The 553,866-nt window shown below is 43.2% G+C and overlaps 73 protein-coding genes, 3 long non-coding RNA genes and 2 pseudogenes across 130 annotated transcripts in view; 34 read left to right on the top strand and 44 right to left on the bottom strand.

Moving 5' to 3' along the window:
* LOC6620197 (tyramine beta-hydroxylase) overlaps positions 1 to 2,742 on the top strand; it is a 69,903-nt gene extending 67,161 nt beyond the window's left edge. For 2 of the 3 annotated variants that reach the window (XM_032725835.1, XM_032725836.1), the window contains exon 8: positions 857 to 1,160. In XM_032725835.1, coding sequence (XP_032581726.1) covers positions 857 to 1,160 — 304 coding nt within the window. Of the gene's footprint in view, positions 1 to 856 lie in introns of all 3 variants that reach the window. The other variant, XM_032725837.1, reaches the window with a different exon arrangement.
* Positions 2,743 to 6,738: 3,996 nt separating this feature from the next.
* Positions 6,739 to 8,709, bottom strand: LOC6620158. The gene is given in 6 exon segments (XM_032724458.1): positions 6,739 to 7,280; positions 7,341 to 7,755; positions 7,847 to 7,923; positions 8,008 to 8,329; positions 8,505 to 8,580; positions 8,583 to 8,709. Coding segments are annotated over 6 exon segments (1,251 nt in total). The 5' UTR covers positions 8,695 to 8,709; the 3' UTR covers positions 6,739 to 7,031.
* A 2,075-nt stretch (positions 8,710 to 10,784) lies between these two features.
* On the bottom strand, positions 10,785 to 32,454 carry LOC6620155 (homeotic protein female sterile). 6 transcript variants are annotated; one of them, XM_032724452.1, is made up of 13 exons: positions 32,285 to 32,454; positions 30,905 to 31,194; positions 26,979 to 27,149; positions 25,144 to 26,905; positions 22,710 to 24,306; positions 22,422 to 22,580; positions 21,482 to 21,601; positions 21,195 to 21,326; positions 15,431 to 15,489; positions 14,992 to 15,109; positions 12,465 to 14,817; positions 12,220 to 12,388; positions 10,785 to 12,156 (listed from the first exon to the last, which is right to left on the bottom strand). In XM_032724452.1, exons 4-13 carry the CDS (start codon positions 26,437 to 26,439, stop codon positions 12,091 to 12,093), a joined length of 6,069 nt encoding a protein of 2,022 aa, XP_032580343.1. In that variant the 5' UTR covers positions 26,440 to 26,905; positions 26,979 to 27,149; positions 30,905 to 31,194; positions 32,285 to 32,454; the 3' UTR covers positions 10,785 to 12,090. The 6 variants fall into 6 exon arrangements, with proteins under 6 accessions (XP_032580343.1, XP_032580340.1, XP_032580341.1 ...); XM_032724449.1 differs by having other exon boundaries at positions 15,431 to 15,513; positions 22,710 to 24,291; positions 25,129 to 26,905; XM_032724450.1 differs by lacking the exon at positions 32,285 to 32,454 and adding an exon at positions 31,922 to 31,978 and having other exon boundaries at positions 15,431 to 15,513; positions 22,710 to 24,291; positions 25,129 to 26,905.
* Positions 32,455 to 32,651: 197 nt separating this feature from the next.
* LOC6620156 (integrin beta-PS) lies at positions 32,652 to 41,061 on the top strand. Of its 3 annotated transcripts, none has more exons than XM_032724456.1 (7): positions 32,652 to 32,746; positions 34,884 to 35,479; positions 35,567 to 35,795; positions 36,442 to 36,526; positions 37,894 to 38,328; positions 38,390 to 39,613; positions 39,700 to 41,061. In XM_032724456.1, the coding sequence occupies exons 2-7, from the start codon at positions 35,002 to 35,004 to the stop codon at positions 39,763 to 39,765; spliced, it is 2,517 nt and encodes an 838-aa protein (XP_032580347.1). In that variant the 5' UTR covers positions 32,652 to 32,746; positions 34,884 to 35,001; the 3' UTR covers positions 39,766 to 41,061. The 3 variants fall into 3 exon arrangements, with proteins under 3 accessions (XP_032580347.1, XP_032580348.1, XP_002044368.1); XM_032724457.1 differs by lacking the exons at positions 32,652 to 32,746; positions 36,442 to 36,526 and adding exons at positions 32,757 to 32,911; positions 37,084 to 37,168; XM_002044332.2 differs by lacking the exon at positions 32,652 to 32,746 and adding an exon at positions 32,758 to 32,911.
* LOC6620157 (regulator of nonsense transcripts 2) lies at positions 40,683 to 46,273 on the bottom strand. Of its 2 annotated transcripts, XM_032724455.1 has the most exons (4): positions 46,100 to 46,273; positions 43,301 to 46,029; positions 42,933 to 43,224; positions 40,683 to 42,865 (listed from the first exon to the last, which is right to left on the bottom strand). In XM_032724455.1, the coding sequence occupies exons 2-4, from the start codon at positions 45,949 to 45,951 to the stop codon at positions 42,095 to 42,097; spliced, it is 3,714 nt and encodes a 1,237-aa protein (XP_032580346.1). In that variant the 5' UTR covers positions 45,952 to 46,029; positions 46,100 to 46,273; the 3' UTR covers positions 40,683 to 42,094. The 2 variants fall into 2 exon arrangements, with proteins under 2 accessions (XP_032580346.1, XP_002044369.1); XM_002044333.2 differs by having other exon boundaries at positions 43,301 to 46,273.
* Positions 46,274 to 46,670: 397 nt separating this feature from the next.
* On the top strand, positions 46,671 to 49,017 carry LOC6620159 (dynein intermediate chain 3, ciliary). The gene is made up of 2 exons (XM_032725435.1): positions 46,671 to 48,490; positions 48,557 to 49,017. Exons 1-2 carry the CDS (start codon positions 46,964 to 46,966, stop codon positions 48,983 to 48,985), a joined length of 1,956 nt encoding a protein of 651 aa, XP_032581326.1. The 5' UTR covers positions 46,671 to 46,963; the 3' UTR covers positions 48,986 to 49,017.
* Positions 49,018 to 49,165: 148 nt separating this feature from the next.
* On the bottom strand, positions 49,166 to 54,070 carry LOC6620160 (17-beta-hydroxysteroid dehydrogenase 13). 4 transcript variants are annotated; one of them, XM_032725439.1, is made up of 4 exons: positions 54,013 to 54,070; positions 50,205 to 50,694; positions 49,952 to 50,134; positions 49,166 to 49,717 (listed from the first exon to the last, which is right to left on the bottom strand). In XM_032725439.1, exons 1-4 carry the CDS (start codon positions 54,027 to 54,029, stop codon positions 49,454 to 49,456), a joined length of 954 nt encoding a protein of 317 aa, XP_032581330.1. In that variant the 5' UTR covers positions 54,030 to 54,070; the 3' UTR covers positions 49,166 to 49,453. The 4 variants fall into 4 exon arrangements, with proteins under 4 accessions (XP_032581330.1, XP_032581328.1, XP_002044371.1 ...); XM_032725437.1 differs by lacking the exon at positions 54,013 to 54,070 and adding an exon at positions 53,934 to 54,012; XM_002044335.2 differs by lacking the exon at positions 54,013 to 54,070 and adding an exon at positions 52,253 to 52,684.
* Positions 54,071 to 54,735: 665 nt separating this feature from the next.
* On the bottom strand, positions 54,736 to 58,581 carry LOC6620161 (EF-hand calcium-binding domain-containing protein 1). Its single transcript, XM_032725440.1, has 5 exons — positions 57,772 to 58,581; positions 55,585 to 55,927; positions 55,395 to 55,518; positions 54,973 to 55,332; positions 54,736 to 54,920 (listed from the first exon to the last, which is right to left on the bottom strand). The coding sequence occupies exons 1-5, from the start codon at positions 57,773 to 57,775 to the stop codon at positions 54,801 to 54,803; spliced, it is 951 nt and encodes a 316-aa protein (XP_032581331.1). The 5' UTR covers positions 57,776 to 58,581; the 3' UTR covers positions 54,736 to 54,800.
* A 164-nt stretch (positions 58,582 to 58,745) lies between these two features.
* Positions 58,746 to 64,728, bottom strand: LOC6620162 (ubiquitin-conjugating enzyme E2 H). Of its 3 annotated transcripts, none has more exons than XM_032725441.1 (2): positions 64,463 to 64,728; positions 58,746 to 60,820 (listed from the first exon to the last, which is right to left on the bottom strand). In XM_032725441.1, exon 2 carries the CDS (start codon positions 60,531 to 60,533, stop codon positions 59,982 to 59,984), a length of 552 nt encoding a protein of 183 aa, XP_032581332.1. In that variant the 5' UTR covers positions 60,534 to 60,820; positions 64,463 to 64,728; the 3' UTR covers positions 58,746 to 59,981. The 3 variants fall into 3 exon arrangements, with proteins under 3 accessions (XP_032581332.1, XP_032581333.1, XP_032581335.1); XM_032725442.1 differs by lacking the exon at positions 64,463 to 64,728 and adding an exon at positions 62,663 to 62,810; XM_032725444.1 differs by lacking the exon at positions 64,463 to 64,728 and adding an exon at positions 61,567 to 61,671.
* Positions 64,729 to 64,938: 210 nt separating this feature from the next.
* Positions 64,939 to 72,749, bottom strand: LOC6620163 (NCK-interacting protein with SH3 domain). Of its 4 annotated transcripts, none has more exons than XM_032725433.1 (9): positions 71,747 to 72,749; positions 70,040 to 70,305; positions 69,831 to 69,980; positions 68,560 to 69,759; positions 68,306 to 68,503; positions 68,130 to 68,238; positions 67,862 to 68,071; positions 67,601 to 67,773; positions 64,939 to 67,534 (listed from the first exon to the last, which is right to left on the bottom strand). In XM_032725433.1, the coding sequence occupies exons 2-9, from the start codon at positions 70,211 to 70,213 to the stop codon at positions 67,343 to 67,345; spliced, it is 2,406 nt and encodes an 801-aa protein (XP_032581324.1). In that variant the 5' UTR covers positions 70,214 to 70,305; positions 71,747 to 72,749; the 3' UTR covers positions 64,939 to 67,342. The 4 variants fall into 4 exon arrangements, with proteins under 4 accessions (XP_032581324.1, XP_032581322.1, XP_032581321.1 ...); XM_032725431.1 differs by having other exon boundaries at positions 70,040 to 70,302; positions 71,729 to 72,749; XM_032725430.1 differs by having other exon boundaries at positions 71,729 to 72,749.
* Positions 72,750 to 73,234: 485 nt separating this feature from the next.
* LOC6620164 (glutamate--cysteine ligase) lies at positions 73,235 to 89,112 on the bottom strand. 2 transcript variants are annotated; one of them, XM_032725434.1, is made up of 6 exons: positions 89,005 to 89,112; positions 88,426 to 88,589; positions 75,919 to 76,545; positions 74,687 to 75,840; positions 74,441 to 74,622; positions 73,235 to 74,376 (listed from the first exon to the last, which is right to left on the bottom strand). In XM_032725434.1, the coding sequence occupies exons 3-6, from the start codon at positions 76,541 to 76,543 to the stop codon at positions 74,187 to 74,189; spliced, it is 2,151 nt and encodes a 716-aa protein (XP_032581325.1). In that variant the 5' UTR covers positions 76,544 to 76,545; positions 88,426 to 88,589; positions 89,005 to 89,112; the 3' UTR covers positions 73,235 to 74,186. The 2 variants fall into 2 exon arrangements, with proteins under 2 accessions (XP_032581325.1, XP_002044375.1); XM_002044339.2 differs by lacking the exons at positions 88,426 to 88,589; positions 89,005 to 89,112 and adding an exon at positions 78,356 to 78,477.
* On the top strand, positions 79,243 to 84,622 carry LOC116802143. 2 transcript variants are annotated; one of them, XR_004362512.1, is made up of 3 exons: positions 79,243 to 79,441; positions 79,698 to 79,815; positions 82,675 to 84,622. It is a non-coding gene; the product is annotated as an uncharacterized LOC116802143 (long non-coding RNA). The 2 variants fall into 2 exon arrangements; XR_004362513.1 differs by having other exon boundaries at positions 79,243 to 79,350.
* Positions 89,113 to 90,054: 942 nt separating the features above from the next.
* LOC6620165 (testis-expressed protein 10 homolog) lies at positions 90,055 to 92,158 on the top strand. The gene has a single exon (XM_002044340.2). The coding sequence runs from the start codon at positions 90,157 to 90,159 to the stop codon at positions 92,068 to 92,070; it is 1,914 nt and encodes a 637-aa protein (XP_002044376.1). The 5' UTR covers positions 90,055 to 90,156; the 3' UTR covers positions 92,071 to 92,158.
* LOC6620166 (WD repeat-containing protein 46) lies at positions 92,101 to 94,157 on the bottom strand. Its single transcript, XM_002044341.2, has 2 exons — positions 92,380 to 94,157; positions 92,101 to 92,317 (listed from the first exon to the last, which is right to left on the bottom strand). Exons 1-2 carry the CDS (start codon positions 94,054 to 94,056, stop codon positions 92,165 to 92,167), a joined length of 1,830 nt encoding a protein of 609 aa, XP_002044377.1. The 5' UTR covers positions 94,057 to 94,157; the 3' UTR covers positions 92,101 to 92,164.
* Positions 94,158 to 94,402: 245 nt separating this feature from the next.
* LOC6620167 lies at positions 94,403 to 102,040 on the bottom strand. The gene is made up of 6 exons (XM_002044342.2): positions 101,668 to 102,040; positions 99,918 to 100,656; positions 99,560 to 99,845; positions 96,146 to 96,322; positions 95,342 to 95,486; positions 94,403 to 95,045 (listed from the first exon to the last, which is right to left on the bottom strand). Exons 2-6 carry the CDS (start codon positions 100,448 to 100,450, stop codon positions 94,660 to 94,662), a joined length of 1,527 nt encoding a protein of 508 aa, XP_002044378.1. The 5' UTR covers positions 100,451 to 100,656; positions 101,668 to 102,040; the 3' UTR covers positions 94,403 to 94,659.
* A 1,087-nt stretch (positions 102,041 to 103,127) lies between these two features.
* On the top strand, positions 103,128 to 105,100 carry LOC6620168 (zinc finger and SCAN domain-containing protein 21). Its single transcript, XM_002044343.2, has one exon. The coding sequence runs from the start codon at positions 103,228 to 103,230 to the stop codon at positions 105,037 to 105,039; it is 1,812 nt and encodes a 603-aa protein (XP_002044379.2). The 5' UTR covers positions 103,128 to 103,227; the 3' UTR covers positions 105,040 to 105,100.
* A 472-nt stretch (positions 105,101 to 105,572) lies between these two features.
* LOC6620169 (dynein regulatory complex protein 1 homolog) lies at positions 105,573 to 108,266 on the top strand. The gene has a single exon (XM_002044344.2). The coding sequence runs from the start codon at positions 105,808 to 105,810 to the stop codon at positions 108,037 to 108,039; it is 2,232 nt and encodes a 743-aa protein (XP_002044380.1). The 5' UTR covers positions 105,573 to 105,807; the 3' UTR covers positions 108,040 to 108,266.
* A 74-nt stretch (positions 108,267 to 108,340) lies between these two features.
* LOC6620170 (zinc finger protein 239) lies at positions 108,341 to 111,465 on the top strand. Its single transcript, XM_032726666.1, has 2 exons — positions 108,341 to 109,378; positions 109,447 to 111,465. Exons 1-2 carry the CDS (start codon positions 109,184 to 109,186, stop codon positions 110,197 to 110,199), a joined length of 948 nt encoding a protein of 315 aa, XP_032582557.1. The 5' UTR covers positions 108,341 to 109,183; the 3' UTR covers positions 110,200 to 111,465.
* LOC6620171 (mothers against decapentaplegic homolog 3) lies at positions 110,324 to 115,669 on the bottom strand. Its single transcript, XM_032726665.1, has 2 exons — positions 115,048 to 115,669; positions 110,324 to 114,329 (listed from the first exon to the last, which is right to left on the bottom strand). The coding sequence occupies exon 2, from the start codon at positions 114,091 to 114,093 to the stop codon at positions 112,633 to 112,635; it is 1,461 nt and encodes a 486-aa protein (XP_032582556.1). The 5' UTR covers positions 114,094 to 114,329; positions 115,048 to 115,669; the 3' UTR covers positions 110,324 to 112,632.
* Positions 115,670 to 115,906: 237 nt separating this feature from the next.
* LOC6620172 lies at positions 115,907 to 117,136 on the bottom strand. Its single transcript, XM_002044347.2, has one exon. The coding sequence runs from the start codon at positions 116,878 to 116,880 to the stop codon at positions 115,984 to 115,986; it is 897 nt and encodes a 298-aa protein (XP_002044383.1). The 5' UTR covers positions 116,881 to 117,136; the 3' UTR covers positions 115,907 to 115,983.
* Positions 117,137 to 117,237: 101 nt separating this feature from the next.
* Positions 117,238 to 118,952, bottom strand: LOC6620173 (phenylalanine--tRNA ligase alpha subunit). The gene has a single exon (XM_002044348.2). The coding sequence runs from the start codon at positions 118,852 to 118,854 to the stop codon at positions 117,358 to 117,360; it is 1,497 nt and encodes a 498-aa protein (XP_002044384.1). The 5' UTR covers positions 118,855 to 118,952; the 3' UTR covers positions 117,238 to 117,357.
* Positions 118,953 to 119,207: 255 nt separating this feature from the next.
* LOC6620174 (zinc finger protein interacting with ribonucleoprotein K) lies at positions 119,208 to 121,036 on the top strand. The gene has a single exon (XM_002044349.2). It carries the CDS (start codon positions 119,310 to 119,312, stop codon positions 120,705 to 120,707), a length of 1,398 nt encoding a protein of 465 aa, XP_002044385.1. The 5' UTR covers positions 119,208 to 119,309; the 3' UTR covers positions 120,708 to 121,036.
* A 93-nt stretch (positions 121,037 to 121,129) lies between these two features.
* LOC6620175 (zinc finger protein 771) lies at positions 121,130 to 122,046 on the top strand. Its single transcript, XM_002044350.2, has one exon. The coding sequence runs from the start codon at positions 121,376 to 121,378 to the stop codon at positions 121,856 to 121,858; it is 483 nt and encodes a 160-aa protein (XP_002044386.1). The 5' UTR covers positions 121,130 to 121,375; the 3' UTR covers positions 121,859 to 122,046.
* Positions 122,047 to 122,144: 98 nt separating this feature from the next.
* Positions 122,145 to 123,909, top strand: LOC6620176 (zinc finger and SCAN domain-containing protein 2). The gene is made up of 2 exons (XM_002044351.2): positions 122,145 to 122,769; positions 122,838 to 123,909. The coding sequence occupies exons 1-2, from the start codon at positions 122,191 to 122,193 to the stop codon at positions 123,588 to 123,590; spliced, it is 1,332 nt and encodes a 443-aa protein (XP_002044387.1). The 5' UTR covers positions 122,145 to 122,190; the 3' UTR covers positions 123,591 to 123,909.
* Positions 123,910 to 123,939: 30 nt separating this feature from the next.
* On the bottom strand, positions 123,940 to 125,478 carry LOC6620177 (guanine nucleotide-binding protein subunit beta-5). Its single transcript, XM_002044352.2, has one exon. The coding sequence runs from the start codon at positions 125,344 to 125,346 to the stop codon at positions 124,270 to 124,272; it is 1,077 nt and encodes a 358-aa protein (XP_002044388.1). The 5' UTR covers positions 125,347 to 125,478; the 3' UTR covers positions 123,940 to 124,269.
* A 601-nt stretch (positions 125,479 to 126,079) lies between these two features.
* Positions 126,080 to 127,697, top strand: LOC6620178 (zinc finger protein 311). Its single transcript, XM_002044353.2, has one exon. The coding sequence runs from the start codon at positions 126,209 to 126,211 to the stop codon at positions 127,607 to 127,609; it is 1,401 nt and encodes a 466-aa protein (XP_002044389.1). The 5' UTR covers positions 126,080 to 126,208; the 3' UTR covers positions 127,610 to 127,697.
* Positions 127,698 to 127,799: 102 nt separating this feature from the next.
* LOC6620179 (TNF receptor-associated factor 6) lies at positions 127,800 to 130,485 on the bottom strand. Its single transcript, XM_032724977.1, has one exon. The coding sequence runs from the start codon at positions 130,363 to 130,365 to the stop codon at positions 128,941 to 128,943; it is 1,425 nt and encodes a 474-aa protein (XP_032580868.1). The 5' UTR covers positions 130,366 to 130,485; the 3' UTR covers positions 127,800 to 128,940.
* Positions 130,486 to 130,743: 258 nt separating this feature from the next.
* Positions 130,744 to 132,172, top strand: LOC6620180 (acidic phospholipase A2 PA4). Its single transcript, XM_002044355.2, has 2 exons — positions 130,744 to 131,492; positions 131,708 to 132,172. The coding sequence occupies exon 1, from the start codon at positions 130,827 to 130,829 to the stop codon at positions 131,481 to 131,483; it is 657 nt and encodes a 218-aa protein (XP_002044391.1). The 5' UTR covers positions 130,744 to 130,826; the 3' UTR covers positions 131,484 to 131,492; positions 131,708 to 132,172.
* Positions 132,173 to 133,023: 851 nt separating this feature from the next.
* Positions 133,024 to 134,622, top strand: LOC6620181. Its single transcript, XM_002044356.2, has 2 exons — positions 133,024 to 133,347; positions 133,413 to 134,622. Exons 1-2 carry the CDS (start codon positions 133,208 to 133,210, stop codon positions 134,482 to 134,484), a joined length of 1,212 nt encoding a protein of 403 aa, XP_002044392.2. The 5' UTR covers positions 133,024 to 133,207; the 3' UTR covers positions 134,485 to 134,622.
* Positions 134,613 to 136,875, bottom strand: LOC6620182 (E3 ubiquitin-protein ligase MARCH5). The gene has a single exon (XM_002044357.2). It carries the CDS (start codon positions 135,672 to 135,674, stop codon positions 134,697 to 134,699), a length of 978 nt encoding a protein of 325 aa, XP_002044393.1. The 5' UTR covers positions 135,675 to 136,875; the 3' UTR covers positions 134,613 to 134,696.
* A 4,545-nt stretch (positions 136,876 to 141,420) lies between these two features.
* Positions 141,421 to 143,264, bottom strand: LOC6620183 (odorant receptor 7a). 2 transcript variants are annotated; one of them, XM_032726632.1, is made up of 2 exons: positions 142,063 to 143,264; positions 141,421 to 141,607 (listed from the first exon to the last, which is right to left on the bottom strand). In XM_032726632.1, the coding sequence occupies exons 1-2, from the start codon at positions 143,236 to 143,238 to the stop codon at positions 141,593 to 141,595; spliced, it is 1,191 nt and encodes a 396-aa protein (XP_032582523.1). In that variant the 5' UTR covers positions 143,239 to 143,264; the 3' UTR covers positions 141,421 to 141,592. The 2 variants fall into 2 exon arrangements, with proteins under 2 accessions (XP_032582523.1, XP_002044394.1); XM_002044358.2 differs by lacking the exon at positions 141,421 to 141,607 and adding an exon at positions 141,622 to 141,863 and having other exon boundaries at positions 142,063 to 143,263.
* A 464-nt stretch (positions 143,265 to 143,728) lies between these two features.
* Positions 143,729 to 147,846, bottom strand: LOC6620184. The gene is made up of 3 exons (XM_032726631.1): positions 146,994 to 147,846; positions 146,477 to 146,919; positions 143,729 to 146,405 (listed from the first exon to the last, which is right to left on the bottom strand). The coding sequence occupies exons 1-3, from the start codon at positions 147,413 to 147,415 to the stop codon at positions 145,459 to 145,461; spliced, it is 1,812 nt and encodes a 603-aa protein (XP_032582522.1). The 5' UTR covers positions 147,416 to 147,846; the 3' UTR covers positions 143,729 to 145,458.
* A 1,037-nt stretch (positions 147,847 to 148,883) lies between these two features.
* Positions 148,884 to 154,585, bottom strand: LOC6620185 (mitogen-activated protein kinase kinase kinase). Of its 3 annotated transcripts, XM_032726629.1 has the most exons (10): positions 154,454 to 154,585; positions 154,007 to 154,326; positions 153,469 to 153,903; positions 152,751 to 153,403; positions 152,526 to 152,692; positions 152,282 to 152,457; positions 152,005 to 152,025; positions 151,532 to 151,708; positions 151,356 to 151,470; positions 148,884 to 150,943 (listed from the first exon to the last, which is right to left on the bottom strand). In XM_032726629.1, the coding sequence occupies exons 3-10, from the start codon at positions 153,778 to 153,780 to the stop codon at positions 149,052 to 149,054; spliced, it is 3,513 nt and encodes a 1,170-aa protein (XP_032582520.1). In that variant the 5' UTR covers positions 153,781 to 153,903; positions 154,007 to 154,326; positions 154,454 to 154,585; the 3' UTR covers positions 148,884 to 149,051. The 3 variants fall into 3 exon arrangements, with proteins under 3 accessions (XP_032582520.1, XP_032582519.1, XP_032582521.1); XM_032726628.1 differs by lacking the exon at positions 154,454 to 154,585 and having other exon boundaries at positions 154,007 to 154,404; XM_032726630.1 differs by lacking the exons at positions 152,005 to 152,025; positions 154,454 to 154,585 and having other exon boundaries at positions 154,007 to 154,404.
* A 4,123-nt stretch (positions 154,586 to 158,708) lies between these two features.
* Positions 158,709 to 223,028, top strand: LOC6620189 (MAGUK p55 subfamily member 7). 11 transcript variants are annotated; one of them, XM_032726626.1, is made up of 16 exons: positions 158,709 to 158,917; positions 166,293 to 166,475; positions 166,603 to 166,660; positions 180,613 to 180,743; positions 191,608 to 192,846; positions 193,222 to 193,481; positions 206,348 to 206,586; positions 206,676 to 206,767; positions 207,460 to 208,791; positions 210,499 to 210,726; positions 218,137 to 218,368; positions 218,437 to 219,724; positions 219,781 to 219,977; positions 220,348 to 220,479; positions 220,545 to 220,726; positions 220,796 to 223,028. In XM_032726626.1, the coding sequence occupies exons 1-16, from the start codon at positions 158,831 to 158,833 to the stop codon at positions 220,988 to 220,990; spliced, it is 6,075 nt and encodes a 2,024-aa protein (XP_032582517.1). In that variant the 5' UTR covers positions 158,709 to 158,830; the 3' UTR covers positions 220,991 to 223,028. The 11 variants fall into 11 exon arrangements, with proteins under 11 accessions (XP_032582517.1, XP_032582518.1, XP_032582507.1 ...); XM_032726627.1 differs by having other exon boundaries at positions 158,712 to 158,917; positions 207,784 to 208,791; XM_032726616.1 differs by lacking the exon at positions 191,608 to 192,846 and having other exon boundaries at positions 158,724 to 158,917.
* Positions 223,029 to 223,209: 181 nt separating this feature from the next.
* Positions 223,210 to 224,037, top strand: LOC6620190. Its single transcript, XM_002044365.2, has 2 exons — positions 223,210 to 223,448; positions 223,503 to 224,037. The coding sequence occupies exons 1-2, from the start codon at positions 223,334 to 223,336 to the stop codon at positions 223,871 to 223,873; spliced, it is 486 nt and encodes a 161-aa protein (XP_002044401.1). The 5' UTR covers positions 223,210 to 223,333; the 3' UTR covers positions 223,874 to 224,037.
* An 11-nt stretch (positions 224,038 to 224,048) lies between these two features.
* On the bottom strand, positions 224,049 to 225,885 carry LOC6620192 (C-factor). The gene is made up of 3 exons (XM_002044367.2): positions 225,506 to 225,885; positions 224,755 to 224,806; positions 224,049 to 224,694 (listed from the first exon to the last, which is right to left on the bottom strand). The coding sequence occupies exons 1-3, from the start codon at positions 225,629 to 225,631 to the stop codon at positions 224,129 to 224,131; spliced, it is 744 nt and encodes a 247-aa protein (XP_002044403.2). The 5' UTR covers positions 225,632 to 225,885; the 3' UTR covers positions 224,049 to 224,128.
* Positions 225,081 to 230,586, top strand: LOC6620193 (thioredoxin reductase 1, mitochondrial). 2 transcript variants are annotated; one of them, XM_032726813.1, is made up of 4 exons: positions 225,081 to 225,290; positions 228,638 to 228,983; positions 229,060 to 229,286; positions 229,358 to 230,586. In XM_032726813.1, the coding sequence occupies exons 1-4, from the start codon at positions 225,275 to 225,277 to the stop codon at positions 230,242 to 230,244; spliced, it is 1,476 nt and encodes a 491-aa protein (XP_032582704.1). In that variant the 5' UTR covers positions 225,081 to 225,274; the 3' UTR covers positions 230,245 to 230,586. The 2 variants fall into 2 exon arrangements, with proteins under 2 accessions (XP_032582704.1, XP_032582703.1); XM_032726812.1 differs by lacking the exon at positions 225,081 to 225,290 and adding an exon at positions 226,150 to 226,606.
* Positions 230,587 to 231,177: 591 nt separating this feature from the next.
* Positions 231,178 to 234,245, bottom strand: LOC6620195 (NADH-ubiquinone oxidoreductase 75 kDa subunit, mitochondrial). Its single transcript, XM_002044370.2, has 6 exons — positions 234,136 to 234,245; positions 233,740 to 233,927; positions 233,337 to 233,668; positions 232,243 to 233,269; positions 231,693 to 232,181; positions 231,178 to 231,633 (listed from the first exon to the last, which is right to left on the bottom strand). The coding sequence occupies exons 2-6, from the start codon at positions 233,920 to 233,922 to the stop codon at positions 231,469 to 231,471; spliced, it is 2,196 nt and encodes a 731-aa protein (XP_002044406.1). The 5' UTR covers positions 233,923 to 233,927; positions 234,136 to 234,245; the 3' UTR covers positions 231,178 to 231,468.
* Positions 234,246 to 235,248: 1,003 nt separating this feature from the next.
* On the top strand, positions 235,249 to 257,355 carry LOC6619788. Its single transcript, XM_032726826.1, has 9 exons — positions 235,249 to 235,436; positions 235,591 to 235,979; positions 245,935 to 246,099; positions 247,725 to 248,175; positions 248,243 to 248,453; positions 252,448 to 253,292; positions 253,376 to 253,577; positions 253,639 to 254,713; positions 256,825 to 257,355. Exons 2-9 carry the CDS (start codon positions 235,947 to 235,949, stop codon positions 257,002 to 257,004), a joined length of 3,162 nt encoding a protein of 1,053 aa, XP_032582717.1. The 5' UTR covers positions 235,249 to 235,436; positions 235,591 to 235,946; the 3' UTR covers positions 257,005 to 257,355.
* On the bottom strand, positions 254,961 to 256,366 carry LOC6619789. Its single transcript, XM_002043966.2, has 2 exons — positions 255,970 to 256,366; positions 254,961 to 255,688 (listed from the first exon to the last, which is right to left on the bottom strand). Exons 1-2 carry the CDS (start codon positions 256,067 to 256,069, stop codon positions 255,144 to 255,146), a joined length of 645 nt encoding a protein of 214 aa, XP_002044002.1. The 5' UTR covers positions 256,070 to 256,366; the 3' UTR covers positions 254,961 to 255,143.
* LOC6619793 (pyridoxine/pyridoxamine 5'-phosphate oxidase) lies at positions 256,615 to 258,656 on the bottom strand. Of its 2 annotated transcripts, none has more exons than XM_002043967.2 (3): positions 258,573 to 258,656; positions 257,576 to 258,101; positions 256,615 to 257,512 (listed from the first exon to the last, which is right to left on the bottom strand). In XM_002043967.2, exons 2-3 carry the CDS (start codon positions 258,088 to 258,090, stop codon positions 257,386 to 257,388), a joined length of 642 nt encoding a protein of 213 aa, XP_002044003.1. In that variant the 5' UTR covers positions 258,091 to 258,101; positions 258,573 to 258,656; the 3' UTR covers positions 256,615 to 257,385. The 2 variants fall into 2 exon arrangements, with proteins under 2 accessions (XP_002044003.1, XP_032582719.1); XM_032726828.1 differs by lacking the exon at positions 258,573 to 258,656 and adding an exon at positions 258,175 to 258,271.
* LOC6619790 lies at positions 258,336 to 261,216 on the top strand. The gene is made up of 4 exons (XM_002043968.2): positions 258,336 to 258,644; positions 259,130 to 259,476; positions 259,572 to 260,071; positions 260,131 to 261,216. The coding sequence occupies exons 1-4, from the start codon at positions 258,438 to 258,440 to the stop codon at positions 260,223 to 260,225; spliced, it is 1,149 nt and encodes a 382-aa protein (XP_002044004.1). The 5' UTR covers positions 258,336 to 258,437; the 3' UTR covers positions 260,226 to 261,216.
* Positions 261,217 to 267,174: 5,958 nt separating this feature from the next.
* Positions 267,175 to 349,109, bottom strand: LOC6619853 (acetylcholine receptor subunit alpha-like). The gene is made up of 12 exons (XM_032726827.1): positions 348,920 to 349,109; positions 347,624 to 347,985; positions 313,299 to 314,077; positions 291,024 to 291,318; positions 290,715 to 290,895; positions 285,974 to 286,089; positions 277,423 to 277,591; positions 272,107 to 272,243; positions 270,874 to 271,020; positions 270,702 to 270,794; positions 269,641 to 270,622; positions 267,175 to 267,780 (listed from the first exon to the last, which is right to left on the bottom strand). Exons 3-12 carry the CDS (start codon positions 313,351 to 313,353, stop codon positions 267,580 to 267,582), a joined length of 2,376 nt encoding a protein of 791 aa, XP_032582718.1. The 5' UTR covers positions 313,354 to 314,077; positions 347,624 to 347,985; positions 348,920 to 349,109; the 3' UTR covers positions 267,175 to 267,579.
* Positions 308,739 to 309,037, bottom strand: LOC116802351 (annotated as a pseudogene).
* Positions 349,110 to 367,386: 18,277 nt separating the features above from the next.
* Positions 367,387 to 371,083, top strand: LOC6619797. Of its 2 annotated transcripts, none has more exons than XM_032726120.1 (5): positions 367,387 to 367,926; positions 368,009 to 369,214; positions 369,273 to 370,075; positions 370,132 to 370,495; positions 370,596 to 371,083. In XM_032726120.1, the coding sequence occupies exons 1-5, from the start codon at positions 367,800 to 367,802 to the stop codon at positions 370,994 to 370,996; spliced, it is 2,901 nt and encodes a 966-aa protein (XP_032582011.1). In that variant the 5' UTR covers positions 367,387 to 367,799; the 3' UTR covers positions 370,997 to 371,083. The 2 variants fall into 2 exon arrangements, with proteins under 2 accessions (XP_032582011.1, XP_032582012.1); XM_032726121.1 differs by having other exon boundaries at positions 370,566 to 370,687.
* A 7,771-nt stretch (positions 371,084 to 378,854) lies between these two features.
* LOC116802214 lies at positions 378,855 to 380,249 on the bottom strand (annotated as a pseudogene).
* A 535-nt stretch (positions 380,250 to 380,784) lies between these two features.
* On the top strand, positions 380,785 to 386,360 carry LOC6619799 (basic proline-rich protein). The gene is made up of 3 exons (XM_032724760.1): positions 380,785 to 381,855; positions 381,969 to 382,506; positions 382,769 to 386,360. Exons 1-3 carry the CDS (start codon positions 381,241 to 381,243, stop codon positions 384,370 to 384,372), a joined length of 2,757 nt encoding a protein of 918 aa, XP_032580651.1. The 5' UTR covers positions 380,785 to 381,240; the 3' UTR covers positions 384,373 to 386,360.
* A 3-nt stretch (positions 386,361 to 386,363) lies between these two features.
* On the bottom strand, positions 386,364 to 389,109 carry LOC6619800 (GPI transamidase component PIG-T). The gene is made up of 3 exons (XM_002043977.2): positions 388,920 to 389,109; positions 388,618 to 388,853; positions 386,364 to 388,431 (listed from the first exon to the last, which is right to left on the bottom strand). Exons 2-3 carry the CDS (start codon positions 388,790 to 388,792, stop codon positions 386,699 to 386,701), a joined length of 1,908 nt encoding a protein of 635 aa, XP_002044013.1. The 5' UTR covers positions 388,793 to 388,853; positions 388,920 to 389,109; the 3' UTR covers positions 386,364 to 386,698.
* A 1,059-nt stretch (positions 389,110 to 390,168) lies between these two features.
* On the bottom strand, positions 390,169 to 393,041 carry LOC6619801. Its single transcript, XM_032724761.1, has 4 exons — positions 391,362 to 393,041; positions 390,798 to 391,061; positions 390,622 to 390,728; positions 390,169 to 390,557 (listed from the first exon to the last, which is right to left on the bottom strand). Exon 1 carries the CDS (start codon positions 392,246 to 392,248, stop codon positions 392,042 to 392,044), a length of 207 nt encoding a protein of 68 aa, XP_032580652.1. The 5' UTR covers positions 392,249 to 393,041; the 3' UTR covers positions 390,169 to 390,557; positions 390,622 to 390,728; positions 390,798 to 391,061; positions 391,362 to 392,041.
* LOC116802001 lies at positions 392,882 to 393,504 on the top strand. The gene is made up of 2 exons (XR_004362402.1): positions 392,882 to 392,967; positions 393,040 to 393,504. It is a non-coding gene; the product is annotated as an uncharacterized LOC116802001 (long non-coding RNA).
* An 11,755-nt stretch (positions 393,505 to 405,259) lies between these two features.
* LOC6619803 (trichohyalin) lies at positions 405,260 to 413,949 on the top strand (the record flags this gene model as incomplete). The annotated part of the gene is made up of 6 exons (XM_032725099.1): positions 405,260 to 405,560; positions 405,625 to 405,843; positions 405,902 to 409,728; positions 409,784 to 410,042; positions 410,106 to 411,263; positions 411,338 to 413,949. Coding segments are annotated over 5 exons (5,436 nt in total), but the record flags the coding sequence as incomplete, so codon positions are not given.
* A 754-nt stretch (positions 413,950 to 414,703) lies between these two features.
* LOC6619804 lies at positions 414,704 to 415,648 on the bottom strand. The gene is made up of 3 exons (XM_002043981.2): positions 415,548 to 415,648; positions 415,195 to 415,479; positions 414,704 to 415,138 (listed from the first exon to the last, which is right to left on the bottom strand). Exons 1-3 carry the CDS (start codon positions 415,596 to 415,598, stop codon positions 414,923 to 414,925), a joined length of 552 nt encoding a protein of 183 aa, XP_002044017.1. The 5' UTR covers positions 415,599 to 415,648; the 3' UTR covers positions 414,704 to 414,922.
* Positions 415,649 to 415,931: 283 nt separating this feature from the next.
* On the bottom strand, positions 415,932 to 418,607 carry LOC6619805 (mitoguardin). The gene is made up of 3 exons (XM_002043982.2): positions 418,064 to 418,607; positions 416,809 to 418,002; positions 415,932 to 416,747 (listed from the first exon to the last, which is right to left on the bottom strand). The coding sequence occupies exons 1-3, from the start codon at positions 418,136 to 418,138 to the stop codon at positions 416,439 to 416,441; spliced, it is 1,578 nt and encodes a 525-aa protein (XP_002044018.1). The 5' UTR covers positions 418,139 to 418,607; the 3' UTR covers positions 415,932 to 416,438.
* Positions 418,608 to 418,879: 272 nt separating this feature from the next.
* Positions 418,880 to 422,918, top strand: LOC6619806 (bleomycin hydrolase). 2 transcript variants are annotated; one of them, XM_032725155.1, is made up of 5 exons: positions 418,880 to 419,102; positions 420,896 to 421,521; positions 421,576 to 422,051; positions 422,117 to 422,237; positions 422,296 to 422,918. In XM_032725155.1, the coding sequence occupies exons 1-5, from the start codon at positions 419,099 to 419,101 to the stop codon at positions 422,509 to 422,511; spliced, it is 1,443 nt and encodes a 480-aa protein (XP_032581046.1). In that variant the 5' UTR covers positions 418,880 to 419,098; the 3' UTR covers positions 422,512 to 422,918. The 2 variants fall into 2 exon arrangements, with proteins under 2 accessions (XP_032581046.1, XP_032581045.1); XM_032725154.1 differs by lacking the exon at positions 418,880 to 419,102 and having other exon boundaries at positions 420,707 to 421,521.
* Positions 422,919 to 422,968: 50 nt separating this feature from the next.
* Positions 422,969 to 424,043, bottom strand: LOC6619807 (uncharacterized protein F58A4.6). Its single transcript, XM_002043984.2, has 2 exons — positions 423,435 to 424,043; positions 422,969 to 423,358 (listed from the first exon to the last, which is right to left on the bottom strand). The coding sequence occupies exons 1-2, from the start codon at positions 423,816 to 423,818 to the stop codon at positions 423,086 to 423,088; spliced, it is 657 nt and encodes a 218-aa protein (XP_002044020.1). The 5' UTR covers positions 423,819 to 424,043; the 3' UTR covers positions 422,969 to 423,085.
* Positions 424,044 to 429,322: 5,279 nt separating this feature from the next.
* On the bottom strand, positions 429,323 to 436,401 carry LOC6619808 (T-box transcription factor TBX1). The gene is made up of 7 exons (XM_002043985.2): positions 435,564 to 436,401; positions 433,433 to 433,809; positions 433,132 to 433,364; positions 432,899 to 433,055; positions 432,672 to 432,833; positions 431,699 to 431,766; positions 429,323 to 430,834 (listed from the first exon to the last, which is right to left on the bottom strand). Exons 1-7 carry the CDS (start codon positions 435,724 to 435,726, stop codon positions 429,907 to 429,909), a joined length of 2,088 nt encoding a protein of 695 aa, XP_002044021.1. The 5' UTR covers positions 435,727 to 436,401; the 3' UTR covers positions 429,323 to 429,906.
* Positions 436,402 to 438,192: 1,791 nt separating this feature from the next.
* LOC6619809 lies at positions 438,193 to 439,280 on the bottom strand. Its single transcript, XM_002043986.2, is given in 2 exon segments — positions 438,193 to 438,408; positions 438,411 to 439,280. Coding segments are annotated over 2 exon segments (558 nt in total). The 5' UTR covers positions 438,901 to 439,280; the 3' UTR covers positions 438,193 to 438,340.
* Positions 439,281 to 439,784: 504 nt separating this feature from the next.
* LOC6619810 lies at positions 439,785 to 441,635 on the bottom strand. 2 transcript variants are annotated; one of them, XM_032724363.1, is made up of 3 exons: positions 441,461 to 441,635; positions 440,482 to 440,646; positions 439,785 to 440,426 (listed from the first exon to the last, which is right to left on the bottom strand). In XM_032724363.1, the coding sequence occupies exons 1-3, from the start codon at positions 441,516 to 441,518 to the stop codon at positions 439,954 to 439,956; spliced, it is 696 nt and encodes a 231-aa protein (XP_032580254.1). In that variant the 5' UTR covers positions 441,519 to 441,635; the 3' UTR covers positions 439,785 to 439,953. The 2 variants fall into 2 exon arrangements, with proteins under 2 accessions (XP_032580254.1, XP_002044023.1); XM_002043987.2 differs by having other exon boundaries at positions 440,482 to 440,595; positions 441,461 to 441,634.
* Positions 441,636 to 442,143: 508 nt separating this feature from the next.
* Positions 442,144 to 444,007, top strand: LOC6619811 (splicing factor ESS-2 homolog). The gene is made up of 2 exons (XM_002043988.2): positions 442,144 to 442,592; positions 442,732 to 444,007. The coding sequence occupies exons 1-2, from the start codon at positions 442,241 to 442,243 to the stop codon at positions 443,877 to 443,879; spliced, it is 1,500 nt and encodes a 499-aa protein (XP_002044024.1). The 5' UTR covers positions 442,144 to 442,240; the 3' UTR covers positions 443,880 to 444,007.
* A 93-nt stretch (positions 444,008 to 444,100) lies between these two features.
* LOC6619812 (sepiapterin reductase) lies at positions 444,101 to 445,060 on the bottom strand. Its single transcript, XM_002043989.2, has one exon. The coding sequence runs from the start codon at positions 444,956 to 444,958 to the stop codon at positions 444,173 to 444,175; it is 786 nt and encodes a 261-aa protein (XP_002044025.1). The 5' UTR covers positions 444,959 to 445,060; the 3' UTR covers positions 444,101 to 444,172.
* A 1,309-nt stretch (positions 445,061 to 446,369) lies between these two features.
* Positions 446,370 to 447,396, bottom strand: LOC6619813. Its single transcript, XM_002043990.2, has one exon. The coding sequence runs from the start codon at positions 447,172 to 447,174 to the stop codon at positions 446,605 to 446,607; it is 570 nt and encodes a 189-aa protein (XP_002044026.1). The 5' UTR covers positions 447,175 to 447,396; the 3' UTR covers positions 446,370 to 446,604.
* Positions 447,397 to 448,690: 1,294 nt separating this feature from the next.
* Positions 448,691 to 449,941, bottom strand: LOC6619814 (sepiapterin reductase). The gene has a single exon (XM_002043991.2). The coding sequence runs from the start codon at positions 449,688 to 449,690 to the stop codon at positions 448,869 to 448,871; it is 822 nt and encodes a 273-aa protein (XP_002044027.1). The 5' UTR covers positions 449,691 to 449,941; the 3' UTR covers positions 448,691 to 448,868.
* Positions 449,942 to 451,809: 1,868 nt separating this feature from the next.
* LOC6619815 lies at positions 451,810 to 453,911 on the top strand. Its single transcript, XM_002043992.2, has 4 exons — positions 451,810 to 451,920; positions 452,203 to 452,391; positions 453,084 to 453,175; positions 453,244 to 453,911. Exons 1-4 carry the CDS (start codon positions 451,864 to 451,866, stop codon positions 453,785 to 453,787), a joined length of 882 nt encoding a protein of 293 aa, XP_002044028.1. The 5' UTR covers positions 451,810 to 451,863; the 3' UTR covers positions 453,788 to 453,911.
* A 709-nt stretch (positions 453,912 to 454,620) lies between these two features.
* Positions 454,621 to 456,790, top strand: LOC6619816. Of its 2 annotated transcripts, XM_032724362.1 has the most exons (3): positions 454,627 to 454,999; positions 455,132 to 455,192; positions 456,485 to 456,790. In XM_032724362.1, the coding sequence occupies exons 1-3, from the start codon at positions 454,672 to 454,674 to the stop codon at positions 456,513 to 456,515; spliced, it is 420 nt and encodes a 139-aa protein (XP_032580253.1). In that variant the 5' UTR covers positions 454,627 to 454,671; the 3' UTR covers positions 456,516 to 456,790. The 2 variants fall into 2 exon arrangements, with proteins under 2 accessions (XP_002044029.1, XP_032580253.1); XM_002043993.2 differs by lacking the exon at positions 456,485 to 456,790 and having other exon boundaries at positions 454,621 to 454,999; positions 455,132 to 456,324.
* A 1,071-nt stretch (positions 456,791 to 457,861) lies between these two features.
* Positions 457,862 to 459,101, top strand: LOC6619817. Its single transcript, XM_002043994.2, has 2 exons — positions 457,862 to 457,965; positions 458,036 to 459,101. The coding sequence occupies exons 1-2, from the start codon at positions 457,897 to 457,899 to the stop codon at positions 458,912 to 458,914; spliced, it is 948 nt and encodes a 315-aa protein (XP_002044030.1). The 5' UTR covers positions 457,862 to 457,896; the 3' UTR covers positions 458,915 to 459,101.
* A 949-nt stretch (positions 459,102 to 460,050) lies between these two features.
* LOC6619818 (chorion protein S36) lies at positions 460,051 to 461,224 on the top strand. Its single transcript, XM_002043995.2, has 2 exons — positions 460,051 to 460,144; positions 460,233 to 461,224. Exons 1-2 carry the CDS (start codon positions 460,097 to 460,099, stop codon positions 461,031 to 461,033), a joined length of 849 nt encoding a protein of 282 aa, XP_002044031.1. The 5' UTR covers positions 460,051 to 460,096; the 3' UTR covers positions 461,034 to 461,224.
* A 1,305-nt stretch (positions 461,225 to 462,529) lies between these two features.
* Positions 462,530 to 463,909, top strand: LOC6619819 (chorion protein S38). Its single transcript, XM_002043996.2, has 2 exons — positions 462,530 to 462,657; positions 462,896 to 463,909. The coding sequence occupies exons 1-2, from the start codon at positions 462,613 to 462,615 to the stop codon at positions 463,769 to 463,771; spliced, it is 921 nt and encodes a 306-aa protein (XP_002044032.2). The 5' UTR covers positions 462,530 to 462,612; the 3' UTR covers positions 463,772 to 463,909.
* A 708-nt stretch (positions 463,910 to 464,617) lies between these two features.
* On the top strand, positions 464,618 to 465,407 carry LOC116802348. Its single transcript, XR_004362705.1, has 3 exons — positions 464,618 to 464,834; positions 464,909 to 464,993; positions 465,147 to 465,407. It is a non-coding gene; the product is annotated as an uncharacterized LOC116802348 (long non-coding RNA).
* Positions 465,408 to 465,710: 303 nt separating this feature from the next.
* Positions 465,711 to 470,717, bottom strand: LOC6619822 (protein ovarian tumor locus). 6 transcript variants are annotated; one of them, XM_032726745.1, is made up of 9 exons: positions 470,548 to 470,717; positions 469,394 to 469,631; positions 469,214 to 469,311; positions 468,975 to 469,129; positions 468,509 to 468,904; positions 468,319 to 468,455; positions 467,975 to 468,100; positions 466,452 to 467,708; positions 465,711 to 466,373 (listed from the first exon to the last, which is right to left on the bottom strand). In XM_032726745.1, the coding sequence occupies exons 2-9, from the start codon at positions 469,619 to 469,621 to the stop codon at positions 466,197 to 466,199; spliced, it is 2,574 nt and encodes an 857-aa protein (XP_032582636.1). In that variant the 5' UTR covers positions 469,622 to 469,631; positions 470,548 to 470,717; the 3' UTR covers positions 465,711 to 466,196. The 6 variants fall into 6 exon arrangements, with proteins under 6 accessions (XP_032582636.1, XP_032582635.1, XP_032582637.1 ...); XM_032726744.1 differs by lacking the exon at positions 470,548 to 470,717 and adding an exon at positions 470,168 to 470,252; XM_032726746.1 differs by lacking the exon at positions 470,548 to 470,717 and adding an exon at positions 470,168 to 470,244 and having other exon boundaries at positions 469,394 to 469,628.
* Positions 470,718 to 472,667: 1,950 nt separating this feature from the next.
* Positions 472,668 to 498,458, top strand: LOC6619823 (solute carrier family 41 member 2). 4 transcript variants are annotated; one of them, XM_032726750.1, is made up of 8 exons: positions 472,668 to 472,750; positions 494,115 to 494,479; positions 495,589 to 495,913; positions 495,981 to 496,127; positions 496,196 to 496,343; positions 496,883 to 497,088; positions 497,150 to 497,298; positions 497,408 to 498,458. In XM_032726750.1, the coding sequence occupies exons 1-8, from the start codon at positions 472,675 to 472,677 to the stop codon at positions 497,609 to 497,611; spliced, it is 1,620 nt and encodes a 539-aa protein (XP_032582641.1). In that variant the 5' UTR covers positions 472,668 to 472,674; the 3' UTR covers positions 497,612 to 498,458. The 4 variants fall into 4 exon arrangements, with proteins under 4 accessions (XP_032582641.1, XP_032582642.1, XP_032582640.1 ...); XM_032726751.1 differs by having other exon boundaries at positions 494,193 to 494,479; XM_032726749.1 differs by lacking the exon at positions 472,668 to 472,750 and adding an exon at positions 491,770 to 492,558 and having other exon boundaries at positions 494,193 to 494,479.
* Positions 498,459 to 499,000: 542 nt separating this feature from the next.
* Positions 499,001 to 536,437, top strand: LOC6619825 (neuroglian). 4 transcript variants are annotated; one of them, XM_032724964.1, is made up of 8 exons: positions 499,001 to 499,084; positions 513,156 to 513,467; positions 513,782 to 513,911; positions 526,194 to 529,007; positions 529,077 to 529,244; positions 529,315 to 529,692; positions 529,754 to 529,857; positions 533,048 to 533,304. In XM_032724964.1, exons 2-8 carry the CDS (start codon positions 513,395 to 513,397, stop codon positions 533,302 to 533,304), a joined length of 3,924 nt encoding a protein of 1,307 aa, XP_032580855.1. In that variant the 5' UTR covers positions 499,001 to 499,084; positions 513,156 to 513,394. The 4 variants fall into 4 exon arrangements, 3 of the variants coding, with proteins under 3 accessions (XP_032580855.1, XP_032580857.1, XP_032580858.1); XR_004362429.1 differs by lacking the exons at positions 499,001 to 499,084; positions 533,048 to 533,304 and adding exons at positions 530,323 to 530,634; positions 531,366 to 532,482 and having other exon boundaries at positions 513,395 to 513,467; XM_032724966.1 differs by lacking the exon at positions 499,001 to 499,084 and having other exon boundaries at positions 513,395 to 513,467; positions 533,048 to 536,437.
* LOC6619824 (actin cytoskeleton-regulatory complex protein PAN1) lies at positions 507,132 to 511,288 on the bottom strand. The gene is made up of 3 exons (XM_032724968.1): positions 510,917 to 511,288; positions 507,470 to 510,784; positions 507,132 to 507,407 (listed from the first exon to the last, which is right to left on the bottom strand). The coding sequence occupies exons 1-3, from the start codon at positions 511,107 to 511,109 to the stop codon at positions 507,349 to 507,351; spliced, it is 3,567 nt and encodes a 1,188-aa protein (XP_032580859.1). The 5' UTR covers positions 511,110 to 511,288; the 3' UTR covers positions 507,132 to 507,348.
* Positions 536,438 to 536,482: 45 nt separating the features above from the next.
* On the bottom strand, positions 536,483 to 539,928 carry LOC6619826 (integrator complex subunit 4). The gene is made up of 2 exons (XM_032724969.1): positions 537,826 to 539,928; positions 536,483 to 537,756 (listed from the first exon to the last, which is right to left on the bottom strand). The coding sequence occupies exons 1-2, from the start codon at positions 539,926 to 539,928 to the stop codon at positions 536,791 to 536,793; spliced, it is 3,069 nt and encodes a 1,022-aa protein (XP_032580860.1). The 3' UTR covers positions 536,483 to 536,790.
* Positions 539,929 to 540,104: 176 nt separating this feature from the next.
* On the bottom strand, positions 540,105 to 541,465 carry LOC6619827. Of its 4 annotated transcripts, none has more exons than XM_032724971.1 (4): positions 541,157 to 541,460; positions 540,918 to 541,096; positions 540,659 to 540,854; positions 540,105 to 540,596 (listed from the first exon to the last, which is right to left on the bottom strand). In XM_032724971.1, the coding sequence occupies exons 1-4, from the start codon at positions 541,257 to 541,259 to the stop codon at positions 540,439 to 540,441; spliced, it is 636 nt and encodes a 211-aa protein (XP_032580862.1). In that variant the 5' UTR covers positions 541,260 to 541,460; the 3' UTR covers positions 540,105 to 540,438. The 4 variants fall into 4 exon arrangements, with proteins under 4 accessions (XP_032580862.1, XP_002044040.2, XP_032580863.1 ...); XM_002044004.2 differs by having other exon boundaries at positions 540,659 to 540,812; positions 540,891 to 541,096; positions 541,157 to 541,457; XM_032724972.1 differs by having other exon boundaries at positions 540,659 to 540,812; positions 541,157 to 541,456.
* A 397-nt stretch (positions 541,466 to 541,862) lies between these two features.
* LOC6619829 (non-canonical poly(A) RNA polymerase protein Trf4-1) lies at positions 541,863 to 550,740 on the top strand. 2 transcript variants are annotated; one of them, XM_002044006.2, is made up of 5 exons: positions 541,863 to 542,036; positions 544,386 to 545,608; positions 545,715 to 546,395; positions 546,614 to 547,287; positions 547,528 to 550,740. In XM_002044006.2, exons 2-5 carry the CDS (start codon positions 544,603 to 544,605, stop codon positions 548,167 to 548,169), a joined length of 3,003 nt encoding a protein of 1,000 aa, XP_002044042.1. In that variant the 5' UTR covers positions 541,863 to 542,036; positions 544,386 to 544,602; the 3' UTR covers positions 548,170 to 550,740. The 2 variants fall into 2 exon arrangements, with proteins under 2 accessions (XP_002044042.1, XP_032580861.1); XM_032724970.1 differs by lacking the exon at positions 541,863 to 542,036 and adding an exon at positions 542,901 to 542,970.
* A 99-nt stretch (positions 550,741 to 550,839) lies between these two features.
* LOC6619830 (C-type lectin 37Da) lies at positions 550,840 to 551,538 on the bottom strand. The gene is made up of 2 exons (XM_032725478.1): positions 551,404 to 551,538; positions 550,840 to 551,336 (listed from the first exon to the last, which is right to left on the bottom strand). Exons 1-2 carry the CDS (start codon positions 551,513 to 551,515, stop codon positions 550,882 to 550,884), a joined length of 567 nt encoding a protein of 188 aa, XP_032581369.1. The 5' UTR covers positions 551,516 to 551,538; the 3' UTR covers positions 550,840 to 550,881.
* A 140-nt stretch (positions 551,539 to 551,678) lies between these two features.
* Positions 551,679 to 553,866, bottom strand: part of LOC6619831 (serine protease snake) — a 2,604-nt gene continuing 416 nt past the window's right edge. Inside the window, exons 1-4 of the mRNA XM_002044008.2 lie at positions 553,540 to 553,866; positions 553,174 to 553,428; positions 552,629 to 552,845; positions 551,679 to 552,563 (exon numbers count right to left, since the gene is read on the bottom strand). The exon at positions 553,540 to 553,866 is cut by the window's right edge and continues 416 nt beyond it. Of these exons, the coding sequence (XP_002044044.2) occupies positions 551,936 to 552,563; positions 552,629 to 552,845; positions 553,174 to 553,428; positions 553,540 to 553,618 (1,179 nt within the window). The 5' untranslated portion in view covers positions 553,619 to 553,866 and the 3' untranslated portion in view covers positions 551,679 to 551,935. The remainder of the gene's footprint in view (positions 552,564 to 552,628; positions 552,846 to 553,173; positions 553,429 to 553,539) is intronic.
* The window catches only part of LOC116802189 (chromo domain-containing protein LHP1-like), a 1,673-nt gene continuing 1,584 nt past the window's right edge, over positions 553,778 to 553,866 (bottom strand). Inside the window, exon 1 of the mRNA XM_032725729.1 lies at positions 553,778 to 553,866. This exon is cut by the window's right edge and continues 1,584 nt beyond it. The gene's annotated coding sequence lies outside the window, so the exon portion shown is untranslated.

The following is a 553,866-nucleotide window of genomic DNA, read 5'->3' on the forward strand; positions in this document are numbered from 1 at the left end:
AGGAATATTTTTTAATCTACGCAGCGAAGGCGACGACGGGCGACGTCACAATGGGGGGCAGTGGCGGGTATCCAACGAGGGGCATTGTGGGTTTTCATTAAGGGGGTTCTTCCGCTCGGCTCCTTCTGCATCAAAGGGAAACTTTTTGGCATTCCCTTTCGAGGCTCGATTCCGTCGGCGCATTCATAACGGCGAAATGCTCTTTGTTCGCCTCCTGTGACCGCGCCCCCTGACCCCCATCGCCTCCCAGCCCTTTCCCCTATTCCAAGATCCCATTTCCTGGTTTTGGGCCCCAAAAAGGTGTTCGCTAATTGCCAACTTTAAGCAGTCGAGCATCGGTTGATGGCAAAGTTTACATTAGATTAGGGCCACCGCATCGTGGAAACTTGGAATGCGGCCTGTTGGGGAGCATTGTGTTCAGCCACATCCGCATCCGCATCCACCAGGTGGTGGGAGTCGGAAATGGAAATTGCCGGCCAAAGTTAAAGTTATTGTTGCGGTTATACTTTGGCCCCTTAGCAGGCGTTTGGCCTCAACTCTTGTGATCATATTATGTTCTGCAAGTCTACAATAAACTTAGTATTATTAAAGGCCAAGTAATAAAGGATTAAATTATTCACCCAAATTGGATACGTGCATTTTTTGCATTCAAATTGTGTTTGTTTCATGAAAAAAAACATACCAAACTGATTATAAATGATGAGCTTAGCTTAGAAAAGTTATAATGGGATAACAAGGAATTTTGAGGCATTATTTAGTAAACAATCTTAATTGTTGCCAGTTCGATTTGTGTTAAGATTAAACTTATATATCTGCTTATACATACAATCCTAATCATCGGTTTGTATACTTGCAGCACGGAGCATCAGCACGGCGTGCATCTGAATGGAGCCAGGTCGTCCAATTACCGGAGCATCGAGTGGACCCAGCCGCGGATCGATCAGCTGTACACCATGTACATGCAGGAGCCGCTGAGCATGCAGTGCAACAGGTCCGATGGCACTCGCTTCGAGGGGCGCGCCAGCTGGGAGGGCGTGGCAGCGACGCCCGTCCAAATCCGCATACCCATTCACCGCAAACTGTGCCCCAACTACAATCCGCTGTGGCTGAAGCCATTGGAGAAGGGCGAGTGCGATTTGCTGGGGGAGTGCATCTATTAGGGGCGCCGTACATTAGGCATTAGGCGAATAGGCGAATGGGGGCGTGGCATAGCACACACTCACACCCACACCCACACCCACACACACACACATACAGCACATGCACACGCACACGGCATGGATAATATGAGGATTTGGATTTCAACAGTCGCCTATGCAAAAGCTGAACTCATTCACCATTCACGTCGAATTGGCAGGCGCATATTCTATTTTGAAAGCTTAACTCATGAATACTTTTGAATATTTAGCTAAAATAGCTTGAATTTAGATCTAACAGCATTGGAAAAAGGTTATTTTACTCCTATTTGGTTAGTTAGTTCAGTGCGATGGCTTATTAACAGTAACAAACTGATAGCCTAAATGTTTTTGTTGACCTTACTTTGAAATTCGCAGGGAAATCAGAGGAATCACTGTAATTTGTATAGCCCTGAGTGGTTTTTTCGCCTTATGGAAGTTAGACTGTAGTCGCTTTGTATTTTACCCTTTATCCACATGGTCATTAGCATTATCATCGTGTTTGTGTGTGTTTTTTTTTATTGTTTGTGTGTAATGGGCAACAGGGCAAAACAAATGTTTTCACTCTTTAAATAACTAATGCATTTACCAATCCTGCCCATGTTGTTCACCCTTTTACTTTCACTTTGCTTTTGCTTTTGCTTTCGCCTTTGACTTGGCTCGTGTCCTTTGCCCTTGTTGTTTTGGCCAGCCTTTGAAATTTGCCGACTGACAGCGCCGCCAGGCTAGAACGTTTAATACGAAACAGCTTACAAAGCATGGCCCACACACACACACACACGCGCACACACACAAGCGCACTGAACTTGGCTGAGAAGAAACTGTAGCAACTTCTCAGCGCCAGCTGAAAAATTAAATGGCCAACTGACTGAATGAAACGGAGGAGCGTACTTAAACGGACAAACTGGCCGGAAACAAGAAGGCCAAGAAATGGGAGGCGAACTCTCACTGTTTATAATATAAATGAGCAAACTTTTGATGCAACCCGACGTTGCCAAGTCTAATTACCAAGAAGCTCGGGGAAAGACGGCAGGCGAAAAGGCGGACAAAAATCGAAAGAAAAAACAAAATTAAATTGGTATGAGATCTTATTGGAAATGTGAAAAGTTGGCGCGGAGGGGATCATGGGACATGGTAGATGGGCTACCAGCAGCCAGGAGCTTACCACATGCACCCATGTGTTTCTTTCACAAAAGGGGAATCCCCCAGTCGCCTCATTCCATTCCCTGTTAATCCAACCCTATCAGTCCTTCACGCTTTTCTTACTTTTCACTACCGTTTCCCTATCGACATAAATGCACCCACACATACACTTACACGTCCGCACACACACACACCCACACCGACATACATTTGAGTAAACATGTAATGGATACGTTTAAGTGTAGCCAACATACATATGTAAGATGTGATAATTGTTCTATGGCTATAAATGAAATATATATACACATGAATATATAAACTATGTAGATGAAATATTTATAAAAAACAAAAACCAAGCGAAGGCGAAACCAAAAAAAAAGTAAAATGTATAATTATCTAATAAAAACTGACCACCATACCAGAACCATGCATTTTTCATTGACTGTATAGGGGAAGTCAAATATGTAAGTATTGTTCAATTAGTGACTGCTATGGGATGCATTAACACTTAGCAAGTACTTGTTACAATGCCAAATATTTATCAATTAATTACATTGACGAATCAAGTAATTCGCTTGAGTCTCCTTTCATTTGATTTTTACGCAATAGAATACCGGAATTCGCAGAGTGTTCGAGGGCTTAATTCCCGCCAATAATGGACTCTCGTTTCTCATTGTCCTTATTGGAAATTTTTGATCCTTCAGCGCGCTGACTGACGAGCGGCCATTTTAATTGATTTTTCAGTTTTGTGCACAATTTTTGTGTGAAAAGGGGCAAGGACGTGGCGATGGGGGAGTCATGAGAGTATTAAAAACGCTGCAATCCAATTTAAAGTTTTTAACGAAACAACAAATATTTTAATATTCATTGGCGCCGGGCGTACACGCACACCCAAAAAAAAAAAAAAAACACCGAAGTGTGGGCGTGGTGGGGCGTGGGAATGAGACAAACTACATTACAGAAACCAAAGTGCTGCACAGAGAACAAATCATGTAAATTGCCATCAATTACAATGTTCTGTCATAGTTTTCGATTTCCCACATTTCTACAGCATTATATTTTAGGCAAATTTATTTGCCTGATTTATTTTGGCAGTCGAAATACAACAGCTTCCATTCCATTAGCATTAATTCATCAGACATGGAAGCCTTCAAGCAGATGACAGACTTCGCACACATACACATACGCTTTTCCATTCCCCGCCACTGGAAAATCTAGCGAAAATAAGATGTAAGCGAGGGGAAGGAAGAGACAAACAGAATGAGCGAGAAGAATGAACATTGGAGGAGTGGCGGCGAAATGGGACATATATGTACCATATATGCACTTGTATTCTCAGAGTATTTTATGAAATATTAAATAAATTAATAATTTAAAATTCAAGGCGAAATCACTCGCGCAAGCCACACTTTTAAGCACACCTACATATATTTTTGCACATATTTTATTTTTTTAACTAATACAACTTTAATGCAAAAGTTCTTCTGGTAGTTCAGCGACTTTTTGAGGCCAGTGCTTTGCGGAGAGAGAGAGAGAGAGTGGTGTCAGTCGGCGGCAGATGCCCCATTCGTGACTGAGAAAAGTCAACTGGTCCGCGGCTACGCGGCGTATGCGTAACGCAACCGAACGTAATGGCATACGTGAAGGCATCGCGTTCCGTATCTTGTGCGTCTGTGTGCGTAATCGCTTTTTTCGGTCTGTTGTCATTGCATTTTCACGCTCGCTCAAACACACAAAAAGAACACACACACACACACCAAATATACAGGAGCAGAACATTTATTCAAGCCAACCTTCATCGTGACCGCCTGGTTCCGCTTAGTGGCAGTACAGTGAAGCACGGATACAAGTGAAAATAATACAAATTATGCAAATAAAGTAATCATAATGGCCTTGCACTGGCATGTAACTAATTCAATAATTAATCAACTAGTTAACCCACTTCAGCTCGAGTTCGTTTTTTTTGTTTTGGTTTCAGAGGTTGCACTGTATAGACCGAGCGGAGGTAACGCTTGATGTAGTCCTTGCCACTGGGACTGAGGCTTAGATCCCGATTTTGGGGCCCGTGCAGCATCCTTGCTGCCAACGGCATTTCCATACCCATACCCATTCCCAGTCGCAGTTTCAGCCGCAGACACATTCTGCTAAAACATTTATCTGCGGCCCAATCGGTGGCGTGTGTGAACGAGCTTTCTGGAATGGCGGACGCGGCCGAGGGACCAAATTTAATGTCACAAACTTTTGATGTGTTCTAATTTATATACAAACAGACAGACGGAGCAGAGCGCAACTTGGGGGGAGTCCGTTGATACCCTTTAAGCGAATATTGTGGCACAAGGCAAAGATGATTCCAAACTGTCAGTTGCAATCACATTACCGTGTAGTATATTCTAAGCTCGTAAATTGCAAATTGTCATAAATTAGAAATAAAGAAAATATATGCATAAGTATGCTTGTTTACTTTGAAGGCATTCGAAGGTAGTTCGAAATCGAGCAAAACCCATTGGGCTTCCCAATTAGCCACCTGCGTGCCCCGGGAATCGTTAAAGTAAATTTGTTTTCACGCTTGATGGCGAATTGTGCGACTTGCTTGATCTTTGGCACACCGCTTGCGCCTCACTCCCGTTTTTTAGCCAGATTTCGGCACTTTCATCTCTCCAAACACCGCCCCACATAGCCCACATACCCGACATACACTGCCCTCCAAAAATTTAAACAGCACGCGGTGTTCTTGTTAATATTTCATATGTCATCGCAAGGAGCCGCAGAAACACCACTTTGCTCTCTTTTATTTATACATTTTCTTTTTTTATTTTTATTTTTTATTTTTATTTTTATTATTTTTATTTTTTATTTTTTCATTCTCAGGATGCGCGAAATTTTGGAATTTTCTTGTAAGCGGTCGCAACTCTTAAATCGCTTGCGTTAAAAAAAATTTGATTATGTGACATTTTCGTTCAGCTTTTGTGGGAACATAAAACGCATATAAAAAAAAAACGGAGGGCAAATTAAATTTGTACACAGATTCACTTCGTTTCGTTTATTTATTTTTTTTTTTTATTTTGTTTTTCATTTTCGTGGTGGCTGATTGTTGCTGTTGTTGTCATTGCAGGACGAAGAGGCGAAGGACCTCCGCACAGATCCTGTGGTAATTTCATTCCCTTTTATGAAGGCTTTTCCGCATTTTCGGCATCAAGGAGCGAATAAAGTCGGTTACGGCGAACTGATCGACTTTCAGACACCCTCGTTTCAGCCACTCGAAGTTGCTGCATTATATGCGAACTAAAGAAAATTGGTTTCCAAAGTAGTAAATAATTGGTTTAAATATTGAATATGTATATGCAGTGAAAATACTTGATAGTTATTACATTTGCATTGGGAAACTGAAAATACTTAAATTGTTATATACTTTCAAATTTAACGTTGCTAAATGTGTTCTTTGATTATTTCTACTATTTTTACTGTTTTTTTTTTCAGATGAAATCGGATAAAATCGGCTTAAATGCGGGGGCGGCAAGGGGCGTGGCAGCGGGATGAGTCCTTGGAGACCAATTGCGCATCGCGAGCTCTTTTTGTTTCACATTTTTTGGTTGCCGCTTTGTTTTATGCATAATTTATGCAAAATAACCAAGCACAAATTGACATTAATCAGTATGCTTTATTGACTCACCCGTGGCCACTGGTCGCAGGACATTTGCCAGGATAAGCCCTCAAATTCGCAGCCATTGGTGGAATGTCAAGTCGAGATAAAACGCCACTCATGTCCGCTGACATTTCTGGTGCTGTGGTGCTCTGGAGTTCTGGTGCTCCAGTGTGTTCTCCGCTCTGCAGCGACCCAACATTCCTATTACTTAATCAAGAAATTCCTTTTGGCCTTTGACTTTGCTTTTTAGCCCAATCCGCTCAGCGTTAATGGCCTTTGTGGCCTTTGCCATTCGAGGGCATCTTCAATTGCGTTGCTCGAAATGCCCTATGTGTGTGTGTTTGTAAATATATGTACATCATATGTACATCAGTTGAAGTCCCCGAAATGATATGTTTCTGAATGATGGCGAGTGCACAAACCGAAAGGGTATTCTAGATTCGATTCTGAATTTCAACCGTTGACCGTCCCTTTTTTTGTTTTGCTGATAATGAAAGTGACTTGACATTCCGCTCCCTTGTGACTTGTATTCGCTGGACGTTCACTGGGCGTACGACGGACACCCATCCACTTTGGGTCACCAGCAGCACCAGGAATGCGCAATAAACGTGGTCAGCGGAAGGGGATATGCCAACGCTCGTTTGGCTGCCACCACGCAGAGGATCCAGCGAGTGGAGTGCTTTCCTAGGGTATATTAAGAGCCAACAATTTATATTTCAGCCTATTCATCATTATACTCTGCTCTACCTATCTGCATAATACTTAAAGATTAAAATATGCGCTGATTGTGACTTTATTACTGGAATTAAGGATCGTATACGGATACAAGGCAAAACGGGCTGATTAAATAGACAAGTATATGTAGGCGCACACATTAAATGCATTATTGCATTAAATGCATATTAATGCATTAAAAGGTGCTTTATACAAATTACATGTACACAAAGGGTCCCATATTTGCTGGAACAGAGAGATAATATGGTTTAAAGTATTGAGATTACGCATTTGTTAATGCATTTCACCCTAAATGTGTCCATGTTTCTTTTTAGAATGTTAAACCAAGCTATTGTTTATATAAAGCTCTCATAAGCGAGATCCACTGTTGGTGTCGTTGTAGCCTCGGTTGTCCTGCTGACATTCATATTTGCATTCTCGAAGGGACCGGGAAAATTGTCCAGTTTGTGGGCCACATCCTCCACACGGCAGCACTGCACCAGTCCAAAGGCGGGAAACTCGAGGAGTCTGGCGAAGAGGGTGTTCCTCTGCCAGGACACCTGGTTGCACATCGAGGGGCACAGATTGCTTAAGTCACTGCGATACTGCAAGATCGAAAGGATTGAATATTCCTGATCATAACGCATTCAATGGCATTCACGCACGAAGGGCGAGTTGTGGCCAATGATGACGAACTCATCCTGTCCGGTACCGGTCTTCTCCACAGCTTGCACATGGGCCCAAATGTGGGCGGGAATGGGCAGGGATTTGCCGCTCAGCAGTTCAATTTTCAACGATCGGCTTGCGTTGCATGATTGTCCGGTGGACGTCGGCAGCTTCACGGTACCGGAGACACCCAAACGAATGTCGAAGTGGACACCGATGGCATCATGCATTGCCTTCGTCCAGTGCTTCCAGTTGCCGGAACGCAGAACCTCCAACCAGACGGTGCTCATCAAGTTCTCGTAGCCAACCAAGTGCCTACTAACCAGCTCATCCTGGACCAAACTGCCAACCTGAAAAGTGTTCTCCGTGAAAAACTGCTTCTCCTTCGCCAAGTACGCAGCAAGTTCACTCTTCCTGCTCGAAAAGATATTATGTTAACTATGATTTTAATCAAAGAGGCACTCATCTAATCACAGGAATAGCGCGCCCTACTGAATCCACCTACCTGATGGTCTCGAATAGATATTTTTGGTATCTGATAGGAATATCAAGTCCGATATTGTTAAGTTGTCCCAATTGGATCTACACATGTATGTACATGGAACGAAAAAGAAAAATACGAGAAAATATAATATATATATTGCTCGAAAAGTTACTACAACCCACCTCTGAGACGATCCGGATATTATGGAAACTTGTGGTATAACCAATATATTTCAATTGAGATGCGGCCAAATCGTAGCACAATGCCGAATCTTTAATTAAGCCCTTGCCATCGAATTTTTTCCCTAAAACCAGGGTCATGTCCGTGCAATTTGGCAATTTGGTCATGCTCTCAAACAACTTAGGGCCGTCCTCCAGACACTGAACACTAATTATATTATGTTTTCTATCGTTATAGATAAACGTAAACCTCTGATCACTGTCGCAGGTTAATGTAAGTTCAGTCGCGTCAACTGTCTGCGATGACTGGCCGCCGTAATTATCACTGAAAGCAAAACAAAAATGTTCATTTGCATATGCCAGTTTATGCTTGAAGGAATGTATTCATCAAGTGGTGCATATATATCACTAATTCCGAAAAAACAAATTTGAGATAAAAATTCCTATTTTTAAGCAAAGGTTATTATAGCATGCGAGTAACATATAATCAAACAGTACACATATGGTAGTCCATGGAAAATCCACTCGAGCATGAAAGGTGAAAGGTGTGGCCCTTTTCACCCTTATATGTTGGCAAGAAATAACAAGCGGAGCCGGAACACCGATGCTCAGTGCACACGTTCCACTTGCATCCTGGGCCAGTACGGAAATAACCATAATGCCCAGGATCACGGCGTTAATCGGAAACATCGCGACGAATTCAAAAGTCAACTGATCGCCCCATTCGGTGTCGATCATTTTTATCGCACTTTTCGATTTGCGATTGTTGACATATTGCGACCCTTTTCCGATTATTTCAACTGAGGTGCGAGATAAGAAAGCGGATCGCAATAATAAGCATTGACTACTATAATAATATACAAAAATTATTATATTATAATAATACTATTGATAACCATTCGGTTACAATTTCGATAGAATAAGAACACACGATTGGTTTTTTTTTTATGAACTTTTGTTTATTATTTTTTTTTTTTTTTTGCAAATTTTCTCTGTTTTCTTTAGTTTTTTGTTTTTTGCTTTTTATTTATTTTTTGTCTCATTTCTTATAGTTTTTTGCTTTTGTCGGCCATTTCATTAATACTAAGTGTACGCATTAAAGGTAAAATATGTTTTATGTTTTACGTTTTACTTGTTAATTGGTTTCCTTCGCATTTTCTGCTTACACGCTCTCCTCCATTAATAATAGGCTTACTAAGAATTCTTGTATTTGTATATCTAGAGAATGCTAAAGGGGCCAAAATGATGTCAAGTTTTGTAAATGTAATGGTTTCTATATTCACCCTTTCTGCCAGCGAAAACAGTTTCCCCTTGATTTTCTGCTTCATAATCGTAATAGTTATTATTATTATTAATAATATTATTAGTTCCTGCATTACGTGCCACACGTAACGTTGCTTTAAAGTTATTCTGTTTAGCGGTAGGCGCTTAAGGCTAAGATCGTTTGCTTTTACGTTTCAGAAAAGTGATTCTTTAGTGAGTTTTTCGCTATATGGTACATACTCCTCGACTCGACTCGACCCACCCTATCCAGCCATCCCGCTATCAGGGTATCAGGGTATCAAGCTATCTTGCTATCTTGCTATCCTATTCCTTATCATCATCATCATCGTCTTCTAGTTAATGCCCTCGTTAGGTAACAACAAAAGATCAACAATTACATGCTAGTATGCCAAATGCATCTGCTAGAACTTGGGCGACTCGATCAGATTGAACAAAATCAAATGCGTTTTGTTCCAACGTCGGGTGATGTTAAAATATATATATATTGGTGTTATATTCATATATGCAAATATGCTGTTCTTATCAGGGATGTCAATATATATATATTCCTGTTTATATATATATATGTATTTATGTATATGTGTATATTGACTGAATTAAAAACTTCTTTTGTTTGAATCGTTTGGATTTTCCCAATTTTTATTTTCATACATTTCACGTTTTTCTCCTCATGCGAATTATTCTCAATTAAATACTAAAATTAAGTATAGAAAAAAAATGTTTCTCATTTTGCATATGTATTACTAGATACAACATTTTTCGTATTTAAATATATATATATATATATATATAAATGTATATATATATATGTTTCTTTATATAGAATAAGGTTTGTTTTGTGATCATTTTTCTGTTCTTTACTCGCTTTCGAAAAAAAAACTAATTTTTACACAAACAAAACGAAATTTGCTGCGAGTGTAAGCCGGGGAAAGACACGAACCTATTGACCGCCTCTATATACAAAGACAAGCACGCATCCCTAATCTCAACCACACCCTGCAGTCTCACAACTCATCGCTCTTTGAACACAAATTGAGCGGTGATTCACCGATGATAATGGATCGGTGAATGGAACTGCAGGGCACACACAGGCTCACGCACAGAGTAAATAGAAATCAGAACCCCAAACGTATGTCAAATATATATAAAAAAAAAAAAAATGGTGCATGATACAGTTACAATTTGGTTAGGTTCGACACAGATAGTTGCTATCATAAATCCTACTGCTATTTCAGGATCAGAGTCCCCGATGGAAAGATGATCTGGAAGGACCCATGGATCTATATACAAGGACACATTGACGAGGAGGATCGGGTGCATGCAGATGATGCGGTGAAGATGTAGACGAAGAATACACATGGTGGAAGACGGCAGAGACTCCAAACATGTATCATTAATTTACTGAATTGTCACTGCAATTTGGGGGATAGTATCCTGGCACCTACTTGCGAAGGCTTCTGGTCATTAGAAAACAATTTAGGATTACTTTCCTTTACTTTCCTTTCCTTTTTTTTTTTTTTTTTTTTTGTTTCAAATTTATGTTTGGGCGCGTCATCGGCATATACAAAAATGTCGTGGCTGTTTTGACTTATTAACTAAGTTTGTATCCATATTATTGGTTTGTGGTTCTGATTCTGCGGATCGTGCTGTATTTCTTTCCAGTGTCTGCCGGTGTGTTAATGTGTGGGTGGGTGTGGGTGGGTGTGTGTAGTTGTGTGTGTGTGTGGTGTGTGTTCCTTTTGCGTGTGTATAAATTACAGGTGCATGGGTGATGTGCCGAATTAAGATCGAAAAACAATAAGATTTCATTGAATTTGCTCATAGCGGTCCGTAGGATGATTTGGGAATGGGGATCGGACTACATTTTTAATAACATTTTCTTTTGGTTAATAAAATAAAATAAGAATTCGTGTACCGACAACTTGGACTGAACCGTTCCCTTGCGGTTGGATTACTTGAATTGATTTTGTTTCGATTTTCTTTAGTTTGTTCTTTTTTTTGTTGTGGTTTTCGCGTTTTTGTTTTTAAATTAGTTAACAACTCTAAGCATAGGTGTGTGTGTGTGTGTGTATACAAATATGAAAAAAAATAAGTATTATCAATTAAGTGTATACCTACGAACTAAACTTGCCTATGCAATCAATAATATTAAAAATAATAAGCTTTGGAAACATGTGCGGACATCTTTGTCGCCACGATCCATCATCATCATAATCGTAATTTTAATACAAAATAATAAGCGAGATGGTAAGTGATTTTTAAAAAATTGCGAAGAATCATTTGCTAACCGAAGGAAATTTGCCATTTTTTTTATTTTTTATTGTTACTGCTGCTGGACTGCTGCTGCGGATGGGTGATGGGTTTCGCTGACGGTTTTCACAACATATTCCCTTAGCTCGCTCCATCCGTATATGCATTATAGATATACTCACTAAATGTACGTATGTTATTTACGCCTTAGAACATTGCTTTCTTGGTTTTAACCTTAGCTGTTTGCTTCCTTAATTTGTTGGTTGGTTGGTTTGTTGGTTGGTTTGTATGTTTTCTATGTTTTGTTTGTTGGTTGGTTATTTGTTTGCTCTGACAGTTCTGTGCCGAACCGTCGTCGTTGTTACTGTCCTAGCCGTGTTGCTTTTGCTCTTGCAAGCCGTTGTCCAACGTGGTGCGGTGGTACTGACGCCTTGTCCGCCGCTTCGATTGGCCGCCGGAGGTGATGGTGGATGAGGTGGTGGTTTTAGTGGTTGTAGTGGTGATGCCGTTGACGCTAATGCCCCGGTTGGTCGACTTTCTCCGGGCCTTGGCCTACAGCGTCTCCTCAAAGGCAGCCATGAGATCGCTCTGCATGTTCATATCGATTTGGCCAGCCAACTGCAAAGCACAAACATTTGCTTAGACTTCGAATTGAAGTGGGAAAGGCGTCGGTTGACTTACCGCTTCGCGCCTGCGCCGCTCCTGTTCGGCCCGCCGCTGCTCGGCTCGCTTGGCGGCTGCCCGATCCTGCGGCGATTGTTGTGCCGGCGAACTCTGACCCTGGCCGCCCGGCGACGCCTTGATGTCTTCCACGCGCGAAATTTGCGGCTGGGCATCGTGCACGCTTTTCCTGCAATTATTACGAAAAAATGTACGTTAACATTGAGCTGCTAAGATTAGAGGTCCGGTTTTAGGATTGGGATTACCTTCCGCTCTCCATGGCGCCCAATGGCGAGGCGGCCAGAATGGCCTGAGCGGCCACAGCGGCCGCCACATGCTGAGCCTGGGCGTTGGCCGCCACCTGTGTTAGCACCGCCACCTGTTGACCGTAGTCGAGGGCGCCGCTGCCCATGCCGCCACTGGCTGGCCCTCCGCCGCCGCCTCCGCTGCTGCCCTGACTATTGGAGCCGGGTCCGCCGCTGCCAACAATGCCGCCGACGCTGCTGTTGCTGTTGCTGCTGGCGGCGCCGCCGCTGCCAACACCACTATTGCTATTGCTGCCAGCATTAAGCAGCGCTGGTCCGCCGCCGCCACTGTTGCTGTTGGCGGTGCCACCACCGCCACTGTTTGGTCCACCGGCGCTGGCTGGTCCGCTGCCTCCGCCGCCTCCACTGCCACCGCTGCCCGCGCTACCTGGCCCATTGCTGTTGGCCGAATTGCTGCTGTTGTTCCCATTGCCGGACTGACCGCCACCGCTGCCGGATCGCTCACGTTCCCGCTCGCGATCCCTGTCACGGTCGCGATCGCCAGTGATTGCCTGTTGGCTGGTCGAACCGGCACCACCACTACTGCCGCCGCCAGAAGGATTCGAAGCACTGGAGGCCAACGCCGCTGCTGCAGCAGCTCCTAGTGTCACTGCCGCCGCTGCTGTTGCTGCTGCAATGGCTGCTGCCTGGGCCACAGCGGCCGATGTCAACGAGGATGAAGACGACTTGTGGTGCTTTCGCTGCTGCTCCTTCTCAGCAGCCTCCTTTTGGTTCTTCTTCTCCTTCTCTGCCGCCTCCAGCAGCTTGAGACGGTCGCGTTCTTTGGCTTTGTTGCGGAACTGCTGGAACGAGTCCATGGCCGGTTTTGCCTTGCTGCTGCTCGAGCTGCTCGACGTGTGCGACTGGGGTGAGTTCGCCGATGCTAGGGAGGACCAGGAGCTGGCATTCTTTAGGTTCTGTTCGTTGGCCTTGAATGTCTGCGCCAGTTTGCCCTGCGCTGATGCAGCAGCAGCCGCCGCCGCGTTCGGATGAAGCTTCATGTCCGAGGGCGACTGCTGCGGCGGCAACACCTTCTGGTGCTGCTGCAATTGCTGCTTGTCCGGCGGACTGGGCATCATCGATTCGATGGGCTTGGGTATGATCAGCAACTTGTTAGCCGCCTGATGGTGCTGCTGTTGGTGTTGCTGCTGTTGGAGATGTTGTTGCTGCTGCTGTTGTTGCTGCTGCTGCAGCTGCTGCTGGGTTAGTTGCTGCTGCTGCTGTTGGTGGTGTTGCTGCTGGTGTTGCTGCTGTTGCTGGTGCGTCTGCTGCTGCTGCTGATGGTGTTGCTGCTGCAATTGCATCTGCTGCATCTGCTGCTGCTGAAGCGAGTGCTCCAGATCGAGGAATGAGGCTGCTGTCATATTTAAACCATCGAATCCGGCCATGCCGAAATCGGCCACATTGAAGCCATTGTTGTGCGCCTGCTGCTGTTGCTGCTGTGGATGCTTCTGCTGGTAGGCCGCCGCCATGTCCAGGTTGAAGTTCAGCAGATGATTGCCATTCATGCCGCCCACATTCTCCGCTCCTTTGCTTAGCAGCTCAGTCACATAGTCCATATGTTGCTGCTGCTGCTGTTGTTGTTGCTGCTGCTGCTGCTGCTGCTGCTGCTGTTGTTGTTGTTGATGGCCAAATGGTTGCTGCTGCTGCTGCTGGGGTCCGGCGGGCTGCATCAGGTGTTGCTGCATTAAGAAGTTGTCCGTTAGCCCCGATTTGCCCGTAGAACCGGCGCTGAACTCCAGTGAGGCCAGCGACTGCTCTACGGGATCATCAAATTGTGGTATCTGTTTGAGGCCCGAGGCCAGCGAGGCATTGACCATCGCATCCCCATGCGATCCGCCCAGTGGATTAGCGTTGTTGTTGCTGCCACCGTTATTGTTAATGCCGCCGCCAGCAGTGCCGGTGCTGTTTATGCCGGACGTCAGGGCAGCAGCAAGTGCCGCATGATGCTCGCCTAGATCACCGCCACCCAGACCGGACGGCTTGTGCAGATTGCTGGCTATGCGGATGCCGCCGCTCGACTGACTGGTGGCCACCGTTGCTGTCCCTCCGGCGAAACTGTGCGGCGGCAGGGCGGCGTTGATGGGACCACCCGGCTGCAGTTTGCTCAGATCATTTGGTCCATTTTTGTTGTGCTGCTGCCCCGTCGCCGCCGAAACGGCAGCACCGGCAACTGGAACGCCGGCGCCGGCATGCATCATGTTCCCGGGAGCGGGCGCACCACCACCAAAGTTGCTACCCGGCAGCGATGTCTTGTTGTTGTTATTTAGCATGGCAGCTGCCGTCAGCGGATTGGCATTGCCCAGCATATTGGCTACACGAGGATCACGGAAGATAGGGAGTGACACAAGAAACGCTAGTTAGTTACACACTTCACACGAATATGTATATATGGTTCACAGAGATCGATGGCCTACAATATGGCTATACATAAGATTTGGTGATCACAAATCTCTGTGAACATATACACCGACTATGCTCTACTTACACATTTGTGATGTGGGCGTGTTGGAGTTCACCACATGGTCCAGACCCATCAGCATGGGCGAGAGGGCGCCACTCGGCAGGTTGCCGCCCATTACCACATTTATACTTGGATTATTTACCTGCGAGCACAGATTTAAAGGGGAAACGCGGCGTGGAGAGAGGGAAAGGGAATGGGGATGGGAACGGGTAGATGGACATGTGTTACATTAACTCTGGTTATCACGACAGTCAACAAAAGTACGCTGCATTTGGCACTTAACTATTTCAGATCAATCATCATCAAATACATACGTATCTTCTGTAGGAAGATTTCAATGCCAATTGAAATTTGATTGGATGACAAGTGATCGAAATAATTATAGGTATGATGTAAGTATGTAGTGTGGTATGCTGTTCCGGATCATCTCCCTGACATGGAGTCACTGGATTTAGGTACTTACATTGCTTCCATTCGAGTCTCGGGATTTTTTCTTGCGCGGCGGTCGCTCATCGCCATCACCTGTTGGAGCGGGAATAACCAAAACTTTAAATGAGAGAGATTGGCTAAGAACGGCGACGGAGATGGGGTTTGATATAATTAACAGCAACAAAGTCAGGGAAAAATTCCGGGGTGGAACTCTCTATATGTGACGTCAAATTGGCTTATGAAATAAAGATGAAATTAAAACGCAACTGAAATTGGGCGACTAAAACATAAATCGCATTAAGAGGACCCTTAAAACGAAGCAGTAAGTTAGTTTGGAGCACAGAGAAAACCACCCCAACAGTCATAAGCGATAGTGAATTTTGAAGACTTAGATCGAATTCATACGTGTCGTACAAACAATACGTTAGCGGTGGTATACGGTTTACATAAATATAAATGTAAATATAAATATAATATAGATATAGTATAGATGTAATAAAAATACCTCTTACAATGCCGATCGATGAAACAATTGTGTCGTGGTGGGTGGGTTATCGTGGTGGTGGTTTTTGGAGTTTGGTGGATGAGCGGCCGCTTTTCGGCACTCTTTCTTCTCTTCTCTGCACTTCTGTGTCTATCTGCCTTTCTCCGCCCACTTTCACTTTTCAATATCTAAACTGTAAATGAACTGAAAAAGAACGGCCAGAGACCCCCTCGTCCACCCCCCTCCTTTTCTTATAATGCTCCAGCCAATTGGATAAGGACATTGGGTAATCGCAACCAAACCAACCATCGGGGTTTCCAATCGATATTCGTTATCGGTTTTGTTAAATAATCGCTTCTTTCGCATTTTTATCGTTTAGTTATCTCTCCACTGTGAAAAGAAATGCACTTTTGGCGGTAATGAGAAAACACACAGAAAGTTTTTTTCTTCTTTTTTAATAAACATTTTCTTTTCTCATTTTTCGTTTTTGTTTGTTGTATTCATTGCGTTTTTTTTCAGTTTAGTTTAGTTGTTGTTTGTTTCGATGCTGCTGTTGCGCTGCCATTTTTTAATAATAAATATTATTATTGTTTTTACTATAAATATTTAAATGTATGCGTGTGTTTCCATAATGCTAAATGTGTGTGTGTTGGTTTGTTTGTATTTGTATTTGTTTTCGTGTGTCGGGTTACGTTACGTAGTTCGCGTCGTCCGCTCCTTTTTTCTTTCTTTCTTCTTATTCCCTCTACCTTCATTCTTTCCCTAAGATTTTAACTATGTATCCTTTCATTTATTTTATTTTATACCTTATTTTATTTATTATTTTTTCTGTTGTGAGTCGCCTGTGCAAATTGTAACCAAAAATGCACTGATTTATCATTTCTCATTTTGATTTTAATGTTATCGCTCGAAAAATTCTGTTTTCGGCTTTTAACAAAACGATTTTAAGCGTGTTAACGTGTGTGTAATGTTGGTGTTATTGAATTTCTCTGCTCAGTTTTTTTTTAAACAACAGTTTACAATAATTGGGCTTTCAAGACAAAACATGTTCAATATTGGGAGGGCTAAATGAATTGGAAAAAGAGTTTGAAGGGTGTGGTTACCTCGACTACCTGACCGGACCGACTACATAAAAAATGTCTGGATCCTGAAGAACAGGCAATCGGGTTTGAAAACAAAAACTTAATATATAAATAATCTTGACTGCTTTGTTTGCTTACTGATTGGCTCTCTTTAAAAACTGCTTGCTTTCGACCGTTGAGTGTTTCAATTTGAAATTAAATATTGTTACATGTTGTGGAAAGTGCTTTTGTTTGTTGTTGTCAATCATTATTATTGTTGGTTTTGTAATTTATTTCATTTTTCTCCTGGCGATTTTAATTTGATTTAATTTAATAGTAAAAATTTATATTTAAATTGATTTTATGCAATTTGTTTTGTTAAATTTTCTTTATTTCCATTGCATTATCATCTCGTCATATCATCAATCCTTCTCATCTCTTCTATGCATTTTTTTTTTGTATATTTTCGTAATATAATATATATATATTTATTTTTATTTATTTTTTTTTTTTTTTGAAAAAAACGTGCAAACAATGTGTAAAGGGGAAAGCCGACAGCCGAAAAATAAATAATAAAATGTTTTTAAAATACATTTAATTATTTGTTTTCTTTTTGTATTTGTTTTTGTTTTATACCTCTTTTGATCATATGTATAGCATACATCTATCTATGTAAGTATAGCTATGTATATAGAACTAGTTTGAGTTTAGTAAGCTATAGAGCAAGACTCTATTTACGTTACGCTTGGTTCCATTCCGATTCGTTCCGCTTCTCTTATACCGTTAGTTATACCGTTACTTCTACAGACAGACACAGTGGCAAGGACACACAGAGAGAGAGAAAGAGATAGATAGATGACAGAACACGATACCGTTACCCCACTTTAAGTATTCGATTGTTTTTGCTCACGATAATTGATTTTGGATATTTACAACATATTTTGTTTTTAATCCGTTGATTTGTATTTATCATTAAGGTGTCTTTTCGGTTTTTTACTCAAGGAGTCCTCTTGGAAGTGATCTGGAAGCGATTTTTTTTCGGATGACGGTTCTCCCACATTTACACATTAAGTTAATGACATCAACAAACAATTAACCACGAACTAATGATACGAATATACAATTATAGAGTGATATTAGACAAATCGCGGTTTAAAGTGATAGTGCGGGCTATTGCTAGCGAATTGTGCTAACTGCAGTGTTTCCATTTCCATTTGCTCCACCTGGAAACACTTTTTTTTCCTCTTTGTTTTGACGTTAAAAACGTTAAAATAATTAATAACATCAAATTTAACATTCACAGTAGTCAGCCGACTTAATTAGAAGTAAAGTGAAAGTATTCCTCAATGTCTCGTTGCTCTCTAGCTTTAATTTGAATTTTGGGTAATCCCCCCCCCCTATTTTTCTCTCATTCTCTCTGTGTTGTTCTCTTACGTATTCTCTCCTTAGGTTGCATTTCGAATTACGTATTTGAATTTTTTGCGGATAGGTGTATCTCATTTCATAGCTTTTCGAAGCTTTTCATACTTTCTTTGTTTTTACACATTGTCTGCAAGTGTATCGAGAACTTCAAACGTTTTTTGCATATGTTAATTATTTCTTCTATTTGGTTCATTCAGTTTAGTTAAGAGTTTTATATTATTATGTTTATTGTTCATTTGTATAATTATTATTATATATTACACATAGTTCTGTTACGCTCTGTAGGTGGTTTATATGTGCGTGTTTTGATCAGCTTACTAAAAAAAAAACCTATCGACTGGATTATTACAGTTACATGACAGCATGACAGTAGGACCGTCACAATGGAGCTTGGATTAACACATTGGAATTGTCAAGAAACAGGACTAGAAAAACATGTGAAATTGGCACAGAAGTATTCGTTTCGGGGACTATGGGACTTGCACCCTGGAAAAGTTGGCGGAGAAGATTGTTCTAGAATCGCCTGCAATGCGATACATATTACATATATGGTCTAATTGGTGGCCTGGCCTAGTTGGTAGAGTGCAAAACCCTGGATCATTTCAACATTTGATTTTAGTAGTAGGGGGAAGGGGGGTGGGGAATGGATATAATGATGATCGATGAAGATTGCTAGCAAGCTGCCTCTGAGATATATATACTCATAATGGATAGTACTTCTGAGGGGTTATCATGTGTGTGTGGATTATGGATGATAAGTTTTTATTTCGATTTATTCGTTGATCTTTTATCAATCATGCATTGTTGCTCTGCTGCTTTGTAGATTTAATGGAGCTTTGATATTTGGTTGATTGGTTCGATTGGTTGGTTTGGGTTTGGTTGGTTTGTTGGTTGGTTGATTGATTGGTTGATTGATTTGTTGATTGATTGATAGATTGACTGGTTGGTTGGAGTTGGAATTCATTAGTTTCTTTTTCAAATTGGCTGCCCCCAATACACAATTGCTTCACGATTTTTTCAGCATATTCTCATAATCATAATAATAATAATAATAATAATAATAATAATAATAATCATAATAATAATCATAATGTTGGTAATAATAAGGTTTTTCTTGTTCAAAAGACTTAAAGTAGTTAAAGTGTGTGTTTTTTGCATAATGTTCTCATTTTAGATAGTTTTGTATGTGTGTTGTGTAAGATTTCTTTCATTTACAAATACAATTCGTTTAATACCTACAAATGCTTAAATATGATATATATGTGTGTGGGTGTGTATATATAATTAAGTATGTACTAGACCTAGATTTTTATATATAGATATATATATATATATACATACATATCGCTTATATAAAGTTTTGCGTTCGGTTCGGTTCGTGTTGTTCTCGTCTGTATTTAGTGTATCTGTTTCATGAAAATGGAAAAGTGTATATGTCGTACTGAGTGGCCCTTCCAACCGTCTGATATTGTGATGACCGATCATCATCCAACTCTGATGTGGTTAAATTGCGAATCGAAACAAAAACCTCAGTTTAAACGTTCCCTCAGCAAATTTGTTTAACAACTCTGCCATGTAACTAATAATCATCAACATGTTTCGTTTCCCATATGGGCTTTTGGCTACCTCCTCTCTCGAAATATCTGAATAAAATACATTTAAATTTTGATTCAACTGACACATTTTACTCGCTAGACTCCATATTTTCGGGTGCATTTCTTTTCTTAGAGTAAATTCATATTGCACTTTGTCATGAACTTGGTTCTTGGGCATTTCTAAAACACATTTCTGTAAAAAAAAAATACAGATCGAAAAAAAAAAACTAAAAAAAAAAATTAAATCAGAGTTGAATGTCCTTCTCGTTGGCCTCTCATATAAGACATCAGACATCAGACGATTGGCAAGTGCAAGTTTCAATTTTTTGCAGTCTGAGGGTCGTCTTGTCATTCTCCTTTGTTGTTTAGCACACGAAAACATAAACAAAATGCGCTAAATTCAATAATTCAAGATACCCTATTCGAGCGAGAGAGAGAGCAGTGGGTTTTTGTGTTTTTGAGCGGGATATCTTTCAGTCAGTCGGTCTTCGTTTTCAATCGAAACCATACCCTTATCATTTCCCCTCTCGCTCGCTCCCCAGGGGACTCTCAGTGCCTGTGTCTGTCTCCTTCTATTTCGTAGTTCAGTGTGAGTGTGTATGTGGATTTTCGAAGCTAACTTAAACAAAATGATAGAAAGAAATGTTAGGCAGAAAAACACGATCATCTGTATCGGTATACGCTCTTGCGCGTGCTAATGGTGTAGCTATTGCATTACAACTAGATAAACCTATTTATTTCTAACTCAATTTATTAATCCAATCGCTCTGCTCAAGTCTCCTGAATCTGCCCGACTTATATTCAATTCATATTTACTTGCAATACATATTTTTACACTTTCATGACAGTTCTTTGCTCGTTCGAATCTTCTCTTCTCTGACTCAAGCCACGCCCGCCCCGCCCCTTTGCCTTATGTTTTTTTTGTATCTAAAGTTATCTAATTAAAAACGATAATATAATAAGATTGTGGGTCTTGTATCTAAAGTCGCAATCTGTATCTGCATCTGCATTTTTTGTTTTTGTGTGTTTAGTGAGTTTGCTGTTTGTTTCTCAAACAACGTATCTCTATATATATATATATATGTATATGTATACATATATGTACAATATATATATATATATATGTATATGTATATATATGTATATGTATATATATATTTTTATTTGCATATTTCTATGTATACTAATAAAAAAAAAATTGTATAAAATAAACAAACAAACAAAACGCGTCCTAACCTGCTTCACTGTCGCTCGAGTCACTCGAACTGCTATCACTCGAACTCGACGACGATGAATCGCTGGAACTGGAACTCGACGACACGGGATTCGCCGGCTGCACTGCCTCGACCTTGCTCGAAGCGGACTCATCTGCGGGAAGTAAGGAATATTGCGAAATTAGCATCGTTGAATTGAATGAATAAGTACGAAAGATACCAACTGGTAATACAAAAAATAAGTGATAAATTCTAGGGTATATTGTGGTCACATTGCATGTTCGCCGTCTCGCAACCGTGCCTACATACCTTTCTTGGCGGTTTTCTTGCTTGCCCCCAGTTGGCCGGTGACATCCTGCAGGCGCTTCTCCAGCTCCTGCTTTTTCTCGGCCATCTGCTCGTCCTTCGACTTGCCAGAAGGCTTTTTATCTGCGAGATGGAAAAACGACATTTTGTTTACACTTAGATTGACTTTCAACCAATAGAGCGACGATGGAAGTGGGAGGGGAAATTGATTGAGGGGGAAATATATAAGATCATGCTCGAATCGAAATGTCTTCAAAATTTGGAAAGGGAAAAAAGGTAAAGCGGCAATGTCATTAGCGATGTTACAAAAATCTCTTGAGTAACAAAACCCAATATCAAAAAGGTTCGTTATCATACATATGATAAAATTTGTAGGCTTTAGAGATTTCTGTAACACATCGGCACTTCTACAGCATTCACAAGCTACTTTGAGGAAAGGAAAATGGGTTTTCATTTATTTTGTCCTTATTTTTTTGTTTGTTTTTTTTTTTTTGCATGCACTTGCTAGGTACAGATGAACTGGATAGAAACTCTCGAGTGTTGAAAATCTTAATCATAAGGATTTGCAGTTTGATAGAGTTGGTTTTTTTTTTTTTTTTCGAGTTTAACTAACTAAACATGACCACTACGGTTTTCGGTTCGAAATTAAAATCAAATTTGGAAGCGCAGTCAGCAAAGCCAAAATGGAAATGGGTGTTCTTCTGTTCTAAATTGTATCTTTTATCTCGACAATGGGTATGGATTTGTATATAGATTTCTCAGTTGTCTGATGGCTAACTTGACTCTTGTACTTGGTCTTGGTACTTTATTTTTGATTAGCTTTTGCTGTTCTTGCTGCTTTGCTGTTGCTTTCGCTTTTGCTTTTGCTTTTGCATTTGCATTTGCATTTGCTTTGGCTTTTGTTGTGGTCTCGGTTTAGTTACAAACTTACAATATGGCTTACGTGTTTTTTTGCGCAAACACGACGCCACATAGCTTTCTAGCTCGCGCAGCGTCGACGGCTTCAGCGTCTCGAAGTCGATCTCTATTTCATCGGGATTGGAGTCACGCAGCGATGGCTCCCGATTCTGGATAATGTGAACCACACGGCCCAGCTTGTCCCCTGCGAACAGAATAAGGAAATTAGTGGAGCTTTAGAATAAAATCAATGGCACTTTCACGATTTAGGGGATCATTGAACTTTCTTTGGATTTTAGTGTGGTTCAGTAATTAAATAGAATCGACAACTTACCTGGCAACTTGTTGATGTCGAGCGACAACTGGCGCTTCTCATCGTATGACATTGGCTTGGCCGTGTCCTCCTCCTCGGAGTCAAAGTTCATCACCTGGCTAGGCTTCTTCTTGCTGCTACCGCGTGCCCCGGCACCACCGGCGCTGGCATTCGCGCCACCAACACCACCGCCAGCGCCCGCCGAACTGCTGCCCTTGGCCCGCTTGGAGGCATTGCCGCCCGCTGCTCCTGCACCGCCAACACCTCCCACAGATCCAGCGCCCGCTGCAGCTCCCGCTGCGCCACCACTCGCATTGCCCGCAGCGGCATTATTGCTGGCTCCAACGCCGCCGGCTCCGCTGCCCTTTGCGCCACGTCCGCCCTTGCTCTTAGCACCTTTACTGCTACCGCTGCCAGCCGTCGTACCGCCGGCACCTGCCGCTGCGCCCGCTGCCAGAGCGCCGGCCAGTGTGCCCGCCTTGCCGCCCGACGATGCTCCAGCTGCTGTCACACCGGCACCAAAGCCAGCACCGGCCGCGGCACCGCCGCCCGCCAGCTGGCTAAAGGCCATGGCCACGTCGTGAACCTGGCTGTGCAACGCACCCACATTGGGAACGCCTCCTGCGACGGCCGCTCCGCCATGGCCAACCAATGAGCCACCGAGCAGCGCGTTAAGATTAGCGCCGCCCGCTCCACCAGGACCCAAGGACCCGACTCCGCCTGGCACGGATACGCTCCCATGGCCGCCTGATCCGGGACCGCCTGCTCCGCCAGCATTTGCACCGCCGCCCGTGGCGTGACAATGGTGCGAGGCCGAACCAGAGCCTGATCCGCCGCCTATTGACTTCTTCTTTTCCTTGAGTTTTTTCTTCGCCTTCTTTTTGGCGGAGGCCTCCTCTGACAGCTTGCGGATCTCCTCCTGCAGACCGAGCAGTTTGGACTCGAGCATCTTCAGCTTAGCGCTGCGCTCCTCATCCGAGTTGGATTCATTCTCGGTGTCGCTGGAGTCCTCGCTGGACGAATCGCTGGCATCGTGCTTGAGTGAGGAGGAGCCGCCGTATCCGTGACCATGACCATGTCCATGACCATGCCCGTGACCGTGTCCATGGCCATGACCATGCCCGTGGCCATGTCCGTGATGGTGGGCTGCATTGGCTACCGGCTCATCGGGGATGTTGGCATAGCGCATCTCAAATACGTCTTGCAGCTTGCGACCCATAGCGACAACATCGTGATCTGGCGGATTGTACTTGTAGCAGTTGGTGAATATTAATCGCACGTCGGCGGCAAATTCCGGTGCGCTCTTGTACTCGCGATTGTCCATTTTCCGCTTGACTGTGCCCAGATCCATTGGTTTCTTGATAATGTCGTGGTAGTCATGCAGGCCAAGCATTTCCGCGTCCACTGGCTTGTAGAACGGCCAAGCATAGCCCGAGTGCTTCTTCGAGAAGAGCTCCTTGAGGATTTCGTTGCACGACTTGAGCGCATCCGACAGCTTCTCCTTGTTCTTGGCCACCGCAACACCAGCCACGCCGCCGGCAACTAGACCGCCAAGTCCGGGCACTCCGGAGACGCCTAGCGGCGACATATTGTATCCCGAGCCCTGGAATGTAAGATCCTGTGGTTCAGAATGACCCATCGTTTCGGTTTTTGATGATTTGGTTGATTTGTGGTTTGTTGTTGGTGTTGTTGATTGATTGGTGTGGTTGTTGGTGTTGATTTGATCGGTCGATTGATTGGTTGGTTGAGTGCAAACAAAATCAACGCAAAAGAAAAGAAAATAAAACGAGCAAAAGCAGCATGGGGTTAGCATCAAAATAAATCAAATGGTTCGAAAACAAATGATTGCAGATCATGCCAATGGAACTTAACGCCTGAAATTGCAGGTCAAGTTAAATTCCCTTCGCATGTCAACTGTGACGAAATGATTACCGATCATAAGGATGAAATTCGACTCCATATAATTACATATATGTTGCAGGTCAAATCAAATCCCCACTCACGTACTTCGATTTATTTACAAATCTATGAAATGGCTTTCGAGTAAAAGGCAGGACGGCGTATAGTGTATGATTTGATCGATTGTTGTTGTGCATTTGGATTGGATATTATTGTAATTGCAAAGGAAATTATTGAAATGATCAGTCTGACCGAAGTATGAGCTTGACACATCAAAAGTAATGCAAAACAGGAGCTTCAATTGATTGATAACTTTAATTAAACTAAGAAGACTCGGCGTGACAATTACGACGTTAAAACTAAATACAAATTCAGGATTTTATACCAATCTAGCTGACTAATAGAATGGCACACTTGGTGTTAATTACAAAAAATGAACTACAAAGAAGATACACTCCTGAATATAAACTTATATGTGCGAGCCGAGCCCTTGAGGGACTATAATCATACTTATACGTCTGGCGATGCCCGTTACTCTTACCTTCTTGCCAATTACCTGACGATTCGACTCCCGCCGCGTCGCAATCTTGGCCGATTTTGAGTCCATTTGCGTGTACGGGGATTCAAAGGCATTGGCCGTCGGCGTTGTTGTGTCCGCCTTCCGTTTGACGCCCTTCTTTATTTTGGCGGGCTGCTGAGGCGGTATCACGGCGTCCACTCCGACGCTCACGCCCGCATTCACATAGGCCTGAACGGCGTTGGCGGCATTGACGGCAACTGCTGGTATTGTCCCTGCTCCTCCAGCGGCTCCCACTGCACCTCCCGCCGCCGCCGCAGCCGCTGCTGCTGCCGCCGCTACTGCGGCTGTACTGCCATCTAGAAGCGAGGAGCTATTGACCGCCGTCTGGCCGGGCGCACCGGGATAGGCGCCCGTTTGGCCCGCATTCAGAAGACTAGCCATCAGGGCGGCAGCATTGGGATTGGCTCCAGCTGCACCTGGCCCACCAACGCCGCCAGCCATCGCTGTCGTCGTCGTATTGGTGCTGCCTGGTACCGTGTGCGGTGGCATTGTGCTAATCGGTGGTATGGACGGTGCACCTCCGGCCGTCGATGAAACCGTGCCGCCCATGGCGGATACGGGTCGGGCGGCGATCGCTCCTCCCGCACCGGAACCCGGCTGAGTTCCCGGTGCGCTTGAAGATCCACCGCCTGCTCCCGTCGCTCCTTGCAGGCCGGACTGTTGTGCGGATGAGGCAGCGACTGACACTTTCGTGGAGCCACTACCTGGTCCGCTGGTAACTGCTGCCGAGGATGTACCAGAACCGGTGGATGCTCCAGCGCCACTCGACGATGACTTGGGCGTAGCCGGCACCCGTTGCTTCTTTTTGCCACCCTTGGCCGTAACCGGCTCCAGTTCGAGCTCCTCCTTAGGCATCGATTCAATCTTCTGCAGGAAGACCTTCTCGAGCGTCTGGGCCATAACAACTACATCCTCGCCGGGCTTGTTGTAGACATAGCAATTGTTGAACATCGTATTGAAGTCCTGTATGGTCTCCTTGGCGGACCAATAGTAGTTGTTCTCCAGCCGCTTCTTGATCGTACCCATGTCCATGGGCTGTTTGATGATCTTGTGGTAGTCGGGCAGGTTGAGCTTCTTGGCATCGACGGGCTGTTGGAAGGGCCACGAGAAGTGGTGCTTCCATATCACCTTCATCACCGTCTTGATCAGATATTGCAATTGGTTCGTATTGCGGCCGGGCCGCTCCGCTGGTGGAATCACCGGTGGCTGTACAATGCCATTGACTGGCTCCACGGGTGGCTCGTAACGAGGCGGTGGCTCACTGGACGACATGGTGGTGGTGGTTCTTGTGGTGGATCTGGTGCTTCAGTTTGAGATTTGTGTCTTAGGATTAAGGATCCGGGTTGATGGTTATCCGACTGAGACGGCCAACACACACACTCCACCTACACACACACACACACACACACGGGCCGCCTCCGTCTCTCCTCCCTGTCCTCTGATTTGATCCTCCTTGCGATTCCTTCGTTTGAGGGTATGTTGGGGGGGGTGAAGTGGGTTTAGGGGGGGGAACTGGTCTTATGTGGCCGGTGACCACCTCCTCCTCCTGCGACTGACTACGCCTTCTCCTGCTGTTCCTGCGACTCCTACTCCTGGTAATCCTCCGCCGCCTATCGTTTTTTCAACTCCTGATCCTGGTGCTTCTGTTCTGGTTTTTGATAAGAATCTCTTCTTGTTCAAGGGATAAAATTGTGTAGTGGTCCGTAGTGATTGATTCATGCTCAGCAATGTCTGTGCACTGTGAATATTGAGAAAATATATTAATTAGTTAGGATTGTCAGGAGCATTTCGAATCTAGAGGATGTACTCACCTCGCCTGCTCCAGATTCTCAGGGCCCAGGCTCCTCTCATTGGAATCGGCTCGCTTCACCTGATTCGAGGGCCAAGGACTTGACAAGTACAACTGATACTGAAGTCATTGTGGCTTTGTATCCTTTCTTATTATTGACAAAAATCCTAGTACAGCACAGACGGCTATAAATCTGTAAATGAGAGTAAAAAGAAAAGCCAAGTTAGCCGGTACATTCGGATATTTTGCAACTCTAGCCGTGGGATTTGCATTTCACAACACTCCTCCATTGTGGGTTACATAAACAAAAAATAAATAATGATGCCCACAAACAGATAAAAACGAAACTAACAATCAAAATGTACCACTAAAAGTGCGGCGGTTGCCATAAACAATATGCGACACCAACGAATGTAGAATGTAGAATATGCAGAGGCGGCAGGAAAACGGAAAACACAAAACAGAACACACGGAAGAAGCTGAAAACAGGGAGAACGACAAAACGCATACACTCTCGCACACAAGCCAAGTGCAAAACAATCAATTGCGGGCACTTTTTAACAGCAATCAAATCACTCGCTTCGCAATATTCCTAGTATTTATTACTTTATGCGTTTGACTCTAGATTTCAACATTATTTTTAGTCGTTTTTCTTTACTTTTTTTGCGGTGTCTGCCGTTTCATTTAGTTTTTCCCTTCCACCGTTTTGCTCGTGAGTAGTTACTTTGCCGCCGCCGTTTTAGCACTCACAGAGAGCAACACCAAAAAAAAAAGATGAGCCAGGAGCGGCGCTCTTATTTTCTAGTTCGAAATTCGAGAGAGCGCCCGGCTCACACATACACGCATACGCAGACCGCACAATAGAGCTGTCTCGCTTGCACTTGAGGAAACAGAGCAAGCAAAGCAGGCAAATGGCGCACGCTAAACGCTGCAAAATACGTTTTGTAAACCTTAAAAAAAGCCTTCAATAAACACAATAAATATACATTAATGCAAACGCACAAATCAATGATTAATTTCATTTCACACACGCAATACAAATCTCACTACACATAGAACGAATATAGCGTGTTGTGTTTGCATGAAGAGAAATTCACCACGCCGCCTTTTTAAAGTTGAATTCTTGTCATTCGGCATGATTCATTCGCTTTGTTTGTTGTTGTTGCAGCGCTAGTGAAAACGGCATGCCAAAAGGCAATAAAATGCACGTAATTCCAACTTTTCTTCGTTTCTCACATTTTATTTAACACCCTCAACTAAGTGTGAGCGAGAAAGAGGAAGAGCGAACACACACACGCATACAGTGGAATAATTTGCCTTTTGCCGATATTCCTAAATGACAGTGGACAAATTGCATTCAAGTTGCACTTTAAAATCCATTGTACAGTTAATTGGAATGTCTCTGGCTATCATTATGCTTTCCTTAATGTTTATAATAACTTTGTATTTGTAGGTCAAGCGCAAACACTTGCCTTTGCTTTTTAGCGTCGATTTGTTTATTAGCCAACTAGAGTTTTTGTTGATGTTGCGAATTTATTTACACTCGCACACGCACACTCACAAGTGGATTTGTGCCGCCGGCCGGCAAGTGATGTTTCTTCTCTTTTCATCTTTCTTTTTGTTTTTGATCGCTTTCACTTTGAGCTTTACAGATATCAGCTGTATATTTAAAGATGCATTTAATAGTCCGATTTGGCCCACTGTGTTTTTGTTAGTTGCCAAGTGTGCGTATGCGAGTGTGTGTAAGTGCGTTTGTGACGCAAAATTAAACGGAAGAATAACGAACACGAACGAAGGTAGACACCAGCAAGGCCAGCCAATGGATGTGACGTATTTGGCCCATTCTAAACTCGCCTCGCCACATTTATAATTGGAATATTAGGAATAACAAATATTTAATACACAATAGCGGGCGACTCTCTCGCTCTCACAACAAAACAAAACATTAACTGGCACTTATCACACACACAGGCACTCTAAACACAGGAGAGAGGGAGAGAGCGAGCGAGAGAGTGGCAAGAGAGCAAAAGCGAAAGAGCGGACGAACGTGCGGTTGTAATTATGTAGTACAGTAGACTTTGAGTTTTCAACAGAAATTCACGTAGAACGATACGATGACGTAGAGGAAGAAGCAGAGTTGCGGAAGAAGAAGAAGCAGAGACAGCAACGGCATGCATTGGGAATGAAATTGGGAATGGGGTTTTTTAAACGCGACCCCGGATTGAAAACTCATTTTATTATATTTCCATTTTGGTGTTTAATGTTTTTTTTTAAAGCTCTTGTTTACAACTAAATCAGAAATCTGTCTTAAGTCCAAACAAATAAATAAAGGTCAACAGTTTGTAGCAGGAAAAATAAACATCGTTTTTATTTACCTCGCAAGCCGAAAGCTCATTCACCAAGCACTCAACTCATTAATTAAATATTGTTATTTCTGTCCTGTTTAAAATCCATGCACTTGAACTACGGGCAAATATATAAATTTTATTTAAATAAATAAAATTCTCAAGTGAAGCACACTCACTGTCACACACACATACTAACGCACGCTCTCCGTTGAAAGTTGCAGCTGCTCAGGCGTGCGGTAGAGCGAGACAACAGTAGGGGGCTACGTAATACGTAGCCAAATGCAAATATGGCGGCATGTCGCCGTCCATGTGTGTTGTGTGCGGGTGCGTGTGTGTGTGCGAAGTGGCATTCGGACGAGAGCATTTGTTGTTGTAGGTTTTAGTGCCATCGTTGTGTATCTGCAAAAAGAGCGAGCGAGCGAGCGACAGAGAGGGAGCGATTCTGATAAAGAGGCTTCGGCTGGAAGGGGGTGGGAAAGGGGAGCTGCCTCTAGGTTAATAAATCGTGCTAATAGTGGCACGAATTTAAAGCCGGTTTACATGGCAACATGCAGCAAATGCAGAAGCCGAAGAAGAAGCAGAGGCATCGCAAGAAGCTGCAAAAAATGAAGAGCAAGGCACCAAAAAAGCATCAATGAATTTGAATTCACAGCTAGGGAGAGAGAGTGAGAGAGCCGCCGCACCGCAATCGAAATTTTGCGCTTATTTACGATAAACATATCTTCAATTTAGCGCCCGACAAGTAAACAAACAAATTGCGTTTGCCTATTTACGCGCCAATCAGCAAAGTGCAGCAGCAACAACAATTGCACACAAACGTGAGCGAATAAACGAAAATCCTAAATGCCGGTAAAAAGTACATATGCACATATATGCGTTTTGTAGAAAGAGAGAAATGGTAATTGGGAGAGGGCGCGAAGATATTTGCCATTGAATTTTATGATAAACTATAGGAAATCTTTAGGATGCACAGATACTATTTAATCACAGTATAAAGGAGAATCTCTCAAAATATAAAAGTGAAACGATTAAATCTTTCCAACAAATCACATCTTTGGGAATGTAAATTGTAAACTAGATTAGTTTGTTTATAGGCTATCAATAAATATGATACAATTTTCGTACACTAGAACATTTATTCTGGTCCGTTGAATATATAAGTTTACAACACAAAAATCATTTGAACAGCTTTGCTTTCAAAAACGATATGATGTTGCATTCGAGTTAAAGAAATCTATGATCGGTAAAAGTAGCAGATTAATTCGAAATCACCCTGGGAACATTTGGTATCTCAGTTATTGCACAGGCAAATTGTAAATAAACATGGAATGCATCGTTTTCCCAGGCCACGGGGAAAAAAGGGTTGTTGCGGCAGTTGAATAAATCCGGGGAAAAGCAGCTGTCCTGTCGAAATTTCCCTCCATTTTGCCGGGTTGCTGACCCCTAAGGAAATACTCGAAAACTAGCAGAAAATGCAAATAGTCCTTGGGGCAAACCGAACTGGCGCGCTCTTGCATCGTTTTCCACTGTGCGAAGGTGGGCAACTAGAGGTGGAGGAGGCGGAGGTTGAAGCCACGTGCGATGCACTTTTTGAACTTACTTTTCCTTTGGATTTTCTCGTTCTTCTTTTCTATTTGTTGTTGGGTTAAATCCACCCGTTCTGTTACTGTTTATTCGCTTTTATGTGCAAATATATATATATCCGAATGACTTTTGATTTTGGCTTTGTTTATGGCCGCGCTGCCGCTGGATGTTGTGTTAGCCGAGTTTAGCTCGTCGGTTTTGCTTGTGTTGTTGCTGAATTGTTGAATTGCGTTTTTGCTTTTGTTGTTGAATTTAAATTAAACATATACAACATACAGATTGTACACGATTGTTAAAAAGTTGCAACTGTAAAAATAAAAACAAAAAATATTGGTCACATCGGGCACTATTTTTTTTTTTTTCTCGAGATTGTGGATTGTGAACGAGTGTGGCGCGAAGAGAGGGAGAAAGAGTGAAATCCTCAGCGACAAATGTAACGTAACCCACAACGTAAGCGTCTTCTGCACGTCACCACGCTACGTAGGCCACGTAACGGTATGCTAACGTTACCGACGGCGCCGCAAAATCAAAAAATACAATAACAAAATCGACAAAACTATAGATTTTCAATGTGCACGTCGGTTTCTTTTTGCTAGCGAACAGCAACTAGTGCTAGTATATTTTGCTTTTGTTTTTTCTCATTTCGAGTTAAACTTTTCGCGCGCTTCTGCGTGTGTATTCCTCTTTTTTCGTTTTTTCTTCTTTTATTTGTTAATATTATTCACTTGGTGACTACACACGTTCATGCTCATGCCCCCTCACTCGACACACACACGCACACACACTGACGAACGTTTCTGCTTCTTCCTCCTCTTTCGTTCGCTTTTGTTCCACCACCGAAAAAAATGAAAAAAAAATCGTCATGTCCATTGAAGTCTCACATTTTTCAAATGCGTTTTTTGGCGCTAAAATCTTATAAATTTCAACATTTTTCCATTCGCATCGGATTCCCCGCAATTAGCACTCCACTTCGAACACAAATTTATATAATTTTTGCCATTTTTTCCCACAATTTTTAGTAATTTCTACACACCGATATATACGTACGCGCTACGATTTTTCGACAAACGCGCGAGTTTCTTCTGAGTCGCCATCAAATATACAAAATTTTTTTTTCGAAATTACTGAAAATGCGAATACACACTCACACATGGACAGCCGACGGGCACGAGGCGCACGCGCTTGCTACATGCGGCTATGCCGTTTTAACGCATTGCTTTTATTGATAAATCGAGAGCGGGACAGCTAGAGCTACCGGCCGAGAGAGTGTGAAGAAGAGCGTTCTGTGCGAGTGTGTGTGATAGAGAGAGAGAGCCAGAGAGCAAAGTAGTCACACATACTCTCACAAACTCATAGAGGCTTTCGTTCTCTCCTTTTCTCAACCATTTGCACGTACTTTTAGCTTTTTCATATGGCTCTTTGGGGAATTCACAAGCAGTTTGCACTTATGTTGTTGTCAGTATCAATCCATTTATACTGGCACAATGTAGATTCGTCGGCTACTTTACATTAATTTCGTAACGTAAGCGCAACAAAAACAAGACTGTCATCGATATAAGCAGGCGTTTTTGTCTGAAACTATCGGGCAATAAGTGACTCCGATAACCAGAGTTCTTTTACGTGCTTCTCGATTACTTATCGGATTGTGTTAGAGAGCACAAATGTCTCTTTTAGCGGAGACACAGTCCTCCTCAACTGTGCAACACTGTTCCTAGGCTCGGTGTGACCAGAGCTATTTAACAACACTGGCGAACATCGGATGGCAAGTATCGAGAGAACATCGTCGGTTGTTCCACCCCCTGCTGACACCATCTGGTAACACTGAACAACAGACCAGATCTGCGGACAAAGCAAAGCAGTAAATATTAATTTAATCCGAATCCGATTCCCGACACCAATTGGCGGCCTTCAGCTGCTGCTTCTGCAGTTGAATTGTATTTTTTTTTTGGCGTTTCGTGTCACCCGAAAATAGTTGAATCCGCTGATCTAGCGAATAACGGTGGCAAGTAACTGTAATAACTGGGTGTGTGCACAGTGCTAGTGTTTTAGTGTGCGAGTGTGTGCGTGCGAGTGGGAACTCCACAAGTGTGCGAGAAGGCAAATCAAAATAAGAAAAGTGCCGCCCTGATGGAAATTAATATCGCGAATTACCAGCGAAAACGAAGCGAAAGTTGAGCCAAAGTGCTGCGATTAATCAGATAGCGGGTGAAATAGTGGGTATTACGTAAGAAATCAATGGATTCCGGGCTGCATTTACCCAAAAAAAGAGGAAGCAACATCGAAGCGCTACTTTTATTCTCCTCTTTTTTCGATGATTTCATTCGCAGTGACGACACATAGGCACGCACACACCGAACGCCGTATCTGTGTGTGGGTTGTTTGTTGAGCTAAAAAATATAATGAATCCTCACGATACATTCACTCGTTTCATTTTTTTTTATTATTATTCATCACTATTTATTTATTTCTTTGAGTGTGAATATGGGCGACTTTGCGACGCCAGTTGCTGATTACGCCCGCTCCCTTCTCAGTGCAACTTCCCCACCCCGGGGATCTTGCACTCGAACTCCACAAATCGAGTGGAGTACGTAGGCAGGAGCGAACAGAGCGTACAAAATCAAGAGCTCAGTGGCGGCCGCAAGAATTTCTATTTGTCAGGGGGGAGGGGGGTTATTGCCCAGATTCTGCGAATAATTGTCAACTTTATAAACATCTAAACCAACTGTAACTTGAAGTAAAAACCAAGTTTAACAAAGCAACGTTTAGCTATAAAAAAATGAAATCCTGAGTACGCCGCTGGTTTAACCAGTACGCCCACATGTGGGCGGCCCAGATGTGCCTCGTTTTTGGCCCAATGGCTGTGGGCGTCCATCCGTGGTTGAAAATATGCGCTGCAGATGCTGTTTACTCAGGCGGTTTATAGTATTACGAATTTGCTAGCTAAAAAACTGATTAAAACTACGACTAAGTGGACAACTCATAACTTTGATATTCTGTTTCTGGGTGTATAAACGATAATCGAATGAAATTATTAAAAGTTATTCATACATGTACATATGCAATCGAAGGGTATATAAACATGGGCTTAGACGTTTTTTAGTTTGTTTTCCTTTCGGCACACGATCTGCTGCAAATCAAGCTCTGCGGTGTGTTTGTGTTGTGTGTGCGTGGGCGTTTAAAAATAGCCGACCAACACAACACCCATACGTATACGTAATCTGCAGCCCATTTTTTTTCCGTATCGTGCATATGAAATATGGAATTTTGATTCGAGTCTTGAGTGGATGGCTTGGAGTGAGTGATTCATGTGGTTTTAGGCGGAAAGGAAACCCAACGAAGCTGACTCAATGACCACTCATTGTTCGTTCGGCCTTTGTTTACATTTTGCCAGGAGCCAAAAGAGAGCGAGAGAGCGTGCTAACGGAACGTGCTCGAATGAGTAATTCGCATTGCATTTGACGTTTATCGAAAGCTCTCTTCCTTCCGCTTTTTTCCTGTTCTTCTTTTCGGAGGCCAACAAAAAACAACAAAAGCACGCACTCACACCCACACACGAGTTCGTACATCAGTCGCTTGGTGTGTGTGTGTGTTTGTGAGATGAGTCATCTGGCCAAGTTGATGAGAAAATAAAATTAAACATTAAGGTAGAGCGAAAGAAACAACAAAAAAAAGGGGGCAGATGTGCGGCCATTTGCTGTTGTTTGTTGTTGCAATAAAGAAAAAAGCAGGGCACGCAGAGAAAGCAGTGCTCGGCAAGCAGTGCAGTCAGCAGCTGGACTTTTACATACACCGGCGTTCGTAAAAATTGCAGCGAAATCGAAGAAATTAAATTGTGTCTGTAAAATAAATAAAAAATAAAGTCATACAAAAAAAATTAAAATTATATAGGTAGCATTAGAAATCTAAGTGAACCAGGGATGATTTTTATTATAATTTCTGCCTTTACTGTAGTTTTTGTGCTAAATCTAACCATTTCAATTCACTTACCATTGCAGCCGGCGCACAGAAGCGACAGAGACAGAGCGCACATAGCACCTGGCACACCCAAGGATATCCGATCCTCCTGCATCCCGAATCATCCACAACCTGCACCAACCGCTAACCGCTAAAGTCATGATCCTCGAGAGAAACCGGAGGAGCCAGCTGGCCCTCCTCATGATCGCAATGCTGGCAGCCATCGCTGGACAAACGGATGCCCAGAAGGCGGCCAAACTGACGGCAGTGAGCACCTGTGCATCGAAGGAAAAGTGTCACACCTGCATCCAGACAGAGGGTTGCGCCTGGTGCATGCAGCCGGACTTTAAGGGCCAGTCGCGGTGCTACCAAAACACCAGCTCACTGTGTCCGGAGGAGTTCGCCTACAGTCCGATAACGCTTGAGGAGATTCTAGTGAACAACAAACTAACGAATCAATACAAAGCTGAATTGGCGGCTGGTGGCAGTGGCATTGGCGTTGGCATTGGCGCTGGCATTGGCGGTGGCTCCTCCATGTCTTCCTCGGGATTCAGTTCCTCCAGCGGATACGAAGAGTACTCTGCCGGCGAAATTGTCCAAATCCAACCGCAGTCCATGCGCCTCGCATTGCGCGTCAGTGAGTAGCAAACGATTGCATCATCCATGACCTAATTCTACTAATTAGAAATTACTAATCCCTTGCTTTCTTATCAATTCACCTTAGATGAGAAACACAACATCAAGATTAGCTATTCCCAGGCGGAGGGATATCCAGTGGATCTCTACTACTTGATGGACCTCTCCAAATCCATGGAGGATGACAAGGCCAAATTGTCTACGCTGGGCGACAAGTTGTCCGAGACCATGAAACGCATCACCAACAATTTCCATCTCGGTTTCGGTTCGTTTGTGGACAAGGTGCTCATGCCCTATGTCTCGACCATTCCCAAAAAGTGAGTATGACCTAATTGGAAATAGTTCTACAATTTTGCTGATTGAAGATGCTAGATGCCGTCAGTTGATGGTGCATTTCTTCAAGGCTTCTTTAAATATTGTATTTATATATTGTTATATAGCGTATTTGACTTCTTACAATTTTGGTTTGTCTATTGTAGCGTACAATAGCCCCTCTAGTCATGACGATGTGCTTATGATTCAAATAGCGAATCAAATTAAGTTTATTTTTAAGTGATGCTACTTTCCGAAAACTCTGCGATAGTCATATCCTATTTGTCAGCGCTTTTGCAGCAATTCCACTTTCGAAAAAACAAAAAAAAAAAATCAAATTGATAATGTCAGCAGTGACCAATGCCTGGTGGTGACAACACCATCACGTCATCAACACAGAATTCCAAAACTATTTCCTTTTGCTAACTCTAGAACGAAATACATAAATTCCTAACTCATGGGCTCTCTAAAATTGAAAGTGCAGCTCAACAACAGTCTGTGTATCCCCATGCTGCTCTCTATGTCTACTTTTGAGCTAATTTTATCTAATTTAACATACCACATACAGCCGCTAACTTTGTTAATTATTTATATACTTACGAACACCAACAAACAACATCAACGCTGGACGGAATCGAATCGAATCCATAGACTCAAGCAACCATGCGACAACTGCGTGCCTCCCTATGGTTACAAAAATCACATGGCACTCAACAATAACACCGAAAGCTTCTCTGTAAGAGACGATTAATGTATACTGCACCCGTATAAACCCATCCACCTAATTGTGCCTGCTCCCCCATATCGATATCAAATATCAATAGATGTAGATCCGTAGGATTTACATACACATGTGCATGTTTCCCCATTATCCCATTTGCTGGCCCTATCCCATCTATGGTCATTCCCATTGCACCTTCTAGTTTAAGTGCTACTCCTAAGTGTTTGTCTATAGTTTATGCGTTGTACGCTGCCGGATCGGGCTATCGCTGATCAGCACATTTTGACATTTTTATCCACTCTCTATATAGCGTATAGCATATAGCATATAGCATTTACATATATATTGGTATCGTATCTATATCGCAAACTATCTGCACTACTCGATGTTGTCATTTATTTATATACTCTTTTGTTGTTTCTCTATTTCTTTATTTCATTGTGTACTCATCACTATCTTCATATATAAATCTGGCCTATATAAATTGTACATGTGCATTTGAATATGACCCGTTGTTTGGCTCGAAATTTGAACAAATTGTAACGATACTACGGAATCTAAACCAAAATTAGCCTGGTGGAGCCGTGCCCTAATTGCACTGCAACCTATGGCTTTCACCACCAAATGGTCTTAGATAAGAATATAACCCAATTTACTGTAAGTGGTCATCCGAAGCATTTAGCCTCAAAATTCAATACCTAACATTGTTCATATTTCAAGTTTTGCACCTTTCACATTTGCACATTGGTTATTGCACGAAAACGTATTATTATGAATTTTTGTTTGGACGCCTGCTCCTTAATTCTGTGATGTATTGTAGCAAACACCACATAGTCATCTAATCTAGCATTAATGTTGGTTATGGATAATGGTTACTTCTTTTTTGCATGCATGCTGGTTTTCTGCTTGGCTGGTTGTATATGTTTGTAGTTTGGACTCTTATCTGCGGACACACTCTGAAAAATGTATTCACATTCTGAATTGATATATATTGAGATATGCAATATGTTTTCACATTCTATCTCATAATGATCTAGTTGATCTTGACATATAAAACGATCGTTTTTCATTCATTTTCCAAATATGGAATTCAATGCCCTTAGCTACTTGAGCCATTTGCTATTAATCACCGACTGGCTGTATGTACATATACATATATCTTATCGTAGTATGGAAACATTTGCTATCTTTAACTAATATTGATAGACTGACTGCTCAAGGTATAAAACATTTTGGTAGAAGAGGAGTATTCCTGCTTGAAATAATCCGGCATTTCCGTCAGAGTGTGTCAGCTTGCATTGTAATACGAATCCATCACACTAACAGACATCTCACAAAAACATACGCATAACTAATCGTTGAAATTTTTCTGTCTACGACAGAAAAAGGTGAAGAATGCCACAGTGTCGGGCAACTTGGATGCTCCCGAAGGAGGATTCGATGCCATCATGCAGGCCATTGCCTGCCGATCGCAGATCGGTTGGCGGGAACAGGCTCGTCGGCTGTTGGTCTTCTCCACGGACGCAGGCTTCCATTATGCTGGCGATGGCAAATTGGGCGGCGTGATTGCTCCAAACGACGGCGAGTGCCACTTGAATCCCACGGGCTTGTACACGCACTCGGATCTGCAGGATTATCCCAGTATCTCGCAGATCAACCAGAAGGTCAAGGACAATGCCATCAATATTATTTTCGCCGTCACTGCCAGCCAGCTGTCTGTCTACGAAAAGTTGGTGGAGCACATCCAGGGCTCCTCGGCGGCCAAGCTCGATAACGATTCATCCAACGTGGTTGAATTGGTCAAGGAAGAATACCGCGTAAGTGATTCCTCGAGATTTCAGCACATAACTTCGTTAAATCAATACTTTATGCATGCAGAAAATCTCCTCTTCGGTGGAGATGAAGGACAACGCCACTGGAGATGTGAAGATCACCTACTTCTCATCCTGCCTGAGTAACGGACCCGAACTGCAGACCTCTAAGTGCGACAACCTGAAGGAGGGCCAGCAGGTGAGCTTCACAGCCCAGATTCAGTTGCTCAAGTGTCCCGAGGATCCGCGCGACTGGACACAGACGATCCACATCTCGCCCGTCGGCATCAACGAGGTCATGCAAATCCAGCTGACTATGCTGTGCTCGTGTCCCTGCGAGAAGCACGGCTCAATTGGATATCAGGTGCATGCGAACAGCTGCAGCAGCCACGGCACCTCCATGTGCGGCATCTGCAATTGTGATGATAGCTACTTCGGCAACAAATGCGAGTGCTCAGCAACGGATCTAACATCTAAATTCGCGAACGACACTAGCTGCCGGGCGGATAGCACCTCGACGACGGACTGCTCTGGTCGGGGCAATTGCGTTTGCGGCGCCTGCGAATGCCACAAGCGACCAAATCCCATTGAGATCATATCCGGAAAGCACTGCGAGTGCGACAACTTCAGCTGCGAACGGAACAGGAACCAGTTGTGCTCGGGTCCGGATCACGGCACCTGCGAGTGCGGCCGTTGCAAGTGCAAGCCGGGCTGGACGGGCGCCAATTGCGGCTGCCAGGAGTCCAACAATACATGTATGCCACCTGGAGGTGGCGAGGTCTGCTCCGGTCATGGTTCCTGCGAATGCGGTGTCTGCAAGTGTACGGTTAACGATCAGGGACGCTTCTCGGGCCGACATTGCGAGAAATGCCCAACTTGCTCGGGCCGGTGCCAGGAGCTGAAGGACTGTGTCCAGTGCCAGATGTACAAGACGGGCGAGCTGAAGAACGGCGATGATTGCGCCAGGAACTGCACTCTATTTGTGCCCGTGGGCGTGGAAAAGGTCGAGATCGATGAGACCAAGGACGAGCAGATGTGCACATTCTTCGACGAGGACGACTGCAAGTTCATGTTCAAGTACAGCGAGCAGGGTGAACTGCATGTGTATGCCCAAGAGAACAAGGAGTGCCCGCCCAAGGTTTTCATGTTGGGCATCGTTATGGGCGTAATCGTCGCCATTGTCCTCGTGGGTCTGGCCATTCTGCTGCTGTGGAAGCTGCTCACTACGATCCACGATCGGCGGGAGTTCGCTCGCTTCGAGAAGGAGCGCATGAACGCCAAGTGGGATACGGTAAGTCTAGCTAGCCCGCCCGTACATACCTCTTTTCCAACCTCGTTCTCAAACGATCATCATTTATTTTTCTTTCTGACTCGCAGGGTGAGAATCCCATCTACAAGCAGGCCACCTCCACCTTCAAGAACCCCATGTATGCGGGCAAATAGATTCGCTAACTAACTAAACACTAGGGAATTATAACTAGTGTCGTTCCACGGAACGACCACTGTCTGTGCTTGAACCGGAAATCAGAAGGAACCCCAACCAGCCAATCAGCCAAACTTAATCAAACACCAGCAACAAATCCGCACCACCTAAAAACCAAGCAACCAATCTTCAGAACCGATTCCGACACCGAAATCCCGAACACATCGACGTAGCTGCTTTGCCCGGGTGCAAAACCACTGAAGTCAACTGCCATTGAAACGCGTTCTAAACTAAGTCAGCCCTATATAAACATATATATGCATATTTATATATACATTTACACAAGAACCGCGCCGTGGGGCAGCCTTTATACATTGCGTATACTTAACGAGCAAACGATTTGTGCCTTGCAACATATTTTAGACTAAATCTATACGTATATGTGTATACAAACAAGTAAGCAGACAACGCACAGCAACAACGCGGAGCCAAGAATCGGAAAAATTAAAAAAAAATTAATTATACCAGCCAAGAAATGAACTACGAACGATAGTTAGATTAATGATTTTTGTATTCTTTTTTTCGTACCAATAGTATCCAAGCCAGCGCATGAATTTGTATTTTATTTTACTTCTATTTGTAATTGCTTTTTTGTGTTTTTCGACCTAATTCTAATTGTTTTCATCGAGCCCCATTTATTATTAACTGCAATATAGCGGATGTATTTAGGCTGCAGAGATCCCGAGAGATCAGAAGTCAGAATCGGGATACTTAACTTATCTGCTACCCTCACAAAAACGGTCGTCCTTCGTAATGCCAAACCCACGTCTTAATGTTTTTCTATTGTTTTTTTAAAGCTAACTTTACAATTAATATTTAAGCAATTAACATTTAAGCTTGTAATTGTTAATTTCGAAATGCAAGAGTGCCCCGGAACGTTTTTGTTTTTCTGTAAGATCTTTTCATTTTTATTTTTGTATGTTTTAATTATGGAAAACGAAAGCGTGGCAACAAGGGAAATTGCTCCTTGTGTGTGTTTTATTTAACTGAATTTCGATCATTAATGGTAAAATTAATACTACTATATAAATATATATTTTTTGCCATTTGTACTGATTACTGATTAACATTTAAAGTAATAATACAAAACCAAAACGAAATGTAACGAAACTTTTGTATAAAAAAACATTTTGAGTAATTTTATTGAATGATAAACCAATACAAAAATATGGTGGAAACACTGGCAATATGAAACAGATGTGGAATTTAAATTGTTTGACGCTAATTTTAGTAAAATAAATAAAAAGAGAAATACATATTTAGTGTGTCTTATTTATTCATCGGATGGAAATAATGCGAAATTTGAGTACAGAAATGTGGATCAATCATGGATCAAGTTATTGTTTCTTATACAACATGAGATAAAGTACCTAGCATCAATACAAAAGGGCATCCGAGAATTATTCAATTAAAACTCCAATACACAAGCGAGCTAAGTTCGAGACTTGCTGGACTCACTGCATCCCCGAAGAATCTCAGTGGCTCAGTGGTCTTTCCATTTGCTCATCCAAATAGCTTTCCCAATGGAGACGAACTCACTTTCCGACTGCATTCTGCATTTGATTCAAAAATGTCAATGGAACATCGGATGGCATTATCGAATGTGTGTGTGTGTGATTGTGTATATAACATTCTATAACAATCTGTATATATCGTTGTATATATACATGCTTTGTTATTCAATTGGGTTGTGTTTTCGAAAGAAGTCTAGGCATTTTTACGTACTAAGTAGTGTTAAAATATATACGGTTACGGATCGGGATCGTAGCAGCACTTCTACATATATACACGATAATATCGAGGACGAGGTCCCAGGTTCCATTTGGATGGGCTTCAGCTGCCACGACTGCGATTGAGCGGCTTGCTATGTTGGCATGTTGGTATGTTGGCCTGTTGTTGTAAACTGGATTGGATTGGATTGGATTGAGTGTCTGGCCTAACATGTTGGCCTGTTGTTTTGTAAATTGTTTGGCTTAAGTACAACTTGAGGTTGGTGTGTCTCTTGTGTTTCGGATCGCTAAATTTCCGGAGCCTGTTCCGTTGGCGGAGAGTCGTGGGCTCTTAGAGCGTTGCTCTCCACACCGTATTATTTCGCTTCCGTGGTAACGCAATCGCAGTCGTTAGGCCTTACAGCAGCTGTAGCTGCAGCAGCAACAGCGACAGCACACTGGTATTAACACGACGGCCAGGAGGCTGGGAAAAGCACAAGTGGCTGTCACCCAAAACACCAGCGAGCTACCGCACTCACCAGCACCGTCTGTATTCGGCTCCGTTGGCGGGGGCAACGTTTCAGTGAAAGATGAGGTCTGCATCGGGCGCACCCTTTTGGTGCTTGAACTTGTGCTTACTGGGCTTCTGGTAGTAGCTCTGGGTGAAGTTTCGATGCTGCGGCGGCATCAGCGACTCCTGGTAGTCCTCCTCCTCGATGCGCTCAGTTATGTTAAGCGTGAGGCGCTTGACCTTCTCCTTCTCCTCGCGTAGCATCTGCTCCTGCCGCATTAGGTTGGTGGCCAAGTGCGAGTCGGATGGCGCCACAAACGACTTAAATTGTTGCTTTCCACCCTTGTGGCCGCGCACCATCAGCACAAAGGGCACAGATGTAGGACCAGAAGCACCAGAAGCACCAGCATCGCTACCACCCGCACCGTCGCTGGATTTGCCGTTGCCATCTGGTGAATCTGCACCTGGAGAGCCGGGCGTTCCGTCCTGATTGGCAGCCGCCTTTGAGATCTGTGGCGTATTGTTGGTCCCAGGGCCGATGGTCTGAGCACCAGTTATTTGATCGTACGACTTTTTTTGCAGGCGCGCCATCATCGGCACAGGTATGTCTTTGGCCGTAGCCTTGATCGGCTCCTTAAGCCGTTCTTGGTACGAGTCTGTGGTCATTTTATCGTACAAGTGCTCGAACTCTAGGTCCTCCTTAGACTTTTCTGGCGGCGGGGGCGGCGGCAGCGGTGGCTCCGCCTCGTTCTCTGTCCACTCGTTGCTCTGGTCCGGCTCTTGGCCCGACATCTGGCGCTCCCGCTGATCATTCGATGACCCAGAATCCTCATCAGTGGCCTGGCAAAGTAGAAATCAGACATGAAATCAGTTGTATGGTGTATATTTTTTTTGTGGAAATACGTACGCCCTCGTCTATCTCGCTTATTTCACTGATTGTGCCCAGCGACGGATCCTGAGGATTATTGGTAGTCTTTAGCTGCGGATAGAGCTTCTCCTGCAGATGATCAATCGCCGCCTTGGCCTGCTCTAGACTCTTGTAAATCTTGAGCTTGGGCCGCACATTGAGTAGACAGTCGCGATAGGTGTGATCCATTAGGATGGGGAACAAATCGGAGGTGTTCTCCGTCTTGCTGAACACGGGATGGGATTTCTTGAACCAATAGTAGTGTTGGAAGAAGACCAGGAAGTAGTCCAGTCTGAAAAAGGAAGGACAGCTTAAGTAGAATCAGAAGCCCAACATCGTTGAGGCTGACAAGCTAAGATCCCACTCACTTTTTTCGCGTGGCCTGGCTGGTGAAGTAGGGTGCACACGTGTCCAGTAGCATACAGGCAAGCTTCAGTCGGAACAGGCTATCGGGCGGATCCAGTGGCGAGATGACATTCTGGTCATTCGATACGCCCAGCGAGATGATGGAGTACAGCGTATTGAGAATGTTCGTGGACTCCACCAGCTTGTAGTTGTACATCTCGCCCAGGTACTTGGCCATCGCGATGCGCCGCTGAGCCATGCGTGGCGAATGGATCTCGAGGCCAGCGCGGATATCCTCAAACACATTATCGATCACGATGGTAACCGCTCGTGGCTGATAGGAGCTCAGTCCGGATACGAGATCGGCCAGGCAGCGGATGAGCTGGAAGCGCAGCAGATACGCCTTGCTGAGGCACTTAATGGCATAACAATTCGTCTCCGGATCCTGCCAGTCGATGCGGCGCAGCATTTTGATACAGCGATCAACGTTCTGTTTGCAAAGCTCCTCGAAGATCAAGTAACGGATGTACTCATGCATTGCCGGCCGAACCATGGCCTCTCGCTTGGACGATTCCGGCGGCTTTACCAAATAGTACACGCTCTCAATCTGCGCCGCATGTCGCGAGTCCATTGCCGTGGCTGTTTTCAAGCGCAGCATCTGGTCCAGGAACACATTCATCAGCAGACGGGCATCCCGGCAATTGTACAGATACACGCCGCTGACTTCCACAAAGGCACAGGCCATCTCGATTTGATGATGCTGAAAGTCCCTTAGCAGCATCTTCAGACATCCTAAGGCATCGAACTTCTTAAACAACCCAAACTTAACCAGTTCGCCAATGAATCGCACGATCTTGAGCTTCGTCTCGATATTCAGCTGGTTCTTCTTGTGAATGTGCCACTTGAACTCCTTGCGCAGCAGTTCGGCCAAATCGGCGGCCACATCGGTATTGCACATATGCACAATGGCCACGAAGCGGGAGAGATAGGGCAGGATATCCAGACGCGTACGCTGCACCGAGAATATCGTACGCGTCAGCTTCTTGCGTTGATGCTTGGTGTTGAAGTTGAGCAGGAACTCGATGGCCGCCGAATCGATCAGCTCCTTGTTCACACAGTTAAATAGGTTGACCAGGAAGCCATCGAACTGCTGACGCATCTGGTTTTGGATCTGGGTCGGATTCTGGTTGAGCTGACTTTGCTGCTGCTGCTGGCGACCCAGTTCCATCAGAGCGTTACCCATCTTCTGCGGCTTGAGATCCTCCGCAGAGGAAACTGGCGTTGGCTGCTCTTCGATTGGATTTTCCGGAGTCGTATCCGAGGTGGTGGATGGTGGATCATCTAGATCCATTTCGGCATCTAGATTGGCATCGATCGCTTCTTCGGTTAGCTCACTGGGCTCCTCTAACGTTTCCAAATCGACTTTGGGTGCCGAAAAGTTCGGCAGAAACTGTCTCAAATCGGGCAAATCCGTGTAGAAGGCTCGGGTCTCCTCGTCGCCCCACGGATCGAGCACACCGAAGGAGGCACTGTCCAGCATGTTGTCGATGACTATGCCCGGATTACAACCCTCAGATTCCTTGGCCAACTCGGGCAGTGGTTCACCCAACAATTCCGACAGTGATTGGGCGGAGGCCAGCAGCTTATCGAATCCGGCCTGCATCAGTTCACACTTCTCGCGCTTCTCCGTGGATATCTCACCCTTGCACTCCATGGTGCGTCGTATGTTCTTGGTCATGTTCATCAGTTCGGCCTGTTCGGCCAGGACATGCTTGCACAGGGCCTTGAAGTAACCCTTAAGCATGGTCCGCAGATTGAGCTGCTTGTCGGCAGTCAGGAAGTCGGATTTCGGCACCTCCATTCCGTATTTGGTGGCCAACTGTTGCATCTTTTGCGGCACTAGGCCGGCGTACTCCTCGCCGCAGTGCCGGCAGAATGAGAGGATGATTGAGAAGTTGCTGTGGTCATCCTTGTCCATGGCAATCAGGTGCACCAGGACAACACCCAGTTGGGCCAATCCGGGCTTCATTTGGATCACACCAGAGCTGATTAGTTCGGCAAACAGGCGAAGGTCCACGCGCAGTTTGCTCGGATTGCCAATCTTCTCGGTGGCCTTGATGTTCAGTGCCTTTTGCCAGGCCTCCAGAAAATGGACATCGAAGTCGGCATATGTGCAGTGCAGCCGGGAGGCCAGCGTCACCACCGCCGGCACATCCGTCATTTTCAGCTTGGCCTCGACCAGCGCGGCGCATATTTCCGAGATGTATTTGCTCAAATTTAGAGCGGATATCTCACGCAATAGTCCGTCCAGCTGTGTGGCCGTGAATAGCTTCAGTTTCTTGACGAATGCCGTGTTCTTTTTGAGACTGGAGTCCAGTTTGGCGAAGTACTCCTCACCGGGCAGCTCGATTGTGGAGTTTTGCAGGCGCAGCTGTCGCTTGCTCTCGATCTTGTCGCGCAGCTCGCTTATGAACTGTTGCAGCTCCTCGCGCTCTTCGGCCTCCAGGGCACTGGCAGCAGCCGCGTCCACATCTTCATCCGCATTTGCGTCCGTGTCGCCGGTATCGATGTCGTTGTCGTTGTCACCCTCGGCAACATCATCTGCCAAATCTTTCCTCGACAACGGCGGTGTGGACACCTCGCTGTCTGTCGTTGCAGAATCGTTGGCTAGCATGGCGCTGGTGGCAGTCCGTGAACGGAATCACGTTGGCGGGACTCGATGCGCGGTGGCTATGTTTTGAAACTCGAACTGCTGGCAAAGGTATGCGAATCGTGAACTATTTTGTTCTTAGAGAGCTAAGGCTGAGCGTGATTGGGCATACTTTTTTATGTGAAATAGTCACCTTAGGTTGATCAGTTGCTGCAACTGTTCCGACAAATTATATATTTGCTAATTTGTTCTTTAAATAACTGTCATTGCTTTGTTTTTCCCACGTTTTTCCGCCACGATTTTCATGCGGGGGGGTTGGGGAGGGCGATGTTTTTAATATTTTTTTTATGATATGTTATCGATAACAACAGACGTTTTTGTCTGGGCTCATTGTTCCTCGATAGCACTAGCGCTTGCTTAAGCTGGTCACTTTACATACGCTGTTGTCATCGGAATTTTAAAGTTATTAACGGCTGGTTACACTGTGATAGATAACCGTTTTTTAAAGTAAAACAAATTACAATACTACAAATCCAGATATTAATGTATATTTCTGTTCTCTATTATATCGTATAATGCTTAACCACTTGTTATTTGTACTATTATTTTCATTAAGCAAGAAGTTATGCACTCTAATTATACAATTGAACTAAAACCATGTACTAAACAGGTGTGCTCGCTTGGGTCACCTGTCCATTTGTCCCCGAATATGCTTAGTTCGATTTTCATATTTAGTCAAATGTACATAATACACAAACATAAAACACAAAATACGAACAGGCACTAGCCAACAAAAAAAAAAAACCATAAAAACTTAAAAGAGTGCAGACAGGCGGAGGAGGAACACAAGTACACTTGATTCCGCAGCAGAACTATTTGGGAAAGGCGGTTAAATCTCTTAAGACTGCTCGAAACATCTGAATGCCCTTCACGCTGCAATCAAATCACATACAACTCCTTCTTCAGCAGCTTCAGCTTTGGATTCTCTGAAGAATTAGCTAAAATCCCTTGAAACAGTAGTTGTGCTTTTGACGACATGTACCAGAACCAGTTCATCTACTCCCGCGAGAGGCGTCGCTTTGGGCGGCAATGCCGGTTCCAGGATCGCAATGAACTGATGGTCAGCGTGCATCCTAGTGGCCGCCAGCGTCTAAAGTACATCATGGCCAATCCGTCTGACCAGGCCACCCAACTGAGCCGCCAGATGGCGCTGACCATCATGGAGACGGAGAATGTTACTCTCGACCAGCACGGAATGTACCACTACGAAGGCGGTTGGCCCAAGGAGGTTAACTTCAATGATGAGGAGCAGACGCAGCGGCATCGCAAGAAGGTGGAGCGCGACGATAGCTGGGGCGAGCAGGTCCTGACGATGATCCGCACCACGATGTCGGTGGCGGAGCAGAACAATACCCTCAATATCTACCAGAACTTCTTTGCGGATCTGCCGGCGGAGTTGGGACACGACATCAAGAGCAAGTTTCGCGCCCGGGTGTCCAATGTGTTCCATGATCTATGGCTGCCAGCACGCCAATTGAAGTCCATTGAGTGGATGCCCAACAATAGCCGGCAGTTTATGACCCAGTTTACCAATCACTTTGGAAAAGGAGAGCGACTGCGTCCGGTCACGGAAGAACCGTTTGGCGGGACAAATGGCTTCTATGTGTGGGATGTGAAGAATCCACTCAAGCCGAGGATCTCCTACGACAGCAAGCAGCAGGTGTCGTTGGCCAAGATCTGTCCCAAGGATGAGAACAACATGGTCGGTGGCACGGGCCTGGGACAGGTATGTCTGTGGGGCACCTTCAAGGGCGGACTACCCGTAAGGAATTGCCCCCTGGAGGTTTCCCACAGGGAGACCACCTCGGCCCTCTGCTGGGTCCATTCCAAGTCCAATACGGAATTCTATTCGGGCTCCCTGGATGGCTCCATCAAGTACTGGGACACCAGGGATCTGAAGATGCCTATGCAGGAGCTACTCCTCGAACCGGAACCGCAGGAGCGCCAGTCGCGCATGGATTCGCATGGCGTGACGGTGCTGGAGTTTGAGTACACCATCCCGGTGCGCTTCATCATCGGCAGCGATATGGGCCACGTTTTTGTCGGCAATCGGAAGGGTATGACTCCGATAGAAACGCTTCTGGCTCACTATCAACTTTTTGTCGGACCCGTGCGCAGCATCAATCGAAATCCCTTCTTCGTCAAGAACTTCCTGGTTACGGGCGATTGGCGGGCGAGAATTTGGTCGGAGGAGGTCAAGGACAGTCCGTCCACCATGTATTTCCGGAAGAATGCACAGATTCTTTGCGGCGCCTGGAGCACGGGTCGCTGCTCCCTGTTCGTCACTGGCGATATAAACGGCGTGGTGGACTTTTGGGATCTGCTGCTTCACCACCGTAAGCCCATTCGTTCCGTGGACTTTAAGGTGGCCATTGCGGATTTGGTCTTCCGGCCGGAGGGCGATCTGCTGGCCGTAGGCTTGAAAAACGGCGACACTCACATCATGACACTGGATGAGTCCATGCGACAGGCCACCGGCAAGGAGAAGGCACTCATGGCCGCCGTAAGAATCGAACTTTCTGTAATGTAGTAATACTCCCTCTCCAATTAACCCAATGTCTTCCCGAAGATGTTCGAGCGGGAGATCGTGCGGTGTAAACTGCTGGAGGCTCGCTATGATGAAGTTAGGCTCAAGCGGAAAACGCTTCAAATGGCCGAGGAGGAACGTGTCCGGATGCAGCAGCGACTGGCGCCCACTCTCGAGCTGGATCCCGACAATCCCGATCAGTTTGTGATGATGATCGAGGGCGATGAGGAATTCCGCGCGGCCATCACCGAATTCCAGGACATCATACTCAGTGTGGAGCGGAAGCGCTCCAAGAGGCAGGTGATCATGGAGCGCACGGTCTTCGAGCAATGGAATCCGGCTGACGAAAAGCTCCAGGGTGAGCCCGTCGTGTACACCAAGCCCGAGCGAAAGGTTCAGACGTTGGCAAACTACGACAAGAGGACTTCGGGGGAGCCAAGAGCTTCGCAAGGATCCACGAAGCACCCGTAAAAATATGAATAACTATTGGATAAGTTGATATGCTGTGCAAATTGAAATAAAGTTATCATTTAAATACAAACAGTTTGGATTCTTGTTATGAGCCACAGCTGCGGGAAACAGATGAAACCCCATAAGATGAGCACCATTAGGACCAAGACCAGCGGGTCAAGCTAGCGAAACCACACTTAATCACTTTATGGATTACTCTTTGGAGACCTTTATTACGACCAACACAATTAGCCCGACTACGTGCGCCTTTTTAATTAAGTAACAACCTTTCTAACAGCTAAATTGAGCTCACTAAATTCACTTTTCATATAGCAATTAGTTGCACTTCTCTACACAGCAATTAAAAGGAGATAATAGTACACTGGAAAAAAAAAACAAGCAAAATAAAGTAAACGAATGAGGTGGAAAAGATTAAAGCTATATCATCCAGTGGATGACCCAGTGGGTGGGATAGGAAAGTGGGGAGCTCTAGTGCTTATCGGTATCCACGCCCGTGTCGAGGAAATCGTTGACCAATCGCATCGCCTTGCGGGGAATCAGGCGACCGATCTTCTCCACGGCCACGAAATGCCGTGGAATCGCCGCCTCCTCCAATCCCTGGCGCTGGGCCTCGATGATCGAGCCGGCGGCCACGTCGGCGGGGATCAGCTTGAACAGCTTGGGGAACCGGTAGCGGGGATTCTTGCACAGACCCGTATCGATCATATACGGATAGATGGTAGTCAGCTTGACCTGCAAGCGGAAAGTAGATGGCTATTAAGCTTCGAGTCCATGGAGTTATTATGGGAGAGGTCTCCACCACCTGGCATAATAAAATCCTAGTGTGGAACCAAGATGCTCGCTTAATATAATATATTATTTTTAATTACCTACTCTTTACCACCTAATAACCTTTTAATTGGACACCAACTGGATTTTAATGGGCCACTAAATGCTCACTAAAAGCGCGAGTGAGTTGGTACTTACGTTGTTCTGTGGGTTCTTCTGACGCAGCTCCTCGGCGAGGGCGGACATGTAGCCACGAACGGCGAACTTGGTGCCGCAATAGGGCACCAGGTTGATCAGTCCGAAGAGTCCGGCGCAGGAGGATAGGGCCACAATGCTGCCCTCGTTGCGCTCAATCATCTCGGGCAGGAAGGACTGGATGATCTGTGGGTGGAGTGATCAATGTTACATCTTAGTTACTTCGGTGATTACCATTACCATCACATCAACTTACCCAGAAGTGGGAGAGCACATTGATGTCGAACATCAGACGGATCTCGTTCTCGGTGTGCTCCAGCAGCGGATGGCAGGGCATGATGCCGGCATTGTTGACCACCACGTTAACGAATCCGTGCTCCTTGCGCACCTTCTGGGCCAGCTCGATCAGCTCCTCGCGCTTGGTCACATTGCAGACGTAGCCGAAGGCCTTGCCACCATTGCTCTTGATCTCCTTGACGGTCTGGTTGTTCGTCTGCTCGTTGACATCCCAGCAGAGGACGGTGGCGCCCAGCTTGCCGTACTGCAGGGCCATCTGCTTGCCTATGCCGTGTCCACTGCCGGTGATCAGTACCACCTTGCCACTGACATCATCGAGCGGCGCGGGACGAAACACACCCACGATGGCCTCCACGATGGCGATCCAGAACTTGACGATCAGCATCACGATGTCCACCACCAGGAGGACGATGTTGTAGATGTCATTGCTGTTGCTGCCGTTGCCAGCACTGAAAGAAAAATGTACGAGCATGTTTCTGTAAGCTACATTAAATAGTTTAAAATATATGTGAGCATGTTTCTGTAAGCTACATTAAATAGTTTAAAATATATATATATTTCTTAATAAAGTAGCAACATAATGCTATGGTTTTTGTGGCAAGTGCGTGCCTTTTGATCTGGGCATCATCATAATTATCAAGCGGAGTGGAGTTCAAATGGGATTAATCCGGAACCCAACTCTTGCATGACCCACAGTCATTTGGATGGCGAGTGTGCGTGTATGCCTTATCTTACAGCCAGCGACAATCGCATGACCTTTGCCATCCTCACTTTTTGCGGCTGCACTGGGAGAAAAAAGTCGCTCCAGTGAAAGATCTTTGTATCATTCCGTTTTTTTTTTTTTTTAGCACCATTACCACACATTTCTGTTATTTACTTATCAATGATGTCATGTAATGTGATTCGGTTTTTTTGTGGGAAATGCGGAAATAGCCACGCCCAAAAGAGGGCGGCAATGGGCGTGTTTGGGTGGCTCCAACTTGGGTCATCGTGTTTTCCGCCATGTTCATGTTCTCTAATTATATTTCGCTGGCTGCAGCTGCGTGAGATCTTGATAAAGCCGAACTGTTTCCAGCATTTTTTTTTTTTGGTGCGGTTTCAATGTGTTTTCGCCCATGCATTACGTAGTGCGATCAGTATATATATATATATATACTTGCTATATATTCTGGCGGATCGTGCCATCGACATCATGACCATGTCTCCTCTCGCTCTCGCCCCCTTGCACCTTCTATCGCATGGAAACTGCTCTAATCGGCGCACTTCTGGAATGCTATTTATAGTCCGACGTTCGGAATCGGACCAAAATCGTTTCGAACAGCCCACCTATGTAGATAGTTCCCAACAAATGCACAACCACCATGTGTGATGATGATGTGGGTATTTTTTTTATTTTTTTTTTTTTTACTCGAACAAAAGATCACTCATCACACGTTGTTCAGTTTAGGATTTGGAAAATATTTTCGATTTGGAAAGTAGTAACTATATTTAAAGTAGGATTGAAGCCAGTGGAAACTATTTCAGCCACACACATTTCAAATGATCCTTTGCCCGGTCAACAAGTGAAGGCGATCTTTGGTCAGGGCAATTTGATATAGTTTAACTAAGTCGGATGAAGGTGAATGGCGCTTAAGTGAGCTGATCCAGATTGCACAATGGTCAAAGGTTGCCGCGATCATCCATCATTATTCATATGGATGGCTTGGCCATCTATATATATATATATATATATAATCTCTGGGCCAATTATCCCATCGAGCTGAGCTGAATTAGATAGTATTTGGTGCTCATTGAACCCTGCTACTCCTGGTCACTGGTTGTAGACCTAAGTCGATAAGGTGATCTTATCGCCGGCGATTAAAATATTGCACTACACTTGTTTCCAGAGTTCCGTTGATAAGATAGTTGATTCATGCTCACACTCTCTTAATTTTTTTTTCTTTTTTTTCTTTTTTTTTTTATTTGTTACCAACTGGTGGTAGCACTCTGTTTTGGTTGATTACCCACCTTTGCGTCACTTTCGACATGTTTCGTTTATTTGGCTAAATCCTGCGAGGATCGTAAATGTATATAGATTTATATATATATACGTATATAGAAAGGGATCGGAGCAGCCGGAGCAAACCGTTAGCGGCTGTTAACGAATTCGGACTGAATATTGAGCAAAGTAAACACTACGCACCGTACCGCCACGCCGGTCTTATAAGTTATTATTTCAAATCTACTCGCACACACACACACACACACACACCAAGGCGCACTGGGTTTTCAGATACTATATGGTACTGGTACACTGGTACACCGGCACTACTCGTAGATACACTCTGCCGGCAGAGTTGACGTCGACCGAGGGAGCGGCGCAGGCAGAGCGTTCTATAAACACGACTACGACATATGTTCAATGGCACTGCCATTCCGATTTATTCCATTCCATTACAATCCGATCCGATCCGATCCGATCCGATGCGATCTATATGGAACGAGACATCCGTGGAGTGCAACGGTTCAGCCGGTATGGAATGCATATATGTATTTTTGTTTATTTTTGTTAGATAGCAGCCGTCTGTTTGTTAATCCGGTGTCCGGGTAATAATACCCTAGTCGGCCATAAATAAGATATATATGTGTCATATATAAATACACACAGCCAGGCGGAGTTTACGACCCAGATCGTTCAGATACCCAGATACTTAGATACTTAGATACTCAGATACTCAGATACTCAGATACTCAGAGAGATGAGCTACAGAGATGCGGTGCGAAAGCCAAAGGTGAAAAAAGTGCCAAAGGGGGTGCTAATGCCAAGGCAGATCCACGTCGCCGATATAACACAAAAGCTTCGCCTGAACAGATCGGTTTCATCACATATTCTTGACCAAATCATATGCGGAGATAAGCACTGCAGGATGATCTTTGGCCCACGACGAAGCTCGGGAAACCAGAACCAATGTACAATGTACACCATTGCGAGGTATTATTTGGTTTAAAGATTTAGTTTTATCAAGTAGGGCATGGGTACAGGGTAGAGTCTTAGTCTGTGCACTACTTGACCCCTGAGACACACGAATCAGATGGCGATTAGATAGTGCTCCTTGCTATTTGCCGGCTCAGCATGATGAATCACTTTTCGATTGGAACATTGGGTCAAAGTATGGGGCTCACCCCATAAGGAGCGAGAGTCGGGCGAGTGGAACCCAACCCAAGAAGATAAGAGTGGGTTTCCTCGGCTCATTGGTAATACATCCATATGGGTGATCACCTCATCAGCGATATTACTAACGTTCAACGATCATCCGCAATAGCACACATGCGTCTATATATAATTAAGTATATGGCAAATAATTTAATTATTCATAAACGACTGGTTTTTTATATGGCACTTATATATTTTACAGCTCACTACACTAATGAGTAATTACACACTTGTGCTACTAATATATTCACGATAGTTTCACAAACTTTTAAATTGCAACGAGATCTATAAGGGCGCTCAATCTGATCTTAACTATATCTGTAACTTATTTATGGTGTTCGTCATGGGTGATACTTGGTTGGCATTTCAAAAGTGAGCGATTAGCATTTAGTACTTGTGTTAAATCGTTCTAGTTTGAATACTGCGAATTTAGTGAAACACAAACATTTTGGTTATTAATGTCAAGTCAAAAGTGGATTAACATTATCTGCTCGCCTCAACATCAAGGGCAGCATCTTCCTTTCCGGCAACTCGAACTTGGACGGACACCTTATAGCTGCCATGCTGCACTCACTCATTCCGGTTCGCCATCTATCCGATCCGATCCGGTCCGGTCCACCTTCCCACTTGCCAGATGGAATGAACGCCATCCATCTAGATATCGGTGGCTGGGCGGCGTAGTTGCAACCCAATGAAACAAAACAATTTCGAATAGAACAGGCTTCGGGCGTTGCGTTGCATGAATGCATTCAATAGATGAACAAGATTCGTGACAATTCGCTAGTCGGGCTCGTGTATCTGTATCTATGCGGCTATATAGTTGCTCTGCTGTGGATGCGGCTGGCTAATCGGATAAATTAGCTCGCATAACCAGACCGGTTGACTAACTGTCTAACTGACTGGCTGACTGGTTTATTGTTTCACCCGAGGCTTGCATAAATATAACGCCTTGGCGGCTCATCCGCGGCATCCATCTCAATCCGCACCTCCATCTGGGGAATGATCCAAATGTGGATACGTGCCAATTACAGGTTCGCGACTGCAAATTGCACCCCTGTCGTGGGTCGGGGTCACCACTGAGTCAACTAGCAACCGCAATTAGCCGTAATAGCATCCGCGAATCGGACCCGCTTTAAGTCTGGCTATTTGTAGGGATCACTAATAGGACCAGTTCAGGTGGGATGCATAAACAAGTTCCACGCCATCGATCGTGCAAAGTGTTGGCATTAATAACTAAACGTCTATTGATAAGCTTGAACTTTTGTGTACCAATGTACTGCACCATTAAAGATTGAAATTATGCATAAATTATTGATTAATTTTATTGATACATTAACAAATTCAAAGATATTTCGATGCGGATCACACCTGCAGCGTGGAGAAGAAGGAAACCACGGCGCTGTCTGTGGGCAGACACTGGCCAAAGGCCTCGATTAGCAATGGTTCCGCGGTGACCGTGCCCATAAAGTCCTCCAGGGATACCTGCAAACCAAATCCTTATATCTATATGGATCTTACCGCCTAATCCGCTCACCTTGCCGTCCTTGTCCAGGTCGAACTTCTTGAGCACAATCTCCACCAGATCCTTGACGCCCTCGTCGGGATCTTCGTCCTGCGGTTGTTTAATCAGGCAGTTTCGCAGCAGCGTGAACATTTCATCCTTGGTGATGAATCCATCCGTGTTCAGATCGTAAACCCGGAAGCAAAAAGCCGCCCGTTCCGCCGGCGTGCCGCGCAGGAAAGTTGAAAGTCCAATCAGCCAGCCCTCGAGACGAAGGGGCAAGCCCTCGTGGGCCTTGTCCCAGCTGCAGAAGATGCGCTCCATCAGGATCTCCTCGGTGACGATGTCGAAGGTGCTGTGCAACAGCTCGCGGAACACAATGCGATCGATGCCCTACGGAAATTGACGCTTAAACACCATTTCTCGACAGGATCTGTGGATCTGCTCATAGTTACCTCCACGGCGGCATGTGGCTTGGCAATAGCTGCGCTCGACGAGCTGGAGGCCAGCGTCTTGGCCGCATACTGACAATTGGACACCAGCTTGCGATAGATGCGGCACAACGCATCCAGCTCGTCCCTGTTCGGCCGCCAAGTGGCAAGTACAGTTAGTTCATCATCGTACGCTTGTATATATATCACTCACTTGGTAAACCGCGTCTTCTTTCGCAGGCTGTCCAACAGCTTGGGATTCACTTTGCCGCTCAGCTCATCCATCCTCCGTTGCCGCTGTTGCCGTTTGTTCTGCAAAGCAGCCGCGGCGGCCTTCGACTGTTGGTTGCTCGAGTTGCGCTTGCCGCTGGCAAGGAACACGGTTACCGTTTTCAGTATCGTTTTGTTGGCATGTAGTGTGGATCTACCGACGCCAGTGGTGCCGCCAGTTGCTGTGGGTGCCGCTGTTGCACCACCGCTGCCACCACCAGCCGTTGCCCCGCCATCCCGATTGGGTGTCGGTGTTGGCGAACGACCCTTGCCAGCGCCCGCCTTTCCTGCAACCCAAAAAAAAAAAAATAAATAAAATAAAAAAAAAAATAAAAAAAAAATAAGGTTCAGCCTTACATGGGTGCGTGTCTCTGTCTTTGTGTTGGCCTGCTACTGCTTTATGTGTCAAAGTCGACACGCTCATCCCCGCAACCCCTGGCGCCGAAATAAACTCCTCCTCCTTGGCGAGGCGAGCTTATCCCTTCAAGTGTGTGGATGTGGAGAGGAGCAAACCAAAGGCCTGAAATGCAAATGCGCCTCGCCAGAACCATCCCCATACCCCATTCACCCCATTCACCCCATTCGCGGGGCATTCAAATGGGTAATAGCGTTCACATTCGGCCCATAAATTGTTTTCGATTCGAAATACACTGAGCGAAACCAATAGCTGAGCACTCAACTGCACACTATATGGTTAACAAGATGATCACATGATATACAAAGGCTTACAATCCGAAGTATCTTACTATATCTCACATAACCCACATACCGAAATTCATAACGATTGGAATTTCGGTTGATTACTGATTAACTTCTTTTTTGTTTAAGTGCACTCATTTACTGTTGTGCTCACTTTGATTTCAATCTACTCTGCCACCAAAGTCCTCCCTGCTCCGTTTTGTTGTGTCGTGCCTCCTTTGAGAAAAAATGTTATTATCTTGTGATTACCCATATAAGTGAAGGAGCAGCATATGGGGGCCCGTCTGTCTATGTCTATGTCAATCCATCTGTCTGTTTATGACCGCCTCAGCTCCAGACACTATAATTTTATTAGCATTTTCATTTGCTCCAGTTGGGGGGAAACTGAGTTGCTGGGTGGAAGTGGATGTGGAAACGGGGAAGCGTGCTGGGACCGTTTGTCTAGACCCCCGATCCCATGTATGTACGGCATATGGTTTCGTGTAATTTGTTGATATCGGTTGCCCGGTTGCCACACAAAACCTGCAACATGGGAACACCCAAATCCAAACCCACACCCACACTTGAGCGACCACCTCTGATGGGGCAACTAAATCAAACATCTTTGGACCTGGCAGTCCATCAACGGGTTGCAACCGGCGCCTCCGCTCAAATAACTGCAACACATATCCCCAATTACATATGACAGAGGACCTGGACGAGCTTGCTCCTTGCCTGTTCTTTTGGCCAATCCCTCGAAGCGCCTCAGTCGCGATTTGCAAGCCAAGCGAAGGCATCTACTCCGGGAGCCTATTGGATGTTACATCAGCATGAGTTTTATAACTTCTTAATTTGAAACTCATATTTAGATGAATAATAAGAGAACCCATAAACCATATACAATGGGTTATGTTCCTTCATTGGGAATCAATATCGAATGGCTGGTATATGTATACAAAAAACTGATACCGTTCTTAATGCCTTGAATAAATAAACATTTTCTATTGATTTTCACTGATACATGGCCAAGATTCTCTATGCATTGCAGGCCAGTTGGCAAGTGGAGGCAACGAAAATATCGGCTTTTCCATGTGGACGCAATGTATGTAAATATGCGAGCATTACATCACAGATGGACGTGCAACCCATTTTATAGCCTTATTCCTGGAATTTCAATGGACTTGAGGACCTTTTGAGGAGACCCCCCCCACCTGTTTTTAAACCTCAAATGGAATTTCGCCTGCAGTGCCGACAAACAACTTGCGTTCAACTATTTCGCAGAATGGGGCACTTTGCTGGGGGCGCGCTGCAAAGTATGCTATGGCAATTGTCGAAACGCCAGGAGTAATTACTCCACACACACAGCTACGAGTACACACACACACACTCACACACAGAGAGAGAGACACGGAATGTTGTTGGTTTTTGTTTTATAGATCTTTAAAGTAGATACCCATGTTTTGCTGTTTCGCCTGGGCGCTTTAGCTGCTGCTGTTGTTGTTTTTGTTTTGATTGCCCGATTAACTCCACGCAGGAGCGTTAAACCGTGTCCCTCGGCCCTTGGGCCACAACAAAAGGTAAGAAGGCGCTGAGGGAATCAACAAACGTGGCACTCTCCACCAGTTTCCAAGGCGTTGACAATCCGCAGGCATTGTCAGTTGGACTAGGTAGGGAGACTAGTGGAGCCAAGGAGCCAAGAAGCCAAGGAGAAAGCTTGGCCCATTGGATATTGGATATATGGGGCGGTGCCAGGCGAAGAACCAACAACTATTGACAAAACAAGGCCAAGAAACGGGCGTAACTTTCTTTTCTTTTCTTTCGTTTCCATTTTTTTTTTATTTGTTAGATTTCACTTGTTTGTAACATGTTTTTTTAAATTTTCTTTTTATTTTTTTTTTATATTTCTTTACTATTTTTACTCATTTTTTGTCCCACTCTCGTCCATGGGGTTTCATTTCCATCTGACTTCGATTGCTTGAATTACGTTTTAATTATTGTGTATCCTGATAGATATCGGCATATATATATATATTTATATATGTATGTTGAGTGTGTGTCTGTTGGTGTGTGTGTGTCACTTATATACAACTATCAGATTACTCATTAATTCTGCTGTTAGACTTAGGCATAGGTATTGTTATAGTGTTAGTACATAGTACAGTAGATCGCTAATGTCTATATATCTGCACTTTCATTTGATTTCACTTAAGAACCCGCCTTCTAAAAATCACACCCTCTTCAAAATTCCAACCCACCGGGTTTTCTCCAATTCTCCAATTTGATTAACAATTTTAAAAAGCGAGAACGAGGGAGAGAGATGACTAAGAGAGAGAGAGAGAGAACGATAAATCAAGTAGTGAATGTGGTGTAAAGGCAAAATGTATTATAATAAAAAAATATATGCTTTTGGCTTAAACACGGGTGACATAAGTTAGACATAAGAATTATTGCATTTAATTACATGATCAATTCGAATCCTATTTTAAAATATTACATAATAACCGTATAATAAGATTAATTAACAAGAAAAAGAACTGCAACGATTATTCTGTCTGTTCCACGCAACCACCTCCATGCGTTTCCTCTAGGATTTGTCTTGGCTTTCTATTTCGTTTCATTTAGTATCGATCGGATTCACCTTTTGATATATTTTTTTTTTCACTTCGGCAGGGAAAGTGCTGCTAAGTCAGATGATGATTTTCTGCGGTTTCCAAATATCTTAATTAACATACACATATACAGACAATAAAAAATTCGCGCTTACAATTAAACAGAACCAAAACAAGACAAACATATAAAGTACACACACGTACATAAAAACAAATATTTCGCACTTTTGTTTATCGATTGATCGTTCTAAGGTTTCCGTTCCTCTGGATTGCAAATTGGATATATTGGGTTATCGTCGCTTGGTTTTCATGTGGTGTGGGCTTTCCAAAAACTTATGTTTGATGGTGGTACTTGTGTTTACTTTTTCTATCAACTTGATACTCCATTGCTAAACTCTAAAGAACGACGAGCATCGAAGTCTGTTTAATGCCAGATCAAGGCCAAAGCAATTTCTCATCAGATTTCGCATTGCATGTGCACTTACTATTAACCATTTAAATTGCGCTTGCATCTATGCTTTAATCTCTGCTATCTGTATTTTATCGGTTTTGTTTGTTTGTTTGTGTTTCTATTCTGTTTGTTTCCACTTTGCTCTTCCATCCGTTCCATTTTTTTTTGCTGTGGTCTATATATCTGCTATGATCTGTTACGATCGTTGCTCCAATCCGTTTTGTTATCAGCTACTGATGGCTAAACTAAGAGTTTTTAAATCTTGTTTTTCTTTCTGCTTACATTAGTGTATATATATATATTATGTATATATTTATATGTATCTGCGTGTGTGCGCTGATCATCACACGCCATCATCGAATCACTTTCTATCTTAAAATCCAATTATCATTTATCAATTATTATTATATATATATATATGTATATATATATATTGTTGCTTGTTGTTCCATCGCCAACTGAAGGGGTATGGTGACAGTATAAGTGAGTGTGTTTGGTTGGGGAGATTGGGTGGCGGGAAAATGGATTCTCGAAGCATTTGTATTAGGCTGTTGTCAGTGTTAGTGTTAGCGGTAGTTCCGTAGGCTGGCGTTCCAACCGATATTATAACTCCATGTCCCTGGCCTCATCCTCACTGTAGTCGGACATGCTCGACTCGCTGTCGCTGCTCTCCCGCTCCTGCTGCGCCGCCCGCAACGCGTCCTCGGTGGCATAGCGCTGCACATAGTCGGCCACCTTGCGATGGTACTCCTCCGGCTCGTGCAGGTACAATGCGGCCGCGTCCCGATTGAGCGGATCGACCGGATTGGGATATGTGAGCAGCTGCGGCAAGAACGATTCAAAGATGTTCGATAGATCGTACAACGCCGTCCAAGCCTGATTGATCACATCCAGGCACACCGTCCCAGAGGATTCGTCAATGTTCGGATGGTAGATCTTGTTCACAAAACCAATGCTGGGTGACTTGAAGGGATAGTTGTCGGGCAAGTAGACGCGCACCTTCCACACGCCGCCCTCGTAGGGCGTCTCCGTTGGGCCGAAGAACTTGACGTGGAACTCGTTGAGGCCTCCCAGGATCGTCACCTCGTGCTTCGATTCGATCAGCTTGATCACATCGTTGTCCATGCGTCGCTTTCCGGCACTGGGCGAGGACATTTTGTTGGTTTATTTGGGATTGTAGTTGCCTGGCTTTTGATTTGATTGGTTTGGTTTGATTTGATTTGGTTATGGAGTGGTCGTCTCCTCGTTGTTTTTCACTAAGGCTAAGGCGGTGTTATCTTTGTTATCTATTAGTTGTATGCTTAAAGTTGTTCCTTTGAAATATTGCTATTGAGTTACATCCGCTATCCGCTTCCGGTTGCCCAGCTGCTGCTCCGCCAGCCACGAACTGCTCCGCATTCGTCAAGTCTCACTGGCACCGTCCAGAGCAAAACGGGAGCTGCCTGCAATGGCAATTAATGGACACAAGGATAAGCAAGGATATGCAAGTTACAAATAAGTCAGGTGAGGTCACGGACATCATAGAGACAGACATGAACTTTAGGAAGTATTGGCATGTTACTCGAATACCTATTTACAATTTTGCTTTCTCAGTTTATAGTTTTTCAGAGTTAAAAATATAGATAGGATAAATATTTTTTAAGGAATAAATAATAAATTTAAAAGCGTTCCTAACATTTCTAATGTTATCCCTTTTAAAATGATGTTCTCTTAAAAATGCACATTTAATTACTGTTAATTTTATCCCGCAAAATTTTAACTTAGCCAATTGGGACTGTGGCGCCAAGTGAGGGGATATGATCTGGAGGAGGTCGAGTTACCTTCTGAGTTATCTATATGCCGTATATATATTTATATTCATGGTTATGTAGGTCACCAGCGAATCTCTTGCTCTCGCACACACACACACACACACATAGAGAACATGCACATGCATACTTGGCCTAAATGAGGAAACTATGTCAGCAATCTGTGACGTCGTCGCCCAAATCCACCCACTCCCACTCCCGCTTTCTCTCTCCAGCTCTCTCACTCTCTAATACGTCATTACCATTTGCAAAAATCGCCGTCCTTCGAAACGGATTTGCTCAGCGGACTTATGCTGCATACTTTCGGGATACCGTTATGCTCTATCCCCCCCCCCCCCCCACCATTTCACCACCATTTCATCCTTTTTCCCACCACTCACTTGCTCTTGGCGATTTCGTTTCAATTTCAATTCCGTTTCCCGTTTCGGCGGGAGGGGTCTTTTGTGCTAGTTGGTTGGTTGGGTGGCTGTTGTTTTCAAACAAGCTCAGCTGTTTTATGTTGTTGCTCAAAAGTCACGGAGCACTGCCAGAGAGAGAGAGAGAGAGAGAGATAGAGAGCCAGAAAGAGAGTAGAAGAGAGGCAGCCCCACAGCAATCTTGAAATCAACAAATGTACAGTGGGGATGTGAGAAATATATGTAGATCGATCAGCAACGTAAATCAAACGAACTTGGCTTTAGGGAATTATGAAAATACTTACACAAATTTCAGGAAAAATTAACATTTTCAAATTATAATATATGCTTTGTGAATATTTCGCTTTACCCCACTGTGCCCCATTCTATGGCTCTCCCACTCTCTTCACCACTCTTCCACGCTTTGGGATGAGCTAATTCTGCTGTTACTGCTGTTACTCTCTTGTACTTTGTCAAGTGTTTGTATGTGTCTGTCTGTGTGTGTGTGCGCGCTGGCTCCCCTATCGCCCCCTATCTCTTTTCCTCCTTATGGCCACCCCATATCAAAAGTCTTTCCGTTTCTGTCTTTCTGTCACGGTTTGGCTTCGTTAGTTTAACAAATTGTGAAATTCTCTTTCGATTTCTGTGTGGAGAAGCATTACTGTGCCTGTCGTTGTTGCTTTTTATTGGCCTTACTGTACGCAATAAGCGAAGTAATACTGTCTCTCGTCGCTGCCGCTGTTGTTGTTTTTGCATTGCATTGCTTTTGTGCAAGACTCTTGAGTGGAAGTGGAAGTGTGCGTGTGTACTCGTGATGCCACCACATGGAAGATCACCAAGCAACCAAGTCAGCAACAGCAATAATAAACAAACAAAATAATAAAAGTCAGCTGCAATTTGATGCTTTTGTTGTTGTCTCTTGGAGGTGGAATTCTTTTCACTCTTTAATATATGAATGTCTTCATTTATCATATCACCATTGGCATCACCATTAAATAATCACACACTTATCAAATATTTAAATTTAAACTTTTCGCAAATATATATATATAAGTCGGATTTTTGTGACTTTGTTATTTACTTGCAACTTTTGTTGTGGTTTTCGATGATGATGTTTTTAGTTGTTGCTGGCCCTCCGTCTCCCCTATGCACATATATCAGCCTACATATGTGTGTGTTTTCGTTTTCGCTCGTTTCGTTGTCTACTTCAACTAGTTACTGAAAATTAACTGGCAACAGAGTTTCGAGCCTCCAAAGCAGAAAGCAGCGCACGTTGGAGCTCACGAGCATCTGACGGCGGCAGCGACGCCAGCATAAAGCAGAGAGCGACAATCGGGAGAGCACGCGCAAAAGAGAGAAGGTTGGTGGGGGCTGACGGGTGGAAGAAGAGGGGCGAGGGAGAGAGAGATTGCTGAGTGCAGTACACAGAAAAAACTAAACGGGATCCAATTTCAAATTAGAAATATATTTGCGTATGGCAGCTCCAGCCTTAATAAATTTTGGCAATAAAATTGTTTCAAAATTCCAGCTTATAAACATATTGAAAACGGTGGAATAGAAACAAAATGTAGTCTGCCGAATATATTGCATACTTAAAGGCAAAACAGAAAACGTTTTGGTAATATTGTATGTAAAAGAAATAATTTTGTTTGCTTCTTTAGCTTCAATTTTTTAACTTTTTATATCGCTTTTATTTCTTAGTGTAATGGACCCCCTTCAAAGGAAAATCATAATAACAAAGCGATGAGCAACAACAAATTGGACGAAAAGAGAGCCCCCAAAGTAAAGCAAAGCAAAGAAAAGCTATAATCAAGGACAGCGACAGCTGTGAAATGCAGCAAAGGCAAAGCAAAGCCAAAAAAACAAGAAGCTAGAGAAAGAAATGAAACGGGAAATGGCAATAGGAGGGGGAGTGGGCTGAAAGGGTCGAGAGACGGGAGAGGCTAAAAAGCCGAAGTGGCGATGCCCTTCAAAATTGCACACATGCCACTGCCTAAGTGTGTGTGCGTGTGGAGCCTAGCAACAAAATATATACAAATACACATGCCAAAAGCAAATGAAGGAGGAGATTTAACGAGGTCAAATGCATCGGTTAAGCGAAGGGTTCGAATGCAAACTCAAAATCAAAGTCAAAAATTAGGAAGACATCTTTGTGGATTTCGTTTATCGTGTTTTTGCAACCTCCCCCCACACATGCATACTGGGTCATTGACTGCACATGTGTGTGTGTGTACGCTTGTGTGGGAGAGGGGCAGAAAATGGTAGCAAATTTTTGTTGTTGTAAAAGCATTCAATTTATTACTCAGCTTTAAAGCGCATATTTAATTGTTCGTACTGATAAGACTTTTGAAACGCAAAACAGGGGGAGAAGCGAAAACACAACGCAATAAGCAGGCCAAAAGCAAAGTGCGTAGTTTTCGGGTAGGCGGGGTAGGGTGGTGTGCAAAAGGGATGGCAATAGCACAACAAAGAAAATATTGCAACTAAGCTAACGGGGGAAGTTATAGAGATCCACATATATGTATATATGAACATATGTACGAATGCACGTTCGCAGCTTAGGGCTCCCGACTAACGGCAAATTGCTGGAAACAGAGGTAAATATGTATGTGGCGATTGGAAGTTTGATTTTGAATTCAAGGCAGCAGAATGCGAAATTAGAGAGAGAGGGCGATGGGGACTGCGGGTGTCAAAGAGAGATGGAGAACATTCACAGCTGTGCGGGGGTCAACTGCCATTGTTGTTGTTGTTCGTCTATGGCTGATGATGTTGTTGTCGCACTCTCCCACACACACACTCACAAAAATCCGGGATATATATTAAATATAAAGTAATTCTATTTTTCATCAAACAATTATGCATACACACACATATTCCGTACCTTTTTATTTTGATTTCTTTCGGTGTGTGTATATTTGCAGTAGCCTCCCGTTTTAGCTGTATTGTTGTTATTGTTGCTCGTGGGTGGTGTTATTGTGGACTGACGGTCGCCGTCGATTCTTACGCTTCGATACTTCTCCACATTCCCGTTTAATCACCGTGATTCCCTGTGCATTTTCCTAGATACTTCGTCTCTAATTACTTAATTAATTTTGTTTTGTTTTCCGGAATATGAAAGACTTGGAAAATTTGTAGTGTGACCAGCGCCCGCAAAGTGTGACCATTGATGACCGTTAAAATATACCGCAAACTGCTCAAAATATACCACTGAAAAAAAGTGGTGCAAAGCTTCAATGTCCACAAAGTCGAGATTCAAACCTAAATTATTTTGCATACAATTTTCAAAAACATCAGCTTTCAAATAGGTATTTGAATTATTTGTTCTCATTTGAATTTGAATTTTAAACTCGTTGAATGTATACTTGAATTTCTGCATTTATTATTTTCGTTTCTTACAATTGTAATTTCGTTCCGTTACATTTTGAATGCGTTTATTAAAACTTGTAATTTGTTTGGTTTTCTGTATTTAGGATCTCTATTTCGTGTTAAAAAATGAGAGGATAACAATCTTTTAAATTAGCTCTATTTGCTTGACGTAAAACGTGTTTGTTTTTGTTAACGTAGTACTTTTAAACATCAATTGTTTTTATTGCAGCTTCGTGTACTTTTTGCCTTATTGTTTTTATTTATTTATTTTTTTTTCTTGCAAATACCGAGAGTGTTATTTAAATTCAAAATCGAAAGGTACAATTCGTGGCTAATATTGGTTTTAGTTTCTGATTTAGTTTAGTTTTTAACTGTTTGTAAATACTCCTATTCGTTATGAAACTTGGCAAATTAAATTCGTTTATGAATCAGCGCAGCTTGTCTCAATTTTAATATTAATTTAAAAATTAGATCCATACAGGGGTTTTTAAATAGATCTTTTAATATCATGCTCATGCGTTTTGATTAAAATTGGTTTCTTAAACAATATAACAATGAGAATCTCTAAAACTTAAATCAAATTGGATCGCAATAGTTTAGGGGGGAAACCACAATAGAAATTTATGGCAAAATGCTGAATTTTATAATTACGTTAACTTTTACTTCAATTCAGGCTGAGGCGAATTTTCAATTTCTTCCTAAGCTATAGGCAGTGTTTTCTAAACCACTTTTCGTCAACTGGAGGGCATGAAAACATGAAAAATGTATTGCTTTTTTAAAGTGGAATGATATAAGGATTTCTATACTACGTTTTAGATAACCAAATCCAATGAGGAATAAATATCAAATGTGGTTTCCGCCCCTAATTTCCGTATTTCATTACTAATCTGGTCTAAAATGTTAATTTTCATTTGAGCTTCGTTGTTTTAACTTTTAAGATTTATAACTGTGACGTAACAATAACAAAAAAAGACCATTGAAATCTGTCCAAAACTCGTTATGCTGTTATCTTGTTGGCTGTACGTGTTTATATAGAGATAGATATAACTTTTCCCAGCGGATCGTGCTATCAGAAACAAATATAATATTTCTGTTTCGAAACTAGAATGAGAGGTCCTAGGCCTCTTCGAATCTAACTACTAAATAACATAACAAATACAATAGAGTTGCCTTAAAATTATATTTAAAATTATGGATCTTTTCCTAGGATCCGCTGGGAATTTTGTGTTGTTATTTTTCTTGATAAATAGTGAGAGATATAGAGAAAACGTGGCTGGTTTGCTGGAGGTTAAAACCCTATAGTTCAGAAAGAAAATGTATTAACAAATATTAAAAAAAAATGAAACTTGTAATGCAATAATTTGTTTTAATATCATTCGGAATTCCGTAAAATTTCAAAATGCAAGTGCCACAGTGTGTTTGTGTTCTTTTAGTGAGGGAGAAATGCAAATGGGTGTCCAACTTTCAATGCTTCTGCATAGTTAATTGTTTTCAATTTCCAGCCTCCTTAGCCTCCAATTAATAAGTATTTGAGCTTTAACAATTGTCAATGATTTACTGTTCGGCTTAGTTCTCCTTCTCATAGATTATATAAACAAATTTAACATTATATGCTCGTTACATTCGAATCGATTTGGATTTTGCTAGCGGCAAATACTGCGGTCATACATCGTTAATATATCAATTGTTTACTTGTAGATTGCAATTAACGTTTCATTCGCATTCGCCGTGAATGTATATTTTTCATTATGGTGTATAATTAGGCTATAAATATTATATTCCTCGAAATATTTCGTTCTTCCTTATGCTTCAATCTTCTTTTGTTTTGTCAAAATTTTGAATTCCAAACAAATGGGCAATTGGAACTATAAAAATTTAAAAGTGAGGCTAATCTCTGACTCTGCATCTGGCTAAAATTGTCCCTGGCTAAATCTAAATTAGTGAAATCATCCTAAACAGGGGATAATTTAGTGTTAGACTATATGGGCTATAGGCTATGGCTTCATTTCTTTCGTCTAGATCGCTAGATTGGGTTATCATCTCTATGAGGTTGCATCTACTCCACATGCAACTAGTACATTTGTCCTGCTTACAGACTATGTTCATAAGATATATGTAGAGTCGCGTGTGTGCTCCCTTTCGATCCGGCACGGATCGAAATGCATTCTTTTCAATATTTGACTTTTTTTTGACGAGGGCTATCCTAGACCGAGACACTAAACAAACACATAACAAATGCACTGATCAAACTTGAAATTATTTGAGATTTTAAGGTTTGGCTCGCTTTCAACGGCTCGCCTCACTAGCAACGCTTTACAATTTTGGTTTCCCTTCGTTTTTTTTTGTTTTTGGTTTTGGCTTTTGTTGTTGTTTTGGTATACGTATCCAATAATCCTTAGGCCTTGAACAGCTGCGGAAACTCGTTCGCTATTTCCCGCACCAGCTGCTGATCGGAGGCACTGCACTCGGTCTCCTCGCAGAAGATGCGCGTGAAGATCTTCATGAGATCATGCTTGCGATGCTGGTGCTCCTGATAGTTCGTATTGCGCAGGATGCGTCGGCACAGCTCCAAGTAGCACGGCCGCGTCTGGAACCAAATTAAAGTGTACTTAGTACGGAGCACTATAGTTGCATGGACTTCTGGCGGACTCACCGTACTGCCGGCATCCAAATCGGACAGCTGGCGAACCACTATATCGATAAGCACCTTGATGTCGTTCGTATAGAACATGCCCGCCGTATCCGGATGGCTGAATATGTCGATAAACATTCGCAGCACCGTGTTCATATGCTCGTTGGGATGCTTGAGCAAGCGTGTGGGATCATCTGGTTAGAATTCAAGAAGAAATCGATCAAATTTGCATGGCTTTGTTTCTTAGTTAATGAATAAGTATGCTTAAGATTGAAAACTTACCCTCCCGATTGAGCAAAAGTAGCAGCTTCTCCGTAAACACCTTGGCGGATGGCAGATTCTGCATACCTTCGATGATGACATTATAGGTGTGTTCGCTAAATTGCTGATTGAAGGCCAAGATCAAGGCAATGACCATGTCCACCAAGACCTCCGGATTATTGCCCTCGACGATTTCCAGCAGGAAGCTGGCAAAGTGTACGCCCAAATAATCTATAATAGACATCAATAAACATCAAAGTACTATTGGTAAAGTTAAGATAGATCTTACCCTGATGATTAACCGGCATGGGCTGCCCAAGTGAGAAGATAATAGTGAGCATCTTGACTAGCTGCTTGAAGCGATCCAGATTGGAGAAGTGCGTCTTCATGTCCTCCACCTGAAAGGGCATGTTAAGTTCTAAGCTTAGGGAACCATTAGGTGGCACAATCTGAGCTCCTGCTTACAATCTCCAATGGCAGCACCGAGGTCAGCAATATGTCCACAATGATATAGTCCAGATGGCAAGCGGCCGTAAAGGTCTTGAGCAGCAGTCGCTTGATGGACCAGCGCGTCTCCATCTGATAGTACTGCACCAGATTGATAAACATCTGGTACTGATCGCAGGACATCTCGTAGCAACTGATGCTCTCATCAGCATTAATCTGTAAGGAGTGATATATGTTCAAGATTTCAAGTTACAAAAGAAGCTAGTTCCTACCAAAATCTCGACGAGCTCCTCAAGGAACTGAATGATGTCCTCCTCGTCCTCGTAGAGCATCCAAGTGCGTTGCTCCGTATCGTTCTTGCAGTCCGCCAGCTGGGCAAAGAGATACTGCAACCGCTTGGCGTCGTGCGTAATGCCCAGCAGCTCCTTGGGCGTGGCCACCTTGCCAGTGACATGAACGGCCACCGCCTCCAGGTACGGATTGATGGCTCCGTTGTACAGCTGCTCCAGGCTGGTCAGCACCACGCGCAACGCCTCGCAGGAGAGATCGAAGCTGAGGTTGGTGTTCCGCCGCAAGGCGTCCACAATCTGATACACATCCGATGACTCCACCTTCAGCTGGCCTCCTCCTGTGGGACCCTCCTCGATTCTGCCCAGGCTCAGGCCGCGCTGTCGATGCGACGGACTGTCGATGCTGTCCAGCGCCTGGCTATTATCCGCACTGTCTCCGTTGGGCGGGCAACCGTCGTCACTTTGCACGGCGCTTGCATCATCCGACTTGTCCGGCGCACTGTCCGCTTCCTCCTGCTGCAGCTCCTGGTGCAGAGCAGCCGCACTCCCGTTGGCCTTGCCGTTGCCGCCGTTGCTGCGCAAAGCTGAGGCCGAGGCGGATGCGGAAATGGACGCCGAGGCAGTGCTGCCATTTTGCGGCTTGTGCTGCTGGCTGGTGCTCATTTGGCTGGTCTCCTTGTATGTGGTGACCACATCTTCGCTGGTCGTCGTAGTGGTCGTTGTCGTCTCCGAGGGCTCCGACGTGATGCTATTGTCCTGCGCCACATCACCGCCGGTGGCCGCTTTGGTTGTTGATGCCGCAGTGGGTGTGACCGATGCTGCCGATGGCGAGGGAGCTGGTGCTGGCGGTGCTGGGAGCGGCTGTTGCTGCTGCGGCGTCTGGATGGTGCAGCTGCTGCCCTGGAACTGCATGCTGCCCATGCTGGGCGACTCGATCATGCCCTGGTTCTGGGGCAGGCCGCACGATGAGCCCACCGCTGGACTGGACATGCTCTTCTTGCTCATGTCCAAGCGCTGGGAGCTACCGCTGCCGCCGCTGGGCGGCGGACTGTGCTGCCTGTGATGGGAATGAAGCTGCGTCTGGGATTGGGTGGGATGGGGATGCGAGTGCCGATGGCTACCCTTGTCACTGTAGCTGTGTGAATAGGAGAGCGAGGAGTCACCGTCGCGTTCGGAACTCTCCTGCAAGATGGAGGACACACATTAATAAATGACATTCATTTTGCTATACGAGTAGTATGGAATCTACCCACCGCATACAGGCGCTCCATGGTGTGCTTCTTCTCGCGCAGCCTGTCCAGCAGTTCGTCCTTGGACATGATGCCATTGATCTCATGGTCCGTGCACTTCTCCAGCGATTCTATCGAGGAGTTCAGAAAGCTGATGAGAAAGTCGTGCTCCACCTGTCAAAATGTTTATCATATCTTTAATAATCCTTTCAATTCACTAGTGAGTGACTTACCTTAATCTTCATTACGTAATTGGAGGGCACAAAGCCAATGTTGCCTTTCATGCTGACCACCTGCCACCAATTGCGCTGGCGGGCGGACGTCTGGTAGAGGATGAAGTACTCGCCCTCATCGAAACTGATGGTCTTCGGATAGACCGCCTGGAAGTCGTACAGAGCCTTGAGCATCTCGATGCCGATGCCTAAACCGATGTCGTTGCCACCTCCTCCACTGGGACCACTTGCTCCTCCAATAGGGCCACCTCCTGCCGCTGCTTCTGCTAAAATAAAAACGATCAAATCCGAACGGATTAATTTTGAGTGATTTTCAATTCAAAGCTGGAAAATCTAAAAAACTAAATAAGGGCGTCGACACTCACACAAGCACACGGGGAAAAACTGCAGTAGGCGCTAAAAAACAAAAGTTAAGTTCACTGCCGAGGGCCAAACTGCGGACTGACTGCGCTGGCTACACTCCTATTGATGCTTCAAAACGTTTTTTCGTGCCACTGAACTGGACTGCAGCAGAACTGCTGAATTCCGCAGGACTCGCACGGAGCCGTGAAAGAGGATACTCCTCGTGCTGGTGGAATTTTTAATGGAGCACCCCCACACAGGAAGAGGAAAATGCAATTTTCATATTTCACTTGCGCTCGCTCGCTCACTCGCTGCTTTTAGGTCCTGCAACAACGCCTTGCGCTTTTGATCCTTTTCAGCTTACATTGTTTTCCCCACAAACACAAACACGCCCGAGAGAGCCACGTGGCTTCTGCGCTCTCCACGCTCCCTGCTACACCGAAAAAAGCACAGAGTGCATTAAATTTATACACTACTTTGAGGACATCTACAGCTTGGAACAGTTTAGAGAAAGGTCTGAGTTCAAGTCCAACTTCTGTCCTAAGAACTTTTTCCTATATTTAAAAACAAATTTCGATTTTTTTTATTTACATTTTTTTTGGTGCCTATTTTATTGCTTAGTGTGAAAATCTCAACACGAGCAAATCCGTTTCAAAACACAGCGCCCCCTCCACTGCCCCGCCCACTCGTGCTTTCTCTCTCCACGCGCGCGCATTTCCCTATCTCTCGTTCTCTTTGTCTTTCTCTCACACTTTTAATCGCAGGATATCCGTGCAAGAGTGAACCGGTTCATAAATTAGCCAGTAAGTAGCGGTACAAATAACAGTAATATTTGTGGCCCACATTTGCGGTTTTAATGTAATGCATGCATTAAATGTTTACAAATATCTTTATGAATATTAACTGCAATTTACTAATGGACATTTTCAAAGTTAAGCCTTTCGAACTTTTTCAAATAATTTGCGGTTAATAAAACCTAAAATGAACTAGATCATTTGTTTTAAATACTTCAAAACCAATTACTTTTCAAAATTTACTAAAAACAAGTGTTGTGTAGTTACAAATTTCAAGGATCGTAAAAGATGTACATTCGGAACTGCCCCAAAGAAAACCTTATTGGACATCCTACAGGACTGCCCCAAACGAAATCTTATTGGACTTAAGGCCCCCTGTTGCCGATGATTCACCTGGTGAATGCTCCCGAATGCAAAGTGATTTTCGGAACTGCAGGGCTGCTGTACTCACTCACGCACACAAGGACACGCGGTGAAAGGGTGTAATGTATGGAAATGCGACAATGGGCACAACACAAAAAGGATGCAAAGAGAATGTGCCCCGTTCACTTACCCATGTTGTTGGGCGCACCTTTTACCGTAATTGCGTTTGTCGGTTGCTGTTGTTGTAGGCGCTATTGCTGCTGTTGTCTTCTTCCTGTTGTTTCTTGTCTCAGACGTCAGCTATCCTTCGTCCTGCGCCCTCCCGCACATCCGCTGTTGGCGTCCAGGAGCCAAGGACGTTTGCATATGTGTGTGTGTGGATGTGTGTGTGCTTTGTGTTGCCTTCCGCCGATGGGCGTGTTTGCTGCTCCTCTCTTTTGTGCTCTCGATGTCCTTTTGCGGGCGACACAGCCAGTCGGTCGGTTGGCTAGTTCCGCTGCTCCATCACTTGTTGTTGTTCCCTTTGGCCGCAGCACGCGAATGAGGAGCTCACTTGATTAATTCCAATGATGCGAAATGCAATGGGCGATGCGAGAAGGGTGATGCTGCTCCTCTCCTGGCAAAATGCGATGCACTTGTCTTGTGTCTCCTTCGCTCCCCTGGCTGTTTGTCTGTCGCCGTGAAGGGGGGGTGGTTTCGGAGAGGGGATGCTGGTGGGGGGCGGTGATCACTCGATATGGTGAAACTTTAGCAACAAGAAGTGTTGCAATAGTATTAAAATACTCTTTAATTTTTACAGTTTAATAACGGCACTCAGTCTTTGGCAATTGCTTAGTTTTCGAAATTTATTCAAAATAAATACTTGTTATGCGATTTAGAGAGAGAACACTGTACGTAAAATCAGGCAAAAAGTATGAGCGACAAATTGTTGTTGCGTAGCGTAGTACAGATATATGTGTTTGCAACAACAACAATAACAAACTATTCCACACCCAAAAAAAAAGCCGCAAGCTAACACACACGCGCACAAGGGTTAACGGCGTTTAGAGTTTGTTTATATATGGTTTTAAACAAGCCACGAAGAACACTAACCAAAATTTGAGCACATCCAAGTTGCGTTAACTAAGTTTTCACCATTTTACCAAACAAAGACCGCGGGATCAACAAACAAAAATTATCCAATCACTTGTTTTTATTTCCTATTTGCTTTTTTCCTTTTAATTTAGAGGTGGGGCATGCCGGCCTGTTATCGTTATCGATATCAGATATTTGTGGGCTGCCAACTTGGCGCTGCAATTTAAATGGGAAAAAAGCTCGATCTCTTTCTGTTTTTAGGAAAACGTTTCTTTATTTGCATATAATATTTAACTCGTTTTTGGGGGACAGTACATGGAGCGATTTATATAAAAATACTGATTTTAAGGGCAAGCAAATTCTTGGGATGCGTTATAAAAATGTTTATTTAAATGCTAGCAAGTTTTTATTTTGGTTAAACGTTTTGCCTGAGGCACACATATGTATATATATTGTTTTTTTTTCATTTTGATTAGTTATAACCGCAATTTGCTATTTTAGACTACAATTCGCAGGGAAACCCCTTTGTAATAACTTTCACTAGGCGTAAATAGTTTATAAGTACAGTTTTTGTTTGATTCAGAAGGCATCATATCAAAAGTCCTTGACGACCCAATTCGACTATGTTTAAAGATTCAACAATATTTTCCGTTTATTTGCTTGCTTGTGGTCACAATAAATCATAATCGTATCATAATGGTGAAACAATCACATACACAATAAATTATAATAGCACAGTGTTGTTTTTCGTTATATGTGTACTTATCATATCTAGTTTAATAACAGCAGGCCACTTTTAGACATATGTGTATTTGCGTGTGTATGTGTGTGTGTAAATATATCTATTAAAAAAAAATAAACAACTTTTCATTGTACTTGCTTTTATAAGAATAGGAATAATATAATAAATATATACGATATAAACGAAAACAAACAGAAATACACTTTTAACCTTGCTTCGTTTTGAACTATATGTATTCATATTTTTGTAGGTCTCGTGGAACGGCACTTGGTTGAGATTTATGTTGCCGTAGTAGTTCTTGATGCTGGTATATAGTTGGTTTGGTTTCGAAGTTCCATTTAGCTCTCTATTTAACTATGGCAAATCGGCCGCGATCGAGGGTTCGAGGATCTCGACGATCTCGAAGTCCCATCGAAACGATGACGAGAGCATGGTGATTTCCTGGAGGATATCCTGGCTGGCGAAGGATCCCCTGGCAGGTGGATCCTCGTGTGCCCCATAACCATTCCTTAATCCATCCTCCTTCTCCGTCGCCTCTTCTGCTTGACTTTCATTTCCAAAAGGTCACGCACGGCCGCAAAACATTTGTCCACAATTAGGATCTTGGTGCACGCTAATTGTTAATCCGTTTGAAATTATGCTATTAAATTAATATTGATACATTTTTCTCCGTATCCGTAACGTATCCATTCCGTTTCGTTTTGCCGTTGCCTTCGCCTTTGCCCTCAACATATATGCCGCACTCCATCCGAACGGACCCACAAAACCCGAATCACATGCGCCGGCCACTGGCGGCCAGCTGCGTTGGACGCGTCCGCAGCGCGCTCCTCGATCATTTCTCCTCGCAGCAGCCGTTCTTGGCCAACTGCTTCTGCAAGGCCGGCGGAATGAAGTCTTTCGTCTTCGTCTTGGAATGATAGTCTTGTCCGAGCAGCGCCGGCTCCACCTGCTTGCCCTCCTGGATGCCTTGTATGCGTTTCAGCAAATCGTAGTTGATGCGCTCGCTCACCACGGAATCCTGCCTGTTTAATACATTACATTGGATTAGTTCCACTGCAGGATTGAACATCTAGGTATAGAACTTACTTGTAGTCCGGGTGGCTAAGCACCTGTTCGCGCATCCAGGTGGCCGTGGTGATCAACTCGCCGGCGGCACGCTTCTGGATAAAGCGAAGATACTGTTCAATGGTGCAATGCGTATCGGTGTCCACCTCCATGGACTGCAGATAGCTGCGGATCAATGGCACCAGACCCGGAAATACGTTGGGCTATTGGTAGAAGATAAGATGGCATAAGTTTCTAAAATTTTATTCTGGACATTGTTTCACTCACCTTTCCATTGAAGATCTCATTGATGGACAGCAGCTGGAAAAGCTCATTCTCCTCGTCATCGGTGTCGGTGTGATCGCTATCGGCGCCATTCGATGATCCATTGGAGGAGCCGTTGGTGCCGTTAGTGGTGCCATTTCCGTGGCCATTCATCTTGGCCGAACCGTTGGTCAGAGGCTGCTGCTGCTCCTCCTGGTCACCGTTCTCGCTGCCATTCCCATTTCCATTTGCCAGTCCATTGCCATTCAAAGTGGCCTTGCCATTGGTCTGGGCCTGAGCTTGAGCTTGAGCTTGTGCCTGCGCCTTGGCCGCCCTCTGCTCGGTGGTCTTCGAGGATTTGCGGAACCAAAACTTCTCCTTGCGACAAGCATCCCGCTTCTGGGCCGTCTGCATGTTCTCGTCCACCTTGCTGATCGGCGTTAGGAAGTTCAGCTGGTAGGAGAGGATCACACGGGTGAGCAGCACCACAAAGCACACGATGGCCGCGTTCTCAAAGTCACTGATCTGCGCCTCGCAAGGTCGGAACTCGACACGCCAGCCAATCGAGCTGTTCGGTGGAGGCGGCTTGAAGCGCATGGTCTGCCAGTTGGTGGACTGAATGTTCTCGAAATGATCCGTATCTTCGTTGTCGTTTTGATGCACCTTCTCGCTGAACAGCGAGACGGTGTCGCGTATAAATAAATGGGCCACATGCTGGGCCAACAGATGATCGATACCGCCCTCCACCAGACGCTTATAGACCTTCTCATCGTATGTGAGCGGCACATCGTTGTATTTGGCTCCCTCGGGCGACAAATACGAGTCAATCGAATCGTATCGCGACTTGGCTATCTTGAACTTTTGCTGATCCAGCGGCGCCAGACCGCGTTCCTCTTCCGTGCGGCAATCCACCGAGGAGCTAATCACATTCCAGCGGCAATCCGACTCGGTTAGATAGCCCCTGTAAATGGGCGAAGCGGCCGTCAGAGCCAACATGATCGGACAGAGTGGAGCCAGCTGGTCGTAGAGGCGACGCGCCTCCGTAATGTTACAGGCCTGGAAGGTGAGCTGCAAGCAGCAGCAGCCCATGCCGAAGCCCATGGCGTCCAGGAGCACCACATCCGGTTCGCCAGGCGGCGCACCCTCCACCGGTAGCTTCGTCTTTGTGTCCTTGAAAACTGAAATGGCAAAGATAAAGATACAATTAGTTGGTCGCACCTTTAATGGTAGTCGTAAACGAGTAATGAAATGCTTACCCTTAAGCTTGATGGACACTTTCTCGCCGCGTCGCTTGCGAATGTTACGCGTGAGGGTCTTGAAACGCGGGTGACCCGGAAAGATGGCCTCATCCGGGAAGTAGAGCGAGCGGGCTGAACTGAGAGGATCCTCGGGACGCGGCTGGGCCAGCGGATAAGTGAAATTTGGTGCGCCGAGTCGCGGGAAATTCGTAATGGACATGACGCACTCGTCCTTGGCCAGCAGCTCGGTGACCTCCTCGCGACGATAGCGCATATTGGCCTCCACCAGATTGAAGTGTGCCATCAGACCGCCAAAGGGTTTGCCCGGTGTGCCCTCAATCATGTAGGCTCCGTATTCCGGACGCCACAGCGACTTGACGCCATTGGGATCGGCCAGTTCCTTCTCATTGAGCTGCGCCAGCAGATCCTGGGCGCGCAGCGCCACACGTGCCACCTTCTGATCATCGTCGAACTTGACAATGATGTACTCCACCTCGTCGCCCCATTTGAGTATGTCACCCTGGCGATCCTTGAGTCTGTGGTACAGGTTGATGAACTGATTCACGCCATGCTCGCGCACATGATCAGCCAGCGCCTTGGTCTCCTCCCAGGAGAGTGGACTGCCCTCGCTCAGTAGACCCATTGCTGCAAAAAGATGTGAAAAACCATTTGTGTTACTATCGCTCATGTGCCACGAATCCCATGGTTATCCCTATCGCCAACCTGACCCGGCCTAATCCATTGTCCCGAACCTACTGTTTCATTCGAAACCGATCCGATGAGACGTCCGGAACAGACTACTACGACAACTGCGCCATTATCATCCCGAATACCATTACCATCTACACACGTCCGTCCCTCCACTTTCGTTTCCATTTCAACTAGCGCACATTGTGCAATCGCCATCGCAATCGCATTCGGAACATGGAAAACTGCAATCGAGGCAATTGCAATTGCAGTTGGTAATTTGCATTCGCAGTGCAATTGCATAAACGATATGACTGAGGAGGCCAAGAAGGTCCAGCGCGAATTCAGACTCGATTGTTTAGATTCCCCTTTATCGATGCGATGCATGCGAAATCTAATCAATATACTAACAACAAATACAGTGATACCTCTGTTAATATCAAATGAAATAATTACGATGTAGCATGCAACTATCCATTTAATTCTTCGATTTTTTTCTCTCTGTGCAGACGCATGCTTAATAATTAATTAACATCACCGATCGCCAGTCAATGCCCTCCGTTGGCCGCACCACCTCAAGTTTCAGTCGAAAGTCGGCGGAATTCAATTCATTTATCTACGTTAAGTTATAAATATGTATGTTGAACGGACACGAAAGTGCATTCGTGTGCCGGAATCAAGTGCATTATTTTTTTTTATTTATTTATTTATTTTTTTGTTTGCTCCTTGCTCTTGACACTCGCACAATTTACAACATTTGAGTCAATTAATTGATAAGGTGCGACGACGGACCAAATTAATCAAATAATTGATAACGTGGGTAAATCAGCCTTTGGGTTTAATTCCATGTGCTCGTATGCATGTGCTTATAAAAGTGTGGAAAATATACAATTATAGTATATTTAGACAGCCGACAAGTTGCTGTGCGCCACTCGAACTGATTGAATCATACGGGGGGAATCGGAAATTTCAGATCGCAGATTTACGACCGCCACCAAAACACTCAACAAAAAAAAAAAAAACAAAAAAAAAAAAAAACCGTAAAAACACTCCACTTCAGTCGAGTTCACTGGCTGAGATGTCAGCGGAATGGAAATGCGTATGGGAATCCGATCCTATCCGATACGCACCAGCTTCACCCAAATCAAAGCCAACTAACCAACCCAGTGGAGCGTATAGCCAGTTATGGCCACAATGAACCCACCGATCGTGGCCGAAATCCAAATCTAAATAACAAAGGAATTTGGAGCGACACTCGAAGCGATTGTGTAATGTTAAATTCGAACTGGCAACTGGTAATTACCATTGAATACGAGATTCTATTGTATTTGAACAGATTTCTAAAGAATCTCAAAAAGAGCCGATCAAACAGCTGTTCAGCTGAACAACTTCAAATGTTAGTTTTCTATATGGAATATTCACTATGCCAAGCTTTAATTTATAAACAATACTAAAGCTTGGCTTTTAAGCTATATTTATTTGTATTTTAAAACTTTTAAAGATGCTTTTAAAGTTTGATGTTCAATTATCAAGAATGTTTTAAGACAGCAACTTTAAATTGTTTAATTAAACTTGGTAAGGTAAGTAGTTTAAAATCATAGAAGAAACAAAGAATCTACAAATGAAAACTTCTTATTTGGCTAGCAATTCCCTAGAGCAAATTAATAGCCTTTTTTTTTTTTTTTTGAGTTCACAAAAAAAAAAATAATAAAAAAAAAAAGAAGACACTTGGTATTTGTTCACTTAAATTCACTTTCGTTAAGGATACCTGTTTCTTGTTATTTGTGCCTCGCTGGTTATTAACACTTTCGATTAACAATTTGAACTTGAATGTATCTAGATGTGCGTTTCTTGGCCAGAAGGTTTCTTGTTGCTCCACGGCCAAACAGCGACTAAATTTATACGCGGCCAGACTCCAGCTTTTTACGAGCCGATGGCGATGGCGATCGGAATCGAAATCGGCTGACGACGAACCGAAAAATCCGAATCCCCATCCGTTGTCGGTGGACGAAGGCGGTTCGATGGGTTTACCGGGCCAAGTTAGCACACGCAGCCGGAACGGAAGAGCAAGGAATATGTGAAGCAGGGGCTGGACGTCCATATCTGGTCGATCGGAATCGGATCGTCGGCCATAAAACGGGCCACGAAGAGCCGAGGCAATCCATAAATGATCCATGGAACACGGGACGGGACGCGCACTCGAAACGATCGAGTGCCATTATAATTATTTGGCCAGTTATTTATTATATTTAGAATTACTCGTCGCTGGCCGACAGTATGGAATTGACATATATATATATATTTTTTTTTTTTTGCGAATCTGGTAGTCTGGCGAGAAGGGTTTATTATATATATTAAGTTGCTAAATATTTATAGATTTTAAGGGGCTTTGTCGCTGATTTACCACCATTTCATAAAAATTGTGGCGAGAAGGCGGCGGGGATGGGGGCGGTTGGTGTGGCATTTTGTCCACAAAATACTCGAAACGACATCGGAATTGTAAATAACTGCCAATCAAGTTTCGGGCTACTTTATAATATTCAATGCGACGACGGAGAGGAAACGCATAGATTTCAATCAATTGCCCCCAGTATATCATCATCATTTCGTTGGACTTCTAAATTCGTACATGATACAATTGAATTTCACGCGGACTCTGTGCACTCGCAGTTGGTGTACGATTCCAGGTAGTAGCATTGGAAACTCTGGTCCCGCAGGTCCAGGTGCTGCTTCACTTGCATTTCGAGGAACTCAGGAATCTAGGTAATGGGGAAACACCTGGAGCGTGGTATCTTCATTCAGTGGAGCCAGTTACTTGTACACTTGGTATTGTGATCATCATACTTAATTGATGGTTAGTTAGTTAGTTTCACCGAATCAAATTCGATACTCTAAACTTTATATCAGCTTTCGGCTTCGACCTGGATCTTAAGATCAGCTGTGTATATTTCTATATCATTTTCGATTTAATTCCATCGATCGGTTTACGGACACTCGACTGCAGTTTATTTTCTAACCATGGCTATGACTACTTCTACTACTTCGTCCGCCTCCAAAACTAAATACTAATCGTCCTAATTCCTCTTCCCACTTGGAATTTCCTATCACAGCTGGCAACCGATTGATTAGCAAAGCGACAACAAATCAACAAGTTGAATGCGGAACACACAAGTAGACAGATTCGCAAGAGGAGTGCTCCTCTCGAGTGGACACTTGTGGCTTCTATCAGTGGGTATCTGCATCTGTATCCGTATATGTATCTGCATCTGTATCTGTATCTGTATCTGTGTCTGCATCTGTATCTGCATCGGTATATGTATCTGCATGTGAATCTGTATTTGTATCTGTATCTGTATCTGTGTCTGTAAATGTATCGGTATCTGTAAATGTATCTGTATACGTATCTGTATCTGTAAATGTATCTGTATCTGTATCTGTATCTGTATATTCATCCGTATTTGTATCTGTAAATGTATCTTTATACGTATCTGTATCTGTATATTCATCCGTATCTGTATTTGTATCTGTAAATGTATCTGTATCTGCATATGTATTTGTATCTGAATCTGTATTTGTATCTGTATATGTATCTGCATGTGAATCTGTATTTGTATCTGTATCTGCATCTGTATCTGTATCTGTATCTGTAAATGTATCTGTATACGTATCTGTATCTGTATCTGTATCTGTATATTCATCCGTATTTGTATCTGTAAATGTATCTTTATACGTATCTGTATATATATATTCATCCGTATCTGTATTTGTATCTGTAAATGTATCTGCATCTGTATATGTATCTGTATCTGTAAATGTATCTGCATCTGTATATGTATCTGTATCTGTATCTGTATCTGCATCTGTATATGTATCTGCATCTGTATCTGTATCTGTAAATGTATCTGTATCTGCATTTGTATCTGTATCTTCATCCGTATTTGTATCTGTATCTGTATCTGCATCTGTACCTTTATCTGCATCTGTATTTGTATCTGTAAATTTATCTTTATACGTATCTGTATCTGTATCCGTATCTGTATTTGTATTTGTAAATGTATCTTTATCTGTATCTGCATATGTATCTGTATTTGTATCTGTATCTGTATCTGTATCTGTATCTGTATCTGCATCTGTATATGTATCTGTATCTGTATCTGTATCTGTATCTGTATCTGTATCTGTATCTGCATCTGTATATGTATCTGCATCTGTATCTGTATCTGTAAATGTATCTGTATTTGTATCTGTATCTGCATTTGTATCTGTATCTGTAAATGTATCTGTATCATAGTATCTGTATCTTCATCCGTATTTGTATATGTATCTGTATCTGCATCTGTATCTGTAAATGTATCTGCATCGGTATATGTATCTGCATCTGTACCTGTAAATATATCTGTATCTGCATCTGCATCTGCACCTGTATCTGTAAATGTATATGTATCTGAATCTTTATCTGTATCTGTATCTGTGTCTGCATCTTTATCTGTATCTGCATATGTATTTGTATCTGTATCTTTTCTGGTCTCCATGTTCCTGGGCTGGAAAAATGCTAGCTAAGATTGTGCTGGCGGCTTGTATTTTACCGGCTGACTTACTGCGACGATGCAAATGCGCTTAGATAAGTCTCAATTGCACAAGCATATATGTATGTACATACGAGTATATGCACTTGGCATGGGGTTAGATAATGCGCACCCAGTTACCCAGCAATTCATTTTACATTCGGGATTAGGCAAATTACTGGCCGAAGTGGGTGAAGCGCCTTATCGTTAGGAACTTTTCCTTACACTCGTGCCATTTCCTTTATGTAATGCCCATATGTCAATATGCCAGCCTAAGTTTATCACCAAAGTATTTCAATCTTGTCCCATTATCGTTCATCGTTCACAAAATTTGAACATCTAAATATCTCGTTTTGCTCTTTGCAACTGCTAATTAGTGTGTAAATTTTGGGTTCTAACACGTCACCGCCCTCATAGATCTATATGTAATTGTATCTAGTAGATGAATAATATTTGTATCTAGTATATGAACAATTATATATAGTCGCCGAGAAACTGTGAACGCTTTTTTGCGATGCCTGATTTGTGATCCTGACCAACGCAATCGAATTTGACGAAGGGCAGAGCCACACAATGATTTTGAGTTTTTTTTTGTTGTGTATTTGTTTTTCTTGCGTTTTTGGATTATGCCATGTCATTTATGAAAACAGTGGGCGAAGCCAAAAATGATACCATTGTGCGGCTGTGTTTGTTAGATTTTAAACTAGTGTACAATGAAAAGCCCAAGAATTAGGCGATGATTCACTCAACTTTCGCAGTACATTACACAAAAAAAAGAAAAAGATAAAACGACAATTGGAATTGGGAAGTCGCAAAAATGACTTTGCTGACTGATAGGCCAAGTTCAAAAGACGCGGCAATATGGCTAACAAAAAGTGAATACTGCTGATTACAACTCTTTATCGACACTTTTCGACTTGGGTTTTGTGATATTTGGTGATATTTCGCACGAAATTTGCCCAATCTAAGGTTTTCTCACACTGCGTATACGTAATGCGAATTCGCAGGAAATTTTGTTTTGACATTTTCAAGGGTTTTTGAATGGCGTCGCCAAATCAGCAGTCAATCAGAAATCATAACGCAGCAGATGAACATGATCCTCGAACGGAAGCCAAGCGAATCGGAACATCCGCCTACCAATACACAGAGCGAAATCATTTTGAAATATGCTTGCACCTACGTTTACTTTTGCACAGCTAAAATGAACCAAATTAAAAGGGTTTTATCTGATGCGCTTAAAAATAGATTTGTTTGTCAGCGGACTTAGTTGAAATGAAACTTTTCCCATTTTTGGGTATTTAGCAAACTACTTTATTCAGCTTGAATGCAAGTTATTAATATAATATTGCACATTTGCTAAATGTTTGTTGAATTATGACGTTTTCTATGTGCAAACTCAGAATTCCGAATCGAATGCGGAAATGCAAAGCGAAACATACACACAACTTGGCGATGCCTTTGCCATGTTTTTTTTTCTTTTTTCTTTTTCTTTTTTTTTATATTTTTTTCTTTATTTTTTCAGGGTCGCCAGACAGCCAGTGAAATAGAAAACAAAAGCCATTTGCCCATTTGGCAATCGGTGGGAGCGGGGAAAAGTGCAAGGCAGATAGAAAAATGTGGGAATGCACATTTCTGCGTAATCATGGGCAAAATAAGTTTAAAATTTCATACAAGCTTAAAACGGACTTAAATCGGATTTAGTGCTAAGCTTGCAACTGCAGACTACAAAAGAATTTAAATAGAAGCCTATTTCGACAAAAGCGAAGTGCATAGGAAAAATTATAAGATAACGGCCAGATTACGTATACGACTCATAAAACGGTCGTCGTCGCACTGAATTGCGACGTAATAAATTCACTTTGGCCATGGCAGTCGCAGCGCGGGAGGAGGAGCAAGGGTGCTATGGAGCAGAAGGGGCGGCTTCCGGAGGATTCCAAGCAACTGGGAGCCCGCCGTTCGCCGTGGGCGTGTATTATGCATATGGGAACCGGGGCACCGAGTTTCATGTGGCGAGGAATTTTTGAAAGACGAGAAGCGTGCACGTCGGCGAGATTATTAATTTCTTAATTGTTTGCCAGTCGTCGTGAGGAGTAAGTGCAGCACGGCTTGCCAAGCGCCGATCAAATATTAATAGCTAGGCAGTTGCATATTTAATGGTTACAAATATTTCGGTATTTATTTAAATAATAGAAATTAGACAAAACTAAATTTATACCCAATTCTTTTTTTTTTTTACTTATAAGTTTGACCGTAGTTTAAACTAAACTTAGTTTCGATCTGAATTGGCATAGCCTGATCAACTTCTTTGTATCTCTGACTTAACTCTTGCGCCAGCCGTTAATTGTATTTTAAGTTTATAATATAGAAATTAGCAAACATCTTATACGGATACAACCTCACAGCCCCTTCCCTCTTCCCCTCACAAATTGATCGCTTTAAATGGCAATAGCACGTGTGCGTCGATCGGCTTAATCATTTTCGGTGTATTTTTTATTATTATTTTTTTTTTTTCTTTTGTTCGTTGCTTGCTAATTGTTATTGCTGCCAGTTGATGCACTTGTGCAAATGAATGCGTATATGAATTTGTTCCCAGTTGTGTTGTTTAATTAGTAACAGTCGTCCGTCGTTCAATTGCGTAAAATAGAGAGCAAACAAAAGTGCCCAGAACAATCGCAGGAGTGACGCACTCGAGATGGCAAGACACATCGGAAAACGATAGAGATATATACATATATATAGTAAATATATTAATGAGGGATCTAGGCCCAACAATCTGCTGCAGATTACGATGGCTAGTCGGTCTCCAGTTTGAATGTGTGAATCACATGTGTGACACTATTTTTTTTTTACTTTAGTATTTTTTTTTTTTAGTAACTTCTGTTTGCCTGTTTTCATACGAAGATTGCTAATTGAAAACAGTTTTTACGTATGTATGCATGTATCCCATTTCAGTTAAATAAACACAAAACAGCAACAGACAAATTGCCTCACAAACACTTGTTGAACACTTGTGTTTAACCCACGGATCAGAGAACTGCAGCCCGCCACTGGCACTCTACGTCCACCCGATAAACACTCGGTACTCTAGGCACCCCTGTGTTTTTTGACACCCTACTTGTGGCAACACAAAATACTCGAGTGTTTTACCAACGTGGTGTTTTTGTTACGAGTAAAAAAACCACCCGAGGCCTGCTGCGCAATAACCGTTTGGGTGAGTGGACGCACAGTCAACGATCGGCCGCAGGTCATTTTTTGTACGCCTAAAATTTGTATGGGTGGAAGCGTGACGGGTATAAGAAATGAAGGGTAAAAGGGAATACCCAAGAAAGTTTTCGTGCTCATGTCTTTGCTCTTTGATGTACTCAATGGGTGCCACCCGTTTTGAATTATTGCCTTGTAATTTTTCACACGTCGCTAGCTGAATACTCTAATGAAAAATATTCTTACATAAAGTCATTTTTGAAATGAATTTTGTGACATTATGTACATAGATTCGGCTATTAGCATTATTACTATTACTATTATTTTTACTATAATCTATATTTAAATTATTAATAATAATATTTATTATTATTATTATTAATTAATTAATTGTATTATTTATTATTAATAATTAAATTATATATATATATATATATATATATATATATATATTAATAATATATAATATAATAATATATAATATAATATATATAATATAATAATATATAATATAATATATATAATTATAATAATATATAATAATAAGATAAAGGGCATATTATACAACGTATTTGACAAAGTCTAGAGGCACGCCGAAAGAATAGTGTGTAAACGTATGGAGTGTAAAACGTATGGAGTTACGCATCTTGTCTGTGACTCGACTATCTATGAGACCACCCGAGTATTTTTGGAAACACCCATGTGTTTAACGGTAATGTGACCGAGTGTGATCGGCACCCGCGACGCAGGGCACCGTATTGATTCGGGTGCGCTCACAACGGGGTGTCTTGTCTGCATGTTCAGATTCAACTGTGTGTTTGTAAGTACCCGCGATGTGCGTGGCGGGTAGCACCCGCACACAAAATTGTAGGGTGTGAGTCGAGTGGCAAAAAATGCCACCCTTGCAGTTCTCTGCCACGGATCTTCAATTAGAATCCTTGAGCTTTTGTGTGTGCGTATCGTAAGAATCGTAAAAACAACCAACTTAATGACAGTGTTGTAAAGCCGTAACAAACAAAATCAAATCAAACAAAAGTAACGCGACTGAAATTCATTTCCTGGCAGTGACACTTACTTACATACAAGTTTACTTACTTACAAGTGCACTGCACTTGAGTTATGACTAATAAAGTTAAGAGTTAAGATCGTTTCGCCTGGAGAACTTCGGACGGAAGTCGGTTAGTCACGAGATCACGACGCAGCATACGAACTTAGAAAACATGCTATTCAACATAAACGATCATGGCCATTGTATCGATTAATTAATTAATTAATTCGATTTAGAGAATTTCATTTTAATTTAAATCAGAAACTTCCGTCTAATGAACCCTTCAAACTAACTCAATGCCTAGTAAAAACTTCGACTTTCTTGACTTGAACTGTAGTCATAGCTCTGATTTACATGCCAAATTAGTAAATGCCACAACTATGTACATTTTTTTTCCAAGAAGCAATTAAAAAGCTAAAACAAGGACACGACGTGCAGTAAAAAACGAAGGCAATCAGTGGTTATATTAATAATGCGGCTGTAAAAGCGATTACTCAAACAAGTTAGCCGCTAATGCGCATCAGCAAATTGTCACCTGCTGGAGATTGGGGCCTAAAAGTACACGGCGAGAAAAAAGGTGAGACTCCTGCAATTGTAGTTGAAAACAGAGCTTTAATAAACTACTAGCGAAGTGTCAGGCTAATTTGCATGGCTAACAGTTTTAAATAAAAAGGAAAAAACGTGTAGCATGTGTCATATAATTGATGGAAAAAACAAACACGATAAAACTGTTTGTTTTAATGTATTTCAAGCATCATGGCGATAAGGTTGTGATAAGGGACAACCCCCCCCACACTCCAACTCATCATGCTGTTGAGATTTTTCGTAATTAAATCATAATCACTCATGATTGTACGACACTTTTCGCTCGGTGTAGCAAATGTGCGTGTGTGTGCGTGACAATGGACGGGATTAGGCCGCTCAATAAAGGCTAACTTAAGGCAAGGCCAAATGGTGCTATCTGAACGGACCCTCGGGCGTATGCGTAATGTACGCGTACTTATCTATTCAATGTTCATGATATATCTACGCACACATCTACATACATACTATAACTATAGCATATCTATTACAGTTGGCATTTGGGGGCAAGTCATGGTGCGATAATATAATGGCAAATGTCACAACAATTGCAACGGGCATTGAAAAGCTTTGATTGCTTTTCGCACGCCGCTATCGAACAGCAAACAGTCGTAACTGATCGTGAGATGCGTGTGAGCAGGCGGAGTACAGTGGACACCACGTGTGATGACCGCTATTTAACTTTAAGCAACAGTTTCATTCGATTCTCATCTGGCTACAACCCAAAAGTTATGCCAATTCAAAACTATCTAGCGAGCCAGCATGTTTATAGTTTAAATAGTTTATAGTTTTCGTGCGTTCCTCAAAACGAATCATCACTGTGGCCGCCGCTGTGTGAGTCACGTTCATAATTCGTCAGATATTTCTGCTTTCTCATGCTGATAGATCACGAAAGTAAAGTGATATGATATTTTGTTTTTCGATTGCCTTCCACCCTCTTTCGCTCCTTTTTTTTTTTTTTTGGTTTCTCCTCCATCCCTTCTATCCCCACCATCCCGAAGTGACGTCAGTCGGAAACTTTGCATATTGTGGTGAAATTGCGGCAAACACTTCCACATCCCAGCGATTCCCAATTCCACATTTCCCTCGTTTTCGGCGGGGATCTCCAGCTGGCGGTGCGTAGCGGGCTGGAGAGGAATACCCCCTTAGAGCTCGGTCATACGCGGCGTATGACTACACATTTTTCGATTGGTCATGCCAAATGGGAGAATATTATAGAATGCCAGAAGTTTCCACCCAAGGTCGATTTTTTACCACCCAAAAAATATAGTATATAGTATATGGTATACAAAAAATTAGATGAGGGACTGTAAATCGCATGCACATACAAATGAACTAATGTCAAGGCTGTGACCACAACAACCACACACACCGGAAAGTACAAATACAAAGTACAACAAGTCCGGCGGATACTTAAAATCGAATTGCCCGGTAATTGCCACTAGCCACAAACATAGAAAATCAATAAAAAAAAAGAAATAGTTGGCCCCTGATAATTACGCATTTACAAAGTGTACCTATAGACACAATTATTAACACCGTGGCCCATAAAAATAGCAATCATATCAGTTAATTGAGAAATTTGATTTGCTTTCTCGGAAGTTCACTTTCTGTTCTACAGACATGAATCATTGTAAACATATTTGCATTTACACAATAACTCATTTCAGTTTGCGATATAAGAAACACTGCCCTTTAAGAAATGTTGCTTAATAAAATATTCCATATTTTGAAGTACATATAATTTTTTACACATATTTTTTCTTCGATGGTCCTAATATCTTGACCACCATTGTGGGCCCAGCGGAGCCCAAGGCCGTGCCACTTTGACCCCCTTTGAGCGGAATCATTATAAAACCTGACTCGCCGACTCGCCACTAGTGTTAAATGAAATGCCAGTACTAGTAAAAACATCAACATGGGGCAAAGAAAAACACACCAACAACAACGAATTGCCGGCAAAAGGGAAGTCGCAAACGCACACACGCGCAAACACAAACAAAAACAAAAGTACACGCGCGCGCTGACGTTCCAATAAGAATGTGCGGCTATTGGATTCCTGTCCACTCAGCTGTTGCGTTTGTCCAATCGGAATGGTGTATAAATATTGTTATACAATGTATGACCATACAAAAGCAAAAATATCCGCTATCAAAGAAAATAAACCAAATGGCGATATGGTTTTGGGTTTTATTGAAAAAGTAGGCTACAGAAATGGTATCAACAGAAGTTTCCCCCCTCAAATAAATGCGGATGCGCCACTGCAAGTGCTAAAGTATGTTCCACAGGTCGTTTTTTCGTAAGTTTTCTATATTTGTCAAGACCAACAGCTAACAACGAACACAACGCGTTGGAGATATTAGAACTTTATTTGCTCTATTCGAACATAGTATGCATTTGCCCCATAGATTACCATTTTCATTATTAAAAATGTGCACTGACCTGCTTTTTGTTCTTCGTCGCTCTGTTTCGCTCTCTGCCGCTCTCTCGCTGTAGTTTTGGTGGGTTGTGTAACGTTATTTGCCGAATTTACCGCTGTTTTTGCGCTCTCACTATTTCCTTTTTATGTTTTTGGTGTTGCGATGTGTGTTGGTGTGTGGGTGTTTCTATCGAAATTGAAATCACGATTATTATTATTACAAGAACAAAAAAAGAAAAAATAACAAATGATTCTGTTAGCAGGTCGCGTGTTTTCCTCACTTCACACCCTCCAATTTACAGCTGCGGCGTCAGCTGCTCTCTTTGGATGTAAACAGATAATGCGGACAGGTTTCTTTCAAATTTGATTTTTATTCGCTGTTGCTGGTTCAGCTTCGGTTTTAATTATAGAATGGCGGCTGCCACCGGAATAGAAATCAAGAAATCTCTAAAATCACGGGCGAAATTCACGCGAATCGTGCTCCCCCGCCCAGAAAGGTTCTTTCCAATTGGAATTGTGATGAGTGTGTGGGTGTGAGAGAGTATGTGTTTGTGTGTGTGTGTGTGTGGGTATTTCACAATAATTATTTCACTCGAGATTACCGTAATTATTTTGTATATTTGTAATTTCTTTAAACGCGACTTTGGTATTGCGTTTCCTTTGCCGCCAAATTCCCCGACAACGTAAACAGTGTTATTAGCACTAACGAATGCCCAAAACAATAAAACGCTCCACTTTAAATACAAATTTTGAATGTGCCCAGCTGCTGTTATACCAAAGAGCTGCTGGCCGACGCGTTAAGTTGTTTTGCCAACCGATAGCGATAGTCCGATAGGCTGACTGCACGTGTTGCTTAAATCAATTATTTATTTATTGTTAAAAGCGTAAAATGTTTGTTTTCTTTTAGATTTGGGCTTTGTCATGTAGACCGTATAATTCTCATTTAATATTACACATTCCTTGTGAATACTTTTGCAATTGAAAATTCTTGATTTATTTTCACATATTCTCAGACAATGACTTCTCGTTTAAAAACAAAACCATCTTAAACATATAGCTATAACCCTTTTCTATAGTTTTAAAAGTTTATTACTCCACCTAATTACTTTAGTTATCTAGAACATTCTGCAGTTTGTGATTTCACCACAATTTACAATGTCACATTTTATATCCTAAAAAGCTTTTGAGTTATGAAGATTAATTTTTCCATATTCTTATAGCTCTATATTTAACAATTTAAAAGAGATTTAAGACAAAATTATTTAAATTTTCTTAGATTTAGGAAATTGTAATATATGTTCGTAGACAACAAGATTATGCAAGGATATTCAACTTAGTGATAGTTAGGAGTAATGTACTGTCTTAAAAACAAATATACTTTTTAGGGATGTTTTTTATTTCTTTACTTATAAAATAGATATATTGCAATGATATATTTTATGATTTTATGAATAAATGATCATTAAATCAGGACAATAACTATATTTCATTGAAAATCAGATGAGTTGACATGAAACAGTCACAGAGATTTTCATTTTAAATTTAAATTAATATTTGACATACATGAGAAGCAAAAAGCTTTCTTATTTTTTAAGTTATCTTAAAGATAAGAGATTTTTTTAGTTTATCTGGTAGATACTGTGCCTTTCATATTTACTTGGTCACACTCTCCACCACCAGTTGAGTTTGGAGCGCACATGTTTTGATTGTTTTTAATTCGCAATCCACCTCCGATATTCTGCCGAGCTGTCAAAATGGGAGGCCACCACAAGAAGAACCTGCGTGCGGAGAAGGCCAAGGTGAAGCTGAAGGGCGCCAAGCTGCCCAAGGGCTTGAACGTGACCAAGACGGACTTCAAGGTGCGCAAAATCGAGATTCGGGAGCAGCTGAAGGAGTCCTCCTACTCGGAAAGTGGCCAGCGACAGTTCAATCTCAAGGAGACACTGTCCCGTCTGAAGCATCACAGTGTCAAGTTCCGCACTGATGCACAGCGCAATGTGCGCGACTCCCTTAAGTCCGGCAATGCGGACCATTTGATTGGTCATCTGAACGAGCTGTTCCAAGGAATTGCGGCCGGATCTTTGGACATGGAGGGGTCGGCGCGAAAGGAATCATTCAAGACGCTTGATGTTCTGCTAGAGGCACTGCAGCCACAGGCAGTGGCGCCCTTCTTACATGTCATAGCCACCTATTTGCGTTGCGCCATGACCCATGTGCTGCCCGCCATTCAGGAGGACTCGCTGCTCATGCTCGACGTCCTACTGCTGCGCGTACCACCGGCTTTCTTGGCCGAGCGGAGTGCTAGCACCATAATTGGCAACTTCATCGACATGATCTCCCGCGCCCGCCACGACAACGAGCGTTCGAATCGCACGTTGACATTGAACCTGAGTCAGGGTAAGCAGACGACTGTGAAGTGGCGCACCAAGGTGCTTATCCGTCTGCAGCAGATCCTCAGCACGCTGGTCACATCGAAGACGGCAAAGCCAGCCGCTGCCCGTGTGGTTCACTTCGAGGAGATGCGTCCGCAGTACTACAATGTGCTGTGTCCCGTGCGCCAGGACAACCGCAATCTGCATGCCATCCTCAATGAATCCAAGCTAACGGCGGAGGGCACTCAACTGCATACGTATGTGGAGCAACTGCTACCACTTCTACAGGACAACTGGATGGAGGTGCGGCCGCAGCAGCAACAACCTCTGCTCAACCAAGATGCGGCGGCCAGTCTGCATGTGGTGATTGGCCTAATGAGTCTGCTCTGGAACCTGATTGAGCAGCACGAGGCGGAGCACAGTACCACGGAACTAAGCGATTGGCTGCGGAAAAACTATGCCCAGAAGTTCCTGCTCAATTTTTTGGACAAGGACGCCAGTCGTTTTCCCTACCAACAGATAACTCTGGCAACCAAGAAAATATCCAAAGACAAGGGAGCCGTAGATGGCGGAGAGCTCTGTGTGCCACAAAACCTGGGTATTGTCCAGCTGGCCTGTAAGTTCTTTCCGACTCCCCTCGAGAGACAGACTCAAATGTTTGCGCATTTAATTGCGTACATGCACGAGACTTTGAAACGCCTTAATTCACTGTCACCGGAGCAGCAGCTCTCACTGGTGGCTTCACTGCGTGCGCTGCTCTTCGAAAACGCCACATCGCTGATGAAAATCGTGGCGGAGCCGTTGACCAGCCTGCTGAGCGCATCCATTGAGGCATATGTGAGCCAAAGATTCACCACACGCGAGGGCGTGGCCACTCGAGTGCTGAACCTTCTCTGCGAGATTGTGGAACGTTCCGATTTGTACACGGGCTTCGGCGGCGAACAGAGATTCACTCCGTTTCTGAGCTATCTGCCGCAACTGCTGCTGAAGCCAACAGTGGGTGAGAGTACGTTGCGAGCCATGGCCACGCTCTGCCGCCAACTGAATGGAGTCTTTATGGCCGCTCTAGTCCGGTCTGCTCCTGAGATAGTCAGCCACTTGCATAAGCTGCAGATCACGGGCGATATCGAAGGCCAGGAGAAGTTCGAGAACCATAAGCGAGTTCTTAACTTGTTCTACTATGCCAGAGAATTGGATAAAGAGGGAAAACTGGAGCGTTCAGTTAAGCAGCTGGAGGAGCAGGTGGAGAGCAAAGGAATTGCCGATTACCTAAAGGCTGTACTCGGCTACGACTAGTGAGTCCCGTCCGCAATACACACAGTCAGATACTTTGTTTAGCTTCTAAGTTTAATGTATACATTATATTCCTCTCGCTTAAGACGAACTCTGTTCAGGTTTTCTGTTTTTTGGGTGGCTTGGGTTTGAAACGATCCAGAACGGAGCGTGGTGCCTTAGTCTTGGGCTTGCCCTTGGCACCCACCTCGTCGACTTTGTGCTGCTTGATAACGTTCTTCTTGGCCTCGCGCACCTCGGCAATAAACTCCTGCGTGGCAAAGACTTGGTTATAGATGGGGGGCTAAAGAGTAAATTGTAGCTATCACTCACCTTTCGCTTGGCATCCTTGACGATCTGTTTGTTGCGCGCCGCCTTGGCGGTGCCGCCACGTCCCTTCATCTTGCGGCGCGATTTCATGTTGATGCGCGGCGCCTTCAAATGGAACAGCTTCCTCTTGGCATCGATCTTCTCCTGCAGCGTGGGCGCATCCACGCCAGTGATCTCTTGCGGATCCAGGGTGATCAGATCGGGCGGAATCTTCTCCAGCAGAGCGTGGACCTCGTGCTCGCGTCGTTGCTTCGAAGTCTCATACGGATTGTCTTCCATAGCATCGAAGTTTGGCTCTCCAGAGCCGGGCACCAATAGCGATTGGAAGCCCTTGGCCGTCGCCACACCGAGCACATCTTCGTACGGGCAGAAACGCAGCCCGTGGACAAAGGCATCGCAGCGCTGGCGGATATAAGGCAACCGTGTTCCGTCACCCGAACCTCCGCCGGAGAGCAGATCCGAGTAGGTCTCCAGATAGGTGCCCTGCGATAGCGCCAGCATGCCACGTTGCGACACATCCAGTTCGTTGGCGGGCAGACGCAGCTGGAAATGAGTCAGCGGCTTGTCGTGCACCAGCATCCGAATGTCCCAGACTTTCACAGCCCTGTCCAAGCCAGCGGTGACCAAATGCTGGCCCTTGGGGTCCACCGCCAGAGCAGTCATGGCTGTCGAATGGCACAGCAGCTTGGCCAGCGGCTCACGCACCTTGGGCGACCACATGGACACCACGCCACGTCCGCCGCCAATGCAGAGTACACCATTTCTGGGATTGTGTCGCAGCATGCGTATATCGCCCAGCCCCGTGTTAAAGTTACCCACCAGCTCGCCAATGGAGACGTCCAGCCAGGAAGCATAGCCCGCACTGTTGCCGGCGGCCAGAAGGAAGTGGTAGGGCAGGAAGTCCAGGCGATTGACGCGGTTCAGGCGCTTGATGCAATGCAGTTCGGTGCCCTTCTTGTCGTAGAAATAGACCCAGCTCTTCTGGGCCACCGCGTACATGGTGGGCACATGCAGCCACTGAACATCCTCGACGCTCTCCATCACATTGAATTCGCAGTGCAGACGCTTGGTCACCCAATCGAAGGCGGCCACATGACCGCGTCTGCCGCCGAGCAGCAAATGCCTGCCGTTCTTGGTGTAGCGCATTTGATACGGACCGAATTCCATGTTCAGGTTGAAGTGCTTGGCTGACGACTGGATATCCACATTCTCGGCAATCTGGGACTGCCTAAATTCGGCAGTGGTCTCGCCCTCATCTGCATCTAGCTGCCCAGCGGTTTCCTGGAGTAGGAGCTCTGTGCGGGCCGCCTGCTCGGTGGCATATTCGAGGTAGACCTCCTTGCGCGTCTGCTGCTGCTTGAAGTGCCGCGTTTTTACACCTTTCGGCTGCACTTGCTCGCCACGTGAGTACTTGTCGAGGGTCTCTTTGGGAATCGGGTTCTTCTTGGGCCTGGCCTCCAGCTCCTCTTTTGTGGGTTTGGCGGGAGCCTTTTGAGGACGCGGCTTCTTCGTTTTATTTAGCATACTGATAAAATCGCCAGTGAAATTCTGTCGGTTTTTGCTGAAGACCTTTACATGTTTCAGATCGCCGTCGCCCGTTTCTGTGTCCTTTTGGCCGTCGAAGTAGCGTTTGTAGGGCGTCTTAGCCTTCGGGCGCCCTTTCGGCGCTATTTTCGTCATCTTGATGGATCCGCAAGGTGAAATTAACTTAAAAGCTGGCTTAAAACAAAAATAATTTGAATTTTGACAACAACGTGCACGTGCTGCTTCTTCTTCTTCAAATCAGCTGTTCCACAGTGTGACCACGTGTCATTAGCGTTGTTAGCCAGAGCAGCTATAAATACTAAACAAATACCATATGTTCTAAAATTCAAATCATTGGGCGCGCAATTTGAAAAAGACTTTAAATGATATAAACATAAAGGGTTTATATTAGAAGTACGTTTATTCCCAATTAAAACATATTCGTGGAATAAATAAGGTCAACAAAATATAAAAAATGACCTTAAAATGAGCTTGAGTTTGATTTGGATGCAATTATGTTAGGTTTTTATTCTTAGATCTATGTAGATATTACATACAGCTACAGCGAAAGAACATCAAAACGCATTTTGGCCCCAAACCGCTTGCAAAACGCTTTCAAGATCCTTTCGACCAACCGAAAAGTTACAGAACTACGCATAATATTGCTAAAGTTAGACCTTATTTTGGTGTACCACTCGTTAGACGATTCCGTCAGTCTCTGGGAGGCGCCTCCACTAAATAACTCCGCCACGCAATCAATTAGTAGACACGGCCGTAGGGCAGGGTATTCGGATAGTAGGGCATCAGGAACTTGGCCCCGAAACGCGGCTGCGATTGCGCCGATTCGCTGCTGGATGAGAACATCGAGGTGCAGATCTCGGCCCGATCCCGGTGCAAGCGACTGCTGCTGTTCGACGTGCTCGTCCCGGCGATGCCCAGTCCCACTCCCAGACCCAGACTCAAGCCAGCTCCATGACGACGCTCCCGGCGACGCGAGCGTATCAGCGAGAAGATGGCCACCACCACGGCCACCAGGAAGATCAGGCCCAGAACGCAGAACGAGATGGCCAGCTTGGAGATGGACAGACAGAGCGTTCCCTCGCCGGGCATCACTTGGCCCCTCACATGCGGCGCATAATCCTCGCCTGAAATATGAGCTCACTTTACTATTGATCAAGTTTAAGGTGTACACTACATGTACATATATCGCAACATTTATATAATTATATGATGAAAGCGAAAACCTCATGAAGGAATCCCCCATTAATTTGCAGCTTACAAGTAATTAGAGAAGGAAATTGAAATGTTTGGACTTTTGCACAGCACTTGGGTTTTGGGTGGTTCGGCAGCCGTGACTGGCACGCACTCCCACTCCCACTCCCTGCCTGCCTCCCTCCCACTGCCACGCCCACAGATCCAGCCGCTGGTGGCATTCACTTACCGCTCATGTTGTGGCGCCTGTCGTAGCGCAGGCGGTCCACCTCGATTTGAGGAGCTGTCACGGCCAGCGAATTGAACACCTCGATGCGTGCCAGGTGCTGCTCGGCGCTCAGTGCCGGCGAAGGCGTCTTCAGGCGACAATTTAGCTGGAATCGTAAACACAAACACTGATTACCAGGTAACTTACTCACTTAGCTCTTACTGATACGTGTTATTTTGCCCATTTCTTGTACTTATCCCCATCAATATCTTGTGCTTATCAAGCTGCGCATCTTTCAAGTGGAGCTAGTGCATCGGTTGGTGCACTGGTGGCTCTAAGTGGGTATGTGGCTCCACTTGGCTGCATTTCGGTGCAATAACCACATTAATTAGCCGACGCAACAACACGCTACGCTGGGCAGCAGAAGAAGCGGCGGCGGTGGCAACACTTTCGTTTTTGTTGCAATTAATTGAGATGCATGCGAGCGGTGCATTTTGTCGGTACACAGCGAGAAATAGGGGCTAGCTCCAATGATAAATCAGCCACTTCCGTTTGGGCATCAAATCAAGGCTAGCATTAATTTACATACTCAAAGGTAGTTTAAGATCTGCAAGATTCTACTAAATTTATAATATTTCTAGCTGATCTACTTGTTTAGATAGATAAGTTAACAAAACTTGAGCTTGAGCAAAAGTATTTCAAAAATTAGAAAAAAAAAGGAGTTGAACTCGAACCTTCGCCGCACTTCTGCCTTACGAACTAACCACCGGATTCTCGCAGTGCACCTACAGTGCGGTGTGTGGCACAAGTATTTGGGGTACTCACAGTCGGACACTTCCCCTTGCAGAGCTGCACGCCACAGCTGACGTGTAGGCGCTCGCGGTCCGGGAACTTGAAGGCGGGAAACGTGGCCGCGAACGTCCGCTCGACCAGGTCTTCCTCGTGCTGCTTGGACCATCCCTCCTCCGCCGGTCGGTGCTGGGTGTGCAGGGCGGGCATTACCTGGCCATGGCGGAAAATTAGTAGATTCATAGGCGATACATGGCGAACAAGGTTGTTTTTTAAGTGGCCAAACCCAGTTGGGGGTTTTCGGTTTCGTTTGCTTAAGAAAGTGGACTACTAAAGGTTCTCATTAGTTGGTGCACTTATGTAAACTTATGTAATGAGTTTAAAGAGAACCCAATAATATTTAAGAACTCCAGCGAACTGAGATGTTAGTGTTATGTCACATTTGCGGCTTAATCTGGGAATATGAACCTGTCTCCGTTTATGGTCACTACTGTCCCTGAACCCGAACTCCAACCAGTTGTGCGCTTTTCATGGCCCTCTCTTTTTTTATCGCCGGTTATACAATAATTCGGGTTGACAAAACACGGTCACTTCCGTTACGTATAAGTAATATGGTGCCATGGTACTACAGAGTAAACCCGCCCCACCAAGAAACCAGCGAGCAAAAGGTGGCAAAGCCAAGTTCAATGACAACAACGCCCGGAGTCGCAAGTCGCAAGTTGTAAGTTGCAAGTTGGTGCACGTAGTGCATATGGATGCTACATGTGAGTGGTATGATGCATGTGCGATCGCTGGAAACAGATGTATGGAATTACAAGACGCTGCGATTTACATCTCGCCATTGTTGGTGGTAACTAAAGCAAAAAGGGTTCAAGCAGGAAAAACGAATGTGGTAATACCCTAACTGATATGATACAAACATTAGAATAGATAGAATCTCTACAGATTGCATCTTATATTTGATAGCTGTTGATAGCAAGATTGATATAAGTTGATTATGGTACCCATATCCCAAAAGGGTATGTGCGAATCGAAGTATTCCACCCAAGACACGTTGATTGGCTTAGATGGCGTACCACAGATTCAATTTACACGCCCAAGCACGTGTTTCCCAATGTGCGGGTGGATGTGAATGCGAAACCGGAGACAATAACGAGAAAAAGCAAATTGTTGCGGAAGTTCAAATGAGTTCACGTGCAGAAAGATTGTACGAATGCAAATGTAACAGCTAAATGCTTCCTCAGTGGAAGGGAAGATAAGGATAACGCGGTGATTGTCATCACTAAAATGGAATAATCGAAATAATTGACAGGATACACCGTTAATCGATAGATGCCATGGCTTCCATGGGGAACTTAGGGATGGGAGTTACAGTAAATAGGGATCAGTAACTATAGTTTAGGCTTCTTCTCCCTTTTAACGGTACCCCACCTGCACAGTGGGTCATGTTCTAGAGATTCCATGGCGAAAAGTGGGTCACCATCATCGACGCCGTTTGCAGACAAAAGACGCGGTTTTTATTTCACTTTTCCTCCACGCTCTGACCCAGAAGTGTTTCTAAACCAAACAAATCAACCTGTGATGGGTGCGCGCATAAATTTGCAATCGCACTGGAGCGACTTGATGGAGAGGTAAAGAGCAAAATAATAGAAAATAGAAGAAGAAAAAAAAAGTGGAAAAAAGGCACAAAAAAATAAAACAATAAACCAACGCGAAAGAAAATGAAATGTGCTAAAACGGAAGACAGCCGCCAAGAGCTGAACAATAAAACAAACATAAAATGCAAATGGTTTTCTTCGTGGGCTTGTATGTATGTATATATGTACATACATGTGTACATTTAAATATATACTATGTGTCTTCTAGCCCGTTCCGTTAAAATAAAACAGAAATTAAACCGTGTGATTTTTCTAGCGCTACCCTGACCACCAACAACACAAAGAAGTAGCGAAGCGTCATCCGGAGATTTGTTTGACCCATTTAAGGCCGCCTGGTCGTGAATGGATGAATGACATGTGCACAAAGCTGCGACGGCCGGCGACCGAAATGCAAATGCCTGGCAATGGCATTGCCCACTGTCGCACAGTGGGGCCAATCGTCGCAATCAAAGCTCGAATTAATATTTAAATAATTTGCTAAATGGGTTACTTGTTTGATCATACTTGTATGATTAATTATATAAGTTACTTGTATGATTTCAGTATTGAGTTTAAAGAAGAAAAAACGTGTGCTTAACTCCTAGTAGTATATAAATGTATACATATAACGAAATCTTTTATGTAAAATGTATTGCTCACATATTTACTATTAAGTATTATTAAAATATAGCATATGCCTTTTTTCGAGCAAACACGAATAATTCGAATAGTATCACTTCCACTGGGTATTAGTTCCACTGTGCAGCGACTAAATGGTTTGGTGGCGGGTAGAGGAAGATGTGGCAACCGCAACAGGGGCACGTCAAAATGCTAAACGATAAATATTTCTATGTATTTCACTGTTGGCTAATTGTTGTGACCTCCTAATTTACTCAAGAAGAACTGAAGATCTGAGGCGCTGGAGGAACCAGGGAACCCCTAGAATGCTTAGCTCGTTCTTCGCATTCTTTCCCATTTCCCACTTTACCTAATGGTTTGGGCCAACCTAAGACGAGTTGAGTTGTTTGGGCCTGGTTGGCTGCTCAACGAAAACTGTTCTAACGATGATCGCGTAATTATGGCTAACAGTTTCGGTTTTGCTGCCGTTTGCCTCACATTTATGGTCGGTGCTGTAATAACTGTTACACTTAATGAGCCAGGCTTAGTTTTGATCATGTTTTTTTTTTGTTTTTTTTTTTTTTGTTTTTTTGGCGGCAAAATATCCAGAAATACTTCCAATCAATAGGTTGTTCCATCTACTTGGATTTCCCTTTCGCAGCAATCAAGAAATCAGTGGCGAAGAATCGAACATCGAATGGTTTTCGTTTTACATTTTCGTCGTCTTCAAAATGCACTTAAAACGCATGCAAATTTACAGGGTATGTGAAGTTGATGCGTCTGGTAACTATTTTATGATATTTCTTTTTAAATAAGTTTGAGAAATACTTCAGTTCTTCAGAAGGCACTTTGTGAATGGATTGGTTATCCCCATTTGTTAACCTAAACGTTCTTGTTCTGCCCATCAGTTGGCCCAATATACCCTCTAGATTGATACCCTCTAGATGTCGCCTATAAAAATGAAAGTTAAATGCGATCAATCGCAGATCGCCCCACAGCATCGAGATCGTGGCTAATTAATGACTTTCCGTTCGCCTCTTCGCATCCAAGTTAAGTTTCTAACGGTCTGCTCTGGCGTAGAATGTCGCGCCGCCGGCGCACCTGTTACGCAAATGACCGATCCACCAGATACGTCTATGTATATCTATATCTATGCATATGCATATAGATAGCTTCAGCTGATCGCTTCACTCACCTGCTCGTCGATGGGACAGCCGCGGGCATCGAGTAATTGCTGCGTGGATTCGCCCAGTCCATCGAGTGCCGCACAGTCCACCACCCGCACTCCGATGTTTCCGGGCACGATGGCTCTCACCGTCAGCGTGGTGGCCACGCCCACCTCCACGGATCCGGTGCCATTGGGACCGCCCAACTCCAGCCAGATCCTCACGCGTGGCGTGTCCCGCTGCTGCTGGTTGATGGGTGAAGTGGCGCCAAGAGCTGGAGCTGCAGCAGCTGCCAAAGCTCGCATCCTGGCATTTCTACATATGGAACGCATAAAAAAAAAGAACTTCTCCATCTTGTTACATTAACTAAAGCACTTGTAGCATTACCTATCGTGACCCTTTTCCTGTCGCAACACCGGCAGTGGCATGCCCATCGCATTGGCCGGCAGTTGGCACCTCACCGAGCTAAGGATGTCGGTGCTCTGGCGCAGCTTCTGCTCCTTTTGCAGCATCACACGCACCGTGTACTCCAGACTGCCGTCCTCGAGTGGCTCCGCCCTCACTCCGCATCCGGATGTTGGGATGCGCAGATGCAGACGCGTCGAGTCCTTGCCACGTGCGCGGCACTCCAGCGGAAAGTCCTTTGCGTAGAGTAATCCCCGAAAGGGACGGCTCAACTCCAGATGCATCTCGAGCAGCTCCCGGCTGCAGTTCACCTGCATCGCCTGGATTTGCATGGTCTTAGTGGCGGTGGTGGTGCTGGTGGTCGTATCGTTAATGAAATTTTCCGGCGTTCTGGTTGCCCAGGCAGCATGACACAGAAACTGCGGCAGATGCAACACTCCGATGGCGATGGCCAAAGGCAGCAGCTGGCCGAGATTGTAGGATGTGGACGCGGCCGAGGCGCTGGAGGAGAACATGTTTCCGATTTCCCGTTTTCTACCAGTGGCAACGGCAAACCGCCCCGCCGATGATCAAAACCGCAAATGATAATGATGCCACTTGTTGCTGCTGTCTTTGGATGTTGCTGCTGTTGCTGTTGCTGTTGCAGCGACGACACCTGTTCGTGCGGCCGCGTGGCTAACTCTTAATTGGCCTACTCCCAGTCCAAGTTCGAGAATCTTGTCTGCGAAATGGAAATGCATTAGTTGCATACATAGCATAGCGATGATTTTGGGTCAAGTATTTAGGGGGCATGGTCTAATTGTTGCTGCTGGGCTTTCGTATTTAAATGGGTTAACTAAAGTGGGCCTTTTCTACGTCATTTGTTAGATAACCATTTAAATGATAAACCAAATTAGTACAAGAATATAAGCTATAGCTAGCTAATTTAAGCCTATTCCATACTGATGATTTTAATCAATTGTATGGCTAATAGAAAAAGGGAAAGGGGCACAACGCTGTCACTTTATGTAATTTTTAATGGCCAAATAAACGAGAGGCCAATCTGGGGAGCCCTTCCCTGCCCATTTTCGATGCCATGCGACGCGATGCGATGCCAATTCCGCGACGAAAGCGGGTCAAGTTTGTCCCATATTTGTTTGATTGGCTGGAGTCTATAAAGCAATGGAGCTGTGGAGCTGAAGATGTTGCAGCACGGCGAACAAATAAATAAATAAATAGATGCGATAAAGGCAAACACCGAAGCTTAAATCAACATCAACATAATGCGTTTGCAACTTTGCGTAATCCTATTTTGTGATGTTACTAGCTGGCAGCTCGTTGGTTATTCGCTTATTGTGCTCTCTATTTGTATTTGTGATTCCCATCTCTTATTAACTCGATTGGGCATTGTAATTAGCCCAATTAACAATATAACTTGGACTCTACTTAAAAAGTAAATATACAAGTATGTATGTATATGTATGTATGCCCTTCACTCGTTTTGAGTTATTTGAAAATCAATGAGCTTATGTCCTTAGTCCTTAATCCTTCGAATTGAGATACTTAGCTTATTATTCTATATAACATGTGTGGGTACATAAACTTATTAGATAAACGTATACGATCCTTGCAGTTGATACTTATTTTAAATTGCACAGATAAGTTCATTTAATCGAAGTGTGATATTTTCTCCCCATTTGTTTCTACTCATAACTTGACATTGTTTCTTATGTATTACTGATATGACTCTTACCTTTTAGAACGAATTTAACATCCTCTTATTATCCCAATTTTAGCATTCTTAAAAATCTCGTGTTGAGCTTCTTCTCTTTTTCAATAACACTTTTATTATAAACAGTAAAAAAAAATCGAATTCCTTGAGCAATTATGCGGTCAATTTGAATTGCGAAAAAAGCAGAAGAACCGCAATTTTCAAATTGGTTAATTATCAGCTACTACGCATGCGCGCACTTCGCACGCTCCCAACGAACAGAAACAGTAAACACCGTAAAAAAAAAGCAGTAACTGCTATTAAACAAGTGGATGAGATCGCGAAACACGCCCGTTTTGGATTGAAGAAGTCTCAAGAAGACAAGCGCGCGCCACCGAGTGTGCAGATGCAATGCACCGGGCCAATTCCGAGTCCAGAAGTTAGCCAAGTTAGTCGCAAGCGCAGACCGCAAAACAGTCAGTACAGCAACAACAACAACATCAAAAACAACGAGGGAAGGGGCCAAAAGCGGCCAAAGACGTTGACCGACGTCGCGCATGCGCAGCGATTTTTTTCTGGCGCGCAAGCAGCCATTCAAATTGCGTGCTATCGATAATGCGCATGTATCGATATTTCGCGATATATTCATCGGCGCAATATTTTATTTATTTATTATTTATGTTTTAGTAAAGGAAATACACGTATCGCACAGGCAATGATCAAAATTCAAATAGTGATATTCGTATTTCGCAGTTTTTTGATCAAAACAAAATCAATATTGGTCCAAATATGGAATGTCATACCTCGTTGAATTTGTAATAAAATTTCTAATCGAGTGGCATTTACAGCTAAAAATGTTAAATTTTCACCGATTTTTGTAAAAAATTATGATGTTACCCCTTCAAAAATGTGAAAATTTATAAAATTTTTAAAATTTTTCAATTTAGCAGGAAAGTTACAGGGACTTAGATTAGGCAAATAGCTGCACAAAACCGTGATTATTTTTGCTCTGCGACCATTTTAAGCCCAGTTATTTAAAAAAAATCACTTAAACACATTGCATTTCTCTTAAAATAAAACTATTTCGCAGTTTTTAGATCGAAACAAAAAGAATATTGGTTCAAATATGAAATGTCTTATCTCATTGAATTCGCAATAAAATTTCCAATCTAATGGCATTTACAACTTAAAATGCGGGATTTTGACAATTGTTCGCAAAATATGATGTTGTAAAATTTGATAAAAACTGGATTCGCGAAAAACAGTATAAAAGTTTTAGAAATAGTTTTCCCTTTTTATTAGCTGTGCATGAGGTAATTATTTTGTCTGGATGTTTCGTTACAGTGAAGTCTTCAAATCTTCAAAATCACTGAATTCTCGCCGAAAATTCATAATTTTCGCCACAAGAATATTTTGTTGTGCTTCAGTTTTTTAAGGAAGCATTTCTACAAAGCGAGTATTTTATTGCAAATCCCATCGATATCTGGTATCCGATAGTTGGTGTCGGCAAGCAACTGGCGACTGGTCACACTTGCGATTTTTTACGTTTTCTTTTGCCGTATTCGTGCAATTTAATTCATTAATTCAGTTGATGTGACCAGGATGAGCCACAAACGCTGCCTTGCGATAAGCATGGACAAAGTGAACGAAGTAATCGAATTTGGGCTGCCGGGCAATAGCGATTACTTGGACGAAGACAACCGTGGGAACGTTCGAGTGATGAACACCAGCGATGATGCCACCTACGTGCTTCTGGACAACCTGGGCAACGAGTTCGAAGAGGACATCATCATCGTCAACGAGAACGGCGTGGAGAAGGAGATGCTGATGAGCAAGGAGCTGCACGACTATATAGTGGGCTCCCGGATGAAGGATTTGGCGGATGACGAACAGATGCCCCAGTTTCTGGTCAGAGAATTGGATATGAGCGAAGTGGGGGACTTGGTGGAGGTGGAACAGGAAGTGGAACAGGAGGTGGACTACGACTACGAGCACGAACCTAGCTACGGCCATCCGCGCGATAACGAAAGGGAGGAAGAGGATCTGGATATGTATCCACCGTCGTCACCCTCGCTGCCACCATCGCCACCAAGGCCGTCGCCGCCTGTTGTCCAGCCCGCTAGCAAAGCTAGAAATTCTACCCGCCAGATCGCCTTACGCAGCTTTGTCAGCCAAAAAAACAACGAAGACGATGATGGCAGCGTGAAGGATGTGAAGCCAAGCGAAAAGATGCTGGAGGAGTTCAAGGGACCACGCCGCTACATGCTTTTCGACGACCTGGTAGCCACCATTGTGGACTTTGACGAGGACAGCACACCCCTTGTGGAGTTCTCCATGATCAGCGACATCGTGGACGAGAAGCTGCCGGTTGAGTGCGGCATTTGCCCAGATGTGATGCACAAATCAAAGTTGTCCAAGCACCACAAGACCCATTTGGTGCCTGGCACCAATCGCTATGCTTGCATCTACTGCACGGAAACGTATCGCGACTGCAAGTACCTGGCCGGACATGCGCGACGCCACATGGGTATCCGACCATACGTCTGCGAACTGTGCACCCTATACTTTTCGACCAAGCAGGATTTGCGCGTGCACAATCAGCGCCGCCATCTGGAGAAGGAGCATATTTGCGAAGTGTGCGGCAAGACGTTCGCACAGAATACCCAGCTGAAGCGGCATCGCGAGGCGACACACGAGAAGAAGCGGAGATTCCAGTGCCAGTACTGCCAGAAGGCCTATTACAAGAATTTCTCTCTGCAGGAGCACATCCGCAATGTCCACATGGGCAAGCGGCGGATGCTCAAATGCCCATTCTGTGGCATGCAGTGTCGCGATGCCCACAAGATGGCCCGTCATCGTAAGGAGATGCATCTGAGCCAGGGCACATACGTGTGCCATTTGTGCCAGGAGGAGTTCACCGACATCAGCTACTTCGATGCCCACAAGCGTTCGATTCAGTGCCGTAGCAACACGCGTCGCTTTGTGAAAGCGGATGGGAATCGTGAAGGATCCGATTCGGAATCCATTTCGGGTCGCAATATAGATGGCCAGGACGACGAATACGACGGCATGGGCCCCATGCAGGAGGAGTACGACGAGGACGACGGCCTGTTGGTTGAGGACAATCAACCAGACGAGCAGGGCTCGTCGTCCAATCGCCAATATCTAGACGGGAGCGATCAACAGTATGTGCAGCTTTCGGATTACGATGACCAGCACCTGCTGGTGGAGAACGCAGTGGACGCAGAGGACGGCGGCGAGGATTTAGATGAGCTGCTAAACGAGGATGAATACTTTAACGCTGTCCAACAGCATCACCAGCAGCAGGCGCTGCAGCAGTTTCATCATAGCCGAGGGCAGGACTACAACGACGGGCTGATATATGAAATCACCTTGAAGACTGAGGATAACTGAGTGCCGCAACTTCGCGCAAAATTTGTACATATAAAGTAAATACTATATTGTAAATAATTCATTCGCTCGACTTTTTTTTTTTGAATGGCGGTACCAAGTTTTTTGGTCGAATGCAACCCAGTGTCAACAAATCCACAGGGCTGTATTTCGAAGGGGATCAAGTTCGTATTGTTGATTGCAACCCAGGGATCAAACATCGCGCCTTTTGGTTGTACCAAGGGGTCAATGGGTCATTGCGGTTTTGGCAATGGAATTTTCCACTCATTTTGCATTTAGCGAGGCCCCGGTGACGTCAGCATGGGAAGCAGGAGGAAGTGAGAGGGAAGTAACTTTAGTACACCACTTATCGCTCGATTTCGATAACGATTATTTAGGGTGAAGATGAACTAATTTAAAAAATTAAATGGATTTTCATATATTATATAGGTATTATTCAATGACTTATTGATAATTATTATTGACAAAATATAGTAAAGCAGTCATGAGACACTTTTTATTAAAAAAAAAAAAAAGATCACGTATATTTGCTTAAGCCTGCAGTTCTCTTGTTTTGCAACACTGAGGGGGCACCACTGACAACAAAAGTAAACAAACATAAAGACAACATTGAGCAATGGCCACGAAACCAAGGGAACGTGGGATCCTTCGATCAAACTTCTCCAGTCACACAACAAACCTCCACCTTGATTTGGAGCAGAGTTGCCTTCAGAAATTACGCACAACCAAGCGATTCTCATCCAAATCTCGACCTGGCATATATTTTAAACAATGGACGACAACGAGGATGAACTTGAGGAGCAGCAGGAGATAGTCAGCGACGGCAGTGCCGAGGAAGAGGAGGAGGTGGAGCCCGATCTGGGACCAGTGGACAGTTGGGAGTCCTTTAATGACCGCATCGATGGCCTGATCTTCAACGAGCGATGCGACAAGTCGGTGAAGAAGTTGGACGAACGCCGGCTGGCGATACTCAACCGGGTTCGTCAGCAGTTCCACGAGGCCCCGAAAGGCGTCGCCGAACGTTGCCAGGCCCAGAAGTCGCCCATTGACCAACGGCTGGAGTTGTCCAGCGAGCGATTGAACGAACTGGTACGCTTTGGCAAAGAGCTGGTGACCAATGTCCGGGTGGCCAACGAGCGGAGGGAGCTGAATCGCCGAATCTTCGAGGGTGCGCAGAAGAATCAGATGAATGTGAAGCTGCAACGCGAAAGCGTTGAGACAATGGCTCGTTTCGAGAACATTAAGGCGCGCTGGACGGAGCTGGAGGAGACCAACGAGCCGATGCTGCTGTGGGACCAAATCGAAGAGCAAAAGAAACGCATTGCCGAGATCATGGCACGCAAGGATGAGATGATATCTGCCTGCCAAGCGGAGGTGGACCGCATGAATGCCAAGTACGAGTTCGATCGCGAGCGGCAGGCCCAGGATCTTTGCTGTCTGGTGGAGCGCGTCGATCACCAGGTGGAGACGCTAAAGGAGGCCTACAAGGAGCACATCCAAATGCTGCGGCAAACCATCGAGGAGGAGCGGCAAATCTTCGCCGATAATGCGGTGGAGAAGTGGCGCACCTTCTTCGATGCGATGAATGCCAACTTTGACGAGAAGGCCAATTTGGTAAGGGCACGCGAGCAATTCTATGCTCGCCAAACGCAGCAGATCAACGAGTCCCAGGAGGAGCTGACCAAGAGCACTCGCATTCGGCTGGAGAAGGAGTGCGAGAGGCTCGAGCTGGAGCTGCGTCGCACGCGCGACAATGTGCTGATGAACTCCGAGAAGCTGGACTATAACTATCAAGTTCTCCAGAAGCGCAACGAGGAGAACGTGATCATTAACAACCAGCAGAAGCGACGGGTGGCCCGACTGCATGAGGCGATCGGACGCACCCGGCGTGGCCTGAAGAATCTTTACAACACGGGCAGGCGGAACATAGCCCGTCTTTCCTCGGACATCTACAAGCTGCATTCCAACATCAACGATATGGAGTCGAAGGCGCATCAGGCGAGGCTGAACAATCGTGAGAAGTTCGATCGCATCTGGGAGATCAACTACAAGGAACTGAACCTGCTGGTGGATCGGGTCTACCACATCGATCGCATCATACACGAGCAGCAGCTGGCCATGCCGTGGTCCAGTCCCGTGCCACCTATTCCGAACATCAACAAGGCGAAGAAGAAGCGCAATAACATTCTGGAGAAGTTTGACATGCGGATTGGCCGGGTTCCCAAGAACAGGGTGATGCCCAAGTCGAGCGTAAATTGCAAGCCGGATATCAAGGAGCTGCCGCCGGATTCTCTACGCTTGATGCGTAATCTCATTCGCAAGCTGTCCGATCGCGGCGGTTTCCTCATCGAGGAGCGCCTGCTCAAGATTCTTGAGCCGTATTCCGAGGAGGAAAAATGCCTGGTACGCATCGACAATATATTTGCGGCGCTGCGAATTCGTCATCTGCGTGATGTCAAGGAACTGACCAAGGTTTTCATGCCGTACACCTACTGTCCGAATTGCCAACCGCAGGGATTGAGTCCACGCAAGTGCGCCGAGGTGTTCATGAAGGATCAAAAGCCAAATCGGCTGCATGGCACGGCGAGTGGCAAACCGGAGGAGAAGGAGCATAGGTCGACAGGGGAAACATTTCTACCTAAGAGCGAGGAGGCGGCCAAGAGATGCCACAATCACTATCTGGTCATGGAGCCGGCCCTCTGCCTGCACGCCATGAATCTGTTCACCTCCAAGATGCACAAAAAGATGTACGAACACGAACCGGGCAGCATTCTCAATGCGGTAAATCTTATTCAGATTACGGATGCAGAGATCCGTAATTTCTGGCGCCAGTTCTCGGCCTGCTTCCCGGCCTCCAAGTGCAAGCTGTGGAAGACCCTGGAGCACGGCCTGAATCACTACGTGGAGGTGCTCAAGATGCGTGTGCAGTACGATGCGGAAGTCGTCTTCTTGCGTCGCCAGAACGAAGAGTTGCGCCATCTGCTGCAGAAGTTCACCGTCTAGGTGGGATATCATTCAATTACAGCCTCAACTGCAATGCACACACATAATCCCAAGCAATTATTGTCCGATTTCACTGCAAACATGATAAATTATAATTGTGCCTAGTCTTGCTCTTTGACATTGCCATGGAAGTAGTTCAGAGACGTGGGCTCCCTGCTCCCTGCGCCATCTGAAAAGCTTGTTTCACTCAAGAAGCGTGCAATAAAAGTATATTTTGATCATGAAAACTTTTGGGGTTTTGAATATTAAAAACAATGAACACCCTCAAAGTGAAATATTACCACGTCTATAGCTCACTTTGTCCCGCTCTAAACTATGAATAGAGCTCTCTGATTACCGATATTATCATTAGTGCCTGGCATTGGAAGCTCTTTGATAACATTTGTATACTGCCATGGACAGTATGTGGGGATTACCCCCCGAGTTAAGTCCACATAAAAATCACAATACTATATCTTTGTATATTTGCTCCACAAACTTGAACTGCCCATCCCCTCTAGAAATATTGCCAATGCCGTCCATGCCGCTCTGTCCGCGCAAACTGTCGATCTTAGATGCTTGATTTGCTTTTCATTTCATTTCGAACTTTGAGTCCGTGGGAACTAGTTGGCAATAGATGATCTCTACGACGGGGAATACCTTCGATCGCTCTCCTCGCACAGCTACCATTTCACTACTGGAAGCCAAACGATTAGGACTTGTTGCACTTGTGTCTTCTGTCTTATCAGGGCAACCCGATAAAGCTGAGCGGTGGACAAAAAAACTGATTATACCATATATATGAAAACACATATTTAGGGTAGTCGGAGTCCATGGAGGGATCGTCCAATTGGCTCAAAGTGCGCACCGCCAGCGTTTAAAGTGCAGACCGGGCTAATCATTCATTTATGGACAAACTTTATGGACGACATTTCGATAAAATAATATACAAGCGCAACCGCAACCGCTTGTTCTATTGAATTCCATGGCCAACAACTACAACGGCGACCTGTAATAATATACTACATAATTAAACACGGCGTAATCTTATCGACGCTCGTTCGGACTCCGTTGGCATTGCCTTCTATTTTCCTGCGGTAGCGGAAGTCTTCATCGGCAGTTGGCCAAACAACAGCAGTCCGAGCAAAAGCGGAGGACCATCATCATGCGATCCAGAGATCCCATATCCCAAATGCCAGACGCCTCTTTTGCGGACGACGATCTGGATAACTATGGCGTTTGCCTCGAGGATTTGCAGCTGTTTGCTCAATTGGAGGATCTCTCCGAAAAAAGATTGCCACTGGAGATGGAGCTGCTGAATCCGGGCTCGGAATACGATCTATTGGAACTTGTAAACGGGGTGAGTTGAAGTTCCCAATGGTAAATTGCACATTATTAATGAAGCCATAATCAAACTCCTCCATTCAGGCTCTCCAGCAGCGAAACACCACGGAACATGAGCCACCAGACATGTGTAAGCCCAAGCGGACGCCAACCACTAAACGCCACCGAAGAGCTGGCAAGGATCACACCTGCGACGTATGCGGCAGAAGCTTCTCGGAAGCCTACAATTTGCGCATCCACAAGATGACCCACACGGACGAGAAGCCGCATGTGTGCGAAGAGTGCGGCAAGGGATTCCGGCAACTGAACAAGCTACGCATCCATGCAGTGACCCACACGGCGGAGCGGCCACACAAATGCGATATCTGCGGCAAGGGTTTCCGGTATGCCAACTATCTAACTGTCCATCGGCGCTTGCATACGGGAGAGAAACCATATCCGTGTTTGTCCTCGGACTGTCATCTCTCCTTTCACTCCATCCACGCGCGGCGCATACACACAAAGCTAAGGCATGCGGCGCCAACGGATACGGATCCCGAACATCCGCTGGCGGAGCAAGAGCAACGGGATACATCCGCGCTCAGCTTCACCTGCCCGGTCTGCAGCCGGGTCCTAACGGATCAGTGCTATCTAAGCATCCACCTGAAGCGGCACTACAACCAGCGCGACTTCCCATGCCCACAGCCGGAGTGCGACAAGAGATTCTTCAGTGCCTCGGAGCTGAAGCACCACCAGATCGCCCACACCCAGCAGCGACCCTTCGCCTGTCCACTCTGTCCAGCTCGATTTCTGCGCAAATCCAATCATAAACAGCACCTCAAGGTGCACGAGCGTTGACAGCTCGAGAGCACTTTGATTATTTTAGTATACGGTACGATTTCCCTGTCCATTCGAATCGAATTCCAGGCGAATCCGAGACTCGCCCCACCCTAAGCTGCTTCAGAAGGGGCTTGGGCTGCGCTTTCCATTCAATATAAGTGTTTATTTATATATACGATTCTGTTTGTCTTTATCTGCATGCTTGCATATTAGATATATGTATATATTTGTATTTATACTTTATAAAGTTACGGGTACGGGGTTGCTGGTTCTCTGTGGTTGTGTCCTCGGAGGACTGTTGACTGTTGCTGCATGTTCGCCTGCATTGCTTTGTTTCGTTAGGCATAACTTAAGGATTACATTACATTATTTGCGGGCTTAGCCGGAAATACGAAAACAATTGATTGATTAAAAACAGTGATTAGAGCCAATTAACAAAACACAATCTCGTTCGCGGTCGTTTATTCGATTGATTGCCAATCAGGACTAAGTGTCTTAGCACAAAACTACGCACGTGAGAAACTTAAAAGCAACAAAGGGGGCAAACAATAGACAAAACTTAAATTAAAGTTTCGCCGGAACCAGAGGACAAGTGCGCTAGGCAGCACTGTGCCCGCCACGCACCATTCACTGCCCAACACTGGCCAGGCGGTACAGTTATTTTTGGTCGTAACAGCGAAGCGATGGACAAAAAACAAAAGAGTTAAAAGAATCAGCAAATATTGACGTAAAAACAATTTGAACTCGAACTTAAACTTGGATTTGGGCTCTTTAAACGTTAAGATAAGCTAGCGAATTTCGTTACATATATAGACTTAAGATCTAGACCCAAGAAAAACGTGCACTTGCCAAGCAAAATCCGGCCAGCACCGGCAAACCATATTGCATATTGGTTGGTTAAGCTGTCGTTTGAAATACGAGGCTGTAAAAGAATCAAGAATCTCTCATTTGGTACACAATAAATGCAGTTCTGAACAAAATGGCACCTTGGATGGGCCAGACCTGGCTTGCGGCATTCAAATTTTGTTGGGCAAGTGCTTTACACATAGGATATATGATCGCATTTTACGGATATTACGACTAACAAGAGCTGACTGCGCTTTAAGAGTTTTCGAATTTTTTAACACACACGTACTAAGCGAAAATCGAAACGTTTAACAACCATCATCAAACGGATATATCTATAATCCCATACTCGATCAAGTGGAGGTCCTGCGTGAATAATTTCATTACATTTGGTCTTATGTACATTTGCAATGTATGGTAGTGTGTCTGTGTGTGTAAGCTTCAAGCTTGATAAATCCCAGTTCCTGTTTTGCTCATTCATTTTTGTTCCAAATCACCAATATAATTGTTTTGCTTCTTTCTCAAAGAATTTTGACTTTCTCGCTTCTAGCGCTACCAACTTTACGCACACAGATTCGGGGTATCTTTTGGTTTTGTGTGTTCCTGGTCGGTTCCATTTCGGTTATTTCCTCATGTGCTTTTGTTTTTTTTTGTATGTAAAATGTTTAAAAAAATTGTTGCTTCTTATCGAAAACTGTAACTCTCTCCACGTTTCCACCTACCCAATATATAGTCCTAAACTTGTAACGCCAAATACATGTTCTCTCTCATATATGCTTGTAAAGATATATATCCCACATGTAAGTGTGTGCTCTTTGTATATAGATATATCTGCATCTGGTTTGCATCTACCATTTGTTTTTCAATTACTCATTTATGTACTCGTATATAATTTGCCTGAACTTATTTCATATGTGCTCTCAGAATTTTTCTTGGTTTTCTCTTTGAAACCAATTCCGATTCTCATTTTGATCTCCCGCAGAGCTGCTGACCAGTAACACTGATGAATCCGGGCCATATTCAACATGAACAGAGATGTATATAGTATTTTTGGATACGAAAGTTCTTGGTACATCCAAGGATTCAAGTATTGTTGTGCCCCAGCTTTTTCTCGCCTTCAATTTGTACAGCTTTTGGCAATTGAAATGTACTTTTCTAGAGCTAGTGACAGAATTAAATTTTATACCCTGGCAGAGGGTATTAAAACTTCATCACTTGCCTAAGTGATCAGCGAATTTAAATGAAAGCCGAACAGAAGCACATTGATTGCATACCAATTTCATCTAGACTTTACGGTCTGGTTAATCTAAACCATTTTAATAACCATTGAAATTTCTCTCGAATGTGATTTAAAATCGATAATAAACGATATTGACTAACGCAAATTCTTGAGAATAGTATATAAAATCGATAATAAACGATATTAACTAACGCAAATTCTTGAGAATAGTATCCATTCTTCGTCAGTGTTACTTGTCAGAGCCGTGCTGGGATTTCTGGGGCTTCTTTCTTCTTTCAACCCAAAAATGGGCCTTAAACTCCGGCGCTTTCTATGCGGAAAATAGGGGGTAGGGGGAAGATTGAAAACCGGAACAGGCCGTGCGCTTACGACATGGAGCTGCACGGCAGCCGAGGCGAACCCATCTGTGTGAGCACGCGATCCAGCCACTGGAGCGGCCCGTTCAGATGGAGTTCGATCCAGCAGGGCGTTGAGGTCACCGTCTGGCGGCGATATTCGGCGCCCCAGCCCTTGACGAACGACATGCGGATGGTGCACATGCGTGTCAATTGGTAGACCGCCTCGAATCCCTGCGACACGGATTGCGACAGCAGGGCGGCGAACTCCTGGTTGTTGAAGATCTTTAGGTTGCAACCGGGCGGTATCTTGCATACGGTGGCCGGATGCCAGCCGTATCGCTGGTTACAATTCGGGCTCTGTACGAAAATGGACGAGTCGCTCAGACATTCTGCGAATACCTCTCCGCCAATATAGTAAAGCCGTACGCCCTTGCCGATGTGGCGACGTGTCTGCTCCACGACCTCGTTGCGATTCACATTGGACAGCAGTCCGAGGCAGAAGCGCTCCGAATTGGAGGGATCGGTAAAGCCATCCACCGTGATCGAGGGCTGCGAGGCATGGAACGTCTCGCCAACACGTGTATTTAGCTCGTAGTAGGAGATGGAACACCAAAAGGCCGGCTCATGGTACATCACCGGCGCTGCATCGGCGGGCGGCGTTAGACGCGACATGTTCATGTTGTCGTTGGGATCGATGGGGTCACCATCCTCGCTCATGTAGCCGGGCGGCGGGGTGCCGGTGTTGGGAATGCTGCTGCCCACACTGAGCACACTCGATTGAGAGTCCATGTTTTGGCCAAAGGACAGCTGCTGCTGTTGCTGTTGATAGGCGGAGGCGGCGGACGAGGACGACGACGACGAGGAGGAGGGACCACCACCACCACCGGCGGCAGTCGCTGGCGTCGAACTGGCAGACGATGATACGGAAACGGGCCCGGCACCGCCCAATTCCATATACTGCGGCGGACTCAACGAGGCGCTGCGAATTATCGCCGCATTGTAATCGGTGTTGTTGGGTATCTGGTGCGTATGGTTGTCCAGCGGATAATCCACAATGGAGTCGGGCGGCGTGGGCAGCGATTTGGGCACCAGGATGGACAGTTCAATTTTCTTGTAGTGGTACGGATTTATGCAGATCTCCTCCTTGCGCAAATGGAAGGCGTACTCGCAATGATCGAGGGGCTTTAGTTCATTCTGACTCTGGAGATCGGGCCAGCGCCACAGGCGGCAATAGATGACGTGCGGCAGACCCTTGCGCAGATGCTCGCCGGCGGGAGCTGGCTTGCTGCGCGGCACCGTCACGCACCGCGTCTGGCAGTTCTGTGTGGAGATCGCGCGCTCTAGCTCCTCCAGCTGCGAATTCTTCTTGATCTTCTTGACCAGATTCTTGACGGCCTTCTCCGACCACTTGCCCTCGACGCTGTTGTCCTCGTTGCCCTTTTTGAGTGCTAACAAACGCTTGACCACCTGCGGGGTGAATGGCAACATCTCAGGGTCTCAGGGGGGGAGTTCTCCTGGGCTTTCCTGGTGTCCTCCGCGTCCACTAGCTCCTTCTGCTCCTACTCGGCGTTGCCTTCTGAATACTGCAATCACTGCTGGCGTTGGTCGATATTTAGTTTTAGTTTTATTTCGATCACGTTCTCTGGAATACTGGAACGGGAATGGGAACTGGAACTGGAACAGTCCTCCTCCTGCTGCTGCTGCTTCCCTTGTGCACTTCTGATCTGGAATAGTGGAATGGGTTTAGTTGTGCGTACTTTGGCAATTAAAACCTGATAATTGGCTTGCATGTGTGTGCGTGAGCGGCTGGATCTGATAAAAGCTCGACCCTGATGTTATTGTGATAATTGCCCGAGCGTGTGTATATGGGTAATCTATTAACTTTTGCCTTAGATTCACATTCAGATTTCTTCAGAATAATTCAATTTAGATTTTCCGTTTTCAAAACGGCAATCGCAAATGCAATCGTCTGCGTGGGTTGTTGCTGTTCTAGCTATTCTCACTACCGTTGTTATTGCTATTCTTGTTGTTATTGTCCCCAACAAGGTCAAATGTCTGCGTTTGCAGACGCTTTTTTTTCTTTCGTTTAGTTACAGCAGCCACAGAAAACAGAAACAGAACCAGAATGTGTGTATATTTCTGTATGTATGTACACACGCCTAATCTGTGGGCAGTTTGGAATTTTCCATCTTATCGAAGGCGGGCAATAAATTACCGAAAATAACAAAAAAAAAGAAAAAAACATGAGCGTCGCCGGCGAGAGGGGTACGTACGTACGAGTTAAACGCAAAAATAAATAAATAATTAAATGTGCATTGGGGAAACAGCGAAAAATGCACATACAGCCGCTTTGGAATGTATCCATGTATCTGTATCCGTATCTCCAACCCCCACCTAACACACACACACTTGCGCCGAGTGTCTCGCACATATAAATATTACCTGTAACGGTACCGGCAACTCGAGCTCCTCTGTCGTCCTGCTCTTGCTCCTTTCGCCTGCTCTTCTAACTTCTATCGTGCCCGCTCACTCGCACGCACACACTGCTTCCAGGTCCAGATGCACGGGAACGGTAACCAAAAGGCACCGGAACCGGGCGCACACATCCAGCCGAGCCGAGCCGCGCCAACGGGAGGGGGTGGTGTTGCTGGTGGCGTTGATGGTTGTCTGGAACGGGGAGGGGGCCGTGTGGTGGGCACCGCTTTTTCAAATTTCTGTGTGTATATATCTTGTGTGCGCGCCAGAAAGTGACAGCTATACGCACACGCACACCAGAGCACAGGCACTGCACACGAACACGCAAGAAGCACGCACACAGTTACACGAGCGCACAGACACAAACACACAGAGGCACAACAAGAACAGAGAACTTATTTTGATAAATATTTGAACGTCTCTTTGCTGTTTGTTCTTATATTATGCTCTTTGTGTTTATTTTCTATCCGTTAGTAGTTCGCTTTACGTTCGAATTGCGCTCTATGGGAGTAATATGATTTTTTGCGTTTCGCGATTTTGCTATTCGCAAAGTTGCAGTGTGCCCAGACTTGCTGCCCAACAATAGTGTGACCGACTGTGTAGTGTGACCGTTGAATGAAAATAGAATAAGCGTTAAGCGCTACTGCTTAAAATAAATTTTTTTTTTATTTGTTAGATATTTTAATAATTAAATACATAAATATACTTGTTCGCAATTATATATGAAAATGTAGACCCACAAAAGAATGGGATTGGATGGTCAACTAATTAGTAACTAAATCGCTCCGTGACATCTCCCTGCTAGAATCAAATCAACTCAGGCAGCTTTTCTTTTTGAACGTAGTGGAGTTTTTACTTTGAATTTACTTATTGGTAATTGTCAACTAACAGGATGAACTGAAGTCAAGTACGGGAGATGCGCCAGGACTTTTGCAGCGCCTGCTTGACGAGCTCATCCGGCGAGGGAGTATCAAAGCGGAATCTCTTCACCTGGATGCCGTAATCCTTATGCTGGCACATCCGCAGGTGGTGCCGTTCCAGCGGAGTGACGGCGTACACCAGACGGGGCTTCCTCGGCTCCGGATAGCCCACCATTGCGTCCAGCATGAGCCCAATGGGTCCCGGTTGCTCCCGGTAGTCGCTATTCGCTGGTGACCGATCGGCCAGCTCGTCCTCGTCGTACTTGATGGATCTTTTGCTGGCCAAGAGAGTTACGCCGGTCGTGCTCCTTCTTCCTCGATCGGAGGCAATGAAGGGATTGTTAAAATGCTCACGACTGGACAACTGGCGTGCCTTGCTGGCCAGCTCCTTGGGCGGTGCGTCTTTATGCCTTGCGATAATCGTGGACGTGAGGTCAATTAGTGGAGGTGCTGGCGTGGCTGTATTCATCTCTGTCCCATCGCCTATTTCCAGCTTCTTCATGCCGTGCTCCAACTTCGTCAGCAGGGGTATGTTCAGGGGCTCCTTGGGCATCGCGACCAGTTGGGGTATCACAAATCCCATTGACTGCGGCTTGTTTTCGCCCTCCGATCGCTGACGTTGCCTCAACTGGATCTCATTAAGTAGCATTTGATTGTGTGCCTCCGCCGCTCGCCGGTATTCCTGCTCGTCAGCGGCATCCGCATTCGTCTGCAACTGCAATTTTGGAATTCTCAGCTGTGGAATTTTGAGCTGCGGAATAGTAAATCTTGGCATCGCTTCTAGGCTCGTGCCACTTATACTGCTCAATTTGGATAAATCGCTGGTGGTCTGGATACCAAACTCGGCCTGGGTGAGGGACTTCGTCGGATTGTTTGCCATTTTCCAAGGCCCAAACTCCAGCGACGATGACGAATTTGTTTGTTTTTTTTTTTTTGCGTGTCTCCTTTGTTGTTTTGTGCCAAAGTTGTCAAATTGTTTCAACTGATTGATTGTCAAACCTGTTTTATGATTCCCACATGTTTTACGATTCTCACATATTTTATGATTGTCACATATTTTATGATTCTCATTCTGAGCAGTTTCTTTAAAATTTGTCCGAATTGTATAAACCCGATATGCCTTCCTCAAACAAAAACCTAAAATGCGGCTAGCATCAATCGGCTGCACTTGACAACACTGAACAACAGCTGATTGGAGGGAAAATACAGCGATGGCTCGCCAAATGTTATAGGAGAATTCCCTTATCAATATAGCCTCAGTTTCTGTGGCGGAACTTTTATTTATAAATATGTTTTGGAACATTCATGTGTGAAAAAAATGCAATTTGATCGCAGGTCCTATTGATTTTTTAAGGTATTAAGCGTGATCCAACCGGCAGATGGGGCCCTCCTCCACCATCTTCAGATCCACCTTGGGTCCGACCAAATCGCGAATGTTGTTGATGCCGTACTTGATCATGGTGGGTCGCTCCAGCGACAGACCCCAGGCGATTACATTCACGTTCTCCGGCAGTCCCATGGGCAGCAGCATCTCCGGCCGGAAGACGCCCGAGTTGCCCACCTCGATCCACTTGGCCAGGCCGGGGTGATAGCAGAAGATCTCCATGCTGGGCTCGGTGTAGGGATTGTACGCCGGCTTGAATTCCAGCTGCGTGATGCCCAACTTTCTGAAGAACTCGTACAGCGTGCCAATGAGATCGCCCAGCGTCAGGCCAACATCTGCGATCACGCCCTCCACCTGATGGAACTCCGCGAGATGTGTGGCGTCCAGTGTTTCGTTGCGGAACACCTTGTCGATGCTGAAGTACTTGGCTGCTTTGAAGCCGCCCTCCTGGTTGGCCAGCTTGTACAGCATCCTCGCACTCACGGCCGTCGTGTGCGTGCGCAGTAGATTCTTCTGCGCCTCCTCCAGCTTCCAGTCGTAACCGTAACCCTTCGATCCATAGCCTCCCACAGAGTGCACCTTCTTCACGCGCTCCAGATAGTCCTGCGGGAACTTGTGGCTTTTGGCCGGATGATTCACGAAGAAGGTGTCGTGGGCATCGCGAGCTGGATGCTGTTGCGGTTGATAGAGCGCATCGAAGTTCCAGAATGACGATTCCACATAGTTGTTCGTGGGCATCTCTGAGAAGCCCATCTCGAGGAATATCTGCCGGAACTCAGTGCGCACTTTGAGCAAGGGATGGAGATGTCCACGCGTTGGTGGTGCACCCAAGGCATCAAAGTTATATGCCTTGAACTTAAGCTGGTCCCACAATCCGTTTGCGAGCATTTCCACCGTGAGATCCGTCTCCAACTTGGTGAGAGTGGTGGCAAATTCAGGGCCGCGTGCCAGCACAAAGCTCTTGGTGGTCGTTTCCTGGAGGAGCTTGCGTTTCTTGAAGTCAGCCACCTCCTTGGCGGGCAGCTGGTCACCCTTTCCCAGCGCCACCTGCTGCAGTTGACTACGCACCACATCCGTAATGGTGTCCACCTTGCGGCGCACCAGCGGCGGAGTGACGCTCTTGTCCACCAATATCCAGCCGTGCGACATGGCCTTGCTAAAGCCCACCTTGGCATTTGCGCCACCGGCTGCCATTAGAGCCGCCTGGGCGATTCCCTCCGGCGGAACTAGGTCGTAGACCAGTGCCTCATGACTGCCATGCTCCACGACGGAGCGACCCTCGTCTGTGAGGCCCAAACTCTTGTGGGTGACCGTTTCCGCGGTGACCAGTTCGCCATGCGCCTGTATGCTCTTCAATGAGCCCACAATCTTCTGGTGATCCTCAGCAAAGAGCGCGGCTAGGTCCAGTGTATCCGCCTTGTCCGTGGTCTCCAAGTGCTGGAGAATGCGCTCCGTGAGATCGGGATGCATAGCTGGCGGTTCAATGGTTGTATCTTTCAAGGAAATTCGGAATTTCAATACCGGAATCTCGTGTTGCCACAACGCAGCCTATCGGAGCTATCGTTCTTCGATAACTGCGTCTATCGTTCGAAACAACGACGGTGGCTAAAAAATAGCCAATAAGCTTAAAATAGCTAGAATTATATCTTGATATTGGAAAATATGTGTCAATATTTCAGCGAATAGTAAGATTTAATACTTTTGTCACTAACATTTCAAAAGTAAATTTAATACTAATAAAGAAATCTAAAAAACAATACCTAGTTTCAACTCGGTTTATATTCCCGCTTACCATCTCAGTGGCACCTCCAATAAAAACAGCTGTTGACGCCAAGACTAAAAGTTTGCGTTCCAATTAGAACGGCAAAAATATTCGAAAAAAGGAGCAAATCCTGGGGAGCATCGGCCAGGCGGGAGCCGCAATCATGCTCAAGTCCCTCAAGCCGGACACGTACGCCGGAATGGCGAACGCCAAGTGCGGCGAGATCTACTTCCAGAGCCTGCACAGCTTCCGCATCGACTGTGCGTTCTGTGAGATGAAGAGCTTTGTGTTCGGAGACTTCCTGCTCCACGTCCAGAACGTTCACTTCGAGAACGGCCTGCTGAAGACGGAGGCAACGGACGTAGGTGCGGATCTCAAGCAGGAGCGGGATCGTGAGCGGGAACCCAACTCGCCGGTGCCCATTGTGGCGCAAGTGAATCCATTTGCCTGGTACGAGATTGGTGGCGATCATAACGAGGACAGCGACGATGAGCGCGTTGTCCTGGACAAGCAGGACGAGGACGAGGATGAGCGACCGGGAAGAAGCATAATCATGTGGCAGGACCATCAGTCCCTGGCCAGCGAATCTCTCCGTCAAGTCCGAGCCCTCAAGGTGGACTACAAGGAGGAGGACTCCGAGCAGGAGGAGTGCGGCGTGGAGCTGGATCTGGACAGCGAAGGTAGGCACTCTGCCAAGATTCCGCACTCGTGTCCGCACTGCACAAAAGTTTACCAGAGCCGCAAAGTCCTCGAACGCCACATAATGCGCCAGCACAAAGACACCCTCTCGCCGGATGCGGACAGTGAGGACGCGGACTACGAGCCGCCCAAGGATGCGCCCTCCAAGTCCGCTGCCCAGGAGTACAAGTGCGAGCACTGCGGCAAGATCTACCATGGCAAATACAGTCTGCGTCAGCATTTAAAGCGGGATCATGACAACGTCGAGGAAGGAGGCTCCGCCATCTTCACCTGCCTGGAATGCGAGGCCCAATTGCCGCGCTTGCGCCTGCTGGACGAGCACATGGTGCAGGCGCATGGCGGCGCTGCCTGTGTGGTCTGCGGGCGGCGCTACAAGACGCGACACGAGCTGAAACGTCACCAGCTCAAGCACACCAGCGAACGGAACGTGCCCTGCCCTCATCCCGGCTGCGGCAAGCGTTTCTTCACCATCCGTCATATGCGCAATCACGGCAAGGTGCACACAGAGCAGAAGAACTTCGTCTGCGAGAGCTGCGGCTACAGCTGCCGGAACAAGGAGACGCTGCGCGTCCACATCAGGAGCCACACGGGAGAGCGGCCGTTCGGGTGTCAAGTGTGCGACAAGAGATTCCCCTCCCATTCCGGCCTGCGAGAGCACATGGCCATGCATTCCACGGAGCGACCGCATGTGTGCAGCGTTTGCGGCGCGACCTTCTCCCGACAGAAGGGCCTCTACCACCACAAGTTCCTGCACGCGGACACCAAGCAGTTCGTGTGCAAGCTGTGCGGGAATGCCTATGCCCAGGCCGCCGGACTCGCTGGACATATGCGCAAGCACCGAAACGACGAGCTCAACGGATAGGATCCGGATCACCGAGGTCGTAGCCTAAGTTGTACGTTTAGTATCTTCCAATTCCGACGTTTAAGTTCAGGAACTCAGGCACAGGCTATATATGGGATTACCATATAAATCAATGGTTTTTTGTATTGCTCCGGCGTGGAGCGGCTAACAGGTGACTCTCCGGTCCTCGTTTCACGGGTTTCCATCGAATTTATTTGACACGCACTGTAAATAGTATCCCTAGTTTTAGATAAACTGAAAGTTTGTTAATTTGTCTCGAGAGAACTTAGTTTAAAGCGAATTTAATTGGCTCGATTGTAAGTACTAAAACTAAACTACATATTCATGAATTTTCTAAACTACCAACACAAATAATAACTAAACTTTGTTAAGGTTTAAACTATACATTAAGCACACAATGCTTCCAAGAACCAAATCGAACGCCGTAATCCCGGCAAGCGGATGTGGCTAATACTCGAATGGTTAACCTTTTTGTATTGATAAATATACATAACATGAATCTGATTCGCAAAAAAAAGCCCGCGTTTAAAATTAGCCAAGCGATTTGGTACCTTTGACAGCAATTAATCGGTCGACTGCTGCTAAAGCGGCCAAATGCCAAGATGGTATAGGATGGGGTGCGTCTAACAATAGTGCCGCCGATTAGATTTGGCACACGCGGCCCGACCATGTCGGCGGAACGTCCAGCTGCCAGTTCGGATAATCGGCGACTTATGTGCGAGTTCTGCGGCTATCGGACGCGCATCCATTGGAATCTGCAGATCCATCGGCGGCGACACACCGGCGAGTTGCCCTTCAGTTGCCAAACATGCCAGGCGCGTTTCCCGGCCAGCTATCAGCTGAAAAGCCATCTGGAGCGGCACTTGGACGCCGGCGAGAGACGCCAGCGGCACATCTGCACCGACTGCAACGTGGGTTTCTCCAGTTCGCGGGCCCTGTACCACCACCGGACGCTCCACGAGGCTGGAAAGCGCTTCAAGTGCTCCCAGTGCGACAAGTCATTCGCTCAGGCGGCGGGCTATGCGCAACACAAGCGGATGCACCGCCAAAGGAACCAGCGAGCCACCGGAACCACGGATCTGAAGGATCTGCAGACCAAGGGAGTGTTTTCAAGTGATTTTCAGCGGCGCGAGTTTAACACGTTGCATTAAATTCATATTCAAATTTAAAAAAATGGGTAACCGATTCGTTATTTTTTTATATCACTTTCTAAAGGTCTGGTAACAAACTGGTAACACTTGAGAGGAGCACATTGCTTAGGTATTTAATATACATAGATCAAATATAATTAATTTGGAACTTGAAATTTATTTTTTAGTTTATTTGGTCAAACGGTTACTTTGGTTTGAAACATAGCTAAATAAGTGCTGGTTTAAGTCTGCGCTAAATGCCTATCGAAGTCGATCGAAATTTTGTTTACATATTTTATTTTAATTTTGTTTAATAATATTGCTACAATTTTAATGTAAATTAAAATTAGAAAATGTTGAGACACTGCCTCGCCAACGTGGACTATGTCCGCCTGCACGCCCAGCAGCAGTTGCGTCCCAAATGCGGCGAGATCTTCTACGAACCGGAGGCGAATATTTTCCAACTGGTCTGTTTGCTCTGCGACATGAAGCACTTTGGATTCGAGGACTTCGCCCGCCATATCCGCAATGTGCACTTCGACAAGCAGGGCCGACCGCTCACCAAGACGGTCACGGGACTAGGCAGACTAGCACGAGAGGATCAGGAGTTCCATGCGGTCAGCGCAGAACCATTGGCTGTAGACAGCTTCAAGGAGGAGTACCATTCCAACGAGGATGTTCTGTCGGAGGAGGAGGATGCGGAACAGGAGCTGGGACTAGAACAGGACGACGGCAATCCACTACGCATCATGGTGCTCGAAGGTAAACAGTCCGAGGACGAGGAGACTATCGATACGATGTGGCAGCCGGATCATGGCAGTTCCTCCGCATCCGACAACGAGGGGTGCGATCTGAAGGCGCTGTTGGGCGTGGAAAATCCGCAAGACTATCAACCGGATGAGGAGGAGGAGGAGCACCAGTCTGTTTTTAAGGTAGAAAGACTGTAGTACGTGCACTTGGAGAACGATATCCAATATCTGAATATGTTTTTTCCCTGCAGAAGCAGCGCCAACCGAAGGACTACAACTGCCCGCACTGCGACAGGAGGTACACGACGCAGAAATACCTGAACACCCACCTGAAGATGAGCCATCCGTTTCCGCAGGCCTTCAAGTGCGTCGACTGCGAAGCCACCTTCGATGTGGACCGAGCATTGGCCCAGCACCGTCGCAAGGAGCACACGGAGTTCGCCTGCCAGCTGTGCGACAAGGTGTTCAAAAGCTCGCGATCCCTACTCCGCCATGTGCAGGGTCACTCCGGCGCCAGGACATTCAAGTGCGAGCACAAGAACTGCGGCAAGTCGTTTGTCAACCAGCACAACCTCACCTCGCATCGGCGGGTCCACAGCGAGGAGCGGAACTACGTGTGCGAGCTGTGCGGCTATAGATCCCGCTACCGGGAGGCGTTGATCGTCCACCGGCGCACGCATACGGGCGAGAAACCCTTCCAGTGCCAGACCTGTGCCCGCTGCTTTGCCTCCAAGTCGCTGCTCAACGAGCACCAGGCAATGCACTCCACCGAGAAGCCCTACAAGTGCGACAAATGTGATTCGGCCTTCTCCCGCCCGAAGGCGCTCTACCACCACAAGCATCTGCATTTGGGCATCAAGAAGTTCAAGTGCAAGATCTGCGGTAATGCCTATGCCCAGGCGGCAGGTCTATCCGCTCACATGCGGGCGCACAAGCTCCAGGCGTCCGTAAATGCGACGGAGGGCGCCGAGGCGGAACCCATCGAGATGCTGTTCACCTACTGACCCGACTGAGTGGAAACCTTCTGTCAAGATATTCAAGATACACCCCACACACAATGTTCACTGTTCTAGATTTGATAGATAGCTTTTCGTTCCCACTTTTCACATATCTGTCAATAGTATTAAACAATTTCTAATCTTTTTTTAACTTAAGCGATGAAGCCTTCCATTTCTGTGTCTCAAATTTTAGTACCTACATATCAGTAGAAGTCGTGTGTAAGCTGTTAAATCTGTTAGTTAAGCTAGTTTTAAGCCAAGACCTTGCTTCCGACTAGAACAAACCACGTATGTACAATAAATGTTCCGAAACACGTTACTCCAACTTGGTCTTTCAAATGGGCGCACAAAGAAGCACGTTTGTCTATAGCTCAACATTTATTTCGAACAGGAACTTATAACTAGTCGCATATTGGTTACACTTGGATGCATATACATGTATATATTTAGATTCAATATGTGGTACAGCAGCTGGTAGTAAGCATAACACTGCGGTAACCAAGACATCCCGACATGAGACATATGTACACACTTGGGGGATCACCGAATCCGTAACTTAACTATCCTAGAGATGCGATGCACAACAAAAAAAAAAAACAAATCAGAAGAGAGGGAAAACAAAGCGAGACGGCATCTGTCCTGGACAAATGCATCCCCAACAATAAGGTGCCACATGGCACATGGCTTAGGCCCACACCCGTATGGTGTAGTCCCAACTTCCGGTGGATAGGGCGGTGCCATCGGGCGAGACCTGGACGCAGGACACCTTGTTCTCGTGCCCGTACAGCAGGCAGACCCTTTCCGATTTCAGCGTGTCCCACAAGTTGACGGTGTAATCGTTGTAGCCAGCAAACAGTAGTCTTCCGCTGACCGAAAAGTCCACAGAGTTGACGCCAAAGATGATGCTCTCCTTGGCGAACACTGCCACCTCGCGATCCGCTCGCATATCGTACAGCCGGCAGCTGCTGTCATCCGATCCAGTGGCTATGGCATCTCCGCAAGGATGGAACTTAACGCTATTCACATCCGATTGATGACCCTCGAAGGACTGAACGACATGACCGGAGCGCATGTCCCAGATGAAGGCCATGCGATCGCAACTGCCCGAGACAAAGGTGTTGCCCGTTTCGTTCGGAGCCAAATCGATGGCCATTACATCGCCGGAATGTCCGTGAAAGCTTTGCAGCAGCTGGCCCGATTCCACGTCCCACAGAGCGCATGTGGAATCGCCACTGCCCGTGAGGATTTGCTGATCGGAATTCGGATAGATGCAGCACGACATGTAGCTGGTGTGGGTGCCCACGGTGCGCTTCTTGGCGGCCATCTCCTCATCAGAGGTTATCGGATACACGGTGACCTTATTGTCCAGTCCGCCGCAGGCCACAAAATTGCCCGACGGCGCGTAGGCACAGGCCATAATCCAGGTGGTGGGCATGGTGACGGCGTGCTCCTTGTTCGTGGTGAACGCATCCCAGATGATCAGCCGTCCGTCCTGCGATGAGGAGATGATATGGCGCTTGTCGGGACTCCAGTCGGTGCACAGGACCTTCGCCTGGTGGCCCTTGAGCACCTTACGCGGCTTGATGTTCACATAGGCGATCTGCTCCAGCCGCTCCGCGATGTTCGACAGATTGACGTCGTTTAGCTTCTGGCGCTCCTCCTCCAGTTTGGTCTTCAAATTCTCCGCCTCTCGCACCAAACTGGCCATCTTCTCAGTGGCATTCGCGTTCGCATTGCTCGCTGGCACCGCCGCCTCCGACATGGTTGCTCTGAGATTGCGCTTCTATGGATATCTCTCGGGGATTGTGTGTCCTTTCCCGTTCGAACTTCTCCAATTGGACAGCGAAAAATCAATCCGAAAAAAAGTGTATACTCGAATACGAAAATCCGAATACACAGCGATAGGCGAGGTCGGTTATCGATAAGTTTTACCGTTGTCAAATGGCAGAATGTACCGCTACATTCCTTAATTTTCGGAGAACTTGATGAGAGATTGTGATTCAGTTATGATTATAAATTTTCATAAATATGACAATTTTGAACAAAGTAATGATGAAAATTGGCATCGAAATAAAAAAAAAAATTTTTTAACATGTTTTCCGAATTTCCATCATAAAATAATCACTTTTTTGACCAGAACTTTGAAAATAATTGACCAAATATGGAATGGCATATCTCATTGAACTCGTATTGAAATTTCCAAACAAATTGCATTTAAATTTGCGAATGCTAAATTTTTCCCATTTTTTGCAAATTTTGATGATGTTACCCCTTAAAAAAATGCAAAATATGAATCAAAAATAAATTTTTCTTAGCCCTCCAAAAATGGATGGGGTTCGCTAGCGTTTTAGCTGCATGATCATTTTCAGCCAAGTTATGATAAGAAACTCCTTGTGATAGATAACGAACTTATCGGAGTAAATACCATTTCAAATGTGGCGCCACAACCAAAGCAAGCTCAACACTGCGGTTCGTTAGCCAACACTGCCATCAGCTGGTGTAAACCACCCTTCCCCACCCCTTGCAATAAACACAAAAAAGCGACGCCAATGCCTGGAATCCTCTGCTAATCCGGAGCCAGTTGACCGCCACATCCACGCAGGCAGACCAGGGAGCACGGAGCAATGATCAAGGTGCAGCCACCGCCGAATGTGGCCGGTGGCTACTACAATCTGCGATGCGGCGAGATCTTGTTTAGTGCACCCGCATCCTACGAAGTGAGCTGCTTGCTGTGCGACCAGCGTTTGCCGTTGGACGGCTACCCGGAACACTTCCGGCTGAAGCACTTCACGCGCAGCTCCAGCCCGGTGTGTCCCACCGAACTGGAAAGCGATCCCATTGCCCAGGACGCCGACGAAGTGCAGGGTAATGAAAAGCTAGTCAAGGAACTGGCAAAGGAAGCTAGCCCGGACTTAGAGGAGGAGGAGGAAGGTTCAACACGCCAGCATTACCAGCGGGCAGCGGCCATGAAGAACACCCTGGTGGAGACTCGCGAGGATTTGCTGGACATCGATCTCGAGTGGACGGGCGGCGAGCATTCGGAGCATAATGAAACTCTCGAGGAGGAGGAGGGGGAATCGGATGATGATGAGTGCGACCAACCCAACAACGACACCAAGGACATGCTCTTCCAATGCGATCAGTGCGACCGGGCCTACAACACCAAACGCAGCCTGCAGAGCCATCGCCGCCTAAAGCACAGCGAAGCCAACGGCGGCAGTCTGGACAAATCCGCCAGTGAACGCAAGAGCAAGAAGCGAAAAGGTCCGCCGAAGGTGTATAAATGCAACGAGGAAGCCTGCAACCAGACGTTTCGCACCGAACGCGATCTGCGCGGCCATCGCTGGAAGCACACGGGAATCTTCTGCGACATCTGCGGCAAACCCTTCACCCAGTCGGGCAACATGATGCGCCACCGCCAGCGGCACAGTGGCATCAAGCCGCACAAGTGTCCGGAATGCGACGCGACCTTTTACACGCAAAAGGAGCTCTCCTCGCACAGTATCTGCCATACTGGTCGCATGCCCTGCATCTGCGAGGTGTGCGGCCGACCTTGCCGAGATCGAGGCGTTCTCACGGCCCACATGCGCCGCCATACGGGCGAGAGGCCGGCCAAATGCGAGGTGTGCGGCAAGGCATTCTATAGCTTCCATGACCTCAATGTCCATGCCGTATCGCACACCAATTTGCGGCCCTTCGTCTGCGACGTGTGCGGCTCCACGTTCCAACGGAAGAAGGCGCTGCGGGTTCACAAGCTGCTCCATTCCGAGCAGCGCAAGTACGTCTGCAAGCTGTGCGGCAAGACGTTCGCCCAGTCCGGCGGCCTAAATGCCCACATGCGCAGCCATGATCCGGCGAGAGTTAAGGGAGCTGTGAAACCGCTGCCGCAATCGGTCACCATCGAGGTGATCGAGGGCAAGAGTCCGCCCACCACCACCATCACCATGGCCATCGACCTCAATGTGGAGGAGCAGCTGGTCACGCAAACCGAGACTGCACCCACCACTTGGCGCCTGGCCAACTGAGTAGCTAGCTAGGATTAATATTAGGTTAGATGTAGTTCATCTATAAGTTCCAAATTGCGCCATAATAAATGAGAGAAATTTCAAATTACCACAAAAATGTGGACTTAATCAGCACGAGAAGAATGGAAATGAATCAATAATCGAATGAACCCACTGTATATGTCAAAACGCAGATGCATAAAACGTTTGATTGGCGGTACAAAAGTGTCCTTTATTGGGGTTTCCTAAACGGAGAGGGTTCCAAGCAGCCAGCGATCGAAGTCCAGATGAGTCTGGGCTCTAATCCTTGCCAGCGTGTGCATTCTACCCGGGATTCTTAGCTCTAAACATGTAGTTCGTATCGCTATGGACTAAGTTAAGTATTGGGGTAAAAATAATACATACAGCCTTTGTGTTTTCTTTATCCAAACGAAATTGGTGATCATAAACGGAGGCATTTGCGATAAAGGTTAAAAAAATATATTCCCTCTCCTTCGTTGTTTGCAAAAAGGTACATATTTTAAATTATTATTCAGTTTTTCGAAGCGATAAACTGAAGAATTAAAACCTAGCATAATTCTAGATGGAATATTAAGTAAACTAGTTTAAAATAGGGCTGGCATTTCTGCCAAGTGGACGTACTCAGTTACAAATATAGTTAAAATCAATCAAATTGACGAGAATGTTTTGAAAACTAAAGATTAATTAAGCACTGAAAATGCATTGATAAGGTATCACGGGAAAACCCAAGACCAACTAGGTTTTCCAATTATAGACCTATGCATCTACGTGATCTGCAATGACTTTTGTTCGCTAGAACCAATAGTAATAGTATAGAACTAGGAATATAAAGAGAATAAGAGATAGTTCTAGGATACTAGGATAATAATATCGATTAGTATTGGAATATCATCAAGATTGCTTAATGTGATGCTTGCTAGACGGTGACTATTAGCGGTCTCTCGTATACTATATATATATAGGTCTATATAAAATATATATACGTGTGTGTCAGCTATCGGGTATTGCATATTGTACGTTGGCGCACGAGTTCACTAAAGTGGATCGATCGACTAATTCCACACAAATCGCGGGGTCGCCTTGTTATCAGTGGTTCTAAACTATATTGCCTCGGTGATAACAGGTCAAGCATTAGCTAGCACTCCTTGGAGATGGGATTATCTTCTATGATTGCTACCATGCGTACTCATGTACTTCTAATACCTGGCTATTTTTCTCTACTTGCACGGTTTACCTTTGGGCCCCTATGATTCGATCCACCTCGATGCAAACTCAACGCAATCGGAAGACATTAGTGCCGCCGAGTTTCCAGTTCCTTTTCCATTGCCAGTTCACACAATATTGATCTCGATCTTGATGAGCAGCCGATCGTCGGCGCAGAAGCCCAGCTGTATGATGTTCGATATGTTGGCATACTCGAGGAAACCGAATCCCCGTGTGCTGATCGCCTCGCGTGGCTTGTGGAAGGCCAGGATCTCCGGCTTGGTCATGATGGTGTCGTGCTGCGACAACGTCGCATCCGCCGGATGCACCATGCACAACTTGATGCGACCCTTGAAGGGCCAGTCCAAGTGGTAATCGTTCTCCGACTGCATCAGATGCACATGCAAACTGAGCACATGCGGTTTGCGCGGCTGAATGTTCAGCCGCGCACAGAACTTGTAGCCATGCGGCGAGGTGTAGCACTCGTGCGAGTACACCTGATTGTTGGCATTGGCCCGCAGGCGAGCCACCAAGGCGCCCAGCTGCTCGATGCGCCACACAATCGTGCCATTGCTGTAGCGCGGATCCACGGGCGCCTGCTGGCGTGCCAGACGCAGCTGCTTTTGCATATTCTCGAGTCGCGTCTCCTGCTCGCGTGTCCGCTGTTCCAACACCACAATCCTCTGGTACATCGTTTGCACAATCTGCTCGTCTACACCATTGGCATATTGCGGCGGTGGCGGCAGCTGCTGCTGGCCATGGCCGTTCTCCATGGCACCACTTGTGCTGGGCTTGTGCGGCTGCCAGGTGGCAATGGCTGTCTGCTGGAATGCCTGTAGCATCAGCTGCATGTGATGCGGCATGTCCGCCTTGAGGTGCTCCTCCAACTGATTGGTCTCCGGTCGACCCACAAAGTCGCACTTGATCTTGGCAAACGGGCACTTCTCCTCCTGCGGCTCCTGCTGCCGCCGATAGGGACAACTGGGCAGATGGCGATGCAGTTCGATGGGCGAGGCAACCACTGAACAGCCCAGCGAGGAGTTGGGGCAATCTCGCTTGAGTTGCTCGATCTCGCGTCGCGTGTAGTTGTCCGGAAAGATGTCGTGCTCGGCGGACAGACGCTTGTTGTCCATGGGGCAGCATTGATTGTTCTTCTGCATCCAGGCGGTGAGGCAGCTGCGACAAAATCGATGGCCGCACGACGTCAACACCGGCTCATTTAGCCAATCGATGCAAATGGCGCACTCGTAGCGCGAGTCCAGCAGCTCCTCCTCCTGTTCCCCGGATGTGTCCGAACCGGGTGCATAGTGATGGTTCTGATTGAGCGCCAGACTCTTTGGTGGAGTGGGTGCTTCGCTGGCCCCGCCTCCCGCTGCTGCGCTGGGCGTGGCACTGCTGCTGGCCGCAATTCGACCAGTCGACGACAAGTTGGTCGTCATCTCATTGCTATTGTGCTCCTTCTCCTCCGCATGCTGCAAACTGTGCGCGTGCGAATGCGTATGTGCATGCTGGTGCATTCTGGCTGGCTTCTGGTCGGCCTGGACTCGCTGCATCTTGGCTGCTCCTCTGGCCGCCTGCTGGCTATCCTCTTTGAATCAACTAATTCAATTTTAATAATAATTTTCGTTCATGACTCCGCGGAACAGCTGTGTATCCAACGAGGGTTGTCCAACACTGGCGGCGAGTTAGTATACCAGAACACATGTGTTCACACTGCACAAAAAAACGTTCGCTGGTAGCGTGTTAAATGTGCTAAATTTAGTTGTTATTTTACAGATAATAGTAATTAAATGCAAAACCATTACTTGTATAGTTTATTTGGTTGTTGGAAGCTGATAGCGCGTATACAACATAGCCTGCGCAGATGCAGGCCAGTGTGAACACGCTCGTTTCGTTTGGCGGCGGTGGGCGAGCATATAAAAGGGCAGTGTTTTTCGGATTGGCGAGCAATCAGTTACGGGCACCGTACGCTGAAAAAAGGAAACCAGAAAGAAAACAGACACAACTCAACACGATGTGGATCGCGAACGAACGCACTATCTGCGCACTGATGCCACTGGTGATTTTGGCGACCTGGCAGCTGTGCCTTGTTCCCGGGACGGATGCCAAGCACTTGGCCATCAGATTGCGCGACCCTCAAAGCGAAATCGAATCGGAAACTGTGCCCCTAGCCCATGTCCACAGCCACAGCCACAGCCAAGCGCGCGAGAGTGGCGTTCGCGCTGCTGCAGTGCATCGTCGGGAGCGGCGGCAACTCTCCGATTGGCTAATTGCGCCCAACACGCGGTGGTGCGGACGCGGCAACCTGGCCAATGGAACGTACAACGATCTGGGCGGCGCTTCAAAGGCGGACAAGTGCTGCCGGAAGCACGACCACTGCAAAATGTGGATCGATGGCATGTCGAATCGCTATGATCTCTTCAACTACCGACCGTACACGCTGTCCCACTGCAGCTGTGATCTGCGGTTCCGCACGTGCCTGAAGATGGCCGGCGACGAGGATGCGAACGCCATCGGAAAGCTCTTCTTCAATGTCGTGCAGACGCAGTGTTTCGGCCTGAAGTCCGAGACCGTGTGCGTTCAGCGGGGCGGTTCCGGAAAGGAGTCCGATCCGTGCCTCAAGGAGGAGGTGCGTCACAAGGCCTTCCTGCGCGACAACAAGCGGTTCTAAGAGTGCTAGGTGGGTAGAGCTACCACTTATGATAAAGCTTTCAAAGGAAGAATGATGTGGTTATTCTATTTTATTGCATATATCGTTACGCTTTGCATTTTAATTGGAAAATAGTTTAGCTATCATTCCTAGAATACCACTCATAGAGGTCTATCCTTTCACAATAAACCAATGATATGGTGCTAAGTTTGAGTAACAATATGATTTTCTTTCCCTATTTCCAGTTGGCCTACGACGACCGGCAGGAATTTGTGTATCCCAATGTCGCCTGTCCGCAAAAGGAGCTAACCAAACATACCGCCACATAGTGCTGCAATTGAGTTTGAAACTCAATGGGAGAGCATGGCAAAACACCATCATCATCCGTACTCAGATGAATAGATTGTGGAAGGAGGAGGAGGAGAAAAGGAGAGACAGCCAGAGACAACCCGTCAATGTATTAAGCTATATACCAACATATTTATATGACTGTCAAGTGCTATTATAATGCGTAGTAGTCGATACGATGTACTAACACACCTAGTTGTAGTCACTCAATCTAGTTTAGGCCGACGAATCGATAACAGGCTGCCAGAAAACCAAGTTTTTTTTAAAAACTAGCTGTAGACCCCGTAGATACCCTATAAACCACTGTGCGTAATTAGTTGTAGGCGTAGTAACTTAATAAATGAAATTTCCAAAGAGTAAAATTTCATTTTGTTTGTGATTGTATTGTGCAAATACGAGCTCCATAATCCGACAATCCAGCAATCCATCCATCCATCTATCCGCTGTGGAATGTCGTACTTTGCACTGGGCACTCGGTATCAGCATCCCATCCATCCAGCCATAGTATACGCGTATGTCTGGACTGTGATCGCCGCATTGACGTAGCCATTGCCCATCTAGATGACCCGGCGACCCAGGGATCGTGCGCTCGCCTCTCAATTGGCTACCACTTCTAGGTCAGATGCGTCATGTTGGTGGCGTCTGCGAGCTCGAGAAGGATCCATGGATTAGTTCAAGTCCAAGGTGCATGTTTATGTGATGACTGGGATTTAAATCCCAATATTTGATCATGATGACAGTAAAGTTTTCCCAGGCCTTTTTGTTTGGTGTAGTTAAGCTAGCACTGGGAGGTCTAGTTCAAGAGAGTCCAGCATTATAATCAGCATTCAGCATTCCCAGCGTGACGCAATTAAATATAAATAAATATTTGTATTATTATTATACACTCTTGATTGATTGGCGGTTTACAACAGAGGGGCCCGTCTGTTTTGGAGCTTGTAAATGCTTCCTGCCAGTTGGCTTCAATGTCATCGCATCGCATCCCATCGTAATCGTAGCTTTCGTTTTTTTCGCGTAGAATCGACTTTGGTTCGAGTACGCATACTCGTAGTACAACAGTGCGTATACACAATACATTTGGATTGTTCTGCGCAAGCAGCTTATTTGTTGATTTCGCAAATAGTTACGTCACGAAAATTGTTGTCGATTTGCAAATGGAAAGTGATGTTCTTACGCAATGGGGAAATTAGAAATTAATAACAATATTATTAATAATAATAATTGTAATCATGCGTGTTTTCCCATTTCAAAAACACTCAACATTGCATCAAAGTAGCTCTCCGTTGAGTTTTCAGAGTTTTCGAAACTATATTTGCTTTGTCAAAATTTTAAGAAGAGTTAGAGCGATATTTTAGATTTATTTGGCATTGTGTTGCACGCGAAAATCGCTGCCGAACATGGACACAACCATGCCCATGGGCATGGTGCCCAACAGTCTCAATCCGATCCTCAATCCTCGACCCCTGCCGATACTCGTTACCAAGCCCAGGTCCAAACTCCAACCGGATGAGCCACACGATGGCGTTTTAGCCTTTAAGTAAGCATTGCTTTCGTCAATGTCCGATGCCCAGTCTCACTGACTTCCCACCATCTCATCCTAAGAAAAGTACCTCCGCCGGTATCCTCACGTCCCATTCCGCTCCAGCGGGCAATGTCTGAGGTTCGGGACGCGCTGCGAGCTCAGCCCCAGGCCAGTGACATTAGCCTGTTGATCTTCGCGGCGGCGGCCAGCAGTGTGGAGCACGAGAGGACCCTTATTCCGGTACCGCCGCAATTCCAGGCGGCTCCTGGCTCCGGCTGCCAAGTGGATCGACTGCGTCACGCCGTTGCCGACAATTGGCCCTCCTGTCGCATCATGTTGGACTGCCCCAGTACCGACGAGCAGTATGCCGCCTTGATGCCGAACGATGTGGACGCCCTGCATCTGCTGCACTGGATCCTGGTGGCCACGCCCGCGTCGCCCACTCTGCGCCGTATGTCGGGATTGCATTTGCGGCGACTTTGCCGCTTCCTGGGCCTGGCACGCCCCACCTTGGAGCCCGGCCACCTGCTGAGCATCAGCTATGAGCGGAATGTTCAGCGGCTGGGGGATCCCAGTCCAAGGCCAAGGTCCAGTTACGCCTATCTGGGCTTGCCCTTTCAGTACCTATATCGTTTCCTGGCCACTGGACGCCTGGAGCATCCGCCAGGTGTAGCCATTCGTTTGTATGCCCAACCGGAAACAGCCTTGGTTCACTGCGACGAGCTGAGCTCGCAGCCGCAGGAGCAGCATGTCCAGTCGGAGGAGCAATCCTCCAGCCAATCCAGCGCAGAGAGGGAGCAGTCTGGAAGCCCAAGCTCGCTGTGCTGGCGGAACTCCACACTGACTGCACCGCAAAGGGCACTGGTCATATGCGAACTGCCCTCGGAGTTGGACGAATCCATTGCCCATTCGCCGGAGAAGCACTTCCTCGAGTACTTTGTGCAGGAATCGCTGTCCCTGCGACCCTGCTATCTGCTCCTCTTCGACGAGGCGGTGGCCTCCAACATAATGTTCGCCTGGCCGGGCAAATGCATCGAGCTGGAGCATCCGGGTCCTTCGATGGTCCAAAGATCGCGTATCGGTATCTTGAATATCGTCCGGAATCTGGGCAACCGGTTGGGAGCGGTTAGGCGGGCTTTAGCCGCCATTTAGATTTCTGGCCAAGGACACTGATCCCGGCCAGGTGCCGTCTGTCTGTTTAATGTCCTGGACATGTCGACTCCGGCGAACTGGAGCAATTTAATGTTTTGGAATTTCTCAAACAATTGTTAATAAATATTTGGCAACTAACACTAATTTATTGATTTTTGGCCATTCAGTGGATAGTTGTTTAACTAATGAGCGCCTGCAGCTTCCAGATGCCTTCATCGCCACCGGGATTGATGGTTGATACGATTGAGAGGAGTGTAGTCCATGACAAATCTTTGGCGCCTCTGTTGGTACTGCGAATGGCTAAGATAGATACTGGCCAATCCCTTGATGGCCACAAAGGTCAGTCCGCCCAGGAGGATGCTGAGTAACTTGTTCTCTTCGTAGATCCGGCCGTAGAGCTTCTGGCCCAGCACCACCGAGATGGTGGGCAGACTTAGGGCAATGCAGAAGCTGGTGGCGGCGCGTCCCAGTTGCTCCGTTGCCAAGTTACCGCCAATTAGGCCATCCGAGACCGGATGCTCGCGCTCCAGCTCATCGAAGTACTCATCGCTCAGCGGAGCACCGGGCAGGGGTAGACCCACAGCATCCAGTTGCTCGGCGGGAATGGTGCGACGATTGCGCCGCCGCAGCCAACGGATCACACAGTCCTCCCAGCGCACCAACCTGCTGAGAAGTAGGAGCGTCGGCACCGAAGGCAGCATAATCATCAGCAGCGAGGGATCCTCTTGGAGCAGCTTCATGCCCGTGTCATTGCCGGCCAGTTCGAGCAAGGTGAGTGCTCCGTAGATCACAGCGGAGAAGTAAACGGTGGCCGCCAGGATGCCCATCAGAACACTGGGACACATACGCTCGCAGCACTTGTCCAGTCGCTCCAGCATGGCATCGAAGCGGCAAAGTGGCGGCATCACTATAATGTACTCCGTGCGGCATTGGGTGCACGTCACGGGGACACCCGGCGACATCATCTCCTTCTCATCGATCCAGCGACTCAGGCAGGCCTCGTGCACCCACTTATTGGTGCCGCGACAGCGACACGGATGCACCCAATCCCGTCGGCGGTGATCCTCATCGCCCCTCAGGCAAATCCAGCACATCCTGTCATCCGCGGGATTGCCGGATGGCGGTTCCAATCCGCTTCGCAAACGGCTTAGCCGACTGTGAAACGGTAATTGCATAAATTGACGGCTCATGGTGATGGTGATGTTTTGGGCGATGACAACGATGACCACTGAGGATCCAGGTATCCAATCTCCAGGCGGAGCAAGTGAAATTTTGTTCCAGCGCCGGAAGGTGGCAACTTGGCTTTTGTATACCTGCCTTTATATACCCTAAATTCCAAGGTTCCTGATTTCCCTGGTACTCGAATAATTTTTGTGATTTAACTACACTTTTACAACTTTTAGTTTTTGAAACACACCGATTTCTTAAACTTAACAATTTTTGAAATATTCTATATGATTATTTCTCTAATATTTGGTAATTCCGATCAATTGCTTAATCCTAAATTATATCATATGATACAAAAACCACACCATCAAGTTTCAGATATATCTTCCCTAAATTTTCGATTATATTTATATGTTTATAAAGTTAAGAACTCGATTTTGAGGCATTTTTCGAGTGCATTCCCTGCGGCCTACTTTTTATTTGTAGGTGGTTTACTTTCGGCGAATGTGGCACATGCCAAAAGGAAAACCTGTTGGCCCACAAAGTGAAAATAGGCGAAGGCCAAGAGCAAGAGTAACCACCACAAACTGGATCTGCGGGATCTGGATGCAAATGCAAGTTTGCCTCCTTTTTTCTTCCCCAAACATGTGAAACTTAAGTAAAGCACTTACCATCCCGATGATCCTCTGATGGCAATGTATCTTATGGATGGAAATCAGGAGCAGGAGCAGGAGCAGCACTGGCCACTAATCACTGAACATAAAACATAGTTTTCACACACATTTCCGACGAAAGAAACTTCGCGACGGTCCGAAAAATAAGCAGAACCTGTCGACTCGAGAGCAGAAGAACATTTGGCCAGCCTCGAATATCTGCAGCTTGGCCAGAATTTGAGAGCCAGACTGGGAAAGCCAGCCTTTCCATTCCACTTTTCCACTTTGGCCACCAGCTACACGCAGAAAAACTTGACTGCAATCTAAGATAAAAAGTAGTTATAACTAATTTTAAAATATAACTATATACATATATTCCAAGCAACGTTTATATATATGATTCAAGGTATGTAAACAGTAACATACATATTTTTCGCTGAGTGCACAGGCCAACGGTAAAGCACAACAAAGTGCGGCCACCACTACGAATTGGGCCAGAAATCGGTGGCCAAGTGGATCTGGCATGAAGGTGGCGACGCAGAGGAGGCCACACCGCTCCTGACAGGTGCTTCGCCTTTTTTTTTTTTTTTTTTTTTTAATTTTTTTATTATTTATTGAATCTTCCCTTTGTGTTAAGAGACTAACAATAAGTGTTCAAATCTTAATCTAACTTAATTAACTTTCACTTAGTGATAGTTTTTTTTTTTTTTTTTTTTTTTTTTTTTTTTTTCATTAATGCCCTAATAAGTTTATTGCTGGGCTGGGAGGTCGTTGCGGTGCAGCCGGCTTTGACTGCATACTCGGATTAGTTTTCTTGCGAGGGGATTTGTATGGGTGGTCAGCTTTTCGTTATACTTCGTTTTTTTCTCAGCTATTACTTCGATTACTAATTTGATTTTTAGGTCTCTGTGTATGTTTTCGTTTCGAAGGTACCACGGCGCTCCAGTGATAATTCTCAGAATTCTTGTCTGTGCTCGCTGAATAATGTCTATGTTACTTCTGGATGCGTTGCCCCACAGCTCGGAGCCATAAGTCCAGATAGGTTTTAAGACGGAGTTGTATAGAAGAGCTTTGAACTCCAGACTAAGTGGAGAGCGAGCATTTATGAGCCAGTGGAGGTTCCTTGCTTTAAGTTTTAGATGTTTCGATTTGGCTTCTATATGTTTGCGCCAAGTGAGCCGCCTGTCCAGATGAACTCCCAGATATGTTACCTCGTCGGCTTGTGGAATGCATATGTTATTCAAGAAACATATACAGGGTGTATAAGATTGGACCCAGTACACTGCCTTGCGGCACTCCAGCTTCGATTGCGCAATCGCGTGAAGTGCTTGTATCGCATCTTATTGCAAACACTCTGTTATATAGGTATGACTTCAGTAGCTTATGTGTGTTTTGGGGCAACAGCTTGATTATTTTAAACAAAAGTCCATCGAGCCACACTCTGTCAAATGCCTGCGCGACGTCTAGAAAAATGGCTGTGCAGTATTCTCGATGTTCAAAAGCAGTACGAATTTCTGACGTGATTCGGTTGACCTGTTCGATGGTTCCATGTTTTTCTCTAAAGCCAAATTGATGTGTTGGAAGTGTGTTGTTTATTCTAAGATGAGGGCTAATCCGAAGGAGTAGCATTTTTTCAAACAGCTTTGAAAGACATGTTAATAAGCTTATCGGTCTATATGATGATGGCTGCGTTTTATCTTTTCCTGGCTTTGGAATCATTACTATGGTCGACTTTTTCCATTTTTGAGGGAAGTATCCAAGCTTGGCGATTGCGTTGAACAACAGGCAGATGTGAAGAATAGCACACTTTGGGAGTTCGATGAGCATTCTTGGAGTTATTAGGTCGTAGCCAGGCGATTTTCTTGGGTTCAGTTGCTCTTTGATAACCTTTGCTAGTTCACATGGTCGGAATTCAAAGGGTTCTTGAGGATCTAGATTGGCTGCTATTAAAGGAGGGAGAATAAATGTGTTGGTAGAGGGATTTGGTCGGAATACATTTTGTAAATGGTCAGCGAAAGCACTGGCTCTTTCTTCATCACTTCGAAACCAAGTGCCAGAGGGACTTCGGAGTGGCATAATTGGCGCTATTGGAGTCTTTAGGTTTCTGTGAGCTCTCCAAAGAGGGTACTTAGTGCTGGTGGGAGAGAGTTGCTCGATATATGAACGTTGGCTGTTTTTTTCCTCTTGTTTGAGAGCATTGGTAAGCCTGCGTGTGGCTATCTTAAGCATGTGCTTAGTAATTGGTGATCTATTAGACTGCCAATCCCTTCGTAGGCGTCGTTTATCTAATACCAGCCGCTCGATTTCGCGATTAGTTTTGATGTAGTTTGGTTTTGCATACGTCACTGGCGGGGTTGAAGCCTTTGCAGCCGAGACTAAAATGTTTTCAAGAGTTTCCGTTGACTTGTCTATATCCTCCTTTGAAGATAATGCCGTCGTTAGTTCTATGTGTGAACAGACATACTTTTGATACCTTGGCCAGTTTGTTCTAAAATTTGTGAGTCTATACGGTGGGTCGACGATGTGGGGGCGAGTTAGCATATTTAGAAAAACAGGTGAGTGATCTGATGATAAATCTGCTAGTGCTTCGGCGGTGACCATGTTGCGGGGGACATGTTTAGTAATTGCAAAATCGATCAGGTCTGGGATTTTTCTTGGGTCTGCTGGCCAGTATGTAGGCTTACCCGGGGATACATAGTCTAGCTTGTTTTCTGGCTTCGTAAGCGCATTGTACAATTGCTTACCCTTTGGCGACACAAGTCGAGATCCCCAATGGGTGTGCTTGGCGTTATAGTCACCCGCTGCGATGAACCTGTCACCTAGTGTGTTAAAGAATTCCATGAATTGATCCTCAGAGATTGGAAAGCGCGGTGGGCAGTAGACTGCGGCTAGAGTCGTTGAACCATTGTTGAGTTGTAAGGCTATGGACGTAGATTGTAAGTAGTTTTTGTCAAAATTGTTTAAGTGGTGGTGTTTTATGCGATTTCTGATGAGTATTCCAGTGCCTCCATGAGCTTTACCATCTGGATGATTTGTACCATAGAACAAGTATCCTGGTATATGAAAATTGTTTTTATTTGTGAGGTGCGTTTCTGATAGTAGCATTACGTCGATGTTTTTTTCGTAAATGAACTGTGTGAGCTCTTGTGTATGCCGTGAAACGCCATTTGCGTTCCACAGAGATATCCGTAGGGAAGCCATTATGGGGATTTTGAAGATACAAGAAGTTGAATCAGGATATTTTGGTTTTTCATGAGCTCTTGCAAAGTATTTTGCATGAACGTCATGAAGTCTTTCATGCTTTGCTGTAGGGATAGCATCATAGCTTCGATGCCACTTTGTTGTGTTTGTTGGATGTTTGTCGGTGTATGTTCGGAATGAGCAGTTCTTGTCGGTGGGGCGGGCACTTCTAGTCCGGATTTTAGGGCGCTAGCGAAAGAAATTGTTGGAGTAGTGTTTGGGACAGTTAGGGGTGGTTGAAGAATCGGTTGCGGTGAGTAGAAATTGACTTTGTTGTATGTATGTGCTGTGGCAATACGTTTGTTTAGGCGGCTCTTCAATTCTTTGTACACCACACAGCCTCTGTAGTTTGCAGTATGTTTTTCCCCGCAGTTACTGCATTTCTTCACAGACTTATCGTCCTTGTTTTTGGGGCAGTTTGCGGTAGTATGAGGTTCGCTACAGACAACACATACGGACTTAAGGGTGCAGTATGCCTTGGTGTGGCCGTATTCTTGGCAATTAGTACATTGAACTGGATTGATACGTTTGTGCGGCTCCTCCACGGTGATCCTCCGATGTAGCAAGTACTGTAAATTGTATATTGGGTGCACTTCGTTTTTCTTTAGTGCCTGGAGCTCTGGTTCGAGTTCTATTTTGAATAGTGGCTGCGGAACTTTGTCTTTGTTTAAAATATTAATAGCTGTCTTTGCAGAAAAGTTTTTGGCCTTCAGAGCCTCAATTATCTCAGCTGGTGTCACTGTTGCTTCAATGCCCTTAAGTACTACCTGTAGCCCTTTGCAACTTTTTAATTGGTATGTGTAGTAGTTTTTACCAGCATCATTTAGGTATTTAGTCACTATACGGTGGTCTGCTTCTGTTTGGATCTGTAGTTTTATTTCATGAATATTTCCTTTTTTAAGTGGGATAATGTGGAACTTGCTGTCACCAATCAAAGCAACGAGTTTATTTACAAGTGCATTTGTACTTTGTTCTCGTATGAAAATTGGTGGAGGCCTGGTCTTTTTTGGCTCCCCTACCGTTTTTTCGTTGGGTTGTTCGGTCGCAGAATCAGCCAAGATAGCATATCGGTTTGAATTATTTACTGCAGAGTTTTCATTGCCGTTGTTGGTTCGATTGATTTTGGGTTGATTACCTGCCTTATTGTTTTGAGGGCTGAGCTTTCTCTTGATTTGGATGTAGCGATCCATGCCAGTCTGCACAGTCGAAATCGACTTCTGCTTTTGTTTTGATTCTTCTTTACGTGCATTATTGTTGTTGCAAACGGTCAGTGCTGCTGAATTATTTACAGCTGGCACAGCGATAATTAGTTGGGCCGCTGACGAAGTTGATGTTGTGGCAGTTGCCAGTGAGGTCACTGCACTCGTTATTGCAGTGTTACAGTTACCCGGGACGGTCGTTTGGCGCTGCGAGAGGAGCGGGGTAGGAGAGGCGGTCTCTTCGCTCCACGACTTGTGAGCCGAAGCAGGCAGAGAGGGAGAGCAAGAACGCGGTCTGTCGTTCGCTGAGGGCAAAAGTTTCGAGTTAGTTGAAAGTGAGGGTGCTCGATCACCGATTTGCGGTGAGACGAAAGAAAAGTATGCATTGTTGCGTTGTAAAGAGAGCCGGCGCTCGTCTTGTTCACATTGTCGCTGAGAACGTATGTCGTTTTGATTCATTGTTCTAAGTCCACATATAACAATTACCAGAACAATATGGAATAATTATTTATTTTAGTAAATAATTACTATAGTCAATAATTGTTAGTTGTGCAAACTGCACTTTACACTTTGTGTTTAACTTTCACTATACTGTTGTAGTTTTTAGAACTTGCTATTCGTAGCTTGAAAGAAACACGTCTCCACCCGAAGACTGTGGAATGTCGACTGTGCTTCGCCTTGGAATGCAAAAAACTGGACGAGGATTGGGATGGTGGATCGGGGTCCGGGGTCCGGGGTTCGGGGTTCGGGGTTCGGGGATGGAGGTGCGCCAATGCGATTCGGTGGTTAGCAGGCTTCTGTTCTGCCCGATTAGCGATCATTATCGATTTCACTTGTAATTCGGATATATCAGCAGGGAATACACTGCAAAAAACAAATTGGCACATCGTGTTCTAATTTATTGCTTACAATAAAGTGCGTATCATAATGGAATGGAAAATCAAGCTACAGTTGGGATTTAAAATCCCCAAAACTATGGCATCCTATAGATGCGAAATTCGATAGATTATATATATCTCAGTGCATCAAAGATAAATGGTCTTCAATTCGTCCTGTTGAATCGCTCGCCGAGATTCATCCCCTTGATTAGCGTGTAGAGCGAAAACGAGAACTTTGCTATCTAAAGATACGAGGAAAATATTATTAATATATAGAGAAAGATCTATAAACTAATTCTAAAGATATGAAACTTGGTATGTGGTTTGTTTTTGGAAAAAGAAAGGGTATGCCCTCAGTTGGTAATCCTCTAACTCTTAAACTAAGATTGTTATTCATAACTAATCATCTAAATATAGTTACTAATAGTAGAGCGGACTTACACTGAAGTAGGTGGCCAGATTGATGGGGAACAGCTTCATGGCGGTCAGCGTGATGGGCTGCTGGGCGCGATGGAGATAGTAGAGCAGCATCTTGCGGAACCGGGCACTCTGGCCCAGCCACTGGCACTGGAAGATGGCCAGGGCGAGCTTCTCGTTGTCCAGCATCAGCGAGGTGGCCTGGTAGCAACATGGAGCCGTCTGCAGGGTCACCGCCATCAGGTAGATGATCGATGCGATCTTCGTGTTCGTATTGGCGAAGATGAAGATGTTGATCATGGTGGTGCCCATGATGGCGGCGGTGATCAGGAACTGAACGAATATGGTCCGCGAGATGACGGGACTAATGCAGCCGAGCAGCTGCAGCATCGTCTGGTGATCCACAATGCAGCGCTGCAGTTCCGCGCATTGCTCCTCCTGCCGCCGCTCATCCGGACAGATCTCCATTTGGCCACTCTCATCCCTGCCCAGCTTCTCCACCCGCCTGGCCAGCAATTGCACCTGGATCCGGACCACATACAGATAGATAACGGCGTACACATCATCGCTGGCCTGGTGCAGGCACGTCCAGTTCATGATGAGGAACTCGATCCAGGCCTGGATGCAGAACTGCAACTGCGAACGCTGCCAATCCAGGCCAGGCAAATAGAGGGCATAGGGCGGTTGGCCCAGCAGGTAGGCGCATACAAACGTCGAGGAGGAGTAGATGGCATAGCAGATCTGGTAGAACCACACCAGATAGTTGCAGAACCTCACCGCATCGAGGATCAACTGGAACTCCTCCTGATCCCTGCACCGCGCATCCAAGGCGGCCAGATGGTGCTCCGCTCTGCGCAGCAATGGCAAATTCCAGGCCAGTGCCACAATCTTGGCCGGCAGAATGACCGCATCGATGGCCACCTGGGCGGAGGTCAGCACCTGTGTGATCTCCATGCCGCCCATGTACCGATAGCTGATCACAAAGAACGTGGGCACCAGCAGCAGTTGCCACACGTACATGACCACCGAGAAGCAGCCGTAGATGCGCCGCCATGTGCTGCTCGTGGTGGGGCGACTGCCATCCGGTGCCTGCATGCCCAGGGCATAGAAGCAGTTGAAGAGATTCCTAAACGCTCGCCGGGATTCGGGCACTTCCTCCTCCTTTTCCGCCTTCGTTGCCACGCGAGTGCTCACCGCCATGGCTGATGGACTTTTGAGGCCTGGGAATATTCGAATGGCCTCTTTTATAGGCTGCCCAATTAAAAGTTGACCCTCATTTCGATTCGATTCGTCTCGTTACCTTCTTTTTCTATAAAAAATAGTTTTTTATTTTCGCATTTTGGTCTCTGAATGATTTAAATGAATCGTCAATTTTTAATTGCTAATTTGTACATAACATAAGTCACAAGCAGCATTTTGTTATTGCATATTTGTGAGTCCTTTTCGCCCCTCCCCCAACCCTTTCAACCCTTTTAACCCATTCCAACCCCACCAGAATCGAACTTTTCAATTCGATTTGAATTCAATTTCGTCCGCTTGCTAATTCGAAGGCAATTAAGCAGCAAATACAAATAAACTTAACTTAAGAACCCGAAGAACCCTTCCTTCCAACTAATTAATAAATAATGCAGGCAATTGCAATTAAGCTAGTGGGTAAGTGTAAAGGTTAACTGGTTTCATTCTTCTTCTGTTTTTTTGTTTTGTTTCTTTTTTTTTTTTTGGGCAGATATTTGTGGCTATATTGCTTGGTTTCTGGTCAATCGGTTCCTATTTTTGGTTAACTTCGGCTTTGTGTGTGGAGCATAAACAACAATTTGTCTAAATTATAGTTATTAATTGATGCGCATATGCATATGAGTTGGACTCTATTGCCTGCCAATCGCTCCAAGCAAATGTGGCCCAGAGTTTCGGGATTTGGTCGCGTGGCAAACGAGTCGAGTAACGAAATCTTCAATTCTTCAAATTTGTGCATGCTGCGATCGGGATGTCCTGGAAATATCTTAAGATATATACACAGCATTATCTCAATTAGTAAACTTGTGGAGTAGCTCGAGATATTTCCAAAAAAACACCTTGCAAACAAACATGATTATATAATAAGTATCTGTGTACGTGGCATACATACATATATGCAAAGGTAGTTCAAATTCATCGCCATTATATCATTATTATAGCTATTCAGTATTTGGAAAAAACAGCAGCAATATGCTTCTTTATGTATATATAGATATATATATATATATATGCATGTATATACTCGTATATATCCATTATAAGTAATTGTAAATCGATCGAGTTAAACTGGTATTCAATTCAGAGCTAGTGGTTTTGTGGGTTAACGCGTCTACATCGGTCTATATCTAGGTGTCTATAACTATATATATATATGAATATATAAACACTTTTTTCAGACTTAAAAATGGAGCTTACGGCTGGCGTGTGTCTTGATCGGGATGCGGTGTCCTCGGAATTACAAAGTATTACTAATTACTTGTTATTATTGTTGTTGATGGCTTGCTAGCTTGCTGGCTGCACTTAATCTGAATCAGAAGTCGGAGAACGCAAGTGGAGGCCTTCGTCACTATACATATGTATACCTAGGTGTATAATACATAAATGGGAGTATATATCAGCCATATTTGCATCCGTTGGCTGCCTAATCTTACACGAGGGATTGGGATTCGTTTGGATGTGTGTTATACATATATTTGGTTTTGGAATCCGGCATCAGGCAAAACTAGTGAAGTCTTCACTCTACTTTTAAGGCAAATCGCACAAGTCGGGGGCTGCACAAGTCTATGGGTCTATGGGTGTGTATGTCTGAATCCTCGGGCAGATTTCGATCGGGAGGATCCCTTCCTGCCTATCAGTTGGCTAACACTAACATCGAAGTTTATTTAAGTAGTTGGGTGTAAACAACTTGGTAGCTACTCTTATGTACAGACAGTGGGTATCAAATTCTGCATTCCAGAATTCCTATAGCAATTCGGAATCTTAGCCACAAGGATACTTCGTAGTATTCCCCATCCCATCTACTGACATCCGTTTGATATATATATATATAAATGTATGTACCTAGTTCTTCCTGAAAACCATTTGATTTATCTGCGCTTCCTCAACCTTTGATATTGCATTTCTCTTCCAATTCCTTTCTGCGAAGATGAGGGATCTTCCCAGTTATCGCCTCCCATGTTTTCCAGCTGCTATGGCTATCCCTCTCTTTTTCGCTTGCCTGGTTGAGCCTGTCCTGCTCTTTCACAAGCGGTACTCATAGTGCGCCGATCGAGATCGCCGGGCTCCCGAGTACCAGCGATATGGTACCCGCTGCTGATGCAGCGCCAAGCCAGCGGCTCCTCCGCCGGTCCCAATGTCCGCGCCCGGACTCCGCGCCAACTGCAAGGTTAGCGCCAGGCGCGACTGCTAGGAGGATGAGGCCGATGGCGACGGAGTGCTGCCACTGGACGCCTGTCGCTGGCGTCTCTGCTGCTGTTGTTGCTGCTGCTGTTGGTGCGGCAGCTGCATCGCCGGTGCCGTCATCCGACGTCCCAGGGCGGGCAGCGGATTGGCATCCAGATAGGCCTCCGGACTGAAACGCACCCGACTGTGCTGCGAGCCAATGGAACCCTCTTTGGCACTCAAGTAGGAGCTGTCATCGCTGGTCAACGAGTCCGGCGGCGTGGGATTAGTGGGCGTGCCCTGCTGCGAGGATGTGGACCCATTGCCGCCATTCCCACTATTGTACTTCTTCAGCGAGCTGCGCAGCTTGGACTGGCCGGCCAGTGGTGGTGGTAGCGCAGCCACCACCACACCCGCTCCCGATTGCTGATAGCCCAGCGAGAGCGCATGCTGCTCGAAGGGCAGACTGGCCGGTCGCGTCACCGCCGCCGTGGCATATTTGCTCTTGGTCATCGGCAGCGGACTGTGGATGAGGCGGTTCAGTAGCTTGGGTGATCCTGCGTACAGTTCCTGCTTTTTGGGTGGGGGCACCTGGTCAAGCTCTCGCTCCCGCTCCCGCTCCCGCTCGCGTTCCCTCTCGTACTCCGCATTCAGATTGAGATTGTTGTAGTCGTAGCACAGCAGCTCTTCGTGCTCCAGCAGGACATTCGAATTGTTCGAAACGGTTGAGGGAGTGCGTCGGTGTCCGGCCGCACTTACGCCCATCTGTGGCACCCGCGGTGGTGGTGTACGGGTCTGGCTTACCGGACAGGGAACGGTCACGGGCAGCGGCACCACTGGCGGCGCCTCATACTGGTAGTCATAGTAGTCCGGCAGCCGATGGTTATAGTCGTAGGAATAGTCCGGATACGATTTGCAGTCACGCTCGTAGCTGTAGTTCAACTCCGGCCGGTATGGAAAGTAATTGGAACCTATTAACGGGCAATTAGGATATTTTAAATTGGCGGATTCTTGTCGAATGCATTCTTGCTTGCCCACTCACCGAAGTAACCATTTCGGTAGTTTCCGCCATCGTTGGAGTAACTGGGTCCGTTTCTGAGGTAATCGGCTGGCGCATAAAGTGGCGGTGGACCGATGCCACCGCCCACACGGAACTCCTCGAAGGCATCCGCTTGAGGATTGGCATTGCCGAAGCTGCTGTTGCTCAGCTTGCGTCGTGGCGATGGCGTCGGTGGCTGGGTTCCGGCATACAGTGCACTCACCACGGCTGGCGGTTGTGATGGCGCTACTGTTGTCACCACGGCCGATGGAACTGGCTGTGGCTGGTGATGATGATGATGGTGCTGCTGCTGCTGCTGCTGGTGATGGTGCAACTGATGCTGTGGTGTCCGCTGCACAGGTGTGTAGTACGGCTGACTGCCTCCGATGCGCCGGGCCAGGGATGTGGGCTGCGATTTGCTGACCGGAGCTTCAATGCCACCAAATCTGGGGGGCAGGAATATAGTATAAAACTTTAGTTCCAAGGAATTCGCGCTCTTTAGGATTCATTCAGCACTTACCTTGCTTGTGTGGCTATCTTACGTGGCGTGCTTTCCCTGAGATCCGGCTGCTCGCCCTCCTGCTGCTGCAGTGGCACCTCCACCTCCAGTTCCAGTATCTGCTCCGGCAGTGAATCCTCCACCACCTCCTCCGGTCCGGTAATCGCTGCTTTCGGCGCCGCCTTCAGAGCGGGCACTTCGCTCAGCAAAGTGGGATGCACTGGCGACACGTTCGACATGCGAACATCGTATCCGGCCGCCACTCCGGCCAGCAGGGAGGCCATGTTGTACAGCAGCAGTTCGATCACGGAGAGCTTCGGCTTGCGCGCCGAATCGCCGGCGTAGAGCGTCGGCAGGGGCACGTTGCTGGTGAAGCGGCTGAGGAGATACGGCGATGGCGACATAATCGGCATGTTGGTGGCACCCGGACGCCAGTCATCCATCTTGCTATTGCCCTGGTAGCCTGGTCGATGCGATCGGCAGCATTCCAAGGCGGATATGAGACATGATTGAGTTACGGCATATGGTTGGTTCTGGCTTGGGGAATGGTCGGTAGTCGGGTGGTAGTCGGATAGTCGGAGGCGGGGGGTACGAGAGTAGATGGATAGTAACCGCAGGCAACACCAAAGTTTAACCACCGCATACCAGGAGACTCTGTTCGTTAAGGTTAATCTCTCTCTCTGTCTGTCCAAAACTGAGGATTGTGCTCATGCACAGAGAAAATCCATTCTCCATCCAGTCGTTTTCACATTAAATTGACATTGAAAGATAGCTTAACTTTAAATACTAATATAAATTTAAATCATTTAAATTTGTTAGTAAGGATCATTGGACTTTCTCTGTGCTTTTTAGCTGCGAGGCAATCAAAACTGGTCGGCAGATTGTCTTAAGTTGGTTTTATTGTCGGATTTCTGTTTCTAGGTATTGGTTTTTTTTTTTTGTTTTTTTTTTTTGTTTTTTTTTTGTTTTTTGGGATGGCTTGGCCCCAACATGGAAAATACAATAATATACAAAGTACATTGAAATAGAATCGAGCACTAAACGTAGAATGAACAAATCGTAAAATGAAGTATAAATATACAATTGAAAGTTTTCATAAAAATAATACAAAAAAATGATCATTTCCTTTTCGTTTCATCATGGTTTTTTGATCACAGGTTTTTTTCTTTTCTTTTGCGCGATTATTCTGTTTGTTGTAGAAATAAATCATAAATAAATAAAATGGAAAACCCGATTGCATAGTAAATGTATGTAAATAAAACTGTGCACAAAGCACCAAAAAAGTCGAATATCAAATTAAAATTAAAAAGCGCCGCAACTTTTCGTTAAGTGTACTCAAGCCGAAACGAAATGCGGCAAGCGATGGAAATTTGGAAAATATCTCTTACAAAAAAGGAGGGGAAAAAAAGGAGGAAGGACTCAAAAAAAAAGTTCGAATTCCTACAAAACTAGAACTTAGTTCAACTAAGATGTGTGTAATGCAATGCGTAAGGACGCACTTACGCATCGGTATAAATATAGCAATATGGTTTCCTTAAGGTTAATCCAATTGTTACACATTCATGTATATGGTTTAGTTCAATATATTTTGCCATTGGCCCATGCACACGTTTTTTCTCTCCGTGTCCGTTAGTCTATCTATCCGTTTGATCCTCAAAAAAGTTCGTCCTCACTACACTTTTGCAATTTTCTAGCCGCTCCTCTGGCAAAAAAACCAAATCACTGGACTAATTAGGGATTAACTTGAGTTGTGAATTTCGCGCCTATCATATTGCATTTGTTAGGAACAATTCGGTTATTATGAAAATGCCAACCGCGGACAGATGGAAGGAGTTTGGTTTTATGTTTAGTTTTGCGATTTCGTTAGACGGGAAGAATTCGGATAGGTATCTGATCTGTATCTGTATCTCTGGGCCCTACTAATTCCACACATTAGCTATGGCTAATCCTCGTCTGCTGTTTCATCTCTGCGTCTGACTTAGTCTACAGTTTTAATATAAAACAATGAGCTAATTAGGCGGTTCTCATCTGGCGGCCAACTCCAACAGCAGCACTGCAGCACGGCGCACAACTGGGACATCAGCATCGCTCCAGTTGCTCGCAGGATTGCGTCTGCGGCTTCTTGCCCTTGCGCTTCAGGGAGCGACTGCTGCCGCCCATGGCCAAATCGGTTTGATACGGATCAATGGCACAGAACTCGGGCCCACCAACCATGTTGTGCTCCGCCAGCTTGCTGTACTTCTTACGCGAGCGCGTGAAGAGATTGAAAAGAGCGCGGATTTTGCTCGATCCAGCCGAGTGATGCTGGTGCTGTGGATCATTGTGGTCATCATGTTCATGGTGCTGTCCCTCGACTGGCGCCTCAACAGACTTCGATTTGGTAATGTGCTTGGGCCGCTGCTTCTTTTGGTTCTTGGTCTGCTGGCGCTGTTCCTGGGCCCGCAGGTGTTCCTTCAGCTTAATGACATCGGGATGCGGCTGAACATCTTGCATCCGACGCGTGTTTAGTATGGAGTTCTCCTGCATGTGATAGCCGTTCACGGCTTCCGTAGAAGCAATGGACGGTGAGGCGGAAGCAGTGGTGGACGACGAGGACAGCGATGGCGAGGCGGAGCGGTAGGTGGCAAAGCTAATGGAGGCATTGGATGTATATAGATCCGATCTGGCAGTCGTTCGTGGCGTGGCCACGAAATCGGGCTCCTCGAAACTGACGCTCTGGAAGGTCACCGAGCTCTTGCGCGACGTGGTGGAGTTCTGGCGCATCTGACTGGCGGGCACTTGACACTCGTCTTCGGCATCCGCTTCTGCTGTGTCCACTTCCGCGGCCACCTCCTCCTCCTCCTCCTCCGCTTCCCCTTCCTCCTCCTGCCTGGTGAAGAAGCAGTGCCGTGGAAACTGCGAGCCGGAAAAGTTACGCTGAAAGCGTCCGCCCTCGAAGGCCTCCTCTGCATCTTCGCAATCCCTGGCAGTCAGCGGTGTGCTGGAGTTGTACATGGTCAGGTCGCCACTGGACTTGGAGTTCACCCTTTCGCTGCTGGCCATGGACATCTTCTTGATCACATCCCGATAGAAGGCATGGTCATACGTATTGTTATCCTCCGATGGCAGAGTTAACTGGTTGGGCAGTGCAAAGCTATTGCTACCGTTCGGAGGCGGATGATGACTGCTGCTGTCCAGCGAATGCTTCTTTCTGCCCACAGCTGGACTGTTGCCCAGACTGCCGCCAAAGCGATGCAGATGCACGGCACCACTGGTCGTCGACGAATTGCCGGACTTCAGGAAGTGAAAGCAACCGGTCGGACTGGCCACGGTGTCCGTTTCCGAGCTGTCATCCGTTACCAAATAGAGCGGTGGTGGCTGATACGCATGCGGATGATCCAGTCCGTACTCCTGGCTCCTGGCGCGATGGTAGATCTTGGCTGGGGATTGACTGATGGTGCTGCCGTTGGAGTTGCTCCGGCCGTTCTGGAGGACGATTATCGTGTTCGGTTGGGAGGTCAGGTTAGTTTGACTGTTATTGTTATTGCTATTAATAGTACTAATATTATTTAGCTGATTGTTGTTGTTGGCGGAGATGCTGTTGTTGTTGTTGGTGGTGGTTGTGGTGGTGGTGGTTGTGATGGTGGTGGTGATGGCTTTGCAATTGCCAATGTTGTTGTTGTTGGGGCGCGTTAGTATAATGGGTATACCTGGGTACAACAAGGGTGTGGCCGGCGTCCCACCAGCGCCTCCACTTCCACTTCCACCCAAAGTTCCCAAACCCGGCGGCGGTGTCAGCGAGGCCACCTGTTGCTGGTTCTGCTGCTGCTGCTTCTTGTCCAGATTCGGAGCACTTTTGCTGAACGAGGAGTGGGTTGAGGTCTGGGCGGGCCATTCCGGCTGACCGCCGCTCAGTTGCGAAGGCAGTAGGGATCGCTCCCGCTGATGCATCGTCGACGGGCCCCACGTCTTGCCCTTGTGCCCATCGGTCACTGATTCACCCCAATGTCATCACAAATAATACGGAACATAAGAGCAAAATATATAACGAAGAAACCAAAGGCAAATCAATAAAATATACAAAAATTAAGTCAAAAACAATGATAACAAAAATATGCAAATATTCGAGTTCTATTTGTTCACCGATACGGGGTATCGTACATTCCATGGCCATGACGTCTAGTCTCCTGTTCTAATTTTGGGCCTACTTAATGCCTAATCTTATCGTTGAGAGCTGCATAATGCACTGAAATCTCACCAGAGACATACAGGCGTATATTTAAACTATGAGTAATGACAGTTTTGATTGAAAAGTATAATTCATCATAAGATTGTACTAGTCCTCCAAATACATCGAATAACCCACAAATTAATCAGATCTCTGGGATAGACAAAGTTACTCACGTGCCACGATGCGCAATCCGGAGAGGGAAGGTGATCCCGGCTGTTCCACCTTGTCGCGTACGGCCGTAATCGTGTGCCGGAAGCCCGTGGGCAGCGATATCTGCAGTGGTTTGTTCTGAAAGATAGATATAAGATATGTTATGCAACGATCTTCTTGACTAATGTGACTCACATACCTTTTTGCCCTTTTTGTGTTTGCGTTTCGATGGCACCGGCTGCATCATGACAAGCTCCCGTTCGATCAGCACCATTTCACGTTCGCGCAGATTCTGCTCACGGATCTTCAGGAGATTCGCCTTCTCGCGCTGCTCGTTCTGTACCCTGAGCAGCTGCTCCTCCTTGTTGCGCAGTTCCTGCCGGGATTAAAAGGGATAACATGGCGGAACGTGGCGGGTTAGTGTGGGCTAAGCATGGTCACTGTACAGGGGACGTGTGCTAGAAAATAGCATTAACTAGGAACTAGAAACCATGCAGCTGTTGGCTTGTGTGGGGCTCTATCGTGGGAGTTATCCAGCCAATAAAAAAAACAGGATAACTTAGGGTAAAATAGAATATAGTAATGTAACGAAACGAAACGAAACAACAGAAAGAAACGCAACGCAACTGAAACGCAAACGGCGGGCAAGAGAAACCTGTTGGACGCGCTTACCTCTTCGATGGTTTGGAAACGCTTAACGTCGTTGGATGTTTTATTGTATAACAGGGGAATTTTGTATTGTTTTGTTTTTGGAGAGAGAGTATATACCAAATTATTAGAATTTCATCAACAACGACCAAGTGGGTGAAAAAGGGGGAACGACTATGGAAGAACTGAAGGACGCGGCGTAAGGCCAACAAGGAACGGTCTAGAAACGATCTAGAGCAACTCTTACAGGTAGGGGAGTTTATATTCTCACTTTGCCTGGCGTTTTCCAGACAGTTGGTACCTTTTCTTTTTCGCGCAAATCGTGTAGCACTCCGGCGATCTCCTTTCGCCAGCACTCCTGCATGTAGTGAAACGACTCCTGAGGCGTCAGGGTGAACTTGGAGCAGGCGATGCTCTCCAGCTGTTTGAGAATCTCCTTAAAGCCCGGTCGCTTGTGCGGATCCGTTTGCCAGCAGCCTGCGGGATTTCGACATAATGATATATTACAATAATATGTACACGCTCATCGCATTGCGTCCACTTACTCTTCATAAGGGCTCCCCACGTCTCGGGGCAGGTTTTTGGTATGGGCAAGGTCAGCGTGTTGACAGCCACGCCATAGGCCACGGACAACGGATCGAAGCCCTTGTAGGGCGTCTCGCCCGTTATCAGTTCCCACAGCAATACACCGTAGCTCCAAACATCGGAGAATCTGGCGGATAAGTTTTGTTAGTTGGGAAGAGGGAGAGAATGAGAAAAATGGAACTTACTTGGAATAGGTGCTAACGCTGATGACCTCCGGTGGCATCCAAGCGTACGTGCCCGCCGCACTCATCCTCTGCGTGTTGTACATCTCCCTGGCCAAACCGAAATCCGTGATCTTGAGCGTCTTCTGCTGCAGATGATTGCCCTCGATGGCCTCGTAGATCAGCACATTGGAGGACTTGAGGTCGCGATGTATGATCGACATGGGCGCCTCATTGTGCAGATAGTTCATGCCTCTGGCTATCTGAATGGCCCAGTTGACTAGTACATCGGGTGGTATCTTGCCAGCCAGTATGCGATTAAGACTTCCTCCCCTGGCGTACTCCATCACCAGGCAGAGTTTGGTATTCAGACATACTCCTCGCAGGGCTGCTATGTTTTCGTGCTTGAGGGCCCAGAACAGTTTGGCCTCCTGCAGGACGTTGTCCCGCATCCGCTGCATATCATCCTCGCCCGTTTGATGGGCAATCTTGATGGCCACCTCCTCGCCATCGTAGTAGCCACGATGGACTTTGCAGAAGCCACCGGAGCCGATGACTTCCTTGATGTCCAGCTCATTGTATTCGATCTCATGCGGTTGGATGTCGCCAATGGCGGATGAGACATTCAGTTGTAGTGGGTCCTCATCGGTGACAAAGTCTTTGGGGAAGACACCGACCTGCAGGAGAGATATTTGTGTTTAGTTCGAATGTTCTAAATGAACGTGGATGTATGAATGATTACCTTATCTCCAATCTTGCCGGTCCACCAGCCCACATCGCCAGATACCTCGCTGTCCGTGGACAAGACTACCACGATTTCGCCGCGTCGCAGTGTTAGCTCATCCTCGCCCTGGGCATCGTAGTCATAAAGCGCGGTCCACAGGCTGCCATCGCCCACCTGGGTCTCGACTTGCTCTAGATCTGGTATGGGAATCTCTGGTATCTGCGGATGATGCAGTTGCTCCAACTGCTGCTGCTGCTGTTGCAGCTGCTGCTCCTCGCTGATTGGCAGCATGTTGGTGGTGTCCAATCCTCGGGAGACCTGCGAGGGCATCAGAGGCCCACAGTTGGCGACATGGAAACCACGAATCTCTTCTTTGTTTTTGTTTTCTGCTTCTCCTACTTTTTTTGTTGTTTTCTCTTGCCTTCCTTCGCTTTTTAACTTGCTTTTGTTTCGCTGTGTGTGAAAGAGAGATAAAAACGCAAAGGGGCGCAGAAGAAGAAGAAGCAGCAGCTTAGTAATATTTGTTGCCAAAGGGGGTGGGGTGGGGTCAGCTTACGGGTAAGGATGTTGCGGCCGATCCTGCTCTCCTGACCACCGGATTCGGAATCTCCACTCTCCTTGTGTCCCACTGTCCGCACGTCGACCACACGCACAAGAGCAACAACAATAGCAACAGCGAGAACAACAATCACAACAACAACGGCACACAATCAGACAACACGGTACAAAACACACACACACGCACACGCGCTGCTGCACACCATGGTCGCTCTCTCGCAGTCGCAGTCGGCTTCGCAGTCGCCGTCAACGTCGTCGGTTAATTTGATCTATCCTTGATCCTGTGCAATCGGTTATATCCGTTTTATTAGCCCGTTTCTGCATATGTTTTTAAAACACATATGTATTAAAAAAAAAACTAGAGTTGCACTGTTCAAATGTGAACTAGTTTAATTGAACTGGTCTTTGGACCAAGCGAAGTGAACTGGTTACATTTGCGGTTCACCTGGGTTTTTGGTTCCAGTTCGTTGGCATAATTTTAACTAAAATTGTGTTCAATGCAAGTGTTTAAAAACCTCTATATTGGTAACTGTTAAAATTTGTGGTAAAATAAGGTTTTGTTGATCATTTTGTTGCGGGCCACATAAACCAGTTGCTGCTATTTATACTAGTTCCATTCGCAAATGTACTAAAAAATGCCATTAAATCGGTGTTGGTAAACGCAAAATATTTGGTATTTAAAAATACCTCATTCAGTATTTTCAGCAGTGGTAGTTATCAGGCCGTTAATTTTATTGGCGGTTAATATTCAAATTTGAAATGTGCTTGAAGTATTCAAATTTTTGTTGCATACCTAAATCAAATTAAATTTAAAAAAATAAAATTTAAAGTAAACCAGAACGATTGCATTAATTGAACTTCAGTGTTTAGCTCTTCGTTTCCTAGCAACTTAATATTTAATCGAATAAATACCCTAATAAACTTAGTTGTTATCTAGGCAAATTGAAAATTATGCTATTGTAACACTTGCTTTCATCTTTAACTATTAAAGATCAAATATATCGAATGCCTTGCACTTCGATTAAATCACATAATGTGAAATAATTATTTGAAATCACGTTTCAAATGGAATGTCGCTGTCATATGTTTTCCGTTTTGATATTCGGCTATTTCGTGCTGCGCATGATTTTTGCAGAGAAGTCGGGGAAATCCATGGAAAAGGGGGGTCCTTACAGCTGCTGCTGCCTTTGGCCGCTTTGGCTGTTTGCCCTGTTTTGCCGATGCGGATATGGCCTGATGATGTTGCTGTTGCATCGCGGAACGGAACGCTGTGTATACTGTGTGTATCCTTCCCCCCACGCGCCACGGACTCTCTCGTCGGGCGCCCAACACGCGCCCTTGTGTGGGTGGTGGGTGGTGGGTGGTGTGTATTGGTGTGGTGGTGGCTGGTGGATGCTGGGTGGCCTAGTCCATGCCATGTGTTTAGTAAGCCCCCGCCCTCAGCTACGCCCCCTTGAACAGTTCGGCGGCGCTCGTGTCCTTTCGGCTGCGGCGCTGCGCCGTTCATCCTTTTGGTCCAGCGTCGGCATCGCACAGTGGAATGGAATGCTAATTGATCGCTCAAAAATATTTCTTTTTATGTACCATTTAAAATATATGTAATTTCAAAGAGTTAAGACTATAATTTAAAACAATAATTAACTAATTGTTTATAATGTTTTGTATTTTATGCATCTCAACATCTTTTTAAACATTTGTATGATATTTCAAGATTTTTTTTGCTCAGAAATGCACAATAAGCGAGTGAAATAAACCTAGCTTAGATAATATTGTTCACATTTTTGTTACTTAAATATTGTTATATTATTAACCTATTTTAAACAACTAGTTATGGTCCATTTGGGCCCACTGTGCTTCGGCAACAGAGCGACTCGTGCCGAGCCGATGGCAGCCGAATTGAAACCGGGCTGCTGATGTGGCGCTACATCCGCAACTCCGTAGTCGTAGTGGCAGCCTTTGCCGGATCCGGAGCCAGGAGCAGAGCGGCGCAGGACACTACGGCCCAGGACCAGGACCTGTACCGCTGGGCAACGCCACTCGCTTCGCCCGGAGAGGAGAGCAGCCTCGGCAGTGGTCGGCGAGGCTGTTGTGTGCCAGCATCAGCAGCAGCAGCAGCAGCAGCAGCAGCAGCAGCAGCAGCAGCAGCAGCAGCGGCAGCAGCACCAGGCTGTGCCACTCAGTTACGCGCAACATTTCATCGCAACGTCGTGGCAATTCCAAATCGGCGGCAGACGCGGGCGTGCGCAGCGCACGGGCGGATTGCACGTAATAAATCCTCCGGAACGGGCTAAAAATACGGCAAACGCAACTAATCACACACAATAGAAACCGAAAAGAGAGCTAGCTCTTCGCCAAGAAAATCGTAAATTTGCGTAGCGCCTTGCATGCGCCATCTTGCACGGAATTCCTCGCATAATTTAGCAAAAACCGGAAAACCGGACTGAAAATATAAATAATAAACTTTACGCACCAAGTAATTTGAACGCAGCGTTCACAAAATATATATATATAAAAAAAAACAAAAAAAAAAATTGCTCATATTTTTTTTCCGCCGCGTGCGCGTTTTTCAGTGTGTGTGTGCGTGTGCCTGCGTGTGTGTGCGCGTATGTGTGGGTGTGATTTCGCGCGCGTGTGTGTGTCGCTATTTTCTTGTTGTTTTTTTTTGGGTAACTTTTTTTTGCCGTTCTTTAATCCCTGGCTGAAATGAAATACAACAAAGTAATGATCGAAATGCGAGAAGCCAAGGCGAAAATGTAAAACGGGCGCAATAATACAAAAAGCATGCCAAACGCACAAGAGTAAAGAGGAGTAAATAAAACAAAAAAATATATATATTTATAGAAATTATCAAGTTAAATTTAAGGAAAACGAAACGCACAACAAAAAAGCCAAAATAGATCCAATAATAAAACTAATTTAAAATTAATCACTAAAGTCAACAAACTGCAGTTTCAGCAGCGGAAAAACGAGGTAAGCTATGGTTAATTAAAACGATTAAGCATATTTTATTAGCTTTATGGCAGCATTAAGGAACTGATAACTGATAAATGCAGAAAATATGGTAGAATATTAATGCAAACAAAATCCAGGATATCAGCGAAAATCGTTCCATTGCAGGCTGTTATCACTGGGAAAATGCAAAACTGTTAGCCTAAAATTAGATTGGCTCAAATCTCGCTGACTGACAGCTTACTTAATCTATTATTTAATTTCTTTGCCGTCTCTCAATAGTTTCCTTGACACTATTTTCGCTCTTGCCAAAAGAAAAATCGGGGGAAAATCGGATGGCTGCCTTCACTCACACAAACACACACACACACACGCACACATTTTTATACAAAGGCAAACACATACATACATACACGCACACATATAGACATAAGTCCATGTAAAGCTGTTACCTCTGCCGCTGGTAGCCGCGACGCCGACTGCGACGCCGGCAGCGTGGTAAGCAGCGCGCAAGAAGTTGAGGTTATGTCTGCGCCGCAAAATGTGCTTGTGCTTGGGATCCAAAAAACGCTGCGAAAGTGGCGAAAAACCGGGTGATGGCTGTCGGGTGGTGAAAGTGGGTGGCGTTTGGTAATGGGGTGCTACGAGCCATGCCCTTGGCATGGAAATGCTGTCGCCCCTTTTTTCGATGGGCGTGACTGCAGCATCCTCTTTTGGCCATCCAAAGGATATTCGGCTTCGCCTTTGTCCTTGCCCATGCAAAGCATTCATTGTACTGTGCACACTCGAAAATGCGGATGCTTTACATATTTACCATTGCTGGCAAACTATTTTAGACGCTAAAGTCACGCAAATCGCTCCAAATTAGCTGCGTAGTGTTTAAAACTAGAAACAGAGGTGTCCATAAGTATGCTATGATTTTTGTTGTGGCCTAAAATCAGTGACTTTTGTTAGCCTTACACTTGATTTTGATGGGTTTGAAGAAAACACAGTTCTTTTTCAAGGTGTACACATATAATTTTGCATATTTAACTCATTATTAAAAAGAAACCGTGAGCACTTAACACACTTAAACCTATTTAAATTAATGACATTTTTCTCTGTGCATTTATTTTTTTTTTTATTTTTTTTTTTTGGTGTTGCATGAGTGGTAACACGATGTGGATGACCTAGCCCTATTTTTGGCCATTTCAGAGTCAACTGCCAGCGCTGCTGCTGCGCTGCTGCTGCGCGGCGACTGCGCTGCTGGCAGAGCTCCTTTCCATTTTTTTTCTGTTGATTTTTCCTCACTCCGCGGAAGAGACAGAACTTTATTCCAGACAAACTCAAGAGAGAGAGAGAGTAAATGAACAATCGAGCAAACAAAAGAGCAGCCAAGTGGAGTATGGAAAGCGTTTTAAATTTAAGCTGAGAACATTAACTATCTTTAACTTTGTTATGCAAGCAGCAAAGGTCAATAGAGCTCTAAAAGTCTTTCCATTCCATTTCCATTCCTTCCAGAACACCAAGTCTTACTAAGGAACTATTCGACTAAGAGCGTAAACCAAATCAAGCCGTTGTATTTAGCTGCAATCCAAAGACGTAATGCTTTCGATCTGATGCCATTCGGCGACGGGCGCCATGAGCATCAGTGCCACCTGGTTTTGGGTGCCATCTCCGTCTCCACTTCCGAATTCGAATCCGAATCCGAGTCCGAATCCACATCCACATCAGAATCTGACTCCCATTGTCAGGCGCAGCCAACAGGTGCGACTTTGATGCCAGTTGGAGTTCGTCTTGGAGCTTAGACAGCTGAACTCGTGGAGCAACAGCAAGAGCATCCGGATAAGGGGGAACAGGAGCCCCCGCTGAAGTGGCGCCCCTGCCTTGCGCGATGCAAGCGAACAGCAGCCGCTCCAACTTAAGCGCACAATCCTCGGGCACGCCGTCGGCCTCAACGATCTCCTCGTCCCAGGGCAAGGTGGGTTCAATCGAATTACCTATACTCTTACTATAAGTATTCATTTTGAACACTCAAAAGAAGTCGGCAGACATTTTCGAAAACAAAGGTTTCGAAAAATGTCCCAAGACTGAAGTTCTGAAGTCCATAACTCAACTTATATCGATCGCATTTCAACGTGGCATATCTCAAAATGTTTGTGATTGAATTCCCTAAAAATCTGCATTCAAAGTTAGAAAAAAGTTTTTTTAAAATTTTTTTGTCATTTTTATGATGTTGGAAATTCGAAATAATTCAAAAATGTCCCAAGACTAAAGTTCTAAAGTCCATAACTCAACTTATATCGATCGCATTTCAAAGTGGCATACCTTTGTGGTTGAATCCTCTAAAAATCTGCATTCAAATTTAGAAATAACATTTTCCTATTTTTTTTTGTCATGAAAATGAACTTTTACAAGCCATTACTCAACCAATTAAAATACGACTTGAATGTGGCATACCTTTAATAATTATTCATTTTCGGAATGACAACGTGGCGTATGAGTAATTGCCTTCTTGCACATGATATTGACACAATAAAATACCTTAAATGTTATTTGTACGAAACGATTTCGTTGGCAAACACAACTTTCAGACATATAATATGGAGACCGAATTGTTGCACATACATACATCGGCTGTAACCATCAATTTGAATGCCTTGCCTTTGAGTCCTTATCGGTGGCAGGCCCAGGATCAAATTGAATTGGTTTCCACCTCACGGCGAATTGATGGCCATTACAATTATGCAATGTTTATTGACTGCAATTATAAATATTGGCCCCGTTCGCCTGTCATCATAACCCTCAAACGGCACAGATCCGCCAGTTCGATTTGGGCCAAGATTCGTACATTTCGTATTTCGAATTCCCAGGCTTTCACTTCGAGTGAAATTTTATTTGTCAGTTCGCTTCCTCATGCTGGCCACATGGATGGCCTCGCAGGGGGATGGGGGGCAGAAATGGTTGGGTTGGGTTCACATTTCCGCTTTCAATTTGTTTGGCGTGTGCGTGGGTGGCTAAAAAAGGGGCAGTGGGGTGCTGGTGGTGATGGTGGTGCTGATGGTTGGGGAACATAAATGTAACTGGGGTACACTGCTGCATCCGTTGCTTGTCAATCGAGCGACGTCTGATGAATGCAGCCCCCTTGTAGACAACCCCCCACCCTTCCCGCGACACTACCCCATCCTATCCAGCTCTTGTAGGCAAAGGACGCACTGCCTCCATGGGCCACTCCCACTTTGGAGCCCTTTGCATTCAGTCTCTTATTTGCATTGCCCATTGCCGGCGTTGTGTCCTTTATCGTTTTTAATTAAACATTGCCGTTTTGGGCTGTTACACACACACAGACAGATACACACACACACAAATGCACACACGCACACAGGTGCAGCTCACAAATACGAAAGGAAAAAACGTAAATACCACTATTTAAAAGCTTTTATTGAACTTTAAACAGCTGGTTAAAGTACTTGAAAGTATTGGATTAATTAAGCAAAATGCTTTCTAAATATTTCGAATATATTTAAAAATATTATAAACTAACTAGTCTTAAATCCCGGTGTAATGCTTCGATTTGAATCGAATTCTGCCGAGCCTGACACATTTTGAAGTTACTATTCCGCACTGAGTGGAGGTCCTTTTGGCTTCACCTTTGTGCGTGATATGTGCTGCAAAAGGGTATTTGCAGGAGGGGGAAAATAGTAGTTGTTGGAAATCACCGTTTTTCATTACTATCATCGGCCATCAGACGAGTGTAGTGTTCTGCCTTTTTGCTGCACGAATTTTCGCCGCACTCAGTTGGCACTTTTGAGAGGCCCAAAAAAGTAGGCAAGGATTTTTTGCGAATGGAATTTCAGTGCCGGCCGTTGTCTAAGTGCAAGGATAATGCTGAGTGAATGGACAAAAGTGTTCGATACTCCTGTATGTGGATTTTGTGTCCTGCGTTTCCGTTGTGCAAAGCAAAAATGAAAAAAAAAGAAATTCCAGTTGCATTTCATATTCACTTGAAACTCTTTGTCTTTCGATTTTTGCTCATCGAATTGCAGCGATGATTTTGTGTGTGTGCTATTTTGCCATGATGTCTATTTTCGGTTAATGGAATTCCATTTAAACTGACCGTCTAAAAATACAAATTCCTGGAAACACATATTTTTTTCATAGTTCTTTACTTAGATCGGTTTATTTGGAGGCAACACACAAAGCAAGTGAATGCCCATTTCCGTTTCCGTTAAGGTATTTATCGATAGGATTTCCATGTCCTTTTCTAGTTAATGCAGTTGTCTCTGTCCTTTGTTTTAGCTGGCATTATCGAATGGATTAGTTGTCTTACCAACACTGTAAATTCTATTTACCATTTATATTTTAAGTTCAAACTTCCTTTGAAGCGTTATTTTATGAAAATTCGCTCCTTCCCTTGTTAAATATTTAGTTCCTTATTAAATTTTGTGTTTTATTTGTGGCTTATGCTTATTTTCTATACTTTTTGCTTCGTCGCGAAATGAGACACACATTAATATGACATTGGTATAAAAAAAATACCTCTGCATAACGCATACGCCGCGTGGTCCATCACTCAGTGCGGTCGTTAAATGTGTGTGCTTTCTCCCACATTCTTGGCTGTCAGCTAGCTACTTTCTGCGGCTGTCAGTGAAAGTTTTTTACTTGAATTGCCATGAAATTTTCAAATAACTTTTATATATGATGGCCATTGGCAATGGTATTCTACTATTAGTGGGTGGTTGTGAAATGATGCAGAAGAATGAAAAGTATGAAACATTTTGCTTCATTAAGTGGCGTGTGTGTGTCCTTTCCACCAATCTCCACCCTCCCCGCCCCTCCCCCTCCCCTGTTGTTGTTCTTCTTCTTCTTCTTCGTCTTCTTCTCCTTCATCTGCTTATTGTTTTTGTTGTATTGCCTTTAATTCAGAGCCGCAAAAAAGGACTAAAAAAGCGTGGGTGGGCGGTATGGGTGGCATGGGAATAAAGAAACGCACATGCGTGTGTGTGTGTGTGTGTGTGTGTGTGTGCTGGTGAGTGTCTGATTGCGGTGCCTGCAATTGCGCATGTGCTGGACCACTCTATACCCTGCAAAAATCCCCCGCCAGCACCCTCATCTGCCCAACAAACAGCAAAAAAAAAATATAAATAAAATAAAATCCCCAAAAGGACCCCTCCATCATAAGACATATGCTCGCAAATATACAGCTTTAACAAGGCGAAAAGCAACAGCAACAACAACAATAATAACATTAACAATAGCCACAATTGTGCGTATCATTTGTGTTACTTTGTTGCATAACCATAACCCCATTGGGAGAAATCCCACGGAATACGGAATATCCATTCAAGCTGCCTTCACATCCTTCTTCATCCTTCTCAAAAATAACCGCTCCGCCCCCCTTTTTCGCCACTTATTAACTGCCTCTGCCTATGTGTGTGTGAGTGAGAGTGTGTGAGTGTGTTTAGGTGTGTAGGTATGTGTGTGCATCATTTAAAACAATATCCAAAGATTTGTTTCGCCATTTATATGTCAAAAATGACAAGTCAAGTGCTTTGTTCTTGTTCTCGCCTTTCTGCCTTCTCCTCCTCCCCGCTTCGCTTTCCTCCCTCTCCCTTTTGTGCCGCATCCTTCTCTTGTCTCTGTTTTCTTTCCACTTTTTCCAGCGATTTTTTTTCGCTTTCGTTTCTGGTTTTTGTTCTTGGCTTTGTCATTAGCAGTCAAGCGCAAAGAAGCGGAGCGAATGGAGAATTTATAGCGAGATCACAGGGAATTTGTGATGCTCTTTTTTTGGGGGGATAAGTGTTGGTCAACGACCCAATTGAGCTAGATAATTTCCATGTTTTGCAACAATATCAGGTGCAGCTAGCTTACTTAATATCTTTACCTCTTTATGGAACAGCTAACTACTTGTAAACCAATTGAATGCTCCGTGCTAAGTGTTGGTAAACGACATAATTGTCAATGTTGACAAGCGAACTTTAGGGAAATTTATTTTTTGAGTCGAGTTTTCTGAAGACCGCCGAAATAAAGTTTTATTGGCTGTCAATGGTTTATTACGTTGACCTTGTCTTTATTTATAAGACATTCCGGTAGTTCAGTCAACCCATAAAGGTATGCTATCGTGAAATTAGTTTTTCTTTTTACCGAAACTTTCTATATATATATAAATATTTTCTTGGCCATCGAATCACGCTCGACTGAATTTCGGTGCAGTTTTCATGGCATTTCCCAGAGCAAAAGGCAAGGAACAACAAAAAAAAATGAAAATAGAAAAGCAGAAGAGACAATGAACGACAGAATGAAGGATGGGGTGTAAGGAGAGGGAAAAAGGGAAAAACTTGTCGCCTAGACTCTGTGCATGTGTGTGTGTGTGTGTGCGTGTGTGTGTTGTACTTGCCATGTTGCTATGTGTGAAATGAGCTTCAAGTACAACAACAAGAACAACTGACAAGGACGCTCATATGAAAACAAACGCATAATTTAAGCGTAATTGCTGTCATTTTTCATTCGAGTGCGACAAAGTGCTGGCCAGGGAGGCGTGGTGGGCGGGTGTGGGCGGTCCTGTGGGTGGAGCGGTACTGCCACATCTGCTGTTGCTACTGCTGCTCAAGTGCCCCAGTTTGTCTATGTCGCCAGTTGCCCCCGTCAGTCTACGACTTCATGCATCCCCTCGTTGCATGGTAAACAAAAGTTGGGATCATAATAGTAGTAATGTTGCAGCGTTTACCAAAATGCATGTGTGTTTTTAAATGTTACTGCAACTAAGAAATTAGTTGCTGCAACAAATGCATGCACTTTTAAATCACTTAAATCAAGCATATTGCTTTTTAACTGCATTTATCCTTTTAGCCGGCAGTCGTTGCTCATCTGATTAATCGCCACTATATTTTCGCCCTGCGGTGTATTTCGCCGAGCTTTTTGCCTGCACGGATGTTTGATGGCTCCTGCATCCGGCGTTGAAGCGCCAATAATTATGAAGCTTAGTTTATCCGCAACAATATATATACATACATATATATATGCATGTTTGTTTAAAAGCCAGACGAGCGGAACACGGAAAAGGCGTGAAATATGAGGCTGGAGCAGTCGCGAGCATCGATGGAAATGGAAATGGGAATGGAACCACTGGTTATTCCTGCCATTTGCCCATTTGGCCATCCACCCATTTGGCCACCTACCCATTTGGCCATTTTGCTCCACCAGATGCAGCGTCGAGTTGTCTTCCTGTTTATTCGCCGCTTTGTGTGCGCCTGCTTTTGGCCCTTTTAGCACCTGGCCCAGGACATTCCGCCTTTGTGTGTCCTTTTTGGCCGTTTGCCAGCTCAACTCGAGTTCACTTCCAGTTGAGTGTTTTGCCTGTCGCCTCTTGTTGGTGTTACACAGCGACAAATCGGGGTGCTTTTTAAGCGTATCATTTCAGTTTCAAATTCGTTTAGTATTCAACGCCAGTAGTGTTGGTAAACTGCATGTGATGCACGCATTGTATTCCTTCCTTTTAAATGTATACATGTCCGCCAATTAAGCGGTATTTGTTTGTCTTTATTAACGTTTTAATTTAATCGAGCGATTTTTTCCAACTGTCTTTTTCACTGCCAAATTACTAATTGCACAATGGAAAAGAGCAACATTTTTTTCTTCCTGTGGCTTTTTGTGGTTGCTATTGATATTGTCGGCATGCGCTTGCAACAATGGTTGTTTCTGCCACACTGCCACGCCCACAGCAACGCCTGCTTATTCACTTTTGTGACCCAATAAAGTCGAATTATTCCTTTTTCCATTCGCTTTTTCACTTTTGTTTTGTAATTAGGCACTGTTCTGCAGATCTGTGCGTTCCTTTCTATATATAACTAAATATACATATATTTTTGCACATTTATATTTATCTCAACTGGCAGTTATTTATTTATATTTTGCTCTTCTCTTTGTTTTTTTTATTACTATTATTACTATTATTTGGTCGAGGGCCCAGGTTTAAATGCTTCTCAAGTGCTTTTAGCCAATTTTTGGTTTGCATTTTGTGGCTTGCTGGCATCATTGTCGCTGCTCTCTTTGTGTCGCTTTCATTTTGGGGTTTTGTGCGAAGCGAACTTGGAGCATATTTAAATTGCCATGGATGTGGAAGAGGATGCCGACTGTGCGAATTAAATGCGACAGCCAATGAATTATTCTAAGGATTCATGCCAACGCCAGGTGAGACTGAGGCGAACTGAGGGGAATTTTTTTGTAAATAATTTATTAGCCCAGGGAATGCTGCTCGTCGTCACTGAATGCCACTTAAATTGTCATGGTCCTGGGCAAAAGCATTTCCATTTCCAAGCTGATCTTATTTAAGGACAGCCAGCTTTACTATGCTATTTTTAGTGAAATTGCTACGTTCAGTTCACTTTGGCTATGGAATGCTGCCAATTTGTTAATTAATTGATAAATGCTTGGAGTATTTTCGAGCGTACAGTGCCTGCCATGAACATAGGCCTAAATGCACAGATATTATGGCTCAATGCAAAAGTGACTGTCAAACTGTGGGCTAATCAGAGCCACCACCTACAAATACCGCCTAAAAACACCAACTAACTGGCCTGCTGCCTACTGATTACACGCTCGAGGGCGTTGGCCTTGGGTGGTTCAAGGATATGTGGGCATGGCTATTGCCTTGGGCTGCTTGGAGCCAGGAACTAGCAGCTGGGGATGGAGCATGGAGCATGGAGTCCCCCGCAATTGCCGCATGAGCATAATTTGTTGTAATTAACATAACGAGCCAGCCCAAGCAATAATGGCCAAAACTTCCCACACTCGCACACTCGCAGAAGTGTGGGTATTTGAACTGAAGTTGGATTGTTTGCTCTTCCAGGCTGGCTGTGTTGCCTTTGTCCTTCATCCTTTTGTGTAATTAATTTGATTTTTTCGTTTTGTTTTCAGTAGTAGTAGAAACACACACACACTCACACCACCCACATTCGCCCACATGCCGTGGCATAAATAAGTTGTTCTCTGCTATTTAGGCAGCATTTATGAAAATGACTTTATGTTAGACATTTGCGAAAGACTTTGTAAATATTTCGTGAGCGAAGGGATCGCTTGGCATTAAGCATACGCCGTGTGTGTCAAAAAAGGGATGTAATTATTAAACATTTATAAGCTAAGCATACATACATGCTAGCATAAAATGTTTTCAGCTTGAATCGTTTAGCATTAAGTATTTTATTTAATCGTGCATTCCAAAGAGTTGGCTAAGAAACTGTTAACTGGCTAAGTATAGTGGCCAAGGGACCTTCACGAGCAAAAGCATTTTACGATAATGAACCTTAAACAATATTCCATTAATTAATTAAAGCACACACCGTCCTTTGTCGTTGCAGCAACAAGTTGTCGAACTATCGGGCTATGTCATCATACTTGTCGAAAATGTGGAGGGTAAAATTAAACTATACGGCTCACCGCCCGATCGCGATAATCTGGAAGTGGGCGATGAGATACTCGAGGTCAATGGCCTGACCCTGGAGAATATATCGCGCACGGAGGTCATTCGCCACATACACGACGTACGGCTAACCCATTCCCCATTCCCCATTCCCCATTCCCCATTCCCCATTGTGGTCAACATCCTGAGCGTTCCTAATTAATTTCTATATTCGTTTCTTCTTTTCGATCCGCTCGACTCGGCCGCAGTGCATCAAATCCTGCACCATTTGTCTGCGTGTGCGAAAGAAGAATGATTCACGACTGGGTAAGTGCTCGACTCTAAAGTACTAATTAAATTATAACAAAATAATTTAAGAAAACATTAATTAAAGTTCTGAAGAACTTTGTATTTCTATTTGTTGATATTTCGTCAAGTGTTCTGATAAATTACAATATTAAATTAGAAAAGTTTGACACTCACAATTAAGTAAAAGCCGCTAATCAGTTTAATCACAATGGCTGCCAAACCTCTAATCGCACGATCACCTGTGCAGTTGTAGAGCCACTGCAGGCCAGTTAGAGTTGAAGTTAACTGTATTTGTATACCAACGCGAATGCGGATGAGCATAAGTTGGCCAAAATTAACTTGGCTTAAATTTATTTGACTTATGTGTTAAGTGCCTTTTAAACAATGTAAATAGCTAACATGTTTCGCACTCTTACTATTTACAATGTACATCTTACATGTACGTGTACATGCAGACATCAATATGTACACGCGATCACAATCCTTCATATACATGTACACATATATGTACATATGTACATACGTATTGCATTTGTGCATTTAAATGGATATTCTAACATACATATATACATATGTATGTATTTTATATGTTTGCAAAAAACTAAGTACCGCGATAACATAATAACTCTCATTATTATTATTATTTTGTAAATGTAAAACAGCTGTTCAAATCATCAAGACAAATCTTTAAGAGAGAGAGAGCACCAATTTTGCAAATCTAGCGAAAAAAAAAAGAGAAAAACAAGACTGTTTCAAATTGCCTCTTTTTTCGTTTGGAAGCATAACATTTGAGAAGAGAAAATTTAAAGCGTCTTGTTTCTCTCTTTATTTCTTAGATCAATTTTCGAGCATTAAGTAAAAATAACGGTTCACCGCCAGTGCTGTCCAATCAGCTCTTTAGTCATATTTTTGTGAATTGTCGCTGGTCTCTCGTCAGCGACAGAAACAGCTATTTTCTAGACAAAAGCTCTCGCGATCCGCTCTCTCATTCTTTTCAGCTGGGCTTTGGGGCTTTTGCGGCTTGGCAATGGAGACGCGTCAGTTTCAGTTGCGAGGCGACCGTCGACGTTTCCGTAGCGTCAGCGCCGCAGTGTCGCCGCTTTGACCGTTTTGCCCCCACGTATCGCCGTCTCGCTCCCACCGGCGGACTGCGTTCTCGTTTTCGGTGTTCAGTGTTCGGTGCTCGGTTATCCGCCTTGAAGTGCGCGCACGCGTTGGCGTCTCGTTTTTGGTACGTGGTTTGCAATCGTTTCGTTTTTTTTTTCGGTGTAACAAATTTGGTTTGTTGTTGTTTTATTGTGGTGCAGCAGCAGCAGCAGCGGCAGAAAAAGCAGCAGCAGCGCAGCAGGGTGAGTGGCCAGTGGCTCTCAAACTGGGCAAACTATCTATGGCAGAGTCATGAATCAACATTGTTAGTGTTTAGTTTGGCATACCTGGCCACAGACACACACATATGTACAGCCGCATAAACACATACATATATACGGGTTTCTATGTACCAATGGATACAACAGTCGAACCTGCATGCCTTTGATTACACCGTTAAAAAAAGTATATATAGTAAATCAATGCTGTGGCATCTAATATTAGCACTGAGCTAAACAACAAAAGTTGCACAGCTCGTTTTCTCTCAGTGTATACACACTCGGAATGTTTGCAATGATTTTTTAGAAGATATTTCTTGACATGTGAACAATTTGTATGGTCTATTTGTAATAGCAACCGATGCTAACTTTGAAATTGCGTACTTTTTGCAAATGCCGTTATTTGACTGGAGTTTAATAAATCAATTTTCGCACAGAAACTTGGTATTTGCATTGCCTTGTTTATTTGTTGAGGTATTTATTTGTTTGCAATTTGTCATTTCAAAAAAGCCAAAACGTCCATACTTTACAGTAAAGAGAATAAAGATTTGTAGATGAGCTAAAGACAATTTTTTTATTATAGAAAACCCTCAAGATATTTGAATGCCATTGGCATCTTTTCGGTGTAAAACCCAATAGGGAATAAAAGAATGAGAGTACAGGAAGTTGGAGTTCTGGAGGTTTGACTGTATCCGTAAACTACGGCTGTACAATTCCGTTTCGAATCACGGAAAGTTTTTTGTCGCTTCATTATTATGGGCAAAACTTCAGTTTAACCCATTAACACGGCGATGAGTGCGGTGTTGCTCTTATTATACTCGCTTATTGCGATTTTTTCCAGCTTTTTTACTGTTTTTTTTTTCTCATTTTTGTGGTGTTTTGTGGGCGTGAGAGTGCAAAAAGTGAGGGCCGACACATGTAGATACAGATACGAAATCCCCCATTGACCATCAAAGTGGCCAACAAAAAGCATTTCGAAATGGAAATGGTGGGAGTTATAAGACCTCTCGTTCTCCCCATTTTCCTCTCTCTTTTTGCAGCCTCCTCAACTGTTTTTTTTTTTGTTGTTTGCCTCCCACCGAATTCAACCAACTGGAAATTACTGCAAAATAGACAAGGAGGAAGCGAGACGGGGCGCTGCGAAGAGCGCGGAGAGCAACAGAGACGGGCTATAGAAATAAAAGCTGCTTACAGTTTGGCCTGCGTTGTGGGCCACGTGTTGTTGTTGCCATAAAAAGCGGCTAAACAAGAAACAACAACACACACAGCGCACACAAACAAACAGCCAAGCGGACGGCAAAGAAAACTAACCTCAAAACGAAACAAGTTTTGTCGAAAGTGGAAATCAACTGTCAAAAACATAAAATAAAAAATATACATAAAGTGGAAAAAAAAGAAGAAAATAAACACATTTTATGGGGCCCACATACCAAAAGTAGCATTCATTATGCACTCATTAAGTGGAATTCCCAAGACAGATTTTCGGATGCAAATGAACGGATAACCGGCAGGAAAGTTCTGAGAAAACCAGCGAGGCAAAGTAGTTCAGTTGCTTAAAAATATAATAAACTGTTTACAAATGAGTTTTAAGACCAATAATATAAAAAAACTAATAACTAATGAAATCAATTGGCTTCATATCTACGAATTCTGATTGAAACGACCCTTAAAATTGGTCATTTTAAGACTTTCTCGAACCAAGTGAATTACACTTAGACAGCAGAATCGATAAAATCAAATAAAATTAGTGTGGATTTGGAAATAAATTTATAATTTTCCCAGGCACGACGACCGTCGGTCAATTTATCCTCCATATAAGTACATATGTATGTAAGTAGCTCGCAAGACAAATCCAATTACGGGTTGAAAGTAAACTGAAATTACGGCACAAAAGCAACATTATTGTGCGGATACTAAATCAATCAGATGCTGACCCATTTCGAGCGCACACATTGCTGAATCCGCAGCCAATTGAATTACAGTTTTGGCTGCACTGGGCCGCATTCCAAGGGGCGTATACGCAACCCAGAATAAGGCACCACCCCCTTCCCCCTCCTGCTGACGATGCTCCATTGATAAGGCGGCAATCAGTTGCAGTCTCCTCGAAACCGCTTTTATTTTTGGGTCAACTGCAACAGAGCCCAAAGAATTTCCAGTTTGCAACGGCGGCTAACACACGAATAAAATACAAATACCAAAAGGAAAGGGCGAAGGGTGGTTTGAAAAGCACTAAAACACCAAATACATTCCTAAGCAATGTATTTCTTGTTCAAAGCGAAATCAATGGGAGTTCGCCGGCAGAGGAAGCGAGGTGCGAAGCTGAAAAAAAAAACTTCAAACTAAAAACTATGGCCAAAGTTTTCAATGTTCGTCTATGGGCTCGCCTGCAGGTGCAAGCAGGATGGCCTGCGATTGGGTGAAAGAGAGAGAGTGAGAGAGAGGGAGAGGAAGAGGGTGAACAGCATCCAAAATCCGGTAACGCAAGTTTCTTGGCTCCAAAAAAGCACTGGAAGAAATTAAAAGAGTGCTATCAAACTATTGGAATGCAAAACGAAGAAGCGAGAGAGCAGCGCACAATTTGATTATAATTAAAGTAAGAATGAATTGAAAGGTCAACCACAATGAATGTCATTAAAATAACACTGAAATCAGGTTGTTACAAATAAAACCAATTGTGTGTCAAGTTGGAAAACTGCACGTTTCAATGTCCTCTCGATAAAGTTAATTGAGCAATTAATATTGTATATTTACTTATTTAATATTTCACATTGTGAGCGAATGAGCCGCACAATAAAGTGAATAGCGAACACGATTAAATAGGTAAACAATTTACTGTATGTAATGTCAACATCAAAATCATCAACATTCTGCTTAACAAAACAAAGAAAGCTCACCATTCGTAGCTCAAATTTCCCGCCTAATATTCAGTTAATTCCTGGACTTTTTGCAGTTACTTGGGCCAGAGTTGCATTTTATTTTCCAGTGTAACTGCTGACTCAATTGTGTGAGTAAGTCTTTAAGTTTTACACGCGGCCAACGTCGACTGAAGCTGAAGCTGAATCTGAATCTCAATCTGAAGCGATACAATTGAGCGCGCTCAGATGCGCTGGGTGGCGATGGGCAGGGGCGTGAGGGGGCGGTCTGAGGGGTTGGTTGGAAAAGGTACGAGATGGCCATGTGCTGCGATGTGTAAAAGTCATTGCCTCAGGCGAGCGAGCGAGAGGGAGAGCGGACACAAGGGCGAGATGGCGATAGCGAGGGGAGAGCCCAAATTGTTTTCCAACTTGGCCATGGAATTGCATTGAGATGCTAGTACACTGAGCGAATCATATTGGAATAGGAATTGCAATAAGATTCAGAGAAGAAAACTGATATTTGATATTACTATTTTCAATTTGAATAGATACTGAATCCAGAATGTTTTGGTTTCCAACTCAAATTAAACAAAACAAACCCTGTTTTTTCCGAGTGTATTATCTGCAAGGATGTAGCCAAATTGGGGGCGCGGATCGCGGGCTGCACACGGATGTGGCCATGGCTATGCTCGCATGACTTCGACTTGGGTCGACCTCCGTGGCCACAGGAATGAGGCGGCCCAGTGGTCCATCTAATGTGGTGCCAGTGAATTCCGATTATTCGATTATTCGATCGACTCGCCCTTGCTACGCCCTTGCTACCCCAACTGCCAACTGCTGGCATCTGGATCCGCATGTCCGTATGCACATACACATATGTAGGTGTATTTTAATTCCACCTGTATTCATTTACCCCCTAACGAGTTTAATCGGAATAATTGATTCCTGGCATTCTCAGTGCGAAGCAAACAAAGTGCACAGTAAATGCAAAGGAAATCGCACTGATTTGGTTGTACAATAAACAATGAGAATGAGGAGCAAACAATGTCGTTTTTTTTTAATTTAGATATATGACTTCCATTTGTGTGAGTAAAGAAATTAACTTTATATGCAGGTAATTCTTATTCATCGGTGAAACAAACTACCTCTGACAGAACACAATCCAACTCTATAGCTTTTCAATTTTTAAATATCCAAATTCATTTCGCTATGATCATTTTCTTTGGCATGACAGCCAAGTGCCACGCCCACTTATTCATCACATTTCTGGTTCTTTTTATCTGCTGCATTTGCAGCTGCATATGTTGTCTTGTTTCGTTTTCTTTTTCCCCGCATCTGTTTCTGTTTCGGTTTCTGTTTCTGTTTTTGTTTGCCGTTCTGCGTTCTTTTTTGTGTTCACCTGAACACATTTTCTTGCTCCAACGTTCACCGTTGCACTTACATACAGTTTTTCCCCATCGCGAAGGGCATTATCTAATAACAAAAAAAAAGAAAAGAAAAGAAAAGAGCGAAGAAAGGTTGAGTGAAGAATCGCTTTGTGCCGTTCCGTTCTTCTGCGGCATCGGAATGCTTGATTTCTTGGGTGCCGTTGTCGATTCTTTGGATTCTTCAGCGCTTTACCGTTAGCTTCTCTAATTGGTTATGCGCAGATAATTCCCTAATGCCAATTCATTCGATATAAATTATGTACAAATGCAGCCAGTCAGCGTGGCTCGCCGTGATTTGCCAATTTGTATTGGCATATGCATATCTATAAACCCAGTTTGTATGATTAAATGATGGCGTTTTAAATGGAATGGAATACATACTATGTATATAGATATTATCCTAGGCTGTGTTTCCACTTTCATAAAGCAGCTCCATTCTTTTCGGATCTGTTTCTAATCTCGAAAAGATCGTACTCGTTGTCAGGCGAAGCGAAACCCTGCACGCAACAGCAAAACAGCGCGGAATTAAGTTATTTCAGTAAGTGATTTCGCAGGAGGGAGGGGGCGTGGTCGATCGGTGGGGCAGCTGAGGCAGGCGGGGATTCTGGAGCTAATTGCAATTTGAAGTCGTCACAAAGAAAACGCCGTGTGTGGGGCAATCAAGCGCGCAAATAAGCAAACAAACGTGAGACAATGCGCACCTGAGACACTACAAAAAAATGAAGAAATTGAAAAACATAAAAAAGAACAACGAAACACTACAGCGAGTACATATAACGAGAATATGACCCTGAGATGACGATTGTCATCAGCTCATCGCATGTCAAGTGGAGCTTTAATTGAATTCTGTTAGCAGAAAATTATTTTCAATTCCGGTTTCGCAAAATGCCATTTAACTCTAAAATGAATTTCATCTTAAAGCAAGGGAATGCTTAAAACAAATTTAATATTCAACGTCAGAGTATAACGATTGGAAAAGAGAATTAGGTTCTTTTACTTGATTTAAATTAATGATTTTTTAAATATGAATTACATTAATTGTTTCCATATTCCGAATAAAGATGAAAATATCACTTAAGTTTCCACTTGGCTTTCGCTTTCAATTACTTTTATAATCAGGTTGCGAGTGCCTGGTAAAAAAAAAGGTAAACAATGCGACCGTCCATCAGCCGTAATCAAGCCCGCCCCGCCCCGCTCCTCTGTCTTAACCCCTTTGGCCCCGCAATTAAACAATTTTCATGTTTACCCAGAAATCCCAATGAGTGGGAAAGAAATATGGAGCACAACACGAAAAAAGTGTGCGATAAGCGATAAAGCAACGGCGGCCCATGCGGCGTATGAGTAATGTTTAAATATGCCCGAAGGGGCTTCTTCGCTTTAAGGGGGGGATGTTGGATGTTGGGGCTATACAATGAAAGTAAAGTACAAAGTAATTGAGTAAGGTGCTCACACTCATTCAACCCGCGATTGGCTATATCAAATCTGCTTTGACACCAATTGATATGCATGCCTTTTATATACCAAACAATTGAGTTGAACAAAAACGCTTTTGTGGACTTCCCCCCGTTTGACAGATTTATATTCGGGTAACAGGAAAAGTAATGTGACTTATGGTCGTCACATTCAGTTAATTATCTAGCAAGATTCTCGACGAACGATAGTAACTGTTTGACTAATCGCAATGGGGATCAAGGTTTCTGTTGAGTTTCAAGAATTGTAACTTTTCGTTTGTATTATTTTCAACTTGATATTGATTACTTTTCGCAAAGTTTTGGCAATGCAAGCATCTAAGATTTTAATTTCTTGACTTTTTGTGGGTACACGCCGCCCTGCTGTTTACCTTCAGCCTTTGATGGAGCTTGCCAGTGGTCAGGTGGTCTTGGCCATGGATTCTCCAGATCAGACGGATTTTTCAGATTCCCCAGTCGCTGGCAGTTCGGTTAAGAAGAAGATGGCTTCCAATGCCGGCGACGGGTAATCCAATACTCGATTGTGCGGTTGCATAACCCGTGTGCACATGATTCGTAGATAAAAGACGGAGACAAATAATAACAATTCGCACACTTCGATAACCGAGCGCACCTGTATCTTTCTATCTTTGTATCTTTGTATCTCTGTATCCGTGTGTCGCTGTATCGATGTGTTTTTCTCTCGGAGATAATGTGTTATAAAACGAAATCTTCTTCTATTAACCAAACGGGTTTCGTTTCGCTCACATCAAAAAACAAAAAGAAGCGAAGGCCAAAATATAATCATAATAATTACATATATCATATTTTATATATGTGTGTGTGTTCGCTCTGCAAAAGAATTCGCTGCAATTAAGTTGGCAAGTTCTCTCATTAAAATATTTAAAATCAACATATTTGCATTATAATGTTAGTCATTTAATGGCCAATTAGTATGTTTGCCACAAAAGTGTGACTTTTCCACTCGCCGATTCGACATATTGTATACCCTGTTTTTCTGTACACTACACAATACAATTCAGTGGCAATTAAATTTTGATTGCAAAATGCACAAATAAATTCGTTCGAGCGACGAGCGACCATTGTTATTATATTTTCATTATTTTTTTTGTATCTTTTTGCTATTTTCCTTGTTATTATTTTGCTGCTCACTCTTTCTGTGCTAAAGGCCAGGGCCAAAAGTAAGCAACAAAAGCTGAATTAAGAATCACATCAAATGGCAGACAGTTTGCTGTTTTGCCTGGCCTTCATTGGGAATTCAATAAACTTGTATAAGAAGTATGAGACTTTGCTACTTGCTCACTTAATACTCATTGTTATGCTTTTAAATAGCGAATTCCTCCATTCGATAGACAGATATTACAAAATTGTACAATGTTGGCTATTCTGGTTAAATATACCACGAGCATCGGGATTTTACTGGTGGCTAGGCTGCTACGGCAAAAACACACATCCAATCCGCCAGAAAGTTTCGCATAGCTCGATTTGCGGTTTGCGCTCCCACTGCCAATTGAAATCCATCGATTCCACCGAGCGCTGATTCCGGCAATTCCACCTGCAGTTTGGAAAATCAGGAAGTTGGCGGGTACTTTTCACCCATCATTTTGTATGTACATCCATGTACATTCATATGTACATCCGTGTATTGTTGCGAATGCCATCGGTTGCTGCATGTTGCAGGCACTTCTCGCGTGGTTTCTGCAATTTGAGTGCACTTTGGTTTATTGTTTATCGATTTGCTTGCGGGCAATTAAAGTCCCTTCTACTCCGCAACTTTTCATTGCGATCCAAGACGCCCAGATACCAGTGCAGACCCATAGACCCATTAAACGGCGTAGTTTTCCCCATCACCTTGGCTCCTCGGTTACTCTTGGAATGTGTGAAGTGCCACACGAGCGGGGTAACAAGAGACGCGTCAGAGAATGCAATACAACTCGACGTGGCAATACTCTATATAAACAAATTCCAATAATCCATCTTGCATCTGGCATACAATTTGTTTAATTACTTTAAAGCTAAAAGAAAGCGATGGCTTGAAGTTTTCGTTACTTAAGTTTCTTTAGGTTATGTATCTTTTAGTTTTCTCTTTGTGACACACCATAATTAAGGCGTTGAGGTTTATTTACTTAATGGTGCAACAAACAGCACTTTGTTGAAATAGCTGATGTTTATGCACTCTACGCAGCGACACACACAAATGTGCAAAATGATAGTAAACGCACCATTCCCTTTCTTATTTGCGAATAAAGTGGAGACAAACTCTGGTCGAAATGACAGATGTGTACGCAGATCGGATTTAAATCATAAATATTATTTGCAAAGTGAATGAGTGACCACAAAGTAAATTATTTATCCGTTTTTTTTAAACAGGAGGTTACTGTTCTTTTTTTTTTTTAATCGATTTCAACTTCAATCAAAATGGTACAAATATGTAGGGTAAGAGTTCACTTTAAACTCGTTAAACTGCCTGATAGATGGAGTATGCCCTTGTTTTACCCTCTCCTCTTTGGTCTCACCTGTCGTCTTCTCGCGCCGCAAGACCTATTAATGGTTAATTAAGGTTAATAATATTGCACAAACACTCAACACAACGGAGAGCAACGGGCTCAAAGAACAACAAATTGCGGGCAATGGACAACGCTGAGTGGACAACGAACAAGGCACTACGGACGGACGACAAACGGACCGGACGGACAGTAATGGACACCTGTGATGACTACGTCAACAGCTTGCTACTCGATTACGAGCATTTGCATGTGTCAATGGGGCGGCGTTCGATGTTCGGTGTTGGGTGTCCGCCCTTTGACAACAGCCCCTCAACCAACCAGCACCCAAAATCCCACCCATTTCTCTATTTTTTTTTCCTTTTTTTTTTTTTTTTCTCCGGACGGACATGAACTTAATCGGAATCGCAATCGCAATTGCCCGGACTTGAAGAGGCGCTCGACTGACACGGCATGTCAAGACTTATGAGAGGAATGCCGAAAGGGGCGGTGTCGCGGAAATGAATGACACAAGCGAACGGCGCACACATGGACACCCGCTTACATCCACACACAGACACACACACACGCGCACCAATGCCAGAGAACTGCAAAGGTGGCATTTTTAGCCACTCGACTCACACCCAACAATTTTGTGTGCGGGTGCTACCCGCCACGCACATCGCGGGTACTTACAAACACACAGTCTGCACATGCAGACAAGACACCCCGTTGTGCGCGCACCCGAATCAATACGGTGCCCTGCGTCGCGGGTGCCGATCATACTCGGCACCCATAACGGATGGTAGAGAAGACAAACAGTCAGAAAAAGACAAATGCCTAAAAAGGGATGAGTGACAAAAACACTTGTGGGTTTACCGTTAAACACATGGGTGTTTCCAAAAATACTCGGGTGTTTCTAAAAATACTCGGGTGGTCTTGCAGATAGTCGAGTCACAGACAAGATGCGTAACTCCATACGTTTTACACTCCATACGTTTACACACTATTCTTTCGGCGTGGCTCTAGACTTTGTCGAATACTTTGTAAAATATGCCCTTCATCTTATTATTATATATTATTATAATTATATATATTATATTATATATTATTACAAAAAATGACCTGCGGCCGATCGTTGACTGTGCGTCCACTCACCCAAACGGCTCTTGCGCAGCAGGCCTCGGGTGGTTTTTTTACTCGTAACAAAAACACCACGTTGCACTGTGGTTTTTTATGCGTTTTTTTTGGCAGAAATTCGAAATGATGACCTATCTTCACCAATATTTGGTTTGTGTTACTCTTTTCTTCCCCCAAGATGATTCACAAAGTTTCAAGTGATTTGGTCAGCTTTCAAATATCTGCCATATAAACGATCTGGCCGATATGCCATAAAAATATTTACCTTACCAAAAAAAAAAAAATTTTGTATCTATATTTAATTATATTATATAAACATCATATTTAGCATCAAAAATATCTGAATTAAAATCATTCACATTCATTAAATGCGTTGACTTTGCTCCGCAAATCGGGCAACATTGGCAAGAGTTACATCATGTTAATATGTTTAAGACTTTACCATCTATTAGTGTCATTTGACCGACATATTTTACAAATATTTTAATGTTGTTTATTTTATGCAAATATATGTGCAGATTACAAATCTGGGTATCCAAGTTTTCTTTTTCTGCTAATATAAGCTCTTGAGTTTCCTTAATAAATTCAATTTTTAAAGGACGACAAAACCGTATAGATTGTGGCGATCTGTTGATCCAAATAATTTTTGGTTCATTGTCTACTAATTTTAATGGCACAATTGTAGTAACAAACAGCGATCCATCATATACAGCACCGATTTCCTCATAACGTTGCTTATAAATACTCTGACCAGTTGATCCACATTTGTGTGGGCTCAGAATTATATTATTGATATTATCGCTGTTACCAGCTGCTTTTAATACAACTGCCATGTCCTTTTCATTTCCTTTTTTAGCCGAAACTGAAGTAGCATGCAAGAGTAATGGTACAGAATTATTATTTTCATCCGCAAGGTCCGAAGCTAATTTTCTTTTAAGTCTGTCACTAGCCTTTTCATAAACTAGTTTTGGACGACCAACTTTGTTTGGAGTTTTCCAATCAGCGATTATACAAATACTAGATGCCAGCCATTTGAAGTGTTTTTTCTTCAACCTGTCCAGCGATCTATTGCAACCTGGCAAATGTTTCCTTATGTAATCAAAGAAGGACTTAACTTTTTTATTTATCAATGAAATACAACATTCATTTAAATTATTCTGACCAATTTTTTTAAATATATGCTGCCTAACTGCATCCTCTGCATGCCCAAACAAGTATTCATCTACAAAAACGTAATTTTTTCAAAAAGGAACAAAAAGGTGCATATGAAACTAGTTGTATAATATTATACACATGTTAGTTAATAACTTGCCGTTAAAATTCTTTTGAAGTGGTTTGCCATACAAAAGTTATATTCCACGAAACACAGCTACATTTGTTAAGCTGACTGTAAAAAAGGTACATAAACAAAACACGATACAACTACACAAAAATTTTACTAAACTACAAATCAACATACCTGGCCTACTGTTTTCCATGACACCACCTTAAACTTTTTAATTCTCTGAGGAAATATTAACCACAAATGTTGCAAAGTGATTTGCCGCTTTGTCTTTGAGAGGTGGACAATAAGCCAGTGTTGCATAAAAAAGTAAAAATCGACTTTTTTTTATCTAATTAGACTATCCTAAATATAAAGAAACTATACATTTTTTTATTCCGTTAAAAAATTTTTTTGACTTTCTGCCAAAAAAAAAACACATAAAAAACCAGTGTCAAAAAACACGGGGTGCCTAGAGACCGAGTGTTTATCGGGTGGACGTAGAGTGCCAGTGGCGGGCTGCAGTTCTCTGACCAATACCAACACACGGACAGAGACACGCACAGGGTCACACAAACACACATGCAAACATATACTCTCTCGCGCGCACAAATGAGATTAAAAGTCAGAAACTTGGAGCTCGGAAAACGCACGGTAGTTGCTCCAACTCGCAAAAACGCCCCCGCACCAACCCTTCGTCTACATGCAGCAAAAACCCGATACACTGCTCGAAAAGATTTCAAAATTACAATTCAATTTCTGTATAGTTAGTGCTAGATGCTTTTGCTTTTTTTTTTTACTTTTAAGGATTGTTTAACGTTGAATCTTTTCAGTTGATCTATCGACTTATGCAGGTCTGGTTTTATTCCAAGTGTAGGAAGAGTAAGGGGGCGGTCGGTTCAACGACATGTAGCGACATCGAGGCTGACAACGCGGCGCCTAATTGGATCTGGCTCGAGCGCTCCACTTTTGCCCGGGCACGCCTGCGGGGTATCAGGGCGGGAGACAGGGGGCGGGGGCGGGTCTTGTGGGATGCGCCCTCGGATCGAGGACGTCTTTAGCCCCATACGTACCCCATACCCAGCTGCCTGTAAAGCCCACCGCTTTTCGACGCAATCAACAGCCGAAAACGCAAGGGCAGCGAAATGAAATTAAAGCCGAGGTCATGGGGTGGGGGTTGCTTAGTGGGCGGATTGGGCTTGCTTTTTTGCGAAGGGAGTGCAGCCGAAAAGCAATAAAAGTGACAAGAAAAGTTGAGACGCTGAGTGGGCGACGAAGAAGGATAAGGACAAGGAGAAAGTGGATTTGGCGAACAGGGCGAACAGTGGGGTAGTCGTTACTGTCAGCAACCAGCAAATTTTTAGCAAAACTTTTGGCCACCTCCATCTTCCTTGGCAAAAAAAAAAAAAAAAATAAAACCCACACATACTCAAAAAAATAAAAAAAACGAGAAGAATAAACAGGCATAAAAACGATTCCCAGGCGGCAGGATTTTTGTGGCCCGTGAATGCACTCATGAATATGTATCGAATGATTCGTTTAGAGCGCCGTGAATGCAGCGAATGAGCGATCGGGGAATACCAAAAAACCAAGAGGACTAAGCCGCAGTGATGCCTCTCATAATGGCGCAAATCATAGCTTAGGTCAGTGACGTAAATTCCCAAAACGATCACAGGCGGCTTTCGTTACCAGTCTGGAAAGTATGCAATATATATATATGGGGCATCCTGTTGGAATGAATAGCTGTGGAAACTAAAATTATACAACTGTAATTAAGGGGTGGCTTATGACGCTAAGTTATGGTACTTAATGTACAACAACTAAATATAAGAGCATGCCTTCGTCACCAGACCGAATCTACTGTCGATTTTTGGGGCTCTTTCTGCTCGACAGATCCCGGGCAATTAAGCTGCCTGCTAAATGTTTAATGTCCCAAATTAATTATTCCATCCACTTGTCTCCCTCTTGCAGCCTGGGACATTGGCAACTCGGTGCAGGACGCCTTCGTCATCGCCGTCGAGGAGCACGCCCGCGAACGTCTGCAGAGATTGGCGGCCTTGAACCGGGTCACGCCCGTCGACATCACCCAACTGTCCAAAAAGGTGAGTGACCCGCCCAACTGGGCTCCATATCCATGCCGATTTCTGGTTGGGAGTTTGATCACAGCCTTATGGAATTTTTTGTAACAATTTCAAGTTTAATTGGACTCGCATTTTCCCAAATTGTTAATTCGCTTCTGAGGATTTTCCTTTTTTTTTTTACGAAATTTTCTGCTTGGTGCTTTGCTTGCGAATTTAACGGGAGGGTTTCAAGAGTTTTTTTTTTTTTGCTTCCATTTAAAAGGTGAATATCTAACATACTTTTCCAATTAAAAAGTTTTTCTGGCTTGCAAAGGAGTTATATATTCTTTGGTTATTTTCGGGAAATTTCGGTTGCAAACTTGCCAGTTTCTTCACACTTGCCTTGCATTTCCTCGTAATTTTCCGAAGTTTTAATGACACATGTCTGGAACATTTTTCAAGTTTTCAACACTAATTAAATCAAAATTTAGTTGAGAAATTAATTTTTGGCTGGCATGTAAGGTAATGCCTTACGAAATTGAGGCCACTACACAGATTGGAAACCAATTTGGGATTATAGGTCAACTGCGGCAATTTGTCGTTGTTGTTGTTGTTGTTTTCTGTACAGGATTAACTTATTGTTTTTTGCCGAAGGACATTAGCAAGACCAAGACTTTTGTTCCGAGAAATAACATTGCTATTTTTAGGTTTTCCCATGGTTTTTTTAAGCGGGGGCTTCAGTAGGATTTTCTCTTGCGTCTGCTGAAAGTGCATATTCGATGGAAAGGAAAAGAAGGAGAGAAAAAATCAGGATGGGGAATTCCCGGAAAGTGCTACACCGTTTTTCTCCTTCCTTCTGTTTGCATTTTTTTATATATATATATATATTTTTTTTTTTTGCCGGTTTGTGTGGCATGTGGCATTGAGGCAAACATGAATGTGAGCCATTTATTTGCAGGCTGTGTATTTGGCTCGATTTGGTTGGGAAACTGAAATTGAAAACGAAAACGTTTTATCAAAACAGCTTTCTATCACACATGGTGTGGAGTCCACTGTTATTGGCATAACTGAGTGACCGGAGGCCACTCCCAAATACCAAATACCAAATACAAAATACAAAAAAAAATCACAATACAGCTTGCAAGATACAAAATGCGAAATGCAAAAAATGAGGAAGTATGCGCTCGCTCGCAAAATTCAATTAAAAATTGAACAAACCCAACACGAGCCAGTAGACTAAACTCGTAGACTACCAACTATATAACATAGTGGACTGAAACTAAAAGTGGAAACAAAAACACAGACACACAACTAAGGTAAAAAGTGAATAAAACAAAGAAAAGCTCACAACAAACGTTGTATAAACTTGAAAACAAAATAAAAAAAAAAATAAATAAAATTGCCATCAAAGTTACGCAAAACAGGGGGAAAAAAATCGAGAAAAATAAAACATTAAAATAAAAGAAACAGATACAGATACAAATACAAATACAAGTAAAAACAAAACAGTTGCCGAAGGGGAAAAAAATAAAAATAAATGCAAATCACATATGTGGGTAATTGAAAGTGAACGCTGCAATCCCATTTGCATATGCGACCAAAAGAGTGAGTGTATTCACATGGGACTAATAAAGCGATTCGCTCAAAGTTACATAACATTACCGATTCCCAAAATTAGGTACACCACAAAAAAGAAATATATATATATAGTGATTAATATATATAGTTAAATAGTTTTATTGAGCCGAACAAATGATCCGTTTTAAACTAAGATCAACGCTGAAAGTTAAATAGTTTTTATTTTTGAAGCCGAACAAATGATCCGTATTTAAACTAGGATCAACTCCGAAATAAATTAAACATTGAATAAATTCGTTTTTCGTTTATTAATTATCGGTTTAAGACTTTTTGAACTATACAGTATAACTTCCAGCTTAAGACTAACTTCGAATGTGTGTAAGATTGAGGAGGGGCCTATATGGGTTACAGAAATAAAGAATAGGAAAAACGGAATATCTCCCAAGGTTGTGAAGTGGACTACGTGACGATCGGCACGTAGATAACGCAGAAAATAGCTTTAAACGGTGATCAGCAACTGATAAAATCATATTATGTTAGTTTAATCTTGGGAGATGTTCTTGGATGTTTACGTTGAGAAGAGACTCAGAAAGAGCAGACGAAACTGCTGTTTAACTGTTTATCGTAATGAGTTGGCGTGAATACGTCACTTCCCTTCCCTTAAAGATAAGCCTATACTTGGGCTGGGACTGATGGATATAGTAAGGGTAGTGGAACTTCTTCCATTCCAGTTTGTGGTGGTGTGTCCTGATTTTGTTTTTTCTTAATTTTAGTTTTGTATACATCATTATTCTATATATTTCATTAATTCATTTGTGGGTATTGGCTTAAAATTACAGATTGGATTTAGGTGCTTAATTATATTGTTGACACATTCATTGTTTATTTCTTTGTTTTCATTACTATACACTTTGTTTTCCTTTTCAAAATATAATTGTGAATCTGTGTTGTCTAACTGGTAGCCATTTGAGTCGGGGTATGGGTTTGATTAATTTTCTTTCGTTTTTTGAATTGTGTTTTGTAGTAATGCATAGCTCTGTTTCTATTAGTAATTTTGTAGTGGTCAGCGTCTGTTTGTTCTACGTTTTTTGTTGGTTTATATGGGTTGTCCAATTTGCCTTTTTGTAATGGTCCTTTTCTGTATCTTGTGTCAATATCGTGGTCTTCTCTACCTTTGTTTAATTTGTCTATTTTAGTTTTCTTTAGTTCCTGCGTGTTCAAGGTAGGTTGTCCTGCGTATAGAAATATGTGAGCTGGCGTTTGTCCCGTGGTGTCATGTTTTGTTTTGTGATTGTAAGTATAAAGTATAGTTTCTATTTTACTCAGGTCTGTTTCAGTATTTTTCATAGTATTGATTATTCTTATTTTTTCGTTAATGGTCTTATGAAAACGTTCTATATCAGCTACTCCAGTTTTTGTGGTATTTAGCTGTAGTTCTACTCCTTCTGTTTCTAACCATTCTTTTAATGCTAGACTTGAAAATGCACCATCTCTGTCTGCTTTTAATAGCTTCGGTTTTCCCAATTGATTAAATATGCGCATCAGGGCGTTCTTGCATTCTATCCAGTCCTTGGTTTTTATCTGCTCTAGTGTAGCGAATTTTGAATAAGTGTCTATGCAGCTCAAATAGTGTTTGCCTTCGGCTGAATAAATATCTATAACGAATTTGTCTCTACAGAATTCTATACTTGGCGTGTGTTTAAATGGGACTTTGGTATTTCTATGCTCTGACTTTGCTAGATTACAAACTTGACATTCGTTTATAATGTTTTGGATTTGTAGTTGGCTATTTGGAAAAAAGTAGTTTTCACTAAATAATTTCTTAGTCTTCTGGATTCCTGGGTGCAATAACTTTTCATGGGATTGAAGGATTAATTCCTTAAATTCTGCATATGATTTAATGTTTTTTAGTAAAGTTAGGCTTCTAATTACCTTTGTGGTGCTTGGGTTGATAATTTCTTTATGGGCTGCCTGTATTGTTTCAAAATCAGCGTCGCTGTCTATGTATAAAGCGCTGTGGTTGTTTACGAAGTAATCTATCAAATACTGTTTGGCTTTTTTATGAGTGAGTGTTTCGTACGAAATATGAATGATCTTTTTCTTATAATAATTCTCCTGTTTTACTTTTTCTGGTCCCTTAGTGAAAATGACTTGTCTATTGTAATTATTTACCGCTTTTTCTGTTAGGGCAATTAAATTCTGGTTGTCTTCTGGGGCGCTGTGCTGTGTAGCTTCAGTAAAGAACGCTTCCTCTATAGTAATCCTGGATAGGGCATCTGCTACATGATTTTCCTTGCCTTTGACGTATTTAATATCGAAGTCGTATTCTGCTAGTCTGAATTTCCACCTTGTTAATTTAGCGTTGGGCTCCTTCATCTTGTGCAACCAGCACAACGGTTGGTGATCACTTGCTATTTCAAAATGTCGACCTAGCAAATAGTGTCTAAACGTTTTCGTTGCCCAAACAATAGCTAGTAGTTCTTTTTCAATCGTACTGTAGTTTGTTTCATGGTCGTTAAGTGTCCTGCTAATATAACTTATGGGGTGACCATCTTGAGAAAGTACTGCTCCTAGAGCTACATTACTAGCGTCTGTTGTGAGTATAAATTTTTTCTTGAAGTCTGGTGATCGAAGTATGGGATCGTTAGAAATAAGGAGTTTTAACCTTTTGAATGCCTCAATATATTCCGGGTTTTTACTATCTACTTTTTTGTCCTTTTTAAGACATGTTGTTAGGGGTTTTGCAATCTGTGCGAAATGGGGTATGAACTTTCTATAAAAACCTGTGAGTCCTAAAAATGATTTTATCTCCTTCGGCTTAGTAGGAAGGGGGTAATTTTCTATAGCTCGTAGTTTTTCCGGGTTAGGTCTTATACCTTCTGGAGAAACCATATGTCCTAAGAAATATGTGTCGTGTTTTAAAAACTCGCATTTATCTAATTGGAGTTTTAGATTAGCATTAGATAATGCTTGAAAGACTGCTCTAAGGGATTGAAGATGTTCCTCTAAGGAAGCTGAAAATACAATAATGTCGTCCAAGTATACCATACAGATTTTATTTAATAGTGGACGAAGTACATCGTTCATACATCGTTGGAAGGTAGCTGGGGCGTTTTTCAGTCCAAATGGCATACGGGTATACTCGTAATGCCCTGTCTTAGTTGTGAAGGCTGTTTTGGGGATAGACTCGGGGTCCATTTCTATTTGGTGAAACCCTTTGATTAAGTCAATTGTAGTAAAATAGTTGCATCCTCCTAACTTGCTTAAGATTTCTTCCATATTTGGTATTGGGTATTTGTCTGCTATTGTTATTTCATTGAGGTTACGGTAGTCTATGGCTATTCTGTATTTCTTCTGTCCGGAGGTGTCTGTTTTCTTGGGTACTAAGACAATGGGGCTACAATAAGGGGAATTGCTTTCTCGGATTATTCCCTGATCTAACATTTCTTTTATTTGGTTTTCTACTTCCGTATCTAGTCCGGGTGCGTATCCGTAAGGCTTTCTGTATACTGGGTCATTATGGGATGTTCTAATAGTGTGTTTTACGTTATTAGTGAATGTGAGCTGGTCTCCCTTCTTATATTGAAGGTCCTGGAATTCTTTTAGGAGAGTTATCAATTTTGCTTTTTCTTCGGAATTTAAGTGGTCTAGCCTAAAGGAATTACTCTGTATATCTTGAATATGTATTTCTTCTGAAGGAAGGAAGGCATCGATCATTTCGTGCACGTGTCCGTATATTGTAACTGTACGGGGTCCGTAATTTACTGATGTAGCTCCTTCGTCAAGTAATTGTCGTCCTAAAATCAAGTCGTATTTAGTTGAAAAAGGATATATCAAAAAATCGTATGGTTTAGGGAAAAGATTATTTTTGGGTAACGTTACTTTCTTTTGTGCAATGAACTGGCCATTACTTGAGTTTATTTTCTTTGCTATCTCATGGATTGGTAATTTGAAAAAATTTTGAGTGGCCATATTTACTGTTGAGCCTGTGTCTATTAAGCATTTTAAATTGAGTCCTTTGTGTTTAATAATTATGAATTGGCTTGTTCCGAGGCTTGGGGCCGAAAATTCTCAGCCATTTCAGCTTCTGTTATTAATTCCATAGGAGGTTCAGTTGGCTCTTCTCGTGCCTCTGCCATCTCTTGTTTGCCAACCGGATGTTGTTGTGGGGGGCCGTAAGGCATGTAATAAATCGGGATGTTGTTGGGGGGCGGCCCGTAAGGCATGTAAAGATCGAAAGGATATTGGGGATGATTCCCGTAATGCATGTAAGGATTGAACTGTTGATGAGTTTGGTCTAATTCTTCTTGGTAACGAGCCTCATCAAAACTCATACGTGATTGCCCACTGTCAGACGGTCGTTGTCTCTTTAGTGCTGGTCCACCGGTCGTTATATTTTCTCTTGTATTTAGTGCGTTTGAATAACTAAGTCCTGGTCGGTTCTGGTCAAATGTATGTTGACGATTCAATGGTCTAGGTTGAGCTATAACAGATACGTTAGGATGAGGGTGAAGTTGACGGTATTGGTATTGGGAAAACGGATTAGGGTTAGTTCTGGGTAATTGAGGTGGTATATATGAAATTGGTTGGCGAATTGGTTGGCGAATTGGTTGATACATGGCGTTGTATGATGGTTGGAATGGTGTTGTATGATTATAGTAGTTAGTTGTTTGTCTGTGAGTTGCATTGTTAGGTGATTTAATGGGATTTGAGACTGGCTTTGTATTGTTCTTGTATGTAGTTGCTATTTCATAAATTCCCTTTTCCTGCAATATATTTATTAATGATCTTAAATTCGGAATTTCGCATTTAACTAATCTTAACTGTATGTGAGTTGGTAATCTTAGAATTAATGTTTCTATACTGGTTCGTATTAGTTGGTTATACAAGGTAGTTTCTGCAGTGTCGCTTTCTAAGTCTAACTTATTTGTTAATATCTGCCGTCTACGTTCGGCTTCTTCTAAAAATTCACGAACGTTACCTCGGAATTGGGTATTCCGGAAGTCCTCCAATAGTAGATGATTTGGTCTCTGGGGTTTGTAGTTTAGGATCAGATGAGTCCTGAGTTCCGTCCAGGTGGTGAGGTTCGTAACTCCTAGTGTGCGGATGACCTCTCCCGCGATGTTGCGCTCAATGTGTCCGAAGATGGTGAGCTTCTGCCGTTCGTCGGTCGTTTGATATAGTGCCAGGATGAAATCGATGCGGCTGATGAACGTATACAGGGTCTGTGGGTCCCCGTTGAAGTGTTCGACTCCATTTATTTGTCGTTCAACTTGAATCATGTTCGAGTCGGACAGCATTATTGGGCTTGGTGCTGCTACTGCCATTTTATTTTTTTTTATTAGAGTACAAAATTGTTGGTTTCTTATTTGTTTTCTTTTTTTTATTGTTTTTAAATGTTTATAGTTGCTGATGTTTCGTGAGTAGCGGTTATTTCATAATTTTATTATTGTTATTTTTATTTTTGTATTGTATAGTTTTAGTTTATTTTTAATTTATTAATTAATTTATTCAACTTTATATCTTCAGTTTTTTTTTTGTCTTCATTTAAATTTTATTCACTCTTATTGATTTTTCACTTATGTTACGTTTGGAGTCTATTACTCTCCTCTCTTGAAAACACTTTAAGATTTATTTCTTTTGTTATTTTCCGTTGAGCTTAGATAGAGTTTATTTAGATATATATTTTCTTTGAGTGTATATAGTTTTGTTTTATATGCACTTATTTAATAGTTCGTATTAAAGATTTTTTCTTTTTTAACTGATTGATTTGGGTTTACTTCCTTATGTTTTGTTTCACTTAGATTTTAATTTTTCACTTATTTGGTAATTCCTTAATATATTTAGTTTTAGGTTCTTTTTTTTTATTTTTTATTTTCCAGCAATTCACTTGTTCGGAGTAACCAAAAAAAATTTCTGGATTTATAGCTCCGGTAAATGTTGGAAGTTCACTGTTCTTTAAACAGATGTGTCTCACTGTTCTTTAAGTGTAGGCGTATTAATTGCCAACACTTCACTTTCACAGTAACTTTACGTAAGTTCTTTGGCGGATAACACAGATTACAGGAATTAAAAATTTTATATTTTCGCATCAAGCAATCTTTGAGTTATCCTACCGACTGCGCCAGTTAAATAGTTTTATTGAGCCGAACAAATGATCCGTTTTAAACTAAGATCAACGCTGAAAGTTAAATAGTTTTTATTTTTGAAGCCGAACAAATGATCCGTATTTAAACTAGGATCAACTCCGAAATAAATTAAACATTGAATAAATTCGTTTTTCGTTTATTAATTATCGGTTTAAGACTTTTTGAACTATACAGTATAACTTCCAGCTTAAGACTAACTTCGAATGTGTGTAAGATTGAGGAGGGGCCTATATGGGTTACAGAAATAAAGAATAGGAAAAACGGAATATCTCCCAAGGTTGTGAAGTGGACTACGTGACGATCGGCACGTAGATAACGCAGAAAATAGCTTTAAACGGTGATCAGCAACTGATAAAATCATATTATGTTAGTTTAATCTTGGGAGATGTTCTTGGATGTTTACGTTGAGAAGAGACTCAGAAAGAGCAGACGAAACTGCTGTTTAACTGTTTATCGTAATGAGTTGGCGTGAATACGTCACTATATATCTATAGAGTGGTTTCAAATCAGTTGAATGAGTACATTAAAAATACAAGAATTTTTTTAGTAATTTGAACTTTTATTTTTTCATAACATATAAATGTTGTGCACCATTTTTTCCCGTGTACTTTTTGAATCTGTGGGTCAGTGAATAAATTCATTAGCTATTCATTGTGCGTATTAACAGTTTCGTTGCGTTTACAGTTTAAGCACAAAAGATCGCGCTGAATGAAATGACTTATTGCGAATCATTTGCATGCAAATAACTTCGATTGCATTTAAACAATTGGCTTTCATTGATTTGTATATTCACCGCATTTAAATAACTGCAACTATTTTCCTTTGACTTAGTAATATATGAGTTTTCTTTTCTTATTGGGATGAATCCCCAAATTACAAATGGCATTCATTTTTGCATTTAATTCAGTATATGCTTACAACAATGAACACACCTCGGTATTTTCAGTATTATTTCAAAAATCAAATCATTACAAAAAAAAAAAAAAAAAACAAGGGCGGAATTCTCTTGTCAAGGGTTCCAAAGTGATTGAATTGAGTGCATTGTTGTGCCCAATAATTTGGTCACTCGATTCGAATGGGCAAATGGAAAATCGCGGAGTTCGAGTGGCTCTCATTGCGATGGATTGGATGGTATTCCACGCATTAACCGCATCGAGAGCTGCGCCAAACCCGAATAACCCGGTGTTACCCGGCATCCCCCCGATATCCACCGGAATTCGCTGGAACCCCCAATGCCGATCCCCTCGTGCTTCCAGCAATTTTAAGCGCATCAAGTGCTTTTGTCATCATCGTCATCACAGTTGAACGCTCCAACAATTGCTTTCAGCTTTCCGGACGTCGCATGGAATGGGGGTCAGGTGCGGTTCGGTTCGTTTTGGTTTGGTTAGGTTTTGCTACGAATCTGGGGATCTGGATTGCGCTGGGCTGGGCTGGGCTGCGTTCAGTTTGGATTGGATTGGGTTACTCCAACTGGAGTGGGTGGCAGTGGCAGTGGGTACTTTTTTGTCTAGGATGCGCTAGAGTGGCGCTGCGGGGCAGTGAGTCAATCGTTTGTTGCCAGACCAACCGAACAAATGATTTTGCATACACAAACAAACGTGAATATGCATATGAGTACACTGAGCGAAAGCAACAATAGCTCTAACAATTATAATAATCATTCGAAAGAATATACTACATACACAGTGGGAAATAAGTGCTAGTCTAGCATACTTTAGAACTTAAATTGTGACTACTATTTTCCCGCCGTGTACACTTGTACATGCATCGATTTATCCGTTAAGTGTTGAAGTGCGTAGGTGGATTTTTGTGGGATGGCGGGCGGGATGGCAAATGGTTTATATGTGCGAACTGGGAGCTAGCTGAAGCTGCGACCGAAGCCACGACAACGACACTTCACTCCGCCATCGAGAGAATCCACAAGCCGATGCGGTAGACTGACAAACCGACTTGGCTGTCAATAATCCGATAAAATGCGAACAAAAAATACGCTCACGGCGTATGGGTGGCTTGAAAAAAAAGAAAAGAAAAAAGAATTATATAGATATACATATATGGTAAGCCATAGGGAGTGAAGTGAGAATGTGCCGCAGGCGTTAAGCACGGAGATTCCCCTACTCGGTCGTTCGTTTTTTTTTTTTTTCGTATATATATACATATATATTTTCATTCTCCTAACCCCCCATCAACTTAGCCGTCTCATCCTCAGGTAATTGCATCAAAAGAGCCCCATAATTCAACTTGTTCATTTATTTTCACTTTTTTTTTTTTTTTATATGCTGACACTTAGCCATAGCCATTGGCATACGAGTAAGGGCGCGACTTAACCTGCCGAAGAAGGTTAAGGCCAATTGGATTGGCTAGGATATAGTATGTGGAATATATGTGCCGAGACCTAAATGCGTCCTAATTGACAGGCACTGAATGCGTTGTAGATTGTGGGGTGCAGTTCCAGTGGGTTTTTTGGTGGGTCGTATAATAAAAAAAAATAAAAAATAAAAAAAATAAAAAAAATAAAAAAAAACCCACAAGAAAGGAATGAAATACAAACATAACCCAGACGCAGACACACCCACACACATGCCGCCCAGCCACATCCATTATGTGTTCGTCGCATTAATAATTCATATTTCATTAGGGGAACAGCATCAATACACAGAACCACGACTTCAGCGTGGGCGTGGCAGTGGAGGGGCGTTACTTGATTAGCTTTATTTTAATGGAATTTGATTGATTTGCATACTATAACACGTACATATATGCGAAACGAAGCCTGTCAGCGGTGTTAAACGATGACAGTTTTCAGCTCTTACTCATTTTTTGGTGTTCGGTGTTTGTGCTGCGACAATGAAAAGTGCAAACAGAAATTTAGATGATGGTTTGACAATGTGTGCTGGTGCACTCAATAAAATGGTTATCATAATAGTCGCATGAAGTGCAACACGTGTACTCAAATGTTTGACAGTGTTCAACGAGTAAATATCCATGGCACGTTGAAAAATGAATTTATTTCAAGTGGGCGGGCGTTTTTCTCATTGTTTTATGGTGATCTTTAATGTAGAATAACAATTTCATATATTTTACCTTTTGTTTAACTCTTGAGGAGGGGAAATAGTGTGATTCCTGTGCTTAAACCTTCACCTTCTGAATCTTTCACACTTTTGGAACGATTGGAACAGCTGCAGCAAACGAAGAGCGGCACGGCGACCAGTCAGCGCCAGGACCTCAGCTTCCTGAACGAATCGACGCCGATCTATGTGACGTCCTTCACGAGCAACCAGATCACCTGCAGCAGTTCCACAATGACGACGGCCACCGCCGGCGGTCCGATCAGCGCACCATCGCTGGCGACGGCCACCACCACCGTGCCGACGGCATCCTCCCACACCACCACGGTGGTGGCCCAGATCGAGCACGGTGCATCGGCGCTGGTCAGCGCCGCTGTGGCAGCGGCCACTGCAGCGGATCGCAATGCGAATAGCACCACGTCGGCGGCCCTGAAACAGACGGCCAATTGCATTGGCAATAGCACCAGCAGCCTCGGCACGACCAGCACCACCAGCAGCCAGTCGACCAGCAGTGCCACGGGGCACATCTACCAGACCAGTCAGGCGCAGCAGCAGCAGTTGCAACAGTTGCAGCAGCAGCTTGCGGCAGCGGCGGCGGCGGGGAAGCCACTGCAGGCCAAATCCCTGCTGGCCAGCAGCTTGCAACATCTGGCCGAGGAGGTGGACAACGAGGATCTGGACGATGATGACGATGTGGATGGGGCCAACTATTGTGGCATAACCTATATAAGCTACAACAACAAGCATGCCCAGTTGCCGACGACAACATTGCCGGCGACGACCGCATTGCCAGCGGCAGCTGCATCATTGGCCACCACGGCGGCGATTTACCAACAGAGGCAGCAGCAACAGCAGCAGCAGCAGGTGCACCACCACAACCACCCAACAACGACGAGCCAACTGAATCGAGCCACAGCACCGGCGCCACTGCAGCTCGGAGGTCCTGTCAATCCCAGTTTCGTGGATGCCCAGACATCCACATCGCCGCTGATGGCACAGCAGCTTCATTCGCAGCATGTGGATGTGGATGCAGCGCCACCCTCGTCGTCATCATCATCGGCGGTGGTGATGGTGGAGCGGCATCTGCATGGCACCACCACGCCCAAAACGGAGTACTCCACGGCCATATCCAGTGGGCAACTGCAGCAGGCCTTTGCCGAATTGCAGCTCCACTCGAGCAACAATAATGCAACACAGCAGCAACAGCAGCAGCAGCAGCAGCAGCAACATTTACTTTTAAGCAACAACAATAATAGCAATAATTCAATGGCAGCGGCACAGACAACGGCATCTCTGATGAAGAATTGTGATCTACTGATATCGAACAATCTGTATCCACCGAGAAGAGAGGTGATATATTTGAATTACAGGTGTCGCACCATCCATTTGTGTGTATTTGGTTTTTATTCTTTGGTTTTTTTGTGGAATATTGAGTTTCCTGTTTGACAGCAATTGATTGATTTCCATTACATTTTAAATTGAGGAATTCATTTGGTTTCAGCTTCTGTTGAATTTCCTTGAGTGTATGCAAGTGAATTACGAATTGATTTCGAAGTTGTTCAAGAATTTATTTAATTGGGCTTATAATTGGATTTATTATCTGAAATGGTTGACTTGTTTTGAGCCAGCATTTGCCGGCGATTGAGTTGTATTCCTTTCGATTTGTGAATATTCTATACACATGATTTTCATCATCTAATTTAACTGCTTTTTACCACTCCACAGTTACTAGAAGACGTCATAGTCCATCAAGCCAGTGATGTGCATTCATACAGCACGAGTGCATCAGCAGCAGCGATCGCGAGCAGCAGCAACAGATCACAGCAGCAGCAGCATCAGTTGCTGAGTGCCGCCTACGAGTTGCAGCAACAGCAGCAGTTGCAACTTCAGCAGCAGCAGCAACAGAACAGTCCCACAAGTAGCATATCAATTGGAAGAACTGAACTTTTACTGGGCGATCAGAGTTTGCGGCAGGATCCCAGAGGGTGAGTTCTTACAACATCCATTTATTATATTTATAAGTTTATAATTAGTATAAGTTAGTGTATTAATGACAATAAGTGGCAGCGAGTGTAGGGTGTCACTGTGTCCTTGCTAAATGATCTCGCGGTAAGTCGAATAATGTGTAGTCTAACCTGCAGGCGCTTTGCGGTAGCAGTGCTTGTCAAACTGTCTTGTTTTTCGTTTGTTTGTCAGCTGATTTATTTGACCAACACTGCGAGCGTGTTTGTGTGTCTGTGTTTGCATTTTATGAAGCATTTATTACGGCTCCTCAGCGCTCTCCTCCCTTTTACTTCCTTTTTTTTACCAACTATGGTAGCTACTGGTCCACAGCGATGGCCCTCCGGCTTGAATGGAATTTTTCGCGCTGCGGAAATACCCAACATGTGGCCCACACACACGCACACACACACAAATGCACACCCAAATGCACTGACACACTGCACGAGCTGAGTTTTTATGACTGCTTATTTATTTAGTCGCTCTGCTCGCTGGGTTTTCCACCTGGCTGGATCGCAGCAGCTTCGCCCTGCATCCTTATTCCCATCCGCATTCGCATCCGCATCCGCATCCGCATCCGCATCCGCATCCGCATTTGCATCCTTGTTCGAGCTCCGCCTTTGGCCATCGCTGACATTTTTCACACATTTTTCCCAGTGCTCGCACTCCGTCCCTCTCGTTTCAGCCCCTCCCTCTCGTTCGTCCTTGCCAAACGAACCTGTTGTGATTTCGCCTTCAGCGACAAACTATTCGCAGACAGCAGCGGAAAAGTGATTAGCACCCCCATGATAATAATACAATTATTCTACCTGTTTTATTTGAGATCTTATTTGAGAAGCTTGTGCAAGTTTTGAACAAAGTATATAGGAAGGAACTTTTCTCTCCTTGGGTTCCTAATTTGGAATATGTATATTTATGGCCTGCGCTGTACGCATCCGCGTAAGTCAACCCAGCATCCTTTTTTACACACCCTCCCCCCTGGCCCATAATACAACTTCCACAAAGCCCCATTTAAGCACGTGCGCTTTCATTTTATGCTCATTATTAATTAACGAGTTATTTTCCTCGCCCGGCGATGAATTTTTATACATTTTTAATCGATTTTTCCGCTCCCGACTGCTAAAAGCATCCGCAGTTTGATGGCGATTGCACAGTTTGGTGGCCATTGATATGGCATATAGCAATTAGGCCGATGGGGTCGCCGTTTGGCCGTTTTGCCGTTTTACTGTTTTACCGTTTTGCGGGTCAGTTTGTGGTCACTCCACGATGACCCCCCTGCTGATGCCAGCTGACTCGTTCTATGGCCTCGGTGTCCTCTTCCAACGTCCACAATTGAAAACCTGCTGACTAATCAGTTGCAGACACTGACAGCCCACAAACTTTGCTGACGACCATGATGATGATGTTGATGATGATGAGGATGATGGGCAGTGGCGTGCTTGAAAGGGGTGCTTATGCTGCCATTCATGTGAAGTATGCAGAATAGATTGGATATTTCTGACTAATGGTTATGGATTTTGTGTGTAACACAAAAATGTGTGTCACCAATTGGAATTAAGCCCGGTTTTTCAGCATGAAATCACATTAAGTGAGTTAATTGGTTAAATTATATTCATTCTTAAGACCTGGAGTACCACAGTTTATACGTAGGACCCCTTTTGTAGACGACACTTGATACGACGACGCATTGCACTTGATGTGCATTATCTACGAGTTGTAGTTGTGTGCTGTGCATTTGTGCTGCCTGCCAAACTGTCACTCTGATGTACGTACATACATATGTACATACGTACGTACTACGCACTCCCCTTGCCCGGATCCCCCATCAAATGTGATCCGTACCCCCTGGCTATATCCACTCATCTCGACATCGACATGGACATCGACGGACAACAATCAATGTGCGATGACATTTCTCTTTCTCGACTTTTTTGTTCGCTCAGATGGGAAAGTCAAGTTGAGGTGGGATTTTTCCGAAATTGATTTAGATTCGCTTTCAGTTTTTAGACCTTGATTGCTTGAGTTACCGTTTGCGTGGCAGATTCATTAACTTTTCAAATATTAAGCTTCGAATAAGAGCCTAATTAAAACAAACTTAACTTTGGCCTAGCGTTATGTGAGTAGATAAATTAAGGAATTTCCCTTATAATTAAAGAGCAGTGCTGCTCAAACTGGAAGAGTCACCCAGTCCAGACAACTGGAGAATTCTGCCCGATTCTTCTTTGGCATGCGAGCCATGTTTATGGATCTGCGGCTACACGTTTGGACTTGGGGACCTCAGAACCCAGAGCTCAGAACTCAGAGCTCAGGCCTTCAGACTTGGGATCGCGGAATCGGGTCTGGTTTTTAAAAAATTCTCGGCACGCGCATGCGCAGCATTTTTTCTACTGCTGTCCGCATGTTGTTCTTTTCGTTCGAGTTTGCTGTACTGTTCTGTGCCTTTTCATCGTTGTCTTCGTTGAGGTAGGACTTGACTTTGGAAATTGGTTGGGTAAGGGGGATGGGCAGCCACTACTATGTATCAAGCTGGTCACTTTCCCATGGGAGCCAGGGAAAGAAAATCAATTAAAGGTGCCGCCATTAACTAATCTCTGTTTCTGTCTCTGTCTCTGTCTTTGGTCACCGTCCTTTGCTCAGCTGGCTAGCCAAAAATGTAATTAAATCATTAATTTCCTGTCGTTATGAGGCAGCCTTGGCAACAACAAAAATAATGGCCTTCATGCAGCAAGAACCTGAACAAAAATGCCCTAGAAATACAGTCGAGTTTTTCTAATTGTAATTTTTTAGGCCTGGAATAGTTAGTACCCTATTCAGTGGTTGTTTGATGGCAAACTTTCAAGTAGCTTGGAAAGTTTATAATTCTAAACACCCGGAAATTACCCACTAAATTTAACGTATTGAAGAACGTAGGATTCAATCAGACAATCACAACCATAGATATGATGTCCTTGAGCTTGAAGTTCACTTGCCGAGGCAACACTGTAGCCAAAGAAGAACAAGAAGCGATAGCCCAAAGGAGTTGCGAGTTATTTGTATGGCAACAAAACTAAAAGGCAAAGCGCATGAAAAAGTTCGAGAATATACTATAAAAAAATAAAATCATATTTGTGTTGCCATGTGTGGCACACAAACACACAAGCTTGTAACTTGAGATAAATCCGTTATAATAACTCTGAGCATCTGGGTTGGATATACATACCTGTATATATACATACATGCACATATAAATGTGGATGCCCAGGCACACACTCATACTTCAGCTCAAGTGTGTCGATTGTATCTTTGTAGCTTTGGAGGATGCTTGGCGCTGTATCTTTGTATTAGTATCTTTGGAGCTTCTCTTCTTCCCCACCCTTTTTTCTCTCGCGCTCTCTCTCTCTCACTCTCTCTCTCTCTTGCTCTCCCTCTCTTTCGCAGGTAAGCCAAGCAATCAACGTTTTGTTTGCCTCTTGTTTTTGTTTTGCTTTTGTTCGCCGAGTGTTCGTAGGTGTGTGCGTGTGAGCTAGTGTTAGTGTGTTTGTGAATCTCTTCCATACTTAGCTGTTTACCTGTTGGCCCTTCCCTTCCCTCTCCACCCATTCCACGCTCTTCAGCCTCCTGCCCCTCCTCCCGCTCTTCGTCCGTCATTAGCCTGCGCCTTTTCGTGGGATCGCCAGGCAGCGAAAGAGCAACGAAAACAAACGAAACTTGAGCCCAAAAAGGGGGGACTAGGTAATATCGAAAAGATGGGCCATACTCCTCACTCGAAAGTGTGTTTTGAAAAGTATGGGATGTTTGAAAGAATTTTGAAATAATAACTAAAAATTACTTCAACTCTAACAGGTGACAACAGATTATATCTGATTGTTTAAAAACACCTAAAAATGTGTAGGAAAGTTTATTCTATGTTTGGAAACACCTGATCTGATTATCGCATATCGATTGCGATGACTTTTTTCCGGTGTAGTCTTAGTTGACCCAGTCACTTTTAATTGCTGACCCAGTAGCAAGTGGCAAGTGCCTCTCAAACGGAAATTAAATAATTATCGCTTAACGGCAAAAGGAAATTAAGCTGGTCGTGTCTGTGGCAATCAATGTGGTCAGCAATCGACCAAGTCTGCAAAAGATTGACAGCAAATTTGTTAGCCATGCTGCACTAGTTCAAAGCAATTCATTGACAGCACATACATAAATAAGCCATAAAGTTATCTAAGTTAAAAGAATTTAACTTTAAGGATTTGATATATGTAAAGAACATGTACTAAGTTTCATTAAAAAAGCGGGAAAATTATCAGATAGAGGGTTGATGGTTTCATTATTTTGGTAAATAATGGATAGTTTTCTACCTGTATACTCCCCCGAAATTTGTTTCCTACTTTCTCTCTCTGAATTGTGCTCTCTCTCTCCCGCTCCCGTTCGCTCACTGATTAATTTTTGGGAGTGATAAATTCTCACCTGAGGCCCCAGCTTCGATTTCCATCTGAATCTTGGGGCAAGGCTCTTGAATCTTCTGAGAAACTGAGAGAATCGACATACATGCCTCTGCATTGAGTCACGTACCCACACACACACCTGTAAAACTTTTGTTCTTTTATGTGGCACAATGGACGGTAACTATGCGTGTGTGTGTGGTGTGTGTGCCGAAGAGTAAGAGTACGAGTTATTTTTGTACCTGCTCTATAGCAGCTCTTCCTCTTCTTGAGGAAGGTTCACTTACAAGGAACGAGAAGAGGAAGCAAAAGTGCTTAACGAACTTTGCGAGGGAGTGCCGACTAAATGATCTTTTCCCAACAATCCCTTTATTCCATGAACATTCGGTTTGCAGAGTGGAATTCGTGGGTTTTCCGTTTCAGTATTCGCATATATTCACACTTTAAAATGTTTCAGATGTTATCTTGCAATATACACCGAAAAGAAAATCCAAATATATAAAATGAATATTTTAAGAACAGTTTTTGATAATGAAAACCTATAAAAAAAGCTGTTAATAAGAAATAAGAAATCCCACAAAAAAGATCTTAATACATATATGTTCGAAGTGATCCATAATATCTGCAAGTAGGGTATCCATATTCGCAATTGCCCTAATTTGCGGCTCTTCAGTTGTGCTATTTCTATTCCTGTGTGCCTCCTTCGCCTGTTTGCACACTTGAATATTTTGCTATTGTTTGCTCCCCTCTCAGCCAAGCACACACACACACTCGCAAAAACAGTTGAGCACACAATCGCACACACACACAAATGTACACATATACATATCCATATCCTGGGGCAATTGAGCGCGCTGCACTTGCGCTGCTTGAAAATGAAAAAAACAGGTACGCTCTCTGCCGCGCTCTCTCGCTCTCTCGATTTGGTTTGAAAGCAGCGCTGCCAGCTATTTTCTGCTTTATTTTCAGCTCGGCTTTCAGGTTTTTTCATTCTATGTTCGTAACGCGAGGTAAAAACGCGTGTGTGCCACAGCGAGAGTGCAACAAAAACAACGATAACACACACGACAACAAATACGCAGAGCGCGGCGACAATGTTTTAAATACGATGCGATACGAGAACGTGCAACTGCAACTTGCCGTTAGCTAAGCTGCACGATCGATTTGCAACAGCAACAACAACAAAAAAGCAACGTACAGTGGTTCTAACTCATTAAATTCCAATTAAAGCGTTCAGAAGAAGAAGAAGAAACAGCAGCGGCAGCAACAAAACAAACGGTTAGCCAATGTTGCCAGACCGTTTGCGTAGCATACCTTTTTTTTACCATTTTTTCCGCCTGCAAAGTGAAAGAAAAGTGGCAATAACTATTTGTGCATGCGTGTGTGAGTTTTGGACATGCAACATGCAACTTGGTCAGTTGTAGTGTTGTTGTTGCAAGTTGCAGACACCTTTCGAAAGTGTTAAACGAAACGATAGAAGCAGACATAGTCGAGTAGTGAGTGGAATGCAGTAGATATCGGCTTAAATGTTAAAAATCAATCGAAGAAATCGTTCTTTTGAGTTGCAAATTTAATCACAAAAGATTTATTTAATTTTCAATACATATAAAATTAGTGTTTTCTTTGACCAATATCTGCTGTGAATCCGTGTTTTTTTTGTTGCCATGGCGCAAGCGCACCACCAATTGATGTTTGAAGATTTTCCCTTTAATTAAAAACAAATTTTGTTTTGTGTTCCGTGCGTGTGAAGGCAGCAGAAATGTGTAAACCAAAAGAATAAACCAACAAAAAAAAGCAATATTTAGAAACCAAAAAAAGTTGAAATAGAAAGTCAGACACAGAGAGGGAAAGACGCAGAAAAAGAGAGAAAGGGAGACAGAGATCGAACGGATTACAGATATGCGCATCCTAAAGCAATGGTGAGTGTTTTTCTTTGTTTTCCCCAGTGTGCGAAGATGGGAATGGGGAAAGCCCCTTGGACCTCGCATCTCCTTCAAAATGAAAAAAAACCCTTTCCTCGCACACACATTCAGGTATTTAAACTGACATCCGTCGTTTTTGTTGTTCTTGACAATCAACACTTCCATTATAACTGCCCATTGTTCACAGCTGGGAACAATACAATAGACACATTCACGAAAAACTTGATTAAAACGCTTTCCTAACAATTCCCAATTCCAGATCTTAGTTTCATACAAAACTGTTCAAATCGTAAAGTTAAAATACACAATGGTATATTTTAGAATCTATCCATATCATAACCCAAATGATCTATTGGCTAGAGTGGGCGAGTATTATCTATAGACATATTTATCTATATGCACGACCTGTTGAGCTGTATCTTATAGATACATTTTGTATGCAAAACACGAGGGGCGAAACTCAAATATTTCGTGATCCGCCGCCGCAACCTGAAGTGCAGTCATACATAATTCACCCCGCTTAAAGACCGCATTCCGATAGTTCGGATATTATAATGCCATAATTACATAATTCGCTTTCGTTTGTGCGGGTAAAAGCAATTTTCTGGACGAATCTCCGCGGCAAATAGTTTCTCACCTCGTCTGCGGATAAACTGGTGAAGGGATTCAGAAGTTGAGGCAGCCCACAAGACCAACCCCAACCCCCCACCCCACTCAGATTATACCCCCCACTTGGCTCGCATTTACCAGCATTTCCCGGGAAAACTCTCCAAGGAGAGGACGTGGAAAGTCTTGGCATGCGGAAGGTGGTTTTCGGATTGGAATGGGCGCAGGAATAGAATGGAACAGAACAGAACAGAATGTTGACCAGAAACCACAACGCAAATGCGCAAAGTTGGTAGAACAATAATTTGAGCAATAATTTACCAGGTAAATTGCAAGCGAAGACGGGAGAGATGAGCTGGAAATCGGAAACTATAACTATGGATAATGAGGCCGGGGCACAGGAAACAAATTAAATTGAGCAAAATAGAAAGGAAATGTTAATTCGACTTAAATATTCCATGGTGAAGAATGCAAACTCGAAACTAAGCTGAACTCTTTTAAGTAATCTGCAGTTTTATGGATTATAACCTTATGAATTGTGCAGGCTTACCAATTATTTTAGTGTTGGAAAATAAATGGAAAATAAATGTTTGAAAATTATATTCGACTTAAGCTGAAGCTTTGTGAGTAAGGAAAACAATGCCGAATGACGTCAAGCTAAAATCCAGCCTGAATATGAAGCCCACCTACCAAATGCATAAGCCCCACCAACTTGCACCACACACCACCCCCCTCCCATCGAGTTACCTGTGTGCAATCAGGACGCACACCACCCATACCCCACATGCCCCCCTCAAGTGCACGCAATCAGGACGCTCTCACCTCTTTCGCCACTTGGAATTTCCATGGCTTCTTGGTGAGAGGGATGGCGGGAGCGGGAAGGCAGGAGGACGCATAGTAGGATAGTAGGGACTTCAATGCACAAGTGCTGCAGCCCACAATCAATTAAGTTTCATTTCAATTTGCCAAATGGCAAAATGAGTTCGACTGAACTTTAATTGAACGCCCACATTAGCCACACCTCTCGCCAAATTGAAAACGAAATTTTAGCTTTTCGCTTGAGTATCTAAAAGGGTATATATATATATGTATATATATGTCTGTATACCTATAAATATATTGCATTCACAGTCACAGCCACCCCCCGTTTTTTGTGGGGCGAAAAGAGCTTTTCACCTTGACTGCCTTTGTGTTTGGGTTTTAATTAATTCTTAAGAAATTTCCCAACCTGACCACTATATTTGCTTATGAATTTTTACACTGGCATTTCCAGGAAAACTTTTGTTGCGCAGGAGTGGAAGGAGGGGAGCAAATTGGAGTGGCGAATCGAGTGTTCAATTGAGCGATATCGATGATGTGATTGCGATTTCGATTGCAAAATTTCCCATGAGTTGAGTTAGCACTGAGAAAAACTTGTTACCAAGTTGTGAATTATAAATGTTGCTTGCCACAAAAAGCATATCATAGTGCATATACAACAATATACAACAATATTTGTATGAATATAATTTATTTTAGACAAAATGCACTAGTTAAGTGATATTTTTCTCCGTTATGGCATTACTCCAGCTTTTGGTTTGCTCGGCAATTAAACCAGCTCCAATTGCTATTGCCACTTCCATTTCCCCTTTCAATCCCATGTGGCTGCCTTGGCAATGAATAATTCAAATGGAATGCCAGCTTCAGCTTCAGATATATATGTATATATATAGTATATAGTACCTTCCCGCTTGTAAGGAACCCCCCTCCGCCCACGTTTACATCGCCGCTTCTGCTTACCCAACACTTTTCCTGGAACCACATCCAAACACAACCGCAATCCATTACGATCTCCTCTCAGTTTGAGTTTCATTTCCAGTTTGGAGCCGAGAGTTTTACGTTCTCAGTTCTGAGTTCTGAGTTCTGTATCAAATTGAGCTGAGTTCGGGGTCTGGCCAGGGTCACACCCACAAATTCTGGTCGAATTGAGGAGGTTTTACCTGAGGGGCAATTGTAAATGTTGAATGGTAAAATGGTAAAGTGGAAAATGGTAAATGGGGGATTGTGGTCTGGAATGCGATGCAAACGGGTGACTCATGGCTGCCACTTCCGCTGCAAATAAGCCTCTTCCGGTGCCGCCCCTCCGGTAATTCCCAGCTCCGGAATCACGATACTCGCTTCCCGATCCCCCATGTCCGTTGTCCGTTGTCCGATGTCCAATGGTCGGACTGCACCTGTTCCAGCCACTTGTTGCCACAAGCCATCAAGCATGAACCCTCCCAAAATCGCTGGCTATATCGGTCTGTAGGGGATATCCCTCCGTCCACCTGTTGTCATATCATATAGTGTGGAACGCAAGTGCGGCAGAAGTAATAGCACTACATCTAAGGTTTAGATAACAATAATTAAAGTGAGTAATCTAAACAAAACATAAATAAGTTTCTGTTATGAATGATATTTAAAACTTTGTGCTGACTTGAAACAAATGAGGCAAATACATTTTCTAAGAAATTTAAGATCTACTTTAAGTTGTACATTTTATGAATATTCCCCCAGGTAACTGAATGCTATTCCATTGTCCGCAATTGTTTATTAACCCCTAACCCCCCGCACTTTTGTCTCGTGCTCGCTTGCTGGTCGTAAACAATTAACATGTCGCATGTTGCCGTCGTGCTGCAGCAACAACAATGTGTGTTGCTCTTCTGGTCAGTTGCTCATACACACACCACTACACACTTGCAGTGGCACACACATACGATGCAGATACGCACACACACACACACACACACACACACCGATGGACAGCTGGAAATGCAAAATACATTTAATGGTTTCCCCCATGTGTTGTTTGCGTTTATCTGTCTCCTTTCATCGCTGTCCCGCTGCCACGCCTCCTTTTCCGACCGCCCTCCATCATGGCTAATTGCCATCCTTAACCTGCGGCAATGTGCACTGCAAAAAAAAGTGTGCAGGATTAACTATTTTCAATTAATGTTAAATAGTTATGAATAATCAATTCTATAAATTTAAGTAATAGTACACTTCTCCATACATTTGACTTTAATTTTCAACTATTTTTAAGCATTTTAATACTGTGTAGTATAAAATATTGATTGATGATTTAGTTGCTGACAGAGGAATGTTTTTGAATATTTTTACGATTGGCAAAAAGACAAGGTCGATGCAAAATGCCATTGGCTTGTCATCGATGTATGGATTGCATTGCCCACTTTGACAGCTGCGTCGATGCCATTCACTGACCACCAAACGCCCACCCACCCCCATTTAACCCTCTATCGCCCCGCCGGGTTATTGATGATCCCATCAAGAGGGGGGCTTGCTGTGTTTGAAGTGGGGCAATGGGGGTTATTTGTGGGCATCTCGCAGTGCTCGGCTTGTTATGACACAGATACAGATGGAGTAGAGATACGAATACCGATAGCGATACAGATACAGATACAGATACGAATGGGGCGTTTGGAATGGCAATGGGATTGAAGATTGAGGATTGAGGATTGGGATTGGGATTGGGATTGGAATTGGGATTGGAATTGGGAGTGCGAGTGCGAGTGTGGATGTGGATGCGGATGCGGATGCGGATGCAAGCACCGGTGCGGTCATTAGATGGAGCATGTCGGGGTGACAATCAGATGCATGACAGATAGCTGCCGGCTATGGTCGCTGCTAATTGCTGGCAAAATAGGGATATGACGGCCAGCAAGCCGATTGATATGCCACTCGTACTAGCCATCTCACTAATTTAGTTGGTCAACAGCATTGATGTGTGTGTATACAGGACATAATTGAATTGAATTGAATCGTATGGTGTTAATCGTTAGGGAATTTTATAATATTTTGTATTTTGATGATACTCTTAACATTAAACGGCTATCCCAAGTGAAGTGTAAAGTGTGTTTAAGACTAGAAAAGGAGAACTCCGCTGTGCCCAATTTGTGCGTTCCTAATCGAACATCTGCCAAAGGGAGGAAACTTCAGATAAAAGCTCCTCGGAGGTCGACAGATTGATGAGGCGGATAAAAATAGGAATGGGCTGACCTGACCAGCTGACCAGCTAACCAGCTGTTGCTGTTGCTGCTGCTGCTGCTCCTGCTGCTGCTGTTGCAATGTTGCTGCTGCAACTAGACGACTGGCCTTGGTCGGTACTTGACGTCAGAGCCAAAGGCATTTTAATTCGTTTATGGTCCGCTCTCTGCCGCACCCCGCAACCCGCACCCCGCACCCCTGTCCATTGGTCCTTTCTTCTCGTCTGTTTGACTCATTTGCACTGCCCGTTGACTTGACTCCAATCTCGCAGTGCCGCCGCCTCCCCAATGGGAGCACCCCCGCCGCCACCAGTTGGTTCTCCTGCCATTACTGGTCCTCTGCTGTTACGCAAATTGAATTGTCTCGCCCGTTGCCTCGTGTTGGATTCACATTCTCTCCACTCAGCGCCAACGACATCGCCATCGCCATCGCCATCGCAACCCATCTTCCTGTTCTTGACCATAAGGGAGCCATCTTGGCCATCGTCGTTGCATTCTACAGAAATCGGTTTTTAATGCCCTCCACAGCCATTGTGTGACACAGACCATATCGATGGGAAAGCTGAACGGAACGGAACTGAATTCCGCTATTAAAATGAGTAGGAAGTGCTTAAGTTGCAGATGAAGTGGAGTTTTGGGTTGCACAAGGAAAAACTGGTTTTCCATTAGAATTTCTAGCACATATTCAGTCAACTTTAGCAGAAACAGCAAGAAATAACATGTTGTTAATAATACAAATTAATTTATAACAAAATCTGGCTTAAGCTAATGCATTTACCATTTGTCATATGTGCATTTACATATATGTCCCTTTTGATCTGAAAAATCCCCAAAGGGATGTGTTTTGTTTTTGCTCTGTGCGAATCTGTTTGTGGGTCACGTATTGGAGCTACTGCCACTGACGTTCATCATTACCCAAGGGATTGGGATTCCCCAGAAGGGGAAGCTGGAGATGGAGCTGGTGATGGCGATGGTGATGAAGATGGGGTTAAGACTGCACCCAATGTCGTTGCCAGGCTGCGGCTGAAATTGCTTTTGTCGCATCAGCGCCTGGAGAAGGGCGATAAAGCGATTGGGGGCTGGGTTGGGTTGGGTTGGGAATTGGGAGCTGAATGGCAGTGCATACTTCTAGGCTGGTCCGGCATTAAATCCACTTTGAGCTTTTTGCAATTAGCCAGCCGACTTGGCCCACACCTACATCCACATCCACATCCACATCTACATCCACATCCCTTTTCCATCCACGAGCAAAGCCCATAATCCGAAAGCCGAACAAATTAAGGCACAAATTGCCTTCAAACCAGTCACTGCTCCTAGCCACCTTGCATAATGAAAGAGCCACGCAAAAGTGCAAAGTTATAACAAAGTTTTCGACGAGCATACCATTTTCAAGTTGGCCTATACCTATTACCTCTACTTCGCCTAAGCTCCTCAAAAAAGTCTCTTTGTGCGGATAACTTTTTGAAATAATAAAAGAGGCTGTCAACGCCCACCCGACACCCGGCCAGTGGCTGCCAAACTGTGTACGCCACCTGGGCCAAAATTGAAAGCCCCGAAGATGCCTGCCATCGACAGAAGCTGCCAATTTGCATCGACACAGTGCGCCCAGAAAGTAGCTTATTTAAAATGCTGTAAGACAATGGAAACCAGATCAATTTGCCTTGCTTTTTTGATTTAAAATACTAATAACTTGATAAACTTTTACTTGTACATAAAGACTCAATGCTAAAAGTTAAAGTCAACCATTTAAGCTATTGCAAATCCATTTTATTCTGACCGAGATCTCGCCGGGAATTCCCTTTTTGGCCCCTGTTCAACTGATTTGTATCCGGACCTCAACTGACGGAATCCACCTTTTCCTTTCGTTTCATGTTCGATTTGCGATTGACAGGAATCGCCGGCGCTCCGGATCGAGCATTGTTGTGCTGGATGGCGACGATTTGAAGCCATGTCTGCCGGATGACTACATAAGCGGCCAGCACCATCTGAACCACCAGCAGCAGCTGCAACTGCAGCAGCAGCTGCAGCAGCAACATCCGCTCCAGCAGCAACACTATCGCACGCACTCGGGCGACATCAGGGAGATTGACCAGGAAATGCTGACCATGCTGTCCGTGAACCAAGATAACGGTGAGTGTCCACCATCTCCCACGTCCACCAACCATCCAACTGACCCGAGTTCCGCTCTGTTCTGTGCCATTCTGTGCCATTTTGTGCAGGTCCACACCGTGAGATGGCCGTCGATTGTCCGGACACGTTCATCGCACGCAACAAGACGCCACCCCGATATCCGCCACCCCGTCCGCCACAGGTAAGCATAAGCGGGCATCCGTAGTCCGTACTGTGCAATCCGTAATCTGCAATCCGTACAAGAACCACCCACCCAGTCCAACGTACAATCACCACAGAACCACTACACAACACACCCAGCCACACAAATTCCAAACCAGTTGAAACCATAGGCCAACGATAACTTTGCATAAATCGAGGCAGCGCAGTGCTTGTGAAATTGCCAAAGCCGAGAATTACTAACAACATTTCGCCACATTCACTTAGGCTAATTTGTACATATGTATATGTGTTTGGAATCTTGCAAAAACCATGAGTCCCATTAACAGCAACCACCAAAATCGAAATATTCCCGAAATTGTAATGCCAATGCTCAGTTCATTTACATAACAACCGCTTAGTGGACTCCAATGGAAACCCCTTAACATTAAAACAATAACCGCATTAAGTTGAACGTGAATAACAAACAACTAATAACCAACCCGCATTTGTCCTTAACTAACCAGTACTACAACCACCAAAAAAACGTATTTTTTAACAACAACCAACGTGTATGTAGAAATCAACAACAGCAACCCACCTAAAAATTAGACGTAACTAACCAAAGCCACTCCAATTCACATTCAAATCATTCACACATGCATTCATTCTTTTTTCACCAACACCACATGCACCACCACCACCACATGCACCACTTAACCCACACGCACACAGAAACACAAGAAAAGCACCAACACCACCACCACCACCACCACCACCACCACCATCACCACCACCACCACCACAATCACAGCTATGACTAACAATGATCATGCTAACAAAATGTTAATTGTTGCATATCATTCTTCACATCAACATGAACAACTACAACAACAACACCCATCAAAAACATCAACAACAACAACAATTGCACTCGATGTGGCCACACAAAATTTGTATAATCAAAAACAACAAAACAAATTGGAACAAATCGAAAACTATGAAAATTGCCTGCAATCGGAACGAAATGAACAACACGAACAACAATTTGAGCAACAGAAGCAACATCAAGCGACAAGCGCAGTGACAGCAACACAGGTGGCACAACAGCAGACGCCCAGCCACAAGTTGCAGGCAACATTGAGCAGCGATCCGAATGGCAACAGCAACAGCAACAACAACAGCCACACAGTTGGAGGCGGCGGCGGCAGCAGCAGCAGCAGCAACAACAGCAGCATCACCGATGACTTCCTGTGCGTTGTGGATGGCCTGTACCAGGGACGCAAGGACTCGGCCTCGCCCTCATCGAGCGCCTTCGATGAGGTGATGAGCAAACATACCCTGGACTCGTTCGGCAGCATCGCCTATCGTCACCTGCACCAGCAGCATCAGGCGACGAGCAACGGCAACAGCAGCAACAGCAACACGAGCAACACCAACAGCAACACCAACGGCAACACGAGCAACAACACAGCTGTTTCGAGCAAAACGGCAACGGTGACCAAAACAGGCGTGAGCAGCAGCAACAGCAACAGCAACTCGCTGAACAGCAGCAACAGCTCGATGCACACGAGCAGCAGCAGCAGCGGGCACAGCAGCAACATAGCCAGTGCCACATCATCCTCATCCGCCACCAGCAGCTCAACGGTGCCCGATGATCTGAGCCTGGCGCCACCCGGCTACGAGGTGAGCCAGCAGCAGCAGCAGCAACATTTGGTTGCAACGCCCGTGACCATGTTGCTGCCACCGATGGCCAAGCATCGCGAGCTGCCCGTGGACGTACCGGACAGTTTTATCGAGATGGTCAAGACCACGCCAAGATATCCGCCACCAGCTCATCTCTCCTCACGCGGATCGCTGCTGTCGAACGGCAGCGCCTCCACCGCCCACACCACGCTCTCCTCGATGGGCGTGTCGCCCTCGCCTGTCACTGCAACAGCAGCAGCAGCAGCAGCAGCAGCAGCAGCTGCAGCAGCAACAGCATCAGCATGTGCAACCACTGCGGTTGCTGCTGCTGCGGTTTCTGGTGTTGCTGCTGACGGCGATGCGAGGCGGGTGGCCGATGAGGTATACCACATTGCATTTTGTACTCGCTATCTGTCTCAGCCTTTCACTGGCGACTCTCCGCTCTGCTCTGTCTCTATCTCCCGTTTCGCTCTTCTCCGTTTCTCTAAGTCTCTAATTCTCTAATCTCTCTGAATCTCTCTGAATCTGAATCCTTTCAGTGTGTTTTGGCAGTTCATTAAGTTCAGGGCCAAAATGGTAATCCCTGCAACGCAACGAAAGCAATGCATTTGAAATGCACTCGAATATATTATTAATTGCAGACCTTAAAGAAGTGCCAAACTATATTAGTTGAAAGCATTTAATTACCTTTATTCTAGAAACAACAAAGTGCGCAAAGTCAACGCGCAATTTTAGCCACAATTTAATTAGTGAAATGGTCGTGAATAGCGTGATTATGACGGATTATTTGCAATAATCCATACTTTTAGCCACCAAAACAATTGCGTTAAAATGCCAAAAAGACAACATAAGCATAAAACCTTGATAGAAACGGCAAATGAAAATCCCAGCTAATAGCGATTTAAAATAGAATACAAAAAAAAAAAGAGAAGGAAAACCATGACAGTTGAATGGGTTCCATGAATATGTCATTAAAGGGTTGGAGAACCGGAAATTATGAAATGGCCCATGCACATATGTACATATGTATGTATAAAATGTGAATCGATAATTTTAGCGACCCCAAACGCGGCTAATTAACGCCGGGCGCACTTAACCCCTTTTATGTGCCACCGCATCATACGCATTGATTCCCTTCCTTGTATCCGGCGGTGCAGGTCCGACCGGTAGCCGGTTGAGCCCCCAGTTGACCCATAGACCCTGGAATCCAACTAACCAACCAACCAGGCAACCAGCTACCCAAACCACTCGGCTTGTCACCTTGTTCAGCCGGTTGGCCTAATTTACGGCATCAGAGCCGCTGCGTTGGCCTCGTTAGCGGGGCATAATCCTAACAACATTGAGCCACACACACACACATACAGTCACCCATTTGTGCCACCAGCCACTCGGGGGGTGGTGTCGGTGGTGCCACCGCCCGCTGTTCCGCTCATTTCATCATTTGCAGCTCGCTAGCTGGCTCTTTGGAAACACCAAACCCACCCACCCACTCGCTCAGCCGCCCATTTTCCTGCGCTGGAAAATGCTCTTTTCAGGCGATGAAAAATAAATGCCATTTATATGAAATTGCTCTCGATTAATTTTCCAATGGCTGCAGAACAAAAGCAAAATGTGCGCCTTTCTTTCGTTCGCTTTCGCCATATTCTTTATTTTCCGACCGACAAATGCGCCGAACAAAAGGAATCCAAAAGGGAAATGCATTTAAATACGTACTGTATTCAATTTGCGCCAGTAAATGACACCAAAAAAAAAAAAAAATGAGCCAAATTGTCAGGGAGGAGAGGGTTTTCTTCTTTTTTTTTTTAAGTTTTAAATGCAAACAAACTTAACAATATTTATTAAATATCATGAGATAACTGCTTATCATATTACTTCGAAAATAAAAGAAGGTGAAGGTTGGGTTTTTCATGCACACTTTTCGCTCGATGTAAGGACCTTTTTCGTGTGAAACTCATTCAACTTTAATGACCAACAGTCATCAGCCATACACACACACACACACTCTCGTAAGCACACACACACTCACACACTTACACACAATCGTACTACATGCACGGAACTAACCCACATCCGCTCTTCTCCGCACAGCTCAATGGGAATGCGAAGCCCGTACCGCCGCCACGTGATCATCTGCGGGTGGAGAAGGATGGCCGGCTGGTCAACTGCTCACCCGCACCGCAGCTGCCGGATCGCCGGGCGCCGGGAAATGCGAGCAGCGGCAGCAGTGGCGCCACAACGCATCCACTGCAGCAGCAGCAGATCGCCCAGATCGTGGAGCCCACTTTGGAGCAGCTGGACAGCATCAAGAAATACCAGGTGAGTGGTATGCCTCTCAAACTGTACGCCATTTAAGCACGCATCCCAATGGTTAGGCTACAAAACTTGCGCATTTTCAAACTGTGCCAGAAATGGAACTTAATTTATTCAACAGTTTGAAATCCTTTTGAATGCATTTTTATGGGCTTTCTTAAGAAAATCCTTAATTCCTTAAATTAAATAAAAGGTTATATTGATCACAATGAAATTATTCTGTCAAATGCTTCTACTTTCCTAGAGAGTCGCTTTAAATAGTTATGTTTTAAAACTAACCAGGCCTAAATTAGTTAATTCCCAAAAATCGAAATTTTGTGCTGCAAAGTAATTGGTAAATCCCAGTAAGAGTTCCATTGTTTAGAATTTTCTTTTGGCCCGAATGCAGCTCATTAGCATTCATGGCAGGCACTTCACCCACTTCCTCCTCTGTCATCATAAAAGCCTTTTTGATGAATGTCGGCTTCAATGCTTCCGGTTTGAGCCACGTTCTATCATCCCCATTGTTATGCCCAATAATCGCCGAATGTTCAGTTACTTCTGGCCATTGACCGTCTCCAGTTAGCCTCAAACTGTAATCATAACCATCACAAGCGGCCGCCCAGCGAGATCATCCAACTAACCAAATACAAAGTGTGAAATTTTTCACGATTTTTATTGCCCCGGCCTGACCATTGCATTTAACTAGTGAAACTATTAAAAAGTTTACCGCACCGAAAGACAATAAACCTGACGACAGGGGCGGGGGCAAAGGGGCGTAACGGCATTGTGTGTGTGTGTGTGTGGGGGCGTGAAAAAGTTGCCCAACAACTCGAAAGTGGCAAGAGTGGGGGGGTTCAAAAGCTGGTTAAAAGCGGTGTGGAGTGTTGGGGGGGTAATATGTGGGGGAAAGGGGTGTTGGAAGTGGAATTATAATGCCGTTTAAAAGTAAAACATTTCGCATTCATTTGGAAGGCTGCAGGCCATGTGGGTGGGATTTTCCATGAGCGGGCTAACAAAAGGGGGGTATCCGGGGTGCTGATGATGATTCACCAAGCAAGTTGTTGAGGGGGTTGGGGGGGTAATGTTTGCCATAGGCGTTGTTTCATAGGAAGCCATCAGGAGACGGGGGCATGGTGAAAAGTTGTTTAATGCAATGATTAATTATGCAACTTTTAATCGAATTGTTACGTTCCGCCCTCAGCCACGCCCTCCGCCACCCTAGTGCAGACAGAGACAGAGCGATAGAAAAATAAATAGAGCGACAGAGACGGCGGATGGAGAAGGGAGGCGGGAGTAAGGCAAAGTGGTGGCTAAAACACATTTGCTAAATGTAATTAATTGAAAACTGGAAAGCGACTAGTGCCATACAGTTTGACAGCCATTGAGCTGTGAGTGGGGGGAAGGTGAAGAAAAAACAGCACACACTATTAAGTGTAAAAAGCGAGAGGGGTTGTGAGCTGGTGGGTGGTGATTATGGATGTAAGCTCATTAGGAGAACGAAGCCACAAATGGGAGAAGCAAAGGGGGGTGGGGGGTGATGTGTTGGGGCAATGGATAATGGGAACGCACATAAAATCTACCTTCATGCATTTGTGCGTACAGAGAAAAGTGAAAATCTAAAAATCAACAGCTTACGGAGAGATTTTCAAAGCTATTTACATTTGAAAGATTACGCTAAAGTTGGTGCTAAGTTCCTTTGGGCATTATCGTTATAACTGGAAATTAGTTATCTAGGAATTTGTGCGATAACTAATGTTCGATTGTCAGCGATATTTTCGATATAATGCGTATCTCTGAATCAGTGCTGTCGGATTATGGTTCTACATTAGTAATTGAATCCCATTAGCGCTACACCCTCTCAGGGCTCTTATCATGGTCATAATTAATAGCCATTCTTATGGGATTTATCGTGTTTGACATTGTTATCGTGTTCTGCTTATCGCTATCGTAAATCTTGTATAAATAGAGTGGCCAACATTGTTTAAATTGAACCTGTTTGCACTGCTGCTGTGTTTGTTTGCTGTCCGATGGGGGTTGCTACTTGCTACTGTCGGTTGCCACTGGCGGTTGTTAGCACCCCCGCTTTTTAAGACAATCCCTCCTCCCCCCCTTGACCGACCCTTCAAGCCCTGGCAAATTAGTTAAACATTCCATTTTTGCGCATTTGTCTCTCCAGGCCGGCTTAGCACATATATGTACTCTGGCTCTTTTGCTCACCTGTTCTCCGCTCGCTCGCTCGCTCTACCTCTCTCGCTCGCACCCTCTCTCATTTCTTCTGAGCTGGAGGGGTCCCCACCCCCCTTGCGTATATTCCACTGGCTCTGCCGACGCCTCTGCCTCTGCCCACGTCGACGTCTTCTGGCGGCGCTGGTTTGTTATGATTTTCAGTTGGCGTTTTAGTTGTTTTTCTACGCGTTCTGCGATCGGCCGCAGTTTTTTGTTGATTTTTTCCACCAATTTTAACCGTTTGTTTTATTCTCTTCGCTGTTGTGCGGGCCAAGTGCGTGACAAAGAACCGATAAGCGATTAGATAAAGTCATATGCATACGTATGTCTCCAACGAAAATTCCAACTTAAATGGCTGCATTTCGGCCGTGGAAATGAATTCTTTTGTTGAGAAGTGTTGAGGTTTTAAGAGAACTGGCTTCATTTTTTTCTGTGGTGTCTATTTTTTTGTTTGGTTTTTTTTTTCACGTGTGCATTTGCGTGCGTGTGAGTGTGCGTTTTGTGTGCAATTGGAGCCATGCAAATAAGGCGCGGCTGGCAAAAAGCGCCTATAGCTGGCAAAAATTCTGGGACCAAAAAGCACGTACCAGCCGCCACACGAACAACCATTTGCAAGTACCCCAAACGGCAACGCAACAACATTCGACAACATTTTATGGGCAGGCGGCAACGGAAAAAACAGCTAAAACAGGCGTGGCAGTTGCAACCATAACGGAAAGTTGCTCGCGTAACCGCAAAGTAAAAAAAAAAAGAAAAAATAGCGTGAAAAAAAGGCACAGAAACGGAAAATATGTGAAATAAATGAAATATCCCGAAAAAATGTAGCGGCAGACCTTATTGAAAAAAAGATGGCTGCATAACGCAAACATGAACTGGTTGCGAGCATAAAGAAGCTTTCAAACTGCCAGGCCAACAAGGCAAAGAATTTAACGTGTTAGTGTGCCCAGGATAAAAACTGGGGCAGCAGTGTTACCAGTGCACATAAGTAAGCAGACAGAATTGCCATATGCACTCGCTTCGAAGGACTTGTTAGCCAAATGTGCCCAGAGGCTCGAGAATAGTGTTACCATGCCTCATTGAGATTGAGATCGTCTCTGACTCACAAAGTAAATTCGTCGGTCATTGCATTTTACAAATATATAATATGGAGTGCATGCAAGAAAAGAAATTGACATTTGAACTTAAAGTCTATGGTTTTTGCGCAATCAGTATGAAAGATGCGCATTGCACATATTTATGAATAATAAATATATCACATACTTTTATCATACTCCAATCAAGTGATTGCCTCTTTTGGACTTTGCTCTGACTCACGACTCGAAAGCAAAAAAACAGAAAATACCTACAGCAGGCAGCTGAAAAATTTTAATATAAATGATAAACAATTGAGGTGAACTGTTTTACTCTTTTTTCACTTATTTGTTTCATTTTTTTTTTTGTTTTTTTTTTTGTTACCGTGAAGGTGTATGTGTGTGTGTTTCTTATTGTTATTGATGTGCCAAGCGTAAATGCAGCGTCAACAGCAGCAATGCGGCTCATTCCAGAGTTCAGGCACGTTGAATGCTAAACTGAATGCTGAATGCTGAGCGACGGTAGCAACAATCAAGAGAAAAAAGCAACAATAACAAAAAAAAGGCCATAAATAAACAAATAAACAAATGTGTAAAAGTAAATAGTTGTAAATTACACGAGCTGAAAGGAAAGCTGCCGCTACTTTTGTTGCGCTAGCAGTGCGTGTCTGGGCCAGAACTATTTCGGCCATCTCAACTTTCGCTTTTTATAACTTTTAATCCACTGCAGCAAAAGCAGCAGCAGCAGCAGCAGCAGCAGCAACAGTAACAGCAGCAATTTGAGTTGAAATGCGCATTAAGTTGCATTTCATTTGGAACACACAATTCACAATTCCCCATGCAAATTTATGCACTTCCCAGGTGTGGGCGTGGCCATTTGCATAGTGGCTGCTGCTGCTGCTGCTGCCGCTGCTGCAGCATCTGGTGACAGTTTCCATTTTGGTTACCATTTCGGTTTCGGTCTCGATTTCGGTTTGCTAGGAAAGATTGTCGCCGCACCACGTCGCGCCACGCAGACAAAGATCGATGAAAGTGCAGCTCGAAAATGGTCGTGTCCACTTTGCACATAACGCTGGAGAACAACGGCAATGTTGCCGCGCGGCAGCCGGCTGCAGTTGCTGCAGCCAGTGTCGTTGGGGCAGCAACATCGCCCACCAAGTTCGCCGTGCTGTCGGCGCAGCAGCTGCAACTACAGCAGCAGCAGAACGAGAAGGAGAACCATATGAACAATAATAACAACAACAGCGACTATTGTGATATGAATGGCAATGGAGTTGGAATGCGAAACGGCAGTAGTGGTGCTGGTGGACCGGGATCTCTGTCGCCCCAATCCCCCGACCAATATGTCGGCTCACCTGTATCATCCGCTGCCACGCCCCAGCGCACCGCCTCCGCCCTGCGTCGCGGCATTCAAATTCAGCGATCCTCGACGCGTTTGCGACAACAACAGGCAAGTCAATAGGTTACCTGCGTCATGGGAAGTCTATATCTCCACAAAGGCACATACTGTACTCGTAATTAAGAAGTTATTCAAGCCACAACTCTAATAAACACACTAATGTGACCAGAGCCGCCATTGAGGTGTGACCAAAGTGGCATTTAAGGCTGCCTAAATTGTTAAGCTGTTAGAAACTAAAGTGTATCATAAACTTGGGGAAAGTTTTGCCTTAATGTGAATAACGTTTTTAAAGCTCGAACTTTGCATATACCTGGATCTGATCAGATCTCACTGTATAGTCGTGCGTACGTATATGCACTGTTGCCAGCGACAACTGGCTTTATCTGCATAAATGCTAACGAAAACACAGCGGCAACAACAACAACCAGTTGACAACTTGGCTAACTGGCTGCCGGGCCATAAAAACTTGGAAATAAAACGAAAAAAGGCAAAAACAATTTACCTAAGCGATAGTCGAACTGTCGCATTGAGTTGAGAAATGGCCAAATACCCTCGGTTCCCACACATTGATAAGGCGAAGAGATAAGCGGGCATACCCCACACGATCCAGGGTATCGGCTGTAATATATTTTTAATTTCCCCGGTGCGCGTTTGTATTTTTCAATATTTGTTATTTATTTATGCCGGCATTTGTTGGCAACGGCAATTGAGATGATGATGTCATGGCGTTGTTGCCGTCGCCAATTGTTATTGTCTTTGAAGTATGCCCCTTCTTTTATTGCTCTTCACCTTTTATGCTTTGTTTTTATAGTATTTTACAATTTGCTCAAGGTGTTTGTTGTTGCTGTAAGATGATTGATGGTCTCACCTAACCATAGGCTATGTATATTTAAATCAATACCTTCGACTATTTATAGGACTTTTGCGTGGGGGAGTTGCCTGGTTGGTTTTAATTGCTTGAGCTGAAATTCAAATCTCTAAGCTGCACCTGAACTTTCGTTTAATGGGAAAATGCATAGTATTGATTACACAAAGCAGTTTTCCTAGAATTACTTATCATAAGTACCGCAGCGCTCAGATTGCAGCACAAATAGGATTTAAGCTGGAATCTTAAAAGCATTGAAAGGGAAATATGGCTTACAGTTGGCGAAAAGGGGATATAATAAAAGATTCATTTCCATAGCTTACTCGTATATATACTGGCACAGTTTGGGAAGCGCTACAACTAGTGGCTGTCAAACCGTACTATACCCACTCTTTTTTACCCATTTTCTGCGATGCTGGGACTTTAAGCGATTTTTGTTTTGGTTTGGCTTTTGTACGCCTTTTACTTACTTCTTCTTTTTTTTTTTTTAATGCCAAACTGCTGTCATCGTTTTTCATTCAGGTTTCAATGTTAAACTCAGTTTTGGTTCACATGCCGGTGGTATTTCTCAGCCATTCCATTCGAAGCTTCTTGGGCCTCCCAACCTCCCCTTGAAGAACTCGTGAATTTTCTGCTGATTCTCCTCCGTTCGGATTATGCAAGTTCAGCTGAATTCATTTTTTAGTGGCTTTGCATTGTTATTTTCCTCCTCGGTTTTGTTCTGTTCTCTTCTGCTGCTCGTCTCTTCCGCCTTTTGGAATTTGGAATGTCGAGCGCCTTTTCTGTTGTTATTCAATTAAGTTTTTTCTTTCTTTCTATCATGTGGCCATTCTGGCTTTTTTTGTGTTAAATATATATACATACGTATGTATATATTTTTTTGTAGTGGGAACTTTTGCTCTGCTTTGTTGTCATCGATCTGATTTCATTCTCTTTGTTGGTCACGAAATTGGGAATCAATCACGTTTTCATAATTATTGACCATGACAGTTTGGCATGCACTGGACTGGGCTGACCATGCCCAGACCTCAAATTTCCCATTTTTTACGCCCACGCCCACGTCCATGCCCCATTCCGATGAATGGCGAGCACTTAAGGGGCTTCCGCAACAATTGCAACAGTTACCGCCACCTCAGCTCCGCTCTTGTCCCCAGCTACCTTTGTCAACCCTTTACGCTCATTAACTCATCGCCAAGGCCCTCGACGGGATTTGCTTGGGTTTGCACAGTGGGCACGCTGCGTCCGTCCACCCACCAGAACGCCCATCGAAACACCCACCTGAGCTGGTCCGTTTTGGGGCAAATGCAACCGCATCGATACCCTACAAGTGGGCAGGGTATATATGTACATACATATACTTGGCAGTACTCTGTAATCTGTATTGAAAACGAAACGAACCCAAGAACCCCTGTTGTTAATTGGTTTTTTTTTAAATAAAATGGTAAAATGTTGCAGTGCCAAGATTAACAGGGCTATAAAAACTAAGACAATGGGCCTTAAAATTGCAATTAGAAAAGAAAACAAATGAAATATATGACACACATTCCACTTACATATATATTAAGTACGGTCACGTGACGCTTTAAAATACAGGGTATTGGTTAAGTTGAAAGCCCTTGCATGTTTGACTTCCTGGTGGAAGTGTGCTGCCCCTGTTCGGGTGCCACTAATTAAATTAGCGATTGTGGCAAATGCGGATTAAGTGCGCCACTCAAGAGTCAACGCCCAGAGTTGCAGTCCCCAGTTGCACATTCCAACTTTCCCACTTTACCACTTCAGCACTTTCCCACTTCCTCTGCTCCTCAAAAGTGCCAATCTGTCCAAGCAATTGAAGCCATTCCGTAAATAACCATTCAATTTGCTTCCATCCACAGGAGCAACTGCGCCGACGACGCGAGGAGGAGGAGCGCATAGCGCAGCAAAATGAATTCCTGCGGAACAGTCTTCGTGGCTCCCGGAAGCTGAAGGCGCTCCAGGATACGGCCACGCCCGGAAAAGCCGTTGCCCAGCAGCAGCAGCAGGCAACGCTGGCCACCCAAGTGGTTGGCGTGGAGAATGAGGCATATCTGCCCGACGAGGACCAGCCGCAGGCGGAACAGATCGATGGTGAGTACTCATCTTTTGCCTCCTTGAAATGCCGCCACCTAATCCCTTATCTACCTAATCCCCTCCAGGCTATGGCGAACTGATAGCAGCACTCACCCGCCTGCAAAACCAGCTGAGCAAGAGCGGACTGAGCACGCTGGCGGGTCGCGTTTCGGCCGCCCACAGTGTCCTGGCCAGCGCCAGTGTCGCCCATGTCCTGGCCGCTCGCACCGCAGTCCTCCAGCGACGACGTTCCCGCGTCTCCGGTCCACTGCATCATAGTGCCCTCGGATTGCAGAAGGATATTGTGGAGCTGCTAACGCAATCGAATACGGCGGCGGCCATCGAGCTGGGCAATCTGCTGACCAGCCATGAAATGGAGGGTCTACTGCTGGCCCACGATCGCATTGCCAATCACACGGATGGCACGCCCTCGCCTACGCCCACGCCCACTCCGGCAATTGGAGCGGCGACGGGATCCACACTCAGCAGTCCGGTGGCTGGACCCAAGAGGAATCTAGGCATGGTGGTGCCACCGCCCGTGGTACCACCGCCACTGGCGCAACGCGGAGCAATGCCACTGCCTCGCGGGGAGTCGCCACCGCCGGTTCCGATGCCACCATTGGACACAATGCCCATGTCCATGCCCGTTAATCTGCCGATGAGTGCGTGCTTTGGCACTCTAAACGACCAGAACGACAACATCCGTATCATCCAGATCGAGAAGTCAACGGAGCCGCTGGGCGCCACGGTGCGCAACGAGGGTGAGGCGGTGGTCATCGGCAGGATTGTGCGTGGCGGAGCGGCGGAGAAGTCGGGACTGTTGCACGAAGGCGACGAGATACTGGAGGTCAACGGTCAGGAGTTGCGTGGCAAGACGGTGAACGAGGTGTGCGCCCTGCTGGGCGCCATGCAGGGCACCCTGACCTTCCTGATCGTCCCAGCGGGTAGTCCACCGTCCGTCGGCGTGATGGGCGGTACAACGGGCAGTCAACTGGCCGGATTGGGTGGAGCACATCGTGACACCGCCGTGTTGCACGTACGGGCGCATTTCGACTACGATCCGGAGGACGATCTGTATATACCCTGCCGGGAGCTGGGCATCAGCTTCCAGAAGGGCGATGTGCTGCACGTGATCAGCCGCGAGGATCCCAACTGGTGGCAGGCGTATCGCGAGGGCGAGGAGGACCAGACGCTGGCCGGTCTTATTCCTAGTCAGTCGTTCCAGCATCAGCGCGAGACCATGAAGCTGGCCATTGCGGAGGAGGCGGGTCTGGCGCGATCCCGCGGTAAGGACGGATCGGGCAGCAAAGGAGCCACGCTCCTGTGTGCGCGCAAGGGTCGCAAAAAGAAGAAGAAGGCCAGCTCCGAGGCGGGGTAAGCATATTTGTTCTCCTCAAAAGGGATTTATAATTTAAGCATTTCAATTGTAGATATCCTTTGTACGCCACCACGGCGCCGGATGAAACGGATCCGGAGGAGATACTCACCTACGAGGAGGTGGCCTTGTACTATCCCCGCGCAACCCACAAGCGGCCCATCGTCCTCATCGGCCCGCCCAACATTGGAAGACATGAGTTGCGCCAACGCCTGATGGCCGACTCGGAGCGTTTCTCCGCCGCAGTGCCACGTAAGTGAAGAACACCGACCCCGTACCTCCTTAAATCCAAGAAGCAAGTTGCTATTACTTTAAGTGCGTTGTAAACGGAGCAGGAATGCTGCATCGTCTACAGCCGTCATGCATTCAATGGGCCATCGTCTTTAATGTCTGTCTCTCTTCCGCCGGGCAGTCTTCTATTTGCTGGAGGAGCGGCTCAAGCCGGCCAAGATCAAGGCTCAGGTCAAGGGTAAAGGGCTGCGCTTCAGAGCCACCGAATCCCAGAGCCATTGCTAGACATAGGACACCCAACCACCACACACATCCCGTACACCCAATCCATCCCTTAAAATATTCTCCTTAAATACGCTTAGTAATCCTTGTGCTTTGCCATTTTCCGTAGACACATCACGAGCCCGCAGGGAGGGCGAAGTGCCCGGAGTGGACTACCACTTCATCACGCGACAGGCCTTCGAGGCGGATATTTTGGCGCGCCGCTTTGTGGAGCACGGTGAATACGAGAAGGCCTACTACGGTGAGTTGAATTTGCAAATCGAGAGAATGGACTGTTGACTAATGTGATTCCCCACTCTCGCACAGGCACATCACTGGAGGCCATACGCACGGTGGTGGCCAGCGGCAAGATCTGTGTGCTCAACCTGCATCCGCAGAGCCTCAAGCTGCTGCGCGCCTCTGACCTCAAGCCGTACGTGGTGCTGGTGGCGCCGCCCAGCTTGGACAAGCTGCGCCAAAAGAAGCTGCGCAACGGCGAACCCTTCAAGGTGCGTTCCAGAACTCCAACTGCAAATTAAACCTTAAGCTAACCTATCCTATGTATTGTTTTTAAACAGGAGGAAGAGCTCAAAGACATCATTGCCACGGCCAGGGATATGGAGGCCCGTTGGGGTCACCTATTCGACATGATCATCATCAACAACGACACGGAGCGCGCCTACCACCAACTGCTGGCCGAGATCAACTCGCTGGAGCGCGAGCCCCAATGGGTGCCCGCCCAGTGGGTGCACAACAATCGCGACGAGTCATAATGGGGTCTACAGCACCCCCAACCAACACACTACCACCTTCCCTAGGATCCACCACCACCCAAGAAATGAATAGCAAACCCAAACTCTTTGTAAATACAATTTTCAATTGAGCCATGAAGCGGAGAGCAGGATCGATTCCAGTCCAGTAGTTCGGTTTGCCTGCCGATGCGATTAATCCCAACCCCTCCAATATTATAACATAAATATATATATTTATACTATTCGTTGCATATGTGCATTTTAGTCTTAGAGAGAACGAGTTTTAATTGTGTGTACCCCTGTTTTAAAAGCATTCCAACCTCTTTATGTATGTTCACAAAATTTGTTGTTCGATTAACCGATTTCGGGAATGCCACAGAGGAATTGGTGATCCTGAGATCAGTGATTTCTAAAACCCAATTGCTTCTTGTGGCACTTCCGTTTTCCTTTTTTTTTTACCACTACCACTAATTTATATATTGTAAAAGAATGTTTTTTTTTTTGTATTTAAATTAAGCTTGGACATTTCCTTAATTTCAAAGGGCAATTTGAAATTGTAAAATAACGAATCAGCAAAGGAAGGCCAGAATCGATATGATAGTACCCTAGTACCCAATAAAATGTGTAATAATACCCATAAGCGACTCCCAATGTTAACAGAGCCAGAACAATCCGTAGGCAGCTGTGCGAGGGGAGATCGATCCGTCGGATGTAGATTCAGATTCAGATTCAGATTCAAATTCAGCTGCAGAAACAGAAGCAGAATCAGAAACAGAAACAGAAACAGACAGGGAAACCGAATCAGAAGCAGATACAGATACAGATGCAGATGCAGATGCAAGTGTTGCAATTACGTAATCTATTTACTTTATAAAATATATACTATACGGATATACATACACATAAATTATAAATCGAAGCGTACTTAATACAATTAATTTTTAACAAAACGAATGCAAGAGCAAAGTGAAAACTAAGAAATAAAACTGTTCATATAAGAGAAACAACAAAATCAGTAAGTCATTGCCAAAAAACAAGAAAAACGAGAGAAAACAAAAAGAGTTAAATAAATGGGAGTTAGATGAGGAGAGTTAGGAGAATCACTTAGAAAAACCACTCCACGAGCGAAATTGTTAAAAACAAAACGGAAACGGAAAAACAAAATACTTAGCCAACTTTAAGCACTGTAAGATAATGGAAAACCCAATAAACGAATGCAAATAGTAAGGCGGCAAGAAAATGAACTAGGCTAAAGTATCCGAAACAAAAACAAAAACAAAAGGAAAATCGAAAAACGAAAAAACAAAGTAATTCCCAAGTAAATGTTGTTGTAATTAATTATTTAAACCAATTCGTCTAGAGAACAGGGAGGGCAGGGCGGCAGATCCAGTTGGTTTCAACTCCAACCACAACTAACTAACTAGATATACCGTGCATATAGAGATCTATACAAATTCCATTGGGCAGCAGCTGAAACCAGAATTTTATATTGAAAGAAGTGTGGGTCAAGTAAAATGGCAAACTATGTTACGCAATGTTGAACACTTGAAAGATTCTAAAAGCGAATGATATCTAATATACCTTAAAATCTACATATACGGGGTCCCGCTGGCCAGTTCCATTTCGATCCATTTGCTAGAGGGGTGGATTTTCCAGATTATCCCTGTATCCTTTGAGACCGCGAGATCCTCTTTCGATCTGGTGGACTACTAATGGATGCTTGGAGTTTGAATTGAATCGGAATTGGTAGCGGGGCAGATAATAATAAAATTCAAAAAACAATTTTTTTTTGTAGTCCACAAGGTATAAAAAATGTGTGTGCAGTAAATCTGTTTAAGTTTTTATTTATGTATGTGTGTGGTGTAGCAAAACTAAAATAAATACGAAACAAATACCTAAAGAAAAACAAAGCGGATTGCAAAATAGGCACGGTTTAATAGCCATTGTACGAAATTAACGACATTTATGAGTAACCCTAACGCAAAAATGCGGACAAAGTCAGATGAAATAACAATATTAATAATAATAATAAAAAAATCGACAAACCAAGAAATATAAACTTTAGACTGCGTTTTTCTGGGTGACAAGTTAATAAAAACTCAATTGCAAAACATTTTTGAAAATCAAATCATGAAATTGAGAAGTTTTTTTTCAGGTTTTAAAAAGTGCGGGCTTTCCGTCAAATTTATTTGGTAGTACCGATAGTTTTCGACAGACTTAATCGAACATATCGAAGTAGGCAGAGCCCGATACTTCAGGCGAACGAAACTTTGTTTTTGTTTAGTGAAGCTAAAATCGTTTTGTTTTCGTTGTCAAAATCTGGCAGTGGGAAAGGAGCTGCACAATTTGGATAGAGAAGCCATCATGGATCCAACACCGCCGCTTCGCGCCACCAACAGTATTAACCTACAGCAGGTGGCAAGCGCTCCACCACCACCGCCAACGGGGCAAATCATAGCTCCATCGGGAGTGTTTCCTGGTGAGTTGATTCCGCTTTCAAATCGGGCCAGGGCTAAACTTTTCCATCGCGCAGGTTCCCTGACTCCCGGCTGGAATGACCCGCCACCCGTTTCGTCGGATTCGTCAAACAATAGTCGTCCACGCCTAGATCTTCGCAAACGCGTGGCCCACCCGCTGGACGGGAAGTCCTCTAGTGTCCAGCTGGATCAGCCACATCCACCAATATCTACAGCACAAGAGTCATTCTTGCCGCGTCCCGTGGCCCTGGTAACACCCCAGCGCCATATTCCAAATCCGGATCCCAACAATCCACCGGGCAGTGGAACGGATGTGGGCGGATTCGGAGCGGGACCGAATGCCAATGCTATGCGCCTGCCACCGTTGGCCCACAGCATCAGCATCGATCCCTCCAGGGTGGCCAAGGTTCCGCCAAGAGCGAAATAGCATGTAGTTATCGCCAATTCAGGGCCTAGGCTAAGGAACTTCAAATTTATGTGTTCAATGGCGGGCTGGAAAATCAATTATTTTTCTATGTAAAACACTTAAGACACCTCACAAAATACAATCAGAAATCAGAATGATGGGGAATGGGACCTCCAAAAAGTAAACCCAAGAGTTTCTTGACTTTAGAAGTCCAGTTTATTCAACAACAATTAACAAACAGAAACAAAATGCAGGTAAACTAACCGCTGTCATCGTTCACCAGGCCAGCGGAGTGCCATCGTAGTTGACAAAGCCGCCGTTCTGTTTCTCGCCCAGCTTGATGATGGTCTGCACAATTTGGCCCGTGCTGGTGGGCACGTCCAAGGGGGCACTGGAGCCACCCATGTCGGTTTTCACCCAGCCAGGATGCAGACTGACGCACATGATGCGCTGCGGATACAGATCCACGCTCAGCGACTTGGTGGCCGCATTCAAGGCCGACTTGGAGGTGCGATAGGCGTACATTCCGCCGTTCGTGTTGCCCTGGATGGAGCCAAGGATCGAGGACATGTTAATAATGGCGGCACGGCCCACGCCCATCGGCTTGGATTCGTTCGCTTTGGCTGCCTTCTTTAGGAGCGGCAGACACGCCTTGGCCAGCATGATAGGCACCACTGTGTTGGTCTGCAAGGTGTCGAGCAGCTCCTGCGATCGAACGGCCGTTATCCTGGCCGATTTGGGCGCTATGCCGGCATTGTTGAAGAGCACATTGAGGCCTTGGTCCTTGGTCACGCCCTCGATGTCGGCGACTAGCTTGTCATAGGCATCGAAATTCCTCAAATCTGCAAAGAAATTATATTTATAAGTGAGAGTGTTTAGCGACTGTCAAACATTATGCTTACCAATCTCAAGGATGTGGATGTTCGAGTGCTTCTTGGCCAGATCCTCCAACTCCTGTAGGGCCAAGTTTGGAAAGACAGTGTTTGAATAAGAAGCACATTATTAGTAAATAAGAAATTATATATAAATAATTTTCCAGTTAAAATACTGTAATTTTGAGAATTGAGAGAGGCAAATTTGATATTTCATGAGAGTTTAAATAGCGCGCCCAACGAGCGCGTTAGTGCTAAAATAACCGATAGACGATAAGTGCTGCTAGTGTGACCGAACAATAGTCGGCCCAACAATCGACAAGCCGCCTATCGACGTCTCCCTTTCGCACGCTCGTACGAAAGTACAAAAGCTATTGCAAAAGTTAGCTCCGCTTATTCGTTTCGTGCTTTCGCGAGTGCCGAGAGCCGCTAAAACACGCGCTTAGCAGTTTTCCATTTCCGCTTCGACGACAACAACATTCACTACTCGCCGTTGATCCTTGTTTTCAGTCTGATTTACGTGGAGCACCTACCAACAAGCAACAAAATAATGGCGCCCGTGCAAGGTGAGTTTCACAGTTAATTCGATTCCAATGGAGCCATTCAATTTATGCATACTCATTTGGACGATTAAAAAGCGGTTTGTAGTAATAGTGGCTCTTGTGGATTGTTCGCGTAGCTTCTGTAGTTTCTGCTCGACGGTTGTGAGTCACCGGTTTTGTTGGATTACTGGATTGTCTTAGTAGAGAGACAAGGCAAAGTAGAAGAAAACATCTCTCACCTTTGCCTGCTCGCGATTCCGGCAGGTGGTAAATAGATGCTGCGGCGGTTGGGGAAGATTGAGCAGCGCCTTGACTAGGCCCAGACCCAATCCTCGATTGCAGCCGGTTATCAGGATGGAGTTCATGTTTTTTCCGAAGATCTGCGATCGAGTTGCTCGTAATCTTATCGCGTCGTACTTGAGATAAAACCAATAAAGGGCGGCACTACTATACGGGTTCCGTGTGTTCTGTGGATTTCACCAGACCCGCAGCCAGATCTCTCCGTGCTTATCAATCGACTTTACTGCCGTAACACAAGCGTGAAAATAGTGAAATGTTGGGAAAAATTTTGACGGCCGGCTGTTCCGTTCGGCCAGCAGCAGTGTTGCCAACCATCCGCGAGTTATCGATACACTTGCGCATTGCCAAACGTGCGTTTCGCACATTTCCAATTGGCATTAGGCAGAACAACTGTTTTAGTGTTCAAATCCCAAATGGAATCTCGCATTCCAATGGATGCTTCTTGATTGCAATTCCCTTTTATCCCAAATATTCGGGTTTTTGCAGTACACGCTCTTGCGCCCTCTCTCTTTCTCGCTGCTTCTGTTACGTAGCCGTTTATCGGCACCTCTGCCTGCCCACCGCTTTCGCAGCATTCCCGGCCGAACCAGCGACGTGTTTGTGTTGTGTGTTCCGCAGTCGTTTTTCTGCGCCCTTTTTGCGAATATTTTCGTTTCGCCTCCAGCTGGTAGAGAGAAACGCCAAACGGTGAAGGGGAACGACCAACAAGATGAATTTGTGCAATTCGAGATTCTCCGTTACGTTCGTGCGGCAGTGCTCGACGATTTTAACGTCTCCTTCGGCTAGCATTCTACAAAACAGAGGCTCACTGACAACAAAGGTTCCCCATTGGATTTCCAGTATTCTCAGCTGTGCCCAGCACACGTTTCAGCGAACGATGAACTCGACGGGGCAGCGAGGATCACGCGACAGTACTGGAGCTCCCGGTGGGAGTGCTCCAGCCGGATCCGGTGCCTGCGCACCACCACCCTTCCAGCATCCACATTGCGACAGGGCGGCCATGTACGCGCAACCGGTGCGAAAGATGAGCAACAAAGGAGGTGAGCGTCGATATCGATTGATATTCTGATTAGATCTTTGCTGCTGCCGCCGCAGCTGCTGCTGCTGCTGTTGCCGCCGGTTGGCAACGCGGTCGATTGTCGCGGTTTTCTTGCTTGTTGTTTTTTCTGGGTCTTCTTGTGTTTAACCGACGCCATTATGCAATAACCGTTAGTTGCCTGGCCAAAAAGTCCATTACTCTGCTCTCTTACCTGGCTTATCGGGTTTCTGCGGCACGTATTCGCCAAGGGTTTATATGCCCGCCCGGCATTTGCCGCCACACATTTGCACCGTCATCGTCAATCGTCATCGCGCACCCGCTCCAACTGGAATTGTACAGTCGGGGTCGCGCGAACAGCACTCGAAACTCGTATCATGTTGAAGTACATGATTTGCGCCATCATTGTGGGCGCCAAAAAGAGCACATCCTCTAAGTATAATGGTCAACAAAGTTCTGAATTTGTCAGTGGAATCTGTAAATGAATTGCTCATAGAAGGCATTACTCATTTGCAGATAAAACTATTACAGGGCTCATTATTTGCCTCAAAACGAAATTGCATCACATGAATTAACGAATTAATAATGTTTCTTAAATTCTATTCATACAAGTCATTTGTTTTGCCTTCAGCTGGTAAACAAATACTAATATCTATTTGTATGAGGCTAAACGTATCTGATGTTTTAATTTACTATATAATATAAATCCCACATGCCACGATCAAGTTTCTTTTAAAATTAATAATTAGCCAATCGAGCAGACACGAAGCTTCTAATTCCGAAAACAATCGGAGAATTTACTTATAGATATGGCATATTATGATTTTAAATGGTAATTGAGGGTTTAATAGGTTTCCTTAGAGCCCCAACATATGTGTGATTTTTGTCGAATGCGGTGCTCTTGAACGAATAACTCTTTGCGGAATGTTCCAGAATCGCTTTATGATGATGATGATGATTTCACCATATCAGTCGGGTGCATTTATTTCCTTTATCTGTGTGTTTCTATTTCGTATCTCTCGTATCGCCGCTCAACGAGCGCCCGCCATCGTCTTTGATCTTTCATCATCATCATTGCTAAGCTGCGTCATCCCCACTTCATTCCGCAATTAATTGCAGTGTGACGACAACAATTGTTTATTTGCACTCGCATTCGTCGTACGTAGCCACCTGATTTCCCCCTGTTCCTGGCCAGGATTAGCATTCCATCCGATAAAAGCCAACTGTTTGTGGTGTTGCCAACTAGTTTTGCGGCGTAACCATGACAAAGTCCGGCGGGTCAAAGCAAACCGAATGGGGGCGTGGGTGGACGAACGGACGGACGGTTGGGAGGCGTGGCCGGGCCGGGCGTGGCTTGGTGTGTGGCGATGTCGCTAGATGATTGCTCCACTTTGATTCGAACTCCCACTGACCCAGTGGCATGTGCCATTCGGCAGCCCTATCGCTACCTGGCATCTGAAGCCAAGGAGCTCGACGGGATTGCACGGTGCAGATTACGGATTGCAGGCGGCCAAACAGTCTTCGTTCCGCGCTTCTTCGGTCTGGATGCATCTGTTCGAATTCATACCGGCTTCCCAGTTGGTCGAGGGTGAACCACGCCACCGGAGGAGCATCTACCGATCCTCCTATCTGGACATACGACTGCGCGAGGAGTCCACCAAAGGCAGGCGGGGATTAGCCATAATCATGAGTGAAGCTAGAGAGGAAATGGAGTAGTCGGCACCACATGGCTAATTGATATCATTACTTATCACTGATAGGGATTTTCAACTAATCTAGATACTGGTTAAGAACAATAACAGACCATGCCAAAACAACATGGCTTTTGATGTTACTATCGGTGAAAAGTGTTCAAGAATACAAGGTGATTTAGCTGTGCTACGATTCGATTTCCTGACGGCTCCTCATGTTCTGTGACCTCTTGACCTCTTTAAGCCCAATTTTGGAAGTAGATTACATATTATTCTAAACAAAAGGCGATGAATCTCCTTAGAACATTATAATTAACCAAACGAAATCATTCCTTATACTCCAGGATCCTACGACTACGACCTTATTGTGATTGGAGGCGGATCAGCTGGCCTGGCCTGCGCCAAGGAGGCAGTCCTCAATGGAGCCCGTGTGGCCTGTCTGGATTACGTTAAGCCCACGCCCACTCTGGGCACCAAGTGGGGCGTTGGCGGCACCTGCGTGAACGTGGGCTGCATTCCCAAGAAGCTGATGCACCAGGCCTCGCTTCTGGGCGAGGCTGTCCATGAGGCGGCCGCCTACGGCTGGAACGTGGACGACAAGATCAAGCCAGACTGGCACAAGCTGGTGCAGTCCGTACAGAACCACATCAAGTCCGTCAACTGGGTGACCCGTGTGGATCTGCGCGACAAGTACGTGTGACTATATCTATGCATATGGCTTCCGCTCGAGAATCTCCACTAATTATACCCTTCTATTTGCGCTCAGGAAAGTGGAGTACATCAATGGACTGGGCTCCTTCGTGGACTCGCACACCCTGCTGGCCAAGCTGAAGAGCGGCGAGCGCACAATCACCGCCCAGACCTTCGTCATTGCCGTTGGCGGCCGACCACGCTATCCGGATATTCCCGGTGCTGTCGAGTATGGCATCACCAGCGATGATCTGTTCAGTTTGGACCGCGAGCCCGGCAAGACCCTGGTGGTGGGAGCTGGCTGTAAGTAGTGACTTTCATTTGCTTACATCAAATTGATGAATAACCCATTCGGTTTCCTCTCATTCACTCAGACATTGGCTTGGAGTGCGCTGGATTCTTGAAGGGTCTCGGTTACGAGCCAACTGTGATGGTGCGTTCTATTGTGCTGCGTGGCTTTGACCAGCAGATGGCCGACCTGGTGGCAGCCTCGATGGAGGAGCGTGGCATTCCCTTCCTGCGCAAGTCGGTGCCGCTGTCCGTGGAAAAGCAGGATGATGGCAAGCTGCTCGTGAAGTACAAGAATGTGGAGACCGGCGAGGAGGCCGAGGACGTCTACGACACCGTTCTGTGGGCCATCGGCCGCAAGGGTCTGGTGGACGATCTGAACCTGCCCAATGCCGGCGTGACTGTGCAGAAGGACAAGATTCCGGTGGACTCCCAGGAGGCTACCAATGTGGCGAACATCTACGCTGTCGGCGATATCATCTACGGCAAGCCAGAGCTGACACCAGTCGCCGTTCTCGCTGGTCGTCTGCTGGCCCGTCGCCTGTACGGTGGATCTAACCAGCGCATGGACTACAAGGATGTGGCCACCACCGTTTTCACGCCCCTAGAGTACGCCTGCGTCGGCCTGAGCGAGGAGGATGCCGTCAAGCAGTTCGGAGCCGATGAGATCGAGGTGTTCCACGGCTACTACAAGCCCACGGAGTTCTTCATTCCCCAGAAGAGCGTGCGCTACTGCTACTTGAAGGCTGTTGCCGAGCGCCATGGTGACCAGCGCGTCTACGGACTGCACTACATTGGCCCGGTAGCCGGTGAGGTTATCCAGGGATTCGCTGCCGCTTTGAAGTCTGGCCTGACCATTAACACGCTGATCAACACCGTGGGCATCCATCCCACGACCGCCGAAGAGTTCACCCGGCTGGCCATCACCAAGCGCTCCGGACTGGACCCCACGCCGGCCAGCTGCTGCAGCTAAAGCGGGAACGCAGCTCAGCCGCCTGGGACGCGTCGAAGCCGCTTGCTCCACCCGAATTCCCGTAGATGAATGGTTGTTGTCGCGGCCCAGCGATCGATGAGTTTAATAGTTTCGTTTAGTTTCCACAATTCACACCCACACAATAGCTCTGCGCAAGGGAGGGGCACTGGGCAGCGATGGCGGGTGGGACGACACCAGTGGAACTCCCCGCGCGACCAGCCCAACCCACGACTGCTGCGCCGCCGACATGCACTCAAAATTTTGAATTTGTTTGAACCTATGAAATTAACTATGAAAATCCCCTAAATGTACGGTTGAAGAATATAATTTTTCGCCAACAAACCTGAGTTTCAGTTCTCTGCAGTTCCCTTAAAACTTGCCTCGACCTTTGGCCCTTCCTCTGTCTTTTCAATCAGTTAAGATAGCCTACCTTCATTAGCCATGCAAATGGCTTGACTTGACCTGGCTAAATCGATTCTGTCTGCCAACCTGACAACTTGTTAGCCACCCGTCTAATTGCTAATGCCATTGTTAGGGGAATCTCGGCCCTCGGGGGCTATTAATCAGCCAAGAACGATGGCACCCTGGAGATATATGTATCAGTGGGTAATAAATGATACATTAGTGCGTGATAAAGTGTAATGGAAGCTACGAAAACGTTGTAGTTTATGACCTCAGGAATCCTCTCAAGCAAATCAAAATCAAATTAAGACAGTAACTTGATGCAATCAGTTAATAAACAACAAAGAGGAGGAATCAATAAGAATCTATAAGGAATCAGCATTAATCACATATTCAACTCAAATGTAATTGAGTATGGAATACGATTGGATGTCACGATACGAAGCGAGATGGCTATACCATGAACCAAGCGTCTTGGAATAGCCCAATATACATAAAGTGAAACCCAACACAGTGAGAAGTCGCTGTTGATATTTTTTCTATTACATTTTTATTTTGGTTTTCCTATTTCTCGTATTGAATAACACCTTTGTTTTAAACAACGTAAGACTTTTTCATTTACAACTGACGCAGCGCTGGCGCCTCTGCGGCCGCCGATCGTGCTCCTCATCCCGCTCCTGCGCTGGCTCATCCCGCGGCTCGTCCTGGTGTTTTTGTGTCCGTTAGTTAGTGGGGGCGAGTGCGGCGCGAAAGGTCGAAGGGCAGAGTTTAAAAAAAAACATTAATTAGTTATTAGTTTAGATCAGACGCGAGGGTGGGCGCCTAGATAGCCACACTCTGCTTGGCCTCGTTCTCCCGCTGCTGTTTGTTGACCGCCGATATGCACTTGGCCATGGTGGGCGAGGCGCGCGAAATGGCGTCGGTCATGAAGTAGTCGCGCAGCTCCTTTAGCTTAATATCGATGGCTCCACCGCCGATGGATTTGCTCTGCAAACAAACAAACAGTAATAAAGTAAAACGTTCAATAGAGCATTATTTCAACTTACGATAGCGCCCGCTGCTCCGGCATCGCCGGCTGGCTCCAAGTGGCCCAGGCGCGTTAGATGTGGCGCCACATCCTCCAGACGGTTGCGCAGCTCGTCCAGGTTGTCGTACGGCAGCGGCTTGCCCACCACCTCGGACAGAGCGCGCAGGATCTTCCAGTCCTCGCGAGCCATGCCCGGTGGCGAAACACCAGGCAGCGTCTGCTGTGGCCTGCCCTCCGTGTTCACGTAGATGCCCTGCTTCTCTGTGTAGGCGGCACCAGGCAGCACGGCATCGGCGATGGAGGCGCCGTTGTCACCATGCGATCCAATGTACACCACAAAGCAATCCTTGGGCAGCTGCTCGCGAGTCACCTTGCCAGCGTCGGCGTTCAACAGGAACAGCACCTTGGGCTGAGCCTTCACAGCGGTCTGCGCGCCGGCCTTGTAGCCCACATCGAGGGCGCCCACCTGGGCGGCGTTGGTCTGCAGCACATTGAAGGGGTTCCAGTTCTGCAAGCGAAGCATCAGATTAAGTATGGAATTCATGTGAGCAAAGGGATAGCAAACTTACCGGCTTCTTCAGCTTCTTGCAGTACTCGGCAACGGTGGCGTGAATGGCGGCACCATCGGCACGCTCCAACAGATCTGCTCCGATAATGATGGCCGGCTTCTTGGCACCCTCCAGAACCTTGGAGAAGGCATGAGCTCCGGAGCACACGTCCTTAACCAAAGCGGCATCGGCGCCGAGGTTCTCGTGGTCGTAGGACAGATCGATCTTGGGTCCAATCGAGGCAATCTGCAGTTCGTTGTGGACATAGGCCTTGCGCAAACGGGTGTTGACCAAAGGAGCCTCGTAACGGGGATTGGTGCCCACCAGGAGAACGGCGTCGGCCTCTTCCAAGCCGGCGATGGTGCTGTTCAAGAGGTAATTAGCACGGTTGTCGGTGCCTCCGGCAATAAATCCTTGTTCAGTGGCGACCACTTCGCTGCCCAGACGGTTCAGCAGATCCTTCAGGGCCACCTGAGCCTCCAGGTCGGCAAGTTGGCCGGAAATACCGGCAATCTGTCCACCGGCTGCCTTGACGGCCTTGGCCACGGCGATGAGGGCGCCCTCCCACTCCACGGCCTGCAATTCGCCGTTGGGCATGCGCACCATGGGAGCCACCAGGCGCTGGCGCTTCAGACCGTCGCAGGCGAAGCGCGATTTGTCGGCAAGCCATTCCTCGTTGACGTCCTCGTTCTCACGGGGCAGGATGCGCAGCACCTCGTTGGTGCGGGTGCTGACCACAATGTTGCTGCCGACGGCGTCCAACACATCGATGCTGCTCACCTTACGGATCTCCCAGGGACGGGCCACAAAACTGTAGGGCTTGTTGGTCAGCGCTCCCACGGGGCACAGGTCGATCACATTGCCCGACAGTTCGGTAAGGAAGAGCTTCTCCACGTAGGTGCCGATCTGCATGTCGTTGCCACGGCCAGTGGTGCCCAGGTCATCAACGCCGGCGATCTCGGAGGCGAAACGCACACAGCGGGTGCAGTGGATGCAGCGCGTCATGATGGTCTTGACTAGCGGTCCGATGTCCTTGTCTTCGACAGCGCTGTTAACGCATTAGGTAGAATTTCTTCAGTTTATGGAAAAGGAACTTGATGGATTATTCTCCTTACCGCTTGCCCGTGTAGTTAATGTCCGTGAAGCGGGATCGATCGGAACCGAAGGCCATGGCCTGATCCTGCAGATCGCACTCGCCGCCCTGATCGCAGATGGGGCAATCCAGCGGATGGTTCATCAGCAGGAACTCCATGACGCCCTCGCGCGCCTTGCGGGTCAGATCCGAGTTGGTCTTGATGCGCCAGCCCTTCATCACGGGCATAGCGCAGGCGGCCACTGGCTTGGGACTCTTCTCCACCTCGACGAGGCACATCCTGCAGTTGCCGGCCACGGCAAGACGTTCGTGGTAGCAGAATCTGGGTATCTCCACGCCGATCTGGGCAGCAGCCTAGGAATTGCAGGGCATAGGGGATATGGGTTTAGAAGGCGCTTCCCGCGAACCAGGGACTGGAAACCAACCTGGAGGACAGTGGTGCCGGGTACCACCTGCACGGGAATGTCATCCACAAAGACCTCGATCTTCTCGGGCGCCTTCGCCGGTGTCTGGGCCACCATGGCGCTGGTTCGCACCGCCCGGCTGGCCATCTGATGTGTGGGCGAGCCCAGAGCGCCCAGCGCCTTGACTAGCGGTGCCCGTATCATATTTTCTGCAACGAAATGGTAACCAAAAATCCGTTGCAATCGGAGGAGCCAATGAAAATTACATAAGTGTTTTGGTACGCTGGTTGGCACAACACTCCCGCATATCGATTGTTCCCGATTTGTGTGTTTTTCCGGAGTCTGCTTCTTCACTGCACCGCCACTTGCCACCTGAATGGGTATCCTGGAGGACGCCAAAAGCGGACGAAAACCTACCGAAATGCTGGAAAATATTCCTGTGATCTTTTAATGTGGAGACAACTTTTTTTTTTATCGGATTTTGCTTTGACAGACCGACCGCGTTGCCAACTGCCGCATTGACAGCTGGCCAATCGCAATAATTTATCGGTTTTTAAAATTTATTCCGTAAACAGAAATTTATGTGCGAAACCAATTTATAAATCTCTGAAATCAGTTTTTCTATTCAAAAACTATATATTTGGTATGGTTAACTGCTTTGATTGCCACCTGTTCAAGTGTTACTGTAGTTGGCAACGCGAGTGGACAGCTGCTCCACTTTGTTTGGCCATTCACTTGTGAGCGTACTCTCAGTACCAACTTCAAATCACAAAACAAAGATGGCGCCACTTCACTAATTTATTGGCGCTCTCAAAATTAAGCAAATTTTCTAAATATTTAAGCCTTATTACTTAAATTAAATATAGTTCAGTTAATTTATTTAAGCTCAGAACTGTATTCTAAATACCTTATGATTGTTTTTTACTTTACTTGAAATGTTTTGTTGTTAAATATTTGACAGGTTTGATAGAAGCGTTTTGTTAGAAGTTTTTAGACGCCCAAAATTAATTTTTTAGTTTTATTTACCATTTTCTTATCAGCTAACACACATATGTGCGTACTTATGTATATCTGGCCAGGATCTTTGCTGCTTTATTCGAATTAATCATCGCATAAATTACCGGCTTAAAAGTGCAGCGTTGTTCTCCCGCGCTCTTGTAGTTACACTGAGAGAAATTTGTTATGTGCCAGGTAAATTTTTCATTTAAGATAAGACTTATCAGTTGTAAAGAACTTAAGTTTGATTTTTATAATACAATAGTGCTACAGTAGTATCTACATATCTCAAAGATGCCAGAATAAACGGAAAAGTTAGGCTTGCAAACTTAAATAAGCTAAGTGATTTGGAAGTCATGCTCTTTTGAAACTATTACTCCAAATATTAGTGTACACCATCATCTGTTTCATTTCTTCGGCGCGTGTAGAGTGGGCAAATGTAAGGGGCCCCAGAAAACTGAAAACTGGTTGCGACAACTTTCGTTGCGGCCGCCGAAGAAGTCGCCCCGTTTGGGCCAAGTTAGTTGGCGTTTTAGCTCCGCCCGAGACGGTCGTGCAGCGTTTCTCATCGCATCGGCTCTCAGATCCCGAATCCCCCAAATCGCAAATCCCGCATACGGAGTGCATCACTTGGCGATATCCGAAAGAAAGAAAGGTGCGCGCATGCGCATATGGAAAGCGGGAAAAGCGGCGGTCGTGTGTTCTGCAAGACGGAGCGTGAAGTGCGGCATTGTTTGCATTTAATATATATATTGTATATATACACACATGTATTTATTTTGTATTTTGTTTTGTTTGTATTGTGTGGCTCTGCCTAAATGCGGATAAATATGCGGAAAACCTAATCGCCAAAACACGAAAAAAACAAAAAAGCAGCAGAAGAAAAACAAAGATCGCAGCAAGAGGCGACGTCAACTGGCCATATCGATTGCAAGCCAACCGGGCTGTGTGACACTTTTCCGCGGCGCAGCAAAACAGGTTGCCATTATAGTCGTTTTGGCCAGCACCTAGGGCTGCTTCACCTGCTCGCCAGTTTACCTGGATCACCGCCTGGTTGGTTGGTGGGCATGCTGTCCACTTTGTTTCGCCATTCCATAACGAAAGCGAGGGGAAAACGCTGAAAGGTTTGCGAGTGGCGCGAATCCGCGACAGCGGAGCAGGCGCAGGACAGCTCCAGATCCGTACCCACATCCAGAGCCAGATCGAGTTCGAGATCGGAGCCCAGAACCAGGATGTCGGACATATACTACTGCAGCAACAGCCAGGTGAGTTCTAGTTCAAATCAATTACGCGTGGCCGCCGCCAGGAAATGCGGCTAATTCCAGCGCGGCCAGTAGTTAAACTTAATCAGAGGTCCGAAAGTACAAATTTCTCCGGTTCATAATTGGATTATGAGGCGAACTTGGAACTTCTCTTTCTCCGCGTCCATATGGCAACTGGCCAATGTGGCAGTAACATTCAGCATGGGTTTACGTATCATTAATTAAATCTGCAAATGATATCTAATTAAGAATCTGGCTGCTGGTTAAACTGGCACAGTTTTCTGGATTCATAATGCACACAAAATACCAATCCAATTTCATTTACTTTCATTTCATTTACTTTACTTTACTTGATCTTAGTTCGTAACTTGGCAATGCCTCAGCTAGTTTTTGAGCTAGAAAATCTAATATCTTGTAAATACATGAAGGATTTAAGCCTCTCCCTGCGCCCAGGGGCCAAAATCAAGTGCATTGTTTGGGCCATTTTCCAGACAATAGTGAAATATATCCGCGGATTCCTGGAGGCCACTTACCATAGCATACCCATACCCATTATTGCCATGCCTTTGGAAATGCCTTTCGAAATTCCACAAAATCCGATGGGATTCTTGAAAGGGCAACAACACTCGTTGGTTATTTGGTCTTTGGCTTATTTTTGGTCACTCGGCTTAAACGGCTTTCCAATCGCTGTCATAATTGGAAATCGTTGAGCTGCCATAATTAATGAAACAAAAGTAAAAGCGTCGCGTTGTTTGGTTTTTTTTTGTCTTTATGTTTTTGTCGTGCTGCGGATTGGCATTATGCAATAATGCTGCACTACTAGACGGCGATATCGGTAACCTGCTAACGTTTGCCAATCTGCAACGGGATCGCATCCACAGCAGTCCGCGCATGTACAGTGGCCACTCGTGTTAACGCCCTCGTGCGATCGCACACTTACTATTCCGCTCATTAGAGTAATCAGTTGTATGATCATTCATATTAGCCAGTTATAAAATGTTACTATACTCACCCACTTCATTGTGCATTCACTTCTAACAACAAAACAGCTTAAGTTCAATAAATTTAGTTAGCAAATTGGTTAGTTAATTTTAAGCTAAATGTTAGGTGAGCTTAAAATGTATGAAAAGGAATTAATCAAAAATTGCACTTGAGTAATTTCTATCGAATCAAACGATTAGTGACCGCTTTGCTTGCATTTTGGCCCACTGTGTGAGTTTTGGCTACTGTTAGGTTTATGGAAATTACAATGCCACGCCCCCTTTTCGTGGCTGGGGGCAGCAGCATCCCCACACTCACGCACACATGCAAAGAAAGAGAGCAGCGACTTCAGCTGCGTTTAAGTGAAAGTGCGTCCCGTTATAAGCCAATTTTGACTTAGTAACTTACTTTTGCCGCTCGCTGCTGCTGTTGTTGTTATTAAAATTGTTGATTGTTGCTTTTGCCGCGGGCGCTTCGCTGTTAAAATCTGGCCCGCCTCACCGAAAGAAATCAAAAGTTGGCCACACTGCAAAAAAAATAGTGATTATTTTGGATTAAACTTAGACATTTAACAAGAAAGTTATGTAGAACGCTAAATGGTTGGTATATCATTAAATTACCTATACAACTTGGCTTGCATTGGCCTATTACTCAAAAATTCCAATTGCTTCAAATTAGACTCTTATTTCTTTATGTGCAGAATGCGTTGTCGTCTTCTGCGTCTTCGCAAATCTTCAGCTCCCTGCGATTTTAATTTGCTGCTGTTTTCATGCAAAAATGTCAGTTTCTGTTGCTTTTCTTTATTATTATTATTTCCCTCTTGTAATTTGTGGTCTTTCGCATTTTGTGTTTTGTATTTTGTATTTCTCCCAGCAATCAGCAACTGTTTTTGGTGGCGTGTATAAATTTGTTTGTGAAATGAGTCGTTGAAAACTGTGGACGGTTGTTTCTCTTTCTTTTGTTGTCTCGCCTGATGAGAATTTTTCGAAAAACAAAATATGTCGTTTCTAACAATAATAGTGTTAAGTTGCTGGCTTCAAACCGAATAAGCTAATGCTCTACGCTTGCAATATGCAAAAGAAGTTGCTCGCAGATTGGTGGTTTTGTTATTGAAATAAATTGGGATTTGCAAAGCTAGTTACTTGTATTATCTAAAGACTTCAGAAGAAGAGTGTTTGTTATGTTCGTACATTGTTTGAAGAATCCATTCTAGCAAATTGTCTCCATTAAATGTGGCGTTCTAATGGGTTCGCAATTGAAACCAAGGCCATGGACTTCGAAAAAACTGCATGTGAAAGACATTTGTTAAGGGTATTATTCACCACATTTTGGAACCAAGGCTTTTCGACCAAAGTTTGACCAAAGTTTTTCTCGCTTGTTAGTTGTTTATTGTTGTTAGTTGCTGCCTGGTCGATGTTGGTTGTTGCAGGGCGTGTGTGGCTTAAATAGGGCCCCCTCCCCCCTCTAACTGCTTTTGTCTTTATTGTTGTAATTGTTGGTGTTGGCCGCCAAAGGCAAAACAACGAGCATTGAGCAATTTGGAGTTTTGCTGCGATTGTTGTGGGTTCAATCCATTCCATTTCATTTCGATTCGTTTCGTTTTCTTCTCACAAGTCCGCCCGCTGTAATTTAAACCGCGATCTGTAGGAATACGTATGCATATGCACAGCTGCGAACGAAGAAATAGGTTTCGTTTTGGCCAAGTTAAGGAGATAGCCACGCCTGAAATTATCTGATTTTTGTCATATATTTTTGGTAAAAAAGAATCAGTATTTTTTCGATAGCAGTCAAAATATTTGCCCAAACGTGGAATGTCATACCTCGTTGAATTCGTAATAAAATTCCCTACCGAACTGTATTTAAACAGGGAAATTTTAATTTTTTGCCATTTTTCGCAAATTTTGATGATGTAACCCCTTACAAAAAATGCGAAACTTTGGCCGAAAATTAATTTTTCAAAGTCCTTCCAAAAGTGATAGGGATGGTTAGTATTGGTAATTGGGAGCACAAAACGGTAATTCTTTTGACTGTGTGGGCATTTTTAGTCAAGTTATAGCCAAAAAAGCCAACATGAAAAATGAGTTTTTTGCAAAAATTGGTTCCCTGATTTTTTGTAAAATAAATAATCGGCATTTTGAGCATAACATTGAAAATAATGGCCCAAATATGGAATGTCATATCTCGTTGAATTCGTAACGAAATTTCCTAGCAAACTGTATTTAAACTTGGAAATATTAATTTTTTCCCATTTTTCGCAAATTTTGATGATGTTACCCCTTATCGAAAATGAAAAATTTGTAAAAAATTTTGTTTTCCCAAATCATAAAAGTAGTGATAGGGAAAGTTAGTTTGGCTTATTAGCAGACAAAACAGTAATCACTTTAGCCGTGCTATCATTTTTGGACAAGTTATGGAGAAAACCACCTTAAAAAATGGTCAAAAAAGTATACAACATTTGTTCTCCTATTTAATTGTTATCCTACATAGACAAAAACATAAGTGATTCAATGGTGGTAATGAGTAATTAATTAATTAATTATTTTCCCGCTGAAAAGGAAAGACCATAGTGCTGTGACCGCGACTGTGCGTCGCCATGTGTGTGTGGCTTGGCATTCCAATAAGTCCATGGGTCTAGTCTCGGTCTGGAGTTGGGGCTTGGGTTTGGGTTTGAGTTTGGATTTGGATTTGAGTTTGAGTTTATGCGCCAAAAAGTGATTGCAGCGACGACGACAACAACAGCAGAAACAACAACAAACTCGTTTGGCTTAGAAACAAACGCAACAACTTTCAGTTCTCTGCCGCCGATTTTGCTTTGCGGCGATTTTTTCCATGTTTTTCTAGGCTTATCTGACTCGTGGGGCTCCATTATTGTCTTAGCAATTTTCGGTTTTCGTTGGCGAATTTTTCCCTCACTCTCTTCCCTATTTATTTGTTTTTTTTTTCGCCTTTTTTGCACAATCACCAGCGACAACAGAAATCACTAAAGTCATAAGAGCAAAAGAACAACAAAAGCGCTCAATCGGTTGCAACTATCAGTAATAAACCAAATTTGGGATAGAAAATTTATTTGAAATCAACAATGATGTGGGGAAACTTTTCGTTTTGCACTGAGATTTGCCTATTAGCCATATTTTCATCCATCTTCAAGCTGCGTTTTCCACTGGCTGTCGCATTTTGCCGTCATGTGCAACAGGTTCACCTTACCAAAGAAAATCCAGCAATAGCAGCAAAAAGCCAGCAGCAACAATATGAAAAAAAAAATTTGTTGCCATTTGGCCAAATGCCACAACACAGCAACAACTTGGGGGATTGGCAACAAAGTAAGCTGACTTAACCCTCTGAAAGTCAGCTACTACATTAATATATGCATTGTATTAATATATATTTATATGCATGTTTTATTAATAGACATATTGACTACAGCAAACAATTTAAGATTTTGTATAATTATTTAATATGAAATAAGCAATTATTGCCTAGAATAATCAATAATCAATATAATCACAATGTTACCAACTTGTTATTTAATTTCGAGTATTATTTTCAGTGCTTTTGAGCGTGGTCTTTAGTGGGTTAAGCTGAGCTTGATTTTTCTGCTGGTCTGAGCACAATCAAATATTTTCTGAATCGACCTTTTGACAGAGCAAAGTAGCAAATCATTAAAGCAGTAATGCGGTTAAGCAGCGGAAAAACACTGTGGAAAATAAGTAACTCCGTTACCTGCCATTTGTTATAAACAAAAAATCACATTAATTCCAATTGATTTTGTAGTATTTTTTTCTGTGTACACTAATGCCTGCTCCTGTGAGTGCAAAAGAGAGAAAAGAACTTTCTCCCACTGCATGCATTTTTCGACAAATGTCATTCAAATAAATTAGAAGTAAAGTGTGTAGACAAGGGGCAGGGGGAAGGCCAGAAGAATGGAGGAGCAAACAAAACAAGCAGTGACAAAAGCCACAAAAGCGGAGTCTGCGCGCTCAGAAGAAAGTAGCACAAATCTTCAAGCTCTGCTCACAACATTTCTTCGCTCCTTCGCAATCAACAATATTACTCGATTTATGGCTATTTCTGCTAAGTAAACATATATTTCTGATTTATTCTTGCACATATTTATAGTACTTGAAAACTAGAAAACGACTGGCAAAAAGCGCACTGCTTGCAGCCTTGAACCAGTGACGTCAGCGGCGTGGGCAAATTGTTTTTTGTTTTTTTTTAACTTTTAATTTTTGCTTGCTTTTTCAAGGCGTGTTTTTTTTTCGAATTGTTTTCTTTTTGGCTGTTTACCTTTTGTGGCATTTTCCTGCTGCAGTTGGTCGTCCGAAATAGTTGCAAAATTTCAATTAAATATGCTAATCGCAGCGGAAATTAATTTTTTGTTTTTTTTTTTGGGAAATTGTGGGAATGTCAAAGTTTTAAATAAACATTTCGTAGTTGCCTTGAAAATACAAATAAGTCGTGGGATCTGCATGAAAGTCTTTGACTAAATAGAAGTGTTATAATAAGTTAGGATGAGCATTTAAGTTACGTAAAGTGATCTACCTATAGAGGAATTTCTCGATGCAGACTTTTAGTTCATCAACCCCTATTTGGCGTCTTTTTCTATTCTCTTCCTATTTATTTATTATTTATTTATGCTAATTGGTTAGCTTATCTTTGAAATCTACCTTGGTTCCCACATAATCGCAGCCATTCCCATTTTGGCCCCAAGCATCGCATTCTGAATAGACAATTCTTCCAGCCAGAAGACGGGTGAAGAGAAGAGCAGGAGGGGTATATGTGCGGACAAAAAGAGAGGGCGATAGAGGAAAATAAATGAACAAATGGCCAAGAAAGCGCCCAGCGGCATTCCAATGATCGATTCTTTTTTTTTTTGTTTTTTAAACTGAGAACTTTCTACTTCATTTGGAATTCACAACAAAGCAGTGGGTCCAACTTAAAGAGCTGTCAAGTTACACTGCAAGAAACAAGGTTACATCGATTTTTGTGTTGCATGCAAAAGTAGGAGAAACTAAGCATTTGGTTCAACTAGTCGCTTAGTTCTTTCTATTTGAATTAATTCTATTTTTATGATTATGATTTATTCCAAGTATATATGCCACCGCTTCTTCACAGTGCATCCTCCTGCTGCATTGCATTTTGATTTGCAATAATTGGTGGGGCCTGCTAGTTGTGATCGTAGGCCGACGAGTGAGTCACTCCGACTTCACCCACTTCGACTGCGAAGAGGCACACACCCAGAAAAAATAAATAAAAGGCAACCCAGTTTCCAAGTGGCCAGAAAATCGGAGAATCGCTGAATCGGAGAATCGGTCTCAGTCACGTCGTCGTCACCGATTTCTCGGCACTAGCCCAAACCAAGCCAAACCAAACCGAAGTCTTCCATAAGGCGGCGACATCTATGCGTACGCTTTTCCATACCCACCCGATATGATCCCATCTGATCCTATACAAAAGATAATCCAGCACGCACGTAGCCATGCGATTGAGGGGCATGCGTGCTATTCAGTTTTGAAAACATTTTTTAGATATTTTTGAAAAGCTGTTAAAATTTTGAAGATTGTACTCTTAGTTATAGAGTTTTTCCTAGCATGTTTATAGATGGTATATAGAATTGATGGGCGGGTCTATATATAGTTTTGATGGTTTTGTAACCATTTGAAATCTGCTGAATGGGTAAAACACCATAGTTCAAAACTTCTGCTTACTTTTTTCTCCCAGTGCATGGCGGAGAGAAAGAGAGCGCAACAGTTGCAGTGGCAAATGCTCCTTGAAGGGGTCAAAGCTGTTCGCTTTTATCTTGCGGCTGAAGTCGCCTTGTCATCGGATTTGTTAGTGTTTTTACTATTATTTCTTTTTTTTGTTTTTTTTTTTTTGTTGTGCGCCACTTTGAAAGAAGGAGGGCTCCTCCGCCCGTTTATTTTTCAGCTGCAGCTTTCCCCCGTTCGTTCGGCAAACGTTCCGTTATTAATTCGTCACGATTGAGTGGCAGCTGCGACTGAGAAAACTGAGAAAACTGAGGAAACCGAGAAAACTTCAAGAAAACTTCAGACGGAGTCTGCGGCGGCTGCTTGAAGGGAAATTAGTGAAAAGCTGTCACAGCTGCCGTTTTGGGTCATTCCATTCCATTCCATTCCCTTCCCTTCGCTTTCCGCTTCCGCTCCATTACCCGCTACCTCCAGCACTTTGGGGGCACGTGTCTCCACTTCCAAATGCAACAATGCACTCGACACACGGTGAAATGTGATATTCGAGCTCAACAACTCGGTGCTCCTAACTCAGCGAACTGGACTTGTGGCCCAGGGATTGGTGCGAAACTTGACCAGTGATTGCACTACTGCATGTGGCATGTGGCATGTGGCATGTGGCATGTGGCATATTATGCGTATGATGCCATGTTGTTCCTAACTCTGGTAACTTGGCTGAGCGATGGTCTAGCGTCATGAAACTCGACCCACAGCCCTATTGGCCACCGACTTGGGTTTCCTGATCGTTGCACAAGGGCTACTCGGAGTTGTAACTTGACCCAGACTTGCAATTACCATGTTGCATTACTTGCTATTGCGAAACCCACGCCGATATGATTTAATATCCGAGTGTATATCTGAACGCATCTGGGCAGACAATTAAGTTAATTCACTTCCCAAGATGGGTATTATTGAGATTTCCCAGACAGTGGGAACCAGGGACAAAGAAGCAGCCATTTGATGCCTCAATTTGGTGTATATATAGGCCTGCCATTGTAACCGCATTTTATTAGCCCAATTTGTAGGATCGGTTCCATGGCTCCATAAGCCATTGTTTCTGCATATACTCTGTGCATGGCTATTTGCAGCCTTTTAATTGTTCTGTGGAAACTCTTACTCGCAACATGGGCGCATAATAATGCGAATACAAAAGTCCACAGATGCCACGTTTCGTTTTCGCTTTTCTTTCACACGGGCGACTAATTAGGAAAATTCGTGGAAAGGCGGCTGGCGGGGAGGGGCGGGTTTGGTCGGTGGTTTTTGGGAGCCAAGAGTCGATGTCGACTGCAGTTGGCTCAAACATGTTTGCCGAAACGTGTTTGCGGTGGCAGAAGCAGAAGCGGCAACAAAAACACTTTCATTTCCAGCTGCATCGCCTTGGCTTTGAAAATGTACAATAGCTGCAAGAGCAACAACAATAGGGCACATACATATAATGCAACAAAATAAAAATGCAGTGTATTTTCGACTGCAATTGGCACGAAAAAATTCGCTTTCGCTTTGTGCCAGCCAGCCAGCCAGTTAGCCAGTTAGCCAGGCCAAAACCGAACGATTCAAAAATGCGAAGCTTCTTCGCTTTTTCTCGAATGACACTTGTCAATGTGGAAATGGAAATGGAAATGAAAATGGAAATGGGAATGGGGAAAAACGAGTTCGTGGCCTCAGTCTTTTGAACTCTGCCACATATCGAAAGCCTATAAGCCTTTCAACTTTAGACTGGTTGACCTTATGCTCTTTGCGACGCAAAGAAAGTTGCAGCGAGATTTTCGGAATTTATTTATATATATATATTTTTTGTTTTTCGCTTGCTCGAAAAGGAAAGCGACCGCACTGATGACCGAATTCACCAATTCACCCTTGATTGGTTTAGATATTTTTATAGATCCTATATATATCATATATCATATAGATCTTATCATTATAATAGATCAGCATGGCAAATAAGAATTAAGCAAACACAGGTTTTCCCTTTTTACCTGGTGTAGCTACTTACAGCGAGAACTTTCGTTTTATAACTCCCAACTCAACATTGACGTAACCACTTGGGCTTAGGTGGTCCACCACATACCAAACTCAACGCTCGGAACCAGCCGGTGAATCTCGGCTAGCGGGGATCAGTGACCGAAATAGGCGGCAAATAATGGGAGCAAGCTGGTGGCTGTGCCAGCGAATAATCAAAAAATATGTAAATATGCTAAACGAAATGGGATAAGCAAGCAATATGAGCAGCGAAAAACCAACAGTGAAACTTTCTTTTCTTGACATTGGGGCCCGAATGCCCCTGCAATGTGATGACTGTCGGCTGTTGGCCTTTTGTGTTGGTCAAAACTGGAGCGAGCCGCGCTCATTTCTCGAGCCATGTTCAAATGGGCCCAGAGGGCGGTGTTGAACGTCGGTTTGTTGTTGCGAGCGGTCCACCGCAGGCGGGGGCCACTGTACGGGCGGACCGTGCTAAATTCGTAGTCGCACAATTAGCACCTGTCCGCTTGGTTAGCTGGCTAGTTTCGGGCGTCCGGCGCATGTCATCTCCATTACCAGGTCTGTAACAATGGATTATATTCGTTTTCACCACTCGCTGGCCGGCTGATCGCGGTACAGTGAGCACCCAGCGAAAGCGACAGACCACCATTTCAATTACATGGCCAAAAGAGGGCAATTACGATTGTGACACATTTTTAATTCCACCATGTGACATAGTGCAGTGCGCGAAAGTGCCTATTATTATTTAGTTATGTAATGGAGTTAGTTCATTTACCAATGCGGATCGATACTAATATATTACTTAAGCGGATTATTAAACAGTAAGCTAGTTAACTTAATCTTTTAATTAAGAGTAAATTAGTAAGTTGAGCTTCCACTTGCACGAACTTTGAAAGTCATCACATGGGTGTGTCTACTGTAGCTTAGTGTTGTATACTTTTTGGTTTTTATTGCTGAGATAACTTTTTTGATCGTGGGCGCTTGTGTTTAAACCGAATTCTTGTTTATTTGGTGTTTGCTTTGGATAGATATCTGCTCAAAATGCTGGCTAAATCTTGATAAATGGCCCGTTTCTAACTAAGTAAGTAATGTTTTCTGTCAGAATCGAATTCTTTCAAAGCAATTTGCTTGATAATCTCTTCTTTTTTGGGTGTCCGCTTATAAAAAACTAACTATATTCCAGAAGCTACCATACTTTTTACAAACTTTGTAGCTAAAAGTGTCTTAATTCATTTCTTCTTATCATTTTGCAGATGAAGAAATCGCGCGACGCGGATAAATCATCCGCCCCGTTGTCCGCGGCCAATATCAATGCGAATGCGTCCAACTTGTCGGCTGCTGATAAGAAGAACAACAACAACAACTGCAGCAATCGCAACAAAGAGAAGAGCATGCAGGCGAACGGTAAAAATTGGAAGGTGAGCACAATTAACGCAACTGTGCGGTAATTAAGCAAGTCAAGGAAAAACCGAAGCGAAAGTGGTGGCGGAATGGAAAATGCAGGGAAATGCGCGAAAAGGCAAGTGCGAAAGATGCGAAATGAGATGAGGTAACTGCGAAAATCTTGATGCACGTGTGCCGAGCACGTTAACCGTTATACGGCCGACTGACTCTTGACTCGCTCACTCTTGCACAAACTGTGATGCTCCCACTTTAACCCTCCGACGGCCCAGTATGTCAATACAGTCGCGGGCAAGACACTAGGTCCAAAAAGAAGCATTAATAACAAAGGGAGCATCTTTTTCGTTTCTCATGGTTTAAACAATATATTTATTTTCTTATATTAGTACACCTTTCTTTTCGTAACTATTTCTTAAATAATCTTTGAATACTTTTTGCTTAAGTTAGCTAGTAAACTCCGATTGAATCACTTTCTAATGCTAATTAACAATTACACGTCGGTTATTGCACTCATTTGCATGCTTGAGAAGCTAAACAGAATTGGCGAAATGCGATTGGGAAACTGGGCGGCCGAGTGTTAAAGTGCGTAAAAGCGTTAAGAGTGTGGAATTGGCCGGCGAAAAGTGTTGACCGCTGTGGGGATTATGAAACGAGGAAGCCATTCGGGTTTAATTACTTGTTGTTCGCTGGACTCTAGTTTGCATTGTTTTTGCTGTTCGGCTGGCGTTGGCAGCATCACAAATCATATGGAACCACATGGAATCACATCACATGGAGGCACGCAGCCGACGAGGAAAACTGAAACTGGGCCGAGTGCTGACCCGTTTTCGTCTTGGCCCCAAGAAAAGTGGTGGCAACAGCCGGCAGTGGTTTTTTCCTCTTACCTTAGTTGCGCTTTAATTGTTTTTCTAAATTGTGCCCGTGTGTCTGCGTTCTGTTTTTCTGCTTTTTTCTGTTTTTAGCCGCTTTCGCAACTGCAACATAAACCAACCAATTCCTCTCCTCTTTCGCCGCTATGTTACGTGCTATTTCAGTCTGCTTAAAATAAACACAGGCTGTGCTCATACTACAGCAATGATGAATTATTTATTTTTGTAATTGAAAATTCCTTCTAAATTCTCTTATTTAAATTCAAATTTGAATTCAAACTAAGTTTGTTAAACTAACGGTAGCTGCATCTGCTTCGGTTGGCAACGCCGCCCCCTGCACGCTTCATTAAGTTGGCAACGCCAACGGCGCGCAATTTGAATTAATTGCTAGGCATAAATACACACCAGAAAATACCCAGAAAACGAAGTCCGAAATGCAATACGAATTTCCTTAATTAATGCTGCTGCTTCCTCGCACAAAATCCAAATATCGCATGTCGCATTTGCATGCTGCAGCAGCATTAAAAACGAGAAAAATCATAATTTTCAAGTGCGAGATTTTGAATTTTTCACCAGTTTGAGAGTTTTCTCAGCCGGTTCGTTCCGTGATTTGATTTAACGGCATGATTTGGCTGAAAATTGAACAGCATTTAAGGCGCTTAGCTGGTCAGCGACCTAGCTTAATTATTGAGTCCGACGAAAAGTGCTTAATACTGACGAACGCAAGTGTGTGTCTCTTTCTTTTTTCCTCATTTTTATTCGGTTCTTCGCAGGGCATTGTCCAGAGTAATCCCAATCCGAGTGGCGGTGTGGGCACCACGGCTCAGCCGCCAAAGGTTTTCCACAACACCCGATGCACAAGGCACCACAAACCGCACCACAGTCACGGTAATGGAAGTGCAGCTTCCGCCGCCGGAGGAGCAGCAGGCTTGGCCAATGGACAACCACCACTGGAAGCCACACAGCAGCGGGAAAGGGAACGGGAACGAGATCGGGAGCGGGAACGGGAAAGAGACAGGGAGCGAGACAGAGAGCGGGAACACCAACTTCATATGCACCAGCACAATCACGGGCTGCGGAGAAAATCCGAGTCCGTCCTGTCCACCGACTCGGACATCCGCTTCACCCGCCGGAAACTTGGCGATGGCCAAAAGTGCGGCTGTGCCGTCATCGCTGGATTCCTCATCGCCCTCCTCGTCGCCGGAATATTTGTCTATGTGGGATGTGAGTACTTTAGTAAACAAAAACATTGTATTTGACACATTACCCACCGATTGTTTACCCCATGTAGATACCTATTTCCGACCGGAGCCGCTGCCAGATCGCGTTTTCCGCGGCCGCTTCATGGTGCTGAACGACAAGTGGAGCATGGAGCTGGCCAACCAGAACTCGATGAGGTTCCAGCACAAGGCGCGCGACTACCGGGAGCGGATCAATCTCACCCTGCGCCGATCCGATCTGCGGGAGGCCTACGAAGGCAGCGAGATTTTGGCCCTGGATGGGTGCGTAAAACTGCTTTTTTTTTTTTAGCTTAGGAGCGCACAAATAGTACATCCCCATATCCTCTACCTCCTTATTTCTTCCCCTTATGACTCTTTTTACCATCTCCTGCGCCTTATCACCATATTCACCATAACCACCATGGTGGTGGACCATGGTTTTGTATTAATGGCTACTGGGAACCGAACATGTTCGCATACGATCAGCAGTCGCATATTTTTGGTTTCCAATATTTTCGTTGCATACTTTTGGGCGCCGCCAGATTTACGCTGAAATTTGTCGATTTTTGGCAATAAATTCAATATTTTAGATCGGTATTTTGGGTATAACTTGATTTAAAATGGCCAAACAGTCAAAAAAATTACCGTTTTGTGCTCCCAATTACCAATACTAACCATCCCTATCACTTTTGGAAGGACTTTGAAAAATTAATTTTCGGCCAAATTTTCGCATTTTTTGTAAGGGGTTACATCATCAAAATTTGCAAAAATGGCAAAAAATTACAATTTCGAAGTTTGAATACAGTTTGCTAGCAAATTTTTTTACGAATTCAACAAGATATGACATTCCATATTTGAGCCATTATTTTCAATGTTATGCTCAAAATACCGATTATTTATTTTACAAAAAATCAGGGAACCAATTTTTGCAAAAAACTCATTTTTCATGTTGGCTTTTTTGGCTATAACTTGACTAAAAATGCCCACACAGTCAAAAGAATTACCGTTTTGTGCTCCCAATTACCAATACTAACCATCCCTATCACTTTTGGAAGGACTTTGAAAAATTAATTTTCGGCCAAATTTTCGCATTTTTTGTAAGGGGTTACATCATCAAAATTTGCAAAAATGGCAAAAAATTACAATTTCGAAGTTTGAATACAGTTTGCTAGCAAATTTTTTTACGAATTCAACAAGATATGACATTCCATATTTGAGCCATTATTTTCAATGTTATGCTCAAAATACCGATTATTTATTTTACAAAAAATCAGGGAACCAATTTTTGCAAAAAACTCATTTTTCATGTTGGCTTTTTTGGCTATAACTTGACTAAAAATGCCCACACAGTCAAAAGAATTACCGTTTTGTGCTCCCAATTACCAATACTAACCATCCCTATCACTTTTGGAAGGACTTTGAAAAATTAATTTTCGGCCAAATTTTCGCATTTTTTGTAAGGGGTTACATCATCAAAATTTGCAAAAATGGCAAAAAATTACAATTTCGAAGTTTGAATACAGTTTGCTAGGAAATTTTTTTACGAATTCAACGAGATATGACATTCCATATTTGAGCCATTATTTCAATGTTATGCTCAAAATACCGATTATTTATTTTACAAAAAATCAGGGAACCAATTTTTGCAAAAAACTCATTTTTCATGTTGGCTTTTTTGGCTATAACTTGACTAAAAATGCCCACACAGTCAAAAGAATTACCGTTTTGTGCTCCCAATTACCAATACTAACCATCCCTATCACTTTTGGAAGGACTTTGAAAAATTAATTTTCGGCAAAATTTTCGCATTTTTTGTAAGGGGTTACATCATAATAATTTGCGAAAAATGGCAAAAAATTACAATTTCGAAGTTTGAATACAGTTTGCTAGGAAATTTTGTTACGAATTCAACGAGATATGACATTCCATATTTGAGCCATTATTTTCAATGTTATGCTCAAAATACCGATTATTTATTTTACAAAAAATCAGGGAACCAATTTTTGCAAAAAACTCATTTTTCATGTTGGCTTTTTTGGCTATAACTTGACTAAAAATGCCCACACAGTCAAAAGAATTACCGTTTTGTGCTCCCAATTACCAATACTAACCATCCCTATCACTTTTGGAAGGACTTTGAAAAATTAATTTTCGGCAAAATTTTCGCATTTTTTGTAAGGGGTTACATCATCATAATTTGCGAAAAATGGCAAAAAATTACAATTTTGAAGTTTGAATACAGTTTGCTAGGAAATTTTGTTACGAATTCAACGAGATATGACATTCCATATTTGAGCCATTATTTTCAATGTTATGCTCAAAATACCGATTATTTATTTTACAAAAAATCAGGGAACCAATTTTTGCAAAAAACTCATTTTTCATGTTGGCTTTTTTGGCTATAACTTGACTAAAAATGCCCACACAGTCAAAAGAATTACCGTTTTGTGCTCCCAATTACCAATACTAACCATCCCTATCACTTTTGGAAGGACTTTGAAAAATTAATTTTCGGCAAAATTTTCGCATTTTTTGTAAGGGGTTACATCATCATAATTTGCGAAAAATGGCAAAAAATTACAATTTCGAAGTTTGAATACAGTTTGCTAGGAAATTTTGTTACGAATTCAACGAGATATGACATTCCATATTTGAGCCATTATTTTCAATGTTATGCTCAAAATACCGATTATTTATTTTACAAAAAATCAGGGAACCAATTTTTGCAAAAAACTCATTTTTCATGTTGGCTTTTTTGGCTATAACTTGACTAAAAATGCCCACACAGTCAAAAGAATTACCGTTTTGTGCTCCCAATTACCAATACTAACCATCCCTATCACTTTTGGAAGGACTTTGAAAAATTAATTTTCGGCCAAATTTTCGCATTTTTTGTAAGGGGTTATCATCAAAATTTGCAAAAATGGCAAAAAATTACAATTTCGAAGATTGAATACAGTTTGCTAGGAAATTTTTTTACGAATTCAACAAGATATGACATTCCATATTTGAGCCATTATTTTCAATGTTATGCTCAAAATACCGATTATTTATTTTACAAAAAATCAGGGAACCAATTTTTGCAAAAAACTCATTTTTCATGTTGGCTTTTTTGGCTATAACTTGACTAAAAATGCCCACACAGTCAAAAGAATTACCGTTTTGTGCTCCCAATTACCAATACTAACCATCCCTATCACTTTTGGAAGGACTTTGAAAAATTAATTTTCGACCAAATTTTCGCATTTTTTGTAAGGGGTTACAACATCAAAATTTGCAAAAATGGCAAAATATTACAATTTCGAAGTTTGAATACAGTTTGCTAGGAAATTTTTTTACGAATTCAACAAGATATGACATTCCATATTTAAGCCATTATTTTCAATGTTATGCTCAAAATACCGATTATTTATTTTACAAAAAATCAGGGAACCAATTTTTGCAAAAAACTCATTTTTCATGTTGGCTTTTTTGGCTATAACTTGACTAAAAATGCCCACACAGTCAAAAGAATTACCGTTTTGTGCTCCCAATTACCAATACTAACCATCCCTATCACTTTTGGAAGGACTTTGAAAAATTTTTCGGCCAAATTTTCGCATTTTTTGTAAGGGGTTACATCATCAAAATTTGCAAAAATGGCAAAATATTACAATTTTGAAGTTTGAATACAGTTTGCTAGGAAATTTTGTTACGAATTCAACGAGATATGACATTCCATATTTGAGCCATTATTTTCAATGTTATGCTCAAAATACCGATTATTTATTTTACAAAAAATCAGGGAACCAATTTTTGCAAAAAACTCATTTTTCATGTTGGCTTTTTTGGCTATAACTTGACTAAAAATGCCCACACAGTCAAAAGAATTACCGTTTTGTGCTCCCAATTACCAATACTAACCATCCCTATCACTTTTGGAAGGACTTTGAAAAATTAATTTTCGGCCAAATTTTCGCGTTTTTTGTAAGGGGTTACATCATCAAAATTACAATTTCGAAGTTTGAATACAGTTTGCTAGGAAATTTTGTTACGAATTCAACGAGATATGACATTCCATATTTGAGCCATTATTTTGAATGTTATGCTCAAAATAATGTTTTTGAAAATCAATTAATCAAAAAATCACAAATTTCCCTAAAAAAAAAACAAAGTTTTGAAATTCATTCCGTTTATTGTGTTCTTTGAAATCGCTTTTATATTATTAACCTATTTATAATTGATTTAATAACATTTTCCTTAACAATAATTGGTTTGCTGGTTTTTGAATCGACAGGAGCGAGGATAACAACAACATAGTCGTTCACTTCAACATGATCTTCGATCCGTACGCGGGTCTGGTGAGCAGTGGTGACCTTTTGGCCCTATTCCACGAGGAGATGACCCAGCCGCCGCAGCAGCGCCGCCATTTCGCCAACATGACGGTGGATGTGGCCAGTTTAAGCATCAAGGAGACGACCGGCCTGATCGAGGAGCCCGTGATGTCCAGTTCGCCGCTGGGCGGACACGATGAGACCACCGAGCCGGTGGTGACCACCACTCCGGCTCCGCCACGTCGCTGCTCACCGCTGGAGCTATCCTACTGCCGCCAGGTGGGCTACAACATTACCACCTATCCGAATCTTCTGGGACACGCCAGTTACGAACAGTTGGCCGAGGACGTGATCGTGTTCCGGGAACTGGTGGACGGTGAATGCCATCGGGAGGCCTACGACTTTGTGTGCCGGCTCCTTCAGCCGCCGTGCGACACGCACGGCTCCGATATGCAGCCAACTCCGGGCCCGATATGCCGCGAGTACTGTGAATCCTTCATGGCCGGTTGTGGCGGTCGATTGCCGCAGCGCTTCCGGCAGTTCTTCGACTGCGAACGATTTCCGGAGTCCACGGGCACCCAGTCGTGCCATCAGAAGCCGCACTGTGTCAGCGACATGCAATCCAATGTCCAGAGTCCTCGGCTTTGCGATGGCTATGCCGATTGTCCGGACCTTTCCGACGAGCGCAGCTGCGCCTTCTGCTCGCCCAACGCTCTGTATTGTGGGCGTGGCAGGGCGTGTGTGCCGCGCAAGGCACGATGTGATGGCAAGGCGGATTGTCCGGACGGCGCCGATGAGAAGGATTGCCGTGAGTAACCAGTTGGTCCTGGGAACCATCTCTACAGATTTTAGGTTAATAAATATATTAAATGATTTTTATATATTTTGCAGTATCTATAGCTCCACTGGCCGCCGATCTGCTGCAGCCGGAGCCCCTGGTACCGTACCTCTCCCGCTTCCATTCCGCCGGCTACGCTGTCTTCTCCGAGAAGGGAGTGGTGGGCAAGCTGTGCGCCGAGGGTCTGGAGGGCGATGCCAAGCTGGTGGTGCGCCAAACGGTCTCCGAGTCGCTTTGCAAGTCCCTGGGATACGAGTAAGGATTCAAGTCTATTATTTATGCGAAATAACGTAAAATATGCAAAATAACCTTTTAGATCCGTGGAAATATTCGATGTGAAGAACGATACGGAGCGTTTGAACGACTACGTGCGTGTTTTGGATCCACATGCGCCGGAGATCAGCTTCATACGGACGCACTGCCCCCGGCGACAAGTGCTCTACGTGGGCTGCGGGGAGCTGCGCTGTGGCGTCCAGTCGGCGCTGTTCAATGCCAAGCAGCACCTCTCGCTGCCGAAGATGTCCGCTCCTGGGGATTGGCCCTGGCTGGTGGCCCTGTTCCGCGAGGATATCCACGTTTGCGACGGCACCCTGATCTCGCAGGACTGGGTCCTCACCACCGAGGGCTGTTTCCAGGGCCAGCCGCGTGCCACTTGGATGGCCATTGTGGGTGCAGTGCGTCTGTCCGCCAAGGCACCGTGGACGCAGAGGCGCCGCATCATTGGCATGATCAAGAGCCCGGTAGAAGGTTCGACGGCGGCACTGGTGCGCCTGGAGACTCCGGTCAGCTACTCGGACCATGTGCGACCCATTTGCCTGCCGGACGCCCTGCAGAGACGCCTGCTCCAGCAGCCACCGGCCCAGAGGAGATCCCATGTTCCGGTGGCCGAGCGATTGGAGGGTCAGCTTGTGAGTCAGCAGCGAAGTCGATTGTCGCAGGAGAACCAGCAGTTCTTCCTGATCCCATCGCAGGAGCAGCAGGACAGCTCCACGAAGAACCAGGAGGATGAGGATCAGGACGAGCAGGAGGATCACTTTGGCGGCGAATCAGCCGCCTCCTATATGCCCAAAGCGGAGGCTTTGCACCAAGAATTGGATGGGTACCCACTGCCGGATCATGCGCCGCAGGTTAATTACTACTCCTCCTCCACCACGGTCACATCCTCCTCCACCGCCGCCCGCACAGCCACCAAGGCTCCCGTTTTGGCGGCTGTTCCGGCTGCCCAGGAGCAGATCTGGACAAACTGCAATACACTCGGTTGGTCCCGGCAGCGGGATCACATGCAGCGTGTCCAGCTGAAGATGGGCGACATGGCGCCCTGCGAGAATGTGTCCATTGCCACCGTGAACTCCATGTGCATGGAGGCCACCTACCAGAAGTACGACTGCACGGTGAGTAGCCAAAATATTTGGAAAGGCGTAGTGTAGCTTAAAAATATTATTTAGCTTTATTAAACTGATTCACTTCAATGAGAGTAGAGGGGATATAAATTAATTTTTCAGTTAGTTATTTATGATATTACGATGAAAACTGAATTTAATATTTAAAAAATGGTATAGTGTATTACGGCGATTAATTAAATCTCAAATCATAATAGACCAGAAGAATGCTTAGGATCTAAAGTATGTTGCATTCACATAGCTTAAAATTATCAACAAAAATGATTATTTTACATAATATAACATTTGGTTTGGACGATTGTTTGGTGCGATAAGTGCAGTGTAAGTCTTAGGAACAATGGTTCAACCTTTTAGTTTATAAATACAACTAATTGGAGTATCGTATACGTACTAGAGCTATGTACAATCCGTGATTGGCGACCTAAATGCGAATCGTGCGCATGACAGGAACGGGAGATGGACCAACTGACGTAGACGCAGTGCGTCTTGGCTGCGTACAGACGTCCACGCGCTGGCGCTTCTTGGGCGGCTCCTTCTGCTGGTCATCGTCCTCCTGCAACCGAGGTATGGAAATCTCATTCAACTTCTGCTGCGACTGTTCCCTAAGGAAACAATTCTGTCGATGCACGGGCATGGCGCCGGCAGTGGGCAGCGATCCCAGGAAGCAATTCATCCGGTAGACGGGCACCGGCTTGTACTCCGGCACCGGATCCTCCTTTTCTTGGTCCTCCTCCTTCTGGCCCTCGGTTTGCTCCAAATCCACTAGACGCTTTCGCTTAAGAGACTGGGTCTGGCCCAAGCTGCGGCGCATCTTTGACCAGTCAAATCTCAGGTGAAAGGTGATCTCCGGGCAGGGAAACAGAAGTAGGAAATACTCCAGCAAATGCGCCTCAAACACGTAGTCCTTGCCGTTGGTCAGGATGAGGGCTTTCCTTTGGGTCTCCGGAATGGCGAAGCGGGTCATGGCTAGAAAAAAAGTCGGTTAATTAAGATCAGAATAATATGTAGTACAGTTTACTTTTAGTTTATTATCTTCCAAGTTTAAATCTTTCATTGTCATAAAAGGTTTATTTAACAAATCTTATTTTGACATGAAGTTAGCAGAAGAAAATACTATGAATGGGATTCAATATTTTTCAGTGTTCTTAAAGCAGAATCCGCAGATTTAGGTGTTGAATTATATAGTAAATTGGCTTGGAAGACGACTCCACTATATTACACTTCTTTATTCAAATTTCGTGACTCACCTTGGGAGATGACCTCTTCGTAGGTGTTCGAGGATCCGCAAGTGATGAGGTTGGTCTCGCCCTGGAAGAGAATCTTCAAGCTGCTCGTGATATCGGCCATCCTTTGGTTTTCTTTTCGAATATTGTAGTAAAATTGATAACGATCTTCACACTGGCAATCCTTCTTTATCTTTCTCTCTTATTTTCCAGAATCTTTCTTGCCGCGATGCGTTCGCTTTGAATGTTGCTGATCGAATGAATGCAAGCCAACAGTTGGCGCTCTGTTTTATGTGTTTTTTGTTATTGCGGTGTCCCTTGCTTCTTCTTTCTATCTCCCTTTTTCCTTTTATCTGCCTGCAGCTGCACTCATAGTTGTTGTTTTTGCTGTCCTAGGTAAACCTTCGCAGGTAACGGGGGTTGCTTATACATGTGTATACATGTGTGTGTTCGCTCGTGCTCACTTTGAATGGCAATTGGAGAGAGTAAAAAAGAGAGGCAGAAATTACTCATTCAACTTTGCTTTGTTTCGACTGCTCGTTGTTGTTGCTCTACGCCAAGCGCGTTGCTGCATGTCTCGTGCGTGTGACGTCGCGATCGCCAATTGGGGTGGCACGAGTTTAATTCAATGGTGAAATATTGGAAAAAAACAGAGTGGATCCTATAATATTATTACGAAATTATTTTTAATTTGAAAGTTTACAGAAACTGTTGACAATCAAATTTTTAACGGTTAATTAATTAATCTGAGCCTTTACAAACTATATAGATTATATTTTTTAGAGTGGACCAAAATTACAGTTTATAAATATATTTTTAATTTCCAATTACTTGATTTATCTCTGATATTTATAATATTTTTGTTTTGTTCATTTTCAGCAAGAGGAGTATTCGGGAGCGCCCGTCCAGTGCCTAATTCCGGGAACGAATCAGTGGGCGCTCATTGGGGTCTCCTCCTGGCGGATCGCGTGCGGACCCACGGGCGTGGAGCGGCCCAGGATGTACGACAAGATCGCCTCGAATGCCGCCTGGATCCGCGAGACGATCAGCGCGATATAGTCGGGATAGTCCACCAGGGGGCGGGGGCACGCCCCTCAGCGCATTTGTGTAGAAAACGGAACCGAAACTCACTGGGTATTATGTGTGTGGTGTAGCAAAGCAAGTAAGACAATTAAGCATGTGTATGTACTTATGTAACTAACCTGCTCTAATGTTACTGGAACCTGTGTAACTCTATGCTAACTGTATTCTTTAAACGTCCTTTTTTTTGCTGTTTTGTGTAATATTTATTAACTATGTTGTAATTGTATGTTAAACATGTCGAAAAGGAAGCAAATTTAGTTGTTAGTCTGTACGTTTAGCTGTTTGTAGAAAGATATTGTTGAATAAAATGAAATCGTCCAAAATCAAGATAATGGTTTTACTGGGGGTATACCACAATTAGGTGGACACGTGCATGGATGCCCATTTCCCATCCTTCTGAAGGCGGTACTGCACCCGATCCGCGATTTGGTCGAGACCCACCTTCAGGAAGTCCCAACGCTGCGGTTGGAATTTCCAAGCGGTACTAGAAGAAGTAGTAATTATATGTTATTATACTAAATATAGATATGTAAACGGTGAAACTCACTAGCTTGCTGGCCTCTCGATGGATTTTCCTCTGTGATCCTGAAGGAACTGATCGTGCTTCGCCTTGAGATCATCGTAGTTAATCGGTTCTCCACAGGGACAGATGTGACCCCTGATTTGGGCAGCCAAATTCTCCTTGGCCCACAGAGCATCCATTTCGCTTTGGGCAAGTTCCACGGCGGTGGCTCCAATCAATCTCACCTGCCAGGTATTCTGATTTCCGGCCCCATCCTTAACATCCGGCATATAGAAGGTGATGCAGGCCTTGGGATTGGCCCGAAGGTTCTTGAAGTTTCGAACGTACCGATGGGTTATGTAGAAAACGCAATTATCCTGGGTGAGTCCGCGGTACAGGACAGTACGGTTGAGCACACCGAATTCCTCGTCCACGGTGGCCAGGTTCATTTCCTGCACGAATCCATCGGGATGTCCTTTGGCAGCTTCCTGAAGGATCTTCTTAAAAAACTCAACGGGATCGGAGGGAAAGTCCTCGATTTTCGCCAAAGAGGAGGTCATATTGGTGGGTTCTTGAAGCGAAAAATATTCTTATAAGTTTATTAAAATTTAATACAAATGTACATATGTTAATTGGTAATGCACCTTAAAATTGAAGTAATTTACTGGCATTCAAATTTGGCGCACTTTGCCCGCTGTTAACGCTAACAGCACTGCAACAGAAGCGTAACAGAAGCACAGTACTTTGCAGCGGTTTTATAATCGATAACCGCTGATTTCACGTTACACGTTACGGGTACTATCGATACATGGAAACGAAACAAATTCTCCCAATTTTCGGCTGAAAACGAGGAAAACCAACTCGCGATTCTGGGGCGGCAGAACGGGAAATCCCGCCGAGGAGCAGCATGACCTCCATTCTGGACATGAAGGCCGGTCCGCCCGACTACTGGGCGGAGATCAGCAACTTCTTTCTGCCGCTGAAATACCTGATCACCAACGACCGCTTCGATTCGATGGTGCGGGACATAGACCTCTATTACCTGATAAACGGTGTGTTCTGGATATTCGTGGCGTTGTCCTGCGGCTACTACGCCTTCCAGCGGCTCTTCCAGGTGGGTCTTGCACGTGGCAAATCCTTTCAATCGCAGCACCCTCGATGCGGCGCCTCCAATTGCACTTTTCTTTTGAGGGGTTGCTCGGCCAATTTGCGTTTATAAATAAACAGAGCGGACACGGGGCCGGATTCGCGCATTCCGGGGGTGGACGGGGTGTCAACCGAGCGGGGCGCTAAAAATACTGTTACCAACCCTTTGAAAAGCTACACAACACAGCGAAATGCGACACTTTGTTGTACTGTTTTGGCTTGCAACTAAGCTATAAATGATTATTATTTGAATGTGTTGTCTCTTGTAAAATCAATGTAAAGCGAAGATAGTATTGATTTTACTCCCGACAGTGCTTGGGATTCCGCATGGACTTCCTCTCCCATTCGGTTGGCACTTCGCTCCTGGCATCGGCGCTGACCATAAGCCATAGAAACCATTATCTGTAACGACCCAAGACCAATGCTCGACTAATTGCTCCTCTCCCTTTGCAGTTCTTTCTGAAGTCGTCGAGCATGAAGCACTTTCAGCGGAGGCTGTTCGCCCGCGTGATCTGGAACATCGCCTTCTATGCGGCCAGCTGCCTGTTCTTGCACTTCTACAACGAGTTCATGATCCTGCCGCAGCTGATGAAGAACCAGGGACGCTACTCGCTCTTCTACTCCTCGGAGAACCTGATCTTCTATCGATCTCATCAGGCGGAGAAATTTCAGTTCTACTCGATCTTCATCATCACGTTTTACCTGCATGGGGCGTGGTTGGACTTCAAGGACGCTGACTTTCTGGAGGTGGGCTCCAAGGGACTCTACCTGCTGTCCCTGGTTGCCATCGATGTTTATAGGCAAGTCGAGACACGTTTGGGATAGGGACCTGGTCCTTACCATTCTAGCCTGGAGCCAATTAAGCACGAAAATACTAAATACTCTTTGTTTTTAGGTACGAAAACTACTTTGTGGGCCTGAATCTGACGGTGGGTCTGTACAGCATACTCACCGAGGTGCTGGCCCTGTTGGTCCTGCCCAGCACCAATTCACACCGGATCATCTACCAGGTTTTTCTCGGCCTGCGCATCATGGTGTGGGCGTATGTGTTTGTCAACCTGCTGCCCTTTAAGTACTTTATACCCACGCTGTTCGCCAAGAACTTCAAGCTGTCCCTGAATGTGCCCATTTGGTTGTGGTACGGCCTCTCCATTTGGAACTCGCCGGTGCTGCAGTACTTCTACCATCAGATATATCACACAGCGCCGTCGGATTGTTCGGGCGAGGGATCGGCGGCTAAGTGCATCCTGGTCAAGGACACCAGTGAGTTCCGGCACTACAAGACACTGAAGAAGGCCTATTTGGAGGTAAAGCTGGCGCACATTAGAACCACGTCCAATTCGCTGCCCTCCGAAACCAGTTCGGCCTCGGCCAAAACCTTTCAGGCCATAAAATGTAAGCTTCCTGCTCTAACCGATGTTGAAAATCTGATTAGTAACCATTTTCCCTGGCAGGCGTCATGATGCTGAAGCGCAAATTGAAGCGGATTCGCGAGGGACGTGGCCATGAGCCGGAGGATGACAACGATGACCAGGCCGTTGATACCTAATCGCGTCCTTCAGCACGGACGCAGCACACTTTTACACAGTAGAAAAACACATTTCCTTAAACCAAACCAAAAAAGACACAAGTTCAGCTTAGGCTAATAACTCACAAAGTTGAAACTAGCGCTCTCTCTCTCTCACTCAGGCTGATTTCGGTTTATGCGTGTTAGCTAAATCGCGATCAGCGAACAGTGCGTTTTGGTCAACATTCAGATCGTAATCAAAAAGTTGGCAGTACACCTCTGATGCTTGTCAACATATTATAGTAGGAATATTTAACACTTAAAAATTTGTCAATATGTCAACGTTTTTGTTGTAAAGACTTTAAAAAGATCAGTTGGTAGCTTTCAATCAAAAATTAATTTAAATATCTCAACGAATTATATATACAACTAAAGGTTGTCAAAATTAAAACATGAATATAAACGATAAATCAAACGTGCAGATAATCTCAAAGGCTATATACACAAAAATCGAAAAGTGAGGCTTACAAAATTAATCTCCTAGAAGTATTTAAAATAATGTTATATATCTTAAAACGTCGAATTCGACTGTTGCCAAACGCACTGTTCTAATAGTACTTATTCGTGATAAACCGCCGTGCAACAATAGACGCACTATTGTCACTAGTTAACAATTATTTATAAAAACACTAGATCAATATTAAATTTATCACGATTTAGACAGCACGCATAAACCAAGCGGCTGAAAGACCTTAGCAAATTTAGTTAGTATCGCTCGATTTTTGGCGCCAACGAAGATCGTCGCGGCTGATATATATATATACATATAGTTACTATATCTCTCCAACTCTCTCTCTCTCCCTCGCACACACGATCGCAGTTTCTTTCTCGTTTAGATTTGTAAGTCGCCTTCAACTTATTGTTGTTGTTTATTCGCTGTGACTTAATGACATATTGAAATATTGTAATGTGTTTTTTTTTCGTTCTTTTAATTGAAATATACTATATATGGGCTAAACGAGCGCAATTGAAATATGTGTGTGTTGTTACTGGTTGGTTGCATTCGTTTGTTTTATTCACTTCTTAGCTCTCCCATCGTGGCTGAAATATTATATTATATTATTAATGTTCTTGCTTTATTTGATATTTGAAAAGAATTCTCTAGTTAAATTTCGATTTCTCATTTGGTTTTAGGTTTCCTTCGAAACGTTTCATTCGATATCCTTGCAATCGTGCGTTCTTAAATGTTTATGCATTTCTACATGAATTCTCATTTGCTCATTTCATAATCGGAATCGTTTTTAGAACTATTTAATTGTACAACATATTTACGTATTAGGTCTGTAAACTAAACAATTTCCTTCATTTAAAAAACGCAGTAAAAAAATCCTAGTATTTAAAATAACAGAAGTGAGGGTATTTTTAGAAAAGATTTGAGTTTTGGGGTTCGTATTCCATTTTCACGATTCTAGACTTTTGTAATCGATTGCAAGGGTATTTGAGTGTCGGCTAGCCGAACTTATTATTCCATTTTTATATTAATCCTTCCTCGATTTGTTAACATTGTTTCATATTTTGGTTTCTGGGGTATTTTCTATCGTTCCATTTTTGCTTTGTCTTAAAAATTCTCTCACTAGAAGCTAAGTTTTGGTTTTAATTATAATTTCTTATGTTTTTTTCTTATCTTCTTGTGGTTTTACTTGAATGTTGGTTTGGTTTTAGTTTAATTTTAAACATTATTTGGTTTTGGGTTGGCCAATTTCTGCAAACATTTCGTTTAGAAAATCGTTTTGTGTTGGATTTTTTGTGGTTGCTTTACATTCGTGACGAACAAATTTTTACGTGCCGCGAAATATATTTTTTATTTTTGTGTTTAAATTTTTTTTCTTTTTTTTGGGAAAGTGAATGAGGGTGAGGGATCTGCCCCCTGGCTTTGAGCAAAAAAAAGTTGTCTCTATTTTTACAATTATTTTTGTTCTTAGTTTTGTAAATCGTATAATTTTATAGTTTTTTTTTTCTTGTTTAAATATCTTGTCTTAATTTCTTGTTCGTTTTTTTGTTATGTTCTTAAAAGTTAATTCAATTCGTGTTTTGTTTGCTTCGCTCATTATTAAACAATTTTGCTAATTTCTTTTTCGCTGTGTATATCGCTTATCAATGTCATTTGTTAGTTTTGGTTTATGTTAATTTTACCATTTAATGTATGCATTAAAATTAGTGTTAGTTGTTCTGCGTGAACGCTTCTTAATCGTTCTATTAAAGGTACGTTCTAAAAAAAATGTCTCCTTTATGAGATTTGCTCGATTTTTCATTATCATTTTAGTGTTAGTTTAGCCGGCCCCACAATGCCCCCGATCCCAAATATCTTTATATATATATATTTATATTCATATATCTATGTGTGTTATGTATAAACTGCTGGAGCACACAATGTCCTGTGGCAAATCGCTACCCCAAGGGGTCGAGTTAAATTAATGTCCAAAGTGCAACCCCTTTTAGCCCCTTTTTGGGCATTTTGTTTAGCTATTCGCCCGATTCGATTTGTAAAAAATATTTCAACATTTTTACACTTTGCTTTCGCTGTTGCTTGAGTCGGTTTTCGTATGCTTGCTCCAATTTCCATATAAATATGTTTATTAATTAGGTTTTCTTCAACGCCTGTTTTTTTCCTTTTTGTTTTTTTTTTTTTGTTTTAGTGACTAGTGATATATATGACACGCACGCACACTCACGCATTTGAAAGGATTTTCTTTGCTTTTTTTGGGCCGCGAGAGGACTTTTTAAATCCGTATTTGTGGAACATCTACTTTTTTTGTATTCCTGTGAAACCTTAGAGGTTCATTTCATTTGTGCTAAGGATGTTTTCGCCGAATTACGGCCCAAATATTTAGTATCCTTTTAGTTTCGCTGAATTTAATTAATTAAAAACAAACTGATGATGAATTGTCCCATATTTGCAAACTTCCTTCTTTTTTTTTGGCTAGAGATAATTTCGGTGAATTTCAAGAAAATTCCATTGCTTGCAAAACGATAATCAATTTCACCCCGCCCTCGCATTCATTTTCAATTAATCAACTCACGAGCACAATCATTTGCACTTGTCGCACGAATCAAAACAGCGTCATGAAACAAATGCCAAAAACGGCAAACTTTCCGAATGAAATCAAATTCAAATTAGCCAAAATGCCCGCCCAAGGTGTGGGCGTGGCCGATAATGGTTCGGGGCTGAAAATGAGCGCCAACATCGGCCAACAGACCAACAACAATAACAATTCGAATATAATGAATGAAATTATGTTGAAAACATATTTTTCCGCTGCTCCAGGGGCTTCCCATTCCGATTCCCATACCCATGCCCATTCCCATTCCAACGTACAAAAAAAAAAATGTGGACAAACTTTGTCCTGCCGCAAAAGGAGGGAAAAGCCGGGGAAAATGTGGAAAATGGGGAAAATGTTGGGGGGGGGGGGGTCTTGGGGAAAAGTCCAGAGGGAGGCTGTTTTCCTATTAGCAAGCAATAAATTCGCCGCTCTTATTGAGCCAAAAAGGTGGGCGAAAACAGAAGCAGAAACATAGATAGGACATTAAATGGACATGGGTGTGGGAAAATGGGAAATGGGCGAAGGAAAAGCGGAGATGCCAGCGATCTTTAATGATAAAGAGCATATAATAAGATTTAAAAACCAGACAATATCTAAGCTCCAATACTTAGGGCCTACAAAACATATCGAAAATTATTCAAATCAATTATGAATTCAAATACAAAATTATGAAATAAAGACAACACTGTTTTTTAGAAAGTGGGCGGATGGGTGGTTGATTTTCGAGTGTGGGCGCGGAAAATATTCTGCCTGCTGGATAATGTCGCCCTAGGGTGTAAAGTTGGTTTTTGCTTCGAGTTCTTTGGGGGCCAGCAACTGGACCGAAAACCGGCCACGTTAGTGGAAATGGAAATGGCCAACTGGCAGTATAGTCAGTACAGACCGTCCGAAGTGGCTATAACTTTATGATTGCTTTTGTATTGCCCGCTGCGTTTGGGGGAACGACACGCGAAACACGCGGGCCCATAGATAAAACGCCGGTACAGTGGGAAATGTTCAATGATGGATATTTCCGGCTAAGCTTTTCTCTTTTTTTTTTTGTTTTTTCTCCATTTTGTTGGCCCAACAATTGGCAGAGCATAGGTTTCCTCTTTTTGTTCGTTGCCGAGCTTTGAATTCAAATTTGCATTGTATGGGTTGGTTGAAAGGGATTTTGAGATATACGGCTCAATTGCTTTCGCTGAAATGTTTTAATCAGCTTTGGCATATCCGTACACCGGTTATAGAGCCCTTGAAGTTGAATTTGGAATCCGTATCGGTTATGAACCGGTTAAATCCACAAGCACAAGCAACAGCCAATGGCTGAAAGCAAAGCAAACTGGCGAGGAAAGGAGCAGGGCTAATGTCCTTTTTGTGTGTGGCCACACAGTTTGCATTGTTACGACCACGTGGAGGAGTCCAGTCCACCATTCCAACACTCCACCACCCAAGCCCCAACTCCTGCACCACCCATCCGAGTTTGTTGTCTTGTGTGTCCGCAACAATTATGATTTGCGGTCTACAAAGGCGGGGGGTTCCAATGCCCGAATTACTACTTCTCCACTTGGGGCGAGTCATAATTCGGGGGTAACCTATTAAATGCCTTGCGCTTAAATAACATCAAAGACACACGGAAAAAATATAGAAATTTTTCTAAAAACTAAGCTTCAGCTATTTTTGAAACTAAATAGCTCTTTAAGACATTTCTATCTTGCCAAACCAGGACATTTTATACAATATTACTAAACTTTTTTGGCTAACACGCACAACTGTTTCTCTGGGTGCAGAATAACTTCCGAAATTTGTGCGCTTTTTATATCCCAAACCGGATTCAGCTGACATCGCTACTCCCTCCATCTTCAGATATAATATTTCGTTAATGGCTTTTCATTTTGTGTGCATTTCACTCATCGCCCCGTCTCGCTCTGGCGCACTGTCTGCTATAACTCTTCGCTTGCATTTCATTTAATTAAAAACTGGAAAAGTGTTTTGTTGTGTGGGTGCGTGTGAGTGGGCGGCAATGGGGGCGTGGCAGGACAATTGCACTGCGGTGACTGTGATTGACACTTGCTTGTGACGACACACGCACTGTGGTTTTAGTTGGCTTTGGCAATCATCTAGGCGACCAAAATTTACAAAACAATTTCACTAAAACATTTTTAAAATGATTAAAAAAAATTAAAGGAAGAGAATGTACGCATTTTAAAATATAAACCCGTTTGAGATCTAATATATCTTAAAAACTTTTCCTAATTGAAATTCAAAGCTAGTTGGGAAATTATAGAAATCAATATATATAATTATTTATAAGAAAAAAGAATTAATAATAAAATAAATATAATTTAATTTCATTCAATTTCCACATATGTAGAAATAAATTTCCCTTTCTGGGAAAGGCAATAGCGAAAATGAAACTTCTGTCGGCTGGCTGCTGTTAAAATTTCCCCCTGGCTAACAGAAATCTGTTATGTTGCGTAGATTTTAAAACGTTCTGTTTTGCGAATGCAAAAAAGGGGATTTCCCCCGCTGTCAATGTCCTGTTTGTTACCTTTTTTGTTGGCTCCCCCTAATCAGGCATCATTTGATTTTATGAGCCATAAAAAACGTGTAAGGCAAATAAACGGGGTTGCAAATATAGCAATCGCTATATTTAAGACCAGAAAAGAAACGAAGGCAAAGGTAACTGCTTTTTTATTTGGCAGGTGACCTGCCGTGTTATTTGTTGCTGCTGCTTTCGGTTTCTGTGAATTATGCAACTGGAAATTGGCATAAATTATGAGCGCCGCGAGCGTGGGAAATGTTAATTGGGCGGACAAAATGAAAAACTAAAAAAAAGGAATCACGAGCAACTTGGACCCGCTTTTGCCAATTAGGCAGTGCAAGCGCCAAAATTGAATTTGAATTTCTAATGGTGATTATTTACTATGCACACACATGCGCTCGCACCAACACGCATACAGGCCCACGTACACTTGGGCATAATAACTAAAAGCTTTGTGCTAACTAATTGCCTCAAGGCGAAATCGTGGTGGGGGCAGGGGTGAGGGGTGATGATGAGGGGGCTTTTCCGGTTTCCCGGGGCCGGGGGCTGCATTTTACCACCCTTCTCCCTTACACTCTTTCCCTCTTACTTTCGCTCACTTTATTTGCACTAATTTGCATGCCTCATTTGCAGTCACACACATGCACACACACACACACACACACATGGCAGCACGCACACTCATGCACACGGAGAAAATGTTATGAATCGAGCAGAAGAATTCAAAATGGAAAAAAGTGGGCTTCTTCGCGACGGCGTAAGTCTCTAAATTTGATTTATCATAACTTCCTTAACAGATACGCTTTTACATATAAAAATTGCAAACAATCAGCCAAAGATTTCCATAGAAAACTTTAAAAACATTATAATATTTATGGAAACTATCTTCAAGATGCATTTGTCTTGATTTAAAGGCAAAATGTTCTTTGTTAACTTTCTGTGAGCTATTGTTATGTATGTATGCAACTACATTAAAAGGTTGGAATTAATCTCTTCAAGTTAAATGGCATTCAAAGGCTCTAAATGGCAAACAACGTCGCGTTGTCCCTTCCTCCGCTTTTCTCTCAGTGCAGACACACACACTTTTACACACATATGCCATTTTTGTCGGCTTTTTTCCTGTTCCTCAATGTTGATTCGCTTAGCTAACTAATGTTGTCCTTCTTCTACTCACTTTCTTGTTCAACAAATACAGGTTTTTTTGTTTTGTTTTTTTTTTTTTGTTTCCGTTATTATTGATGTTTGGCTAGGCTAATTTAATTTCGCTCTCAATTATTACCATAAATCGTATTTGTTTATCTGTTGCATACTATTTTGCGCTTCGTTTCAGTTGAATTGGTTTACTTAATTAATTCGTATTTTATATGTTTTCTGTTTTTCGTTTTTTCGTCACTTTTGTCTCTCTGTTCATTTAGGTTGCCTAGAAAAAAAAACCGTTTTGTTTAGCATCGTTGCCTGTTTAAACATTAGTGTACAAATTATTTATAGTTAGTTATACCTTTTATGTATACAACAAATACAATTTATTAGTTATAGTTACTTGGATTCTCGTCGTCGCTTCTCTTTGTTTTTCTGGAACAAGTTTTGTGTTTTTTTTTTTTTTTTTTTTGTTATTTTTGTTTCTTTTTTTCTATCCTCCGCCTCTGGTTAAAGAAAAAACAAATGCGAATTTCATTCATTACTTGTGTTTTGCTCCTTCAGACTGTGTGTGGTTTGTGGTTTCTCCGAAATACTAGATATCGATCGATCCGCGAACCGATAATTATCGATCCGCTTACAACACGGGCCTGGCCACATTCGGCTTGGCCGTCGTCGAGGCGATCTCCGATAGCTTTATATCGATGGGCATCCGGGTGTCGTAGAGCGTCGGAGCCTGCAGGATAATGCCGGCGGTGCCGACGACCACGGCTATTGTGAAGATCCACAGGAACAGGCGGTCCAGCACCATGGCCACGTACTTCCAGTCCTCTTTCACCTGTTTCAAAAATGGAAAAAATGTATTAAAAATGTTCAAAACTCTCTTAAAACTAGCACAAAATAGCTTATGTTATGTAACCTTTTCAAGGATCTGCCTTACATTAGGTTTCATGTTTACTTTTATTTACTTGTTACATCAATATTTAAGTTGCCACATCTTTAAGAAGGCATTCAATTTGTAACCAACCTGATTGCCCTTCATTCGATTGGCATTCATGCGATATTCATTCGCTGGGCCTGCAGTTCATAAGCCAGGCAATATGTTCAACTTCGTCCACGCGTCTTGCGACTAATTCCCCAGTCAGTCCGCTGCCACGCCCCCACTCCGAACGCCTTCCGTCGCCAAGGGGGCGTGGCGCAAATGACACGCACTCAATGTAAATGCCGCCGAAGCTGTCTCGCATTTCTCAGCATTCGATGTTCGTTGAGAATGGCGAATTGGCTATTTTATCGCCGACAAAATTGTTGCCTACTTTTTAGGAGGTTTGAAAAAACATAATAATATTTTTGGAAAAAATCGAAAGGATTGATAATAAATTCTTTGGAAGCTCTGCTATCTTATAGAACCTCATTTTGAAGATAGTTTTTTAAGGCTATATAGGCGCCAATAATTGCGACTTCTTTTGGCTTTCTGCGACTGACAACACTGGTCTTGGCTTCCGTGTTCTGTGTGCTGTGCCCCGTGTCCTCTGTTCCCCATTTCCCTTCCGGAGGTGCCCTAGTTCTGTCCAAGTGTCCGGGAGTAACGAAGTCTCAGTCCCACGCCACCTCCCTTCCCTTCCCTTACCCCTCGTCATCGTCTTCCTCTTTCTTCGGCCGCTAAGCCCGGCAGGACATTCCAATAATGATTGAATGTGTGCGTAATTTTAATAAAATACTTTTATTGGCATTTTGTTCGATGCCACAAGAAAACATTCATTATGATGAGAGGACAGCAGCAACAGCAATGCTCGCAGCTACGCGAACAGGGCTGCACTTAAAGAAACAGGATATTCTAGCATTTCCTATTTAAATGATATTTTATCCAGACAGGAGAGTGGGAACCTATAAAGTCTGCTTTAACGATATTTCACCGTTTTACAACCCTAAACTTCTGCACTATTGTTTCTCGCAAGCAAGGACTTTCTTTTCAAGTGTGCAATGGCAGGACATGGCCATAGTCGCTGCTCAATAAGGCGCATGAAAAGTCATTAAAACTTTTGGCGCAGCCGGCATAAGAGCGCCCATAGAGGCGTCGATGCCCCAGGGGCACACATATGGACACCGGCCGGGAAAGGTCAACAAAAGGGCAGAGCCAGTGACAGTCGGACATCATCAGCCAATGGGCCCACTGGACAAGGTATCTCTGAACTCCAGAGTCTCGGAGTTCCAGCCGCAAGTCCTGGGCCATCGATTATCGACGTGTCAATAAATCCCGCCTTAGGTCGCTCTAATTTATTGCGCCAGGCTTATTAACATCAAAATATCCATCTCTCTCTCTCCCTCTCTCTCTCTCTCTCTCTTTCTAGGTCTCAGTTGCTGTCTCTTTTGCAGGTATCGCCGTCGCTTTTGTGGTCAAACGTTAAGCGGCTTTTGGGCCACTTGCCACTTTTACCAGCTTCCTTTTTTTTTTTGAGGCTTTTGCAAAGAGCGGGGAAAATTGTTTTCCCAATGGGGTATGAAAAAAAAAATAAATAAAATAAATATTTTAAAAATAATATTCAAGTGTTCTTAAATGGTTGTCAAGTTTTTTTTTCTTTTTTTGAATGTCTGCAGTAACACAAACGATTACATTCTTTGGTGAATCACCATTTAATTAAACATAAATAAGTGGGTCACGAGCTGAGCTTTGAATCGCCGTATTTGCGACAGTACTCACCCTTGTGCTCTCCTCTTCTTTGCGCGTCTGATCCGCAATGTAGGTGACCCCGTCCATGGCCTTGTGGAGTTCCGGGCAGGTGTGCCACCGCTGGCGCACATTGCCACGCCCCGAGCAGCAGTGCGGCCCGCCCTCGCGCTGGCAGGCGGGCAGAATATCACAGACGCCCGCCGGCGGAGGCGGTGGGGGTGGCGTTCCGGCCGCCGCTGCCGCCGCAGCTGCAGCTGCCGCTGCCGAGGTGCTGGGTCCGCCGGCGGCTGCCGCTGCTGCTGCCGCCGCTGCCGAGGTGGTGGGTCGCTGGTGGTGGTGCTGCTGTTGCTGCTGCTGGTGGTGCATCTGCTGATGGTGCAGCTGCTGGTGGTGCAGCAGCTCCGACGACTGGCAGGCGGCTCCGGCGCCCATGCCCTGGTGGATCTGGATGGTGCCGCTGCAGCAGGAGTCCGCCAGCGTCGAGGCGGTGGCCACCGAGTTAACCGTCGTCGTCGACTTTATCACATTCGGATTGGCCATGCCCAGATCGCTGGTGGTGGTGGAGGCGTGCGCCTGGTGGGCGTGCTGCGGCAGCGGCGAGAAGTTCGCCGAGCAGCTCGACTGCTGCCGATACAGGTGGTGGCCGCCGCTCTGGCCATGCCCGCCGTAGCCACCGTTCCCGTTGCCATTCCCGCTGCCATTCTGACCCGTCTGGCTGGAGGTCGAGGTCATCTGGCGGAACTTGGTGGGCGTGAGCGGATGGTCCAGCAGCGAGCCGCCCGTCTGCTGGTACTGATTGTGGTACTGGGCATCGATCAGCGAGGATGTGGTCGAGGTCTGTTGGTTGGCCGTTGACATGGTCGGCGGATAGAGGGAGCTCAAATGGCCGGTGATGGTGGAGGCACCGCCGCCCATGCCCATGCCGCACTCGTCCATCAGGTTGTAGGTCTGCACGCGGTGCTGCAGGTGCGGCGAGGTGCTCCGCGATGTCGTCTTCGGGCTGTGGTGCATGCTGTTAAGATGCGGAAGCCATGCTCATTTACCTTAGCTATTTATGATTCTCTTGCGTTGCAATAGTGGCTTTAACTTACCGAGACAAGGCCACCGGCGGTGGCAGCGGTGGTATTTGATCCCTCAGTTCGAGTCCGTTGCAGGTGCGCACCATCAGGCGGCGCGAGGATTTGCTAAGGATTAGATGGGAGATGGGAAAGAACACGGGCATAAGCTGGACCTGTGGACAATTGCCATTCAATGGGCACTCACATCATCTCGCTGATCGGATAGAGCGGACGTCGCATGACCAGGAAGCGGGGCAGCTGGTTGATGAACACGGTCCGCACCCAAGGAGCCATCGTGTGCGTCTGCGGCGACCGGAAGTGGATGTTCAGCACCAATACAGTCACACAGATGCTGCACGGAATGAAATCGGATTGTGGTCAGTGAGGATGTTATGGATTATATAATAAATATATGAATAAATTGAGATCTTTATGTTTAGCCAGCATTATTAGCTGCAAGTGCATGATAAGGTGTCACTATATAGTATTTTTTCGTAGCCTCTGCAGAAGAGTTGTCCAAGGATGTAGGATGCGGCACCGGGGGGATGGTGGCAACATGCAGAAAGGACTTAAGTGAGTTGCTCTCTTAGTCTGGGTAATTAACTTGCGACGCCCACGTCTAATTAGCAGCTGGCCAAGGCGTTGGGCAAAGAATAAGGCGGCGAAGGACGCAGGACGCAGGACGCAGGACGAGGGATGAGGGATGAGGGTTGAGGGGCGATGGTGTAGTGGGGCTGGGTGTCCTGCCAGCCTTAATTACATCATTTGAGGGGAGGTCCTGTTGCGCCACTGGCGATTCCCATTGTTGGCAGACTCCGTCGACTTTTGTTTACCAACAATTAGGCGGCCATCATTTGGTGTGCCAGTCGGCCAGCTGCCCAGCCGCCTTGTGGGCGTGGCAAATGACTGTAAATTGCCGCAGCCATTTAATAGCGGAGTGGGCGAAGTCGTGCAAGCGGGCGTGGCACTAAGCCACGAACGAATTTCATTTTCCGCCTGCGTTTTGCAAACTTCTCCAAAAAGGCAGTAGAAGTTAAGAAAAGTTGTTCGAAATTTGCGAAAGTTTTCAAAGATTTGCTATTTGCTTTTTTGCTTCAAAATTTTTATATTAAATATAATTAAGAGTAGACAAAGCATTTTACTTTTTCCATAACGAAATGTGATTTATTTCATTTTGCGGGACAGCGAACGGAAAATGTGTTTCATAATCTCATAAATAGGATAGTAAAATATTTATTTATTTGTAAGCCTAGATATCAACAGTGTGAGTAATTATAATTGATGCAAAGAGTGCAATTAGGATGCTTAAAAACGGAATTTAGGAACTTTTTGCCACGTTGCAAACACTATTGCTGGTGCTTCGTGATGGCGGGCGATAATCGGTGGAAAATCGTGGGGAAAATCGGGAAAAAGTCAAGGGAGTGGGGGGCTGACTCACCTGAAGGTATCCAGTATCATGGTGAAGAGCACAAACTTTCCCAGCAGCGGCACCACCAGCGATGTGGGCGGAATGATTTCCGCCAGCAGCAGGAAGAACACAGTGAGCGACAGCAGAATGGATATGCTTAATGAGACCTGCAAATATATGTATTTTCGTTTATATAAATGTATATGTATGTACAGGAAGTGGGCGGCTTGGCAGCTCGGGGGCGTGGCAAATTGAGCTGCACGTCGAGCGGAAAATCTAAAGCGCCATAAAGAAGCGACAATTGCGAACTGCGAACTGCGAACAACAACGGGAAACTCCCGTACCGATAAGGTATCTATCTCATGTATAATGCATAAAGATATTTCTCAGACGCAGCTTAAGCTGCTTTCCCCAACCTCCACACATTTTTCGCCATTTTTTCAGCAGCTCTGGGCTTTAATAGTGACGAAATTGGGTACAAACATATCGATTACATAATAACGCTTAGCGGGAAATCAGGTGTCTCGGAATTTAGTTAATGATAAGTACTTTTAATTTAGTTCAGAAAAGGAACTTACTTCATTTGATTTTATTAGTAAGTAATATGATTAGTTTGTTAACATAGAAACACCTTCGTAAGACGTTATGTGTCTGCTAATTAATTTATATGAAATAGTAACGAAAGCCCGCTGGCTTAAATAGTTATAATACGCAGGACATTTAAGCTGCTTGGAATAATTAATTCCCGATTCGAATCCGATTCCGATTCCAATTCCGATTCCGAATCAGAGCCACAAATCCAAATTGATTTCGAATGCCTAAGCGGGCATCACAAGCAAATAATAAGCCGGGGCAATGGGCGTATGAAAAGGCGGTTTGTCAGTTGGCATTTTGCGGCCTTGCCAAAGAAGCTGGCCAACAAATCATATGCAAGGCCAAAACGGCAAAGTGCCGAAAAAGAAAATTTTTTTGAATGAGTAGAGGGGGGGAGGGGTGGAAAACCCCCCGCAACCCACACTGAAATCAAAATGAAAACGAAAACGCGACACACTTTTTGGGGGGCTCAATAAAGCGCAAAATGATTTGTGGGTGTGAACGAAGCGAAGGGGCACGTTGAAAAAAGGGGGCGTGGCAGTTTACCTTACTTATGCCTAAGCTGATTGTAATTAAGTGTGCTTGTGTATGGGTTTTTGCTGTGAGTGTGTGTGTGTGTGCATAAAGTAATTAAATGTCGAAAATGAGATTTGAGCCAGAGAACTGCAGCCCGCCACTGGCACTCTACGTCCACCCGATAAACACTCGGTACTCTAGGCACCCCTGTGTTTTTTGACACCCTACTTGCGGCAACACAAAATACTCGATTGTTTTACCAACGTGGTGTTATTGTTACGAGTAAAAAAACCACCCGAGGCCTGCTGCCCAATAACCGTTTGGGTGAGTGGACGCACAGTCAACGATCGACCGCAGGTCATTTTTTGAACGCCTAAAATTTGTATGGGTGGAAGCGTGACGGGTATAAGAAATGAAGGGTAAAAGGGAATACCCAAGAAAATTTTCGTGCTCATATCTTTGCTCTTTGATGGACTCAATGTGTGCCACCCGTTATTATTGCCTTGTAATTTTTCACACGTCGCTAGCTGAATACTCTAATGAAAAATATTCTTACATAAAGTCATTTTTAAAATGACTTAATGCTATTAGCATTATTACTATTACTATTATTTTTACTATAATCTATATTTAAATTATTAATAATAATATTTTTTATTATTATTATTAATTAATTAAGTTTATTATTTATTATTAATAATTAAATTATATATATATATATATATTAATAATATATAATATAATAATATATAATATAATATATATAATTATAATAATATATAATAATAAGATGAAGGGCATATTTTACAAAGTATTCGACAAAGTCTAGAGCCACGCCGAAAGAATAGTGAGTAAACGTATGAAGTGTATGGAGTTACGCATCTTGTCTTTGACTCTACTATCTACGAGACCACCCGAGTATTTTTGGAAACACCCGAGTATTTTTGGAAACACCCATGTGTTTAACGGTAATGTGACCGAGTGTGATCGGCACCCGCGACGCAGAGCACCGTATTGATTCGGGTGCGCGCACAACGGGGTGTCTTGTCTGCATGTTCAGATTTATACTGTGTGTTTGTAAATACCCGCGATGTGCGTGGCGGGTAGCACCCGCACACAAAATTGTAGGGTGTGAGTCGAGTGGCAAAAAATTCCACCCTTTCAGTTCTCTGATTTGAGCCTCTCTTCTGTCTGTCTGTGTGTTTCTCTCTCAGTGTGTGTGTGTGTGTTTGTGTGCGTGTGTGGGTGAGTGTCTGTGTGTGCAGCATAAATTTTCGATGCTTAATGATTTTATGATAATTAGCCTTAGTTTGGGGCCAGGGCTTGTAAAGCGATTAGTGACGTTGCCTAATTAAGGTTACAACTTGCCAAGCAAATCCATTGCCAACATCCTCGACCTTTCAACTACAAGTGCACTGAGATAAATGCTAACATAGTTATCCAATTATGTTTAATAATGTTTAATAGTGAAATATAGCAACTGAACTATGAGATATATGTATATATTTGCTTTTCGAATTATATTTTCAAGTGTATTTAAACTATTGCTTTAGCGGTGATACGAATGGCTACATTGACCCCGATCCGTGGGCAATCGCCTCACGCTGCCATCACTAACGAATTGCTAATTATTTATGCAAATGCTCGGTGTAATTAAGGTGGCCAAATGCATTTCGGTTGCGATTTGGGTTCCATTGGGCTGAGTTCAATGCAAACTGGATGGTTCGGTTGGCCCAAATGATGGGCCAGTTTCAATCTGGACTCCGTTCGTAAAACGTAATTGTTTCGGCCATAAAAGTACGATGCAAATAAACGGCGGCGAATTGGGAACAGTGCGGCTACTTAGTATCGGGAAAAGTAGCCTGTCTCTTTCAAGCACACTAAGAAAAATGCATGACTTGCATAAAATATTTACAATTCTTAAACTTCTTATAGTTTAAAGTTTGTTTGCTTGCTATTTAGATATATTGGAATGGTGTAACGTCTTAAGAGCCCACCTTGGAAATCCCCCAATTGATCTCTATTGGGCGCAATTTTCTGCCAGTGTTGGCAAGCATTTTTGACCACCTTCTTTCCGCACACTCTTGCAATCGGCAATTGCATGAATGAAGTGCGTTGTGGCGCATATGCATGTAAATTGGCAATTCCAATTCCAATTCCGATGGAACTTCGGCCACGGGGCTCCAAAAGGACCAAAACCGACCGAAAGGGGGGGCGGTGGGCGTGGCGGACGTGCCAGAGTTGCCACAGTTAACTGCAGACTGACTGACCGGTGGCGTTTCGGAATTTCGAGCGAACTGTGCGGCAGTTTGTGCTCTGTTTTATTTCGCTGCCTGCTTTTAGGCGCAAATATTTGCCAGCTCTGTGTGTCAGTGCTTCAGTCTGTCCATGTGTGTGTGAGTGTGTGAGTGCCTGAGTGTGCGTGCCTGGCCATAAAAGGGACAACAGTGCAATGAAATGTGCTCACACGGCACAAATCGTAAAAGATAACAAAAAAAAAAAAAATTTTTTAAAAATGGACGGGGGCAAACTCCTGGCAAAATAATAACACACGAATTGATTATTTTTTGCATCGAAGCGGGTAACTTTAAATGCCACGAACGAAATATTGATTGCATTGCATGCAATTGAGTTTGATTTACAATAAGAATAAACCATTTCTTATCAGTTAAGTACTTCTCAATTGAAATCTAAAGTAAGTACTAATATTTAAGTGGATTTGATGCATAGTTACATCCTCGAACCTCTCAAATATGTCGCTTCCGTTTAAATACGTGTTTTGTGTTGATGAGCCACTCAGTGAACACACCGCTCTTAACTCGATAATGCACACGCAAATCGGCAAATTTACATAATGCTGCCTGCTGCTGGAGAGTGCCATTCTACTGGGATGGCCCATCACATCAAATGCCAAATGCAAAATACCAAATGCCAAATGCCCGGCACTGTCAATATTTATAACATAAATTGTGCCCCGTGAGCGATGTGAAAATGTCGAATAGCATCAAAATCGAAATCGACATCAACATTAACATCGGCATCAGCATCAGTAATCCACAAACCGCTTGCGCACACAAATTATTTTTGCATTTTATTTATTTTGAAAATTGGCCGTAATTTATTCATAAGTCCCAAGCAGCATGTAAATGTTTATATTTATGCATTATGCCATTTTCGTGTTTTCATTTTCGTTTGGCTTTTCCCCTCAAAGAATCGCGCAAAGAACCGCAACAAAAAAAGAGAGGAAAATATGCGTGTATATATATGTATGTACATATATATACATAAATATGTTTATATAGACGCGCCAGACTTTTGTTCGCATTAAATTGAATACATCGTGTAATTTTATTTACTCAAACTTAAATGATGGCAAACGGGGCGAAAAAAGAAAGCCAACACGCCGAAAAAAAAAAACAGAATTAAAATCAAAACGTATTAAATGTTGAAATGCATTTTCATTTTCATTTGAGTGTGAAATTATTATTATTCTTTTGCTTTTTAATTAAAAGCACATTTTTAGCAGATGGGCGAGGGGCGTGGCGTGGGGGTTGGGTGGACTGCGCTGGCAATAAATTATGGCAATTGGTTTAATGCAAAAAAAAAAAATCAGAATGGTGAAAAGCGCGGGGAAAATGGCAGCAGATGTGAACAAAGCAAATATAGCGGAAAAATCGGGCGGACACCAAAAAAAAAAACAACGAAAAATTGTATATTCAAGCTAATGCATTTCAGCCGCGAATGAACTTGATTCTAATGGTTAATTACACTGCGAATAAATGCAATAACATGCGTATCATTAGCATAAATCCAATTGGCAGATGATAAAGCTTCTAGACACTCGGTGCGTCACTATTTTGCGACTGATTTAATTAAACTTTAGCTCATTAATTGAACGCGTTTATCAGTCGAGCCGCACAGCATATAAACTCTATAAATAAGATGGCTATAAATAATAAATATAATTATTTTTTGCCACCATGGGTACTATAAATATACTTGTGGGTGGCATCTAACTATATCTCGGCAAATGAATTATGTGCTCTAATTTATAAGGAGTTTTTTTTTAAGTCGATTAAACCCATACAAATGTAAAACATATACTTGTATAATCCAAAAAAAAAAAATGAAATTCCTTGAAAGGATTGTGCTGCAAAGGAAACACTTTTGAAGCCAGCTCTTCAAGTACCAAGCGCATATACTTCTTCTCCCAACTATCTGATACCCCTTACTCACCTTCTCGCCACTATCCGATGGCAGGTAGAAGACGAGGATGGTGAGGAAACTGATGCCCATGCAGGGAATGATCAGGTTGACGGTGTAGAAGAGGGTCTTCCGCCGCATCGTGATGTTGAAGGTGATGTCCAGATATGGCTCATCGCAGCACGTGTAGAACTTCTCGTTTCTGGAAGAGATCGGGGTAATATATATAATATTGTATCATCCATATGCATTGGAGTGGGCTCAATTTGCGTACGAGTTAGGCAAATTGCTACGCAGCGCGTAAATATTTATTAAGGTTCATTCGGTCTGACGATATTTATTTTGATGGTGTTTTTTTCTTTACTTATTTATTATGTTTTTTTTTGTGCAGTGCTTTTGCAATGCAGAACCCTATATTTATTTACATAAACACACACATATATCCGCAGATATATGGCACTCCAATCACATAAATCATCGGCCGCATGATAAATATTGCAAAATGCTGAAAAAATATTGGCCTAACTGCTAACTGAGTGTCAAAATGGTTTTGTGTATTTTTGCGTGGCTGCGAATCGAACGGCAGTGGCTTTCAAACTTTTTGATTGACTTTGAAACTGTGGTGTCAAGGTAAAATTAAGAGTATTTAGCATTTAAATAGTAAATATTTCAGAATATTTTAACAGTGCAAGTGTAATGCTCATATTTTTCTCATATTTTTGCCCCTTTTCATCCTTTGAACCAATGCATAATTTAAAAGTTAATAATCTCTGACTGCGGTTGCCCACCAAAAAAAAAAAAAAAAAACCAAAACAGAAGAAAAGAAAAGAATATAAAAAAGTAATGAAGAAAAAGAAAGAGAATTTTTGTAAATTGAGTCGAGCGGACTGTTCGTTATGTTTTATTTGCCCCATCCCTTGTAGGCACTTGGAAAACTCTGGAAGGACATGGAGCAGCAAAAAAAATAGGTATAAATGAAAAAAAAAAAATAAAAAAAAAAGAAAAAGAAAATCGTTACTGCTGGGCAAGAAGCGAAAAGGGGTAACCTCCCAGTCAACATTTTCCCATTTTCCACGGTTTGTATATGGCCGGGCCATCAATAATTCCGAGTGGCTTGCGGCTTCATTTTGAATAAGAAAATATTGTAAATAAATAATAAACAAGGCGGGGAGCAGGGAAGGGAGCGGGCATAAAGCGTGGGAAAGGCATTCGGCCGGAGGGAAGGACGCCGACCGTCTTCCACTTCCACTGACTGCGACAAGGATGTGGCCGGCAGGCAACTAACTGTTTGTGGCAGTTGACTTCCCTCCAAATAGAAATGAAGTATGTGGCAATAGGCACACAGGATGGGGCAAAATGGGGCAGGACGAGATGCGAGATGTGAGGGGAGTCACGGGACTGAAGGCCAACATCTTGTGGGTTGCTTTTGATGGCTGCAGCAATAAAATATAATTTGCCATGGCAATTCCGAATGTCAGTCACTCAAAGGACGAATATGATAAGCGGGGGCAAAGTGTCGAGTGGCTGAATTAAAGTTATTGTCTTGCGAACTTTTCACAAATATCAGCAAATTAACCAGCGAAATGTGCATCCTCTTTTATATAACTTCTACGGAAAGTGTAAAAACAGCAAGCAAACACCTGGACTCAACGATTTGATTGCCTGTGCCCATTAAAGGGACATTTAAATGCGACGAGACACAAGTGGGCGCATAACCTAATACCCAATATCCTTCAGCTCGCTTGGCTACCCCAAGTCCCCCGATCGAATGTAATATGGCTGCAGATTAAGTCTGCTGAAGTGAGCTTTGGTCAACAGGCCGTGGAGTGTCCAAAAAAAAGAAAAAAAGGGGGAATTCGCCGCTCCTCGGCCACTTTACTCCTTAAAGATAAGTCCCTGCGGACGGAGGGCACACGAGTTCTCTGACAGAAACACTTGCCCCGCAAGAAATGTGGAAAAACAGACCGAAAACTTGGAAGACCCTTAAGACAGCAAATGTAGGCGTGGTGTGGGTGGCTTGGTACGTGTAAAGGTCAGTGTAATAAGCTCGGTGACTTGGTGGATTCCGTTCGTTGGTTAGTTGGTTAGCAACCACGATGGGAAAACATACAATAAATCATAAAATAGGCAAGAAAACACACACACACACTAATAGAACACGCGTGCCTCGGCACACACACGCACACACAGACACACGGCGCCGGGAGATGGCGCCATATAGCCAAAAAAAAGAAATGAAAGGAAACAAATCTCAAATAGAGAAAGGACTAGACAACAACAAATACCAGCCAGGACCAGCAAAACTTCAGTTTGATTTGACTCGATGGCACATGGCAGTGCCATGTTTCCACACCCCCTTGAATAAACCCCCCTTCCCGCTGAAAACACAACCCACTTGCTAAAATTCCGAAACTGGCAACAATTCATCAATGCGCCGGGCCACGCGGCGTATGCGTAATAAGGGATGGGAAAACAGAGACGGATATGTGTCCAAAATCAGTTGAAGGAGCCGAAGTCTGTATCATTCTGCTAAAGCTCCTGCAAATGTTTCGAAAAAAATAGAAAGAAAGTCTTTTTTTTTAATTGAAGTATGCATTTGAACGTGGTTTTCATCATAACCGGGCCAAAAATGATCACATAACTAAAAAAATTAACGTTTTGTGCTCCCAATTACCAAAACTAACCATCCCTATCACTTTTGGAAGGACTTTGAAAAATTAATTTTCGGCCAAATTTTCGCAATTTTTGTAAGGGGTTACATCATCAAAATTTGCGAAAAATGGCAAAAAATTACAATTTCGAAGTTTAAATACAGTTTGCTAGGAAATTTTGTTACGAATTCAACGAGGTATGGCATTCCACATTTGGACTATTATTTTCAATGTTATGCTCAAAATACCGATTATTTATTTTACAAAAAATCAGGGAAACGATTTTTTGCAAAAAACTCATTTTTCATGTTGGCTTTTTTGACTATAACTTGACTAAAAATGCCCACACAGTCAAAAGAATTACCGTTTTGTGCTCCCAATTACCAATACTAACCATCCCTATCACTTTTGGAAGGACTTTGAAAAATTAATTTTCGGCAAAATTTTCGCATTTTTTGTAAGGGGTTACATCATCATAATTTGCGAAAAATGGCAAAAAATTACAATTTCGAAGTTTGAATACAGTTTGCTAGGAAATTTTGTTACGAATTCAACGAGATATGACATTCCATATTTGAGCCATTATTTTCAATGTTATGCTCAAAATACCGATTATTTATTTTACAAAAAATCAGGGAAACGATTTTTTGCAAAAAACTCATTTTTCATGTTGGCTTTTTTGGCTATAACTTGACTAAAAATGCCCACACAGTCAAAAGAATTACCGTTTTGTGCTCCCAATTACCAATACTAACCATCCCTATCACTTTTGGAAGGACTTTGAAAAATTAATTTTCGGCAAAATTTTCGCATTTTTTGTAAGGGGTTACATCATCAAAATTTGCGAAAAATTTAAAAAACCTAGAATTCCAAAATTTGAATGCAAATCGATTGGGATTTAAATAACAAACTCAACGAGGTATGACACTTCGTCTTATTTTCGAAAAAGTGAATATACAGGACAGCCAAAAGGAAAGACATTCGTCACATTTGTTTTTTTTTCCCCACGTTACGTGTGTTTGGTTGGTGAAACGGACTTAAGATCAAATGTTATTTAGATTTCCAAACAGCGCACCCTTCGAAGAAAAAAATTAAGTGAAATTCCAGTGAAATCTAATGTGTGAGAAGAGAGTTTTTCCTGGGACTGGGGTTACCGCACTAAAGTGACCGAAAATGGTCAAATCGCTGATTGACAACGGGAAATTCCAAGGGGAATTGAAGGGGAAACAGCGTGCTGATTGCAGTCAAAGAACAAACGCATAAATACGAAATGATTGGCAACATAAAAAAAGAAACGAAGACATAAAGAAAGCGTAGCATAGGAAAAGCACTACCAGTAACAGCAACCCATTGCCACCTAGAAACCGTTGGCAGTTTCGGTGGGGAAAACTGCGGAAAAGTCAGGGGGGAAAATTCGGGGAAAATTGTAGGGAGAATAGGTCTCAACGCCTGATTGATTTCAGCAACTTTGAACCAAAAGTTCTCTATGAGCTTTCGAGTGTTTTCCATGTTTTTCATCTCCACTCTAACAAATATCGAAAAAGAGATTGTGCAAAAATTTAATTTATATTCATTAGAACATTCGCAAAGTGCTTTTCACAGTCAGAAAGTATCTTGGCTAATTGCTGTTTAGTTCTTATTTTTTGCAGTGCACTTTTCCTTCAGATACACAGATTTTGGGGTCAGCCAGAAAGCAAAGAAATCAAAGTAAGTAACAGAATTTTAATAACTAACATAAACATGCTTCGTTGCATGACTTGAAAAAGAAGGCGTGCAAATCTCCCAGGATTCGTCGGCCAAAAGTCTCCAAAAGGGGCGTGCCAATTGAGGTGTGACCGCAAATGGAAAATGCGAAATGGTATAGAAAACGGAAGAAGATTCTGTGGAAAGTTTGCTAATTATGATTTTAATCGATCTGTGATAAGGCAAAGAAGAGCGAGCACAACCACAAAAACAACCAAAAATTTGTGCCTCGTAATCAAGGCTCAGTGGTGGCAAAGTGGCGATGTGGCAAGGAGGCAAGTAGCAGGCTTGGGTGGCAAAGTGGGTGGGCTTTCGTTGGTGTATGTGCCCTGCGTGTTGATTCGTTCGGTGTTGTAAGACCCATTGCGGCAATTAAACAAAATACAGCTCCCAGGGGAATGGGAATTAGAATGCGAGAGGGAAAGACAACTCAATAAGCGGATCAAAAGCAAAGATGAAGGCAAGTCGCCGAAATGCCGCAAACAATGAGTTTATTATGGAGAGAAGCTTTAAGATTTTGGGTTGGGATTAATGGCAAGGTGCTCAATCTTTTAGTTATATAATAGTATATAAATAGGTATTACTCTTATTTATATCGCATAGATGAAAGAAAGTAGCATACGCATTTCCCAATCTTCTAATGTTTCTCAACCCCGTTCCAAACTATAAACTGCAAATGTCATTATTTTCCGTATCGGATCTGAAGAAAAGGGTTTGAACGGGTATAAGTAGGGTTAATTTTATGGCTCCGTGATTGCCCTGACCTTCGATTTCTGGCCCCTTTGTCTCTCACCATCTTCTGGGTGGGTGGCTTGCCCACCTGTCCGCCTGCCAATCAATGCCTGATTGTCTGCCGCCACTGCTCGACTTGGTCCATGGTCTCTGGTCTATGTGTGTGGAAACCGAACTCCACCCGCAAAACCATCCAAATTTTCCCACCTGTACGTGCTGCGGCCTGCCACGCCCCTTCTGCGCCCCTCAGTTAATTTAACTGTCGATGCGCATTAAAACTGAATCCTGTCGGAGGCTCTGCACAAGTTTTTGGAAAGTAGCTGGCGCAGGAAAAGTGGGAGGAGCTGGAGGATGAGGTCCTGGCTTCATGGGAAAATTGCTCTACGTGCTGTGAATTGTGTTGCAGCATTTTAGGCGCAGCAGCGGCAGCCTGCAGACAATAAAAGCTGCCTAGGGAGTAAGCCAAAAGGGGGAGGGGGGCTTATTGCGTGGTGGCATTGTTGGGTGGGTGACTTTGGTGGCTCGGAAGGCCATTGGTTAGGTGGCCAAATTGTGGGTGGCTGTGGGCGAAGCAGGTTTAGAGACTTCGCAGCCGGCGGCCGCTTTTGTGAGTGTGTCACGCACTTGTGGCATAATTTACTGCCAATGCCACGCCAAATAAACCAAGCAGCCAGCACTCACACTCGTGCACAATCACATAGAAAACACACACACACACACACACTTATGCAGGGGCCCAAACACACACACACACGTGACTGGCGCTGTCAACTTTTTAATTCCCGTCAATGACTTGAGCCCCGTTTTCAGTGGTTTACAGCTCTCGGCTGGCGAAAGGTCCTAGCATGCCGTTGATACCCTGGCCTCCAGGGTATTATAACTTTGTTAGCAGTTATGCAAACGGCGGCTATGGGATCAGGTATTCTGAACTATTAATATATAACGTAAGTACTTAAACTGAAACAAACGAGCTAGTTTTCTAGGGTATCACATTGTTTTCCCTGCCTTGATTCACTTATTTACTGCTCACTGTAGTTGAGCCTCGTCATTTCCGTCTGTCACGTGCCGCTTATGAGATATGAAATATGCTGGATGGGTTGGGCGTGGCAAAGTGGGCGGGGCTGGAGGTCAAAGGGCAAACGAATTAAGCTGTTTGAGTTTTTGCCACTCGAATCATTTATAGGTGCCATCAAAACGTAAGAGTTCTCGACATAATTGCCTTTGTTCGCGCACTGGTAAATATTATTACTTAAAATAAATGTAATTCTCACTTATACATACATATATGTATATATACATATATAACAGAGCAAAGTTTGTGTGTATAGGTGAGCGAAAAGAAATGGAGAAAGCGAAGCAAAACTCTTGCCACTGATTTATTGACTATTTCTTGCCCCACACGCAACTTCAAAATAGTTCAAGGAAATTATTGCCTCGCAGCCATTTTACTTTCTCTTTTCTACCTTTCTCCCTTTCATTTTCTCCGCCACGCAAAAAAAGCAAAAAAAAAAAAACTCATACACCTGAAGAGTTTACTGCTTTTTGTCCTCCATTTTTGGTTCGCTTTAGGTGAACTGGGTGCTGGATACATAAACAACACTTTCACGACATTCACGGACAATCTCGACGCTTTTCCACCTCACCACCTTTTGCCGGGAAAACCCACTCAACCCACCAAAAAATAAAGAAAAAATAAAAAAAAAAATGGAAAGAATCCAACCATTTATCCCCTGGCTCGTAACACTCATATAAAAATAAAATGACTTTTGGAGACCGGAGTCGCGACTTGTTTGTGGCTTCCACGCGTGACTATGGCGAAAAAAAACGAGAAACAAAAGTAACAACAGTAAATGCTACAAAAAAAGAAAATTTCTTCCTTATTATATTATATAAAACTTGTGAAAAAAAAAGCTGACTGAAAAATCAACTGACTCAACTTTTGTTGCCTCCAAGTTTTGGGCAATAAACCAGAAAGGCAATTGAAACAGAAATGTGAAACAAAGAGTTATTTGCAATAATACCATAAAGTTGATAAAGCATTAAATTGGAAAAAAATGATATCGAAGAATCGGGGAAGATTGCAGTAAGTTTCAGAACAGCTCTGAACAGAGATCAAAGTAAAAATCCAAGCCAAATTAGCCTAATGAAAACTGAATTTTCTCACTTCATCTAGCACGTGTCATCAACTAATTAATAGCACTCAACAGTAGTGCCCCGCCCCCATCTTGTGCAACTCCTTCTGCTTTTAACCCATGACCGCCCGCCCACAAGTTCACCTGCTCAACTCCCCAACTTCAACAATCGCAAGGATTCCGAACAAAGTTGCGCTAAGTGAAACAAAAATTCCTTGTTGCCTTTTGTCTGGGGCTTAATGCATTAAAGACGAGCTTCTGTTGGAGCAACTTCTTACCAACCCGAAAACGCTCCTCACTCTCACACACACTTCCCTATCGTCCCTCTCGCTTGCTCCCAAGGTGGGTGTGCACACAAGCGTGCTGTTGCCCTCTTTCCACAAAAGGGGGCGTGGCAATTAAGCAAACGCCCCCCGAGCCAAGGAAACAAATTCGAGCAGCTTTCACTTTCTCTGGCACAACGAAAGTCACACATTTGTAGGAAGTGAGGTTAAAAATTCTATAGATAAGGTTTAAAAAGTGGAGAATTACAGAGTTAATTAAAAAATAGTTAAAATATTTTTAAGCAGCTGTACTGTTTTTTAAAATTGTCATAAAATAGCAAATACAGCTTCAAGATTTTTATAACGTGATATATACACTTGAAAGCTAGTAGCAGACCTATTTTTGTAGCCGCTGCTGTACGAACAACACATATGCCTGACCAGACGGCCAGAATGAAGAAACATAAGGAACAGGACCCTCTATTTATTTATATGTATAATTTTGTGTCGCTTTGGTTGTTTTTTTTTGTATTTTTTTTATTCCTTTGGCAGTTCCTTTTGGCAAAGTTTTTTAATTTAAAAACTTCAAGGGAAAAATATTGAGGGTGGACGAAGAAGGGGGAGGTGTAAAGTGTAAATAGGGACCACGCCCACGTTCATGCCCAAAAGATCATCATCGGCATCGACAACTCAACTCAGGTCAGGCCCCATTTCGCTCCGTCTCTTTCTACCGTTCTATGTCTGTCTCTCTCACTTGCATCCTTGACCTGCGTTAGTGTGTGTTTGTAAGTGTGTGTATGTGTGTGTGTGTGCGTTCTGACATCCTGAAAGATTTGTGTTTGTGTTTTGTGACAGCGTCCAAAGCTTCCAAGGAACTTGCCAAAGGAGTTTCTGCCAAAAATAATTGTTGTTGCTGTTGCTTTCTCGGTGGGTGGATGGGTGGGTGGTTGGTTGGATGGGTGGGTGGTTGGATGGACCACTGGATAGAGTGGGCCACCGGAACGGTTGGTTGTAATCGTTTCAATTGGGCGGTTGCTTGGCGAACTGAATGGCTGGCACTTACCGCACTGCAGGAACTTCGAGGATATCCCATTCGACGGACGTGTAGAACTCGGACAGATCCACGCCCACCTCCACGACATTGGTGCCGTTCAGCTCGTCGATGTGCCGCAGATCCACCTGAAAGTGGATGCATAGTGGTTAGTTTTCCAGCTGCTATTGTGGTGCACTGCAAAATCCTGCGGCTTAGCTTAACTTACACTTGAGTTACTTGGGAGTTATGATGCGAAAGTAAGTGGTTACTTAAATAAAAGAAGTTACCTTATAAATAAAAATATAAACATATACACTAATTAATAACAATATACTCGTATATATGGCCAAATTGCCATGGCTTCCTTGAGTTTTCTCGCAGTTCGCCGTGATTAGACAAATACTGCGTTGCGCTGACAGCGAACATAATTGGACTGCACTCTCTGCCAGACGTCTCTGTTTCGACCCCGTTTTTCCCATCCTCGGATATCCTGACGCGTCCTGGCTGCCATTCCGATTTGACTGTCAAACTCAGTGGCAGCATTCTCGAAACTGGGAAGCTGGGAAACAGGGCAACCCGAAAACTGGGAGATTGGCAAGCAGGATCCAAGTGCTGCCAGGAGATGAGCGGGTGGCCGGGTGGCCAGGTGGCCAGGTGGCCAGGTGGAGAGAAAATGCTCCAGAAGACACCATCGATACCGAAATGGACAAACATGCGAAGGCTGCACTTCAGTTTCAGTGCTCAGTTTTGCTTAGTTCGGCACGACTGCAGCTGACAGGACAGGGACATGAACAGGACCTGGCCATCTCACCATCCACTGCCCATCTGGCCACCTGGCCACCTGGCCACCTGGCCACCTATCTACCCATCCAGCTATCCACCTATTCAGCTGGCCAAAAGGAAGGTGCATTGGCAGCATTCCTTCGCATGTCCGAGGTCGAATAGTTCCGGATAAAGTATTTGACATGCGATTGCAACACTCTATCGAACTTGATTCGTGGCTTTCCAATCTTCGCCTGGAGTTTTACTTGATTCCATCCAGATGTGCTAAATATTGGGGTTCCTGAAGTTAAGCCAACTTAATAAAACACATTTTTTGTATAAAACCTAAAGAGCCTTTAGTAATAAATGATAAATTTGATACCCATTTGTTCTTGATAGCACGTAGATATTTAAGAATGATCCCTTTAGCTTAACTTGCTTTTCATTTCCCTGCTCAACACTGACCTTTTTTTCTTCTTTTTGGCCAGGTCGCAAATAAAGCTCTTCCACAACTGCATTATCTAGTTTGTGCCAAGCTAGCTCAGCTTTTTTGTGTGCACTTGCTGTTTGAATATTAACCCGGAAGTGCATTCGTTCCATCAGCAATTTTTAATTCCTTCCTTTCTTCGACTGAATTTCCTAAAGCATTTTGTCTGCCAATTTACGCCTCAACGATTTTCCATGGCCTCCAAAAGGTTGAGTGGGAGGAGGGGGTGGGGTTCTAAAGTAGCCGAGCAGGTGGCAAGGTGGCAAGGTAAAGGGGGAGTGGCAAAGTGGGCGGTGGGCGGTGGCATGGCTGTTGCAGGTGCCAGTTGACATTGAGGGCGGTGGGGTTGCGTTTTTGGAAAAGCGTGAAATTTGAAAAGTGACGTTAATACGATTTCACGTCTCTATGCCAGCTACTCACTCTCTCTTTCAGCTAAGTTCAGTCATGCACTTGAAAAATAAACGTGTAAGCTTTAAAAGAAAGCAGGTATATTCTATCCAATTTATTGCCAAAGAAGGCAATGATTTTTTAACCAAAGTAAAGGTTCTCAAATTTTACAAGTGTCTTACTCATGTGTGTGTGTGTGTGTTTCCTGTGTCAAATCAAGTGTGAAAATTGAGCCTATGAACTTGCCCTTGCCTTTTGTTCGGCTGCGCAGAGCCTTCAGGATTTCCCACTCGATTTTCCCAAACGAATTTTCACCGTTCAAGTTTGGCTCATTGACACGAAATTAGGAAATCGACGCTGGCTGAACATGAATGAAAAACAGGCTGCGAAGATGCAGCTGTGCCGCCAATTGGAAGGGAGAGTAATCCAGGATGTGGCTTCCCCAGGAGGAGGATGAGGACAAGGATAAAGACTCGGATGCGGATGCGGAGCAGGTCCTGGCTTTGGCCAGGTGCAATGGCTGCTGGTGGAATCGCCAGTGCGGAAATTGTTATTTTAAGTGATAGCGGAAATTTCACTATAAGGAAGTGATGATTTAATGAAATATTTCCGCTGTCGGGCAGACTGATGCCACTGGCATCTGGAGAAACTTCGAGCGAATGAATGCCATTCGCTTGGAGTCTTCATAAATAATTTGCAGCTACTATGTAGGATATCGCTCATTTTGCGGTTGATTTATGCGTGAAGTTTAAGCACACTTCAATTAATCGGGGAAGCAAAATTTGTAACTTGACTAAATAATAGTTTAAAAAAATGCACTTTAAGTAACATTAAAATCAGACAAATATGGTCATGAATATTTATTGCAACAAAAATAAAACCAATTTTAAACTAATTTCAATAGTGACATAGGTAAGCATTAAATATGCCAATTTTAGACATTTCTTTACGTATAATAAAATCCTATTAAATATATATTATTTTTCGTTTTTTTCAGTGTACGCATCATTTGAGACAATGTTCGGCCGCATCAACTTTCCTGTCCCCGCCCCCCTTTTCGTGCTTGTTAGCGCCTTTCCTTTTTAATAGTAAATGAGCATTTAGCTTTTTACCAAATTAGTCAGCTGTCTGTGTGTGTTCTTTGTACTAAGTGCGCTTGTGTGTGTGTGTGTGTGTCGGTGAGCAGGTGTTAATGCATGCATATGTATGTGTTGGCCAGAAGGAGAGGAAGCTCTCCTGAGGAAGTATATACATTCTGCTAATTGTGCCGACAATTAAACAAAGGCAGCAAGTCAAGCTAATAACACACACTTAGATACAATTTAACTGCTCTGCTAATTGAGTGATTGAAACAAAATACACAAATTCCATTTTCCCCCGGCACTTTTCACTTTAAGTAGACCTTAATGTGTGCCGTTAAATTGCTGATATTTTCCGAGATAATAACCATGGGCTGTGTGCGGTGCTGAATTTATGCATAATTCACTCGAATTTATAAGGCGCCTAGCCTAATTTGATTTCAGTTGGCCAAAGTGTGTTGGCTAAGCTTTAAATTGATTTAACAATAATTTGGCATCTGTTGTTCGATGGCATTAATATGGGGATTTAGATTTTAAAGTTCCACTCTTACACACATCTAATCAGCTCTACTTTTCTTTCATTCTGCCAACGGGAACACCATAATTTTTCAAACCTGCTTCGCGTTTTTATGGCCTAACTAATGCAGCTCAGTAGATGCATGTGGTTAACCCTTTACCCCACTCTTTTCCGCCTCAATGGAGGCCTAAGAGAATGGAGCCGCTTGGCTTAGATGCCCCACCTATTGCCAGTTCATTATTAGCTGGCAAGGTCCCAACCGCAGGACGAAGCCGCAAAGCATCCATCGGGGCTCTCCAAACGTTCCTAAATCTACACACGGAGAAAATCAAATTGCTGGCGGTAAGTGTTGAAAATATGAAGAAAATGCTCTTTCCATAATTATGATTAATTCGTTAGTTTAGAACACTTTCACAACTGATTTGGAGTTTCTCCTTAGATTTGTGTGGCATCTTTGGCTTTCATGAGCTCAAAAATTAATTTCTTGATTTGATTCCGAATTTCTCTCAGTGTACGCCTGCCTAGTCTTGCACTTTTGTGTGGTGCAGAGAATTTTACGAGGTAACGCGGCCTGCGACCGCCAGTCGCCGACATTTGCCGATTTACCGGGCAGGTGTCAAGTTGCCTTATTGTCCTGCGTTCGGTGTCCTGTGCCCTGGATTCCAGATACCCAGTTCATTCCTCGTCCTTGGTATTTGGGTCCTCAACCCGCTGGCCAAAACCACTGGAGACGTTTTTATGAAGCTTCCCTGTGGTCGACTGTCTATCTGTCTGTCTGTCTGTCTGTTTGTCGGTCTATTCCAAACCCATTTGCCTGGCAGCCGTCTCCTTCTTTGTTGCCGCTGTGTTTTGTGACCATAAAACGTGAGAAATTCCATGCCAGTATTCCAAAAAGGAATTATGACCGTATTCCGGTTTATGACCACTAAACCGGGCTCAGAGACGCCCAAAAAGGAGCGCCAGGTGAGCAATTTGTAAATGTGTAAATGAGATAGTCACCGGGGAATGGGAAATGTGGACTGGGAAATGGGTTGAGATAAGGAGCTTTTTGGTCCACTGGCACAACCTTTAATGGCAACACACACACATACATACATACATATGTATGTATATCTGCCTGATATATGTCCTGCTGCGACTCGAACACTTGCCACAGATTTATAAACCAATTAGCCAAAGGCCAGACGGCCGACAAAACTTTCATTTGTGTGTGGTTTAAATTGGATCACGTGTGCGGGCCATGCGGGGATGCAAAAAGGATGCGCAAGGATCTCCCTCTATCTCTCTCTCTCTGTGTCAAGGAGCCGCCAGCCAAATTTGCGGTGCACATAAAAGGGACATCAAAGATTTGTTTCCAAATGCGAAATTGAAATCTTCGTAGCCAACGAAATGGGTTCGCGGTGAACATAAAGTTGGTAAGCTCAAGATATACATTGTTAAAGTAACGATCTACCTGGTATAAAATTGCAAAACTCAGCTGTTTAAAGCATCAGCTCACCAAAACTTATTATAGCATATATGGATACTAGTTGTGCCCACCTGAAATCCATCGTATGTCCAGCTGCCGAACTTCATGACGCAGGTCTGCTCGTCGAAGGGAAAGTACTCCACGTCGATTTCGCAGGAGCTCTTGTAAATCGCCGGCGGTCGCCACTCGACGCGTCCTGTGTAATTCAACGTGGCCTTGGTGGCCAGCGTCACCTCGAAGTTGCCGTCGGCGCTGAAAAGTTCATCAGTTTATAATACATTGGCTACATAACATGTAAAGTGAATTAATCACGAGTTAACAAAACCCTTTGGCATCGGTTAGTAAATATTATTAAATATAAACCGTGATGAGCAACTCACTTGTTGTAGAGGACTATGTCCGGACGCCAGATGTGATCGGAGGGCACGTGGAGCATCTCGACGCCGCCGTACTCCTTGGGCTCCCACTTGAGCTTGTAGTCGTACCAGGACTGCTCCACCCACAGGTTGGTGGTCATGATCTGGTTCTTTAGGTTGACATCGATCAGTTGCGACAGCTTCAGCTTGATGCGAACGGTCAGCGCGTCCGTCACATTGACCACCGGTCGTACCAGTTTGTTGTAGTTGCTCAGCAAATCGTCGTACAATCGTTTCGCATCCGGATTCGCTGTGCTGCCTGCGGATAAAAAGTGGAAGCAAAGGGATAAGAAGCGGATAAGGATAAGTGCCATCAAAGTGGGTCATCAAATGGTCGAGGAGCTGTGTGTGCGTATATAAGTATGTATGTACATAGATGGTGGTGAGTGCTTCCGGAGTGGAAACTTTCCGATTCGAACTCAAATCAAATCACCCAGGGCTATTTCAACTTTTCTAGCTTATTAAACATTCTCGATTTCCACACCTATTTTGAGTGTGAATGCAACATTACTATATATGTATATGGGGCCAACGTGTCGTATGCGTAATACTTTTCTTAGAATTAATATATTATCTCCTGCTTGCAGTTATAGCAGAAATTTTACAAATAAATCTACCAAAATCATCCGCGATATCAATCCGCAGCTTCTCTGTCAGTCAAAGCTTAGCTAAGTGGAGTCCTGCGTCTGAATTGATTAAGGGAGCGCTGGGGGGGATCTGCCTACATCCTGGCCACGTCTGTGGCGTAAATGTGCGAAAATTGCAGGTGCCCCTTAATGATGCAGGAAATGAGTTAATGCGCCGTCTATGCCAGCGACACCAGCAACAACGTGGCACCACCACCAGCAAAGAGCAAATGGCCAAAGCGCTGGCAGGACAACAGGATCTGGGTCAGAGGTCGGGCGGGCAGCGGGACTCGACGAGCGACAGCGTTCAGCGAGGCGGGTGGCCAATGGCTCAGTCAAGCGTTGGCCTCCATTGTTGCTGCTCCTCCTCCGCTCCGCTCCACTAACTTCAGCCACTGTGCACTGGGCGAAAAGCGGGTAGCCCCGCTTCTATATATATATTTTATTAAAGCATTAAAGCATTCTAGCTAACTCCTTGCTATATCCCTGTTATCAGTTAGCATAATAAGCTTTCATTAACTTCTCCCAGTGTAGCTTGACATGCAAAGCAAGGAGCATCAGCAGCAGAGCCTGATTGGCATCCTCGCCTGGGGGCGACAGCCATCCGCCCGCGGTGTTGGCTTAGTCTAGCTCGGATCGGCAACAGTCTGCAGCTGATTTCGAATCGCAATGAAAGGGAGCCAGCCGGCAATGGAAATGGATATACACATTCATTCCGTATATATATCTGTGAGTGGAACTGTGGGTGCGATAGGGCAGCTGTAAAATGTCGCCAATGTCATTATGCGAGGCTTGCGCTAATCAGCTTATCATTACTATATAACATCGGGGGCATCAAAATGCCTGTCTCTGGGGCTCTAAGCGCATTAAAATAGTTGCCGGCTGCGGATTGAAATGGAGATGTTGTCCAAAGTCGCAGACAAAGCGAAAATAAATCAATTAAAAGATTTCCCATCCACATTATCCGCTCTGCATGATGTTTTGCACCCATACGTATTGTACTATATCCTCCATTCGTTTTTCCAAAGGGCAAGCAAAGCCAAGGTTCCGAACGGAAAGCTAATTAGCTGAGCGACCCAGCCAGATTAGCCGGTCACAATGGTCAAGGCGGAGGGCGGAGGGCGTGGCTATCGGCGTATATCATTAATTTAATGTCCCGCACATTAATTGACTTTGTCGAAGGGAGGCGACGACGATGGGCAGCAGCACAATGACCATAATGCGAGCATATATAATGCTGTATGCTCCATGTCTTCCGGGAATTTGCGGAATGGGAAAGGAGGAGTGTGGAATCGGAATGGGAATCGGCATCGAACAATGTTAATGGCATAAAGCTAATCCCGAATCGTTATGCTGCCAGGCAGCAGGCATCATTGTGGCCAATTTAGGGTTTAGGTGCTCCTAATTTCGTTCGCTTGACAAACAAACGAATAAAACGAATATAAATTATCAATTTAATCTGTGATGGCTTAATTGAACGTCAGCTAATATAAAATTATAATGGCTAAATAATGCAGTCGAACATCACAAATCAAGCAGAGAGAAATTTGCCTGCGGTAATGCAGAATTTATTACTATTAAACTTGGCAAACAGTTTTAATACAGCTTCTAAGAAGTATTTAATGTGCAACTAAGTATTCTTCTGTCTTACTAAACAATATAATGTTTAAATGGATATTTTAATATTAAACTTATCCAGAAAATATTAACTTTGTACGCAGACCTACTTGGCTGGCATTGACCTATTCCATTTTTGGGACAGCCAGTTCCAGTGACATTACCATATGGTTTACTCACTTTTGGCCACCTATTGCGGTTGGCCTAAACATCTTAAACGAGCCTTGAGGCCGTTAGACGGCGTCAAGTAATTTGGCCAGCACATGGCTGCTGGATTCGGAATTCCAAATACACTCATAAAAAGATGGTCTCAACTTTTGCGGAATTTATCCATGGATTAGAACTTTTGGCTACAAAATGTAATCTTCTAGTAAAATAGTTGATATATAAACCTTGAACTGATTAAATATTTATTTTAGCTTTTTAAGAAAGTTTGCGAGTTTCTTAGTTAATTTTTCAAGAGTGTACACTCACCCATTTATTTGGCAAGGTGTGAGACTTTTATGCGACACTGTGTGGGTGTGCGAGTGTGCTAGTGTGTGTGTGTGTACCGCACTCATACACACACGCACACACACACACACACAGTCGCATATGGATTGTGGCTCGCGTGGGAAACGTTAAGTTAAACGGACCTTTGCGGCAACCGCTTTTGTTGGGCTCAACTTGGGCCTGTCATACGCGGCGTATGCTTTATATTGCTGCTTTTGCCTGTGTGGGTGTTAATCGACTGCCGCTGTGCGTGTGTGTGTGTGTGTGTATGACAATCACATTAAGGTAGCCAAAAAAGCACATTTTATGATTGCTTTGCGTGTTTTTTCCCCGCACTTGTAAATGTGTTTATTGTCAAAAGCACACACAGAAATGAACACACATAAACAAGTGTACATGACTATGGCTGCACTGAAAGAAAAGTGCGACTGTATGCTGCTTATTTTTAAACAAAATGTATTCATACATTTAAAAAACAAACAACAACCTGACTCAGCTTAAAATTTTGTCACTACTATTACTAATTTAATATGTAACTTTTAAGTTATGTAAAATCTGGTAAAGCTGCCACATAGTTACATATAGTACTTTAAAGTTTTTTTGTCAGTGCCGAAACATTTGTAAATAAATTTTTTTGGTATTTAGCCAGCCGTGTTTTGTGTCCTAAAATATAAAACCGAAGTTACTTTGTTATTTGGCCTTTCGCTTGCAGTTAATTGATAAGACCGGAGGGCAATTAAATTTCCATTCGAATGGCTCGACTTCATTTCGAATAACTATGTGCAATTTGGTTTTAGGAACTTGAAATTTGGAATTTGGCATTTGGAATTCAAAACGGAGTAATCTGAATCGGAGACTCTCTCCACTGACCTCGACTTCTAATTAAAGCACAGTGCTCGTTGGCCACCGACCAAATGCACTTTTCCTGTACGAGTATGAGTTGGCACCCCCTTTGTTTTTCGCACTTCCAGCAGAGACCAGCATTTTCCGACCGTGTTTCTGGCTCCTAAATAATTATTTCCAGTTTGCTCTGCTCCATTCAGTTGGTGTTTCAACACCAACAACACACACAAATGTGCCATGAACTTCTGATTAGTTTACTCCCGAACCTTTTGTTCCCTACATCCCTACTTCTGTGGCGACAATATTAATGAATAAGTGAGCACAAGGACAGTGCGTTTCGCAGCTGTAAGTCGTCGGGCTGTAAGCAAATCCCTAAATGAGTTGACCAACTAATGTGTTGCAAATTGAGCTTCATATTACACAAACCAAAAAAGGAAACATCCTAATCATTAATTCATAAATACAATTGATGTGTTAGTTTCTTTAGGGAAAAGGTAAACCACCTATAGTTCCCATTCGTCGAGCTGGAAAATCTATGAAAATAAAGCCGACAAATGGCAGCTTAAATTTAAGAGGAAAATTCATTTTCCAGTGGGCATTTCCTTTCGCTGTTCATTCATTCACAATAATTGCGTGTAAATTTGCAGCGCTCAACCGAAACCAACTTCAACAAAGAATAAGCAGCGTTTTCATGATAATTTCAGCTCTTTCTTGGGCTATTGAAGCCGCCCTGCTTTTCCGCTTTTCCACAGCGCACACCCCCCCCTTCGATTTTCCCCTTCAGTTTTCCCCTCGTCTTTGCCAGCGGCCTTGTCTGCCAATGCCACACGTTTTGTTGTTTAGTTCCATTGGAATTTATGGCGTTGTTTACACAAAAATTGCATTCGCCTTTTGCAGTTGAGTAAGCAAAAAAAAAAAAAGAAAAGCCAGAAATAGAAAAAGGAAGCAGAAAAAAGCGAGGCGAAGTTGAAAAAGAATTGGAGGAAAAGCGGAAAAACAGGTGAACATTGTGGGTGGCATTGCAGCTGCTTCGAACGGAGTTTTCCTGCGGAATATATAAATATATTTGAGCGAATTTCTCTGCGGCACATCGAGGAAACTTTCCACCATGACAGCCACTTGCGAAATTCTCCCAGTTATCAGAGGCTTCTGCATCCCTTGCCACGCCCCTTTTGGCAGTGGCTAATTAAAGGCGTCGGTTAAGCTGGATAATTAGAGAGATAGAGAGAGAGATGGAGGAAGAGCGACAAGTCAACGCGGCGTATACTTGATGCAGGTTTGCAACTATGTACTTTGTAAAGCTAAATTTACTCCTTAAGCCACTAAATATATTTCACAAAATAAAAAAACATATTATTTACTACCTCTTAAATGCACAAGACGTCAAAAATGTTGAAAAGTTTTCCCATTTTATTGCTGCTGTCAGTTTTCCTTTGATTCAACTTCGCAAAAATGATAAACTGGGCTGATTCACGTCCGATCTGATCGTGTTTATCGGATGGTTGAACTTTGCGGTGAAATCCGCGAAAAAAAAGCAGAGAGCAGTCCAAACTTTTTGGTGGCAACTGCAAAGTGCAGCTGCAGTCGCGGGCCAACGGGGCGTATGAATAATAAAACATTCGCTCGCAGAAAAGGCGGTTTGCAGCGGGTTAAGGGTCGCAGCCAAACAATGTGAATGACCAATGTGGGAATTTCGAATGTGGGTGACAAACTGGCCGCGTTTTGTTAACCCGCAATCGCTAGTGATTTCCCATCCACCCTTTTGGCCAGCGGCATTTGCAGGTGGCACGCACATTGGGCAACACGAACACGTTCCACATATTCCACCAATAAAAGCGTGCAACAAAAAATTGCGAAAAGAAAGAAACAGATTGCAGATGAAAATACGCAGGAAAAACGGGCAAAGCGAAGCAGACAGCCACTGTGTAAATATAATATGAATAATTTTGTTAGTCGTGCCCCCTTTTTTTTATAACATTTTTATACCCATTACTTGTACAGTGAAAGGGTATACTAGATTCGTTCAAAAGTATGTAACAGGCAAAAGGAAGCGTTTTTGACCATTAAAGTATATATATTCTTAATCAGAATCAATCTGGACATGTTCGTCTGGACATGTCCGTCTGTCCCTATGAACGTCGAGATCTCGGCAACTATAAGATCTAGATGAATCAGATTCTATATACATACATTCTTGATCAGGATCATATACTGTATATACTTCTGCCACGCCCACTCTATTTTTCATAATTTTATGCCAGATATCCCAGCAAAATGATGAAATTTCGCGTTCGGATTCACACTAGCTAACACTAGGGTATCTGATAGTCGTGGAACTTGACTATAGCAATCTCTCTTGTTGTTTTTTTTTTTTTTTTTTTTGTTGCGGGGGGCAGAGCAAGTGACCCACGAAGATGGCACAGCATAAAACGGTTTGAGGAAAAAAAAAACTAAATAAAAGTGCTGACCAAGCCGCATGTGTGTGCTTTTGCGTATTCCAGAAGGCTTCTCGCTTTTTGGTAAGCATATAAAGTCATGGAAAAATAAATGGTTAAATTTAAATTCAAGCACAGAGCTTAATTAAAATATTTGCCAAAAGAGGGAGTTTTTTTCAGTTACGTTTTAGTACAGCCACAGCCATTTTATAATGTTTCTATCTTGGCTTTAAGTTTAAACTTCAGCTAAAAAGAAGAGTGTAGATGTTAATTTTTTTTGTTATATGCAAAGTGTCCAACGAATTTATATCCATTTCCAGCGGACGCATGGATTGTTTGCACCCATTTTTCCGATGGCTTTACCCACTCTTCCATTGGCCCACTGCACTTGCCTGCATTCCGTGTGGAATTCGGGGCATCCTGTTTGATATATTCTCGGTGATATGACCAATTACATGGCCATCAAATGCAAACGAATGCAATCATTTACTAACTGACACCCTGTGCCAGTTGCCCCACCAACTCCGCTTCCACTGCTCCGCTTCTTCACTTGCCCACTCTTCACGCCATTTTCCAAGCTTTTCCTCCGCCAGTCATCGTCATATCCTTGCTGGTCCTGTCAGGGGCGTAAACGCTGCGTCCGAAGCTTAAATGGCAATATTTTTGCCGAGTGTCAGGCGATGCCCATCAACTAGCCCACACACACAAACACACACACGTACGCACACACACACTCACACACACAAACACCCAATACATGCAGCCATTTGGAAATACCGAATTTCATTCGTTTTGTAGGTGTTGCAACCTGATGAATTGAGCGTAGAGCACGTGCATGATCCCCATCATCATTTTTTATGGCCATGCGTCAAAAAAGGAACAGGAATTACCAGTAGCCCCCGGCAACCTAGCCTTTAATGCCATCTGGCAATGGCAATGTGTCAAAACGAATCGGGACTTCCCTACGATGGCCAAGTGCCGAAAAAATATAAAAGGAAAAACGATCCAAAGTAGTCGGAGTTGCGGGGGCCAGATCGGATTTCGTTGGTGTAAGGAACTTGGGAAAGCGGCGGAAAACGGAAGCAGGAAGTAGGAAATGTCGCCGACACGCACACTCCAAAACGGAAAGCGGGAAAATGGGAAAACTGGAGTGTAGAAGGGCACTGCTGCTAACGCATTTCTAACGAGCGCACTTTAAATGGCATGTGCTCTCTGGGAAAATCATAATATATTTAATTATTTGCATTTGGCAAGTAAACTTTTACAAGTAATACGAAAAATGGTTGCATCTAAATATATATTCCTTCTTTTTATTTACTAGCAAAAGTAGCAAGTGTATGCGAACGCTGAAATCCGCTGTTCTTTGGCTTTATCGAAATTGGTTGGGAGTCGGCCACGCCCTGTTTGCTTTGCCCCTCCAGTAAACGCGAATGTTTCTACGTGTGTGTGAGTTTTTGGCATCATTGACACGCGGGGATAGCATGCAACATTTTTAGCATTTATGTATGTGTGTGCTAACCTAACCTTTGGCCCCCACCTCCACTTTCGATTTCACATTTCTAGCTCACTTGGCTGGAAAGCAAACGAAAGCTGATTACTTTGGCACAATGGAATGCCATAGCGGGCACAAAGGACGAAGGACCTCAAATGGGTTACAAAATTAATGTTTAAGAAATGAAACTCTCTCTCTCAAAGGATTTTCTCAATTAGAGCATTCAATTTGCAGTTAACAATACTTATTCGTCAGAAGCTTTATAATGCACAGTTTTGCGGAATTAGCTGTATTATCCTCACAGTTTTGCAAAAAGTTCAACTCATTTGTCCCTTTGTGTTGAAAGCTATATTGGTTGTCAAAATATTGGCAAAACTTTCGCTTCACTTTGCTTGTACTAAGCTGTGCTAATATTTGCGAAGTTAGTTTTTAATGAGGTCTCATTTGCCCCTGGGGTCCACACACTGGCTCCATTCTTTGTGATATAATAATCCGATTGCATCCACTTCAATGCGGAAGGCAACTTTGGGAAAAGGCGGGTGCATGTGTTATGTCGAAAGTTTACAGAGCTCATTTGGGTTCACTGGGGATTACAAGTGCGAACAGACATTTAAGTGTGTTAAATGTACAATTTATGTTTGAAAACAACAATGGAACAGATGTACAAATTGCACGAATCGTACATAATTTAAAGATTTAGTTATAGAAATCCATATTTTGCATGTTCTTTGAGAAAATATAATGAAAAGTTTTGCAAAACTGCATGGCAAATTGATATAAAAATGTCATTTACCCGCTAACATATATCCCCCTGATCCCACTGATGTACAAGCTGCATGTGTGTGCGTGTGTTTCGAGTGTATTCCAAGCAAATGGCAACGTAATCAAGTCGAGTCGCTTTCGCTGACAAGATAACGCACACACACTAGCGCACAAGCGCAGTTCTGAAACGGAAACGGAAGTGCAGCCATTGACAGCGGCAGCGACAGCACTAAAAAGATGGCGATGATGATGACGTGATATTTGTGCGTATGCGTGTATGTGTGCGTGCGAGTGTGTGCATGAGTGTGTGTGTGCTATAAATCTAATATCACTTAATGTTGAAAGAAAGCTTTGCGTTGGAGCCCGCATTTTCCCGGCTTTTCGTCGACTTTTCCCCCGATTTTTTCCTTCTCCCCCTTCTCTCTCTTTCCGCACACTCACACACACACATGCACACACATGTCAATGTCAGAAAAGGGTGGGGGGGGGGGGGGGGGGGGGAAGCCCCTGCCCGCGAAGGAAAATCTCTCTCAAAGACCGTCGTTTTCGTGGGTGGCAGATTGGCAACGCTCGATTGGCAATAAATTGAAATACGCGACCATAAAATCACTTAATTGCGAATTCGTGTCTCGCCATCCCGTTCCCACGCCCTCTGCCCATCTCTCTTTTACAAACGGGAAGCGGCCAATTCACGTGCCCCACATTCAAGGCGCCACTGATGCACTATAAAAAATATTTAATACTTTTTAGAGATTAACTCAAATCGTTCATATCGTTTACTTTTTAGTGACTAGTGAATACCTTGTAAACTTATGAACTTTGAGCTATTAGCACCATTATTTTCTGCCAGTGTTTTTAAGAATGTAATTGCATTGCGGCTGCAACTGCCAGTGGCGAACGCATTCAGCTGTTCACTCGTCGCCTTTTCTGGTTGGTTGGTCAGGAGTTCAGCTGAATTTCTGGGCTTCGGGGGGTCATTTACTGCTGGTAGCTCTCTCACTTTCACTGCCATCCGCTGCTGCCGTTACGGTTACTTGATGATTATGGCAAATTGATTTGTTTGCCGCGCACTTTGTGGCTTTTAAATGACGCCGCACACACAAACACACACGCGAACAGGTATAAGCGGAAGACAAATGAGCAATTGGCGGTTGGCAATCAAACGGCAAAGGGACGAGGGTATCGTCAAGTTGAGATTGAGATTGGTTAGGTGGCAAATGTCATATCAGTGACTAGAAATGGTATTTGATTGAATTGGCGCTATAAAAATCCAAGGAGTGCTATGCTACAAAGCTACTGAAAAAGTCTAAACTCAGCGGGGGAAAATTGGTAAAAAAAGGAAGATTACTTGCCATATAGAACTAAACTTTTTTAGTATCCTATCTTAATCTGCATATATGTAACCCCTATTTTTGTGCAAATTAATGCTGCAACCATAATCTCCAATGCCAACAAAGGCTGGCTGCTGCAGAACTTTAGGAATGTCCCAACTGCTGGCAGTTTCTGCTGACATTGGTATAATACAAAATACAGTAAAAAAAAAAAAATGTAGCAAATGTAGTAATAACATTCAGACTCTGGGGAGATGAAGATGGGGGCATGTGTGAATGTACGAGCTTGAAAGCCGTAAAATGCAATGCGTCACAGGACTGAAGATTGAACTGCAGGCCACACTGACACAGATACATATGCAGATACAGATACAAATACTGATACAGATACAGATACAGCCGCATACAAGCTCTCAAGTGCAGCTGGTAACAAATTTGCACAGAACTCGGATGAGGGAAATGGGGGTGCTGCAAAAAGTTCGCGCTTTGATAAACAAATACAAATGGCGGAAGGTAAAGTCCGTAACCCGTCACAGAAACCGACTAACATGCGCTCCGTAATCCTACCCCACCCCCCCCTTTTTTTTTACTACTTAACGCCGCCCCTGTCCCCTTTGTGACATTTCCGCCCTTCTGGCCCAAAACTCTGCTACCCCCATTGCATTAAGCGTATGCAAAACCATCAACGTCATGGCCCAATCCTTATCTCTTTGCCTTCCCCGATCTCTGGCCAAAATGCAGGGAGAGAAACGAGTTGCTGGATATATATCAGACGTACCAGGAGCAAAGTATCTGCCAAAGCTTTTGCACCGCGAAAAAATAGCTGTTAAGTGGGTGCCAAGCATTTGACAAAAATTCTATAGTTACAATACTATTTTGTGTATAAATTGGCCAAAAATGGTCAGAGAGCTAAAAGAATTACATCTTTCTACTCCTAATTACCAATACTAAACCATCCCTATCACTTTTGGAAGGACTTTGAAAAATTAATTTTCGGCCAAATTTTCGCATTTTTTGTAATTTTTTTGTCATCAAAATTTGCGAAAAATAGCAAAAAAAATACAATTTCCAAGTTTGAATACAGTTCGCTAGGAAATTTTGTTACGAATTCAACGAGATATGACATTCCATATTTGGGCCATAATTATCAATGGTATGCTTAAAATACCGATTATTTATTTTACAAAAAATCTGGGAAACGATTTTTGGCAAAAAACTCAATTTTCATGTTGGCTTTTTTGGCTATAACTTGACTAAAAATGGTCACAGAGCAAAAACGTGTACCATTTTGTACTCCCTATAACCAATACTAACAACCCCTTCCACTTTTAAACTAATTTTGTAAAATTCATTTTTGGCCACATTTTCGCATTTTCGATAAGGGGTACGTACCATCATCAAAATCTGCAAAAAATTTAAAAAACCTAGAATTTCCAAATTTGAATGCAAATCGATTAGGATTTAAAAAACAAACTCAACGAGGTATGGCATTCCATATTTGGGCCATTATTTCCAATGATCGGTCAAAATACCGATTATTTATGTTACAAAAAATGAGAGAAACGATTTTTGTCAAAAAATGAAATATTTAAGATGGCTTCTTTGGCTATAACTTGACTAAAAATGGTCTCAGAATTAAAATAATTGTAGTTTTTTACTCCTAATAACCAATATTAGCTATCCATATCATTTTTTAAAGGTCTTAAAAAATCAATTTTTTTATGATTTTTTTCCTTTTTCGTAAGGCGTAAAAATGAAAAAAAAATTAAAATATAAATTTTTCAATGTAAAACACCAATTAATTGAGAATGCAATCACAAGTTCATTAAGGCATGACATTTCACTTTTAGAGCATTATTTCCTAGGTTTTTGTGCTCTTCTCTTAGCATTGACAGCCTTCGATAGTCTTACAGTTTTTCTCTCAGTGCACCGACTGGCTTACTGGTAACTGGCAAATGGTTACTGGCAACTGGTTACTGCCACAGTTGCTTGGTTTACTGGGCACGCAGCGAACGACAAATGTAACTGTCACTTTATGCGCAGCCATTCATGTGTGGAAGTGGGTGGTGCATGGGTGGTGCTGTGGGTGGTGCGGTTGGGATGCAAATTGTATCCGGATGTCACAACTTCTTGGGCCACACACACTCGCACACATGCGCCAACGTTGGGAAGACGTTTTTATTGCGTTATTCATATTTCATTTGCACCGGACCGAGGAGCCGAAGGAGCTAAAGAAGCTAAAAGGACCACAAGTCCTTGGATGTGGCATGCTGGGTCCTAAGTGCAGCGGTTAGTGGCTAATAAATCCCACCCCATTTATGCTACGTTTCCTCGAGCGGCCACAAATCGCAGCAATAATGTTAAACATACAATTGCTGAATTTATGACACACTTTTATCATTTCTGAGTGGCTGGCATTCAAAAATGCATATTACTACAGTGCTGTTGATCATTTTCATATTGAATACATTCGAATACAAAGCAGGTATATCGCAACTATAAGCTTTATTCATTAAAATGCCCCTCAAGTGAAACGTTCCATTAGCTGACGCCGATCGGCGAAACTCGGATATAGATACATCCATATATAGCGTGTCGAAAATCCGCAGGACCCTTGGGGTTTTATTGTTCCTCGGTCCAACCACTTAACTGAAACTGGAAACTGGTAGCTGACCAATGACCCCCCCGAGCAGCAGGAAAGCGGTAATCTCTCCCACCAGCCAACAGCCAGCAGCCACACGGACCTCAGGCCATTCGAAAGTGCCGACTATCACCCACAAGGAGGCCAGCCAACCCAGCATCCGGGCATCAGTGTAACCTCAGATCCTGCCTGGCCCACTAGCATTGACACGGACACCTTGATGCGACGGTGGTGCTGGGGTGGAAGGACTCGTGCTGCAGGACCTCCGGCCGTTTGGGCTTTGCTGGCGGAGGAGAGGGGAGATAGCAGGGCGGAGAGCGGCGAGTGGAGAGTGGAAAGTGTGAGTGGCGTGCTTATGAGTTCATGAAATGCTCTTTGAATATGCATGAGGCCCTAAGGAGCGTTGAGTGCTGCTCCGCCGGCATCTCACCAGCTCCACCGCCTCGCAGCCAGAATTTGGCCTGCTTTGGCCTGGCGGTGATTTTGCCCACGGCCCGCGAATGTAGGCAACACTTTTTTTGTGCACTCCACGTCGGCGGCACTGAGAGAAAAGAGTGGATCTTAAGGAAAATTTGCAACGAAGTCAGTTCTTATCGGTGAGTGTGGAGTAAGTTGCGAAGTAAGTACTAGGTGAGCCTACATTATTGTCATTCAATGGAATCCTTACTGATCCTGAATCCTGATAATGATTCTAATAGTGCATGCACAATTTCTCCATGTGCTTGCTCCATGGCTTCACCCTCGTCGCTCGTCCGGCAAACGAAATGAGTTGAAATTAAATTAAAGTGGTAAACTTGGCCAGGGGAAATTTTGGAATATATATTTAAGCCAACTGCGGCAACTAACCGAAAACCAAGAAATTCACTTTGCTCGCAAGTTGCTCACTCAGAATCGTAAAAACTTCGCAATGAGCTCCGTATGATATTTTCACGGGCACTTTATAGAGTAATCCACGAATTCGGCGCTGTGTTGTTGAACAAAACTTTGGACAACTTTGAATTCATTCACTTGCCTTCGGCTGGCATTTTGATGGCAGATGCAAGTGCAGCCGATGTGAAGTCATTAAATTATGCAAAGGTTAATGCAACAAAAGGCAGCTGGGACAGGTGGAGCAAGTGCAGCAGTGCAGCCACCGCCAGCGATTCCCTAACGGATTACTCCCATATATATTCACACATATGCACAACAGATATGAAATATGCATGACCCACCGGCGGAATATGGAGCAAAAGTTGAGAAACTCCAAGGAAAGTGCAGTGCGTTTCACGAAGGTAATGCAGCCATGGCCTTTTTGGCGCTACTTTAAATTAGAATATTGTTGTAAATCGAAATTCGGTATACAAGAGGTATTAAGTACTTGAAATTGGGCACTAAACTAGGAAAATAATTTAAAATTTAATGAAATTCCAGTGAGCTTGCATTAAACACTCTCTTTTTTTTTCTTGCATATTTATAGTGCCGTAACGCACTGTACACTCCATTGTGGGATTGTCTACCGTAAAGCTTTCTCAAATGTCGCTTGAAAGCAAATTGCATAAAATCAGCCTAAGAGCAGCCAACATGCAATTTTTATTTTCCTTTGTGGTTGGCTGAGTGTGTGTGTGTGTTAGTGTGTGTTTTTGCTACAGAAGGAATTGCGAATGGCGAAAAAAAAGTAAGTAAATAAATAACCGAGTAGGAAATTCAAACTTGAAGATAAATGCAATTTTCAGCTGCAGCAGGAAGGACAACGGCAGCCAAAAAAAAAGGAAAAAAAAACTAAAAAAAATATGAAAAAATGGAGTACAAATGATGGGAAAAAAAAAGAAAAGCTCTGCCATTTCCGCCAAAGTCAGTTGCGCTCCTTCTTATTCGCCTCGTTTTGCAGGTTTTCTATTTTATATACATATATATTTTTTTTTTGTTCCTTGCGGTTTGTTGCCATACTTCCTTGCCTTGCCTGGCGAAAATTCTTTTGTCGCAGCTTAAAAATTTTCAAGTGTCCGCCGCCTCATCCTGGCCATTTTTCACCCACCCCCGGGCTCATTTGGCAAACTGGCCAACATTAATGTTGGGCGGGGAAAAGTGAGGAAAAGCGAGGAAAAGTCGTGGGGAAGTGTGGAGAAAAGTGCCGGGGCGAAACAGAAACAGCAAATGCAACTGCAACTGAAATAGCGACAACAACTTCATTTATCAAAACACTCGCTGTCGTCCATTCCCTTCAACCCTCCACCACCCACTTCACCCACTATTCACCACCCACTATTCAGCACCACCCACTGGCCTTTCGAGTCAAAGAGCCAACTAACCTAATTCCTGGCCAAATGGCACTTGGTCAGTGCCACGCCCACTTCTTACACACGAGCAGTGGATAAATACAAGTACGCTATCTAGACAAATCAGCCAGTAAGGTGTTAAGAAAATTCAAGACATATAAATATATATATATTCTATATATATGTATAAACAGCTGAAGATGAGAAGATCTTTTAATTAATAATTACCAGTATTTAAACTGGCTTATTAAATTATGAAACAATTTAAAAATACTAAGTGTAGTGATTAATACAAGTTATCTAAAACCAATTTGTATGTTAAACTTTGTTTACAATTCTGATTAGATTTTAAATTCCAGATTAGTTACATTTATTTTTAGATGTGAAAATGAAAATATGTATTAAAAATTCAAAATGACACTAGTTAATTCATTTATGAAGACCTTTGAAAACACCAAGCGAAGTAATTAACATATATTAACGCATATAGTACTTTTCCATTCGTTTGAAATTTTAATTAGATTTTGAATACCAGATCAAATCATTTGAATGTAACATTTAAATTTAGATGTTTAAATCATGCTGTAGTCATAAAATTCAGAAATCCACATGACATTCACATTTGCTACCGTATCGTTTTATTTATTTATTCATCATAAGGCAAAAGCGATTGATGTAAATCGACTGACATCTCGTGAACGCCAGTTCCCAATTAACTTTGTGCCCGAGAACAAACGAAACGATTGTATGCCCAAAATTATCCCCATTGTTTGTCGGTCGGTAATCAGTCTATGTTGGATTCTGTAGCGGAATGAATCCCTAATCCAATCTCGATACGTGTACGTGTACCATCGCCATCATCTACCATCCATCGTGTTATGCCCATCAACTTTGTTGTTGGCCCAAATGGGGTTAAGGCCTGCGACATCAATCACGGGCATTATCTATTAAATGAGCATTTCGCCCCAAAACGGAGCTACCCGCTACCCGAAAATCTCCAATCAAAAATTTGTCAACACATTTGGATTGCAAACCATTTTGCCAGTTTGCCATTTTCCAGCCAGGCAAAAAACCCCCCTTATGCATTCTCATTTGTGTAATTACATTTGGCGCATTTCGCAAAACAACAATTAGCGCCGCATTCGCGGACGCGACTCGTTTACAGAATGTCATCAAAAACTTTCATGTTGCCGAGCAGCGAAGGAAACATCATCAATCATGCATTTGAAAAGTTTATTAAGGCCCACACACACAGACACACACACATACTGGTGTGGATGGCAGATGGGTGATGGGGTTTATGGGGGTTTAGGGGGCTCTAAGGGGCTCGAGGTGGCGAGGTTACGGGCTTCTGGTTTCTGTTTTCCGTTTTCTGGCTGGAGCTGATGCCTGGTGGCAAAGGGCAAGTGTACTTAAGAGCTGAAAACTTTTCAATGGCTTTTTGCAGCAGGGAACTGAGGATTCTGGGCTGCAAAATAGAAAGCCAGGACAGCAAAGACCAAAGTTGCACCAGAGATGTGTAGTGCGATCGATACAAGTTACAAGTTTCTAAGGCATCAATCATTTCGCTTACCCGTCAATCATAGTTTTTTGCTGGTCAAGAACCAGAGTTTTGCCTTGAAAAGTAATGTAAATACAAAGCCTCTCATTAAATTCGTAGACAACTTTCCATTCACCATATTAGCTTTACGTATTATTTATCGATGTTGGAAAACTTTACATTTTTCAGCATCAAAGGAAAGCGGAAAGTCGACCAATATCGCTTAGCATGAATTAATCATGAGCCGAGGCCATAATCCCTGGAAAGAACTTTCCTCAGCCCGCCACCTTTGTCACAGTGGCTTTTCCGCGATTTCCTCGAAAGTCTATTTAAATGTTGACCCTGAAAGTGTAGATCGCATTTGAATGAGACAAGTAAGCAAGTGGAAATGCAAATGGAATGCATTTACCCAGCCACATTGCAGTGTTGGAAACTTCTATATTTATTCCACTTTTTTGTACTATTTCCACTTTCGCTTGATTTACAGCCCGAAAATGCAGGCGGCAATAATTTCGCCAGCACTTTCACTCAGAGCCGAACCGCTAATCCCCGAACCCCCCGATGTGACCCGCTAATCTCTGCCGATATTCTCGCAATATAAGTACGTGGGTGTTCATCAATTTTCAATAACAATGGAAGCCAAAGGGAAAATGCACAAGAAGGAGAATCGGGCTCCAGACAATGGCAGCACGTGGCGAATTTACGATGCAAAATCTGCACAGAGAAATGGTAAAAAAAACGAAGAAATCAAATGAAAAGAGAGGAAAATAAAAGAAGAGGAAAATGGGAAAAGTCCCGAATCCGCTGGCTTCAAGCAATTTCAATAAATCGCAAATGATATAAAGCGATTGAAGGGGAAGATGTGGCGAAAAGGACGGGTAATGCAATACTTTCAGTCAATAGCCAGAGCGATAAACAAGGGATAAACGAGCGGAGAATAGAGTTCGATAATCGTTAACTGCTAAGAAAGCATTGCAGTTTACCTGCAATCGGCGATTTGTTTATCGATAAAATCGAAATTCCTACAGAATAATTCATAGTGCGGAAAAATGCGGATTATTTATAAAGCAAACTTATTGCTGCTGTTGAACGATTGCAATTGCTTTATAATTTATGAATAGCCACTTACATAACGATCAGCATTAATTGGCTGATTTGGTATGAAAAAGATAAGCATCCTTGCATTCTGAGTATAAACTGAAGAAGAGGCATGCCGGTGCGTTGAGTGAAAACGGAGTTTTCACTGTTTGAGCAAACCCTCTACGTGCATTCTGTATGTGATGCACACGTATGTACATATGTACATCCTCTGCTCGTTTACTCCTGCGAAGCTGAATGGACGCCCATTGTGGCAAGCACCCAAACACATTGACCGACCAAAGGATGCCGCAGGCTTCCAAGCGTCTGTCTCTTCCCAGACTTCACTTGAGCATATACACTGAGAAAATTGTACTGAACTACTGTTAAAAACTACATGCTCTTTAAATTTGAAATAACTATATATATGGTATATATTTAGGTAGCTTCTTTCACAATCAAACTCTCTAATTTAACTTGCACTCCTATTAATTTCTCGCAGTGCATGTCACTTTTTGTGTGTGTTAAGTCGCGCGTAAACGACGAGAACGACATTGCCATGGTGCGGTCATGAATCATGCCAAAAAATTGCAGTCACCGTCGAGGAGAGGATGGTGACCCAAATTCCCGCTCCCAATTTCACTCCCACTTCCACTCCCGCTACCGCATCTCCATCTCCAGCACCATCTCCCGTGGGTGCAAGTCCAACGATTCTGGGATTCTCGGATTGCGAGCCGTTGTGGGACGTCGATACGGCGAAACTGGCTGCTGGTCGCCATCCACTTGAGGCAACCCAATGGCCCAGCATCCCAGCATCCTAGCAACCCAGACGTCGAACGTGGGACAAACGATGAACGCCGTGGCCATGGAGACGACGCTCCTGTTTCCACATTCCACTTCCACTTTGCCCGATGCTGCTGCAGTGAATTTGCCGCACTGCCTCAGCAAAAAGTGGGCGTTCTGCAGCTCACTCACTTACTGGGCGCACTGAGAGAAATGCCTATGCAAATGTATATCAAATTAACAACTAATAGTCACTGAACTAGTACTTCATCCAGTAGCTTGTGAGCTAAAACCAGAAGCCTATCTACTTTTCTCTCAGTGCAGAGTGACTCGAGCGGGGCGACGACACGCCCCATTTTTGCAAGTGCCATCGACGCTGTTGTTGTTGTTATTGTTGTTGTTGTCGTCAACGTTGTCGGTGGCACTTCACTTTTCTATATTAGCGCCACGTAAGTGCAGCCGCAGGGGCGTGGCAATTGCATTAGCGAAGGACACGAAGGACAACGAGGGGTGCGCTGGTGTCGGTTGGGCGAAAGGATAATGGGCGTTGGAGGACATTAGTATCGCAGTAGATAAAGTGTTTGCAAGTGAAAAATTATACGAAGCTTTGCTGATAAGCGTCGCACAATGGCAATATTTCAATACACTTAGAAGTTTCGAAAATATATGTACATTGTATATTATACGTACATAGCTGACATTCGAAGAATATGAAATATTTTCGAATTTATATTCAGCATCTTAAGTGACTTATTAACTTCAATATGACGAGCACTTTACAAATATGCATTTAAATGGTTTATTGCAACTTAAAGTGCACAAATGAAATTGCACTTTTTCTCCATTACTTTTAGCAATAAATTCAAGTCGTTTCTTTTTGACGCCCCACATCTTGTGTATAAAATACCCCATGGTCGCAAATAAACTGAAAGTGCAATTTATTGTACATCATTTGCGAAATTCTTTATAAAAACATGCAATGAATTTATCAACCCAATGAAGTATACCGTTCGAGGGCAACGCAAGCACACACACCCATTTCATGTGTGTGTGTGTGTGTGTGTAATATATGCCGCAAAGTTATAGTTTGCCCTTTGACCCGCCGCTTGAAATAAGCAGTCGTGGAATAAGTTGCCGACTGACGGGGCAGCGCAAGCTGTGGAAATGGGCTTGATGTCGTCTGCCGTTTGATGCTACAAGAAAAAGTGGGCGTTAGATGCACTCGTTCTTCGGCACTGAGAGAAAATCTAGTTTATAATGTAAAAGTAAGTCAATTTAAGCCGATAAAAGCACCTATAAGCATAAGCTAATGCCGAAATAGGAATTATTTACAATGTAATTATATTTATTTATGTGTATTATATAAGAAAAGATGATAAAAATCTGATTTGATAGTAGATTCCTCGTATCTTTTTCCTCAGTGTGATCGTCTTATATTTTAATCTATAATCTACCCCGATGCTTTTCTTTTACTTTTCTAAATTGATATTTTGCGGTGTACGTGTGAGTGCAGCAGTGTGCGTGCCCAGCCCGTACATATATGTGTGTGTGTGTGTGTGCCTGTTTAATGGCCACAAAGCGGAAAGTGGAGCGTGGCTGGTTCTTCGTCTTCGGCTGATGCAGCTGCATTAGCAGCCATTTGCAACAGCCATTGATGGCAGTGCATATGTGTTTGTTGCTCTTACCTCTCGCTCTTACTCCCTCCCTCTCTCTCACTCGCTGTCTCGCTCTATCTCTCGCTCTTTCTCTCTCTCTATCATTGGGCGTGCTTTACTGCCATTTATATTTATGTTTGCCCAATGCCTTGGCCCCCCGAAAAATGATGACATGAAAAATTGTGTTGCCCGCTTTTGGGCGCTGCTCTCTGATTCCGTTTCGCTTGGGGTTTCCTAGGGGGTTGGGGGGTGAGGGGGTTGGTTTTCTAGGGGAGTTTTTTAGTTCCGGGGGATCCCCACACCGAAACTTCACGGATACGGCCCTAAGGCCAGTCAGCAGACAGCCAGGAAGCTTTTCGAGCGCAATTTATGGCTTTTTAAATCGAAAGAAATTCAATGCTTGTTTAAGAAGAATCAACGAAGAAAGACAGCGAATTGGAAGTGTGTGTGTGTGTGTGTGTGTGTGGCCCAAAACAAACTTCGAGATTTATGTTTACCCTCGCAGTACTTATTTTCCACTTTGCCTTTATTTCATCTATTATTTTTTGTTTTATTTGCTCCTCTTTGGACTACAAAATGTTTTGTAACATAAGTAAGTAGCTCTAATTATCCTGCACACCATTTAAAAGCAAGTTATATTTGTAAATTAGATATATATATATTTATATATGTATCTTGGCATAATATGCATATAAAGTAAAATGTTTATAATCAGTCGCGTATTTCAATTGAAAACTCTTCTTTTTGCCAAAGCAGCGAAAACGACAAATTGGATTTTAAAATCCACACCCGGCAACTGGCGAATAAAGTGAATGAAGTGAATGGTGATTAATGCGTGTTCGATTTATTTTATTTAACAAATAGTTGTCGCACAGCACATATGTTTCTGTCAAGGATCGCAGTGCTGGTGCTTGAAAACACATACTACCAAATTGCTTTGGCAAAGCTTGCGATTTCGTTTTCGATTTTAGCCAAGGAGTGAAAGTGAATAACAGTGAATATAGTGAATAGAGCGACTAGTGGGCTGGGCCATTAAATGCTGGCTGGCCTTGGTGACGCGTCGCGACGCGATGCGCATAAAAAATGGAAAATCAAATCGGAAGAACACGCACAAAAGGCGTTGGACGGTGGGTGGGAAAAAATACAACAAAAATGCAAAAAAGAAAGGGAGAAAAAAGAAAAAAAGGTGAGAAAAAAATCCAAGAATATGGGAAAAAGGCAGGCTCAGTTCGCAATCAATGCGTTGTTGGCCAAGAAAACGAAGAAGAAGAAGGGAGAGCGGGGGCGGCTGCTTTGATTGTGGGCGTGGCTGCCTTGTGCCAGTTTCGGCTATGCAGCCACACACACAAACACACGCACACAATCAAGCATCTACGCAGACACACAGATACACCGATGACGATACACATACAGATGCAGGGCCACAGATACAGATACAGATACAATGCTGCGGCCTCATTTTGCAGACGCCAAATAGAACTAAAACTGAAACTGAAACTGAATCTGAAAACTGAGACCGAACAACCGAAGCCAGTGCTGAAAAACTCGCTTCAGCCGGACCATTGTCCTTCGTCCTTTTTCGGCTGCATTAGCCAACGCATCCCGTTACGCTCTCGCCACTTTCCACTTTCCATTTCAAGCCAACTGAACGTGTGCAGCTCACAGCTCAACTTTCGCACATTACAACTTTCTGAAATTTCCATTCGATCTTCGATAAATTTGAGAGAATATAAATATTACATAATATAGCTTGGAAAGGGATATATTCTCTTATTAAATTCCATTCGCTGCTGTTAAATTACTTGTAATCACTGGGTACCAACGCATTCGACTACGATTTAAAGCGGTCTCATTAATCCCAATTCCCAAAACGTTTATATCAAGTGATTTTTATTTTTTTTTTGATTTGTTATTCGCTATTATTTTATTTCCCTGTGTGTTTTCTGTTCCTTTCGCCGGCCAAAATGGCCAAAATCCAAATTAAGCTTTGGCAATAAAGCCTGGCACAGACAATAACAGTTAACCTCGGTCCTGGAAAGCCTCGCCAGGATCCACATCATCCCAGGATTTTATTTCTGGCCACCGATTGTCTTGATGTCGCACTTCCACGATGCACACAGCAAAAGGGTTGGTAGTTTGGTTAATTCAATTAATCAATTAGTTAAGTAATCTTATTGATAGCATAACTGGTTGCATAACCTATTTGTTTCTATTTGTTTCATATATAGGGAATATAATAATTTCCTATACAGTGAACATTATTATTATTAACTAAATCTAATGTTAAAAATAAGTATTTTCTGAGTGTAGGCTGGCCCTGTCCTCCCAGTTCCGACCCCATAACTAACTCAAAGCACTCGAGCGCCTCAATGGACACACGGATACGCATACGAATCGGAGGATGGTGGATTCCAGGAGGGGATTCTAGTGGGATCAAAGCCGGCGGAACTTGGAGAATGTTTTGAGTGTCGAGAGGATGTCGGGCGAATGTCATGCGATTGTTTTGTGTTGTGTTGCGAGTCCTTGCCGTCGACGGGCTTTGTTTGAATGGCACTCGAATCGAGGGAGGGCGGGGATTCGGATTCAGATTCGGATTCGGTGTTGGGGTCACTATCTATATATATGTATGTTTGTAAGAGTGGGCAGGCCAAACAAGATTGGGTCGAGGCTAATAAATACGAGCCACTTACTTGATATAAATGAAAGCACAAGAATCATATCTATGGTCACTTGAAACCACTTCATCTCATTTCCCTCTGCACGCTTTTTTTGCCTGTGCTGCGGTGGTGGATCTGCCCCGTCTCTCTCTCTCTCGCTATATATATATATATAAACGAATATATATATATATATAATCCTCTGCTCTGGCGGCTCCAATCCTTCCAATTTGATAGTTCCAATATCGATACTATATATATATTAATATATTAATATATATTTATGTCTAGTTTTAAGGCGCAGGCGCAGCTGTCGCGGGAAAAGTGAACTTTCTCTTCATGGATTGCGGATTCGTGGTATTTCTGGGATTGTTGTTGTGCGTTCTATGCATCTCAGTTGCAGTTCTTAATTCGCAGTGTTATCGAATTGGCAGCATTTATTTACATCGATTATTATTCTGGGTATCGCTTCCATGCTCCTCGATTTCATAGTAAATATATAACATATTTCTCTATATATGTATATATATATTTTTAGAACTATTAATGTACGATCGTTTTGTTTCTTACAAGGTATATAAATATATTTGTAAATATACTTGTTTCTTGGCAGTTTTCGATTAAAATTCTTCAAATGTGTGTGTTCTTCAATTTGGTAGCCTTCTTCCGGTTTTGCCTTTGTTGTGCTCCTTGCTGTCCTCGTTGTCCTTTTGCTTCACATCGCCTCATTCCTGCGCTTCCTCCTCCATCTGTTCCTCCTAAAATCCGCGACGAGTGCAGGGAATGTGGGATAGATAGACAAAGGGCGAGTCCTGGAAGAAAGGACACATTTAATTAGTGCTTTCATTAGAAACAAAAAAAATTCCTTTCATTTCGCTGGCGAAATGTATGTGTGCGCATTTTTTTAAGTTTGCACAAAGGGAATTTAACATTTTATCAAAAGAGAGGGCAACTTGGTTACCCCTAAAGTAATAGAAATACTCCCAAAATTAAGATTAAATACGTAGCGGAATTAAATATTAAATATTTCTTCAAGCAAAATGAGATTTTCTCGAGTGCCTAAAGAGAAGGTGACATAAGAAAATTCGCTTGTGATTTATTAGGTATAATCTTTCCTTTTTTTTAAAACATTTTCTTGGCCAAGCTCATCCACAATAAAGTTTTCGGGTCCAGCGAAAAATCTCAAATATATTTGCCCTCGCTGGACTTTTCTTATTTTTCTGTTTATGCAAATTGATTTTAATTATAATTTTCTGCTCAGACCGCTGACCCAAATTGGATTGTTTGAAATGTATATATGTATATTTTAGAATAAGGCAATTCTTCTTGTTTTTTGTTCTTGCGTTTTGGGCCGCAAACATTTTGTGAATTTTAATTGCTAATTTTGAGTAATTAATTTACACCAGTTCCAAAGGTATCCCAAAGTTTTGTGTTCTTGGCAATGGGACTCCGTTGGGTCTGTTAATTTAATTAATAACTCTGGAAGAGACTTGACGAGCGCGACTCTTGTCCCTTTTTCCCTTTTTCGTTGTCCTGGGATAATCTCGAAAGTCCTTTGAGTAGCTGAGTGATTGCTAAACTGTTACTGTTTAAATCCGAGGGCATAACTAATATTTTAATGAAATAACTAAGCATGATGGGCATTTCATGCATTTAAGACGAATCTTGCCCGAACTCATTATGTAAATTTTAATCACAATTATGGCCGAGGAAAATCGATACGTTGTCCTTGAAATATCCGGCTGTCACCTTTGAACTTGATTTATTCTCAAGAAGCCAAGTTGTCATGCGGTGCTTAGAATAAGTAAACATGACATGACATTGAAGGCTTGCAATGTGAAGTAATATTATTTGACATTATTCGCCATTTAGGATATTGGCTACGAAAATTACACGTTTTCCTAATTTTATTCATGGCCAAAATGTACTCCAAAGTTATGGCGAATTAAAAGAAATAGCATAGCATTTCAGTGCCCCAGAAAAAGTTGCTACATTATTGCGCAATTCAATTAGGGCGACTTTAAGTCGCCACTTGAGTAAAATGAAGGGTATACGGTGGTGGGGTGGGGTGGCTTCTTTGGCCCAAAGGTGGGAGACGTTGGGGTTAAATTGTGAATGGGGGCGTGGGAAAATGTGAAAAGGGGCGTGGGAAAATATGGTGCCAAGTGTGGGAGTGGCATGAATGAGCAATTCAGCGAGGGCGTGAATAGGTTTTCGGAAGTAATTTAAGAAAATGTCATAAGAGGGTGCATGACCTTACCACCCCACCACTTTTCCACGCCCACCACCCACCGCCCACTTTGCCATGAAGAGTGCTCACCTCATGCTGTCAAATATTTAACCCTCTTAATGCCCAAGTGACATATCTGTAATTTTGCAGAAAATTACGCATAATTCCAAACATTTTCGCAGCTTAAGCGAGCGTTATGCAATTTTAATGATCCATTCAAAAATATTTGGTATTTTCGTTACATAGCTTTCAAAAATATTTAAAGAATTTTCTTTTTCATTAAAAATTAATAAACAATAAATTCTGGGTAAATCGTTGTCGAAATTTATTGATTAATTCTTAGTGCTGAATCGAATGAATCCTAATTAGAGGGTTAAGGGTCGCCTGCAGCGGCAGTTGGCGAATGGCAGATGGCAGGACATGGCAGCATAAAGCGATGCTATGCGATGCAAGGACGACACGTTTTTGATGCAACAAAAGATGCCAAGTGTCAATTTAAACAGCCGCACGACTGAAAGAGACGACGACTTTTCGGATGGGGGGAGGGGCACCACCAAAAAAATGTGCCCGGGGCATCATGCCATCGCATTCGCACTCGCACGGTCTCGGCCCGTCCTGCCACTTGAAGCTTGAAAAAGCCAACGTTGACAGCGTTTAAGACTTTCCCCATTGTCCTTGCCAGCGCCTTGATGGTTTGACAGGGCAAGGCAAAGCCGCCGTCGTCCTTTGCGTCCTTTTCGTCCTGCCAGGACCTGCCTGTCCTCGGCTGTTGTCTTTTCATATTAAATGCATGGCGAAATGTACAAAAAACAAAAAAAAATATATACGAGCGAAACGACAGGACGGCAAAAGCCAAAGGAGTGCATTATTATACATCGAATCTGCACATAGGATGGACTTAAAAATAATTATATTTACCTACAGCAAAATGCAGCTTAAATGCAGTATCAAAATTGTTTAACTATCTTTAACTCACTTTGAAAGTATTATAATACAAGCACAGCTATTTACTTTTTTTTAAATAGATTTTATATTGGCTTTTATCACTAAATAGTGTTAGCTTTCCTTCTGAAAATCAGCTTAAATAATTTAAATAACAGAAGCAAAATTTCGTTGAAGTGATTAAATTTAGAATATCCCCAGCGAGGGTAAATGATGGGACATAAGTCAAAAAGCGCGAGAGAAACTCGATTTTTCGCCGTCAACATCCGTTTGTCTGCCCGCCCAATTTGCCACGTCATCACGCGATAGTTGCCACTGCCACGGCCTTTGCAACACCCCCCACCCACTTACCCCCCAAAAAAGAAAAAAACTGAACCACCCCCACCACATTTGTCGCTCATTATGGGCGCTCATTAGGCGGCGCTAGCGGCATGTCAAGTCAAGTCTGCAAAAAAAAAAAATGAAATGAGTCGAAATGAGTTGGGTTGAGATGGGGAATGAGGGGTGAGCTGGAGCCCCTGACCCCTGACCCTTAACCCCTAGTCATGCGAAGCCGCGAACGAGGATAAAAGGGCGTAATAACTATATTATGCAGTCTGACTAAGTTATGGCCAAGGCCTGGAATGAAGCCATACGCAGAAATCAGTAAAATTTAATGGAATGTGCAAGTTGTTTTACAGCTTATAGTTAATTTGTGAACGCAAATTAGTTATGCAAAACCCGAAGATTTTCACAATTATAATTGGAATTTGTTTGTACTTTGTAGCATATTTAAGCCACTTTACAAGTACTCCAAAACTACAATAAAATATTACAATATATCCCTCTTTGTGATAAACTTGTAGTATTAAACTTTGAAAATCCTCGAATTACATGTGCCTAGTTCTCTTCCAATTAAAATGGCATTTGGACAATTTTGTGTCATATCCATTTAGTCTGCGAAATTGTTCGCCTCCCCCAAATAATTTCTTAATATTTCTGGCTTTTATAATATGGTATATGTCAAAAGTCTGGAGTGGAATAACAAAGGCTAAGGCAACAATTTTATTCCCATCAACAGAAACATCATCATTATCATCTGGGCTACTCATTCGCATGCTCAGCAGCAGCAGCTGCTTGTCTGTCGCATGCGTCTGTCTCTTTCGTTCGACTAGCTCTCGTCGCCGTCTCTTTCGTTACAGTATCGCCATCTCTGTCGCATCGCTCGTTGTCTGCTTGTTGCTGATTTTGCTATTATTACATGCATATTTCGTGTAATGAGTGCGATTAGCATTTTCAATGAAGTGGGGTTAACAATGTGCCTTGCATTTCTAGTTGGTTCGCCCGCTTTCTCCCTCTCTCTCCCTATCGCTCTCCCTTTCTCTCTCGCAACTTTCACCCACTGGCACTCAAATATACTGCTGCTGCTGCTGCTGCTGCTCCTGCCACTGAACTGACTGAGATCCCCGCCAGAAATCTATCTCATTCTCTCTCCCTTTCTCTCTGGCTGCTCTGCTCCAAATGATGCTGCGTCATCAACATAATCATCGGGCATCAACATTTCAAATTGAGCGGCATTATTGGCCCGTCGGCACTGACATCAAGCTATATACTGGTTCGCCCCGATATCTCCAACGATATATGTACACATACATATACATATAGGGTCTGGTCACACATGCCCCCATAAACAGTCGCTGCATTTGATCAATTGCCAAGCATATTTATGAATTGACAACACTGGAGGAAATGGCTGATTGCGAAAGTTAATTACACTAGAAAATATCATGTATATAAGTGAAATATCACAACATATGTATATTAAACAAGTTCAATAATTTGAACAACAAAGTTTAATCCTTAAATAAATGTTTTAAATTATATTTTCACACTACATATTTCAATTTGATCCATTTAGTGTTGTTTTCATTGGATATTTTCCCAATCTCTTAATGTTTTTACGGTGTATATGTACGATTTGCAGTCGCATTTCAGCCATTTCAATCGCTCTCAGCCGCACACATTTCTGGGGCCCTTTTTTTATGGCCACTTTCCTCGAGCCACGCCCCCATTCCGTTACTAAACGCCCACCAGCTGAGCTTTGTCCTTGCGTTGGCATCTTTAATGTTGCCTACTTTTTTGCGCTCCGTTTTGCCTTCTTTTTTTCCGTTGTTTGTGGCCCAGGATATATGTGCGCATATATATCTGCGGGTTAGGATCTGGTAACCCCGACGCCACCGCCTCCCATCCCCTCCGACCGATGCTAGATTTTCGCTTTTAACTCATTGTCTACTTATGGCTGGGTGTCCTGTGCTCGCCTTGGGTTTTCCCACCCACCCGAATGTCCTTGTCGCTGGTTTTGCATTTCGGTGTCCTGCAATTCGCACACTTACACTCGCAGGTGACAGTCGTCAACCTGCAGCGTGCCCTTGCTGGTTTTTTTCCCCCCTTTCCTATTTCTGTTAGGTTTTTGCGTTTCTAAAAGGAACGGGGAAAGCACTGGGCTTTTCCCCAGGCCCCAATTTTTGCCCACCCAACCACGCTCAAGTTCGCCTTCGCCTTGGCAGTTGATTTCTGTCACAGCTGCCGTCTGTGATTTGTGCTTTCTACCTCCATTTTCCATTTCCCATTTCCCATCTCGCCATTCGCATTTCGCCCTTTGTCTTTGCCACTGCTGCCTACTTATTTTGTATTTTTCCTTTTGGCACTCGCCAAAGAGATTTATTGCTCATACGCACTGTGTGCCGAGACCATGTTTCATTTCTTTTGTATTTATAAGCTGTTTAAAGCGCTGCCAGCGCAGGCTTTTCCGACTGCGACCTGCTCGAGTTCGAGTGACAAATTACGAGCTGGAGAATTGATTATCTTGTTCGAGATTATCCCAAGTGCCTATGTGACGGGTTATTGCCCCATTCGATGCGGTTCGACTAAGCTGCCATGAATTATACGAGTTCATGGCATCATATATGTCTTCACAAAATAGAAAAAAATAAGAAAACAGCGGAGAAAGGGGTTTTGGCAGTGAAGTACAAGGAAGAGTGTGCTTTATCATTTATATGTGTATTTAAAACACATTTTCCCGCTTCTAAACATTTTCATTCATTGTTCCTGTTCTTGTTTTCATTTTGTTTTATTTTCTACAAATATATATATTACTTTTATGCCTTATATTTCGCTTTAACAGACTTTTAGCAACTTGAGGCTGACATTAATGGCTTAATGCCATGGCCATTTGCTATGCACTTGAGGTAACCCGCCTGCTTAACCCTCCACTGGCCGCGCTAGTTGGATAGCTTACAATATTTTTTCAATTTAATGCGAACTGCAATTTCTTCATCGTTTTCTGGTTTTCTTCTCCCTGTTTTATAGTTTTTTTTTTTTATTTTTTGCCAAGGCTTGTTATGATGAGGCGCAGTTTTACTCGTTTCCGCTTGCACAGGATCCGTTCGCGTGGAACTTGTTATCGCTGCCATAAGGCCATCCCCTGCCCCTTCAAAGGGAACTGGTGGCGCGGGGGCGGTGGCAAAGCAAGATCCTTGCACATTTTTGCAGCTCAAGTCCTGTGTTTCACTCTTTTTATTGACAGAAAGTTGAAAGGAAGACGCTGCAGCTTGTCCCAGCTTGTTTGCCTCATACACAAAATGAGACACTTGACCAAATGGTTGTCATGGCAATGGTCATGTTCTTGTGCACGTTGGCTTGATACCCTATACAGAAACTACACAATGTTGGCTTTTGAAATAGCGCACCTTAGAGTAGAGAAGATATTGTAATTCAAACTAATATATTGCAAATATGAAAGCCAATTATTTGATTTAACCAAGCTATTTAATAGGCAAGTTTGATCATTCAAAGCCAAAGTTGCATTACATTACAAAAATTGTGTAAAACATTGTCCGAAATGTAATTAGTAACTTGAGGTTTTCGAATAGGAAGTATTTAAATCACATATTGCCCCAAAAGCCAAATGAATAAATCACAATTTTTGCAGGATATCCGACGCTTTGATGCTCGTTTTCCTGCTCCAATTGTTGGCTGAATGCTTTTAGCCCGGCACTGGAGAGTTGTTGCCCTGAAAGGTTTGTTTTGTCATTAAAGTTGAGTTTTCCCGTTGATGATTCTGTTTCTGCTGCTGCTGCTGCTGTTCCAGTTGGCCAGGTGAAGTGGCCAGCGAGCTATTGAGGATGCTCTAATTAAATTTGCCCGGCCGCTTCATTATGCCACTTCTGAGGGCCACGCCCCCCACCCGCCGCCACCGAAACCGCCTCTTCACATGTTGACTGAAGCAAATAAATCAAGTTAAATAATTGCCACTCGTATTGTCAACTCATCTTTGTGGGTGTGGGTGTATGGGTGTGTGTCCTTTCTCTGAAGTTGTATGAGTTGCTGTTGTTTAACATGGGCATGGTCCACATGTGCCACGCCCTCTCTTGCCCTTCCCCCACAAAAATACTGGGAGAAATTGAATAGTAGAAATTGCAGCCAAACTATCTGACAAATGTGACAAATTTAGAAATATTCTTCGAGTGCAATAAATGGCATTATATATAATGTTGAAGCACAAATTTTCAACTAGAAAGCCAACAAGTTTTTTGTTGGCGACCACCTTCTGTGCCACGCCCACAACCTTGAAACAACAAATTGCTCTGTGAAATTTTATTATAATTAAAACATTTTGCTAAGCACCGAAAGTCGGGCCAAAAAACGGGCACACACACAAATTCACACACCGTCTGTGTGTGGGTCATTTCCGGTTCCTGGCGCACGACTTCCGGTCCGGCCTGCCACGCCCCCGTCTCCCCTGCGCCCACCCAGTAGCCACCGCTCTGCGGGATCCTTTGACGTCGGGGATCCTAAACTATGCATGAGCTTTCACTCGGTCTGGGGAATATGTATATATATATATATGTATATGGCATTTGAATGGGACATGTGAATACCTTGGGTATTCAAGTTTTTGGCCATTTTAAATTAACTTTGAACGGGCTGGCAAAAAGGCTTTTGATTGTGTTTTAATTAAAATAAACATAAGCTTTTAAAATGGGAATATGCTAACATGGAACATACGCACGTACATACGTTTTGAATGAATTAAAACTTTTATAACGATTTTATAACTAATTTTTGGAAATATTACAATTTTAAGAGCATGTACAAGCTAAAATTAGATATATTGCAAATAAATGTACATTTTAGTACGATTATGTCGCATTTATGCATTAATTTTGACTGATACTCGAATGATGGATGGTGGCACTCGTTAGGCACTCGAACGCATTAATGTGTGGCCCACCCACACACTGACAAACATACACACACACACACATTTTGGCTCTTGAGCTCTCGTTTTTGGCCATTTAAACTTGGCCAACACAGCGCGCTTATGACGCTGCCTCTAATGGCATTTGGCCCGCAGGCAAATGCAATTTTTTCGGTTCAAAATGAAAGCAAATTTTCCGCATTAAGTAAGCCATAATTGAATAACGTCATAAGCTGCCTCCAACACGCTTGCAAAACGCAAAAAGGGGGCGGTTTTGGCAAAGGGGGCGCGGCCTGCGGTACTTTCTGTGTGTTTGCGTTTTTCTGTGCGTTTGTATGCGTGTAATCAATTATGCTTTTTATGTCAAACGCCACAAGAGAATGATCCAAAATGACGGTCGGGAGGGGAGCGGAGGTCCAAGTGGGCGTGGCTTTAAGCGGCACAAAACATTACCATCAACAACAGGCATAGGAAGAAACCGCCCTACGGAAAATCCGCCATTAAAACAGCCAAGGAGCCCACTGTCATCAGTCAAAATTTAAAGTTAATTTCATTTGACAATTTTCGAAAATGAAATCACGCGAAATTAATAAACAAAATCACGAATCAGTTAAACTTTGTCACAGCGTGCAGTTTAATTTCATTTTGATTATAATTAACCCATTTGCATGTTGAAGACACTGTCATTTGAACCACAACAAAATTGGATCAGTAAGTGAAATCCTTTTAAGAAAACTTAATTCGTTTAACTAGCGAGAAAATTTCGAACAGATTTGCATTAAAAATTGTTTTTTGAAAAGTTTACTTACGAAGTATGCGAATTTCCGGTATAAAAAAATCCATTTTTTGGCAACAAAATAAAAAATAAATGTCCAAATATGAAGTGTAATAAGTCGTTAGGTTCGTTTTTAAATTCCCAATCAAAATGTGCTCATAAAATGGAATTCTATTTTTTTGCCATTTTTTGCAAATTTTGATGATGTTACCCCTTACCAAAAATGCGAAAAATGGCCAAAATGTTAATTTCCGTAATTCAGCAAAACTGTGATACGGCTCGTTAGTTTAGTTAATTAGCTGTATAAAAGAGTAATTATTTTCGCTATGAAAGGCAAGTTATCGCAAAAATAGCATCTAAAATATCGTATTTTTGGCAATGTTTTTAGCCCGATTCTCCCATCTATAAATTATACACTTTATTAACAGATTAATGGCTATCTGTGCACTTTGTCTTGTTTTTCGCGTCAATTTGGGTACGTTTTTTCCCAAGTGTGCCCACCATGTGGCTCTGTAACCGAACCGACCACCGACCCATCATCATGCCCATCGCCATCGCACGCCTGGCTGTCATCATCTTTTGTCATCCGGGTGGATCCTTCGGCCTGTCTCATTCTAATTCCTCAACGCCGCGCCTTACGTCCATTCATCTTCATCTGGCCCCATGGCTTCTAAGCTTCGCCTTTGTTGGCCCGCTCTCCTTGAAATGTCGCCTTCAAAGTGTCGAACCTTTCAACTTTTCAATGCTTAAAATTTCAGCAAATATTTTGCCTTCTTTTAGCAGATTGTCATTGGGGGGAGTTGGAGAGTGGAAATGAGTGGGTTCTGAGTTTTTGGGGGCGAAGGTCCTGCTCCTTAGTCACACACAATACTTCATTTTGCGCTTGAAGGTGCTTGAACTATTGGCCTCGTTAACGAAAATTAGCACAAACAAGAGTTGGCCCAATAAGTCAGTTGCTTTAAATAATATCTAAAATTAAATAATTTCCCTAAGAAACCAGCTGATGTATCGAAATACTTAATACTCACATTTTGAAAATTTTTTCGTCCATAATTTCTTGACCTAAACTTAATGTCCTTTTCGCTCGTCTCACTTCCTTGGCCTCACACGTAGCAAGGAGAAGGATATAGAGAAAGAAAAAAAAATCGACACTCCAATGTTTTTGTCATTAAGACTTTGCCTCGTTTCCTCGTTGTCCTGCCATATAACGGCGGATAAGGTCCTGCGGCCCCTTCACGCCTCGCTCCTCTCGTTTGTGCCAACGGATTTGTCAAAGGCATTAAAACGAAATCTCGCGCAAACTGGGCATCAATCATGACGCCGAACACACGACGCTGCACTGCGAGAAAATGCTCTTAAATTCATTTAAAACCAATAACTATCAAGGTGTTTTTAATCTCAAATTAAATCATTTGTAAATAATTCAAATTTCTAAATTTATATGAATTTTTGCTGGTTTCCTTCTACTATTTTGGCCGAGTGTCGTAATACCCAGTACCAGCAGCATCTCCAGCACGATCCATGCAATGCATACAAAAAAGGATTCGCCAAAGGATCCATCGCCTTCTTGGAAAATCAAGGGAGTGAGAGTCCTGGCAGGGCCATTTTTTTGAAGGAGGCAGCTTAACAATAGCCGAAGGGGCCAACTCAAAGGCACAAAGCGACCAAAACGAATATGGAAAATGGCACTTTGAACTGGCTCAAGTGTGGGTGTTCGTACCGGCGAAATTTCAATGAAAACCAAATATGTGAGGGTCAAAAGATGTGTGAGCATAGCTACAGTTAAAGCCAATCCTATTTAGTTTTTAGTAAGCTGTAAAGCTATTAACTACAATTACATGCTAAATGATTAATTTTAATATTATTCTACTGTTTAACAATCAACCCAAATCACGCATTCCATAATTGATATTATTCGAATCAATTTACAAGCGCCCTTTGTCAGCGAGAATGTTTCAATTATTGTGATTTTATGTTTTCATTTTAATTTTTTTTTCACTTTTTTAGTTGGTTTTGTAGTTTTTTGTCTCGATTTTACTATTCAGTAGTATTGCAACAATGTTTTTGGTATGCGGTTTTGTGAGCGCGGCTTCTGCGGTAAACGCGAATCCAACAGATTTGGAGCGCTTAATGGAAATTTTCAATTCACTTTGACACTTTATGACAAACTTTGGTTTTGGCCCAATGGCAATGGCCACATTAAGAGCACAACAAAAAAAGCCATCGATGTGAGCTTTATAGCGGCTTTAATGCCACGCCTGTCAGACGCACTTGTCGCCCCCTTTCTCCGCTTTCTCCGCTCTCTCTGGTTTCTCTGCTTTCTCTGCCTTCTCCCCATATCCCAATTTCCCCATCCCCTGTCGCCTTTCTCCTTTTTCCACTCACCCATCCAGAATCCTTGCTGAGCCTTCGACGCCAATTTCCAAAAATGCTGTCAGCAATTTTTGGCTTCGACTATTTTTTGTTTGGTTTTTTCCTTACTTTTTTTTTTTTTGCAACTGCCTTTTGCTTTTGTTTTGTTCGGCCGTCGTCAGCTGCCAGTAGCACTTAAAGCCAACAGGAGCCACAACAACAGGACGAACAGGACACACCGAAACACAGGCCCGTTCGCATACCTTATATGTGCACATATCCTTAAATGGCACATAAGAATTTATATACGTTCCTATACTTTCCATTTAAAATTGCTCAAAAAACATAAAAAAGCATGTATCTCATCCTTTTGTAACTTGTACAATTTGTTAGATTTCTTGTAATTTTTTAATTGTTTTAAAACAATCATGCTACTTAACATCATTTTCAAGTGTACATATATACTCTTCCACTTAATAAGAGGTACGAAAAGCCAGCTTCAGTGACTGGCAAAGGTGTGCAACTAGATTTTTCCAACCCCACACCCAAAACTTTCATCATTCTGGCGAAAATCCAAGCCCAAACCCTAGGGCCGATAATTTTGCGAATAAAGTCACGTTTTGCTTATTTAACATTTCGTTGACTTGCCGAAGTTGGGCTCAAGAAATGTCCTTAAAGCCATATGGCTGCCATTTGCCATTGCTTTGCATTTATTCATTTAGTTTGTCGCGTAGGCCAGAAAGCAGTTGGCAATTTTCGGCGATTCATTATGCATTCATTTCGGCTTTGTTCGATTCACTAAGCCCCAACATAAACAGCATCGCTCGTCGCTGGGCAATAACGATAACTTATCGATTATTCGCATTAATGGCTTTGATACGCAGCGAGAAACCGACGAATCGCGTCAAAAATAACAATAGTCATTATAATGAGTTTTGAGCTCCTGGGCAAACTTATTCTTGGATCGTGATTTCACTTAAATTGCTCAAAAGCAATTGCTGTCACTCAAAAGTGCTTTAAATTATATAATCCAGCTTAATTTCATTGACGCATTCATATATATATATTATCGTAATCATTTGAGTTATATAGAGCTTTTTTCTAGTTATCAGTAAAGTTTCATTGAATTAAGTCCACAGTCTTTAGTATACGAATTACATAATTATCCCAAACTCGCTTACTATCAATTTGTACGCCAAAACTATCGGCGATTATGCAAGTAGCTTACCTCTTATCCTCTTACTTTTTGCTCGAACTTAATTTGCCGCCTCGAGTGCTGCGATAGCTATCGAAATTGTTATGCCCAAGCCTCGGGTTACCCATTATCCTGTGGGCAGGATTCACACTCACACACACACACACACACACACAAGGGCATATACGCACACACACACACAAGCGGAGAAACGCAGTTGCGGGTGGGAAATTGCCAATGGCACAATTTTCTTTTGTGTTTTTGTAAATTGTGTGAATTTTAACACTTGATATTCTTTTAATGAATTATTTCGCCCAGCTCGTTCCTTTGGTTATTTACATTTTTCAACTATTTTGCATGCCAAGACCGAGGAAAATTGGTCGAAAAGAGAGAGAGAGAGGGGGGGGGGGGGGGGGGGGGGGTCGGAAAAGCGTTATGTTTTCCGATGGAGAATGGGGACTTTTGTAAGTCAGCCGGCTGCCTGAGGGCGTAGGAAACTTTTCCAGCAAATAGCTTGCAATTGAGTTATTTATTGTATGTGTGTGAGTGTGTGTGCCTCGAAAATGGCCAAATTATTTGGCCAAAAGCAGACAGTCCAGTAGCTGCTGTTTTCCGTTCTCAGTTCTCTGCCTTCCATTTTTCAGTTTTCAGCTTCCAGTTCCAGATGGCCCAGCAGCTAGCTGTTCCCATTCTGCAATCTGTATTGCCTTTTAGCCAACGGCCAACGCTTCGTTTCGTTTCGTTTTGTTTTGTTTTGGCCTGGCTTTGTATGCCACGACCAAGTCCCTCTTTATTTGCCTTGTGGTTGCCACTTTTGATTGTTTTGGCCATAATATTTGCTGCCCTGGCAATGTGTGTGTGTGCCTCTGTGTGTGTGTGTGCGTGCTGCGGCTTGGGCATTGTTATTATGTATTTGTCTATATGGCCCAGAAACGCAATTTGCAGTCGGCCTTCTACCAAAGTAAAAACCCAAAAAAAAAATCTCCAAAAAAAATGGCTTGCGGGCAAATATACAGATTAAGACTAAGGAATTCCCTAGCGTACAGTTTTTAATTAGCGGCTTAATTTTACACGCCGATTAAAGAGCAAGAAACTAAGAAATTGTTTAAAAAATAGTTCAAATTGAAGGCAGTCGTTATATTTAAGTGTAACACTATTTACCCAGCAAGCTAAAAACATAAAAATCTGCTGAAATAAATCGCGGAAAATAGAGTTGTTAAACAGTGTGCCACGCTTGTTGGCCAAGAAACCAATATACCCGTTTATGGTTATCGGTTATAAAAAGAGCAAATGAAACGAAACGAAAATTAAAACAGTGAAATGTTCCATGAATCTGAGAAGCACAAAAACATCAAGCCCAAACACACACAGCACACACACACACACACACACATGCACGCATTAAGGACATAAGGCGCAGTGGTCCTGACGCTCGATTGCCTTTTTATAACAGAACACTTGGCAGGAAAAATACACTAGTACACAGGGAAAAAGAAGTGGATGTAGAATAAACTAAAAAAAAAATAAACTGAAATTATACCAACATATTAGAGTATTGATTTTTAAATAATATAGATAGATAGATAATTGAGATACTCTCAATTGAAAATACCCCTTAATTTTTCACAGTGCATGTGTGCCAGCGAATGTGTGTGCTGCATAGCCACAGGAGGCGCTTTAAAAGTTCATTGTTTTGGAGTATCCCGGCTACTTCTGTTGATCTAAAACCAGCAAACCAGCAGACCAGCCTTTTCCCATTTTGACCCTTACTTTCCCACCCCGGCCATTTTCTCGATTTTCCCTTCTTGTCTTGGGTTTACCTTAGGCAAACTTTTTGGCCCCGAAAAGTTTACGCTGCAAAATCGTAAGAAATTTCCCAAGCCGAGTCACGAAAATGAATGTGGCATATGGGAGATGGCCCAGCGTTCGCATTTGCAGTAAGCGGCACAACGATGAATAATGACAGTGAGTGAGTGCACTCGTGAATGCATGCGGTGTGATCGAGTGCTCGAATTAAATTAAATTAAATTCAATTAAATTACCAAAACTTATGCATAGAGATGGTACGAGAGAGCAATGCAATTAGTTACTAACTAAATAATTGCTTACTTACGAATTTCGCTATCAGTGAACTTAATGCGCAAGTTCTGTTCAAAACTGGTTAAATATTAAAGTGCCTGCAAGAATTATGAAATATATTTCTTTTTTTTTTAGAAAATTCACTTGCAAAATGAACCCGTTCTCGGGAGAATTCTCCAAAGCCAACGTTACCACGCCTTGCTCTTGACCCAACCACAAGTCGCATTTGGCAGTGTCACACAGACCAACACACACACACACGCACACAGACGCAGATACGCATATAGTTAAGCAGGCACACGTATTGTGTGCGTGTGCACTCGGCTTAATTGCCGCACAGACCGCATCAACCGAAAACCCCACCCGGAAAATGCCACCCGTGTAGACGAAAAATAAAAGGCTGGCAGTGCAACGGTGAAAGTTTTCGCAACTCATTCCAATTTATGTTAATAATAATAAGTCATGATAATTTGATATGTGCAACGCGTCGTATGCGCAATGTGCGGCAGTGCGTCTTTCAGGACATCGCTTATGTATGTATGTATGAATGTACGCACATATGATGTATGTATGTGCGCACGAGTGTTTGGATTAGCAGATGTACGTGTCATTTGCACATGCCAAATGCCAAGTGCCGAATGTGCAAATGGCGAATGGCGAATGGCGAAAACAAATTCCTGAGTAGTTTTTCTTACATTTTCTATTACGCCTGCTCATGCATTCTCTTTGCAGCACTCTGGCATTTCCTCCTTCCGTTTCCGGTCTCCTCTGCTCAGCATCCTGCTCCTCTGCACTATCCTTACCCATCACATCCCATCTAGCACTATCATCATCACCCTCCCTCCCCCCCTTCCGCCATCCGGTGGCCATTTGCATGCCGTCCACGAGGCGGTGGCACAGATTTCTGGACTCGAAGTCTGAGCCTGCGACTGAGCCACCACTAGAATCTGGCCAAGGACTCGGCCAAAAGCTGAAGGCTGAAGGCGCAGGGCTCAAGGCTCAAGGCTCAAGGCTCAAGGAGTTGTCGAATAAACGCTCGCATGTGTGTGCCAGTTGACTGGCGATGAAGTGGATTGGTTATGAACTGCCAGCAGATTGCCGAACTTGAGCTAAATTTCAACTGGCCTCTCGCACTTGTAGTTCAGCTTATTTCGGTTTCACGCAAGGCACTTAAGGTTTCTGCTTAAACTATTAACTATTAGTTAAGACTAGTATAAACCTAACCAATTAAACCTTTAATATGTGCTTATATAAGCATTTGATTGTATATCTTTAATTGAATTGATTGATTGCCAAAGAAAGTTGCTTTCCAAGAGAATAAGGTTGATATAAAAAGTAAATGTATGCATTTTATACTTTATGCCACTAAATTATTTAAATTTCCCTTCTCTTCGCGTTTCTTTCCCTTTATTTACAAGTCAAGTCACTTGTTTCCATCGCCGTACCTTTCGTATATTATGATATGCTAATGCATCTCATGCAGAAATTCGAACTCGTAAGACTTATTTCAGAATATGCGCATAGGAAGAAGAGCGTCTTCTTTTATTTCATTTAGAATTTCTTTTATTTTATTCAGTTCGTATCTTCATCATCTCGTTTCTTCTTCTGTTGCTTCTTCGGTGGGCGTGGCTGGTGCTACTCGTTCGACTTCCTTTTTTGCTTTATACCGTTCGCTACGTGGGCTCACGTCGACATTCGAAGGAGACATGATGCCTGAAAATTGAGTATACGACATGTTGGCATTGTCATGATAAAGACGCCAGCCGCCAGGACGAGGCCTGCGAAATTGTCCTGGCACTCAGCCAGCGTTCGAAAAAAATAAAATTCCAAGCAACAGAACACTCAACGCGACGCATTAATTATTGTAATTAGAAATTTCTCAGGCTCTGCTCGCGACAAACAAAAAAAAAGCAGCATGGAAAGAAAGAAAGGAGAAATGCTCTTACTTTCTGGCCATCAGTCAGGCGGCTTTAAGAAAATTCAATTTGATGTTAAATTAACCCTTAAATCATGTGTGCGTGTGTGTGGGAGTGTGGGAAAGTCCTGCCTGTCTGTCCCTCAAACAATGTAAAAGAAAATTAACTCACAACAATTTGGGAGGACGTCTTTGTCGCCGCCTGTTTTGGCAGCTCAAATTTCAAATTGCTTACTTAAAGCAATAAAGACGAGCAAACACTCACTCACCCACACACACACACACTCGAATACTCGCACACACACACTCAAAGCCTCGGCACTCAGCCAAAAATGTCTGCTCCCGATAAGTGAAAGCGAAAAGAAAGCAGGGAGCAAATTGCAAACAGCACAAAGCTCAAATGGCTAACAAGAAGAAAAAAAACGCTCACAGGACTGAAAGATTATTCCATAAAAAAGGAACTGTGGATTTTACAAAGTAAAGTATTTAATATTCAAAATTAATTGAAATATATATTCAATGCTTGCAAATATATATTCGCTTAGTTATTTTACTTTACAAACTTCAGTTTTATGATATGATGTAGTGCTATATCTTTATAGCATTCTATTAAGTTTAAATGATATAGAAATCTTGATCCTCTTGTCATGTCCATTATATTTGAAAACTGATTTTCACTGAGTGTATTTATTTCGGAACCACCGACTTGTCGCCACTTGCCACTTGCCACTCTCCACTGCCACTTGACATCGCCTTAGTTGACAGCTTCCTCATTGGCCAACTCAGTGTGCTCGGTGTTGGGCTTAATGTCGCGACTGTTTGTTGATTTTTTGCTTTCATATACATTTTTTTTCTTTTTTTTTGGCATTTGGCTGGGCTTTTGTTGCTGTTGCCATTGCCGTTGCCACTTGCAATGCGTAAATATTGTTTTAAATTCCCTCACAAAAGCCCCAGTGAAAATGAGTCGCAAAGACAATGGCGAAATAGAAATAGACGAAAAATAACGGGCAGACAAATGAACTTATTTTTGGGTCGAGTGGGAATGGAAACGGAAATGGCAATGTTTGGATGGTGAGGGGAGGGGGTGTATGTATGAGTAGGTGGGTGGTGGGGAGTGTGCTTGGGGGCGTGGCTCATAGTTATGGATGTGGGCCGGGGCAGCAGGCAGTAAAAGTTTTTGATTTGTGTGTAGAGCACACAGACTGGCATCCAGATATATAGATACAGATACACGCGCCGTGCCCAGTGAAAGTTACAACTTTCATTTCGTTTCTATCCTTGGGAGGGAGGGGGTAGGAGGGGTTGGTGCTTTGGTTTTTGGAGACGGGGAATACTATATGCTGGAATATGCTACTACCGAAGGAACTGAATCAGTTTATGCTGGCCACTAAAAAAAAAGAAAAGGGAAAACTATAATGAGAATGGCTGGGGCACCGCAAGCCAGCTGATTTCCGAGTTGAGAGTACCATTCATTTTGCTCTGACATGATTTCAAGATTTATTGGGCAATACATTACAGTTTGGATACATATTACAATGCCTAGACATTAAGATATGGTATTTGTTTTGTATAGGTTAGACCATATTATTTAACTGATAGGTTTATTTGGCTGATGAGGTAAGTTAGGGATTTATTGGAACTACAACGAAACGAACTATCTATTCGATAAAGTCTCTTACTTTATGGTTACTTCATTTCCAAGAGCACCCGCATCCCAATATTCAGATCTCTAGCACATTCGCAGACCGAGTTCTCTGGGGTCAGTTGCTGAAGAAAAATCTCATTTAGCATTTCTAATCCTAATAGCAACAAGCACGAACACCGAGGCCAAGTCAAAACGTTTTGCGCTGGCACGAACACAGGCAATACACAAACACATTCCGTATACATGTGTATGTATATTCCTGTCTGTGTGTGTGTGTGTGTTTGTGTGTGTGGCAGGCTTTTCCCCAGGATGGTTGGCCTTTTGTTTTCCATGGCTTATCTTCATAATGTGAATGTCGCCGTCGCTGTCTCTGTCTCTCATTGCAGAAAGTAACTGATAGCAGTTACAACTTTTTGCCACTCGTATATACACACACACACACACACACAAACAGACATACAAATAAACGGGCGCGCACACACAAACAGAAATACACACACACGCACGTGGTATATTTTGTAGCATACTTTTGTGAGCCAAAACTTTAATGAAACGCCAAAGCGCAAAACTTTCGCTTTTTGTTTCGTTTAGCCGAATGCGATAAAAATGAAAGACAAAGACATAGGGCTGCAAAAGAGACGGCTATATTGAATCGTGTAAGAGAGGGAATCATTTATGTACGAGCATATTAATGGAACTACACGCATTTCCCGTCGACTGGCAGCTGCATTGAACACTCAAATAAAAAATATATAAAAAAATATATTTTCATTCGGAACTGCGATTTGCGTCTAATGGCTTAATCATAAGCCAAACAGCCTCTTTTTTAAGGTTACTACTTTACAAAAGCTGGCGGAGAATAGGCGAAGGGAAAATGGATATCCACTTAAAGTGCCACAAATTGCTCGAGCGCGCTTTTTCCATCGCACCAAAGCACTTTCCCCACGCAAATGCCACAAAATGAGCCATTTCAATGGACCCAAAGTGCCAGCAATGCCTGCCGGCTATTAAGCAATCGCCGTCAAAATCACGCGCCACCATGGAAAAGCTGAAAACCAACTGGCACACTCCAAAAACGAACCATCAGTCAGCAAAATTGCCAGAGAGAAAAAAATGAAGAACATAGAATGCCACATTTACAGCCGTGTTGGAAAAAAAAAGAAATATTAGTGAAATGCAGCCAGATAATTTGGCAACTAAAATCGAAAAGAACAAACTTATAAATCGTTCAACATGCTATTCAAACATTTATGACTTTAAGTGCTTTGTGTGAAAAAATCCAATGAAACCTTAAGCTTAACGTGGCAGATAAAAACTAATTATTAACCTAAATGCCGCAAGAAGAAACCGCAGAAAAGCTTAACTCATTCAGCAAACAAGCTGAAAACTTTTCAGCCTGAATACGCATTGCGAAAAGAAAATAAAAGCAAACAAAAAGACAAAAAAAAATACAAAAAAAGTTGCAAAAAGGCAACCAAGAAAAACAAACTTAAATAAATAAATAGCAAAACAAAATACCATAAACAAATTCCGAAATTGTTTCGCCTTTACGCTCACAGAAGCTCACAGAAAAGCCACAAAACAATGCAACACCAACATCTTCAGTGGGTGGTGCAGTGGGTGGTGCACGGGGTGGTGGTGCAGATAGTGGTACAGTGAGAAGTTGAAGCCTCTCCCACCTGACAGGTGCAACAGCGGCGGTGAGACTTTACCCCAGCCGGGGGCGTTATAAATTTCGAACAGAATAGAATAGAAGTTTGGAACACACAGCAGGGAAATATTTCTGGGCACGCAAAAGTTTGTATATATATCATACATATACATATACAAACATATACATATACACAACGAACAGTTTGGTCTTCCCGTTAGTTTCCATTAAGGATAATCTCTGAATTTTCCAAAACAACTGGGTAAAAAATTGAGCACAAGACTGTGCCCCAGCGGATAAGCACATTGTAGGGTGACAAAAATTAGCACAATCATTCCGAAAGTTGAAAATGTAAGCCCTATAACTAACTCAATAAAATCGAAATATTAAATATATTAAATTTTAATCGCTGCACATCAAATAAACATTTAAAATAGTTACGCTTTGCTTACAGGAATACAAAGAGCGGCTTATGTTTCTGATTCGTTCACCGCACCAGACACTTCTCCATTCATTCATCTGATTTTGGAGGAAAACTTTACGCACAAGTTTCCCGAGCCGCTTACCGCTGGCATGCGGAGTGGGTTGAGTGCTCCAGCTGGGTGGGTTGCCCAGGTGCCCAGGTGCTCGGATGGCTGTGGGTGGCTTGGCCATGTCCCAGACGTCAGAAGTTGCAACCAGAGACAAGTTGGAGACGCAGGAGCACAGTGCTCGGGATGCGAATGGATGAATGGGGAGAGGTGCAGGAAAATCCTGGGGACAGGACAAAGCATTTAAGCAATGCTCATCGCCCTCTAAGCCCTTCGTCCTTGGTCTTTGCCAGCTGCATTAGCATTAGCCACTGCCAACTGGCCACTGGGTGGTGCGATGGTACTCGGAAAAGTCCTCGAGTGGCTGGGTGGCTTGGTGGGATGTCTGCCCAGAGATTTGACTGGCTGACGGGTATGGAGTTTTGTGTTCAGTGCGTCGACATTCTGGTTGCAATTTGCTGATAAGGCAGAGACAACGAAACTTTTAACTGACACACCGAAAGAAAATGTGGTGAATAACAAATTCATAAAGCATTTTTTCGCATTTATAAATTAGCTAATAAAAATAATTTTATATATTTATTTAGTACAAATTTCAAATTAAAAAACTGAGTTGTTTTCTTTGCTACTTTAAGCACTGAACTGGTGAAACAGCTCCCATTTCTCGCAGTGCACCCTCATTCTTCCTTATCTGCGAGACAATTCTCCCATCAAAAGTCACTCAACGTTTGGCCCATCACTCCACCCCCCCCTCCATTAACCCCCTCTCCCACACTTGTGCCCCCTCTTTTGTGTAAATTATTTTAAAAGTGTCTTAAAGTTTTCAACGAGCTGCGGCAAAAGGGGTTTGAAGTGTGGGTAGCGGAGGATGTTTCGGGTGTTTCGGGTGTCCGGGTGTCAGGTTAAGTATTTTGGGGATTTTTCTGTTCGTGACGATCCCCGAGTGCAATTGAAGGCCCTGTGCGCTTAATTCGCTTTTGGCCGGCTTTATAATTGCATTTATTTTCATTATTTTAAGCTCTGCATCGCCTTCGTTCGCTTTTCCATTTATTCGCGTTGCTTTTCACTGCACGATTGCGACAAATTGAATTTGAAATTGCAAACAGCAAAAAAAAAAAGAAAAAAAAAATGAAACAACAGGGAGCAGGAATAAAAAATTGAAATCAATTAAAAGCTAGCGCAGTGACTAACAATGCCAAAATATGAATGAAATGCGGATGCGGAAGATAACAGGACTGATGTACAATGAAATGTGTGTAATCATTCAGGAAATAGCGTTTAAATATGCAAATATTAAATATGATTTCGCTAATTCGAAATTAAAGAAAACAAACAGCAAGCAATTTAAAAATGCAGCGCATTAACTATTAACTACTTAAATGTGTAACAAGTTAATAACAAAACGGATTCCAATGAGCAAAAGTAATACGGTATTTCAAAGGATTTAATTCGATTGAAAAGAATGAATACAAAATATAAGCTCTTAAAAAATGTATAGTTTTGTGAAAGTATTTCGTTGCTAGGTTTATTCAATTTATTCCCACCTGTCCAAAAATGAATTTCATTTCTAATTCTATAAATTAACTGCACGCGCAGTGCAAATTGATTGATTTTCTGCTCGGTGAGGATAAAGCTGCCGACAGCTGCAGCTGTCCACCACCATCTCCAACTCGTTGCGCAGCCTAATCCTGGCCAGAAATCCTGCCCAGTCCGAGTCCTTGTCCAGTGTGTCTTTTTATTATTATTTTTTTTTTTTTTTTGGGCCAACTGCGAGGAGGAGTGCGCTAAGTTCTTGTCGCCGTGTGGCAAAAGTAATTATTTTTGATTTATGACAAGTCAGACAGCCGCTTGGCTTGGCCAGTCGCCTGATTTCCTTCCGTTTTTTGTTCCCCTCTTCATTTTTTTTTCTGGCTGAGGGGAAACTGGGAAAACTGCATTTAAAGCGAGCTCTATGTATCGTCGTGGGAGCCAGCTGAAATCCCCCAGCAGACCAGAGAAACCTGGTCCCCACATCATTTGTAAATGATGTCAACGCATGCATAAAACATGGCCCGTACAAAAAAAAAATAAATAAAGCGTGGCAAAACGAGACGAAAAATGTCATGAAAGATCGTCTAGTTTGTGGAGGGTCGACGCTAAGCATACCAAGTACGCAGAAATACGAATAAATTACAAATTTAATGGGTCATTGATAAAAATAGCACATTGTACTTTTGTGTTACTTAATTATTATATAGTATATATCGTATTTATTTTGTTTTTGAAACATACCTGGCTGCTCAAACCTAGTTTCACATTTACATATTAAAATTCCAAGCAAACAAAGTATGTGCAAGTATTAACAAGTTTAAGAATTATGTTTTTAGATAAGATATGCTTTCTGCCTCGTGATACTTTCGCTGCTATTAAAGAAACTAACAAACTTTTCCAGGGAGACAAACTTGTGTTGAAAATTATAATACCCCTGCTGCGATGCCCACGTAGTTTTTTTTTTTTTAGAAAAATGGGCATGGGTATGGGTGTGGATAAAAAACATAGAATAGCGAGAAACTTATGACAACAAACATGCAACTTACAACTATGCAAATTGCGCGCTTTTAGACGGCAACAACAACGGTGCAACAAAGAAGGCTGCAGCAGGAAGTAGATGGGTGCAGAAATATTCATAAGTGCCTGGTGGGTGGGAGACAAGAAGCGGAAGTCGCTGTCGCATTATGAATTACGTATTGCCGACAAAAAAAATGGCGGAAAATATAGAGGGGGGCTGGTGGCACACGCGGCGTATGCGTAATGCGACGATAGGCAGCAACTATTTTAATTATTGTCGCGCAAAGGCACACACACACACACACACACATAATAGGGAAAACGCTGAAATATGTGCAGTTAAGCAGTAAACTGCAGGCAAAAGAGGGGAAAACTGCGCTAAAACATGCCTCTGAATTTCGTGCATCAGCGCACAAAGGCGGCGCAAAAGGGGGTCGGCTACAAAAAAAAAATGGGGGCAGCTCAGCTGAAATTGAGAACAGAGTCACCAACCAAATGCGCAAACACAGACCAAACAATAGTCGTAGGACCAAAAAGGATATCACTTCATAAAACATATCGCATAAGTTCATTCACAAAGCAAACTTAAAATGCGAAAAATGCCGTGAAGTAAACAAGGAAATGCCGAGCACAAATCAAACTAAGCCAAATACATTGTAACTGATTGAGTTAGCTAAAAAAATTTCAAAATGCAATAAAGCGCAAACCAGAAATGCCAAAGAGAATCCAATTCGATGGCATCTGCAAGCCGAGAGTTCCAACCTGAAAGCGATCACCATCGCAATCCCAATCCCAATCACTTGGTCACCTGCTCAAAGTAATGCAAGCGTGTCCAGGTGTGCGCCGAGCAGCCGAGCAATACATTTTTGTGTCTGCAGATGTGGGCGCCACTGGGGGGGGGGGGGGCGTGGCCAGTTGCACCGTGAGTGATACATGTCCGTCCACCTGTTAGTGTCACCTGCACGAAGGCAAGACACAATGCCAAAGTAAATAAAAATCCAAACTAAATTGAATTTTTTTGTGCATACACTTAAAGAACTTGGGCAACTTGAACCACAAATTATGTGTTAAATGCGTCTAAGCAAGAATATAGTAATTATATATGCATATATATTCGATGGATTAGTGCACATTGTTTGTATAAAACTAGCTTTTTAATATCTGTTAGTTTATTGCTCCAACACTAAGCGTATTTTCCTTTCGCTTGATTTCTAATATTTTTTCTCGCCGGAATTTTCATCGAAAACCCAGTGTAGTCTGTTGCAATGTGCCACGCCTATTGTTGTTGCCATACTTTCCTTTTAATTTATCAGCATATGAAAATCTGCAACTGCAACTGAAAGCGACGCTGCAGCAGCTGGAAAGCGACCCCCCCGAATTGCAGATTTTCCATGCAAATTCGGTTTGTTTGGCTCGGTCAGTAGTAGTGGCATACAGCATTTTCCAAGGATGGCCACCACAAAACTTGGCCATGACGATAGCAATTTGATCTGGATAAATAGCGCCCAGTCAAAGGGAAGAGTTTCGCTTTCCTTCTATTCTTATTTTTTTTTTATTTTGTTCTTAAACCATTTTTCATTTTCGGTGCGCGCTGACAGTTTCCCTGGAGAAAGCAAAGGCGAAAGCGAAAGTGGGTGGGGTCGCTTCAAAATTCAAGAAGAGAAATGCGTGAGCGGCAAATGAGTCGCACCTGGGAAATGGGGAAAGTCAGTGTGAATAAATGCATGAAATGAATGAGTAAATAGCTCGAATGACTAACTGCGCGGCATTTGCGCCCAAGACATTTTCCACCAGGACCAGGATGCGATGGTGTCGACAACCAGTCGGCAAGATGGAGATAAATCCAGATGTACATGGAGTAATTGGGTTTGTCCCTGGAAGAGTTGGTTATCCGTCGAAAAGGGTCTAAGAAAATGGCCAGAGAATTTATGGCTAAATGTAATAGCACTTTTATAGTTGTGTGGCCAATTGATTGAAACTTTAGTGAATTGGTATTTTGTCTATGCACACTTAAAGAAATAAAGCTGTGCTTTCACAATAATCGGAATCAAAATGAATTGAATATTAATTTAAGACATATCTTTCATAGTAAGAAAGCCAATGCTTGCTGCCCAATTAAATCTGATTCGAATTAACTATGAATAAATACGAAAACTTAACCGGAATCTCTTCCAAGTCAAATGGTAATTTAAATGCCTGCAGCATTTCTGGCCCCATAAAATGAGCGTTTGAATCAACCAACCATGTGCGCTGCCCAACTTTACCCCAACACAAAACCCCCATCGAATATCATCTTAATAAATCAGAGATTCTTCCACACTAACCAGTATAATCTGGCAATTCAGCTGATCCCGGAATAAAACTAATATCCCAGGCATTTTCCAACACAACATTTGGCTGGGCGAAAAAAGCAACCCCCCCAAGCAAATGGTGCGTTCAAAAACAAAACAAAAAAACCAAAAAAAAAAAAAGGAATGGAAATGAAATTGGGGAAAGGAAAAAGGTGTGAAAATTCAGGGAACACACAGCATTCGCACAGAAGGACGTGCGTGCAAGTGAGATAGTGGATGGAATGTCCTTTGGCATTCGAAAATGGCATTATCAAAATTTACATACACGCATATCCTGATTATCCCTTAAGCATGAATTATTGAAAGCGTAAATACCAAAACACAGGCGACAGTCGACAGCCGAGAGAAGGAGAATAAACAACAACAAAAGCAGTAGCAACAACAACAATGCGAGATTAGGACAACAATGCGACAGAAGTTCCTCGAGAGTGGCTTTTTAGGGATGCTGATAATGATAACGATAATAATGATGCTGCTGATGATGATGACGATGATGTGTAGAGCAAGTTATATCCAAGGATGGGGCAAACTCACCCAGACGACGGCTTAATTTTCACATGACAAACAAAAAAAGACAAGCTGAGTGGAGACATTTTGAATGGCAACACACAAATTTCACAACACAAAAAAAAAACAATAAAAAAAAAGCTGAAACAGAAACAGGTTGAGTGCGGATTCTAAAGTGGCCTGAATGGCTAAGAAATATACATACATTTGTGTGCACAAACATACATATGGGAAAAGGGGTAGAGTGGACCAAAAAAGAGGAGACGGGTAAGTGATGAGGTGCGATGATGCGTAGAATGTTGGACGAGCAGTTAAGCGAAGAGCCTAAGACAACACGATTGAATCGAGTCAACGAGGGTCACTGCACATCTATTGAAAATAAATTAAAAATAATATATCAGAAATATATAGTATTTATAAGTTTTATTTTAGAAACGATGATATTAACTTGATGAAAATTGCTCAGATATATTGCATTCAAAAGTATGTTAATCAAACTTTATTATTTAAATATGTTCCAAAATGCAAATATACCATATGAGTAAATAAGAAAGTCTTCGATTGCCCCTCGGCCCGCATTTAGGCAAATACACTCGCACTCACACTTGAACACAATTACTCACACGCACACGGGCAGGACTCACTCACTTGGATAAATGTGTCTACAACTGCAGATAGCTTTGGCTGTATGACTGTGTGTGTGCGTGTGTGTGTGAGTGTTTGATTGTTTGTCTTTCCATGTGTATCTGTGTGCGTGGTTCAACATCCTTTGGCGCCCGTTCCGGGATATGTCAGGAAAATCCTGTTAAAAGTTTGCCATAAATCCTATTTACATATTTTCATCTGCTGCGGCTCAAAAAGAGTTGCGAGAACATGTCTTGGCCACGCCCCCACCCACATGGCATGCATGGGCGGTGCGAAAGGACGAGCTCGAAAGGAAAATAGTCATATCAATTGTTTAGGCAAATAAATCATAAGACTTCCTCAAAACCATCATCTTTGCTTAAGGCACAGAGAAAAACAAACAAACAGCATAATCTGAGAATTTAATATTCTTTAAAAATTTGTACCAAGCATCAGTTTGCTGAACTTAAAAATAACATTTTAAGTTGCATATTTCTCACTTTCCGTTCAAGTTCGTGCCCTGTTTTTGCAGTGCATTTCTTCTTTCCAGCCGCTGACCTCGTTTCTCCTTTTCCCCATATCCCTGACCATGGTCGACTTCCTTCCTTCCTTCCATCGCTCCTCAATCCTTGCGGCGGCCATTCAGCATTTCAGCTTCGATTAATGTTGCCAAAAAATCGGCTGAGATGTCTGGCCGTACAAAATGTATTATGGAAAAAAGAGCGAGAGTTGCCATTGTTCGCCGCACTTTTGTCTACCAAAATCATCGGGCTGCGATTCGCTTTCAAGGATAGTTGCAAGAAAAGTCAAAAGTCATTCCCCCAAATGCCCCAAACTCATTTTGTTTTCGAAAGTCCCAGGAGACACCTACAAGTATATTCAGGCACGTAGAATAGGCAAAAAAGCTCTACTATTTATATTTTAATAATATATTAAAAGTAATAAGTATATGTAAGTAAGTTCTCGTGTGAATATTGTATCTTTTTTTCACAAAGTTCTATTATCTTGATCACGGCTGTCTGCATATATTTAGTATCTGCTTAATCCTTGGCCAGTGGTCGCATTTGTTATGCTAAGGATTCATTTTTGCATATGCTTCTTAGTCTCATCCGAACCGAGATGCCTCGCATTAGTCGCTGGCAGCGTCTCAGCGCCAGTCGCTCATCCTTAGTAAATATCCTTGGCAAATACATTTTGAATAATTGTCCTGGACATTGGACGCTGGACATTGGACTGTGTGTGTGTCTGTGTGTGTGTCAAGGAAAATCCTTTTCCGACGAACTCAAATTCAAATGACTGTAAATGGCACAATCCTTATGCATATTTCATAGTTCCCTCGCTCCTTTTGTTGTGTCGATGTGCAAATGTTTGCTTTCACTTTCCTTTGTCCTTTTTCCGGGTCCTTAAGAGGCTGAGCCGAATTTGTTTAATCGACAAATTTGTGCACAACTCATTCTAATTCTAATGTGAACATTTGAAAGTCAAAAAAAAAATAAGTTGCTTCTCGCATTTAGCAAAATTGCGCTGGTAAAACATTGTTAATTTATTTAAACAGTTTGAACTTGTAATCTTATGATTAAACTAACAAATTATTCACAAAGTGATAGGAAGTCGCAAACGTAAACACACAGCACAATACTCAATACTCAAAACTATAGAAAAAATGAATTTTTGTTTGCCAAATCACTTAAATTATTTAAGCAGCGCGTTAAAAAGTTTTTTCTTCTGCCACACAAATTGATTTAAAAAAAAATGAACATATGTACATGCATAGCAATGCAAACACATAAAGTAACAAATATGGTTTAAAAATGTGCATCAGCTGTTTGGTTTACATGCTGAAAAATCGCCCAGGAATTGTCGGTAAATGAATAAATAAATAACCTGAATGTTGCAAATGCGCCTCAGCCAATTTTTTTTCACCTGCCCCCAGGTGGAATGAACCTTAATCACATTAAAGGAGCTCAGTGGCATCTTACATATGCTACCCGCAAACAAGCCAATATAAATCGTCAGTTGTCAGTGGCAGGCATTAGCTCAACTCGACTCATCTCATCTCATCTCTTCAGTTTTCATTCACGTTGCATATACGCAGCGTACGCCCCCCTGGAGCGAAAATGACTACCCGTGGCTTTGCTTCGCTTCCCTTCGCTTCCTTAATCTTTCTTCGCTTTTTTCGATAGCGACAGCTGCCGGATTGAATCGATGACGGGTAAATCTTTACTTTTCCCGTTTGTTTTTCAGCTAGAACAAAACTCAATTAACATTCGAGAGGATAAACTGTTGAGGAGACAACAAAGTCAAAGAGCCGAGCACACATGCACTTCAAAAGCGACCAAAAACGAAGCGACACTCTTTTTAGTGCAACTCTGTTGACCATAAAAAAAGAGGAAAAGAAAAGAGTAGGAGTAGGGAAAGAAGGCGGAGCATTTGACTGCATTGGTAATTGAAGAGGAAATGGTAATGAAAGCGGGCGGCAGCCCAAAAGGGGGCGTGGCTGGTTGGCTAAAGAGTGCCGACAAAGTCGCCTTATTGTGTGGCACATTGTTAACTTTTGCCGCAGCCCGGAAAAGTGGACGGGAAAAATGGTTCGGAAAATCGGGTGGAAAATTGGGTGGCATATGTGCATACATGAGAGAGCTGTCACTCGCTCAGATCAAAAAAAAAAATGCATCGAACACAATGTGTCTATAAAACAATCTTTGGATGCAACAAAAGTATTTGCATATCCGACAATTAGGTATATTTTCAAACTGTGCAACAAGAATATGTGCATAATTTAATAAATTTACATTAAAGTTTCATTTTCAACCATCATTTCCTTTCAGTGATTTAGCAGCATATCTTTGCTATTCAGCTGGGAACCAAATTAAACAAACAAAAGTCAAAAAAGCCGAAAAATCACTGCCAGCGACACTGGTCACAAATGGGAAACTATATTGTGTGTGGTGTGTGTGTGTGTGTGTTGTGTGCACAGCCAGATAAAATGACAAATTTACAAACAAATGAATGTCGAAAAAGCAGAAAAGCAGAGCAAATAAAATCAAATAACAAGGGAATATCAAGACGAAAGCCAAAAAGCAAATTAAGAAATATATGTTCGAACAGAAACTGATTAAACACCGGTGACAACAAACAAATTCACAAATATTTGTGGATATTTTCTGAGTTTGTGAACTGAGCAAATGTTTGCGCCAGTTGTTCAAATATTTGAACATTTTATATATTTAATTTAAAATCAAATATATTGCAAATAGTTCAAGCGCAACCAGCAACGAAATTCGAATTGCTTTTGCTAAGACATAAAAATTGTTGTAATTTTCAAACGGGTTTTTTGCAATAAGGAATTTCCGAATTTCCATCATGTAAAATCCCTGTACCATGAAAATATTTAATCCGTTGAGTTAAATTAGCTTTTTCAATGGGTTCTTATCGATTTTTTTTTTTTGCTTTTTTGTAAAGAAGCAACTTACGCAAGTGGAAAATGCGCCGAGGCTATTATTTAAAATTTTCCCCTCAAAAATTAAGGAAATACACACGCACGTCCCGCACACACACACATACACAGCCACTCACACACATACAAAGACTAAGGGGACCATAGTCATCATCGCAAATCTCAAAATGCTTCCTGCGGCTTTTTTCGAGGAATTTTCAGTGCTATTAAAAAGTTTACGCGAATCAGGAAAAACGGCCAACGAAGCAGCAAAAGGGAAGTGAAAATGCCATCGAATGAGGGGGGGGGGGGGGGGGGTGGGGTTTTGGTTCCAGCAGCCAGGCAGGAAGTAACGAAAAAATGAATTTATATATATTTATTATAATTTTTTATTTTACGCATTTTGTGCGTTGACTGTGGCCTACCAAAAAAAAAAAAAGGAGAAGGGAGGGGCGGTGAAAATTCCGCCCAACAAGCAGGAGAGCAAAATGAGGAAAACACATTGAAACCCGCACGGAAAGTGCGAAATTTGAGCAGGAAGGAGCTGGAGGAGTGGGAAAAACAGGACGAACGGAAGAAGAAGGACAAGGGCACTGCTGCCGGGGTCGATCGAAATTTCAAGTAGGAGATAAATTCAGGTGAGAGATCGAAATATATATAAAATATTAATAGCATAGATATGCGAAAGGGAAACAAATATTAGCTCATCAAATACTTGTAAAGAAAGCAACTTATTTAGAATCTAATCGGGAAACTGCTGAAGCGACCCTCGCTGTAAGCTAATTGGCCGCCTGCCCACACTCCTTATCTCTCCTTCTAGGCATTCATATTTATTTTTATTAGCCAGCCGCTCTTTGTTTTGCCATCGCACAGTTTTTCACAGTTTTCACACATTTTTCACTTCGCTCCTCTTACTTTTGCCCTGTTTTATTTCTATTTTTTTTTTTTTTGTTGTTGCTTTATTTTTTGCATTGTTTTGCGCGGCAGCAATTAAAAATTTGTTTTTTTTATGAGCAAACAAAAATTTTTGTTTACAACAAACAACAATAAAGCGGTAATAAAAAATCATAAAATGGCCGGTGCCAGAAAACAAGAAACAAGCGAAAAAGTGCTAATTGGTTAATTGTGTGTGTGAGCGAGGAAAACCGGTGCACCTGTATTCGTGTTGTGCTTTTGTGTGTGTGTGTGTCTGTGTAAGTTTCAGTTTGCCGCTCAATAATTCAGATCCTTAAATTGACCGCCGCACAAAGGGGAGCAATAAAAAATAAATAAAAGGACTGAGGCACTTAAAAAATTTGTCTACAATTTAAAGTTGTCGTCCTGTGTATATTTCCCGTTCGTTTGCTCGCTTGTTTCTTTTTTAATCCTTTTTGCGTTTCGAAAGGCGTCAGCTGCAATGCAGACAAAACAGGGCCACGCCCACTGCCAGATCCCCGGATCCGGATCCAGATCCAAGTGGCGCTTGTTAGTTTAAACTGATTTGCAATGTTTGACATGGGCCATAAAAAGCAACGAGGCAAACGACAAGGATAACGATGAGATGGAGATAGCACAAGGAGCGAGCGGAAGAAGAAGAAGAGCTAGAAGAAGGACATTAGACCACTCGCCCAGGTCGCCACACTGAGCGAAATTGCGCTGTCGATTGTCTTTCAATTGGAAAGCGGATTACAGATTGCTTACATAGTTTAATAATGTAGATTAATAATGTTATTGTATTTCGTTTGTGGCAAATGTAGAATGTAATCGACTGGCTTTTTAATTAAATTAATTAATTAAGTTAAGTGAGGAATTTCTGATTAAATCAGCTTAAATACCCCATGTGCAAGTGAAAATGTTTGCGCTTACTGGGTGTAATATATTTTTAATTAAGCAAAAATGTGCAATCGCGTTGATTACATTGATTACAATTTTGCTAATTTTTGCGCCAGTGTTTTTTTTTTGTTTTTTTTGTTTTTTTTTTTTTGCCCACGTTTGATAGCCTGGCCTTTTGGCATTTCTAGGCCACCCTTGGGCTTTGTTTTGAGCACAACATTTTCAGCGAGTTGTCAGGAAGGGTCCTGCTCTTGGCCATTTCAATAATCTCTTCATTTGGCCGGGGCCACAACGATTTTTTCCATGTTAACATTTTATTCGCCTGCACAATGGGGCGTATGAGCAACGTGGCCATCGCATCCACCCCCATCCACGTATGAGCAACGTGGCCATCGCATCCACCCCCATCCACGTTGCTCATACGCCCCATTGTGCTGAAACTCGGACCGAAAACCATAACAATGGCGAAACGAGAGCCACATTCTAAATGCTAAGTTCATTCATTCATTCATTCACTCGTTCACTCGTTCATTCATTCATTCATTCTGCAGAGAGAAACACAGACACCGACACACATTCGCTTGTTTTTCGGCAACAATTAAAACGATTTAAATGCAAAACAGTCAACGCCAGAAGAGCACAGCCCCAAGTGGGTCATCTGCTGGCCGACACTGTATTAGCCAATTTCTGCATTTCTGTATTTCTGCATTTTTGTATTCCTGTAGCGCCCCGATTGCCGATATGCGAAAAGGAATGGCCGCAGCACAAAAGTCAAACTGGCTAATGCAGTTGGGCAAGCATGGAAAACACATAGATCGCATTGCATCTCAGTTGATTAGAACACCGAAAGGTATTCAATAAAACAAAGTCAAACTAAGTTTATCTGGCTAAATATTGCTAGGCAATTGCCAGCAATGCTCAATAAAATTGAATCTATATTAAATTTAATTCTTATTCAATCGCATTAATGCGTAGAGTAGCAAGTATTTTGTTATCAGTTGATAACTTGTGATTATAATTTTATTCACTGCTAGCCAAAAAAGAAGCAGAGCTGCGTAAGAGCACTTCACTCACTTAAGTAAACTTGGCTTAATTACTTTTCGCTTGGCTCTTACATCTTTGCCAAACGAATAATAAACATCAATTTCGTTTTCGTTTTCATGTCAAATGAAGGGTGCGAAAAGTGGCGCTGGATTTTGGCATTCGGGCACTAATTCAACATTTAATCAGTTCGTTTAATTTCCATGCACAAATCGCTATTTGTTGTTAGTTGGTCACAGTTCGGGGGCTTTCATTTGGCCCTTGACTTTTACCAGCACCCCCCTCTCCCCACTACCAATCATCCGCATTTTCGCTTGACATTTTCCCCCGCATTCAACCCGATTTTCCCCGCTTTTCCCACGACACCATGTTTTAGTGTGCGAATGACTTTTGTTTGATTCCGTTTGGCATTGCCATCGTTGTTATTGTTGTTGCATTTAATTAAAAGCCCCGAATGTAGATTGAAGATGGCCGGAGTGCCAAATGTAGAATGGAGAATTCAGATATTTCAGAGATTTCAGAGTGCGCACAGTGGCGGATGTTGAACGCCGAATGGCGAACAAAAGCAACAAACTGGCTAAAATGAATAAATATAGGCGCTTTCGCTGTTTTGGCCACAACAGCAGCAAGAATGCAGGGAAAACAATTGTTTTAAAAATTTTAAAATGTATTTATCATTATAAGAACTACACAACTTAAATATCTTAAATTGTAAAGAGTAAAAGCATAGTTTATTATGTCTTTTAAATTCTTTCTTTTATTTTTACTGCTAGAAAATCATTGAAATTCGCTTTTAAAAGCAGCAAATTTTTGTTAGTGTAGCTATAACAACAGCAACATTGGCATTTCCACTCCCACTGGAGGCATTCATGTCACACACAAGCGCGTAAACACGCACACACAAACACCAACACACACACACACACACACACACGCACGCACATTTCGTAATCGCTCAAAATTGTTTGGCAAACATTTTAAATATTTTCTATTGCATACGCACGGGGGGCAATTCTTAAAAGTTTTCCCATAAAATGGGAATAAACGCTACGTGTGGGCTAATTCAATTGAAAAGTCTGGGCGTGGTCATTGTTTTCATAAAAGTATGCATTTTAGTTGTTTTGTATGATGATGATTGAATTAAAATGAAACGTGTTGAAAAGAAAAGTAGCATACAAAAGGTAGGAACTACAATAAACCAAAGAAGATGATTAGACACAATGCACTTGCACTCTAAATGCATTGATGCATTTAATTGATTCCAGAGATGATTGATAAAAAATTACTGATTATTTGAACTGACCTATCCCGATCTTAAATATTTATAGTATGCATAATTTAGGAATCTACATACATATGGTTTCTATCCCCTTTTTCATTCCTTGCAACGTGGCTTAACCCAAATTTGGCTGCCTCGTTGCAAAAGGCGCATATTTGCCTAGCCCCATGAAACAAGACATTAACTTTGGTCCTAATGCTAATCTTACCTTGGCACAAAAAGTATTTCGCCCGCTGCTGCCGATGCTGCTTTAGTGGTAGTGATGGCGGTAGTGGTAGTGGTGTCGCCGCACCCACACACACACGCACACGCACACGCACACAGACCAGGAGGACCTTCACACGGACAGGAGCTCGCTTCCTTGTTTTGGTTCCCGCTGGCTTCCTCGAACTTTAGCTTTCAATCTGCATTCGGTTCTCTCGGCTTACTGGCACCTCTTTTATTCGGAATTTTCCAATATTTGTTTTGAAGTTTCAGCCTTGGTTTTATTTTCGATGAATTTGTTTGGTTTTGGAACATTAAAAAAATAGCAAAAAAATAAGTTGTGGGTTGGTCTCGCACTCAGCTGAACTTAAAAGAAAATTAAACGAAAATCAAAGTAAAATATGGAACTAAACTAAATTTGTTAATAAATCAAGCTCGACTTAAGCCTTTCTGCCTGAACTGAGAACTTTTTAATTACAAATCTCTGCTCGTTGCCAAAACTTTCGCATAACCACAAATCATTGATAAGTAGTTAAGACCATATCTGGCATTGTCACGTTTTGTAAAAAGTAATAACTGCGACGCTTTTGCCTGGCAATCAACAAGTTGTAACTTTTGACGGGAATTCCCCTTTTCAATTTATTATTACGAAACATTGCATGTCAATTGATTTCTAATTCCCCTTGGCTGTTTTTGCCTTGGCAGCTCGCAAATAAAATCTCTCTTTTAGTTTGGCGCGACCTCCGCAATGACCGTGTAACAATTTCGGTTTTCTTTGGCCCCCCCTTCTTTTTTCTTTCGTTTTTTTCCCACCCCATTTTCTTATATTCAAACCATTTCCCCTTTTTCTTTGGTTCACCGAGAAGTCGCGCGCTTTTTTTTGGGTTTTTGCCTTTCTTTAAATTTGACGTTTTCCAACCAAAAAGATCATTTACTTGCATTAAGCATTTCGGTTAGGTAATTTTCTAGCCTTAAAATAGCAACACACACACACACACAGTTGCGCTTACAAATGGCCAACTTATGTAAGCGTTTTGTGCGCGTTTTGCCCGCGTTTCGGGCGCTGTTTTATCCGCCAAACGCGACAAAGTTGCAACTAAAAATTTGTTAACCCCACAACTCCGCAGCTTGTTTGGCCCAGCTGTTTTGTTTTGTTTATCGCGGATATATATTATTATTTTTATTTTCCTATTCCCCGGATTGCCTGGCACAAGAAAGTGGATTCAAACGGTAAAGCTAGCATTAAAAATAATTATAAACAACAAAGTGGAGAATGCAAAAGAAATAACGGTTAACCTACAGCTGAGGCGGTCACATGCGCGACACAGACACAACACACCAACACACGTTCACACGCAGACAGGCAGTCGAAAAGGGGGCGGGGCGGCAAAGGCGGAGGCGGCGGGACGACGGCAACAACAAAATAACGCAAAAAAAAGAACCAGAGAGCCAGCAACAACAACAATACGACAACAACCGACGACGACGGCGGCGACAACAACAACGACAATCAACGAGAAACAACGGGAAACAACGAGACAAGCGACAAGCTACAAGCGACAACCGACTTTCGACTTTCGACGACGACGACAACAACAACAACTGGCGACTTTAGCGCGTTTTTTGTGCTGCTTGCTTGGTTATTTTTCGGGTAACTCTCTCTCTCTCTCGAAGCGAAACGCGTGCCGTCAGCGCTGAGTCCTGTTTCATACTGTTTTGGATCAGCCACGCATTCTGCCAACGGATGCTGTGCTGTTACGTTCCGTTAGGTTCTGTTACTTCTGCAGCGCTGCTGCTGTTCTGCTCTGCTGGTGTGGGTCCGCACAGTGTGGAGCCACTGTTACTGTTAAGCGCTTGCTGCGGCACAGGAATATCCCGTGCTGTTAAAATTTCCCTGGCATGCGCAGCACTGTGTGACTTCTTGTGCTTTTGGGCGAATGCAGAATGCAGTTTTTAATGCCAGCCGGCCAACGTTGCGGATGCGTAATGTGCAGCGGGAAGGGGGGGCGGAGCTCTATTCGAAATTTGTCAAAATTATTACTGCTGATTGCGAACTTAAAAATCTTTGTTATGCTGTTTTAGTACCAAAATTTGTACAGCAATTAAGACATTTTCATTTTTGAATATTTATTTATTAAGTTCTAATATGTATGCTATTGTTCATTAATAGAAATGATAGATTATTGACGCATTCCATTAACATTGCTCCATTGCAATTTAGTAGGAAATTTGCCGGCGAACTTTCTAATTAAACCGTTATGCTTTGGTGAGCATCTGCTGAGTGAAGTTTACGCATCTATTTCAGCCAATAAGGTAAGTGGCAATTGACAGTCATTAATGCTAACCGCAGTTAGCCACAATTACGCCAGCTGGAGCAAATCAATTTATTTATGAAAATTTCGAGGCAGTGCGCCATGTGCAGTTTGCAGTCTGAAGTCTGCAGTCGAGGGTCCTTCGTCCTTCGTCCTGCATTGCACACGTGCATGGCAGGATGCTGAATGGACGAAATGGACGGAGAATGGTGGATACGGAATGGTGGCTCCTGGCATACACACATACATACTGCTGCGAATGCGGAACGCTCGACTTGAGGCCAAATTGAATTATGTTGGATGCCAGAAAGGTTAATGAAAGAGAGCGCCATACTTGCACCCGGATGCGGACACATCCACGGATTTGGATCCGGATTCGGATGCGGATTCAGATTCGGTGACGGTGACGGTGTCGGTGTCGAGCTACGTATTCAGAATTCAAGCTGAATGAATTGTGATGAAGCACCACCAAGCAACCAACACCCACCAACAAAATGCTGTCGAGGGGCCACTGAGATGACCACACATAGATGTGGTCGAACACTGAGAGAAATTGCGGCTAATCAAGTACTTTATATCATTTTTATAACATTTGTGCATTAATACCAAATTTAATTTAGAGGTTTAAAGTTGAATAAATAATAGTTTTAAGCGCACATTCCACACGTTTTTCTCAGTGTACTTTCAAAAACACTGGACATTGGCGAGTGTCGACTGTCGGTTGCTGCTGGTGGTTAGACTGCATGCAAATTGATGCTTTTTGTGTTGCACTCTGCATTATCTTGGTCTGGATCTGGTTCTCGGTTTCGGTTTGAGATTGGGATTGGGATTGGGGCTTGTCGATGGATTCGTTTCGGGTTGGGTCTGGACTCCAAATTCGGAAGGTGGACATGTGGCTGGAAATGTGTTGCAGTGTAATGGCCAGAAATGTGAGGCGGACCAACAGGAAACTAAAGCTAACGATGACTGACAATGTTTTTAGCCTGACACAAGCAAGGGAATACCTACCTATGTGGCCAAAGGATATCTTCCTAAGAGCTCTGCTTGACTTCATTAAGGGTTTGTAGTTTTCACTTCATCTAATTGCATTTCCACTTTACCTGTCGTTTAATTAATGCTACCTAAAAGGTTTACATATTTATATAAATCAAACAACTACTAGAGTTACTCAAGGCAACACTGCTTTGAAGAAACCTTTTGACAAAATTTTAAAAAATTTCGATGTGAATTTGTATCATAACTTTGCACAAAATGGTCATATAGATAAAAGAATAGCTGTTCTGAGCAGCTAATTACCAATGCTAACGACCACTATCATTTTTTGACGGATTTAGGAAAATTAAATTTTTGATGAATTTTTGCATATGTTGTAAGAATACAAATTTGCAAAAAATTGCAAAAAATTAAATTTCCCAAACTTGAATCCAAATCGATTGGGCTTTAAAAAACGAACTCAACGAGGTATGACATTCCATATTTGGAATCATTATTTCCAATGATTTGATCAAAATACCGATTATTTTTTGACAAAAAATAAATAAAACGATTTTTGTTAAAAAAATGAAATATTAAAGATGGGTTTTTTGGCTATAACTTGACTAAAAATAGCCACAGGATCAAATGAATTACCGCTTTGTGCTCCTATTTACCAATACTAACCATCCCTATCATTTTTGGAAGGACTTTGAAAAATTAATTTTCGGCCAAATTTTCGCATTTTTTGTAAGGGGTAACATCATTAAAATTTGCGAAAAATGGCAAAAAATTAAAATTTCGAAGTTTGAATACAGTTTGCTAGGAAATTTTGTTACGAATTCAACGAGATATGACATTCCATATTTGAGCCATTATTTTCAATGTTATGCTCAAAATACCGATTATTTATTTTACAAAAAATCAAGGAAACGATTTTTTGCAAAAAATCAATTTTCATGTTGGCTTTTTTGGCTATAACTTGACTAAAAATGGCCACAGGATCAAAAGAATTACCGCTTTGTGCTCCTAATTACCAATACTAACCATCCCTATCACTTTTGGAAGGACTTTGAAAAATTAATTTTCGGCCAAATTTTTGAATTTTTCGTAAATCATAAAAATTTGCAAAAAATTTCAAAAATCCTAAGGTTCCCAAATTTGAACACAGGTCGATTGGAAATTAAATAACAAGCTCATCGAGGTATGACATTCCATATTTGGGCCATTATTTCAAATTATATGATTAAAAGACTGATTATTCCAAAAATCAGAGCAAGGAATTTTCAAAAATATCAGTAGACCAATATTGGTCTCACAACTAAAATAATTAACGTTTTTCACTCCTAATTACCAATATTTACAATCCTTATCACTTTTTGACTACTTTTCAATTGAAACGCTCGATGATGCGATGTAAAGCGACTTAATACCCTGCGCTTATAAGGATTATTCAGCCGACATGCCGCTTGAATAACCCTTTAATAACGCAGCCTTTCCATAATTTTCCCTTTTTCGATGGCGCGAAACCGCAAAAAAATGCCAGCGTTAGGGGGCAGAAACATGTAACACATACTTGGGCACTTATTTCAATGAACCTGGCGCACATCATTGAGCCATTAAGCGAACAAAGAGAGGCAAATCAGTCCCAACTGCTCGCCGTCATCAAGAAGCCAACTTTGCGTCAAATGCTTAAATAACCCAAAAACCGGGCTGCCAAAACCCTTTCGACCTTTCCCCAATTTCTGGTGGGGCCACTGAGTTGACAACATGCAACTGGCATTAACCAGAAACGGGAAAGTCCCACCAGGATACCACCAGAAGCCCCACCAGCTGAAGCATTTTCCGCCTCAATTAATTAAAATGTTTTGTTTTAATGCCTCGACGGGGATGAGGGAAAACCGAAGCCATATCCTTCGTCCTTCATCCTTTTTCCTGACACATCCGTCGGCAGTCTAGTGTAAAATGCTGATTGATATTTCCCGGTTAATAACTTGGGTCGCTCGATGCTTTCGGCTTCGTTTTTTTTTTTGTTGTTTTTTCAAGGTCGCGCAATAAAAATTAAGTTCATCCATCATTAATAGCCACCCACAACAGCCAAAGAATGCCAAAAAGGATAAAAGGTGGCAGTTCGCTTCATCCTGTTGACAGGCTCAAAATAAAATACCCTCTAAAAGGAGAGGCCTATAAAAACACTCAAGATGAATCTGTTCCACTAAAGATAATCATCACTCTACTTGGCTATTTAGTACAATAGTTTATTTTAAAATATTTGAATATTTCCTCAAGTAATTGCTTTACTTAAATTACTTTTAAAGTGCTTGTAACGCAAATAGAAAGCCTTTCATGCCAACAAAGAACGCAATGAAAACCATTTGATTTTGCAAAATTACAAGAAAGTTGTATTTTTTTTGTTCTTGTTTGCCATAAATGGGATAATAAGGTAGCACTATGCCTTTCATTCAGCCGAGAGCGCATAAAAGGCAAGCGCAGGACGAAGGATAATGAGAACAACGACGACTCAATTAGCGAGTCGAGCGCTGCATTTACATAACATTTGAAGCAAGTTTATTTAATTTAATTGTTGTCGACTCCTCGCCGAACGTCGCTCATTGTCCTGCGAACTCTGCGTTCCCGCCACTCGGCTCCGCTGTCCTTTTTCAGCGCCAGCTGTTATTGTTTTTTGAAAACAATATGGCCTTGCGCCCTGCGCCTTGTTAGACAAACCGCAGACACACGAACAAAAGGACAACGGAGCGCCGTGCTCACACACACACACACACACACACACAAATAATAATTTTTGGTGGCATCCAACAAAGGACTCCCGGCCATTGTTGTTTCCTCCTGCCGTTCGAAAGGACTCCGGCTGGCAGCGCTCGTGTAATGATCACTAATGGTCGCTCAATCATCCGCTTCCCGGCGGATTCACCTATGGACTTTGCACACTGCATACCATGGCATGGCAGGACATTCTCTGACGGCAGGACAATGGCCGCTGTGGTTGCCTCAAAATATGTGTTTATGGCCAGTCGGCAGCGCTTTCTGGGTTACTTTAAATAAAATTCCTTAGAATTTTACTTAACTTTCGGTGTCTTCATAATAATAAATTATTAGTACATGCCATATTTTAGCACATCATTTTGTTGGTAAAACAACCTACTTTAATCATAAATAATAAGCCATTCCATATGGAAAATGAAGGTGTTAAAAAGTAGGCAATAGAAAATGAACAGAATGATTTTTCATTTCATAATATATAGCTTCAATTTTCAAAGAGATTATAATGTATAAAAAAAGAGCTTACATAGATGAAGGTCTTTCAAATCGAAAAGGCTTGCAATTAGCAGATTTTCAGGACTTTTGACCCGCTCCTTGCTGCAGCAGCGCCCCCCGGCGGACGGCCCGTGTACCGTCGAGTTGCGCTGCAACTAAATTCTCAATGGTTCCTTATCTCAATTTGGCACATTTTGGTCTCGGGCGGAGAGCGTTTACTGCACTTTAATAAAATTGTTGGGTCACGCGTTTAGTTTAAAACTGCACTGGTTTTAATCACTGTGTAGTGCCCCTTGGCACGCAGTCTGTCTGCCTCGCTCGCACGCGCATTGCCTCTCACTCTGTAATGACCTTTGTTTTGATTTTATTATATACTTTTTCGTTTCCTCTTCTCCCCTCTTCAGTTATTTTTTTTTTTTTTATATTTTGAGTGGGCGGCGGGCAGAAGAAACAACACTGTGTCGTTGTTGTTGCAGCAAATTGCGTGCGGCGCCTCAACGCAACTTTCAAGGATGCCACTTACCGCGCCCTTTCGCCACCGCCCCCTTCCACTTCGACAGCCCCCCTCCCCCCTCCTCCTGTCAGTTAGCTAACGATGTTGCCCGTTTACCGTGTGTTCCAGGTGCCACGCCCACCACCCAACGCCCACATCCTAGACCTGACTAAAGATCAACATTCGAGTGCTACAAAACTTTTGTCATTTACGCGCCGAAAATTTGCTCGCCTCATCCTAGAAAACACCCCAGACCGGCCACGCCCCCTAGATGACCTCGCCGCCCCCGTACCGTTACGTTCCGTTCCGTTTCGTTTCGTTCCCATAATTGAATTTCTGCTGCTGAAACTAACACAAAAAATACAAGACAATGGAAACAATCTACAGATGATAAAGAAAATGAAAATACCTAATGGGGCATATGGTCTAAAAATCGAACTTGGCTGGCAAAAAAAAATATATATATATATTGCCTAAATAAGTAAGTTTAACTATTTACAAGATATGCATCTTTATGAAATAGTTGCAGTTTCATGCACTTATTATTTAATTCTTATTTGAAGTCAGACAGGATATTCCCGTCTTGATATCTGAAAACAAGTTCAGAAACATATAAATAACATTCCAGGGTATCCAATGGAGTGCCAAATAGACGCACGCCCATCTCTCAAAGATGGGAAACAAAAAAGAACGAGACAGGGTAGAAAAAATAGTGTAAAATTAAATGAAAAATAAACAATGAACATGGCGCAGTTGAATTGAATTGAAGAGCTCTGCTCTTGGCAAGCTTTGAACAAGCGAACGAATGAGACGGCAAGAGCACCCCGCGAAAGAGAGGGCAGATGGGGGACGGGTGGGGGTTTCTGGATAAAAAGGGGGGCGTGGGGGGATGGGTGATGGAGGATGGGTCATTGTAGTGGCTCAGTTCTTGGCCTGGCATGTCCCGTACTCGTTTGTCTTTGCTTTACCCGGTTTTCGTTTTTAACACATGCGAGTTAAAAATGCTGACATGGTCATGGTTGTGGGTGGGCCAGCGGGGGCGGGGTGGCAAACGGGGGCACACTTAGAAAAAATACCGATTTAATGATTCAAAACTCCGGCGAAAGGTAATAAGTTCGAAAAGTGACTTTAAAACACTTTTCCAAGTACTTACATATTTAAAATATAAATAATAAATTGAACACAGATTTGTATGCCATTTAAGAGAGGAAAAAACACAAAACGAAACTAGATAGTGCAGAAAATAATAATTTATTTATAACTTTTATATATATTTGACCTGCATTAAGCAGCGAAATTAAGTACACGAAACGCAGACTGTCACTTTGATTCAATTAAACTTTATTCGCAATAAAAATTCCACTTTTTTCCATGTGCTATTGGAGGCTATTTCTATGAATTACAAGCGACACAGACACACACACACAGACACACACACACACACACACACACACACACACACATGCATGCTCATGAGCAGCACTTCCCGCCATCTCGCGCTTACTGTGTGCCATTTCCGTTTCCGTTTTCCACTTTCCACTTGCTGGGTATTTAGTGTTGTCGCCCCAGCCCCTCCCCTTCGTGTAATTGTTGTACTTCGCTTGTACTTTCTGTTGTCGCCGTGATTTTGATATCCAACCCCAATCCCCCCCCCCCCCCCCTCACTCCGCCAACCGGAATTTCCCGCTTTCCCATTTTCCTTGCCGCTCGGAAAAGCTTCATGCCACGTGTTTGACAAGGCAGCGATGAGCTCTCGCATGCAACCTAATTGAGTTTCCAGTTTTAAGCCCGCCTCGTGTGTGTGTGTGTTGCAAGTTGAGCTTGCTGCCGCCTTTTACCCCACCTGACCCCTGACCTCACTCACCTTCTCCACAAAAGGAGTTTAGTAGGCTGTCACACCGAAAATCCCTTGCAATTCCCACGAAAATCCGACCAACCGAAAAGCGCCTGGCGTTGTTAATTAAAAGAAAAGCAGATGGGGGGAGAAAAATGTTGCAGAAGTAATGATCCCGTTGGTATGTGAAACGGATGCCATGGGTGCCGCTTAACAAAATAATCGTCTTGGCTCACAAAAACGATGCCCAAACACGAGCACAGTGGTTGCCAAAAAAATACTCACATATATATGATATATAAATGAATATTGTAGCAAGTCTGCAAAATGAAATTTTTCTGTATTTAAGCCATCAAAATCATTACTTTTCGTTTTCAATTTTTAATTTACAAAATATGCGGCACATCTGAAATTCACTCCACTGTAAAATTTCATGGCCATCATTATTATACACATATAATCGTAAAATTTGTACATCGTAAAGCGATTTGGGAAATCAGAGTACCCATACTCGCTTAACAATCAAAGCATATTTCTGCTTATCAGTTTGGGTTGGTAGGCCATAAAAAAGTTGCAAATTGTGTTTAGCTTGTTGCGGCGCTTCTTTTTTTTTTTTGCTAATTAAAAGCCGGCAAATCGACGGGCATAAAAGTTGCTAATGAAAAGCTAATGGCTCAAGGAGAAGCGGAAAATTGTGCGGCGAAACGAAGGAAGTTGTGCTCCGAGTTGGAAGAATTGATGATTCAAGTGTCCTGGCATCTGAGGTCTCTATCTGTTGCCAGATTTTCTCCATTTATATATATTTTTTTTTGCCCCCACTTGTAACCATCTTCGATTTGGCACTTGAAAGTTGAAAATATCGAGGGAAGAACGCACATCATTAATTCGAATTTAACGCAAAACTTTTTACATTTCTCTCTATCCGTCCCCAATCTTGTTTGCTTTCTCTTCTTTTCTCTTCGCAACCATCACAGGTGACTAAATGGTTTCCCCGACGCTGATCAATGACAAGCTAGAACAATGAAAAGCAGTGCGTAGAAAACCCAGAGGGTACCGACTAAAAGATACTCATTAAAAAAATATAATGGGCTTCTAAAAAGTTTACAAGGTCTTTTGCTGTTAAATTTTTCTTAGAAATATGTGACTGATGTTCTTTTTATGGCAACCAATAATACAGGGTATTCAAAGACCCCTAAAGGAAACATTCACTTTGTGAAACTTTGAGCAAATAATTTGTGCAAAATTGTCGTCTGCCGTCTTCGTGGTAAGAGCAATAAAATCTTTGGGCCATATAAATACAACAAAAACTCAATGAATTCGGAAAGGGAAGGGAAACACAAAGGCAGTGAGAGAGAAAGGAAATAGGAACCGGGCAAGACAAAGGACATTCGCCAAAGTCAAAAGTCAGCCTGGCGGCAAATCGAAGTGAAAGTTTGTCCTATGGGCAATAATGAAATCTATTGACTGATGGGCAGGGGGCGAACAAACATTCAAACTGCCATTAAAACTGACAAAAAAGTACAGAGAGTCGAGTCTGAGGTGTTGAAAAGCAGTCATCGAAGTCATCAATAGACTGACAACAAACTTTACCTCTTCTTAAGCAAAGGTAGAAACCATGGGTATGACGCAGACAGTTAAAAAGGGGAGCAAATGGTTCGACAACCTGTTGATACGCCCATCAATCACCTTTTCATGGCACTGTCGTCCGGCCAAATAATTGGCGCCCAACGCGGGGCAGGAAATTGCTCAAGAAAACCGTCGCCCGACAGTCAACTTTTTCAAGTCGCGACGGTTTTTTTTTTTTACGACCTGAACATGAAGTTAACACAAACGTTTGACATATTTACCATTTGCCATTACGCGTGGAATCGAAATACAAATGGCTTTCATGCATAGCAAGGGAATACAGAAGTAAATAAAGCAAAAAGAGTCAAATTTTTGAGTTAGATGTAGATGTTTAAATGCTAGATATTTCAGTGGTATTTGTAGAACTCATGACCCCAATAAAAATCTCCTGAAACTGAGCCGTACATTTGATTTGAAAGCCCACACCGATCGTCAGGATCAATTGCTGGCAGCAGGAATATCCTGCCGCTCATCCTCTCATTCTGTTGGCAAATTTCAGAGCCGCCGCCTCCTGCTCCTCCATCATCATCATCAGCATCAATGCCGGCATTCTGGCCGCACCTGCGGGTGTGTCATAACTTTGTCAAGTGCCACTCAACACACACACACACACACACACACACATGCACTCACAGAAGGCAAAGTGAAATCAAAGCAGCAGAGGTAAGGCGGAAAAGCAAAGAACTGAAAAGCGTGGAAAACAAATTCGCGCCCAGTTCAAAAAATCGTAAAAAATAAAGGAGCGAGTGCGGCGGGAAATGGTGGCTTAACAGCAGCCAACCAACCAACTGAGCAATGTCATGTGGAGTAGACCAACAAATACAACAAAAGCGGCAGACAAAGGCAGCTGGGTAAGCGTGGAAAAAGTGGAAAAAGTGGAAAACGTTGTGAAAAGTGGCAGGCAACGAGGAGAAAATAAAAATCAACGAAAAAAGCGCAGCATATTCATACATGCTAACAAGTCAAGGGTTTAGAGTTGAAGAGTATGTATTGAAATTAAATTGTGATTTTACTGTGATAAAATAAATCTCGCTCGCTCTCGTTTTAAATGATTGCACAAGCCTCCTTTCAAAGTGACCTCCATTAACTTAGCTTTGACCAGAGCTGCATAATTTATGTGCATTTAAACAAAAAAAAAAGGAGAAACTCCCTGCCATTTCTCGCATACAACCTCTTTAAAATTCCATCTACGAGCAGCAAGATGTCAAACAATAAATAAATAAATAAATAAATAAATCAAAGGCATTTAATTTTATTTTTGAAGTCAACCGAGGCGAACCGCACGCAGCTGAACTCTGACTCGCCTCTATTGCCGTACGAAAAAATGCGTGACACACGCGGCGTATGCGTAATGCGGCCCACCAGCTGAAGGAGCCAAACAAACGGGAATTCGCAGGAGGTGAAAGCGAAATCAGTGGCATAAACTAAACGAGGGACGACGCGCAGCGGGGCAAAGGAGTAGCAGCAGCAAGTCCTGCGGGGCAACTTCACTTCGACGCCTTTGTCAATTTGTTCACCTTCAGTCGGCCATTGAAGGGCGAAGTCGGAGAAAAATGGATGGGGAATACACTGAGAAACTAGATTATAACCTTGTGAAATTAAATAATGCTAAAGCTCTATTTTCCAACTCCAAGAACATATATATATATTCTGCCAAATCGTTTGAGCTCCATCAAAAATTATTTATATTTTCAATCTATTTTTTTCTTTTTTGGCAAGTGCACTTTTTCTAAGTAGCTCGGTACGTGCCACGCCTTTGTTGGTTCTTATTTTGGCCTTATTTTCCTTTTTCCCTGTCGTTGAACTAACAGAGGCCGCCCTGTTGACTTTCCTATCAGGTGGCAATTTATTTAACTGCGTTTGCATTTAAAATTCGTCCCGAAACAAAGTTGTCTCGGGGGGAAAATCCAGGCGAAGATTTTCGCCAAACTAAAGGAAACGCGCAAAACGGCAAATGCGCGAGTGGCAGATAATCCACGTTAACAGGTTAATGGATCTATTTACTTTTTCATAAACTTCGCGGCACCCGGGAAAATACCGAAAAGCTGCGTACAGCAGGTACTTGTGGGGATTTCATTTCAAAACAGATCCGGCCAAGTTAATAGATCGATTAGTTGAGCTGGAAATGAGCAAGCAAAAAAAGATACTTAGATATCAGCAATCTAATCTGTTTCCCTATTCCTATCTTTGGTGGTCCAAAACCCACAAGTTCAACTTGTGTTCCTTCAAATTACCTCAAATTCAGTTCAAACCAAGCCAAACATAATAAATGCCATTTTGAACTCGAAAACCTGTTGGCTAAACTGCTGACCGAAACGCCTTCGGATTTTTAAAGAGTCAGCCACGTTTCCACCTACATTTAGCTATCTGCTTATTTGATTGACTGACAGCTGATGATGGCGGGGAAGGGAAAGGGGAAGGGGCAGGGAAAGGGGGTTGGCACTCGGTTTTGGGGCAACTGATTGTTGGCCCCTCATTCAATATATCCATGTGACTTCTGGCCCGCAAACTCAGTCACACACACAACCAGACGACAGATGCCCCTGCTTTCGTAGGCATGACAAATGTCTGGACATTTCGGCACACTTGTCAGGACTCAAAGCCCAAAAGCCAATTCCCCCGGCACATCACAACGCACAGAAAAAAGAAGCACACACAAAACAGCAGCAAAAAATACAAAGAAAATGAGGAGGAACAGGACGAAAAAGAACAGGACTTTCAATGCTCTACCAAATGTTTTGGAAAAATAAATGGGATATATAATAAAATATATTCCTAAATAAGTTCATAATAAACACACATACTAACTAAGCCTTAAAAAATATAACTACTTTTTAACAGAATTTTCCTGGTAACTTTTATACCCTATTTAAGAAAGAGGATCGCGTGGAACATGAGCCCTGAATTTTCCTACTTTTCCGACTCTTTCGCCCTTCACAATTTGTTTCTCTTTTTGCCTTGCCGCACTTTTCCGGCTCCATTTTCCTTGGCTGTTGCAGATTTTCGCATTCCGTTTGATTGTCCCCGGGGAGAGTGGCAGAAAAGTAGCATTTTCCTCTAACTTCTATTTTTTTCTTTTCACTTAAATAGCTTGTTTAAAAATTAAAATTGTATTTTCCACTAATTTATTTGCTCAGGTATTTCCGATACATATGTACACATAGGCAGCAGAAGTCGATTAGGATTCAAGGCTAACTAGAATTTCCTAATAGCCATAACTTGGCCCAGGCATTTTCTTCCCTTTTTCCCTATTTTCCGCCCTGTCACTTGGATCATCATTATGGTCATTATCCCTGCGTCTAAGAGACTCCGTTCCTTCTATTTCGTTTTTTTTTTTCCAGTTGATTTCGATGCACTTTCCCGGGCATTTTCTTGTGAAGCGATGACGCTGCAAGCCGGCGGAGTCATTAGACCGGGAAATATTGATGGCCGCCATTGACTAGTCATATATCACAAATTACCAAAGCACCAGGGGTGTTTTAATGACCATCGAATGGGAGTGGGGCAACTGGCTGGTGCGGCGCTACTGCGCCACCATGTTATTGTTGGCCTGACAATTTTAAGCCCCTGGCAAAAACGGAAGGCTAATTATTCAACGTCAATTGGCATAAATAATGCAGGAGAAAGTGGAACAGGAACCAAGAGAACGCCATCGCAAGGACAATCGATGCCTTTATACGGACGGACAACGGACGAACGGACGGAGAGGATTTAACCCCTTCACCTTCTATTAGCCCGTGACATAATTACATGGATTGGCGTGGCCGATAGAGAGGTGCAAGAATATGCAGCTCGCTCACCCACTCAGCATTATTAATTCATTGGAAAGTCCATCAAAGGGATAACGAAGGATGCTGGGCGTGGCACATGCCTTCAATGTGTGCGTAATTGATGTTAGAGCCACGCTCCTCCTTCATCCTTCTCCGGATATTTCCCTGGATAAAGATGGTGATGGCGATGGCGATGGCGATGGCGATGGCGATGGCGATGGCGATGATGAGGATGAGGATGCCGCCGCTGCTCCTTTCTGCATATTTTAGCTGCATGGGCAAAGTTTGTGCGCTGAGCGGGATTGGAACTGACAGAAGGTCAAGGAAGGCGGCCGAAAGTTGACCTCAGTGTTGCACTGCAATGAGCTGGATTTGCATATGCAAAACTATTAGTAACTAACTAATTAAAATGCTAACAAAAATGAATAAGCTTTATGCCAACAGTGCAATGGATGATAACTAGTTCATTTTTGTATCTTAAACTCATATTTATTTATTTTATATTTAGCATATATCACTATCACTTTTATTTCTCAGTGCAACCGCACCTGCGGACCGCTTTGCCCCTCGTAGTTATATTTTTTTTTTTTTAGCCGCCTTTGGGGAGTTTAAACGTCGGCGCACTTAGCGGCCGCCTCGACGAGTTGTTAAAAATTGTATTTCTAAAGTGCTGGAAAATTGCCGAGCGCCCACTTGAATCGGCCCAAAATGCCGCCCCTTGCCACCATCAGCCTGTTTTAGCTGATTCCCGGCGAGAGTTTTGGCCATGCCGTACCTTAACCCCTAGCTGGCCGCACTGCCCCTTAACCCATCGCATGCCTGACCACAAAGAACTTTGCGCTCCAAAGTCGCTGCGGCAATCAAGTGATGGCAAGCCGAATGTGTGCTGCACTGGAAAAAAAATATTGCAAAAATATTAAGCATATTATAATATGCATCAGGAGATATAAAAAAAGTTACCTACTGCTTTTAGACATTCGATTTTCAATCTAAAAGTATCTTTAGATATAGTTTTCATTACAGAATATGCTAACATCACTATGAAATAATTAAGCAAACGAATATAAGTTTATATAAGTAATTATTTATCTATATTTTGCTATATATATCTATATTATTTTACAATTGAAAACCTAGTGGAAATGCACAGAAGATATTAATGGAAAGTATCCAAAATGCAAAAGTCTGTTCATCCTTTCAGTGCGAAGTGATTTGGATTGGCTCTGGTTGCGCATTCCCTCGGTTGGTCTGGTCTGGTCTAGTCTGGTCGGGATCGGGATGTGGGTATCCTGGCTAAAGGATCCTGGGGTGGAACGAGTGGAAGGGCCATGTGGCTGGCTGGTTGGTTGAATGCTCCGATGTGCAGCCGCATCAGGAGCAGTTGGGTTTCCTTTGGTCCTGGACTGCGCTTGACTTTCGTTTTCCCTTTTGGCTTTCGCCTCAGCGAACTCTGGGATTTGCGATGTGTGTAGGTGGTGCCTCCTGGTGTGGCATATCGATATATAACAAGTATTTTAGCCCATTCAAAGTGATCCAAGTGCAATAGGTCGTGCTTTGCTTTTAACCACAAAGAAATGATGTTCAAAAAATCCAATTAACAGCTAAATTATAACGTTTAAGCATATATCTTACTTATATGTAACGTTTATATCTAAAAATATTTGAAAAATATTAAATTCGCTTAAAAAGGAGATCTGGCAAATCGCTTAAGTCGAACTAAATCTCGTTTGCAGTCTGTGGGAAAAAGCCATGAGGCATCCCCTGCTGGTTTTACTTTCACTTTGCCAGCCAGTTTAGAGCAGTTTTGAGTGCTCGCTACGTTCATATTCATTTATCATTGATAAGAAACATAATCAAGGAAATGAATGAATGCCTGACTGGGCAAATGAATGAATGAGCGACTGCAGTGCGGAGCCAGCTGGACTGTGTTGTTGCCGGGGGTTTTTCCGGGCAAGGCATGGGCTTGGGTTTGGATTTTCCCCACCCGCTTTGGCCAAAGTGAGTGCAGTGCTAAGCGCAGTTGACTTGCATCCCTGAGCTTGACTAACGCCATGTGGCAACTGTTTCCAAATCCCCCGCACATCATTCATCTCCATTTCGCAGCCATTCCGCGTTGCAGCAGCAGCAGCTCCACCAGTTTCCCCCTCCCCTCCCCGCATCACCGCTTTCCACAGCTTTTCCCACATTCCTGTGCGGTTTTTTGTTCGCCGCGCTCACTGGCTCTTTTGTCAGTTCCTTGACAAGCCCTGGGCCAGAATCTCGTCCAGCTTAAGGAGCCAGGAGCAGCGGGGTCGCGGTGGATTGGCGGCAGAGCTTGTGGACCGCAGGATTCAGTTGATTGATCCTTATCACAGTTTTCACTTTCCTGTAATCCCATCGATTGCTCTTTCCCCAGACACTTTTTGCACACGGATGGCTGGACTTGCATTAGAGAAATTAATAAAAAAAAAAATTACACAAAGGAAGTGAAATTAAGAAGAAGAAAAAATAAAAAAAAGTTAAGCTGGTTTTTTTTAATTTTTATAATAATCTCAAGAAAATTTCCAGACTTACCTACTTTCTTTTCACTCCCTAAATAATTCTTTTATTATTTTATTATTTTTTTTTAAATTTTATAGATTTATTTTATACCAAATTGAACTATTTTTCAGCAATAACCCAATAAGCTCCGCATAATTGGCACAAAATTGACGTTAAGCAGTGTTCATTTCCATCGATTAACGATTAAGTACGCCGATATTTTATAGATTATTCTTGTGCTGCATAAACTGGCCACCTGCAGCAACCTAAATTGCCCGACCACGCCCCCAATTATGCAATCGCCCACAATTGCGCCAAGCCATGCAAAATGCATTTGTGGGGTGAAAAGAGTGGGTAGCGGGGGTAGTGGGTTAAGTTGGGTCACATGTGCCGCGAACTGGTTAAAAGTCAATTAGTCTAATTGCCCAAATGCAATGAATGTCAATTTTAATGAGGCCACTGCACAAGGAAGGACATCGGACCATTCGCATCCTGTTTTTGTCACCTCTTCCGAAGGCGCTCACCTGTCAAAGGAAACGTGGGGGGGGTTGGGCTCCATCATCGCATCCACTCAAAATCATAACAAACAACATCAGCGGCAACAGCAATAAACATAAAAAAAAAAAAAAAACCAAGAAACAACGAACCAACTGCAGACATAAGCAGACTTAACTGAAGCAAAGCTGACTTTAAGCGAAGCGGCGGGAAAGGGAAGTGTTTGAAAGTGGAAAGTACCCTGTAAAAGCAGGAAAAGCGGTAGAATGGCAGTGCAAAGCATATATACAATGTAATATACTTATGCTCTTGGAAAAATCCAATCAAGAATTTACCAATTAAATTTTGAAAAAAAAAGTATGCAAAAGAGCGAATGATAGAAATTTACAGGGTAGCCGAATGGCCTGAGCAGGACGAAACGAGTGACGCCTGAACGTAGGGACACGAACAGGAACAAGAACAAGAGAAGAAGTGAAAAAGGACACTCGTAAACTTTGCACCTCACTTGCTAATGTGGCAGCTTAGAGGCGGAGAAAGCAAAAAAACCGACAAAAGAGAAGGGTCCCCCCTTTTTAGCTTTCAGCATATTTTTTTTTTTTTTTTGGGCCCCGGCGAAAGTTTTGCACTCGAATTTTTTACTGCTTTCATTTTTCTTTGCGACTGTGTGCGTGTTCCTCTAAGCTGCAATTAGTAAGGTCAAAGGTGACGTGAAAAAAATAATAAGAAACAAAACAATAAAAAGTGAAAGAAAAGGGGCGAAAAAGCAGCAATGCGTCAATTAATTAACCTAAGTCAGTCGAAACTTTTACAGACAACCAAGTGAAGTTTGTGAGCAGTGCGGAAATACTTTGCAAACTTAAGTAATTAAATATATGTATATAATATTTGTTGGTAATTAAGCTATTCAATAAAATAAATATACATAATATTTGTATTATTTTATCAAGAGGTATGCTGAAAGTCATATTCGCCAGCTGCGCAACTCAAAATCCAAAATGGAAACAAACACCGAAATAGACAAAAAAAAAAAACGAAAAAAGGCGAAACACCCGAGGGCGTTTTACTAGGGCTTGTGGTCGCTTTTGGCAATGCATAAATTACGCACTGTAATTGAATTAAAATCAATTTTTGCATTCGTGCGCACATGCACATGCATTTAGCCAGGGATCCGCTGCAGCTGCTCCGGATTTGTATCCGGGTCCGGGTCCGGGTCCGGGTCCGGGTCTCCTGGTCACCGGTTCTCCGGGTCCGGCTCTGGTTTTCCAGCTCCTCCTCGTTTTTATGCATTCTGCGCACTTTTCGCCAGCGGTCCGCCCATCGTGATATTGGCGATGCGGTTGGGCGTCGATAGCAAACAAGCAAACAACATCATCAATGGACTGGTCTGGTCAACCGACGAACTCATCCCCAAAGCCCGTCGAGCCACCGTGCACGCACTCGACCGGGTGAACCACTAGCACCACTTCACCACTCCACCCACCTGAGCGTGGAGAAGCAGTCGTCAAAAAGCTGGCTATCTGAAATCAGAGAATGTCAGTTGATAAACACAAATCTGCACAAAACTAGCTATGAATCACTAAAAAATTCACTTAAATATCAGGAATATAATTAAAAATATGTTAATACATTTAAAATGTTTAATAACTTATTACAGTCATAAAATTTTTAAGACTGCGTGTAATGAAAAATGGTTTTAAGCCTATTGAAAGTTTTCTTGTAGCCTCATTTAACAAAAGTTTAATCTTATTTCTTAATGACTTTCACTGTGTAATTTCTTCGAGTGCACAAACAGGACGACCAGCATTCATTTTTCAGGCCAAACTTTGACAAATTGCTGCTGGCCAAGCTCAAAATCGAGGGAACCACGATGGGCCAGAGATGCGATACCATGGCTAACGAGGGGGAGTGCTGCGAAGTGGTGACCCCGAACATCATCACATCACTGCGGCTAATTATTACATTTTTACCTTGACCACGCCCAGTGGACGAAGTGGGGCTTCCGGGGGAGGGGGCGGAAGTGGGCGTAAAAGCGGGCTGGAAAACTGGGTTGGCGGATGACGGCACTTTGACAGCCACTGATAAATCAATGTCAAATGGCTGCCTTTTCGTGGGTCCACGGCGCTGGCAACCCGGCGGGTTGGAGTGGACTCGGATTAGCAGCGTTGACTAACGAATGAGTGAGCATGGGAGTGCATTATGTATGACCGGTGTGGGCTAATTTGATTGAAACACACATAATTATACAACTAAGTTACGCGTTTCGTTCGTTTCGGACACGCGAAATCCGCAAACTGAGCCACCCCGGGGTTAAATTAAGCTGGGTGCTGGTGTTCATTCACTGAGGTAATTCTTGGATTAAAGATTGCTTGACTAACCAAAGGTCATTGGTTCACAGAGGAATTCCTTGGATTAAAGATAGCCTGACTATTATGATATATTGAGTAAACTCGGCAGACCCCGATTGTTGTGTCAAAATCGAAATAGATGTAAGATTTCTTTTTACTCGGCTTTAACGTTGACGTTACTTGAGTTTCGTGCGTGTAATTTTTTTTTTTTCAAAATACAGACAGACTTATCCATTTTCACGCACCGGCATGTTTTAGTACAGCGCAGTTAGTTACGTTTTCGATTACTTTTCGCCCGTTTTCGCCAAGCCATTAGTTTTAAGAGCATTAAATTCTCAAGCAATTCAAAAGTCTGAGCAACAGGCAAATAAAAATTCAAACATTAACTCCGATTCCGTGCATTTTGAAAGCAAAATTGTTCAAGTACAAGCCAATAGATAGAAGCCAAACCAGTAATTATAGGCCACATTATACCTGGGCCATTCGCCAAATTCGAACATTGCGAACTTTCGGAAGTAGAAACCATCCGGCGTTACGATGAAACCCGACCAGTTAAATCGCTTGATCAAAGTGAATACCCGAATGCAACCCTGGTTTTTGCGCAACACTAGCGAGTTGTACGAAAGTGCCGTTAGATCCTATTACGAGCGCGGCCACAGTTCACGTAAGTTTACAGTTATAACTAAGGAAATTCTAAGAGTAAACAACATAATATCTATATACTAACTTCTAACATCGATTTGTAGACAACCGACACCCACGTTTCCGGACCGAGAACGCTGGTCCTTTGCGCCGGATCAAGCGGGCGGAGGCGAAGCCCAGTGCAAACGATATCTATCCGCGCAGCCACATCATGCAGGCGGATCAGGCATCGGCGGCCAGCAATAGCAATTCCGGCCAATTTCTGTACTCGATGATGCAGGCGAATCGTTCGCGCTCCATGTCCTTTACGGCGGCTCGTCCTTACGCCTCCGTTTACGGCCAGAGTTCCGTGCGTAGGGTCGCCAGTTCGAGCTGCTCCAGCGGGCGCAGTAGCGAGTCATCCCGCACCGAGTTCCTGGTCGGATCCTTGCGCAAAAACAAAGCGAAGCGGGAGCGCCAGAGCCGCTCGATGCGCAAAAGCAGGGACTCCAAAGAGGAGTCCCATCTGGTGGACATGGGCATGTTCAGTGGCCGTTCCATGAGCATGCCATCCCGTCCATCCGCATCCGTTTTGGGATCCGTAGCAATGATGCCGCCGAGCAGGCAACACCACATAGCGGCCATGGCGAAGAGCTCACTGGCGCAGGGCATCCAAATGCCGCGGAGCGATGGCGACTCCCTGATGCCGGTGGATGCCGCCCTCAAGCGTCGCATTTCGGTGCTGGGCAAGCTGGACGGTGGACGAAAGCGGTCAGGACTCGGTCCACTAGGCAGTGGGGCGACCAGAAATGGCAGCACCACCGCCATAAACGGACAACAGCCGACGGAGATGCGCCACCGCTTCCAGACTTTGGGCGATCGCATCAAGCAGTTCGAGTACATCCAGTTCGCCGACGGACCCGTGGCCACTTATGCCTTCAATCGGAGCCAGCAGAGACCCATCAATACCAGCATTCGTGATTCGCCACGGAGCCGTATTGAGAAGAGCTCGGATACGTCAATCAATGGCACTACCAATAGCACCAGAAGCAACGCCACCACGCGACGTATGGAGGTGAGACAACAGCCGCGCCAGCTTAGCTTCCACAATGTCCTGCACGCCAACTATCGCCAGAGGAGCCGAAGCCTGGAGTCCGGAGCCGTTCAGCTGAGGGAATCCCTCGAATCCATAGCGCGACCCGCAACTCCACTCGGTCCACGGGGCTTCGATGGAGCCACTCGGGGATCCAGCCTGGACAGCAGCTCGCGGACTAGTTTCAGGCCCAGCAACTCGACAATCACTTGGGATAATTCTTTGGGTAGATATGAAGGTGAGTAAACTGGAGGATATAATCATATCTTAATAATTATATATGTATGTATATGCAGAAGAATTAGGTAGAAGGTCGGTACACGATTTCGGATATGCAAAGAGTTCGGAAGACACATCATGCGATTGGGATGTTAATCCAGGTGAAGATTGGCCCAAGTACCCCAGATCAAGTAGCCCATGCGGCAAGGGTTTGATGTCAAATGTAGCAAAATCAGACAACGTTTCGGTGGGTAACGCAAATGCCAGTAGTCAAAATTGGGCAATCCCGTCGGGATCAGCGACAAAATTACGCTCGATTGAGGGAAAAGCCAAAGAAGATACTTTGGAATCGACAACAGTGAATTCGGAGCATGGTAAAGCCAATTCCAATTCCGGTTCCACTTCCCGCGACACTTCGCAAGCAAACTCGCAAGCGGCTTCAGTTCACGATGAGCCCAATAGAGCCACCTTGGCACCCGTGCGTCGCGTCCACCTGCAGCAAAAGAGTCTGCAGAACCAGTCTGCAACCAAGGTGGATGAACCTAAGCGCGAGGATCTGCCACTCAGTCCCCTCGAGGTCAAGGACACGATCAAGGAGAAGGCTAGGGAAAGGGTCAAAAATAAGCAGCTGCTTGAGAGTCTGCAGGACAAGCCGCGAGTGACCAAGGTGACCAGCAACCAGGTGAGCCGCTCCAGTCATCGATCCTTCCTGCACCCGGCCAAAGATGACGACGTGACTGCGGCTAATGTTTCCAAGAAATCGCAGTCGCATCCAAAGCTCGGGAAGAAGCCGGAAAGGAAGGCGAACCAGAAGCGGGAGGACAGAACTCCAGCCCAGGTCAAGGGAGCCAATCAGCTGCTGGTGGCGAGTGCCTCGCAGGTAGGTAATACGTCTAACTCACATATATCGCAGAGATATCCCATGATCCTTGACAGGTTTCGGCCTACAAGCGTGCCTTCCGCACCCAGCAGCAGATACGCAAGGCGGAGATCCTCCAACAGCAGGCGCAGCATCTGCAGGAGTCCCCCATAAGTCCCACTGCCATCGAGGGGTCCAAACAAACCGCCAAGCTGCAGAGCCACCAGGGCTCGATACAACAATCTACCTCTAATCGAACCAATGTTCGAACGTTGGTCAGACGCAGTGCAGCCAGTTCGGGAGGCAAGGCTTCCCCGTTGGGCGATCAGCTGACATCCAAAGCGGGATCTGGAACTCACTCATCGTTGACAGCCAAGCCGAAATCGAATGGATTGGTTCTGAAAACGAAGGGATTAAATAGATCACAGATGAAGACAGCAGGTAAGCCGCATTACGAGGGTAAAGTTTTTGGATTTTGGTAATTTCCTTTAACATTTTGTATTTCTTTTAGTTAAAAAAAAATCATGTTAACTCTTTACAGCTGCTACTGCAACAGCAGCACCGCTAACAGCGAAGCGGACTGCGCAGCATGTAGTGTTAACGGCAAAAACAACAACGAAAAGGGGCAATGGAGCTGCGATTTTTGGTGGAGGAGGGGGAAGGGGAGTTGGAGTTGGTGGAGCAGTTCGGAGAGCGGCAAAGGAAACGCTGACGGTGGCAGCTCAACAGCAGCAGCAATCGCGTAACGGTAACTCGCTGCTTGGCTATCGGCGCGAAACGGTTAACCGCGCAGCAGCAGCGCTGCTGCAGCGACGCGACGCAGACGAGCCGCTGTCGCAGTTGCAGTTGCAGTTGCAGTCGCAGTCGCCGTCGGCGTCGCAGTCGACGCAGCAGCGGCGCCAGTTTCACTGTCCACATCCCCCATGGCGTCCCAGCTACTAAGTGTTCACTGTGTCCCGTTATGCCGCCCGTGCTCAGTTACTGCTCTCGCAAATTGTTCCCACCCATGAGCCAGACAGAGATAAATCCAATGTAACTGTCAACTTAACAGTACAATAAAATCTCACGAAATCAATGTCTTTAAAAACAGCAAATGCAATGGTAAACCAAGTGTGCATATGTAAGTGGGTAGCTGTAAATCTGTGGGTGGAATAGTACCGCAAGCTGTTGAAGATGCTAATTTCGACACAACAACAATAAGCAGAGACAGATAAGTGTACATACATACATATATACGCAATACGGCGACTACTTTCCCTCTCCACTTTTCCCGTATCAACAACACAGCATTAATTTTTCATGCAGATTTAACCGTTACATGACAGGACCAACAAGCGCCGCGTACAGTGAAACCACTTGCATAGGGAACCAAATTGACTAAAATATTGAATACTTAAATCAATTAAAGAAATGTTGCAATATTTTATTTATATGCTCTGTAGAATATTGATCATACGCAGTGTGGTCTATTTTAAAGCAACGAACCTATAAATCTACTTAATTCAACTGTTTTTTTTTTTGTTTGGTTTTGGTACAAAATAAAGTGTACTGCATTTCGACCACTGTACTCCCGGCACATCAATGTCAAACGGCAGATAAGCGTCGACAACAACAATAAAGCATCCAAGGAAACGCAGAAGACCGAATAGCTAGAAAAAAAAAAAAAACAAATACAAAATTGCCAGGGAGTGGATAAAAATAGTTGCGACAAGAAAACGGCGACGACTTTTGTGGGTGGGATAAGTTGGGTGTCTTTCGTTACGAAAGATTGGAGGATGTTTTTTGGCTTGTTGTCAGCCCTGCGAATTGTTGCCGCGTTCTTTGATAAATGATGATGCGTGCCACATGACTGGCCATATAAACGGACTCAACTCCGCTTCTTCGAGGATCTAGAGAAACCGAAAAATAAAGAAAAAAAACCGAAAAAACAGTGGCAGACAAATAGGCTCAGTGGCCGGGACGAAAGCAGTTAAACATTTGAACCAGGCTAACTGGCTGACTGACTTGGCTAAAATTGATTGACAGTTGTACAAAGGGTATGCAAAAACCCAAAGAAAAGCAGCTTGAAGACTTACAATTTATTGTGTGTTTTACTTGAGCAAAAAACAATGGAATGCAGCTTGAATCTCTGATAAACTGAGTTTTAATCACTAAATTATATTCCAATGCTATGGCTTTTTTCAATTGACTTGAGCTTTTGGCCTAATTGATTGCGGAATTGGTTTCAATTTCAAATAAAGCGTACGCATTCCACTACATTTTGCCTTGGACTTTTGTAAATTGGCTCGCCTGACTGGCTTGAATCAAAACAAAAACCAATTTCCATTGGCATAAATAAATAAAAATCAAATTAAAGCAGGAAGAACGCTGCAGTTGAGCACCTCGACTACCAGATACCCGTTACTCGCCTCTCTGTCAAGATAGCAGCGCCACCTAGTGGGAGAAGTTGAAACGCTATCTTCTTTATGCATGTTACATTCTTATCAGCGAATCTATTATATAATTTTACTCTGCGAATAAAGCGTATAATTAATTCGAACACAAAGTGTTCGTTCGTTCGTGTCGTTCGTTTTTCCCTTTGTTTTTGTGTCTATTTTTTTTTTTTTTTTTGTAATTGTTTCTTTTTCCTCCTTTTTGGCAACAAAGGGGCAGCCAAGCAGCAATGTACATAAAAGGCAATAAAATTAAATCAAATCAAATGAAATGCGCATATGTATGGCTTTTTATGAGCTGCGCACCGCTTTCCAGGATCACAAGACGGCCAAAAAGGACGAAACGAAAACAAGGAGCTCGATTGGTTGGGTTAGTTAGGTTAGGCAGTTGGGAGGCGAAAGGATTAAGGCGAGAACCGCACACAAAAAGGCAACAATTCGTGCGTTTGTGTCTCTCAACTAAATTGTACCCTCTAAATATATACTAATTAATTTTTAAAATTCAATTAAGCCGTGTAAAGCTTAAACCATACATCAAAAGACTTATTTACAATATAGCGGAATAATGTTTATAAATTTCAATTATATTTAATATATGTATTTTTTACACCACAATCATTACATATATATTAAATTACACTTTAGGTGCAACTTTTTACACATTTATTTAACTATTTAGAGCTAAAAAACATATGTTTCCATTTGATTTGATTTAATTTCGTTTTATGAGTGTGAAAACAGCGTCGTTTACTTGAACTCAGCTCATTTCCGATGCTTTTTCCTGTTGGTGTCTCATTTCTGGCAATAAAATAAATCCACCGCAAAGCCGCTGCGGGTAGATTGCTTGGTTGACCCAAAAAAAAAAAATAATAGGTGGAGGAACTTGGAGGAGCGGCAGCAGATGTTTGGATGCTCAGCGTGGCATATACATAGTACATGGCCATAACCATTTGGCCCGAAAATCCAGATGGAGCAGGAGATGCTGGATGCTGGATTCTGTATCCTGGAACTCCTTGAGCTGCCGGTGCATGGCTAATTAAGTTGTTTCGGCCACTTTTCATCCGTTAATGTGTCGGTGGTCAGCGCAGGATCGCAGGATTCCCAAGGATATATGCACATAGACATATCTGTTTTCAGTGGGCAGTTAGACGAGCGAGCGAGTGGCTTTCCAGCACAATGTCGCATCATGTCCAAATGCCCATTTCCTGTGCAGATATGCCTTTCACCTTCTGGGAAATTCCCTTTGCATCCCCTCTACACTGCAATTAAATCAATTTATTGCCTCAATTGTTATAAAAAAAAAATAATAATAATTTTTGTTTTTTTTTGCTTTGTTTGCAGCACAAGTTGGCTCTATTTTCTGAATATTATTTGAATGGAATTCTTTTATTTTTTCGAGTGAACTATCTTCCCTTCTTTTGCCTGCATCTCGCAGAGTTTTCCCTGCTCCCTTCGGTTTTGTGGTCATTTCAAATTTTCATTTCATTTGCCATAAAAAGGAAATTGGTTTCGTATGCCAGTTGACATGGCCCTTTACCACCAGTCTAGGGATTGAAGGGGGCGGGGGAGGTGCTAGGGGGGTGTGTGTGTGTGTGGCAGTTAAACACATAACTGCAGCAAACAACAAGCTGAAATACCTGACAAGGGAATGGAAGTATGGAACTAAGGAACTAAGGAACTGCCACTGCCAACGGAAACTGGTTGGACCAAGACCCATGGAAAATACTCAGGGAGAACCTCTAGGAATATGGGTGGGCACAAAGCATAAATGCCAGTAGCTGGTCATTCGAGCTGTGTTTACCATAAGCTCTTCTTCCAACGCCATGTGGGCGAATTTTCGTGACAGATTCGAGCAGGGAGTCCTGGGAGGAGGAGGAGAAGTCCTGGCCAAAAAGGATGCCGGCTTGTTTGCTTGCTAGGTTGTTTCATGTCCCTAATTAATGAACTGCTTATGACACCGCTTGGTCACTTATTAATGAACCACTGCATCAACTGGATAACCGGGGGTTACTTTGGCACTTGCATTTGGTAGCTTCGGATCGAGGGAACGATTTGGATGAGTAGGTACGTGTGACTTTGGTCTCAGAAGTTATTAGTTGCAGGAGTTATTGCTTTCTGTAGTTATTGGTTTCAGAAGTTATTGGGTGTTTTTAATCAAAATCGAAACTGTTTTTGGCTCAAAATGAAAATGTGGCCAAATCTAAAACTACTTTTGGCTCAAAATGAAAGTGTTGCATACTTTTACGCACCTTTGAAATGACTGGGTTTGTTAGCATAGTGTTTATGAGTTTGAGGAGATTGCAAATAACAAGTTCATAAGTAATTTATATTCGTTAGAAAACCTTTTAAGCGTACGCATTACTGCAATATATTGTTGCTTTTTCTAAATTAAATTCCTTCTGCATGCTTTGCACCTTTCCGTGCTTACAAAGTGCAACTAAGTTGAAAATTGTGGATTAACTCTTTATCTCTTTTTTTTTTTTTTGTTGTGTTGTATCCCTTGGTTTTATTCCCATCTTCCTTTTTTTGTTCTTTGCACAAACAAATATTAAATTAACACTCACACGCGCGCTTACTGATTTGCTGCACAGAAATAAAGGCGAAAAAATGTGGAAAAGTGAAATACCAGAGAGCTCACACAAATTTTAGAGTTAAATTCAGGTCAGGGTTGCCAGGCGCCCGCGACGACGATGATGATGATGATGAGGACGATGGCGAAGGGGATGATGATTTGGGTGGCAATGATGGCAGAGCAGCAGCCACAGAAGCACCAGCAACAACAATGTGGGCAGACACACATTCACACGCACACTCACACGCACACTCACACACACACGCACACGCGGAGAAAGTGAAAGAGAAAGGACGAGCGAAAGGGAGAGCAATTTAGTTCAAAGGCATGAAAAGTGCAACCGAAAAAAATATATATTTAGCATTGCGGTGCGGGGAAAAAATAAATAAAAGCCAGCAAGAACAGCAAAATTAAAAAAATAATTAAATATGAATGGATGAACATTAAGCTTTTAGCTGAATTCTTTAATAATAAATAACAGCCAGCGAATCAAGCAGATGTCATTAAATATTTAAAATCTCTTAAATCACTGCCACACAACAGGTAAAAAACAAATGGAAAGTGGAGGCCAATTGAAAGGGAATCGAATATGTTGTTACCTCTTAAATTGATCCAATAAATCAGCTGATCGATCAGTTTTCTAATCATAACATTGGAAATAATGGTTCAAATATGGAATGTCATACCTCGTTGAATTCGTAACAAAATTTCCTAGCGAACTGTATTCAAACTTCGAAATTTTAATTTTTTGCCATTTTTCGAAAATTTTGATGATGTTACTTACAAAAAATGCGAAAATTTGGCCGAAAATAAATTTTTCAAAGTCCTTCCAAAAGTTATAGGGATGGTTAGTATTGGTAATTAGAAACACAAAAAGTTATACCAAAAAACTCATCTTTAATATTTCATTTTTTGACAAGAATGGTTTTCTTTATTTTATGTGAAAAAATAATCGGTATTTTGATCAAAACATTCGAAATAATTACCCAAATATGGCATGTCATAGCTGGTTGAGTTCGTTTTTTAAATCCCAATCGATTTGCATTTAAATTTGGGAAATTTTTTTTTTGTCATTTTTTTTGCAAATTTTGATGATTACAAAAAATGCAAAAATGTGTCCTAAAATTATTTTTTCTAAATCCATCCAAAAGTTATAGGGATCGTTAGCACTGATAATTGGCTACTCAAAACAGCTACTCTTTCATCAATATGACAATTTTTAGCAAAGTTATGGTAAAAATTCGCAACGAATTCTTGTCAGTTTTTGTAAAGTCAAAATTTTGAATTTTTATCATAAAAGAATCTGTTTTTTGGCCATAACTTCAAAATTAATTGTCCAAATACAAAATGTTGTATCTCATTGGGCTTGTAATAAAATTTGGAATATAAGTGCGTTCAAAAAAAATTTTTCTATTTTTTTCCAAATTTAATGAAATTTGATTAAAAAAATACCAAAAAAAATTAACAAAATTTTAATTTCCTAAAATCGACAAAACAGTAATATGGCTCGTTAGTTTAGTTTACAAGCTGTGCAAAACATAAAGTAATTTGGCTGTTTGGCAATTTTTAGGTATGTAATGGATAAATATGTATAATTTTTACCTCCGATTTTTAAAACAATTTTTTTTTAATGCGGATCTTGCGGGGACTTGCATTTTTGCATTTTTGCATACTGGCATTTCTGGCAGGTCGATCTGAGCGAATTTACTGTCAATGGCCCGAAGCAACGAAACCCAGCTCATGTCTAACCGCCTGCCACGCCCCCGCCCGCGCTGCACGCCCCCGTCGATGAAGAAGAAGAAAAGCGGTAACAGCTGCAGGGTAAAAAATGCGAAAAAGTGAGATGGAAAACCCTTCAAAGCTTTTTGGCTGCTGTTTGTTTGAAGTTTTTTTATACATATATTTCTTTTTTTTTTTGCGCCTTTTAAGTGGCAACTACTTTGCACCTCTCGGTGGTTCACACGCACACCTGCCACGCCCCCGCAACCCCAACCCCAACCGACGCCCATTCATGTCTGACTGTCTGTGGCGCCATCTCGTTCTAGTCAAGTGTTTTGGCCTTGAGTCGCTCGGTTCTCTTTTTTAGCCCATTTTTTATATTTTCCCGGCTCTCGTTTTCTTTTTTTTTTTTATTCCAGCACCTTGGCACACATGTTACACCTAAGAGAGGCCACAAAACACCACCTGCCCTTTGGCACACACACACACACACTGCGTATACGCAATTTATGTAATCAAAGCCATGGGGTAGCGCACAAAAATGCATAAAAATTAAAATAAATAAATGTTGGCAAAATTTACGCAAGTTGCGTGCGCAAAAGTTAAAGCGTAAGCTAAATAATATTACGTTTTATTTTTTTTTTTCTCAATTTGTTACCTTAATCAAAAGTTGCAAGGGTAAAATAATAATTTAAATTGCATTAAAAAGTAATTTATTTATTTATGTAATAAAAACGGCAAAAATTCGATTAAGTTTTGAATTAAAACCGACATTAAAGCGAAATAAATAAAGCTAAATTGAAAAACAAATAAATGAAATGTAAAACTTGATAAATAAGTTGAAGAAAATATGTGAAATTCTCGTGTTGACCCGCATTTTGCAATTATTTGCAGGCTGAAATGCAAACAAAATTTATATAAATTATGGTGTAGGGAGCGTTGAGCGGGGAAGTGGGGGTGAAACGGCCAATGATTTATGGTATAAAATTTAATTTTGCGGCTTTTTAATCAACAGAAATCAAATGCAGGGCAACATGGTTTTCCACTTATGATTTATCAAGCCCGCACACTAATTTTGCGAATATTTTAATTTTAGTTTAACACCGCGTTTTAATTGTTTAAGATGCTGGGCATTTGTAGTGTTAATGTGCATAAATCTAAAAAAAAAAACAGATAAAAAATAAATAAATGTAGGCATTCGTCACGTAAATAAAGTAAATAAAAGCTAAGTTATCAATGGGTTAATGTGCGTGATTGGCAGGCTCGCTGCTTATGGGGTTAAAGTGAAGCTAAAAGGGTTAATGGGTGGCTATAAGGGTTAACGGGGTTTTGGGTGGAGAATTCCCTTTTTTGGTTTTTGGTGGGTGGAGGAGGAGGAGGGGTGCCTGGGAAATCGGAGGCTGCGGTGGCGCCCAAATTGATGCATGTGCAGCAGCACGTTCCGGCAATGCCACTAAATCCCCTCTGGGACAACAGGCGACAGGCGGCGGCCACAAAAAGGGGCGTGGCAGCGCATGAAGAGCGGTGCAAGGGGGCGGTTTATTTGAAAAAGCTGCATCGATATGTTATTTGCATGTGTCCAAAAGGTTGGGGAGATTTTCCAAAGGGCATAGGGGTGAGCATGGGTTTTTCGGTAGGGTTTTCCACACAGCCAAGCAAATCCCGTGGCAACTTTTTGCCACGCGAAAACTTTCTCAGGCAAGTTTATGCATGAATAAAGTGAAAAGCTGCAGGCAAACGCATGCACTGCAAACGGAAATGGTGCACTTGAAGTTAGAAAAATATTCAAGAAGTTAAAAACCAAAAAAAGAGTCCAATTTCCAGGCACTCGCGTTAAAAATAAAGCCTAATTTAGCTGGCTAAAAAAACTTGCATGGATTTCTCGCAGTGCACACGCAGAAACAGTTGCCACAGCGAAATGGCTGAAAAAAGTCATTTCGTGTTCAACTCACATGCGCATAATCCGGCGAAAAGTTGCATTTTATTTAGTGCAGACAAGACACTACAACATATGTGTGTATGTTGGCCTACTTCAAATTCGCATTAGGCAGCTTGCAGCGGACAAAGACAGCGGATATCCATGGATTCGTTTTAATTATCGCCATAAACAATTGGCTGGGCGGTGAAGAACTTTAATTGCAGCAGCAGTTGCACTCAGTTATCCCTCGAAAAACCGAGTTGAGTAGCTACAATAGTCGTTTGGATACGAGTTCAAACATAATACTATAATAATTCACTTAAATATACATCATTACGAACTTGTTTCACAGAAAGAAGTCAATAATAATCGCAGACATGACCAGTTACACTTATACTTAAAATATTTTAAATCACTTTTCTGCTAACAAGTGCAGTAACATAACAAAAACTCATAAAATACTATCAAATAGATCTTTACAACGCAAATCAAAATACATCTTTAAAGATATGCCCTTGTTGTTCCTTAATTTCCTTATATAAAATAAATATCTATCTTTATATATATATATAAATTCTCCGTCGTGTGAACGATAAGCTGATCCTTCAGACCGTTCCAGCGTTTATAACTTTTTGGGCAATGTGAACATTGGTATTTGCTTTATGGTTGCACTCTGCTGTCATCCTGCATCTCAACGATTTGATGACTACCTTCGTGGACATTCTCTTCAATGTCCCCAGTCTTATTGTGCTCATCGATCTGATCGATCGAAACGAGTTCGCAGTAGTCTTCTTCCTCTGAGAGATCTTCGTCGATGGGCTCAATCTGGACGTGCCATTGGAATCACTCATCCTCGGTGAACTTTCCCTCCGACAGATGTACTTCAGTCTCATGGTTTGAATTCTCTTCTCCTCCGGTGTCGACTTTTGCATCTGTTTCCGTTACCAAATCATTGCTCCTTTCAAATTGATAATCTTCCGAATGCTCTTCATGTTGAAAAATTGTTTCAAGCTTCTCCATCTTGACGTGGAATTGCTGTCCATTGGTAGCGGCTAATTCCAACAAATCCTCTATATTTTGTTTGTTCTTAACGTGGCATTGGAACTGTGGATCACACGATTCCTTGTCATCCGGCAAACCCTTCATTTCAGATTCCTTGAGAAATTGGTGACTCCTGCGGAATTTTGTAATTATCCTAAAGACTCTTTTTGCATCCATCCCCTTTATAATGTGGATATTGTTTGTACTGGGATACCATATCCGCAATATTATATCCCACATTCTGTGGATCATCACATAAATTGTCCATGACTTCCCAACTTTCCAAGCTAGTGCGGCAAATTCTCGACTTTGTCCTTAAATTCAGCCATTTAAATATATATTGCAATAGATTTTAGTTAATGTGCACTTACATTTTAATATCATTTTACAAAATATTACAAAAGCCAATCAACAAATGATTTTGTTTACATCGATATTGCATTAATCACCCTGTACAACCGCTTTAGCCAGTGCTGCTAACGTTAAAAACTAGCTGAGTTGAGTAGCTAAAAAGTAAATGTGCATTAACTAATAGCTAAGTCATGAGTCTTATTCAATTTGTAAAATTCATTACAATAATAAACAACACGTAATAAAAAATTGAAAAAAATATATATACATATATCTTAAGTAAAATGCTACGTAAAATTAAGTCAAGAAGAAAGTAATATTGCACTTTTTAATTAACAAATAAATTAGATGTAAAATAGCAACAACAAAAAACCGGTATCCATTCTGACCAGTGCTGCAAACCGCTGCTTTACAACACTGCTTACAAAACAATCGAACGCCATGTTGAGGCGACCTACCACGTTCAGTCCTAATCGTCATGCAAACCATATTCTGTTGTCATTTCAAAATAACAAAATAACTATAGAGACTTGTTAAGAGGAGCGCTTGCATGCCGAGTCATTTTATTAATTTTATTTGACTACCGTTATATTTAAATGTGTTTAATGAACACTTTAAATTCGAACTCAAGCCTAACAGAGTCTGTTCCCCCCGGCTGTTAACTAACAGCCCGGCTTGATCGTGCACTCGACCGATTAATCGGCCTGAGCCGCCTGTGTATCGTTTTAAGCGTCGTTGCGTTCCATGCAATTTGCGAAAAAGTGTCGGAAAATTTATGAAAAATATGTCACTTTACATTGCCAACCTGTGAGGGCCGTCGCACGCGAACAATAGCTAGCCGAATTAGCAACGTATTTTGCGCATAGCCGGCGTTTTTCCGTGCAGCGAAAAACAAGCAAAAGAGAAAAAAGATAGCCACTACTTGGCCCGTGTTCGTGTGCGTGTGTTTGCGTGTCTTTAATTGTGTGTGTTTTTGTGCTAGCACTCGCGGTTGTGTGTGTGTGTGTGTGCGTGCGTGAGTGTGTATGTGAAGAAAAAGCCGCACACTGCGAAAATTTTCCGTTCCTTTCCCCAACGGTCGAATATAACCGCTAAAATTGTGGAAAAACAGGAGAAAACCCCCAAGCGGAAGAAGAAGACTGCAGCCAGTAAAATGTCTGCAGTTTATTCGCCGCAACCGCCGCAGCAGCAGCCGCAACAGCAGCAGCAACTGCAGCAGCAGCAGCAGCCTCCCCCGCCACAACAACAACAGCAGCAGCAGCAGCAGCAACAACAATTGCAGCAACCGCCACCAAACTCTGCGCCCAATCAACAGCCGCCTGGCTCCGGAGTAGGTCCCGGCGGAGGAGGAGGTGGCATACCAGGCGGCGGTGGCATCCTGCCCATGGGCATGCAGCAGCAGCAGCAACGTCCGCCCATGGGCGTGCCAGGATCACCGGGCAGCATCATCTCTGGCGGCGGCGGCGGTGGCGGTGTGATTGGCGGCGGTGGAATGCCCGGTGGCGGAATGATGGTCACACCAACGTCCGCACCACGCGGCGGAGCCAACATGCAGGGCGGCGGAGGCGGTGGTGTGCCGCAGCAAGTGAATTCGGCGCAAATCCAAAAGATGCTCGACGAGAACTGCGGCCTCATCCAGACGATTCAGGACTTCCAGAGCATGGGCAAGGCGCAGGAGTGCATGTCCTACCACGTCGCGCTGCATCGCAATCTGGTCTACCTCGCCCAGTTGGCCGATCCCGCCATGAACATCTCACAAATACTGCCGGTGGGTAAAAAGAACATAGAACACGATCATCAGATTTGCTATTTCATGAACTTGGACTAGGCTCAACATCTCTTTCTGATCACCAGTAATGTATACCATCTATCCTCCCCCAGCCGCCGCACATCCTCCAAACGCAAGCGATGCAGCAGGGTGGCCAGCAGACGCCGCCAACCGGACCGCACGGCATGCTCGGTGGTCCGCCGCAGCAGCAGCAGCAGCCGGGACAGGGTCCAGTGCCGGGACAACCTGGCCAGGGTCCGCCGCAGATGGGCATGCAGCAGCATGGCGGCGATCCGCAGGGACCGCCCGTTCAGATGCCGCCCTACGGCGCCCAGCAGCAGCCGCAGCCACATCCTGGCCTGCCGCCGGGCGCCCAACAGCAATCTCAGCAACAGCAGCAGCAGCAACAACAGCAGCAGCAGCAACAACAACAACAGCAGGCAGCAGCAGCGGCGGCAGCAGCAGCAGCGGCAGCTGCCGTAGCAGCCGGCCAACAGCAGGGACCGCAGGTCAGCCAAGCGGGACCGCAGTCGCAGCAGCAGCATCCCGTCTATCGGAATGCCCAGGGTCAGGGACAGCCGGGAGCTGGGCAGGTGCCTGGTCAGGGCCAGGGGCCGGTTCAGTCCGTCATCAATCCGAATGCCGCGCCCAGTAAGTGTAGTGTAGCCGCTCAAGACGATGACGATGATCGGATGTGGTTGGACTTAATTTTAAATGAATTCGACAACGATGCCTTTAATTTCGACCCATTCCTGTGATTTTAGAAAATGTTAATTTGTTGAATATAATTCGAAATCTAACATATTGTTTAAGAGTTTAATTTGCGTGTAACCCAAAAAAAACCCGTTTAGTCAGTGGTGTGTGTTGTAGGCTGTGATTATACTCATCTCTCCAACCATCTTTCGCCTTGCAGATCAACAGCGTCCTAACAACGGACCCCTCTCCGGACCGCAGAATCCCCAGCAGCAGCAGCAGCAGCCGCAACCAGGCGGTCAACAGCCGCCCAACCAACAGCAGCAGCAGCAGACCGGTCCCGGCGGACCAGGACCGCAGCCAGGTGCCGGCGGACCAGGTGTACCGCCGCCACAGAGTCCGTACCGCGTCAGCTACCAGCAGCAACAGCAGCAGCACAGCCACTATCCGGGCTATCCGCCACAGCCGCAGACGCAGTACCAGCCGCAGGGCGCCTATCCCTATGGACCGCCAACTCAGGGCTATGGCCCACCGCCACCGGGACCACCGAACGCCGCTCAAGGTGGCTACCATCATGGTCCGGCCGGTGCGGCGACGGGAGCCAGTGGGCATGGTTATCAGCCGAATGCCGGAGCCGGACAAGGACCACCGCCGGGTGCATATCCACCGCCGCCCGGCAGCCAGCAGGTCCCACCGGTGCCGGGGCAACAGCAGCCGCCGCCGGGACCACCGCCACCCGGACAGCCGCCGACCGGTGGCCAGCAGCAACCGCCACCTGGACCGCCGCAGAGTCAATACGGCCCGCCGCCGCCGCAGAACTCCGCCGGAGGACCGCCTCCGATGGGCTATGCGGGCTATCCGCCGAATCCCGGACAGTATGGCCAGGCGGGTGCTGGCGGTGGCCCACCGCCCAGTGGCTACTGGCCGCCGCCACCACCCACGAGCAGCGCCCAGAGTCCCTATCAGGCGTATCAACAGCAGCAGCAGCAAGCAGCCGCTGGTGGCGGAGCGGGTGCACCGCCGGGCAGTAGCTATCCGGGTGGACCGCCGACTAGCGGGGCAGCGCCACCACCACCGCCGGGCGGAGCGTACAGCACCACGGCGCCCAGTCAGACGCCACCGCCACAGGGAGGCGGCGGAGCAGGCGGTGGCAACAACAATCCAAACGGACCCAACGCACAGCAATCGACGCCGCCGCCGCAGGGCGGAGCTGGTGGCGGAGCGGGGCCCAGTGGACCGGGCGGAGCTGGTCAGCAGTATGCGGGACCACCGCAACAACAACAGCAGCAGCAACAGCCACCGGGTGTAGTGGTTTCCGGCGTGGCGCCGCTGCCCACGCAAGTCCAACCCACGTACTCGACGCCGGGCAATTACAATCAGCAGCCAGGAGCTCCACCGCCGCCCAATCAGCAGCAGCAACAACAGCAGCAGCAACAACAACAACAGACACCGCCATCGGCTGGCGGATCCGCCGGCGGCGGAGGAGCACCAAATGCCCAGGGACAGGGCAATCAGCAACCGCCTCCGAATGGAGCCACACCGCCGATGGCACCGAATCAATACCAGCCGGCGCCGGGCGCACCACAAGGACCGTACGGTGGACCGCCACCACCACAGGCGTATGGACCACCGCCGCCGGGTAGCGCGTATCCCGGCCACGCTTACCATCAGCCACCCCAGGCCGGTGGCTATGCACAGTATCCGCCGACGCAGGGCTATCAGGGGTATAGGCCCGCCGGGGCACAGATGCCGCCGCCAGGAGCACCACAGGGGCCACCACCCACCGGCGCATACGGATATTATAGCCAACAGCCGCCCCAATGAGGAAGGGACAGCCTATTACCGCCGCTGCCACCTGGCTGTCTCCACAACAAGTAATTCTCGGCTGAGATTCGCCGGTTGAAGCTGGAGAGGATTGGGATTTACAGGCCGAACACCGATGGAAATCCGCTGAGGATCGGAGGCGGCCCGTTGGAGGAGGTGGTGCAGCGCGAGTAATAGCATAACTGGACGAAGACAAAGGAGCCGACGAAGCAGATTGCGTTACACTAGACATATGATTAAGAATTGTATCGGCGAGTAGCATGGAGGAGCGAGCAGGCAGGAGGAGGAGAGGACTACGATTAGAGCTAAGTGTGTGGAAGCCGCGGAAGATGAAGATGGATTATAAGTAGTAGGATTACGGATAGAAGAACGACGAGTAAGCATAAGACTTAAAGTAGGCGAAAAGAACGACGAATGCGGAATGAAGACGAGATGCAAATTGAGGATTCCCAAATTCAAGCAGCGAGTTCCTCGAATTTCAAACGAAGCTGCACGAAGTTGAGAAAGATTTTTAAATTCGGTGATAAATAGCAGAGAAAACGAACCGGAAACCGTAGGATCTAGAACAAAAGAAACGGAAAGCAAACACGAAGTGAAGAAGCGATCTAGAACTAAGTAAGCTGATTAAGATGCGCAAGCGAACAAGAAATCGTGTCCTAGGCCCAAAAATGCAAACAAAATGGATGGATCGATTACTCGGGATCCTGGCGAGAGCACAAAATCTCCGATTGAGAGTGACGAAAGTGTCCGTTTTTTCGAAGCAAGCAAGTACTCAAGCTTTGAGCTTAGTGACGAATCACTTGGATTGGCAATGGGCTGTGTAGTCTGTGTGCAATTATAAGCGATATGGATTGAATAGCTATGTGATTGCTTGTAATGGTTTATAGATTACGCCGCCCCTTTGCGGGGAATATCCAAGCCGCAGCAATCGACCCATCCTATTATACATATATATTTATATATTATTAATTCTCTCTTTTAAGTAGGTTCCGCTCCGCTTTGAAAACGATTATTCTAAACGATTTATACATATACATATATGAATATACTTAAGTGTAGGGAAGAGGACGATGGAGCAGCAGAATAGTGCGTGTTTTTAACCTAATTAATCCCTTAGATATTTTAAGTATATATATATGTTTTTTTGTATTTTTGTGTTTGTCTTTGTAGATGTCTGTTTTTTTAATGTTCGTGCATTTTTGGTGTAGCAATTTTACATTTAATTATCCTTGGTATCCGTTTCCCCGATTTCTTCCAAAAGTTTTTTTTTTGCAGCGAAAGATTGTAATAAAATCCAATATATATATTTAAACGATAAGCTTACATTTACTATTTAAAGTTAAACTAAAAACTATAAATAGCAAGCGCAAATCATGAATAAATCTTAAATTTAAAGTTAAACAAAAAAGCGAGCATATTGAAATGACGCGAATTCATTGGAAATTTTGAGCAAACGGAGGACGAGCAGTGTACAGTGAACACTCTCTATGCCAACGCAGACACATATAAATGCCAATAATCCTAAAACACGATTAATTTTAACTATAATTGAAATGTAAACTGAAATACTTTATGTAAGTGCTGTTAACGATTATTGCAATTATTTGCTTGCACTTTAGAGTTCCAAATTGATATCTAAATTATTTATTAAATATGCAAATTATGTAAGATTAGTTAAAATCTAAACCTAAGAGCCGAACAATTTGGACAACATTCAAAGCAACTCGCTAGTAAAAAAAAAATTGAAACTGAAATCGATACGTATTTCCAAAAGTTCCACTAGACACATAGAATCTTTCTCGCTCTAAATTAAGAGTCTGGCTATTTCTGCGCTGCTCTAATCCGATCTGATATAATCCGATTCCATATAACGATTATTTCAGCATCCACATCGAGACATTTTGATATATGTTTATCAAATAGCATTTAGAAATTTCTATTTTCAAAATGCAAAATAAAAACAAAATCGAAAAAGTTATAAAAACAAACCGTGCATTTTAACTTTTTGTTTATTTGGTTACAAATTTGGTTAGCTTTCTCAGCTGAAAGTATTACTTTGCAATTCTCATTCTAACATTGTTTATACACATTTCGATAACTATATCTATATATAGAATCCCATGCCCATGGCGATTTCTTTGATTTTCTTAGCAACATAACTGAAAATACTGGTTTTGAACACCGCCGAATAATTTGATAAAATCTTAAAAATCGAAAATTGCAACCCGGTTTTGTACCCTTGTAATACACTTTATTGGAATTGCCCGGGTATACTATCAGTGGGAGCTTATCACGACTCCCGGTGGCTGTTTTTGTGTATCATCTCCTAGTCCTGCTCCTCCTCCTCCTCGTCGAGATCCTCCAGCAGCGGCTGGTCGCCCGATGGACCGCCTGGCGATATCGCTGGTCTCGCCGACGCAACTCCAGTTGCATCCGATGCTGCTGCTCCTGCCGCTGGCAATCCTTCGCCCTCCGCAGCTGCCTCTTCGGCGGCCTTGCCGCGCCGGAAAATCTGGTTGAAGATCTTCTTAACAAAGTTCTTCGGCGCCGACGTCTGACGACCGACAATGATCATCTTGGTGGCCACACTGTGTATGGGTCCGAAGGCCAGGGCAACCACTGTGCACGCGAGACAGATCACATTGTACGGCATGCTGAAGTCCGGCGTGGGCAGCGAGACAATCAGCGCTTCCGTGTGCAAACTGAGCACATAACTCGGCCGGGTCGCATTGAACGAATGCTCGAAGAGATGCCCCTCCGGCGGCAGAGCGCTGTAGTTTCTGCCCATCGGCAGTTGGCTGGACACAATGGCCGAGCCGATGTAGTGGCCGTGATTCGCATCCGGCGGATACTCCAGCCATTTGAGCAGCAGATAATCCACATCGATGCTTATCAGCGCCGATGTCTGGCCGGGCAGCATGAAGCCAATTTCCAAATGGGACGGCAGTTCCCTTTGCTTGCCGGGCGTATAGTGGAGCAGCTTGAAGGGCAATCGCTGGCGTCCGTATTCGTTGACCCGCTGCGGCTTGCGGCGTATGGAAAGGGTGTGCAAATAGGCGTGCACATACCACGGTATCACCTCCTGCAGCATTATGGGCAGGGCGTCGTAGTGCGAGTTCGTCACCTCCGTAACGATCCTGCCGCGCTCCTGGCCGTGCCCCAATAGATAACGATGAACCGTCACCGGTGGCAGCGATGGCTTCGCCAGATTACGACGACGATTTGCGCTCTTTGGCGCCAGCCAGGCAACATTAAACAGCCGTTCGCCGGCCTCCTTGAACTGCTCGTGCATATCGTAGACGGAGTAGACGACACTATGCCCACCACGAGTGGTCTTCACCTCGTGCACGGGTTCCGGAACCAGCTGATAGCGCTCGCCCAGCTCGTTGCGCTGCACATAGATCTTGGAGCTCTCGGCCAGCTCACAGTAGCCATTCAGTCCCATGCCGAACAGGCGGCGCAGCGAGAAATCATTGTTGCTCAGCTCGAACAGCCGGAGATCGTAGACCAAGTTGGCCGTCTGCGTCAGCTCCACAATGCAGTTGTCCTCATCGTGATCCTCGCAGAGCACGCGCACCTTCAATCCCAGCGAATGGTACTTGGTGTTGTGCACATGACCCGAGTTGAGAAGTGAGGCAAAGCCTGAGGCACTGCCGCATGGCAGTAGTTTCTTCCACGGCGTCAGGTTCTCCGTGCACACGATCTCACGCGGCAGTGTGGCGTAGCGAACGAATCTCTGGCCATTGGCTGGCATAAATTGTGGACGGATCAGGTGCCTCGGTGCAATGCTATTCGTATTGTCGACGAAATTCAACGAGGCGCACAACACGCCCGAGAACACGTTGGCCAACGCCTTCCACTGGCTATCCACATCCCGGTTGGTCAGATTTGCGCCACTGAACCACGCCCACATCTCGGCACCGCTGGTTGCCTCCACAATGGGATAGCCCCATGTCTCGTAGCGCCACAGTCCCTGGGTCAGGCCAATGTGCAGCTCCTTCACCGCAAACTGCTGCAACAGCTCCGCAATTACTCGCGGCGTCAATTGGGTGTGGTAAACTGAAAGAGCAAATGGAAGACACAATTATAAGCACTTAATCACTTAACCAGAAGTTCTAATGACGCTTCAATGGGGCAAAGAACGAAGATAGTTCGCTGTATCGAGCGTTGCCTGTACTTCAGTGATGCCGGTGGGGGGTGATCCCCGCCCCATTTTTGAAATCGAAATGATGCGAAAAAACTCACGATTGTCCTTTTCGCCGTAGTGCCAGCGCGTGGTGAACTGAAAGTAGGTGTTGACATGGTCGCCGGACAATGGACGAACCACTAGCTCCTCGTGGAATCGTTCGTCATCGCGTCCCAAATTCGCGCCGGCATTAAATGCAACCAGGAGCAGCAAGACAAACGCCACCGGATACATGCTGGCCCATGGGTTCAGTGCCAGTTTCTCCGCCTTTAATCCGTTTCGGTTCTACCAACAGCTGACAGGGATTCTCCGTTTTAATGTATTTTATTTATTTATTTATTTATTTTGTTTTTTAGGTTACCGCGACCTCCGTTATTGTCGTGGAATTATTTGGCCAACCTCGCGTTTCACGTACATAATTGCCAAGGACTTAAGGTTGGAAAGATTTATATGTTTATTTAAATTTAATGTAGGAAATCTATTATGTCTTGGCAAGCGTTTATGTTTTTTTATGTTTTCGTTTTTAAGACATATACCAGTCTTGGTATTTTTCCAGGGCTGGAAAGTGTTGCCTAGCAGTGTTGTATAAGAAGTGGCATACATTATCGATAACGTTACATGGTCACACATGTTATCGTTTGTAACGTTCATTTCATTCAAAGTAGAAAGAAAGAAGTCTTTTAATTATGTCGATCTCTGTAGATTTAAACTTACAATTGGGATTTTTTAATGTGCCTGGGAAAAGTGGGCAGTATGCTCGCTGTTTGTGCTGCAAATTTTGCGTATTCCTTGTCCCAGTGTTTTTTAATTATTCTGTGTATTTCAGCCGTGGCATCTTTGATGTTCGAAACTGAGCCATCAGTGAAGATTATCTCGAAGCCCCTTAATTTTTGGCAGTTCCTTTCTACTTTAATTTTGCTAAGAGAGAGAAAGAGAAAACGCGAATAAGGAATAACAAATAATGCTCAAATAATGGAAGAAAGAATAGGGAATCCAGAGAGAAAGATAAAATTACAAAACAAATTATTGGAACTCGGAGGCGCGTCAATTATTATTGAAAAAGGAAAAAGGGGACAAATAAACGATTAGACAGACCGTTTTCGGGCAGACCGTTTTATATACCATATATACTGTAAAAATACTACATAATACTCATGGGTGTGGAACTCCGCTTAATTATTGGTTTATGGCCGGGATAAAAATGTTTTTTTTATTATTGCTTATAAAAAAATATGTAGTTAATCAAAAATACATAAAGGAAAAAACAACCCAATTTAAAGCCAGAATTGACGTGTTGAAATGAGCTCATTTCAAAAACTCAAAACCAATTTAAAAGCCTGCATTTTTAAATCAATTTAAATCAACAGAAGCAGCGATTATTTAACAGTTTTCCGGCTTGAGAGTTGCCAAGTTTCTATGTTATTTAATTAGTTAAAATTGGGAATTTTATCAAATGGGATATTTCAAAGGTCTGAGTAAGGGTCACTCTGTATTTACTTCAAAAAATAAGTCTTCGTAAACTACACATTTCATTAGGAACTTTCAATTTTTCAGAACAGTAGTGCAACCAAAATTAAAAACAAAAACTCAAGAGCGAAAAAACAAGTAAGTGCAGTTCTTCAACTTTTTTAATCGATGCTTAAACACAGCGATCATTTATTATAATGTATATTTAACACACATATTTAATATGCAGGCGAATAAAATGAAAAAGTCAACGACAAAAGTCTTCCAAATGAAAAAACGAAAAGTAAAGTTTTCTTTGTACATTTGAAAATGGCAGGTAGTCATTGGCTGATTTCCAAGACCTTTATAAAACTGAGATGAGAAAACTCATCTTTTGGTAATACTAATAAGTAGTGTACATTCATTTCTGGATTATTTCCGAGCAAATCATGTATTTGTATATTGTATATTTTCCTAACTTCTTAGAAGTCATCTGCACGCTTTTGAGCCCAAAAACACCTTGTCCTTGAAATTATTTGTTCCACCTGGGTTCCTATAAGCAAAAGTAGTTTTCTTTTTAGTGCATCTAAAAAGGCAGCTTATTGTTAGCAACTTACATGAAGTCTACGGGGTTTTCAGTTCTTTAAACTTCTTTCTTTTGCGTTGCAATGCCCGCTTACAGCTGTCGTATGCAATTTCCATTTCAACTCCTTTCCGGGTTTATCTAAACCAGAATTGCGAATCGGTTTAGATTAAAGTGCTCATCCTCTTGTCTCATCTACAGTCTACTTACTGTGCCATAACTTTGGAAGTTTTGCTTCCGATTCTTGCTTCTGTCGTTGAGCTTTCATCTGCTTTCGGTCTCTTCACTCTGTGGCTATGATTATGATGCAGTTGCTCCTCGCCGGAGATGACGCCACTCTCGTCCTGCGATAAGCACACACGCGCTTTGCTCGTGCAGGTGGAATCACCATGCGATAGCCTCTTGATTTTGCAACTGGCTGTCGAGCCTCCTTGAATTTTAAACTTTGGTCGCATATCCAGAGCGGTGGAGAATCTGCAATTCAAGTTGTTGTATATGTATATATTGTATGCATACATGTTCTAGCCACTCTGTAAAAGTTAAATGTCCCATTAAACTACCTAAACTAAATGCATGTAGTAGCATAAACAATTTTAAATAAATGTGCCAATTTAATGGAAAAAACAAACCATCCATCACAGCTGATTTGCAAGAGAAGGTTCGAGTCTTTGGTGGGCAGCGAGTTGGTATTTTTGCAGCACATTTTCGCTGCTGTCTGCGCACCATAAAATTGTTTATATTACATTTCAAAAACATTGCCAAGCGTGTATTTACACAAAATATAGACCCTTAAGTCTTATAACCAAAAGGGTAAATATATTTCAACGGGAAAGTGCAGCAAAACCACGCGCGAGTTCGTTTCAACCACATGGTATTCGGTTTGGATTTTTTTTTTTGGTAATTTTCCGCGGCATTCTACCGCACGCGTTAGTGCCATACGCACACGGCTCGCGGGCCATATTATAGCGACGCACCACGGTCACGCTGCTCAAAGTGAAACGGCCAAACGAAGAAGACGTATCGTGTGTGCTCAGACTTGTGCTCTCAAAATTTTTGGTCAACTACATTATTCAGCTCTGGTAGCGAAACAACAACAACAACTACTACTACTCACACTTAACAACAGTACGAACGAAATAACAATGCCGTCGACGCAGCGCCGAAACGCAGATATAATATTTTGTTTAGTTAATTCTTTTGGAGCAAGCAAGTTCTTAAGCGATCGAAAAATAAATGAAATGCAGCCGCCGCACAACATGATATGCAGATTAATTTAAACAAAAAGCGATCAAACTACCGCGGGCGGGGGTTATTTTACCACTATATTTGACAACAATTTGTATACTGTTTTTATTTGCTGCCGTTGTTTTACCTTTTGGCCAGTCATATATATATATATATCTATATATGTATATCTACATAAATGCACATGAAAATTCGCGAAACGGAACACACTATAGAAACGTTAAGCAGCAGCGGCAGTAGCAGCAACAACAACTACTACAACGAACAGAGACGACGTCGAAGGAAAGATTTTTACTCGCGTCGCGGTATACTTCAACTGTTTTTGAACTTTTATTGCGTGTTTGCTGCTGCGACACAACTTGCGCGGCGCCACAAAGCGGAGAAAACGTTGACCGCGTGTGTGTGGCGAAGAGCATGCGCTCTCTCGCCCGTATACGTATACGCGCTGTTGTGTGGTGGTGTGCGTGTCTGCGCCAGTCGGTACGCGATTTCAGTTGCGCCGCTCGTTTCGCTCGCGTTTATCGCGACTCACACACTAAAGTGAAGGCGGGCGACAAGCGCTGCCATTGCCAATGCCACAGTGTTGTCCGTTGTTCGCCGCGTTCGCTCTCGCCGCAACTCGAGTCGATATGCCCGAATTCGCCGCCGCGCCTGGCTGTGTGTGACTTGCTTGCTCCAAATTTAGACGACCCCTCCCCTCATTATTGTTTTCCTCCCCCGTCTCAGTTTAGAATTGTAACTAAAACAGATCACAAGCCAAAAAAAAAACAAAGAAAAACCTAAAGAAATATCAACCAAAAGTGTGCAAATCAAAAAGATTCTACAATCCGAATCGAAAACAAAAACATAAGAACCACAAAAGCAGCAGCAGCAGAAAGAGACACAGAGAGCAGCGAAAAGTTAACTGCGAATTCATCGGCTGAAGCAAAGCAGCGGAGCCCAAGTGCAAGCGAGACGGCAGCAGAGCTCCGCTGCAAGGCAACGGGATAGAAAGAGAGATAAATAGAGAGACAGCGCAGCAGCGATAGAGTTTGAGCAGGCGGGAGAGCGAGTAACGGCGGCGACAGCAACACAGCCACAAAAGAGAACGAGTGAGGGAGGGAGAGCTAGACGACGACCTACTACACAAAAAAAGGTGATAATTTTTTCATTTCATTCTTTTACCTTTTGATTTTTCTTTCTTTACCCCCTTCGAATTTCGTTTTAGTTGTATTTTGTGGTATCTATAGTTAATACATCTTGTACGCCTAGTCTAGTTTTAAGTGAAAATCGTACGAAAAAAAACCAAAAATTGCCAAAGCAAATAATGTAACTTGCTCTCTCTCTCTCTCTCCCTCGCACAGTTCCTCTAGCTCTCGCTCTCATTTCATAACTCGTTTTGCATAAATTTCATATATTTTATTAATTTGTATATTTCTTTGTTCAACCCAACTAAGAATCAAACGCCTTTCCTAATTCTCGTCCAAAAAGTCCAATCAATTCAAAATCATTACGAATTTCGATTTGCAGCTTTGTAGCTCACTTTCATTGAAACCGCAAAGAAAAAATTGAGAGAGGGAGAGTGTGAACATTTAACAGTAACGAGGGCTGTTATTAACATTTCAGCGGTGCATAAAAGAAACCAATAAACATTAACCAAAAAAAAAGAGAGTTGCTAAAAACCAAACAAAAATGTCTGCATTTTTCAATCCTTTCGAGTGTGTTTTGTGGGCGGGCTGACGTCTGACATCACGCGGGGCTGCTTCTTTTGCTCCTAGTTACTTTTCTTGGCCCAGAGCTGTGTGGAACGATTCATAGTAAAAAAGTATCGTTGGTTTACAATGGGCACATTGGAGCACTTTTCTATGGAAAGTGCACCACTTGCCGCCCAATGTGTTTTTTCTCTCTTTTTCGCTGCCCCAGCGGCAAATCTTTATCCTTTCGCATCAAATTCGCCCTCTAACAGTGCGCGTTAACATGAAAGCGCTAACAGCGGCGGGGCAGCCAGAGAACAAAGCGAAAGGGTGAGGGAGGGAGAGTTAGTCAGTGGATGAGTGTTCGCCAGCAAATCGTAATATACTTTTGTAACAGACCACTGCTTCGGGCCGCGCTGGCGGCAGACTGAACCGTGTTGTCACACATTGAAAATTTCAACAAACTTCGCTACGCTGCCGACGTCGACGTCCCCACGCCAAATTAACCAAGCGAGTGCGAGCGAGTATTGGCTCTTGAATTCGCCGCACGCTCACTTGTCGCTTTGTCGCCGGCCGCTCTCCGTCTCGCTCTCGTTTTCGGGGAATAATTTCAATGATTTTTCTTTCCTTTGAAAAGAAGTTTCTAGCAGTTGTAGTTGTAGTCGGCCATGGGCTAAGATTGTATTTTTATGTCGCTCTTCGTTCGTAAATTTCACTTAGTTTGGATATTTTATCATTTTACGAGGGGTTTTGAGCAGTTGTAACTCATTTTTGCACTTGTAGTTTACGCAAGTTATACTTTTGTTTCGGCATAGCTTAAGTTTTCTCCCACAAATGTTAAATTGGTAGGCTTTCTTTCGGGTATACGCTTTTGACTGTAGGTTTTCATTATTTATAAGAAATATTGGTTTCATAGCAACAAGTACTTATGTACATATGTATGTGATTACGCCACTTTCTAGCCTATTTGCTCATTTCGTACATTTTAGACAAATCAATGAATATTTCTAATTTTCAACATATTCTATATTACAATGACTAGCTGAAATATGTAGCCTTCATTGGTGGTCGTTCATATAATGTTTTTTCCCCACTATCTTATCTCTTTTGATTGGATTTTACATGTTTAAGGGGTCAAAATGAGTGTATTTTTCAATGCTCAATTTGCTTCCGTTTTTCAGCATGCTCACTCACGCACACACTTGTACGCTTTAAACGCTTGCGGTTCTGTGTGTGCGTGTATGTAAATGTCTAATACTTATGTCAATTTTCCCTAGTGATGTAATAGATTTTTTAGGTGCGGCTTCTTTTTCCGCCTTCATTCGCTCTGTCATGTTCCACACATTTTCATGCTCTTTAAATTATTTTTTTTTTTAGTTTGCCAACGAGGTCAGACTGGCACACAATACACATACAAATGCACGTGCATTATGAGCGCGCGCACACAGAGACACATCCCTAAATAAATCGCAGTTTGCAGTTCTCCCTTCCACCCTTGCTCTTCTCTGTCTCTCTTTTGTCTACCTTTCATATGCCCTACCTGTCAGCGATCGCTGTTGTTGTTACTGTTAAATGCATCTGTTACACTCCTCTTCTTTCTTAAAACCTTACTTCCGGCTTGATCATCCATCTCATGCTCTCCCTCCTCTCGCTTATTCTCACTGTTTCAGCATAAATCAGTTGCCCGCATTATGTTATCGCTAAATTCTAGTGTATGTGTGTGTGCTGGTTGGGTGTATCTGTATCAGCTTGTAGTATTACTAAGCCTTGTTTCGGTTTCACGCCCTTTTTATTTAATTATCTGTAGAATGTGCGGCAATCCAGAGATTCCGATTCCGTTATCCCTCATTAAGAAAAGTAAACACCAGCCTTAATATGTAAACATTACGCATTTACATACATACATACATACGCATTACATACATATGTACCTAAATACAAACCAAAAATATTGCCGATATAGTATTACGAATTTTAAGAATCAAGCTCGACCTAGTTATTGTTTGTTTCATTATTTACTCGGTCTGTAATATTAAAAGTAACTGTGGTCGCATTTTCCAAAAGTAGAGCAGAAAGCATTGGCTTTACCCCTTTTGTTCCTCCCATTTTCCGACCGATTGAAATACGCAAATGATTGATGTAACTTTGTTAGTGCTCGCTTCCTTTGCCTTTAAATTAAGCCCATTAAAATTAATTAAGATATTGACCCAGTTCGCTGGCAGTCGTCGGAAAACCGCCGGTACAGAAATAAAATTGTTTCAAGTGCCTGACATTTTTACATTAAAGCGACATGACGTCATTAGATGAACTTGTTGTGCTCAGTTTGCTTTTGTTTGGTTTCTGCTGGAAAACGAGCATAAGCAGTTAATAATTGGCAGTGATTGCAATAAATGCAAATGTTCTTTTTTAAATGGAGCATGCAAAAAGAATATAAGGGGAGAAATCAGCAGAGATTGCAAATAAAAACTATAAACAAACCACGAAATACTTTAATTTATAGTATGTATGTATGTGTATGTACATGTACATTAGTTTGAGTGCTTGAACTGCGAAATTCCACTGTATTCCGTTGGTTTCTTTATTTTCCATATCTCGCTGGATGGCGGTAAAAGGGGGAAGCAGAAGGTCTGAGTTAGAAAAACAAATGCCTTTAAAGTAATTGTGATAAGGCGATAAGCCACTACAAATTTTTCTGCTTGATAATTGATTTCGAATTCAAACCATTTGTTTATTTTGGGCTGGAAATATTTCAATGCTGTTTCTTTCCGCTCTCGCCTTCCACTCTCTTTCTTTTTCCCTCTCTCGCCTTTTTTGTCACTTCTTTCGCTTCTCATCTTCATCAACCTGTTGTTATTATTGCTTCTTTTTAGTGGGCAATTAAAATGAGCAGAAAAAATAACAACTAAGAAGAAAATGAGCAACGGTAAATTTAACTTGCTTGTGTGAGCGGGATGGCAAATCTCTGTTGTAAATGATATTAGTTTGAAGTCTGCATATGTATCTATGTTTTTGTACATATTCAATAATGTAAGCAAGCGAATTTTTGCCGTACATAAACAACCTTGTTTCGTCTTTTTTTTTTGTAGCATTTTCGTTTTGTTTTTTCTCAATGATTTTTTTTACTCATTTCGAATACATTTCAAAACAAACAATACAAATTCATTGATTTCGACTTTTACTTTCCTCCGCATAACTGTAAATTTTTTGCGCCTCCGCTGTGGTCGCTTTCTTTGTGGCGTCTTCTTCCACGGCAGAACACCAGCGCAAAAGAGAATCGAAATCTTGGACAGAGAGAGAAATAAGTGTGTCATCCACATGCCTTTTATTCAGTTTGACCCCCTTTTTCCCAAAGTGTAATGCGTAAGCATTGAAGGATTAACCATTAAATTTTGCTAAGTATTTTTTCACTTCTCTGACGTCAGCCAATAAAAAACTACAACCCAGCCTAAAGCAACAAATGTATGTAAATGTACATATACATGTCTGTGTGTATGTATATTGCTTTAATTGATTAACACGCAAAATGTTGTATTTGTATTTTTAAATGAAGCGCAATGAAAATAAAATTACAAGGAGGCACTCAAAGCGCAGTCACAGTGGATTAAAATGTTTTTCGTAATTTCCTATTACAAATATTGCTGTTCTTGAGACAGTGTTTAATGGTGGAACTCATTGCCAAGGAGCTCACTTTTATTAGTTCGTACATACGTACATACATATGTATGTATATTTTTTTTATTATTTGTTGGTCGAACACACGCATTGTGGTTACAACGAGTTAGCAGTTTAGGCAAAACGCAATCAATTAGCACATGGTTTATGCCAACAGCAATGCCACTCTACGTATTTATAAATATCTGCTTATATATTTACATATACCAATGTATCTATGTACGTACATACATATGTACATATCTTCGCTTTTCACGAACAACGAACAGTAGCAGCAAGGTCAGCGATAAAAGCTAATTTCCTTTCCGTCTGACTTTTTATCCTGTCTCGCCAGACAGCCACGAAATCCCCCAACAAACTCCCCGAACTTTTCGTTTGAACCTTCGCCCCTTGAGTGTATTGATTTCATTATCCAACACCGAAGCCTTAAAAACGTGGGACAACTTCCAAATACTCTATAATTGAATTGGGGTTTTTATTCTATGCTAATATAGATATATGGTTATATGCTAATATGGATGTGGATGTGGATGGTTCTCTTTCGCTGTCTCAGGCAATTGTCTACCCATTTTGTAGCTTTCCTCTGGTTTTTAGATACAAAGAACAGCAACGGTCACATCAATAGTGCAACAGACCATGGAAGAAACCCGGTTATGATACGAAAATCTATCCAAATGCCTCCCAATTAGCAAAATGACCAAAATTTTCAAAAATTCTAAAATGCCCATAAAGTTGCCTTTGAGTTTTCTGTAAGTCCTAATAATGACATTTCCATTTGATACCTGACCAGTCAGTTGAACAAAATCAGTTGAACTCAATCGGTTGAGCAATACGGAGCAAAAAAGCAGTGCATAAAAAAAAAAAACAAAAAAATATAACATAAAAAAGAACACAAATTTATTTGAAAAAAAATTTTTTTTGATCGAAAACTTGTGTTAGTGGTGCTAATATCGTGACCCAGAGTGCGCAGGCAAGTACACACATGCAAATGTTTAATTTGTATTTTCAGCACACCTGGAACAAATTTTTTATTCTCCTTTTGCTTCCTTGCGTATTTTCTGTGCCTTTGTCTATGACCAGCTGTTTTGTTCAGTTTTGTTAAGTTTTTCCCTTATTTTCTGCAACACCCACTTAGAACAAAAATTGAATTTATAAAAATCAGTCCCTAGTTGTTTCAAATTTCATACCCCCATTTTCGTTTCTTTAACCCTCAACAACAATTCATCATCCTAATCAATGCGTTGATTTTAACATTGAAACTCTTAAGCTGTACCCTAAATTGTAGGGTATTTAGGAACTACAATTCATTACCCTTGTCTGGGGGCCTTGAAGTTGCCCTCTTCTCTCTTCCCAGCGATTCTCCAGTTCGCTACCCCCCGTTTCCCCTCTCGAAATAACGGTAAATAATAACAAATCGGCAGCTGACTCCGTCTGCAATCCCATAGTGGCTAGTCTCTTTTTTTTTTTTTTTTTTTTTGTGTAGGACATGTCATCGACTTGGTTTTTGTTGCTTGTCTGCTTCTTCGCTTTCTTCTTCTTGGCGTCTCTTCTGCTTTTGTGCAAAGGAGCGTTTAAAAGAAAAGGGGAGAAGGTTAGACACTTGGCAAAAAAGAATATACCAGTTCAATGACTTAGAGGCGTCCAACGATTTCGGGGTTGTCTTTTATATTTACTGTTATTGCCCTTTTCCCCATGGGACATTCTTGAATATCTAATATGGAGCATGTCGTTTTCAACACTGGCACGTACTCTCTAGAAATTGTTATAATATTCTTATTTTTGTTTATCATATTGAGTCATACGCTGTCGACTGAGTGCACTGAACAAATTATGTATTCATGCAGTTAAGCATACAAATGTACATATAGATTAGTGATGTGTGTATGTGCATGCATATGTACATACATGCATGGGGTGTTTGTTTATCTATCTTGGTAATGGGATTTTTGTAGAGCTCGTAGATTTCTCGTGCACGCAGCATTTCCGCTCTCCGGGTTTTGGTTTTTGGATGTGAATGTTTCTGTTTCGCTGACCCAGGCAATTGTCAACCCATTTTTTAGCTCCCCTCTGGTTTTTAGATACAAAGAACAACAGCGGTCACAACAGTAGTGCAACAGACCATGGCAGAAAACCGGTTATGATGCGAAAGTCTAGCCAAAAACTGATTTTCTCATTAGCAAAAATAAAGAAATGACTAGGTCAAAATTTCCAAAAATTCCAAAAATTCAATAATGTCCATCAAGTTGCCTTTGAGTTTTCTGTAAGTCCTAATAATGACATTTCCATTTGAAACCTTACAAGCCAGTTGAACAAAATCAGTTGAACTAAATCGGTTGAGCAATACGGATCAAAAAAGCAGTGCATAAATAAAAAAAAAAAACAAATTTATTTGAAAAAAAAATTTTCTTTTGATCGAAAACTTGTGTTAGTGGTGCTAATATCGTGACCCAGAGTGCGCAGGCAAGTGGTACACACATGCAAATGTTAATTTGTATCTTCAGCACACCTGGAACAAATTTTTCATTCCTGCCTATTCTCCTTTTGTTTCCTTGCCTATTTTCTGTGCCTTTGTCTTTGACCAGCTGTGTTGCTTATTTTATTTTCCTCATATTTTGCCACACCCACTAAACGGTCTTCTCCTCTTTTCGTTGCAGGCTCCGTGGTCGCGATTGCCAGCGTCTGCGACAACCAAGAAAACAAAAAAAGAAAAAAAAACCATTCAAATAATTAAGGTGAGTAATCCAAAGCGATCAATCGCTATCGATAAAAATGATACCAATGTCAAGTGCAATGTTAATCGCGAATGTTAACTGGTTAATCGCGTCTGCTAACCACTCAAACGGCGAAACACGTGCAAAAAGTTTTTCTCTGAGTAATGCGAAGAATTGATGACGAAGCCCCAAAGCCGGTCGTCTCTCTTCAAAAAAAAAACCCCAGCCCCTCTCTTCTATTTCCCTAACTGGTTTTTCTTGCATGACTTATTCGGTTACCATGTGCACCCAAAGTTGAAGTCTGCTAAAGTAGATGCTGTAATTGAGAAACGTGAGTGCTAAGTTAGCAATTGTTACAGATTACATTCGAAATTTTCTAAGCATACCTATGTTAAATGATCAATGGTTGTCTTACTTATTAAAGTTGTTTTTTTTATAAAACAACCAACGAAGGATTTTAAATTATCGCAAGTTTGCCAACCATCTGCTCTGCCATTCCGTAGATTTGTGTATGACTTATCCTTATTGATGAGGTCACTTAAAAGACCGTGACTAAGTCTTTACCCTGCTTGCTCAACATGCAACTAAACGGAATTCGATGAATCAGCTTTTTGCATGATTTTAAGAGTTACATTCAATTTAAGGTATTTTTTTCAAATGCACATATGTAAGTACATATGTATGTACACATCTCTCCTCTTGACTGACGTCAACATTGAACAATTGCGTCCTGGTTTTATTTTTCGACATTTTGCATGTTTGCGACTGACGCATGTTCTTCTGGCCCCTTCCCCACTACTTACATACGTACAGCCAAGATGTCATAAAAACGTATTATAAAAAAAAAAAAAATAATCAAAAAGATTGTTGCTACCATCTTTGGTTGTACATATGTACATATGTGCGTTTATTGGACAGGGTTATTTTTCGTCGATTGGCTGATACTTTTTTGGCTCGCCATTGTAACAGCAAATTTGGGTCACTGTAACAGAGTTCCTGCTGACTGTTAACTTAATCGTAACTATAGAAACGCAAAGTAAATCGAAATATTCTATGAGGATTAATAATAACAATACAAATTAATAATAAACTGATTAGAATAAACATAAAGGGTTCCAATGTAAGACCTAACAGCACTTGTCCTACTGTAAATGTAACTGTAAAGCTGAGCTATCGCTTACAGTGATGGTGAAATGCAGTTGTTATTGTAGTTGGTGCTATTATCATGATTCACGTACCGCTCCGCTCCAAGAATTTTCTGGAGAGGCAGCGAAACAGGTGCTGGGCCCCCACTTCCCCTTCCCCTTCCCGTCACTCTCGCACCCACTCCCTCTGCTCCATTGGGGCATGAAAACGAACGTGAGCGGTGGCACGAACAAACATGTTGCGCGGATGTGTGGCAGCACTTGTTATATCCGCCGGATGATTGTGATTACAATGTGCGGTCACATTGCAAGTGCATCGTTCTATGAGCATCGTTTTTTAAAATCAAAAAATTATTTTAAATAACTATAAAAACAATTCATACTTAATTTTACAATTTGACATGCCTTGTGCGGCGATCAAAAGAAATACACAGATTTAAAATGCACTCCCCGTTTTTGTTTCTTCGACTGATACACCCATCAAATGTGGAACGGAAATAAATAAATACGTACAATAAACGGGGAATTGTGGTGTACATACGTACATACATATGTATCTGAGTGCGCTCGTTTGCATATTTTATTGTAGTTTATGATTCCTCTTGTCAGACACGTACATAGCTCACATTTCGAAAGCCTTCTCGAATCTTGAACAACGAGTCGAGTTCCACTGAAATTGGATAGCTCCCCGAATTTGTGGGCGGAAAATGGGGCGGCAAAAAAGAAAAGGGGCGAAAAAATTCCTTGAATCGTGGGAAATATTATAATAAATCATTCGAGACAGTTTCAAATTTGATGTGATGTGATAGCACAAAAGAGTTGAACACTATAACTAGGCATACAGTTCCCAATCGGTTTTTAATTCCCTGCCGAAATGAGATGTCATGTGGGCACAGTCAAGACTCGTAAAGCGTAAATTATACCATTTATGGCCGACAACTTTTTATTGAAATAGCAAAGTGCATAGCTCATGGTTTCGGGTGTGTGCACTGTACTTAAAGCGAGGTTAGCCGTCATAGATTTATAAAATATTAAGTAGAAGTAATAAACGATCAAGCCAAAATGGCAGCTCGTCAATTGTGAATTGTGTATTGTCGCTTGCCCTTGAACCTGACTTTTGCGCTTCTCTTTATTTTGTTTCTGTTTGCCGTGTGCTCACTGTTTTCGTGCTTTTTGTTGGTTATTATTCTTAGTATAATGCCTTTTGTTTTATCTGGTGCTCATCCTCTCTCTCACTCTCACTCCAACCCCCTTCCCCGTCAACGAAATTGCGTACAACTCCTCTTCCTTCCCTTCACACATTGCAGAGTGTTGTTCTCGTTTTCATTTTCGTTTTGGGTTAATGAACTGAAATTTTACCGTTTTTTGTTGTTTGCTTATATCTAGGGGCACTTTTTGCGTAAATTTAAATTTTTCATTTCTCTCGGTGCTCGCGCTAGTGTTTGCGCGAGCGTGTTTGTGTGTGTGTTAGGCGGAGTTTAAATTTGATTTCGATCAAATATTTTTGCACATTTTTCGCATTTTCTTTTGGTTGGGCTGCCATGGTGCTATTCTTCTTTCTTCTTTATTGAAATTCAAGCAATGAGCGGCATTTGCATTTATTGTGCATTTGATTTCGCTTTTATTGCTTCCTATTTTCGACCCTCTTTGTAGTTGCTGTGCTTCTGTTGCCGAGCTGTTAAAAATAGTCGTTGCTCATGGTAAGAGAGAAGAGAGAGAGAAAGAGAGTGAGAGCGAAGAGAGCGAAGAGCGCGCGAAATGTCAAACAAAGCAAAACAAACTGTCAAATGTCGACGTCATGTGAGTGCGCACACACACGCACGCTCGCGCGCACGCAGCAATTGTTTGGTGCAAGTGACGTTTCCCATTTCTTTTTGTTTTGCTTCGTTTCGTTTGCTGATTACTATTTACAGAAAATAACGGCAAGTTGCGACGCGAATTAACTGTGATCCTTTACTAAAAGATGTAGATTCTTTGAAAATTCGTGGATAAAAACCAGAGGATCGAATTCAAAGATTCATCCTCACAAGTTGGTAGTAAATAACGGTGATCCTTCTCTAATGCAACGAGAAATTGTTGTAATTGTTACGCGAAATAACTGAACCTTTTTCAAAACGTATGCAGACAACATTTTGTGCTCTTTACTGTGAATCTAAATGAAAAAGGACTTCACATTTATCTGTTCTCCAACTAACAAAAACTAATCTTAATCGTTTTAAGTTTAAACTAAAAAAACGTGGGCCTTTTAAATAGCATCTATTCGCTTTTTTGTGGGTCATCCAAAAAGAAACCAAAACACCCACACACACCCACACATTTCGCTCTTTCCGTTTTGTTTTAGTTAGTTTCGTTGGAATGCAAGTCCAAGTGAATCTTTTTTTTTACATGCATACATATATTATGTTACATATGTTATGTATGATTTACAAAAATATAGAAGTGGATTGTGGAGAAATAGGCGCTTGGGACTAAATCTACATCCGGCACCCGGCATTTATCAAAACGGCAATGTCGGTGGAATCTTTAACTAGAAACAACTAAGCGTCAAGCAATTTGACTAAACACAAAGTCGTGCCTCTCTATAATAAACAGAGAATTTTCATAGATCTCTTTGGCATTAAATTAAAATGAGTGAAGCTCTTAAATGTACATATGCAATATATTCCAGCAGTATCTACTGTAGATAGGCATGTATGCTCATACATATTTCCATTCTCATAAGTGCTCTCTATTGTAATTTATGGCAATTTGCGTATTTACAATAACAATTTTCATTTGCACTTTGCTCCGAAAATAAGCGCAATGCTGCATTTGCCAGCCGGCTGGTGGAAGGGGGATAGCAACAATCGATGTTGGTGCATAACTGTTGTTGTTGCTGTTGCTCGATTTTCTTGTTTCTTCTATCATTTTTGTCACTGTTGCTGGTGTTGTTGCACCGACGTCGCGCTCAATTGACAGATTGCTCCACTTTTGACCCAAAAGTATTGTACTGCCCACACAGCCCGACATATACACCCCCCTCTCTCTCCCGCTTTTGGTGTCGTCTTTTCGTTTTCCACCGCCTCTTCTTCGTGCATCTTCTTAGCAGGCATGCGAAAATCTATGTTAAGGTCAGCCACTTAGGTGATCCTAATAAAATGGACTGTTAACGCGCTGTTAGAGCTCTCTGTTAATCGCAGCTCCCGTTAACAGTGGAGTCCTCTGTAAAATACAATATTTTTAAAATCTAAGTTTATAGTAGGACATGATTTCTTATCATTTTTTTGTTGTAAATAATTACATTTTTAAATATATAAGACGCATTTTGTTTTTTTTGGGGAGGGAACCCTCGTTCTGGAAGGGAATCCCTCTTTTTTTTTGTACAGCGTGAGTCTTCGTGAGTCTCCGCGAATCATGCCACTCTATAAGGGCCGGCTCAGAGTTCCATCTCTATTTGCATGACAGAAACTACAAATATTCCACGAAACTCCCAAAGGGTTAGACCTAGACCCTTCACTTGTGCCGTTTGTCGGGGGTCGTGTCGATATAAAGTAGAAATTTGATTAAATAGTATCATCGTGTTTATTAGGTGCGCTATCAAACCAATTAATAAATGCATTTATATTTATTAAGGCAATTTGCATGTTCTTATTTTCCCAAATGTCAACTTTTCCGATTATTTATTTACTTTTGATATATTTTCCCCTACTTGCAGACTGCTAAACGGAACAACTAAAAACTACAAGCAAATTTAACCAGGAGAAAAGAACGGAAGACTAGACATAATCATAAACAGAGTAGATAGAATTAGAGAACCCGCAAACCCAACAACTAAAACACTAAAAAAAACATTAATTCTAATACAAAATCACACATAAAGAAGTATTTTTCGGCCTTAAGTGCAAACACACACACACCTACACACATCCACACACACACAAACGAAACAGTGGAATGAATGTAATACAACACCAAGGAAGAATCACCTTTAGCCTTATATACAATTAAATATAATTAAGAATCTAGCAAGAAAAAGCAGAGCAAGAATCCTATCAAGAAACCCAAAAAGATAACAAGAAATATTTTTTAACGATGAGCAGTGTGTAAGTAGGCATACAGAGAAAAAAAAACTATTACACGATATACAGTAGATATAAAGAGCCGCATATTCACACCGCCTCACACACACACACACACACAGTAAGCATAAATCCCCAATGAAATATAATAAAACTTCGTCTCCCTAAAACAACTGTAGCGTCCAAAGGGAGGATGCTTCCCCGAATGGAGCAGTTGGAGAATACCAAGTAGATAGGGACTTAAGGAACGAGGATTTGATTCCGGAACATCCGGTTGAAGCTGACGAAGATTCGGATAAGGAGAACCAATCGCCGAATCTTCCCCCCACTCCAAGACCCATCGGAAATTGTGAGCAAGGAACTGAAGTTGGTAAAGACGAAGCTGACCAGTTTTCGGACGAAGAAGTTGAGAAGAACGAAACCAACAGCAGCGACAACGAGTCGGAAAGGGATGCTCGCAATTATAGAGGTAAAATAAATTGCTAATTTATATAAATGTTGTTTACACAAATTCTTTTCATCATAATTCGCAGATCGTTTAAGTGCTTCTAATAGTGAGGACGAGCAGCTTCACCAAGAATATTCTACTTCACCAAGCGGAAGAACCATCGGAAATTGTGAGCAAGGATCTGAAGTTGGTGAAGATACTCTAAATCCCGACGAAGCTGACCAGTTTTCGGACGAAGAAGTTGAGAAGAACGAAGACAACAGCAGCGGCAACGAGTCGGAAAGGGATGCTCGCAATTATAGATGTAAAATAAATAAATAATTTATATAAATGTTGTTTACACAAATTCTTTTCATCATAAGCAGATCGTTTAAGTGCTTCTAATAGCGAGGAAGAACAGCTCCACCAAGAATATTCTACTTCACCAAGAGAAAGAACAACGGAATATGCAGAATCTGACTTGAATCACGGCAATCGCGAGTACCAGGACTCAAATCACGCGTATCAGGACTTGAATCGCGAGTACCAGCTCTTGATTCGCGAGTACCAGCTCTTGATTCGCGAGTACCAGTACTTGAATGGCGAGTGCCATGATTTGCATTACGAGTTCCAGGTTTCAAACCAAGAGTGCCAGGACTTAAATCCCGAGTCCTATGAATCAAATCAAGAGTGGCTGACTGACTTTAATCTAGAGTACGATTACTTTAGTCGCAAGTACCAGGCCTTGAATTGCGAGTACCAAGACATAGATCGCGAGTACCAGGCCTTGAATCACGGATACCAGGAGTTTAATCACGGCAATCAGGACTCAAGTGACGAGTACCAGGACTCAAATCACAGCAACCAAGACTCAAATAACGAGTACCAGGAGTTGAATCACGGCAACCAAGACTCAAATGACGAGTACCAGGATTCAAACCACGAGTATCAGGACTTAAATCGTGAGTACCAGGTCTTGAATCACGAGTACCAGCTTTTGATTCGCGAGTACTTGGAATTGAATCGCGAGTACCAGTACTTGGATGGCGAGTACCAGAAATTGCATCACGAGTACCAGGTTTCAAACCAAGAGTGTCAGGACTTGAATCCCGGGCACCAGGAGTTTAATCACGGCAATCGGGACTCAAGTGACGAGTACCAGGAGTTGAATCACGGCAACCAAGACTCAAATGACGAGTACCAGGATTCAAATGACGAGTACCAGGACTTGAATCAGGAGTACCACGGCTCAAATTACGAGAACCGAGTCTTGAATCACGAGTACCAGGACTCAAATCACGAGTACCAGGATTTCAATCAGGAGTACCACGACTCAAATCACAGCAACCAAGACTCAAATAACGAGTACCAGGAGTTGAATCACGGCAACCAAGACTCAAATGACGAGTACCAGGATTCAAATCACGAGTACCAGGACTTGAATCAGGAGTACCACGACTCAAATCATGTGAACCGAGTCTTGAATCACGAGAACCGAGTCTTGAATCACGAGTATCAGGTCTTGAATCGAGAGCACCAGTATCCAGAATCTGATGGGGGAGAGGCCGCTAGAGAAAGGCACTTTTATATCCTTTTACGAGCCTACGCTACTCAGGTATTTCTCTCTAATTTAAGAGAATCTGAATCTGAAAACTTCGATCGTCCCTTTAATGCAACCAATCGGCCAATCGATCGCCCAATTCCAATACCGGAGTCACCTTTACCGCCACCTTCGCCGGAGAGACAACACTCTGAAGGCGAGTCGCAAGCTTCAGATGAGGGATCTTCTTCGGACTCTGACTACTTAATCGATCCAGTTACTGGGTGGCTATCGCGCCGACGAGAAACTTCTTCCGAAAGCGAGGAAGAAAGCGACCACATCCAAAAGGAGTCGTCGTCAGGTGAAAGTGTAGACAAACAGGAAGATAGCGACGACGACGAACAGCAGTCGCCGGCTGAACACACTTTTTCTGATAGACGCGATCATTCGCTAGACAAGCAACATAATAAGCGAAAATCGTCACACCCTGGGAATTCTTATTCGAAGAGACCATTTTTGGACGGTGACGAAGAACAGACACGTTTGCATTTATCGTCTCTGGGAAGTCGCAGACCAGTTCCACATGATACATCAGAATATGAGAATAAAAAACCCATAAAGCGTAAATTGCCTTCTGATAGTACGGACTCTAAAAAATTTAAACCAAACTTGCAAAGTGAGGAAGACATATCTGAGGAAGAACGTGAAGATACGGAAGGCGAATACTCTGACAAAGAAAACTCAGATAGATCAAGAGATACAGATCCAGATTCAGATTCCGAATCAGAAGGAGGCCACGGAGCTTCAAAATCTGAGGAATCTGATCAGGATCCAGCTTCTGAAGGCGAAGCCGATCAAGATCCATCTCCTGAAGGCGGAGCCGATCAAGATCCATCTTCTGAAGGCGGAGCCGATCAAGATCCATCTTCTGAAGGCGGAGCCGATCAAGATTCATCTCCTGAAGGCGGAGCCGATCAAGATTCATCTCCTGAAGGCGGAGCCGATCAAGATCCAGCTCCTGAAGGCGGAGGCTATCGGGATCCAGCTCCTTATTACGACGATAAAACTTTTGATTCTGAGGAGGAGGATTTCAAACCATCTATATTCTCAAAGGAAAGGGAGATCTTGAAATGTTTAACAAATCCTTTAGGGGATGATACATCTAGTTTGAAACTTAGCATACAGCTCTATAAGGTATTTGTAGCTTATAAACTGGAAGACGTATACAGCAGTCTTGATGAGAAGAAGCAACCAGAACAGGACCAGCAACTGAAGCAGCCAGAGCAACAGCAGCAGCCACACTTGCAACAGAAACGGCAAATAAAATATCAAAAGTTGCAACTGGTAATCTTCTGGCAACAGGAGCAAATCATTCTACATGAGCATCTAAAACATTTTTCCGAGGAACCACAGTTGCAACAGGAGACTCTCTTCCCACAGGATCAACAGGAGAAACAGTTTCAACAGGAGCAACTCTTGCAACCGTTGCAACAGGAACAACAGTGGCAACAGGAGAAACAGTTGCAACAGGATAAAGTCTTTCTACAGGAGCAACAGTTGCAAGTGGTGCAAGAACTGGAGGAACAGCGAGAACGGAATCGCCACCTCTTTGAGCAACAGAAACAGTTTGTCCAAGAAAAAGTGCGCCAACAGAAGGAGCAGCACCGTTGTCAGCAAAATCAGGTCAACCTCGAACGTAAATTGCGCCAGAAAAGGGAGAAACAGCGATTGGAATTCGAACGAAGCTTGAAGTACCATTGGGAGGACTGTACTCGTCAGTTGCGTTTGCAGCGCGAGCATTATCTGATCAAGCTTAAGCAGCTGGAGAAGCTCAAGCAGCGCTCGTTGAAGGGGAATCTAAAGCACGAGCTGATGCAAAACGATATGGTCAGCATACCGGTGGCCAATATGAACGGCGGCCTTAAGGCGGCCAGCAGCGGTTCCGGAGTTGGTGTAGTGACATCCGGCGGCGTCGTATCCTCGGCGGTGCTGGCCAATGCCCCTCGTGTTTACCTGACGCCCTCCTCCACATTCATGACCAATCGCCAAATGGCGGGTGTGGCGACCACCGGAAGGATGAGCGGACAAGTGGTCGGTGGTTCATCCGGCACAGCCTCAGCCGCCGGTACCGTTCGCTATTTTTCGCAATTCAGCAAAGTGCAAACGGCCGGCGGACCCAGTTTGCAAAGGAAACTGGCCAACGGGGATACCATTGTGCTGGCAACCGGCAGCAAAAGTATGTTCCTTACTAGCAGCGATAATAAGGCTATTCTGCCGACCGTCGCCAGCAATGGCAATGGTCTGATCACAGCCAAAATGGAGCTATTGGAGGAGGAGGTCATGCAGTCGATAACTGTGATTGATGACGATGACGAGGAGAAAAAGGAAGTCGCTGAAGACGAGGAGAGCAGCAATAATGCCAAATCAATTGACGTTCAGCAGCCAATGGCTGATAATGAGCCCGAGCTGGACATTGTGATAAACAATGTGGTATGCTCGTTTAGCGTCGGCTGCCACCTGAAGCTGCGCGATATTGCGCTGCAGGGATCGAATGTGGAGTACCGTCGCGAGAACGGAATGGTGACAATGAAGCTCCGCCATCCATACACCACTGCCTCGATTTGGTCGTCGGGGAGGATTACCTGCACTGGTGCCACTTCCGAGTCAATGGTATGCACTAAATCATACAACTTTGTTAGTTTGATGATCTCACGTATTTCTTTAGGCGAAGGTCGCAGCACGCCGCTATGCCAGATGCCTTGGCAAGCTGGGATTTCCCACTCGTTTCCTCAACTTTCGCATTGTCAACGTGCTGGGCACCTGCAGCATGCCGTGGGCCATCAAGATCGTCAACTTCTCGGAGCGCCATCGCGAGAACGCCAGCTACGAGCCCGAGCTGCATCCTGGTGTGACTTACAAGATGCGCGACCCCGATCCAAAGGCCACCCTGAAGATCTTCTCCACCGGCAGCGTAACAGTCACCGGTGAGTACTGTTGTTATCCTCAAACTCTGGTCAGTGTACTAATGGTCTTGTTTATTTATTTAGCGGCTAGCGTAAACCACGTTGAATCGGCTATCCAGCACATATACCCGCTGGTCTTCGATTTCCGCAAGCAGCGTTCGGCGGAGGAGCTGCAGCATCTGCGTCAAAAGCAGCGCCTGCAAGGCGGCGGTGATCCCACTGAACCGGAGAATCAGGTCTTGGCCGACAACAAGACTGCTTCCCTTGATAACATCTTTGTCAACACAACAGCGGCGCACTCTAAACCATCATCGAATGACCAAACATTAGCATCCTCGGTAATATTGTCTAGCACAGTTGATAGTATGCCTCGTCTGAAACAAATTGTCAACTATCACCAGATGATGAAGACTACCCAGGAAGAGCGCCGCCATATATCGATTAATGGGGAGAAAGTCGATCCGGCCTCCACCTCATCGGCGGCAGCAGCTCCATCCACCTCCTCCTCATCATCCTCAACCGGGGATAATATCTGTGCCAATGCCCGTCGCCGGGCCACCGAATGCTGGGCAACCAAGCTGCAGAATAAGCGTCCGCGTTACAATGATCCCGGTACTACGGGCGCAATTAACGCCGCTTCGTCCACAGCATCAGCCGCCACATCTTCGGTAGCCTCCCAGGCGGCACATCTGGGTAATCCTCTCAAGACGGCCGCATTGGCCAATGCTCGTATGGTAGGCGCCAAGGTGACAACATCCACACGCAACAGCATAATCGTGCAGCAGCCGCAACGTATCCACATGCAGCAGCAGCATCAACAGGAGCAGCAACAACAGCAGTTTTCGCCCAGCGAGTTCGATGTGGACGACTTGATCGAGGAGGAGGAGAACAACGAATTGGATATGCCCTTCTAAGCTAGCGCTGCCCGTGCCAAAATATTTTAACTAAATCAAGGATGAAACACTACAACGCAACACACGCCACACTCACACAAATCCCCATGAGCTTCTTTCCGAATTTGTTGGTTATTCGTTCGAGTCATTTTTCATCACATTTATTTATGTGTGCTTGCCGCATTTAAACCAAACTCGAGGAAACCCGGACACCGAAGCAAAAAGCACCCACAAAAGCACTTGAATCCAAAGCGAATCACCAGTTCCAGAAATCACCAACGACAACAACAAACTAACAAAACACCGCAGCAACAACAAAATATCAAGAGCCAAATATTTAACATATAAGGTGAGTGAGTAGTCGTCATTGTTGAATTGTTGATTTGTTGAATAGTTTTCAAAACTGCGCACATTTTCTTTCAGATTTACGTTTAAACTACTTTGTAAGTCAAGCGAGCACACCAGAGATAGCGAATAGATGATTTCGATCCCGACGTATCCCAGAAACCTCAATAACATCTAGATGGTAAGCAGAGAACTTACCACAAGGTAAAGTTAAGTTTAGACTTAAGGAAAATACGAAATCTGTGGATTGCCTGGGGGAGTCGTCGCCACCAATCATCGCGATTGCAATCATTTGTGGAGAATGTAAGAACACCGCCAAAACAAATACTGTAAATCACACATATGCAGAACTAATCACCTGGACAGGAAGAGGACGATAGGAGCAAGGTGCCCGGGCGGATCGGATCTCGCAGCTTCCTATCTTAATATCTGTTTTTTTTGGAAAGCTGAACTCCAATTCAGTTCTGCCCAAGCAAGCAAACTACAATTCTCAAGTAAAAACCCGTGGAGAGGAGGAGGAGGATAGCTATCAATTATCTGAAGAACAACTGATTAATTTCTTGTATATTTATAGTAATATTTTTTTGTTTTCGCTCTAAGTCCTACATATTAAATACTATACATAAGTGCTGCGTGTGGAGCCAAACAAACGAAACGAAATGCGTTTGAATACGATTGTAATAATATTATTATGCATATATACAACACACACACACAAATACCAATATCTGGTCACTTCTAACCAATTATAAAAAAAACTGGAAAAGCAGCAAGTAATTATGTATGTTTTAATTTGTGCTAGCAGTTTTTGTGTTGCGCAGAAACTCGAATCGAATTAAGAAAAAACTCCTGTAAGATGATAACAAAAAAAAAAAAAAAACATTGTAATAGGATAGGCCAGAGGAGTCGATTTATGCGCGACTTATCAACAATAAGCTGAAACACATATATATATTGTAATGTTTTTTTTGTATTTCGCTTAAGCGTAGATTTACAAACTTGTTCCTGTGTTGTTAAAATCAGAAAGTAAATATTTTAGTTAACTTAACGAAGCATACGCATACACAAACACACTCACACACACATATTAAACAAAAGCATACGTATACTTATACATAATATTAAGGCATCCAAACAAACAACCAAACAAACGAACGAATCATAAGCAATAATAGAATGTTTTCGTTGTAAAAAGAGGTAAAAAATTAAAACAAAAACTAAAGAAAGAAATACTCACGTTAAACATAAAATAACAAACTCTAGATGTTTTGGCGTGCCTTCACCCATAAATAGGAAAACGAAATGAGATACGATAGCCAATTGTACAATCATTGAAGAAATAGTACTTCCAGACCACAACAGAATCCAAAATCTTTGTACATACGCAACCAAAATTGATGTTTTCCAATTAAACGTGAATTGCCCCATTCGTACAAGTTCAATTTTCATTTGTGCTTAAAACATGAAACCAACTTTCATATCGTTCAACTTATGCATAATCAAAATAGCTAAAACGAAAGTGAAAGGGAAATTACATATTATTAGTGAGAAATATCAACATTTCTTTCGCTCGATTTATTTATACATATTTTTGGTCTAAAGTTTTTATTTTTTTGATTAATTTTTTTTTTTTTTTTTGTTTTTTTGATGATTTAATTTGCATAAACAAAATCGAGAAATGAAAATGCCTTTAGGGAACAAATAACTAGCGCGGAAAGGAAAGAGATAGGTTTAAGTATAAAAAGTGAAGGATATTGAACAGATCGGAGCCGAAATGTATTTTTTGTGTATGCGAATATGTGAATAGGTCGACGAAGGCCGAATAACGTGTTACAATTGCAAAATTAACTAGCCACTAAGCTTTAGTCTTAAGTTAGCTGACAAACTGAATACTAAATTGTAAGCAACAATGCATATATAGCGATTAAGAATGAAAATGAAACAACAAAAAAAAAAAACAAATCAAATCTAATGGAACCTAACGAGAACATAATTGTAATTTAAGTGTAAATAAAATAGTTGTTAGCAAATCACAAAACAAACGAAAGCAAGAAACCAACAATAGTGTAATGTCTTCACGTCTAACTGCCTTCGAAAGATTCAAGAATAATTGAAATTTAAGCAAGCCCACATTTGAATGCGAAGTAGTATTCTCTTAAAACACGACTGCAAATTGCTTCACTTCAACCTTGTACTTTCAACACATTTTTTGTTAGAGCAACAACAGCAACCAATAACCAACAATTAACAATTAACAGACGAACGGACAAATTGACAAATGGACAAATGGACAAACGGACAAGCAAACGGACAGACAAACGGACAAATAGATCGAAAAGCCTAAATAAGTGTATTTGGTTTCAAGAACTTTGAAAAAGCAAAACTTAATATTAATATAGTATACAGATATATTTTTGATTATTATGTATTTAATGAGAAAAACAATGAAACGATAATGATAATGATGCAAGTATCGATGATAACTAAGTGAAAACAAATTGAGAAATCAAATAGCATAATTCTGTTTTTGTTTTGCCGTAAAGACTGCATTATACCAACAATTAATTATATACAAACATAATAAATAAATAACTGATAAATGGGGCGATTAAGCTTTGCACTAAGCAGAGAACAAAACGGATGGATAAACATTTAAAGGAAGCATACAACAAAACAAAAAAAAAAAAAAACAAAAAAACAAGAAGAAAACATGGAAAATAAAACCAAGAAACATTTATTTATATTTATTAGATCCTAAGTGAAGACTACGATTTGCTAGCGGAGATCAAGTCAGGCCAGAGCGGACCTTCAAGGTACCGCATCCAATACGAAAAGCAAGATGAAATTACCTTACCAAAACGTGCTAGCCCTCGAAAATCCGCCATTATCTCCATGGTGATCGATTATTCGGGATGGGGCGAGTCTACAAGAAAGTCTATAATAGGGCGAGAATCGGAGTAATTAGTACACTATATATCGTATGATAAATCAATTACCAACTAACTGGCTAACAAAACCCGTATATCCACTAAGATTTATAGTTTTCCCCCTAATCCCCGAAACTAATTCTAAGTACATAAGTTGCGCAAGCAAAACGCTAAGAAAAAGAAAACCTTAAAGTTAGTTATATACACAAAAGAGGATATATGGATGATGAGTGAATGGTGGTAGGTAAGAAGAAAGGATGAGCGATTACTTTGGTTTTGAGATTGTTTGCCGCAGCCTCGCATCTCGAGCAATATATATTTGATGTACCAGGGCTACGGCGAAACTGTGCGGTTTTTGAAAACCTCAGTTTTGGAATAAAAACCAGAACTGGCGATTTCAAGCATCGAGCCTCGTTTGTCTTTCAATATTTACCAAAAATCACACACACACACACAGAAAGAACTCATTTAATGTATTTAGTTTAACGTTTAGCCCCTAATTTCGAGGAACGTTAAAGAATGCCTTTCCTGAACTGCAGTCAACACTCAAATAAGCGACAAACAAACAAATTGAGAAAAGAAAAAAGAAACCAACCAACCAAATGAAAGCAAATTGTTTGAATAAAAATCAAATTACATAAAACCCAAGCGCATTTTTATTGATTCGATGAGGAGGAGCTGCATATATCGATGGGTTTTTCTTTTTCATAAAACCTTGATTATGGAGATACGATACTTAGTAATTCAACGTCGGCTGTAAACAATGCAGGAGCAGCTCCTGGATGGAATGGACCAGGTAGAACACCACTGAGATGGCGGTGGCGATGGCGATGTAGTACAAGTGGTAGACAACCAACTGGTTGCACCGCAGATCCGTGAATGGTTCACGCTGATGGAGAGCAACAGTGACCATCACCAGGAGCACCGATAGCAGGGATCCCTTCAGCATCATCTAGTACAGGGAGTTTTTTAGTATGTGAATGCTTTGATATCCATATTGTTATCTACCACATTGGAGGTGACCAGGCTGATCTCAAAGTTGCCCAGGTACTTGGCCCGGATGAGGAGCGTGGTGGCGAAGGAGTAGAGCAGAGTGAACACCACTGTCCAGCGCAAGTGCGATAGCTCCTGCCGGCTAAGATGCGCTGCATCCGGATTGCCCACGATCAGGGTTCCATGGCAGCGCACGTCCAAATCTTTCTCGGCCTCCAATTGCATGGTCACGTCAACGGAGGCGTCCAGTTCGATGTGAATAATCTGGTTGAGCATGTGCAGCGCCACGAAGCAGGAGATCTGTTTGGGTTTGAATGGCGGAGCAAACTGAGCTGGACAGGATTAGAAACTAGAAACTAGGAACTCACGAAGGCGACAAGGGAAAGTATACCGCAACCGAGTCCCAGGCTCTTCCACATTGTGCTCACCGAGTCGATGGCATAGACTGCCGTCTGCTGAAGATTACCTAGCAGTGGGCAGCCCACTTCTGGCTCTACACTGATACCCTATATAGCTAAATAATGGGCTACGGCATGTTCTTTACTCAGCATCTGACCACTATATTTCACATAATTTAGAGTTCATAATTTTACAAAAATTATTTCTATGGGGGATACTAGTTAAATTTTAAGATTTATCACTGGAAGGAAGGAACGATTGGTCGTTAGTCGAAAAAATTCCCTATCTGCATGTGCCTATTAAATCTGTTTAATTGGTTGGTATCGTTTTGAAAAATATTGAAACATTAAGGATACATGTCTATATCAATAATCTCAGATATATTTTTTAAGTTTTACAGTTCAGTAGGATTTAAACAAAACAGCCAACTCCTTTCAACGGTCTTAATGTCATAAAATAACTAGTTCATGTCTGACTCTCAAATTTAGTATCGTTTGTGCGTGGTTATTTGAGTGTGTGTACTATATGTATCACTGAATAACACAGTATAACAGGGTATGCAGCGCGTCTGTCACCTGGATCCACTCCACCCATGCAATTGGAGGCATTGCAGCTGGATTCTCGCTCGGAGCGGGCGGTAAACAGTTTTATTTTACAAATGTTTTGGCGACTTAAATGCAGCTTATTCATACAATGACGATGCGTGGATTTGGTGTACGTGTGGCTGGATGTATGTGGCTTTAAAATTAATCAACTTGTGGAGCATTTCTTAGGGAAACTACCGAACCAATTGGCTTTTGTAAAAAATATATAGAAGGGGAGTCCAAGACGTATGGATAGAAGGCTTAAGTGAACGCCAGTTACTGGCTAAACTTCACGCCAATGTTGTTGACGCGCGTCTGCATGTGCTGGAGCACATCCTGCGAGAATTCCTCGATGGTCGTAAAGCGGCTCTTTTGGAAGCTGAAGATGTCGCCCAGAAAGGCGAGCAGCTCCTCCCGAAAGTAGTGGCAGATGTCGCGCAAGTTCTCGTTGGGTCCAAAGAAGCCCCAGGCCATTAGCGGTGATATCTGCTCGGATATCACGTAAAAGTGGGACATGAACCCGTTGGGGAACTTAAGCATCCGCTTCTTTGCCTTCAGCACCGACCACACGGCTGTTGTTAATGCCTGGAATTAAAAGACCATAGGGCTTAACATTTGGTCTCGATCTAAAGCTGAGTTTATTTACCGTCTCTTTGAATCCGTTGGATAGCCAGCGATTTTGGACAACTGCTGTGACGCTGGCAGGCGGAGCATCTAGATCCTTGAACGAATCGAGGATAATGAAGTCCAGACAGATGTCGTAGAAGGTCATCGCCTTGACATTGCGCTGCTCCAGCTCCATTTGGATGCAGGGCCAGTTGTTGCTATCGTGCAGATAGTTCACCATGTCTTCGTAGCCCACAAGAAACTCCTTGGTATCCTTATCGCCGAGACACAGCAGATCAGTGAGAATCTGCCGGCCAGCATCGCAGATCCACTGGCCCACTGCGGGGTCCTTGAAGAGGAACTGAAAGGCCAGCCGAACGCAGTGCAGCTTGGCCAGGTATTCGGTATCGGTGCTGCAGTGCATCAACTCCGCCCGAATGGTGCGACACGGCACAGTGTACTCATCGTGGTGCTTCAGGGCACTCTGGAATAGCGGATACTCTTCGTACGAGGTCTCGATAAAGCCGTCGAACTCACGCAGATCCGCCACCTGGTCGAGAGCGGAAGCAAAGCTTTCCGCGGAATCAAAATTCGGATCGGAACCAGCGCGACTGAGAACGCTGCCCGATTTGTGCGACCGCCGATCGTCATCGGCCTCGCCCGCCTCCTCCTCGACCTCGTCAATGGAATGCTCCTCGCGGAACAGCACCGAGCGCTGGTCCAGGAAGAGCAGTTCGCTCTGCTCCTGCAGCGTGTAGGCCATCTCCAGCAGATTTTGGATCTCACGACAGAACTCCGAGTCCTCCGCCGTGGTCAACAGGGCGGGCAAGCCGCCGGGCGAGTAGTGTGCCGCCAGGGCATCCTCCCAAAAGTTGATCACTGTGTCCAGTGCCTCCATGCCCATCATGCCCAACTGTTGGGCCGTCAGTTGTGTGACTACCGAGCTGCCAGGCCCGGCATTTTGTACGCCCAATACACCAACGCCAATCGAGCCGGACGCCATGGACAGGCGATCCGAGTAGGCCAGTGTGGAGCCCACAGGACTCCCCGATCTTGCTGAGGCCTTAGATCCGGCTATCGAGATTAGGTCGTTTGGACTGCGCATGCTGTTGCGGTTGCGCCGACCCGTGTACTTCCTGGCTCGACGAGGAGGACGCGGTGGCTTGCGACGCCGCAGAAATCGGGAGAGCACGCTCATCAGGGCCACGCCGGCGGTCAGTGAGAAGAGCACAACCTGGTGGGGATTTGGAGGGTGATTAGTGAAAAGTCTGTATTTCTAAGTTAGCTAAGCTCACCTTTGTGGTGGTGGAAACGCGAAACGGCAGCAGACTGCCCCCGCTGCTCCAAGATGCCGGCATGACGCGCTGCATCCTGCGGCTACGATGACTACGCCTTGGATACTGTGAATCTTTCGGGATCGAGATTGGGAATGGTGTGAACAGCAAGGATTAGTTGGCTGCTGATGCTGCGGATTGTGCTCGTGCTTAGGTAGGTGCCTAGGTTAGGCCTCCGCGCCCACTCCTCGATGCCCGCTCATCGGCGGTTGCTATCTTGGTTTTTGTTTTCTGGCGCGGCGTTGACCCTGCGCTCCATGTGCGGCCGCCCTTTGGAATGCAGCTGCAGAACGGCTGGTTGCTTTTGGGGGCTGGTCCAAACGCTGGCCTCGTCGCCTGGCTGACACGGAACGGAGTCACCACGGATCAATTTTACGTCAGAATCTCAGTCTACTGCCTCTTATCAGTGGCAACTTTCACTTTTAGGCCTGAAAACAACAAAATTGCATCACAACGTTTTACGAAGAGAAGAGCACGGCGGCAAAAGATCCAGCTGTTTGGGGTGTTGCCATATGGGTTTTTGATTGGCCTAGGCTTAGGTCCAACGACGCTGCCAGATCAACAGATTGATATAACAGTTACAATTTTATTTATAAATTCATACGCTTAGATTTATGGAACATTTATGAAATTAGGTGCATTTAAACAGTGTAAAAGAGGCTTCATAAAGAAGTTGGTATGTTGACGGTATATCGTATGGCAAGCCAATGTGGTATTAAAAGTATATTTTTTCGAAAGCCGGATGGTATAAAAGAGGGTTCATTGTATGGTCATACTATTAGGAACAAAAAAAACACTCCACAGCAAACCAAAATAAAATCAAATTAAAAAGAATTATCCAAATTGCGCATAGTACGATTGCAGTAGACAGAAGTCAGAGTCAATAGTTCGGAAAACTGAAGGACATCCAAATTTGGGTCGAGCAAAATTCGAAGTGACCTTATAAAATCAAAACAAGTGTAAAGCCACAAAAGAAAGGAGAAAAAATAATTAAATATGTGTAAGTTAATAAACGAAAGGAAGAGTCTTGCATAAAATGCACGTACTTAGAGTGAAAATTAACAACTTTTAAGTGAAATTAATTTCCGGCGACAATCTTTATTTGTTGTTGCTGTGGTGTGCGGCTGTGTGTGTGAGTGTAGGGGAGAAAGAGGGAGAGGGAAGTTTTGCTGACGCCCCAGCAACAAAAACAAATTAAAACCAGACGAAAGTAAAATTTCACCCAAATTTTTGTTTGTTTTTTTTCCTCTCACGTTTTTTGTTTGTCAAACTGGACAAACAGGTTTTTGTTTTTCCTTCTTTTTGGTTTGTTTAGATTGTTTTTGTGCCGGCTTTCCGCGAAAGCTGTTAAAACGGCACTTTGCCTGCCCCCTGTCTTCGTAGCCTCCTCTTCCTTCTTCGTTTTCCTCCGTTTCATCGCTCCCCACCCGCTACATGCATATGTGTGTACTTATGTGTGTGCGAGTCCCGTTAAACTGGTTTTGCTTAATTGCATCGCCCTCTCTTTCGCACGTAACGGTTTAAATAGGCATTTCTTGACGGCTTTTAACCCGTATCCCGTCAGCTTTGCTTATCAGCATCACCCACACACACACGCATGCACAGACATTTTTTTCAAATACCTGGTAGTGTGCATATATGCTGATAAATAATAAACACAAAGCACAAACAGAGTAAATGGCGAAAGGAGCGAGTGAAAGAGATGCGGAATCCAAAGTGCATAATGGTTATGCCCATGTTAAAGGCCCCTGCTGCAACGCAGCTGTTCTTTTTGTTTCTCCTACTCATTGCATTTTTGCCTTTGTGAATTCGTGCCACGCCCACGTTTTCTTTGATGGGGGCGCAGCCCCGGAAGTTGGCCAAGTTGAAAATAATGCAAGTAATGCCCAATCTTTGCCAGATTTTCATCAGATTGCGTCACAAGCGTTCTATTTTGGATCTGTAGGACTGCTTTGCATCTTTAGGATGCTCTTTTGTATCTGCCAACTCTATATATATATATACCGTCTTATCGGGATTATCAGAGTTATAATAGCATAACGTTCTGGAAATTTTGGAGCCATTATCTTAGGATTTTGTTATCACATCCAATCTCCTTGTCGACAATCGTGCTACAGACCTCGTTAAATATTTGAATTGCTTTTGTTTTAACGCAAAAAACATCTGTGCGATGCAAAAAATATGCCATTCCCGTTCAATTTAATTGCCAATTTAAATGTTGAACAGTTTCAGCTGTGTTTGTCGTTCAAATTGCTGGGATAAATGTTTTTGAATAGCAAATTCCTAATATTTCATTTTCATTATTACAAAGGAAATGTGCAGATTTTCTAAAACAAAATTAGATTGGCTTTCTTTTTCTGTCAGTTATTTAACTTATTTTTGATAGCAACACCTATACCCATGTTTCATTATGAATCTACGGATCTACAGATCCTGACGAGAAGCGTAAGTCGGTTTCTGCTGTCAAAATTGCTTTTGTTATTTGTTTAATGTTTGATTCGCTCTGAAATTGGCCAAGATCGCCGTCGATTTTCTTCTTTTACCTGGACCGTCAACACAAAATTATCGCTTTCGGTTTCTTTTCTGGGTAACCCGATCCTCCAGTTTGGGCGGTGAGGCGGTCAGTGACGCAGATCAAGATCAATTCCCCGAAACTGAGTCAAAATCCAAATACGTATCGCAATCGAATCCTGAATCCGAAGCAGCAGCAGGAGCCGGCGATGTACTATTCAAACGAATACGTTCGAACTCACACAATATCCGGCGAACGTTGCCAATCCCATTTACTTGCAGCTGACAACAACAGCGGATCCGGAGGCGGTAACAATAATAGTGCCAATAGTGGTAAAAACTCGACGCACAGGATCAGTGAGACCAGTGCGATCACCAATCAATTGTTGGAAAAATGGCGGAAAAACTTCTACAGCGAACCGAAGAATCTGCTGGCGCAGAACGTCTGCTCACGCGTTGATCCGTTCGATGTGTGCCTGTCCAGGAAGGCGCTGGAGACCACCAATCATGTGTTCAACTACAAGGTGGAAACGGAGGGCAAGCCGGTGACCAATCAGAGGAGCTCCGGCCGCTGCTGGCTGTTTGCGGCACTCAACTGCATCCGCCTGCCATTCATGAAGAACTACAATCTGGACGAGTTCGAGTTCTCGCAGGCCTTCCTCTTCTACTGGGACAAGATCGAGCGTTGCAACTACTTCCTCAACAACGTTGTGAAGACGGCACAGCGCGGCGAGAAGGTGGATGGTCGTCTGGTGTCCTTCCTGCTACTCGATCCCACCTCCGATGGCGGCCAGTGGGACATGCTGGTCAATCTGATAACCAAACACGGCCTCATGCCAAAGAAATGCTTTCCCGAGAGCTTCAGCTGCGAGTCCAGCATACGAATGAACGCCATACTGAAGAGCAAGGTGAGCAAATCGGATTTTTTATGGGTATATAGAAAGTCTAACTATCAATTTTAGCTACGGGAGTATGCCCGCAATTTGCGCGTGCTGATGGAGAAGAATCCCACGGAGGAGGAGATCGCCTGCAAGATCCAGGAGCAGATGGCCGAGATCTACAAGGTGGTGGGCATTTGTTTGGGCATACCCTCGGAGACCTTCACCTGGGAGTACTATGACAAGAGCAAGAACTATCAGTCAGTCGGACCCGTCAGTTCGCTGGAGTTCTATGAGCGTTATGTTAAGCCGCATTTCAACGTGGAGGACAAGGTGTGCCTGGTCACCGATCCTCGGCCGACGAGTAGCTATGACCAGGCATACACTGTTGACTGCCTGGGCAACGTGGTCGGCGGTCGACCCGTTCTGTATAACAATCAGTCCGTGGAGCTGCTCCTGGCCGTTGTCACCAAGTCGCTGAAGGCCGGCGAAGCCGTTTGGTTTGGCTGCGAGGTCAGCAAGCGATTCGCCTCCAAGCAGGGCATCGAGGATGTGGATGTGTGAGTGTCGTAGACTCGTGCTATTTTCTAATCTAGCTTTATACAACTGATGATTATCCTTGTAGCCACGATTTTAAGCTGGTCTTCGACATCGACATACAAACGACATTCTCCAAGGCAGACCGCCTGATCTACGGCGAATCGGCCATGACCCATGCCATGGTTTTCACGGCCGTCTCCGTGGATGTGAGTAGCACTAATCCTAGCCTGCAATTCGTTTGCTAACCAACAATTTGAATTGCAGAAGAGCGGCGTGGCCCAGAAACTGCGTGTGGAGAACTCGTGGGGCGAGGATCGCGGCGAGAAGGGCTATCTGGTGATGAACGCCGATTGGTTTAGGGAGTTTGGATTCGAGGTGGTCGTGGACAAGAAGTACGTGCCCGAGGATGTATTGCGCGTGTTCGACATGGATCCGATCGTATTGCCTGCCTGGGATCCCATGGGTACGCTAGCACAGTAGGTCCAGGTCGCCATCTAGACACACCCAACACACTTACACACACACACACACCCAACACACACATACATATAAATACATATATTAAAATACAATATATATAAAGCTTTACGAGCAGCAATCTTCGAGCAGCATCCAAATGAGTTCGAGTTACCGGCTTTCAGTTTTTATGTACATTATTTTGTTCGTTTTCGAGATCCCCCCGATCCTCAAGGAGGATGATGTGCTCGTGCACAAGCAATATATCCGCGTCCAAGTCGTCCCACAAGTCCTTGTCAATTCTGTACAACAATAATATTGTGTTTAGCGCTTAGGTAAAAAGAAATGTCTCAGTTCTCCCTTCTACGGATTACGTTTGATTTTTGGCAGCGGGCAGTTGAAAATATATATATATATACAAATACGAACGAGAAATAAATGAATAATGTAAATGCATTTTTTACGTATATACAATTACATATTAAATAAATAAATTGAAAAATATATTTGACTTTGCTGAACAAAAAAAGGAAAACAGACCATATAATGTACAATTTTTAGATCTTTGATCGAAATAATTTGCGCTTCCAGGTTCAACTTAGTTGCCTCCCTTTCGCAGTCTTCGCTGCTCGTACTCGTAGCTAAGTCGCCGCCAAATGCCCAGACACATCCGCATCAGGCGCACATCCTTCTCGATGTTTTTACTCGCGAACTGGTACTGCTCACGGATCAGATGCTTCGCCATCCGTAGTTGACCCCGCTGGATTAGGGAAATGCTGTAGTATAGCTTGCAGCGCGTCTGCAGGAAGGGATCACCGAGTCGCAGGCCAATCTTTAGCTGCTGCAGCGAAATCTTGCCGGCGGTTTTCGCCTGAAAGTGGGTTGGTGAATGGTTGGGATAAGCAATGTAGGAGGATGGATGCACGATCACGACCACGATCACTTACACATCGCTCGAACTGCTCGCCAAGGGCGGAGAATCCGCCGCCCAGTGTGGACAGCCAGGACATGAGGTGCTCCACCTCGATGCGTTCCCACAGCGTGTGTGCCAGCATGTCGGCGAATCTGTAGTCAATGGTGTCCTTCTGCGGTTCCTCGAATTGCAACCAGACCAGCTGGACGCCATGGTTGCGCCTGAGGCTCTCGGCAAGCACGTGCTGGTGCAGAAACTCGCGTAGGTAGTAATTACCATTGATGGCGTCCACATGGATGCACAGCCTCCGCAGCGGTTTGGATTTTGGCCAGGCGTCGCCGGCTTCTGGATTTGGACGATTGTGGTAATAACATCGCTGCCAGTAGTCGGAAACGCAAATGATAAGCGAATCCGACATCGAAAGCGTTAAATTTAAAAAAAAAAAACTAAGTAAAACCTAAAGGCTACTTGGTAAATTCCACAGATTACTGGGTCACCGGTGGCGGTTACCAGCTGCTCTCGACTACGTTCCTGTATATGAACTGTCTTTATTGCACTATGATTGCACTTTTACTAATGTTTATTAATGTTTTTGTTGAACAGAAATGTTAATAACAAAAGTGTGGCCACCGTATAAGCGCCAAGAAAAGCTGCGATCCAAGTGGAGGCGGCACCCGCCACTCGAAAGCTTTTTGGCGCCAATTTGAGTATCGCAAAATAGGGGTCTTTTCGTCATAACTTTGCAAAAAATATGCGCACAACCAAAATAATTACTGATTTCTATCGCTAATTAGTCAATCTAACAAGCCATATTACACTTTCGCTGTTTTATGCAATTTACAATTTTTCACAATTTTTCGCATTTTTTGTATCATCAAAATTTGCAAAGAATTTCAAAAATCAAACATTTCCATGCTTGAATGTCATTCGATGGAAAATTTTGTAACGAATCCAGCGAGGTATGCCATTCCATATTCTATCAATTATTTGTTAAGCCAGGCTGAAAAAACGGATTATTTGTGTACAGACAGTATATCAAAAAAACTAATTTTGGCAAAATATCGTTATAACCGTTGAGTTTTTTCATCATTACTTGGCTAAAAATGTTCATATAGCCAAGAAAATAACAGCTAGGCACAGCTAATTACCTATGCTAACGAACTGAATTACTTTTGTTTTTAAATTAAGAAAAAAAATTTTGCTCAAAATTTCACATTTTGGTAAGGGTAAGGTAACATCATCAAAATTTGCAAAAATTGCGAAAAAATAAAATTCCCAAAATTGAATCCAAATCGATTGGGAATAAATAAAAACAAGTTCAACGAGGTATGAGAGTCCATTTTTGGACTATTATTTTCCATTTTATGAACAAAATACGCCAAATCATCTTCTAGAATTGTGAGCACAAAACACAAATTTACTGAAAACTTCAATTGATCGATATTTTCAAATTGAAATTGCGTTCCACACCTATCGATGTTTGCAATCCACTCGCGGTGGAAGCCATTTGGGCGCGTCATTCAAATAGTTATGGCACTTGCAATCGCCATTTAACTTCGAAAATGGTTCAATTTCACGCACAGCGTGTGTAATAATTCCGCGTGAAAATAACTCAATTTCGCCGAAGTGCAACTGCATCTTTGGTGAGCCTTCAACATGGCCATTATCATTATCAAACAAATGTTTCGCCCCTCGATTGCTCAGTGCCAACACAAATCTGTTAGCAGTTGGCAATAATTGTGCAGCCAGCGGCAGCATTGTCCCCACACGTTCCCCCCCAAAAAAAAACCCATTTCCATTCATGATTTGCCCTTTTTCCCTACCACACCAAGCCATTTCATTTCATTTCATTTCTCATTTTCCCTTCGTTTTCGTGGCTATTTTTGTGCGCTGGCTTTTATTGTTGCTGGCTATGTTGTCATCGATGGCATTAATTTTGGTAAGTGCGTCCGCCTATATCCTCTGCATCGGGCTCCTTCCTCTATATCCTCCTCTTCTTCTTGCTCTTTCAACGCACGATCTTTATGGCACGACATTTTTGTGAATTATGCGCCCAATTTCCGTTGAATCGAAGAGGCCCTTATGTACATACATACATAAATCCCCACACAATTCCTTATACGCATTGTGTAATATTAATTGGTCACAAGCCATCAAAATATAATTTGCACCAGCCAAAAGTGTCATTAAATTTATTTGAGAGCTGCCATACACTGGCATGGTTACCCATAATCATAAAGATTCATTTATTTAAATAAATGTGGTGAATAAAAGTACAAATTATAAGTACATCATATTTGTAGAGGCCATGAAATTGTTGAAAAGTTTGCTAGAACATTTCCGCATTCGCTACTGGAAATGCAGCAATAATTTTCCAAATTCGTTTGCAATTTTATTTCATAATATTCACGCTTCGTTAAATGACAGCAACATTGTTGTGTGTGCTTGCTGCATTTTGAAGCACGTGCGCCAGATGAAAAAAGTGAAGAGTTTCTTGTTCGAGAAAAAAAAGAAGAAAAAAAAGGGAAAATCCGTAAATATCAAGGGGCAATGACAGATCCACGGAAAGATTTGTTTGTGGGCGTGTCAGCAATATGTCAAAATTGCACTCGACAGTCGCGCATGCGTGCCCACAAAAGGGATGACCCGTGTGCCTCCAGCTCCTCCAGATCCCCGTATCCCTATCCCTCAGCCGCATCCTACGATGATCATCCTTGATCTCTTTCGTTCGTCGGATCTGGTCGCTCGTCCACTTGAGAAGGCGAAACTAAGCGGTACTCGAATGTGTGATATCCTGCAAATGCTTTAATGTACTACAAAATAGAAATTCATGCATATAAGAGCTATGTGTATTTAAGGAACCTAATCTGTGTACCAATACCCCCGAAATATGTATATCCCGAGGAAACCCAAACAAAGCCTCAAGTGTCGGGCACCAACAACAACAACAACAACAACAATAGCTAGAAATCCAAGGAGGAAAACTCGTAGAGCGGAAAATTGTAGGGAACAACATAAACACGGTTTCCCTTTCAAAGCGATTAGCCACGTATGCGCCTCGTTTTTGTATCGAAAATCCAGAAATGACAACAAACACAGACACACTCGATAAGGAAAACAGTGTTGCCAAGCAGCACTGAGAAAATTATTCAATTATAAGTAGATTCATTTAAGATATTAAAATTAAATATATGCCAGCTTCCTTCTTTTCAAATCCTTGCTGGTTAAAGTTAAAGTGCGATTTAATGTTAATAATATGTTTATGCGAGGTAAATGTTTTGTTTGCATATATCTTAAAGTTTATTTTTTAGATCTTAAATGAAAAGGATTTCCATTTTTATAACTATTTAACTGAGAGAAGATTTTGTTGAATAATAATAATAATTCGTAGTTTTTTAGAGTGCCTGCTGGAAAAAGTGAGCAATTCGACACCACGCGAGTGATGGAAACGACAGGCGACACACCCTACAACCCAACAACAAATGACACAGATGTGTGTGTGTGTGTGCGTCTAGAGTGGACCTACCACAGCGCCGCCGTGGGCAACCATAAATATTCAAACTATTCACTTTTTACAGTGGCAGCAAACTGATCCGTTTGCCCAGCCAGCCATAATTCATGGCATTTCAAGTGGCCAGTTCTCCCGTCGCAACGACACCCTCAATTTTTTCGGGCCACCCCAATCACTGGCCATTATCACCACATAATGATAGCACTGTACATATGTATAGTCGATATGGTACGTCATATACCACTTATCAGTTGACCAAAAGAAGTGCCGATAGTCGATAGTAAAAATGAAGCATGCTATGTGAAAACTCCTCGTTTTGAAGAACGCACTAAATGGATTGGCCTTGCATGGCATATTATGTAAAATTCTATGAACAACATGAGCCCCAACATTCCAGCGATTGTCCATATTAGTCAGTTATTAGCTGGATTGACTTAGTCACTATGTTTACACTGGACTATCCTCCCTGTCCCAAACTGAATCATTGGGCACACTCAGTTAGGGATATGTTTTTGTGGCAGTAAGTGGTTTATTTGTGCGTCATGATCTCGTCGTAAATATACAAGATGAAAAAGAAAAAAAAAAAAAGAATTAAAAAATGATGTATTGCAGCTAGTAGTATTCGTACAATATATCAATCAATGAATGTATATATAGCTAATCGGACGGAACGACACATGGACTTCTTCTTATCATTAGTAACGTCACACGCCTGACGTTTAGTTTACTTAACCTGCCCCAGCGAACTGAAAACTCAACTTCACACGCCGCAGTCAAATATCCCCAAAAAAAAAAAGAAAAAATTAAAAAAAGAAAACTATGACAAGCCATCAAATGCGACATTCATTAGTCACACGAAAATTGTGACACGATGCGAGTTTTTCGAGATTAATTGCACGGCATATTGAACTTTGACCAGCACGAAAGCATGCATATATGTATATGTATTTATTATTTTCGAAAGTGGGCAATTCCCATTGAAAAAGGGCGGCAGCTTCAAAAGAATTTGAAAAAGTTCTAGAATTTAATAACACCACAATACTACGAGTAAATGGCATATCTGCTGGCACAGCTCCTTATCCATAAATAAGAACAAATTGGCATGCAATTCGCCGTTTGAGCGTCGACCAAGTAGAACATAAATTTCTCATCACTTGCATAAAATTTTCACAAAAACAACAACGCCCAAGAACAAACAGATGTGTCGCCGACGGATTTGGTAGTGGGGGTATTTGGGCATGGATATATACATAGATATGATATATCATATATATAGGATGAGTTAAGTGAGGGCAGGGGATCAGTTCTGGCGGAAAAGTAAGGAAGTTCCTATAGCAGGCAGCTATGAACTTTGAAAAAAGCATTTTCGATTTAATAATATGGTATAATATAATTCATTTGATTTATCACAACTTGATCGGTTGCCAGGCCAATCATTTTCTTATCAAAGGTGCTTATACTGCTAATAAAAGATAAAAAAAAATAAAATAAAAATAAAAAAAACCTCTTCATTCAGGTAAATGAATAATGAGGCATAAGGTGGTATAAATAATAAATAAACTTTTATCTACTAAGCCACATGACAGCCCCATAGCCATCTAAAACCTTCCATTTGGCATTTAAATCCCAATTCTTCAAAATATCTATATAAAAATGACCATATACTTGGAGATCGATGTGCCCATTGGCTCGAGATCCGAAATCCATTCGGCGTGTCAATCGTCGGCGGTGGAAAACTCATTTCGGGGGTCGATGGACCCGCAATGATAACAAAGAGGAGTCTTCGCTGGGAAATCAAAGTGTTGGAAAATAGAAGATACGATTTTATGGCTTCCTTTTCTCAAACCGACTATCTTTACTTTCTTTGGATCACCCAATGTCTGGCACTCCTACTCCATCCATTTCGAAGCTATCTTATCATTTTCGGAATATTGAAATTGCAAAAACTATGCAAAAAACTGAGGTTTTCGAAAGGTGTTGAAAAGATCTTTAGACCTTTAGACCCTTAGACCTTTAGATCTTCTCTGCATATACATATCTTCTTTTTTTGGGGCAAACAACTCCTCCTTTTCACGATTTCCCCATTTTTCACCGCATTTTCCAGCCTTTTTTTCCGCGCTGCTCTTTCGTTGGTTTATCTCAATTTGTTTAAACAGAGACGGAAAACTCGAGGAAAAACGTTCGCCCAAGAGAGATGGAGATAAAGTGCTATATAGCATAAACAAAATGGTAAATGGATAATCGCTTTTCCCCCTGCCATTTCCATTTCCCAATTGACTTCGTCCATTTTGAAATGAAATTCCGTTTCGTTTGGTTAATTTATGCTTCTGTTTGCTTGAGTTTCGGTTTAAAATTTTCTTTGTTTTTATTGCTTGAAACTGTTGCAGTTCTTAAATATATAGCGACATACATATGTACTTGTATTTACATAGAAAAAAAAACCTAGAGTGTTAAGCAAAAAAAAAAATGTATATTAAAATTAGACTACAGTTTACATCGAAATGTTTTATGATTTCCATCCGCGTTTCTTTTTCACAAATAAATTTATTACCTAAGCTAGAAAAAAAATATTTTAACTTGTAATGGTAATTTTTGTTTGTAGAAATACTTGTAATACTTGTTGCATTTATTTTTGGTTTTTTGGCTGCTAATACTTGAAATTAATTCTAAAATCAAGAACCAAATCCCGCTAATTGTTTCTTGAAAGATATTTGAATGCTTATAAATTAAAAAATAATTCATGTTATTATAGTTTTGGCTTAAGCTTAGTTATTTTGTTTTGTTAAAACATTTTTTTTTGTGGGCGAAAATTAAAGGCTTTTGGAAATAGATTCTTGATTTTAGAACGAATCTTTGGCATGAGATTTACACATATATAGCTTTGGCTATGATGACGTAATCTAACTTTGGATTTTACAATCATTTTTACAGGCAATTGACGTGCTAATTCCTTGGCGTATCCGATCCGAAATCCTTCTCTTCCAGCTGGTGCTCCCTAGCGAGGCACCAGATCTATGTAGCTATTCGGTCGCATCATCTGGTGATGTGCAGCCGAACCGTAAAAACTTGGATAGGTGGCGCCCATTCCGTAGGCGGCGGCTGCCGCATGACGCGACACCTTCAGCTTGTCGTAGGCGCTGGCATATGGGCCGTGGGCGTGGCTGTGGGCGTGGCCGTGGGCATGACCATGGTGATAGTGAGCGGCAGCTGCGGCAGCCGCATTATGATGGTAGATCGCGCCGAAGTTGCTCTGCTCCTGGGCATAGGGTTGTCCAATGCTCGAGTAGATATTGGCCGCACTCATCACTTGGGTGGCTGACGTTGCTCCTGCTCCTGATCCTCCTCCTCCTGCTGCTGCTGCTGCTGCTGCTGCTGCTACTGCTGCCGTTGCTGCACTTGCTCCGGGCGCAGCAGTTGCTGGCGGGGATGCGGAGCTGCTGGAGTGCGGCGTGAGGGGATGCGGCTGCACCTGTGCCTGGTACGCATGATGGTAGCTGCCATATTGCGTGTGATTCTGGCTCTGTTGGAGCAGCGATTGCTGCTGGTTCGCCTGGTGTTGCTGGTGGAGATGTTGCTGCTGGGACTGGTGTTGCTGCTGCTGTTGCTGCTGCTGGTGTTGCTGTTGCTGCTGCTGCAGTTGCTGCTCCATCTGGTAGCCCAGCAAGTCGGGTGAGTTGCCGGAGGTGGAGCTGCTGGAGGGCGTGGCTGGGAGCTGCAGGACTCCCTGCTGCTGCTGCTGTTGCTCAATGGCCAGTTCGCTGCAGCTCAGGCCAAAGTTGCTGGCTGCTGCCGTTCGCTCCTTGAGTTGCTGCTGATGTTGCTGCTGCTGCTGCAGTTGCTGCTGCTGCTGCTGCTGTTGCTGCTTCATGCGCGCCTGACTTTCGTGGCTCATGGAGGACATGCCGCTGCCACCGCCAGTGGTTCTATAAAGACAAACAATAATATATATTACTAATATTATAATACAAGCTAATTGCTGCTCATAACTTTTCCAGCTTAAATCTACAGCGAATGCTGTAAGTGTAAAAGCGAGAAATATTATAAATATTAGTGTTATGATTTGTAACATAACCAGGCCGAAAGGCATCAGCCAAACACTCGTTGAATGCTTGCAAGTTTAATTCGAAAAAAAGAAAAAAAATCTAAAAATTATTTGAAGTATTCTCCGTAATAAACAAGTTGCCTAAGCACGATCGTAAACAAAATTGGGCTACTGCTGATTTGTTTACATTACACTATGCTACCAAGTCGCGGCCTGGCAGTTCGACAAATATGAAAAGCCCTTCGAATAAATTGTTTATGCCGCCGGCACATCTGTCAGTCCACCCATCACCATCATCATCAGTAGTCCCATTCCCATTCCCATTCCCATTCCCAAACCCATTTCATTTCCATTCCAGCTCCACATTCTCGGCATTTTGAAGTTCTTTTGTTTTTGAGTTATTGTTGCGTTATTTGAAGATTTTCAATATTTTCCGGGAATATCTATGCCGAATGTCGACCGAATGTCTAGCTCAACTTTGGACATTTGGGGATTTCAAGTTTTGAAAAGTGGGTCAATTTGTTTATCATTTGTTATTATTACATATTTACATCTAAACTACTATACTATACTATGCTTTATTGTTCGTGTCAAAAATCTAGAACTAATTTAAGCACATGTTTTTAAAATTCCTTTGGCACATTCTCACTGACAAATTATATCGCATTTAAATTTGCACACAAACATAGTTGCAAAGGAATTTCATTTTTTTTTTTTATTTTGAAAAATTTCGAGTTCTACTTACACATCGTTGGTGCCGTCATCCCGAAAGCCTTTGGCGAATGGATTGCTGGAGATCTTCAGCTGTGTCACCTGCAAGAAGGCCAAAAAATTGGGGAAAATATTTTTATTGGACTGGAAAAGCGCGAGAGGCATGCCGACAAGCGGGCGGGCCAAACAAATAAATTAAATACCCAACAAATTAGAGAAAAAAAAATAAAAAAAAACTAAAAGAAAAAAAGAAAAGAAAATATGTTTACAACTGTGGCATTCCGCTGGCGGCGGGGTAAAAATGATTTGCGATAAATTCGAGGGCGGGTGGAAAAAGTGTTAACACCCACATTGAGCGCATAAATAATTTAAATACTTGCCCGACCGATGTCTAGGCTATATTTTTAGCCTAGATGGTAGCCGGATTGTACACTGCCCCCCACCCCAGCCACGAAATTCAAGACAAAATGTGGACGCCCGAGGGTATGCGTACGTCTAGAGTTCCTTCAATTCGGCAAACAACTTGCGATTAGATATGCGGTTTACTTCCGTTACTGATATCAATGCACCCATAGCACTGGTCACCTGAATCCCAAAACGTTGTTTTATTATTTATTCAATTTAACGCGGAATTAAAAAATCTTCCATTGGTGTGTCTTCATGTTACGGCTTAATCATCATTTCGGTTAGAGTATCTGCATGGTCTGCGCTCGTATTTTCCAAACAAATGTTTTTGTGCTGCTATATATATACTTGTATATATGTATATATATATCGGTTCTGTTCGCAATGGATGGGGTTGCGAGCTTTGGCCGCCGTTTGTTATAAATTATGGGAAAAACATAAACAATAAGGCCGAAATGGCACAAAATGGTCGGAATGCCAGGATGAGAATGCGGTGTGGAATTGCATTGGGCAAGTGAACGTATGATAATACATACAAATAACATAGTAAATGTTTCAAAATAGCAATCATATTTATATTAGGAATAATATTCAGTGCTCACCCGCTGATTCTGGTAGGCAGTTACGGCCGTAAAGCTTGTTTCCGGAAAGATGAAAGTGCGAAAGTGGCTGGAGTGCTCGTTCTCGTCCAAGGACACGTTCTTCGGTGGCAGATAAACCAGATGGAAACGCGGCTGGTAGCGATGCATGGAGTTCAGAATGATCTGGAAACGAGGAGGATGATGATCTATGGATGATGAAGGAAGTTAACGAGGGCTACAAAACGTACATGTCCATTTTCGTCCAGCTGGTTATTGGTGAGCTTCAACTTGTCAAAGGACACGATCTGCTTCATCCAATTGGAGCCGGCGGCAGGCGAGTCGGGATGCACATGAATCCTGGGCGGCGAAATGGGATCCGCCTTGCCAGCCACCACCCAGCAGGAGCTGCAGATGAAGTGCATCATTAGCGATGCCAATCAAATCGTATTCAGTATGGCGCCATGCCATTTATCATACTCACTTGTGAAACGCGTAGCGATAGCGTTTGTCGTCCATGGGCACAAAGTCCATCATGCAGATGTAGGTGGCATGGGGATCCAGGCCGCCGATCCTCACCTGAAAGGTGGGGAACATGCGGCGGCCCGTCTTGGTGATGATCATCTCGGTGCCCTGGGCATGGAACTGATCCCACAGCGCCTTCGTCTCCAGCACCACAATGGCCTGTGCCAGAGATGGATGCACTGGCTCCGATTCCTTAATTACCAATTAAAAGTCATATTTTAAGTGATCTATTCTATTTCGTATCCCATAGTTGAATTTACCCCTTTGCTGATATTATGACTGTTGGGCTTCACTGTACCGTTCTCCGCACTGTTGTTGTCTTTTTTGTGCTGCCCCTTGAACTTCTTGGACGCCGTGGATGCACTGACTCCGCCAGCTGACGTCGATGTGGCTGCCGTGCCGCCGGCTGTTGGCGCCATCGAGGCTTCACTGTGACCGCCGGCATAATCAGTGGTTGGCAGTGGCACGGACGACGACTGATCCTGGCAACTGGGATTCGAGATGCTGCTGTTGCTGCTGCTGCTGTTCGCGGTGCCAGTGCTGCCTGTACTGTGCGTCTCGATGTCCGCCAACTTGGCATCGATCTGCTCCAGCGGCTTGTACGAGCTGCGATCCTTGCCAGCCGTTTGGATGCAGGCTGCAGTGAAGCACACGAGTTGGTGTTAGAGTGCGGGTTAAAGTGACGGTTAAAGTTGCGATTAAAGTGGGGGTTAAAGTGGCGGTTAAAGTGGCGGTTAAATAGTAAAAGGTATGTAACTTAAAATGCTGCTTAATAGAACTGAAAATTGATAAAATACTCTATGTAACTAAGTAAAATATCTACGTAAAACACTATTTATTTTAAAGAAAACTATAGTTTTGATATCCCTCCTAAGTGAATTTAAAAACTAATTAATAATGAAGATATTTCCATTCAAGTCCCTATTTTCATATTCCTCTGACAAATGGGCGGAAAATATGCGACTATAAATCAAACACGTAGCGCGTATAAATTCTATAGCAAGTGAATGGGTTTTATATATGTATGTATATATAGCTGGGATTTGCTAATTTCATATTCCATGTGATTTATGCGATTTAAATGGGAAAGTGGGGCAGAAAACACGTAGACGCCACGCCGGCGCAGATTTCTCACTTCTGAGCTCCCAGTGCTGAATTCATAATTCTGATTAAAGGAGTCTTGTAATATCACTTGATATATCCACACACCGCTATGCTATATAATGAGCCGACTTTTTTTTTAAAGTTTCGAGTTGCGAGTTTGGGGCAAATGGGACAACATGTCCAATTATAAAAGTGGCGTCTGAGCAGCGGCTGCTGATTGAGTTGCCTGCTCTAAATTTAGGATCTCCCCTTTTCGGGGGATGCCTGTAAAATGGTATGGTATGGTATGGGATTGCATGGGATCGGACGAGGATGAGATGGGATTTTCTGCAATTAATTGTCAGTGGCTCGAAGTTGCGGGAATTGCCATTGCCAACGCCGCGAATGACCCATGACAGGTCATTTAGCCTCCTTAGCGCTAAATGGTTTCCCATTTTTCTTATTTTTTTTCCTTTTTTTTTTTTGCATTTTTCGCTGCACGAATGAATTCTAAAATCAATTAACGTTTGGCACAGCAAATCGTTTTTCTGTCACATGCACAACATCAAACAACAACAAACACGAGAGAAATGCCACTTGAAATCTCGGGGATCCGGGAATTCTGACCTAATTGATCGGGTTTTCTGGTCTTTTGGTTTTCCGATTCTCTGGTTCTCAGTTTCTCAGTTTTTTTTTTTTTTTTTTGAGACTTTCGGATGTCATTTGTGCCGCCGCTGCCATGCTCGGTGTATTTTGCTAATTACTCTATCGGAAAGGGATTCCATTTCAGTTATTTGGGTCACTTGCAGGCAGACAAATGATATGGAATATATATTCCATATATTTTCGAACTTAAAAAATTGGTCAAAAAAGAAAATATCAAATCGTCAAATGGAAAATTTGACTTTCTGCTTGCTTTGCCTTTTGTTTGCTACTCGATATTTCTTTGATAAATAATTAATGCATATATTTGAATTTAAGAAGTTATAGAATATATTTAGTTAGACTTTAGGTATTCAGATAATAGCTTATAAAATCTTGGAAAAATATGTTTAACTATGCTATGTTTGCTATTATAAACTAAAAGTCTTTCGAAAATTTTTCTAAGTTTAAGTTTTGAAGCAGGAGGTAAAAAAAAAACAATACTTTAAGGGACTTCAAAGTTTAAACAAAATGAAGAGTAAATGCAACAGTAATCCCATTTTAAAGGTACACATCATAATATCGTAATATCCTAATATCCGGATTGAACTACTCCTCGGTAGAGTGCCTAATCCTCTCCAGCTTAAGCGTACTCGGGCGACTCACCTTCGATCTGCTTCATGGGACTGAGTCCGCCGGTCATGTACGGCGATGCCCAGTAGTCGTTGGCATAGCAGTTGTAGTCCGGCAGGCTGGTGTCCAGGAACTGCATGGAGGTGGTGGTCATCATGGCGCCGGCGCACTCAGTGGGGCCCATCAGGTGCGTCATCGTTGCAATATATACGATGTATGGTGTATGGTGTATGGTGTATGATGATGGCTGGTTATGTGGTGCTCACAGTTGAAGGAAGGAAATCGCAGCGAGTTCTTGACCCATTTATTCCATTTATTCCGGCACGATTTGTTTTGATCTCGAACGTTATTCGCGCAGTTGTCAAATTTGATTATTGCACCCACGCACAATCACTCACACTCACTCATTCACTCACTCACTCAGTGTGCACTGCAAAAAAAATGTGTGTAGTACAACGCCAACCTTTCGCAGTTGTCAATCAGAATCGAGATCGAGTTCGAGAATCGTGCATCGAATTGAAAATCAAATTAATTCTCTTCGAATTGTTTTTATGGCCCGATCGCGTTGACTGGCGAAAATTTGCCCGATCGTTTTTTGTTTTTGATTCTCTGTTAGCTGATTGATTGACTTGAACTTCTTTTATTTGTTTTCTTTCGAATTCGCCTGGCAGAAAGCGTTGAGTTGTCTCAATTGCCACCTTCTTCCGGCCAAGTGCGAACTGATTATCCGTACAGTAGTATCGTATCTGTTTATATCCCGCGGATGTACCGATCCAAACTGATCCAATACGATGCGATGCGATCTGTGGATATGCCTAGATCTCTGATCACGCACACATCCGTTCCGTCAAGCGCTGGTCCGCCGAATGAGAACTGCTGCTGGGCAGATGCACCACTGCCTCTCGAGATCCCAAGATGCCGCGATGTGCGGACCATCTCCCCATCTCGAGTCCATCCGCCAATCGCCGGCGGCAGCATCCAAATTTAGACTCGCCAGCCGCAACAATTGATCCACCAATGGCCGCACGGCCACCTCCTCCTCCTCCTCCTCCTCCTCCTTCTACTCCTCCTTGGATCGCACCGACATGTGTCGGCTCGCCTGGGATCTATCCCAGTATCAAGTGTATGAATATGCCGCGCAGAGCCGAGCGTAGGGTGCGTGCAAGGCATTTACCAGATGTGGCTACAGTGAGGCCTAGGGCTTGGTGGACACTTGTGGTTTTGCTATCTCCAACTCTTAGCTTGGATTTATGCAAAGTTTGCTAAAAATAGTCATATTCAAGTAACCTATTTCGATTGTAATAATAACTTAATGCATGTAAATAGCATAGAAGTGTTCTTTAGAGTATATAGATCACTGTACTCCCCACACTAAATTCTGCTCCACTGTTTACAAAATTCCCTCTCTACTTCGCTCTCGTTTTTTGAAGGGGCGTGGCCTTTGGTCATACACAGGAGGCGGAGGAGAAGGAGGAGCAGGTGATCCCCACTTTCGCAAATTGTTTATATCTTTCTCTTTTTTTCAGGGGGGGGTGGGCGCCGAGCTGTGGGCGTGGCCCATGGAGTGGGTGGCCGACCTGAGTCGTGGGCCTCATTTGGAAAACGCTTTTAATTGGACTGCGGCCACATGGTGGTGCTGCGGTGCTCGTTGATCTCGCTGTGCTTCGCTCAATGCTGCAGTGCAGCCGAGATGGTGCTGCTGCTGGTGGCCATAAATACAAATTGCGCCATAACCTCGACACTAAATAAACCGTAAATAGGAAAACGGAATATTAAGACGGTGGCAAGGCGCACCCAGAAAATTCAATTCAATTTGAAAAATCAAAAGTTTTTGAAAAAATTGCATTAAACATAAGAAATACCAAGAGAATATGAATTCATACTTGAACACTGCTGATTTTTCTTACGAAATTTGAATTTGCTGTGAGCAACATTTGCGCTCAGTGTAGCGTGGGTCACCACCACCACAAGAGGGAAAATGGCGTCTGTTGGCCATTAGAGCCCGGAATGTGGGCCCAGCGGAGATGGAGATCAGAGATCCGGGGAAGCCGAGAAAACTGGACCGATCAAAGCGAAACAGCCCGATTAACCGGGTGCGTCTGCTTTTCATCAGCCACGGCCATTCAATTAGTGGTATGTACATACATAGATATGCATATATACATACATGTATATATACCATCTATATAGTATGCAGTAGTATCTGGTACCTGGCGCACGGGGTCTCCAAGTGAACCGATTTGTTTACCCTCCTTCCTCCTTCCATATAAATCTACGCATCCAGTTGCGTCCAGGATTTACGGAACAACTGCTTGTTAATGTTTTTCCCTGATTTTCGTTTGCCGCACTACTGTTTACAATTATTTTGAGTTAAGTGGCTCTCGTTCTCCAGTCCGCGGGTTATTCGTTCATTTCTTCTTTTTTGGCACTTTCAGAAGCATTTCGATCGCAGCAGATCGGACCATGCAGTCCATAAATAATACATAAATTTGAAAAATTGTTATGGCATTGGCCATGCCATTTTAGTCGTTAATTGTTTGTTTGAGTGTAAACAATTGGAAATGAAATGCTAACGGCTTCGAAGAAATTACTTTAAATGATTCATAAATTCGATATTCGATATTTTTATCGATTCACAAATATAAATGAGTAATGCATTTGTTGTAAGATTCCATCATAGATAAAATCGACTAAAAGTTTATTATTTAACGAAAAAATCGAAAATTGAAAAGCGTTTGGTTTAAAGGAATTTTGAAATTAAATGAGGACCAAAGCTTTGGAATTCAGAATAATTTATAACAGTCTACTTCTCATTGTCGTTCTTCGTGTCCTTCATCTTGACATCCAGAGAATCCACGAGATCCAATGGAGCAATCGGCTCCAGCTCCGTCTTTCCGTTGACCGGTAAATCATCGGTTTCAGTTGAGGACAAATCGAGTCCAGTCAAGTCTTGGGCCTCCGGTTCATCATTGTCATCTGCGTTGAAGTTTCGTTGACTGACGCCGTCCGGTGGATTGGCTATGCCACCAGGGTGTTCTTGGCGTTGCTGGTAACCGCCGACCAATGTAAACATAATTTCACTATCGTCCATCCTGTCATAGTCTAACATGTCGAACTTGTCGCCCGGCTTATGCGTCAGGACGACCGGCTTCCAGGTGAGATCCAGGGCGGACTTACAGGGCCCCAAATCCTCCAGTAGGCTCTGATTGGACAGCTCGCGACCCTTGTAGGACAGTCGACTGAAGCCCATGGGCACGGACATGGCTCGCCCGATCCGTGCCTTCAGGCTGGCCACCGTTCCTAAGCTATCCACCTCGTAGACGGTCTTCTTGCCGTCGCGCGTCTGGACCAAAACTTGCATGTTTCGCATCCTGATCTTGATATATATATATATAGTGGCACGTCGAGCTGAAACTTTTTTCGTTTTATAGACAAGCTCTGTGTTTTCAGGTGTAGTCTGCTTCGTTCGTATAGAAGTTTGCTTCTAGAACTCCTTGTCAAACTTTCGTCGTCATGCGAATGCCAGTGCGAGTAAAATTTCATGGCATCCATAGATTACCTTTTTTGATTACATACGTTGATTCTCAAATCGAATTTCATAAACAAAATCAAAGAAGATCAAGTGAAGCTATCAGCAAGCTGTGATGGCAACGAAGTTCCAGCGAAATGTATAGAATACGACTGCCTCATTAGAGCAAACATTTAAATCAAATTGACTAATATTATAACTCGCATTTAAAAACCCGCACAGTACATAATTATATTTCCAGGTACATAGCTATATGTTAAGTTAACAAATCGCTGGAGCCTAGTACCGTGCACAAACTGATAAATTTCCGCACATCCAGTTCGATCGAATGGAAATGGCCACCGGAAAAGCGAGCCGTGAAAATTAATTGACAAACATTCGGAGGCGTCGACACATTTATGCGCCCTCTCATTTGTGCAGAGAGCTTCCGGTTTTCCAACTGCTGCTCGTCGTGGGTTTCTTTCTCGGATCGGAGGAATAGGAATAGGGATAGCAATCGGAATCGGGACTCCACATACACAGTGGCATGATGTCGATTGCAGTTGACACCTCGTAAAAAGAGGAATGCAAACGAAATGTGTGATCACTGTTTACGCATTAAAGTTTAATGCTTAGTTTTTCCTCAAAAACATTATGATGAAGAACTGTTCAAAGTGAGGAAGTTGGACACTTTAGGTATCCCCCATCCCAAAATGTAATAACTTAAACATTTCTGATTTGTCTCATTTAGTTTAGTTATCTTTATTTCTTAAGGCACAGAAATAAAATAGAATAAATGTAAGGCTACTACATCCCAGTGTATAATGGTGTTTAAAAAATGAGACGGGGATTGTAAAAGAACTGGGTAGGTGGCAGTATGAACTGGCGTCCATGGACTCTGGCCGTCGTTCCATCCTAGAGCCTCCAGGCGGCGACGAGTCCGCTGATCAGCAGCGTCATGGACATGATCAAGTTGGAGCCGCCGTCGCGGGCCAAAGGAATGGTGGTGTCATTGGCCCGCAGGAAGTTGCAGCCGCGTCCCTCGCACGTGTAACAGTTGCCATCCTTGACGCACTGCTTCTTGGCATTCGCCGAGGTGAGGCAGCCGCGCTGGAAGGATCCGTCCACGGTGCGGTTGCTATTGCGAATGTAGCACTTGTCGCCGAACTTGTACAGCGGGCAGATCTTGGGCGACACATAGGTCTCCGCGGCGCAGGACGTCGAGGTCGAGTTGCCGCTGCACTGCAGACACATGAGGCGGGTCAACGGGAAGGTGTTCCGGTTGCATCCCTCGCTGTAGGTGCACAGCTGGCACTGCAGCTCGTTGGTGCACGCATTCCGTGTGGCATTGTCCAGATCGACGGCGCAACCGCGAATTGTGTAGCCATCTGCGAAAGATACCATTAGATACCAAATCACATGGTGGAGCCAGGGTAACCATACCCAGGACGCGGGAGTAGCAGTTGGAGGATCCGTCGGAACAGTTGCGATTGAGCAGGCTCAATGGATCAATGGCGCAGCGTTCGTTGTCCTTCGAGTGGCACTGGATGCATCCATCTGCGAATTGAGCGAGTGGAACGGAGCGTTTCGATTGAGTCATGGTCATGCCTGATTAGATTAGATCAAAATTTTGGTACTCTGCGTTGGCATGATGACATCATGTGGATTTGGTGCAAAGTCCCCTAAGTATGCACACAGTGCATATGTGTGCCAATGTGTTTGATTATTTCTATATACGTATCTACCTGCATGCCGCATTACAATGACGCGCACTGTACTTGGTTGGCAGTTATTATCTCAGCTCCCCGGTTGCCACAATCGATTCTTATCAATTTTTTGTTTGCACTGACACAGGGGCCAAGAGACAAGTGAGTCAGTAAACTATATGTATGTTTCTGGATAAGAAAAGCCAATTTACATTGCTTATTCGAAAGTTTGCAAGCAAATTATTTCGAAATTATGACAAATATTTATCTTGTCAGGTGGCAAGTTTAAATATTTACAAAATGTAAATAAATAAGCAACCGAGCGTCGTTTTCAGAGATCATGTTTCAACTTTAGCAACTTTTTTTTTGTACCTACATCTATTACATTTCATCACAATGAGAAATTGAATTACCGCTGACATATGTGACATATGTACATAGTATGGTATATATATAATTTTCACACCTTTTTGCGGCCAAACACACTCAGAAAAAAAAATAAAACAAAAAGTTGTTAGCCCAGTTACAAAGCTCAGAACCTTTAAAGTTTCTTTGGCAACTCGCCTATTGATAGATTATCGTGAATTTATTTCCGTGCCCATGAGACCATCGCTTATCACACCTTATATAATACACTCGATAAGTTCTTCAATTCTCACAGCAAAAAAAGAAATAAAAAACTGAAACCTATTTTTGGTGCAGGGTGCAACATTTACCACAACTGATGTAGGCCAAAAACGAGAGGGCTGCAATCACCAACAGGTAAAACTTCATGGCTGATTTGTATATATGTATGTATCGGGCGAGTTGGTGCAAGTGCAGTAACTAATTTCACGACGATCGACGGGTGCGACAGCTTGTGGAGCTGAAGCAAGACTAATGGGAATACGGAAGGTTCGTTGGAGGATTTGAAGTTGTCCAGCTATATATATACGTAAAGCTTTACGATAAGGCACCACGTGAAAACACACACAGCTGTAATCTGACTTACAGAGGTGGTCAAAAGTATTTTCACTTTTCACATTATGTTTAGCCTGTTAGTCAGCGCACTTGCGAAACTTCCAGATGTTTTTAAAATATATCTTAAATGTGTGTAAAGTCGAAAAAATATCAATACCAAGTCCTAGTTAATCGCATAAAATTTCAATTCAAATGCTGGCGCGCATTCGAATGCGTTCCACACTTATCGATAACATGTGGATAGTTACTCCTTGCCAGAGTTTTGAATAACAAAGTTTAGCATAATATAATTTTGTTTTTTTTTTTTTAAATTTAAATTGGTTCATACTCACCAATGTTTTGTAAAGGAAGTCGAAACATTTAAGCTAATTTTTTCACTTTTTACATCCGAGAATTTAAAAAATAAATAAAACCGACGTTTTGTTATTCTGAGTGAAAATCAAAACGGTCACACTTGACTGGCAGGCAAAAAGGTTCACTTTTCATAACTAAACAAAACAAAGCTATTTACGAAAAAAAGCGAGATATAAACGGCGATGAGTGCCACGACTAGAACACCTGTCACACCGGGCACACCTGGCACTCCCGGCAGCCTGGCCATGGAAGTGGCCCGCGTCCAGAATTCAGCCCTCGCCGAGTTCAAAAAGCCCACGGCGATGGTGCGCCACAAGAACAAGCCAAAGATCCTTACCGAGGAGAAGTACATCGAGGAGATGTCCAAGATCATCCAGCGCGACTTCTTTCCCGATCTGGAGCGGCTGCGTGCCCAGAACGACTACCTGGACGCGGAGTCACGTCGCGACTTTGTACAAATGGCCGAGATTCGGGAGCGCTACAGCCTGGGCAGGATTTCCGGGACAGGAAGAAGCACCAGCCGACGGAATAATGGTGGGTATTGTACTCGATTGGCTGAACATCACTGCCACCTCTCTCTTCTATTATCTTACTTAAAATCAAGTCTGATCAAATTATACATTTGTCATGTTCAATAGATAACTAATTAACTATTTTAATTCCTTAATTTCAGCCATGTCCCCGGCCACATTTGAGACACCAGTGAGTCAGGGGAAATGTAGCAACACCCCATTACCCAATTCCCGGGCCACTGACACACCATTTTCCACGGACGGCTCGGAGAAGAGCGAGGCCGAGGGCGGGGACACCACCGCGAAGCTATCGCTGGACGCCTTTCTGCAGAAGTACACCAGCGAGGATAACCAGAGCTTTCAGGAGATAATCGAAACGGCCGAGGCCAAGCTGCGCCAGAAATACGCAGTGCTGTACAACCATGAGAAGCTCTCCGCAGAGCAACTGCAGCGGGCTCTAATGCTGCCCAGCATAGAAAAGCAATTCGAGGAGCCAGATCCGCTAAGAAAGATCGAAACCTGGAACTACACCAACATGAACTCGATTATGTACGTGCCCGATGGCGTGGAGTACACGGAGGAGGAGCGCGTCCAGTTGGCCGAACGGAAGCAAAGCATCCAACACAATGCCACCAGACTGCCCGATGAGGCAAAGCACCGCGAAATCGACACTAAAAAGCTGAATGAAGTGCCCCAAAATGGGGCAGATGGTGCCACAGCCACTCCGAAGGTACGCGGCTTCGATTTGTTGCGCTCACCATCACCGCGACCCGGAGAGGCTTTCTCGCCCATCATGACCTGGGGTGAGATCGATGGCACTCCCTTTCGCCTGGACGGAGGCGATACCCCATTGCGGCCCACACAAGGACCCTCGTTCCGGATTAATGAGAACTCTCGTCGCGAAAACATCGCCATCGCTTTGGCCGAGAGGGTCAGCGAAAGGATGCGAAATCAAAAACAAATGGCTCTGGATACGGCGCGTCGTAACATTGGCTCACCACTGATACGCACCAATATGGAACGGCTGGCCAGCATGTCGCCGGCAGCGCAGCTACTGGCCACGGGTAAGCTGGGTATCCGCGGCACGCCCCGATTAAGGCACACACCATCGCCGCTGAGCGCCAGAAAACGAAAGGTTACGCCCGGCGTGGTGAGGAGCACCAATACGCCACTAGGTGAACCCAAACCCAAACAGCAGGCCAAGATAAGCACTCCGGCTAAGAACGTTACCATTGATACGGGATCCACGCTCACGGACGATCTGCTCAAGATACCCACTAAACGACGCACTGCAGCCGATTTCTTTTAGCACATAACATACCCCAGCTACATTATTCTACATTATAATTTCATCAGAATACCCCACCATAGTCCCACAGTGTTATTACGAATTGTGCATATATTTCTTATAAATAGAAGTCGAGTTGTTGGAAAGAAGATTTAAGAATGCGTAATCATAAACATCATACACATCTTATCAGCTTTAAAGTTCATTCAGATGTGTTTGGTATTGTAGCAAAAACCCCTGCGCACATTTTTCTTTTAATTTTATTGTTTCAATACAAAAACCCCATTACCACAGATAACATACTGATTAACTAGCTAGAACTGCTCATCCCTGTAGTCCACATGATCGCCGGACTTGAACTTGAATGCCTCCAGGACCTTGATGAACCGCTCCGTCGTCTGGGCGGGAGTCAGCATGGTCTTGGACTCCCTTTGCTCTCGGAACATGGCGACCACGTCGGGATCGTGGGCCTCTCGCTGAACCTGGACGGTCATCTGCGTGTCTATGACGCCGGGCGCGTAGTTCAACACCAGGGTGTCCTCGGCGGACTCCTCAGTGGCCAGCACTCGGAAGTACATCTCACGGGCAGCCTTCACCGTGCAATAGTGTGCCATCGAGGATATAGGTGCAATGGCTGCCAAGGTGCTCAGATTAACCACCAACTTTGGGATTCCCTCGAAGACGCGCATGAACTCGCAGTTCAGCGAAATGGCCGAGAAGACATTGGAGTGGTAGTAGCGCTGCAGGAAGTCCGTATCTCCGATTTCCTTGGCCCTCTTGGACGTATCGCCCACTGTGCCGGCATTATGAATGACTATGGATCGCTCGAAACTGTTCTTTCCACCGGATGCCTCCAGAATCTTGGTAAAGTCCTCCGTTTTGGCCGTTTCCAGCTCCAGCGAGTAGGTTTGCACGGATAGATCCGGAACTGTGGCCACAATCTCTGCCTTAGACTCCTGCAAAAGGGTTTGATTGCGTCCCAGAAGCGTCACCATGGAACCCTCGGCTTTGATCCGTTTGGCCAGCTGCTGGGCGAACTCACGGCCAATTCCACGGGATGCCCCGGTCACCAGGAGATAGGTGCGCTGTTTCAGGTCCATGATTGCGGCAAAACCCAGACTAAATTACTTTCTAAATTCCACACACTCCAGCGGCAACAGTTGGCTGTCTTTTTGCGTTAACTCGCTTTTACCTGATTTGGCAGCTTTTGCACAGCTGACTAAAGCTTGGTGCTTTTATTTTTATGATCAGGAGCGTAGTTGAAACTACTTTCTAAAAGGGGTTACACTACACTGTAGTTTTTGGTACCCATTAAACTTTTAGCGAAGAAAATATTCCTTCGGTTATTGATTTATAAGTATTAGTATTTGTAAACAGTCTCTAAACATTCACATGTTCTTTGGGTTCATAAATAATTAATAAAATATATTTGGAAATTTTAACCCCCCAATATACCCACCCATGTCTCCCGCTCTCCGCCTTTTGTGCTCTCGATTCGCACATTTCTCTCACGCTTTAAGCTCCACTTGATGCGAAAGGTTATCGCCGGCTCTTGCTTAACGATTTAATTTAATTAATTGCCAATGTTTTATTAACCGCATCGTTAGAGTGGACAGAATATACTACACTATATCATATATATATATATCGAAACCTATGGTACTTATGGAAGTAGCCCAGCTAATAGATTATATATACATATTATGTGTGATCGAAAGTCAATGTCAAGGTCAGCATCTTAAAGAGTTAACTCGAGTAATCTTCTCTCGAAAGCTCTGCAACTTTGTTATAAAGTTCAAGCTTGCAAATTGTCATTGATTTTTCTTACGAAAAATTTGCGCTCAGTGTAGCGTGGGTCACCACCACCACAAGAGGGAAAATGACGTCTGTTGGCCATTAGAGCCCGGAATGTGGGCCCAGCGGAGATGGAGATCAGAGATCCGGGGAAGCCGAGAAAACTGGACCGATCAAAGCGAAACAGCCCGATTAACCGGGTGCGTCTGCTTTTCATCAGCCACGGCCATTCAATTAGTGGTATGTACATACATAGATATGCATATATACATACATGTATATATACCATCTATATAGTATGCAGTAGTATCTGGTACCTGGCGCACGGGGTCTCCAAGTGAACCGATTTGTTTACCCTCCTTCCTCCTTCCATATAAATCTACGCATCCAGTTGCGTCCAGGATTTACGGAACAACTGCTTGTTAATGTTTTTCCCTGATTTTCGTTTGCCGCACTACTGTTTACAATTATTTTGAGTTAAGTGGCTCTCGTTCTCCAGTCCGCGGGTTATTCGTTCATTTCTTCTTTTTTGGCACTTTCAGAAGCATTTCGATCGCAGCAGATCGGACCATGCAGTCCATAAATAATACATAAATTTGAAAAATTGTTATGGCATTGGCCATGCCATTTTAGTCGTTAATTATTTGTTTGAGTGTAAACAATTGGAAATGAAACTATTTGCTTCGAAGAAATTAGTTTAAATGATTCATAAACTCGATATTCGATATTTTTATCGATTCACAGTCAAAACTTTTAAACTTAAATATATATAAATGAGGCTAATGGATTTGTTGTAAGATTCCATCATAGATAAAATCGACTAAAGGTTTATTATTTAGGCTTGCATCGTAAATTTAGATTCCAAATCAAAAATTGAAAAGCGTTTGGTTTAAAGGAATTTCGAAATGAAATGAGGACTAAAGCTTTTGAATTTAAGATAATTTATAACAGTCTACTTCTCATTGTCGTTTTTCGTGGCCTTTATCTTGACATCCAGAGAATCCACGAGATCCAATGGAGCAAATGGCTCCAGCTTCAGCTCCGTCTGTCCATTGACCGATAAATCATCGGTTTCAGATGAGGACAAATCGATTCCAGTCAAGTCTTGGTCCTCCGGTTCATCATCGTCATATGCGTTGAAGTTTCGTTGACTGACGTCGTCCGGTGGATTGACTATGCCACCAGGGTGTTCATGGCGTTGCTGGTAACCGCCGATCAATGTAAGCATTTCACTATCGTCCATCCTGCCATAGCCGAACTTGTTGAACTTGCCGCCCGGCTTGGTCGCCAGGACGACCGGCTTCCAGGTGAGATCCACGGTGGACTTACAGGGGCCCAAATCCTCCAGTACGCTCTGATTGGACAGCACGTGACCCTTGTGGGACAGCCGACTGAAGCCCATGGGAACGGACATGGCTCGCCCGATCCGTGCCTTCAGGCTGGCCACCGTTTCGAAGCGATCCACCTCGTAGACGGTCTTCTTGCCATCGCCCGTCTGGACCAAAACTTGCATGTTTCGCATCCTGATCTTGATATATATATATATATAGTGGCACGTCGAGCTGAAACTTTTTTCGTTTTATAGACAAGCTCTGTGTTTTCAGGTGTAGTCTGCTTCGTTCGTATAGAAGTTTGCTTCTAGAACTCCTTGTCAAACTGTCGTCGCCATTATTACCTTATTTGATTACCAAATTTCATAAAGAAAATCAAGTAATGCTATCAGAAAGTTGATGAGAGCACGTGGCAACCCTGGACGTTGACAGCACATATAAAAATATTTGCAATTTAATAAAAATCCATTTTTGGTGGCCCTCAATACAGCTAGAGAAAATTCCGGGGCTCCACTGCCCAGCGGCCACGTGGCCTCCAAGGCCAGAACATGGATACATTGAGCAAATCAATCCTTGGCGGGGCATGAGCCCTGTATGACAACGTGAAGATACTGATGCGGCTATATAAACACTGATAATAGGTGACTCTTCTGGCGCCCAGCTCGGAAAACAACACCTAATCCAGTTCCTGCTATATATATTAGGTGTGATCGAATGTCAATGTCAAGGTCAGTATGTTAAAGAGTTAATTCGAGTAATTCTCTCTAGAAAGCTCTGCAACTTTGTAATAAAGTTCAAGCTCGCAATTTGTCATTAAATTTAATTGTATTTTTATTTCCCACATTCAAGGGAAAAACTATAAAATCCAACTGATTACAGAAGCTTTGCAACATTGTAGGGAAGCTCAATTTACATATAATTTTTAAAATATTTCATAGGTTGATTAGGAAAGCTTTAGCAACATTTTGAGCAACTTATGGCTTTGAAAAATACTTTTCTATATGTATGTATGTATTTACTATAAGGAATACCCAAAAGTATGCCTGGAATATAAGACAGATGATTTATTGAAAGTAAACTGAAAAAAAAAATTGAAAACCAGAATAAGGAGCCATTTATAGTTATATAGATTTAAAATTTTTGTATTTTTTAGATGCACAGTACCTATAGAATTAAAAAACTTTATCGTAAGGAATAAATAAATTCAAGCGGATACAGTAGCCAAATTTTCGCATAGAATTGAGAAAACCCGGATCAATAATCAGTCTATTGGGAATTTTGAAAATTTTCGACCCGGCAACACCACACATACAATTCTATACATTTGAACACGTGTGGCTTTTCTTATCACTAAGACTACTTGATCTGTCTCATTTTCTGTTTTGAGCTAACAAATAATATATATTCTGTATATTTGTTTAATCTGTTGTGCATGGCTGATTCATAAACTCACGCCTGCACATACAAATTTACCTATAGTAACTAATTACTTAGTATATTCTGCAGAACTCCTTTTCTGAGTCTCCGTTTTGAATATATAATATTTAAAATATAAGGGTTGTGTTTGAATCGGTGATTCCTATCTATTCTATTTAAAAATAGACTTAATTTCAAATTCCGTTGAAAGTAGGTTTTCGAAAATATAAATATGGAATGTAAACCTGTAGAAATCCAGATTTCTACCACCCACCCAAAATGAAAATATAATTTTTCGTTCGTTTTCCTGTTCGTGTGCTTGATTTTCGTGCACTTGCAGGTCTGAAATCAGGGTCATTGGCCAGATTTTATTAATTTCCAAGGTGATCAAGTCATGTACAGCATTCCAATCGTCAACCAAGAATAGAACCGAGTCCATCGGGGACGCAGCCCACCGCCACGGTGCTACTCATAAAACGAAGGTGTCGTAATAGTCGACATCGTGACCGGAGACAAAGGATATCTCCTCCAGAATGTTGATCAGCTTGAGCGTGGCCTGGCAGGGCTTGATCCTCGGCAGCTGGAGCAACTTCTTCGAGGCGATCAGATCAGCGGGAGTGATCCGATTGCCGTTCACATCGCACTGTCCCTCGTGGGTGTCCATCAGACCGGGCGAGAAGCTGAGCACATGGACTCCGAAACGATACTCCTCGGCGGCCATGGCGCGGAAGTACATATCCCTGGCTCGCTTGCAGGAGCAGAGCAGACCCGCATGGACCAAGGGACGAACCATCAGCGACGAGGTAACGTTCACCGCCAGCTTCTCCACCCGCTGCAAGTGCTTCGATTGCAGCCACGTCTGATTGAGCGCCATCGGAGCATAGAGCTGCTGCTGGACATAGGCCTTCCAATCGTCGTCGCTCTGGGGTTCCAGGAGCACATGCGTGGCCGCCTTTCCCTCGTTGTGAAGGATTATGGATCGCTCGAAGCGTTGATTGTCCTTGTCCGCCATGTAATTATCCTTCAATGCCTGTTCCATTAGCTGCACACCATTCGAGTGATCCTTGTCCAACTTTCCGGTCGTCACCTTAACGTTCTCCGTCTTCAGTTCGCTCCGGATATGATTCTCCAGCTCCCGAAGCTGCTCCTGATCCTCATCCAAGATCAAAGCAAGGGATCCAGTGGCCAGGCGCCGGCAGAACTCCAGCGCCAGGGATTGACCCAAAGGATTTGAGCTGCCGCTTAACACCAAAAAGGTGCGTTTATTTAAATCCATTCTCTTTGCTGCCATTATTTTGATTTGAAGGATTTCGGGTACTTGAGGATTTCGGGAACTGAAGAATCTTCCACTTGTGTTCACTTGAAGCTGTTCGACTGTACTGTTGCCTTATTTCCACCGGGCTTTGCCAACTGGACTCTGTTTTGGACTGATAAGCTATATTCCGATTTCGATTGGCCAACTATATGTATATATTTAGATGTATATGTATATATATTTATGCTCGACTGAGCAACTCAGGTTCCGATTCCGTATGGAGAAGCGCTCTGGACTGGCGGGGATGTCAGCTTGGGGCTTTTATACAACCCAATCGGCTGATAAGCCGGGGTTCAGGCGTCAGGCGTCTTGTTGCCGTGCCATTAACCATTTGTAATGTTTGGGATTTCGGCACCGTAATCCGGACCTCTGGAATCTGGTGGAGTGGTGCGCCAATATTACGCATCGGGGACAGTCCTGGTAAATATAGACAGTTTAGATAATGTCCTCACAAACAAATTGCTCTATATGCTTTATACTTTTCATTTCATTTTATACTTGCATATTAGAAAAGGCTCTATTTTTCAGGTTAATTTTTCCAAGCCCCTCTTGACTTTGCCACTGTTTCCCATGAGCCAAAAAGCTGATCGATTGTCATCTTGTGGTTCATCGAGTTCCTTTGATATGGCGCTTAGTCAAGGTTGTCTTTTTAGTGCAAGAGATTAACCAAAGAATTTTGTAAACAAATCAGTTGGCAACAATTAATAGTGTAGCACAGATGGGGGCAATATTATGTGGAAAGTAGAATGGTACGTTCTTCGCAAAACAAATTAAATAAATTTGCATTCATACAGTTTTTGCAAGTAAAACTGCTTTCCTATTAAATGTATATACCTATATATATTTATTTTCCGAATCACATAACAGGTTATCGCAATCAGTCGTTGAACTTCCCTAGACGAATAAACTGCAAATGGTTTTTGCAATTACATAATACATATATGCCTGTGAATTTCATGGGTTACCTATCGATTTAGTGTAACACGTGTGAATTTAATGAACTCTCTCGTTACTAAACACATCAGTTAAGTCGCATGTCCAAAGATAACGTAAGAAACGTATATATTTTAATGTGTCATTTGTTTTTTTATTTTCTTTTTGCCCTGAAATGTGATTTTTCCATATTTCTATAGACATTATCGATCGGAAGGGAAGTGCTTCAAGATCTTCTATCGATAGACGGCTGTGTTTCCAGAATTTGCTGTTTTGACTATATTTTCGCCAATAACAAGCTGGAATTAGGTTAATGGCCTCATTATATTCCGGTGGAGTCTGCTCCCGATTCCCGGGTCGTTTCGAGATGACGCTGACCTAGCTGACCTATTTAGAAATCGGGAATGGAACGCAGTTCTAATCGTAGTTCCTCTAATTATGCTCACATTTTTCCCCATTTTTTGCAGGAAATAGCTTGCAAAATAGAGTTTATAGCATTTGAAGCTGCACTACTTCAATAACTTTGTTTTGAGCAAAGCTTAAGTTCCCATTTATTATAATATATAATTACATATTTATATATTTTATATTGCAACAGACTTGCAAATACAAGAAACATCAAAAATAAACCTCTATGCACTTATGAATGCCAAAATCTTGATAACTTTGCTGTTTTGCTTGTTGATAAAGACCAAGTCTTGAATGGCTGGAACATCTTGGTTAGTGTACCTACTTTATTGTTAGCCACTCACATGGTATCGTCCAAAGTTCTTGGAATTCACCAGTGGGCAGTGGCAGTGGGTATAGCATCACATCTGTCTGTTTATGTTGATTTAGGGGTATTATCAAAACTGCGCTGGGCTTTCAAGCCGAAGCACGTAGCATCGCAGCTTTAGGGGACAGGCGCGGACCTAATGGAAAGCATATTTGGAACAGGCTATATCTGAACCTGACCCTGTCCTCCGTTCAATGTCGTTCAGCGGGAAAGTGACCCCTAGAAGATTTCATTTAGCTGGAAGAAAGAGTGGAGTTTTCATTCACCTCGATCAAAATCGAGAGCAACCCAGCTGCGAAAAACTAATGCATGAGCACAGCTTTCGGCGATCTGCGGTTTTCGGGTTTATCACGGTTATATAAGCCGTGTGGACCGCTCCCACAGTCAGTCCAAACTTTTGACGGGCCAAGAACACAGTGATCCGATAAGAACCTTTACAAAATGCTAGCCTGCAAGCTTCTTCTCGCGTTGGTCATGGGAATGCACTGCATTCAATTGGTAAGAACACTGCTTAATACAGTGATTACAAAAGCTTAAGAGTGCTTCCTGGAAAGATTTTGAACACTGTTTAGAGGGTGGTTACAAAGGATAAAAGAAGTTTCCGTGAACTTAGAATAGTTAATAGAAAAGGATTAAACATATGAAAGGATACTCCTGATGAATGAACACTTGCAGTTGGAGATAAGGATACCCATGTTATACTTGGATCAAACAAATATATTGAAGATCTAAATCGACATAGACCAAGGTTTAGTAATAACTACCCTTATATTCTCACAGTTGATGGCGGCCTGCGTGTGCGCCGAAAAGGGAACGGACTACTGCCAAAGCTGCCAGGGATCCACGGTAATCCGGCCGAAGCCCCGATACTACGAGCCCAGTGACGTGAACCTGCCGCCGATCGGAGACAACTGCTGGTGCCGCAAGCAGCTGATCGAACCGGCCCAACTGCCCAAGACCTGCGGAAAAGTACGTGAGCTGTTCCAGTACATGAACGCCTTCAACAACCTCTTGGGCCGTCGGATGCTCGAGGGCGCCATCGAAGCCAAGACGCTGGCGGCACAGCGTCTGGCCGAGCGGCTGCAGCGTCTGGAGCGGATCGACTGCTTCAAGAGGGGCGCCTCCGGCCATCGCTATCAGCTATAATCATCCATGACTAATCCACATGCACATGCATAACCATAACCAGTGACGCCTACCCACCAGACTTAAACATACGCAATACACAAAAGAGTTGCAAAATATGTGCAACTTCAATTGCATATTTCAGATGTAGTTACTATATTTTATATGAGCAGATGTTACTTATAATCAAAGCCCCGTTTATAGCTAAACAATAAGTTACCTATCATAAGCATTAGCATTAGTTTCGACACCTCTAATCAGCACCCAGTGGCAGTGGCATTCATCCAACGTCATCCCCCCAGCTGCAGTTATGATTTCCGCATCGGTCATCATTATCACCGACCTAACTTTGCGTCACCATGATCAGAACACAACATCGTCATCCAAATATATGCATAACGCCCTCATATATCGCCGCGTACGTGCTCCTAAAAACCAAGAGCTATGCGAAGCCCATGCGATAGAACCCATTTAGATACACCACCCACCGATTAACCGAACCGAAACTGAACTCTCGATTTGATCAATCCACACAGACCACGCCGTGCAAGCCCACCTGTTCGTGCCAGAAGATCAGCTCCGACAGCAGCTACGCCTCCTCTTCCAGCTCAGGATCCGTCTACGGAAAGTAAGTACAGAAAGAACCCATAACCACATGCGATATTTTAGGAACTAATCACCACCGATCTCCTCCAGAATCGACTATGCCGCAGAGAAGACAGTGGACAACAGTCCAGCTGCGGATCCCATCAGCGTGAGTCTGGCCGCCCAGGCTGGAAAGGCCATCAATGTGCCGGAGGCGAAGTTGGCCTACGGATTTGCCCAGAAGCCCGTCGACGGTGAGAAGAAGGTGGTGTTCTCCAACGTGCCCGAGGAGAATCTCTTCAAGCTGAAGAGCGACGTGATCACGCTGAAGAAGCGCACCTACGCGAACAAGCAGGAGGACGAGGAGGAGTACGCCGAGGAGGAGCAGGAGCAGGAACAGTCATCCGATGATGAGGAGGCGCCGCAACTCACCTACAAACAGCTCGGCTACATCACCGAGCAGTACAAGAACCCCAAGTTCAGGAAGATCAGCCGCTCCAGATCCAGTTATGCGTACAAGGACTACAAGGATTCAAGCGAAAGCGGCTACGGCAAAGTGGCCGGCAAGGTGTCCGTGGACTGTGGCTTCAAGCCCGGCCGGATTACCTCGTACCGGAAGTCCAAACGAGAGGAGTCCGACGACGGGTACTACTAAATCAAACCCATCCCATCCGATCCAATTCCAATCCTTCCGTTTGTAAATATGTATATACGCCAAGGAGAGAATGGATGTTTGTCTAAGTTAGTCTTAAAAAATATATACGTTTTTAAAAAATTCACAGCAATTGGTTTTCTCCTAAAAATTATTACTTTTAACTTGGTTAACTATTTGATCTCAATTTTTAATAGTTTTAAAAGTGGTTCATTAGACCGAAAAGAAAATGAGATGAGGCCAAAGAAAATAGAATGCAAGAATTTTAATTTGCATATTGAACAAGAAATAAACCATTATAGTATCATTAAGTCTTTTAAATATTCCCACGACATATTATTTGACTTATTTGTTAATAAATTGCATTATTACAGTTGAGCATATCTAATAGAGATTTTACAATATTTAATAGTTTGTAATACAGTATGTTACTTTTGAATGAATGTTATGTAATGCGATATGCTGCACAAGAAAATAATTGATTATATATCAACAAAAATTTGTATAAGCTGGCATAATTCTAAATGTTTTACAGAATACGGCTAAAACTAAAATGTTGACTTTCCGTTCGCATTGGGTAAGTTCCACTGTGGACAATTCTGGGTTTGGCGTTTGGATCTCAAGCCATCGAGACACTCGACACTGAAGAAAGCGGCGAACGTCGGGAACATGACTTTTGACGGAAAACATGACCCGCGAACTATTTGAAAAGGTCAGCGAAAACAAAAACAAACAGAGTGGCCAAGTCGGCGTCTCTGGGGAAGAAGACCTTGCCCAAAGTCAAGACCATTGGGGTCCGCGTGCTGGCCGAGATGATATAAAGAATGTGATGGTACATACTGCGGCTAGTAGCCAGCAAGGCAGACAACCGAGAAGATCTAACCGAGATGCGATACTCCATGGCAATGATCCCGATTCTGGGCCTGCTGCTCGTAGCACTGGTCCACGCCGCTCCCGTCGAGGTCGTATACACGGGCGAAAGTTGCGCCTGTCCCACCCAGTTGGGTTACCAGCTGAATGTGCCCAATACCCCCAAGCCGAAGAAGTATGTCGGTGGTGAGTACGGCTATCGGGTGGAGAAGCCCGTCCAGACGAAAGCGAAGATCACCTACAGCTTTGACTTCACTGTGGAGCAGCCGAGGACACCGGCTCCGCCCAAGAACAATCCCGCCAAGCTTTATGCCAAGGTGGACCGGATCACAGTCAACAAAGCGGGTAAGTGGAACAAAAAACCAATAATTTCATTAAAAACTCCTCTTAAGCGGACAATTCTCTCGTGGGCGGACATTTCTCTATAGTTTCTACCTATTTCATCTAACAGTTTTATCTATGATTTATATTATACAGATTGCCAGGCCAAGAACAAGTCAACATGCGGCTGCTCGAGTTGCTCCGGCCAAAAACCCAGGTACGTAGCTTCACCGGTCAGGTCGCCGAACGCCATTCGTCGTCGCAGGGATCTTCGCCAGCCAGGTTCGCTGCTCCGCCGTCGGCTTATGCGCCAACAACAGATCCAGGAGCGTCCGCCACGCTTTGTGAAGCTCTACCACAAGGATTTGACTCCTGCGCAGGAGAAGCATCAGCTTAAACTTTTTGGCCTTTTCCCCGTGGAATCACCAGAGTCAGTGGCTGCCGCACCCAAAACCAAGAGAAAGACGAAGAAAACCCAGCCGAGCTGGATGGGATTGGGACGGCGTTTAAAAAAGCGAGATATTAAGGGAGAGTTTGATCTGCTCGAGCAAGAACGATCCCAGATAGATCTGACTGCACCGGAAATAATCCAGTTTATGCCCGAGACTCTGAATCCGGACTTTAGGCCCGGTCAGTGCCACATGGGCTGTGGAGCGATGACAGCATCGGCACCACCACCAGAAGAGCCACTGCCCAAGGAGGAGCAAGTGCCTCAAACCACGCTGCCTGTGCAAACGGAACCGCCAGAGCAGCTCAACTCGATTCCCGCCAAGAGGGCTGCCTATGGTTACTATCCCCTGCAGATTCCCTCGCCACTGGGCCGCCGGGACGACTACAAGTTCGTGGATGACTCGCAGCTTAGAAGCCTGCTGTCCACCACTTCTGTGCCGGATCCGCAGGAGTACAGCTCCACGCCGCTGCAGTTTGCCGGTGATTTGGAATCGGTTACAAGAAGATCCTATGGGGCACCACTTACGGGTCTCGGCGGTGGCTATCCCGTGGAGCATGTCTCCGACTCCCAGCTGGACAACATTATCTCGGGGATAGTGTACAATCATCCTGCCTACGATCACTACTCCACAGAGGGCAGTCTGGTCGATCCGGAGCCCATTCAAAAGCAACAGACCACGGATTTTCTCAAGAAACTCATCGATGGCCGGCTGGGCGGCTGGGGTTTCGATCAGGGATCGGAAACCGAGCACAGTTTACGCAATGATTACTCCACACAGCCAGCGAAGACCTACGGCTACAATAGCCACACCCAAAATGGCTACAGTATAGACACCTATAATGCGCCACCCATTACGGATTACCTGAGGGCCTGGTTCTAGTGCCCAAACTACCCAACATAAAATACATAGTGTTTAGAACTTAGTTTACACAAAAAAACAGAGAAAATCATAGACGAAAAGTAAACAAAAAAAAAAAAAAGAATATAATAAATTGAAAATACATTGTGGTGTTTCTTTCTTTATTCACCCACCGTCTTCGTCTTTCTTCTCTTTGCAGCTACGGCGAAGACGCGGGCTACGGCTACTGAAGCGAGATCTTACGTATAACCCAGCAATATCAAAACCAAAACCGAAACCGAAAGCCAAACCAAAACTTCAACCCAACCCAAACCATCGATCTGCTGAGCTCGGCTTAAAATCCAGCCGAAAGTAGGCCAGTGGAGCACTCCGCTTTCGGGTCTCCATTCGCTTGTATATATGTACATATGTATATGTATCTACGTGTACCATATAAGTTACCCCGATGAATCCAACCTCCGATTTCTGTTTACGTTTTCCGCTTTTGTCGGCACTTCAAGAAGTTGCCCCAATTAACTGGTTAATAAAGTGTTTGCTTGATTAAAATGTGCTCGATTCGATGATTTTGGGTTCCATGGTGCACCTTTGGCATAGGGAGATATATGATTGGCATATATGATACCCCTAAAAGTATGCCCACCAAAATTAACTACACTAATTTTTAGCCAGCTCCTAATCCTAAGCAGTTCAAATATTACAATGTGAGAATAAACTATTAAAAATATTAAACAAATAAGGGGTTTAGCCTTTATTTACCTAAAGCAATTCTTCTGTTTTCTAGTCTTAAGCTCACTTATCACTAAAAAGCCACTATATAGCTTATATTTTTTACCAAAAATATGAAGAAGTACGCTTGCATACCCGCGTATTTATCACGATCTGTCAATGGCCAAATATTTTTTGTTCCATATAAACAAATGGTGGCGGTTCATCATTCAGCGACGAAATTCTTGCGATTGCATACTATTGAAAAGCCATAAGATACTCGCAACCAAAAGCCACAAAAAACTCACTAAACTTCGTGACCAGAAGAGCAGAACATTTCTAGAAGAATACTCAAGATGCATAGGTACTAAGTAATAATAAATAATTTATCGTATTCGCTTAAGCTATTTTATTTAATGCAATGCATTAATCTCTCGTGCTTATATATTTCAAAAATATATATATTTCAGACAGAACTCACTTATCCTCTGATTGAATAATTCTGAATATGTAGGGTGTTTAGTACCATAGTTTATTGTCTGATTTTTGCAGAAACGAATGCGTTGTAATCCCAAGACCTTGTAATTCGGCATGTCAACAATGTTTTACAGCATCCAATTAATGGCACATACACCCATTAAAACCACCTGAAGTATCGTTAAATTATTGCCAGCGAACCCATTGACTAGTGCCAAAGAATTCGAATGACCCTGGCTTGGTGTTTTTATTTTTTTTCTCTGACGCATCAAGATCGCTGGAGATTCGTGGATGAGACATCTAGTGAATATGCCATGGCATATCTGGTTATAGATCACGTCCCGGCACGACATTTTATTTTTTACCCGAATCGAGCTACTTTTGTGGGTATTTAAGTGGATTCCATGGGAGCCGGGGCCCTCAGTCGAAATGGCAGCCGACGGCAGTTGGCCTATACTACTCTTGTTGGTCTCAACACAGGCAATTATTCACGCAGAGGTGGGTTCACCATATATACTCAGTTTATACATATTCTAAATGGTGCATATATTCTTCATTATTCGTTCAGAATCTGAGTGAATCCACGCCCGGCCCCGATGAGGAGTACAATGTGAGCACAACTCCGGGTGCGCCGCTGGAAAAGACCACCAATGGCTTGGCTGCTCGCGTTGAGCCATACGATAAGGGCGATCGGGAGCAGTACGATGTGATCGATATGGCCACTGCCACGGGCACGGTGATGGGCAAGCCCAGGAGTGGCCAGACCACGAGGATCTATACCACCGGCGAAGTGGACGAGAGCTTTTGGCTGAAGCATCTGGGCGATGACTTCAAACATGCCATCCATTTGCAGGTGGGCGGCACCAACGAAGAGTACAATCGCCTGATCAATCGGACCCAGAACGGTGTCCACGAGGAGGTGCATCACGAGTATTTACCGGGGGCCGAACGACCTGGCAGTGGAGTTCATCCGCCATCTCCTCTACCTGCGCCGTACCAATCGCGTCCAGCTTATCGTCAGGGCTTCGACAATCGAGCCATGGCCATGAAACAGCAGTATCTCATCCATCAGCAGACCCAACAGTCGCATCCTGCCCAGCAACGCTATAACTATGCCCAACAGCACGCACAACACTATGCACCACCACCACAACCACAACCACAATACCCACAGCACACACCACACAGAAACACGTATGCAAAGCCTCAGAATTATGGGCAGCAGAATTACAAGCCGCATAGTTATATCATCAACTCTAGCGAGGATCAGCTGCACGCCGAGCAATCGAATCCCTCGCCGGTGAAATCAGCTGGAGAGGATCGGCAGCATAAGGAGGAGGAGTTGGACTCCTTTGGCGGTCAGCTCAACTTCAAGTCACCCTTCAATGACTACGGCAGTCGACCCGCGCGAGATCTCACCTACCTTCTCTATAAGCGGGGTCTCTAGAAGCTAAATCCACGTCCACGTCAAACCAAAGACTTGCGGTCTCCAGTCCATTGAGTTCTATAAATGCGACTGAGCCACACACACCACACACCACACGCCACACATACACACACGACAACACACACAACATGAACTACACTGAGATTAAGAAAATTATTAAAAAAAATAATAAAATTAATAAAAAAAAAATATATATATATATAAAATAATTGGTATTGTTTGGATTGAAATAAGCTAAGAGCTTATCAAGAAAACATGTTCAGTGACTCATAAAACAATACTCTACAAGTTTAAATTGAATTAACAATTTACTTTTCATGGCTTAGGTTTTTAGTAACAATGTTTATAAGCTTTAAATAAGTTTTAGATATAGCAAATGTTTTAAATATAAGATACTGTATTTCACATTGAGACGAAACAATCCACCGAAAATGATAATATATAAGAAAATTGCCATTTATTTTTTAAAATAAAGATGCCTTTAAAGAGGAATATCTTAAATGTTTTAAATACCTTTGAATTTTAATTATATGGCTAATAAACACACAGTTGAAACTTAAACGTCATCGAAATGAATTCGTTTATAAATGTACTTATATACCATGTTAATATGGTTTAAATGGTATATCTTTCTCGGAAATTTTTACAAAATTTATCTGCTCATATATCTCGATCGTAAGATATTATCAGTTTACAGATAAAATCTTTAAATTTTGGGTGAATCTGTTGCGATTAAAAAATACTGCTGGAGAGCATGTTATATACACATTTCAGTATAAATCCTAAGTTAAATGTAAAAACATATGAAGGAGCTTAACTTCAAACCCAAAGGATTGCAGAGAGATGGCACAGCTGCAATCATCTCAAGAAGGCAACCAAAACGAGACTCGTAGCGTTGCGTGGCATATTCGATCTTTGGAAGAGCTATGATTCAAGCCAAGGGAACCAAGTGCCGAAAAATAGAAGATTGCGACGGGCGGAAAGCAGACTGGTGCACCATGGTGCTTAGGAGGTTGGTTGTCTAGAGATCTGGGCACGATGGCGAGACAAAGATGCGGCGCAAAATCGGAAATGGAGATGGATCACGTAGCCGGCCATGGCGGGCAGCGATTATAGGCGCTATAAAGAGCCGGAGTCATCGCCAGACAGCGAGCAGTAGACGATCCACACGTAAACGGCAACATGCAACTCGGTCTCTGGTTTGGCATTTTGGCCATCGCCGCCACGCCGGTTAGTAGCCACAGCTCATCCATGGCAATCTCATTGGGCATCCCTCTAATCTCGCAAATCTCTCTCTCTCTTACCTCCTCCCCCTTAGCTGGTGAGCGCTAACTATGGTCCCGCTGGCGGACACGGACACGGACATGGACAGTACCTGTCCGGTCCCAATGCCGGACTCGAGGAGTACGTGAATGTGGCGTCGGGTGGCAACCAGCAGGCTGCCAATCAGATCGCCTCGCAAGCCGAGATCCAGCCCACGCCGGAGGAGGCCCGTCGTTTGGGTCGCGTCCAGGCGCAACTCCAGGCCCTCAACGCCGATCCCAACTACCAGAAGCTGAAGAACTCCGAGGATATTGCCGAATCTCTGGCCGAGACCAATCTGGCCAGCAACATCCGTCAGGGAAAGATCAAGGTGGTGTCGCCGCAGTTCGTTGACCAGCATCTGTTCCGCTCCCTGCTGGTGCCATCGGGCCACAACAACCACCAGGTGATCGCCACTCAGCCCCTGCCCCCAATCATTGTCCACCAGCCTGGCGCACCACCCGCCCATGTGAACAGTGGCCCACCGACTGTGGTGCGCGGCAATCCGGTGATCTACAAGATCAAGCCCTCGGTCATCTACCAGCAGGAGGTGATCAACAAGGTGCCCACTCCGCTGAGCCTCAACCCCGTCTACGTGAAGGTCTACAAGCCCGGCAAGAAAATCGAGGCCCCACTGGCCCCGGTGGTTGCCCCCGTCTACAGCCAGCCCCGGGAGTACAGCCAGCCCCAGGGTTATGGTAGTGCCGGAGCTGCTTCCTCCGCCGCCGGTGCCGCCTCCTCTGCCGATGGCAATGCCTACGGCAACGAGGCTCCACTGTACAACAGCCCCGCGCCCTATGGCCAGCCCAGCTACTAAGTTGGTCATCCTGGGCACAGGTTGCTCCTCAGCTGCGACAGCTGGTTTAATTTAAATTTTTGTTTTTTTTTTTCTTTGCCGACTACTGAGCACAAATAAATGAAAAAATACTTGAAACGTAAACGTTTTGTCATCAATTATTTTCGACCGGAAGTGGCTACCAAAGTGGCAATGAAGCACTTGCTCAAGCACATATTCATAAATATAAATATACGAAAGCATGAGAAAAACAAATAATTATATTTAGTTTTCTTCAAAAATAAATAATCAAGGGGAAGAAGTATGAACATGAAAGTATATATAAGTCTGTAATTGATATCTCTACGGTCATTAAAATATTTTAACTATTCTATAAGTATGCACAACATGGTACGCAATTTATGAGATACAATTCGAAAGATATTGGATAGCATTATCATGAATGAAATTATTTCACACTCTTGTGATGGTAGCTATCTTATTCCAGTTATCGTTTAATTGCGAAGAATGGGATCAAAAGGTCATCTTTATCAACATATTGTTGATTCCGGAATGAATATTAAAATAGCATAACTCTGAATTAATGGAACAACTATTATTTTTCAGCCTCTATTTTTTTAAACAAAGAATATAGCACGTTTAATAGTTAGCACTTTCAATAGTTAGCACTTTTAATGCATTAAAAGTACCAAATTTATATGAAAGTTTCATAATTGTTTTAAAACATAAGAATTGGAGATGTTTTTACTTGTTTGTACGCCTTTAAATTCCTAGTTGGAATAGCTAAAGATCCATATTATTCAAAATGTCTTCTTGAAATCCCTTTATTTATCTTTATCTTTATTTTATCTGACAACTATTAAGTATACATTTTTATATGGTACTTTAAACTGATGGTTAAATCAGTAACATGTATTTTCTAAATTAAAAATGGTCATGTTAAGATAGCCACTCTCCAACTATCTAATCACATTTATAGCAAGAAATCCAATACAATTGAGATTCTCCGTGATTCCTTCTACCATTTCCCAATTCAGACAATCGAATCTGCGCAATCCGTGTGAAATTCAAGGACTTCAACTGAGTAATCATTTCCCCCTATCCACTTACACCTCGGATTGCCTCTTATTGCGACTCCCGGAGTTTTGTGTCTGCCAATGCGGAACTATTTTCGCTATCTGAGCAGACGTTCGGACCTCGATATGCGGCGGAGATTCACAGCCCGGCTGTTGATTCCGATTCGGTGGCAATGTGTTCGTTGTTATTGTACAACGGGCAATGGGCACTGGGCAGTGGGCAGTGGGGTTTTCGGGTTGTGGCTTCTACGTAAGTGGAAGAGACGCCGTGATATACGCTGGCAGCGATGCGTGCGATCTATCAGCATTTGGCCATGTTTCGCTCGCATCGCGTGGGCCCGGAGCGGAACAGCCGGCACCGGAGTTGGCATCAATCCAAATGTCACGTACCCGGAGCCGGAGACGCGTCCGGAGCATATTTAAAGTAGTCGGCCACCAATGGAGGGCAGCAGAAGACAGCAGACAGTCCAAGCGGGAGCACACCAGAAGCCGAAGAGCAACTGGAACTGCAACTGGGAGACAAGATGACGAGATCGACCTACATTTGGGCGCTGGCCGCCTGCCTGATCGTAAGTGTTCAAGCTCGAAATCTTAGGATTAATCCCAAGAAAGCCAAGCCTTTCTATTCTGGCTGCTTTCGTTTGTGCCATGTAAATCGTACATGAAAAGCAACTAGACTTTCCTTTAAATTACTTGGAACGGAATCAAGCTATCTATCGATCTTAGACAAAAGATCATTATGGATCTTAAAAAATTGTATATGTCGATCCAATTCTAATCCATTTTCCCCCCCTTATTTACTTTTAGGCCTGTGCGAGCGCCAACTACGGCAGTTCCCAGGGCTACGGACCCGAGTCCGGAAGCGGCGCCTCCGATGGCGGTGCTGATGCCGCTTCAGCGGCCGCGGCTGCTGCCGGCGGTGCCGGTGGAGCTGGTGGCGAGTACGGTGGTGCTAACGCCGGTGCTGGTGCTCTCGAATCCGGAGCCGATGCCGCCGGTGTGGCACAGGCTGGCCAGAGCAGCTACGGCTCCGACCAGAACATCCCGTACAAGCCGGTGAACACCAAGGGTAACACCCTGACCTCATCGATCACCTACCCGCAGAACAAGGGCGAGATCCTCATCCATCGTCCTGCTCCCATCATTGTCAAGCGTCCGCCCACCAAGGTGCTGGTGAACCATCCTCCATTGGTGGTGAAGCCCGCTCCCGTGGTGCTCCACAAGCCCCCAGCAATCGTTCTCCGCAAGGTCTACGTCAAGCACCACCCACGTCGCGTCAAGGTTGAGCCCGTGTTCGTCAATGTGGTCAAGCCCCCAGCAGAGAAGTACTTCGTCAACGAGAACAAGCAGGGCTACGGACAGGGCTCGCAGTCCCACGGTCACGGCCATGGACACGGTGGCCATGGACACGGACACAGCGGACACGGACACGGTGGACACGGTGCTGGACCCCATGGTCCTGGACCCCATGACGGTGGCCGTGGCCTGCCCGCCTACGCTTCGGGAGCTGATTCCGCTGCCGCCAGCGCTGGCTATCAGCTGCTCCAGAGCGGCAACCAGGGTCTGTCCGCTCTCGCCAACATTGCCGGCGAGCGTGAGGGTCCCTATGGTCCCGCTCCCAGCCATCAGCACTATAGCGCCGGTCCAGCCGGACATGGCGGCTATGCTGCTCCCGCCTATTAGGTAGAAGATGCGAAGGAGTTACGGACTGGATGACTGCTGCGGCTCCGGAATCAACTGAAGCGGCTTGTTTAGTCATCCGCTTATCCGGCTGATTAGTTACTATGTTTTAATAAATAAAACACAGCCTGATCGACCAACGCCCATGCCTACGCCCACGCCCACTCATGCACACCCCAATACCACCCACCCACCCATTCAATGGCCAAGGAGGGGCGTGGCACTCATGTTTCTTTGCAAACAAATAAAAAATTTGAAAAAAAAACAAAACAATTATACCCAAAGCTGACTGTTGTTTTCGATGAAGGGTGAAATGTGGATGCAAGTTATATTTAAATCAAAGCTTCATTAGATAGATATACTCTAAAGATCTTGAGGTATCGATAGTCTTGGGAAAGTAGAGATACATATAAAAACATATACAATATATATAACAAATAGGTAATAGAACTTATTTTATACTTTATTGATACCATTGATATACCATTGATATCATTGTCGGATGTTATTGGACACAAAGTGCATATGATGGGAATCGATTTAATGATGGGAGAACTGACTTACCCGCAACTTTATTCGCAGCAACAAGTGTCGCATATAATAATACAATAAATACGATACGCAGGCTGTCATTACACACATCGTTTGGTTGTCCTTCCCATTGTTGTGCGATATGCCAACGGATCCCACGCAATTGTTCAATAACAAACAAAATCGGCCGTAATGATAGGTAATGCAAAGAAGCGATCGGATAATTGATGACAGGTGGAATCGCAATGTAGGTCGCCCAGTGCCGCCCATTTGGCAGTTTGAAAATTCAGCATAAAAATGCGATACCTTTGCACAGAGATTTCAGTCTGTAAGCAGAAATAAATTGAGAGCATTAATAAAATAACCAACTAAACAGAATTATTAAAGCGAGCCAGAACAAATCGGTTTCAAGTTCAAATATTTTTTTGCGAACACTTTTCGGTGATAAAAAAAACACAACAGAGGCGAAATGAGTCACTTATGCTTCCTTGTAATAGGTTTTTGTTTCGCATTAATCGCCTTCTGTTGTGGACAAGTTAGTATTGTTTTAACAATGACTGATATGTTAACTATAGAATAACAAGGAATTATATAATAAATTTTGTACAGGGTACCACAGAAAGTCCTTATAACCGAAATTGTCACAGAGACATATATTGCTTATTGCCCGATTCAAATTAAACAAATCGTACAGGTACGTTGCTAAATTTAAATATTAAACTACCTTATGTACATACAACGATTTCTGTGATACCATCGTATTATAAGCTTTCAAGTTCTTTATTACTTTAGTCTATTTTGTAATTTTTAGTTTAAGATACTTATTTTCCTAATTTATTCCAACTAGCCCTCATCCAAACGGACAGCGGAAACCAGCATGGAGGCGTTGCACTCCTTAACGCAACTCATCTTTAGCATTCTGGATGGTTTTAACATGGGTTAGTTTTAGCATACGTACTAAAGTAATCGTAATTGATGGAACTAATAAACCTTATGAGTTTTCCAATGCCTAATCTAATGTTCTTAGTTGTAAATACTTTTTGTTGTTTTTCTTTTCTTAGTTAGTATGCACTAATTGGATGTATTAAAATAAATGCATTAAAATAAACTATCTGCTTATCAAATATAACAGCTTTTTCTGAAACTATACACATAGACAAACAAATTGCGACACAAAAGACGGTACATACAATAAAGACAAACTTTTACAATGAAACTAAAGGATTACATAAGAGTTCTTAATCGCTTGGAAGATCAGCGTGGATGTGATGTGACGAGGTGAATCAAAGCAATCCAAGCCAATCCAATCCAATCCAATCCACAGCTTTTGTTTGCTATCTGAAATCGCGCCGAAACACGAGAATACCACGTAATTGCAGCACCTGCAAAAGTCTTTTGTACATTTTGTCTCTTGCGCTGCAGTTGAATCTTGTTTTATTTATGGTTAATTTGATGGTACAATTTACATAGGTGAGTCTCTAGCCGAACAGCGAGCACATAAATATATATATATATATATAATATATATACATATATATATAAGAGTATGTAGATATTTTTGGTTGGAAGGGTTTTAAATAAATCATATAAATAGGTGGTGGTTTGATTTCGTGACGGCTTACTTTAAAAAAATTAGCATAAAATTACGTTAAATTACATGTTTAAAATGAAGTTGGGTTGACATTTGCGTTAAGTTATGCAATCGATTGTTGTACAGAAGCTGAATGGTTAATGCTAGAGCGCCAACGACCAGGTGGCCTATAAAAACTTAGCTACAAATTTAAAAGTGAGATTAAATTTTAAAAGCCGTTAATTGCAATGGAATGTAATGCCTTCGATCCGTATGGCCTCTCTCTTTAAAGTGTTCTGTTTTTTCCCCAGCTCCCTTTTTCTTTGTTTAGTGATGACGGGGTGCAGTATAGACAGCTGCCGGCTGAAATTGGGCAGATGAGGGAACTGGTTGCAAGGTGGCTGCCTGCTGTTGTTGTGGCTGAGCCAACGGGTCCATGTTATAGTTGTTGATCACCTCATAGGGGGACACAACCGGAGCTGGCATGCCCCAGGCGTAGGGATTCTGAAAATGGTCGAGTGGCGATATCGCCATTGCCTATAGAACATTTTGAATTGGTTAGTGGTTATGCATCACTCCTACCTGCCCTTGAGCTGCTCCCGCTAACTGTGGCGGTCCCGCCTTGTGGAAGAATATCGGCTGCGGTGGCGGCGGTTGGAGCAGCCTCGGCGGCGTTATCAGATGATGATGCGGCGATGGAGTAGTGTAGAAACTAAACTGACTGCCATTCGAGCTAGGCGAGGGCGTGGGAGTGGGCAAAAAGGCCGCTGGCCCCAGCGAATCCTTAATATCTTGCAGCTGCTCCGGACGCTTGCCGCGCACCTTAACCGGATTCAAATTGCGCTTGGCATAGGCATTTTTTTCAAGCGGTGACTGCTCCGTGGCATTTGCCACCTCTGGCGAAGGTGGTGGTGTTGACTCGGCGGCAGTCAAATGGTCATCTGTGGCGCCAGTGACTACAGTCTTTCCTGCCTGTTGGTCAGTGTTGTTCTGCTGATGGTATCCAAACACCGCCATTTCATCAGGCGGCGTGTGATGCGTCATGCGCCAATGCAAATCAACGCCCATGTTGTAGAAGTGTCTCAAAGTTATTATATCCACTGGCAAATCGTCACCGTTTAGGTGTAGAGAACGACGTGGCTCGTTAACTCCGGGAACACTTAGCGGTGGAGAAGGAAGCGGCATAAATGGATGCGGTCCCGGTAAAGCAACAGCTCCCGATGGTGGTGGAGCATAACCACCGAATGGCATATAAACACAACCTTCTGTTGGCGGTGGATGCGGTGTTCCAGAAATGGGGAACTGAAACTCCTCGGCAAGAGCTATCGGAGATGCAGGCCAAGGTGGCGGTAAATGCCCAGGACGACTCGGTATCATGGGCACGTAATTCATATACTGAGTGGGTGGTGGCGGGGCAGCCGAACCCGAACATTCCTGGTTTTGGCTGGAACTCGAGTTCTGCGGCTGAACCCTTGATGCCTTCGTGCGCTGGTGTTGCTGCTGTGCATGCGGCTCTTCACGATCCCGCTGCTCCGTAGCCGGGTTCTGGTCATTCTGTTCAGGATCTCTATGTTCCCGCTGCTCATCGTCCTGAATGTGCACATCCTGATGATAGCAATTCTCTGCGGGCATGTAGCCTTGCATCGCAATCAAATCACACTTGCTGGACTCAAAATACTCAATTTCGAACAGCTTGCTCTTCTTCCATTTGGCAGACTTGTTGGCCTTACCGGCAAACTTGGGCAACGGCATGCGAGGCATCTGGCGATGATAGCGGTATGGTAACGACCATGGGCGGTACTCTTCTGGCGGCATGGGATGGAGCGATTCATACGGGACCTAAGCCAACAGATATGTTTATATATTAGTAAGGTCTCTATTAAAGTGAAAGAGTTATAATTAGCTTCGGATACCGAAAATTGTGAGCCCTTGCAGATCAATCATTTTATAGATTTATATACCAGTAGTTCCTTGGCCCAAAATTAATATACTTTTAACTAAACTTTAACAAATTCAACGAATTGTTGGATATGATAATCGTTTCTAATCGAAATCTTTGCATTTCTCTGCAAGGGTCTGGAAAATCAGATAAAAAGAAGAGGTACCACTATCTTTTTGCCAATCGTCTCAACAAAGATGAGGCCGTATTTCTTGTCTTTGGAGATGTTTTGAACGTGGCACGTGTACATCTCCGTTTCGTGCGGCAATTCCACCTTGCACTTGGCGCCCACCTGGAAAACAAATAACACGGCGACGAGACGAGGAAGGATAAGGCAAGACATACATATATAGTAAAGTAAAGGGTGTATCGAGTGTTGAGATGAAAATGAAAGTGTGTTAATTTGGATGTGTGGTTGACATGAAACATGTGTGGGTGTGCGTGTGTGTGTGTGTGTGTGTGTGTGTGTGTGTGTGTGTTAACGATTATCCAAAGTTCTGCCAAGCTTACCTTAAAGTTATAGTCATTTACGTAGACATTGTAAAGCTTGGCTTCCTTGCGCATATCGTTCCAGCAATCAAATTCTATATTACGATACATATTGGGGTCCATGGACTTGGCCACCTTGTAGGGAAACGGAGAGATACCTAAAAACAGAGTATTATGTAAGCGTTTGATGTTTGAAACCCCCTTTACTGACCATCATCTAGCAGCTGACGGACACAGGACTCCAATCGGTTTGGACACATGGGCAACATATCGGTTAGTTCGTGGCCACTGCTGCCGGATGCCTTTCGCTCCTCCTGGTTTTTAATCTCTAGCCGTCCTCCCTTTCGAGCATTAATGCTCTGATTTCCATTGGTGCTATGGAAATTGCACAGCTTATAGTTTTCCAGTATGCAGTTGGTGTCCATCGGCAGATCAAGCTTAAAAACTCGTCCATCTGTGCAATGAATGCGAACCATATAGCCCTTGTCATCGAACTCCACATTGAAGCGATCCCAATTGAAGGTGTGTGGATGCAACATGATCTCCACAGCAAAGGATACGTCAGGCAATTTGAAAAGCTTTTGGTACAGCAACTTAAAGGCGATTGCTGAAAACAACGCATGCGTACAACGTACATATATAAAAAGCAAAAATGTATATATTAAAAGGCTACCTACATTGACAAATGGCGGCCCTTTCTATATATTCAACGTCATAAACCGAATCGAAGTGATTCTCATTGTTGAAGAAGACACGGAAATTTTCCGCATAGCGACGATTAAAAATGACGCTGGTGCCCATGTTGAAGGGCTCATACAGGATAACATTGCGGCTGGAAGACGTACAGATCATCATCATATTGATATATATTGATAGAATTTAATAGGAATATACATAGTAACTAAAGATTATTTACCGATATAGGCAGGACATGGCGCGTAGTTCTGTCATGGTTCCATAGGTCTTGGGCTTGGACATGTCCTGCATGTAACTATCGAAATCGCCAGGGATTTCCTGGGATATAAATAAAATATTAGTTTCTTTTTTTTACAAAATGTGTAGATTGTTAATAGATTCACCACGGGAAAAGGCCTACCTTCTCAAAGATGCGTCGTTTTAGGGTCATGAAGCGGACGCACTCCAGCCGAATCTCGTAGTGCAGCATCTGGGTGTCGTACATCTGCTCGGCGATCACACGGAACAAACTGGAGGCGTCCCGGGCCGTGTGCTTACGATAGAGTCCACGGCTCTCCAGATACTGGTCATACGGATCCGGGGCCTGCCGGCTGCCTGACGTAATGGGGCGCTGCAATTGCATGTCCATGGCGAATCTTCTGGAATCGAAAAACTTACATTTTATTCAATTCATTTTTTTGTTTGTCATGTTTTTCCATTGAAATACAAGTATTGCACAATTAACAGTTAGAAGAGGGCCCTGACCCCGATCTATTTGACCTTCACAATCACTTTTCACCTGCTATCTGCTGTCGTTTCACTAAGAAGTGCGCATTACCTTATTACTTATTTTAAGTTGACTATTGTATAGTTATACCATTAACATTAATAGCAAAAAAGCAAATTTGCTGCAATACACATATATTAATAACCAAGTATTAATCAACACCTTACTAGCCTAGTGTTAGAGCGAGAAGACAATAGGCACCTGCTAATTCAAGATGGCGGAGTAGAATGACAAACGAAGCAAAATGTTATGTGATGAAGCTGCCGTTACTATAAATGTTTTAACTAATAAATTTCAAATCGAATCGACATATTACCGGTGTTCTGATGTTCTTCTGTTCTACAAATTCTATTTTTATAAATAGTTAACAATTAAATTAACAATTAAAAATAACACTGGCATCCGCACCTAGCACCGTTACACGAAGAATTGAAGCGAATGGCACGATCTAGCCTTCCAGAGAAGCCGCGAACTAGAATGCAATCGGAATGTGCCTGAACGAACTTCCATTACCTGGAAGGATGCAGACAGGAAATTAGGCAATAGTGATGTGCAAGCCATGACTATTAAAAAATTGAGTTGGTTCGTGATTTTATCAACAAAATAAATGTAACTTATCTTATTATTGAAGGGCTATTTATATTAATATAATATTTTCCAATTGAAATGCACATGGGTACTAAACATTTGAAATATATTGCCGAATTAGCGGTTAGAAAACTCCTGTTATCGCCGTCTATCGATAGCGGCATCATCTGTTCCGTGTCATCCCCAAAAGTTTCGGTTACCTTCAAGTTCTTCTTGTTACTGTCGTTTTTGTTGTTGCTGGCCCGCTTTTTAGGGGGTGGAAAATGCCGCTTTCCACACGGCGCATTGTTGTTCTTGCCAGCGGCGGCTCATCAGACTCAGTTCGAAATTGCGAGTCAATGAAGCCAGGAGCAAACTTCCAGTTCGCGCTGTTACCGCGACAAAAGTTGTCTGGAAGAGATGTGAGTGTGTGACTATGTGTGTGTGCCTTTTGTTTTCCTGTTTTTTTTGTGTTCTCGTGTAAGGTTATGTTATTGTTTATTCTTAGTAAATGTCGTTAGTTGGTTATCTTGCGAGTGTGCAAAACGCAACGACTATAATTTCTATTTCCTCTCGGTGTTCCATCAACTTTACGCCATGTTCATGTGTTTCGTTTTCCTCCTTCTTTCATCGAAAAATAATAACAATGAGTTTTACATATGAAAATCACAGTCATTAACAAAAACAACACACGTGGACTTAACCACACACAACGATGGACATTTGTACATGCGATACACACATGCAAACAAGCAACGTTATGAAATTGGAAGGAGTGCACAAAAGGAAGAAGTAGAAATGTGCAGTTATTTCATTTCCATGCAATGCCGTAAAAATCAATAGGAGCGACAAACAAAGCACGTGCTTGTGCGAGTGCGATGGCAAATCGATAAACCGTTAATCAAGTTTGTTGAACGCGTGTTCGCCCCGTCTCTGTCTCGCTTTGTTTGAGCCACCTCTCTTTCCCACACACGGCCCAACGAAATAATATTTCTTTGATTCCTTTTCGTTAATTTGACGATTTTCGATTAACTGGGTCAAATGGTGACATAGAAATGGTGTTCTTTTTTTTGGGTGGTATTTCATTTTCCAGGTGCCGAGGTCAATGTCACGGACATTTTTGCAATGTCGTCTGCGCTGACCTTCGAACTTTGGCTCGTTTTTGTCAGCAATTAATTGATTAAATGATTCGGCCAATATATTGTCGGTCGTCTTATCGATATACCGCTTATACAACTATCCTGTTCCCGCGACTATCTTATCACCAAAAACAAAATAAAGAAAATACAAAAATATAGGTCTCTTGAACCGGAGTCGTCGGGCTCCCAGATAAGTGCTCCATTAGCTCCATCTCGCTCGCTCGCGGTTCTTGACATGTGTCCCTCAAACACGAATTAATGACTTAAACTCTTCATGTGATAAAAATCGACGTTCCTGTTTTCGAAAAATCATCACTTTGCATTCCAAAATATCAAGGTCTTTATAGCTTTATATCTGATATTGCATGGTATCTTATAACATCTAAATGTTGTTTTTATAAGTGGTTTTAAAATCTTGTGCTGTGTGATATTATGTTAACGTAATTTCACAAATGTGCGAAATGAAATGTTTGATGGTATAGAAATACATACATTAAGTGAACCATCTTTAAAATAGCTCACTGAGTTTCTGAAATCGGGAACATCTCGAAAGTTGTCTTCTCTGCTTTTGGTTTTTTTTTCTGATGCGATTGGTTGCCGGTCGGCGGCAAAGTATTTCCGTTTGCTGCTTTTAGTTGCCTTCGAACATTTTAGCTCGTCGCGTCTTTGCTGAAATAAAAAGGGGAAGAGGTAAAGCATAGAGCAGTGGCATCAGTCCAAACAAAACAAAGAGAATTCCGCTGGCCAAGAGAATCCGAAGCAACATTTGCCAAAAGTGAATTTGTGCATGAGAAATATCTTCTGTTCTTGTTTGTTTGGCTGCCACGAACCGGTTATTTTATTAGCTTCACTCAATCGAACCGCACACAGTCGTGGACCCAACTATTGTGTACACCCATCTGTCGGCGAAGTGCCTGGTTTGCAGACCGCTAATATATTAATAGGGCAGTACATTTCGTTGTTGATCTTTTAAAAATAGCTTGACAAATTCAGTCTCGAAAAACCTTTCAAGTGATTTGATTCGAAATATCAGTGTGCTCGAACCATACAGTGTAATGCTGCCTTAACACCAAAATTATTATCTTTGTCTTTATAGTTTTGCTTTACTTAAATTCTTGCTTTTCTTTTGATTCTTTTTTCTTTTCACGTATTTGCTTTGCCAATCGAATCGGTAAAATACCGCTTACCACTTGTTGTCTCAGTCGCAAGATGCAGCCGTTTAACAGTAGCGGTGCCCACAGTGGCGGCGAGAAAAATGAGACCCGCATGCGCCGCCGGCCCATATGTAAGCTATTTTTGCCACCTTATCAAAGTCCGCCATATTATTGCACTTTACCCCGAATAACGTTAATACCCGATGCTAAATTAACTGCTTTATATCTTAAGTTGAACTCTCATTTATTTGGTTAATTTAATTGACATTTATTTAGTGTAACCTTATTTACTAACGCTAATTTAATATTTGAATGGCCACCTTGGGTACACTTTCTATATTTATATTTATTGTTTGGGGCTAACAGAGTGCAAAGAAATGCATTTATTTATTGCAAATTCTAACTGCCATATTATTTATAAAATATATTTACATATTTTTAAGCTTTTTTAAATGCCAGAAATTAGCAATTTCACAGCCACCACAGTGAAATGTAAATCTAATCGCTACTAATTTTTTAACAAATTCCTAGAGGCCTCTCTCTCCGTTTTCCTTCTGTTTTACTTAAGTTTATTTTAGATTGTTTGTTTCGCTTTGACATCTTTTATTGCATTTTCCCATAATTTGCTGCACGCTATTTTTAGAACGCAGTAAAGGGGAATTTCGCAGCAATTAATGTAATGCTAAGTATTAATTTATAGTTTGTTTGATTTTTACACTAATTGCATTATGCTAACAATTTTTTTTTGCTAGCGTGGCCCTGAAACGCAAAGTTTAAGGCCAGCGTGCAAGCAGTGCAGTGCAGTGTACTGCTTGGCGTTTAACTTCTTGCTTGAGTTGGCCCGACTTCACTTGACTCCCAACTTGGTGCCATTTGTTTATTTTCTGTAAACACGCCAGTGGCTATTTGTTAGTTCGTTGTTATTTGTTGTAATTTTTTTTTTGTTTTTGCAATCGGCTGCTCGGTTGCAATATTGTAATGGCACTTGCAGTTGCACTTTCATTGCCATTGCCAGATGACGAGGCTTTAACGGTTCAGCGCAGTCAGCTGTTTATGCGGAGTTTAATCGATTGCATGTAAGCGACAGCGGCGGTCATCTAACTAGCATGTTTAACAAATTAATACCTTTAATAACTTTTATGCATATGTTATTCGAATGTATAAGAAATTTATATCATTAATTTGAAATACGAATTCCATGAAATTATCCTGCAGCTATGCTATAAACCGCACCCAAGCTGTATGGTCGAATTACGTCATTGGTGCATATTGAGCAACATAATCGATATCTTCTATAGGTTATGACTTGCCCAATGAATCGTGAATTAAATAACTTAGCCTAGTAACATTCAGTTGGATGTTGTTGGGGCCTATTTTTCACGGCATTGTTTACAAACATTTCCAGTTGCAGTTGCATTTGTTGTTTGTTTATTTATTTTCATTGCCATAGTCGGCTTTTTAACCCTTTTTTTATTCATACGTTTTTTTAAGGGGCAGTAGCGCATAACGGTTTTCTGAGTGCCCAGCGCATGAGCGTTTAATCATTTTCGATTTATCTGGCTTTTTCGCTGCCTTTGTTTACCCTTTTCGAGTGGATTTTGGCCATTTCGATCTCGGGCTCAAGGGCTTACACGGGTACACTAGCGTTCGAAAAAATAGCAACAGAATGGGTATAGTGTATACATATATACTTTTATACTGACTTGTGAATTGCAGAAGGTTGTTAATATATTAACAATTGATTTAATGCGTTTAAAAGAGAATTAGAATATTTGGTTGCTGTTGCTATTAATTCTACCCCATCTGTATATCCGGGGTGCTCAGAATGAGCAGCGTCTTCTTGCGTAGGTGTCTCAAAAGCTTTCTAAGTCCGATTGTGCTCGTTATGACGTCAGTGGTGCTGCATTCATGCTGCGTGGTAAACAATCGCGTCAATATTGGCATTAACACCTCATCTTTGGCTTCCAGTTAACAGACAACGTCATTTGTTGTCTTTGGATAACTCAGCGGGGAATTAGGAGCCCACTGCAAATTGATCTATGGGAAATAAATTAATTAATTGGGTCCACTTCGACAGCCTGAAGCCATTAAAAGTGCTACTGATTTGAAAATATTAAGGCACCGTGTACAGTGGAACTTCCCTAACTCGTCGCACTTTCTTGCCAAAAATTCGTTTTCTTTTTGTTTTTGCTGCTCTTTCGAAGACAAAAACTAATTCCTTGGGAGAGTTTTCTACACAACACATGTGTTTAAATAGAGATATTCAAGCCAGCGCGTTTCTGGAGCAATCAAATAAGAAACTCTGGCCCTGCCATTCGGAACTTAGTCGACATTGAGAATCGGTTGGTGGAATTAATCGAAATTAAAATAGAAAATTTAATTTTTTTGTTTTTTTTTTGGCGAAAAATCGGTTTTTTTTATTCGTGTTTTCTATAAAAATGTGGCTGCCTTTTCAAGGACAACTTTGTGCTATATTAGTATTGATATAGATTGACCGATCTCAAGATATAAGACGAAATTATGGATCGGCTGCTGGGTAGCCAAGTGGGGCGTTGTGGGCGTGGCACATACTGCGGTTACGCCCGACTCGTGAACACCTGTGATGACGAAAGCAACGGTGAGGCAGGTATGTCTGTGAATCCCTCAGAGAATTGATGAATTAGGAAGCAAGTGAGCACATAGATTCGAGAGGGAGAGAAAATTGACAGAGAATAATTTGAATTGTCGATTTCAAATTGTTTGTTTGCTTCGGTACAACATGTTTGCTCAAATAATTGTTTACATTTGCTATGATAATACATTTCTGACGCCTGCTTTGTGCACGAAAAACATTTATTTTCTGAGGAAACACGATCTCTGCTCAACTGATTTCAATTATAAAGGGAATTTTAATCTACATTTTTCATTTTACACTAATTATTTTGACTAGACTAACATTGTTTGATGCGCTAGCCCATAGAACTCTTGAATAATTGAACTATTTTGTCTGCTATTATTTATCGCTTTGCATCTGACTCCTTGTGCAATCAGCGAACTGTTGACACTGTCATTTGGTTATTTTATCAAATTTAGAATTGCGTTTTTTTTATTGCCATTGCTGTTCGCTTTTTACAGTCGGCTTGCTGCCCTCTGAGAATTGAGTTATCCAAACAAAAAAAGGTGACCATCTTTCGGCGAGCATTGTAAAATAATAAAGCTCCGTCGCAATTCGTTTGAATTGTTTGTTGTTTTCGACGTTGATAGAGGTTTCCCCATAATGCCGTTGATAAGCACCAGTCTACAGTCGTACCATTCCAGATAATATCCGTCATTTATGGATGAATGAATGCCCGAATTTGGGCTCGTGAATCATTTTTCACATGGGTCAAGATTAGTGATTGGTAAACACCTTATAGTCCTGCCTCAATCTTTGATTTCTTCAACTGCGCCTTTCGAATTGCTTTGTCCATATCATTGGGCCATAGAAATATTTTCGGCTAATCGAGTTGCTTTGGAATGGACTCATATTAATGAAAACTCACGAAACAGAAACGGAAATGAGACCACTTTCCAAGATACATATATCGAAAATTGTTGGCTATAAAAATAATCAGTATTTTGATCACAATATTTGAAATAATAGTCCAAATTGCATATGTTATAGCTCGTTGAGCTTGATTTTTAAATCCCAATCGATTTGGATTTAAATTTTGGAATTTTATTTTTTTTGCCATTTTTTGGAAATTTTGATGATGTTACCCCTTACAAAAATTGCGAAAATTTGGCCGAAAATTAATTTTTCAAAGTCCTTCCAAAAGTGATAGGGATTGTTAGTATGGTAATTGGGAGCACAAAACGGTAATTCTTTTGGCAGTGTGACCATTTTTAGTCTAGTTATAGTCAAAAAAGCCAACATGAAAATTTAGTTTTTTGCCAAAAATCGTTTCCCTGATTTTTTGTAAAATAAATAATCGGTATTTTGAGCACAACATTGAAAATAATGGCCCAAATATGGAATGTCATATCTCGTTGAATTCGTAACAAAATTTCCTAGCGAACTGTATTCAAACTTCGAAATTTTAATTTTTTGCCATTTTTCGCAAATTTTGATGATGTTACCCCTTACAAAAATTGCGAAAATTTGGCCGAAAATTAATTTTTCAAAGTCCTTCCAAAAGTGATAGGGATTGTTAGTATTGGTAATTGGGAGCACAAAACGGTAATTCTTTTGGCAGTGTGGCCATTTTTAGTCTAGTTATAGTCAAAAAAGCCAACATGAAAATTTAGTTTTTGGCCAAAAATCGTTTCCCTGATTTTTTGTAAAATAAATAATCGGTATTTTGAGCACAACATTGAAAATAATGGCCCAAATATGGAATGTCATATCTCGTTGAATTCGTAACAAAATTTCCTAGCGAACTGTATTCAAACTTCGAAATTTTAATTTTTTGCCATTTTTCGCAAATTTTGATGATGTTACCCCTTACAAAAATTGCGAAAATTTGGCCGAAAATTAATTTTTCAAAGTCCTTCCAAAAGTGATAGGGATTGTTAGTATTGGTAATTGGGAGCACAAAACGGTAATTCTTTTGGCAGTGTGGCCATTTTTAGTCTAGTTATAGTCAAAAAAGCCAACATGAAAATTTAGTTTTTTGCCAAAAATCGTTTCCCTGATTTTTTGTAAAATAAATAATCGGTATTTTGAGCACAACATTGAAAATAATGGCCCAAATATGGAATGTCATATCTCGTTGAATTCGTAACAAAATTTCCTAGCGAACTGTATTCAAACTTCGAAATTTTAATTTTTTGCCATTTTTCGCAAATTTTGATGATGTTACCCCTTACAAAAATTGCGAAAATTTGGCCGAAAATTAATTTTTCAAAGTCCTTCCAAAAGTGATAGGGATTGTTAGTATTGGTAATTGGGAGCACAAAACGGTAATTCTTTTGGCAGTGTGGCCATTTTTAGTCTAGTTATAGTCAAAAAAGCCAACATGAAAATTTAGTTTTTTGCCAAAAATCGTTTCCCTGATTTTTTGTAAAATAAATAATCGGTATTTTGAGCACAACATTGAAAATAATGGCCCAAATATGGAATGTCATATCTCGTTGAATTCGTAACAAAATTTCCTAGCGAACTGTATTCAAACTTCGAAATTTTAATTTTTTGCCATTTTTCGCAAATTTTGATGATGTTACCCCTTACAAAAATTGCGAAAATTTGGCCGAAAATTAATTTTTCAAAGTCCTTCCAAAAGTGATAGGGATTGTTAGTATTGGTAATTGGGAGCACAAAACGGTAATTCTTTTGGCAGTGTGGCCATTTTTAGTCTAGTTATAGTCAAAAAAGCCAACATGAAAATTTAGTTTTTTGCCAAAAATCGTTTCCCTGATTTTTTGTAAAATAAATAATCGGTATTTTGAGCACAACATTGAAAATAATGGCCCAAATATGGAATGTCATATCTCGTTGAATTCGTAACAAAATTTCCTAGCGAACTGTATTCAAACTTCGAAATTTTAATTTTTTGCCATTTTTCGCAAATTTTGATGATGTTACCCCTTACAAAAATTGCGAAAATTTGGCCGAAAATTAATTTTTCAAAGTCCTTCCAAAAGTGATAGGGATTGTTAGTATTGGTAATTGGGAGCACAAAACGGTAATTCTTTTGGCAGTGTGGCTATTTTTGGTCAAGATATAGCCAAAATAGCCAACATGAAAATTGAGTTTTTTGCCAAAAATCGTTAACCTTTTTTTGTGTAAAATAAATTTTTTATAAAGTTTTTACCCCTTCTGGAAAGTCCAAAAATGTACTAAAATTAATTATCTTAGTTAAGCTATTCACTATATTTGCGTTGTTGAAGAGTAATTGCTATCGCAATTGTTGGAAACTTCCGTTTTTTCCAATAAGTTACATTTTGTATAGAATGGGAGTTTTTAGACTTTGTATAATCTTATCATTTTCATTCGTTTGGGAAGTTCCCTTTACATCATTATCTACGGAGAATTCTCAAAGATAGTAAACAAAGTGGATGACTGTTTTAACTGTAACTGTAACTTTCGATCGTCTATCGCTGCGCACATCAAAGTTGTAATGCTTACGAGGAAGTGATAATGAGGTGATCCAATAAAAAGACAGTGGTGGCGCTAACTTGTCAACGACCACGTCCGACAATTGTTTAAAAATCCAAGGTCAGGGGCAAGGCCAGATGCCAAACCACCCAAAATAAAAAGTTAAATAAAAACATTTCAAACGCCAAACGAGAAAACATTACATAAACGCCTCGCACACACATATCCGTATCTATAGGCGGGGTGTATCTGTATCTCGATCGGTATCTGTGGCTGGGAATACTAATCAAGGCAAATGACGCGTGTCGTTGGCTTTTGTCTCCACTCTTCAGAAAAAAAAAATTCGAAATCGACATCAGAAAGAGCCTCGTTGCTGGCCGTGATTAAACCCGCTGATAAGTTGCACAAACCCCAAAGAAAAAACAAAAGAAGAAACACCTGGGAAGCACTGCGAATGCACTCGACGTGATAGGAATCACATCGTTTCTTGCGAGGATTCCGGGTGCGGCTGCCAGAATCCCAATAATGATATCCAAGCAATCATACAAACTTGTTAAACCATTCAACTGTCGTTGGCTTCAAATGTATTTGGTCAAAAGTCATTAAAGAACTGATTCTTAACAACAGAAAAGTATTTTAAAATCTAAATTCTACGGACTGCAAACGTGCTTATTGGATTTAATTAAAAATAGAGATTTCGTGCAAAGTTCCCCTGCGATTAGATTCGCATATGTGCAATGTATCTACGTACATATTTGTCACATATGTAGCTCTGTGTAAACACAGGCTCCACTCCAAGGTCTCCACCGTGTCCAGCCCTGCATCTTCGCCCCCTTTCGGATTCCTGGACTTCACTTGTGGTACTTCACATCAAGATCAAGTTTGTATCAGCTGTATGCCAGAGATAACTTTTTGCCATGTACGTGACAACTAATAATGCCAAAGGAAATGAAATCGAAACACGGAATACATTCGACTAGGTGAATAGGGGGGGGTACTACTCCGAAAAGGCGGGATAAAGACATTTACTTGACGCAATTGCAATTCACGCACGCTTCCAGGGAATACCCTTTATTATCGAAGTGTTGTGAAGGGTCGATGCACTAGGAAATCACGCTTTAGATCACGCTTTTGTCACACAAAGAACAAGGAAGCATGCTATTGCAAAATATAAGTACCTACGAAGATATAAAGTAGTGCTGAAAGATATTAAATGAAGTGTTGGAAAGGGAATATTGAACGCTTGTAATATTTTCAATAGTTAGGGCATCTTTATTGCCGGCTTTAAGGTAGCCCACATTTGCCCCGATTGATTGTATCGCTCAAGTGGTCAAAAGGATGAGGCGCTGGAAGGGGCCTGTGTCTTATGATTTTCGGTTTTAACTTTGCGTCATCGGAAGGCACTTATGTCCAGCGCGATTCTGCCAATTTCGATCGATCGATCGATAACCATTATCTCGCCCAGTGGCCTCTTAAACGGCTTTCAATGCTCAGCCGACTGGTTAGGTTAGCGGGATCAGATCGGAACCATCGGACAATAATACCTGATTCACTCATGGTCAGGCGGAGTCAAAGAACCTATTCAGGTGACCCAAACAGTACAGTGTTGATAACCGCCATTATCTTTGGCCTACGAGTGTTGTTTTGGTCTTGAATTTTCTTTTTGTCACATACGCAAGAACCAAACATGTGGGAAAAGTACTATACTATATGTATATATTACCTTGAATCCAATTCTCCCTAAACCTTGACTACCTTGAAGTCATCAATATTTCAATTCTACATATATGTAAAAAGTTTTTGGCAGCTTTGAAATGCCACACTCATTAAAAATTCGCCAAGAACCACCTGTGCCTCCTGCCATTAAAATACTATTAAGTGAACGATTTTATGACATAAACTATCAATTATTTGCATTGCTGCATATAGTTCAATCAAAGTATCTTCTCATTTTTAATCGCCTTGGGTTATTCGACTGGAAAGTTCCCGAAATCCCGCGGCATCCACGGGTGTTCCCAGCTATCAATTGTTGGATATTCCAGGCATACTCCACACCACAATGAGTCATATAAAGACATTACACCCATAGCCAAATTGGTTGTCGGTATTCTATCTAAGTATCTTTTGGTATCTCCCATATTTTTTTTTTCCCCTCGATTATTTCAGTAATTTTTCGGTGGAGAAATCACGGGAGAATATAATGTAATCGTTTGTCAGGCGATGATATACTCGCTCTCGTATGCAATTAATATGCACATCTTGCACGATAAGATTGTGTTATGAGCTCTCGAGCACATCTTTGAATTTTTTTCTTTTTTTTCTGGTTTTTTCGCAACGATTTTATTGTTTTATTGGTCGCTTGTGGCAATAAAACACCTGTCTATAGTCGGGTGTGCAGCAAATTATTTCCCTAAAAACACAATTAAAGCTCATTACATTTGTATAATTGGTTGGTATTTAGGTGAAGACTGCAAGGGGCGTGGCTCAAGGGGCTGGTTCAAGGCCAAGGGACGTCGGCGTAATAATTCATGTTGCAATTTGCAGCTGCTAATTTTATTTCAATCGCGTGCTAAGCTCAAAACAAGTCTCTCAATCCTTAGTTCAAGTTGAGGGTTTACCCACACCGCGAGAAGTTCATGACCTTATTTATATGGTATTTTACATACACTTAGAGAAAAAAGGAGAAAAAAGGATTCGCTCAGTTAGTGGGCATGGTAGCGCTGAAACAGCTGGCAATCAGCTGATTAGCAGTGTAATTTTTTTTTTTCTATATTATTTATTTTTTTATGTGTAGATTAGGAATGGGTTTCAGTTGTGGGCGGGAATATGCGACAAAGGGGCAGACTTAAACAATTTACTAACGAAACTGGCGCTGATCTGCCGGCAAATAGTAGATCGTAATTAGCTGACAGGCAATTTGATTGAACAGGTCAAAAAAAAAAAAAGATATATACATATATATATCTGTACATACATATAGCTTTACTCTCGAAAAACCAACGGTAGTTCATCAATTGCCAATCGATTTGAGTAATTTCCTCGGCAAATTCAGCAACGGAAAATTACAAAGAAAAAAGCCAGCGAGCTCAGCGATGTCAACTATGTGCATGTAAATAAACTATTCGAAACGAATAGTATCTCTGATAAGCGGCAAATGTATCTTTTGTCAGGTCGTTTGTTGTTGTTTATTTTATTGTTCTATTTGCTCGCCTGTGATCGATATTGTACTTCCCTGTTCGACTTCAGGTGGCAACTGTACCTGGAAAAATAAACGAGGGGGTTGGGCGAGAAGCATTGCATGTCTCATTTGCGGGGAATTCCCCGGTGGGGATATTTTCCGATCAATTGTCTCTTTGTTCGGTTTCAGCAGAAATGATGAAAGATTACCTAGTTAGGGGGCAAATCGAGATCTACAAGTGATTTAAGATATTTAAAGAAAAAAAGAGGTTGAAAGATTGATGTCCTAAATACGCGGTTGCGATTCCAATCACAGTAAGCAAACATTGGTTTACCATTTACAATTTGTTGACGTTGAAGCTTATAATCAAAAACTATTTGTAAACGCCTCGCCATTCGTTTCGGTTCATTCATGCGGTCAACCATTGAGAGATCTCTTCACAACATCCTGAAAGCCAAGGGAATTCAATTCTCAATTCCGAATCCAAATCTTAATTAAAGCCCCGCGGCGGCTTCCAATCGAGATTCCAAATGCCAGATGTTTGGGCGTACGTTTTTGGTGTTTTGTTTTCGGCTCTTCGACTTGGACTCTCTCGCACATTTCATCCGGGTGCGGAAAACCAGTTTTGTCTATTGAAATAAAAACAAATGAAATGAATATGAAAAAAGCTCCGAAAATAAGTAAATAAAATAAAACGATACGAAACGAAATCCAAGTAAATTCAAGTACAGATGTTGGTCGTTTCAATCTTGGCACATACCAAACAGAAATAAATTGTCAAATTTGAGAGAGTGCTTCACAATCGAGTGCCAAAGTTTAAAACACTTTCCTTGTTTGTTGCCCCCTCTTGGTTTTTTTTTCTTTTAACTCTTTTTTTTTGTAACCCTGGGTCAAACGTTTGTTTATTTGTTAACTATTTTTGGTTTGGTAATCTATTTCAAGACGTAAGTGGTTTTGTCAGAGGATCATGATCCGATTTAAAGAGAATTTATTGCATAAGCATTTCTATTTTGAATTTAATAAATCTTAACCATTATCTAACATCTATATAGGTACAATAATCTATGAATTTGTCACAAGTCCCCCAATTAACAATCAACAGTCATATCGGTCCGAAAATAATTGTCAATTAAAGCAAATAAGATTCTTGATTAGAATGTACCTTAAAAATAATTATTTATTTTCAACGGTAGTAATCTTTTGTAAATTACGTGACTCTTTTAGTTTATTAGTATAATCGATTGTCCAACTAATCGGTTAATCGGTTTTGTAATATACACAGTGGTACATAGAACTCATTAAAAATTAATTTACCTAATGTGTTGTTTTTTGGCTTCGATAATCTAAAGTTTTAAGTTAACAAAGTGTTGAAACTTAAAATGTATTTTCAAAGATAGCAAGCAGACATCACTCATTAGTTGCAGTGAAAATTTCGCTTATTTATTAGTCTAACTTGTAAAAACATGAGATGCATCACTCATACGCCCAGTTGTCCCTATAAATTAAATCTTTGTGTTGCTTGCACTTAACACTTAATATTGAATTATTATTATTATGCAGATGCTCCAAAAAAAAATGAGCTAAAGGGTTGTGGTGATAGTAAATCATGGATAATTCTCGGTTTCGAATCACGCGTTCGCATCACTCATACGCCGCGTTGCCCGCGTATAATGAGCCAACTAACTGTCAAAAATCATCGTCAATTACAACGAATCGCCACGAACGGTCACGAAGTTTGACCCGAAGTGGTGGACTTCGGGTAATCTCATCTCTTCGGCTTTGCCTCGTTCTAACGGTCTACGCGACGAGCGTCGCGTCGCAGCAGCAGAGACGCCGGCGCAGGTGATTCGCTGGATTCGATGGATCTTCTCTGTGGGGATTTACAATTGCACCTTTCTGAAGGGGAAGGTTCTCTTCCAGCAAAAGTAAATCCTTGTTAATTAAAATAAGTTAACTGATCTTCAGCTAGTTCCTTTTGCATCATCAGGATAACAGAAATCTATTTTCGCAACGATCCTTTCACTCGATGAGCAGATTCTTCTGCCTTATCATTTGCTAATAAGCCTCCGCACTTTGATAACTCGATTTCTTTCCACGTTGTTATGTTGTTGTGATTTCATTCATGCACTCGATATCCGATTACAGCTGATAACAGGTGGATTCGAGAGCGTAAACGCTCACCTGTCGTACCGCTCGATGCTGTCGTCGCTGCCGCTGCCGGGGTCGCAGTAGCCGCCTCTGCCGACGCTCGCGTCCGCGTCTTATCAAAAGCAACGACAGGCCCAAGTGGCTTATTGATTCGGGCCAGATTCGGGCGTCAGCATCGTCATTTATATTTCACATATATATGTATATATATTTTTTTCCGTTTTTCTGTGCGACGCGAGCGATGAGCCCGCTGCCGGCGTCGCTGCCGCGGTCGGCGTCGCAGTCAGCGCTAAATGGAAACGCTTTGACGCGTTATAATAACAAGTGTTTGCCGTCTTTGGACATTCAGTGTGCGATATCCCGGCGGACGGTGCAGACAACGCTTTTCGCCACGATCACACGATTCGAGCTAAACAACAAACAGAAAAAAGAAATATATATATCAAAGTAGTACAATAAAAAGAAAAGCTAAAACACAAAAGGTTGCCCTTTTGAAAACTTAAAACAAGCCACGCGAAAAAGTTTTGACTTTAAGTCAAAACAATTATTTTTTTATTGTGACAAAAACAAAGAGTACAAAATAAAAGTCATTACCAGTACAAAACATACCTCAATCAGTAGTTACAAACACGTGCTAGAAGTGACCACAAAAAAAAAGTTAAAAAAAAGAAAATAAGAAAAGAAAATAAGAAAAAAAAAGCGAAAAAAAGAAAAGATCAATAATATACTATTAACCCAGTGAATTGAAAATCGCCCGAGGAAGTAAAGTAAGCCCAGATTTTGTACAATCCAGCAGCGAAAGGTTGAAAGGCGGAAATTAATGGAATCGGAATCTTGAAGGCATTATTGCTATTACCATTAGCACTGCCGTTAATTGGGAACAGAATCCGTTTGGATCTCATATTTCTAGTCTCTTGGCCAACAAGTTTTGGCCAACACTTTTTAGTTATTTTTTTTTTTTTATATTTTGCTCTTTGCCAATCGTGTGTCATTGATCGATGGTTTTACAGTTTGCATGGATTTCTTATTTCTTTTCACCTAGAACAGCGATTTTCTTGAGCAGATCCTAAGATGATCTCACTCCTCTGCCAGAAACTCTTTCTCTACGATCTTAGCACTTCCAACTATTTTGGCCATGTTTATATATTTCAACTAACATTGGACTAATTAAACTCGGCAATAATTTTCCCACTTCATTTATCAACTGCAATCCTCAAGTCATAAATCAAAGCACAAATAGTTGTATTCTCGAATGTAATTTAATGCCGTTTCTTTCGTTTCGCTAATTGAGGCTTAAAACAAAGTTATTAAAATACTATAAATAGTATGAACACGTATTTGAAGAGCAACCTTAACTGACCAAAAAAAAATGTGTATGAATATATAAATAAAGCTTTACAAGCGTCGAAAGACTGAAAAGCTTTGGGCTTATGCATAGTTAATCCAAAGAAGAAAAGCAAACCAAAACAAAAGAAAAAATCTATTATTAACAATAATAATTAATTTATGTTTGCTGGTATTTCGTTTTCACGGCCAAATTGCATTTGGAATTGGATTTTATGCTTTGGCAGGCGTTTCAATGTCTGCACCTCTAGGGTTTCTGATTGGATTTGATTGGATTTGATTTTCCCCCTCTTGGAGAATCTATCTTTATTCACTGTATTCACTGACTTCCCCAATTTTCCGACATGATCGCAACAAGCATCGAGATACACCTAGGAGCCCCCAACTGCTGCGTGTGGCTAATGGGCTTCGTTGGGGCTCCAGTCTGATTTCTAGCCAGCCAGTTAGCTACTGCTGCCGTTCACTCGATTTGGTTTCGCTAACTTGGCCGGCTGCAGATTGCAAACTGGGTAACTGGGTGGGCAAGGTCGTCGCTGGGTCGCACGGAGCTCAAATTTTTTCGGGGCGGGGAATTCCCAGAAATGTGCGAGCATCAAAGGTCAGATTTTCATAGGATTTAACACTCTATTGTAGTTCTTAATTTCTTAATTTCTTAATTATCGTAATTACCAATTCATCTTAAGTTGGCTTGAACAATACGCTTCTATTCACTCGATGACTTTCCAAATTTGTTGTTTTATAAATACTGCTTTTAATCTGATTAAGTCGGATACAAGTTTGTCGAAACTTGAGAGCGCACCTTTAAATAAATCAATTTGATTGGCAAATTAGAATTGCCATTAACTTGTTTATTAAATTACACAGAACTGGCGTCAATCAATCTTGAGTTGTTCTTCATTACTTTAAAAATAAACACTTTCTTAATCCAAAATAATAATCATTATTTTTAAAGTCCCTAAAACAACTGCTTTGAGTTTACATTGCCCAAAAAGTGCTCATCCAATTATCGATTTGTCAACGCAGTGATTCAATGGGATAAATAAATACAATTTGATCGACATTACTCAGCCATTTAATTGATTATATCATCCGCAACCCAAAATGCTGATAATGTGTATTCAAAATGAAAGAAATCCATAAATGGCGGGCGGCCAAAGTGATTCACTCAACAGGTGACATCCTCCACTAGCCAATCTTCCCACGACTTAGATTCGGTATGAACAAATTATATGTCTAAAAACATATATGTATGGTATGTGTTTATTGTTCAGGCACCTGTTGCTTTAACTCCGATCTGAGCTCACGCATTGTTGCCAAGTTGAATGACATTTGATACAGTTTCGGTTTTGGAATCGTTTCCAGTTTTTCAATCTCACTTCGTTACACTTTACACCTTAGAAAGAATTACATACAGAGGTATGTACATATGAAAGTCGAGCCGGTTAGCTGATTACTTGGCTAAATTAACGGCCAAACAATTTGTTTGTTTCGCGCGGATATATATTTTTTTTTTGGGTCTCTAGGGCTGACAAGGCGATTCATTAACAAAAATTATTGTGTCCAGAATCGAATTCGATTTCACCTGCGTCATGCGCAACAATAAAACAAAATAAAAGTCATAAAACCGAAACAACAGCAGCGAATCCCATATGAAAGACTTGTTTATTTAGTTTTTATCTGTTGCCAGGGCGCTGAAAATGATTCTCTCTGAACTGAAATGAACTGAAATGAAATGAAATGAAAAGCGTTTCCAATCTCGAATGTGATTGCTTTTTTCTATCTTTTGGCCAGAGTTCGTTTACATTGCATGCAAATGAGGCGGGGAGATGAGCCCAACTTGTGTTCACGTGAACGATTTGCATATTTATGCACACTTTTTATTATGAATTAATGATATTTTCGTATATTACGCAGCCGACCAGTGGGTCGCACGTTTTACTCGTGAGAAATATACATATATCATAGATATATATAGGCAAATCCGCTAAGAGGATTATGTTTGCTGTTTCAAATGCTAAATACCGGCTAGTTGACATTTAATGGGTATGCGATAGTGATATCCTATATGTAATGCCATCGAATGAATGGCAAACCCATATGCCTGCATGCATATGTAACTCAGGGTAGCAGAGCCCATTTAAAATGCATTTCCTAGTACGAAAGTACTTTTGCACAGGAGGGCAAAAATCGCTTTTAATGAAGCCTGGGAACAATTTAATCATAAAACATATGTTCTCGCCTATATTGTACATACATATATCAGTCTACATTATATGTATGTGAACGAGAAGCGAACACAGCGACTTTTTAAGCGCACTTAATAGAAATTAGCCCGGGCCATCATCGCACATTTAATATTTAGCGCACGTTTTGCTAATTAATGCCGACAATGACTGTGGGCATTCTTGGGTTAAATGTGCGCCATAGGACCGACCGACTTGGACACTTGTATTCCCAATCATAGAAATCTTGCCGAATCTTGTGATTTTTATTGTTTCCCTTATATATATATTATACACATGGCGAGATCTATCATTAATCTTGTGCCTGCAATCTAATCTTTTGCTGTGCAGAATTCAAACGAAAGTGATTAAATGCCAGTTAATTGATTTATTATCAATTTTGGCTTCAGACTTCTCACTTCAACCTTGGGATCTTGACCAGCTCAGATTGCTTGGTTTATGCCGTTTTATTTTCGCTAGATAATAATATACTACATCAGCCAAAAAAAAAAATTAAAAAAAAATATTAATAAAAAAAAAACATCGTGAAGCCCTCAGATAGGAATAGTTTATTGTAGGGCGCCTCATCGTAAACTATCTTGTGGATTCAAAGCTTACTGTCTGGATATTTTTTTAAACATTTTTATGACTCAAGATATGTGGGTCAAAATCTCTTAAGACCGGGCCCATAAACAAATTATGTTCTATTTTAACTGCACTTACTTTTCAGTTTGTTTTAGTTTATGATATCACAATTACCTAAGTAATTTAAGATTTCTTTCTGGACTCGTGCTAGCCTTAAAAAGCTGAACTAGTTTTAAGTTAATTTATTGGGTCTAAAACTCTCGTTTTGCCACTCTGAAACCTGATTTAGTTTTTAATGTTTGGAAATTTACCTAAATCTTAATATTCCTTTGGCTTTGTGAATAAATAAATATGAATGTATATTCTTTTGTACTCACATATATCTCTCATTTAATTTACCTTAAAAATATGCATTTATTTCCAAAAAACAAAGAAGTGAACTAGTTCAGTTTAGACCATGCACAATTGCAACTGGTTCCGAATAAAACCTGATCTTGGCATTCTGTAAATTTCCATACCCAACTGGAATTTCGCAGACATATCGTCTGCGAACAGAAAACCAAAAACCAACAAGGAAAAAGACAACAGATAATGTATGAATACAACTTTTGACATTTAAGCGGGTGAATCGTAAAACAATAACCATTGAAAATCAATTGGTCACTGCTGCTCCCATCGATAAGAAAAAGTGGTCAGAAACCAAGACCGAAAGGCGGCAAAGTCTATTGAGGATCGATCGATCGATCGATTGTGTTTTGGATTGCCGGCGAATTTTTGCGCCGACGGCTGATCCACTAATCAAGGTGCATTTATATGCCCCACCGATCCGCCGGCCATATAATTGCGTTTCTCAGTTCCGCATGCAAACAGTCGGGGGAGAAAAGGAATGATATTGAAAATTAAGACCCCAAGTCAACTGCCACGCCCACACGCGCCCATCAGCCCACGTGTTTCGGTTTTTGTCTTGACTTTGAACTTTAAAAAAATCTGTTGTCGCTTGGGAAACACTGCGTATACGTAATTTTTACTTTACATTTTCTTTTCGCTGTCTTTTTTTTCGGTTACTGTGATTTATTGCCGCTAGAACTGTTTTGTGCATTTAAAGTATAACTATTTAACATAGAAAATTTTGAAATTAACTTACTACCTATTTGTGGGCACGCTGGGTATACGTAACGTAAATATAGTTTGGATTGCCCTTCGTTATTCGATCAGTCTAAAGTTGTGCTGGGCCCATGATAAGCTTATCGGGTTCTGGTAAATAATCAATAGTTGACTTTATAGTTTTTTTTTTGGTCTTTTACAACCAAATTGACTGCTGTTTGTGGGTGAAATATATTTCAGAAATGATTTTGCCCTACTTGTTGGATATTATACTATCTCGATAGTCATAAATTTTCCATATCCCAGAATAAACCGCTGTGAATCAGACGGTGCAAAGGTAAAGAAAGCTTATCGCTTAACACCTGACAAGAAAGTGACAAATGAATTGACAATTTAAATATTGAATTTACCATTGATGCGGAATGTTTTTGCTGTCATTATATGCATTTCCATTATTAATTATCTGCTGCTGTCTCGATGACAAGTGTGTTTTCCACAACGTTGGAAGATTTCCTTCCGTCGCTGGTTGTTTTGTTTAAAGATGATTGTTGCAAAGTCCCCACTCCGTGCGGCTTTCTCGTCCATTTCCCACTAATCAGCGGTAATCGCATAGGATTGCTAACCGATAAGATTGGTCTCAGAAACTATTTTAGAAAAAGAAAACAACACAATAGCACAGTTTGCAATCGGAAACGTCTTAGTCAGCAACGATTTTAGTCAGAAATAGAAATTTATGGCATTTGTTGTAAGGATTAATCAGCGTTTTTATCAATGGCCGGGGGAGCTTTTCATGACTCGGTGATTGTGCTCAATAATTTATTGATAAAAGATTAAAGGACTTCTACTACTATTAACTTCCTAACCACAATCATATACAATTGCTTATTTTATGCGATGATCTTGACAATTTATAGCACCACCTTCTCCTGCGTTTTATGGCGACATTTTGAAGAGCATCTAGATAAAGATAAGGCCAACATGCAGGTGCCATAAGCTATTTGCTGCACTTATCAAGTTGTATATACATATATATTTTTTTTCTGCTACGTAGCCGACGCGTGGGCCTGATTTGTGACGTGATATTGAATTGCTAGCGCAAGGCTTTCACTTCACGGCGATAAGGAAAAATCGCGTAAAAACCCTTTATTAGTCTCGAGTGGTTCATTCAATATATGTAGAATCGATTCTCAATCATCGCTGTCAACGGTATTGTCGATATGTATGAATGTGGTTTCTGGTTGTCAAAGCCAAGTGGCGGCAATTTATTGTGTCCAACTGTTGTCAACGCGTTGGCAAATAAGCAATATTAAAATCTTATCGCCGACAGGCGTGTGAGTGGCTCTGGAGATGTTGTCAATACTTTATATAGACTTTTATTAAGCAAAAAAAAAGAAAATAAATAAAAAAAAAATAAACAAAAGAAGCTAGAAGAGCATTTGCACTTTTATTGGACTGCAAACAAACTGGAAAACTTGGCGATTCCCTTTTCTCCAACTCATCTCATCATGCGTCCAAACATCGACACACAAATGCAAAAACGATCTCGAAAACGGTTAGCAAACAGGTTCAAAAAACGAAAACCAAAAAGTTTGCTAACTATATCTTGGTCATGGCCTTTCGGTTCCTCGGCCATGCGGAAGTTTCAAATAAAATGTTCGGGCAGGTCAGAGGCGCATTTTTGCAGAAAATAATCGGAGTCAGGAAATTAATCAAAGGCTTCATTTGTAATCTATTGAAAAAATTAATAATCTACATCATTAATTTCAATTTTCAACGTATTATATTGTTAACTTAAGCTCTGAATAAGTGAAAAGCATACAACTTGTAGTAAAATCTTATAGAGAATGTTATTAAATTTCAAAAAATTGCGTTTCTTACCTTAAAGGAGGATAGACGGCATACATTTTTCGACTTTTCCAAACCGAAAACAAATTGTTGTCGCTTTTTTGTAGACTTGTGACCCGATCTTTTGTTGCTTTTCTTGATTTACATTGATTCCACGTTCCAGCCGATCTAGTAGTTATTATTCAAATCGATTTTAATGCATACCTTAAACAAGAAATAAACCAAATGCGTTGTTATTGTTGCCTTGCAGCCATATCAACGGTCCGGTGACTAAGCTCAACCTCTCAACCTCGACCTCAGCCTCAGTCCTTTTACCTACTACCTACTACCTCTCACTATCCCCAGTAGTACGACATCCTGGCCCCCAAATACCACGGACATTACGACGCACACATCCTGCGACAGACACACGGCGCCCCAACATTCCCCACATTTTCAATAAAATGTAAACCAAACGATTCTCCGGATTCTTTCAATTCTTGTTCCGATTTGTATTCTTCATTCATTCCTTAAACAAAAAACCGAAAGAAACGTAAGCCTACGTAATACTGAACAGCAATCAATGCACTTTCCATAATTCTTAACTTATTATATATTATTTATCTAAAAATAAAAACATCTTGTGATATCTTTTTTTGTGTTTAGTCATAGTTGAAAAAAAAAAATAGAAGGAAAAAAACCAAAACAAAAAGTATGCAAAACCCATAGACAAGTAAATCTTAAAAAAAAAAAACAAAAAAACTATATTTACTAGAGCACAGCTTATAATTTGTGTTGAATGTTTAGTTTCCGTTGATTTTAAGCAAACATATAGTTTCAAAGCCTAGACACTCAGGATTTAGTTCAAATATTAGTAGCTTAGTCGATGAGTTGTATTTGCGAAAACTCGCTTGAGAGAAGTCCCCCGCACACGAACAGACACACGCATGCACGCCCGCCGTTTGGGGCTGCTCCACACCGACACATAAAGACCCCCACACACGACGACCAGACGGACGAAGACAGGCCAAACCAATGCTAAAATGTCGCTGCCCAACGAACAGACAAACTTGCCGCACAATCCCAGCCAACCAGCATCCGCAGACACACAGACACCAGCCACGGCAACAGGAACCACAACACCATCCACACGAGCCACACAACCAAATGAGCTGAAACACCGCCTGACGCCACTGAATGTGCGCCGTTTATCGGGCTACGTTAATCCGCAAGCGATCAGCGATCATGCTGGCGATGATCCCCCGCCCACCACCATTAACATTGGCCTCTTCAACAACAATAACAACAATAATACCAATAATAATAATAACAACAACAACACAGCATCAACAACGCCACCATCTGCATATGCCACACCACCAATATACCAACAACAGTTGTCCACACTGACAGCAACAACACCGCTAGATGTGGCACCGGATGATAAATACAGATTGTTTACCATTTTCAATGGAAACGGTGAGTGAAAGTATACGAAAGTATAAAAGTATAAAAGCCAACCTCCCCCCGTTGAGAAAAATCCAACACGATGAAATCAAATAGGTTCCACATGTTCCACAACAACATCGAACAGAAGGCAGCAACACTCGGCGCTCTCGTGTAGATAGGCCTTTTTGGGGAATTATGAGGTTTTGGTCACACTAAAACACTAGAGAAACAACACCATCGGTATTGTTGAATCTTTCCTTGATTTCTTTGCGCTCTATCTCTCTCTCTCTCTCTCTCTCTCACTCGCTCCCTCTAAATCTTTCTCGCTCTGTCGCTGACTTTATCTTTTGTATTTACTCTTGATATGCAAATATTTATATTTAAGCGTCCAGACTGGTTTCCCCTTTTTTTTGTTCACTTTACAACATATTTACCTACGTATCCATATATCCATATTCTTTATACTCCTTTTTATATTACATTAATCCCATGCAATAATCGCCATGGCTTGCGAATGTCTCGACTATTTGCGATTAAAACCCACAGAATATTTACCAAACAATTATCATGCATGCTCCGCCTCACCCGTAATATGTATCTATATCTCGATTCGAAGCTACCACTTCGTTTGGAAACTGATCCTTAATCCAAACCAAATGCGGTATATAGGGTTTTTATAAGCATGTGTATTTCAATGATACACAATGCTGTTTCAGGGATCTCTATTAGTTCATGTACATATGATTAATCAAATTATGATTTATTAAAAATTGGGTTGCACCCAAAATAGGACTTATCATCATATGATCTAATAGAAGTCTAGAATGATTGGATCTCACAGATAAAATAAGCTATAAATATGAAATTTGGTATACAGCTTTCTGAGGACTTAATATATATATATCAACTCATTTAGCTAACAACACTCAAGGGGTAGTCAATGGTCTATACCCATTCATTTTATATTATGTCAGTTTTAATTGTTATTTTCGTGATGTTTAATTGTCGCTGTCTCGGCGGCTTGCGAATTTGTTTATGGACGAACGATTTGTGGTTTATGAACTTGGCTACGAGTCGACACAGAAACCGAAAACGCAAATAAATATGCGAGAATTCTAATCAAACGAGTTTTTTTGCCTCTTTTTTTTTGCTTCTGCTTGAAGAAGACTCCACCTGGAGACTGTCGAAAAAAAAAAACTGAAATGAATAAAACACAGAAAATGAGAGACACAAGCACATAGATTGTATTTATACGTGTAGATGCTTCATTTATAGCATTGTTAATTAATTGCCTTGCTAATTGCATAATACTGCTAAATTTAGATGCATGCCACACATACGCACACTCGAGCACTGGCGCTAGTCTATATATAAAATGCATGCAACAATTACTTATATGATATATAGAAGTAGTAGCCATGTACGAGAGAGAGACCCGAGCACCTAATCCGGCGACCCACTTGGAACACACCTAATCTACGATCTGCGCCTTGTTTCCCAAAACTAACCCGCATCTTGCAATCCTCTTCTTTCGTTTCGTTTCGTTTCTTCCCCTCACAAAAAAAATAATCCGATCGAAAACCCAGATCCCGACAATGAGAAATTGTCGGGCCTACCACATTCGACAACCGGTTCACTAAGCTCAATCATCACGACGTCCATAGCATCCTCCGAACCGGATCCTGGAGCGGTGAGCGGCGGCGGCGGCGGAGCAGGAGGAGCAGGTGGCGGCGGCGGCGGAGGCAATGGCGGTATCGGATCGGGTGCCCTGGTGGCAGCGGATGCCTCCAGCATTGCCGGCATCAATGGCAGCTCCGAGGAGAAGTTGGCGCTCAATCGACCCGGCATCAAGCAGGAGAAGTGGACGACTATCCTGCTGCAGGTATCCATTCCGTTCTTTCTGGCCGGGATTGGCACCATCGGAGCGGGCATTGTTCTGGGACGCGTTGAGGTGAGTTCATTAGCTAAAATCAATAATATATGAATATGTAATAGAAGCAATAATATCATAGATGTTCGAATATGTTAGAAACAAATGTAGTTCCCCCACTTTGTGTATCCATCCATCAATTAGATAGCTTTAAATATACTTAAATTGCCATATAATAGGCTTGGTAAACTGATACAGTTTAAGGTATTTAATCTCCCTTCAGTCCGATAAGCACAAACGCTAAGAAAGGCGAATAGAAACGACAGCGTTAATTACGCCAAATTAAATTGTAAAATTGCAAAAATTTACTCCGTGGAATGGGGCACTAAAATGGGTTTTACACCAAGTCAAGTACAAAGTAAATCGCAAAATAGTTAGTTGCACATTTGAGCTCAATTCAAATTATTGTGTGGGAAAATTCCAAGCAGCAGAAGAGTAAACAAATGCGTAGGTAAATCGAATTATTATGAGAAGTGACAACATTATTTTTTCTATTTGCAAACATATGTCAACGTATGATAAGACCAACAAATTACAGCAATTACAATTATGCAGATAAGGACACTTTATGGCTTGCTTCATCAATAATCCTGTGCGATGAAGCCGCGTGATAAAATTAGAAATCAGCCATAAGTACGCAAAATACTTAAACAATCTGTGCGAGATTCAAGACTTCAAGATCCACTCAATCAAACAGAAAGCAGACAGAGCTCGGCTATTTTTAAACCTTTCCCCACGATTTGTGTACTTGGTGAATTGGCACAATTCCTTTTAGAATGTTTTATTTATGGCTGTGAAGTATATACACCTATATGCATAGTACAGGCGTGTTAGATAGTTAACGTTTAATTTGCCCGCTAATTGATGGTAAAACTTCTGGGCCAAACTGGAGACTCAGCCAGTTACAGGCGGCCAATGCCCGAAACGAACTGAAAATATTGGTTAAATCTGGAGATTTATTGGCGGGCCATAAATGTGCTCGAATATTTGCTTTAGAACTTAATTGGGAATAAGAGAAGGTGCATTTGAATAAGGTTCTCAACGAAAAAATATAATTACTTGTTAATAAGTTATTGTAAAATGATCCGTTTATTAATTATATGCCCTTTTCTCTCGCCCACTTTTCCCAGAAATGGTATGTCTTCAAGAACGTAAGCGAGCTGTTCATCCTGGTGCCGGCGCTTTTGGGTCTGAAGGGCAATCTGGACATGTGCCTGGCATCGCGTCTGTCCACGCAAGTGAATCTGGGCAACATGACCAGCAGGCAGGGCGTGATACGGATGATAGTGGGGAACATAGCACTGGTGCAGGTCCAGGCGACGGTGGCCTCCTTTCTGGTGGCCATGTTTGCGGTCAGCGTGGGCGCTGCCATGACCGGCGACTTCTATTTCGAGAACATGATGCTGCTGACTGCCTCGGCCATGTTCACGGCCACGTCGTCGTGCTTTGTGCTGGGTAGGATTGCACCTGCTACTTTTCCATGCCATTCCCTCTATATTATATCAATGTCGTTTCTTTTTAGACTTCGTTTTGGTGGCTGTAATCCTGTTCTCGCAGAAGTACCGCCTCAATCCAGACAACCTGGCCACGCCGTTGGCCGCCTCCATTGGTGACGTGGTGTCCATCAGTTTGCTCTCCTTTATCGCCTCGCTGCTGTACGATAATATCAGTACGTGTCTATATTATATTATATTATCCAATTGTATATCTAACTAATGGCTGTTACTTTTCGCACAGAAACGCACCTGTGGATCACATTCATCGTGGTCACCTGCTACCTGGTGCTGTTGCCCATGTGGGTGATGATCGTGCTGAGGAACGAGTACACGCGGCCGGTGCTAAAGAGCGGATGGGTTCCCGTCCTCTCGGCCCTCTGCATAAGTGGGTACGTACTGCGTACTAAGAACTGGGAACTACGAACTGCGCACTCTGCGAAATCAATTCGATTCGATCGGATCGGATCGAATGATGGACTGTCGAGTCTTAGGAACAACAAAATTGGGGTACCATGATAAGCAGAAAAGACGTCAAGTTGCCCGCTATATTTAGATATATCAGACCGTTTCATTTAATGCACAATCATGTCCAGGCGATTGTTTTTGTGGGGAGTAATAAGTAGCCGAGACCATGGGAACCATTCGCACGGTTGGATGTCCCTGACTCGTGTTTGGCGACAGGTCAAGCGCTCTTATAATTAGAATTCAGCATTAGGATTTGAATTCCCGGGCGATTAGGAATTACTCGCCATGACTGGGAAATTTGCGGCAATAGAACTTCAAAAGACAAACACACTTGAGTGTGTTCGAATCAAAATTAAAATGTGATTTGGAGTCAAATGAATCGTTGACAATGGGTTAAAGTGCAACTACTGACTGAGTGTATTTAACTGATACAATTACTGATCATTCCATCATCTCATTACAGTCTGGGTGGCCTTGTGTTGGATGCCGCCGTCGAGGTGTTTAATGGATTCGTAGTGTTTCAACCGATCATCAACGGAATCGGCGGCAATCTGGTATCGGTGCAGGCCAGCAAGATATCCACAATGCTGCACCAGAGCTCAATTATCGGGATTATACCACCGCACACGCAGATCTTCGAGTGGCCTTGGCGGGCGCTCTTCAAAGGAGGTAGGTCTCAATCACATTTGGTAACTGAATCGGGTATTATTCATTTGTGCTCTTCATTCAGTTCCCTATGCGAAGACAGCGAGGATACTTATTGCCATGTCCATACCCGGCAATGTTCTGTTCATCTTTGCTGCTGACTATATAAACTATAGCACCTCGACGGTCACCTGGGTGTTTGTGCTTTCCTATCTGACCGCCAGTTTGGTTCAGGTGAGTTACGAATATGATAAGGCCGTTTGCTGATATATGTACACACATATGTATATGTCATTGTAAATCCTCCGAAAACACACTCGCTAATGTGCTGCGATCGTTTCAGGTGATGCTGCTGCTGTATATTGCCCACATCATAGTGCACGCGATGTGGAAGTGGAAGATCGATCCGGATAACTCGGCCATACCCTACCTGACGGCCTTGGGCGATCTGCTCGGCAGCAGTCTGTTGGCGGTGGCGTGGCTATTCACCATGTCGGTGGGCATGCAGTACGGGTCCGGAATGGAGACACTCAACGCACCTAACTAATGTAGCTAACGAAATAGGGAGAGTACGGAGTAACGTAGAACGATAAACAAGGCAGCCACACACACACACCATACAATATAAAGAACTGTTATGTACCTAAAACAAATATACAGAAAACATAGAAATTGTACGTATAGCCAGCCTCCTCCAGCCACCCAAAAATCTTAAATCCAAGAAAAAACCTCCCAACACCAAACGGAAACGGAAACCGAACCCGAAATGGAAACGGAAACCGCTATAAAACGAACTAATTTTTAATGATGCATGTCGAATGCTCGAGGCGAGAGATATTAAGAGATATGATATCATTTTACATTGTGTCCTTCTTCACATGGCTTTTGCTTGTGTTCCTTTTGCTCTACCGAGAAATTATGTGCGATTATGGTATATATACAGGCTGTATATAGGCATATGTAGAATTGCAGGCCGCTGCGTCATATTTTTTAAGGCTTTTAGGACAATATTATACACATTTAAAGAAAAGTATATACATTGTATAGGGAGAAAAAGACGACGAAGAATTACTAAAAGAACATTTACGCTACGCAAATTGTTTCCTCCCACTTCGGTTCTTGATTCTTTCGCTCTTGATTGATTACCTTAAACAGCCAAATAATAATTGCAAAACGTAGACGTAAATAGAACCTACTTAAATCCTTAATTTACACTTAACCAATTATGTAGTATTAGCGCAGATTTGATTTTTGCAAGTCTCGCTTTCGATTTTGTGCGTTTTTTTTTTAATATTACTTTTCTCATTGTCCCCTTTCCCCCTTCCATTTTCCCCCAGCAGAGCGCGAGCGATAAAAAAATAGGGGAAGCAATAATTAAAGCGCGAATTGCGATATTTATAATTGCAAATTAGTTAGGACGATGGGAAGGAAGTGTGTATGCAGGAGTTTGTGCGTTCTGCTCCGCATCAAAAAGTGAACAGGGATTAAAACCATGAGAATGAGAGACGTTCTGAAAGGAAATGTGATCGATATTTAGTTATAACAATAATAATAATAATAATAATAAATTAATTGAAAACGTAAGAGAAAAGGCATCAATATTGTGTAATACTTGAAACAATAATACCAATTAAATAAATATGTTGGAATAAACGAAAGAATACAAATTCGTTTCAATTTCTATATAATTTGTTATGTTTCTGTTAAGTTAATTCACTTTAAATGTAAATAAAACGTAAGGCCATTTGAATTTAAATATTTTGGCGCCCAGTTCATCAATCGATATATAATTCATCTTATGGGCAGCACTGTAAGCACTATCGATAACTGCCTTAACAGAGTCACCAACATCGATAGGTGATATGTCATCGATAGTTGGTAAATATTCGATTATTATCGATATCCGTAAACCAGTTCGACGGTGATGCCACCCCGCATTCCGTGCGTCCGATTGTTACCGTTCGCGAGGCTGGCAGTTCCTCTCCGCATTCGAAAAGAAAATATTCGCGCTGCTGGTTCTGTATGTCCGCCGAATCGTATTTACTGAAAACTACGCCGAAAACACCGCGATACATATTCGCAGTCGAGCGAATATATATCGTTATTTGGGTGTTTAAGCACTAACTTTATTTATTTTTTCCTAAAATTTCGCGTGTATAACATAACTGTCCCTGTGTAACTATGTGTGCTTGCGTCGGTGTTAGTGTTAGAGAGCACCGGGAATTGAAAATAAAATAGTAAAAAAAAACAAACTGACGCCGCGTAGAAAATTGCCTTATTTACTCCGCCAATATATAAATTAGTTTTAGCTCTGCATTCGCTTTTTTTTTAGTGTGCGTTCGTGTGTGTGAGTGTGCGGGTGTGCTTGTCTGGGAATTGTTAAAAATACGAAAAATTGGCTGGAAAACGAAAGGAAGAAAAAACCCATAACAAAATTGTTTGTCTCTTTGCGTTACTTCCACCTTCTTTTTTTGTTGTTGTTTTACTTTGCACACTGTGCCGCACCCAAAAAGTTAAATAGTTGATGGTTTTCATTAATGCAATTGAATATAAATGAATGGCAATGCAATAATGTACGAAGCACACGATGACAACAAAAAAGGAGAAGGAGAGCAAATCGGAGGACGCCAAAAGCCAAGCAAAGGCAACAACAACAGCAACAATGGGCGCCATTAACTGTACAAAAGCGCTCAAAACCTCAACATTTAAAGCTCTGCTTTTTGTTTTATTTTTTCCATTTATTGTTGTATTCTAGTTGTTTTTGTATGTACATATGCATTTACCACGAAGCCAAAACTTCGCAAGCGAGTTTTGAGTGGCTCCCTCTCACTCGCTCCGCTCCCGCTTCGTCTCTCACGCTCTGGCGCGTCGCCCTCTCCCTATCCCTCTCTCTCTCTTACCTGAGTTTTGAGTTTTGGATTCTTGAGCGCTTTTTGGCAGAATCCCGTCATCTAGTTGTTGTTTTTGTTGTTGCTGCTGCTGGCTTCTATGACTTAAAGGTAAGCATTATGGATTTGAACCAAGTTTTCGTCCAAGGGCGTAATCTTAACTCCACACACACAGTTTTTTTCTTCTCATTTTTATTGGTGGCTCTAAAACAGGTTTTCTAGCAGCTAGCGAAGATGGTGATGAAGAAGAAGAGCGCAGACAATGAGCGCGAATTACGGCATGTGTGTGTGTGTGCGTGTGTCGGTGTGCTTGTTATCGTTGTGTTTGTGTGTGTGTAAGGTGGGGCAGCTTCAAGAGATCACTTTTGAGCTCTTTTTACGTTTTTCGCCCTCTCCATAGTTCGTCGCCACTTTGGCGCTCTTCTCGTATTTTCACATGTATTTTCCACGTTCCTAGCGATTTCTCTCTAAATTCTTTTGATTTGATACCTCAAGTACTGAGATAACGGGTTTTCCAATTACATTTTAGAAGATACAAAAAACAAACTATCTTTAAGCATTTTCAGTTTTATTTCAGTCTAAGCCAGTGCAAAACTTTAAAATTCTTTAAATTTAACAATATGTGGAACAACTGCTTTTCCAATTGCAAATGGAATTGAATTTAGTTAGGTAAAAATATACGTTTTTTACTTCTCTCGGCTATTTTTGTTGCTTTTGCTTTTGACCATGCGGTCATCGCGACGACGTCATCGTTGTGAATAGGTTTATATACGTATGCACATATGTACATACATTCATACATATGTATATGGCAGTTCGTTCCGCCCCAGCAACGCCGTCGACAGTATTGCCTCAGCCCCGAATCGACCCAAAAACGTATCAAGAATAATAATAATAAATAAATAAAGAAATAACAGAAACTGAAACTGCGCCAACTGAAGCAGCATTAAAAATTAGCCTGCCAGTTGCTAGGTAATAAATGCCCTTGTTGGCCTTTTGGTGTGGGAATGTCAGGCTAAAGATACAAGATACAATAAGAGATGAAGTAATATGTTTATATATTGATAGAATTGAAATAGAAATATTGAAAAATATTTACTCTAATTGTACGTGTTTCTGATAGCACATTTTATCAACTGGTTTTTTTTTCACTTTAACCGGCAACCACAAGAACAGCAAAAAAAAAAAAAAAAAAAAAAAAAAGCAAATTTCTAAAGTTAATTCAAGAATAAATGTTTAAGCAAACGCAAAATCCAAAGTCACTGTGCTGATATGTAATCGCAGTTTTTTTTTTCTTTTTTTTCAAGCACAGTAGGAAGATAATATTCGGCGATCCTTGACTTCGAAAAAAGCAAGGCCAAGGTGATCGGAGAATACTTCCAAGTTGCAGGTGAAAGACTATTACTATTAGTATTATTACTATGTAACTATATAAATTCAAGTCCCTTTCAATGAGGCTAACCTCCAGTAACTGGGATCGTTTTCAATGAGAGCGATAAGCGAGGAACTTGAAACGAAACATTGAAGCTTTATCGATAGAGAAACATCCCCTATAATTTATGCCATTAACAATTCGAAAAGTCAAGCATAATTAAAGTAGTTCATTATTTGAGTAGGTACTGAAATGGACACTCACACTCGAGGCCACTTGAATAGGTACAAAGCATTATTTACTGATTTTTTTTTGGTCATGCTTCGCCTATTTGCTATTGTTAATACTCTGGTGATTTTTCGCATATTAATTTGGAATTTGTCGACAATAAATCATACGCAGATCACTGATTACTCTCTGATATATATGTATGTTCTTGGATTTACTTGGTTACTTGGGGCTTTTTCTTATATCTTGGATTCCTAAACCTCAAAAATATTCCCCATTGGCACTTATGTATGTATGGTATGATCTTGGGTGATTTCCCTCGTAATTGAATTGTTCTTGAACGCCAGAGGCGTTCTATAAACTTTTCGTTTATCAATTCTCCTGGGGCTTTTGTAATTTGTGTTATCTACTTTCGAGTCGATCAATTCTTGATTCACACTTGGAGGCACTTTATTGGTTTTGTCACTTCTGTCGGCTGCTGAATGTACATACATACAAATTATGATATCATCGATGATATCTATCTGCGAACTCTCTTGTATCGCGCAATTTATGAGAGATTTATGTTGATATTTTCTTCTTTTTTTGGCGTGCAATTGCCTGGCATTTGTTATAATTAAAATGGAACGCCCCAAAAAGTTGGGGGAGCTGGTAGGAATCAGCAGTATATACTCGTATACAAATTTGTGCGTTCCAAGTGGATAAATACATACATATGCATATATGTACCTATAAATTTATGCGTTTTTGTGCGGCAGAGTGTGTGTGTGTTGGATATATATTGATATCATCGCCGCGATCTGTATCTTTTTCGAAGCTCTACCATGTGGACGGACTTCTCGGATCTCATTTTTAGTCTTTTCATCTCTTGAACAGCTGGCTGCTGGCGATTGCGTCATTTTCATTCGACATTTCTGCCGCTCTGCGACCAGTTTTTAATCCAATTCCGACCGTTGGCCACGAAAGAAATCCTTTTATGATGTCATTTCAAATGTTGCATGTCGCATGTCGCAGGCCTCAGGCCAAAAAAAAAAAAAGAAAAAAAAAAATCCTTTTTCGTTCACAAAATCAATAGTAAAAGCCAGGAAATACAGCTTTTTTTCACTTCGCTACTCCGCAAACAAACAGAAAACACAAAAACGGCGTGGTGATGTCATCAATTCATTGCCTTCGAGAATTGGCCTGTTTCTTGGTTAGTTTGCCCACATTTTTTTTTTCCTATTTCAACAAACTGCCACTACACTATATATTTCATATCCGATTTGCTGTTTGCATGGCATACCATGCTCTCTGGTAAATAAATCAACATTTTGTTATAAGAAACGCTTATCAAGATTACCCATCGAGTGTATGAAATTCTTATAAAAATGTTCGCAAATTTATTATTACTTTAGTTGATAACATATTTGTAGCGTTTGCTTATATAAGCATACAAATTTTAGAGCGGATGTGCTTTGATTTCATCAAGGATAATCACCAAAACAACTGCATAGAATTCCCAATCAATCATCTCAACTTTCTTTCTAGCTAAACTCTAGTTGAAAGCATAAGGGTTAAGGCGGCAAAGTGTGCCTGTGCTCTTGTGGGTTAAGGGGATTCGATGCCGGTTTGCGGTTTTCGCGGTTGTCGCGCTTAGATGTCTGTTGTTTTACTTTTATTTATCATTTTTCGTTGCCAAGCTTTTTCCGAAACTGAAAAAAAATGTGCTCGTTTGAAAAATGAAACTAAAGTTATACAAATTGTAGGCAATTATTGATTATATAGCTTGTAGTTTGATTTTTTTTTCATATTAACTTCAGCTGATATACCAATTATAACATACTACACTACTAAACATGTGACAATATCATAATTTATAGCATTTAAACAATAAGTGCTTGTAGTATTAGGATGAATTTTTGAATTGCTGATTACACCTTTTTTTCGCCACGTGCATTTGTTAGTTTCGCTTGTTTTATCAGCCGTTTTTGCGGCTGCTCTAGGTGCCAGTACCGCTGCTCTGCCGGCGTCTAAAAGTGCATTGCACTTTTAAGTGTTTTCGGCCTGGTAAATCGGGTGGAAAGCGGGGAAAAGACGCCAGAGAAAAGCCCCATGTGGCACAGTTGCAAATAGACGAAAAAATGTAGAAAAAAAATATGGGAAAATAGGGAGACAGACAGGAGTGGCGAGTGCAATTTGCATTAGCTTTTCGCTATGTTTTAGTTCTTGTGCACTCACCGCCAACTTCTTGTTCGCATTTTCCTCATTTTCCATGCCCAATGGGGCTACTTGGGACCCTCTTGTCATTTGGGTTAAATGCGAGCAGGCGTAGAAAAAGGGGCATGGCACTTTTTTTTTTTTTTTTTTTTTTTTTTTTTTTTTTTGTTAATTAAACTGAAAGAAACGCAGAGTTTGAAAGGCAAATGAATGGTATTTAAAAAAAAAAAAATATTTCAATTTCAGACGATCATTGCAAACTACTTTTAAGTGGGTTAACTGCTTCTCTTACTGCATTTCCAATACGTAATGTACGATTATTGAGCGATTAAAGATTATTGAACTTTTGTTGACAATCTCCGCCTGCGTTTTAATTGATCAATCAACAAGTCAACTCAATAAAGTTATATATCTAGATAACTTTATCTTTATTTATTTGTATCTTTGCGATCTACAGACGATCGCGTTTCATTTTCCGCATATGCAAACAGTTCTTTGTCGGCATTTACTCGTATATTTGATCGAATTTGTCATTTAGTTTGTTTCCAGCCTTAAACAAACAACAAATAAAGCTTCGTCGTTTTATGGAGCTTTTTCCAGACTCAAATGGTGACTCAAAGTCAATTCAAGCTTATATCTTTCCCGATTTGTGTGTTTGTTCACATTTTTTTTTCAGGTATTTTTTTCATTATATGTATTATCGGACACACCCAGTGAGAAAAAATTTGTATGACAAGCTGTTAATTTTTTTTTTTTGTGAGCTTCTCTCTTTGGCTCTCTTATTTTGTTTATTCTTCAGATTTGGTGGGAAATGGAATTGTACAATTGATCTTTGCCAGTTATTTCAGTTTGAATCATACATACATATGTATTTATGTATGTAGTTTAGGCGTGGCTAACTGCTAAGTGTAGAACTATCTACATAATTATGGCAATTAACATACGTCTGACCCACATAATGAGGACTTATGTAAGCTGAAAAGTTACTGGAATATTTTGCTGTAATATTTATTTTTGCTGTTCCTTGACCTTTGGGAATTCCAAAGAAATCCATTAGTTTGATGAATATCTTATTCTTATTTTATTTTTTCGGTCGTGTTGTGGGGCCACTAAACTTCCGTTTAGTGCGTTAGTTGGCCCGCTTTAAATGTGGTTAAGCTGAGGATACTAGCGTATGGTGGGGATATAGTGGGGCTTGGTGGGGCGACGAGCTCCCGTTTCATAAATTGCATTATGTTGCCGGCGAATGGAGCGAAGTTGCCACCGCCAGCGGAGCATTGAACTTCTCGTCTGTGGTCCGGAAACCTGACAGCAACTCCCAGTGGAAAATGCCACCCCAACCCACTTTCCTGCCAGCCTTTTGGTTAAAAGTTTTGCGTCTGCTTTGCTCACTTCCTTTGAATTTTCCGCACGCGGTGGAAAACTCGACGAGGGGAGAGGTGCGGGGAAATTTGTGTTTGCGTGATTGATTGATTGCGGAAAAGTTTACTTTTTTTAGTGGGTTAAAAAGCGGTTTAATTAAGTGATCAAGTTGGTGCAAATATAGATTTTTGTTTTACGTTGATAAAAGGTAGTTAACTCGATAGATAAATTTAATGTTAATGTTTAATGTTAATAATGAGATAACTTTATAGTGTTACGAATGTTTTATTTAAATTCGAAACTTATGGATAGAAAAATGAGATAATGTGTGGTCAGCCGTCCGTCTATCAGTCACTCACTCATTCATTCACTCATTTTCCATGCTGACCGCACAAAAAAAAAAAAAAAAGAGTAAGGGAAAGAGACAAAAGCGTTGCGGATTTCATTTCATTCACATTGATTGGGGTGGCTCTGAATTTCTGGATCACATCAGGGGTTAACGGCGTGTGTATCCGTATCTCTGCGACTTTGTAGATACTTTTGGATGGCTGCATATTGGTGTTTGGTCGCGTGTCAAATAACTGTGCTTGCAGCTGTTTTCCCGAGGGTTGCAAAACACAAATACTTCCATATATAGGATATGCGATCAGGATGTGTGGGATATTAAGGATATATGCACATATAGTAGTGTCCTGTTATTGTTTGCCAGCTACCTAAAATCGTCAGCAATTTTGCACTTACTATTTACTTTGCGGCCCATGGCCCCCGGAGAATTTCCACTTTCCATTCTTAATTGCCCAACGAAAGTCAACAGTTTTCCCGATTGAGTTATGTGGAAATGCTGGTAGCAATGCCCATTCTTAATTTATAGAATTTATTGGCATTTAATGCGTTGGCATGAGGGCGAGAAATTACACTGCTATGCTCCGTCGCATTTGCAGCATAAATGCGCCAATAAAAAAATGAGTTTTCCACGGCGCGGGGGAATTAGTCACCACAAGCAGAGTTTAATTAATCAAACGGGGCGGATGGTGTGCTTATTAATTTGCTCTGATTAAAGGCCCAAAATGACCCCACAAGAGTCATTCAATCGCTCACTCGGATGGGTGAAAAGTGGGAAAGGAGAAAGGGCTTTCTAAGCCGCCTAATGAATCAGCCCGCCGGAAAATGACTAAGCTGTGAAAATGAAAGGGCAATCGGTTGGGGAAAAGTGGGGGCTTGTTTTGAACTCAACATACATACACACTATATGGCACTGCATTGCAGTCGAATCAAAGGGCCAAGGCCACCAAAAAACCCGAGCCAGAAAGCCAAACGAAATGTGAAATGGCTGCCAGAATATTGGGAAAAACTAAAGAAAATCCTACAAGAAACTACACTAATTTAAACAACAGATGTTGCAAGTATTGGCGGCATGATCCTTCGCAGTTTACGCCAATTAAAGATAGCCGGGCATTATCCTTATAGCCGCCATATGTTGCGTTCTAAATAAAAAAAAAAAAACTATAATGCGCGTCTGCATCCAAGTTCCACCCTCCACCAAATTAATTAATTAGCATAAATTATCAATTAAAATGCGCTCAGTCAGCGATTCGAGTCAGTTGCCGACAGCGGGCGATAGGGGAAGTAAATTCCGGTTTCAGGATCGCTGCAACCACCCCTACCTATATATATATATATATATATATGGATTATGTACATATATGGCGGTGAATTCGAGTGTCAGCTGGCACCTATATCAGCCTATATCCCCTCCCCGTTGCATTTTAGCGCTATTAATCAACTTCCATCCCCGAAACATATAAAACGTGCTGGATTTTATCTGCTTCCAAATGGAATTAACTTTTGAATAACTTGCGCAAAAAGCTACCATTATCTGTTTTTATGTTATGTTTATGTTTATTTTCTTTAAAGTTATACAACTTGTACTTGTACTCTTTACTGGATAAAAGCTTAGGCTAGACAAAAAAAATTCTTCAAGTTGACTTGAATAAATAGTGTTAGTAAATAGCATATTGAAGTAGTGTTGGAAAATTTATATTTGGGCATTCAAAAAACGCGAGTTGGTTACTGAAACTACAATTTTGAAAATACAAAAAAAAAAGCATTACAATTATTTAGAATTGGTTTAGAATTAATACACGCTGATACTTTTTTTTTTTTTTTTTTGGTTTATGTTTGTGTTAGAAGCACTATAGAGTTCGCTGATCCTCCTCCTCTATACATAATCCTTATCGCTCAGATCTCCACCACATAGCGACTGCTGCCCGAGGGACTTATGGAGTAGTAGCTGTTCTCTGAAAGGAATTTATAGAGTTTTATAAACTTCATTCAGGAAAATATCTATAAGATAACTTACCTTCGTCGCTATCGAAGCTATAGAAGTTGTCATCATCGCGGGTCATGGATCGTCGGCTACGTCGTTGATGCTGCAGAATTTGCGAGGGATTCTGGTTGGGATTGATACTGGGATTCGGATTGGGATTCGAGTTGGCATTGAGGTTGGTGGGCGTGGAACTGCGCCGACTGCTGGGAAAGGACAGTGGCGAACCGTACTCGGATCTGCTGCAATTGGAGTTCTGTCGATCCAGGGCCAGTTCCATGGACTTCTTCTTCCTGGTGTCGGTAATCTCCTGATGATCAGATTGATCCAATTGCTCCAATTGCCGCTCATTGTTATTGTTGACAGTTATTTGGGGTATGACCACAGCGCGATTCGTGGGTGTCACCGAGTCGACGGCTCGTCTTTCGATTATCTGCAGCTCCAGGATTTGCTCCATCTCCGGTTCCTCATCGTCGGCCTGGGCACTTCGCTCGTACTCCTCGCTGTGCATCCGCCGGGGGCAAAGTCGTGGTCTGCCGCCCTCGAAGCGGGATATCAGCTTATTGACCTTGCCCACATCGCCTGGTCGCACCTGTTCGTTGTAGGTGAGGCGCAGGGAACTGGTTTTTACCAGCGGCTTGGCCGGTCTCGACATGGAGGCGCTCCTCTGCGGGATTGCCCGGGTGACGGGAGCCGGCGAGGGAACCGGTGCCACCGATGGAATGGTTTCGGCTGAAGGAGGCGGCGGTGGTTTGCTGACGGGCAGCGGCGGAGGCACTGCATCGTAAATGGGAGGCGTGGGTGGGCGTTTCGGAGGCGGACGTCGCTGTGGAAGTGGCGGCGGTGGCGGCGATTCCGATGGCGGACGCTCCGAGGGATCTCTCTCCTCCTCCGCCTGCTCCTCCTCCGAATCCCTCTCCGCTTCTTCGTCCTCCTCCTCCTGCGCCATCAGGCTCTCCCTGCTGTTCCCGATCTGTGGACTCTGCACTCGTATCCTTGTGACCCGGGAACAACTGTCGTCCGCCTCCTCGCCACTGGTATCAATGCTACTCCCAGCACTGATCCTCAAAACGGGTGCATTTCGCAGGGCCTCATCGAAATCAGCAAAGGCAGCTGATCCTCCGGCCGATGCCTCGAATATATCGATGCTCTTGGGCTTGTACAGAGCTGGAGCTGGCCACGATGTCTGCTCCTTGAAGCCGGCGATGATCTGTTCGTTGGGCAACCAGGCGCTGGCCTCAGATGGCGGGTTTTTGGTGCCCCCAGCTGGGGTTTTGAATTCCGGCGATGGTGATCTCTTGGTCACAGGCTCACCACCGGGATTGCCTGGAGAGTACGACATGGTTTGTGGTCCAGAGGCTGAAATTCTGATCTCCGGATGGGGCGAGGTTTTTGGCCCAGCTGCTGGAGAACTTTTAAGTCCGGAACTTCGGATGAGCGGAGATACTGAGCTCCCCTTTGACGCCACCGCTATGATTAGCGTGGATTCGTAGGCATCGGAGTGCTCCTGATGGATGAGCACTCTGGGATAGTCCTCGTCGGCGATCTCCTCCAGCGATTCGCTGCTCCAGGCAGCCGCTCCCCTCTTCGACGCCGCCTGAATCTCAGCCAGCTTCGCCATCTGGCGAGCAGCGTGGGCGGTCGCAACTCCCGATACGGATGAGTGGCCCCGCTTCGCCTGATCCTGGCTGTGATCCTCCTCGTCGTCCTCCTCCTGGATCTGGCCAAATGCCTCCTCAGCGGATATATCCTCACCGCTGTCATCGTTCTCGTTCCCGTTCTCATCCTCGAGGCTATCGCTGCGATGGTAGGTGGCCTCCAGGTCATCATCATCGATCTCGACTGGTTCGTGACCCACTGTATTGGGTTTCGGTTGCTGGGACGTTGTCGCGGTTTGGTTGTTGGCGTTACGCTGAAAAAACTTGAGCTGATGCACCTTCTCGTTCAGCTTGGCCAGGGTCTTCTCCAGCTGACTTCCCACGAGCAGCCCGCCCAGAACTCCCGATGCACCAGCAGCTGCAGCACCACCAGTAGCACTACCCTCCGCTTTGGTTTCCAGCTCTTTGGGTTCCTTGGCACCCTTGAAACTCTTTCGCCAGCGCTGCTGCAGTTGCTCCGTGGATGCAAATCGACTAAGACGAGCCCTCAGATTTGCAGTGGAGCTTCTGGTGGGTGCATCTTTCGTTTTTTGACCCTCCGGCGTTGCCTCATCCCCCTGTTCCTCTTCGTCTGAATCTGAAGCTGGAGCCGCAGCCTTGGGCTTGATCTTGCTCGGTCGTTTGATGGACTTTCTGAGTCTCTTGATATTCTGCCTTATGCTCAGCTTGCTGCTGTCATTGTTTTCGTCAGCATTTTCTCCAGTTTTTGTGGGCTCCTCTTTGCTCCTGGAAAACTGGGGTAGATTGGGCAGACTGGGCAGATGGGGCAACTTGTTGAGCAATTGCTTATAGCTACTGGAACGTGGTGGTGGTGGATTAGCTCGTGGAGAATCCTCCGCCGCTGCCCCATCGCCTGTTGCCTGCTGCTGCTCCTCCATTTCCAGTGGTGGCTTCCTGACCTTGGCGAATCTGGTGGCAGCTATGCCGGGCTTACGGTGACTTGGCAATGGTGGTGTGGACTCCATGCCGCTCTCATCCGTTTCGTGGCTCATCTTGCCCCTCTCGAACTGCTCGTGCTCCACGTCGTCGTCATCGAAGGTGTTTTGTCGTGTGCCCGCCAAGGTTTTGATCTTGATGTCATAGTTCTCGGCTATCTCGCGATCCCTGCGCTCCCTGGCCAGCTTCTCCGATTTCAGTTCCCGCTCGTACTGCTCCACATAGCGATCCACCTCGATGTTGTCCCTTCGCACCGTCGTTTGCTTGGCAAAGATGTGCTTGATCCTCAGTTCGCTGAGGCTCTTGTAGCCCCTCTGCAGGCGTTGGGTCAACGTGGTGCGTGCATTCCCATTCCCACTAGGCGAGCTGTCATCCGCACCAACGACTGGAATTTTAATGGGACTAATGGGTCGCGAGGCTCTGTCGCCGCTGCCAGGCGCATAGTAGTCGTCATCCAGACTACCAGCACTTCGATAAGTTCCCGGCTGTGATCGTCCCAGATTAGCCCGTATCTCCTCCTGCTCACCCTCGTACATCAGCGAACTGATGGTGGAGATCCTCTGTGGCGTCCTGTTGATGAACTGCTGCGATTGGCCTGCCACCTGGAGGTGCGATTGCTGCGCTGCTCCGGCGCCATCTTTCGAGGATCCACCCGCTGTTCCTCCTGCAGCATTTGATCCGCTCTTGGAGCTGCGAAATATCTTGCGACCACGCAACTTGGGCAGCGATTTGGGCAACTTCAGTTGTGGCAATTTGGCTATGGAAAAGATTATAATGAAAATCAAATATAAGGAATCTAGCCTATATGGGGGAATAGGTATTTTACTTTATAGACTAGACCTTGGTCTAAAAATTAAGAATCCCTCAAGTTCATCCTACCACCTCCTACCTTTCAAACCGTCCACATCGATGCGTTGGCATAGATTTCGAAAATCCATGGAGGAACCGATGCGATCCGTATTCCTACTGCGATTTGGCTCCAAGTCGGAGCTGCGTTGCTCCAACTGCGATTCCGATTGCACCTGGTGGATGTGATGCTGATGATGATGGTAGTGCTGGAACTGCTGCTGCTGGTGGCTCATGGCACCACGCAAGCCAAGATCTATTCACTTTCCACTAGATCAGCAAGGCGATTGGAGATCAAAACCAAAACCGATACGGAAATAAAACCAGAAACGGAAACTGAACGGAATTCGTGGGACGTCCGATGCAGTTCAGCATTTTCGTCGGTTTGAAGAGGCTCCGGCGGAGAATAGCGCAGAAAAATACGGACTATGGCTGCGCCACTGGCACCTGTCAATGGAAAATCGCTAATTCAATTAGCACGCGGGGGATTTTCCAACCCTTTGTTTTGGTCGAAATAAGAGGTAGCTCCAGGGCGTTTCACTTTAACGCAAAGAAGTGCCAAAAAAAAAATCCACGCAAAGATAGAAAACCACAGTTTTTAGATTGATATGTAATCATTTCAAAAACATTCATTTCGAAAACAGTTTCTACTTTGTAATACTAAAGTGCATCTTGTGCTTTGCATTGCATTATTCGAATTAAAGGGTATTTCGCTGTCGACACCCTTTGCACTATCGTTTTAACTTGTTTTCCATCTCCTTTCGAACTATTTTTATGCTAACTGCCCTGGCACAATTTTCTAACCAGGTCTATGACGTTACCTCGCATAGCCCCCAATGTACATATGTACTTATTGATTCATTGACGGTTGTGCGTCTGGTTTTCTGGTTTTCTGGTCCTTCGCTGCATTTCGTTTACCAATTGCCACAGTTCTCTTGGCCATTTCCTCGGCGTCTGTTTTCACTGTCCCAAGGCAAATATCGTCGCAAAAGTAATAAATTCGCAATAATCGATTTTCGGTTCCCTCTGCGTTTGTTTTCTTCGCATTTTAGCTTTTTGTTTGCCTTTGTGTGGTTAATGATTCGAAATGGTAAAACGCATTCGATATCGAAATTGTGGGGTCTCTTTGCTCAAAATCAAAAGGAATTTCGAAATAGAAAATAATCAGTATTTTGATCACAACATTTGAGCTTGTTATTAAAATTCTAATCGATTTGAATTCAAATTTTGGAATTTAATTTTTTTTGCCATTTTTAGCAAATTTTGATGATGTTACCCCTTACAAAAAATGCGAAAATTTGGTCGAAAATTAATTTTTCAAAGTCCTTCCAAAAGTGATAGGGATGGTTAGTATTGGTAATTGGGAGCACAAAACGGTAATTCTTTTGGCAGTGTGGCCATTTTTAGTCTAGTTATAGTCAAAAAAGCCAACATGAAAATTGAGTTTTTTGCCAAAAATCGTTTCCCTGATTTTTTGTTAAATAAATAATCGGTATTTTGACCATAACATTAAAAATTACGGCCCAAATATGGAATGTCATATCTCGTTGAATTCGTAACGAAATTCCCTAGCGAACTGTGTCCAAACTTCGAAATTGTAATTTTTTGCCATTTTTCGCAAATTTTGATGATTTGCCATTTTTACAAAAAATGCGAAAATTTGGCCAAAAATAAATTTTGTAAAGTCCGTCAAAAAGTGATAGGAATGGTTAGTGTTGGTAATTGGGAGTAAAAAACGGTAATAATTTTAGTTGTGTGACCATTTTCGGCCAAGTTATGCTGAAAAAACGAATGGGGTATATTGAACTATGCGCCTTCTTTGATTTTTCGCATAAAAAGAAGTGAACCTTTGTAGCGAAGTTTTAGTGAAATGGTCGTTGAAAATTTTTTAATTTTTTCCATATGTTTTAATCGTTAAGAATCTAACCAGATTGTATTGCGTGCTTCTGAAAGTGAGAAATAAAACATTAGTGGGGAAAATTCGCGCGAACAAAGGAGAGTTTCGGATGAGACATCTGGTAGTCATTAGGCGAACACTTTTCTCGTTGAAATCAAGTTAAATAATCGCATTACTCACGGCTCTTTTTCCACTCTTTCCACTTTCTTTGCAGACATGAGAGACGTGCCACATAAGCTTATACCGCCCACACCACCCACCAGCCATAACGCCATTTCGCTCGCACTCACACGCTTGGCGCGACGCGATTTTCGCAATTTTCGCAATTGAAAAGTGTAAAGTTCTAGACACCATTATCAGCGTTGTCATAATCTTATTTTCGCAGTGCAACAGCAGAAAGTAATAAAAGCTCGGCTCGCATGCAATTTTCATTAGTGGGAAAATTGTTTGATATTTAAGAGGCAACCGAGGAATAAACAGAATCAACAGCAGCAGACACACACACACACATTCCAAGCCAAATTAATAATAGAAAGTGAAAAAAACAGCAAGCAGAAAACCAATAAAAGTTTAAACCAAAACGAAACACACTCGAGGGGGCGAGCGGAGAGCCAAACGACCAAAATGTGGCGGCAGTCAACGATACTGGCCGCGTTACTAGTGGCTCTTTTGTGTGCGGGCAGAGCAGAAAGCAAAGGTAAGCGATAAAAATCATATATATATTTAAAGAAAATAATCTATAATTAATTAATAACTCACTTGGGCTTCATTTGTATCTATATTGAGTGCAATTTATGGAACTGCTTTTAAGTACAGATCATAGATCACTTGGAGATTTCCACCAAAACCTAATGCTTCGAATTCCCCAAGTCCCAAAAATTAGTCACTGCTATAAATACGAGAAGCATTTAATGGGGTGGAAATCTTCAATTTATGCGATCAATTAGTAGACTGGAACCACCAGCACCCAATGCTCATCGATCTTGCCTCTCCTTTCCCGCATTCTTCCAGGCAATCGCCCGCCAAGAATCACCAAGCAACCGGCACCCGGAGAACTGCTCTTCAAAGTAGCGCAACAGAACAAGGAAAGTGACAATCCATTCATAATCGAGTGCGAAGCCGATGGACAACCCGAGCCAGAGTAAGTCAACTGAAGATCTGGAAGATCAACAAAATCTCAATAGAAGAGCAGAGCTCTTGGGGAATTGGATCGTTTAGTTTGGATCTATTTTATATCAGCTCGTTGTCTATATATTTATGTGTACCCTGCTCATCATGCCCTCTATTTTAATTCACATAAATCAAATTTAAGCAGTCGCGTCTACAAAGTTTTCCAAATCCAAAGAGTGCGTGTAAGAAATCGCATTTTTTGTTTATTTCATTTTAGCCTTGTTGTTCTAGACGGGTTGTTTTTTTTTACGAAATATTTGGCGTCGTCACGAGTATTTTTAACTCATATGAGTTAGAGCAGGAAGAAGCACATTCTAAGGCAACTTGATATAGTTTGCCCTAAAAAACAGTTTTCATATCCAAAAGAGCGAAACTAATTGATGGAAAATAAAACATAGTTTATGTTATACGGCTGTGCCAAGATTTAGCAAGAATTTTAATTTTAATAGATTTTTTCGTTTACCACGGCTGTGAAATGAACTAAAAAATAAGGCACCAAATAACATTGAAATATAAAATTTTCTGCTCAAATTGCACTTTACAGGGTATTAAATACTTCGTATATCAAACACATGGCTTTGTTCATGTGGCTGCGCTATTTCTGTCGCCAAAATGTCCAAAAATACATCTTTCTAAATGTGTTTAGAAGTTTTTAGAAGATTGGACGCCCCTCTCGTTTTACTTGTTGTTTTATTTTCGTCACGATGCAGGTCTCGTTGAGGAAGTGAAGTGATATTCGTTACTCTGAGTAATACACATAGACCTGCTCCATAAATACGATTTGAACCTGTTTCCGAAACACGTTTCGTTTCGGTTGTTTTATTCATAAACAGTTTAGATCACATTTTTATTAGTAGAGCATGTACTTGGTGACCATTGCAGTGGAATTGAGTCATTCCCTTGGAAAGTGCGGAATTTGAAGTTATCATTTTTGTGCACAAAGGGCATACAGTGGCTGATGATGATGATGACTACTACTACCACGATGATGATGATGATGGCATGACCTCATTGCCCGAGAACTGTGTGGGTGGGGGTGGTGTGGTCAAAAGTTGCGAAGACAAGCAGGGTGCCATCGTGAAATTCCATATTGTCTGGAAAATAGGACTGTGTTGTAAAATAGTTTGGTCCTCATTCTCAGTTTGCAGTTGAAAATGTCTTAATATAGTAATATTACCATAAACAGCAAAAAAAAAAGAAACGAAACATGCATATTGCATTAAATACAGAGGCTATTGGCTTTAAGAAAAAGTTACGGCATACAAAATTCAGCTTCAATATTTGTTTATAAAAATCTTTTTGCAAATGCAGCTATTTCGCTGTATTATAAATTTTGCAGATTTGGTAGCTCATTAGTTGATGTTTACTGTATGGCAATAAAAAATTGGCAACAAGTGCAAGCAGCGCAGCAGCAGCGCAGTCGACGTTGGCAGAATAGCAACAGATGGCCGAATGCCAGACAGACACACACACACACACACACAGATATGAAACACACACACACAAGTGCAGAACGTGAGAAATGTGCGAGAATACTAAGAATAAAAAGCAAGAAGAAGCATAAGGAATGGGAAAATTGTGTGTTGTTTATTTTTACACGTACGAAACTAAAATGGGTTAATAGTGGGAAATGTGTGCGCTTTTCCTTTGGCCCTCTCTCTCTCCCCCTCCCTCCCTCTCTTTACCCATACATCACTATCACTATCCCGCTCTGTCACAGCAAGTGGTTCAGGTACAGTGTTAGAAAATAAAAAAAATATCAGAGTCAAAAAGCTGTAATATCACAGAAAACCAGTTTGACCGGACGGCCAAGCACGTTGAGAATATTAACCAAAACGAAATGCAAACAAATTGTTGAAGAGAAAAAAAAAGAAATTTACTCAACTATGCCGGCTGGGCATTACGTAATTTTACCGGACAATTTTTAACAGTTTTTTCATAGAATTTTAAGAAAACTTGTTAGTGCCCCCACTTCGGGCGCCATCTACAGGCGAAAATTGTTACTACCATTGGTTTATTTTCAGTTTTTCAGTTGCCAGTTATTACATCTAGTTTTAATGCTTAGTACTTAAATTGGTAATTGGGAAAAACTAACTATTTAACTACAATCGATTAAAAAATGCTACAAAGATTTCGATTTAATAATTCGAAAGTCTATGGGCATTTTGCAGTTACGAAAGATATTTATTACAATGCAAACAGCGTGGGCATAAAACGGAAATTGCTGTCCAATTTTCATATTTTATCTTAGGCATGTAATAAGCTGAAATTACTAGCATTTTTTCTTTCCATTTTTAATTCATAATAATTTTGTTATGCTAGCTGGTTTGTGTTGGTTTCCATGCACAGAGAAAAAGTGTTGGCACTTGGGATTTGCAGATTGGTTTATTTGATTGTTACCTTAACAAAGAAACCCTTAGATATTTGAATAGAAATAGATATGATATTCAAGGGAATATAATTTATTTGACTTCCTATTTGTTTAATACCACTGTATTTTATTTGAAGTGTATAAACTCCAAATTCAGGCCGCATAAATTATATTCATATTAGACTTTTTTTTTATCTCTGTTTGCATTACATCAGACGTGCGCCCGATTTTCTATTACTTTTTTCGTAGCTGGGCTTATTTTTTGTGTGTGTGCTGCATTCTATCTATATATCCACATCTATATCTATCTATACGCCTCCGTGATTCAGCATGACACACTTTTATTGTTGTCATTGGCCGTCTGATGTCGCATTTTCTGCGTTTTATGTCGCTACTTTGTGGCTGTTGCTGTTGCAGTGGCAAATGCATAACGCGTATATTTTTAGAAATTACAATAATTTAATGATTCAATGATTGAGGCAACAAACGACCCTCAATGACCAAACCACGATTGATTAAAGATAGTGTTATAGTTTTGATTCATGTTTATATTCACAGTTACAGTTTCATAAATACTTTGGTTTTTCGACGGATTTTCATTTCTCTATTTCTACTGCCTAAGACTCTATAATAATGAGTCAGAATTTCGCCAGGCATATTTCAATTGATTGTATTTAATAATATGTATAAGTTGCAAACACATCTGCACAAAGAATCTGACGCATCGAAAGATGATTAATCCATGTGAAATGAAAACAAAAAAAAAAAAAAAAAACTGAAGTCAAGAAACGTGTTTTCTAATCATTTATCAATTCATTAGTGTTACAAAGTTTCCCCTGAGGGAAATATACGATTATCCGCATATTACTTTCCCTTTTTTCATTGTCTTTTTCTTGCCTCTTACAAATGAAACTATTTCCATATTGTTTGTGCCTCGCCTATTCTTCATTTTTTTTTCTGGCACTCTGGGGTTAAGCAGTTCAATTGAATCGGGTTAAAGCGCAGTTATTTAAACCTCTCAATTCCCCTTTGTCAACAGTTTAAACTTGTGTAAAAAGTGTAGAGCATTCTTTAAACTGCCCTTGAATTTGTAGGGTTTTAGGCTCGTCAGTATAGGACAAAAAAAAAAAGAAAAAAACTTACGCTGTTTGGTTTTGAAAAGTTGTTTGCTTAAACTTTGAAGAAAAACTAGTTTCGTCAGTTTTTTTTTTCTTTATGTTTATGCATGTGTGGGAGCCATGGCAGTCGTATTAACTATAAGGCAGACAAATACTTTGCTTTTATTTTGTTTGAAAAATGCCACGAAACTGAAGCAGAGCTTTTCGATTGCTTCATGTGCCATGGAAAATGTTTGTAAATGCATGTTTAAACCATTGCTATTTAATGCTTCAGCTTAAAGCAGCCAATTAGAATATTATCGCTTATCCTTGTAACCCAGAATATATTCCACATACGCAGTGTGTGTCAGCTGCTGGAAGATAAATAGAGATAAAAATATGGAGAAGTGAGTGGAGTTGAAGGCTCATTGATTTTTCACACCACGCTGCACAAAGTCCTTCAAAAGCTGTCGCTACTAGTTCATGTCCTTGAATGTTATTTTCCTTCATTCCTCCGCTTGGCCCACCCTCCCGTTTCCCAACTCCCCCTCGTTAATTTTGTTATTTTAGCTTCATGTTTCCCTAATGATTTTGTCTCGTCAGTTTGGCGCCAGCTTTGCCGCGACCACCCCCAAAAAATTCAAAATCAAGGGAAAAGGCAAACAAAATGTAGGGAAAAACTGCAACTGAACAATTCAGTCTTAAGTAGTCCGATTAAAATCCGGAAATTGCAACCCCAAAGTGATGGAGTCATCAAATGAAAAATGACTTGGTGAAAGATTGAGTACAGTGAAACCTAGCTAAGAGGAAGACATACAATATTATCTAAATATACGCACCCCTATGTTTAAAGCATGATGAATTTCTTAAAAGCATGGTCACACTGTTCGTGTTCTGAAAAGCAACTCTGCCTCGAATGGCGTAGCATAGCACAGTTCGACTGTACTTCCCTTTTGGTCTTTCTCGTCTCCCTTCCAGAGCATGATTCATGCGTATCAATCAAACTTTTTGGGCAAAGGGCGCAAAGTGGGAGAGGGGTGAAAGGTTATAGTTAGCGGTGGGAGTCAACTGATGACGACACGTTCCATTGTTGTTGTCTCGACTTGCCATTTTGTCATTTATTCGGCTTCTTCGGCTCATTCTTCCGACTTATTTTGGCTATTGCGCATATGAAGAATTAACGAAGAATTGTGGAAAGGGAAGTGCAGGGTGTGGAAATCGAAGGGAATCTTATCATATTTAATGCAGCCAAATTGAAGAAAATCGATGAACTGCGACAGCAGAAATAAGAGTAATAAGAGTAGGGCTTCCTATATAATTTGTTGTATTTTTTGGGAGGGTGGAAAGTAAATGGAGATATTACTTATTTATTTACCGAACCCAATGTGACTCATTGTTCGAGGGTAATAAATGCTGTACTTAGAAGATTGATTATTAAATCCTCCTAAAGCTCTTAATTGTATTACCAAAGTGAAGACGTGAAGAACCATGAAGAACGCTTGAGTTGCAGCAATTAAACTTCAACTTCATGAAAGTACTTGTCCACTTAAATAACCCAGAAGATCTCGGTATGTGCTCCATTTCGACATTATTCTGCAGTTGAAATTCTCCGCACGATGAAATAAATCATAAAGGTCTGCACTCAGATCTCTGGCTCAAGATTAAAGTCAGGAAAAAACCAACCTGTGCTCATAATCCGAAACCCCAAAACTGAAAAAGTTGAGAACTTTGTGTGTTGTAGCTTTTCCCAAAGTTTTCTCACGTTGCGTAGTGCATTCACGATCGTGATTCCTCGATTTCCCCTTTCGTACTTCTCAACTACCTTTCTTCTTTCGCCGACGACTTCGTCTAACGGTGGCTCGAGCACTCTTTTAACCCTTTTATGGTTTTATATGTTACAGTAGAGCCCAAGTTGGGGGCACAAGAAACATTACGCACATAACAATTACCAACGGAATGAGTGGTTTCTGCATTTCTTTCTCCTGCTTCTCGTTCAAGTTTCGTGACTTTAATGACGTTGCATAACTTTGAGAATTTAAATATAGCCAAACCCAAAAATGATATCAACATATTTTTGGAACTCGCCACTTCCGGTCCAGGTGTGTCCACAGGTGTCTTCTGCGGCCCATCTACTCGGCCCGGTTTTGTTTTTCTTTTTGCCCAGGAATTCCTTCCGTTCTTCAAGCCACCAAATGTTTTTTGATTCGGCTGTCAAGAACAGAAGCATCGTCTAAAACGATATCTAAACAAAAGCCACACTGGAAGAAAAGGATGTGGCATATAACATATTATTTCTGATTTAAATAATGTGTCTACTGTTCAATAGAAATTAACGTTTAGCAAAAAGTTCTTGATTATTTCATAATTTTGATTAACAATGGTTTGCAATTTTAATTTGTAGATGCATCCGCAATCTCTCAGTGTATATTTCCTTCGCCATCGATTTGTGTGCAAGCGAGATGGCAAGCGTTAATTTGGGGGATGCCCCTTGGGCGGAAAACGTTGTTGCTATCGAAATTGGGGGCTAATATGGTAGTTAACTGGCCAACATGCATACACATATGCTGCGCAAAAGGCCAACAAATTGAGCCAGTATTGGACACACACAAAGTTCTGAGTTATCGATAATAATTTGGAATATTTGAAATGAAATGCAAGTTACTTGTTCTTAATATTCTAATTAAACATTTCAATTATTTTGTTTTTGCTAATGCAAAGCCTAAAACCTCTGCTCACTCAACTTGCCACTGGGACAACTTCTCTCTTAAGTCTGAACTCCTAAGCCTTTTCCTAAATTCCCATACAATCCGCATCATCGTCATCATCTTTCATAGCTCGTAAAACCGAAAACGACTTTTTAAATATGTACAACACACACAGACAATATTTGCAAGTCGTTAGACGTCTACTCAAAACCCATTCCCTTGCACGATGCTGCGGCATCCTGTTGCAACATAAAGCGGAAAAAAAGTTCAACTCCAGGAGAAAGGAACTCCATTCATTCGATTCAAGTGTGTGTGGGTGTGTGTGAGTGTGTGTATTGGAATGCGGGTGCAACCCCTCAGGAGAATTCCCCTTTTCCATTCACCCAGCACAGTGGAATCAATATTTTAGGTACGTCAATTGCAGGTGATGTTTGGAAAACATTTGAATTGACTTAAGTATCGACTGGTTATAACAAACAAAATCATTCTACAATCTTAAAGAAACAACTTGATTTAGGTTCTAGTTATATTTTTTCATCTAGTATTTGTCTAATTATTCCACAGTAACTAGAGCTCGGAGTCCCATGTTGTTTTTCATGTCAGATGTTAAGTACAAACTTCGGTGTGCCGCCATTCCTCTTTACATTGCCCCTTAGGTGGCTGCGTTTTCATTCAATTCAGTCAGTGGAGTTATGCCTGGCTGGATGAGTCATCGTCCTGCCCCTTTTTGCCCATTCGCCCAGTTCTGGCCATCAAGTTCCTCCCTTTTGTGCCCCTCTCGCTGAAACCGGCACGTGGCAACTCCTTTGCTGTTTGTTTTAGCTAAAAGCGTTTGTTGCTCCCGTCTAATCCTTTCCCATCTGGTTTTTGCCTCCCTTCGCTTCTCTCATTCGCTTCGCAAATCAATAGAATAGAGCTTGCTCCTATTCACTCAGCGAATAATCATATGATATCTATATATGATATATATGATATCTAACTTTAAATATGTTGCTAGCTAAAACTCTATGGAGTTTGATTTTTGGTATGTGTGCATATTTAAACATTAACTGCTAACATACCAAAATTCATAACGATTAAAGGTTGCAATCCATTAAAAATTTCTCTCTCTGCACATCTGAGCTCTTAATGTGCTGTAATTGCAATTGAAAACGCATTGAAAGGCACATAACTGACATTTGACATCGTTGATATGATGAGTCGATTCAAAAGCCACTGGATAAGTGAGCGGAAGCCATATGGGGAGTCCACTTGAACTTGAGCAACCTCGATGAAAGAAAACAGAACTGAAAAATTACTACCGATCGCCACAAGCTAATTTCGTCGGACTCTCGGTGACTTGATGATTGCCCAAATGTTCCGGTGATTCAGACGTTTCCCCCCAAAATGCTCCAACGTTCATCTTCAATGCTACTGCGTGTCTGTTGTAATTTTACTTTATTTCACTTGATGTTGTCATTTTCGGCAGATGGACGAACAGATTGGGCAACCAACAGAAGGGCACGACAATGTCAATTGTTTTTTTTTTTTTTTTTTTACGCTGTTCTCTTATTTTGCTCGATCAGAAAGCACAAGAAAAGCACAATAATCATGAAAACAAAATGTATAAAACTTATTTTGTATGCTCTACTTAAGTTGGTACAAGATTACAATGATGCTAAAGAATTCGCTTTTTTGAACAAATAATGGGTAAAAGTATGACTGTTCTACTTGGCCAACTTACAAATATATGCATATATGTAAGTAATTTGTTCGTGGAATTACCAAATTGGTCACACAAAGGCGGAATGATTTAGTTAACTTTATTAGACTGGCCAGCTGAGGGTGGGACAGGACCCATGAGATTTTCCAGTTAGTAGTGTTACCATTTTTTTTTTTTTTTTTTTTTTTTTTTTTTTTTTTTTTTTTTTTTTTTTTTTTTGTATTTTGCGTTCCCTCGGGTCGTTGTCACACCTAATTTGCGTACTCGCTCGCTCCTTTGGGGCCATCCATCAACTGTTGCCATGCCAGGGTTCGCAGGTCACACAGGTCGGGTGTCACCTGCTCCTGCAAGGACCACCCCCCCTTCCTCTCCCTTCTGCATTTTCCTGCTGCTCCCTTTTTCGGGCCTTCCATCGAACTATAAAAAAAACATTGTTGTTTGCATGTTTGTTGGCCATTAATGAGCGCTGTTTCCCCCATTTCATTCGGCCCAATGTCCAATGTCCTATTTTCGTGTTTCGTATTGTTGTTATAGTGTTGTATAGTATAGTTGATACCTTGGAGACGCTTCCGCTTTCCCCACTTTCGCTGTGCGATATCCCGCCTGCTTTTTTATTACGAAATACAGGCAATGCACGACATTATGTCAGTTTCCTTTGAAAGTAATTCCTGGCAAGCAGAGACAGCAGAAGAGTTGTTTGTTCAAGTTGTTGAAGCTCCACTGTAGTGCTATTCGGTGTCATTGCTCGTTTGACATGCACAAAATGTCAACAAAACTGACGAAGCTGAGGCAAAATCACGCCCATTTTCTTGCGAATTTCAATTCCATTTCCTGTTTAGCTGGATTTCCCGATTTGGTATTAGCCGAAAGAGCTTTCTGCTGTTTTCCAGCATCCCAAGCAAAAAAAATGGACTGCGGGCCAACCCTTGTCGGCATTTCCTCGATTTTCACCCCCTCTAAAAAAAAAAAAGTAAAATACAAAAATACAACAAATGAACCCGCGGGCCATTTAAAGTTTTTTGCCATTTGGAGGCCGACAAAATTCACGAAATTAATTCGAAAAGAAGTCCAAGCCAAAAGGCAATGTACCCTAAAGTCTCACGGGAATGTGGAAAACGTGACTAATTTGGGTAATGAAATACAAGGAACGAGCTCTAATTAATTTAAATGTTCTAGGGAGAGTCATAAACTGGTATAAATTAAATAAAGTCAGTAGTTGTATGTATGTAATATAATAATTACAAGTTATATACACAAAAATAAAACGTGATCTTAATGTAATATATTCGCTGTGAGATCAATATTTATGAAATTATTAAATCAATATTTTTGGATGGCTAATAAAAAATGTCTCCACTTTTTTTCCACCTGTTGATCAGGGTATCATAATTTGCGGCTGAGTGCAGGATGCGGCATTCTTAGACCTAATACACATTTTGCTCCTTTTGTTTAACTTCGGTCTGAGGCCCCGCCCCCAACCACGCCCCCCTGCGCCGCTCAGTCCACTGTCTCGCCGACTGCCCACTTTTCCACCCCTCGCCCTCCCTTCTGCCAGTGGTTCTCCCCTCCTTGAGAGGAAATTTGCCTTTGGCTAAAAGCGGTTTTGGCCTGGCTCCTTTCCTTTTACTTCTAGCCCTGGCAGAGTGGCCACAATTGCGGTCACAATAATAGAGGCACAAGTGCTTAAACAGATGGATTTTCTTCTTTAAATTATATATTTATTTTGTTGTTATGAGCTTTATATATACATACATAGCTATTTATTGCATTGCATACCAAATTTCCAAAAATCCTAATTAAATGCTTGTGTTTGTATGTCTGCTATGGAAATGTATCTAGGCTTATGTATGTCTGTATGTTTGCATATAACTGGGTTACATACGTATGTATACTGACCACTTCCTTTCTTCTTTTTTTTTGTCAGTGAGCGCGCAAAAAAGTATGCTACGGTATTTTGTTATTTTGCAACCCCAAAAAGTAATGTACAAATGGAGCCCAACCGCTAAAACCCCTCAGCTATCACCCTCACACACACACACACACCCATCCACACTTATGCAAAGCAGCTTGTGTGTGTGTGTGTTTGTTTGTTTGTGTGTTTTAGCCGGGCTGATGAGTCATCAGCAGCCATATCCTGGCACTTCTTGGCGCATTTTCCATACAGATTTCTATCGCCATGAAAGGCTGGCAAATGCAAATGCGAGGGGGAAAGGAAAAGGAAAAGTCAGCTAAAGGAAAATCCGCTGAGGGGGCTGAGTTCGCTTGGCGGCGAAAAGGGGGCGGGCCAGTTAAGTGAAGCCAAGTCAACCCTAAAACTATCAGCGCACTTTGGGGTTAAGTGGTGTCGAGCTGGGACAAGAAGTAACATAAAGGAGCTGTCTACTAACCAGTAGCTCTTCAATATATGCCCGAATACATATACCCTGGATTTTTAACGAAAGTGTACAAGATAAAGGTTTACTTTACTTTCTTTTGCACTGTTTTGTGTTTTGCAGACATTCAGTTACATAACTTGCTGTTGTGCAAGTAGTGAGCATACCCTACCAGCTATATGATACCCTCTAGAAAACAAGTCATAAGAATGAATGTGCAAATGGGCGAATTCCTGCCGGCGTGGGCGTGACTGTGAGTGGGCGGGGGGCGTGGCGAGCAGCTGTTGTCTGGCCATTTAGCTGTTGTCTTTGGCAACCGTTTCAGGTGACCGCCTCGTCGTTGGCGGAACGCTAAGCGGTAAAAGGTATAGCCAGCCAAAGTTTCGATGGTGTCGAGCGATGGCGACAGGCGTCGTGCTTTACCGCTTGACTGCCCTTTTCTTTTTCCATTTCCATTTCCATTCCTGGCATCCTGGCGGTGGTATCCTTGCCTGGCTTTCCTGCCACTTGGCCAACAATTTATTGACCCGCCGACCAGTTTGTTTGGGCGCATAGTTTGGTTTAGTGTTTGCCGTTTGTCGGGGTTGAACAACTGCGCTTAATGTGTCATTGCCAACGGTTTACGGACTGTTTTTACCAACACGGGGGTTAAGTTTCTATACATTGATCCACGTGGCCTGATGGCAATATCCTGGCATTTCGCTGTCTCATTGCTTGACTCTTTGACCCACGCGACGAGGGCTCACAAATTCACTTTTCATTGACACAAATTAACACTTAGGGCCAAATTCAATTAACATTTGAAAAGTATCTACGCAAGACTGATCTTAAAACTATGAAAGTGTTAACTAGAATATCTAATTGGAGTACGGCACCAATTAAATTGTAATTTTTTAATCTGCATACTTGCCAGCACAACTCGTAAAATCAGTTGAGTCACTTGACTGACTGCAGTTCAACAAACTGACCGATCGCCCCTCGCCAATGCATAAATGCCCCAGAGTTCTCTTCACAGTTCAACTTACAACACTTAAAAACAATTCAAATGATTGACCTATTGCATGACCCGTCGTCAAGACCGAACCCAAAAAGATCCCAGATGAAAAGAGCTGAAAAAAAAAACCAGCTCAAGTATGGCAAACAAAAAAAGAAATAAATAAAAAAAAAAATGCTTAACAAGCTCAAGCAGCGCGGCTTGTTCACATAATTGACTCGAGCTTTTCAGTTTCATATAGATATATATGTATATAACAAGTCTACAACTATTCACAATTGCGGTGAAAATAATAGTGGGATTATATTTTATAAAAATTAATTTTATATATTTTTATATATAAAGTTACCATAAACATGAAGTTAGTAATCGCTAATAGGTTTTGTCATTTGGTTCAAGATAAAAACTAAAATGCAAGTATATAATATATCTCTAATATGCATAAATGTCTGGCATAGTTACAGTTACAAGAAAATTACAAGATGATGCACAAAGTTATGAAATGAACCAGCAAAAACTGGGCTCAGCTTGTTGACTTCCTTTTTGCCGCTTAATTGCAATTACTTGAGACATGAAACAAGCAAAAAAATAAAAAGAAAAAAAAAAACCATCATCCCCACGCACACTTCAATCAACATTTTTCGCAATTGGAAATTAAGCAAGTTGTCATAATTTGTGCATAAAAAGTGTCTTAATTTTCTTCTTAGCGCGCCGCCTGTAGAAATGTTGATTAAGCCAAATTAAATGCGGTAATTAACTTGTTAGAGAGTCTCGAACTTAATGAGTCGATTGGCAAGTGAGGAAATGCGGAAAACTGCGTCCAAATTGATGTTGAAATAAACAATTAAAGGTGCAATTAAAAGATATATAACAAATAATATTAAATAGTTAGTGTGGCAGATATGTATTAGTATAGGTAATAGGTTATTAGTTTTATTAGTAAAGTACCTCTATTTTCAATAACGAGTAATACATCGACTTACACCCCACCACTTCCACTTTTAACCCACAGATATAGTTGGATCAAGAACGGCAAGAAGTTCGACTGGCAGGCGTACGATAACCGCATGCTGCGGCAGCCAGGACGCGGCACCCTGGTGATCACCATACCCAAGGACGAGGATCGCGGCCACTACCAGTGCTTCGCGTCCAACGAATTTGGAACGGCCACCTCGAACTCGGTGTATGTGCGTAAGGCCGAGCTGAATGCCTTCAAGGATGAGGCGGCCAAGACTCTTGAGGCCGTGGAGGGTGAGCCCTTCATGCTGAAATGTGCCGCACCCGACGGCTTTCCCAGTCCGACGGTCAACTGGATGATCCAGGAGTCCATCGATGGCAGCATCAAGTCGATCAACAACTCTCGCATGACCCTCGATCCCGAGGGTAATCTCTGGTTCTCGAATGTTACCCGCGAGGATGCCAGCTCCGATTTCTACTACGCCTGCTCGGCCACCTCGGTGTTCCGCAGTGAATACAAGATCGGCAACAAGGTGCTCCTGGATGTCAAGCAGATGGGCGTTAGTGCCTCGCAGAACAAGCATCCGCCCGTGCGTCAGTATGTGTCCCGTCGCCAGTCCTTGGCGCTGCGCGGCAAGCGAATGGAACTGTTTTGCATCTACGGTGGAACTCCGCTGCCGCAGACCGTGTGGAGCAAGGATGGCCAGCGGATACAGTGGAGCGATCGAATAACGCAAGGACACTATGGCAAATCACTGGTCATTCGGCAGACAAACTTCGATGATGCCGGCACATACACCTGCGATGTGTCCAACGGTGTGGGCAATGCCCAATCCTTCTCCATCATCCTGAATGTTAACTCCGTGCCGTACTTTACCAAAGAACCTGAAATCGCCACCGCCGCCGAGGACGAAGAGGTGGTCTTCGAGTGTCGCGCTGCGGGTGTACCAGAGCCCAAGATCAGTTGGATTCACAATGGTAAGCCCATCGAGCAGAGCACCCCGAATCCCCGACGAACGGTTACGGACAACACAATCCGCATTATCAATCTGGTTAAGGGCGATACTGGCAACTATGGTTGCAACGCCACCAATTCGCTGGGATATGTGTACAAGGATGTCTACCTAAATGTCCAGGCTGAGCCGCCAACGATCTCCGAAGCTCCAGCAGCTGTGTCCACTGTGGATGGAAGGAATGTGACCATTAAGTGCAGGGTTAACGGATCCCCCAAGCCTCTGGTTAAATGGCTGAGGGCCAGCAACTGGCTGACCGGAGGTCGTTACAATGTCCAAGCTAACGGCGATCTGGAGATCCAAGACGTTACATTCTCGGATGCCGGCAAATACACATGCTATGCGCAGAACAAGTTTGGTGAAATTCAAGCCGATGGTTCGCTGGTGGTCAAGGAGCACACGAGAATTACCCAAGAGCCGCAGAACTACGAGGTGGCCGCCGGACAATCGGCCACGTTCCGCTGTAACGAAGCCCACGACGATACTCTGGAGATTGAGATCGATTGGTGGAAGGATGGCCAGTCCATTGACTTTGAGGCCCAGCCGCGATTCGTGAAGACCAATGATAATTCCCTGACGATTGCCAAGACCATGGAGCTGGATTCCGGCGAGTATACGTGCGTGGCCAGGACGCGTTTGGATGAGGCCACGGCCAGGGCGAATTTGATTGTCCAGGATGTGCCGAATGCGCCAAAACTCACCGGCATCACCTGCCAGGCCGACAAGGCCGAGATCCACTGGGAACAACAGGGAGACAATCGTTCGCCCATTCTGCACTACACCATCCAGTTCAATACATCGTTCACGCCCGCCTCCTGGGATGCCGCCTACGAGAAGGTGCCCAACACGGACTCCTCGTTCGTCGTCCAGATGTCACCGTGGGCCAACTACACGTTCCGTGTGATTGCCTTCAACAAGATCGGAGCCTCGCCGCCGTCGGCGCACAGCGATAGTTGCACCACGCAGCCGGATGTGCCCTTCAAGAATCCCGATAATGTCGTTGGCCAGGGCACCGAGCCGAACAATCTGGTCATCTCCTGGACTCCCATGCCCGAAATCGAGCACAATGCCCCCAATTTCCACTATTATGTGAGCTGGAAACGCGATATCCCTGCTGCTGCTTGGGAAAATAATAACATATTCGACTGGCGACAGAACAACATTGTGATTGCCGATCAACCGACGTTCGTGAAGTATCTGATCAAGGTGGTGGCCATCAACGATAGGGGTGAGTCCAATGTGGCCGCCGAGGAGGTGGTTGGCTACTCTGGCGAAGATCGTCCCCTGGATGCGCCCACCAACTTCACGATGAGGCAGATCACATCCTCGACCAGTGGCTACATGGCCTGGACGCCGGTAAGTGAGGAATCGGTGCGCGGACACTTCAAGGGCTACAAAATCCAAACGTGGACGGAGAACGAGGGCGAGGAGGGTCTGCGGGAGATCCATGTGAAGGGTGATACCCACAACGCTCTGGTCACACAATTCAAGCCCGATTCAAAGAACTATGCCCGCATTTTGGCTTACAATGGACGCTTCAATGGCCCACCCAGTGCCGTCATCGACTTCGATACTCCGGAGGGTGTACCATCGCCGGTTCAGGGACTGGATGCCTATCCCCTGGGCTCCTCTGCCTTCATGCTCCACTGGAAGAAGCCGCTGTATCCCAATGGCAAGCTCACTGGCTACAAGATCTACTACGAGGAGGTTAAGGAGAGCTATGTGGGCGAGCGACGCGAATACGATCCCCACATCACCGATCCCAGGGTCACACGCATGAAGATGGCCGGCCTGAAGCCCAACTCCAAGTACCGCATCTCCATCACTGCCACCACGAAAATGGGCGAGGGATCTGAGTAAGTATATTTTTACTCAATATGTATGTCTGTCTGTATTTAACTAATTGTACGTTCTGCTTTCTATAGACACTATATCGAGAAGACCACGCTCAAGGATGCCGTCAATGTGGCCCCTGCCACGCCCTCCTTCTCCTGGGAGCAACTGCCATCCGACAATGGACTAGCCAAGTTCCGCATCAACTGGCTGCCAAGTACCGAGGATCATCCGGGCACTCACTTCTTTACGATGCACAGGTAAGATCAAAATACACATATATATTCTCGACTGACCACAAGTGATAATTGAATATATTTCCGTGTCCAGGATCAAGGGCGAAACCCAATGGATACGCGAGAATGAGGAAAAGAACTCCGATTACCAGGAGGTCGGCGGCTTAGATCCGGAGACCGCCTATGAGTTCCGCGTGGTCTCCGTGGATGGCCACTTCAACACGGAGAGTGCCACGCAGGAGATCGACACGAACACCGTTGAGGGACCAATAATGGTGGCCAACGAGACAGTGGCCAATGCCGGATGGTTCATTGGCATGATGCTGGCCCTGGCCTTCATCATCATCCTCTTCATCATCATCTGCATTATCCGACGCAATCGAGGCGGAAAGTACGATGTCCACGATCGGGAGCTGGCCAACGGCCGGCGGGATTATCCCGAAGAGGGCGGCTTCCACGAGTACTCGCAACCGTAAGTTCAAAATCGTATATCAATTCGATAGCAAATCGCTTAACAAATCGAAATACAACAGGTTGGATAACAAGAGCGCTGGTCGCCAATCCGTGAGTTCAGCGAACAAACCGGGCGTGGAAAGCGATACCGATTCGATGGCCGAATACGGTGATGGCGACACAGGTTAGAGTCCTTTTTATATGCCACCTCTCTCATATCATTTACGTATATATCATACGAGTGTGTCCTCCAGTGCTACTCACATGGAGTTTCCTACTATCCTCGAATGCGGTAATGCTGCGTTGGAATCTTTTTTATACACTTATAGCACTTAAGATCTAAATCCGTTTTTATTAGATTTTTGTGATCCTAACTTAAAAATGCAAATTTATTTTTTTAGTCGCATGTTTTGTCTGTATACAGTTTAGATAATGATATATTAAAACGCTGCATTACCGTTATGGAAGTACTAGATAGAGTTGTCCATCTAGAGTCACATCTAGCACACCACCTTCAACTGCTCATTACATTTTTGTTGTCTCTCTTTGGTTGTTTTTTCACTCTCTTGATTTTCTTTGCCACATTTGTTTTTGTTTTATTTCGCGCATTGATGACGATTGTGTTTGGGGATATAAAAATGATGATCAGCTGTGGCCACAGCCGCTGCTCGTGCAGCTGCCGCAGCACGCAGCAAGTCAACGTCGCTGCCAACGTCTACCCAACAACAACAACAAGAGCACCAACAACCTCTGTCGACGACGGCGTCAACTGTTCCATTGCTCACCTTGGCCCCACCCTCACCCTCTTCCACCTCCAACTCCCCCACTGCTGCCCCGCCCTCCTACGAACTGTGCGTGGCGGATGCTGAGCACCGCAAGGCCTAAGAGAGAGTGTGGTGAAAAGGGGGAGCGATCCTTTCGCTCTCCCAGTCAATGTTGTTGTTGTTATCCAATTAGCCAGGTAGCTCTCTCTCTCTCTCTCTTAATTCGTACCGCTGCCTGTTCTGTTTCCCTTGCGGCTCAATTCCTTGCGCTTCAAAGAGAGCTTAGTGCCAAATACATTAGTGGAAGCACACATAAAAATGAAAATAGTACGAAAATACTAATGTAAAGTAGATACTATGAAGATTATGCATTAAATTAATGTTGCTGTCCCAAAAATGTTGACCCCTGCTATACATTTGACTGCTGCTGCAAGTGTCGTGCTTCCTCTCTCTTATGTCGCTTCCAAGATGCTGCATGAAGTTCAAGGCTCTGCCGAACCCTTCAGGCAACCGAAGAGAGCCACTTGCCGTTATAAGGCCGCTCCTGCGCTTTTGCTTTCCCCGATTGATTTATTGATCTCTGCACGAAGTTGCTTTCCTTTCCAGTTTGTTGTTCGTTCTCTTCTAATACTAACCATGCTCATGAAAGAGAATATTCATTCATTTGCTGTCCACCAGTGGACCAATATCGATTTTCCACCAGTGGAAAATATCGATGGAAATTGATCATCAAATCATTTCGAGCAACTTGCATATTTTGTGTTCCTTGTTATGTGTTCTTTGTTTATACGTTCCATATTGTTTATTACTTTTAATTGCACTATATTTTATTTATATTATATTTGTATAATTTTTTTCTTTTTCCTAAACACGTAAAATAAACACAATCACAATCAATATTAAATCGACACCGACAACCAATATCCAGGCATGAATGAAGATGGATCCTTTATTGGCCAATATGGACGCAAAGGACTTTGATTTAATTAGTAAGCAGCGCACCGCAACAGCAACTCAAAAATAATATCGAAACCGAGCCCTTAACCCCAAAAATCAAAAAATCAACAAGACCAAACACCATCACAGCAGAAAAATGAGAAATGATTGGAAATAATAAATAATAGTAGCCTACATTTTATTCGACTAAGTGCAAACACCACGACTAATTTAAAGTATATATAAAAATGGAGGTTTTATATATAACTATTAAAATCTAAAAAAGTGTAAAAAAAAAAAACAAAACGAATGCAAATCAATACTGCCAACAACAAGCAACACAACAGCAAAAACAACAACAACGAGAATGCAGCAAAAAGGCTATTATCAAAATAAAAGTCTTCATATCGGAAGAAGTAGTTATCGAAAAAGAATGCATGCGAATCAAACCGAATTATGAAAAAAATCATATAATTTTCTGGACGTTATGGAGATGATGAGTGTAATTTTTTTGTTAAGAAATTTAAGAAACTATGTATGAGGAAAATAATGAAGCTCGCTTATAAAATCTCTATATTGCGCACATGTCTACCTGTCCCACTCTGTCCCCGGTACTCTGTATATCTCTGTCCCGCTCTCTCCCTTCTCTACTTGTAATGCATATATATTTATAAATATAAAGCGTAAATAAGTTATAATTTAGTAATTTTTTTATAAAGCAACAGCACTTGAATGTCAAATCTCCGTTTTGGATTGGTCGTAAATCGAAATGAAACTCTCTTTTAGCTTACATGTTTACTACTTTATTTAAGCCTATTGTGTGTATTTTGTTTTTATTTCATTATCTTATGTTTTTAGTTTGTGTAATAACTTTGAATTTTTTTGCTTTGAAATCGAAACAATGTTTTAGTATAGCCTCCCGTTTGTTTTCCGGGAAGAGCAACAAAAATGAAGTGTATTTTTTCAGTGTATTTAATATTAAAGAATGAATGAAGAAAACATCATAATTATATGAAAATATAATTTTTTTTACATATGTTGATCTACGTTCGCATATTAATTTAGAAAGAAAACAAACAAAATAAAGAAAACCGAATAATAAACAATTACAATTGTGTAGACTTGGGAATTATTTGTTAATTAATTTAAATTAAACAAAAATGCATGCCAGAGTAGGCTTGTTATTGATATTTGGTTAAACCGAATTCATTTAAGTTCCTTTTTTGGCTTCTCTTCATTTTGAACTGACTCATTTGCCAGGTAAAGTTGAGTATAATTTCAAGTATTATTATTATTATTATATCTTTTAAGTTATTATTTGTATCTGTAGTTTGCCTGACAAAGTAGTTGTAGTTTAACCCAAAATCCCCGAAGTTTTCATCCTTAAATAAGCGGATTACGAATTATAACAAAACTAACATACTCTATAATTATATTAAATCGCGATTACGAAATCTCACTGGTGTTCGTTGTGGTTAACCTAAACTATAAACATTAATCGTAACACAAAGAAAACACAATTTAACATATCATTTTGCACCGGCTAAGTTATTAATTAAATGTTAACGAAATTGCAATAAACAACAATCACAATTGCAATGGGGTTGTAATAGAATGAATCGGGAATTGTATGTAGAATGAAAACTAATATTGTATATATCTTTCTAATCCCAGGACAATTTACCGAGGATGGCTCCTTCATTGGCCAATATGTTCCTGGAAAGCTCCAACCGCCGGTTAGCCCACAGCCACTGAACAATTCCGCTGCGGCGCATCAGGCGGCGCCAACTGCCGGAGGATCGGGAGCAGCCGGATCGGCAGCAGCTGCCGGAGCTTCGGGCGGAGCATCATCCGCCGGTGGAGCAGCTGCCGGAGGAGCATCTGCCAGCAATGGAGGAGCTGCAGCCGGAGCCGTGGCCACCTACGTCTAAGAGGCGTGGCTGGGATTCACATGCCCCATTGTTCTCCTGATTTTCTACCAAACGATTCAAACGCCTCTTAAACAAAAAGAAACTGTGTAATTCTATGTGTAAAACGAAAACTGCTTTAAGTGTCTGCAAAAAAAAAGAAAGAAGAAAACATTATAATTAACTCAAATCGAGAAACAATTGTAAAGTGAAGGAAAACTCGCATGAATTTAAAGCATATAATTTTGCTTCTTTTGGCTTATGAAATTATTATAGCAAACAGTTAAACGCCTTTTCAAAAACAAAAAACAAAAACAAAGAAACTTTTGTATAAGCTTAAAAAAAAAAAAACAAAACACAAAAAATGAATGTAAACGTTGACAAATGTATGGAGAAGTAGAAGGACGATTAATGATAATGCCTGTTTTGTGTAATAATTTTTTTTTTTACAAAAATACCTTTAAGTTATGAGTGGCACAAGGATCATTGTCTACATGGAAACCGCGTCGAGTTTGTAAGCCAAAGAGCCGGCGAACCAAGGAGTCGAGTGAGGGAACGGAGGCAATAGCGACAGATATATGCGTTTATATCGATTCCGGTCTCAGCTAAACTAGGAACTGTTCAAAATGTACAAAAACCAAGGCTTAAATGAGAACCATCGGGCAGCTTCGACCAATGATCAATGACTGAATTGCGAAGGAAATGCCCGGACTATTTTGCAATCAACTACACAGCACAGCGCGTGTCTGCTCCTCAATGTCCAATGACTAACCAAAATATCGATGTGTTCAACTAGCAGCAAGTCAAATACTCAACTTGACCTCGATCACTGTTCGCCACAATCAAAGACTTAAGGGCAGAGCAGATTTTCCAGCGCCAGTTCAAGATATCCAGGAGAAGCTGAGGCAGCAGCTTTCCTTCGTCGGCAATTCGCATATATTTGTGAATATGTGTATCGTATAAGTTCCGATTTTCGTCCATAGTCTAATGCAATTTTTCGCGTCTAGTATTTAAACAGAATCCCTTCAGTTTGTCCATTAATGATTTAAGTAAAGCAAATTAGTTAATTAACAAATTAGTTGGCCCACTCGCACGAGTTCGTCATTGTAACCTATATTATTATACGATTAATACGCAGCTGACAAACCTATAATGGTTCCACATAGTACTCCCTCTTATTTGAATAAAAAATGTTAAAAAGCCTCGAGATGCCAGTTGCGTCTCTGGTTTCCACTTAATCCAAATATCTGTAATAATAACAATGTATTCATAATTTTTTTTAAACTAAAAAACACACACAAAGTGGCACTAGAGTCTAATGAAATAAAAACACAATAAAACAAATGAAGTAAAAAATACAATTTTAGTTTTTGAAAATCTTCTCTGCCGCTTTGAGAGAAGAAACGCTTTGAACTTGAACTAAGAAACTCGATCAAAATATATATATAGTAATATATATTTTTTAGTGTACACACTGCGCTTTAATCGACACCCGAAGAACATAAAAAACAAAAGACGCAATCCCATAACTGACTAGATTTTTGAGACGTTAATTCGAATTGGTTCGGCTTTATTTGCGAATTAGGCAGTATATTAAGTATATACCTTAGGTGGATAAATAAGCTTATGATAATTTGATCTTTAACGAACATACAGGGTTGCTTAGTCAAATTTTTGCATAGATTTACGGATTACGAAAAACATAATGGCGGAGTAGGCGTGTAATTTGATGACTCATATTTTGTGCACTGCGTTCTGTTTGTTGTTATTTCAATTAGCTACCTATGTATGTATAATGAACTATAATCCCCGGCTTCAGCATAGTTTTCAATCGAATACCCAATACCCAGCCTCCCCAAAAACCGAGCCCACACTAAAAACTGGGAGACAACCGAACGATCCACAAACATAATTCACCTGCACCACGCATATCCCAACGATTGATATAGCAGATATACGAGGAGGAAGTAGAGCGGAGGGAAAACTAGGAAACTAGATCGGAAAAAGGACATGCAAGGACAACAAGACAAAAGAACTACATAAAACAATACAAACAAAACTTGCTATACAAACGTATATATGGATATATGATATATATTTACAGTATAGAGGACAACGATCTAAATCTAATGTTCATGACAAAGCGATATATATATATATATATATACATACAAAACATATAGAGAGATGTATAAGATTTTGCATAGATATTGTGATTTCCCAAAATAAAAACTCAAAATAGTCAATAACAATGTGGAAACTGAAAAACCAAACGTAAACCAATTAACTAAACTAATATTTCCTCTTTTGTCGTATGAAATTAAAAACTAACTAAAGTGTTCATCAGTGGAATTTTCGAAATAATCGCTCGTCTTCGATGACGGAGCTTAAGATTTCGATAGCGATAGAACCACAACAACAACAACAACAACTGCACTGCCTGTGTCGGGTTCTATTTTACATTTACATCTACATTTACAGAATCATAAGAATTTACACACTCTAATAAGCGCCGGTCGAGAAATTCAGAATTGAAAACTCAGAATGCCGAAAGCTAAACAACATCCCAAGCAAACATTTTGGAAACTAATAATGGTTATTTGCACAATACTGTGATTCCTAGCAAGAAACAAGAAGACACGATGAACAATGAACGATAAACGCTATTAATTATCGACTTTTGTGTGTTTGTGTGGTTTGGAAATCGATGTGTTTGTATTGTACGTATATTTTTCACAGCATGCTGAAAATGTTTGCAACAAGAACTACTTATCTAACCACTCAGTAATATCCAACTTGATCAATTTACTTGCATATGATTATTACGATTATTATTGCTAACCAAAGGCCTAACAACAACTTAAATATTACGCCGAACGAAATCGAAAACAAATGATAAAACACAAGAATACAAAGTACTTTTTTAAAATGAGTTTTTAGCGAATCAAATATAAACTTAAGATTAACAAATTCGTATACAACAAACAAGCATAAATGAAAGCAGCGTCTACAAAATCCACAACCAGATCAGAAAAAGCAGGAGAATAATCAAAACGAGAAAATGAAGAAAAGGCTATCCAGAAAAATGATCAGAAAACGTGTAAGCTGTAAAACCTATAATGAGAAATAAACTATAGAAACTATATAAAATGATCAAGTCTTCGGCGTTTCATTCCCCCCATAGTAAGTATTTGAAATGATGTACATTTTCTCAAAGATTTATGGTACACACTTTATTTAAAATGAATTCTTCTTAAACATGTGATTATGATATAAGCTACACACAACTGATGCTCTAAACATTCGGCTCTTTCGATTTAGAAAGAACTTTGCTAAGCAACTGCTATGGTATCTTAAACAATCACATACCATACATATATTTAACTAACAGTTGCTCGTTGCCCCGCTTCCCTGGGTCCTCCTGCTCTTACAGCGGCTGTGAGGCCTTGTCAGCTTCTCGCTCCGCGTCTCACGGCCAGAAAGCACCTAGTCCATTGCCTGGGAGTCAGGCTAAATTCCCCGCCTGACTGGTTTGGGTGCGAACAACACCTTGGCCGGCTTGCAGAGCTCCAGTTCGCTGCCGGGACGCACGGCCAGGCACAGCTGGATCTCCACCAGCGACGACTCCGTCCAAACGCTGTGCGACAGCAGGATTGTGGTGCGCAGGCGCACGTTGGTCTTGTGCTCGCCCTGCTCCGTCATAATGGGCTTGAAGTCACTCTGCTTCGGCACCACGGTGTGCATGTGCTGGTCCGGATACTTGATCTTGATCCTCATGTCCGCCTTCTGGGACTCCAGCAGATTGTCGATTTCCGCCACAAAAGGAACGGCTGCTATCAGGCCAGCCGTGACCTTAATTACATTATCCTGCGATTGCAGCGGACATGGCTCGAGGATGTTGGCCACGCAGCGGCGTATTTTGTCATTGGCGGGTGGCAATGCAAGCGGAGGAGCCTGCTGGACCAGCGGCAGTATTTCGCGAAAGACGCGACCCGGCTTGGGATCCGATATGCCATCCAGTTTGCTTAGCAGCTGGCGGGTGAAGCTATCGGGCTGGGCATCCCTACTAACCCCCGCTTTCATGGGCATATCGGGCTCTATCACCGGTGGCTTCTCCTCCTCATCCTTCGTAATCGCCTTGATGAACTCACTTATATCGCCGGCGGTTTGCAATAGCATCTGGCACGGGCCCAAGGCACTCTGTGAGCGATCCCTGACCACGAGGACCAAGTGAAGCGCGCAAGCCCTCAGGCGCAGCTGCTTCACCTGCAAGATATCGCCGTAATTGAGGCCGGAGAACGTGTGCTGCAGCTTGAGACAGTTTCGGATGAGCGCTGCCAGTGATTCCTTCAAGGGCACCCTGCTGCGTTGCGTGCTGGCGCAGCGCTGCATCTGCTCGATCTGGATCTGGGCCGCCAAGAAGGTCTCTAAAAAGTTTGAGGTGCCGTACATGCCCGCATCAATGGATCCCAGGCGCTAAAGTTTATAAAACAAACATAGTAAACATTAGTAATCAGTTGTAATAATCCCGGCGGGCGTACAAACCTGCAGATTAGACTGGGCAGTCTGGAGCAGCTCCAAGCGCTCGTCAGTCATTGTGAAGATCTCTTCGATGTGACTGAGAATCATCTGCAAGTACTCCGCCGAACTGCCAGCTTGGTGCACAGCCGAATCGATCCTGTGCGTCGCACTCGCCGAGGACGCACCCTCGATGGGCAACTGGGGCACCAGATTCGGCATCGAGTCTCTCAGATAGGCGTAATGGCGATGGGTGGCCGTGGGCAGCAAACTGATAATGGGCACCAGGTGTTCTGCAGCATTGAAGACAAGTATCAGAACGCACAGATACGCTGGATCCTCGACATCACGTTCGGGCGTCTCGAAGAAGGGATGCACATAAAGCAGGTGGACGGCGACAGCCATCACCAAATGCGGATGCTTCTGGCCAATCTTGCGCATGCAGGCGTAGGTGGAGTGCCGATCCTGTGGATACTTGGCCAGCACATCTAGCAGCTTCTGCACCACCATTAGCAGGCACGTTTGTGTGGACACTCTGCAGGCGCCCAGCATGAGATGTAGTCCCTCGCGCACGTCCACGGAGTAATCCTCAAGCGATCCAAGCATTATCTCCAGCTGATCCTCGCGCAGCACTATGTGCCTGGCAATGGCCGTTAAACTATAGATGGCCTTCAGCCGCACATCCTCGATCTCGTCGTTGAACATATCCACAAGGAAGTCCAGGCTGGTCACCGCGAAATCCGGTCGAGATAGAGCAAGCTTGCACATGGAGGCCACTGCCGCAGTACGCACCTCCAGGAACTCATCTTCTAGACCATGTATAAGGGCGCCACAGGCGCCGCTGGCTATAATTGAGATGCTCTGAGCATCGAGGTGCTCTTGCGGAGCATCGTCTGCCCACCGTTTACCCGATGACCACTCTCCGCTGGCCACCAGGCGAGCACCTCTCTCGTGCGCCGTCCGCTTTCGGCGCAGATTGCTCATCAGCTTTTTGTCGAGTGTCTGGTGTAGGAACTCCCTGCTTACGGCGGTCATCCCACCCAGCAGTTCCGCTGCGAGCACGCGAATTTGCAGCGATAGATCGCACAGGGCTTCGCAGACCTTGCTGAACGCAGCGTCTATCATGCGCAGCTCCTCCTGCTGACGGTCCGAGGGTAAAATATAGTCCGGATGCCGATTGCCCAGCATGAAGACCAGCTGCAGTGCCTCTTTGCGCACGCACTCGTAGTCATCCTTCATGGCCTCGACGGCACGCTTGTAGAGCACCGCCGGCAGCTGGGATCCCCGTTCGCCGAGGGTCAGCAGGGCGTGCAGAGCCTGGGCACGAACGCTCGAGTCCTGCGAGTCGATGTAGAAGGCTAACTTCCATACGTAATGACGCTCACCCTCCATTTTGGTGGCAAAACGACCGATCACCAGCATGGCGTTCTTCTGCGTATGCGTGGAACCGGAGCGGAGCTGCTCCTTGGCCAGGTGGGCCACCTGGGTTTTGTACGATATGGGCAACATGTGCTTCCTACGCTCCCCGATTCGAAACAGGCACATCATGCCCTGGGCGAGCACTTTCTGGGACACCTCCTTCCTCAACAAGAAGATAAAGTAGTCGATGATCATGGTAAGCGCCTGCTCGGTGGCACACTCGCAACCCAATCCGGACAGCAGTTCGAGCAGCTTCACCCGGATGGAGGTGTCGCTATCGCGTTCCTGTAGCTGATAAAGTTGGAAGATCTTGCTGGCCACCTCCTTAAGCTCGCCCATTTCCACGTCCTCGTAGGATATCTCATCGGTGATCTTGACCAAGAGCTCCAGCAGTTCTCTGCTATTAGCGGCTGTCATTGGAGGAGCTCCAGTCGCCGCAGCCGGCGGATTTCCGATGACACCTATTGACGGAGCTCCCGTTGAAGCAACTGGTGTCCCAGTGGGCAGGACCAACGCGCCGGAGGGCAGGTTGCCCACATAGGCGTCCAGTTGGTTGAGCGCCGTCAGCTTGCGCTCCACATTGCCCGCTTTTCCGGATTTCCCGCCCTTGGCATCAGCGGCCAGTGTTTGCAAACGCAGCTTCTTCACCGGCGGCGACCCGTCCACCGTTTCCACATAGGTGCCTAAGCGCTTCTTAATGGCCAGCGCCATGATTTCCTTTTCGTTTGCGCGAGTCAACCAATGAAGACCGGAATTTCACTCTTTCACTTGGTTAAGGTAAACCGCAAATTAGAGATGGCACACCACCGATGCCAACCACCCGCCCCTAGCGATGGCATCGAGACCGCGCAAATAAACTTCTTGCTGGTGGACAACACATCAATAAATGAATTGCTTTCACAAGAGTGATAATGGTAATATCACTAGGCATTTAATAATTATATTATATAAAAAAAAAATGTGGCATTTAGTAATCATATAAAGACAACTAGGCAACCTTGAAGACCTGAAACATCGATAGCATAGTGAGAAATCGATGTTTTCTTTTCGTCTTTTGTTGTGCTCTCGGTCTTCTTCCTAAAGTGAAAACTCAACAAAGTGATGATGATTCATCAACCACTATTTGGGTATTCATCCTCAACTCGGGTTGATTCGCCCGTAAATCATTACTTATAATTAAATTGATCCTTGTTTCTACTATGTCATCTCACATGGGCATAGTTAAGATTTCTGTACGCCGTTCATCTCCACGTTCAAAAAGGACAAGGGGTCTTCATCTACCTTGCCCTTCTTTTTAGCTGCGCAATTCTTTACGCATCTCATGGCTTTGGATAAGACTTTTTCCGAGGGTAGCGTCGGTTCCACCTGACCGATGGCATCTGTAGTTGGGAACAATTATTAAGTGGACCACTAAAAGTTCGATATCGAGCACTAAACTTACTCATAAGCGAACGAAACAGATGTTCGTGATCTTTAAGCCTTTTCTTCTTCTGATTCCCATCAATATTGTAGTTCAGGAGGATATCCTCGGAGAAAATGAGTCTTATGGTTCGACTTAATCTTCCCTGGCGCAGGAATTTCCGGATGGAATTCGTCTGATCAGGGATCATATGAGTAAAACTATATACATATATATTCTAGTGAGGGAAAAGCATAAGGAAGAGGAAACTTACATAGATCCCCCTGGAGTCCTGGCTTACCTTGTGATCCACTTCGACCAGATCTCTCTCACACAGAATTGGAAAATCATCGTCCGGATTTCCCTTCGCCTTCGGCTTGGTCGTTTTCATCGACTGCTTAACGAATTCCGTGAGTGTCTTAACCGCCCTTGTCAAGTTTTCGATTTCCGCGCTCTGCGACAGGACTCGTGAATTGAGTTCTAGGTGGGTTAGGTAGTGGGTGATATGATCCGGTGTTATAAGATATGCCACAAACATACCATCTATCTTTGTCAGCAGCATGGCATTGGCTGCGATATGACTATGCTCGGTGGCGAGGCAAAGCCTCTTGATTTCAGGAGTTGTTTCGCTAATTTTCAGCATTGAAGTGAATATATTGAGTTTACGAATGGAGGAAAATCCCTAATGGAAGCGATTCGCTTCGCTACACAGTTAAGCTCCGAATGGAATTCCTCGCTGTTTCATCATTGCCTTCGCCAGCCGACGAATGGGAATGCAAGACACAGACAAAAACTCCCTCTTGCTCACCACGTATGAGTAGCTGGTGAATCAGTGATGACGACGTCTGATTAGCGGCGGAACTGTACATCAGTACAGATCACATGGTGAAAGCCCGAATATCGCATGACCCCACCAATCGCATAAGCCACAGGATAAATAATACTTATTGTTTATAATAATCACACGGTTTTTTACGAACGAAGTTGGTAGTGCGTCCTGTCAGTTGAGTATGTGGAAATATCATGGACAGCCCCCCAATAACAAATGCTAAACTGAGTTTTTAATATAATAATGTTTTAATATATTTTTTTATGTTACAGTTAAATTTGAAACCATAATTAACAAAATATTTGGATGTCATCGATATCTTGTAATAGGACCGTTCACTTAGCGAAGTTGGCAGCCTTGGCGGATCTAGTGAGCACATCCACCTTTCGCTTATCAGGTCTATCGATAACGTCACTAACGTCACATCAATCGATTCGTGAACCAGCTCTATCGCGAAACGGTCGCGTGTTCGCACGCAAATTGCAATATAAATCAACAGAAATTGACAGGGAACGCTGCAAAAAGGCGACGATTGAGGCCTGCGATCTGCACAGGAAATGCACAATTGTGAAGCGCTATTTAATAAATTCGGTAATGTTCGATTCTCGAAAGAACCAGTCGTGTGCGTCTGTATGTGCTGCGAATGTCTCTCTGTGTGCGGGTGTGTGGGGTGTGCATAAAAGGCATAGAGGCAGCAAGGAGTGAAAGAGAGAGCCCCATCGTCAGCGCAACGAAAGTGAGCGAGAAGCAGAAATTGTTAGTGCTTATAAGGATATATAATGCGGAGGGAGAGAGAGACAGTAAGAAAGAGCGGAAGAAGCAGTTGCGACGCCGACCGACAACAACTGTAATTTTCCATTAATTTTTGGGCGGGTTTTGTGCTGCACAATAATATAACTTGGATTATTTTGTATAACCACCATGTGTATTTTGTTCACGTTTTGCTGCGTGTGTAGGTGTGAGTATATGTATGTGTGATAAACTTGAAATACAACGCAATCGCAACGAGAACCAAAACTTGTCAAGGTAAAACGGCTAAAAAAAAAAAGAAGAAACGAATTGTGTGTGAAAAATTCCAACTGAATTACGCGAGAAATCATGTGAAGAGCAGTTCGATACGCATGTGTGTGCGTGCAATAGAATACGGGGGGAGAGCGGGCGTGCGTTTGGAGTAGTCTCCTTAATTGATTTTCGCTTAATTACTGCAGCGGTTGCATAAATTAAATGTTTACATTTGCCCCGGACAGTGCTGTAAAGAGAGAGAGCCCTTAGCAGTCAGGTGGCAACACCGCTGCCCGTCTATCGATATCCACTGCAATTAATTACTCCGACTAATTTGAGCCTTTGCATGTTTTTTGCCGGTTAAAACAATAAATCGCTCTCACTGCCTTTCTTCAATATCACTTCGCCGCACTCTCTCGCTTGCTTTCCTTGTGACGTTAGCCAATACTGGCCAACATTAAGAAAGTGTTAATTTGCCTAAAATGTACAAGTCCATGTGCGCGATGGCCTGCTGTAAATATGTGTGGGTGTACGGGAGTTTTCCTCTGCCAAATGCAACTAAGTTTTTTACCGAAAATTCAGCCAGCAAATGAAAATCGTATCGGGTAAAATATGCATTAGGTGTAGGTGTGTGTGCACTTAGTGGTTTCTCTGCCTTTCTTTCGATATTTCTTTTCCTTTTTTTTTTTTACTATATATTTTTTTTTTTTGCATAATCGAAGCCGCCTTTCGGTACATGTGCATGTGTGCTGTCCCGCTCCCACTCCCACCCCCTTACTACGGCCACCTGTACGCCCTTGCACACTCACACACAAACGCACACACCCAACAGAGTCACACGCACACTGCACAAAACTAGAGTAGCTATCAGTGTATTGGTGCGAGATATAATATCACTTTGGAAGTCATTTATTTGCTGGTCTCGGAGTCTCGTGAGCTGTTTTTCCTTCTATTTTTTTTTTCGTATTGCTTGTTGTTTTTATTGCATTTTGATTTGCTTTTCGTATGTGAAAAGCCATTTTGTTGTGGCCCATTTTTGTTTTTTTTTTTCTAGCGCGTGTGTGTATGTGTGATTTTTGCGCTCTGAAAAACAATTTTCGACTGGCGCCTTTAAACGCTTCAGCTGCAGTTGGTTTGCAAAAAGGAGTGAACAAGAGCGTTCACTTGAAAGGGTTAGGGGGGTGGGGGTTTTGAGAGAGAGCGGGGCATTTCTATTTGTAGAAAAAGAGCGCATAATTTGCAATAGTTTGCCATTTACGCTTTCCATTTTGTGTAAAATGCATGCAAACCCCTTTTAAAGAGCAACAATAACAAGAGCAGCAACAACAACTACTGTTACTATTGTTTCCTTTTCTCCAATCTCCACCCCATTCCTTTGTTTATTTATCCCCCGAGGTAACATAAAACCTCTACATCGATAACAGTATTTTGATATCAGTATTTATTTGATTTTTCAAATTACTTGAATGTTACTTGGGATTATCATAAACAATGAGTCTGGTTAAAGCGTCGAAATATAACTGTAGATTATATGGAAATGTGCAAAGTTGTACTTGGTGAACAAATGTAGGCTGTTGGTTCTTCCAGAACTTTCCTAATATAAGCCAATCTCTCAATAGTTTTTTTTTTTTAATTGTGCTAACAATGATCGCAAAACTGCAACACTGGCATATTTATTGAGTGATGAGTTAATAATATTATTCAACCTACGAGTTCAGCCTTGTTTCACATTAATTGTTAACAAATAAGATCGAAAAGTCCACTATACCAGAATATACCTGAATTAAAATGGCAATGACTTTAGTGTAAAATTGTCATAATAATAAACTGTTGACAGTTCTAGTGTTTGAGCCGTTGAACGTAGCGTATGTGTAGCTATAGATACGCGTAACTCCGACTCCGGTAACTAATTAACATTTCTTGTGACACTCTTTGCAGCACTTGACCGCATTCAAAGAGGTGTAGTCCCGGCAGCAGGAGACTATAGCTAATTTTTCCCTGTGGAGCACAAATATCACATCGGATCTATATAGAGACACGTCTATATATTCAGACCACCAGGACGCAGAGAATAGAGGAGAAAGGACGTAGCGAAGGAGAGACGCGCGCCCCTCTCGTTTCCCGCCCAGCCAACAGCCGTGTGAACCCGTCTTGAATGGATCCATTTGTTGGCTGGTTTCAGAAGGAACAGGAGGGACCATCGTTGTGCACATGGTTAAAGATTTGGGAGACGAATGCCCAGGAGATGGGCGCATTGCTTAATCAACAGCTACAGCAGACGACGGCGATCAACGGGAGCACGAGCAGCAACAGCAGCAGCAGCAATAGTGGTAACAACAACAACAACAACAACAATAATAATAACATCAATAACACTATCACCAACACGACCAATAACACTGGTAACAATTCATCGGCCAAACCCTACTTATCGCGACCCTACAGCTCGCTAAATCGGGTGCTCAATTTACGAGCGGATTCCCTGGAGATCCTGCAGCAGCAACAACAACAGCAGCAGCTCAACGGGACCACTCAGCGCAATAGCGCTAACATCAACCCCACCAGCGGCGGCAGCACTAGCTCGTCGGCAGATTCCACCACGAATCGGGACAATAACTCACCCGCCAACAGCAGTTCAACCAACGGACCAGGAGCAGGAACGGGAACGTCAACAGGAGCAGGAGGTACCGGTACAAATAGTCCGGTGACCACAGCGTCAAGCACAGCTGCGACCACGACTGGTCCAGCCACTAGTATGAGCGATACCAGCAACAACCCGCCACAGTCAACGACCACGCCCGCCAGCCGAACGAACAGCATCTACTACAATCCGTCGCGGAAGAAACGGCCGGAGAACAAGGCTGGCGGAGCCCACTACTATATGAACAACCATATGGAGATGATCGCCAAGTACAAGGGTGAACCGTGGCGCAAGCCGGACTATCCGTATGGCGAGGGCGTTATCGGGCTGCACGAGGAGATCGAGCATTTCTATCAGTACGTCCTGCCCACGCCCTGCGAACACGCCATCCGCAACGAGGTGGTCAAGCGCATCGAGGCCGTTGTCCATTCCATCTGGCCACAGGCGGTAGTCGAGATCTTTGGCTCCTTTCGCACTGGCCTTTTTTTGCCCACCTCCGACATAGATCTCGTTGTGTTAGGTGAGTGAAGGGACGGGACTAGCTTTTTAAGTGGCCCCCACATGCATTGACATTTTATTGATGGGCTTTATTAACTTATCCTATTTTTTCTTCAATTTACTTTCAGGTTTGTGGGAGAAGCTGCCGCTGAGAACGCTAGAGTTCGAGCTAGTGAGCCGCGGTATCGCCGAGGCTTGTACGGTGCGTGTTCTGGACAAGGCATCAGTGCCCATCATCAAGTTAACGGACCGGGAAACGCAAGTGAAGGTAGACATATCGTTCAACATGCAGAGTGGTGTTCAGTCGGCGGAGCTGATTAAGAAGTTTAAGCGCGACTATCCAGTGCTGGAGAAGCTAGTGCTTGTGCTGAAGCAGTTCCTACTGCTCCGCGATCTCAACGAGGTGTTCACGGGGGGCATCTCCTCCTACTCGCTGATCCTTATGTGCATCAGCTTCCTGCAGATGCATCCGCGCGGTATCTACCACGATACAGCCAATCTGGGGGTGCTTCTCCTCGAGTTCTTCGAGCTTTACGGACGTCGCTTCAACTACATGAAGATCGGGATCTCCATAAAGAACGGTGGCCGCTACATGCCCAAGGATGAGCTGCAGCGTGACATGGTCGATGGCCATCGTCCCTCGCTCCTGTGCATCGAGGATCCGCTGACGCCGGGCAATGATATCGGTCGAAGCAGCTACGGCGTCTTCCAGGTGCAACAGGCATTCAAGTGCGCCTACCGCGTGCTCGCCCTCGCCGTCAGTCCGCTCAACCTTCTCGGCATTGATCCGCGCGTCAACTCGATACTGGGTAAGTGATAGTCACGCTTCATTAGCTAATTAAACTAAAAAATACAAATATTTTAATGCAATCCAACAGTTCACAGTACAAAATTGCATATAGCTAAGCAATTTTTACTGCTGACACGTTGATAACAACAATTTTGTTATATGCGCGTATATACCAATAGTTTCGTGGAATTGATGTGGATTTGTAATGGTTTTGGTTTCCCTTGTTCGCCAATGCAGGTCGAATCATCCACATCACCGACGACGTGATCGATTATCGCGAATGGATCCGCGAGAACTTCGAACATCTGGTGGTGGTGGATCGCATCTCGCCGCTGCCCACTGCCGCTCCCACTGCGTACGCCACCGCCAATGGGGCGCCAAAATATGTGATTATGCCCTCGGGCGCCGTTGTCCAGCAGCTGTACCATCATCCGGTGCAGGTGCCCACCGCTCACGGGCACAGCCATGCGCACAGTCACGGGCACGCGCATCCTGGCGCCCATCTGTGCCAGCCGTATGTGACCGGGACCACTGTATCTGCTGTAACGACGACTACAACGATGGCGGTGGTGACCGTGGGCGTTTCAGCCGGCGGAGTCCAACAGCAGCAACAGCAACAGAATGCAACGGCGCATACCCACGCGCAGCAGCAGTCACAGAACCAATCGCAGTCGCGCCATAGACGCGGCAGCACCTCGTCGGGCGATGACTCCGAGGATAGCAAGGACGGTGATGTTGTCGAGACGACGTCGGGTGCTCAGGAAGTCGTTGACATCACGCTATCGCCGCCAAATGGCCTGTCCAACATGTCCATGCCCATGCCAGTGCACGCGGTCGGAATGCCAGCGTCGAACAGTTGGAGCGGTAATGGCAATGGAAACGGAAACAGCAGCTCATCCACAGGCTCGTCGGTAATGCACACAATCCCCCGCCTTGACACATGATGATTGGTGGTGGCCGGCTGCCTAATGCCCAGGCATCAGGTGGTCGGCTATGCTCCCATGCTGGCCGCAGTTGAGTCCCGGTTGTATCTGAAACCGAAAGCCCAAACAAAATTTCATCCAAAGACCATGGGAGCAACTGCAGCCAGCATGACTAGAAGCAACAGCAGCAGCAAGCACACATATATAACCTCTTCACCACCAAAACAGCCGGAAATCGCACACATCGCTGCCCAGGAAATGGACCCCGAGCTTGAGGATCAACAGCAAAATCAGCAGCAACAAGAAACTTCTGGAGGCAATGGCTTCATACGACCGGGTGACGGCGGCACCGGTTCCAGCAGGGGAGGCGGTGACGGCAGTGGCGGACGCAATTACAACCAGCGGAGCAACCACAACTCCAGCGGCTACTACCACCAGCAGTACTACGTGCCACCGCCGATGCAACAGCAGCTGAGCAAGTCCAACTCCTCCTCCAACTATCACCAGCAACACCATCACAGTCACAGCCATGGCAATCATAGTCACCGACAACAACATCATCATCAGCAGCAGCACCACCACCAGCAGCGGCCGCAGCATCTGCGGGTGGGCGGCGGCAGTCGATACCAGAAATCGTTGGGCGGATCGCCCATCACCAGTGCTGGCAATGCGTCGAACAGCAGCAGCAATTGCAGCAACAGCAGCAGCAGCAGCGGCAGCAACAACAGCCGACTGCCGCCGCTGAGGGGAACACTGGTGAATTCGTCGTCAGCAATATCAATCATTTCCATATCCTCAGAATCATCCATTGCTAGCAGCAGCTCCAGTTCGTCACGGTCCGGACAGGATCAGCAGCGTGACGAGCGATAGGATTAGGATGTAGGAGGATATTGTGTATGTCTATGACAGAGAGAGAAAGAGAGCGCGAGAGAGAAAGAGAGTTAGCAATATTTATGGATTACATTTCTTTCTCAGGTTAATTGTAAACTATGCTGCATTTTTCTAATAAATATCACGGACCCCTCGCCTCTGCCTAATCCTAAACCATCTCCTCAAGCAAGCTTCCCTTCGCAGTTCCAATGTAACTGCGATTACTTTCTTTTACGCTGCAGCGACGCAGACCTACTAAGCCTAGAGTTAGGAACTTTGCCTCTGATCGCGCTAAATGTATTTCAGTTTGTTTCTAAAATAAACATGAAAGCAAACAATATATATATATATATATTTATATATATATGTATTTATATATATATGTATTTATATATATAGATATATATTAAAGTTAATTGTACCATAACTGTTAGCTCATAAGTAGATTGTAAGGGTTTAAAAGATCGATAAACTGAAGTATGAAATTATGCTAATCTCTCTTCCCATAAAAAGTTTGTGAGCCTACTTAACTTGTTCGAACACATTGTCCAACCCCAAAGCAATTGTGTTTTTAAGCTTAAACAAAAAAAAAAAACAAAAAAACAAAACAAAGAAACAACAAAACAACAAAAAAAAAAGCAAAAAACCTACAACGCATCTTTTGTTTATACTTATTTACTATTAATTGATTATTATGATTATGCAATGTTGTGCATTTTGCATAGATTCCTGCCATTTGTTTGTATAGTTGTTCACAAATCTTTGTAAATACTTAGTTACCGCCCCCTGTGACACGCCTCCCGCCCCACCAACCACGCCCCCTCTAAACGCACTGCCATTTTGAGAAAGGTTTGTAAAAAACACGTCGAAAAGGAGCTAGCAGAAGAGTAGAAAAGAAGATTTAGACTTTGTACATGTATAACATTTTAGCCTGTTCTTCTTTCCATTTGTAAGAGACAAAGAAACAAAGAAAGCAAAACAACAACAAAAAACACAAACCAGAAACATAAACCCAACTAATTGTAAAGTCACCTTAATAGTCTACGAATATGTTTGTCAATCGAGTCGCGAACGTAGAGCTCTGTAATACTAGGCGGCAATATTTAAAATTTCATTCTGAAAGCGCAACATTTCTGATTCTTGGAGATTGTAAATGACATACAAAAAAAAATTGTACATCAAAACATATTTGAATATGGATTTCTCTGTTGTATTGTAATATCTGTTTGTGTTTTGTAATATCTAATATTTTAATATTTAACTTCTATTTTACTTTCTCATAAAGCTTTCCTTTCGAACGTATTTGTGAACGGTTGCGACATATTAAGCTAGTTGGTGAATCGTGAGCTAAGAGTTCATAGTATTGAATCTGAAATATCGACCTTGAGTGGTTCAAAACCTAAAGTTTCAAAAATCGAGTTTAGGTTCAATATCTTTTTTTTTCTGTTGCCTAGTGTGAATAAAGCGATTTTCCATGTTGACAAAGGCCGAAGGTGCGCTCTCCCTTTCGCACGACGACTCCTAGAAGCTGGCAGCTTTGAAGCCCACCTTACACATACACTTGCTCACTCACATCACAAACACACACAAGCGCAAAGGCTCCCCCACACAGATACCCGAACAGAGAGGGACACTTAACGGTAAAGTTAGCATAGAAAGTTGGGGAAGACGGGGCAATGAGCCGTTAGTAAGAATGAGAAGGCGGTTGCGATAGAGCGAGATAAAGTAATAAGGAACGAGAGATAGAGAGAGCGAGCGAGAGTAACATATAAGAATTATTAAATTTATGCACTCGTCTGTTGAATATTTATATGAATTATATGTATGTAGTTACTAATATTAACTAATTGGTAAATATACAATATTTATATGCATAACTTGTGGATTAATGTGGACAAACAAATGTTTAGAATTAGCAATCTAGCCACGTAAGACTCGTAAATGGTAAATCGTAAATCGACAACTACTTAGACTACATAACTGTGTACCAGAGCATATGTAAGCACATAAGCACTCCCACACACACACACACACGAAGACACCACTACATGCGCATACTCGCTAGAATGTAGAGGTTATGTCGTAGATTTTTTCAGTATCGATCACGATTTCGCCTAGCCTAGCAAGTAAGCCGCAGAACTAACTGTAAAACTAACCCATTTCCCTACTGGATTCCATGCGTTCGAACTCGTTTCATCCTTTGCCCATCATTGCCCATTGTCCTTCGTTTCGTTTCCTTTGCGTTCCGTTCGCAGTTCCCAACTTTCATAATACGTGTGCATATACTCGAAACACACACACAGTTTTTTGTCGTCGCGATATTAGTGGGTATTAATAAATTAAATTAAATTTAATTAACTACATTTAACGCAACTAAATTCAATTCAAGTGAATCAAATGAATCGATCGATACTTGTATATGATAGAGTTCAATAGCTGTGTAAGAATTGGAATCGTAACAATTTAGTATGCAAAAATCGTAAATCTAACTGATTGTATAATTAGCGAAAAGAGAAAAACGGAAGCGATAAGCAAAACGATGCGACAAATAAAAGCCGGCAAAAACTACAACTTTTGTTTTTTTGAATATATAGTATAATATTCGTAAAACATGTCGGTTTTGACCCATCTCCGACTAAACTTATGGTTTCTGCACTGGAAGACGATCAATATTTCGATATTAAGCAGCTTTTATTTAGAACCAATCGAAAACTACCACTTAATGTAGGTGAACTTGAAGGTTTTGGGCTCCGTTGCCTCGCAGACGTACAGCATCTGGATCTTGCAGTTGGCATCGTTGATCATCTCCCGGGTGGCGAACATGTGGACGCAGTTCTCGTTGCCGCCGTAGTTATCCGGCATTTGCTTGGGCCCGTTCCAAGGGGCGTAGGTCATCGGACGGCCGTTGGACATCCAATAGAAGGCGCCCTCGGTGCCCAGGTCGTTGCCCGATATCCAAAAGTAGTCATTGTTCTTGAACCCCTTGGCCTTCATGTACTTGATCAGCGCCTCCATTTCCGGCTTATCCTCGATGGAGGCCAAGTGGGCGTTCATCATGCGACAGGCGCCGGCCGCCTGGAACCAATTCACCTTGTTCATGGGCTCGATGTAATAGTAGTTATCCCCGATCCGCACGAACGGTGTGGTATCAATCTCCGATGGAATGCCTAGCGATATTGCAGGATTACTTGATTAGTCCGCCACACTTGACCACCAATACCAATACACACATACCATTATAGACCTCGGTGCGGTAGTTGGTGAAGATGTTCACGTCGGGCAGATAGGCCAGTGACGGTATCCCGACGCTCGTCAGGATTAACAGCAGCGTCTCGGTGCGGTACATCTTGCAGGTGGTCGGTGGTCGGCGGTTCGTGCTCAAGTAACCGTCTCCTGTGGTTCTGGCCACTTATATATCCATGCTGCGCAGCTGTTTATCCAATGGGTATCGGCTGAAAAAGCAACATGATTCCCCAAACAAGAAACCCAATCCAACAAACGTACATGGATTGCTATAAATATTGTTCTGTTTATTTAAATCTCAATTGTTGATTCGATATGCGCTGATATGCAGTTGGCTTTCGCTTACGGGTAAGTTTAAATAAAGTTTTAAACACTAAACGAGCTCATAAATAAATATTTCCCATGCGTCATCTTGAAATTGGTTGATTTGCCTAATATATGTGTATGTAAATATTCAAATAATTTCTTGCTGGATCATCTTGTAGATCTATTCCTGTATATATGAAGTTGTCAAAAGCAAAACTCAGATCGTCGCCCGCAGATCGAATTCGGGACTGGTCGCCATCTGGATGGGCTTCGGTGTGTTCGTCACCTGCTGCACTGGCCACACAATGCCCTCGATCCAGTCGACGAAGCTGGAGACCCTGGTGTAGACCGATGGCGGTCCACTGGCACATCCCTGTCCCAGCGATGTGATGCCCACCACATAGCCGAGCAGGCCGTCCTGCATGAGCAGCGGTCCGCCGGAGTCGCCCTGGCAGGTGTCCCGCTCGCCGGTTATGTCGCCGGCGCACATCTGCGTGCCCAGCACGCCCTGGGCCAGCTGATCCTTCTGGTAGTGCGGCTGGCACTCCTCGTTGCTCACGCTCTTCAGCGGCACCTTCAGCAGCTGGGCGGAGGATAGGCCGGCGAAGCTGGTCTGCCCATAACCAATGGCCGTGACCAGCGTGTTGGCCACCTCCTTCTGCGTCCAGATGCAGGTGGGCTTCAGTTCCGGCTTGGCCGCCGTCTCCAGTTCCAGCAGCGCAATATCGTTGTACGCCGTGCTGGCACTGTAATCCGGATGGATGATCACGCGCCGAATGCTTATATCTTCGCCCTCGGTCAGGGTTAGATTGTCGCCACCGAGGCGCACCTGACTGGGTGGCTCACTGGAGGAGAGGAGGCGATATTATTAGGAGCTCAACATCCCGTCCGATTAGCGGATCCAACTTACCCGCCCAAGTCGGCACAGTGGGCTGCGGTCAGCACAAAGTTGTTGGCGATCAGGGCGCCGCCGCATCGATAGTATATCCGCTGATCGAAGTTCGAGCGCCAGCCCAGTGCCGCCATGAAGGGGAACTCCCGCGGACGGGTGGGCTTGCCGCCCACCACCGACACGAAGAACTCGTCGCTCTCTTTGACCTTTGACACCTTGTTCAGTTCGTTGCAGGCTGGGGGAAATGGAAACGCCAGGGGGATACCCTGTGCTTAGTCATGGATGAAACTTATTTACAAGATTTCGTAATTAACTCATTATCACTTGCGGCATTTGAACAAAAACCTGTTCTTGTACATATTTAAATTAAATATTAATGAGTAATAGCTTATACTAATTGGCTACTATCAAAACTATAAGCTATATACTATCTTAAGCCAGTTTATATAGAAATAAGATTTGCATGCCGCTAGTGCCATTTCATATTGATACATATACTTGCAATAATACAATATGATTGCTATTGGTGGACATGGATATGTTGTGTATGTGGGACATCTTACCCTGCTGGCTGGATCGGGTGACAATTGGAGCTGCAGCTGGGGCGCAGCACACGTAGTGGTCGAACCTCACAAAGTAGCAGGTCTTGGGCGATTCGCGACGCTCCAGCCAGCCGTTCAGGGCACTGGGACAGTACTCCATGCGCCGGCAGGTGCCCTTCGTCCGCGCCACGTCGTCCAGTTGGCACTCATCGAAGGTTTCCTTGGGGAAGATGATGCCGCGCAGCGACTGCGGACTTATGGCGGGCGTGGCGTGAACTGCGACGAAAAAGTACCATTGGATGGATGTGTGTATTTCCTGTGAGTCACTGTCACTCAACGCGACTGAGCTGGGAAAACCCCTGATCGATCAGGTATTCGTGTACTCACCTGCCAAAAGTGGCAGCCACACCATCAGAAGGTGCAGATACACACGGGTGGGTGTGGAACGGGCAGACCGAATGCGCATCCTCCGTTCTTGATCAGCGCCAGGTGCGGACTGCAGTGGGGTCAGCTCGACAAGTGGCGATCCCAGATCGGAAAGCAGAAACCAGCCGGGCAACTTCCAACTTCCAAGTGCCAATTAACCGAAAGCCAACGGACACACAGTGAAAAAAGCGACACAATATACCATAGATGGGCAGTACAAAAGTTTTATTTTTGAATTCTATAAACGTGAATGTGTAGAGAGCAAACAGAGTGCATTTTTTTCAAACA

This window comes from Drosophila sechellia, chromosome X, assembly GCF_004382195.2.
Source record: "Drosophila sechellia strain sech25 chromosome X, ASM438219v1, whole genome shotgun sequence".
Taxonomy (NCBI): Eukaryota; Metazoa; Arthropoda; class Insecta; order Diptera; family Drosophilidae; genus Drosophila; species Drosophila sechellia.

Bases quoted from the DNA above. Each gene is read 5' to 3' on its own strand.
- LOC6620171 (XM_032726665.1), bottom strand. From the start codon at position 114,093: ATGTTGCCATTCACCCCGCAGGTGGTCAAGCGTTTGTTAGCACTCAAA.
- LOC6620180 (XM_002044355.2), top strand. From the start codon at position 130,827: ATGTGGATCGCGAACGAACGCACTATCTGCGCACTGATGCCACTGGTG.
- LOC6620160 (XM_032725437.1), bottom strand. From the start codon at position 54,001: ATGGCAGCTATAAGGTGTCCGTCCAAGTTCGAGTTGCCGGAAAGGAAG. The intron at 50,695-53,933 runs GCGAGCAGATAA...TTTTTCTTTCAG, and splicing joins ATGCTGCCCTTGATGTTGAG to TGCTGGCAACGGCAGCAACA. The intron at 50,135-50,204 runs GTAAGTTGATGT...CTCCACCCACAG, and splicing joins ATGTGCTCTCCCACTTCTGG to ATCATCCAGTCCTTCCTGCC.
- LOC6619823 (XM_032726748.1), top strand. From the start codon at position 492,123: ATGTCGCTGCCCAACGAACAGACAAACTTGCCGCACAATCCCAGCCAA. The intron at 495,914-495,980 runs GTAGGATTGCAC...GTTTCTTTTTAG, and splicing joins GTCGTCGTGCTTTGTGCTGG to ACTTCGTTTTGGTGGCTGTA. The intron at 497,299-497,407 runs GTGAGTTACGAA...CGATCGTTTCAG, and splicing joins TGACCGCCAGTTTGGTTCAG to GTGATGCTGCTGCTGTATAT.
- LOC6620177 (XM_002044352.2), bottom strand. From the start codon at position 125,346: ATGTCGGAGGCGGCGGTGCCAGCGAGCAATGCGAACGCGAATGCCACT.
- LOC6620190 (XM_002044365.2), top strand. From the start codon at position 223,334: ATGGATCCAACACCGCCGCTTCGCGCCACCAACAGTATTAACCTACAG. The intron at 223,449-223,502 runs GTGAGTTGATTC...TCCATCGCGCAG, and splicing joins TCCATCGGGAGTGTTTCCTG to GTTCCCTGACTCCCGGCTGG.
- LOC6619807 (XM_002043984.2), bottom strand. From the start codon at position 423,818: ATGTCGGATTCGCTTATCATTTGCGTTTCCGACTACTGGCAGCGATGT. The intron at 423,359-423,434 runs GTAAGTGATCGT...ACCCACTTTCAG, and splicing joins GCGAGCAGTTCGAGCGATGT to GCGAAAACCGCCGGCAAGAT.
- LOC6620161 (XM_032725440.1), bottom strand. The intron at 55,333-55,394 runs GTAACTATGAGC...CAATTTCCGTAG, and splicing joins AGCCACATGCCGCCGTGGAG to GGCATCGATCGCATTGTGTT. The intron at 54,921-54,972 runs GTGAGCGGATTA...TTTGGTTTGCAG, and splicing joins ACCTGGACAAGGACGGCAAG to GTATCCCTGGAGGACTTTAT.
- LOC6619813 (XM_002043990.2), bottom strand. From the start codon at position 447,174: ATGCGAAACATGCAAGTTTTGGTCCAGACGGGCGATGGCAAGAAGACC.
- LOC6620173 (XM_002044348.2), bottom strand. From the start codon at position 118,854: ATGCATCCCGATCTCACGGAGCGCATTCTCCAGCACTTGGAGACCACG.
- LOC6619815 (XM_002043992.2), top strand. From the start codon at position 451,864: ATGCTAGCCTGCAAGCTTCTTCTCGCGTTGGTCATGGGAATGCACTGC. The intron at 451,921-452,202 runs GTAAGAACACTG...ATATTCTCACAG, and splicing joins GAATGCACTGCATTCAATTG to TTGATGGCGGCCTGCGTGTG. The intron at 453,176-453,243 runs GTAAGTACAGAA...GATCTCCTCCAG, and splicing joins TCAGGATCCGTCTACGGAAA to AATCGACTATGCCGCAGAGA.
- LOC6619827 (XM_032724971.1), bottom strand. From the start codon at position 541,259: ATGCTGAAAATTAGCGAAACAACTCCTGAAATCAAGAGGCTTTGCCTC. The intron at 541,097-541,156 runs GTATGTTTGTGG...TAACCCACCTAG, and splicing joins GCTGCTGACAAAGATAGATG to AACTCAATTCACGAGTCCTG. The intron at 540,855-540,917 runs GTAAGCCAGGAC...TTCCCTCACTAG, and splicing joins TGGTCGAAGTGGATCACAAG to AATATATATGTATATAGTTT.
- LOC6619818 (XM_002043995.2), top strand. From the start codon at position 460,097: ATGCAACTCGGTCTCTGGTTTGGCATTTTGGCCATCGCCGCCACGCCG. The intron at 460,145-460,232 runs GTTAGTAGCCAC...CCTCCCCCTTAG, and splicing joins TGGCCATCGCCGCCACGCCG to CTGGTGAGCGCTAACTATGG.
- LOC6619830 (XM_032725478.1), bottom strand. From the start codon at position 551,515: ATGTACCGCACCGAGACGCTGCTGTTAATCCTGACGAGCGTCGGGATA. The intron at 551,337-551,403 runs GTATGTGTGTAT...CAATATCGCTAG, and splicing joins CCGCACCGAGGTCTATAATG to GCATTCCATCGGAGATTGAT.
- LOC6619817 (XM_002043994.2), top strand. From the start codon at position 457,897: ATGGCAGCCGACGGCAGTTGGCCTATACTACTCTTGTTGGTCTCAACA. The intron at 457,966-458,035 runs GTGGGTTCACCA...TTATTCGTTCAG, and splicing joins AGGCAATTATTCACGCAGAG to AATCTGAGTGAATCCACGCC.
- LOC6619816 (XM_002043993.2), top strand. From the start codon at position 454,672: ATGCGATACTCCATGGCAATGATCCCGATTCTGGGCCTGCTGCTCGTA. The intron at 455,000-455,131 runs GTAAGTGGAACA...TATATTATACAG, and splicing joins GATCACAGTCAACAAAGCGG to ATTGCCAGGCCAAGAACAAG.
- LOC6619788 (XM_032726826.1), top strand. From the start codon at position 235,947: ATGTCGGACATATACTACTGCAGCAACAGCCAG. The intron at 235,980-245,934 runs GTGAGTTCTAGT...ATCATTTTGCAG, and splicing joins ACTACTGCAGCAACAGCCAG to ATGAAGAAATCGCGCGACGC. The intron at 246,100-247,724 runs GTGAGCACAATT...GGTTCTTCGCAG, and splicing joins CGAACGGTAAAAATTGGAAG to GGCATTGTCCAGAGTAATCC.
- LOC6619853 (XM_032726827.1), bottom strand. From the start codon at position 313,353: ATGAAGTGGTTTCAAGTGACCATAGATATGATTCTTGTGCTTTCATTT. The intron at 291,319-313,298 runs GTAAGTGGCTCG...TTTTATCCGCAG, and splicing joins TGTGCTTTCATTTATATCAA to GCAGCACAGCGAATCCGGAT. The intron at 270,795-270,873 runs GTGAGTGCCCAT...TCTAATCCTTAG, and splicing joins TATCCGATCAGCGAGATGAT to CAAATCCTCGCGCCGCCTGA.
- LOC6619826 (XM_032724969.1), bottom strand. From the start codon at position 539,928: ATGGCGCTGGCCATTAAGAAGCGCTTAGGCACCTATGTGGAAACGGTG. The intron at 537,757-537,825 runs GTTTGTACGCCC...TATAAACTTTAG, and splicing joins CTGCCCAGTCTAATCTGCAG to CGCCTGGGATCCATTGATGC.
- LOC6620195 (XM_002044370.2), bottom strand. From the start codon at position 233,922: ATGATACGGGCACCGCTAGTCAAGGCGCTGGGCGCTCTGGGCTCGCCC. The intron at 233,669-233,739 runs GTTGGTTTCCAG...TGCAATTCCTAG, and splicing joins CCGGCACCACTGTCCTCCAG to GCTGCTGCCCAGATCGGCGT. The intron at 233,270-233,336 runs GTAAGGAGAATA...ATGCGTTAACAG, and splicing joins ATTAACTACACGGGCAAGCG to CGCTGTCGAAGACAAGGACA.
- LOC6620182 (XM_002044357.2), bottom strand. From the start codon at position 135,674: ATGAGCCGTCAATTTATGCAATTACCGTTTCACAGTCGGCTAAGCCGT.
- LOC6620176 (XM_002044351.2), top strand. From the start codon at position 122,191: ATGTTGAGACACTGCCTCGCCAACGTGGACTATGTCCGCCTGCACGCC. The intron at 122,770-122,837 runs GTAGAAAGACTG...TTTTCCCTGCAG, and splicing joins AGCACCAGTCTGTTTTTAAG to AAGCAGCGCCAACCGAAGGA.
- LOC6620156 (XM_032724456.1), top strand. From the start codon at position 35,002: ATGATCCTCGAGAGAAACCGGAGGAGCCAGCTGGCCCTCCTCATGATC. The intron at 36,527-37,893 runs GTAAGAGACGAT...TGTCTACGACAG, and splicing joins ATAACACCGAAAGCTTCTCT to AAAAAGGTGAAGAATGCCAC. The intron at 39,614-39,699 runs GTAAGTCTAGCT...TCTGACTCGCAG, and splicing joins TGAACGCCAAGTGGGATACG to GGTGAGAATCCCATCTACAA.
- LOC6619812 (XM_002043989.2), bottom strand. From the start codon at position 444,958: ATGGACCTGAAACAGCGCACCTATCTCCTGGTGACCGGGGCATCCCGT.
- LOC6620192 (XM_002044367.2), bottom strand. From the start codon at position 225,631: ATGAACTCCATCCTGATAACCGGCTGCAATCGAGGATTGGGTCTGGGC. The intron at 224,807-225,505 runs GTGAGAGATGTT...TTGGCCCTACAG, and splicing joins GGAATCGCGAGCAGGCAAAG to GAGTTGGAGGATCTGGCCAA. The intron at 224,695-224,754 runs GTAAGCATAATG...ATTTCTTTGCAG, and splicing joins CATCCACATCCTTGAGATTG to ATTTGAGGAATTTCGATGCC.
- LOC6620183 (XM_002044358.2), bottom strand. From the start codon at position 143,238: ATGGCGGTGAGCACTCGCGTGGCAACGAAGGCGGAAAAGGAGGAGGAA. The intron at 141,864-142,062 runs GTAAGTCCGCTC...TCGTATCTTTAG, and splicing joins ATCTGGCCACCTACTTCAGT to ATAGCAAAGTTCTCGTTTTC.
- LOC6620181 (XM_002044356.2), top strand. From the start codon at position 133,208: ATGGACACAACCATGCCCATGGGCATGGTGCCCAACAGTCTCAATCCG. The intron at 133,348-133,412 runs GTAAGCATTGCT...TCTCATCCTAAG, and splicing joins GATGGCGTTTTAGCCTTTAA to AAAAGTACCTCCGCCGGTAT.
- LOC6619805 (XM_002043982.2), bottom strand. From the start codon at position 418,138: ATGCAGCGCGTCATGCCGGCATCTTGGAGCAGCGGGGGCAGTCTGCTG. The intron at 418,003-418,063 runs GTGAGCTTAGCT...AATCCCCACCAG, and splicing joins GCGTTTCCACCACCACAAAG to GTTGTGCTCTTCTCACTGAC. The intron at 416,748-416,808 runs GTAAATAAACTC...TTTTAATTCCAG, and splicing joins CCAACGGATTCAAAGAGACG to GCATTAACAACAGCCGTGTG.
- LOC6619804 (XM_002043981.2), bottom strand. From the start codon at position 415,598: ATGTGGAAGAGCCTGGGACTCGGTTGCGGTATACTTTCCCTTGTCGCC. The intron at 415,480-415,547 runs GTGAGTTCCTAG...AAACCCAAACAG, and splicing joins TACTTTCCCTTGTCGCCTTC to ATCTCCTGCTTCGTGGCGCT. The intron at 415,139-415,194 runs GTAGATAACAAT...TCCCTGTACTAG, and splicing joins GCCTGGTCACCTCCAATGTG to ATGATGCTGAAGGGATCCCT.
- LOC6619799 (XM_032724760.1), top strand. From the start codon at position 381,241: ATGTCTGCAGTTTATTCGCCGCAACCGCCGCAGCAGCAGCCGCAACAG. The intron at 381,856-381,968 runs GTGGGTAAAAAG...ATCCTCCCCCAG, and splicing joins ACATCTCACAAATACTGCCG to CCGCCGCACATCCTCCAAAC. The intron at 382,507-382,768 runs GTAAGTGTAGTG...TTCGCCTTGCAG, and splicing joins CAATCCGAATGCCGCGCCCA to ATCAACAGCGTCCTAACAAC.
- LOC6619819 (XM_002043996.2), top strand. From the start codon at position 462,613: ATGACGAGATCGACCTACATTTGGGCGCTGGCCGCCTGCCTGATC. The intron at 462,658-462,895 runs GTAAGTGTTCAA...ATTTACTTTTAG, and splicing joins CGCTGGCCGCCTGCCTGATC to GCCTGTGCGAGCGCCAACTA.
- LOC6619790 (XM_002043968.2), top strand. From the start codon at position 258,438: ATGACCTCCATTCTGGACATGAAGGCCGGTCCGCCCGACTACTGGGCG. The intron at 258,645-259,129 runs GTGGGTCTTGCA...CTCCCTTTGCAG, and splicing joins CCTTCCAGCGGCTCTTCCAG to TTCTTTCTGAAGTCGTCGAG. The intron at 260,072-260,130 runs GTAAGCTTCCTG...TTTCCCTGGCAG, and splicing joins AACCTTTCAGGCCATAAAAT to GCGTCATGATGCTGAAGCGC.
- LOC6620157 (XM_032724455.1), bottom strand. From the start codon at position 45,951: ATGCTAGCCAACGATTCTGCAACGACAGACAGCGAGGTGTCCACACCG. The intron at 43,225-43,300 runs GTGAGTGGGATC...TTCCTTTTTCAG, and splicing joins AGCCAGGCCACGCGAAAAAA to ACTGGACTACTTCCTGGTCT. The intron at 42,866-42,932 runs GTACGTATTTCC...CTACTTTGCCAG, and splicing joins TAAGCGAGATAGACGAGGGC to GCCACTGATGAGGATTCTGG.
- LOC6619829 (XM_002044006.2), top strand. From the start codon at position 544,603: ATGGATCCATTTGTTGGCTGGTTTCAGAAGGAACAGGAGGGACCATCG. The intron at 545,609-545,714 runs GTGAGTGAAGGG...ATTTACTTTCAG, and splicing joins CATAGATCTCGTTGTGTTAG to GTTTGTGGGAGAAGCTGCCG. The intron at 547,288-547,527 runs GTAATGCACACA...CCACCAAAACAG, and splicing joins GCTCATCCACAGGCTCGTCG to CCGGAAATCGCACACATCGC.
- LOC6619810 (XM_032724363.1), bottom strand. From the start codon at position 441,518: ATGAAGTTTTACCTGTTGGTGATTGCAGCCCTCTCGTTTTTGGCCTAC. The intron at 440,647-441,460 runs GTAAATGTTGCA...TAATCTAATCAG, and splicing joins TTTGGCCTACATCAGTTGTG to GCATGACCATGACTCAATCG. The intron at 440,427-440,481 runs GTATGGTTACCC...TATCTTTCGCAG, and splicing joins CTGCTACTCCCGCGTCCTGG to ATGGCTACACAATTCGCGGT.
- LOC6619801 (XM_032724761.1), bottom strand. From the start codon at position 392,248: ATGCTCTTCGCCACACACACGCGGTCAACGTTTTCTCCGCTTTGTGGC.
- LOC6620179 (XM_032724977.1), bottom strand. From the start codon at position 130,365: ATGCAGCGAGTCCAGGCCGACCAGAAGCCAGCCAGAATGCACCAGCAT.
- LOC6620170 (XM_032726666.1), top strand. From the start codon at position 109,184: ATGCGATCCAGAGATCCCATATCCCAAATGCCAGACGCCTCTTTTGCG. The intron at 109,379-109,446 runs GTGAGTTGAAGT...TCCTCCATTCAG, and splicing joins TATTGGAACTTGTAAACGGG to GCTCTCCAGCAGCGAAACAC.
- LOC6619825 (XM_032724964.1), top strand. From the start codon at position 513,395: ATGTGGCGGCAGTCAACGATACTGGCCGCGTTACTAGTGGCTCTTTTG. The intron at 529,245-529,314 runs GTAAGATCAAAA...TTCCGTGTCCAG, and splicing joins CACTTCTTTACGATGCACAG to GATCAAGGGCGAAACCCAAT. The intron at 529,693-529,753 runs GTAAGTTCAAAA...GAAATACAACAG, and splicing joins TTCCACGAGTACTCGCAACC to GTTGGATAACAAGAGCGCTG.
- LOC6620189 (XM_032726626.1), top strand. From the start codon at position 158,831: ATGCAAGCGAACAGCAGCCGCTCCAACTTAAGCGCACAATCCTCGGGC. The intron at 180,744-191,607 runs GTGAGTGACCCG...CGATTGGAACAG, and splicing joins TCACCCAACTGTCCAAAAAG to CTGCAGCAAACGAAGAGCGG. The intron at 218,369-218,436 runs GTGAGTACTCAT...AATCCCCTCCAG, and splicing joins GCAGGCGGAACAGATCGATG to GCTATGGCGAACTGATAGCA.
- LOC6620174 (XM_002044349.2), top strand. From the start codon at position 119,310: ATGCTCAAGTCCCTCAAGCCGGACACGTACGCCGGAATGGCGAACGCC.
- LOC6620185 (XM_032726629.1), bottom strand. From the start codon at position 153,780: ATGCCCTCGCAGGTCTCCCGAGGATTGGACACCACCAACATGCTGCCA. The intron at 152,693-152,750 runs GTAAGTTCCATT...CTTATCCGCCAG, and splicing joins AGCGTTAGCACCTATTCCAA to ATTCTCCGATGTTTGGAGCT. The intron at 151,471-151,531 runs GTATGTGAGTCA...TCTATCTTTCAG, and splicing joins AACACAAAAAGGGCAAAAAG to AACAAACCACTGCAGATATC.
- LOC6619822 (XM_032726745.1), bottom strand. From the start codon at position 469,621: ATGGACATGCAATTGCAGCGCCCCATTACGTCAGGCAGCCGGCAGGCC. The intron at 468,905-468,974 runs GTAGGTAGCCTT...CGTTGTTTTCAG, and splicing joins AAGGGCCGCCATTTGTCAAT to CAATCGCCTTTAAGTTGCTG. The intron at 467,709-467,974 runs GTACCTCTTCTT...CTGTTGGCTTAG, and splicing joins CGATTGGCAAAAAGATAGTG to GTCCCGTATGAATCGCTCCA.
- LOC6619800 (XM_002043977.2), bottom strand. From the start codon at position 388,792: ATGTATCCGGTGGCGTTTGTCTTGCTGCTCCTGGTTGCATTTAATGCC. The intron at 388,432-388,617 runs GTGAGTTTTTTC...TTGCTCTTTCAG, and splicing joins CTACGGCGAAAAGGACAATC to TTTACCACACCCAATTGACG.
- LOC6620175 (XM_002044350.2), top strand. From the start codon at position 121,376: ATGTCGGCGGAACGTCCAGCTGCCAGTTCGGATAATCGGCGACTTATG.
- LOC6620172 (XM_002044347.2), bottom strand. From the start codon at position 116,880: ATGGCAAACAATCCGACGAAGTCCCTCACCCAGGCCGAGTTTGGTATC.
- LOC6619797 (XM_032726120.1), top strand. From the start codon at position 367,800: ATGAAACCCGACCAGTTAAATCGCTTGATCAAAGTGAATACCCGAATG. The intron at 367,927-368,008 runs GTAAGTTTACAG...ATCGATTTGTAG, and splicing joins CGAGCGCGGCCACAGTTCAC to ACAACCGACACCCACGTTTC. The intron at 370,496-370,595 runs GTAAGCCGCATT...AACTCTTTACAG, and splicing joins ATCACAGATGAAGACAGCAG to CTGCTACTGCAACAGCAGCA.
- LOC6620162 (XM_032725441.1), bottom strand. From the start codon at position 60,533: ATGTCCTCGCCCAGTGCCGGAAAGCGACGCATGGACAACGATGTGATC.
- LOC6620165 (XM_002044340.2), top strand. From the start codon at position 90,157: ATGGGAGGCCACCACAAGAAGAACCTGCGTGCGGAGAAGGCCAAGGTG.
- LOC6620169 (XM_002044344.2), top strand. From the start codon at position 105,808: ATGGACGACAACGAGGATGAACTTGAGGAGCAGCAGGAGATAGTCAGC.
- LOC6619793 (XM_002043967.2), bottom strand. From the start codon at position 258,090: ATGACCTCCTCTTTGGCGAAAATCGAGGACTTTCCCTCCGATCCCGTT. The intron at 257,513-257,575 runs GTGAGTTTCACC...TACTTCTTCTAG, and splicing joins ATCGAGAGGCCAGCAAGCTA to TACCGCTTGGAAATTCCAAC.
- LOC6620155 (XM_032724449.1), bottom strand. From the start codon at position 26,439: ATGTCGTCCAGTGAGCCACCGCCTCGTTACGAGCCACCCGTGGAGCCA. The intron at 21,327-21,481 runs GTATGTAGGCAC...TACTTCCCGCAG, and splicing joins CAAGAAAACCGCCAAGAAAG to ATGAGTCCGCTTCGAGCAAG. The intron at 15,514-21,194 runs GTTAGGACGCGT...TCTCATTTAAAG, and splicing joins CTCGAGCGACAGTGAAGCAG to TTTTGGTTATTCCCGCTCCA.
- LOC6620184 (XM_032726631.1), bottom strand. From the start codon at position 147,415: ATGGATGACTGGCGTCCGGGTGCCACCAACATGCCGATTATGTCGCCA. The intron at 146,920-146,993 runs GTAAGTGCTGAA...CCTGCCCCCCAG, and splicing joins AAGATAGCCACACAAGCAAG to ATTTGGTGGCATTGAAGCTC. The intron at 146,406-146,476 runs GTGAGTGGGCAA...GCCCGTTAATAG, and splicing joins CTACCGAAATGGTTACTTCG to GTTCCAATTACTTTCCATAC.
- LOC6619814 (XM_002043991.2), bottom strand. From the start codon at position 449,690: ATGGCAGCAAAGAGAATGGATTTAAATAAACGCACCTTTTTGGTGTTA.
- LOC6620166 (XM_002044341.2), bottom strand. From the start codon at position 94,056: ATGACGAAAATAGCGCCGAAAGGGCGCCCGAAGGCTAAGACGCCCTAC. The intron at 92,318-92,379 runs GTGAGTGATAGC...TTTGCCACGCAG, and splicing joins TCAAGGATGCCAAGCGAAAG to GAGTTTATTGCCGAGGTGCG.
- LOC6620168 (XM_002044343.2), top strand. From the start codon at position 103,228: ATGAGCCACAAACGCTGCCTTGCGATAAGCATGGACAAAGTGAACGAA.
- LOC6620163 (XM_032725430.1), bottom strand. The intron at 69,760-69,830 runs GTGGGTAGATTC...TCCATCTTGCAG, and splicing joins CCATGGAGCGCCTGTATGCG to GAGAGTTCCGAACGCGACGG. The intron at 67,774-67,861 runs GTAAGTTTTCAA...AATTCTAACCAG, and splicing joins ACTTTTGCTCAATCGGGAGG to ATGATCCCACACGCTTGCTC.
- LOC6620164 (XM_032725434.1), bottom strand. From the start codon at position 76,543: ATGGGTCTACTGAGCGAGGGCAGTCCACTCTCCTGGGAGGAGACCAAG. The intron at 75,841-75,918 runs GTAAGCATTTCA...TTGCCATTTCAG, and splicing joins AGTGTCCATCAAGCTTAAGG to TTTTCAAGGACACAAAGACG. The intron at 74,377-74,440 runs GTAAGTTCTATA...TGTATTAAACAG, and splicing joins CTTAGCCACCCGGACTACAA to GCAGGATTCCGTGGTGAGCG.
- LOC6619806 (XM_032725154.1), top strand. From the start codon at position 420,823: ATGTACTATTCAAACGAATACGTTCGAACTCACACAATATCCGGCGAA. The intron at 421,522-421,575 runs GTGAGCAAATCG...TATCAATTTTAG, and splicing joins ACGCCATACTGAAGAGCAAG to CTACGGGAGTATGCCCGCAA. The intron at 422,052-422,116 runs GTGAGTGTCGTA...TTATCCTTGTAG, and splicing joins GGCATCGAGGATGTGGATGT to CCACGATTTTAAGCTGGTCT.
- LOC6620193 (XM_032726812.1), top strand. From the start codon at position 226,276: ATGAATTTGTGCAATTCGAGATTCTCCGTTACGTTCGTGCGGCAGTGC. The intron at 226,607-228,637 runs GTGAGCGTCGAT...CTTATACTCCAG, and splicing joins AAAGATGAGCAACAAAGGAG to GATCCTACGACTACGACCTT. The intron at 228,984-229,059 runs GTACGTGTGACT...ATTTGCGCTCAG, and splicing joins CGTGTGGATCTGCGCGACAA to GAAAGTGGAGTACATCAATG.
- LOC6619808 (XM_002043985.2), bottom strand. From the start codon at position 435,726: ATGACGCACCTGATGGGCCCCACTGAGTGCGCCGGCGCCATGATGACC. The intron at 432,834-432,898 runs GTACGTTTTGTA...CCTCGTTTCCAG, and splicing joins AGCTGGACGAAAATGGACAT to ATCATTCTGAACTCCATGCA. The intron at 430,835-431,698 runs GTAAGTAGAACT...TTGTCTTTATAG, and splicing joins GATGACGGCACCAACGATGT to AACCACTGGCGGTGGCAGCG.
- LOC6619789 (XM_002043966.2), bottom strand. From the start codon at position 256,069: ATGGCCGATATCACGAGCAGCTTGAAGATTCTCTTCCAGGGCGAGACC. The intron at 255,689-255,969 runs GTGAGTCACGAA...CTTTTTTTCTAG, and splicing joins CGAAGAGGTCATCTCCCAAG to CCATGACCCGCTTCGCCATT.
- LOC6619811 (XM_002043988.2), top strand. From the start codon at position 442,241: ATGAGTGCCACGACTAGAACACCTGTCACACCGGGCACACCTGGCACT. The intron at 442,593-442,731 runs GTGGGTATTGTA...CCTTAATTTCAG, and splicing joins CACCAGCCGACGGAATAATG to CCATGTCCCCGGCCACATTT.
- LOC6620178 (XM_002044353.2), top strand. From the start codon at position 126,209: ATGATCAAGGTGCAGCCACCGCCGAATGTGGCCGGTGGCTACTACAAT.
- LOC6620167 (XM_002044342.2), bottom strand. From the start codon at position 100,450: ATGTTCTCCTCCAGCGCCTCGGCCGCGTCCACATCCTACAATCTCGGC. The intron at 96,323-99,559 runs GTGAGTGAAGCG...CGCCATGGCCAG, and splicing joins GCTGTCCCATCGACGAGCAG to GTAATGCCCGCCCTGCACAC. The intron at 95,487-96,145 runs GTGAGTACCCCA...TTACGATTCCAG, and splicing joins GCAAGGGGAAGTGTCCGACT to CTAAATTGTCGCCTGAAGAC.
- LOC6619824 (XM_032724968.1), bottom strand. From the start codon at position 511,109: ATGAGCCACCAGCAGCAGCAGTTCCAGCACTACCATCATCATCAGCAT. The intron at 510,785-510,916 runs GTAGGAGGTGGT...TCTTTTCCATAG, and splicing joins CGATGTGGACGGTTTGAAAG to CCAAATTGCCACAACTGAAG. The intron at 507,408-507,469 runs GTAAGTTATCTT...AATTCCTTTCAG, and splicing joins TAGCTTCGATAGCGACGAAG to AGAACAGCTACTACTCCATA.
- LOC6620159 (XM_032725435.1), top strand. From the start codon at position 46,964: ATGTACCAGAACCAGTTCATCTACTCCCGCGAGAGGCGTCGCTTTGGG. The intron at 48,491-48,556 runs GTAAGAATCGAA...GTCTTCCCGAAG, and splicing joins AGAAGGCACTCATGGCCGCC to ATGTTCGAGCGGGAGATCGT.